This window comes from Crocodylus siamensis, chromosome 13 (genome assembly GCF_052110815.1).
Source record: "Crocodylus siamensis isolate JL-2025a chromosome 13, ASM5211081v1, whole genome shotgun sequence".
Classification (NCBI taxonomy): Eukaryota; Metazoa; Chordata; order Crocodylia; family Crocodylidae; genus Crocodylus; species Crocodylus siamensis.
This window is the reverse complement of record NC_143407.1, coordinates 29,192,763-29,769,478: the sequence shown is the minus strand read 5'-3', so window position 1 is coordinate 29,769,478 and position 576,716 is coordinate 29,192,763. Positions and strand designations below refer to the sequence as shown.

General features: G+C 43.9%; 8 protein-coding genes across 17 annotated transcripts; 3 read left to right on the top strand and 5 right to left on the bottom strand.

The window, feature by feature from the left end:
• Positions 1 to 118,218: 118,218 nt before the first annotated feature.
• On the bottom strand, positions 118,219 to 127,304 carry LOC149854165 (F-box only protein 39-like). Of its 3 annotated transcripts, none has more exons than XM_090026030.1 (3): positions 123,304 to 125,070; positions 122,219 to 122,395; positions 118,219 to 119,017 (listed from the first exon to the last, which is right to left on the bottom strand). In XM_090026030.1, the coding sequence occupies exons 1-3, from the start codon at positions 124,315 to 124,317 to the stop codon at positions 118,775 to 118,777; spliced, it is 1,434 nt and encodes a 477-aa protein (XP_089882156.1). In that variant the 5' UTR covers positions 124,318 to 125,070; the 3' UTR covers positions 118,219 to 118,774. The 3 variants fall into 3 exon arrangements, 2 of the variants coding, with proteins under 2 accessions (XP_089882156.1, XP_089882157.1); XM_090026031.1 differs by lacking the exon at positions 118,219 to 119,017 and adding an exon at positions 119,171 to 120,007; XR_016438950.1 differs by lacking the exons at positions 122,219 to 122,395; positions 123,304 to 125,070 and adding an exon at positions 127,169 to 127,304 and having other exon boundaries at positions 118,880 to 119,017.
• An 845-nt stretch (positions 127,305 to 128,149) lies between these two features.
• PIMREG (PICALM interacting mitotic regulator) lies at positions 128,150 to 139,635 on the top strand. Of its 2 annotated transcripts, none has more exons than XM_090026032.1 (5): positions 128,150 to 128,279; positions 131,815 to 132,135; positions 133,399 to 133,754; positions 135,463 to 135,558; positions 138,024 to 139,635. In XM_090026032.1, the coding sequence occupies exons 2-5, from the start codon at positions 131,845 to 131,847 to the stop codon at positions 138,184 to 138,186; spliced, it is 906 nt and encodes a 301-aa protein (XP_089882158.1). In that variant the 5' UTR covers positions 128,150 to 128,279; positions 131,815 to 131,844; the 3' UTR covers positions 138,187 to 139,635. The 2 variants fall into 2 exon arrangements, with proteins under 2 accessions (XP_089882158.1, XP_089882159.1); XM_090026033.1 differs by lacking the exon at positions 138,024 to 139,635 and adding an exon at positions 136,570 to 136,616.
• Positions 139,636 to 139,945: 310 nt separating this feature from the next.
• Positions 139,946 to 474,218, bottom strand: PITPNM3 (PITPNM family member 3). Of its 6 annotated transcripts, none has more exons than XM_090025432.1 (20): positions 473,945 to 474,161; positions 375,415 to 375,510; positions 328,349 to 328,456; positions 289,770 to 289,817; positions 243,468 to 243,544; positions 241,767 to 242,005; positions 212,418 to 212,607; positions 205,281 to 205,400; positions 193,330 to 193,511; positions 188,889 to 189,061; positions 178,550 to 178,720; positions 167,830 to 168,024; positions 166,589 to 166,737; positions 162,301 to 162,417; positions 160,982 to 161,098; positions 155,028 to 155,176; positions 151,326 to 151,475; positions 150,331 to 150,514; positions 148,199 to 148,327; positions 139,946 to 146,950 (listed from the first exon to the last, which is right to left on the bottom strand). In XM_090025432.1, the coding sequence occupies exons 1-20, from the start codon at positions 473,964 to 473,966 to the stop codon at positions 146,642 to 146,644; spliced, it is 2,925 nt and encodes a 974-aa protein (XP_089881558.1). In that variant the 5' UTR covers positions 473,967 to 474,161; the 3' UTR covers positions 139,946 to 146,641. The 6 variants fall into 6 exon arrangements, with proteins under 6 accessions (XP_089881558.1, XP_089881556.1, XP_089881560.1 ...); XM_090025430.1 differs by having other exon boundaries at positions 289,770 to 289,820; positions 473,945 to 474,160; XM_090025434.1 differs by lacking the exon at positions 473,945 to 474,161 and adding an exon at positions 473,433 to 473,547 and having other exon boundaries at positions 289,770 to 289,820.
• A 21,895-nt stretch (positions 474,219 to 496,113) lies between these two features.
• On the bottom strand, positions 496,114 to 520,570 carry KIAA0753 (KIAA0753 ortholog). 2 transcript variants are annotated; one of them, XM_090024925.1, is made up of 18 exons: positions 520,473 to 520,570; positions 520,032 to 520,196; positions 518,477 to 519,089; positions 517,644 to 517,750; positions 517,307 to 517,369; positions 516,898 to 517,113; positions 515,958 to 516,168; positions 513,638 to 513,861; positions 511,356 to 511,525; positions 510,513 to 510,626; positions 507,353 to 507,442; positions 507,112 to 507,199; positions 506,581 to 506,664; positions 505,511 to 505,681; positions 503,525 to 503,606; positions 502,443 to 502,563; positions 502,064 to 502,288; positions 496,114 to 498,031 (listed from the first exon to the last, which is right to left on the bottom strand). In XM_090024925.1, exons 2-18 carry the CDS (start codon positions 520,092 to 520,094, stop codon positions 497,914 to 497,916), a joined length of 2,760 nt encoding a protein of 919 aa, XP_089881051.1. In that variant the 5' UTR covers positions 520,095 to 520,196; positions 520,473 to 520,570; the 3' UTR covers positions 496,114 to 497,913. The 2 variants fall into 2 exon arrangements, with proteins under 2 accessions (XP_089881051.1, XP_089881050.1); XM_090024924.1 differs by having other exon boundaries at positions 520,343 to 520,491.
• A 99-nt stretch (positions 520,571 to 520,669) lies between these two features.
• On the top strand, positions 520,670 to 523,416 carry TXNDC17 (thioredoxin domain containing 17). Its single transcript, XM_090024929.1, has 4 exons — positions 520,670 to 520,812; positions 521,162 to 521,243; positions 522,240 to 522,315; positions 523,146 to 523,416. The coding sequence occupies exons 1-4, from the start codon at positions 520,671 to 520,673 to the stop codon at positions 523,212 to 523,214; spliced, it is 369 nt and encodes a 122-aa protein (XP_089881055.1). The 5' UTR covers position 520,670; the 3' UTR covers positions 523,215 to 523,416.
• A 131-nt stretch (positions 523,417 to 523,547) lies between these two features.
• MED31 (mediator complex subunit 31) lies at positions 523,548 to 531,427 on the bottom strand. Its single transcript, XM_090024928.1, has 4 exons — positions 531,296 to 531,427; positions 529,195 to 529,272; positions 527,952 to 528,048; positions 523,548 to 526,025 (listed from the first exon to the last, which is right to left on the bottom strand). Exons 1-4 carry the CDS (start codon positions 531,303 to 531,305, stop codon positions 525,833 to 525,835), a joined length of 378 nt encoding a protein of 125 aa, XP_089881054.1. The 5' UTR covers positions 531,306 to 531,427; the 3' UTR covers positions 523,548 to 525,832.
• Positions 531,428 to 536,471: 5,044 nt separating this feature from the next.
• LOC149854159 (uncharacterized) lies at positions 536,472 to 540,368 on the top strand. Its single transcript, XM_090024927.1, has 3 exons — positions 536,472 to 537,409; positions 537,894 to 538,002; positions 538,882 to 540,368. The coding sequence occupies exons 1-3, from the start codon at positions 537,044 to 537,046 to the stop codon at positions 539,151 to 539,153; spliced, it is 747 nt and encodes a 248-aa protein (XP_089881053.1). The 5' UTR covers positions 536,472 to 537,043; the 3' UTR covers positions 539,154 to 540,368.
• A 12,130-nt stretch (positions 540,369 to 552,498) lies between these two features.
• SLC13A5 (solute carrier family 13 member 5) lies at positions 552,499 to 576,425 on the bottom strand. Its single transcript, XM_090025753.1, has 12 exons — positions 576,294 to 576,425; positions 573,064 to 573,192; positions 571,605 to 571,741; positions 569,979 to 570,187; positions 568,007 to 568,178; positions 566,649 to 566,771; positions 565,361 to 565,573; positions 563,956 to 564,077; positions 563,428 to 563,546; positions 561,991 to 562,152; positions 559,035 to 559,172; positions 552,499 to 558,329 (listed from the first exon to the last, which is right to left on the bottom strand). The coding sequence occupies exons 1-12, from the start codon at positions 576,396 to 576,398 to the stop codon at positions 558,201 to 558,203; spliced, it is 1,758 nt and encodes a 585-aa protein (XP_089881879.1). The 5' UTR covers positions 576,399 to 576,425; the 3' UTR covers positions 552,499 to 558,200.
• Between the last annotated feature and the right edge of the window lie 291 nt (positions 576,426 to 576,716).

Sequence of the window (576,716 nt, the reverse complement as noted above, 5' to 3'; positions counted from 1 at the left end):
GTTTAATTTTAAGTTTAAAGCATTTAATTTTCTGGGAGATTTTGATGTTGACTTTAAATTAAATTCTCAATACATTCTTAAGTGGAAAGCTTAAGGGGGTGTGGGGGTGTGGGAAAGGTTGTTTTCCAGCTGGTGTTGTCAAAGCAATCATGACTAGACTAAAGTAGTCCAGAGTAAAATTACAGGCATGTTTATAGTGTTGTTCCTGCCTTTGAACGTAATTAAGAAAGAGTTTTACTAGATGCCCAGCGCCTCTGCAATCAATCGAAGCATATGGTCAGTTTTACATATCTAAACAGGACAGCACAGACCTCATTTAAAACCTGCATTTTCATAGGATCCAAACCAGCCAACTTAACATCAGTGGGAGATCCACTTGGGCAGCAACTTACTGCCAACAGTTCTGTCTTTCCAGGACATGCACTTATAGCTTCTGGTGTTGTATCACCCTTGTGTTTCTCCTAGCCTCACAGCTCCTTTATAAGGGCGGGCAATGTTGGACTCCTTTATACCAATATGGAACTGAAGTACAGGGTAGAATAAGTAACTTGTCCTAAGTCACAGAGAAAATCTAAGACTGAGCTAAGAACCAAACCCAGAGACCAAGGATCTCTACTCAGTGTCTAGTCATTTAGCAGCATCCTGCAGGTTTCCTTTTTACCTAGGCTATAGTTTGATATTAGGGCAGAGGCTTTCAAAGCTTTTGTGACTAGAATATTTCAAAATAAGGGTACACATTTACCTTTTCTAGACAGGTTAGCATGGGCCCAATCCAAAGTCCATTAGAGTCAATGGCTGACTTCTCATGGATTTCACCATACCCTGGATCAGGCCACTAAATGAAGTTTTGACTCCATTTGTGTTTTCATGTCTATAATTCTGCATTACAAATTGAAACTACTCTTAATCAAAGCTTTGGTGACAATATCAGAAAGATGATGTGACATTTCTATGCCATTCTTCTATCCATTTAAATAGGATTCCAAAAGGAAGCTGACCTTTCTGCAGATGAATTATAAATGTCAAAATTGCAGTAATCCATCTTTCAATTACTGTCACCTTGAAAGTGAAAAATGCTGGAGGCGCCACACTTAAATATTACCAACCGCAGATACATTTCAAATGCAATCTCTACTTGCAAGATGGATTCTTCGTTTTCAAATGCAATGAATACTGTGGTAAATTTTCTCAAAACTATCATAATGCTTCAGCTGGAGCTGAACATAGGTGATGCATGGGGCGGGGGCAGGGCACAGGGGGCACATGTCCTGTCTCCCTTCCCCTCCCCAGATTTCTATGCTGATGGTGGGGCACAGGACTGCAGCCCAACGGGGGCAGCAGCATGGGCAGCGCAGAGTTGTGTCCACTGTCAAAAATTATGCATCCTCTATGGAGCTGAAGATCTATTGGGAGCATTACAGCCAACTGGCACAGCTTTCCTAGTCAAATAAATAAAAAAGAAGCTGCTTTGCTTTTACCCTGATCCAGGAATTAAACCCTCTAGTGTAGTGACAACCCAGCTCTGGTCTAACACAGTCTGGGTGGCTCTGGATATTCATCAGCAAGGGGTAAGAAGTGTTTTCCTTGCACCCACATTGGGGCCAGCAAGCTGGAAGCTATGCCCAATGCCCAGCTGCTCACGCCTGGCCCAGGTCCTTGCTGCCTTGTCTACAGGCAAAGTTCTCCACCTACATGGACTGGATCCATTGGCTCCAGAAGCCAGATCTGACCCGTGAACCATATGTTGATCCACAGCCAAGGTTTTACCCACACCTTCCTGTTTCCCCACACCAGCTCTTGATGGAAACTGCAAGCATCCAGGGTCTAAGTAGTCCACACAGATGACTTAAAGGCAAAGCCTAGAGTCAGTCCAGTGGACATGTTCAGCAAAACAGAGAACTAAATGAATTCAGTGCGAGTGTATGAGCTGGTGAAACTGATTGCAGAATTGGACCCACTGTAAATTTTGGAGATCTAATGATGTATGTAGCTCATTAGTTTTATTTATTCTAAATATGAGTAATTACTAACATAGCTTTGATTTCTCCCCCATACCCATAAGCTTTTAAGAAATCGTATGCAGCTTTTTAGCTGGAAAAATCCCCTTCCAGTAAGGTGTGCCACCATTCTTTGCATTTTTTTCCTTCTCTAATGAAGCCAATCATACTATTTCAGAGATGAAAGATGCATGACTTGGGGCCAATAAGAGGAAAAAAGCAATTAGAAATCTGACTGCTAAGGTAATGATGCATTATTTATCTCTGAGATATATTGAATTAGCAATGACATATAAACATAAGATAATTTTTTTCAAAGTCCCTCTCCTGATAACAAATATTTATAATGTTGTTTCTTAATGTTGTACATAATTAAAAGGGTTTTATTGGATCCCCTCCGTTATTTCAAGGCTGTGCAATAATACAAGCAAGTGGTCAGTTTTACACATCTGAACAGGGCACCATGGATATCAGTCATGAGCCTTTGCTATCATAGGATCCAAACAAGCCAGTTTTCCATTAAGGGGAGGTTTGTCTGAGGAGCAACATGCTGCCAGTTGTTCTTCAGTGACAGCCCCATTGCTGTAGCAACCTGAGTATCTCATCAGCAAACGTTATCCTCGCAGCATCACTGTATAATACAGTGTGGATGTATTCTCATTCTACAGCTCATTGTCATTAGAGAGGGAGAACTGAGGTGGAAAAAGCTATTTGGCTATGGTGTTAGAGAAAATCTCCAGCTGACTTGGGAACTGCCTATGGTCTCTCAAGTCTCTGCCCCATGCTTTATCTGCTAGACCATCCTTCTCCCCATCAGAAGGTCTTCTGGAAAATATCTGCTTTGTGTCTATGCTCAGTCCCATTATTAAACAAGAGGAAGAGAAAAGGAAAACCCAAAATTCCCATTTAAAAAACAATAACAGGAAAAATTAAAAAAAAAATCCACACCAACGTTCTTACAAATGTCACCACAAACTCACTTGGCACCTCCTGGCAAGGGAATTTGACTTGCAGTCTCTCACTAAAGTATGCTTACAGGCCAGAGCCTCAGCTGGTAGAAAGCAACGCAACTCCATTCATTTCAGCAAACCTAAGCCAATGTCCACCAGCTGAGAAGGACGTGTGTTTTTTGTTCCTGAAAAACATACAGAGTATCCTGATGGTTTGGCACTGTGTTTGCCTGATGTAATTTGAAATGAGTGCTTAGTTGTGCAAGAGAAGGCTGTGGTATGGAGTCCAAAACCATTCTGCCCCCTCCCCCCCCCAATTTTTTTTTGGCAAATATCTGATACTTGAGACAATCTGATACATTCCAAAGGCAAAGTATTACCTCTTCAGAGCCCTTTTAAATGCTCCCCAGGAACAGTCAGAACTGTCAGGGTTTATTTAACCTTACCCAAGGAGGAGGAAGACCTGCAGCAGAAATGGCAGAATCATCCCACCTCTTCCTTCTGTTGCTGGAAGAATCTTAACAAGGCGTTCCTCTGAGCTCCGAAGGGATCCTCCATTATATCCATATCCTAGATAACTTCTGGAAGACCAATCCCTGTTGCATTATTGTCACAGGGATACCAGGTAACATGTTTATTCCATGGAGAACAGATTAATTTAACCCTATTGATACTAGCTCATGTACTAGATGTGTGTCCCAGTCCAGAGACCACTGAGGTCAATTGAAAAAATACCTACTTGACTTTGCTGTGTTTTGGATCAGATGCAAGCAACCTTGAAAACTTAAAGCTTCCTGCTGACCTGAAAGAAGTATCTTTATGACTGGGACCCAGTGTCATTCAGCAAAGCTCCTTGCAGGATGGATGGAACATCCCCTTGTATGGCAGCTAAAATCATATGATTCCAGGCTGAGACACTGGGTAGAGGCACTGATGCCTGATTAAATGTGAAAATGGAGCATCTGACTTAAATGAGGAGCAAAGCCTGAAGCTACGATGCTTACCACCCACAAAATGTGCATGCACAAAACAAAAACAAAGCAGTCGCTTAGGTGTCAAAATGACAGTTCTAGTCCTGTGCAAAAGTAAGTGAGCTTCATTTAAATCTTTTTTTTAACATTATAAAATAACCATTAATGTCTATATAAGAACTGTCTAATATCATCTCTTAGTATCCCAGAAACAGGAGAAGATAAATGACAAGAGAAAGGGAGGCGCTATTAGACAGTCATAGTAACTGTTTACATAGAATCTGATGGTATTGGCTTTGCCTTAATGAAATGTTATCGGATTATGGTTTCCTTCAAAGCTCTCCTACACTAGACAGACCAAACACCACAGGAGAGAGCTTTTTAATTATCATTATGCAATGGAGGCTAATTCTGAATACATGCTCATTGTTTTCTAACTGCAGACTACATAAAGGACTTTAATACTGCTGAACTTGATCTTAGCCCACAAGAGACTAAGGTGTTGATCCAAAAAGACAATTAAGTCAACAGGAATCTTTCCATTGGCTTCAAAAGGCTTTGGATTGGGTCCAGGTTCTTCGGGCACATCCCTCTGCACACACATTCTCAAATGCCATGCAAATTGGCATCCTCCACTCCAACAAATACCAAGATGTCAGAAGGGATAAAAGATGGCATTGATTAATCTTCCTATTCTAAACATCCCCCTTTGGATTATCATTCGTTTTCATTGTCTCTGCGAGTAGCACGCTAACATCAGGAAATATAAAAGGGGTAAAAGAGTTCGACTTAAAGTGATGAGATTCTAAATGTACTTCTCAAGAATATTCTACACTTCACGATTTTAATCAGAGAGCAAAATTAGTCTGACATTTCATTGATCTCCTCTCTCTAATCAAATCGCCCAGTGGACAAGTTCTTTTTTTGCCCGCCACATTGGGGCTGACACCTTTAATCTGTCTCATACTTTCCCCTGAACAAAGATGGGTTTTTTCCTATCCCATAAAATGAAAGATACTTATTTTCTGTTTCTCAGCTAAAAATAAATGGTCTGTAGCTTCTCAAACATCAGCACTATTGCTATTATTTATATTACAGGATCACCTCAAGGACCAACAAAGAACAGGGCCTCACTGTGCTACTTACAGTACATACACATCTTATTCTAAAGAGCTTTCAGTCAAACAAGAAAAAGAGAAAGGAAGCATGATTATCACCGTAGGTGCCGACTCTGTGGGTGCTCTGAGCCACCAGAAAAAATTAGTAGGCGCTCAGCACCCATGGAGCCATGTTTGCAGATGTTAAAAAAACCCCAAAAAATGCACTTTACAGGAAAATGCAGTGCGTTACTTCAACCCAGCTCTGCAGCATCTGTAAAGATTGGGAGCGTCAGCAGGACTGTTTGGCGCTTTTAAGTCAAACTGATTCAATCAGCTATTACATAAAAGTGCCCAAAAAAGCCCCATTAAACCACCTGATCTTTACAGACATTACAGAGCCAGGCTGAAGTAATGTGCTGCCTCTCCTGGGCGTGCACGGGGGCTTGACACCACTTTATGCCAAATTCGTGTTGTTTTTTTTTGTTTTAAGGTCTTCAAGTACCCACTGCCAAAAAGCAAAAAAGTCAGCACTTATAATTATCACCACTTGGACAGATGGGCACAGAACAACTTTTCCATGGATATGCCTGAAGTCTGCGGCAGGGGTGGAAACTGACATTTAGACAAGTTCCAGCCCAATCTTAACCATCAATCTTAAGATCTTCTGTACACAATCAGGGGTCACTCAATTAACCATGTAGCAGTAAATAAAAAATGATGTTGTCCTAAGTTAAAATCATAAGCAATGCCTGCATAATTTCCTCTTCTGCCCATCTCTGATCTAATAAAAGGGGCAACAAACCCACCTGAACTCCCTCAGAAGTGCTGGAAGCAACAGAATTCCAGTCCTCTCCCCACTGGCTCTTTGGAGGACAACCCCCCCACCCCCCCAATAACCAGCACATGTAGTTGGGTACTTGCACTGGGAAGGAAGAAAGAAGTGTCCAGAAATACGCCCTCTCTTTGTGGAGCCAGATTTCCAAATGAAAATCCACATGACAGTGAAAGTTGGTCAATCACAGAGGCTACCTAGCTCTCTTGGCATTTCAACAGTTGTTCCTAACTGGTGCTATGTTTTTTTGCAATTAGTTCCCAAAGTTAGACGCCAGAGATGCCAGCCTCAGGGGCTGGGTAAATAATTTCCTGTACTGATGCATCAGCATCTGGGCTGTTGACTTACTGTACAATGTCCCCTATACTCTCATGATGTCATCAGAAGGGATGAAGATGATTGTAAGGAGGGTACCTAACACTTCCAAAAAGAGAATCCACCAACTTCCCACGCCCTTGCTAAGTGCCACAGAGGTCACAAGGAGACCTCAGATTGTCCTTTTTCACTAGGTTCACATCCTGCTTGCCTTATTCAAATGAATGATTTTATTGATTGCTAGTGCAACTTTACAGGCCTGAGACAAGCAGGATTTGATATGATGAGTTACCTTTTATCTAACCTCAATAAACTTACAAGAATGAGCAGTTCTTATATAGTCCCTAAGAAAGCTCAACACTATCAGTGGATGCCAGCTGATTAAGTTTTGGTGGAAATCTGGCCAATAGCATGTGTGCACTTTTGAAAATCTAATCCTTGTTCTAAGCAGCTGAAAAGTTGGTCAAAATTATGAGTGCTTAACAACTAAAAGTGCAGCCCTGACCTCTTCTGAAAAGCTGGCTTTAAGCAACCACAGAAAGCTTCTAGGCAAGGAAAAGAGCCACAGAAATAAACTTTCCATCTGCAATTTCTTCCTGGCTTCTCTCTTTTTTAAATATAGCCCATTTATCTTGTGTTTTCCCCCTCCAGAAAAACAACTTTAAAAATGGCAAACTGAAAGCCTAACTTGCCAAGAACAAGATGAAATACCAAAGCAAACATTTCTGTTAAAAATAACTCCTTTTTGTTCTGAAGTTCCACAATCTAAAAGGTGTGATGAAAGTCTAATTTGTACTAAAGTACAACGCTACATTATGAAGCAGTTTCTTGGGTCCAATTTGCCATTCTAACATGTTAGATTGGGAACCAGGTTTTTCTTTAAATTTTAATTTTCTTTGGAGACTGATAGACTGAGAGCACCACCCATAGTTGACAATACTCCTTAAGGCTGAAGGAAAAAGGAAAAAAAATCAAAGCAATAATACCCTAAAGGATAAGAGCAAAAGGAAGAGGTCTGATCCCCATCCTAGACAGAAGTAGCTTGGTATTGGCTGCTTTGTAGACGAAACATTTTACCTTAGATAAAAGGGCTGCTGCACCCAGTGTTTTGCCTCGTCTTGGGAAGCAAGAAATGCCACCATGACTACTCTTCACCCATACCTTTGCCCTCAGGCACACCCTGGTTGAAATCCCACCATTTGCAGAGGTCTAACACAAAACCTGGGGTCTTCATCACAGGCTTAACTTCCACTTGGGCACCAACACAGGACCTTCTGCAAGGGAGTCAACTTTGCAAGATAATCTAAGAGTTCAGGATCTTAACCCCTGGGCCTTGGGGATCCTTGAAGATTTAAGTTATATTTTAAGTGTTTGCACCTTCTATTTTAGATATTTATATCTTATAAGTCGATAAAGCTCAAAAGTGTTAGAAATATATTGAAACCTTTAATCCCATTCTGCTGGGCTAAGTAGTTGTTAGACTGTATATATTTATATTTGATGTTTAAGTAAATTTGGATCTTAGCAGAGTTAAAGTTAAATAATATCTGCTGAAACCCAGGTTGGGATTATATCTTGAAGGGTGGTATAAGATTGGATGGATATAACCCATCATTTATGTTATTATGTACATATATATTCCGTACCTTTATATGTGTAAATTTGTAGTGTAGTAGAGTTTTGAGCATATAATCTTTGTTGGGGTCCTGCTGGGGCCCTTCCCTGCCATTTACCCATGTTTGTCAGGACTTACCTGTTGTTTATCTGTTTGAGATCAAATTGTTTATCTGTGTATTGTTTAATGTCATTTAAGGCGGTGTAATCTTTTAACCTCTATTAGTAGGCTATAGTGTTATGTGACAATTGTATATTTATGTGTATGTATTTATCAATATCAATTTCTTCAGATCTTGTATATACTAATAAATGTGTATATAGTTAAGTTATAAAGTGCCCCAGTTGGGCTCAATAGGGGAAGGAGGGAAGCTGTGTACAGCCAGCAGTTTTCCCCCCACAGCACACCTGTCCTGCTAACATTTCTCTTCAATGTGAGAAGGGAGTACACAACCAGGTACACCCGGGTTACACTAGTTTTTGCTAATGAGTTTAGACTCCAGAAAGAGAGATGTGCCAGACACTCCATGAAGCCCCATAAAGCCCCAGCTGTTGCTATTGCTATTCTTTTCATATGGAAGATACTTCGTTTTTATATGGAAGGTACTCTACAGTTACGGCTAGAAGTACAAAACCCTAAGGTAGATACATACTCATATATTATTATTATATTATTATATGTGGCCTATAGGAAATGGATATCCTATAATGAAATTATTATAAATTTTAGTATTATTTAATTGCATAGATCTCATATTTTATTGAGAAAAATCAGCAAAGATCAAGAAATATTTCTTCTTCCTGTTCTCACTTTATTCTCTCTCCTGTTTTTTTTTCTTTCTTCCCATGGTAGCAATGGTGAATACTGATGAGAGGTATTTGTTTAACTGTCCTCAGTCATTTCCATGCTAATTAATCAGGTTCCAACATCCACATTTTGTGCAGGTTAGGTAAATTCTCCAAAAGTGGATAATATTAGCCCAGACCCTTCCCTGTTGCACAGAGAATATTTCAAGCAGGGCTGGGTAGCTAAAATGTCAGGGATTTTAATGCATTTTAATTAAAATGCCAGGTAAGAAATTCATTTGAAAGATGATAAACAATCAAGATCGCCCATAGCCCATCGCTGGTGTATAGATAGAAGTCTAATCCAATTTATGCAGCTTGCAAGCCGATAGAACAATTAATTTAAAAATGAATTTCAGTTAAGAAGAAAAGCTACTTAAGGTCTCTACATCTCCAGGTTGAGTAAGCCACAGAAGACAATCAAATGCATTTTCTTTTCATTCTTTTCGTTTATTAATCATCCGACTAGAGCGATTACTTCTTAACAGAGATTAATCAGAGCCTTGCCGGCTGTGTACGTACAGGCCTGGCATTAGTTTCTTGAATATATCTGTGTAATACTTTATAACTTGTGCTAGGAGGAGGGCAAAAGAGTTTCTTGCTGTTAATTTTTATTCCAAGCCTTCCTATATAACAAAGTCAGCCACAGAAGAATGTATCATAGCAGTAGGGTGGAAATGTCAAAAGCACATAGCCCCAACAGCCAGATACAGAATGTGGGTTTCTTTGCAGGACAGATCCAGTTTTGGAGGTAAGATGAGCGACATCAGGGAGCTGTGGGGTTAATGCAGCAATTGCTAGCCCTCTGCTACTGACACATCCCAGCGGGGCTCCATACCCCAGAGTTTGGCAGTGGGTACCTACCCCAATTCTCCATGTCCCCTCTAAGGAGCTCTATAGGTTAGAAAACACCCCGTCAGTAAAACATTGCTATAAACGAGAAGAAATCAAGAGGAGCTTTGCAACTGACTTCATTGGTAGCAGAATCAGACCCTTGCTGTTTGGGGATGACCTACCCCTATCCAGAATGCTGCATCCTACAAAAAGAAGAGCCCCCAGAGTAGCACAACATTCATTTACATTGCAATTAGGGCCTAACCTGTGCACAAGGTCTCCCATTTAAATGTGCAGTTGCATTGTCTTGGAAACTTGGCTGTCACATTTCATCATGCTCAAACATGATGCATTTTTCTCATCTTAAATGCTTGTAAATCAGAACCATGCTCCCCAGTTACAATTCTCTGGCACTACACAGAAGTTGGTTACCTGCTCTGGCTGATAGCAGATAGAAATATAAAATATACCTATCTTAGCTTACGTCTAACAATCCCACTATATCAGAGCCATATGTATCAGAAATAATTTTTTCTGACTCCTTTCCACAGCCCTAAACCTGAGTTTTGGGGAACTGGGTAAAAATCAAGATGGTATCCAAAGAATTCCAAGTTTTAGATTTAACTAAGGAAAATTTGCAAAAACTAAACTCATTCACTCTCTACAAATATCCCCCAAGTCATATTACTATCCAAATCCTACTGAACTGAATTAATTAAACAAACTCCAACCCATCTGTAACTTTGAGTTTGCAAAATCAAACTCAAATGAGTGATGCAAAACTAATTTTGTCTCTACGGGCATCTATACATGTGCTCCTGGGTGGGAGGGGCAGCTCCACTCTAATTAAAGAGCCTGAAGCATCATGCGTATTCAGCATCCAGTGTTTCACAATGGTGGTGGGGGTGGTTCAACTAAAGCTCATTCCACAAGCTTTAGTTCAAGTACCCCCACCACTATTTTGAAGTGTGGGGATGCTGAATACACATGATGCGGAGGCTGCTGGAATGCCTTAATTAACACGCAATTTAGCACATGTTAGAACAGACTTCCGGCACATGTATAGGTGCCCTATTAGAGCAGCCTATTTCTTTTAACTCCACTGGAGTTTCTTACTAGTTACTCCATGCATGTAACACACAATTTGTGATTTAATACCAAGCGTTCCTCTACCAAGTACGTTTGAACAGCTGTTGGAACAAAAAGCATCAGAAACCAATTCATTCTAGGATTGTAATGAAGCTACCTTCTGGTGCAAACTAAGTAAAGACATCAATCATTGGGAGCCAACTAACCTTTCTGTGTCCATTGCTTCTGATAAGAGCCATTGTTAAGCTGTCTTATCACCTAGTTCAGCGGTAGAGAAGCTTTAAGGAAAGAAAATTTTTCTGCAAAATACCATAAAGTCACACTCATAAAATACTCTCCATTAGTTCAAAGGAGGAAACTTTCTGCGAGTTGTTGATACCTGATCTAAGGTAGAACACAGAGGGGGTTTTTTTACTCATGTTCTTCTCCACCTACATTTTCATTTAATTACAAGTAAATTGCATAATGGATTGGTTTTCAGAATAGGTCAATCCACTGTGGGAAGGAAAATGCCAAGGCTGTTTAACTCCACCAGCTGTCTCAAATTAGCTTTTGAATTTTGCAGGAAAATAAAGTAGGTTGGAAATGGGTGATCTGTGTGTAAACTTCTCAGGAAAAAGAGCTCACCTTTCAAATTCCAAGGGCTTACCTTTAATGCAAAACTATTGGTAATTTTGTATCAGTGGTATTAGAGGCATGTGAGGTTTTGGTATCCCAAGAATACCAAGGCCATTAAGGGGGCTGGTTTGATGATTATATTTACATTTGAGCTTCAGCTGGGTAAACCTCAAACAAGATATGGTGTGAATATTAGTACTCAGCTACGTGTGAGAAGTGAACCGAATACTCAAGAGTGGTGGCTTGGTGCTTTCATGAGCTTGTGGGATGTGCCACTTGTAGGTGTTATAAAGCTTCAGGCCCTTCCTAACTGACCTTTGACCTATTGACAGCATCAGGGTGGGACCTAGAGTATGTCACCCAGGTCTCCTGATCACTGTTTCTTCTCACTTGCCCCAACTTTGATGTTATAGTACGGGAAGCCACTTCCCCTGCAGGTGACCTTCCTGGCCAAACACTCTGGCTTCTTCATGAGGCTCCAGACTTCCCCTTTACCCCACTCTAACCACTTCCAGCCTCTGGAAAAGATAATCGGTGCCAGGGCCTACTGGTGTTGCCCTGCTGGTATGGGTCACAATAGCAGTCCTTGGTGGTAACCTGTAATAAGGACAATTCCTGATCCTGCCCTTCTCCCTCTGCAGTCCCACAGGGTGCATAGATGCTCAGCCCCCCAAGAGTCTTCAAACGGGTAACTCCTTTAACTCTAGAAAAATACATAACTCAACCCCAAAATCTGTAACAAAGAATGGCATCAGCTGCTGCTATATTCCTTAAATCCTCTTTCAAGGTGATAACTCCCTAATAGAGTCCATTTATCATAAATCCAATTTACTGTACTGGTCCTTGCCACCTGGAGACAGCCAGTCAGCTTGCTGGCTCTTCATTGCTCCCCGTCCCATTATTATGGACCTTTACAGGCTGGCCACTGCCCCTTCCCAGTCCCAGCCCTTCTCTCTAAGGGATTAAAGTCCTGGGGTATAATCCCCGTGCCAGTCCTTCACTTCTGCTGAAGGGTGGGAGATGCTCCAAAACCCAGGCCACTCACCTTCTCCGCAGCCTCCTTGGCCTCTGACCTGACTCTTTTCTCTCTGCCACCTTCCTTGCCGGCATCCCCAATGTCCACTCTGATGTCCCTTGCAGGCTGCTGTGGGGAACTGGCGCTCCTCTGAACGCCATGCAGAACAGACAGACTCACTGGCTCCATTCTACCCACCTTCTGCTCCCTGTCAAGGGGTTGCTCCAGCATCTGCCACTCGGGCATGCCACTGGCGTCCACACAAGGCCCTTCACCAGAGCTGGAAGTACCTCTGTCCACACGCTCTCCACCAATCCAGAGGACAAGGGTGCTACAGAAAGGCTGCACCAGTCTCAACTCACTGCTCCTGTGCACTGCCTTCACTGAGATAGGTAGGGGGCGCAGGTCACCCTTTCGGCTCTCTTCTTTCCTTTTACACAGGGGCTGAGAGTTGCTCTAACTTCTCCTGCTCACAAGATGTTCTAAAATACTACTACGACTGCTGACGATCACTAGTGTACAGAAAAGCGGAGCCCTATTTCCTTTGCCCTGTGCATGCTCTTGCATTGGCCTCAGGAGCCAGGGTTGATAATGAAGGCTTCACAGTCCTGCATGACCAGAGGCAGGCAATTATTTTGGCTGGAGGGCCACTTAACGAGTTCTGGTGGGCTGTCAAGGGCTGCATGGGTAGTCCCACCCCTTGACAGTTGCCCTGCTCCCAATTGCCATGTTGGGGCCAAGAAGTCCTGCCCCCTAACCCCTGACCTTTGCCACTGGAAGTCCCTCCCCTTGAACCGCCCCCCCCCCCCCAATACTCCTTTTGAGAGGTCTGGGGTTGCCAACTTAGAACCAGGAAAAACCCAAATCATACACTAAAGGTCAAACACCTACTATAACACATTTTAATTTTATTACAAAAAAAATTTTTGTCATGATTTGTGTTTGTGTAGTGTATATACAGGTGATTACATAATAATGCAAAATAAAGTCTTATTCTTGTATACTATGTGCAAATATATGGTGGGATGTGGTTATATGGCGGGGACCCCCTACACACTCCCCCACATGGCGTATGGCCCCCATTGCCAGCAGTAGCAGTAGGTGGGGATCTCAGGGTGCTCATGCCCAGTGCAAGCGCTGGCACTCAGTAAGGCATGGCTCCAGCCAGTGCTGCATATGGAGGTGAGGGGAGAGGGAGTGCAATCTGGCCAGCCACTTCTATTGCAGAGGCTCTGCATCACGCACCTGCAGATCCCACACTTGCACCATAGAAGCCCCTCGCTGCAGTGTGCGGGGTAGCAGGGGGCAGGGGTCCCTGCACTCCACACAGAGTCTGGGGGCCTGAATGGCAGGGGGTGGGGAAGGCAACGCAGCACTGGTCAGCACCGCATCCCACTGGGTGCCAGTGTCTGTGCCAGGCACAAGCACTCTGAGCCCCGCCAGCTCCTGCTGCTACTGGCAGCAGGGGCTGCACGCCATGTGTGGGAGTGGGGGAGGGATGCCCACACCCCCCAACTCTCCCTCCCACCCACACTCTGCCCAGCTGAGTTCTGAGTTCCTGGTGCCCCCCTGGGTGTGGGCTCTGTACTGCGCTGCTGCCCAGCTGCAGCTACAGCTTCACCACCTCTGCCCTGGCCCCCACCACTTCCCTACCTGCTGCCAGGAGTGAGCTGGATGCAGGGGAAGCCAAGCAAGCTCCCAGGGGGGCAGCTGCAGCATGGGCAGCGGCAGCCCCACCTGGAAGCTGCGTGCTGACAGGGCTGGGTCCTTCTACTCACAAAGGTGTGAATGAAGTGCAATAGGGTATGTTGTGGGGTGTGTGTATACATGGGCGCCTCATACCTGACCTTGCCAGAGGAAGGGCTGAGCTGGGTACAATTCATTGGTGGGCACACCAGGCTTGATGAAAGTGCCTGGCAGGCCAGATTCAGACTACGGGACATATTTTGCCCACCCCTGTACAAGATCCTTCCACAGCCAGCTATGGCTTTGGACACCACCCTATATTATTTTTAAGAAAGGGCTGACAAAAGAAAACTCAGCAAAAAGAAAGACAGAACACAGGGCAAAGAGAGATGCAGTAGCACACAAGAAGAGAACATAATGCATCAGTCATGTATAAAACAGAGAACAAATCCACAATGCTGAATTAAGCGAAAGAGGAAGACGACATGATAGAAAAACCCGAAGACTTTAGTTTACCCCCTGAGAAGTTTCAGGGATTAGCTTTCAGTAGTTACTCAGACTCCATGCTGCAAGCTCTCTATTTTTCATCTGTCATGAGTGACCAAGAGAGAGGTGGCAGATGCTACAATTTGGCTGTGGCTTCTGGTTCAGCTGCTATGAGCCATCCAAAATGTTCTGATACAGGGAAGGAGAGGCATCGTCTAAAAAACCATCTGTCACCATAAGGAAAAGGGGACAGAGCTTATTAAAAACACTGGAACATTTTTCTCTGTTTTGTTGTTGTTTAAAGAGAAGCGAGACCTTGATCCAATTCCTTCTGAAGTTCATGGCAAGGGGTTGGAAAGACAAGTCTGGAGACTGAAACCAGCTCATTACCCACATCACAGGTACAGCACAAGCAGTGGCACTGCAAAATTTGTTTAAACTGTCCCTAGCATGCTTCAGTCCTGCCCAGTAGAGATTAGTACTTGAGGCAGGATGAGAGTTGATTCTCCACATCCACTCACAGTCCACTGTCTCTTCTAAAATGGCCAGCAAAGGTTCCCATTTTGTAACAATTCAGCAGCAGTGGGGGTTTTTTAGTAAAATGGCTCTGCAACTTCTCGACACTCATCTTCATCAGTTTGATAGCTACAAATGCAATCGCTTGGCTAGAGATCACCTGGCTAATCAAAGACTGGTGCTTCTGAACATTAAAGGTTCGCTCCTGCATTGTAGAGCCAGTGGATTTTTGTTATTAACTTTAATAAGAGCAAGGTCAAGCCCTGCTTTCTCATTCAAAATAAGAGAAAAATGTTTTATAATAGAAGGGAGGGAGGGAAATAGAATGTGATTCTTCTACAATAAAAGCAAGTCTAGGGGTTTTGGGTTAGCTATGCAACCTGTTGCAAGGTTTAAGATTTCAAATGAAAGACAGGTTGATGAGTTATAGTATCCCTGAACAAGTTGAATCTGCATTTCCATAGTAGAAGTAAAAATCAAAGCATTGCATTAAAACAAAGGGCACTTTGCCTGCCACAAAGTTTAATCGAATCAATATTGTTCGATGCTACTGCTATATACTTCACTTTGTTAAAAAAGTGGGAGTGCGTGCCATGCATCTGAATTAGTCTAATAATCCAAACAAATGCTGCAACAACTAAGTGGGGGTTTTTGTTACTGTCTCATTCATTAGGAAGAGTAAGAACCATGCTGGCCGATATATGCAATGTCAAACAAATTGTTGAATGGTTAATACATTTGATTCATATTCGGCAAAAAAAGCCAAAGATCAACAGGTGAGTGATCAAGAGCATCTTAAACCCAGAGGGATGCATTTTCAAATAGCCTCTTGAACCAGGTCAACAACATTTTCAAATACATCCACTTTCAGGTGCAGAAGCAAATATTCATGTGCAAATCTACACTTGATTACACACTGTTATCTATTTTGCACATGCATCTCTGGATACAAATGGATGCACCCCCAAATATTGCAGGTCTAGTGGGCTCAAGCAAGCTTTGATCAATTTATTCTATGAAAATTGTTGTTTACCAGCTTCTTACTCTTCGCAACTTATTTCTGGGTTTATTCTTTCTGGGTGAATTCAGTTGCAGGTCTTCACTTGGAGAACTGGACTACCAACCAAGATGGATTGTGAAAAGCTGAATCAAACATCCTGTGAGAGATGATACACTCAAAAAAAGTCATCCACACCCATTCTACATCCATTACACTACCGGTATTTAACAATAAAGTTCCTGCTGGTTGAACAAGCTATTCTGTTTATCTTGAATATCTCTGTGAAATTTTTTAGGTCTCTGCTTATATTTGCCCAGCACGATGTGACCCTGGTCTGTGACTAATGACTTCTAGGTGCTAGCAAAATATAAGTAATAGTCAAAACATCAGTAATCCTAACTATAGGAATAGACATGGTACGCCTTGGGCCTTGTCCAAAACCAGTCAAGACAAGAGGAATTTTTCCATCCCCTTGGTTCAAGCCTTTCGGAACAAAGATTGGGTTAAACTTCAGGGATCATAACTTGTAAAACAATCTCTTTCCACTTAAAATTTGCCTTTCCTGGATCTCCTTTCCATCTCAGCTGGGTTTCACTGGTGTGGATATCAGCTTTTGCATACTGCACACATGATTTCATATACTTGCACACACATGAAATCATACAGCCAAGAACCTTCACTGACATCAGTGCAAGTGGGCTAACTTTTCCTGCTTCACTTTTCCATAGACAGAAGAAAGATTGAGAAGTATTAACTATAAGCCCACCTGACTCTTCTTCTGAGCTCATTGACTTAAATGGTACGTTAGGTGCAGAGTGCCTTCAACAGCCAGTGGTTACTGAAGATGCATGGCCCCTTCCAAGCTCTATATGATAAGAACAACAGCTGTCAAGAGAACTCTGTGCCCACTCTTGAATTTTTCTGCATCTCCCCTACTTACTCCTAGGCAGCTTCGCTACCCTCTGCAAAGATAGTAAGTAGCCTAAAAAAGTGATTGCAACGGTTAGATTTATAACCAGTATGCAAAGAAACTCAATATAATTATCTTACATTATGTACTTCACTGGTCCCACAATTATAATTATTACAGTGGGTAATTATTTTTAAAATAAAAAACAATAGGAAAATCAGGATGATATAGCAACAAAAGTCAGTTATGATATTGTATAAAATGCAAGTATTGAAAAGCCAGATAATGTGTAATTAGACATAAAGTGTATTCAAGCATATATTTACAGTGTTCATTACAATGCAGGGTAACAAGTCACTAGAGATAAAAATAAGCTCCAAATATAATAAAAGTCACCATCAATTTTGCATGCCAGAGGAACCCTTAAAAGTAAGTAAGAAAGTTGGTTCCATTTTGCAAATAAACGTCACATTAAAAACAGCAATACACCAAAGGTAACTCTCCATACACTCCTCATATACTTTTTCAGGTAAACTATTTCCCTGTATTTACTTCTGAAAACAATCTTTTTACCAACTATAAAATACATTTGTATTAAAGTAATCAGAAAGGGGGGGGGGAGTGAAGTCTATTTGTATGCTGAAGCTATATCATATAAAAATAGCTTAAGAACCCACTGTATTCATAACCTCAGCTTCAGTACAAATGCTGTAGTCATTAAAAAGAAATATAGTGTGGCAGGCCTGGATTTATCACTGGAGTTTGCTCACTGCCGTAAAGAATGTCCTCTATTAATGACAACAGCTGTTGGTTTAATAACCCTAGAAAAGATCATTAAATTCCTTCACATTTCCCAGAAACAGATGGAAGAAATGCAAAAGTGTTAAAACATATGGGGGAACATATTGAAATCCAGCAGTCTCCTGCAGTGGCTAGGCAGTCTAATACTATAAGCTCTCATCTTACATCAGTCTACTCTTAGGTGCTTAAGGTGTATGCGTTGAAAAGATTATGTAAATACTGAGGAGAGGAAGAGGAAGCATGACAGGCTGTCGGTAGCATTTGCTTTGACATTTTACCATAACTTGCTGTATGTTCACAGTTAATTATTTCTCTTCTGCTATACGTCCCTATTAAGTGCTTCCTTCAGTTTTGTTCTTTTTTTAATTAAAGAGTTCTGCAAAAAAGAGAATCCTTTCATGATAGAGCATCAAAATTTTCTTATGAATGAAAATTCACTCACTACCAGCTCTCTGTTGGCAAAAGGCCAATGACAACCAGGGGTTTAGCCACCAACTTTAACAGGAGCCATTTCAGACGTTGAATATGGGTACATCATTGCTAGAGTTGGGAGACGTGGCTAAACCACAGGCAGCCACACAAACTCGCTATATCTCGTTGCTCAGGATCAGGCCAGGCTGATCATGTCACTGCAGTTTTTTGCCCAGTTTAGATTAAAGTTAGGTTGTATATGCCTATATGTGCTGCAATTACTTTTTTGTTGCAATGCAAACATATCCTTAATAATGACTAGGACAGTGATTCTCAACCAGGGTACCATGAGTTTCTTTCAAGGGTGCACAGCGTGTCTCACAATGTTTGCAGCATCTTTAGGTGTGCAAACATGATTCACAAGAAAAACCAAGAGATTTCAAATAGGAATCCATAGCATCAAAAGCATTCAGACCCATTGTGGGCTTTCTGAGGTTTTTGCAGCTGTAGAATTGCTAAATTATTTTTCTGTAGTCAAAAAAAAAAAAAGAAAAGAAAAGAGAGCGTGAAAACTAAGAGCTGTCATTTTCCAAGGGGCATCTCAAATCTAAAAAGGTTGAGAACCACTGTACTAGGGGAAATTAAACTAAGTCAAAGTTCAACCTGAGCCTACATGTCTCTTCATGTTGGCATGACTAAAGTATACCAGGGTTAGAAAACAGTGCTATATCTGGCTGCCTTTGACTCCCCATTCCAAACTGCCAGTTTCCAGGTAGATTGACTAGTAGTGGTAGCCTGCAATGGGAGTTTGGAGCAAGGCTTTAACTCATGCCTGTGGTTTGATAAGCAAGACACCATAACCACCATTCCCCTGTGCTTCTTGATATCATTAAGTAAATAGGGGGTAAGAACTTCTAACAACAGCAGAGTAAGCCTTACTGTTATTGGCGTTAATAATAGGAAGGATAAGAATGATTTGTGCTATCATAGTGCCTAAGGCCCCTATTAATGCACTAGGTATCAGGGATCTGAGGCTATGTTTCATAGTTTCATAGTTTTTAGGGTTGGAAGGGACCTGAGTAGATCATCTAGTCCGACCCCCTGCCATGACAGGAAAGATTACTGGGGTCAAATGACCCCAGCAAGGTGTTCCTCTAACCTCCTCTTAAAGACCCCCAGGGTAGGGGCCAGCACCACTTCTCTTGGAAGTTGGTTCCAGCTCCTAGACACCCTGACCGTGAAGTAGCGCCTCCTGATATCTAGCCTAAATCTACCCTCTGCCAGCTTGTGACCATTATTCCTGGTCACTCCTGGCAGTGCTCGGGGGAACAGGGACTTCCCCAGTGCCTGCTGATCCCTCCTGACTAGTTTGTAACAGGCCACAAGATCCCCGCTCAGCCTTCTCTTGTGGAGGCTGAACAGGTTCAGGTCCCATAGCCTGTCCTCATAAGGCCTGCCCTGCTGCCCCCTGATCATGTGAGTGGCCTCCTCTGGACCCTCTCCATGTTGTCCACATCCCTCTTGAAGTGCGGCGCCCAGAACTAGATGTAGTACTCCAGCTGCGGCCTGACCAGTGCCGCATAGAGGGGAAGGATCACCTCCTTGGACCTGCTCAAGATGCATCTGTGGATGCATGACAAGGTACAGTTGGCCTTCCTGACTGCATCCCACACTGCCGGCCCATGTTCATCTTGGAGTCAATGATGACTCCAAGATCCTTTTCTGTCTCTGTACTGACAAGAAGGGAGCTCCCCAACCTGTAGGTATGGAGCCGGTTGTTCCTCCTCGGATGCATCACTTTGCACTTGTCAATGTTGAATCCCGTCCTGTTCTCGTCCGCCCACCTTGTAACCTATATAGGTCCGATTGTAGCCTATTGCTCCCTTCTAGCATGCCCACATCCCCCCACATCTTAGTGTCATCAGCAAATTTGAACAGGGTGCTTTTTACCCCCTCGTCCAAGTCGCTGATGAAGATGTTGAACTGTGCAGGCCCGAGGACCGAGCCCTGCGGGACCCCACTGCCCACATCCCTCCAGGGTGAAAATGACCCATCCACCATCACTCTCTGGGTGCGGCCTTCCAGCCAGTTGGCAACCCAATTGACTGTGTGGGTGTTGACAGTCCCCCAGTTTATTAATGAGAACAGGGTGAGAGAGAGAGTCGATGGCCTTCCGAAAGTCCAAGAAGACTATGTCCACTGCTACCCCTGCATCTAATGATCTGGTGCTCTGATCATGGAAGGCCACCAGGTTGGTCTGACAGGACCTGCCACTGATGAACCCGTGTTGGTTGCCCCTAAGCATGAAATCCCCTGCCGGCCCCTCATGGACGTGTGCCAGCATAATTTTCTCGAACAGCTTGCCTAGGATCAAAGTAAGACTAACTGGCCTATAGTTTCCCGGGTCATCCTTCTTCCCCTTTTTGAAGACGGGAACAACACGGGCCCTCTTCCAGTCCTCTGGCACCACACCAGAGCACCATGAGTGCTCATAAAGCCGTGCCAGGGGTCCTGCAATGACCTCAGCCAATTCCTTTAGTATTCTAGGGTGGAGATCGTCTGGACCGGCTGACTTGAATACATCCAGTCCCTCCAGAAGCTCCCTAACTAGTTCCTCACTAATATGTACAAATATATATTAGTAAGATGATAGGGGGCACGTCTACATGAGACATTGACTGTGCCGTCTTTACTGCGCAGTGATTTAGTGCTTGTATAAACAAATACTGAAAGACTGCATAGTAACTGGAGTTACTGCAGTTGCACCAAGGAATGGCTATTTTGTGGTACTGTCTGCACCGTAGCTTATGACTACTGCGCATTAGCATCGGGTCACGCTTCCTGCCACGTGACACTCCTACACAGCAGTCATGGGCTACTGCACAGTCAGCATCTCTTGTAGACATGGCCAGTAAGTCTCATTATCCTTCTAGTTACAATAGTGTTAATAGACTTACAGTGATGCAGGCAAGAAGAAAATCAGGAATATTGTCTGTGGCTCTAGGAGCTCCCAGCATAGCAGAGAATGGTGCATCCAATGGGTATAGCTACAGCCTTGAGTTGAAAAAGGGATTCTGGAGTCTCAAAGGCCATTACAGAAAGGTTTGTTGCAAGAAATAGGTATTAGGGAAGGAGCACAAGAAAAATATACAGGTATAAATCTAAGGGATAGCATGGAAGACATTTCAAGACTGCATAAAGAGGGGCATTTTTCTGTTCAAGGGAACAATTTTTTCATTCTAACTGAAATTCAAGAAATCTTATTTTTCTGGATGACTCATGCTGAGATAGTACCAAAGACCCCTATGTCATTCGTGGGACCAAGAATCATTTTTCTAAGCCTCATCTATTTTCTCTTCCTTCTTGCCAGCACAATACAACAGCTGTGTACCTGGTCCATACAGAAACACAATGGAACGAAAGACAGAGTTAAAATAAAAAATGTCACTGTGACCCATCTCATTTCTCTCAGTTCCCACCTGCTATTTACTCAGTCTCCTGCTAGTCAAAACAATTTACTGCTGTTATTAACCTTTGGGAATGACTGAAATTTTTTTTTTAAACTTTAAGTTTAGTCATGCAAAGTGGGACTCCAGCCCTGCGCCACTAAATTAGATTGATTAACTTTAAACATATGAATAGTGGCACTGACTTCAAAACCCTGTATTGAAGCCAAAGCATTCAGTACCTCACAGGATCAGACCTTTCAGGTGTTCCAGTTCATATGATAAATCGTGTAAATCCTTAAAAGGGATCTAAACTTATTCTCTCTATTAGGTTCTTTTATTGCTGGAATCGTAACAAGATCTGGGTGGGTGGTCCAATAAAATCCATTAAGGACAGTGCTGAGACGTCCTTTTAAACAAGCAGTGTGGTTCAGTGTATGGGCCACAAGAGCAGGATGCTAGACCCCTAGTGGTAATGAAGCTATAACAATTCACGTCACCTGCAGATCTGCTATGTCACCTCAGGTGAATAACTTCACCTCTCTGGGCACCTATACACATAACAGACATCAGCTATGATGTGTGCTAGTTAACACACGTTGGACCAGACTTGATTAATCAAGTCTGCCGTGAGCCTGCTGGAGCATGCTAATTAGCATGCTCCAGCAGCCACGGTGTTATGTGCATTTAGCATCCCTGCGTTTCAAAATGGGAGCAGAATGAGCTTTAGTTAAAGCGTCCCTGCCGCCATTTTGACGCATGGGATGCTAAATACAGGTCATGCCGTGGGACCTTTAATTATAACAGCTCTCAAAGCTGCTCTAATTAAAGCACCTCCACCCTTCAGCTTGAAGCATATGTATAGATGCCCTCTGTGTCTAAAATAGGGAAAACACTCATCTTTTCGTGTGAAAGGCTCTGGCATTCACAGATGAAAAATTCAATATAATTAATGAGTCTTATTATGGGCCTATGAGTTAGCATTTTGTGTCTACCCATTTCCATTAATATCTCACTTAGGAATAAGTTGAACATTTTTGCTTTTTAAATGTAGAGGTAAGATTTTCAAAAGTACCACTTAGGGGGAAGCCCTGCTTTGTAAATATTTTAAGTGTGCAGAACACAAAGACCCTCTGACTTCTAATGAAACCCGGGCTCCTAAGGCTCAGATTTTTAAAGGTATTTAGGCCCCTAAGGATGCATATAGACACCTTGCTGGATTTTCAAAAGAGCCTAGGAACGTAAGTATTTATGCAGCTTAAGTTCCTAAATCCCTTTGCTTTTCAATGAAAATTGGGCCACTAACCTGTTTAGGCAATTTGAAAAACCTACTAAGCACCAAACTGCATCTTGAGATGCCTAAATACCTTTGCAAAAAGTCCCTTTTCAAAAGGGGGCTCAAGGTATGTCTGCGCTCTGGTCAAAAGACCAACTACAACTCACATTGACAGAGCCAAACTCACTTTAAACTGGCTACAGCAGGCACTGGTAAGCAGCGTAACCACAAAAGGATGGCAATAAGTACAGGGGATTGAGATAGATAGGCAGACAGACAATCTATGATGAGGTTTAGGATACTGTAGTTTCACAGGAGACAGTTTAAAGCTACAGATGTATCTACATGAGCTGCAGTCACCATAGGTCTAACAAATAGTTTCTGCACCCTGGGCAACTGTGGCAGCTGGGCCAACGGTAGCCATCACTCTTGTACCCCCTCAAACATCAGTGCTTGGTGTGGTGCCCTGCTCCCGCTCCCCTTGGTACACTGCTGGAACCCGTGCCTTCGGCTGCAGCAAAGACAACAAAGCATTTGGACAATGTTCCTGCAGAACTGCAATACCTGGCAGGGTGAGTTGTCATCTCTCCCTTTAAAAAGGAATAAAAAAAAAAAAAGTCACAAATCTTCTGCAAAAGCACAGTGTGCTCTACAGGCCAAACAGGAACAGTGCTGAATAGATTCCCCTCTGTGCCCTCCGCACCAGAGAAAACATCATCACCATTATTATTTAACATTTATATTCCAGTGGCACCTAGACAACTTAAGTAGGCCGGAGCCTCATTGTGCAAAGCGCTGCAAATACAGACAGGAAATGACAGGCCCTACCCAAAGAGATTAGTTGCCTTGAAAAAGATTCTATTCGGAAGAGTTATAAGGGATGCAACAGAGTTTCCTGAATGTCAATAAATATAAATGAAGCAGGTGAAATATTTATGTTACAGTAATCAGCCTTATGCTAGTGTAATAAAACAAACCAACCATAATGGCTAGAATATATCCCCTGAAACCTGGGGAACTTCCCCTAATGCAGGGCACCATAATGCTTAAAAGAATCAAAGAGAAAACTCCACCCAGCCTAAGTTACAACTGCTTAGGCACTATCTATCACAGCTACCTTGGTCGCAGGCATTTGCAAACAGGCTGTTAACGGCCTCCCTCCATATAGTGACAAAGCTCAGTGGTAGCCCCCTATTGTGAGCAGCTACCCCCAAAAGGCTACCAGACTGTCTGCTCTCTATCCCAGTGCATTTTATGTTTGTATATAAAACCAGTGTAAATTATACCAGGGGACGTCATCAACTGTCGGTATGATAAATCACATGGGGGAAAGGGTGATATGGATCAGAAGAGAGAAATGGCTCTGTTACAGGCACCTCTCTGGTTGAATTTATCAGACTTTGGTAGAACTGAACTTAGAGGGTAAGAAGACACATGGAGCCCTAAGCCTAAGGGAATTTAACCCGACAAACAAACCTTTTCCATTCAATGCTAATGGTTTGGGGTTATTTTGTGGGGTGGCAGGGGGTTGGCATTCCAAATGACATGGCAAAGATCTCTTACTAATTCTCAGAGAGAAATTAACCTGGCTTCTACAGCAAGCAGATCCAAATGTAGCAAACCGTCTCGCAATTTTTGCTTACAAGGCTGAGGCGCTTAGAGTTAAATATCCTATATTACTGGTGTGAGTGATACACTTTTACCATTAGATTTGATTTTATTGTCTCCATTGAGGATCTGTGTACAACAATATTATAGATTCATGTCTTGATTTACTACTATATTTATATGAGTAATGGTTTTCATGTTGGTGGGCTGTATTTTTAGCATAATATTTGTAGTTCAGTTACTTTGTTCCAATGTATTTATATTACAGTTGTATGCATGTTATATGTTGTCTTTGGGGGCATGGCATTTTGCCAAAATCCTTAATAAATTGAACTGAAATTTAATTGAATTGATGTCTCATTAAGGATGGCAAAAAAGTCAGCTGAGAGCTTCACCTGAATAAGAAGCCTGTTTAATTAGAGCACCATACAATCCTGCACATGTGCAATGAAGAATAGAGTGGTCCTGACAGGAAAGAAGCTGGAAATGAAAGCTGGTTGCACCGTGTAAGAAAAAGATCTCTGTGCACAAATTAGCTGATGGAGAAAGAAAAAAGTACTGCATTTTGTTTTTCCCACTAGAAGTATATTCAGCCACCCATGAAGCTAGTAAGATAGAGAAAAGACATCCAAGTCTTCTGCTCATGCAAATTAATATTGATTTACGCTAGCTGGGGATGTGTCCCCAGACACACGTATCCAAGAGATAATGTTGCCAAACCTTTCTTGGACAAGTCATTTGCACTGAATACTTGAACAAGCTCTTGTGGAAATGCTGATGGCTCAGGCCTCTCATCTGCACTGCTGAATTACTCTGGTAGGAAGACAAGGACTAACGCATTTGGAGGTGAAGTCAAGGCACAGGGACTCCTGACACTGCAGAAACTGGCTGAAGATCAGCAAAAGATTTTTTGACTGAAAATTTAGAAGAGATTTTCATCTATCTTTATCTGTAACCAGTTTAAACATGCTCATGAAATATGTAGGTGGGCTGAAGAAAGATGGGCTTGTTAATACACTGGATGGGGACTCAGGGGCCAGATACAGACGTCACACCAGCATAATCGATTGGAAACTAGTCTTTACCCATAACAGACAGCAGTTTGGCATGCACAGGCTGGTTTAGAAATGGTGGAACTCGATCTAAGATTTGCCCCCACTACCAAAGGGTGAATTTGTCTTCTGCTCTCTACCAGTCTAAACTACAGAAAACCATGTAATTTACAGCAATTCCACCTTGGGCTTTTTGAATGTCTGTACCTAGCCAGGAGGTCGGGGCTTAATGCTTATTCAACTGTGAGCAACAAATCTCATTTTTCTGTGCTGGAGTTCTGCATCTTTAAAATAAGAGATGGTAATACAGCTCCTCCTCACAGGTGAGTTGTGAAGATAATGATTCCATACACTGCCCATTAGCACCAAAGGGAATTGTTTTCCATTGACTTCAATGGGCATTGGATTGAGCCCAAATGTATCAAGATGCATGAAATGCTGAGATACAGTGATAGAAGGGGGTTGACTGATAGACAGGTCCAGACATCAAAATCCCTGGGAAAGTATGCAAAAGAATAATTTCCTAAGAGTCTGCCACAGCAAATGAATTAATGCAGAGTGATACTTAAAAGCCAGTAAATCTGCAGTGGCACCCAATATATTTTAAGTGCTCCCTTTTCATCCTCAAATGCTTTTAAGAGGAGACATTCCAGCTTTGTTACCTGCTTGGATTTCATTTATTTTGCCTCCTTTAATGTTTTAACACCCTTTTTCTATTAGTTTGCTTGTGAAGCATTTGAAAAAAAAATTGGAGGAGTCTTTAGTGTAGCAGATGCTCTTCCTTTTGGAGGCATAACTTCACTTGCTTTATTTTTCTTTCCTCCTAACATTTCACCCTCATTATCATAGGTTTCATCAGAGGATTTAAATTCAAACTTGTTATTTGGGGCTTCAAAGGCTCAGGCTGGGATTGGAAAAATCTGTTCAGATGTTTCATACAAATATATGGTAATTATCAAAAGATGAAGTTTATTCCAGGATTCTGTTGAGCATGGGTATAGCACCATGAGAATCACACGCCTTGTACAAAGAAAAGAGGAAGGCAAAACAGTTGGTGTCATTGTTAATTACTGAGTTATGTCAAATCTTTGTTTTGCCTTTAATGTGTGCTCCCCACCCCCTCCACCTCCCACACACACACATACCCTCACACATACCCTGCCAATGCTCACAATTGCATTATATCATCTAATCACTTCTTAGTTTCCAGACACTTAATGCTCTTGAACCTTAACTCCTTCCACATCAGTCTGGGCAAGACATGACTTTCCCCTCACTCATGCTTGTTTTAAATTGGGGTAAAGGTGCTTGGACAAAGGATGGCTCAGTAATTTGAGTGATCTATTGGGATTGGAGATCTGAATTTAATTCCTTGCCTTCAGAATTCAGTGCCTAACTCTCACTGGGCACCCCTACACGTGCATTAATGAGCTTTTGCTACTGTGCATTCAGGTTAGTACCTCCAATATGAGGGAGCAGAGCCACACAGCCTTTTGGGATGCTTAATGTGCCGTAGACTAATTCTACTGGCGTTAGCAGAATTTTTGCCGTGACATGCTAATGCACAGTACAATTAGTCTACTGTGTTCGCATTAAGCGTCTTGTGTAGATGCACCCACCGAGTCACAGAACTCCTGGGCAAATCCACAATTTCCTTCAACCTCAGGGAGATCAGTGGTAGTTAGGCACTAATCTACCTTTGTGAATCTGAGCCTTAGTTACTCTATGCCTCAGTTTCCCTTCTGCAAAACAGGGATATTAAAATTTCCCAAGCTCACAGGGGTCAGAAGCAGCATGTTAGAGATTGAGACGTATTCAGATATTACAATGATGGAGGGACTATATGAGTGCTTCAGAAAGCCTTCAGTAGACCTGCTACTCAGGCTTTACACTGATATGAGAAAGAAAATACACTTCTGCACCCAAGGGTACAGAATTGGGGAGGAGTCATCTGCTCCCTTGGAACCAGCAAAAGTTGCTCTCTTACACTGTAAGGAGTTGAAGTTTCACTGAGTGCTCCTCCTGACAGAGAAAAAAAACTTTAGTAAACAGCAAGGGGATCTTCTCTGTAGACATAGACACTGACCTTGTAATTCCCTGGCCCTACAGCTGGCAGACTGACAAACACAGTCTGGATTCCATGGTCTGCTGGGCCTGGGGAGTTACAAGAGGAAGGGAACGGTGGCGTAACTGGATGGCATTGGGGCTGATTGGCAACAGTAAGGAAACAGGCACAGCTAGGAAAAGGGCAAGGAAAGAATAGGTGGGTACAAGACCAGTAAGACACAAAATAGTGACAGCAGTAGCTATCATCAAAGACTGCAGAGCTAGCAGGATTTCCTCCTATCCACACCCGTGTGTGACAGAATTGGATATAGGAAGGAAACAGGGTAATTTACCTGGTAGGAAACTACTTGTAAATATCTCTATAATAATAATAATAATAATAATAATAATCCATCTCACTAATAGAGCAACACTAGAGGGCTCTAAAGCTCCTTATTGGCCACTTCCTTTGGGAGAAAATAAGCTTAAGGAAAGGTCCCCATTTTTCAGCTGTGCTTATGTCTTCCGGAAGTAGCAGTGATAGCAACAACACAGTATCTCTGAGCGCTTGTTAAGAATGACAGTGTTTTTAAGTTTCTCTTAAATCCATTGGAAAAATAACCACGCCTACTACAATGCTATTACACTTGATATTCATAACAACCTAATCCCCAAAAGTAATTATACCAAAGGATCTCTCTATATTTATCTATCAATGACAGCTGTAAGTGCTTACCCAACTTTGCAAGAGAAAAAAAAAAATCAGGTATTACAATGATGGAGGGACTATATGAGTGCTTCAGAAAGTCTTCAGTAGACCTGCTACTCAGGCTTTACACTGATATGAGAAAGAAAATACACTTCTGCACCCAAGGGTACAGAATTGCCTGTCTAAGGAGGGAGGGATGATGATTGTTGAATTTCTGATCGAACTCTTGAATACTCCAGCACCAACATCCCCTTTTTAGACACGATGATCACTATCTCAGATGGTAAAATACAGATTGCAATATACTACAAACCCACGAACCAACATACATATCTACACAGAACCAGCAATCGCCGTAAACACATCAAGAAAGCTGTAATATACAGCCAAGCCCTCAGATACCACTGAATTTGCACTGAGGAGGACACCTAGAATTGCCACCTCACAAATCTCAAAAGAGCTTTCACTCAACAAGGACACTCCTCCACAGGGATAGATCACACTTTTGAAAGTGCCACCCGGATACCACGTGAAGAATTGCTGCAGTACAGAAGGAATCCCCCCACGAATCACACACCACTGGTTATGGCATATCACCCCTCCCTGGAACTTATATGGAAATTCCTCAAACAATTGCAACCCATACTAGAAGACAACCCAATTCTTAAAGAGACCTTCCCTACGCATCCTAGCCTTCAAACAAGCACTGAACCTTGCTAACCTCATCACCAGAAGCAAACTTCCTATGGCCCAAAACACACCAAATGGATCCAGACCATACCATGACAAGAAACGTAAAAACTGCCAACACATCTCCACCACCCCCACAATAACCACACCCCACAACAGAACCATCAGTATTCCTGGATCACACAGCTGCACCTCCAGAAATGTAATGCACTTCATCCAATGCACCAAATGCCCTGGTGGAAAATACGGAGAGACCAAACAACAACTGCGCACCAGAATGAACGCATACTGGAAATCTATCAAAAACAAGAATGCCCAGTTACCTGTGAGGGCACATTTCTCACAAGACAACCACTCTCTCTCCAGTCTCTCAGTTCTAATCCTCAAAGGGAATTTACAAAACACCTTTTACAGATAAGCCTCTGAACTTCACTTCATCAATCTCCTGGATACAAAACTCATGGACTAAATATAGACATTGGATTCATGACACAATATAACATGCCTAACATCTGACTCTCCAGGTACCTCTCCATTATTTTCCAGCTACATTTATTCCCCTCCCTGCCTCCCCCCACCCCCAACCTGTCTCTCACCTATTGACTCCTATTTACATTGTCACCAACTGGTGTTCTTGCATACATACCAGCCTCTGGTTTCATTACTAGTCATTCTATCCAGGAGGAGCACACACCAACTACAGATGCTGCCTCAGCCTGACAAAGGATATTTGTACCCAAAAGCTTTCTAAGAAGAATTTTTCCAACTATTTGAGTTGGTCTAATAAAAGATATCATAGGTACCAAAAGAACTTTGTCAGCCTAGTAATACAGGTGAACGTATTAAATGGCAGACTCTTCAGATGAACCTCTTGGACAGCAGACAGTCTGAAAACACAATAAATCTATCATACTGGATCCTTGTTGTTACCAAATTATGTTGCCTAAAAACAGCTAGTAATAACTAAATAATTCCAATTTGCATCAATGAGTGATCCAAGCTCTCTAAGTGAATTCAAACTTCTTAATGCAATTAGCCACTTAGAACTAAAGTGATTATGGACACAGTTCTGCTGTGAGTTTTCTTTTTCCTGCATCATTTAATCGTTGTGATTAACCCATTGCTTCCCGGCACTTCAGAAGCATATGTGCATGTGCATGTGTGCGTGCGTGTGTGTGTGTGCAAGCTAATCAATGCAATGTCCTTTTTTTAGAACTTGTTCTGTAAACAGTAGTAGGTGACCATGCTCTCTCCCCCTTTTTACAAGGCATCCCATAGGGAAAACAAACAACAGATGTCCAGCCCATGTGCGCTCGTGCTGAATTCTGCTGATGTTACTAAGACAACCTTGGGGTGGATGGCAAGAAGCAACCATGTTTGTTCTTCTCTCCACATGCAGACTGCCATGAGAAGCCTCATAAAATACTATTTGCAGTGATAATTGTAAAATCACAGCTTTTTTTTTCAGATTTGAGACAACCACCATAAAAATCAAGCAAGGGAAGTATTTTTCAAAGAAGCTGAAATGCTTTGGACACGGTGATGTATTATATATCCACCAGTTCTTTTCACAGACCTTTAGGTATATGGTTTCAGGTCCATAACAGGCATAAATGATACTTTCAGATCACCAAGGTCACTTATAAAATGCCACAGCCAAGATCAAAGAGCTTTAACATTCATAAAATTGATGAATGACCATGCCAACCTGCCAGCACAAGTTAGATTCAGAGACCAGTATAGTACAGGCTAACAGAAGTCCAAGCTGCTGGATGAATAATAAAGACTGACATGGACAAGCAGACAAGCTTGAACCAGGTTTGTTTTGTGTCTATGGAGCCATCAATTTTATTGGTCCTAACTGTGGCACTTTGTAAAATGGAGCAAAGAGACCTGAAGAGCCTGATACTGTGCACACTTGACTTAAAAGTAAGATTACTGTAGACTCCCACCTTAGGTACTCAGTGGGCATGTCTACATGTGCATCTATGCCAGCTTAAATTTACTGTGCAGTAAGTGGGAACAGGCCAGCATCTACACGTGCAGGTGTTAAAGTGCATTAATGCTGTGTGTGGACTGACTTGGGACTAAAATTAGTAACACACAATGTTACTGCGCAGTAAGGTGTCTACATGTGCATTACTGCTCAGTAACTAACTGGGTGTAAATTTGATACCTGCATGATACATGTAGACACGCGTCCATACTGTGCACTAATTTCAGTTACTGCGCAGTAAATGTGCATGTGTAGACATGCCCAGTGTGCCTTGTTCCTCTTCCTTTTCTCTGCTTTTCGTCATTTTTTCCTATGGTTTTGTACATTGGCACCACATGGTTATCCTCTGGCAGCTATGGTCCCAGGTTCTGAGTGGAGGTTGTAGATATTACATGATCAATTATATGCTTTTTTTCAAATAGCTGGACTTACCCTCTGTCGGTGACTCTCCGCTTCTCACCTAATGCCCCATTTTTATAAGAGTCAGCAAGAGGGGTTAACTTTGGGGCATTCATTTTTCTGCATGTAAACACAGGTGTCTATGCTGGGTTCTAAGGAGTGGATCAGACCCTTATAGAAGGACAGAATCCTTTATGTACATACAATGGCAGAGATGACCCCTTTTTATGCCAGCAAAATTTGTCATAGATGAAAGCAGGAACACTTATGCCCCAACTTTATGAAGATGGCTCATTAAAATGGCCAAAAGTCAAAGCCAAGTTACTGAGTGTTTTTGATTTGGTGACCCACAAGTTTAACATGAACAAACAATACCTAAAAATCACAGAAGCAGAGATTGCTTACCCATTAGAAAATAAACTTAAGTTAGTAGATGACTAATATCCACAACCTATCAATGAAATTATACTGTCAGTACAAAACACAATGTCAATATTCTATTCATAATTTGTGTCAAGAAATACAAACTAAATGCAAGCTGAAATGTAACTTAAGGTTTTGTTACCCTGTGACCTTTCCCTGCTTTACCTGAACACCTAAAAAAGAAGCAGATTAAACCCAAATCAACAAGACAATTTTTTTTGGTGAGTAAAAACACCATAATTTAAAATCAGGCAAGAATGTCCTTTCAAAGGGATTTGTCGAAATCTTGCTTCTTTTTTTCTCTATTCCATCAAGAACAGTCATTGTTAAGACAGAAAAAACCCAAGTCCACTAGCCATGTTCCCCTCTGAAGTAAATCTATTGACTTCATTGAAGTTACAATAGAAACCAGTTTTGCCCATTATGTTTTCTGTTCTGTTTCTAGACGCAATTGTCTGTTAATTGTATGCTGCAGTGAAATACTGAACAATGAATGCTCCTTGAACCAGGAGCAATTTCACTCCATTCTTTTTCCCATTCAGAAATGTTGTACACTGTTGTCTCCTTTACAATTAGCTCCTTTATGAAATGCCATCTTAAAAAGGATTTAAGGATGACAATATTTTTATGTCTATTTTTTAACACCTTTCCCATTTTCAGGGTAGAGCAGAAGAGCTTGTAAACTCTCCAGGCCAAATCCTTAGCTGAATATATCAATGAGGCTTCACTGAAGTCAAGGGAGATATGATTTTTTTTTTTTTACCTGATAAGGATGTAACCAAATGGCTTTCAAATTAAAATTCCATTCTCTGTGCCTTCCCTAGTCTTCCTATACTTTCTTTCTGTTTCTAAATGATCGTATCAGCCATGTGTATGTATAATACTCTGTCATTATTCCATGAATAGGTCCTGCTTCTTTGGAATGATTCTCACAACTCCTAACAGATTACAGGCATTATATTTTAAAGTCACAGGCAATTAGTTTGTAGTATGGTACCTCCAAGAGGCAGAAATCATTATCAAAACCCCACTAGGTTTTGTACAAGAGAAAAAGCAAACAAGTGATTGATCTGATATTTGGAATGATACCCCTGGCTTGGGGCATCTGTGAAGGGTAAAGATGGGAAATTTGGATCTGAAAGCCTGAGCCTCCACTATTAGATGATGAAGTGCCTGCTCCATCCATCATTTTGGAGGCAGAAGCAGACTCATAAACATTATTCCTGCCTGAATCCCTAACAACTAAGCAAAAGATTCATCTATGCCTCTGTTTTGGGGTGAATGACATGCTTGTCCTCAACAGGTTCCAGCCATATAAACCTTCCTTTCTTATATCTGTTACCCTTTTGCAGGAGAGACAAATAGCGGACATATGACTTCCCATTAGAATAGGAACAGAGAACTCAAAGACTTTGAAATAACATCCACTCCTTGCTTCTCCATAATTGGAGTCAAGCACAGACATAAAAGAGATAGGAAATGGGATGCAGAAGCGGGAGTGGTGGGTTTGGTTCCTCAGGAGTCATTGTGCAGGTAATGGCATGGGTGAACAAAGGCATTTGCAATGTTTATGATTCATGGGCCTGGGGAAGGAGAGGACAGGACTAGCTAGAATAACAGACATACCTAAAGAGATGTACTGCGTTAGTCTGGGTTACCGATACGTTCTGCCCTGACCTGGGATTCCTCAAAGGCCCGAATCCCTATACAGAACACGCTTGTGGAAGAATCATATGCAGACCTAGGACCTCTGACTCCAAAGGAATGCAATTCTACCACCTTAGAGCTGGGTGCTGATCTACCATGAGTGTGTGAAATCAAAAAGGCAATATTACAGCATGAGTGGAACTTGCAAAAGAAATGTATGCTAACCTGTTAGCTTAGATTTACTAGCTGTCCAAAACAGATAAACATTATGGAATTGCAAACAGATCCATTAATAAATTATTCCTACCTTCAGCTGAAGTTTTTCAAAGATTTCCTATTGTGAAAGCCAGGCATATCTGACAACACAAAAGAAGCAAAACAGCATCTGATTCAAAAAACAATATCACTGGAATTACAGTGATCCTACTAATCCTACTAATGGGAGCGCTTCTAATGACCAGAAAGATTGACAAGTCCACACTAATAAAAGAGGAGTGATTGAAGAAATGGCATCTGACATCCCACGAGGACTGCATAAAAATATTTTGTCTCTTCTTGTCCTATTGGAAGACAATAGTAGAGGCCAATATTTAGCTACTGGAAGACAATAGCAGATGTAGATATTTATATCTATGCAAGGAGAAACTACTTTGTAAGCTAGTCTTAAGTCTGCAAATGACATAGATTTGATTTATATAAAACACGGAGTCTGCATGCTTTTCCATTCCAATAACATTTTTTTGTTTGGATGCTTGTTTTCCAGCTAATTTGAAGATTACAGTTTGCAACTCAGCAGGGAGCCAGTTGGCAGAAGAGAATGAACTGCAGGCTGAAAAACATCCAGAGAGAGTCTCAGTGGTTCTCCTTTCAAGTGCTGCCTGGAATGCATATGCAGGCAGAATTTTTAGACAGACATGATTTTTCTCCTCCACACTTCTCACACAAGGTTTGTCCATAACAAGTCAAACAAGGCGAAAAATCTCTTTAGTTTATGAGAGAGAGGGACGCAAAGTGCTGCCACCTTCAGGAATGCAAATTGTGTAGTAACTACCCTCACTTCAACGGCATTACTGTGCTGTATGATGACATCACTAAAAATGCTCTTAAATTTATGGTAATGGAATTGAGATGACTACATGGTTTGTACAAGGCATGTATTTTTTAAAGCACCAGTTTCCCATTACCTCCTTGCAGGAGTTGAGAAGAGAAGTCTAACATGTATCTTTCTAAAGTTCCTCCACCTCTCTTAAAGGTAAGCCCAGACTCAGAGCAGTCCAAGAAGATCCAAGTCATGAAAGCTAACAAAGCCTCTAGTCTACTTTAAAACTACTTGCAAAGGAAATGGAGGATACATCAGCAATTATAATGTAGCTGTTATATGTCTGCATGCTCCCATAGTGCTATAAAGCAATCTAAATTGCTGTATTATTAATCCTGGATGAATCAGTGTGCTGATTATGTGGATACCGATATCACTGTTACATTTGCCCGCATCTTGAAGCTACATTCTCTTTCCTGTGTGGCGAACTAAACAGTCTGCAACTCTTAATGAGAACAGTCATACAATTATCACTTTTTATCACCAGCTGTCTAAGCACCTTAAGAAAGTCAGTATTATTATCCCCATTTTACAGACAGAAAAACTGAGAAACAAGGGGAGTCACTTCTACAAAGTCACACGGTACACCAGTGACAAAGAACAGCCATATACGTGTCATAGCCTTTATACAAATAGAAACTAGAATTTCTTGTTTTCTGAACAAATGCATGTGAGCTATGAGAGCAAAAAATATCCAGATCTGAATCATTGAAATATAATCTTTGTTTCTGATTCTACTAAGTTGCAGAGTCTCATGGAAAATTACAAGTACATGCTTGCTGGATCAAGATATCCATGTTTATTTCTAAGAGAATCAAAATGAAAGACTGAAGTCTCATTTAGAAGACGGAAGACCCCAAAAAGGCATATCAAATTTAGATATATATTAGAGGTACCAAACACATACCTCCAGCAACCCTTCTTCACCAGCTAGTCAGAGTGGATGGTATATAGGACTTCCCTACCAAAACTCTTGCAAATGGACCTTCTTGGAGGCTTCCCTCCTAACTATTAACCTAACCTAACCTGAGGTAGATCACAGAGGGAAAATAACAGGGCAACAGAATAATCTGTTCCTAAATAAAGAGGTTGGAGGCTATGGATCAGACTATCAGCCATTACAAAATCAGTTTAACTCAGTTTTAAAGTGCCTGATGACTGTGTATGAGCACAAAGAACAAAAGTGTCTTTAGAGGACAAAGGCTCTGATCTCCAAGTGTGGCCCTTATTAATTGTTCAGCATTCTTCCCGCCTGAGTAAAAGAAGTAGAAGTCTTGGCCAAGCAAGAATAAGGGATGGATATTTGAGGTCTATATTATGCAAATTACATTATATTAGTACTCTATTCTGGCCTCAAAGTCTGTTAATCTCCATGATTCCTTAATTCCTGGGTATTAAGGCTGCCTACCAATGTGCTGGGGGCAGAGGGGGGTGTTTTAATTAGAACTGTTCCCAGACAGCTGCCCTAATTTAAATGCCTCACTGGCATGTGTATTAAGCCCTGCAGCATTTCAAAATGGCTGGAAGATGCTTTATCTAAAGCTCATTTGACAGGTTTAGATAAGGCGCCCCCACAACCAGTTTGAAACACGTGGGGGCTTAATACACATGATGGTGGGGCAATGCTGGAGCGCTCTAATTAGAACATGGCATAGACTCACTTAATCAAGCCTCCTCCAATTTAATCTAATTAGAACATGAAAGAGCACATCATTAAGGACCCTAAGTGTGAAGGTGAGAGACGGGGAAAGGGCTTTCTACTGATGCTGCTATATTTAAAGGAATCCTTGCTCAGTCTAGTACTTTTGTTTCTGATTCCACTAAATTGTAGATTCTCAGACAGAAATAAATACATGCTGGAAGGGTCAAGATGCTTTCCCTTGCCCCTGTGGCACTTGTTGGGCCAGAAGCTACAGAGGACGGATTAGCCAGCTATCTCCTAAAGAATGAGCATCCAAATAATAAGAAAAGCAGAGGCTGCTGAAAACCTAACTGACCCAGCTTTTTCTTTTCCTTTTACAAAAGAAACTTTGGGGGAGGTCTAGCTCCTTTTCAATCCTCTCCCTTTTCAGATAAGCCCTTTTGTTCCCATTCTATTGCCCTTCTCTGCATTGTGGGGCTACTATTCTCCTCTTGCACCAGCTCCCGCCCTCTTTCTTTTCTGCAACAAAAAGGCAAAATGGCTCCTTTTGACAGCATTTTCTATACACGCAGTTCGTAAGTGGCCACTACAGTCTATTTACTATTGTCCCTACATCTCCCCTTTCTTTGGCAGTGAGTGCTAATGATCTGAAAGGTTAGTCTTTGTTTGGCACACTGGCGTTTTGTACAGGGATAAATTCTGATGTCCTCTCTCAGGGCTCTGTTATGCTTTTAAAATGAGCAAGCCATTCTCCCTACTCATGTGTCTGGCCTATAAGAGGCTCCTAGCTTCTTCAGCAGCACTTTCCTACCACTGATGTGACTCAGAGAGGGCCTTCTGCCATTATGAGAATCATAGGATCGTAGAAAAGTAGTTCTAGAAGGGACCTTCCAGCCACACACTGGGCCTGATTCAATGCCCAGTGAGGAGGAGCCTGTCTACTGATATCAATGAGCATTGGGGTAAGGCCTTAGCAGGCAAAGATGGAGATGGAGACAGGGAAGGCTGCTTTCCCCATATCCTCCTGATCATAGGAGGAAATCAGGTTGGTCAGGCATGCATGACTTGCTCCTGGTGAATCCATATCGGCTCTTCCTGATCACCTTGGTTTTTTCCAGGCACTTCAGTGGATTCCTTGAAGACCATGTAAGAAATGTCTCCCATGACAGCAGCATATAGAAAAAAATCAGCTTATTAATTTTAAAGGATGCACAAGTATCTTAAAATATAAGAGAGTGAATTATAAAAGGAAGAAAATCTACCACTGCACAAGTTTGGCAGCGACAAAGAATTTTGCAGAGGTATTTTCATTTCTCCCTCCCTTTGTCCCAGTAGAGCCAGTGTCACTGGATTTCAGATGCTCTGGGTGAGTCATTTAACCATTACAGTTTTCTCCCAACAATAATATTAGTTCTGTTCTTGTGGAAGCTAAAGATCACTATATTCATTACAGCAGAGTTGCTCATCCTCTGAAAGGAAGCACTCAGAGTAGAGCCAAACGAAAAGCATATATTTTCTCCCCAGGTGCTAGCCAACTGTTTTGAAATAACCCTTGTAATATATAGCAATCACTAAACTCTATTAGCTTTTGTTCAGCCACTATATTAGCTTTAAGAAAAGGTTGTAAAGTTTTTAGATTTTTTTTCTATTTCAGAGGACATTTTCAAAGTCCTTTCTGCTGATTCCTCACCATGTTGTGATTCTCTCTGCATGAGATGGATAGATTTATAAAGTCATTTAGGGATACATACTGTGCCATATTCATATATAGCATGGGCCTATTCATAGGTAACACCTATTCATACACATAACCCCAGTGAAGCTAGCTGCAATATTTGCATGAACAAGAGCTTTTCACTCTAGACTCCAGGTTTGTTTTCTTAAAGTACGTAGCTGAAAATGTTGGGTTTATGATCACCGGCTCTGGAAGGAGCCTTGAAGCCTTTCATATTGACTTCTATTAAAGATCACAAAGATTAGTATCTATGACTTCCTGGGTTTGTGAGAAAACTGAGGATCAAAGAGTAAATTTAATATCTAGAACCCAGAAAATGTCAGGGGCAAAAGCGAGAAAATGAGCTTGTGCTCTTATTTGGAGAATGGTTATGTCATTCTCTGCACACTTGTCAGTGTTTACGCACCTCCAGTAATGGGCTTTTTGATGCCTAGGATGCACTTAGTTCTCTTTTTGCTTCAGTGGGACATTTCAACCTGTGCTAAGGTGGCTGGACTTCTATTTCCTGCTGACCACATTAGACACTAGCATCTTAGCAGGATTTAGGAGCAGAATAGCAAGACCCCTACATGATTAACTGCCTCTCCCTCCCAGACAGCCCTGGCTTCAATGTCTCTTATCCAGGACATGGGAGACCAGGGTTTCTAAGCATCCCTCAGTCTTAGAGGGGTTGAACCAACAGCTCCTACAGCCCAAGAGAATGCCCTAACTATCAATCTGTAGGGCAGGCATAGCGGAAATGTGCCCTCCACCTGCCCTTCTATTGAAGGCTGGCCCATGGGGCAGCTAAAAGGAAGAAAAAATAATGGGGCCAGAAAAAAAGCAAGAAAGAAGGAGCCCAAATTAATCTGAGATAGGTAAAAAGGCCTGGATTCTGGCCCCTGCTTCTAATGCTGTTTATATATTTCATAGAGTTCATAGATTTCATAGACATTAGGGCTGGAAGGGACCTCGGGAGATCATCGAGTCCAGCCCCCCGCCCAAAGGGCAGGAAGTCAGCTGGGGTCATAGGATCCCAGCAAGATAAGCATCCAATTTACTCTTGAAGGTGTTCAATGTAGGTGCTTGAACCACCTCCGCTGGCAGACTGTTCCAGACCTTGGGGGCTCGGACAGTAAAGAAATTCTTCCTTATGTCCAGCCTGAAACGGTCTTGCAGGAGTTTGTGACCGTTTGACCTCGTCATCCCTTGAGGCGCTCTGGTGAACAGACGTTCGCCCAGATCCTGGTGGTCACCCCGATAAACTTATAGGTGGCCATCAGATTACCCCTGAGCCTGCGCTTTTCCAGGCTAAAGAGTCCCGTGGCTCTCAGCCTGTCATCGTAAGATCTGTTTTCCTGACCTTTGATCATGCGCATGGCTCTCCTCTGGGCTCTCTCAAGCTTCTCCACATCCTTTTTGAATTGTGGAGCCCAAAACTGGACGCAGTACTCCAGCTGCGGCCTCACCAAGGCCGAGTACAAGGGGAGAATGACGTCCCGGGATTTGCTTGAGAAGCATCTATGGATGCACGCCAGCATTTTGGTTGCTTTACTAGCCGCAGCATCGGCTAGTAAAGTCATCCAATGACTTTTTAGTGCCAAAAGAAACATGCAAACTGGATGCAATCATGCAACTGTAGATAAAGGCATTACTCTGGACTGTACTTAAGGGCAGGATGTGGCACAATAAAGTTTCATCCATACAAGGGAGAGGGGACCATGATCTGCAGTGCACAGGATGAGCTGGGAACAAAGTGGTCGTCAGTAATTAGGCATGCTCCTTCTACCCTGCTGCATCAGGCTGATGCCAAGTAAAAGGTGTCACAGCTGAAGTGTGATTTCAGGAGAGACTTGGCAGTGGGGGGAGGAGGGCAGTGTCCCCTAAAGCTATGTGAGCTACTAACAGAGGGCTGGAGAGTGCTGAACAATGTACACACATTGGTTTTATTTTTCTGAAAGGAAAGTCAGAGACCTTGAGGTCGGCTACGAACAATCTGCCAGGCATTTTTCCCTCCCTCTCTCCAAACACAGGCACACGCTCCTTCCTGCTAAGGATACAGGGTCATGACTTCCAACAGGCCTTTGCTGCCTGAAGCCCTGTAATGAGGACCCCTACTAGGAAGCGCTGCACATAAGTCAGTAGAGGCAGCCTGACGCGGTTTCAAACAGGTGGAGCACCACATGAAAAAGCCTGCTGTCTGCTCCCAGAACTGTTGATGTAGGTGTCCCCCATTCTCCTGCTCTTCTTACCCCCAACCCTGGCTGTGATGCAAAATGCACAAGGAACATTAGAAGTGAGAGCTCACACCCTCCCTGCCAAGACAATGGCCACCCCTCGGGGTCAGAAATACAGGCTGTCTCTTGCTTAAGTGTTTCTTGTGTGAAAGAAAGTGAGAGGAGAAAACCCTTATGTCTCATGCTATACCTCCCATGCCTCCCAACCACAAGATCATGCTAAGCTCCTTGGTAGGTAGAACTAAGTTATGAACGGATAACCTGTATTTTACACATGCACCCCCCCATACATACAGAGCAGTTAGATTATAAATGAGGTTTATTTTCCACTCCTGATGGTTGTCCTTAGCATTGCAAGCAAGCCATGATGCAGTTTAAACAATCTGCCCTCTGCAAGACCTTGTTTCTAAGTGGCAGCAGCAAGTGACACAAGATGGGGTTCAGCCGAAGCTGATATTTGACACAGTGTGCTCTGAAATTATCAGGCATAATAACCACTCCTAAAAGAGATGATGTATTCTTAATTAAAGTGTGGGGGAAGGGGAAAGGGAAATGAACCATAACATCTTGAGAGTGCATTGGCTGACGCAAGCAAAACAGCCACCGCAGTTAATGAAGTTTACAGACAACTCATGCAGAGCCCCCATGTTTTGACAGGCCACTTTGGCCTTGCAGAATGCATTGCAGGACAACCAAGGGGATCCTGCAGTTGAAGCCCAGGAATAGGAGTTTGTGCACATAGGTTCTGGTTCCTCCTCTGCTACAGACTTGTGTGCACATAGACAAGGATTTGAGACAGATTCCCAGCAAATGAATGCACGCCTCCCTGCGTCCCTATCTGAAACTCAGATGCACATCTGGTATAGCACCTGTAGGCAGTCTGGGGAAAGCTGCTATCTATATATTAGACAACTTTGGCTCTGGGAACGTGGAGGTTCCCAGCTGGCATGAAGCCAGGTTCTCCTCATTTCCTGGGCTTCTTTGGAAGATATAACATAGAATCAAGCCACAGATACTCAAGTAAAAGTTATTATATATACCACAGCACTTGCCACAGAGGTTTAAGCACCCAGGACTCCAAATTATGTCAATGGAAGCCACCAACACACAGTACCCATGACAGTCAGTCTCTCGTTTCTGGTGCAGGGAATAGATGCAGGGAATTCCTGGTCCTACAGTGACATGGGGCAATATAACATGCACCTTAACCTAAGGTTAAGGTACAAGGACAAACAATGTATGCATGATGAGGCGTTTAAAACATTGCTCTCATAAACAGAAAGGCAGAATGTTTTATAGAGAAAGCAACCTGTTCATTGCAAATTATGCCTGTATTAAAACTCATAAAGGATGCATTACAATAAGAAAGGCTCTACTTTGGGGGATCCATCCAAGTCACAGATTATAAATTATTTGTGCGAGTCATGCCTCTGTTGACTCCCCAGCAGACTATAATTGCACCAGAATCCAGGAGGGAGATTTAAAGTATTGTGACAGGAGGGCTGGTAGTGGACACTAACTCTTTTTGGCATATTACAAAATAAGATCACATTTTCCATTCAGCAAGATGAATTGTATGTGTTTCTTGCTGAATTTAGCAAGAAGAGACCTACCGAATACTGAAACACTCATCATTTATTCTAATACCCCAGTGGCAAGGACTGCAGAGTGAGCTGGTACCAGTTTTCATTAAACCAATTGATGTGTAGTATCATAAATATTTAGGCAAATCCACAGTTGGTGTAAGTCTCTGGAACTTTGACTTCCATGGAGCCATGCCTGTTCACATCAGATGAGGATCTGACTCAGTAGCATTAATTTTTACTTGCTTGGTGGCTATGCCACAACCAAGTGTTTTCAGCAGTGCTAAATATAGTCCTATGTTTCCATCCCTAATTTAGGCTTCTAAAATTTAAGGCAGAGCTCTTCATATTTAAAGACAAGTATTTGATTTCTGTTCTAGCCAAAAGGTTCTTCCTCTCACCATCCCAAAGAAACAGTGGCAAAAATAACATTCACAATGTGATTTTGCATGGGGACAACTATCAGAGTCTCTAAGGAGTTAGGGCTTTGTTCACTACCCCTCCAAAAATGCTAAGGGTATCTCAAGCTCGTACAGATTTGCCCCTGCATTTGCCAAACAGGACTTACCATAGGTTAAAAAAAAAAACCAACAAAACAACACCCACAAATCCACTGGGCTGGTTCCACTAATTAAAATTTCGAAGCATCCCTTGGCTCTTTAGAGAGCCTAATCTTCTGCCATCCCTTATTTCACTCCAACCTCAGGGTCAAGATAAAATATTCCCCAAGTGAGGATCTAAAAACCAGCAAATGCCTGGTTCTGGGCACCTGAGTGTGAATGAAGCCACTCTGTTCTTTGTACCTTCTCTGTAAACGGTGAAGAGAAGGACTGTAGACTAGAACCCCAGTCAAGCCATAAACTGTAGGCTGAACCCTAGTCAGACGGTGTTCAGATCAACACATACATTATCACTACAGCCAGTTCTCAGGAATGAGCTCTGTAAGTAATTAAATACAAATTCTTTGAAAAGATAAAATTCAAAGACCACAACACATAGGGGTATTGACATGCACCATTTGCTCTAGATTTGTTGTAACATTTCAGCCCTCATATACCAAGATGATTGGTGCTTTATAAATGCAAGAGTGTGATGTTTGGTGACAGAGAAAACTAGGCGGGGAGGGTGTGTAAGGGGGATGGCTCAATTAGTCAAAAGAGGAGTGTAGATGAGAACGGATGGGCTGAGTAGCTACATGGAGGAATAATTACTTCTACTCTGTGAAGTGTACAGGCACTGAAATCAAACCAGAGAGTGAATCCATGGTGGAAATGTAATAGTTAACCTTACCTCTAATAGATCTGCCTTTGGGAGTAGCAGTGGAGCACAAAACTAGCACACTTGTTTCAGGCCCTTGAAAAAATGCAGGCTTCTCCATGAAAATGCTGAAGGTAATCAGAAAGCAGGTAGTGCAGACCTATTTGTAAGTAAAACAAGAAGAGTTAGCTATCAGTAGAGAAGCAAGGGCAGATCTGCTTAGCTTCCAGCCTACGAAACTGGGTAGGATGCTGGGGAGACTCTCAAGGGTAGAAAGCACAAATCTTTCCCTCAAGCTGCAGAGCAATAGTGGAGGTGAAGAATCTTCCAAATCCTTTAAGTGCCTCCTTCCTACTTTCTGCAGAGGGCTCTAGAGGCCAATTCCTCAGAGCTGACTCCTCAGACATATGTTAGAGATCTCTCCATCCAGCCTCATTTATACAGTGAATCCAGTGACTCCAGTGCAAAAGGGATCTCTGCACCCTAGTTTAATAAAATTCCAACCGCATGATTCAGCTAGAAAATTTAAAGCCAAATAGAACTGCTGATCCTGGAAATATCAGCAAGGACTGACCTGCCTTCCTCTCCTTCTGTCCTAGGGGAGCTACTGAAGCACCATTTGACCAAAAGCAGAAAACTTGGTGCGTTCTTAGCAAGGGAGGTAGGCATCTCAGATTGCCATGGGATGCTTTTATTGAACAATGGCATAAGCATAATTGGCAAAGGCATTGACCTAAACAGTCTCTAGATCTTCTTGGCTAAGTGCAGACAGTCAAAAAGCCCGAGGCTGAATCAATTTAATCTTCACAAGCTAGTCTAAGCTGCATAGATTAAAGCGAGAAGCAAGTGAACATACATGCACTTTTGATTCTGGAAATGCAATCACATGTCTGCAGTGACCCAGGTCAGAAGCCAAGAGGCACAAGAGCACACCTCCCTGCTCAGACAGAGCAGCTAGCTTGGGCCAAGGGTAGCCTGCCCGCTCTGCAAGGTGGGGGGTTTGTGAGGTACATGCAAAGTATCCTGGGATGTTGGGGGACTGTGAGTTAACTTGAATCTGAAGGGGATCTGGGACAACAGTTCAACAAACCGATTTAACCTAAATCAGTTAAGTCTGATACTACATCCATCCAGGTTCATCTTAACCTGGTTTCAGCCATTTTGAAAGCGGTTTATGTGCACTGAACTTCTGTTGCATTAAAGATTTGAACCAGTTTCTGATCGCTTATACAAGTTTATGTGCAACTTCTGACCCTAGCCCGTGACCTCCCTGCAAGGTCCACTAGACAGTACTATGGTGTACTTGGTATATGATCTACAATTCCTTTTTGATCTACGATTCTTACCAGACAGCATGGGGCGGGGGGTCTGCACTGAAATAATTTGTGAAGACAGGAAGTGGGCTTTTACTGGGGTGGGGGGCGGGAGGGACTATCCATTTTCTTCCCTTCATTGATGCAAACAAAAACATCTGTTCACATAACTCCACCTTTTTCAGTTTGTTCTTCAACAGTATAATAGATGCAGGGAATTCAGAAAGTTATCAATCATGTATGAATTGCCTTAAAAATAAAGATATCAAGTCTTTGCTTGGGAATCTTATTTTTCTTTCACAATAGAAAAGTTAGAAGCAGCCCAGAAATGAATGACCTGAGTTTGTTTTGCTTAAATGGGAAAAAAAGAATTACATATGAGCTCTTCTGGCACTAGATTTACAACCCAGTCCTGATACCTTGTTCCAGGTAAGCACAACTTCTCTTTAGACAGACCATGATTCCTTCCATTGGTTAGCAGGAAAATTTTATTGATACACAGTGATACAAAATAAGTGTAATGCAGGCGAAGCAAACAAAATGATTACATAATACGTCAGTTATTTACCAGTCCTAGGTCTTCTCAGGGAAATGGTACATCTGGCCGGTACATGAGCACCACCCTGTGGTTCTCCTGATGATTCTTCATTTCTGGGTACCATTGATTGGTTTCCCTGTGGTCATCATGTCGTCCATGTTCACTCTGTCAGCCTAATCCGTTGTTTCTCCACACCCATCACATGTATACATCTTTCTTTGGACATTTGCCAGTGTTTTAATTTGGGCATCCCTGGTCTCTTCACCTGGTCATTCCACCAAAGCTGGGGATTTCTCACCAAGTTACAGCTGGTCACTGTGTCCTGATACTAATTTTGTATGTTCTTACCTTGTTATGGGTCTAAGGGTATGCAGTGCCTGCTCTGTTGCTACATGTTTGCAGTTTCCCAAGATGTATGTCCCTGTTTGTCAGACAGTGATGAGATGATGAATCGTCAGCACAAACTGACTTTAGAAACCAATTAACCCTTGCCATTCCCCTAGACCACTGTTCTAATGCAATATTTACTCTTCCTAAAAACCAATTTCTAAAAGCAAATTTCTCAATATTGTACTCTGGCCATCAGTGTCAACAGAAGCATTAGATTCAGACTGACAACCGTTACACTTCTGCCTTTAATAAGAGATTTTAAATATTTAGCCAACTATTTTTGTTGGTCGACAACAAACATTTCTCTTGTATTCTTAGTGTTGGTAGCCATGGCATTGCATTCATTTAACCTTTATTTGATGAGATAGTTGCAGCCATTTCTGCAGGATGCAGATTTCCATACCGTTATGTAGGCTTGCCTGTCCTCTACATGCATTGACCTAGATACTTCAGCTGCTCTAAGCTACCGTAGTTCCAGTGAATTACATGGAGTTAAGCTTATTCACACTATCTGATGATCTGACTCCCTTATTGCAATGGCCTCAATGCAGGACTTTCCTTCAAGTCTGCTTGAAAATGTCAGGTGACACAGAATGCAGCTGCCTAATTGCTTGGCAAAATTAGCCATTGAGAGCATATCACACTAGTTCTCCAGCAGCTGTACCTACTTTCCATTTCCTTTAAGACATTTACATTACTATAAATGGGCCTGATGTCTGATTAATAGATCACCTCTTCCTCCGGAAGCCAACATGCAACTGGCATAAGCAGTAGCATTAATGATATAGCACTCCTCAGATCTGAACGTTATCAAGGCAGGCAAGATATAATATATGCTTTCTACTACATATTCCAAACGGTACGTGTTCCATGTCAATCAAAGGAGACCAAATTGTAACTCAAGCTACAGGGCTGTTTCTGGTGTGTGGAATTGTACTTATGAGGATGTCCTGTTCCTTTCCTTTGTCCTTGTGACAAGCAGAATTCACAGATTCCTGGGAATCTGACATGGCCACACTGCGAGTGCTTCTGCTGCAGCGTTGAACTCTGGGCTTCCAGTCACTCGCCCGAGTGCCCACACCACCAGAGCAGGGTTACCTCCTATTTAAGGATAATCTGTGATTGCATGGATCACAACAGGAAGCAAACTGTTTGCAGCAGAGGGCTTTCAGTTCTAGCATTTACTTCCCCCAGAAGAAGTGAGGGCAGGCTCCAGCCCGTGGTCCACTGACAACAGAGCAGGCAGATACACCCACGGCCAGCTGTGGTCTGCCACTGCACTACTTCACAGTCAACAGACCTCTGCTGCTCTTCTCACAGCTTCAGCCACTCTTCTGCTCTGCAGTCTTTATTCCCAATGAGAGCTGCCCAGCACAGATTTCCCAGGAGCTCTGTTGTCCCCATCTGGCTGAACACAACTGAGCTCCCTACCTGACTTGCTTCTTATATACTCCCACGGGCTGGAGACAGAAATAGGCTATTATGGAATCTTAAAGGGCCATCTCCCAGGGCTGCAAAGGTGCCACTGTACACAATGGGAGATGGGGGACTCCGTTACAGAAAATTTTCTTTGTTTTTAAGGTTGGAATGAGCAAAGCTATTTTTGTAACAGTGATGAGCATAGTAAAGCAAAAGAAAAAGGGAGAGATTATGGTCTTGGCCTCTGAGAAAGTGGAAGGGAGCCTGAGACAGGGTTTTCATATGTGACTAGTGATTGGGCTTCACTTGATTTTTGAAGGCCAAACTTGTGACCTCAAACAGGTCTGATTTTCGGTGACAGAAGGCTTACCAATTTCTGAAAGCATCGGTATCCCCAGACAGCTTGGCACAGGATGCATTCCAATGGAGATGCACTGAGACAAAGTTTTATAACATTTTTACAACACACTGTATATTATTTCTGCACATAAACAATTCTAGACTCACCCTTTCCAAAGAGAGTTTTGTTTTTCTTGGTGAAACTCAATTATACCATTAAGCCATAAATCTAGAAATCTTTTTTTCATTGTTTATGTATGATAATTTTCATAAACAAATGGCTGCTGTCTAATCTAAACTGATAGCACAAGTGACCAGATTCATCAAAGTCATCCTAAAGTGCATTTAAGAGAATATCTTATCTTGCTGTAAATAAAGCTCATGGTAGTCCATTAGTGTAAATGACATTTCTGCATTCCTCCCTTGAGCAGACCAGCATTTCAGTGAATTTTTGGCAAATAGCTGATTCATTTGAAAAGCATGCTTCATTTCACACTAATCCACAGGAAAAGTCTCCATGCAGTGGGATGTTTACATGTTTTCCTTTTCCTGCAGTTTTCTTTATGCATCGTCCAAGAACACTTGACTTGAAGAATTAACACAAGGCAGATAATTGTACTGCGAAGAAATTAGGAAGAGGTTTTACAAAGGCACAGAAAGCTGCAATATCTGAACCCTTCTGGAAGTCAGGGGGAGCTGCATACCAATTCCCATTTGAGCTTTTGAAAACTTCCTCTATCATGTCTGTATTTTGAAACAGCCCTGTTTCTTTACATAGGTGTGTCTATGATTAGAAGGGTGGTAGGCACTTGTTGAAGCTCCATGACAGTTGGGTATCCACCTCCCTTAAGCGCCTTTGAAAAATCCATCAAAGTATCACAAAGAATTCTCAAGCAAGCTTGCCCTAAAGTACTGTGAATGTGTGTGTTTTATAGAAACATCCAGCTGGAAGGTAACCCTGGCTCATCATCACAAGGAACCCAACCTATAATCCCTTTCATAGATTGATCAAAGCTCCATGCTAAAAGCAATTAAGGAGGATTTTGCCCCACCATTATGATTAGTAAGTCGCTCCAGAATCTAACTTAGGAACCCATTTTTAATTTTCAGCCTAAATGTATTAGTTTCTATCCATGTGCTCTTATACCAACATAGTGCTTTAGCTTAAACAGCTAAAGAACCTTACCTGATATTTACCTCCCTGATGTATGTATGGACAGCAGTGACATCTCTCAACCTTCACTTTAATACCCTATAAAAGCTAGGCTTTTCTACTTGCAAGGTCATGCACCTCTAGCCTAATAAGTACATTTTGTACATATTGAATTCTGTTCTTTTTGTTTTACTCCCCATCCTCAAGGTCATTCAGTTCTTTCCAGCTGATACTCCAGTCCTCTTTGGTTCTAACAATATCTCCCCCACTATGTGTGACCAGCAAATTTCTGCAGTGCACACTTTTTTGCCCTTTTGAAAGGAGAACTTTAATTACTAACCTTCTTTTGATTCTTCCATTTCATTTGGTCTGAATCAACTCATGTTTATTTGACCTGAGATAATTTGCTTGTGATTGACTCATCTGCAAATTCTCATTGCTTACCAAAATCAAGTTCAAAATAGCATCATTGCCTTTTGGTTCAGTGACTGAAGAAGAAATTCACTGGCCATCGCAACCTACATCTGGGAAGTTAAATCTCTCAAAATAACACAGCTCCTGGTGCTATCTTTCTCTACAGGCACATACCAGAGATCTCAATCCTTAGTGAAATCTGGCTTCAGGGTCTAAGACTGGCTCTCAACATCATCCAGCAAAATTTTTAAGCTCCCCAAAGTGATCCCCCAAGTCTCCCTTATTTCTTTGCAATCCATATCATATCTTGTACACAATACTATCAGAAACTTTACCTTCCTGAACAGTGTTCTATTCATGACAACTCTGATGAGTATCCACTATTCTGTTATTCTTCTTTTCAAAGGCAAGCTGGGATGACTGGGATTTGCCTGGGCTGGCTTAGACAGGATGATCCTGCCTTGGGCAGAAGGTTGGACTACATGTGACCTCTTTAGATGTCTTTGAAACCTGTTTTTCTATAATTCTATGAATTATTATTATTATTGTATTTTAGCAAACTGTCCAAGCTCCCACTGAAATCATTGGAAGTATCATAATAATAGCCCTGGTCACTGAAGTGCTTTATGTATCCACAAAGGAATTTAGTATAGTGACCAAACATTCAAGCTTTCCAGAGACTCCTTAGTACAGTACTTCAGTCCTGACATAAGGAAACCACTTCTGAAGAGGGGAAGAGAGCTTATTTCTAGTTTCTTTATTGACAGTGGCAGAAAAGGCATCAGTCATGACACTGATTTTGTAATATAGACGGTAACATATTGTGAAACAGGAACAAGATTGATAGCTTCTTTGAAATCTCTACTCATTTTGACTGTATTCGAATTGGTAACCTAGAGAGGGGTGATTAATTGGCTGTATTACAGCATCATCTAAAGGCTTAAATCAAAGAACCCTGATTGTGCACAACACACAGACTAAAACGGTCACTACCACGAAGTGCCACATACCCTAAAAAGACCAAAAGTGGGAAGGAGAACGTAGGCCCAGAAATTTATACAAGGTCTGACAGCAGATAAATGGCAGAGGCAAAAATAATATTCACTTTCCATGGGTCGACCCACTTGCCTGCTATGTCCTCTTGGCTAGGGACAGTAATTACACATAAACAGGCATAAGTTTATGCGTGGTGGACATAGTCTTTCTGGACTTCAGGAAGGCCTTTGACACTGTCTCTCACCCATCCTCATTAAAAAACTAGGTGACTGTGGCACTGATGCCTACAGAGTCAGATGGGTCACAAATTGGCTGGAGGGCCGCACCCAGATAGTGGTGGTGGACGGGTCATTCTCGACCTGGAGGGATGTGGGCAGTGGAGTCCTCCAGAGCTCGGTCCTTGTGCCCATACTGTTCAATATCTTTATCAACGACTTGGAGGAGGGGGTGAAAAGCACCTTGTTCAAATTCACAGATGACAGTAAGATGTGGGGAGAGGTGGGCATGCTGGAGGGGAGGGACAGGCTACAATTAGATCTGGACAGGTTGCAAGGGTGGGCGGATGAGAATTGGATGGGATTCAATACTGACAAGTGCAAGGTACTGCACCTAGGGAGAGAGAACCAGCAGCATGCCTACAGGCTGGGGAACTCCCTTCTTGTCAGCACAGAGGCAAAAAAGGTTCTCAGAGTCATTATGACCTCAGAATCATTACTGATTCCAAGATGAACACGGGCTGCCAATGTGGCAGTCAGTAATGCTAATGCACCTTGTCATGCATCTGCAGATGCATCACGAGCGGTCCAAGGAGGTGATACTCCCCCTCTATGCAACATTGGTCAGGCCGCAGTTGGAGTACTGCATCCAGTTCTGGGTGCCGCACTTCAGGAGGGATGTGGACAGCATGGAGAGAGTCCAGAGGAAGGCCACTCGCATGATCAGGGGGCAGCAGGGCAGGCCCTATGAAGAGAGGCTACGGGACCTGAACTTGTTCAGCCTCCACAAGAGAAGGCTAAGAGGGGATCTGGTGGCCGTCTATAAACTTACCAGGGGGGACCAGCGGGGAATAGAAGAGTCCCTGTTCCCCCAAGCACTACCAGGAGTAACTAGTAATAACGACCACAAGTTGATCGAGAGTAGGTTCAGCCTAGAAATCAGGAGGCACTACTTCACAGTCAGGGCAGCTAGGATCTGGAACCAACTTCCAAGGGAAGTGGTGCTCATTCCTAACCTGGGGATCTTCAAAAGGAGGCTAGACAATCACCTTGCCAGGGTCACTTGATCCCAGCACTATTTCCTGCCCATGGCAGGGGGTCAGACTTGATGATCTGCTCAGGTCCCTTCCGACCCAACCATGAAATTATGAAACTAAGTGACTGGAAACCAGTTCAAATCTAAGACAGCTAAAGTTCAGTGCACATAAACCACTTTCAAAATGGATCAAACTGGTTTAAGATAAACTTGAATGAATGTAAAATCAAACTTATTGAACTTCTGGTCCCACACCCTCCCCAGATTCAAGTTAACTCACAGTCCCCCAGAATCCCAGGATGCTTTGTGCACACCCCTCCCCACAACCCTCCTCCACTTGCAGGGTGGGCAAGTTAGACTTAGTCCAAGGTGTCTGCTTCAGCCAAGCAGGAAGGCATGCTTTAGTGCCCCCTGGTGCCTGGCTTTGGCCACTGCAAGTATGTGGTTGCATTTCTGGAATCAAAAATGAATGTCTATTCACTTGCTTATCCATTCAATCTTACGCAGTTTGGACTAACCTGTGACGATTTAATCGATTCAACCAGCTTTTTGACTGTCTGTACTTAGCCCTTGAGTCCTATAAATCACCCAGTCCCCACCAACCTTCCTTGTTATAGTGATAACTTTAAATTTGAAACTATAAACTAAAATTTCCTCATAAGTAAATTTCACATATGAAACACCAGGGTCTCCTCACAGAACACACTTTCCTCAAAATGATAAATAAGGTTTACTGGTTTGTAAAAGGCAATTTTAGAAGGGAAACATGTTATTTAATTCTTGGGAATAGAATGTATTTGCATATTTCAGTGAGGAAGCACAGCATTTTACTATTGGCATCTAATAGCATAACAGATGATCTCCCTAGATATATATTTGATCTGCACTTATTAATGCCAATCTGTTATGGTGCATAATGTTTTTATTAATACAGACAGGGCTCCGTGCATGCCCACAGCTATCAATTTCAAATTCACGATATGCTTTTGTGTTCAGAAAAAACTGCCCTGATGTTACAGTCACCAGATATTAAGCAGGCAAGTCCCTTCCAACTCCATGTTCCTTCACAGTAATCCCGCTTCTTGCAAATAGTTGGAATGGTAAGAAGCTTTAAGCAATGTCCCTTTAGAAACCAATAAATAATGAATCAAAGCTTTTGCATCTCACTGACACTTGGGGGGGAAGAACATGTTTGTTTATTTATTTCGCCTACCTAGTATTCTCCAGGAGTCAGCAGGAGTTTTACAGTTCACCTTAATGGAAGCAGAATCAGGATACAAGTGCATCAATAATTAACACATGAATCATTCCTCCCCCACATAATAAATGGATTCAACCCACCACTCTGACTGAAAACAAAAGGATTCATATCAACCACTCAGCCCTTCTCATAAAAAAAACTGGGGATTTAAAGCATTGCCTACACTGATCATTAAATCATTCTGATGGCTCCCCTCAGACCGATATCCACCAACCATCTATAGCAAAACCCACTAAGTCTTGACTTCTAGTGGCCTTTGAACCTGATGCTGAATTTCAGGGTCAAGATCAACCCCACCACTGCTCACTTCCTCAGCCATCCTTTCTCTGCTTGGGACTTACCCTCATGCTGCATGCTTGAAGCATGGCAAGTCAGACAGCAGCACTTCCACTAGTCCCTGCTCCTGACTTAGTCCATTCTGCATACCCACTTCCCACCACAATGGTCCATGATCACAGCAGGAGAAGAAGAAACAAGCCATTCACAAACTGATTCCCAGAAGTGCTCTGCTCCGGGAACAGGAAGCACAATGTGGACAGCCCTCAGCAGACCCAGCCAGATCTAGATGGGGGGAAAGCTGCTCACGTGGCTCAGCGCAATTGAGGGCAACTCTTAGGATTAATTTTCAATACCAGTACATACACATACTAACAGGCTTTGCAGCATATCCTGAAAGTCTCTGCCAAAAATGGGGGAAAATATTCGACAAACTACTGAAAAACGCTCTCAGATGAACATCTAGCAGCTGCGATATCTGGGGCTTCATCCATTCTCCACTATTGGAGTACAACCTGAAGAGAACGGCTCTCTCTACAACACTCAGGAACCACATCAAAGAGGGCTTGGGTAAACACAAAGGCACCCCTTGATGTGTGGGTATTTACTGCATTAGCAAAGCCAGTGGAGCGTGGTGTAGCTCTGCTTACAATGTCCTGCAATCAAATGCCCTCAACAGCAAACAAGATGGATTGTAGGAGCATCACAGAGCATCGGCACCTCTGCACTATTCTGGTGCACTGCCAAAGGCAGGTGTAGCCAGGGCTGAGCTTGCCACAGAAAACTGTGAAACATGACACCTGAAACATGGCAACTATTTGATTAATTGGAAGATGTTAATTAGCATGTGGCTGTCTGCTGATTGTTTTGTAAAATAACTCCCCCACACCCCATCTCACATCCAGCTTCCCTGGTTTCTCTTCTTCAGCATTTTTACCCCAAAAGGACTGTCCACAGTGGAAGTTACTCTTTACGCACATCCCATCCTAAGATGGGCATCTGGCTGCAAGAGGCCATGCAGATACTAACCAAGAAAGGAGGCAATCAGCAACCCTGAAAATAAACTCACTGCCCTAATGTGCACCCCATGCTCTAAACTAACAGCTAGAACAGCCAGAAGGAGCCAACTGGAGACAGAGTCACATGTCTCCCATTAATTTTAATCGGAGCTGGACACCCCTATAAGCACTTCATCTTTGAAAACTTCATCGATTTCCTAAAAGTCCTTCCTGTGTGACAGGGACCACAGTGGGGCTCACCATCCATTTTGTGGTCTGATTTTTTTTTTCTCAGAAAAGGGAAAGGAGGCAGATGGGGCCATTCATGCCATCTCTGTGAAGGGAAGGACCAGGGCCCTAGGCATGTGCCTAGTTTGCCAATGCATTAATCTAGCCCTGATAGAAACCCACAGCATGAGGAGGAGATGGTAAAACCCTCAGTGTTGCTGCATGGGGCAAGCTCAGAGGCACTAGGGATCACCACGCTCTTCGGATGTAAGACAGAAATAGAAAATCTCATTTCTTCCCAGTGCACCTGCATCTCAGACCCTTCTTATAACACACACCTGTTGGCTTTGCAGAGGCACCTTCCTCTTTGCCAGGTCAACAGGCTATTTCCCTGAAATGCTTCCCATCCACTAATCCCATCCAGGCTGATAGCCTGTTTTCTGTTCAACTCTGTCTCCACTGGGCCAATGGCTGGTTCCTCAAGGCTCCTTAGAGCACTTGATTACCTCCTGCTGGGATAATGGGCTGCCTCCCTATGACACCATTCTGCTTGAGGGTAGAAAAGACTGTCTCCCTGGAACACCATGGCAATATAGTTCTGGGCGGGAAGATGCTCACATCTGGAAGGCATTCTGGAGATGCTTATTTGTCAAGCGGAGCTTCCCCGCTGGTCTAATAGGCTGCTTCCCTGTTGTGACTCTAAGCTGGAATGATACCTTGAGCCTTCTGCGTGCTGCTTCCCTGCTGCACTGATTGATTCCCAAGTCTGCCTTTACAAAGAGCGATCAAGCCATAAAGCTTTATAATTACACCCTACTATTTCCCAAATAGTACCGCTCAGTAGATAAAATAAAATGCAATGAATGGCGAATCAAATACACTTCTCACATTGTGTTGATTCTGGTTACAGGAAGAATACGTTTTTTCTATGAGGCTGAAAATGTAAATGTGCTGTTATGGACCCTTTTAAAATTTATTTTTACATTTCTTATATTAATTCCATGTCTGGAGATAAGTGTGCTTTGTAGTAAAAATGTCAAGCCCCCCCAACTAAGAGTATAGCGTGTGGTAAATCTGTCTGTCCAACAGAAAATAAGTCACGTGCTATCAATTTTTTCCATTCGTTTAAAGTTTCTCAACAATTTTATTAGCTATGAAAAGACCTAAATTGATGGCCTTAGAAAGTCAGATCCACAGCTAGCATAGCTTTGTTTAAGTCAGTATGTCTACAGCTATTTAGGCTGAGAATTTAGCTCCAACATTCCCTATTTATCCACAAAACTGTGATGGCATCATCTTAGATAAGTCAAGAGATAACTAACCACTGGGTCTAAACCCAGACAAAGATAGACACAGCAGTTCAACAGAGTTTCCATGCACACTGAACATCTGGAGCCTCTTTTAAGAGCTCTAACTAGGGTGTCACTTCCAACTATTCTTATGATATGTCTACTAGGAACTGCACTGAGACTCTAACCCTTTTTACAGACAGCACCAAACAGCCATCACTCAGCAATAACTTTTAGTTATTTTTCACCTCAGGTGAGGAACAAGAAGCTACAGAGCCTTTCATGTCAAAGTCTGAGCCATCCAGTCCACTACATACATTTTCCCTAAGGCTAGGTTTACAAGACTCTCAGATAGATGCAAGTGGATCACTTTGGGTCTGAAGTCATGCTACTCTCTCATTTGGATATTCTCATTCAGGAGTAAATCCACTTCTGATTGCTAGTGTAGAGGATTAATCTCTGGGTCAGGCTAGCAAAGCAAGCATAAGGATGGCTGTATGGGATCTTGAATACACAGTTTATGCTGAAGCGATAACACTGTATCTTTATTATTCTTACCCCTACTAGCCAAGTTCAAGCTACAAGGACAATGTCTCCATGTGCTGCAATCATGTCTTCATTTGCATTGTAGGTATGCTCCAAGTAGAGTGGCCATCATAGAGGATCTTCCAGTTTTTTGCTACTCTGTCCTCTATTGATATGAAATCCTACACCTTCATGTCTCTTGAAGAGAAAAATAGAGGACGTATAGGCATTAGGTTTTGTATCAATAGAGGACAGAGGACAACAGGACTGTCGTCTATGATAGCCATCCTAGCTCCAAGTTCCTTGGTAGCATTGCATTTCTTATGTAAGCTAGTGTGAAAAAACAGGATACTTCCCCCAGCCGGGCAAATCCATTACCCATATCAAGACATAATGCAGTTTAACTTAATTGTGCTGTGGTCTATGTATCAATTATTGAATAATAGTTCCTTAAATTATTCAACAATCTTTTTTTGATTTAAAGGTAACAGGAAAACTGGAACAAACCCATTAAATCCACAGTTCTATAACCTAAATATACGCTTTTCCCAGCACAGAAACAAAATTAGGTATTCCTCAGCAAAAATCCATAGAATCATAGGTCCTCAGGAGGTCATCAAGTCCCATGCCCTGCTCAAGGCAGGATCAGCCCCGTCTAAATTAAGTGTTTGCCTAACCTGTGTTTAAAAGCTTCCAGTGACAGTGATTCCATGATCTAGAATTTTTTTTTATGTCCCCAAAATATAGCGGGGGGCACTTGAAAGATGCTGAGCAAGTTGTGCTTTTGTGGGTAAGGGCATCTCTATACAGGAAAATGATTCTTAATTAAGGTAGGCTGGACATGTAAAGCAGAGTAGCTATTCCATATGAACCCCGTGTGTGTGCACACTTGAACTCTAGAATTACAGAGTTATTCAGGAATACCTGTTCTGGAATAAGTATCCTGGAATAATGTTTAGACAAGACTTACCATCTGAATCCTGCAAACGCTGATGAACCCCTTGTGTCCCCATACAAAACCAGCGGTGGAGATCTACTATTGTGGGGCATGTTTTTGCTCCATTTGGTGCCAGTACCTTCTGTAGCTGTTATTATCATTACGGATTTAGAGCAAAGACTATTCATCCTGTGCAGATCTAGTGCTGTCCAATAGATTGGACACTGGAGGGAAACTAATTGAGCTGGGTTTTATTCCAGCGGAGTCAAAGTGTGCGCTCTCTTACTCTTTTTCTGCATCTCTCTGTCTCAACCTCCCTCTTCTGTGCAGAAGAGAAACAACTGTAATCTCAAATGGAGCTGTGATGACCAGTCCAGAGCGGAAGGAGTCGCTCTGTGAAGTCCATTATTCTTCCAAGAAGCAATTTTCCACAGATTGAAGTGCTCCCTCAGTCACAGAATGGAGGTTCCTCAAGCACCTACATGTGCATCAGGTATTTGCATCAGCCATGTAATATCCTGACTCCGTTAGCGACCGCTCCCTGCTTCCTGCTGAGAGAGGAACTAACAGCTTGAGCATCTGTCCACCGCGCTATTTGGTACGCAGACGAACGCTACCCGAAAGGTAACCGGGCGCTGCTTTTCAACTGCCCTGTCAGAAGAGCCGCTCGGCTACAACGACCTGCTTGGCCCAAGGTTGAAAAAAAAAAAATTGCTTCCGAGTCTGAGACCTTGCTCACAAGCTTCGCCCAGAGCAAATGTCGATGTTTGTCGCGTGAATCCCCTGAAGGGGACGACAGGGGGTGTAATGGAGTCGGGGGGGCAGGTGAAGGGCGGCACGGAAAGTTCTGGAGGGAGTGGCAGTTGGGGAAGGCGGGAAAAGGGGCTCCCTGTGAGGAGAGCGGGACAGGAGAGCCGCAGTGGCGGGAGCTGGCTGTGGCTGAGGGGATCGTCTCTAAAAGATTTCTATTAACAAACAAAAGACCATTGACCCATTACGGCTTCGTTATGCGTAACACCACCTCTGACAAATCAGGGCTCGGCTTCACGGAAGGCGCATGTTGCACCATCTTTTACGACGGTGCAGCCAGCTCTTGTGTCAATGTGTGGAGGAGGAAGCATTAGCATGAATCTCGTCCAAAGGTACAATTAAGGAAGGTCTGTCTTTGCGGATCACTTAGGCCTTGATTCCTGATAATGCCGACACATGCATTCATCTATAACACAGGAGAAATCCCACTTACACTGAGAGAATAACTCGAACACTGAGACCTTAAGAATAAGCCCAGCACATGAAGGATCACAACCAAAGATGCTCTCTTGTAACTTCAGCCAACTAAATTATGAACCTTGCTGAGAAAAAAAATCGCCCCTAAAAGCACGTGCATGTGTCTCTTTTAAAGCCAATTCATAAAACTGCAGTAAGCGTGCTGTTTTTCAAGGAGCTCGCATGGAAAGAATGGCGTTTTTCTTGCGTGTCATCCACAGGATGACATTACAGCACGCATGAATGTGTCAAGCTTCTCCTCATTCGCAAAGAAATCGAACCATTTTAATTACCTCGATATTGTTTATGTGCAGCAATAAAAAAGCCCTGTTAACACTCGGCCATTAATCATTTGAGATAAATCAATAAATAATTATAGATACTATATGGTTGTGCACATAAACAGAGCCTTCCAGACCTAGGCATGCTGAAAACTAAGAATAACCAAAGAAAAAAGATGAAAACCAGTTGCCCAGCAGTAACACTGTTTGGTTTTTTTAACTTTTTTTTTTTCAGTCCTTTCTTTTGCAGTGTTTAAGTAATAGGATTTTCAAAAGGTTTTCAGTGATTTTTGCTCCTAGTCCAGTTATGGGCTTCTTAACATTTCATTAAAATCAATAGTAGACCTATAATACCTTCATCTGCTCTGCTTTTATTTTATTATTTTTGTGCTATATTTAAGCACTGCTCCGAAATAGACATTCAGATGGGGGACATTTGTTTAAGCAATCTTCTTTCATTTTAGATGGTCCTGGTTAGTTGGGCCTTGATTTTTAAGAGTGGCCAGTAAGTTTGGGTATCTTCTGGTCAGGATGCCCAGCTTAAGGTACATAACTAGATCCGATAGATTATTCCAAGTAGCCACTTTTTGAAGAATGGGGGCATTATTATTATTATAATTGATTTGTATTGTGATAGCCACCCAGTCATGAACCAACATCCATTTTCCTAAGGTTATAAATAAATGAATTGTTACAGCCAAATTCAAAGGGGAGGGAAACTTAGCCTGTGTTAGCTGCTTTCTGGTATCTGTCTGTTTGCTGCTTTTCCCTTCTGGCAAGTAAAATTAAAACATGGTAGTTCACTGCCTTGTGAACCAGGGCTGAGTTATCACCGTTTAGTTTTTACTTATCCCAGGGGAAGAACAGACAGACACATTGCTACCCCGAAGCAGATGATACATAGTAAGCTCCTATCCCCTTTTAACTCGCTGTTATTTGTTCATTTGTCCATACCCTAAACTGTTGCACAAAACACACAACAGAAACAACCTCTTCCACAAAATGCTTATGATCAACAGAAAATGAGCCATCTTAAACCAATACCCACAAGAGGGAACCGGTAGCCTGGATTCCTGAGTTGTTCTTCCAGCGTCTGGCATATATGCATGAAATTGTTCCTAAAAGAGAAGAATGACATTGTTATATAAGATTTGCACAAGTGGCCACTAGCCCTTCTTCTGAGGAATATCTGTGCATTCATTTTTACCTTATTATAGCAAACTTATTATAGCAAACTTCATTCCAGAGAAAGACTTATATTGGAAGTCTACTTTCTGCCCTCCTGACAGGAGGGAATCAGTTATCTGATGAGGATTTTCACTTAATCTTACCATACTCTACTTTGCTTATAGGTAAAAGAAAAGCAGCAACATCATTTCTTTCTTTGTACCAACCCAGACACAGATCAATGCCTCATTGTACAAGCACAGAACAAAAAAGCAGTTCCTGCCCCAAACAGCTTACAAGCCAAGTGTAGGAGAAGAGACACTGCAGAAATCCAGAAATCACATCACATTTTTAATACATGCTCCAACTTGAATAAGTGGCTACTTAATTATCTCCTAATTAATGGTCTTCCCTGCTATTAATGGCATGTATGATAAACCAGGCAAGTGACGGCAAAGTATAAACAAGAGTATATTGCTCCACCTCACAGGAGTAATACAAGATGGAAGAGCCCACAACTCCACCATGAAGTCAATAGCAAAACTTGCAATGACTACAATTTGCTGAGCCTGAATAAAATAATACAGATAATCAGCTTTGAGAGCCTCAGGTAAAGCATGCACAATTATTAGAAGACAGTAGAAATGTGGAGCTGGCAGCACACCCAAGATAGTCTGTACCCTTCAAAAGCATAGGATAGTAAGACAGGTGACAAATGCAAAGAGTGCCCAGGTAAGAAACAGGGGACCAGACAGTCTCCCAGATCAGGGGGTGGCACATGCAGCTATGCAAGGCCTTAAATGCCTATATACCAATGCTCATAGTATGGGGAACAAACAGGAGGAACTCGCCCTTAGAATAGCCAGTTCAAACCCAGACATAATAGTGCTCACAGAAATGTGGTGGGATTCATCCCACGACTGGGTAGTTAGCGTTAGGGGCTATAGGCTTTACAGGCAAGATAGAGAAGGAAGTAAAGGTGGGGGTCTGGTGCTCTATGTCAAGGAGCAATACACATCCTCTGCCAGCAAAATGGGGTCAGAGGAGGGGCAAGCTGAAGTGCTCTGGGTCAAGATACAAGGGGGCTGTGGGGAGAGGGATTTAACAGGGGGGGTCTACTACAGACCCCCCAACCAAGGGGAGGAGCTGGACCGGGAATTTTCAGGCCAGCTTGCAGAGGCACTTAAGGCAAGGGATGTAGTTGTCACGGGTGATTTAAATTACCCGGACATCTGCTGGGAAGAACAATCAGCCAGGTCGGACTGCTCCAGGAGGTTCCTGGCTGAGATACAGGACCTCCACTTAATTCAGGAGGTGCACGGTCCCACCAGAGGAAATGCCCTGTTGGTCCTGGTCCTGGCCACAGGCGCTGACCTGGTAAGGTGCCTCCAAGTCCTTGACCACCTGGGTGATATCGATCATCGCTTGCTGGAATTCACCATCCAGTGCAGGGTGTCAAGGACCTGCAGCAAGGCAGTAGCCCTAGACTTCAAGAGGGCCAACTTCAATGAGTTGGGGAGATCAGTGGGAGAGGCACTGGGGTTCGAGAGCAGGGGAACTCAGTGCCCAAGATGAGTGGTTGTTTCTTAAGGAGACAATACTCAGGGCCCAAGGGGTGACCATCCCAACAAGAAGCAACAGGGGCAGGAATGCCCAAAAGCTCCCCGGCTCACCAAGGGTGTCTAGGAATGCCTGCTTGCCAAAAAGGCAGCATACACCCGGTGAAAGGGGGGTGCTATCTCCAAAGAGAGTATACCTCCACTGCTCGGCTTGTAGGGCGGGGCTGTCAGGAAAGCTAAGGCAGACATAGAGCTAGGACTAGCATCAAAGATAATAAAAAATCCTTTTTCAAATATATAAGGAGGATGAAGAAGGTACCAGGAAACGTGGGACCCCTGCAAGATACGCTGGGCAATCTGGTGGTTGTGCCAGAGGAGAAAGCAGACCTCTTTAACCAATTCTTCACCTCCATTTTCTTCTGCAGGGAGCGGGACTTCCCCACTGCGATGCAAGACGGACTCGAGGGGAACGCCTCCAGACCTCAGGTTGGGGAGGACCGGGTTAGAGAGCTTCTGGAGGGGCTGGACGTGTTCAAGTCAGTGGGTCCAGATGCTCTCCACCCCAGGGTGTTGAGGGAGCTAGCAGGGGTTATTGCAGGGCCCTTGGCATGGCTTTACAAGCACTCGTGGTGCTCAGGCCAGGTGCCGGATGATTGGAAGATAGCCAATATGGTCCCCATCTTTAAAAAAGGGAGGAGGGAGGACCCGGACAACTATAGGCCCCTCAGTCTTCCCTCAATCCTAGGGAAAGTCTTTGAGAAGATCATCAACAAGCACATCTGTGATGGGCCGGCTTCAGGGATGATGCTCAAGGGCAACCAGCACAGTTTCATTAGGGGCAGGTCATGTCAGACCAACCTGATTGCCTTTTATGATCAAGTCACAAAAGCATTGGAAGTAGGTGTCGCCGTGGACATAGTCTTTCTGGACTTCAACAAGGCCTTTGACACCGTCTCCCACCCCATCCTCATTAAAAAACTAGGCGACTGTGGCATTGATGCCTACACAGTCAGCTGGATTGCAGATTGGCTTAAGCGTCGTACTCAGAGGGTGGTGGTGGACGGATCATATTCGACCTGGGGGGAAGTGGGCAGCGGAATCCCCCAGGGCTCGGTCCTTGGGTCCACGCTGTTCAATTTCTTTATCTGCAATTTGGACGACAGGGTGAAAAGCAACCTGTTTAAATTTGCTGATGATACCAAAATGTGGGGTGAGGTGAGCACGCTAGTAGGGAGGGAAAGACTGCAGCAAGACCTGGATAGGTTGCAGGGGTGGGCTAACAAAAACAGGATGCGTTTCAATACTGACAAGCGCAGGGTGCTGCATGTGGGCAGTAGTAACCAGCGGCACACTTATAAGATGGGAAACTCCCTTCTTGAGAGCATGGAGGCAGAAAGGGATCATGGAGTCATAACTGACTCCAAAATGAACATGGGCCGGCAATGTGAGGTCACGGTTGGCAGGGCTAACCGCACCCTGTCGTGCATCTCTAGCAGGGACAAGGAGGTGATCCTCCCCCTCTACATTACACTGGTCAGGCCACAGCTGGAGTACTGTGTCCAGTTCTGTGCGCCTCACTTCAGGAGGGATGTGGACAACGTGGAGAGGTCCAGAGGAGGGCCACCCACACGATCCGGGGACAACAGGGCAGACCCTGCAATGAGAGACTGTGGGACCTGAACCTGTTCAGCCTTCACAAGAGAAGGCTGAGCGGGGACCTGGTGACTGTCTATAAACTCACTAGAGGGGACCACTAGGGCTTGTTTCCCCTAGCACCCCCTGGCATAACAAGGAATAACAGCCACAAGTTGTTGCAGAGTAGGTTTAGATTAGACACCCGTAAGAACTACTTCACAGTCAGGGCGGCTAGGATCTGGAACCAACTTCCAAGGGAAGTGGTGCTGGCTCCTACCCTGGAGGTCTTTAAGAAGAGGCTTGATGCCTACCTGGCTGGAGTCATTTGAGCCCAGTTTTTCTTCTGCCCAGGAGGGGAGCCCAACTTGAGATCTACAAGTCCCTTCCGACCCTACTTCTATGACACAGCCTAATTAATGTGAAAGTGTCAAAGAGTAAGAGAAGTGACTACCTTGAACAAGCTCAAACAATGAGACAGGCATTTAAAAGGAAAATACAATGAAGGCTGCACTTAGAAGCAGCTCAATGGCTCCAGATATCCTGGACTGATTCCCTATATTTGGAAAAGAGGGTGCATTCATATACTGGTGTTGCAGATGGACAAGTTGAGATTGTATTAAATCCCCTAAGCACTGTCTATGCAAAAGCTTATATTGGGACTATGTCCCACACTTACAAAAAAGTAGTGAGTCCAGTGATCTGACAGGTCTTTTCCACCTCCAGCTGCAATGATCTTAAATGCAATATATGAAGATAAAAAAAGAAATGCTGAGTAAAGGCTTGGAAGTGTGTTTATTACTGTAATCTCAGAGGCTTCCTGCAAAAGGTCAGGGACATTTCCTGAACTCATAAAAAGCTGAACACGTCTGAGTGCTGGAAACTATTTACAGAGAAGCAATTGGTATTTAAAAGGGAGCTAATCACATTATTTCTTTTATTATGAAGATTTATCTCTGCTGTGAATACAGTGGAGCCTTGTTAATCCACCAGGGAGGATGTTCTGGTGCCAATTAGTGAGGTTTGTGCCAGCAGAAGCATCTGGGGATGAGACATCCTGTCCTCTTTTGTCTCCAATGAATTAGTGACAAGGGAGCAGAGTTGGAGCCTGGTTCCTTTCCTCAGCACAAGAAGCCATGAGCTACATTTCCTTTCACCTATTTTCTGGCCTCAGTATTTGGGGGCTACAACAACAGGGTCCTACTACCGAAGAGAGTGTAAATCAATAGCCCATCACCAGAGAGGAGCCATAAGCCAAGTCTCTTTGGATGCGGCTGCAGTGGCATCAGGAAGGAGTCATGTTTCAAAAGGAGAATGATGAGCAATCCCATTGGTGATGGCTGGGCCGTGGTTATACGGCACTGGATGAATTATCCTCTGGGACATGTGGTTTTACCCTCATTGCCCTCATCTTGGCGGAAACACAGTAGCTTGCTGCTCACTGAAATCTGCTGTGTGCTAAAAGAAGAGTAAATTGCCCAATATATTGCTGCACAGACTGTGAGGAAGGAGTGTGATCTGAAGGTCAGAAGATAAAATACTAATTGTCAGGGCAAGATGCATGACTCTAATCCTGGGTCTGTCACTGATTTGTGTATCTGTGCATAAGACCTCCAGATCCACCAGGATATTCGAGTACCTATTCCCACTTCAGTGGGAGTTAGTCAAATAAATATGCTAAAGGATCTGGGCACTTTCAAAAAAAAAAAAAAAGTGAAAGCCAAGATTCTCATGTAATCACATGGATCCAGGAGTGAGGACTAATATTGCAGGAGTCTGGATAAAACAATGAATGACATTAAAGGGTTAGTGCTATCTTTTTATTCCTGGTCCTGAGCACTCAGTGGGCATGTCTGCACATGCATGTACACTGGCCTAAATTTACTGCACAGTAAGTGGGAATAGGCTGGAGTCTACATGTGCTGGCATTAATGTGCATTAACGGCATGTGTAGACTGACTTGGGACTAAAGTTAGTCCTAAGTCAGTCCACACACAGTGCTACTGCGCAGTAAGGTATCTACATGTGCGTCACTGCGCTGTAATTAGTCAGGCATAAATTTGATACCTGCATTATGCAGGTATCAAATTTACGTTCAAGTCAGCATAAGTCACCATATTTACTGCCCAGTACAGGTGTGCACATGTAGATGTGTGCCTGTACTGTGAAGTAATTTTGGTTACTGCTCAGTAAATGCACATGTGTAGATGAACCCAGTGCATCCTTCATGATGCTTCTTATGCCTTCAACAGGAGGACATAAGCAGACACTAGGTTCTGACCAATTAGAAATCATTTCTGCATTTGAGCCTTTTCTGCATTCCAGTCCCTTTACAGACAAAAGTCAGATATTTGTGAGCAGTCTTGCTCCTTTTCCTGGACATGTTTCCAGGAGGCTAATTCTTGTACAGGATTAAAAAATAATTTATAGAAATAATGTTCCTCTAATAAAACCTACATAAGATAATACAATTTTTATAGCGCATGACAATAACGATAAAGATTCAAGCTCTTGTAGAAATCAATGAATCTCTCCCACTTCAAATACCTCTGTGCAAACAATATTTCCTTGGACTAATATAAAATATTGAATTGAAAAGTTTAACTTTAATGTAATTGCACCAATAGATCGGTCATATTGCTCCAAACAGCTACTCTGAAGATGAGATTTTAAAGCATGGCTCATAAATATAGGAACAGAGAACAAAATAGCTTCTTTTTTGATAATTAAACAGTTAGCAGCTAAATTGCATTGTAATTGATTGGAAAATTGCTTTTTTAATGAGATTTAGTCACTAGGAAATGGCTTTTTTCTTCAATATGCCCAATGTGCATTGGGTCATTTAAACAGCAAATTGCCTTACTGGCCTCATATTTAGACATTCTCGATTCAACTTTCTGTAAGAAAAGAAGCACCTTACAATAGATGGGTCTCAATGCTGAAGGCAAAATTTGCCTCGCCGATACTTGCAGAGGCCCTCAGCTCCAGTAACTGTGCTATCTCCGTCTGTGCACCGAGCTCCCAGTGAAGGCAAAGGAAGGTTTGTGCCTGAAAGACATGCAGGTGACCCATAAAGAAAGGAAGTTTTACTGCAATGCTTCAGAGTACTAGAGGCCAAATTCTCTGTTTTGCCCTCTCCACACTCTGGACAGGCAAGGAATGGGTTGGGAATGAGGGTAACTTTACAGCAGCATGGTATGTTCTGCTGCCAGCAATACAGAGTACTCTGACAATTCTGCATTTACCTTACTCATATTTCCTACAATGAAGGTCAAGAAAGTGGTGGCTTCAATCTGCTGTATTTGCTTTGTGCCACCTAAAGATTTTCCTGCAAGAGCAGAATAAAGAAGCCACCTTGCAGGGGACAATCAGTGCCCACATTTTACAACAGCGATGCTAAGAGAACGGTATGACAGCTGTCAAATTTTATTAAATTAGGGCCAATCTTGCTGCGTAGATATGAGAAAACTTTCCCTTTCATGTAAGAACCAAAGAGTGGAATTTTATCCATGGTGACAGGAAAATGACCAAAGCTGTGACGTTTCAAGTTGATAGGAAGCTTAATTAACTCTTAAGCCTAAAAGAAACTGCAACTCTAATATTTCTGGTGTTTTCTGGTTCCAGCTGGGCTGGAAATTTCTGCAGTAACAATTATCCCACGCATTATTGGTGTGTAACAAATAAAAATAATCGGTAGCATGGATGATAATAATAATAGCTCCAGAGGGAAATTTCAGAAGTGCTCAGTGTTGGTCTGGCTTTTCTCCCAATAAAGGCAATGGTGTCGAGACAAGGCAAAATCAGACCAAGAAAAGAAATATTAAATTATTTCATATGAAAAGCAAATAAGGAATGTTTGTATAGGTCTGGCCTGCATTTGGGTCAGTTCTTCTTGCAGACTTCATGCGATGGGTTACTTCGTCATCCTGCTCAGTGTACTGCATAGTCCATTAACTGGAATATGACTGTTTGGAATAGTGGGATATTTATAGGTCAGCGCTCTGTTCTGCAGAGGATCTTAACAGGGCTTCTTGTGGATCAGGGACACACCTTCATGTGCAGATGTGGTCCCAACTTCTTTAACTTTCACTGGTGTATGCAAAACAGCAATTAGTAAGCAAATATTTTAGGGATGGCGTTTGGTCATTGTGGAGTTGTGGTTGTAACTACCTGTTCTAAGCCGAGAAGGCATTAAAATAATCCTGGGTGAATTCCTGACCTCACTAAACTCAGGGCGAAAGTCCCACTGACTTCAAGAGAGTCCAAGTTTCACCTCAAGTGTCTAAAATGCTAACGAAAGACTGATTCCCATTCTTGACTTGGGATTGCCATGGAGATAAGGTTCAGTACCAGAACTGGAAATGGCTCTTGTTGTAGACCCCTTGTACTCATCTTTGTACACAATAAAAAGAAAGCCCTTACCTAAATAGATGAGACAGACAAGGCGTAGGAGAAAGCATTATATTCCCATTTTAAAGAAGTGTCACTAGGCCTTGCGCTGTTTCCCTAATATGCTGCAGTTATTAGTGTGATGCAAAAATTAGGATAGAATAGATTTGTCATCATTGTTAAGGCTATTAAAATAATTGCCATCAAGGATACACTCAAGTTCAACAGAAACATAAATCGTCCTGCTGTGTGAAGAGCACTGAATAAAAAATGTATTGAAAGCAAAGGATCCTTTGAACACTCTATGGTTTAAAGAATTTTCCAAATTGCTTACTTTGAGAACAAAGGATTTTGATGAATCTTGATTATTATGAACAGCCAGTTATGAACAACAATGAATGCAGTTTATGCAGAAGTCAGATTTTTATTGTACAGTTTCCAAAACCTGTATCGATGCAACATAGCTTGCAACATACACAGTAGTGATTGCAATCAGTTGTTGCTACCATAGCAACAGACAAAATTAAAAAAGGAAAATGACAAAGCTAAAGTGGCATCGAAATTGTAGATTCTAATTGAGTGGCAGTGCAGTTCTATACTGTAGTAGATCTGCAAACCAGGATTGGTTATAGCAATTGGGGTTATTTACAGTAGGTTCAGAAAATCTCGGCTGGCGTCGGCTCTTACATTTTTTCCAGTCACCTTGCCTTTCTCTTTTATTCACAGCAGTGGAGTGTGGGACCTTTCATTTTAATATTTTAAAGTTCAGACTTCTGAGACCTAGTTTTCTCCCCCAGTTTGAATTCTGAGTTCAGCTATGACTTTTTAACCAGTTTTATTCAGAGCTGACTCCCCATGTCAGGAGAGGAGCAGGAAAGGAAACATTCATCCACGACCAAATCCAAATAAAATTGTGAAACAAACACAGTTCACTCCCACAATTGTTTCTTCACACTGGTTTCTGAAGTTACTTCTGAAAGAGATCTTACAGCTCATTACTGGATGAGGAAAATGAGACATTCATTTACCTCATCCAGTAACTTGCCCCTACCCCAGATGTAGCCAGATGCATGAGACACACTCCCAAGGTGCTTCCAACTCCTTCAGGGGCACCCTTCAGCTCCATCCCCTCTCTGTTGTCTGCTGCTTGACCACCAGGAACAGACTGAGATGTTGTAAAGGTCACTTCCTGACCTAGGACACCTCAGCTATACTCATCTTACCCAGGCCTTGCCACCTCCTAGCAGAGGGGATTCTGCTGACTAGAAGAATCAGCCATAACCCCTGTCCAGTCCTATGCCCTGAAAAGATGGATTTCCTCCTATTGGAAAAGAGTCCTGCCTGTATGGGTCATGTGCTCCAAGATCCTACCTAGCTCAACAGATTATAAAGCAGTTTTTGTCTCTGATCTCTCTGCCAGGACCACCTGTCTGCCTTCTTCCACCAGCCTGCTTTACTCTGGCTGAGGAAGTCCAGTGTTTCCCTAGGCCCCAGGAAAGCTGAAGACCTCCTTATGCTCTCCATATAAACCTTAAGTACACTTCATAGAATCATAGAAGTCGAGTTGAAGGGACCTTGTAGATCTTCAAGTCCGATCCCCTGCTTGGGCAGGAGAAAAACTGGGCTCAAATGAGTCCAGCCAGGTAGGCATCAAGCCTCTTCTTAAAGGCCCCCAGGGTAGGAGCCAGCACCACTTCCCTTGGAAGTTGGTTCCAGATCCTAGCCGCCCTGACTGTGAAGTAGTTCTTACGGGTGTCTAATCTAAACCTCCTCTCCAACAACTTGTGGCCTTATTCCTCATTATGCCAGGAGGCGCTAGGGGAAACAAGGTTTCTCCCAAACCCTTCTGGTCTCCCCTAGTGAGTTTATAGACAGTCACCAGGTCCCCCCTCAGCCTTTGCTTGTGAAGGCTGAACAGGTTCAGGTCCCGCAGTCTCTCATTGTAGGGTCTGCCCTGTTGTCCCCAGATCATGCGGGTGGCCTCCTCTGGACCTCTCCATGTTGTCCACATCCCTCCTGAAGTGGGGCACAGCATGGCTCCCTCGACAGTCATCAGGGGCTCTGGCTGAGAGTCCAGGTGCTGCTGGACCTGGGCACATGCCCGCAGCACAGGGGCACAACACATTTGAGCTGGTGAGACCGGCCCCAGCACTACCAGGAAGCTGTGCGGGTAGCACCAGTTACCGTGCAGCCATTTAGTACTTAGATATGCAAGTACTAAATGACTGCACAATAATAACTGTGGACTCAACGTCTCCTGTAAACATGGCCAGTGAAGATCCAATCTTGAATTTCTGGTGCGCCTAGAAAAGCCATGGGAACATTTCTTTCTGAGCAAACTGAGGCACTGTGATACTGAAACAAAATAAAAACCAGCTTCACAGTTTCTAGAAAGAAAAAGCTGGTTCTTGTAAGACATTCTAAAGTAGATCATATTTTAAGCAGATTGTACTTAAATCAATACTAAATAAAGAATACAAGATTTCAAGGGGAGTTTTGGATATGCACAGGATACAGCCGAGGGTCCCAGATGTGCAGTGCAGCACAGCTGGGATAACTGATGTTCATGAGCTACAAGCCATCATACATAATTCACTTCTTGTATTTGCTTACAGATTGCAAGAAGCCCTGTTGATCTTGCTGTTTCAACTCTGGTTATTACAGGAAAAAATTGAGAAGTGCTGGCTTCCAAAGCTAGGGTATGCACTTAGCTTCCATCAGCAGGGTTTTGCCTGCTTGTGAAACTCAGTGGGCTGTTACAGCATCCCTCAAGATAATGTTATTTGCAGATTAATGTCCACATGAATATGCCCCCTGAGATACCGTTAATCCAACCACTGCAAATTTAGCAATAGCAAGGAAAAGTTGCTTCTACAAGATAGTCTAAATTAGAACATATTTTAGGTAACTGTATTAAAATCACCCCCAAATAAGTAATAATAAGCCACAAAGATAAAACAGAAATTTAAAAGATTTCTGCTGATTGATTCGTTAGGTTCAATTAAAATATCACTGATGCGAAGAATTCAGTATCACAAATATCCTATGGTATTCAGACTACTGATATAAATCATGTTGGCAAGCAATATGATGGTACAGTAAGCAGTATGTTGTGTTCCCTTTGACATAGGAAGTCTTAAAAGTAAGTTAACTACTGCCCCATTATTAGTGGACACTCTGGACTGTGAATTGGGGGGCCGATTTTCCGAGGTTACAAGCCCTGGCTTCTCTCCCGTTGATTGCAGCCCAGAATCTGAGGTACTTTGGCATTTCCAAAATCAGACCTGCTGTAGATAAAACACTTCAGTACAACAAAGAGCACAGAAATGTGTATATCAATTCTATGTACCAAGATTTCTAGGTATGTTATTGACTTTGGGTGAAAGTCAAGCTATGGAAATTTGAAGGCATGCTCTAGTCTAAGAAGAGCAATTCAGAAATGTTCTTTTAAACTTCCTTTAATTAAGATAATTGACAGTTTCCCATATCTGAAATACTCATGGGAAAAAATGGCCAAAGGTTGAGCTGACCTGATCCAAAACACCTTCTTCTTCCACATAAAGGCACAAGGCACTTAGCATAAGTGCCAAAAAGCTGTATTTTAGTCTCATCATTAATTTTTTATGCTTTGCCAGCTGTCAAGTATTAGTCAGTATAGTCATGAAGCTGTAGCTTTGTCAGCTTTAAGAAACTTGGCCTGTGAAATGCATCAAGTCAAAGTGGAAGAGCCACGTTCTTTGCTGGCATAAGTTGACACTGCGGTATTGACTTCTGAAGAGTGCTGTCTCTGTCTCAACAGAGAATTTGTCCATATATTTTTAAGAACAACTTAAAATTGAAAATTTCCAAAAAGCAACTTAAAATTCTCATGAAAGGTTCTGGTTTGACACCCCAGGAGACTGGAATGCAATTATCATCCCTAGGACAGTCACAGTCTACATAGCAGCAGTACAAGCGGCCACCCTTGAGCCAAATTCCAATTTCATTTTCTCTGGAACAAAAGACAAGTAATTCAAAGAATTCTTCAGTTTGAAAACCAAGTGAAGCCAACATTGGACATGGGACCAACACTGGGCATCCTTTCTGTTTCTTTTATCTAGTGATGGAAACCCTATCTCAAAGTGAGACTGGTCCATTTCCCAAGGCACCTCACGAGTTAAGCACCTGCCTCCTATTGCAGTTTAAAGGGAGTTGGGCTCCAAAGTCCTCTAGGCTCCTTTGGTCCACCCCCGGTCTTTGGTCTTCCTGGGAGGTCACCAAAATGGCAGCAGCTTGGTGGGGTGATCCCTGACTTTGGTTTACAAGGAATTATTACCATCATCTCATTTCACATAATACAGTAAGCAGGCATCAGAGAACAACATATATTTGGCTGCAACTGAGCGTGGCTCCATGACCAAGATGCTAAGAAACCCATTACATTCCTCTCTCCCCTCCAAGACAGGTGGGATTATTTGGAATACAAGCATCCACTGGGAGGAAGAGATGGGAACTCTTTCCCTGAGCCACCCAAAGTCTTTCAGGTTTTAAGTGAGATTGACAGAAAGGGCAGAGAGTTTCACTGCCTGAAACAACCAAACAACAAAGAAAGTTATGAGAAGAATGATATAATTTGAAATGAAACTACAGAACTTCCAACTTCAGTGCCCCTCCTTTCCCCAGCCTTTGTTACAATGACAATAGGAAAGAAAATAATGCTGCCTAAAGCTATTCCGGCCATGAGTGACAGCAGATGCAGTAGTGTGCATAATTACAATATTCATAAGTAAATTTTCATGATAATTAACAAAGACAACTGTCTTCTTTTGTTCTGATTACCTCAAGATATGTTAAAAGTAGGGTTGCATAATTAATTACCAAATGTAAGGTTCCTTAGAAATCCTCAGAGGTTATTTCAGGGAGCTTGTTCAAGGAAGTCATCTCCATAATAAACATTACCTGTCACTTCTCAGCTTATAAATTAATTACTATGGAGAAGCGAAAAAGAAAGCTTGTGCAGAATAGTGAAAGATAAAGCCGTGGAAGTTTCTTAGCAAGAAAAAATGCAAACTTCAAGACGGTGATGTGCTGTTTTTCTCATTTAAGGGATCTCTGTCTCCAGAGTTTTAAAAAAAGGAGGAGGAGGAAGAGGAAAAGGAAGAGGAGAAGGAGGAGGCAAATTGTTGTAAGTTAGGTGTCTGTAAGCTGCACACTGGTTTTGAATGCAGAAAGACGTAACCATTGCCAATAACCAATATTTTCCCCTACTTCTACACAAAGTCCAATGGATCACAAAGTTGAAATGTATCTCCTGGTGATGTGTTCTTATGACTGACAGCTCATTGGTGGAGAACCTTAGTCTTCTGAATGTGAAGCATTGGTCCCATTTTCTTGTGTGCCTCAATAAAGACATTGACATTTATGAGCATACACTACAGCATCATCAGCAAAGCAGAGCTTGATGACTGAGGTCGGAGTGGTTTTGGTTTTGATCTGGAGTTGGCCAAGATGAAACAGGTTACCATCAATTTGGTAGTTTAGCTCCACTCCGACTGGAAGCTTGCTGGTGGTCAGATGTAGCATCTCAAGAGTGCTGGAGCGATGTTGCAGCCTTGCTCAACTCCCATCTTAACCTCAAAGGGATATGTGCTAAATCCATTACTGAGAACCACCACTCACATACTGTCATGAAGCTGACGAAGAACAGTGATGAATTTCGGTGGGCATCCATACTTCAGAAGGATCCTCCACAGTGCTTCTCAGCTGACAGTCAAAAAGCTTTGCTGGGCAAGCCATGTCATCCAGATGTCCGACTCCAGACTCCAGAAGCAAGTTTTATTCTCCCAGCTTAGTCAAGGCATGAGCTTAAGAGGAGGGCAGGGAAAGCACTTCAAAGACATCCTCCAGGCTAACTTGAAAAAATGCAACATTGCTATCAATTCCTGGGAGACTATTGCTTAGGACTGCCCCAAATGGAGGAAGAGTCTGCTGCAAAGATCCTGGTACTTCGAAACCTTAGGATGACAACAGGAGACAGAAAAGTGGGAGCAACTGAAGCAGCATCTCATGGACCAAACCAAAAATGGGCTGCCCACCCCACATGCAAATATGTATACAAGCTGCAACAGAGTGTGCCCATCCCAAATAGACTTTGTGAGGCATCTTTGGGCCCACAGATAGGATAGTCATGGTGACAGAAGTTTTTTCCATTTCCCCCTGACTCCTGGTGCACATGTATAAATGCCCTCTGTGACTTAGATCAGGGATTAGCAAAATATGGCCTGTATCTGGCTTGCCAATTGATTCAATCCAGCACGTGTGGGTGGCAAGGGCAGCAGCATGGGCAGCAGTGCAGGACTCCGCTGGCAGAAGCAGCCCTTCCTCCCCACTCACCCACCTGTCACCCCACACCAGGCCCTAGGTAAGCTGCACTCGGGCCCCAGCAGCTCTCGTTCTGGCACTACAGAGGACACTGAGTGGAAGCAGCCCTGTCTGCCCAGCTCTGTGCAGCAGACCCTGGGTGAGCTATGCTCTGGCCCCAGTGCCCCCACTTGGGATGGGCCAGCAGCACCCCACCTGCCTGTAGTTGCACTGGATGCTAGGATCATGCAGCAGATTCTCCACACCTGTGCCTGAAGGCAGCAGAGCTTCCCCGATGCTTCCGGGAAGGTGAAGCCCCAGCCCCTTCCCGCACTTTGCCCCGTGCAGTGCCATAAGCCAGCCTAGCCTAGCCACATACAGCCTCCCAGCCGCAGCCACTCAGATCGTGTCCCATCCACCCAGGTGAAGCTGCACCCAGTGTCCTGGGGCAGGGGCTCTTCCTAGAGGAAGGGGGACCCATGGATTGCAGGTGGACACAGCCTTCATGGCTCTGGTAGGGAGCTGGGGTAGGTTGGAGAGGGCTTCTCCAGGCTTTTTGGGGGCAACGGTTGATGGGAAGGGGTAGGGGGCAGGCAGGTTTGGGGTACAAGCAGCTCTTGAGGGACATATTAGGGTGCAGGCTGAGGCAGGAGCTCCCTTGTGATTTGGGGGGTGGCAGGGCTCTGCTGGGAGTCAGGGCATTCTCTCTTAGCTGAGTGTCCTGCTGGCTGATTTGGGTTCCCTTGAGAGAGAGACTCTATTTGGAGCCATAGTGCAATTGCCTCTATATATGCTACTCAAATAAAAAACCAGGACAAAAAAAAATTAAAATTAAATTAAAATATTTTGTAGTAGAAGTTTGATTTTTAGCGCCCGATTTGTTTTTTATCTATAATTTGTTAGAATGATATCTTCACCATTAATTTTATGTATGAGGCCCTAACCAGCTCACCAACAATGTTAAGTGGCCCTCCGGCTGAAATAACTGCCCACCCCTAACTTAGATGTTTATCTGCCACCAACTTTCAATGACAGCTAGGTACCAATCCTGCTTGTAAATCCTATTATGCACATATTTGCATCGTAAGGAGATAATGTGTCATTAAAACAGTTGGGCTGCTAAATCACTAAGGTATTATTCGAAATTTCCCTGCATGTTATATTGACGCTATGGCTGCTTTAACCTACTCTGGCAGAGCAAGGCCTTGAAATGGGTGTGCGTGTATATTTTTCCTATTTTAAGGCCCCTTTACATTGTCAGAAAGGGTAATAGTGCCCTTTGTGTAGGGGAGGTTTAGGCCAGTAAAGCTGACCTGAAGATGATCTGAACTTTGAAGTTTTTTCCCATTTCCTTCCATCTGACACCTTTGTGATAGCTTTCCTTTCCTTCTCCATCTTCTCTCTCTGGGTTTCTCTCTAGCCACTCTCTCTTCCTTGACTCTGGTGCTAGTTAACAAGCTATGAGTGTTCCTGTTAGTACCTATCTGGATGATTTTGCTGTAATATTTTCCTTAATGTCAGCATTGCACTGGAACATCATCACTTCCTCGGTCGCAAGCTACGCTTAAGCCTGGGCACAACTGTATGCACATTGACTTCAAGTCCCATTGACTTCAGGGGACATCCTTAAAGTTAAAAGTGTGTTAACATGCTTTCCCAAATAAAGACACATTTATTTAAATGTGTTGCTGAACTGGGATAGAGGTACTCAGGGAAAGCAATTGGTGGTAGATTTTGTTTCTTGGACTTAGTAGTTAAATAGCCTAGCCATGATTAAGGATGAATGTTTTTTGAAGCAAGTTCTTTGCAGAACAGCTCAGCCATTCCAAGTAGGCAGCTGGCACTGTAGCATGATGAGCTTATCATGTTGATCCTAAAATGCCAAAATAGGCTGTTAACATGACACCCCTAGGTGAACATGTTGGGTGGGCGAGTCACTAGATTGACAACTGAAAATTCAGGGATAAACAGCTGTTTCCTAATTTTCTCTCTCAACAGAGTCTGGGCTGGGAAGTGCTAAGTTTCTTAACAATATGATAATTTTTTAATTGTTATTTCTGCCTGACAGCGGTGAGATTTGCCAGCTCTACAGCTGTAAAGTCATTCATCCAAATATATCTGTGGGCATATTTACTTTTAAGCAGAGGGCATAAAAACGGCAACCAATATGCCAGGAATACAGATGTTTTACCATTCTTATTTGTTCGCCTTACTCTGCATAGTCTCAAACCTGATCATGGAAACTGCACTTAGCTTATGCCTGAAAAGACTCCTGAACCTCATGCATTGCCCCACTACTGTTTTAGATGTATTATGGGTGGTACTTACCCCTGGTTTAGGGGGTTGGTTAAAGGTCTATGCATAATTTTACATTCTCAGGACAGGGATTTATATGGGCCAGAGGGAATTTCATCCTGTAAAACTAATGTTCCTCTCTTTCATCTATTAAAAACACTTTGCTGGCATAGGTGACTAACAGCATTTTAAGTCTTTACTTTTTAGCTTGTTACCAATTGTGAGAAAAATCAGGCTGGTAAATCTGATCCTGGGGACAGAATGGCCAAGAATCTGACAGAGAGCAGATTTAGGCTAGACATCAGGAAAAACTTCCCGGTGAGGGTGGCCAAAATTTGGAATGGGCTTCCAAGGGAGGTAGTGCTCTCCCCTACCTTAGGGGTCTTTAAGAGAAGGCTGGATAGGCATCTGGCTGGGGTCATCTGACCCCAGTGCTTTCCTGCCTAGGCAGGGGGTCAGACTCGATGATCTGTTGTGGTCCCTTCCAGCCCTAGCCTCTATGAATCTATGAAACTATGAATTTCGATGCAGTTACTGCTGCTTGGTTCCTCCCATTTTGGGGGTGAGTTGCTTTAAAAAGGTGCATCAAGAATAAGCTTCCTTGAAGGTATTTTGAGTTCCAGTTGTTAGGCACACCTGTCCTCTTTCATCACATAAAGACCTGTCAGCCTTGCTCCCTGTGGTAACACCACTCAACTCAAAGACAATGCAGAAAAAGTCCCCTCCAAAACTGAGATTGCAGATGAAGGTGGAATTGGTGAAGCTATTAATGCCATTATCACTAATGCTTCTCTGACTCTTGCTTCTTTTGCTGTCTGCAGTTGACAGTGAAAGCAACATTTAAAAACCTAGGGCTACCCACTTCAAACAGGCAGCTTGCCCCAACTGAACCTGTTAGGCACTTCAAATATGTGAAAGATAACATGCCTGTCAGATCTCATCACAGACACACTAAGCCTCTTTTCACTCACTCCATATTTAAGGTGATTGGTGACTTTATTGACTTCTGTAGAACGAATCTACTTTTACCCTGAGGAAAGGAAGGAGAAATAAGAAGAAAGGATGATACAATGGGTAGGACATTAATTTATGCTTTGGGAGCCCGAGATTTAACTTCTTGCTTAGCTACCAACTTTCTGCGTGGCTTTAGGAAAATCACTCCACCTTGTTGTGCCTCAGTTCCCCCACCTGAAAAATGGAAGATACTCATACTCCCTTATATAATGGAGTCCTGTGAGAATAAACATTAAAGTGATGAGATGCTTGGATAACGTGGCGACATGAATCCCATAAATACCTTCAAGGAGTGAATGAAGCCTGGTGCCCACATAAGAAAGCAAACAGCTACATTAAGAGCTTTTGGTTGCTGTCAGTGAGAAGGCCTGATTTCAAAGCAGTATGTAACTCAGCAGAGCAACACAACAATAGATGGCCTATCTGCTTGGGTTTTTTAAATAGAAATAACTAAGCTTGTGCTTGTCTTGGTGGGTATTTGGCAACCTGATCCTTGAAAGAATTAGGTAGGCCCACAACTCTGTGATACAAACGGACAACCAGACAGATTATAACAGAGCACAGCTATAGCTCCTCTTTCTCCTCCTCCTCCTCCTCTGGTAAAGGCTGCAAAGCCCATGGCATTCTGCCTGCAAGTATTTGGAAAAATCTCATGCAGCATTTGGTTGCACTTTGCAGGGAGTGGGGAGCGGCTGTGTTGTGCCTGTCAAGGGCAGTAACATTTTAAAGGCCAGTGGGTTTACATCTGTTGCCTGTTTTGCACATTGTCCCAGGCTTGTGGCTGTAAAAGGGGAATGATGGCTAGGAAAGGATCTCCTCTCAATGCCAAGCATATTCAGTTCCCACTCTCTGATGGGCCACTGAGCCTGTGATCCAGAATGTGGCTGCCAATGGAGTTCAGCCCCGGAGACACTGCCATGTTGCAACAAAAAACAAAAACAAACAAAACAGAAGGGCTTCCTGGGAGATGCCCATGCAAGAGCCCAATACAAGGGCTATGCACTGCTCGTTCCCTATTTTTACAGTCCACTGTAAAAACAGGGAATGAGGATAGGATTTGACAGGCAAGCAGACCTACACTGATCCCGCTATTCAGGGATGAATATCATTATGTATGCATTGGGCTTAGGAAACCATCCCTGAACTAATGAAATTGCCCATAAAACTCACTGAGCTTTTCAGAACAGGTATTTGATCCACCCAAGCTTTCCATACTGATCTTCTGAAACAGCCAGCCTTATTTGTGGTCAGATCCTAAAGACTGGATTCAATCCTTAATCTAGACTTTACTCCACCTAAGGGCCTAAGGGAAACAGGATAAGGGATTGAAAATTTCAGCCTTTAATCAGGTCACTCATGAAGATTTCAAAGGTTCTGAGGTCACATAAAACCCTGGATCAATCAGTAACACATTAATTGGAAGCAGCAGATTAGCAGAGAAACTGTCTTATCTGCATTTTTAATGCCAGAAATCGCAAGCAGGAATGCCTATGCTGGACATGGAGTGGCATTATGATCCCATACAGCTGAACCATGATTCAGGAAACCTGTTTTTCTTCCTTCCCTCAAATCTACCACTGATTTGCTTTGTGCCTTCAAGTGAGTTGCTTCCTCTCTAAGTACAGACAGTCAAAAAGTCCAAAGCTAAATCAATTCAGTCTTTGCAGGTTAGTCTAAACTGCACAGATTAAATTGAAACAGAAGTGAACAGAAATGTACATTTGATTCAGGAAATGCAGCCACATTCCTGCAGGGGCTCAGGCCAGAGGTTGGGAGGGCACTAGAGCATGGCTCTCTGGCCCTGTGTTCACTTCCTCTACCTGCTGCCCCCGAGGTCTCTGGGATTTGCAGTCCAGAATTACAACATTAGGACTCTGCAGGGCTGTTCCTCACTTCCTCTTCCTGCTTCTCTGGGATTTGTAGTCCACAGCTGCAGCCAGCAGTAAGTTTGACCAGGGGGAGGGGTATTTAACCTCCCTCCCTGGCCCCAGCCAGGGTTTGTCTTGGGGCAGAGGGGGCAGTGTCCCCACTCCCCACCCATAGACTGGGCTACATTCTCAGCTCGGCTTGACCCCCACACCCCCTTGTCAGCCAGCCCTCACTGCTCCAGCTAGGGAGCGGAGGGGCAGGGCCAGCCTTTTTGTTTCGGGCGCATACAGCATATTGCAAAATCAGGCTCTGGCTCCTGACTGGGGCTCAAATGTGCTGTTCTGCTGAGAGCATGGTGGCAAACATTTGTTACAGACCCAGGGGTGTGAGTACCAGACTCCCGCAGTGAAACAAGCTGTGAGTAGGTACCTAGTCATCAAGGTGGAGAATCGAAGGTAAATGGATGTGATGCTAGTCATATTCCTTTGTGTGTTGATGGCTATAGACACCAGAGCATCTCAGCTTTGGTAGCCCAATGAGCCACCTACCCTTAGAACAGACCTTGGACTTGACGATCCCACTGCAATAAGAATAATGAGGACATCATTTTCTAGCCACACTTTCTGATCATAAGCTTAAGGTAACTTGTAACACAATGATAGCTTTTATATAGCACATGCCTCATCTACAGAATAATACAACTCCTCCATGAGGAATGCACACGGCAGGAATGGCAACAATTCCTCCTTTTTGAAAGCAACTAGCACAGCAAGTCTCAGGCACAGCAGCAGGATCTATTTCTAATTCTCTCTCTCTTTCCAGACAGCAGCAGCGGTTGTTTTTCTCCATAGCTGACAACTACAACCCCCAAACATCTAAGAAATCTTTCATCTGCTTATCTGCACTACAGTGGTCTATGAGTACTAAGACCTATCAGCTCCTGGAAGAGTGCATGGCTCGCTAGAGATCAACCACTCAGAAAGAAGGCCAACATTCAGGTTGTCTCTCAGAGAACACAGAAATCAAGCTGGACTAATTAACTCTGCATTAAAAAAAATGGTTCAGTGAAGAACGTCTGGCCCTCAAAATTATGCCTAGTGAGATTAAAATAAATTCCTCTATTTTTCCTTGCACACGGAGAGATTAAATCAGGTCAAATCCTATTATGGCTTGTTTTGACTAAGGAAGGGCATGAATCTACAGCAGAACAGTTAATCTAGACTAATGCCCTGTGTGGACAGTCTTATGCCAGAACAAGAATGGATTAAAGAAGTAGGGGGAAAACGATCTAAATCACAATTTTTAGAAGCAACTTATACTTTGAGGGTCAACCAACTTGAAGCAAATTAATTCATCTCAGGGGTGTATATGGACCTCCTTTTCAATAACATCTAAGCACATTATCATCTTTGTTGTATTTTTCCTCCAGCTTCTTTCTGGGGCAGGTATTATTCTCATTTCATAGTTGTGGGACCAAATACAAAGTGAGATACAAAGCGAGTTGCCCACAGTCACAGGGACGGATGAGGGACTTAGGTTTCTCGAAAGCCTTATTAGTGCATTAACTACAGGACCATGTGTGTCCATTGGTAAAGGGTGCTGAGGTTCAAAAAATAAATATTAAACAAATCCAAATGCAATCACAGCTTGACCTGTATAGGATATTATTTGGGGAAAGCACAAATACCTTTGGGAGAAATGGTTCATTATTTTCAAGTGTACCCATATAGAGTTTTCTTCTTATAATATACGTAGCATTCACTTTTATTTGAATTAATAGAATGACCTATCATTTTAGGAAAAATTCTATTTTCACAACAGATAATTACCCTGGGTTTCTAGACAAGGCTCCACAGAACCTTCTATTTCTACAAACTTTCAGAGTTGGATTGTTTGTGTCGATACCTCAGCATCTTCTCTTCTGACATGGTTGCTGTGGTGCCCTGTAGGACTTTTGGTCATGACTCATTTAGCCATCTCTAACTGGCATTCTCATAATTCACTGCACAACTTTAGCAAATACTGCTGCACAGATCGCACAGATGAGATATGTGTATGTTCGCAAATGTGTGTGCAGTCCAAAATTATGAGTTTAATAGTAAGTCAAATAGATTTATTTCTTATTAACACTGACTGGATGATTTCATCCATGCTAGAAATTAGAGTTGGGTCTGAAATTTATATTAATAGATAAACTGATTAGGAAGTGCTAATATTTTCTATTACCTTCCTATTAAAAAAAAAAAACTGGACGTGGGAAGAGCTGTAAAATAATCCAGGCTAACAGTCTGAAATGCCAAATGAGCTATTTCTTACTTATTAAGTGATACCTGATAGAGGGGAGATTAAAGAGAGAAGACCATGTTCCATCCGTATTCCTCCTACTTGGGAACCTCCAGCAGGCAGATCAGTGGTTACCTTTGATTCCCTTGTGTCAGAAAAGTATGTGCCAACTGGAAGTAAAATAGTTGGAACTAAGTCAGATTGGCATGTCAAAAGCTAGTGAAAACCAAAAGCAAATGCAGTATCCTTTTCACAGTAAGCTGTGTGAGATAGACTCTGAATCCTGACAAACTGTTGTCTTGCAATGTGGAGAGAGGACAACCAGAAAACTAAAATGGGAGAAAGAAAAGAAATCTGTGCCAAAATGCTATAACTCAATAGGCTTATTTTGAATAATTCTCCAGGTCTCAGGCACAAGCCTAAAAGCATGGGGGCACTGTCATTAATAAGCTATGTATTAATGGCTAATTAATGCTTCCCACAGCATGACCTCTTGCTCTTCTTTTCAGTGCTATCCTGGTTTCAGATAGGAGCTCAGCCTATCATGAAGTTGATTCTGCTCCATGTCTCAAGCCCCAATTCAAGTAATTCCCCACTTTTCCACAGAACGCAACTCCTACAGTTGCTATAGACACTTTCACAGACTCCTAAGTGATGAGGGGGCAATGTCAGTTTTTCCCCATTCTTATTCCACACCCCCACTTTTTTTTTTCAATAGGTAGAGTGTTATCCTTAGTATCCTAGAAGTGCTTGGAGTCCATCACAGATCCCCACAGACTACAATTCCACTATGTCGTTTGGCAACTCATTGCAGCTCCTTCCAGGGGGCAGATATTTCATCACTGGCAGTCTCTCAAGCTAGAATTTGATCTCCTTCTAATAGGATATGAAACAACTCAACCACAAGTTACCAGCTTTATTAAAAAATTACTAAGTGAGAGTCTTTGGCCTCTGTGATGTTGGTCGGACTTGGTGATCACAGTGGTTCTCCTGGTCTTAATAGCTATTCATTCCTATTAGGATTCTTTCCCTCTTCTAAGATTGGCAGATATTGCACATTTATATTTTTCTTCCTGGACCAGTAATTACTACTAATACAATGTGATATTAAGACAGTGCCAGCCCAGTCAGAGATGAGTTATCATGGCCAAACTGGAAATGTCAAGTGTCACTTGCTTTTCTCCCCACCCCTTTTGATATGAGGCACTTTTCCTTGTGGTTAATTCACTCTAAGATAAATTAACAATGCAAACATTCAGCTGCAGTTTGGAATATGCTCATTCAAGCAAGAAGACATGAAGGAGGAATGTTCTTATCATGAGATAATTACAACCCTGGACTTTATCTGCAATCCCTAAGGGTGTGATTATCTCATGATAATAACCAGAATCCTAAGACTGACTTTTTGTTATTAATTTCTTTTTTTAATCTTTGAGGAAAAACAAGAAGATGTGTCAGAAGACAATGAGAGTGACAGCTTAGGATGCGGAGGGTTAGAACACACTGAACTGTTTAATTTACCAGCCAGCTAGAATATGCCCTGCTCCTTCCAAATGTTATACAATTTAATATGTCATCTCTGTGCTTTGGGCTGAACTCAGTGCAGAACACTGCCTCTGTATGCTGAATATAAGTTAAGTATCTTCTGTGTACCTGAAAGCAAAGATCTAGTGCAGCAGTTGTATTAAATATTAACATTCACCAACAGATATAATACAGCTAATCACATGCATAGAAAGCAACTGTCAATGTAGCTGGTGTTCACAAAATTCATGCTTTTATTGAAAGTTTCTATCACCTCCAGCAGCATTGTCCTATCAAGGTGTGATCCACAGCCCACCAAACTCAACAGAAGTCATACCATTGACTTTGAAACTGGTCCTGCAGAGATAAAGAATAAAGCAGAAACTGGTAGAATCTTTCATTCCCATTTTATCTCCAGACGCTGTTCAAAGGGGAAGAATGGGTCAATGACTAGCGTTTACCCTGAGATTCCAAAGACTTAGGGCTTTGTTGCAGGGTAATTTTAATGGCTTCTGGAGCTCTTAACCCCTGGGCTGGCTGCATATTAACACCTTTTAAGTGGCTTAAACCATTCATTGTTCAACTTAAAGGGCACTGACAAATGTGTAGCTCCCCACTCTTAACTCATGGTGCTTCATAGAAAGCACCATAAGTCAGAGTGACCCGCCCCCCCCCACCAAGCTGAAGGAGGGGAGTGGGGGCATGGATTGGAGCTCCAATCCACCTGATTCCCTCCAACTCAGGCTGGGCAAACCCCAGCCTACAGCTTCCTCCCCGTCTGTTCCCGCCTCTCCCCCTTTCCACCCATCCCTGTTCCTGCAGACAGCACTGGGAATGGAGATGGGCTTCTGATCGTACACAGGGATAGGCAGAAGCTAATGAAGGTGCTCCACTTTGGAGAAACCCAAAAACCACCAATCTGGATGCATCACAGAAGCTAGTGGACATTTGGCTACATCCACGATGTCAGAATGGGCATACACGGCTTGCCCACGCTTTGGATGTGACGCATAAGAGAGTAGATCAAATCCCCCAATTTTATAGCATCCAGCTTCAACAGATGGGGTATACATCTCCTGTAGACATACAATGCCAACAGCATGTTGGAAAACAAGAACACTGATTAGTCTTCACTTGGCACCTGACAGCCCCTAAAAGTTTAGTTGTAAGCTTCAGAGTGCAGGCCCAATAGCATGAACGTCATAGGATTGCAGGATGTCTGGGTGGTTGCTGGCAATGACACTGGGATTCCTCAAAAAGTTCACAGAATTTGATTTGCTAAAAGGATCATTAGTTTCCCTGGTATGAACCAGGTACCAATGGTTGGTGTGACATGAACGCTGATAGATTGCCAACCAGAAGACAAGTACTTAGAAGAGACAGACCAATGGACTGCCTCAGGGAACTGTGCTTGCTCTGACCTTGTACAACCTTTACATTAATGACCTGCCACAAACCCAGTCACAAAAATTATCTATGCTGACAACATCTGTGGATTTCAAGCCTGGACTTTCTCTGATCTAGAACATACTCTGAACAGTGGCACCGCAAAGCTGGCTGACTACTGGAAGACATGGCATCTCCAGCCAAGCATCAGGAAGATGATTTCCAGTGTTTTCCACCTACACAATGCCAATCCAGCTCCTTACAATCAATCTATGAATGCTGCCTGGGAACTGAACATCTACCTGAATGGCCAGAGACTGAGGCACGAAGCACATCCCATCTACCTGGGTGTGGCGCCACACCAGACACTGGGCTATCATGAACACTTCAAAAAGACAACAATGAATGTTAAGACATGCAACAACCTCTGTAACAAGCTGGCTGGGTCGTTGTGGGGTACAAGAGCCTCAGTCCTAAGGATGTCAGCAATTGCCATCTTGTACCCTGTGCACCAGTCTGGCATCGGTCATCATATACCAAACTCATTGATGTGCAGCTACATTTGACAATGAGCATCACCTCAGGAACCCTTCAGCTGACCCCTCTACCATGGCTCCTAGTCCTGAGCAACAATGTTCCCCCTCATACCTGGTGGGAAGCTGCAACTAGCAAGCTACTGGAAAAAATATATGCTGGGGGAGGGCACAATACGGCCCATGGGCCAGATCCAGCCCATCAACTGACTAGATCCAACCCGCAGCCAAGGCACTCCGCCTGGCGTCACAGTCCAACTGCTCCCACCAGGGCAGCCTATGCCGCACTCCCACCTGCCGCCCCAGCGCCCCAGGTCCGGGCCCCAACCAACACATGCAGCTTTCAGTGGCAGCCTTCCTGGTGCTGTTCTGCTCCCCTTGCCTCCAGTGGAGCCACGTGGCTGAATCTCCGCCCCTCCACCTGCCTGGAGTGATGCAGCAAGGGCAGAAGCAAAGGAAGAGATGCTGCTGTAGGTGGAGGGAGCAGAGCAGTACCAGGGCAGGTGCAGCTGCACTGGGAACAGCCCCGCCAGAAACTGCATGTGCTGGCTAGGGCCCAGAAAAGCTGTTCTGCTTCTCCTGCCTCCAGCGGCAGATCCTCCTCCTACTCCTGCCCCTGCAGCCCCCACCCCCAACATGAGCACATGCCCCCCTGCAACACACCCCATACACACAACCTCCAACTCCACAGAGAGCAGTGGGGGGGTGCTCACCCAGCCTGATAGGTCATCAAAACTCCCTGTGTAGCTCTTGGGTCCAAATAACTGCCCATCCCGATCAATGCCCATCCAAGCCTGCTGTTGTATGATGATCTCTTAAATCCACCTGTTGCACATCTATTATCATGACACCCACTGTGGTCCAAACTGCCACACTGTTACAATCTGAATAATGATATCAATACACACTAATGTGCATTATTTTCCCTAGAGCTGTGCCAACCATTCATCCATTTACACAGAAGAGAATGGGTCACAAGAGGGGCTCTCCTTCTGGGAATCCTGAGCCACAGTAACCAATATAAATGAATAATTATATATGCAGTCTAACTTTTAGAGCGTCTTTGGGTGTGCAAGCACTGACGATCTATTTTACCCATTAAAAATTAACAGTAATATGAAGGGGATGGACTTTTATTTGCTTGCTGATTAGTGACTGAGGGCGTTTCTTGTCCTTTACTATAAAGGTTCAACCCAAGAATGTCTGCAAAAAAACTACCACATAAAGAGTAGCCCTTGTTTCTCAGATTTGGAAATTTGGCATAAATCTTTTGAATGCTAAAAAACTGCCTAGCTGGTTCGTTACCTTTCAGTGACACCAAGTGATCACCAGTGGCATTTGGGGAATGAATCCTGTTTCATAAAGAAGTAACAAGCAAGTGTCTCTGAGATCTTACACTTGAGAAGCAAGATTAAGTGCTTTCAACAAATGAATCCATACTGAGGCTTGAAATCTGAAACCTGGAAAACAGGCTGTGCATGTCCAAAATCCCTACTGCATAGCTTTTAGGCATACTGGTCCTTTGCTTAGGTAATGCATGAGTTAAGTGGACAATTTCCCATGGTACTTGTCCTACTGATCTACCTAGAGCAGGGATTTTCAACCTTTTTTAGGAAGTGTACCCCTTCTGGTGGCAGTGGCCAGATGCAGGGGGGGGATGCAGCTGCCATTGCCACCCTCCATCCCACGCCACCACCACGCCCTGCTTTCCCACAGCTGGTTGCACATGCAGATCCACGATCTGGTGATGGGCCTCACACCCGGCCAATCATTTGCCGCCCATCAGCAGACCATGGAGCTGCAAGTGCGACTGGCTGGGGGAAAGTGGCTCATGGTGGCAGTGTGGGGCAGTAGGCAGCAGCGACAGTGTAGAGTAGTGGATGGCAACAGGAGCTGCCACGTGTGAGCTCCCCACCTCCCACATCCAGCCGGCTGGATGGCGCCTGTGCAGCCTGCAGAGGGGTGCCACTACTCTTGCCCCCCACTCCTGGCTCTGCTCCTGGGAGGCAGCAGCGTGGGACGGTGGGTGGCAGTGCTGTGTCCCCACCTGCCCACACGTACTCCCTAGGACCTTTCCAGGTACCCTTAGGGGTATGTGTACCCCTGGTTGACAACCCCTGACTCAGAAGATCACAACACACTGATGCTCTCAGCTAGTGGACGTGCCCCTTTCAACTGAAATGATGAAGATCCATATTTTGGGGCGGCTTCTGAGTTCAAGCCCAGGTAGTACCCGAAGTGGCAACCATTAAAATCATACATTCAGTCTTCCCTGTGACCAGGCCTTTTCTTAATAACACAAGTAAAGAAATATGGCTTTTAAATACAGCTAGAAAGATCAGTCTACATGGGGATTAGGAGACAGTATCTGCCCTCAACACCTTGCAACTAAGTAGTTAGAGATTTGACTGTGTATCGCACACCATTCCCTTGTCATTCAGAATATCTATACACAAATATATCACACATATAGGATTTTTAACCTGTTTCCCTTTAAAAGCAGTGCAGTAAGATGTCTGTTTTGCAGCTGCCCTTTTAACGTGATTTGCATGGCTTTTCTTTTAATTTCAATTTAGCTCTTACTAAATTTGCAAAATTGGGAACACAGCTCATTGCGGTAAGTTGAATCTGCAAATAAATGGTATCCCTAGCCTAAAATAATTCATCTAATGTGCAGGAGCAGTCAGTTGTAAAATTGTGTCTAGAGTGGGTTAATCAAGTGTACCAAAGAACAAAGACGGACCCCAGAGAAATATTTTGACATCATTAGACTTTGTTCAGTTCACTTTCTCCAAGCTTTGCAGGTTGATTGTTCATTCACAATGGCTCCTTTTTTGATTGCAATCCCAAGACAAATAATTGTGTTTTGTGTGTTCTTCCTCCTTATTCTGTCTAAATAGGTTGGCAACACTTGAGAATTTCTCAGGTGAAGGCAGAAGTGTCATTTTCATTCTCAAGATGTTTTGCTCTGCCTGCAATGTGTGGGTATAATTTTTTTAGTGCCAGCTTTTTAGAGCCATCTTGTGACAATGTTACTCACAGTTAGCAGTAATTTACCTGGCTAAGGGGAGATATGATTCTTCGGCAAACAGAGCAAGAAAAAAATTAAGATACCGCAGGGTGGGGTGTGTAAAATGGGAAAGTATTTTGAACTGTGTTGCAAATAGTACAACCAACTTAGCACGAAATTCAGCCTTGTAGAGAGGGCCAAGACATGCAATCCTCATTGAATATCAGAAGGACTTGGAGGTCTTCATCACCAAAGCAATGAAAGTTTAACCCTCCCAGGTCCTTCAGATGCTTTTGATATTTTTATCCATTTTTAGGTCCTGAAGGAGCAGGTGGAGGTAGTATCTGGATAAGCATCTGGAGTGGACTTCCCAGATCTGCAGAGGTGCAGGATTTTGTAAAAGAGCTCCCCAGAGTCTCCCCACTTGGTGTAAGACCATCCAGAGAGGTGTTGTTGGTTATGATAGTGACCAAAAGTTATGCTTAGATGATCAGGGCCTCAAGGTGCTAGGCACAGTTCACACATGGACAGAGAAACCATGGACTGAGAAACCATATCTGCCCAAGACATTTGGAGACTCCAGGCATGCATGCCCAGGGATTACAGGAAGAAGCTTGGCAGCCAGAATACTGTGTTCTGGGCAAAGGACAGGAATGGGTCCCGCTTCGGGGAAGAAAAGCAGTGATGCTTCAAAAGCAATCGTGTACTTTGCAAGCCAAACCCTGTAGCACCAGTTCTGTAAATTCTTGAAACAACATGAGTTTCTCTGGAAAAAAAAATAAAACAATGTATGCAAGGAGAAGATTACCTTACATAAATAAATGAAACCTAACAGCCCCGTAGGCTTGTTTTCTGCTGCCCTCTCCTGGACCTGGAAAGGAGAGGATGTTTTCACTAGTAACAAACAGACTTCCATGGATCCAGATCGGCAGAGCGATCTATGATTTGAACAAGTGCCTCCATCTCAGACCAGTGAGCTGATCATTGAGACCCTGATTCCAGAAAATAGTCTTTTTAGCACAGCACTTAATTAAGCATATACATGAACAGTGTCCTGAATAAGAGACTTAAGCACATATTGAAGTGTTTTCCTGAATCAAGTATCCAGGAAGCTTGCAATTAAAACTTTTTTTTTGCAAAAATCTTGTTGGTCTAATAAAAGATATCATCTGTACCATGAGTCCCGATTTCCTGAATCAAAGGATTTATGCTACAATGACTGTCAGCATCATAACATTGACCTAAGTTGATGTCAGGCCCTGAGACTAAAACAGGGGTGGGCAAAATGTGACCCACGGTACAGATGTGGCCCGCCAGGCTATTCTATCTGGTCTGTGGGGCCCCCAAAAATTTAGAAATTAATATTTATCTGCCCCTGGCTGCCTGTCATGTGGCCCTCAGTGGCTTGCCAAAACTCAGTAAGTGGCCCTCCACCTAAAATAACTGCCTGCCCCTGCTTTAAAATATCAAAATACGGTGAAAGCACCTGCCTGACTGGGCTGCCCTGGTTTGGACAGATACTGGTCACTTTCCAACCAATTGCTATGGGACTGTTTCTGATGCCATCCTGAAATACTTGCACTAAAAGAGTTTATTGAATGCGTAATATAAGAGGAAAAGGAAATCTGATAGAAAGAGAAGTGCCATGCTATTGCCAGAAATGTTTGCTCCCTGCAGCATTATTGGAATTATGTTTCAGCAAATGATTTAGTACACCCTTCCATAAGCTGAGTACTGCAGCAAACAGTATTACAGGAGTCCCCGGGCTATTGTCTGTGTGCACTGGAAAGCAGGGATGCTGAAGTTTTTAAGCCCAGCCCGACGTGCACAGCAGAGTTCTGGCAGAACCCATTTGAGCTGGCATCGAGAACCCGTGCACTGGGTTCCCGTTCTGAAGAAACACATCTCCCAGCTGAACATGTATTAACAGGGCAGGGCACAAAATACAGGAGAAGGCTGCAGAGAAGGTAGGGAAACCTGGGGAAAATTTCACACTGAAAAGTGCTTGCTGTTTCAGTTGATTTCATGCTCCTCAAATGCAATTTGACAGCACGGTCTTGTTCACACAGAGAACATGCACAAAAAGGCTTGGATTCTGAAACTGTTCTTTGCATGGATTAGGCCCTCTTGTGCTCAGAAATAGGTTTATATTGCCTGGAGAAAGCAGCCAAATGTTGGAATGCTTTTGAACAAAATATACAAAGAAAAACCCCTACATAGTTTCACCCATTTACCTGCCACACATTTTGCATACCAGAACCCATGTGCTGCATTCTAGCCAGGAGACTAATTCATGCCTCATTTAATGAAATTAGTAGCTGCACCAGCAGCAAACTGGATTCCATCTTGGGGAGTAATAAAAATGAGTTCACTATCATGAGACAAACATCTATCTCCTCTGTTCCTTTAGAAAAGTATGAAGTGCAGACTTCCATCCCATCTCTGCACTGTCCAAACAATCATTAGAGAGGGTCAAATCTTGTTCCCCTTACCCAAGTCCTGTAGTCCCAATTAAATTTACTCATGTGACAAGGGGGAGAAAAAAGTGGTTCAATATTGTTGCCACAAAGCAGTAGTTTCAGGAATCCAATGAGATCACCATCAGCTGACAACAGCTAATGAAGTTTGGAAAAAAAGTAATGCCTGCCTGAGGAAATGGACTTTCCAAAAAGCCGCCATTTTGAAAAGTAAGTCCTAAAATCATGACTACAGCCCTCCAGATTCTGGTTCTTAAGCATACTGTATAAGAGTACAGCCTGGGATGTGTTACTGTCTTTGGTCCAGAGAAATTTGAGGACTACCTATTTGGAGTGATGAGCACAAATCTAATTTGCATGTTCAAATCTTAGTTGTATGCACAAAAAACTTGGAGGGAAATGTTTAAATAACAGCTCACGCTCTTTGAGAATTGATTCTTGACTTTAAATAGATACCTACCAGAATGGATACATTTCATTAGAACTGAAAGTGGAGACACACTTCTTTACATCAGCTACTTTGGTCTTCTATGTACTAGTAGAATATCATACTAAATTTTGACTATTACACTATACCACACACCACAGCCACCTAGCTCTTCTAAAGACACATTCTTCTATTCCATGAGAGGCCAGGTTTTCAGGGAAATGAGGGGGGAGGTTTTTGTTTTGCAGGGGGTTGGGTTCTTTTTTAATTTTTGGTCCAATAGCTATTGGACCAACTTTGCAGTTCTTCCAATAAAAGACATCCTGAAAAAAACAGTTGCCTTTCATGCATTTCTTCAACACTTCAACTTTTCCATCCTAAAAATGTAGACTGACTAACTGAGCTAAAAAAGAAGAGCTATTTAGCTGTCAGCAATATAGGTCCTATGGCCTAAAGGCAAGCAGTTCTCATTCCATCCAAGATGGTTGGAAACTAAACAGTAACTACTTCAGTACAATCGGTATGGTTCAGAGTCATGGGGTTGTCAAAAGTGTCAATCTACAAGCATTTACCTTCAGGTAACTCCCATGGCAAACATTTCCTAATCTACATTTAATTTTTCACAAGTAGTTTTAATGCTGAAAATGAATACAGTAATAGAAATGATTTATGGGTAGTTTATTTTCAATGTGGCACTTTACATAGCAAGCACAAACTGTTCAGCGTTTTTGGGCTTTGGTTAATTTACGTAATAAACTACCATCTTTCACTATTGAGCAAATTGCTGTCTTCTTGGAGCAATAAATAAAAGAAAAAGTCACCCCCAAATAGTTTGCTAATCACATTCAATCTCCTGATTAGTAAAATACACGAGAAATACTGTAGCCACTTATATGTGAATATTTTAACATGAATTCAATTACTAAGAATAAACTAAGCCTACATGTGAAATGTGAACTACTTACATTCTAAAATGCCATCCATTAATGAAGCATATTTTTATATCTGGATTTCTCATCTTCATCCTTTCCTTAAATATTGTTCTTAAGAATCCTTAGTTCCTTTTACTTTGCTTGGCCCATGCCAGTATCCATCTCAATGACTATCTTAGGCTATAATATCTCTTTGCTTTCACTTTATGCCTCTGAGCAGGCTTTGGTCAGCAGACAGTTGACATTCATCAGACTTGGATAAAAAGGATATAGATATAAGAACCCCCTTTAAAACATATGGAATATAAACTTTATTAGATACACCAAGGGCAACATAGATGGCAGTAGTTCAAATAACTTGAGACTTAGCCCCAGTAGTTATAGAAGCACCCAAAAACCTAAGAGGGGTTTACAAGCAGCCTCAATGTCAATGATGTATTTGTTTGCATAGTTTGCTGAGAAAACAGAAGGAATTTCTGGAAGCCCCTTCTCTAAAATCTGTCAGATAGTTGCATTCATAACTATTTGGTGCTATTATGGTCAGTTATCTTTCTACCAAGTTTTCATCAAAAAACATGAATTCATCAAATCTGGCAGACTTTGTTGGGAATTTCCTCTGGGAATGATTTTCCAATGAAAACATTAGTTCCTGCAAAATTTATATTTTCCACAAAAACCCTTCTTTTTTTACAAGAAAAAAAAATCAATGTTCTGTTGGTAAATGAGTCCCAGACCCATGACAGAACCACTACTTGGTAGTCCACCTGCCAGGCTACTGTGGAGCGTGGACTTCTGGGTCTCTGCTTCTGGGACAGGCTAACAGGCTATCCATGCTCGTCTGATAACTATAGCAGCACTCTTATTGAAAAGTGGGAAAGGAATTGCAGTTTTAGGCTATACCAGGTTGTCATTTTTCACAACAGTTTTTATTTTCCCTGGGGCAAACTTGCCCCCCTAGGAAGTAACATAAAACATAAAACAAGTAAGTACATAAGCAACAAATGATTAAACCGAGCCCTGCAGTCCTTTCCCAGACCCTGAGAGAGTAACCCCAGCTCTGTGCTCCTTCCTCCTCAACACCCCCCACCTTCCTTCTGCCCCTTAGTTCCCTTCCCTCAGAGCTTTTAACTTCCTCTATGCCATTAAATCATCCCCATCAGCTGGCCCAGTCCCTCTAGGCAGGCAGGCAGGCAACCCCCTTCTAACCGCCTGAAGCCAGGCTACAGCTCCTGAGCCACGCACCGTGCTACATAGACCAGTTAGTGAGTAGTCCACATGAGAAGGTAATCAAAACCCTTCCTCAGGGGCTGCAAGCTCTACCTACTGCAGCTTGTGTAGTTTCTTTGCCCCCTCTATGGAGATGATAAAGAACAGAACTATATAAAGAAGATCCCATTTAATTAAAAAAAAATAAAACATATAAGAAATAGAAAAAGCACACAGTACATCTCAAAGATTATAAAATAGATTTATCCTGATGCATAAAAAGTTCACATTCTCAATAGGGAAATGTAATGAAAATTCAGGCTTCTGAAGAATTAAATCTATTTACTGTATGCTTCTGCTGGCCATATTATATGTGTTTTAATAATGTCCACAATATTAAAACATAAAATCTCCATACAGGGCCAGCGACTTGATATTGTTCATTTCATTTTAATGGCCCTGTGAATTTATTTGCATAATTCCATATATTTTTCCATTTGTTTATGCCAAAAAAGTAAATGCTTAAATAAAAATATATTTGCCATGCATCAATTTTTAGTGCAGTTTATGGCTTCTGCAATGAAATATTCAATATGGGATTCATTTTCATGTGTTATGATGTGTATTTACACATATCAGCTTTGTATTGCAAGAAACAATTTGTAGGCTTTTCAGTTAAAAATCCTATTTTGCTGCATTTCATTATACTCTCCAAACTGGCAACACACGCCTTGAGGTTTTGATATCTCAGAAAACATTTTTATACATACTTTCACCATGAATGAATGATCAAGAAAAAGTCATTTAACAAAGTCTGATTTGTGCTTATGAAAAAAAAAAAAGACAATGTCCTCCAGGCACATACTTTCATAATTCATCAACAGGGTTTGGGAAGATCTTTCCGTTGAAAGAAAATGATTCTCACCTTCAGTTTCTGAACATCAGAGTTACTTTGGTCTCAGGTTTTCCAGTCACGTGGTTTTTTCCTTGACATTAAGTTAATGTATGCTGATCCAGTTTGGGCAGATCACTTCTATCAATATATAAACAGGCAGAACTATCAATGCAAGTATGGGTTATAGTGTACATTAGACGATACACCTGTCTCTCTATCTGGGCTGCCTGGACCTTCCACCCAGATATACAGGGCTGTGCCTGCTTACTCCCTCATTGTGCTACATGGATAGAGAATGGGAAGGGGAATAAACTCCATTTTCTTGCACATCTGCTCAGATACATTTTGAGGGACTGGAGTGAGTGGGGAATCAGGAAAGGAAATGGGATTTGCAGTGGTGCCTGTGAAACCCTTAGTAACAGAAGAATTTGGCCACAAATGCAGCTCAAAGGAACAGTTCTACACTAACTGTGGACAGTTCAGCCCCCACTTAGGTACAAACACAAAGAAGAATGGTTTGCCTGTCTTTGACATTTTGCCAAAATGGTCAGCTACCCTTTGTCCTGCCTGGATTTGAGGGGATAAGGAACCAGAGTATTCACTAGCATTTCTGAGCAAGTAGAGATTTAAAATGAGATAATTTAGTTACCTAATCTGTAGTTGCATGGAACCTATTGGTTCTTAAGCACCCTCACAAATGTCCCCCCCCCACTACTATTTGTGTTTTCATTCTGCTAAGTGTATACGAGTTTCTTGCTAATTATGTTTCTGATAGGATAAACATGTTAACATCATGCCTAACCTCCAAGCTACAGGGCCCCATAAGTCCTGTTCCCCTCTTTCAGCCTTTTTGGCCATAAGAAAGGACAGCCAACAAGGCCATATAGCCAAGGCCATCCTTCATGTCAAAGTCATAAAATCCTCATGAAGGCAAAGAGGGAGATAGATACAGATAAAGGTCTTGAGAAGAACAGAAAAGTGTAGCATTAGCCCATGTGCCATGTCCAGGATGCATCACTGTCATGAGTAGAAAAAAAAAGAGTCGTCTGAAACTTGACTTCCTTGTAGCTAAACCAATTGATCCTAGTCATCTCGTTAGGTAAAATAACATGGAGGGACAGAGAACTCAGTGCCAACTCTTATATTGTGGACTCCTTGGATCCATTCTGCAAAATGATGCCATGTCTGTTATTTGAATATCCAGTGCCATCTTTGTCAAATTAACAATCAACGAACCCAACAACAGAAAAATATTTCAGCACTAGGATATGGAAAAGAAGATGTCTTTTGTCATCTGACTCTGCTAACTTCTTATCCAACGTGCTCAATATTTGCGATGAAGAAGTTTTAGTCTATGAGACAAGAACTAGGCAAGTCTATGCTTTGTCTACTTGCCAAGCAAGCCCACTCATACAAGCATGCCCAATGCCCATCCATTTCTAAAAAGTGCCTATTTGGGACACTTGCTACAAGGAAAAGGAACCGAAGCATCGGACCTCAGATACATTCACCATCACTCACTGACACTAACATACTTGGACTGGTGGCTCAGAATGACCAACTGGCCAATCTTAACAATTTTTGTTCAAGGAAAAGGGATTTAAGATGAGAGACTTTCTTCAACTAACTCTTCCTTCCCCCCAAATTTGTGTTCCTCCTCATAATAACCTTAAATACTTAATTTCTGAGCACTTTTCTTGTTATCTTTAAACTATTTCCCCTACCTTTAATATTGACACTTTGTCAGCTGTAGAGCTGATTTATATTTCTAGAGTTATACTTCAAAGAGATTAATCTGAGAAGGGGAAAATGACATTCTCATAACAGCCAAGGAGATCAAGATACATACCTAGATGGTGTGCAGCTCAGATCCTCAACATCTGTAGAATGCTAGAGATGATCAGGGTGGCCCAAATCACTGGCCTAGTGTGCTGGATGAAAGAGAAAATGAATGCTTTGAGAAGATCATCCCATTTGATCTTAAAGGGAACCAAAGTTCTCACTACTCTGATAAACTAAGAACTGCAGAGAACAAGGCTTAAAAGATACCTTATAAAAAGAAATATAATATATTATATTACTTAGCATAAAGCTTTATAAAGATTTTTTTCAGCTCAACCCAGACATTTGAGGGAAACACAATGGAAAATGTCAACACTAAATGGGAGTTGGAAGGCAGGGAGTTACTCCTGCCATGGCTAGCCCAGCTGAGATCATTTGCCTCATTATAAAGAGGAAATGTAACTATAAAAAAGGAAACGGTAGGGCTTGGGGGTTATTTGCTAGTGTTTAAGTATAAGTGCTGAAGCAACACCTATCTTCTAAGAGCAGGAAGAGAAGTGTTTCAGTGTGATTGGTTGAGACTGGGTTAGAACTATTAGAATTTAAAATATCATATAAGCCAGTCATTAGGGCTGTGTGAAATGGCACTGTTTCGGTTTGACTTCCGTTTCAATGGGACAGTGTTTTTTTTCGTGTTTCAGTTCATTTCAAAAGCACTGTTCCATTTCATTTCGTTAAAACTGTTTCCCTGTTTCAGTGCTTTGCCCAATGGCTATAATGGGGAAGCAAGAAACTGCCTATAACTTGGTCATTTATTCACAGATTTGGATGAACACAGCAGGGATGGTAGCTCCTTCTGCGGGCATACAGCCTGCCAAGTTTCAAGGAGATAGGTGCAGGGGTTTCTGGGAAACTGCACCTCAAAGTCTTGAAAGCAAAACTCATGTCATTAGTAAGTGTGAAGGCACAGGGGGTTGAAAACTGCAGGGATGGTAGCCCCCATTGAGGCCACATAGTCTGCCAAGTTTCAAGGAGCTAGGTGCTGGGGTTTCTGGAAAACTACACCTCAAGCTGCAGACAAGCAAAACTTGTGAAGTGTGTGACTGTGTGTGTGTGTTAAGGCGCAGCTGTTTTTCCATCCCTCCCCCAAAGCACAGGGATTGGAAGGAACCTCAGGGAAGGATCACAGTCACTGGCCAGCTACACTGTCAATATCAGAGCAGTTCTTCCCCCTCCCTCTCCTTACTTTCTGTTTCCCTGCAAGCCCAGCTTTGAAACTCGAAACACTTTGAAACTTTCAAACCATTTCGAATACCCTCGTTTCATTTTGAGGCTGTTTCGAAGCCTTTCATTTCATTTCGATTTCACTGTTTCAAGCTCAAAATGAGTCAAAATAGTGTCAAAACAAAACATCTGACCATTTCCCTAGTGCCCAGAGAGAGCTCCCTTTTCATACAGACTATACTCGCTGAAATGTATTACTGTGGGGAAAGCTGTAACATCACTTACAGATACAGCACATTATAGGATCTTTGAAGCTGGAGGCCAGGGTAGATTGGCTGCAATTACCTAAATCCATTGTTAACTCTCTCTTAAATATGAGTGCAATTCTAAAAATTCCTCTGCTGGAAAAAGAGAATGCTAATTTGGGGCTAGGTTTATGCATGAGGCTCATGTGGAAATAGGATTATAAAAGCAGCAGTAATTTTTTTGCAATTTGCATCAATCCAATTAAGTCCAATGGCAAGTCTTGGTAGAAAAAAAATTACAAGCTGCTGAAAGATTAAACCAGAGGCCATAGTTAGCACAAGCTACTTATTTCATCATTCACTACCTGCAGAACTGTGCCATAAGGTCTGGCATGCACTATGAAGGGAAGAAGGGAGACCTAATTGTATCACATTGATGGGTGATCTATGGAAGCTAATAGTATAGCTCCCTTTGGGAACAGAGCAGGATAATGCATACGCCCCATTATTACAAAATCCAGCAACCCATGGTTGCATGAGTTTTAAATAAGCTCAGTCTGGCACAGACATGACAGAAAGAGATTTCACATCAGTGTGCATTCATTTTAAGAGAGACACCAAGCTATTTCGAGCACCTAATATCTCACATCCCCAAAGGCTTAAACAAGATATGAGAAGGCATGCCATTTAGCCATTGTCAGAGGCAGTGTGAGAAAGCGAGTGGAATTTTCCCCAAATAATATCAAGAAGAGAAGCTAGATTACAACATAATAAAGCATTGACTTATGACCTAGGGTTGTGCATTTAGTACTTCTAGAGAGAATATAAAAGGAATGGGAATGAACTTGCTGATACTGAGGTATCACTGCTAGGATATTCCTGATAAAGATCCACTACCAAATAGGAAGAAAGATTGAAATAAGGTCCCTGCTTCTAAGAGAGGCTATCCTGCCAAAAATGACTTATCCTTGAGCTCTCAAACTCTTTTTTTAAAGAGCAAACCCCCCCTGCTGAGATTATACTAAGCAGCAAGGAATTTTTTCAAGAAAACATTTCCCTGTTGCACAACTCGGACGCTATTCCATAATGCCAAGTGTATTCAAGATGCTTTTCAGAAACAAGAAATCAGTCATTCTACTGACTGATGTACAGGTTTATTGGCCAAATGTTCTTTACTTCCTCACCTAGTAACATGGCTGAAAAAGTAGTTATTTAAATGAAAAAATGAATGAAGTCCTTGATCCTTCACTACAAGAAGGTGCGCTGCAAATACTCCTGCTATGCAAGATTTATCATTGGCCTGGGAGGAACATTTTTTTTTTTTGCAGAAGGCCTCTACTATGATACTGGGAGCACTGCTTTTTAGGAACAATCTGCGTGTAATGCTTTCAACATAAAATATTGATGTCTGCCATTGAAACTCTGGGGTATGTTTTAATTTGGGACTACCAAGCTTTAGAAGAAGAAAAAAAAACTAAACAGGAACAAAATAACATGCGACAGAACTTTCCTAACACCAAATGGGCTCTTACAGGAGGAGGGGAAATGGTCCAATTCCTGCACGTGTGCAAGTCATGAGAGAGAGAAGAACTTGGAGAGGCTGTACTAAGGGAATCCATATTCCCTGTGGACTTCTCTGAAGGTACTCAGGTGGGACTGGACCCACAAAGCTGAACTTGAGCAAACATTACACACAGGGAATATTCCAAATGCAGCTGTTCTATATTCTGGCCTGACGCGAAAAAGCAAAGGAGTCTTATAGCAACATGGGTCTCCATCACCCCCTACATTTGAAGGGTCTCCATCACCCCCTACATCTGAGTGGACTTTGGCTTTTTAGCTTTGATGCACAGAGTCCAACTAGCTAATGTCAGATGGGGATCCATCTGTAATGGCAGGATTGAGTTCAACCTAAAGAAAGAAGCTGAAACCCTACTTCAAAACCCAATTCACAAAAGAATAAAGTGGCCTTTTTTTTTTTTAACCATGAATAGAATAAAAGGAAGAATGAGTTAGCATTAAGCTTGATAAGAGTTGTCATTTTTAGTGCAATGGATATTGTTGGTGGCTACTGTAACAGTAAATGCATGTATTAGGAGAATGTCTCCCACCATACTGAATTGGACGTTGTGCTTGGAGCCATTTGAGCTTAAACAAAAGGCAAAATTCGCCCTGAAGGGTTTGCAAACCAAATGCTCAAGCAGCTAAAGGATAAGGGATGGAGATACATTGGGAACATGGTAAAGAATTAGCATGAGTTTGATCACAACAGAGCATTAGCAAGCTTAAAAGAGAGACAGTCAAGTGTGATTTTTGAAAGAACAGTCCTCCTTTAGTGTTTTGTTTAATAGCATTTGTTTAAAAGCTTTTAACTTAAATAGCCCCTGGATTGTGAGAAAATCCCCTTCTCTCTTCCCCTCCCTTGGGCCAAACCAGGTGACCCCTCTATCTCCTGGTTTTCTTCTTGTATAGGCTGGTCAATCAGGTGACCTGGACAGATAAACTCTTAGGGGGCATGGGAGGGTGCTCTCTTCCTCTGGCAAGCATTTTTAAACTTTCAAGCAAAGACTCCAGGCTGCTGCTTGGAGATTCACTGTAAGAAAAAACCTAGGAATGAGCCAGGAGTTAGGAATCATGTGTAGGCCAGTTGTGTCTTAAAAGGATCATGGGTCCAAGACTATACAAGACTCACACGCTTATGTTTGCTGAAAGTATATTCTGACTTTCTCATTCTAACCTCTCCCCCCATAAATAGAGGTATTGGGTCACAGCATGCCTCGTTATGCTACTGTGGGTCGAGAGAGAGGAAGCCTTTCACTCCAAGCTTGGCCAGCGAAGTTTCTTTTTTTTATTTTCCCTCATTTACCTGATGCTGTCTTTGGATGCTTCGGGCCGAAAAAAGCACCTAGAAATATTACTGTGGGCTAAGCATCCCCAAGGTTTGCAGGGTCTGTGTGCCCCGGGATGCACAGAGCCCTACCAAAGACCAGTGCCTGTGTGGTGGCAACATTACCCCAGGCTTGTGGGTGTCCTCCAGGAAGTGGGACAGCTGGCTGTAGGCTCCCCAGGGGAGACTCCTGACACGTGGTTTTGGGCCTGGCACAGTGAGGCAAGTGGCTCTGCGTAGTAGCTCCCCCTACTATCCTGCCACTTAATAGAGTTTGTTGAAAGCTTTTAACTTGAATAGCCTCTGGGATCACCCATCTAATCACCGAAACTTATTATGAAAGGAAAGGTGCTGCTCCACAAAAATGTCTCTTGGGTACGTCCCCACATGCAGGGGCATGAGTTTGCCATGGCACATGTTTGTGCTGCTGCTTTGTGCCCTATGGCATCCCCTGCACGTGCACTCCAGTGCATGCCAATTGTCCTGGGTGGGGTAGGGGAAGTTGGAGCCAGCAGCTGTGCTGGCCCCAGCAGCCTTACCTGGAGTCTTGGGGGCCTTATCCAGGGCAGAAATGGCACCAATCCAGCTGCATGGAGCCTAGACAGACAGACTCCATTTCTGGTGGTGCATGCTGCTGCCATGTGTGCTGCACTGATTTTTGCAGCAGTTCATTTTTATACTAGGGCATCCTGGTATCAAATGTTGGCACCACGCTGCAAATTGCACATGTCCACCACATGCAATTTGCAGCACCACAAACAGGTTTGTGGTACTGCACATGCACGCTTGTCTGGATGCACCCCTTGAAGCGACACCTGACCGAAAATCCTGTCAAAGCCATTTCAGAATAACACTCCATCCAATATAGCTCCCCTCCATTGGCTTCTTGCCTAGTGGTCAGCTGAGAGATCCCTGCTGTTCTGAAGGGCTGCACTGAAGATTGCTATTTAAAATACATGCTGCAGCAGCATTTAATTTTCTGCAGCTGGTCAGCTTCTTGACTTTTCCCCAAGGCTCCCATCTAAGGGTGGGACTTCATTTGTGCCACTAGCCCAAACAATGGCATTCGTCATGCCCAGGGGGTCCCATGATCAAGAATACATAAAGCTGATATAAAATGCTGGTTGTATTTTGAGCACTCACTACAGTTTTTAACCACTGCAGCACTTCACAGTTAACAAGCTTTACAGCAAACTCTTTCCCTGCTTCTGGAGTGGTATTGAATAGATTCCAACTTCCTCACATTTTAGATGTCTTTTTTTCCCTTGCAAATATACATGTTTTGCATCCTCTGGATAGACTGTGATTAATTTGCTGCATGTCTGCATTTCCCTGGTTTTTTGTTAACTGCTTGGTCCTATATGTAACACATTCAGGTGTTTCTTGATTGAATTAGCAAGGAAGATAAGGAAAGATGACTGGGTATATCTAGTCAAGAGAGTTGTCCATCCAAATCGCTGTCCACAAAAGCCTAGACATATCATTAAGGGTGACCTATTTATGCACATTTGAAAAAATAACCTTTAGTCACTGAAATGTTTGTAGAGAGTGATTCTCAAAAGAGCCAAGAGTACTGAATTGTCAACACTGGAAGACAAGATAACGTGAACCCACTATGTTTGTTGAACTGGGAATGCATATGCCCTCTACCTAGGTAAACCACATAGCAATGCAGTTTATTAAAGGAATGTAAAGGCAGTTCTCATTTTCTCAGGTATGTTCCCAGGTGCCCATTTGGAGGGAGTACCAGGATGGTGGCCCCCAGGAAGCTCACTCCCTCACACTAGTGGCCTGCGCTGTCACAACAGCAGCCTGGGTACAAGGAGCCTGAACTATGGCAGCAGCATGTGAACAGGGAGGTAAAACTAATCAGCACTTGGCACCCCTCCCCCCTTGCCTAGGGCCCCAAAATTTGAAATAAGCCCCCTGCAACTTCAGATTAATTATTCTTATGCAACCTTCACTACGTCGCACTCCCACGTGGCATAACCTCACTCAGCTTATCTGCAAGACACTTATCTGATTCTAACGTTCCTATTAAAGACTCATTTCTCCTATGCTGCCTATAGAAAATCTTAATGGGTTGTACCCAAGTTGACAAGTGGCGTTCCCCTTTCCCAGGCCTCTACCCTTAATTTGTGAGAAGCTCTGAGCCTGCTCCTTGAGGACCTGTACACACTGGGTACATCTATACAAGATTTTTACTGCAGAGCTGCCTAATTAGCTCCGCAGTAAAGTCTCAGTGTCTCCATGTGAGGCTCTATTAGGGTATGGGAAACCAATTAGCTCTGCCACAAGTTGGCACTTGTAAATACAAGTGCTATCCTACAGATGCATTATTTAGTGCGCAGCAAAACATCTAGACACTGACCCAGCTATCTGGGGCACAAGGGTGCTTCAGTGCAGGGCTGCGTGCCAGCTAGCCCCACACTAGAGCACTCTTGTGCCCCAGACAGTTCCTCTGCAGCACGTTAAGCTGGGTCAGGGCAGCCCCAGGCTGGCAGGCTGAACCCTTGGGCCCCCTACCAGCTGGGACTGCTCCGATCTAGCTCAACATGCTGCGATCACAGGCACACATTCAAACACTGTGCCCAAGAGCAATAAACTCTTGCACAATGTGCACCAGAGTTTATTGCTCCATGCTAACAGCATGTGTAGATGCACCCAGTGCACACTAATACACATAAACAATTAATGGTGAAAGCCAACCAAACACACAGCTGCTGAACTTTAAGGGAGGTACACAATTGAAGACACAGTCTTCTGCCTAGTACAGCCTCACCTAGGTACTTACCTGTTTGCAACTAAAACAAATAAGAAAAGGTAACCCTATTGGATGATTGCAGGGCAATTTTGGCCAACTATGCAACAAAGTAATTTACTGCACAATACAATCTGCATCATCCTTTCCCCGCGAGAATGATATTAATGGCAGCTTGAGCATTTAATATGGGCACAAAGATTCCATGTCTCACAGAGTTAAAACTAATTCACTTATACTTCATACATCACATCTTATTTTTGTCCTTCTAACCTTTAGGCAATGCCTTTCACTCTAAACTTCTCAACCTTGAACCTCAGAACTTGCGGATACCATAAATCCTTGAGCTCTAAAATATTTTAACGCAGCTGTTTCCAGTTGGTTTTATTGTGAAAGTCCCATGCACATATATTCACTGACATTTGAAAGAGGTTGTTTTTTTTCCCCCAATCGCATCACAAATCAAGATTCATGCATTTAGATTACAGGTGGAAAGCTCTTTAACACGCTGCTGTTTGAAACAAGCTGGGTGGCAGTGGGTGCACGTGTAAGTGGGAAACAAATGCTTGGATGTCTCGTGAACACTTACTGCTCAGGTGCACCGGTTTCCTCAGGAGGGAAGTCTCTCACCATCCTGCACGTGTGAACAGCATCCAACATGTTGTGGGTACTACTGGAATAGTTGTAACAATCATTTCCTAAGACAATTTCCCTGAGAAGACTGTAGATACAGCACAGAGGTGATTTTCAGCACTCTCACCATTTGTTTCTGAAGCTTAATATTTGTCAAGTGTTTTGAGATCCTCCAGTGGAAGGTACAGGACCACTGGTTTTAATCAGAGCCACTTACTTACCATGAGATCACAGCAGAACTCAATTTGCCTCTCTCATTCTTAGACACCAGCACAATTTCTAAGGCTTCATGTTCGAACATGTTTCCAATACTGATCTCCAAAGGTCTGCCAGCCCTTTTGCAATCATCAATCACCATTTGGCCATCATTGTACTTCATGGTGTGGAAATGAAATGTCACCTTTTCACAAAGCCAAGGAAAGTGTTATTGAATTTTTTTTAACCAAGCTACCAGTGGAAGTGACTAGCATGATTATCAATCTGCTTACCTACCAGTACCTCGGAAGGGACCTGCATTGAACAGTTTTCATTAAGTCCATAGAGGAATCTGTCAGCAATGTTTCAAGAATTAAATAACACAATGTAAGAGAGTGCTATGGTGCACAATACTGGTGGAGTTTTAACATCTTGCACTGTCTTTGCAGAAGCAAGATTATTCTTGCCAATGGTTAACAAAAACTCCTTTAAGAAGCCGTAGAGTTATTCTACAGATCCAGGCAAAGCTAACTAAAAAACCTAGGGAGCAGAATGACCAAAAAGGACTGTGGGTAAAGAGCTATCCTAAAATCAAAAAAACGGGGTCTCCAAAACAACTGACTTGCCATCAGCTTTATAGTTTATTTCAAATATCATATTTCTCCTTTGCCCTTACTAATTCATTCTGAATCAATGTGTTTGCCAAATGATCTGTTACATCCTGCGCTGGGGAAAAGATCTGTGCTTGGAAGAAGATATTTTCATTGATACAGAATCAAGTCTACATCCCCTTTAATCCAGTGGACCTATCCATTGTAGTTCTCTGGGAATAGTAATATATTTGAAACACACACAGAGAACAAAAAATCTTATTGATCTAAACAGGCTTTAGAAACAAATGAGCTACAAGGCACATGTCTATGCCATGGTTTATCCTGATGAGAATTTACATCTGGCCAAATCAATGAGTACGAGTCATAAGGTTGTTCGTGCCTTGTTATAAATGAATTAAAGTATGTACCTTTTTGCTTACCTTTCTCTCTAAACAGGCTCAAATGGGACTAAAGTGGCCCAGAGGCATTCTGCTAGGTCTCTGGACAGGGGTGAGTTTCAGCTCCCACCATCAACAGACTGCTAGACCCAGATGTAACAGGGTGCACCCCCCAGGAGTGGCCGTGTGGCACCTTTCTGCCTCCCCTGGTTCCTCTTTCCCTCCTGCCATGCCTTGATGTTATAAATTAATATGTTGTTTAGGAAGCTGCCTTTGGGTAACCAGAGTCTAGCTGTGGGTGCCTTGCTTCTCCCTCCACCTTCCCTGGCTACTAGTCTGACTGGGCAGTACAGAGGTCTGCCCTTGTCTTATCCTCTCCCTCTATCCTTGGCTGGATGGAGGGAGAGGATCCAGCCCACCTGACTTTAGTAAATGCCTCTGGCCCACCTGGGCATCCACCCAGTGGATGCTGCTGTCTACTTCCCCCCTGAAACCAACCAAGAAAATAGGAAAGAGTAAACGAAGGGGGAAAAAAAAAAAAAAAAAAAAAAGAGGGGAGAGTTTGCAGGGTCCTAGGCACTGCTGTGTGGCCTCCATACCTCCATTCAGCTGCCCTAGGCCACCGGGTGGTCCTAACAACATGAGCAGAAATAAGAAAGAGAAAAGCAGGATTAACATAAACAGTCTTTGGTGTGCACCCACTACCCCGGGCTCCACCTGGGCCAGTGTAAACAGTCTGTAGTCCCTTAGGCTTGCCTACTCCGCAGGGCTCCTCCTGGGTTAACAAACAGTTTTCAGTCCTCTGGGTGCCCACTTCTCCAGGATTTTTCCTGAGCTAAAACCTAGAGTCCCTCAGTGCTTTGCATTCATGCACTCACTCTTACTTCCCAGACAGGGGCAGCTCCTCTTGCCAGGGGCAAGTCCCTTGCCCAGTGCCAGTCACTTTGCCTCAGGAGATCTCAGCTTGCCCCCTCCTGCTCAGCTGGGTGTCCTTCCTGGCAGCCAAGACCTTCATCCTCCTGGCTGCTGTGGCAGGGCTTTTCCTGCTGCAGATGATCTCCTCTTCCCCTTCAGCTACAAAAGCTCAGGCTTCAAAGGGCCCTTGCTGATTTTTTTACCCTGGACTTTTCCCCGTAGCAAGGTTAGGGTTCCCTGTTACACCAGGATGCTCAACCTCCAGCCTGCACTCCAAATCCAGCCCTTGGGAGGTGTCACCTGGCCCATGCAGCTGCCCATCAGTCCAGAAATCTGGTGGCAAGAGACGAGTGGTGGCATTTACTGCCATGGCTTCCACAGCCACAAAATGAATGATGCCACCACTCCCCTGCTGCCAAATTTCCAGACCCCTCAGCCAGATGACATAGTCTCATGGGCCAGATCACACTGGTGCATGGGGTTGTTCTGTGACTGGATCTAGAGCATAGAGCTGGGCCAGTTGGCAGATCACACCGGTGGACCAACCTCATAAATTGGTCCCACACTGGATTCAGCCTGTGAACTGACCCCATTTAACTCATCCAGCCTGTGGGGCTGGAAGTTGAGCATCACCCTGCTAGACTAAAAAGACAACAGCTACAATCCTGTATTGCCTCTGTATTCGGATGCACATTTTGCAACAGGAGAGCCTTTACAGAACTTTAGCGTTTGATTGACTGATAGAAGTGGGTTACTCAACTGCTCTCTTCTCTAATAATTACCATTATTTTAATTCCTTCAACATACAATAATACTGCTTTCCCAAGACTTTCAGGGTTTAAATATAGCTGTATACAATGGCAGATATACATTGGCTTTGTAATCCACCCTGAGCACAGATCATCTGTTCCCAGCTAGTAAGATTAATCTTCAGGCAATGTTTTGAAGATATGTATTCTTCATAGAAGGGGAGGTCTGTAGGCCACAACTTGCATAAAGAGCGGTGTCACGGGGTGGGGCCTAGGAACAGCCGTGATCCCTCTAGCGCCCCCTACCGTGTCAAGTAGGCGATCCAGCACCCTCTTTTCTCGCCCGCCACATCTTGTTGTTATATGGTTCTAGAAGGGAGGCTGCCTCTCATCGCCCTGGACACTGTGCTATGCTTATACTGTCCCCGTTCCGTAGGGGGTGACCTGGTGCACCCCAGCCTTATGGGCTATGCGTGCCTCCAACCTCCCCTTTAGCACGCCCCAAGCCTCACAGATGTACCGGACATTATCTGGTCAGTTTCCTGTATGTGCCCTTCACCGGCGCCCTGGGCTTGTCACGCAACCGGCGCCCCTCTATTCGTTAGCCCTCCCGGGCTTACTGATAGTACTCTTCCCAGTTGGGCTCAGGCGGCCTGAGCCTTACCTGGCCCCTTTGACCCTTCGGGGTCCCCACCACTGGGGAGCCCCTCTGGGATCCTTCTCAGTCCGCACCCCTCCTGGGGTTTCTGTCAATAGTATACACTCACTCCTGGGGCTTCGCTCAATACTTGCCCTCACCGAGGTTTCTCTCTGTACACACCCTCTCGTGGGACTTCCCTCAAGTACGCGCCCACTCCTGGGGCTTCCCTCTGCCCTCTCCGGGCTCTCTGTAATCACGGACTCGCCCTCTCCAGGCTCGTCTCTCTAGTAGCACCCACCCTGGGCTTCTCTTCATGTGGCTCTCCCCTTGGAGCCTAACACGAGCCCCTGCGGGCTCACTGGTGCTCCTTGCCAGTGGGGCTCAGGTGGCCTCAGCTGTGCCTGGCCCCAAAATCCTCTTTGCCCTTCTCAGGGCTGGGGTCTTGCACCCCAACTACAGTGCCCTCACCGGCACTGTGCCCCACCCCAAGGCTGGGGTAGTACACCCCGCAATGTAGCACCACACTCCAGTCCTGGGAGCACCCCCACTCTACTGGGGCGCTCCTAAATGAGGCCTCCTCCGTCCCCTTATAGCCTCTCCCAGTCCTCCGGTACTAACAGTAACGAAACAGAACCATAAGCCAAATGGCTGTAACACAACAATAAGCCTCCTGGCTATAACATAGGATCTAAGCTCACTTGGCTCTCTAGCAATGGCCTCCCAGTCAGGGTCCTCTCCACCGTTACCATGGTGCAGCCCCTTGTGTGCTCAGGCCGCGCCGCGCCGCACCACACCACACCACACCACACCACGCCGTGCCGCACCATTCGTCTCTGCTCTGCTCTGCTGCAGAGCTCCTGCACCTCAGGCTGCCCAAAGGGAACTGCTAACTAGGCTCTGGCCTGGGCTGTTTATAAAGGCCAGGCCCGGCCCCTTTCTGCTCACGTGACCAGCCTAGTTGCCCTGGCAACTAACACCTGTGCTGTCTTCAGGAGTTTCAGCTACCCTCATTCCTGCGTGACCCTGTGACAGTGGCAAATCCATACTGTGCTGTATTTTGGCATTTCAGCTATTTGTTTATGCTAAACAAATTACTGGTTTAAAACCTGAATGAATGGAAAGACAGGGAAGTTGTTTATTTGGGGGGGGGTTGCAGAGGGGAGGTTACTGTCTCCTATGGCTGCTGAAGAATTAAGGAGAATTTAATTTCTTTGGGAGAAAATCTTCAAATACCAACAACACATGAGGAACTTCAGGGAGAGTAGAATATCAGATTGTCTATCTGCCACAAGGCTTTGGGAGGCTAAATGTCCCCAGGATCTTCTATTCATTCTCACCAAGCAATGATTATCCACTTTAGGAAATTCCGCCAGTCCCATTTTTAAGATCAGAACAATGATACAAGTACCTATTAGGGGTGTGTAAAATGAGCCCTATTTGATTCAGATTTGGCCTGAATCAGGGACAGCAATTCACTGCATTGATTTGGATCACTGTCCCTGATTTGATTCAGTCGAATCCGAATCTGAAGATTCGATGCTGATTCAGTGAATTAGCGATTCAGCCATAGACAGAGCTTTAAATGTTTTTTCTACATACCTCGAGGTACGTGTGTGACTCGTGATCACTGTGATGCTGAGGGGGATGGAGCATCCCACAGGAGTGCAGGGGGGCCCTCCACGTGCTTGGTGGTGAACCTGGAAGTGGACCGGAAGTACTTTCAGTTCACTTCCAGGTCCACTGTGGAGCATGCTGGGGCTCTCCATGCGCCCTCCCCGGCTCTGCGATCAGCCACGGAGGAACCCGGGGTGCCCCCCCACAGACCCAGGAGGCACCAGTCATCGAGCTGGACAGGCGTGGGGGGCCCCCAGTGTGCTGCCTGATAGACCCAGAAGTGGACTGGACATGCTTCTGTTTCACTTCCAGGTGTCCTGCCCAACGTGCTGGAGACCCCCTCCCCACACACACTCCTGTGGGACACTCCGTGCACCCCAGCATCACACCATTCATGAGCTGCTTGCTGCCTACAGGTATGTAGAAAAAACATTTAAAGCTATCTCTATGTCCAAATTTCCAAATCTTTCCAAATCCATTCGGAGGGTTCCGATTCAATTGGGAGAGATTAAAGAATCCTCTGATTTGATTCGGATTTGGCGATTCAGCCACTGAATCGAGCCAAATCTCCATTGAATCAAATCAGAGACCAAAGTTTTGCACAGCCCTAGTACCTATTGCAAAACTAAATGAGCAGTTACCTATTTTCAGCCTTTTTTAACTCTCCGGGCTCTGCCTTAGGTGAATCTACACCAACTATTAACTTTCTTTGCTGAGGTAGGAACGTTCTGCTGATTCTCAGCTCCCTCCAGTGACCAAAAGGGATTCTGCATTCACACCAGTGAGGGTTTCTAATCAGGAAATTTCAAATGGAGCATAGGTTGCAACTACCAACGGAGGAAGAGGAGGGGAATTTGTCTTTAATATTCTACTGCCCTGTTTTGTTCCCATCAATGCCTTTGTAAAGGGTCTGTCTCTTGAGCTTCTTTTCCTAATGTATCCACAAGGTTTCACCTCTGCCCTGCTCATATTATTTGGCATTTAATTTGCAGAATGATTTCTCCAACTGATCTGCCTGGCAGTGATATTCACTGGGTAAAATATAACTCAGTAGATGTAGTAAGTGGAGAAGACAATCAGTATGCTAACACTGAAAGCCATCCATGTAGCAGCATGAATGTGCATGGCGTTGTACAAACAAGTCATAAAGTTCCTGCCCCATTGATCCTACAGTTTAACAAATAACCAATGGATTAGGATAAATAAGCATGGTGACTGGAGAGGAGACAATGGGACAATAAGCAATGAGAAGAAAATGCAGCTAAATAAACATGTTAACATTATCTTCCAAGAAAAAGAGGTCATATACATTGTTTTATTTCATGTTGAGTTTCTTAAAAGTATAAACAATTTCTCTTCAGTTGTGCATATCTAGAGTATAGGAAATACGTTTTGTGCATACTAACACTTCAACATCAGAAGCTATAAAAACTCAGTCTATAAATGTATGTCTAATCCAACTGCTGGCGCTGTTACCTGAATCAGAAAATCCTCTATGTGATAAATCAATTTTTTATGCATTACCAACTTTTTAACTAAGTCTATCTTCCACATTGAAAACACAAATTATAACTATTAAAAAAGAAACAGTCTCTCCACAAGCTACCTGATTTAAGAGCTCCATTTATCAGCAGATCTGTGAAAACAGTGATTTAAGCTTTATGGAATATAAATTGTGATTGGAAAAATTATACCCTTGATAAAGGTGCTGTTCTCATTGCTACAGAATAAATTCTTCAGGAGGATGATCTTGTGGAGTGGTTTTGAGCCTGTTACCTGTTGGGTGCTGTACACAGTAACCGTGCACAGGAAGAAAACAAATATAGCTGGGGAAAAGATAAACCAATAAAATAATTTGCCAAAGCCACACAATAAGAAACTGAATTCAGATATTGTGATATATATTGTGGTCTAGTAGTCTAGCCAAAATCTCACTTTCCTTTAATTGCTCAGCCTGGAAAGGGCCACAATGTACACTCTAAATACAAATCAGCATTTTTTTTGTATTATCTTGTTACAAGCATCCTAATTTTCTTTCTATAAGTAAGACCACTATCCTTACACAACAATAATTAGGGGACCATTATTCTTTTCCTACAAGAGAAAGCCTTGGTTTACCTTGCTTTTTTCCCCCTCTTCCTCTTCAGGTAAAAAGATTTCCGAATTCTCTCCATAAGCACAGTGTTAGAAAGAGCTGATCTTTCAATATTTATTTATTAAACATAACCCCAGGGGACATTTTTGTTGCTCTTCTGTTTTCAAGAATTATTTCTCTTCCTGCTCAAGTTTCCTAGAGAGACGTCTTTTCCAAGTCAATCTGACAGATTAAAACTTCACTGAGACTTACGCCTGCACACTAAACTATTTTTTTTTAAATCTATTTGACAAGTAACTGCTATTGCACTAAATATGATGGTAGGCCCTGTGCCAGTGGCTAGTAACAACACCCCAGAGACCCTACAGTCTTAACAAAGACAAAAGACGGGGAGAAACAGAGGTAAAATAATGACATCATGTTGCATATACTAAAAACCCTACCAGCCCTGATTTCCTGACTCTCTTCAAGTGCTCTCTATCCTAGGTCATACTGCTTCACAATATACTTATGGCTTCCTTTTACAGGATATTCTTTTTCTTTAGAAATGACATGTCAGCATTTCCTACTTCACAAACACACCTGACAATTGCCTGCAAGCATCAGCCTGATTTCTCCACCTGTTGGAGAATGGAGCCCAGCCTTTTGGCTTTCATTGTTCTAATGCCATGGGACTAAGGGACAGATAAAGGACCATTTACTGACATTTCACTTTATCTTTACAAAAGTTAATGATTCATATTTGCAAATGAATCACAAAACAGTATGTTTAACAGTTAATATGGAAAATCTAAGCAACATTACCCGATAAAATTGTCATTAAAAAAAATCCTGTGTTCTGATTTGTAAACTTGCCAATAGCATCATTTCTTATCACGTAGCAGTGTGTTTAAAATTCCCCATTACGAGCCCAAATCACCAAACTGCTGATAATTTCCCATCAAAATAACCACAGGAAATGAGCTAAAGTGTGTCTAACTTACAAGTGTAACTAAGGTAAATTACTCTATGCTGCCTTTTCAACTCCCAGATCTCAGAATGCTTTTATGCTTTTCCAAGATGGGCCATCAATAATTATATCTATTTTAGGAATGGAAAAGTGAGAAAAATGGGGACAGGAAAAGGCTAAATGGCTTGCTTGGCATACAATATGACATTGCTAACACTCAGGATGCATACAGACATTCGAGGAGGTTGGATCACATTAAAGTGACCACCCACTCTAACTTAGTTCCTCCAGCTGTAGACTTTACACTTGAGCCTTCAGTGTGATGCTGTGGCTAGTAAAGTGAGCAAAACGCTGGCTTGCATCCATAGATGCTTCTCAAGCAAATCCCGGGATGTCATTCTCCCGTTGTACTCAGCCTTGGTGAGGCCGCAGCTGGAGTACTGCATCCAGTTTTGAGCTCCACAATTCGAAAAGGATGTGGAGAAGCTTGAGAGAGTCCAGAGAGAAGCCATGTGCATGATCAGAGGTCAGGAAAAGAGACCTTACGCCAACAGGTTGAGAGTTATAGGACTCTTCAGCCTGGAAAAGTGCAGGCTCAGGGGCGATCTGATGACCACCTGTAAGTTTATCAGGGGTGTTCACCAGGATCTGGGGGAACGATTGTCCACCAGAGCCCCTCAAGGGATGATGAGGTTGAACAGTTATAAACTCCTGCAAGACCGCTTCAGGCTGGACATAAGGAAGAATTTCTTTACTATCCGAGCCCCCAAGGTCTGAAATAGCCTGCCATAGGAGGTGGTTCAAGCAGCTACTCTGAACGGATTCAAGAAAAAATCAGATGTTTATCTTGCTGGGATCCTGTGACCCCAGCTGACTTCCTGGCCCTGGGGCAGGGGGCTGGACTTGATGATCTTCCGAGGTCCCTTCCAGCTCTAATGTCTACGAAATCTATGAAATCTATGAAATCCCTAGTTAGGTCAATCTAAGTGTGAACTGTACAGAAGTTCCAGGAAGGTTAAATCAGTCTAAAATGGCCAATATGATCTACGTTAACCCTACCTCCTAGGATTGTTCTGAACTTCTGTGCCACTCCCAGCCCCAGCCGCAGAGCTGCACTTTTCTTAACCAGCCCTCTACAGCTCCAAGCCACTGCTCCCTCCACCCCCCGAATGGACAATCCCCCCGCACAGACCAGCCAGCTCCTCCCAACCCTCTTGAGCCCACCAAACTCTCCATCCCACAAGCTGCTCCCTGTGCCAGTTGTATCAGCATTTGCTGATGCCAAGAGCTGAGGAAGGAAGCCCCAGTGTGGGGAGGGGTTGGAAGGATGGGGGCTAGGTTGAACAGGTGGTTTGCTTGTCAGGTGGTGGAGCGCAGGGGGGCTAAAAATATTGGGGGGAAAGACCCCATCTTCCCAAGACCCCTTACAGACCCCATGAACTCTCTGATCCTACCAACCCCCCCGACCCCCAACCCCTCCCCCACAGACCTTTCCTGCCCCCTGCCAACCCCACTAGCCCCCTCAATGCCTTCCAAAGATGTCACTTGCCCTCCCAAGCCCTCTAATCCCTCCTGAAGATCCCATCTGCCCCTCAGATCCCCCACAGTGCCTCTGAACCTGCCAATCCCTCCCACAGACCCCCACCTGCCCTCCAATCCCCACCTTGCAGACTCTACTTGCCCCCTGAACCCCTCTGTAGACCCTCTTATCCCCCCTCTAAGGCTTCTTGACCCCCAATCCCTCCAACACCCCTCTAGTCCCCCCACATCCTGACTTACCTTAGATTGGGTACTCATTTTTTATTTAATCCAAGCTCCCTGAATGTCTATACACAGCTTAAGTCCTTCATCTTTCTACTATGCTAGAGTCCTCACTTTAGTTAATGTAAATTGAAATATAAAAGTCTGCCATAGTTCTAGCTGTAATTGGGGTCTTAAAAGCTGAAATCCTATTTAACAATTAATCAATGCCACCATAGATAAAAACCGAATTCAGGTTTCAGAGATTCTTTAGACACTGCCTCCAGGTCTGACCTTATTTTTAGATATCAGCAGGCCAAAGGGTCCCAAACCCTGTTTTGAGAGACACCAGGAAGGATGAAGAAGAGCAAGCTGTAACCTTTCACTTTGTTACACAGGAACCAAAGGCAGAGGAACCCGAGTTCATTTTACAGCTGGTCAAAGATGATATAATAGAAATCCATTAAGTAGCTTAAGGAGGTTTGTTTCCTCAGTGACCCAGTTCTCTAGTCAAGGTGGTAACATGATAATTGCGTGACACTTCCTGGAACCGTTATTCTCTTTGCTCTTTCTTGGTTAAAGGCTATGTTACGTATCTGCATATCACCCTATGGACCCCCTCACCCTAGATTTGGGTCTTGTAATACATAAGCAAGAGTGGTGCAGACTTCATGACAATGAGAGGGGGAGATGTTTCTGCTGATAATGGAAGGCAGGGAGGAAAGAGAACAAGGAAAGGTCAGCATGGGAAGAGGAAACATGGCTCCTAGTTCAGTGGTCTTTCTACCGTTGTTATTAGCTTTACAGAGTTTGTCCCCTACGCTGCATTACTAAAAGATTGCAACACTTGACCAATTTTGTGAACCTGTAGTCTCAAAATGAGGCTCTTTACCCAGTTGCCAGTCCCCCTGCGATGCCCCTACTCACAGTTGTTTACAGTCGGGCTAATTTAAGACTGAACTCCAGTTCACACGTGGTGAAAGGTTGCCATATTAAGTTGACATCTGTCTGGTGACACAACGGGACATTTCCCTGCAAGCTGCTAGCCTGTTAAATGCTCTTTGCCTGGAAGAGACGTTTCATCCACTTCAGGCATCCAAGCATTCACACTTTTCAAATTATAACACTGAATGCACATATTTTCTTGCCTTTCGTTTTGCTTGCAGCAGGAGGTCTTGTCACGTTTGAAACCCGCTTCCCCTATTGTAGGGTGGAAACTTTACTGAGAGTTAAATGCTGGGGGGTGCTCACCTTTTGTTTACAGCCAGCAACTCTCATTAAAATCAGCACCGCTCACACTGGCATTGGTCACCACCATACCTGCGGCAACAGATCATTGCCCATCTGCTTTGTAGATTCTGCAGCTAGAAACACCGATGGATCCTGGGGTTGCTCTGAATGCAAACTAAACAGGCAGAAAACCCTTTTCCATTTTCTGAGGAAGGATACTGAGCAAATTCATGGAGAAAATATAGAGGCAGGTTTAATTCTACTACTGGAGCAGAAGTAGGAATGTGCTGTGATCTAATTTTGGTGAACCTCTAAGACAGAATTGCAAAGCAATGTTAACAGTTTCTAAGGGATTCATATCAGATGAATGAAGTGATAAATAGGTACAGCCACAGGGCTCGTGTCTTCATATGGGTGTGTTTGCATGGCAAAACTCCACTTCTATATGGCAGCCTGTATAAATCCACAGGGCCAAGCGTAATACTGAAGTGTGTTTCTGAATGATATAATGTGCTTCTCTAGTAATTAGATTGTATCAGCGTACACATAACTTGTACGCAAACCTAAAAGCACTTGCATGTATTTCTGCACTCACCTCCAGAGCATTCTGCCTTGAAAGCTAGCTACCCTCAAGCTGAGCTATATACATCATATATATAAATTGCTTGTGAGCAGAAAACTCAGTAAGGCAGAGGAAACTTACATTTTCCAGTGTAAAGAAACTAGAACTTCCTTCCCCTGCTGACATCATTTCAAAATGGTGTCGTGGATTTTGCTCAGACCTGTAATGTAAATGTATATACATATACATACACAGTGGCAGTGTTTGCTTAAGCCCAGGCATTTAACAAAACTTCAGCTGAGAAGAGTTAACAAATGAATGTTGGGGTTCTTTAGAAACTGTCCTTTTCTTACTATGGGAGTTGGAAATGCCTAATCCATTTATAAAATCAAGCTCTTTGTGTTACAGTTATGACAGCCATAGTACAAATGCTGCAACTGTCAAAGAGAATCACGTTTGCTCTGTAAATCTTCATCCGCTTGCTTTTGCTCTTTTTCTCTGTGGTCCCAGTGGAAGTAAAGGAAAAGATTCCCACTGGTGGCCATTAGCTCAGGACCCAGAGCTATCCCTTTGCATATTTTGCATTACTTCGCAATAATTAAAATAATCAGAACAAAATGGACACATCAACACTGTGCTGTAATATCGGTGCTTTGCAAAACGTCAAAGGTATAAAAGTCCATGGAGCTGTATCCTCTGGTCTGAGAGGCTCCTGGGGAGTGGCAGGAAATCAGAGGCATGGCCCACAGAGTACAGAGCCCTGCTGGGGTGGCATGCCTGTGGCAAAGGAGTGAATGAAAGGTGTGTTAACCGCCGTGGCTCAGGAATCCAGGGCAGTTAACGCTATCTGCCATTCATTCTACCACCAAACAACCCTGCAGTCTGGATATGGCCCAGGAAGCCAAGGGAGTTTGACACCCTGACCTAGATTAACAAAATGATGTCCATTGAAGGACAGACAAGTCTTCCACGGCCACTAGGAACTTTGTGTTTTTGTTTTCTGTGACCCAGCATTACACAGGGGTTTGCTATCATTTTCATTGAGACTTTCTGATGGAAAAAAGATACTTCTGGTCGGGAAATGACAATATCAAACGCTGCAATTTTCAGTTTGGCTTTCAGAACTCTCTTCCGGAAGACACAATCAGAAAATACTATTTCCTTTGTCCAGCAGGTCCTACTCGTAAACCTTTGTGCTTCTAGACATCCTGTAAACATGCACTGCCCCAGGTTAGGAAGACGGGTCTTCTTGAGGACTTGAAAATAGCCATCATCAGAGACAGGATAAGGCTAAAAATGGATTGTTGGCTTGATCTGGGATGGCAGCCCCTATGCAAAATGCCATGTCAGCTTGGAACTCAAGTGGACTGTTATACATGTCTGCTTTCAGAGAAAAGATTTACAGTGAAAGTACAGTCACATGCAATCTTTCCAAAAGAGCTACCCATTTTCAAAGCCACTTGGGTTCAGCATGTAAATACAGTCTGAACCACACACTAAAGCCATCCTGGTATGAACCACTTAAGTGAAAGTAGCTAGTAAAATATGTACAAAGACATTGAGCCATTCAGGTCAACACGTGACTACAGCTGACTTCATGTAGGCCACTGTGAACAGCGGCGGTTGCAGTACTGGAAGAGAGAAAAGTCTGAGCTAGGCCAAAGACAAAAGCTGTTGAGCATGTGTTATATAAGCCTCTTCACTGAAATAGATGCTTTCATTTCAATTGTCACGGGTGGCACTCAGAAGAAACAGAGGAAAGCTATTTAGCAAAATGTGGTGGCTTTTTAGCAAAAAATGGGAAAAAGTAAAATGTTTTAAATAAGCTCTAGAGGACAGGGACCGCCTTTTCTCTCCGTGGGGGTGATTTCAGCCCTTCTGGGAGTGTTGCCAGAATAAATATAAGGATATAGTCTTCTCTTTTCTTTCTTGAGAACTGGTACTCAATCATTGAGGCTGGGCTATTACAGACTCGTGGAGTTAAGCAGACCAGCAATGTGATCACTAGGTATCAGTTATGTCAGGTCTCTCAAACAATGAGGTAAAGCACAAGTTTTCCAAGTGGGAAGAAGCCGAGGGATAAGAAACTTATCTTTTAGCCTTCTTGTTTTCTCCTGACCGCCCCATATTCCCCTGGATGAAAACTCAGCGAGTCACTGGTTTCAGCCTGCATCCATCTCTGAAGTTGGCTCCACACTGCGAACAGAAAGCAATTCTTCTTCCTCACTGAAACTTGCCCTAGCCAAACGGCTACAAAATACAAATGCTTCAGCATCTTGGTGTTATGCACAGTGGTGAATCTGTACCCATCATCCCTAAAGCGTGGCTTACAGGCAACATGTTGCCTGCAAAACCTTCCAGTGTGTTTACGGACAAAGAAAAATGTTTCTTCTACAGAAACATGTTTCTTCAGGTTGGCAAGGGGAGCAAAGTATGATTTTCCCTACAGCATGTTACTTGCTCAAAATGGAGGCTTGAGGCTTTTATGAATTTTTGTATTGTAACAGCTAGGGACCTACCAAATTTTGCAATGTTTGTGGAAACCACAAATTTGGTTGGTCTCCACAAAAAAGCCTGCACCATGCAAAAAAAGTGTTGGGACCATGAAAAGGCACAAAATCAGCAAGCAAGGGGTAAAAAAAAAAAGAGAGCTGCAAAAACAGAAAAGGATGGGAAGCCCTGACAGCCTGAAGCAAACGATAGGGAGGGGGGAAACAAATTGTAGGCTGAGCCCCTCATGTAGGCTCAGTCCAGGAGTAAGCTGGGAGGGTTGTGGTGCCAGCTTTTAAAATGCCCACAGGCATGCAGTCTAAGCACCACCTTGTTGGCTTAGAAACAGTATTTAAAGGCCTGTTTTTTGGGAATTAGCTTATAGGTATGGATATATGCATTATAACAGGTCAAGATGGGCAGCAGGGGTTAAATGGATTTCTAAAGGGCTTGGGAGACACGCACACACAGCCTGGGAACCAAAGAAGTATGTACCATATTGACCCATAACACAAGATAAGTGAGACCAGCAACAAGGCTTCAGAGAGCAGGGGGGGACTAAGTCCTGGTTTTGGGGGAACAGACCAAATTAAGAGATGGCCCAGAAGGCTATGTGGATGTATGACCACAGAGAGCCGACTAGAGATAGCCACGGATGAAGAGTCATCAGGAGTCATCAAGGGAGAAGGAGAATATAAAAGCAGAGATTTGAGATTAACAAAGGGTCCCTCCCTTGTCCCATCCCTCCTTGTTGTCCTTCTTCTTCTCTTCCTTGAGAGGGGTCCCCATCCCCATCCCCTGGGAAGGGTCCCCAAGGCCGCCATGGGTAGAGGGCATGACAGCAGCCCATCTCATGCACCCCACAGGAGGGGATCCTGGGGCAGGGAGGGTGTTCTGAAGATGGCTGATGAGGCCAATCCAGGATTGACAGCCTGTTGCAACTTGGATATGTGTTTCCATGCAGAGTGCGTTCAATCTGTGACGTAGTATTTCTGCTGCTCCCGCTTTTCCGTCTCCTGTTGTCGTGAGGTTTCAAAGTACTGAGATCCTTGCAGCAGACTCTTTCTCCATTTGAGGAGGTCCTGGGCAACAGAGTCTCATGAGTTGATGTATTTTCTTCAAGTTGGCCTTGAGGACAAATGTCCTTGAAGCATTTTCTCTGCCCTTCTCTTGAGCATGTGCCTTGACTGAACTGGGAGAATAAAACTTGCTTTTTGAGTGTGGATTTGGACATCCAGATGACATGGCCAACCCAGTAAAGTTTATATCAGTTGATCATTGCCTCAATGCCCATGGTGTTTGTTGCGAGAAGATGCTAATGTTGGTGCATCTGTCTTCCCACAGGATTTGAAGGATCTTCCACAAGCAGCATTGATGGTACTTCAGTGATTTGAGGTGTCTCCTATACGTTGACCATGTCTCAACTCTGTACAGTAAGATGGGGATTACAATTGCTTGATAAACCATGAGCTTGATTATGGATCTGATGTTGTAGGGGGGGGGAGCTCACATGCAGCAGCAGGTGCTGCCACCATCCACCACCCCTCACCTCCACATGCAAGGCCTCCCTCCCGTTCTGCGTCCAGCCACTGCCACTGCATCCCCTGCTCCACCAGTATACCCAAATAGGGTACATTCCTTTAAAAAGGTTGAAAAACCCTTTTCTACTTAATACTCCATGCCTCCGGTGAAGTCAGATTCCTCAGTGACGACTGTGCAATTCCACCTAAATCCACATGATGTCAGCAGTGCATAAATGTACTGAAATATGCCCTGCCAACTTTGAATGTAGTGGAAGAGGCATCCTTTTTCCTACTATTTTGCAAAATGAATCTTTCTGGCTTTACACATTTCACTAAACAATTTGCAACACATTCAAACATACCTCATTTAATTTTTTATTTCGTTTGATGGGAATTTGGGACCAAGTGACTATGCTGTTTAATCAATGCAAATAATTTGAACACCCCAATCAATCACCAGTCAAGTGGATTAATCAATTAGAGTCAAACGGCAGATCTACCGGTCACAAACTCTCCTCACCAGATGAGATGCTAATCATTTTCTAGGAAGTAGGGTAGGGCTAAGGACAATTATGTCCAGAGGAAAAGCCGGTGACAGAATACAAGAGTTGGGAAGATGCATTACTTAGATTGTAAGGCAGGGGTGGGCAAAATGCGGCCCGGAGGCTGGATGCGGCCTGCCAGTCCATTCTATCTGGCCCGCAGGGCCCCTAAAAAATTTAGAAAATTAATATTTATCTGCCCCTGGCTGCCTATCATGCAGCACTCGATGACTTGCCAAAACTCAGTAAGTGGCCCTCTGCCCAAAATAATTGCCCGCCCCTGTTGTAAGGGGTATGAGGCAACAGTCTTAGCCCATGCAGGGACAGCCTGGTCTACTGTAACACAAATGATACATTTTTAAACCTGACTTGGCTTTTTCCTTATAGTTCACAGGGTGTTTCACAGGGATCCACATTTCCTTCATTTATCTCAACACTTCCAACAAACTTTCCTTTTTTTGCCCACTTTTCGGTAGGAGGCTGTGTTTGTAAGTGATATTGGCTTGTTGGTCCTAGTGACTCGAGTCCTGTGTTTAGCCATTCAGTCTTCACTTTTAGTTGTACAGATAGCAGGGTTGCCAGTGGCAGCCAGTTCTGGGTGGCAGGTTTCCTGACATCCGGTCTCTAAGAAACAGACAAGAGTTAAACCATTAAAATACAGGTGTGCCATGTGCTCGGCTTCATTCAGTGTCACTAAGGTAAAGACGAGGCAAAATAAAAAGAAGCCATCAAAAAACAGTGCTTTATAATTACCTGGGACTCTAAAATTGCTTCCTGTTTCAGTACTTTATTATGTAATAACAACAGGCCTGAGAACAGAGCCATATTATGCCAAGCACTGTACATAAATGTATAGTGAGAGATTCAAGCTATTCATACAGAAATGATCTGAACAGAGCAGTGATTTGCAACCCAGGTACTACTGTAAGGGTGCCACAAGGAGCTGTGCGCAATATTAGCACTGTTAGGTGTGCAAACGTTTTACAATTTACAAGACAAACTCAGACATTTCAGCCAGGAATCCATAGCATCAAAACAGTCTGACCTGTTGAGGTCTCCCTAAATTCCTTGCAACAAAAGAATTTGCTCTATTAATATTTTATAGTGAGTGAAAACTAAGAGCTGAAATTCAAAGAATGGTGCTTTGGCTCTAAAAAGGGTTAAAGCCACTGGACTAGAGAAAGGGCAAGAGGGGAAAGGAAAGTTCAGAGAGAGGGTGGGACTTGCCCAATGTCACATAACAGGTGGATGGCAAGGATATAAATTAAGCCCCTGGCATGCCCCAAGTCACTTCAGTTTGCCATCAGTCGGACTATGCCGCCTCCCATTCCAGTTTGGCCTGGTTTGCTTTTGCAGAGACACTGTTATGAAGCAGAAAGTCCCTGCGGGCTTTCCTCAAAGGATGAGATCTGGCACTTCAAGTTGTGGTCTAGTTTTTTTTAAAATTATTTTTTATTTTTTTCCCCCTCACGGATCACACTGTCCTCACATCATCGGGTAGGCGATGACAAAATAATTCAGCTCTGAATTAATCAGGTCTTTGTATCTTATGTAAATTTCTCTCAACATGTGGTCCTCTTGGTTGGTTTCATGCTGACTTGTATAAATCCTCACCTGTGTGGAAGGAGCAAAATCAATTTTTAGTAAATAACTAGCCAAAATTAAACTCTAACGAACCTAACGAGGAGCCTAAATAAGCCTACTGCCTAATAAAAAAAGGTAAGTCAGTGGGTCAGGCTTGCAAGTCCTCCATCAGATTCTGGTCAGTCTAAATTTACAGAGCTATCAGAAAGCATTTTGGTTCACCAAAGGCTGAATATATACCGAGACCTACTTCAGGCTATTTTATTAATATCCAAATGGCAGAAGACATATGGGAAGGAGAAAAATACTGAGTGGGATAAACTGTAGCCTGTTTCCTGGGACCTACATGCCTGAAAGATGATGTAGACAAGCACATGGGGTCCTCCTGGTTCCCAAGATACCATGGCTTATTTATAACCAACAGATTGTCGCAGGATTTTACTTTGCATGGTGCTCCCCAACAAGGTTGACCAAGAAGTAATGTCAGGACTGCATGCACACAGACATATAGTAGGAGATGGAAAGCTGTGTAGGCCATGAGGCAGGCCTGACGCAGGTGGAGTTCAAAGGCACAGTTTTGAAGTCCAGTGGAGGACAATGGGGTGCATCAAAACATTTGGAGTCTGTCGAAGAACACCCCGAGATGGACAAAATATTAGGGCTGTGCGAAATTTCACCCGGGGTTCGGTTTCGAAGCTGTTTCGATGCGTTCCGAGCTCAAAACAGTGAAATTGAAACAAAACTAAAGCCTCCAAAACAGCTTTGAAACAAAACAAGGGAACTTGAAATATTTCGAAACTTCCAAAACATTTTGAGTTTCAAAGCCAGGCTTACTGGCTTCAGCACTGGTCCCAGCTGGCAGCACCCACCATCTGTCAGCTGGTAGGCAGACTGGGGGCTTGCCCGCACCCCTGGGAGGGCTGCGGGGGCTATGCCAGAGTCCTTCTGGGGGTGCGTGCCCCCAGTCTACCTGCCAGATGACAGGAGCCAGGTGTTGCGGCCTGAGGCCAGCAGCAACACCAATCTTCCCGGCACTGGCTGCAGGTTGGGCCCAGCACCAGTTTGTCATCTGGCAGGAAGATCAGGGGTCTGCACCTGCGGATGGACTCCGGCAAAGCCCCCGCAGCCCTTCCGGGGGTGTGGGCAAGCCCCCAGTCTGCCTGCCTGTTGTATTTTATGTTTCCCAAAACAATTTCAACAAAATGAAATGGAACAGTGCTTTCAAAACGAAATGAAACTTGAAACAAAACACTGTTCTGTCGAATCGTCGAAGCTGAAGTCAAATCGGAACGGTGCTATTTTGCACAGCCCTACAAAATATACAACACTGGTATAAGGAAGTAAATCATTTAGGATAGTATAAAAAATGCCTAGTACCATAAGATATGAAAGGGATGTAGGAATATTGTAATTAAAGTAAGATCCTTAATAATAAGCAAATTGTAAAGTGCAAGGCACCAAAACTGAATTGGTCATATATGGGCAATGATGTGTACTTAGGTCATGGTCAGTAACATAACTGAGTAACAGTGGCAGGATCAGTAATAGGACAGGTTATAGAAATGTGTGACTGGGAGCACTTTGTAATGTATAAGCACTGCCAATAGATAAAAGAAGGATAGAATACACTTTAAAATCGTGTTTAGCCCTGCACCATCCCTGCTGTCAGTCAATCTGACCACCTGGCTACGAATAAAGGCTACATTAAGTTTATACCCACTGGCTGCATCCACACGAAACGCTGATTGCGCAGTTGTTACCGCGCAGTCATGCAGAACTTGCATAATCAAGTACTAAATGACTGCGTGGTAACTAGTACTACTGTGCAGTAGAGTCCCAGCATGGTTGCCTGGTGATGCTTATTGCGCAATTGCTCATTACTACTGCGCAGTAGCATCGCATCACGGTTTGTGCCCCGCAACACTACTGCACTGAGTAGCTGTGTCCTTATTCAAACCCCTTTGCAGTTGAACCTAACTGCACCTTGAAATAATTCACTGGATTTAAGACGGTGTGGCTGGGCTGATCAGGGGATACCTGTGCCAGGGCAGTCCTTTCTACTTCAAGTGGATCTTGGACTTTCATATACCATTCTTATATTACTTGAAAAACCTTCTTGCCTGCATGTTAACAGTAACTATAATGCAATAGTCAGTGGAGGAAACTGCCTTGGCATGTCTCAATTATTCTTCAACCTGTTTTTATGCAAGGGATGCTACTTTTTGAACTTCAATTTTGTACCTTCAGTGTACGCAAGGTGCATTTGCCTTCCACCTGATTTTGCAGCAGCCTCTCTACAAACGTGATATCGAGGAAGGCCCAGATTTTCAGAAAGAACAGCTTCCTGCATGACAACACGAGCTGCAGGAGTTCCTCATCCAGGAATTCATGGCTGTTGTTGAATTCAAGGGTTAATTTCTAGAAAAGACAAAAAATATATGCCTATCCTGAGGGCCAAGCCACTCTGCTCTTGTACATGCACATGAGATATAATCAGCAGGTTTCTCATTGTATCATTAGGAGGTCTGATTTCCAGGAAGTTCTCTTCAGTATCATCAAACTTATGCAATCAGCTTTACTAAGTAACCAGAAGTTCCTTTCAGAATTCAACCCCTTTATACTAGTCATCATATAAACATAGACCCGCACCTCCAAAACCTTGCCATTATGACAGAAGATGCATTGAATAATGATGCGAGTCCCTGCAATGTTTCATTTATATGAAGTTCTTTCATGTAGTTACAGAGAGCGAATTTAAAGAGTCTGTTTTATTCCCCCAAACCATTAGTGGGGGTGGGATCATTCCAATTCAAAGGATGTCCTGTAGATTAAAGGAAATGTTGCAACATACATCAGAGAAAATTAACAGCCCTCTCTGCTCCCAGATTAAATCTCTTCCCACCTACAGCTACCAAGAATGTAATGGTGATACCACATATATACCCTTTCCTTCTTATTTAAATTTACTACAATTTCAAGTTAAGTTTAGCTTGATCTACATGTTACACAGAATAAGTTACGTCTGACACTAAAGGAATAACCTGCACTAACACAAAGCTTCAGGTCCCTAGGAACATGTCAAAGCACCAGGACCTGGGAAATCAATATGGTCTGAAAGGAATGCACCATGTTTCCTCCTCCAGTGAAACAGTGTCCCATTGGGACAACTGTTTAAGGGGGCACATCAATTTAAGGTAGGTAAAAGGGCCTTGTGGGCTTTGAAGGGCTTCACTTTCACACCGGCCGTTGAGTATAAGGCTAACATGGGCATGGCCTCCTGTTCAAATCGGTAACAGGAGAGTAGAGTGTCTCTGTCCCCACCGTACCTGTAGGATGTGCTTGTAAGATGGCAAGAGATTGGTGAGGGTGGGTCTCATTGTCCAGTCCGGGTCCCTGAAATAACAGCTGCGTAGATTGATGCTCCTGACAGGGATCTCTGCTAACAGGATCCTGGCTAACTTGTCATACTTCATGACTCTTTCAAAGAAGAAGTTCACTCTGAGTTTTGGGGCTCTCTTGGCTAGGTTTGCCCAGGATGCCCCCCAGATTATTTGCCTATGAGGGTCATGGATATGGCATTTGATATTTAGGGTCCAGAGAGAATGGGCATTATGTTCACACAGCGTGTCCAGCAGTTCATCAGAAATGCAGTTGTAATTGAGGGTCAGGATGGCCAGATTGCGGAACTTGGACATGGTTTCATAAAACAGGGGGCTTCTGTAGACAGCGAGATGACGCTCGAAGAAATTTTCTATGTTGACTTCAGAGGCAAGGCTTTTATTTTTCAAGTAGCTCAAAGAGCTCAAAAGCTCACAGCCTTCTTCCAACGTCACCCTGGCTCCTTTCAAGCTGAGATGATCCAGATGGGAGCCTACTCTTTTCAGGAAAAGTATTACGTTCTTGATAAACTGATTCCTGGTCACGATTTTCCAGACCAATCGGTCCAACTCCAGGTGCTGCATACTCAAGGACACCAGTCGGCTGTTACATTTGCCCAAGCGTGAGAGAAGCCCTTTCATTGTCACTTGAAATTTTCGCGTCAAGATAGCATTGTAAGGATTCAGGAACCTGATCTCGAGGTGTTCCAAGTACTTGCCAAATTTCTTGACGTACCACAGAGAAGATTCAAGCTCTGCTGTGTGCAACCTAGAAGGCCTCCCACGAAAGGTGATGGTTCTGGTTCTCCAGAGAGACCCCGAGTACATGGCCTGACTCCATCTCTTACAGACTAAGGCAGCCTGGGATCTGTCCCTGTCATCTAACCACCAGAACACATGGCTGAGGCAGACATCAGGGAGATACGCCCAGCAGCTCTGCTCATATTCACTGTCATCCTCCATGAAGGAGACAGTCGGTTCCTGCTGGGGACAGAATCAAACCTAGGTGGTCTATAGATCAGGAAGGCAGTGGCTAGCTTTTCTGGCTATCTCCCAACAGATTAAACTCTTCTAATCAAGTGGCTAAAATGCTGCTGCTCTGCATCTAAAAGCATTAATCCATCCTTTGCCTCCTTAGGATCTCTGGTGGCCAAATGACCTCTCAGATCTAAACTGTGATCTAACCTAAATCGAAAAAAAAAACAAAAAAAGAGAGAAAAGCAATGAGTCAACTCCCACAACAGGAAAAGCAAAGAGCACAGTTTCAGCCCCTTGACTTCCAACAGAGCTGGAGCACCTTGCAGTATAATGGAGCAGAGGTTTCGGTTTATCTGCGCAGGGTCCAGAAACCCCTGAGGATGGCTCTTGTGCCTCGTTAGATGTTTCTGAGCCTCTGTGCAGGCACCAGCATGCTCAGAAAGTGCCACTTGCTTTTGCACTGAAAAAATCACTGCTCTGCCCGGAGCATACTAAATCTGCTGATTTTATTTCTGCCTATTTCAGCAGGCACTTGAAATACCCGCTGGAGATTTATTTATTTTTTTTAATTTCTGGAAACGGCTCTGTTTGAAGCATCTATTCCCTGAGAGGGAAATAATCACACAGTTCATCCAATGGAGTTATCCAGGTATTGGAAATGTGGACAATCATGCCCAATAGATAGAAGACCCAATAACGAGTGGTAAAAGGAAAAGACCAACATCACTCAGTACACAAGAAAAACTAGTTACCAGTTTTGATTTCCAGTCTGGATTGCTTGGGAGCTACTTGGGCCTCAGCACCCTTCCTCCTCTGATCTGCTCCCTTCAGGGTTCAGTGATCACCATGCCTTCCCCCCCCCTCCCAATCACAGGGAGCTCAGCTATTGCCAGGGAGCAAGAGGTAGCCTTTGTGATGTCATGGGCACTGACCTGACTTCAGGGCAAGCAAGGAGAGGGCACCGGCCCTAAGCCATGGTTGCATACGGCTAACGTGAAGGTAATGAGGAAAGAAACTGAACAGGGAACCTCACAGCTGCTTACTGCCTCCCGTCAACAATACAGCTACGTATCTGGCAGCTGTCACACAGCAAAAAACAAAAGCAATGCTCGCTGCAAATGAGGACCTGCAAACTTCAAGAGCGTCATGCAAGCTGATTTTTTGCTGCCAATAAGCCAAAGTCCCAAATCAGATGAGAGGAAAGCATGCCGAAGCCACGGAAAGTTCTCCAAACAGATCTGACAGGCGTCTAGATCATATCCTCATTTTATTTCCCCCCCGCCCCAACTAGTTCTCTCTCTCACTGACCTCCCTCCACATGACTTATCCTTTTGTGTGCAAGTACAGCTCCAAACCCTGCTAAAAGATACAGAGACTTGTGCCACATCTCCGGATACTGTAACAATGCAGTTCTGCAGCTAGGTTCTCTGCAAATTTCCCTAGAGATATGCTTCAAGGGAAAAGGAGTCTGCAAGTACAGGAAGTACTGAACACATCAGATGGAGGAGCTCGGAGATGCACCTGGGAGTCACCGCATGATGATGAGAAAGGGAACGCGAGTGTACAGGACTGAAACATAGCACCCGAGAATAAAGTTGCTGATAAGATAGGGGTGACTGCCCAATGATTTTGGATTGCTGAAATTAGATCATGTGAAAGCCTAGGCTATATTCTTTTCATCCCAAGCCTGGCTGGGCAAGGAGACAGGGCTTTGCCTTCTCTCATTTCAATGGCTTAATACCCCCTGCATCCACTCACCCACGATGTCACGATGCCACACAGTTATCACTAGGTGTCAGCACAGTTTAGCTGTGAGATAAAACACCGACAAGGTACTAGCCATAGAAGGGAAAGAACTGACCTCCTATCGCAGAGGCTTTCAAAAAGGAGGCGACTGTTCAAACAGAAATGTCTTATGGGAAACTAGATGAAGCGAGTCATTTACGCGTTTAATGATTTCCCTCCGCAGTAGGATAAAGAGCCATTCTCTGCACCTGTGTTTTCTGCATGTGAAACGGCAGCATACGGCACACGCTGTACGGTGGACAATTTGATTTGAAACCTTGCCAGTAATGGAAGATCTTAAATTGGATCGTTTCCTATTCCCTCCATTATAAGGTTCAATTGCCATATAGATTGCAATTCATTTGGACCAATTAATCCAGATGCTCTTATTCATGCAGAGTTCTCAGGAAGTCCTCTGAAGAAGAGGCAAAGAAAGGATTTGATCCAGCATCAGCTAGTGAGAGCGGTAGCAACCGTAACGGAGACTGAGAGAGTTAAGACACCCAATTCCTGAGGCGTCTAACTTTATCAGAGTCCCGGCCTGCGTGATGAAGCGAGGGCAGCGGTTAAACTTTTTAGACTCAAGGCAGCTCTCTGACACTTTCAGTGACTCCCCATGTCAAGAAATAAATATGGAAAAATAATAGAGCGATTCTTCTGTTGCAAAAAAACTTAGATGCTTATCTTGCTAGGGTGATCTGACCCCCCGCTGACTTCCTGCCCCCGGGGCAGAGGGCTGGACTCGATCTTGCGAGGTCCTGTCCAGCCCAAATATCTATGAAATCTATGAACTCAGGAAGACCCCAACAAATCAGAACGTTTTTGACACTGTGGATTCTTCTTTGAAATCTCTGGACTTGCCTAGTGAATTGTATCTAGGTGCTTGCACACCGAGCGGTGCTAATACTGCATGGCGCGGTGCAGCACCCTGACAAGAATCTCACGGCACCTGGTTGAGAGTCGCTAAGCTAGGGCCACGCTACGCACACACTCGAGTTGCTCAGCATTGCCACTTGTGGTCACCTTGTTAACCATACAACTCATCACCTACCGCTTGCTTCAGTCACCGACAACCACAAACCACACTCGTGGTTTCAGACTGCTGGGTGCGGAAGAAAATCGCAGCACCTTCCCCACCGCTGGCTAATGCGGACGAAAACGCTGCGGCAGAACGGACGAGGCGGCGGGGCCTGGCCCGCTTGAGCCGACAGTGGACATTTCCCGGAAGCAGGACGCCCTTCCCTGCAAGCAGCAGACGTGTCCTGCTCACGCCTCCCAGAGGCTGCTGCTACGGTGGCTGTCACAGAGGACATTGTGGTTTTCTGCTACTCTGTCCTCCATTGATATGAACCCCGATGCCTTTACGTCCCCTCTTTAAGAGACAAATGAGGACATAAAAGCGTCGCGTTTTGCATCAAGTCCCAGTGGAGCATCCCAAGTCATAGCCCAAGTCCCAGTCTGCTATCTTTTTCTCTTCAAGAAAAAAAGAGGGTATAAAGGCGGTGGGTTTTGTGTCAATAGTCCCAGTCGAGTATCCCAAGTCCCAGCCTAGTATCTTTTGCTTTCCAAGAGAAAAACAGAGAACATAAAAGAAAAAGGCACTGCAGCACATCAGGCGTTGGGGTCCCTGGACCCCAGCTGTCTTCCTGCCTAGAGCGGGCCGGACCCGCGAGGTCCCTTCCAGCCCCAATCTACGAATAAAGGCCTCGGGTTTGGCGGACAGAGGAGACCCGGACGGCCCTCTAGGATGGCCACCCTAACCCTACCCCTTGCCTCGGTCAGTGACAACCACCAACGCGCCTGTGGGTTCAGACGGCCGGGCGCGGGAGAGAGCTGCAGCGCCTTTCCCGCCGCTGCCCAACGGGGCCTGGCCCGCCTGAGCCGGCAACGGCCATTTCCCCGAGGCAGGACAAGCGTCCTTCTCACACCTCCCAGAGGCTGCTGCTGGCTGAGCACAGGGGGAGGGGAGGCCGGGCTGCCGGGTCTGCTTCGGCTTATGTGCGAGGCGGGAGCGAAGCCGGGGCCCGGCGGGAGGCGAGCTCCGCTCCCGGCCCCTGCCCCCTCAGCCGGGTCCCGGGGCGGGGCGGGGCGGGGCGGGGCCGCGCGGGCCGGCCAATCCGCGCGGCGCCCGCGCAGTTCAAACCCGGAGCCGCGGCGGGCAGGTAGGAGGGCGCCGGGCGCGGGGAGCTGCGGCCCGTGGGGCGGCGCGGGGCTCCGCGGCTCCGGCCCGCTCCTGCAGACCTGCGCCTTCGGGGCCTGCTCGGAGAGCAACTGTAAACCGAAAAGATGCGGGGCTGTGGAGGGAGGGCGGCCAGGAGGTCCCAGCGAAAAAAGGGATTGCTTTCTGCTGACGGTTACTAAAGAAAAACCAAAAAAAACCCAAAAGGCGTTGCTTTCTGCTGATGGTTACTAAAGAAAACCGAAAAAAAACCCGAAAAGGCATTGCTTTCTGCTGATGGTTACTAAAGAAAACCGAAAACCCCCCCAAAAGGCATTGCTTTCTGCTGATGGTTACTAAAGAAAACCGAAAAAACCCTCAAAAGGCGTTGCTTTCTGCTGACGGTTACTAAAGAAAACCGAAAAAACCCTCAAAAGGCGTTGCTTTCTGCTGACGGTTACTAAAGAAAACCCCCAAGGGAGGTGGGAATCCATTTCCAGAACGGCAGCGTGCCCGCAACGCGATGCGAATGTGTCCGCAGGCTCGCATCCATGTGGCGCGGGGCGCAGGCTTCAGGTTGGGAAGGCAAGGGCGCACAGCTGTGACGTTTCAAAACCCCCACTGCACTGCTGTATACATCGGATCAACATTTAATATTTATGTTAATGAATGGCCTAGCATTTTATAGGCTGGAAGGGGCTTTGTAAGATCATGGGGTCCAGCCCCCCACCCAAGGGGCAGGATGTCAGCTGGGGTCAAAGGATCCCAGAGCATCCAAATGTCTCTTAAAGGAGTCCAGAGGAGGTGCTTGCACCAACTCCGGAGGGACTCTAGTCCAGGCCTCGGCCTCGGGGGCTTGGACAGTAAAGAAGTTTTTCCTTACATGCAGCCTAAAACGGTCTTGTAGGAGTTTGTGACCATTGGACCTTGTCATCCCTCGGGGCGCTCTGGTGCTACCCCAGATCCTGATGCGCACCCGTGATGTACTTATAGGTAGCCACCAGGTCCCCCCCGAGCCTGCGCTTTTCCAGGCTGAAGAGGCCTATGGCTCGCAGCCTCTCTTCATAAGGCCTATTCTCTTGCCCTCTGATCACGCACGTGGCTCTCCTCTGGCCTCTTCCTTTATCTCCTGGGTGACTCTCAGCAGTCTCCTGGAGATTTATATCTAATTCCTAGAGAAGCCGGGGCAATCCTGTAGGGTTGGCAACCCTAGCAACAGCATGAGCGTGACAAGGATGCAGCCTCCAAGTGAGTAGGCTGCCATTCTCAGCAGAGAGGTCAGGGCTGAGCGACTTGCAGGGTGCGTTCGTAAGGACGCCTGGGCGTTAGTGGCCAAGTAGCAGCAGCCAGATAGACCTGAACGTGCTGTCCGGGAGCTGTCGTGCAAATGCAGCCATTGGCGTGCGACTCCCCCATCCCTTTTGAGAGCCATAATAGTCAAGGGAGAGTGTCTGTGATTTGTACGTCACCGGCATTCGCATCATACTGCACGTATGTACACATTGATCTCTGGCCATTCTTCGGTAAAGACTTGTTGAAGTGAGGTCTTGAGATAGTTTTGTGGAGGCCATGCATACCTGCCCCCCACCCGCACCAACACAGCTTGGCAGAGGTTTGACTAGGTAACCTTTAAGAAGGTCTTGGGAACAAAAATCGGTAACCTCACTGGTCACCAAAGCCCATGCATTTACCAAAGACAGTGATAGCTCATTAAAACGTACTGCTCCCCCTCTTAACCTCTCTGTGTATCCTCTTCCCTTGTGAACAATCTTACTCTTACAAAATGGGGGTTAACTATGTAGCAACTTGTCTTTTCTTGGTCTGTAACTACTTCTGATACCTTCTTCCTCCACAGGTTTACTACTTGCTGTTCTAAAGTGATCCTTTTTATTCATGCAATAGGGTTAAACAAAAGCAATTTTTCCTAAATGGTATTTAACTTGCTTCTCTCCCAGACCTGAAGAAGGACATTTGGTGTCCCAAAACTTGCCTAACCTACCCCCCACCTACAATAAATGCCAGTAAATGATGCGCTAAATGGCCCCATAAACGATGCTGCCAGACCAGTGTTGCTTCTTGCACGTTCCCGAAATAAGTGAAACTGCTGTGCATATTGCAGTTCGTCCTCATACCTGTATGCAAAATTGTATTTAAGGAAATCATCAGTTTATTATGTGCTTTTGATATTACTGTGCTGTGTAAGCCCTTGCAGAAGCTGACCATGGGCGTTCGCTAGATGGATGGGTGGTTGCTGAGACTGGGCATGGAGGGAAGCCATCCACAAAACCCTTTCAGAGCACGCAGCACATCTCAGTAGAGTGCCCATTTTAAAGCTTCATTATGCTTATACACTGTGGTACATTTATTAATATGCAGTGGAGTGTTGAGAAACATAGTTTGCTCTTATCTCCAATCACTAAAGCATATCTGAATGCAATTTGCTTTGCCTTTTTTTTTAATATCATTTTTAAAGCAGCTTGCTTCTGAGTTTGTACAGTTCAGTGATTCACCATGGGGGGCTTGTTTATTAGCAAGAAATACTAACTTAAAGTATTCCCTTACATGGAAATTGAGAGTACGTTGTCTGCTGACTATGCCCCATAGGAGATCCAATCTACTAGTCACCAAAATCCAGAAAAATGGATGGGAATGAAGGGTGAACATTCCCTTAAAAGGGTCAATTAGCTCAAAGTGAGGTTGTAGAAGTTGTACTAAGAGTATATGGAAGTGATATACCCATAAGTGATTCACCAAGCCCAAAATTTAAATCCACCTTGGTACGAGGAACCGAACAGAGGACCTTGCACAGTGCCTCAGATAGGGCATTCGTATCTTTGCTTCTTGTAACAATACTCAGACGTACAACTGGGTCAGCCTCTGTACCCAGCAATGCAAAATAGAGACATAGCAGGTGAGAGCATAAAAGCAGTGTTATCCTGGCAAAATGTCATAGACCAGCAACAAAAATAAAAGCATAAAATATTGTTTGACTAGCAGTTAAGCACTATGTTTGCTGTTGGAGAATGAACCTCTCTCTTCCTTCAGCACAAACCCAATCGCAGCCCTACAGCGCAGAGGTGCACCGATAAAGATTTTTTTGGCCGGCTGCATTCCTGGCCACATGTGCTGCAGCTGCGTACGTGCATGCAGCATTTATTGGTGATGTTACGGCTACACTGGCCAAAAAAAAAAGAAAGCAATTATTGATGGCCAATTATGTCAATTTTCCTTTTTATTGGTGCCGATCCAATATGCAACAGATATATTGGTGCACCTCTGCTACAGAGGTTGTCTAGGAAAGTTCGTATTTCCACATCCCTTCATCTGCTCATAAAACATGGGTCGCTTTAGAAATAAAACACTCGGTGGAAACCTACCGAGTCTCATAATTAGCCTTGGGCTTATGGACAGGGTCTGGGGAAAGGGTTTTTCGTTCAGATCCAGGACTGGTTGAACAGGCTATGCCACTGGTGTATCCTTTTTCATGTGGATTGCTTTGTCTCAGCTCATTGTTTAATACCTTTCTTTGATGTCCTTAGACTTGAGCGTGGTCCAAGGCCTGGGGAGAGATGGCATCCATGTTCCAAAGTGTCGGGTCATCAGTGGGCTGGAGAAAACACCAGTTACTGGCCGACATCGATGAGAACGAAAGCCCGGTGCTGGACAAATTTAAGAAGAGGCCTTCTTCAAGCTCTCTCAATACCATCTGCATGTCTTTGAGAAAACGAATGCCCTTAAAGCAGGTGGAGCTAAACCTCCATGAGAATCCCACTTGGGAAAGTCTGGAAGCAAAAGAGAAGCAACAAACCTTCCGGGCTATTACCAGAACAGCAAGAAACGCTTTTGGGACAGTGTCACAGGTACCTACCCTTGCAACAGAATATGGATGGGAGGGAAGGCCTGACCTGTTGGCCTGTTGTTTCAACACTACACATAGTGTGCCGCTGCCAAAGAGCACAAAGGGCTTTGTAACTGAAAATACAACTGTGTCTTATCAATGGTAAATGTTCTTTTTGCCATAGCAAAAACGGAAAACGATGCAGAGAGGAAAATGCAAGAAGTCCTGTTTAGAAATACTTCCAACAAAATATCTTTCTTTTGCAATGAACATAGAAACACTTTCTCTCTCATATATCATATTACACAGAGGTAGCTTTTAAAATAGGAAATTATAAAAAAAGTACAGCTGGATGTTCCTCTAGACCCTAGGTGTTCCCCTAGTCCAGGGACAGGCAATTATTTTGGGCAGATGGCCCGAAATAAAATTACTAAGTTTTGGCAAGCCATCGAGGGCCACATGACAGGCAGCCCAGGGCAAGTTAATATTAATTTTCAAATTTTTTTTTAGGGGCCCCACAGGCTGGATAGATTGACTTGGCAGGCCGTATTTTGCCCACCCCTGCGTCTAGTCCAACCCCTTGCTCGTAAAGATTTCCAAGGATGGAAATTCCACAGATCTGTCCCATGCTTAACCACCTTCAAAGTATAAAATTTCTTCCTAAAATATAACTGAAATTTTCCTGAGTGTAATTTGAGACCATTACTCCTTGTCCGTCCCTATGGTGAGAGAAAATAATCTATCACAATCGACTTTATAACCACTCTTAAGGTACTTTAACACTATTATCAAATCCCACCTCAGTTTTTTGCTTCTCCAGACAAACTAATCCCATTTCCTCCAAACTTTCTTTGTAAAGCATATTTCCTAAATATCTATTTTTTTTTCTCTCTCTTTCTCTCTGCTGGACTCTTTCCAATTTGTCCCTGCCTCTTTTCTGAAGTGAGTTGCCTGTAACTGGACACATTACTCGGGCTGAGGCCTCACCAGCACTGACCGAAGTAAAAGAATCACTTCCCTTGACTTGCAGGTGACACTTCTTTTAGTACAACCCAGCATGCTACTGGCTTTCTTTGCAACAGAGTAGACACCCCAGGTCAGATTCTGCAGTTCTGCAACCTAGCCAACCATTCCCCAGCCTATAGTTATGCGTGCAGTTGTTCCCTCTGAACTTCAGGACTCCACTTGTCCTTCTTGAATTTCTTTCAATTAATTTCAGACCATGCCTGTAGTTCATGTATAAAATATATGGCTATTTGATAATCCTCATGTGCCTGCATTTCAGAAAATCCAGAAGTCTTGTCAGAACCCCATGCAGCCTCTTGTGACTTCTCCAGCCAGAGGCCCTGCAAGAAGCAGCAGTGGCTCCAGTTCTGCCAAGAAAAGAAGCACACCCCCTCAAACTCCTCGGCGTAAGAACGGGTTTTCCAGAACTGCCGCCCCAGCATCTGGCCCCAGAAGTACCCCCCGATCCAGCAAGAGAGCCTCCCTCTCATCTGGGTCTGCAAGAAACTTCCAGGTAAAAGAATGGCGAAGCGTCTCTAACTGGCTGGGCAAAGATGCTCTCCCTCTCCGCAGATCTAGGAGAGCAGCAGCGTTGAAGAGCCCATATTCATCACCTCCATCTGCCACGGGCAAGAGGCAAGCCACCTTTGTTTGTACTTCCTACTACTTTTTGTTGCAATTAGAGTAGCTTGCTACCACCTTATTTCCCTGAAACAAAGCAGTATTTTACATGGCTAGGAGGGTAACAAAGTTGTTGCCTCAGCTTTCAGACACACTGATTGTGGCATAAAACTAAGTTATAGCACTTCATTTCACACAAGGATGGGGAGGGAAAAGTCCGTTTTTCTTTGATGGGGCGATATAAAGTACATATCATGTGATTATACCAGATACGCAGCTTGAACCCTTAGATTTATTTATTTTCTTTGGCATTTCCCTGGGGGTTTTGGGGGTTTTTTTTGCATATTACTATAATACCTGGGGTCAGCTCCTACCGTCTAGGCTCTGTGTAAAAGCAGAATGAAAAGACAGCCCCCCACCTCCAAAAGTTAAATTTAAGTGGGCAGGAAAGAAAAATGAGCAGAGTGCAGTGTCTCATAAGGTGGAGAGAAACTGGCCAGTCTCACTGGCCTTACTAAGATTTGCATGACTCCTTCTTAACGAATCCACATTCGCTGTTCCTCTTCACCTTGGTGCTTCAATTCTTAAAAAGTATTAAATAGATTCCTTCCTACTCTCCACTATCTTCCTGGATATTGAAGTTAGACTCAGTCTAATTCCCCTGCCCTCTGTGATCCCTGTTTTAAAAAGGTCAATCTATTTGTCCCTTTCCAGTCTTTTGAGACCTCACCTGAGCTCCATGGCTTCTCAGAACTAACAGCCAGCTGCTACTCTGTTATTCGCTCAGCCGGTTCCTTGAGGACTATGAGATAAATCTCATCAGGCCCTGTTGTCCTTCTTGAACAAGTTTTATCAATCCATGACAGTATTCCAGTCACCTGAACTATCCTACTAAATTTTAGTGATCCCAATGAGTGTGTGCATACTGGGACTTCCAGTTCTTCCTGCTTATTCCCCAGTAGCTGAGCTGGTTAAGCAGCTGAATGCCCCACTACTTTTCCCTCTTGCAACTCAATTAAGATTCACAGTATTTCCTCTTCTCGGGCCTTTATCCAGGTCAGTGGTTCTCAACCTTTTTAGATTCAAAGAACTGTGCCTTCCTACCCTCCAATAGATTCAAGGCACCACGTAGAGAATCCCAGCTTGTAGTTCTCACCCATTTTTGACTAAAGAGAAAGAATAGAGCAAGTATTCCACTGCAAAAAAAACAGCCACAACAGGTCCGAATGTTTTGAAATCTCTGGATTTATTGCACTTAACAAAGCTAACATTGCATGGCACCCCACATCACCCTTGGAAAAGATCTCAAAGCACCCCAGGGTGCCATGGCATCCTGGTTGAGGAAAACTGACCTGGATCATCTTGCACTTTACTTACCTTTGGATTTTTGTCTCCACCCCATTTTGAACCTAGCTGAAAGCCCTCCTCCTTAGGTTAACAAAGATGCTTTCCCCCTCTCCCCTTTTGTAAGGGTGGATCCTCTTTGTGATTTGTAAGCCTTTGTGGCACACCATCCCTACACGACATCCTGTAGAAAGAGTTAAGAGCGAATTTTGGCTAAGGTTGGGTGGGAGCCGTGCTTTTTCCTAGAGTCCTAAGATTTAGCAGGACAGACGACTAGGATACATAACTAGAAAGATACAGCTGCGGTGGCAAGGGGCTGGATTCAGATAACCTAAGAGGTGTGTCCCATTTGACTCTTACCATTAAATATCTCTTTCAGAGAGTTTGAGTGTGAGTTGGAATTGGTCTCCACAGGAATTCGGCAGCTGAAGCGTCTCTCTCAGGTGTTTGATGATGCCATTGTAAGACAGGAGAGGTAAATGAAAATTAGACACGTTTATCCCCACTGCCCAACTCTTGCTGTCCAGAGGGATAGTCCTGCAGGGGGATAGTCCTGAGAAACAGTTCACCACTTCCCATCCAGAGTCAGTGATGCTGCTAAATATAAACTAAATGATCCCGGCAGTTCATACTGAAGATGAGCGAGAGCACCAGAAGCATCTCAGCTACAATGTAATGCGGCCTTTCTGTTTTAAAACCAGCTATGTCTAGAAATCTGAAGTCTGGCTTGCAGTTGCTGTAAAGCCTATAATACAGATTCTCCTTACGTGCTTTCAACTAGGAAAACAGACTTCTCCACATCAGTGGAGCCAAACTCCCAATTTGCCATATGGCGGGTTCCCCCAGCCAATGCAGTTGGCTTAGTAGCCTAAAGGGTTGCCAGTAGGCAATCAGTAGAATCTCTCTCAAATTTCATACAAATATGAGCCTGAACGCCACCTGGGAATTTGCAAGAGAAAGCACTTGAGCCAACTTAAATAATATTGAAAAACAATGTATTTAAAAATATTCAGATCCCAACAATGCCCAAGATTAATTTGGTTTGTGAAGTGCAAGACTGATTATGGTTGGTATTGCAATTTCCCCTTCGTTAGGGATTTCTCAGGCATGGGAAAGAAAACTGTAAGTGAAGACTGTGGCTTCAGTACTTCACCACATGGCAGGGCAACCTGCCACCACGGTATATGGTGTCCCAATTCACTCTAACTTACGTTGTCTACTAGCTTTCAAGTTTAATGACCCTTTAAACACGCAGGGCAAAGGTCCTTTTTCAGAGATCATCAAAATAGTGAAAGGCTAAGCAAATATTCTTGTAACTGTTGTCCAAATCCAAAAAGATAGATGCTGTACTCTATGAGAGTCCTCCTTCGTCTGATCAAGTGTGGGCAAAAGTAGCCAAAATTCCCAAAGGTCCTATATCAATTTAATGATCATAACCATTTGAAGTTCAATAAACCCTCATTCCTAATATTCTTCCATCTGTTAGTGATATGACAGTTTCTCTCATTCGTAACTGAAGATAGTACCAGCCAGGTAAAGTTGTTCTTCAGCTTGCTTTGAGTATGCTTGCTTCACTTGCATGCATCTGAATGGAGAAAAACTGCCGTTTTGGGCGAGAAGGACAAACCATCCCTTCTTTCCTCACGTTCACCAGTGTCGGGTCTCTCGTATGGCTGCGGTGACCTACTGTGCAGCCATCAACCCCAATCAGCCTCGGGTAGACTGGAGGCCACATCAGAACTTCAGTTTGATTTCTGTGCAAAACGGCTGTTTTTCTCACCAAAGCCCAGAAAATATTCTGGTTACTAACATTGTGTCACGTGACTTCAGTTCTCCCCAGTTACTAACTAAGACTATACAGCATGACAGAACAAAATGTTACCGTGACTTGCCTACTTTCAGTATGTATTCTTCACCCTTCTTAATATCTCACTGTTACGACAAAGCTACTTAGGTAACAATAGTTGACATCTGTATTGCTGGTGTTAAAGGCAGCAATTGCATCTAAGTGGATGTAGAACAGGCAACATTTCTCCACTGTGAATTTCTAAACATTGTGTTTAGTGTCAATTCAGTGAACCTTCCCGTTAATAAATTTACTATGGGAACTCCTTAAAATGCGAGAATTATCTTCACCAACTGCTGCACAGGTTTGTACTCTGAATTTTTATTTCAGGAAGAAAGAGGGTGTTAGCATCTACCAGTGTGTTCCTATACCCACTCTTGTGACAAATACCGTATTGAGCTTGCATGTGCAAAATCACATGAAAAGGTGGAATTTTCATCATTTAAACTATGAGCGATTTGGCAAGTGTCCTACACCATTAAGTAGGATAGTTGCTATTACATTATAGTAATGCAGTTTGCTTTAGGTGTATGCCCCAACTCTGTCCCTTACTGATTTGTAGATCTTCAGTGCTTATGGGTTTAATATTTATTTAACTTGTTGAGAAAAGCTTTTGCCACCCCCGCAAACTACCTTTCCAGCTCCAGTATCTGTGACTTTCTTTTCTTTCACTTATCGAAGGCCCACTTAGATTTAAAAAGTAGTCTTGTATAGAAACTTAAAATTTCCCAGCTGCCTGATTCTCTGCAAAACAAGCAATGATGTAAATCCAAAGTGCACACAATCACGTGTCTCAGACATTTGTAAAGTCAGGAATTGGACTGTGCCCATTAGTGTTCCTGTTAATTAGTCTATTATACTGCTTGATTTGCTGCCGTATAGCTGCAAGTAAAAAAAAACAAAACCTTTTCATGACTCAGTTGCACTTTCTTGTATTCAGACCCCTGTTTAATACACAAAGCATGCTTTCTTCCTTCTGTGCTGCTGCCTTCTGCCAGCTTTCCAGCAGTTGGTTGTGCAGTACATACACATTACTTAACCTTAGTAATTACTTTGTATTAACAGCCCTCCTTTTTTTCCCCCCTTCTCTACAGAAAACAGGCAATATCAAATTATCATCATCTAATGGCACAAAATTTGAAGTCCCTACATCATTCTCGGAAACTCTCTCAGTCTTTCAGGAGGCGCATGAAGAGGCTCCACCAAGCAATAGGCACTCGGACTGAGATGGCTTTACGTAGTTTTAGCAACTTGTGACCGTGTGAAGGGTTAACTCAGTATGCGACTCAGAGGGTTGCGTTTTCAATGTCTTCTATGTTTGGATTTAAATAACTAGACTTTATTAACTGTGTATCATTCCTTTCAAATCATGACAAAGCATCTCAGATTTTTCCTTTTTTGGTTTCTCTGTCCAAGCAGGCAGAGATTACAGGGCAGCCCATTATATGATCCTTCCGCAGTGGAAAAGCAATTTGAACTTGACCTCTGTGTTTCAAAATGGGGGAGGCATGGGGTCCCATCAGTATCCTCCAAAGCACAGCTCTGCTTCTGTGAGGCCTCAGCAAGACTATAATGCTGTTTTTATGAAGATACCTGCCTCCTATTAGAGGATGTTGTGGATGAATGTTTCCACAGAGCTTTGGGCATAGAAACACCGTTGGTGCTTAAGTCTTATTTTCAAAAGTGACTTGGGTCACTGCTACCTTAGATCCTTTTGAAAACATTGACTGACTTCAGTTTCCCTTGTTGGAAACAACTAAGAACTATGAGATTCTGTTTGAGTTACTCCAGATTGACCCTGGATCAGCCAAGACTCAGTATGGCCCCCTCCTTTCATCTCAACTAGTTTGACTCTGAACTCCATACTGGTTCTAACGCTCGATTTCTTGCATGCTGCTACTACAACAACTTGGATCCTAACAGCTGACATAAATACTGCTCTTGCAAATTAGGAGTGCTTGTGACTCCTGCACACAACTGAAGGCAATTTAAGTTGGTTTCGAAAGCTCAAGTAACACTAAGTCCTATTTAATTAGCAGGTAGTTTAAACAGATCTAATATTTTACCACTTTTTTTTTAAACTAACAAGTTGTTTTGACAACCATCGTATACGAGAAGCTGTATAAGCTAGGCAAGCTAAGCTTAGCAAAATTAACATTTTCTAACATTTTAACGAAGTGAAGGAAACTTTCATATTCTAAAATTCAGTATCAATGCTGCTGCTTCAGACAGCATCTTTTCCTCCTGGTATTCTCTGGGAGAAGGAGATAAACACAGTGGTACTTATTACTTCTAAAAAAATAACATCTGTTACTATTGTTAAATTGCAGGCTAAGTATGAATCCTGTTTCTATGTTTTGAATAATTTGAAGACACAATATTTTAGTGAAAATGAAGCAGCCCATAATCTAGCATCAAAATATGAATGTGCAAGCACTCATGTGTACAAATCCTTTTCTTGCCTGTTGCCAAACCACATTTTGTGAAGACATTATTGTTTGGAAAGGGTGAGTGCGTTTTGAACACCAGGTTCCAGCTCCCGTTCAAATACGGATAAAACTGGGACAACCCTTGCAGCATTTTACAGGCCCACGGAAAACTTTTATAGAAAGAAAAAGGCTAGAAGTAATAGAGCACCTGTGCTGAATCGAGTAACTTTCACTTGTATGTATTGATATATTAAAAAGAAACAACCCTTGTCAAGGTTTTCAGAAGTTGTGTCTCATTGCAAACATTTTTGAAGCACCTATCTCGCCCCTTGCAAAAATCCTCACCCTTCAATTTCCACTCATCTTTCAGTTGGGAGTTAGGTGTTTATCCGTGTGCTTTCATTTCTATACTGCTTCAGATGAAGTGCTAGTTCTCTGGCAGGTACCGAGTCCAACACGCTAGTGTTCACCATTACCGTACAATGGCATGACGGCCATTGCAAGCAGATTGCTACGCTTGATGGCTTTCATGGGACAGCGTACCCATACCGCTATAAAGAAAAGTCCACAAGTCTAGACACTTAAAGGCAAAGAAGGTTTTTATTTGAGTGACTAACTTTTTATAAGATTTTAAAAACCAGCTCACATCAAAATCTAGACCAGCTGTAAAAATCTTACTCCTGTAGTTCATGTTTTAAGAAATTCATTATTATACATTTTTAAATCTTTACAAGGCAGCCATAAGAAATATAAACATTTTGTCACCATATATAACCTTCCCACTGACAAACAATATTTAAAAGTATACACTTATTAAAACTGTAGACTTAAAGACCATGTACAATTTCAAGTCTCCTCACAGGAATTGTTATAAGTAGACTTTTTTCCCCACATAAATAGAAAAATAAGTATGCATTAGGGTTGGGGTTCTGCCATGGGATTGCCATTCCTGACCCTTTGGGTATCCTATTGAAAAGCAACTATCGTCCCATTCTTCAAAGCTTGTGATTTGTCTTACCTATCTCAACTTGCTAATCTTCACAACTCCTTGTAGTGTTGCATTGTAATGTACTTATGTTTGTCCCTCCCCAAGATCTATCTATTTTTAAGGAAGATGAGGTTTAATTGTCAAATTGTTCCACCTGTTCCCAAAAGCATGTCTGGTTTTTAAAAGCATGTGGTAGTTTTTTAAACAAAATTAGGGGCTGCATCATCATCCCCTGCTGTAGACCTTACCCCAAAAGGGGAGTGCCAGCTCCAATAACTTCAACCCCAAAGTCCCTTTCTTTGTTCAAAGCAGAAGCTCTTGCTGCTCTGCGCAGCATCCACACACCCTCGCTCCCAAGAAGTGACTACTGTACACTCCTACTATTCCCCTTCCAAAACAGGTGCAGTCTTAATTCACCTTTAAAGCTTGGGTTTTACGTCTGGTCAGCAGCTTGAATCGAAACCTTGAACCCGTTTCAGTTTTAGTTCGCACCTCTTAGATCCCCGTCTTCATCGTTCTCACTCAAGCTAAGAACACACCTTTTTGCTTGTTTGCAGTACAGATATAACCTGTCCCTTAACTTGCAAGGAGGGACTGCTGGGGATCAAGCTATGCTTTCCATGCTGGCTGAGATGAGAAAAAGCAAGCAGCCGAAGAGAAGCTCTTGATACCTGTGTATTAAGGGGATCTAACCCTGTACCAGGCTGAAGAGAAACAGTGATCCCAACTTTGTCACATCGCCTCGCCCCCCAAAAAAGGGGGAAAAAAAATCAATACAAATTCTATGATTTCAGTGTTCATTTTAATTCTCTGCAATAGGGAAAAAAAAACTAGAGGATGACTTGACCCCTCCATTTAAAACTATAACCTCAGATACTGAGTGATTCATCTTACTAAAACAGATAAGAGACATTTAAAGCACAAAAAAATGCTGATTATTTACTACTTACCTTCCTGTGTGGAAATCTTATTCTTTAACACATTTTACTCAAAGGCTTTGAAGCGCTTCTACGGACCCTAGTTTTGTAAGAAAAGCAGCCCACAAATCTAAATTGTGGCCAAATTTAAGACAGGTGGCCCTTCGAGAAGCCAATGGAATGTACAGTTTTTGTTCTTCCTTTTGCTTTAAAAAAAAAAATCACAATGCAAGCTTCATGCTAGTAGTAGATATTTAGCTACTTTGGGTTTTTTCACTTTTCACTTGGTTGGAACATTTTTTACAAGGTAGAAGCAGCTTGCTTTTCTGAATAGCCACAGGCAAGGAACACCTTTCATGTTATCTGAGCCTTTCAAGAATGAGGTGCCTCTAAGATGAGTGTAGACATCTTGGCCAATACTGCTTCGCAGAATCAACTGCTTAAGCTTAGGGTTTTGTTTTGCTTAATTTATTGCTTGTTCTAATCTCCCTTGCAATTTGGAAATTTTTCGACTTCCATACGGCCTTTCCCTTTCTGAACTTTCCTGTTTGAAAAGGCTGCGATGTGAGATAAGTAGCTGGCAAACATGCCGGCTAATGCTCTTGTTCCCACCTCGACAGATCACAATGGCAGATGACTCATGAACCCCAGGGAGCGAGAAAAACAGTGAATGCTGTGCAGTTCTCACACCTAACAAAATAGTATGCTGGATAGATAGAAAACATGCCACAGAATTAAACGAGAATACTTTGGTCAAGCAAGATTTTGTTCGAAGAGCACTAGTATAGGCAAACATTTTTTGAACATTTCTTATTGAAATAATAAGCAAATTTGGATTTACATTACTACTCATGTCTGGAATATTTTGCACTCTTTTACAATGCTACCTTTTTCAAACTTATCTAACAGGACAACAAAACTGAACAAACAGCAATTGTAAAAAATGCGGATTGGTTACAAATTTGCTGTGAAAGCTGTACCAAAACGTCACATAGGGTGGCTATGAATTCAGTAAACACACGCACACAACACACACCACAGTTGTGAAGGTGTCTTTTCACAATATCTCAGGTAACAGTCCACCACTGCTATTAAATCACTGCCATTTTTTTACAGTAATAAAAAAAATGGATCCCACATCAACAGGGCAGAGAAATAAGTGCTCCCAGTCTCAGTGTTACTTGTGCATGGATCTTTAACTCCTCCTCAGAGTATTCATTTAGCATTTTACATTTCCAGTGACTCCCCCTCAATTTAGCAAGCTCAAAGATTGATTTTCCATGCTGATCAGTCTGGAGGGACGAAACAGCTGAAATTCAGGGAGGCCAGTGTACATACTTGAACCCCCAAAACTTCCCTTGGTGTTCACTAAATCTTCAAGCCCTCTGAATTCTGAATCCAGGCCAGTTTGGGTGTCCAAACAATGCAGAGATGATGACTTATCATAACTTGATGCAAACAAGAAGATAACCAAACCCAGCTGCAACAGACTTTTTAAAGCACTGATCCCCCATGCTGAAAGCCTAAGCAAATTCATTGGAGGCTTAAAGCAAATTCTAAAATTCCAGTTGACTTGTCTACATCTCCAGACCATGGCAAGGACGATATTGTAGATAAAGTATCTTGCCAAATATTTACCACCTCTAAACAATTTCTTTAACAGTTAGCAAGGATTGAAGATTATACTGTTGAATTAACGGTCAGGCCTGGCCAGTGTCCGAAAAAATAGCTAACTATGTTGGCAAGAGTTTTAATACAGTATCTGGGTTCCCAAATTTCTCCTGCCACAAAATAGCTGCTCATAGCCCTGGCTGGTTGCGAGATATTCAGACCCAAACGTCATATTCTGTTTACATTCTTCATACTACCAGCCTGATTGAACTTCTGAGACTATTTTAAAGGCAATTAGCCAAAGTTAAAAAAAAGTCATCTGAAATTCAGGAACAACCAGGTTCTGACTGGTATGAAACACTGACCTTTAACTGGACCGCTGTGAGATGGTTTGCAAAGGTGAAAGAGCAGTGATCCAAAGGTAAACCTTTCAATCCCTGAGCAATAAGTAGTGTTGGAATTATGCAAAGGCCACATGAGTGCTAGTATCTCTCATGAAACCAAGTGAAGGGAGCTATTCTCAGCTTAATTTTAATACTGTTTATAGCAATATTAGAAAGTTAATATTCTAATCACATACACAAACTAGCACTTATTTCACTGCTTTATATTATAACACTGTTAAGTTGGCATGACAGTGGCTATAAGGAGACCCAGGTACTAAGGAAAAATTCAGGTTAAAAATACAGAGCTTTTGTGGTTACCAGTGAAAGCAGGGGACTAGACTCAATGACCTAAGAAGGTCCTTTCCAGTCCTGTGTTGAAACCCACTTCCCTTAAGGATGGATGCAGTTCTGATTAGGTCCCTTTCTGGAAGTAGGTTTTCCCTACTGAAATACGTATACGGGAGAATACACTTGGGAAACCCGTGGCTGGTAGAGGTAGACATTTAGCTAAAGCAACAATAGCTCTAAATTGCACAGCAGGCACAATAATTACCAGCAGTATACAGGCTGAACCACACACAACTGCTTAAAAATGTAATTTCAAAGTAAGCAATCAGTGTCACCTTTAGATCTTCCCAAGAGATTTCAAATTTGCCTATTAAGTCCCTCCTTGTTAAATATTATGCTCATTTACCTGTTAAACTTGGCAAATAGAAGCAAGCTGGAAAACACTGTGTCCTATGGAGTCTATAAAACAGAAGACCTAAAACCAGCTGTGAGCCCATCGCAGGAACAGGCGAATAAAACTGTTGCAAGACCAGTAAGCCAGGAATTGGCTAAATGTTTCAAGCCATTACTGGCCAGAGCTTTAGATCACTATAGTAAAGTCCCACTTTTTACTCTATGTGCTCAGGGCATTTCTGTTGGTACCAGTTAGAACAGAGGTATCTGATAGACAAGAAGCATGGAATTAGCATCAAACGTGCATCTTTGTTACTTACTTTTCTTTTTCCTAGAGCAGCGGCAGAGCGCAGCAAATTCATCAATAGGATCAATCAGCCGTGGCTCCACTAAGATGTGCAGAACCGGGCACGCTACACTAGCAGCAAACTTAGCACAGGGGATTGGATTTTGCTCTACTTCCTACTCTGCACAGTTTCAATCTGGTCGCAGAGAATGGAAAATCAGATGAGGGAAGGAAGGTGCAGACTGATCAAAGGAACGCACATGGGGCAAAGACAACACAGAGTAACCATTTAAAGTGCTGTGTGTTAGTAGACCTGTTAACACTCATTAAGAGACATTTGTAAACTAAAAACCACACTGAGCATAGTTCCTGCAGATAGTACATTTGGCTTTTGTATCCAAATGACTTGGAGCCAAAGATGTTAGGCAAAGGGTGCAAATAAAACAGTCCCCATAATCAAAGTGTTTGGCTGTAATTAGCACAAGCTTGCAAAACAATGAGTTTCTTCATTTGATTTGTGTAATTTCTGATCTTTGCCTGAGCATGGATTTTGAGATCGAATTACGTTTTATGTATTTGATTTTTTTGTTTTAAGGAAGTGTACAGCTATCAAGTTGGGTGGCATTCCAAATCGGTGATAAACTTAATCACTTCTGCCTGCCAAATAGTAAGATGAAGGAAATAACCTATGCTGTTCTACCTGTAGAGGTGACTTCCTGCCTTCTAAGACCAGAAACTCCTGTCTAAGCCTTCAAAACTGAGTTTTTGGTGTCTGGGGAATATAAATTTCCTCTGCAGCCTCATGGTAGCTTCCTTTCGCATTCTCTGTCCATACCCTACACTTACCAATCAGGCTCTTTTGAGCTTGTTTCTGGTTTGGCTCCAAGACGAAGACCATTTCAGAACAAGCACGAAAAACGCCCTGCATTGCCTGTGCCCTCTCCCAGCCTCACAAACCTGTTTTGAATCCTGTTTTTCCTGAGCAATTACAACTTTGGTACAGGTATGGAAACATGCTTAAATCTGAGCCCAATCTTGAAAAATCTCTAATTAAGTGAGGAAGCCCCCACTGAATTTGGAGTCGTCAGCAGGTCTCGTCAGAGAGAATTTGTAGATTCTGGATTTTTGCATCTCTCCAATATACGTCTGTGAAACAGTCACAAGTCAGGCAAGTTGTGCCAATTACCTCCAATAGATCCTTTTAGGGGAGCTGAGAAAGTCTAAATGGATTTTGCAGATCACTGGATGACAGCTACTTCTAATGGGTGCCTACAGTTTCATAGCATCTCATTTTTTTAAACCGAAATGCTGGTAGGCATTTTAAACCCTGCAGTCTATCTAATATAATAGTTGCTTTAAAGAGGAGTGAACAGGAAAAAATGTTGCTGAATTACATAGGCAATTGAATCACTTCTTTTTCTGTCCGCTGTAAGTTTCTGGAAAAAAATTCACTCAAAAACCAGATTGCCTTAGTTCTCGAGCCCCTCTAGCATAGAGGTTTCTTTAGCTTACCTCCTTAAGATCCACGTGTCATACTGAAATGGTCAAACTCACCTCCTTGCTTTGAAGCAGGTCACACATATTGGTACAGTCACCGAGTTCCACGAAAACAGTTGAGATCTTTGTACACTTTGCACATCGCTTTTTATATAGCAACGTTAACTGGGCTTCAAACTGCAGCAGTGAGGGAACGGATTTCTACCATGAAGCACTGATGATTTTGTTCACAAGTGGATTTCCCCAGCGTTTTGTTTTTACACCTAGCTACCTCACTCCAAAGGTGTGTAGATCAGAGACGGGGTTAGTGCATGTTCACCAGCATGGTCATCCAAAAGAAATCTTGGGTTTAAGGCACCCAAAGAGTTTTGCTGTGCAAATCCCAATTACCCATTATTCTGCTTCACTTCTTCTGTTTGTATTCCTTTTTCTCCAAAGTAAAGCAGAAGTACCGACACCCATTTGTGTTTTAAAATGTAAACCTCTCTTTGACTTAGGAGACTTATTATGCTCATTTAGGTACAACTAATTAACTGGTGTTATAGTCCTTTAAGTATCTTCCATTCGGTGACACCAACCTGTGGCAACTGTCCCCTTATTGCACATTTTATAACGTATCTTGTAACAACTTCCCATTCCCCCCAGCCCCCAAACAAACCAAACCCAAGATGTACGTTTTTGTTATTTTGCTGTTGTGAGCACTTGCGATCTTTCAGATCTGGTTTCTTGATAAGTATGGTGAGAGGAACAGATGGAAAGTTCCCAGCTTGGTTAAAGGAGGCAGATATAAGAACAGGGATGGCTCTGGGGTACCAGGTCTTCCCCCTACCTCTTACGTTGAAGCTGCCTAAGTACTATCTTCAAGGCATGCCTACAGGGTTACAGGAGCGTGCCCAAGAAATATGCCTCAAAGCTTTCTATGGCACAGACTCAAATTTATGGACTCCGCCTCGAACCCACGCTATGGGAGGAAGATGCCGATCATGGTCCTTGTCCGATTCGGGCTGGCTCTGGGCACGCTCTGGTTTGGGGTTGGATGAAGGTGGGTCGGGTTGCTGTACAGACATAGTCCTGCGTAGGTGATTCCTTTTGCGCAGAAATTCAGGCTGGGAGTGCAGGCCAAAGCTGCCTTTCCTTAGGATCATCCGGGAGTTGTTCTTCTTAGGCCGGGAATGGAGAGTGAATTCCAGCAAGGCTAAGTGGGCTGCGTAACCTTCACTGAGGAACTAAAAAAAAAAAAAAGAGGAGTTGAGAAGATAGCGTGCATTACTGATAAAGAACCAGGCTCCATACTCGGAGACAGGTTCTCAGCAAATATCTTGGCGCTAGGAAAGCATTTGGCCCATTGTGGCTGTCATATTGGCTGAAGCACGGACATTGCTAACTAGCTAATCAGAGCCGCCTCCTTTCCGGAGCAGATGCTAATGGCTGCAGGGTAGCTACTTGCAAAGTCAATGGTGCAGAAAGCCAACCTGCACCCTGTGGCGAAGGGAACAAAACATCCTTCCCAGCACTGTCACTATGGTAATTAGAGGCTGATCCTGCTCTTGTTGCATTCAGCAGAATCTGACCTTTCGTGCCAAAGCATCAGAATGGGCCCAAGAGGTGACAATGCTCCTGAGGTTCAGCAGCAGAGGAGCAAGACTGCAATCAAATAAAGCTCTGGAGAGGTGAAATGAAGAGCCGGGACCTCTATTAGTAAAACCACAATCCTGATCAAAAGGCACGACTTCTTGCCTTTGAACCACTTTGGCTGGAAGACCAGTGTATTTAAGACAAGACTCTTGTATTTTTACTCCCCGTTCACAGTTTCAATGTTGTCATTCAGCAGTATACCGTATATACCCCAGTGGTTGAGAAATCTGTATTCTTGGGTGCCTTTCACCCTCCCTGTGTATCCAATCTCTACCACTTCTCCTGGAGAAGACATGTAGGAGTTAGAAGTTCTGTATGGGACACCCTGCCTATGTCCAGACAACATGTCTGCAGTGACACAAACGGCATATTCAATGCAAAATAGCAGCGGGGGGGTGGGGGAGAGAGGAGGGCGTGGAGATTCTGGGATCAAAAAAACCCGTGCAAAAAAAGCAGAGTGGTGCACGCAGGGGCAGCATGTGCCACCCAAAACCGGCTGGCCAAGGCTACACTCCGGCTGCTGGTCAGGCTTCACGCAGCAGGATCGCCACTGCTGCAGCTCCAGGAGGCCCCCAGCACCCCAAGTAAGGCTGCTGGGGACAGCCCCGTGCTGGCCCCAGACTCCCCTACCTCACCCGGGGTAACCTGCCATGTGCTAGAGGGCACGTGGCAAGGGCATTCCCTGGGGACAGCTACCGGCGGCACAAGGTGTGCCACTGCTTCTTGTCCCTGGGGAAACAAATGTACACGCGTATGTGGACATGGCCCTTCAGGATCTCTCTTGGTGTGGTATGTCATGCCCCAAAGGATACACCAAATTTGAAGGAGGAGTTACTTACTTGACACTGAGTCTGGTATTTCTTTGTTGGACGCCCAACTATGTAGATCTGCGAAGGCGACAGACCCAAAACGTTGTACACAGAAATGTCCTTCATCGAGCCATAGGCAGCACAAATTTTGATGTGGCACTAAAACAAGGCAGACATTTTCATGGCACATTCCCAAATATCAGACTCCAAGAGTCTTGCAGAAGGCATTGTCTTAGTTATGGAGCAGCAGACAAGATGCTATTACTGACATAAAACTGTATTTCTTAGAAAGATGCATCTACCTGCCTGTCGGTAAAACTAAGCAATATACCATAAAAAAGCAAGAAAATAATAGTCTAAAACAATGAAACAGTCAACTGGAATCAGGACTGAAGATCAGTGGGGATTGGGTACCTAACTTGCAATGTTTTTGAGCATTCCCCCTCCTTTATTATTAAAAGCTGTATGAAAGTTATTTTAAAATGATGTCCTCAGGAAAAAAGGCCCAATGAGACAGAAAAGTTTGGAAAGTTTAATTTTTCAGGTGAGCAGAACACTAGGGCTATGCAAAGCTTCGGTCCCTGATTCAAAATCGGCAGAGATTCGGCCCAATTTGGTGGCCAAATCTCTGAATCCAAATCAAATCAGAGGACCTTTTAATCTCTCTGAATTGAATCGGAGCCCTCTGAATCAATTCAGAGAGATTCAGAGATTCAGACAGAGACAGCTTTAAATGTTTTGAGCTGTAAAGCAGCTCTAGGAAGCAGGTGGATCATGAGTGCTGCAATGCTGGGGCACATGGAGTGTCCTGCGGGGTGGGGGGTGGTGCTCTGCAGCATGCTCAATAGCAGACGCAGAAGTGGACCACAAGTACTTCCAGTCCACTTCCGGGTCTGCTGGGGAGCATGCTGTGGGCCCCGCCATGCCCCCTCCACTTAGCAATTGGTGCCTCCTGGGTCTGGGGGGGCATCCGGGGTCCCCCTATGGTCAATTGCTAAGCCAGGGGGGCATGGCCCCACCCCCCCATCCACTCCCCAGAGGACCCAGAAGTGGACCAGAAATACCGCCCCAGCATCGCAGCATTCACAAGCCAAGCTGGTACCCCGAAGTAAGTAGAAAAAAACATTTAAAGCTGTGTCTATGACCAAATCACTGATTCTCTGAGTCAGCATTGAACCTTCAGATCTGGACACCAAGCCAAATGGAATTGGGGACAGCGATCTGAATCAACGACTTGAATCACCGTCTCCAATTCAGGCTGAATTCGAATCTGAATTAAGTATGGCCCGCTTCGCACACCCTTACAGAAAACCCAACAGCTCCCACCAACTTTGGCAGGAGTACAAATCAGGCCATAATTTCTACTGAAAACCAATGCTCAGTCTCCTAAAGGCAACACAGTCCTAGCTTTTACCCATCTGTGCTGCTTACTGAGTCCCCATCATCATTTCCTATAGCACCTAGAGACCCTTGGAGATCTCCATTCTTGCTTCTTGTGACATTTGATAGAGTAACAGAAGAGGAAATGGTTTTGAGGGTGTGAATGAAGAAGCCTCCACTTTCATTTTATAAATGGGAATGTGTTAGTTGCCAGTAGAAAAGGTTACCAGGCTCAGGGCACTTAATTACCAGCTACAGCAGAAGTCGATGCCTGGCAAGCTCTTCCTTTCATCACCTCATCAGCATGCCTCAGCCATGAAAGAAGAGACCAGAATTCAAGGGAGGGTGTATCAGTAATAAAATGTGTTCAGGATTTATTTCCTCACTATTCACATGTAATACAGTTAACAAATGGAAGGCTGCAGGTATTAATACAGTGTAGTCATCGGCTTCTCCTAAATTAGGACAGTAAGGCATCTGCTCTAAACATATTTGATCTTGCACTATTCAAAGGCAATGTCTTTATTTATATCTGTCATTAAAATGGGCTTGAGTAATACCGTTGATTCAAGACTTTCAGAAGCTTCTTGCAATCTGTGAACAGTGAAAGAAACCAAGATACAGTAAAATACTGTTAACAGACTAGGATGTTTCCCCTCCAAGAAAGAAAGACATGCGTCACCTTTGTGATAATCAAGATACTGACCACATTTTTTTGAAAACTGAACTTCTAGTCACTTAGCATACAGCTTTAAGGATATGAACAACAGGGGGTTTATTACCTCTTGCATAAGATTCCGGAGGAAGATGGTCTTTTGTCGTAATGGGTCATGAACTAGCCCGTCTGAGAAGAAGATCATGCCTTGAGGGAAGTTGTGCTGAGACAACCACGAGACAACTCTCTGCTTTTGCATATCTGGCCGGCCCGTGATATAGATGATCAGGTACCCCAAATCCTGCCAGTGTCTGTCCAAACAAAACAAAAGTGTTGTGCATGCATGGGGGGTGAAAATACCCACGATGAGCACTTCCCACACTGATTATGGAGACAATTCAGAAAAGTGGGGCACAATCACTTAACAAGGAGAACAGAAGCTGGGATGCCAACCTAGTGGTTAACCATCTACAATCATGTACTAATTTCTGTTCCTTGAGGGAATCCAAGAATAGTACCAAGCAGTCTTATATGAAATATCAATATATGTTTCATCCTTAGCATTCTCCTCTCCTTTCCAATCCTATCCACTTCAACAGCAGCAAATTAATTTAATGGGGAATGATGGTATCCTTCTCTTTCCTTGAGTGTGCAAGAGGCACTCAGTCTGAAATGACAGACACCACCCTTGCTGTTCAGTCTGACATTAAATGTATAGGATTTTTTTACACTCATGGTACTTCACAAAGATACAGCAATGCCCTACATTTAGGCATTATGGAAGTAAAATTCTTCTAAAAGTCTCTACCCTTTTTGCCTGCTATAGCAGTAAACAGGAAAATAACTGTTCGCTCCATACACTTCCAAGCCATCTTCCCCAGAAGCAGTCTTTGCATTTTTGGTGCAAATTAGAGTGAAATCTGTGAAGCCACAACATTTCCATCCAAATTGTGTCGAATTGCATGAGCACCTGAGCAACAGAAAAATGCATCTGCTGGAATCATGCCCATTTGTTCATAAATTACTGTCATCAATCTATTTCACCCTCTTCCATCTTGATCCATTTTTGTCCAAAGTCAATGAATCAGGGATTCAACAAAGTAATGCGTGTGTGCTGCTCACCTGACAACATCAACTGCCCCAGCTCTGACTTTGGGGTCGCTGCCCATGATTGAGACGCTTGCTGCAAATGAGCCATCAATGCTGAACACGACACACTCCATCCCCCGAGGAAGGACAGTCAGGTAACTCACTGCATTACTTTGGTCACCCCTAGAAATAAAAAAAAAACCAAACCAAACCATCAGAGCTCTGGGTGTCGCAATGAAAAACAAGATGATGTTCAACTGGATGTGAATCTGTGTATCTAGGTATTAAGGGTGCCACCAGTCAAATGGGACTTACCTATTCTGGAAAACAAATTAAAGATGCCTTTTTTTTTCCTTTTTTTTTTTTTTAGCAGACAGGTTTTTAAGCACAATTTTGTGAAGTGTGCTGTGCTAAAACAATGAGGTCTACTGCTTCTCTCTCCTAGCACTGCCCCCTCCCCCTTTTCTCTACCTACACACTGTCTTTTGTATTCTCTCCTCCTTATGCTGTTTTCTGTTCATCCTTTCACAGTATCTGAGGAAGTGAACTTTGGTTTATGAAAGTTTATGCTCTATACGCCTTATATAGGTGCATATCTACGCTGCCTTCTGGTTGGCATAAATACTATTAAAGGATTATTTAAAAAAAAACCAAACAACAACACAACTGTCTGTCCATGTAGGCTTTGTCCCTTTTTTGCATCTATAAATTAAACTTTTTAAGTGGTCGCAATATACTGGATATCCAACAGTTATACCTTGCGGTAGCATTTGCTGACATGAAGCCAAATGTGCTGGAACAGTTGAGAATTGCCCATCCCCGTACCCTTGTGTCTTGTGCTCACCCAGAAGAACAATGCTAACGCTATTGCCTTATAGGGCTTTCTGCGGCTGAAAACATCCCATGGTGTATGCAGGAATGCAGATCTTAGACCATTAGAGATTTCACAGCCCCCTCCTTTACCTTCCCCTTCCCTAAGGCTGTCATAGGAGCCTTACTGCCATCCCCCTGTGGGAAAGTTATGTCTAGTGTAAGCACAATAACTTTGCAGATGGCTTTCTCCTTGGAAACTTGTCCACATTATGTGTCAGGTCCATCTGTGACCCATTTATGGGCACGAACAAGGCAATTACTATTTCCATTGTAGGCTGAAGGATATCTAAATCCGTAGACCATGGAGCTTAGCTCCTGAATAGATCTTAATTTATTTTTAAGTAATCCCATCTTCTCATGTTGATTGATTGCCTGCTACAGTACCATGGAGTTATATTTTCCCCTTAATTAGTAATATGTGGAGCTGGAACTTGACCTTGTGTTTGATTAGCTGCTGAGACAGGTTTTATTCCTTTTCAGTTCAATTCATCATGCCGACTTTACTTTCGAGCAGAGGTTTAATAAAATCTCCAAGGGGCTCCCCAAGTGAGCATGAAGTTTAACTCTACACTGGAATATTAAATTAAAACTTTATGTCAAAACATTTAGCCGCTTTCTTATTTGAGCATAAAAACAATTAAAAGCACAGCCATCCTATAGCTCTATTTAGACAGATGATTTTTATTTCACACATTTTCCTTCTTTATGCTTGACTTAACGGAGGGCTTTTCATGCAACTCTTGAGAGCCAGGAGAGTCTATTGATTTCACTTCAATGAACTGTTGCTTTAAAGTGCTGTGTTTTTCAATCTGAAATAAGCATGGCACTGAGTAGAGAATTAAAGTGATTCCTTCAATCAGCCTGACATCAATAGATGAACTGAACTGCTGGCTTAGAGCAAAGCAAACCCTCCACTGCTCATTTTATCAGGAAAGGTTTGTCATCAGCCTGAAGTACGTAGATCACTCCCTTCACCCCAGTGCTACAAAACCAGCGGGGTCTCTGCAGTATCCGAGCCACATGTCCTTGCTAGGGCCTTGAGAGAGATCAGAAAAGCATGTGTCGCTCAGCCCCCTTCCAATCCTGTTTGTAATCCTGATGCATTTTACAGGGCTAAACACTAGTTTATTTAATCCCACTGAAGAGTTGTTTTACTACAGTGCCTATGGGTCAATACTGGCGCCTGTTGGGCCGGATGCTATATAAAAGGGAGCGAGACAGGACACAAACATTTTGCATGTTAATTAGTGAGCTAGACAAGGATGGGGAAAAGGCATAACTTGCTCGAGGCTGCTCAGGGAACCTGGTGCAGAGCTTGGGACTGATCCTACGTCTCCCAGCTCCCGTTCTGTCCATCTTAGATACATATGCGAGCCTCAGCACAGCAGTAACAGAGTACCTCCCAGCATCTCTCAGACCATCTTACAGCCAAGCAGGGGAGACACAGACTAACTCATTTGGCCAAAGTCACAGAGGAAGCATTAGCCACAAAACCATTCTCTCTCTTTCTCTACAGTATCGTCCATCTACAATGTAATTTCATACAACATGGTTAAGTTTCAGTAAGTGTAGGAGGCAGCTTCTCCTGCTACTGAAGACTGTGGTACAAAATAACACCTTCATTAGATGGATATTTGTCTACCTAGATGTTAGTCTATTAAATCTCAGCCAACTCTGCCCTGGTCTAGCAGGCACATTAAACAGAAAATGCACAGCAAGATTCTTCAGTTTATAAGATCATCTCACTTGCATCTATTCGAGAGTACAATTTGAATCTGCAGCTAAATCTTGTGTCCCCCTTATTACCGCGTATTAATTGCAGCAATGGGCCAGGACCCCACTGCACTAATCACTCTATGAATGTAGCACAAAAAGCCTTAGGGTCTCATAGAATCGTAGAAGTTGGGTCGAAGCGACCTTGTAGATCTTCAAGCCCGACCCCCCGCCTGGGCGGGAGAAAAAAAACTGGACTCAAATGAGTCCAGCCAGGTAGTCATCAAGCCTCTTCTTAAAGACCCTCAGGGTAGGAGCCAGCACCACTTCCCTTGGAAGTTGGTTCCAGATCCTAGCCGCCCTGACTGTGAAGTAGTTCTTGCGGATGTCTAATCTAAACCTACTCTCTAATAATTTGCGTCCATTGTTCCTTGTCATGCCAGGGGGCGCGAGGGGAAACAGCGTCTCCCCCAAACCCTTCTGGTCCCCCCAGTGAGTTTATAGACAGTCACCAGGTCCCCCCTCAGCCTTTGCTTGTGCAGGCTGAACAGGTTTAGGTCCTGCAGTCTTTCAATGTAGGGTCTGCCCTGTAGTCCCCGGATCATGTGTGGGGCCCTCCTCTGGACCCTCTCCATGTTGTCCACATCCCTCCTGAGGTCTCAATAACCTCTCTCCTGTACATCCTCACTTCAAGCAAGGTGTGGCTGACAACGCTGTTCACAGCTCCCTAACACAAACGGTCCTAGTCATCGCTCCACCTTCAACCCCACTCTCCAAGCAAGTTTGCTTAGCACTGTGGATAAGTCACAATGGCTGCCTATACACATGCTCGCTGGCGTATTAGTTGGAACACCTCAGCATCACTGCAGCGTCACATGTATTAAGCCCTTGCACTTTTTAAAATGGCTGGGGGGTACTTTATCTAAACCTTGTTGAATGAGGCTTAATACACATGACGGCAAGGCATTTTAATTAGAGTGGCTGCCCAGAAACCACTCTAAGTAAAACACCCCTACCTCCAAGCATGCGTATAGGCAGCCAGTGTCTTTGCTCAGTTGTAAAACAGCACAGGTGCTAAAGGCAGTTGGTGTTTTATTGCATAACTCTTGTAGCAGAGAAACACAATATTCAGATTTAAAACAAATTTACCTAACCACCATTTTGATGGGATACACGCCAACTCTAAGCCTCTTCTGTTTGGGTACGTTGTAGGATATCCTGCCACTGCTGTTGGTTATCTCGGTGTCGAAATACACCCAACTCCCCGAAGTGGGCTCAGTCATAATAAAGATATCGACCTGTAAAAAGACATGGAATCTATTCAATTTGCCAACATAAACACATGCTATATTCATAGGTACTGCCAGCCTGGATCAAATCAGTGGTCTGATTGGTCTGGTATCCAACTATAGCTAATACTAAACGATTCAAGGAAAAGGTGAAGTAGGAAGATACGATAATCTAGTTACAGTACTAGAAAAGCTTCCCTCTGCACCCTGATAAGCATGAGGATGGATTACTTCCCAAAGCATGAAGGTGCATTATATTCGTTGGTCTAAATTCCTGAGCTCAGGTCCGGAAAGGGCTGGTAATGTAAGAGTGAGGCTGTAGCCACGATGGTCCAGAAATTATGCCGTGGATTCTCCACTGTAAGTGGGCTGAGCACTCTGCACTAGAGCTGTGAGAATAACTGATTTTACAGTGCTCTGGGAAGGGAAGGGGAGAAACCCATCAGACAAACATTAGGTTTTGGATCCACCCAAAACATTTTCTTCATACTTCTTGCCCAACTGAGACACTGCAAAACTACAGATGACTTTTACTAAATCTCAATTAACTTTCAAAACAAAGCAAATTTAAAAAAACCCACTGAAACAGAACCTTTTCTGAATTATTTTAATTTTTTTTTTTTTTTTTGAAACAGGAACAAGTCACCAACATTTAAAAAACTGTGAAATTTATGGGTTGCCCTGAATTTATATTTTTGTTGGAAAAATTTGTGGCTGATAATTTTTGCCTACCTATATTGTGGATTCAGAACAACACTCAGGCATGTGGCTGCTCCTGTAAGAGTCCATAGGACTTATTCTCACATTTAAATGTCGGCCTTTGCTTCTGGCCAACTTGGGGCCAATCTGTTTTGCAACTTGCAGGATCTAGCCCCTAACTTGGGATGTCCTTGTTCATATATACCCAGGACTTTTGACCTCCAACGTTACCTTGAAAACCAAGGAGTTTTGAACATATTTAAATACCAAAATCCTTCAAAAAGCCAGGATCCAGAACTGTTCTAGCCAAGAGGTGTCCAGAACTAGAGGTGCTAAGTGCAAGAGGGAGAAATAAATGGAGTGCAATCCTGAATAGTTACAAGAGAAGTGTTATCAAAATCCATCAGTGTGTTTAGCTTTTCAACCACAACCCCTTTGAGTTGTTACTTTGCCCAAGCAAACATAGATGTTCATCAGATATTTTTCAGACTTTTTAGGTCTTCACTGATGTCACAAAAGGAAAGTTTCATGTTTGTACCCTAACTCAGAGGCGGGCAGTTATTCCGGGCAGAGGGCCACTTACTGAATTTTGGCAAGCCATTGAGGGCCGTGTGACAGGCAGCCAGGGGCAGATACATATTCATTTTCTAAATTTTTTAGAGGACCCACGGGCTGGATAGAATGGCCTGGCGGGCCGTATCCAGCCCGCCAGCTGCATTTTGTCCACCCCTGCCCTAACTGCATTTCTGTCTTTCAAGTACACCAGTAGCACAAGGGAGGTGGAGACATCTTAAAATGTTGCTTACAATAATATGAGAGAATCTCACACTTCTGTGCAGACGAATCTTCAAAGGGTAAGTGGGTTTAGCCAGAAGTGAACAAGATTTCTTTCGTGACCCATGCTTTGAACTTGGTTTTATTCACTCATTCACTTCGTTCTTTTATACCTTTTCTCCGTTTCAAAGTAGGACCTTGGATGGCATTAAAGTAAATATCCGAGACAAAATTTTAGTTTGCGTCTGGAACTCTGAAGCGAGTCTTCTAAATCAGGGACTTGCATGGTAATGATGTAAATGCTCCTGAACCCTGTTTCGTATGCTTTTAGTCACTGAACCTGTCTGCCTCATTTTTGCCCACATAAAATGGGGAGAATGATACATGTCCTTCTTTGTAAAGTGCTTGGAGACTCTCAAGTGCAAGATACTATGTACCAGGTGATTTTTTTTTTGTTTTGTTATTACATGACTTGCTTTCCCCCTGAATCAGAATGCTATTTACTATCCTTGCAGCAGGGGTAATTTGAAACTCAAACAGCACCATCCAGGAGTTCCTTAGCATATTTCCAATGTACAGGAGTTTGTGCATCACATTAGATAAGGAATCCCTTTCCCCATGGCTGAAATGCAGCCCTCTCTGGAGCAGAAACGTGACAGGCAAAAAACTCTCACAATTAGCAGAGGGAAAACATTATCAGAGGATAGGGCCCTACGGTCTTCAAGCTTGTACATCCAAATCAGGGAAGTAATAATGTAGGCTAGTTCCTTAGCTGGCAGAGAGCAGCAAAGCTCCACCAAAGTCAACGGAGCCTGCAGACGTACACCAGCAAGAACCTGGCCCAGTTATTCACACGGCGCAACCCGGGCCTTTGCTATTAAGGTTTTCATTTAAAAGCTGCAAGATAGACTTGTACATATGGAAACTTTTCAAATAGGACATGTACAGCACCTAGCATAGTGGGGTCCCTGCCTCACCTGGGGCCTGTAGGCACAGTTATAATCATCATAATAAGAGAGAAAGAGGCTTGGGAATTGCAGCCGTCTCCCTGAATGCAGAATTGAAGATTTTTAATGCAAAGCAAATACATCCTTTGACATTGTATTGTTCACTCCTACCCAGATAGATTTAATTGACATTTTGAACCCAACTTGTGAAGAATAGCTTGAATAGAAAGTAATCAAGTCCTGGAGCTTTATAACTTAAGTGTTGCTCATACTACCAGTACTGACCCCCTTTCAGTTCCCTATTCATCACTGACTAGAAGAATCTTATTAAATATATACGTGATCAGAATACAGAGCAGTTGGGAAAAAAAATCTAATAATGGGACCACGATAAGAACTTGCAATAAAGTTCAAGCAAATTTGTGATCTTATCCCATGTGTTATCTCAAGTAATGGGGCTGCTTTAGGAATCTTAGGACCCAAGAGAGGCAAGATTCAAACGGTGATGATCTTACCGAAAGCATAACCTTTACTCCACTTTGGCAGTTCAATTTATAATGACACAGGGCACGCTGAAGTCTGCAACCAGATCTCAAGAGCAGCATATTCTTATGAATAATATAGACATAACAGTGCAATTGTATATAGATATAACAATTGTATAACAATGCATTTTGTGAATAAGAAATTCAGCAGCATAAGCTCTGTTGCGTTTGGAGAAATACAGAAGGGGGAGTGAATTTGCCCTTTGTTAGTGTATGGATGTGCTGCTGGCAAGATGAAGTTGCAGACTTCGCTGTGCCTGGGGTCAACATAAATTTAAATGTCAATTCGCCCCAATATATACAGGGCAAATTTACTCCCTCACCCATACCTGCTGGAGTTTCATCATTTGTAGAATGAATTTACTCCATGCCCAAGTCCCTGAACCGCAGGCTCTTCATGGCTGGGTCTGAAAAGCCAACACGTTTGTGTTGTTGCACTTAAGGTCTCTGCAGGAGACTTTAGTTCAGCTACAAAAGACCCTGTGAGCTAGCATACTATTTTGTGAAAGGCTGCAGCACAACAAAGTTTCCAAAACACAGTCTTGAAAATTGAATGTTTCCTTCCACACACCATCTTCGCTTTTGCAAGCGTACCTCCATGTCTGCCAACCAATGGACTTTGTAGCATTTGAGCAGGTTTTTGCAACTGGACCTAAGCAAGTATTGCAATTAAATGACCCATTTTTAAATTAATTTAATAAATTCATATGGTGTTTGCTACAGATGAGGGGCCTCCTCCTATCTAGAGGATCAGTCCAGCAGTAACAGTGGATATTAAAGTATCCTTCCATTTTCTTCACAACGTTCCTCAGTTCTGAGAGGAACAAACTACAAATCTCCATTACCACCATAGTCCTTTTGGATGTGTTTGGAGATTCCAGGAGGTTAGATCCAAATCATTACAAGGAAAAAGTGAATCATTTTTTGCTCATAGGATAAAAATCTGGCCTCCCAGGAAAATCAGTACAGCGACTAAAGAGAAGGAAGAATACGCAGTGAACTCAAACAGCCCTAGTGCATGTCGGCTCAGCCTGCCACACTAGCTGTGATGGCCAAGGTACTATACAAATCTGGGATGGCCAGACTATTGAGCAAATGTATCTTTAAACTCATTGGCTCTTGGTATTTTCCATACCAGAAACTGCCATCCTATGTAGCACACAGAGACCAACATGCTAGTGACCCACAGAGCAAGAACCCCGCCATGTGGCCGGCTTCCTAGTTGAAGGCATATTCGATGAAGGCAGTCAGAAATCGTAGGTGTTGCACAGGGATTCAAACCAGGGGATCATGGAGGTGCATTAGGTAAAGTAAAGAAGACATCTGTAAAATATTTGAGGAAACCAAGGGAAGGAGCCTGGCTTGCCTGGCAGCTGAGGTGTCTTAAACAGCAATGAGAAGTTATGTAAGCCAGTTATTAAGGGGGATTATTTAAGTGCAGCTAAATTCCAAAGCAGGCTGCCCAAGGTGAGAGTGCAAGCAGAAAACTGTTCAGAAAACCTATTAATTTATTTCCAGCTGACGATTACATTCAGTTCAGCTGCACTGTGGCCGGGCTGTCAGGGATGGGGCTGAGAAAGCTATCTGTTGCTTCTAAATAATCCTGCTGCCGACACTTTTTCCCCTGGCAAAGAAATACTATTTATGTCACCGCATATTATACATGGAAGGCTCATCACTCATTTAAGAAAACAATTGCAGATTGTTCCTTCAGGGCTTTTTTTCATGATATTAAGCTGCACACGTCTAGAGGGAATAGCTTTTTCTTTGTACAACCTGTTGCTACAACTGTAGCTTTGTCAGAAATTGCAATTATATTGTTACAGGCATTTCTTAATGAGTAAGACCGCATGAATCGTGAAACCGAAATATGAAAGAGCCACTGTACTTTTCAGCGACTCAACTAACGTGTAAAAAATCCAGCCATTACAACTCACAAGGAAGGTAGCCCTGCATTACATAATTATACAAACCAATACAGCGGTATTTTTCAGCTGTGGATCTGAAGCATTTACAGAGGTATCCAGGGAAGCATAATTTAGCGATGGAGAAATGGGGACAGAAAAGTAAATAGACTTACTTTAACCCCAAACTCAAATGGCAAAGCTGTGTCTAAAACCCTGCCTCCCAACACCCATTCTTGCATCCTCACTGCTACATCCCTCATGACCTTTATTTCACGACTAACTGTAAGGCTACATATATAAATTGAATGCTTTTGTCCAAAAACTTCATGGCCCTGCCAATGCAAACTAAAGGAGAAACTACATTAGGTTGCTCTCTTAAGAGGCTGTCTTTCTGTTGGCCAGTCACTAGAGGGCATCATGTGCATGAAACACATGCTGCATCGAACCTAGCATTTTATGTCAAATGTGCATTTCATTACTGCTGTGGTGCTAAATTCATCTTCAGACTTTCGAGCTTAAAAGATGCTGTAACCCCCCTAACCGCCCAAATCCCTCTATCTAATTGTTGAACCCAGGGGATACACATTTTTCTTCCATGATTTGCCCATGCTACAAAATTCACTTCCTTTCTTCTTGCTTAGTAGGTTAATTCTGTCCCAAGCAGGTGGTGCAAGAGCAATCACTTCAGGTTGTGCCCAGTGTTAACCAGATGCAATGTCCAGGAGAAAACAAGATAAATGGAGGGTGGTAAAGGTCAGAAATCAAAGAAGTCCAATGACAGCACGTTCACTAGAAGGGCTGAGGGGTAGCCTAAAAATGTACCAATCCCCATCACTGTGGACCTATCCATGGTACTACGTATAGCAAAACGTGTGCTGAACTCACCTAACCTCTCCATCAACATTCACTTGGAGAAAGTGATGAATAAAACACAAGTTTTACCTTTTCGCCTGTTAGAGCCACCATATCCAGGGGTCCATACATAAAGCGCCCAACCAGGACCTGGGGACCATCTTCTGCTGCAATGACATCATTTGCTCTGTGATTGGCGGTTACATTCTGAAACGAGAACAAGTGGTTTGCGACTCCCCGTTTCTTACACCTGTGGTTGAATGAGATGCGCTTCACAGTAGCAAAATGATTGTGTGGTTGGTATTAAATTAGTAAGATCAGGGATCATATGGATGCACAGGAAGCCGTTGCAAACACTCTGGAACACCGATTAGATAGACAAGTCAATAGGCAGCAACTGGTATACCATTAACCCCATTACACCATGGGGAAATGCAGCACAAAGATCGTGAATAGGATTTGCAGAAGCACCTAAATCATTCAGAGGGAATCCAAGGCCCATGGAGTCACAGTCAGACCTAGACCCCCTTTGTCACAAGCTGGGATTTGCAAAAGCACAAGGTCACACAAGGAATCTCTAGCAGAGGCCAGAACTGAAACCATGTCTTTTGAATTATGTACAGCCCCTCTTCTTTCCCAGCATTTTGTTATTATTGATTGCTGTAGTAGCATCAGAGGCTCCAAGATGCTGCACATCCATGTGACGCTGTATTTAATTACTGAATATAATTAAGCATCAACTGCTTTCATGGCATGAATGACCTTTTCCCCTTTAAGTATTAATGTTTGCACCTTTACTAAGCCATTCACAGTAATCTAGAAACTAATTCACACTCAGCACCCTGGGAGGAAGATATATAATGTTAACTTCTTTGTACCTTAAATTAAGCTTAAAACGGGGACAAATGACAAGGTCACTAGATACCAAGGTTGAAATTCCACCTGTAAGCTGGCTGCGAGTTAGCAGACCATATGTGAATTGCTTAAGATTTTGCCCTTGAAAAGCAAAAAAAAAAAAAAAAGATACCCAGATGTCACACTTCCCTCCTGAAAACGTAAGAATAGTGAGACAGCATCTACAGGGTGAAAAGGCCCTCTTTGGTCTGAGGCCTAGGAAAAGCACAAAGGAGGACCTCTCTCCTGGATCAGAAGGCAATCATTCTGCAGCAGGAAAGGCAGAAAGATGGCAGTCATCAATGCATTCACACTCCCAACCCACTGACAACAAATATTGCAAGCACAAATTCCCTAGCACCACACACTGTTTGCCCCCTGAGATATTTTTGTTTTTCAGTTTTCTTGGAGTCTGTCATTAGGTATCAATCACACTTTGGTTAGAAGAGCTGGGTGCCATGTAAGTGGTTTTCAAATCAAATCTGTAACCAGCCTGGTAATGGAGTGATACATACTCTCAGCTTGACGTGTGTCCTCTTGCGTAACCATTTCTCCCGTGGATTGGACGGACTTAATGTTGCCGGGTCCGAGCTGTCATTTTCCTTGACATTCACATTTTCATACCTCATCACCTGAAATGAGATTTATGTTAGAACCTGGGGCTGTAACAAATTGCATTGTTGTGCTCGCTGCAGAAGGGGAGGGAGCGTACAGTACAGCGTCTGCTCACTCACACTGTCTGTAGATAATAGGGTATAAATCTGAGAGAGATGCGGGTCAGGTGTTCGGTAATATTAGCATGCCTAGACAGTATACTCATGTGTATTGTCAGGGAAGCAGAGGGATTTTATGCATCTAGGTAATAACACTGGCACTATTGCTTTCTATTCCCAATGAAGCAAATCTAGTCCTGTTTTTAGACTCAAAGGCTTCTGAACTGCAGGGAGCCAAAAATCAATGGTGGGTGGACTACACAGGGAATGGGGAAGGTTGCAGCTTCTTCCATATTGGGTTCATGTCACAACAGAAAAAAATATGTAAAGATGTCCCTTCCATCTACGCACAAAAGAAGGCACAACAGTCATAGCCTAGCTGAAACCGGCTTGTGACCCCATATGGAGAATGCAGGGCCCAAGGAAACTGGATTAGGATAACTGACCTTTAGAAATTAAAAGGGAATAAAAGAGCACTCTGATCCAATCTGAGGCTGGTATTTAATTTTCATGGCAGCTAAATGGCTAAGTCTTCTAGTGGGTTTAGAAAACCTCAGCAGAAGTCTATTACTTTAGCAGACTGTTTTCATATGAAACCTCCTCAGCCTGCTTATAACTCTCTATTCCTTGCAACTCAATCGGCCGCAGTCTCTCAGCCTTTAGCTTGTAACCAGTCAGTCTGGTATTGAAATATGAGTGTTCGGCAACAAACCCTAAGAAATGAAAACCACTGCAAGTCCATCCATCCTAGCATGCCAATGTCTTCCCTTCAAGAATGGCTAGGCTAGTGGAGTAAAGCTTGTAGGCGCTCAGACACTACTGAGATGGGCAACTCTAGGAAACCCTCAGGGTTTCCACAGACATGTGACTACACTATTCAGAAGCATCCTGCAAAAAAGAACTCTACCAGGTAAATGAATATTTTTCTTAAAACCATGGTTCAGAAGGGAATCCCATAAAAAAAAACAAACAAACTAATATTTACAGTCTTTGAGGCTTCTTTTTTTTGGCTGCACTCAGAAAGGAAAACTGCCACCCACTGTAAGAAGTCAATCCCCTTTCTCCCCTACAAATCTGGATCTTTAGTGACCATTCCTTGAAGATCACTGTAGGTCATTTCATCGTGGTACTTTGAGTCTTCAAATGCTTTCTCCGAGATGTAACCTGAAACGCATTCAGCAACTGCTAGGTACACAAGAGCTAATGCCTCATCGACTGCAGCAGGAGCCGAGTTCTGGCCGTGCCCGGTGTAGCTGAGCTTCTGCTGAGTTGGAGGAACAGCTACTTTTTACGTTCAGCTTGGCCCCATCTCCCTTTCACTTGTATTATGGCAACACCCACTGGTTACAACAGGGACTGAGGCTCCTGGTACTGCAGAGTCCCTGCCCTGAAAAGCTTGTAGCAGAAACAAGAAAGGCCGAGGAAGAGTCATCCCCGGCTGAGAGGCTGGAAGTGGAGATAAGAACATGAAAGGCCATTTAGGCACCTGAGGTTGCAGAGCACCCAGTTGACTTGGGACCACATAGATCAAAGTTTTCATTAAAAGTGCAAGGAAGTTCCCAGTGGGATTTACAAGAGCATGAAGGGGCTTGTCCTGTGTCACACCGAGCAGCTCTGATAAAACTGGGAAGTAAACCTGCATCTTCCAGGCTCTAGCTCAGTTCCTTAGCCACGGGGCCAGCCTTTCGCTCCAACCCAGGTCAAGCCGCTATGTACTCCTAATGCTATCTGTTCAAGCCTCGGCATTTATTCCAATGGATACGTTCCTTCCAGATGTCACTGTGTATCCATGAACTCAGCGGGAACTCGATAGTTAGCAGAACAATTAATTAAACCCATTAATTGTCCTCTGTGTTTTGCTTCACCACGTTTGGAAAGAGGAGGCTCTGTTTAGAAGTGAAAAAGGTTGATCCATTTTGGTATGTCTCTCTCAGGATAAGGTTAAATGGAAACGTTAGTGCTGTGCATGCAGACTCATCAAGGGCTCAGGCTTTTTCTCAGGCTAGGTAGCGGTATTGTCCATTCGGCACAGAGAGCTCTTGCCACCCAGAGCAGCTGGATGGAAGGAGGGAGGTTTAGCCATGGGACTTCCAGTCTTGGGAGCTGCTGAGCAGCTGGTCAGATGACGGAGATGCAGCCAGCCGAGGGTTATCAGAGCTGGTTTTGATGGTGGGGAGAGGCTAGGAAGCACCCTGTGGAATTGAGATGTAGAAAGCAGGGAAAGGCAGGAAATGAGAAAACTTTCCAAATCATTTCCTCAAGGACGGGCACTGTACAGCTTGCCTGCATTATGTTCCTTGCCACTTGTCAGGCAGCAGCGGTTTCTTCGTTCGCTTGCTGTGAAAACACCTGTCCGCCCAGCTTATTCCAAACTAACCCACTTGTATCCTTTTTGGAGGATTTTTGCTGACCTTCAGGAGGCCTTATTCAAATGCCACTAAATTGTCATCACCCTTGGCAAGCCTTTTAGCTTAACCAATTTCTCCAGAGGCAAGAGAGCCCTGTATTATCCCTAAGTCACTCAGCCCAGCTGTCTGAACACCAGTTTCACGAAAGCACTGAGATCCATTAATGTGTCATCAAAAGAGAAAAGAAAAATCAATTCTGAGCAGACAGTTCACACAACACCTCTAAATACTATAGGACAGTTTAACAGGAGACTGCTAAGAAGTAGTTCTTCCTTAAATGTTTTAATTTTGGTTTTCTTGCTCCCTCCACTGTGTTTACTGTTTTCCCTCCTCCAAGCATGGTACTTACAATCTGGCATTTGGGGGGGGCGGGGGAATCATGCTATTGTATCCGTCTCAATCGTCACTAAAGCCCTGACTCAAGAAAGCACTTTCTTTAGATACAAGTCCTATTGACTTCAGTGAGTATTAATAATAAGCCTAAAGCTAAACATAGGCTCAAATTCAGACTTGAATGTGGCCCTCGTTCAGAAAAGCACTCTTGGTCTCAGTGTAATCTTTTTATTGCTATTATTATTGTCCTGAATTAGAAGAAAAAGGTCAGAAAGATCAAATTCTTTAGGATACAGAATTTGGGGGGCCTCATGGAGCCATGCAGAGCACCGAGACCTGAGCTGCACGGGCCGACAGGAACAGAGGAAGACGGTTCAAGCCATTTTGGCTTCCGCCAAAACTTTTGGCAGCATCGGGGTACGGCCCTTTACTGACTCCTTGGCTGCAGGACTTTCTGATTGGAAACGGACCGTTTTCCACCAGCTATTTTTTTGCAACGAGCCCACCGTTTTTCACAGAGCGCCCCCTGAATTGTGCAACCATGAATTCGGGCAGTCCCTAATTATAGTACTCTTTGTCATATAGATATGTTTTTTCATAAAAAACACCCTGCGGATTAAATTCCTGGTTTTACCCTTTTTGCCTATTTTTAAAGCAGCCAACTGACATGAATCCATCTTTTCTTAATGGAAAAAAATGCTTTTCACCCTCTGCACTTATAAATATCAATTTTCAGCTCTTAATGTTCCTGGTAGGGTTAATATCATCCACCGGCTCTTTTTTGGATACAAATGGGGAAGCTTGGCCACAGAGAACAAAGGATTTCCTCAGGGTATGGGAAGAGATGACAAAACTGGAACCCAGATCTCCTTATCTCCTCCCTGTGCTCTAGCTCTAAGACCACCCTTCTCTTTTACCAAAGAACAAGTGCATCTTACTCAGGAGGCTGGAGAGATAACTGGGACACACCTGGGGTGAGTTAATGAGGGACGATTCTGCCTTGAGCAGGGGTCTGGACTAGACGACTTCATGAGGTCCCTCCCAGCCCTACTTTCCTATGGTCCAGTGACCTTTGCCTGGCTCAAGAACATAGCAAACGAACCAGAACGGTTTTGATGACCTGCAGGCCATGGTGGCAGAGCAGGGACTGGAAATAAGATGCTCTCCTTTCCCTGCTTTGTACTTAGATGATGCTTGTTTCTTCGTAAGAGCATAATCAGGTTCTGTATAACTTTCACCAACTTTGGTGTATACCTTAATATTTAGAGGGGTGTCATACACAGGTATTGCTGATTCACACTGACTTTTCCGAGAGACAGCGAGCGTGAGCGTGCGACGGATCAAATTACCTGTCTCAAAATGAATGCCACCACATCCGTTGATTCCCAGTAGCTGGCATGGAAGAGATGGGGCAAAGCCACTGTTGGAAATGCCGTTAGCACATCTGGACAATACAAGGCATAATCTATTCGCTTGGCTCCCCACCATTTGGCAGTAACTGTAAAATGACAAACAGGCACCACATTTCTCATGGACACCTTGTTCAGGGCTAATAATTTACAGAGTGGTTCCCAAACTCTGGACTGAGGACCATGAGTAGTCTGCAAGGCCGTGGTAAATGGTCTGCAGCTGATCTGCACTTCACCCTGCCACTCCTTACCCTTTTTTAATTCATAGGTTAACAAACATGAATGGTGGCCAGGAGAAGTTTTGAGGACTGATGACGGCTTCTTGATCCAGAAAAAGTTTGGGAACCAGAACATTTAATAACAATCAATTCGATCCATACAAGTCCAACAGACCAATATAATGATCCAGGATATGTGCTGATGACTTGATAACCATCTGTGACATATTACTGGATATACTCATAAAGCATATGACCCCATATAAGACACACACCTTGGTCTGGGAAGGTAGCATGAACTGGGGGATCTTCCCTGCCATGGCACTGGCTCAGCCAGGGCTCAGCCCTCCAATTGCACAGAGCAGGGACAAAGTCCTGCCATCAGTGCCACTCCACCTGACCCTACTGCCAGCCTAACAGCTACTGCCAATTCAGAAGTAGCTGTGAGAAGTTAAACTGGTTGCTGTAGCAGGAGGAGGGGGAATAATGCTGACAATGGGACTCCTCTACTGCTCTGTATGGCAGGAGCATTCAGCCCTGCTTGGTGTGGAAATCACTTTTCTTGCTTAAAATGCTCACACTAATTTTGGATAGGTAATTTTCAGGGAAAAAAGGTTGCATGGTATGTGAATAATCACAATATTCACTTTTGGAATGTGCTTAGAATATCTCTTCATCATGTATTACCTACTTATAAATGATCATAAGTGCTATTATGCTTTTAATACAAACCGTCACCCTAATTTCATTGCCTTACCTGAGCAAAACAAGAAAAAAAAATCATTAAATGCATGGAAGAAGTTGAGTTTGACTAATTAAAATGACCACAACTTGGGCTTTTCATAGTATCACCAGGGCGCCAGGCAAGAAAATACTTCCTCTTCAGAATAAAATTCCAACAGCCCTGACACGGGGGGAGGACTGAAGTCAGCGCAGAAATAAAGGGTGCCAAGTTTCACTCACTGTTGGTGATGTTTGCCGACGGCAAGCTCTCTGTTGACCCTGAGATTTCGCTGTTTGTGCTGACCAGGCTGGACCTTCTTGCCTTTCCTTGGGACTGACTCAGTGTGTTTGGTGACTCTGGGCTCTCTGGAGAGGACGGCAAGTTTGAAGAGCTGCTCTCAAGAAACAGAGCGCTGTGGTTCTGGATGGCCTCAGCTGGATGTTTTATTAAAAAAAAAAAAAAATCAATCACAATAAGAGAAGATCAGCATTATTTTCAAAAGGGTTTCAAAGCCAATGGGTTTTTGCCTGAATAAGGACTGATTTCTGGTGTAATTTGCTCCTTGGGAGATGGCCCGCACAAGGCAAGAAACCTACCTGCAGGAGGGTATTCCACTGAAATTCAACAGCAATTGGGGTCCTTATGCCAAGATTTTCCAAAGTGAAGTAGGAGCTGGGCAGGCAAAACTCCTGGCCCACATTAAGGGGCCCAGTTGTTAGAAGGTGGATGTTCAGGCTCCCTTAAAATCATTATTTAGGTTTTAAAATCTTGACTTAACTCCTCAAGTCCCTGTTGAAAATCTCTATCTAATTTCTTAAGGCTTACATGAGACTTGAGTGCTGAAGAGACTTCTGCAATATATTGACCATCACGCTCAGTAGAATAAAGCGCATAAATACTTAGCTTAAGTGCTGCACACATCATTTAGATAAAATGCTATGCCATTCTCTGTAGCCTATGACAGATAACATACTCATGCTCAGTTCTGGGGGGGTTTAACCCTTACTACCATAGGATGTTCATCTCCAATTTGAGTTTTAAAGTTTATTAAATCACAACACTCCTCCAACAGAATAAAAAAAAACAGCCCTAGTTATTAAATTAATGGTCATTCAGTGGTTGTGAAAGATTGATGCCAGCATCCTTCTTCAGACTGCATTTTCTGACAAATCTCAGACACTTAGTGATTTATTGCATTAACACCCATGATGCTCCCCCAAACACTTCTGGCTCTTCTATGAAAAATTAATCACTGCAACTAAAAGGAAACCATATGGAAGTAAGCAGGCTTAAGGAATATTCTCTGCATGTAAGACCATGAACCACCAGGTTTTTTGCTAACCTATTCTGACTGGCTAGTGGATACAGTTACATTTGCAACCTACCTTCTACTAGTAAAAGGCCTTTACACAGCAGCAGAATTGCTACCTTAAGAAAAGCCATATTTCTTTCAATACAAGACATTCTGTTTTAGTTGCTGTGCTTGATAGTAGCACAGCACGCAATTCCAGATGTGGAGATTTAAAAAAAAAAAAAAAAAAGCTGGTAGTAGACATCCACTTCCTTGATTTGTACCCCTTGGTGCTAAGTCTTTTGCAGACTTCAATAGAGAGAAGCAGTAGCAGGACTGCTCCAAAAAAATGACTCTTGGCTTTCCAGGCCTATAGAAATCAGTGGAAGTTCTGCCACTGACTTTAGTTAAGCCACCATTTCACCCAGTTTTCCCAGACTTAACAAATCTGCTCACAGAAAATATATCTGAAACCTAAACTTTCTACTTGTTATCAGAACTGATTAAGATGGACAGAGTTAAATAGGAAGGAATCACAGCCTGCCAGAAGCCGTTTCAGAGACTTGGGGTTATTTTGATTTAAGCTTGAACATCTCAACCATAGATGGCACAAGAATCTGATGCAATTGACCCAGGGAAAGCAATTAAATTCTAGCACAAAATAATAGGAGATGAGCTTTGAAGAGAATATGTTCAATTGTGGTTTCCATGGGAACATAGTGTTTTGAATTTGCTTTAATGAAATTGCCATGAATCCTTCTTACAAAGAAATTTTGCTAAAGCATAAAAGGCAGCACTATCTGTGTGTGGTTATGGGAAGGCTACGGCATGGGAAAAGATGAAAGATAATTCTGTGGTTATTACTGCCCGGTTAAGTCATCCTGTTGAATCACATATAAAGGCACCTTCTAATGGAATGCCTCCAACACAACAGAAGGACCTCACGGGAAACCCAAATTAGTTCATCAAACCTTGTTCCCCTGGCAGGTAAATATAACCACCTTACTGAAGTGGAAGCAGAGGCACAGAATAAGTGAAAGGCCTGTGTTACAACACCGTGTGCCTCTGAGCCCCTCTAGACAGTCAGGTAAAGGCATGAAAGGATCTGATGCGTGAGCCACACAATCACACCTCCTACCATGCCACATGTGCATGGCAGGCAGCATGATCGTGGGCTCCTGCATCAGATCCGGTCATACCTTATGGCCAGTGGAGGGGGAGCCCAGGTTTGTGATCCTGGGCTCCCCGTACACCACCATACCAATAGCAAGCTCCTATGGCTGTGAGTCCTGCAGCTGATGAGACTCCCAGCCGTGGCAGCACCCCACTGGCAGGACTCCCAGCCGCGGCAGCCCATGGAGGGCTGCCGCAGCTCACAGCCTCATCAGCTGCGGGACTCACAGCTGGGGCAGCATGTGGGGTGCTGCTGCAGCTGGGGGTCCTGTCAGCTGCCAGGACTCCCAGCCGTGGGAGCAAATGGTGCACCCCGGTGGCTGGGAGCCCCATCAGCTGACGAGACTCCCAGCTGTGGGGGCATTGCTATGCTACACGCTCCAATTAACCTGGATAGAAAGCAAATATAAAGGTATTACACATTTTCCAGCTCTAACTTTATAGCTGGTTGGACCTTTTTAAGGTACGATGGTTAATTTGCATGGGTAGCCAATCTAAATTAATTGTGCAATTAACTAGGTAATTCCATAATATACGCAATGAATACAGGGGGGCTCTGACTCGCTTGTTCTGTGACACTGGCTCTTCAACACGCTGAACACTTAAAAAATACTGTGACTTAGTGCTTCTGAAAATAAAGGCATAAACCATTTGGCCTGGCATCACTCACAGCACCCAGAGTTGACCCTACAGTAAAAAAGTAAGCAGCACAGGAACTGCCAGGCTGTCTCAGCTCAACAGGCCATCTCATCCAGCATCGAGCCCCCAACACCTGTCAGTGCCGCATGCTCCAGAAGCCAGTTTAAAAAAAAAAAAAAACCAAAAACCGGTGGCAGGCAGTTTTGCCTCCAGGAAAAGATTCCTCGAATTAGAGGTTGGTGGAAATTGCCAAGTCACCCAAACCAAAACCATGTGTTTTTTAAATGAACCTCCTGATTTCAATTTAAGAAACCAAAACAACATTGTCTAAACGTCTCATCCTTTGAATGAAGAATTCTGCCTGTTGAGTTGAAACAGCTTCAGCGTGAACTAAAATTTCGATACAAAAGTCTTAAACCATTTTTTAAATGGTTGAAGTCAAAATGATATATTTCAAATCACTGAAACAAAAATTTGGCCAGATCTGTATATTTTTTTTTAAGCTCAGAGGACAGTTTCTCAAAAAACTGAACTTCACTTATCATCCCATTTTTAGGTAAGAAATATTTCAAAGTCTCAAACTTTGTAGTTGAGTATTCATTGGCTGGCTGATCACCAAACATTCAAGCATCTGAAACCAGTTTATTTTGTAATATTGCTATCTCGACTCTTGTGAACTGGGTAGCTGTTTTCCCACTGAAAGCATCTGAACGCCAACACCAAAGGCATATTTTTCAGTTCTCTCCTATTTCTTAGAGGAACTTTATACTAAAATACAAGGAGAGACAAATTTGTAGGGCTTGCCTCATCAATTTGTGAAACAAAGATTGCAGGGAAGCAAAGAGGAGATATTTAACTATATATACAGCATCCACTTTTCAAAACCCACTATTGGATCAAGCTGCTCCTCAGACACGTCACTGGAGGATTTATGAAATGTTCTGTAATGTTTTATCACATCAGCTAAAAGCATGACAATCTTTCAATGCCTGGGTTAAAGAAGAGAGACAGGTAGTCAAAATGCTAATGATGTCAGGGCGGAGTGTGCCGAGCCATTGATATGCTAATGTAGGATAAAAAATAGAAAGAAGACTGGTATGCCAAACGCTGGCTCCTGGAGGTCCAGAAACAGCTCACCAAGAATGGACAAGGCAAGGAAGGTGTCCACGTTTTGGGGAAAACAAAAGCTAGACATGTCTGGAGTTTTCAGGAGAGATCTGATCAGTTCCTGAAATTCAGAAGACCATATGTAATGAGAAAATGGAGCAAGAGAGAGGGGATCTTTGCTAGCATAAGCTTATCTGCTAGAGCCAGACAGCTTAAGACATACCTCTAGTTTGAACTGCAAGCTTCTTATAAGTGAAAGCACTATGCTGGGGAAGAGCTTGGGGGTCGTTTTAATTGAGCAGTAAAAGAAAATGGTGAGATGAGAATCCGTGTATGTTCTATGAAGGCTGAACAGTCAACGGGGTTTTCTAGAGAGCCCGCTGCACAAAAGCTGCATGTATTACAACAGAGAGAAGTCAGGTAACTTAATGCCCTGATAACAGTATTTTTTCTTCTTTAAAATCAAAATGCTAGTGCCCATCACAGGGCAGGCATCCCTTCACCTCTGAGCCGACTGCAGAATAAAAAAGCAAAGCAAGGCGGGGGGAGAGAAGGAACACATTTTTATTGTTTGTCACAAGACATGTTTCGTGATAAATCTGATGCTTGTCACCAAGCTGAATCTCAAATACAGCAGCTACAAAAGCAGCACTGATTATAAAATGCCAAGTTGGCAGCAGCTGATGGTGCCTGTCTGTAATAAAAGGTCAAATTACAGTGGTTATTTCTCTTGATCTGGAAAAGAAAAACAACACACACTTTCCTGATATGCGGTAGAAGAGTAATTGCTGGAAAACACTGGCTTCTGAGTGTGCCTGTACATTGTTGCCCTAGCTCTTTCCATTCGAGTCAGCAGTAGTATTTTCTCACTGACTTCAACAGAAGGAAAGGTAGTCTGTGGTGACCACCGCTATTCAGGCAATATACCATTTTCTTCTGTGGAATTCACACTACAAGATGACATTTGATAAAGATCAATCCAAACCAAAATTTTGATCAAAACTTTGCAGCATGGCTCATATTTAATGTTAAATGTTAATAACAGTTTTAAAAAATCATGTCTATCTATCTCAGGGGCGGGCAATCATTTCAGGCGGAGGGCCACTTACTGAGTTTTGGCAAGACATCAAAGGGCCGCATGACAGGCAGCCCAGGGGAGATAAATATTCATTTTCTACCATTTTTAGGGGGCTCACGGGCTGGGTAGAATGGCCTGGCACGCCACATCCGGCCCGCAGGCTGCATTTTGCCCACTCCTGGTCTATTTGAACATTTGCTACTATTACCACTTGCTATAAGTAGCACTAATAATTTCTTTCAGCATCTTCCTGTGGCTGAAAGGTGAAAGAAACATTCCCTTTCCTAGTATTTTGTACACGATGAAGCACTTTGTCTGTAGTCTCCTTCACTCACTCATGTTTGCTTGGGTCTCCCTCATAGCAACAAAAGAGGAGAAAAAAAAATAGGACCAGATTTTATTAGAGTCTCTGAAAAACAGGTGAGGCGGAAGTTGGGTTTGTCCTCTCTTCCTCCTCCTCACTGCTTTTTTCAGAGTTAATCTTAAGGATTAGCTAATGACGCATTATAAAAGTTGATGCATTAATGGATTTTCAAAGGCTTGCACTTCCAGCGGCTTGTACCTAAGTCCGCTTAGCTGCCTTTTGGGTGGAAGAGAACCTGGTCCTTTGTCCATATAGGCAAGAGGTCGTTTTAGAGGGGCTGGAAGGGCCTGTTAGGTTATAGACACACACCCTGTAATTGGGAGGCAGGTAACAGAGAAGCTCCATTTGTAGACATTACATTAGCCCCTTACACCAGGACTACCGCCTCCCCACCATTCTCCTACACACGCAGAGAGCTCTCTCAGCATCTTGTCTCACTGAAACTGCACTCAATAAATCAGCAGCCTAACAAGGTAATCACGTACGTAGGAGGAACTGTATTGACAGAAGACGTGGTTGCAGTCAAATAATCAAGAGGAAGATGAACAGTTCTGTAAAGGCAAACTAAGCCTCCATGACTGGCAAATTCAATGGCCTTCTTTGCCATTTAATGCAAAGAGACCCCCTTACTTAAAAGAAACCGAGTACGTTCCTAGCGTGCTGCTCATGAGACAATGACTTGCTACAGGAATCATGAAGGGGCATTAAGAGGGGATCGATCTGGGCAGAGATTCGACATGCACATTATTGATGCTATAAACCACCATCGCAAAATGGACTGTATGACCCTCTGAGTGGACTTAGGGATGAAAACCTCACGTCAACCGAAGGGAACATGAAGAAACCAAAACCTTTCTCCATGCCTTTCCCTTTGCTGCTATCCAACGCCAACTGGGCAAAGCAAATCTGACAAACAGAACTGAAAGCTACACACTAAGCCCTTCAAACACAGCAGCGAGATCGTAAACTTTTGACAGTCATTTGGTTAGAAATGAAAGACAACTGCAAGGACTGTGTTCAGCATGTTCGCCAGCTTGTATTGCCTACATGGTTCCTGTCAATCGCATCATCGTGAAGTTTCTCGCCGATAGCAGCCATCGGAATTTGGCTTTGAGACTCATCACCTCTTGTCCGTAAAGGCACCTTTAAGAGTGCCGTTTACGCACTTAAAAATGCCCATTGCAACTACTTTACACTGCTTCTGAAATAATGGATGGAGAAGTTCTGGAGACAAGTCTTTTCAAGTAGGATAAGACGGTTTGGATCAGAACATAACCAACTTGATATCCACATAATGAGGTTTCATCACATCTTATCATCATCACAGAAGCATACCACGAAGCTTTATGCGTTTCAGACTTGTACTGTATGCATACAAGCTAGTCTGTCCCTTACAGGAAAATACCATGTAAATCAACAGAATGACTCTTTATGAATACAGAATGCCGCTTTCCAAAACGGATCCCAAAGCTGTTAATTGCTTCATTTTTAAACAGGAGAATTTTATTCTCCCTTGAAACGCCACCTACTCAGGGGTTAAAAGCATATGCTGGAGGCATTTTCTGTAACCTCCCACAATACCTGAGTTGGCAAGCTTTCACAATAATGAGAGTTCAGGATTTCTGGTTCACAAATCACTGCCTTTATGAGGGTATTTTGGGAGAGGGGTTCACTCTGCCCTCAATTATCCACCCTAACTGAATCTGCTCAAACTTGAGACCAGAAGCTGGCAAAGCTGAATCAGTGTAACGGACTCACGTTTGAGACCAGACCTCCTGAAATATTCGCTGGAACAGAACTTTAATGAAGGCTTGACTTGTACTTTCTGTAAGAGGCAATGACAGCCTCTCATCTAGATGTCTAAGAACATGTTTTGCATGAACAAGCATTTAGTGAAATGGTGACATGCTAGTATTTGTGTACATCATGAAAACATGCCGAAGTTGGAACAGGCAGACATAGATGGGGCTGGAACTAAAGATCTGGTCCTTTATATTATTACCCAGCTTAATAAAACTTTGGCGTTAAACTTCTGTGTATGCTAGAAAACTGTATGCCAGTTTCCAATGAAGAGCAAATGGGTGTTGATAGAGAAAGAGATAAATAATGAATAAAGAGATGCCTTTGAAAAGGGAATGGGATGGGAATAGACAGTACCTCAAACTCCCTTCAGTGTCCTGTACTAAGCAATGAACTAAAACCAACTGTGCACAGTGGGAAAAGAGTTATCAGCGACCCTAAGGCCCCCTCTACACATCATGCAATTACCAGGTTCATTGTGCTATTGGTTTAGACCAGCTACACATCCAAATTAACAATCATGCCATCAATCAGTCCAACCAGCTATAAAGCTATTACTGGAAAACATATAAATGTTATAGCTAGGTGCTATCCAACTTTAATCTGCACCTGTAGCAGCAGGGTCTGCTCCTGCAGCTGACTGGGCTCCCTGGTGCACCAGAGGCAGCTAGGGCTGGGATAGGAGCTCAACTTCTCAGAGTCAACTGCCGTGGCTGGTACTTTTACTCGTCCTTCACATGTCAGCGCTGCCAGCACACAGTCATTGCCCGATCGTGACTCGTAGTGCTGTTCAGCCCCGGTTTACAAGGGGACTCCACCATGGACCTGGCAGAGCGTGGAGCCTGCATCAGAGCTCTGGATTCCAAGCGGCCTCCTGCGATGGCCCAACGCAAGGGCAAGCCACAAAATGCAAAGTCCTCTGCACCCACCCAGAGGTACTGCTTCTCTCCCTGCTTTGAAAGTGTGGTGACAGCCCTTAATTCTTGAGGCCACTCCACTGAAGCAGCTGGGTCACTTTTCACTGATTTCAGCAAGCGTCGACTCAGGCCCCACACCTCAAACGGCTGCAGTTTACACGCGCACTCCAGAGAAGCATGGAGACGCTTGTGATTTCTCATCACTCTGGAGCATCCACATTCCCCAACTTAGGGACTGTCAAGATACCAAGTGACTAAATGCTTTGAAATAATAGCAAGCTATTCATCACTGAGGAGTGGAGCCCTCATTTGTATCTATGATTTATATCTGCTGAGGATCTTCCCCTGGGAAAAAATCAACCTACATTTGCTAAAGGGAAAGTATTTGTAGATCTTCCTTTTGCTCAAAACTCTGGCCAGCTCTACAACTGACTTCTAGTAACTTATTTCCAAATGGTCCCACTCTGTGTATTTAGGGGAATGAATTAAAAACCACAACTAGAACCTACCAGACGGAGCTCAATTATTAGCCTTTTGCAAAGAGGTAAAACTATATGATTTCCTTCTCACTGAATCAAGAGCTTTACAGGCCTTTACTGCAGTTTGCCCTTTGTTGGTAGAAAGAAAACTGCCATTTCAAATGCATAAAACTTCTAGGGATCTAATACTGAGGTTCTCCATAGATTTAGTCAAGGTTGAATGTATTTAGCTAATAATACCTACCTAACTTCATTGGCAGGAGAGCCGGGATTTAACTGATGTAAAGAGACATTATAGCTATTAAAGCCTAACTGACGCTAAATTTGATCTACCATGTAGCCATTTCTGTTCTCTTACTATTCAAGTATTTTGTGTGCCAAATAACCAGTAATGGATAGATTTCCATGTCCTGTATTAGCCCTGTTCTTTTGGATTGATAAGTAAAGTCCAGCCTGATCATTCAGTTAATCTGAAGTGTTCTGCACGCGGATGTTTGGGTTGCAAGATTCACTGAAGGCTCATGGGCTTCAAATCTTACAGCTTATTTGAACCTTGAGACACCGCATATTTTTAAGCAAGGAGACTGAAGCTGGATCTATAGCCATGTCACCAAATGCAAAGAAATAAGTTCCCTCTGGTTTGTGTTCTCCTGAATTCAACAGATGCAAAACACTGCCATTTTACTACATTAACTTCTAACCTCTAGCCAGGAGGCTCCAGAGGCTTGAGAAATATCCTAGTGGGGCTCAAATTCATGCTTGAAGCTGAGAGAAGAGGGGGAGGGAAGGGGAGACAGACAGAGAACTGTAGAAGGGATTGATTGAGTTTTTGCACCACATTATCAGGATGCTCATGAACTCTATGATCCCCTCCAACCCCTTTGGCATTGAATTCTTGAGAAAGGAACACAATTACACCAACTGCCTGCTTTTACTTTGTTCTGGGTTCAGAACAGGGGGCATATCCAATCCACCAAAGATAGCTCGTGGCAAACTTGCAAAATCCTGCATTTTTTTCTGTGCCAATCTTTCTAGAAGCGAGTGGGGTGACCTGCCTGCGACTGACCTAGGAAAATGTCATCTGTAAAACCTAGATGCATCTAGGCATCATGGACTTAACTAGGTTGCTGTTGTACCTAGACAATTCCTTTCAGAAAATATATTGCAGTATCCAGGCAAAGTGTCTTATAAACATGATTTAGCAAGAACCACGTCAATAAGGCCTTACGTGTTCTTTCCTGCTCCGATAAACTATCTACAGGGTACTGGGGCTAATTTTGATTCTCTGCTTGAATCTGCCTGCTACGAAGTCACCAAGGGTTGCATAGGAATCAAGTCGGAGTAAAAATGGAATCCAATCAACCTTTTTCTGCTGAATTAAAATGTGCTGGGCAGAAATGTAAAATCATTGCTGAAGGCAATCAGGACTCATAGCAGAGATGCTATCTTTTGTTAGACCAACAACATTTTTGCAAAAAAAAAAAAAAAATGTTCTTTAATTGCAAGCTTTTGGGCACAAACGCCTTTCATCAGGCATTGGAGAAAAGAATTTTTTTTGCAAAAATCTTGTTGGTCTAATAAAAGACAGCATCTCTACTACGAGTCCTGATGGCCCTTTCCTCTAGACCAATACAGCTACAACCTGGATACCTGAAATCATTGCTTACACTTTCTCATCCCTGCCATTAAACAAGCAACCTGAAGTCATTTGGAGGCTGAGTCAAATCCCACTGAATTCAAGAGAGATTGTCTTGGACTGGTTTTTTAAGGGAAAGAGATTCATATACCAACCAACCCCATTAGAGATCAGAAGCTGGAGAAGAGGTGCCTCAGCTCCAGTAACAATCCACAGAGAGGGGTTGGTCAGTGGCAGAAAGCAGAAAGGCATTTAAGAAGCCAGCAGTGCCAGTCAAAGCATCCCTCTTGGTTTCTAGCTGTTGAGTAACCCCACGTCTTTTCCTGCTCTACGTCCTCTGACTCCTCCTCAGCGTGTTGGCAGCATCTGTCTTTAAAATGCTGCTGAGCAGAGCTGCCGAATGAGAAAATGCAGAACACCAGGGAGAGGGGGTAATGAAAACCAAGCCACAGGATATATAAAATGCTTATGGTACCTAAATGGTGCGATCTTCCATCCCCCAGAGGGTATCTCTGGTACCGCGGGACGTTAAATGGAGACACGAGGCGGAAGTTTTTCTCCAGCAGTGACTCTAGTCTGCAGGCAGAGGGGTCGGCAGAATGAAAAAAACTGTACACTTGGCTGCAAGCTGGGCGGACTTGACATACTGAAATGAAAGAGAGAAAGAAATAATTCAGTATCGCTTCCTTAGCGACTGCTCACGTCTCTTGAGATATCCAAGCTGGAGGTAGGGTTAAATATATGGTCCTTGTACAGTCTTCTGAAAATAAGAGCCCAACCTGCCCACATAGTCAAAAAAGAGGCAAGATTCTTCGGATTACATTATTTTCTATTTCTTCATAAAAAGAGCTATCTGCACGGCAAGGTAGCTTTACAGAGGGATCACAGCCTGAGAATGAGGCAGTCATGCTAAGGCTAAGACCATCCTTTGAAACAAATGGAAGCCAGGAAGTCAATGAAGTTTTAAAGCTGGCTAAATACATTATTGAACATCACAGCTGCAAAAAACAAGGCATTGTGTCTTTTGAATATTTCAAGGCAAAATGGGTTGATGGGGCCATTAAGTTGGGAGGACTGAAATACAAATGAAAGCAAGAGAAGGTAGGTGAGAAAAAAGCACTCCAAAATCAGAAGTCAATTTATGGAAGCTAATGCATAAAAATGAGATTGCGCATATTACAACCCGAGACCCAAGTGTGTATGAAGCCTGCTAGAGAGACACAGCTACTGAGCCGTTTAGTCTGCAGCCCATTTACAAATGTAAATGGATTTTGGGGGGTTGGTGGGAGTGGGGGGATAAGAAATCACCTGCTTGCTCAGCTAATGAAGCTCTCTTTCAATCCAGTCTCCAGCTTCAAGATAGAGACATCTCTTGTATTCAAAAGGGTTATCATACAGGCCTTTTGGGGTCCATGAACCAGTTGGTGCAGTTATTTCCCATCTAACCAAACCACATTTGGATCCCTGAACCACTCCAGGGTTCGCAGATCAATCCATGATGGTCTAATTACACTAATAGACTTGGTGTATTATAGCAGCACATGCACGTTACAGCAGTCAACAACATTCATTAACTGCAAGAGTAAAAAATTGATTAGAGTACTTATAACAGATGTTTGGGAATATTATGCCTGCTCCCAGTGAACTCAGTACAAGTAGGATCAGTCCCTTAATGTTTTCCAACCTGCTGCATGATATAATCATCTCAAAAAATTTCTTCCGTTAGAGTCTGCTATTGGTGCCTTTCACCGATCATACGGAACTGATGCTGTTCCTTAAAATAGACGTGCTTGTACAACATCCTACTTCAGTGTTGTTTAGAAGTACCGGTGATGCAAACCCACATGGAGAAAAATTAATTTAATGGTACTCTCTATTGCCATCTCTAAGGGACGTAACCTCACAAGCCCCCTTGCTAAGGCAGCGCTGCTGTTCTTATTGTACAGCTGAGAACCAAAGCACAGAGAAACAAAATCACGTGACCAAGGAGACCTTAGGCCTGCTAAGTCCCATATTAGCATCCTATCCAGTGGTACTGAATCTTCTGCATATTAAAACCCCATCTTATAACAGAAAGCAGAAAGCATGATTTGGCATTCTTCCTCCCAGAGTCTCAGATACATTTTTCCATCTAGTCCCAAACAAATAAGGGAGGAGAACTAGGATGCCATATTTTGGGAACAGACTTTTCTCTGCTTGTGGCTGGAGATGGGAAGGCCATCTGCCCAAAACACTTGAGAACCGGCATGGCAGAGGATGGTTAAGCTCAAAAACTATGTGCCGCAAGGCTGTCTAATGGAGTTTGTCTTTGCAGCTCTTTCCACGAGATAGCATCCTCCAATTACAGGAGCAGCAAGCCACTTCAGTTCACTGTCTTCTTAAAAGGTGACAGTCCATGTGTTTAGCCAGAAGCTGGACAGAATGGGATGTACTTTGGGTTAGCTGCTGCGTATTTGCCTCAGCTGCAATCTTAACTGCATGTGGTCTTTGTAGGAGGAATGAAAGAACTAACCCACTGCTGCTAGAAGGGAACTGCGAAGCCAAATCATGCAGACTGCAATTATGACAGGCATATAGGGCCAAATTTTTGTGCCAAAAGTGTCAGATAGTACCAAATTCTGGCGCTCAAAGAATCCCCAACTGCATTTAGGACAATGGTACAGAAACAGACAGACAATCGCACTTATTTAGGGCACTCTCTGGTGTATACAGGCAGGATGCTCTGCCAGGAACAGCACAGCTGACTGTTCAGACATTTCCAATGATCTCATCATCGGTTCTCATGGTAATAAGAAAAAACTTTTCTGTCGCATTGCCAAGTGTCTGCTAAAGATACCCATTCCTCAAGGTACAGGGAGGTATTCATCTGTCAGCACGCAAGTTGCTAGACACATGCTTGAGAATCGTCCCAAACTGTGGCACAAGTGCTAAGAACATTTCTGAAATCTGATCTAGTTCCCAAGTTGGGCAACACTGAGTTTTACTTGGAAAGACCAAAAAAAAATCTGGTCCAGTTCAAGCTAAACAGCCAAGCCGCATGCAACCTCAAATCAACCGTCAACATGTTATATTGGCATCCAGCCTTTGCTTAGACATTTGGAAGTGATTATAGCTTCAAAAGACAGCAGTGTGCCCAGCTTATCTGTGCGTAAGTGAGGAAGGTACTTGTCACCCCACAGGTGCATCGCTGTTTGGAACTGGCCAAAACCTAAGCTGCTACTTTACGGGGTGCATTGCATTGCACGTGCAGAAGCAGAACAGTGGTCACTACTGAAAACCTTGCCAAGACCAAGAAGCACAAGAGTGTCAGGGCAGAGCGATTCCTTCATATGGAATGAATGTAGATGAAACATAGATGTTCAGGTCCCCCTCCCTTTTTATGCACTTTCTCTAATGGGTAGCAAAAACATCAGATCAAACCCTGCCCTTGCGAGGTGTCAGGTCATGAAGACGCGAATCCTAATGCTCTCCTGAGAAAATGCTCTGGCATTGCTCTTGCATGGGGGGCAAGGGGGCAAACCCGTAGTTGATCTGGTTCTGGTGAGGGGTGAGCTTGCTCTTACTGTGAGCTGCACTGTATGCTGCCTTCCACATTGCCTGACTCACTCCGGGGGTGGCACAACACCTGTTTCATTCAGTAGGTTTCTTGTCATGCTATATGAAAAGCGTGGGTGTTTCGGGGCCTTTCAGTTACTCTTTGGTCCCTCCTCAGACCCTCCTACTGCAGTTTTGTAACATGTGTAAAGTATGATCGGTGGCTAATACCACGCTTCCAGCTGTGGAGTGTCCAAACTCTGCTCTGATGTTTGCTGGATAGTTATTTTGGCAAGAATGTCTGAGTGTCAGGTAATTAAGCACACATGACTGCAAAGGGAGAAAAAAAACCTGGGAATTAAAATCAGAAGGGCTTCCTGAAGGCAACATATAATCTTTTCCCCTTTACCACTTGCATCTGAATACAATTACTCATCACCTCTTGTCCTTTCTCGTAGCAAGGGTAGGAACAGACGTGCGGATTCTGACATGACCTCACATCTTTGCATGGGACCATTTCAAATACCATCTCTTTACATCACGTCATTCATCGATTCATAGACATTTGGGCTGGAAGGGACGAGTGCAGCCCCCCTGCCCAAGGGGCAGGAAGTCTGCAGGGATCACAGGATCCCAGCAAGATAAGCACCCAAATGTCTCTTGAAGATGTTCAAAGTAGGTGCTTGAACCACCTCCCGCAGCAGTCTGTTCCAGGCCTCGGGGGCTCAGACAGCAAAGAAGTTCTTCCTTATGTCCGGCCTGAAACGGTCATGGAGGAGTTTGTGACCATTCGACCTTGTCATATTTTGTTTCACACCGCAAATCTACACATAAGGACACAAAATGTCCCACCGGACATTGTCGTCCATAGGATCTGGATACAGTCTCCCATATACTCTGATCGATGGCAGAAGGTCTTTGGAGGAGCAAGGATTCAAATTCAGAAATTCCCATGCACAGGATACTTATTTTACACTATATTCCAAACCACCGTCCTGCCAAGGTTTTGCAAAACCAAACCTGGGCTGACAAGGGACCGTGCTCTCCCACAACCCGCACTGGGTGCTAGCAATGCAGCATGGTGCAGTATGTAAGAGAAGAGCAAGCAAAAGTGGGTGAAGCCCCACAGCTACTTTGGGTGGTTTATTAAAGCTCTGTTTTGTTCTTTAGCACTTGCCAGAAGATGTGAAAACCGATCATCAGCGTGTTGGCATTTCAACACGGCAGCAATTAATTCTTTGAGAACCAAGTATAATACACTTGCAGAGACCAAGTGGGCTGAAATACATTGTATAAAGGTGAAGCATGGTGCGGCATTATAATTAAACCCGTATTTTGGCTAGTCTAGAACTTTGCTAGGTGTATTTACAGATTTAGCCATTATACAGCAGAGCAGTAATCGGATATTACTTCAGTATACTGAGCTTCTCCCTCTTGCGGGTTACATATTGATTTAGTCTTTCATTCCCACCATGCTTAATATGAGCTGTCAGGGTTAGCAATAAAGGAATAGCTGAAGGTAATTAAATCAGCTCATAATTGTGCTTTCTAATACTTGCTGTACATCAGCATGAGCTAATTTATAACATGTCAATACCCAGGCACAGAGGCACAGGAGCCCTGTAGAAAGATGGTTTCTGAGACAATAAATACAAGCATAACTCTGAAAAGAAACTGCTCTTGTTCTGCAAAAAAGGCCTCTTTACGTGACAAATGAATAGCTTCCACTCAATTCGTATTGTAAGCAGCACAAATCAATAATGGATTTTTGTGCATATTGAAACTGGTGTTATTCAGACCCAAAAGATCATGCCAATTTCCCAGCACAAAGGGATCTCCTGTAAATTCCAAGGTATTTCTATCCCTTAAAGTCTGAACCTTGAGGAAAAAGCATTTTGTAAGAATAACTCTTAGGTTTACAGTAGTACATGTTATGACAATGGTCTATACTTGGGGTGCTCAACCTCTGGCCTGCAGGCCAAAACCAGCCCACAGGGCTCCCCAGGGGACAGGAAATCTGGTGGCAGTGGAGCAGTGGCAATTAATACCATTATCCTCCCCCTCTTTCAAATTCCCAAGCCCTGTATGGCCAAATCGGGACCAGGCCATGCCCCTTTCCCTCTGCATGGCTGGATCAGGGCCAAGCTGCCCCCCAGCTTCTCTTCACACAGCCGTACGGGGCCCTGCTGCACCTGCCAAGGTGCTGGATCAAAACCAGCAGCTGGATCCAGCCCATGGACAGACCAGGCACTGTCCATCTGGTCCACTGAGCAAAAGAAGACCAATTATGCTCAACACCACCAAGGGCTCTCATAGGCCCTTTTATCATGAGTTCTGATGTTTGGGAGGGGATTGCTACTTAAGCTTCAGTTTATGCAGATGAGAATTTCAGCTGGCGTGGTTAAAAGCAGTAATGGTTGTAGCCTGCAGGGTGGCAGAGATTGTCTTCGAAGAGCCAGAAATTCAACAATTTATTATAAGGTCTGATGAGTCTTCGGGTCCCGACTCGTGATTTTGGAGTACTTGGGGCTGGCAATGCTGCGCGTGGAGCTGTTCAGAGGAACAACAGCCAGAACATCACACCAGGATGGATACAAAACCATCAATAAGGATGAAAGGCACAGAAGGTGGAGAGTGAATGATCAGTGATTTCAAAAAGGATGATTGTGCCTGGATTTCTGGAAGGCCCCAGAAATGAAGACGCTCCTATTTTTAGGGACCTTTGAGGGCTATTTTATTTTTTAAATAAGCAAACCCCCCTGCTCCAAAAGAAAACAAAAAAAATAACTAAGAAACCTTGCATTATATATTGTTCACGCTTTCTGAACTCTGCCTCCTTTCTCAAAGTATTTCCTGCTCCACAACCTTACTAATTTCCAACCATGTGCATGAAATAAGCCTTCTGTTCATTCATGCTCCTTTTGGCAGTACACCGATTAAACTTTGTTTCCAATGGGATTCTCCTACCAAGAATCCCTCCCAGGACTGATTATTCTTCATGCTACACAGAGACTCTCTTCGCCTTGGAAATGCCTTTGAAATAGTGGCCAGAAAGGCTGCTCTAAAAAGCAGTTCCCTGCAGGACATATGAAGGAGGACAGAACAGAGACCTAATTGGAAGAAATAACATGGAATAGTTTGAAATGCTGCCTGTTAATAAAGTAGCGAGCTTCTGCTCAGCCTTTCAGAGTGTTTGAACGGGTGCCCGTTCTAGTGCTATACCTGGATAGAAAGCAGGGACAGGCCAAAGGCACAAGAGAGGATATCATCCCACTCCAGCAAAAGTTGGATGCTTGGTATAGTGCCACTGAAGGCAGAGACAACTCACATGCTTAAAGTTCAGCAACATCTTAAATTCATTGCTAAATTGGTACTTAAATCTGTGACAACTACAGAATAGAAGACGACCTTTGAAAGTACAAATGTCAGACTAGCGGTACAATAATTAACACTCATATTGCAAGAGGAAAATCCTTGTGGCTTCTCTATTTACAGCTGATCACTGCTAAGAAGAGAGCAGAGCTGGCTAGAAAACAGTTCTGCTTTGAATTAAAAAAATTAAGTTTGAATGTTATCTTTTTTCTAAATTAAAAATGAGACATTTGTGGGGGATTTCCTCTCCCCCTCCCCAGCAAAACAACTTTTGAGACCATCGCGGAAAAGTAATTTTTCAATAGAACAAAAAGTCATTCAAATCTGTCAACCAGCAGTGCTTCTTCATCCATTCAATGTTCATTCATTTGGGGCTGGACTCGATGATCTTCTGAGGTCCCTTCCAGCCCTAACGTCTATGAAATCTAATGTCTATGAAATCATACATTTCAATAAAAAGAAAAAAAAAATGCTTTATTACCATCTAACCGTGCACAGAGCTGGCATGCATTGCCACTGGTTCTTATTGCTATTCTTCCTCCTTACTACTTATACCCGATGTCTCACCCCATCTTAAAGGGTGGCCTTTCCATGGCAGGAACTTTCTACCTATTCTGTGTCAGTGCAGACACTCACATTGCAAGTCTCAACTTATGCCAGATACCCAGTACCCGCAGAGGTAGAATAATCCTTTGGAGAATTATTATTCTGGCCTTCAGTGATAATAACCTGATATTACAGAAAAACTCAGGCTGCATTTACCTGTTGCTTTTTCACCTCTAAAGATAAAGACATAACTGTAAGTTAATTCCTGATTTATGGAAGTAGAAGCTGCACTTATTGTGTAGCAGATCTTGCTTTAGAATTCAGCTAGAAATTGAATCACGAACACATGTCCAACAACCTGCCACCAATTTCTTACAGACTTTAATGGAAGATCGAGCCTCTCATTGAAGGAACTGGTCATAAAAAGTAAATACAAGACATAACACTGGTCTCAAGTTGTTAACTTACTGTAGATGACTGATCTTTATGAAAGTAAGCAGAGTCCCACAAAAATTCATGGATTTGTTTCCCAGGTGCTGGTGGAGAATTTTTCCCATGCACATACACATACACATACACACACACACACACACACACACACCCACACACAAATGTATTTTAACATTCAAGTTCTAACTATGTCAAAGGCCTCACATAAAATTTAGTCAAATTCACAAGGCTTCAAGTTGAATCAAGCGAAAAAGAAAAATCACTTAAATTCTAAGCAGCCCTATGAGAAACCATGAATCGGACCAGACTTGCTTGCAGCCTTGTGCAGGATTTCCCTAATTTCAAACTTGTAAAGAAATGGTCATGGCAGTTTTACTCAGCTCTGACCGCACCTTTTAGTGTATTTGAACACATCAACGTCTAGTATGGCCTCACTTACCTATCTGAACCCAAGAAGAGTACTGATGCGTGTAAAAAGGCCTACCATGCCTTGTAAATACCCACATGGCATTATAGAGCCATACAAACATTTCCATATGCTACAAATGTCAAACAACTCTTCTTTTCATGTTGCATGGAGAAGCATACAAAAACACCCCAAAGCAATCCCTCTTGCAGAAAACACTCTGTACCTGGGTATAGTTAAGATAAACGCACACATACATGCCTTTCCAAAACACGCGTCTCCCCTTGAGGTGAAATATGAATTTCAGCTTTCCGGATCAAGCTCATTTTGTGAGTTTACTTGACAGAATCATTCACTGTAGGCAATATTGCTACAGACAGAAGTTACAGGCAAACCAGTTTAAGTCATCAGAAACTGGTTTAAACCTGTAACAGAACAGGAATTCAGCGCACATAAAACAGTTTCAAAATGGTTGACACTGGTTTAAGATAAACCTGGTTGAATGTAGTATCACATTTAGTGGATTTGGGTCAAACGATTTCTGGAACTTCTATCCCAGACCCCATTTCTGGTTCCAGATAAATCACAGTCCCCGTCCCCCAGTATGCTTTGCAGCCCTGAGCTGTGCTGTGCTGTCTGCTTCAGCAGAGAAGGGTTGGGTGGGGTGAGGCAGGGACTACCACCCCAAGCAAAACCCAGCTGGGGTCTGTGGCCAGGAAAGGAAGGTTAACGCCCCCTTCCCTCAAGTACAGAGCTGCCCTGCCCTGCTAAACTTACTGCTAGCTACAACCGTGGACTACAAACCCCAGAGGCACCTGGAAGCAGGAAGAGGAAGTGAAAAGCAAACCTGCAGAGTCCTGCTGCTGTGATTCTGAACTGAAATCTCAGAGACCTCAGGGGCAGCAGGAAGCCGAAGCCACGCTGGCTATGTGCCAGAGACCCATGCTGTAGTGCCCCCACCCCCAACATGTGGCTGCACTTCCTGAAACAAAATTAAATGTCTGTCTAGGTGTTTCTCAGTTTAATCTCTGCAGCGTAGACTAACTTGCAAAGTTTGAATTGATTCAGCCTTAGGCTTTTAGACTGTCTGTACTTAGCCTATGAGCAAAAAAAAGCGTCAACTTCTGCCAGGAGATATCATGTCATCAGTACCGCCATTTTGCTCTAGTCACCCAAAATAATTCACAGACCTACTGAAAATGGTAATGAAAAGGAACCAAAGGCCTTCTAGTCCATCCACCTGCCGAAGATACAATCAACTTATAGCTAGCTGCCATTGGATAATCAGCTTATCTCTATGAATACCAACAAAATGCTTTGTATTCACATAGCTCTACAGGGTGAATTCCAATTCATTGAATGCACCTTGTTAAATTGTGTATTATAGCTCCAAGGAGTGATCCAAACATATGTAACTGTAGGATGTATTTATAGGATGTCAGTGCTTGGTAAGCATTAAAAAAAGCCATAGGTAAAAAGTATTAATCTTGTGAAGAAATCTTTAAGACATAATAACAAATTGCAGTGCAATTTGAAAGTCAGCCATCACACACACAATTTCTGTTAATCTCTTCAACAGCTCTGTGACATGATCAATAAGGCTAGCTTTGCAGTACGGTGAATGTAAATTCCATTCTCATTCAACAGTTTTGTAACTAAATACAAAGTTACAAATGGAGACAATAAGTGAACTCATCACCAGGGGTATGTGCTGCATGCATTTAATGATTTTCCCCCATAATAGTTTCAAAGCCTGAATGGAAGCTCACTGAATTATAGGAAAAGACTACTAAAGATCTCACATCTGATCCTTAAACTATTTTAAACAACCATGGGGAAAGATAATAGACATCACTCATTTGCATTAGTCTTGCATATCACAGAGGTCAAAGTGTATTATTTTGCAAGCTTCCTCAAATGGCATTATTTCAAGGGGCACAAGATGGACTCTCCAATGGAGGAGACAGGCAAGGGGCTTGAAGCCTGGGACTTCTCAGCAATGCATTGACTCTCACCTGCTATGCAGGTCCACACATGCTTTTCCAATTCACATCATGAAGATGCCATGATATCAAAATAGGAGTTTGTCTGCACAGCTGTGGATTGCATACTCCATTCACCCACGTCTGTACACATACTCCAAACTAAAAACACATCAGCAAGGCTGATCCAGGCTTGTCCTACGTGCCCATTATTAAACCCTTATAGTCTCCAGTGGACCTGAGAGCAGCCTCACTAGCAAACTTCAGGGTTTGAAACGTGCCTGAGGATTGCAACAGGTGGCAGAATCTGCCTGGATTTACCACTACAGACATATAGAGTAGCCTATGGGGACCCTGGAAAGCAGATATGGCATGAGCTCTTCCCACCAGTACACCAGTGGGCTTGCACTAACTTAACCTACGGAAGCCCCTCATGACACAGCAGCCATCTCTCATTTTTCATGGGTCTCTCTGTCCCTGCTGGCCCCCATGCAACCGGCGGTGTAACCTTGAAACATGCTTACCATCCAGGCCAGGCAGAACGGTACTTCTCATGGCCAACACCAGACCAAGCGGGGATCCAAAGAGGAAGAAGTCAGAAACTTCAAATTCGAACCGTCCCAGGTTGACTTCCGAGAGACTGGAGATACTCGCAGGAGCAAAGTCTGCATCATCCTTCAGCACGCTTGAGTGGATGCTGGACAAGAAAAAACGCACTGTTTTAGCAACAATGAGCCAGGGATCTTTTTCAGTCTCGCTGGACAGAGTGGTAATGTACAGAGAGGCCGATTAGAGAACTCCAGTCCCTATCTATGTGCCCAGAGTGCTTTAAACACAAGGCACTGATAAAGCATAGCAACCTTACAATCATGGTAGTTCCCCACGTGCTCTGTTATTCAATGCCTCACCTTAAGCAGATGCCTGGTAAATTCACCAGCCTGGAAATCCAGTAATTCCCTATACATATACTTAGCTCTGATGGCCACCCAGCATTTGTAGTGCTTTGGCCTCCTTGATGATGTGCCTCTCTAGTTACAATACATAATAATTGAATGAGTACTACATGATTCAGGACTATGGAGGTTTTTTTCCTCCTTCCATAACCATAGCCACAAAAAGGAATCCACAAAAACCGTCTACTGAAAAATTTAACAGACTCAAGTTGTGACTAAGGAAGTCACTGAATACATGGGCATACTGGGGGACAAATTAATTCTGCCAGGAATTTTCACCCCACATTGCAGCTACCTATATTGTACCAGTGAAAACAGGAAGCACTTATGTCCAGCTTTTTATGTGTAAAGGGATTTACAAATTAAGTGTTAATCCGCAAACCACTGAGGTTTGAGATGGGTAGATTTGATCCCTTCTTTAAAGAGAACAGTTTCTCCCCTGACTGGCTCCTTGTTTTGCTCTTCACGTCTCTGCAAAGCTAGTGCTGAATGCCTCCAGATCAGTGTTCATGTGATGCACCTGCTTTGCACTAGTATAAGTATATAAGGTATGAGACCAGAAGAACAAAGCCCACAGAGGCCAAGCACTGGATTACAGGACATACTAGACATCTGGCTCTACATGGAGATGTGGGTGCTTGTTAGAGCTGTGCAAGGTGTCAGCAGCTGACTTGATTCGGAGGAGTTTCGGCCTGATTCGGGAACCGAATCTCCAAATCCGAGGTGAATCAGGAGACCAATTAAAAGCTCCAAATCAATTTGAAGCATCCGAATCAATTTGGAAAAGTTTTGAAAAAGATTTGTCCACTTCAGAGATTCAGCCATAGACTAAACAGGCAGTTAACACAGCTGCCTCCAGCTGGTAAGTCTGTTGGGGTTGCGGAGGGAGAAGGGAAGGGCCGTGGGGGAGGGAGGGATTGGGGATGGGTCTAGGGACAAGCTGCCCAGCTGAGGCGGGGGGGCATTACTTAGGGAGGGGGGTGGGGGGGATGCGGGATGTGGGTGCGGCAGCACTGGAAGCAGGGGCTCTGCCCTGCTGCCGCTTGCGGGGCGCCGCACGCTGCTTGGGAGATGGGGCAGCTCCATGTGTCAGCCGGAGCCTGGCAGCACTCAGCCTCAGGGGTCCTAGCTCCCAGGCACCACGCGGCACCCTGCTGAGCCATGCTGCATACGTGCCATGGGGCAGCTGCCATGCGGTGCCAGTTGTGGGGGGGTGGCGATCCTTGCTGCTCCCCATTGTGCGGGGACCTCTGCCACGAGTACCCAGAGGCCTCGATCCCACTGCTGCAGCCAGTGGGTGCAGGACTTTATTTTATTTTAATATTTTTTAATGTGACGGGAGGCTGGGCCTGGGCAGAGCAGCCATGGGGGCTTCTCCTGTGGCTCCCCCCACCCGGGGAGAGGCAGGCACAGCTGGAGGAGCCATGGGAGAACCTGCAGCCACCCGGCTGTGCCTGCTTCTCCCCGGCCAATCCAAATCACCGAAACGTTCCAAATGGGCACCAAATCTTCTGAAGCAGATTCGGCCAAATTGATTCAGGACAGTGATCCAAATCTCTGAATCGAATCACTGTCCTCCGAATTGGCTGAATCCGAACTATACCCTTCCCTATTCGCACAGGCCTAGTGCTTGTTACCTTTAAAACAACACAAAACAAAACCAGGGCATGCACTGTGGGTTGGTCTACGCTACCAATTCTGGTGCCAAAGCTCTGTCACCTTAGGGTGTGAAAAGATCACAGCCTTTAGTTCACATACCTTTGCCAGCCACCTGCCCCCTGCTGCCTACATGCAGCTCTCTTGACAGAGGGGAGCTTCTGTTCAGGAAAGTGTCACTACGCTACAAGTTAGCACAAGACAGCCCTGCCAAAGCATAAGGAATGAGCCAATTTCCATGCTTAGGTGCCCTCATCACCTCACAGTCCAGAAGTGGGAAAGCATCTCTACATAAAGAGATCATTTTTAAGGACTGAACTGATATATGTAAAAAACTAAAGCTTTTCTTAATCACTGGAGAGAGAGGGACTTTTTCCACACATTTTACTACAGAATACATAATCTCCCTCTCTCTCACTTCCTGCATTTCCAGCCATGCTCGTGCTACTCTCTAATAGATTAGCATAAACCTAGTGAGAAATCAGAAAATCAGGGTGAGGCATAACACTTCTAAGTTTGTTTTTAAGCTAAAAAATATAGTTTTGCTTAAAATCTAGTGGTTTTTAGTAAAAAAAAAAAAAAAAAAAGAGAGAGAGATCTGAAAACTAAAAAGCTAAAGATGCAAGGAGGAACATGTCGTTTAAGTTCTTTTGTTATTCCCTGAACGCACATTTCTTTGACACTGCATCTCTTAACAGCATGTTGTCACAAACTCCTTCTGAACTGTATTAACTAGCTTAAATCACATTTGGTAAAAATGGTAGAAAAGATATTTCTGTATTATTTGGTCACTTTATATTTTTAAAAAAAGCTAATTTTGTGGGCTTCAACAGGTGTCCTGCAAATTCTGTAACATCCCCTTTTCCTCTTCCTCTGAGTTAAGCCACCTGTAGAAAAAGCTTGTCCACGTCTGATGGCCAAAGACTGAAAATTAAAATCTTATTAGTGGAACACAGGCACATACTGTAACTTCATCCTGATTTGTTTTCAGATAAAAGGATGGGTTTTGCTTTTCTTTCCCAGAGACATAAATAACCTATAGGGAAGATTTAATTTACTTTGACGCTAGACTGCAAACATCTTTTCCCCAGAACAAGGGACAACAAAACACCAATATTCTGATGCTTAAATTTGTGAGAGATCAAGAGCCCAAACTTGAAAAATTCGTTTTAGTCACCAGAGAGTCTATTATAAAGTGGGCCAAATGCAGCGCTCACCTTAAAGAGCCCAAGAGTTTCTTTCCAGCACAGAAAAAGAGCCCTAGGCGAAGGACATGAATTCTTGACAAATTTTGTGATATTCAAGTGCTTGTTTTGTTGTGGGGAAGGGACTTGAAACCCTCCTGTCCTAATGGTGAGAAAGGGAGTAGGCAGTAGGGAATAGGGAGGGCCCCCCCCCCACACACACCCCCTCCCATACTGATTTGAAAGCCAAAGGAGAATAAATCAATGAACCCCCCAAAAAGGAACACACTGACTGCCACCATAGACCTAGAATAAAATTACCTTGAGCTCTTACTGACAACAGAGGCGGACTGAAGTACAGTGCGGTGACAACTTTGCACTGTACCCGAGTGCCCACAGAACTGAAACTTGGGAGCACAAATCGGGGTTTCTCTCCCTACTGGCATCACCCCCACGGAAATACAGGAAGAAAAAACAGAAAGAAAAAAAATAATAAAGCACAAAACAATACAGACATAAAAGCAAACAGTCCGCTACCTGGGAGGAGACATACAGACAAAGGAAGTGAGGAACCTTTCTTGCTATGGAAATGTATGTAGTTGAAAAGCTTTCCTACATTTCAGGGAAGCTAATTAAGAATACTGTTTTGATGCATTTACTGCTCGAATCTTGAAACCCAATTGTTAAAATGTCCATGAATATTCAGTGCAACAGAAGTATGAACAGCATATCCACCACGGGGTGTGCCAAAAGCAGTTAAAATAATTCTCTGGGGAACAATGCGAAGCGCAAGAAAGGTGAGCGTTGTCTTTGCAAGAGTGGTGGGAGAAGGGGAGGGGGCAAAACAACCAGACTCTCTCATCTGGGATGCATGTGTTTTTGGACTTGTGAGAGCTGAATTAAAAAAACAACAAAAAAACCCTGATTCTTCACCTTCAACATTCACGTAATTCAACAAAAGATGGAATTTCAAATTGCGAGCGAATGGGTCCAGACAACAGCAAAACTGAAGTCATTATGTACCCTTTTATTTTATTTTTTTTTTGAGGACTCTGAAAAGGTTTCAACCATGTCTACATAAACAAACACGGAGGGTGCTGTTCCTCTGGCATTAACAGTCTGCATTCAATTGCACTCTTATTGCCTCTACTCAATCATCAAAGAATAGTTACCTAGACAGGAAAGCGTGATGTTGGGTTATAGTATCACAGTCATAGGTGGATGAGTCACTCTGTTTCCGTGGCAACGGTTGCCTTGGTTCCTCATCCTCCATAAGTCCCGAGATGTCAATATTGCTTTTGCTTAGGCGTTTGCTGCCACCCAGATTGGAGTCCTCTGCTAAGAGGGGATTATCCTTCAAAGAACGAACAAAGCAAAAAGAAGATTTATACGATGACCAAAATAAAACAGAGCTAATATGGAGCAGTTGCATTCATGCATTTGATCTTACATGATCCCAGAGATGGTGGAATTGTTAACTTTACTCTCTACAAAGGGAGGAAAAGCAGGGAACTGTGAAAGGAACAAGGGTGTGATCATCTTTTTGTTGTCTCACCTAGAAACAAGGGCAGAGAATGGAAAGCAGAAGCAACTACAGGATGGCAACAGGCCCGACAGGAAGCCCAGATCCAATTGACTTTATAAATATTTAATCAAAGTCATAAGGAGCCCGATCCAACTAAGCATAGCATAAATTATATATAACGTGTGTCAGCAGATCAGCATTCCCTGCCTCCCAGATGTGGGACCTGACTGTGAAAGATGCTGAACATCTGTAGATCCTAGGATAAAGCCAGTCCTTTACATAGTACTGGAAAGTGATTTAGTTGCTCGTGTTTCTCACCCTTTCCAGGTTCTGCCAGCAGCCTCCAACCTTTGCCCTTGACTTGGTTACAATGGGCAAAATATTGCTTGTAAAAAATCCATGATGGTCAAAGCAAACTTATATGGGCCAAACCCACCAGTGCACACGTGACATCTGCCTGTGTAAAGTCTGAAAGGATTTGGTCCCGCGTTAGTCCTGTGTCCAAATCATTTGTAACCTATTTTATGCTTGGTTTCTGCAAACAAGAGTGCATGAGAAAATGCCCAAACACCCAAACATTGCCCAAATGCTCAAACATTGTATTTTAATAGAATTACAAGCATGCAAAAAGCAGCATAGTGCACTGAAAAAACCTTCTAAGACTTTATAATCATCTAATTATCAGTTTTCACCCATATTCTATTAGTTCATATAATGCAGTATTAGCATTCATGGGCTGATACGATACAACCAACATTATCATCTTAGTAACTCCTGCAAAAGATTGGTTTTGTCAGCATGCTTATAGAAACAATTGGAACAACAGCTGGAAATCACTACCAATCAGAGCAACATGCAGTTGGGATTCTCAACAAGTTTTTTTTTTCTTTATTACTACATCTCCCAGTAACAAGTAACAGAATAAAGACAATGCCAAATATCCTGTTAAAGTTCTTTGAAGACTCAGGGCCCTTCTGACTTAACACTGAAGCTATGCGTAATGCAACAGCTAGCCTCATCGCTCAGAGCCTGCATGGAGTAGCTGCTATTGCTAATGAGCATGAGGGCCTTCAAAGCAGGGGCTGGAGATGTGAAAGGGTCATATAGGAGCAGACGGCTCCAAATACTGATGAAGAGCGAGCTCACTGCAGCTGGAAGCAGGCACTGCTTTGGCAGATGTGATGCTAAAACAAAAAAGTGCTTGTCTAGCATGAGCAGAGAACACCATGGATCCCATTTGAATGTATATCATGGGCAGCACAAAATAAACCTGCAGTCTGATATGGGGACTCTTAGCATCTCATCAGTATTTTTAATAGCTTTTCTTAGCAGGGTAGTGAGTTTCCAAAATCAAACTTCCCCACTGCCAATGTGTTCCCCAGCAGAATTCCTTTAGCAGCAGTTATTCTGAAAAGCAGAGGGGAATATCACTTCTTTTCCTGTTCAGACACCATCATTATCTCAAATTAATTCCCCAATCTAAGTAATTGGCCTAATAACTTTGGTGAACTGTTCCTGTTCTGTAGCTTGTTCACAAGTAGCTGCATTGTGAATAAACATCTACATTGTGATTGCCTGCAGTGCGATTTCCATTAATATTCGGCGATCATCGCTTACAACCCAGGCTTGATGGATGTGCCATCCTAGAAATTGTTTGGCTTTTCATGCCTGGCTCACAAAGGAGCAGGGTGCAAACAGTCAGCTAGAGCTCAGTTCACAATCCATGGAGCTCAGTGACTTCCAGGGTTTGCAAGTGAACCTTTGAATGTTGTATCATAGTGTAACACCAATCACTATGTCCTCTGATAGCCCAGAAAACAATGTCAGCCTTGCCAACTCTCAGGATTTATCACAAACCTGGCCCATGGTTTGATTTAATCAGGGGCCAGGTAGATGTGCAATTAAAGACATAATGGCCTCTCATGTGCAATCCCCACACATGCATGGCAGGAGGGGTGACTGCAGCATCCAGCATCAGATCCCATCACACCACACTGCCCATGCAGGGGAAGTCCAGGATCCTGATCCTGGGATCCCTCTACAGGGCAATATGGCAAGCTACCGTGGCTGAGAGCTCAGAGCAGCTGATTAACCAACTAGCAGTTAATTGCATCTTAAGTGTAATGTGTGCCAGGGCTTCAGATACAGACTGTGGAGTCAGGTGACCATTATAGAACATTAACTTCAATTTAAAACTACAAAAGCCCCATGAGCTTCTAAACCATCTGGACTAGAGAGAGTCTTGAAAGCAAGAACCCCAGAACGTACAGAAGCTGGAAAAATCTCAAAATTATTATTTTTTAAATCTCCTCACTTTTCTTTCCTTTTTCAGGATGATTCAATGCATGGTTCTGAAAAAAGACCAAATACAAAATGCTTGCTCCCATCTAAGCCCACATGTAGACAATTGTGTGCGTTATTGCTGAAGCAGCTAGAGAGAATACCCTGCAAAGGAACGACCTGCAGCGCTGGCAGGTAAAATAGTTTCATAGTTTCTAGGGTCGGAGGGGACCTGAGTAGATCATCTAGTCCGACCCCCTGCCATGGCAGGAACGAGTACTGGGGTCAAACGGCCCCAGCAAGGTGTACATCTAACCTCCTCTTAAAGACCCCCAGGGTAGGAGCCTGCACCACTTCTCTTGGAAGTTGGTTCCAGCTCCTAGCCGCCCTGACCGTGAAGTCGCGCCTCCTGATATCTAGCCTAAACCTCCCCTCTGCCAGCTTGTGACCGTTATTCCTGGTCACTCCTGGCAGCGCTCGGGGAAACAGGGACTCCCCCGGTGCCTGCTGGTCCCCTCTGACTACTTTGTAACAGGCCACAAGATTCCCCCTCAGCCTTCTCTTGTGGAGGCTGAACAGGTTCAGGTCCCGCAGCCTCTCCCCGTAGGGCCTGCCCTGCTGCCCCCGATCATGCGAGTGGCCTCCTCGGGACCCTCTCCATGTTGTCCACATCCCTCTTGAAGTGCGGCGCCCAGAACTGGACGCAGTACTCCAGCTGCGGCCTGACCAGTGCCGCATGGAGGGGGAGGATCACCTCCCTGGACCTGCTCGAGATGTATCTGTGGATGCATGACAAGGTGCAGTTGGCCTTCCTGACCGCGTCCCCACACTGCCGGCCCATGTTCATCTGGGAGTCAATGATGACTCCAAGATCCTTTTCTGCCTCTGCACTGACGAGAAGGGAGTTCCCCAGCCTGTAGGTGTGGTGCCGGTCGTTCCTCCCGAGGTGCAGCACCTTGCACTTGTCCGTGTTGAATCCCGTCCTGTTCTTGTCCGCCCACCCCTGTAACCTGTGTAGGTCCCATGCAGCCTATTGCTCCCTTCTAGCGTGCCCACATCCCCCCACATCTTAGCGTCATCAGCAAGTTTGAACAGGTGCTTTTTACCCCCTCGTCCAAGTCGCTGATGAAGATGTTGAACAGTGCGGGCCCGGGGACCGAGCCCTGGGGGACCCCACTGCCCACGTCCCTCCAAGCCGAACAGGACCCGTCCACCACCGCTCTCTGGGTGCGGCCCTGCAGCCAGTTGGCGACCCATCTGACTGTGTGGGCATCGACACCACAGCCCCCAGTTTCTTAATGGGAACGGGGTGAGAGACAGTGTCGAAGGCCTTCCAAAAATCCAGAAAGATTATGTCTACTGCTACCCCTGCATCTAAGGATTTGGTGGCCTGGTCGCACCAGGTTGGTCTGACAGGACCTGCCACTGATGAACCCGTGTTGGTTGCCCCTAAGCATGAAATCCCTGCTGGCCCCTCATGGATGTGTGCCAGCATAATTTTCTCGAACAGTTTGCCTAGGATCGAAGTAAGACTAACTGGCCTATAGTTTCCCGGGTCCTCCTTCCTCCCCTTTTTGAAGATGGGGACCACGTTGGCCCTCTTCCAGTCCTCTGGCACCACACCAGAGCACCACGAGTGCTCATACAGCCGTGCCAGGGGTCCCACAATGACCTCAGCCAATTCCTTTAGTACTCTAGGGTGGAGATCGTCTGGACCGGCTGACTTGAATAAGTCCAGTCCCTCCAGAAGCTCCCTAACTAGTTCCTCACTAACCCTTGGCCTAGGCGCGCCTCCCCTGGGGCCTGAGGGGGTGCGGCGGGGGGGTGGCTGTTCTGGTCCCTGCTTAGGAAGACAGAGGCAAAGAAATAGCTGTTGGCTTTATCGTCTGGTGTGACAACCAAATTTCCTAGCATGTCCTGCAGGGGCCACACGTTACCCGGAACCTTCTTTTTACCCCCTCTGTATTTAAAGAAGGACTTCTTGTTGTCCTTGATCTGGGAAGCTAGTCCCAGCTCCATCTCTGCCTTGGCCTCCCGGACTGGCCCCCTACATCCCCGAGCAACTGCAGTATAGTCATCCCTGGTGATGTCCCCTCTTTTCCATTGGGTGTACGCCTCCCTTTTAGCGAGGAGACATTCCCGGATGCTTTTGCTGAGCCATGGGGGCTCTTAAAATCATCTTATTCATTCGAAAATGAGCAGCTTTTCCTATCTGCCTACTGGGCTTCCATTCTCCTTGCACCAGGGCTTCTTCAGCATTACTGGGCCATCTCTGCAAAATGTCTTTTTGCACGGCTTGACAAATTTTAGAGCTGTACTGAAAGTATTGCCTACAGAGTGCAATGCAGTGTTGTGGAAACAGCTGGGCTGTTCAGGGCTAGCTGTCGCAGCGATAGCCTCACAGATGCATTATTAATGTTGTACTCTGCCCAGGGAAGCAGGATACATTAGCCTGTATGAGTGTCACGCTGTATGTCCACAATACCTCTGGTATCTGAGCTAGCTCATGCACTGCGCCATGCAGAGGTACCCCGAGTGGAAAACACGCAGACTTCCTTCTTCTACTGTGTTGCTACAAATAAGGTGGAAGCTGGCATTTCAATTGCATGCATTTGTTTACTGGGCATTTCATTCTTCTCCGAGATGTGGTAGGGTGCTTGTGCTCTTTTTATCCAGGAAAAAAACCACCATATTGCCTGCAGAAAAAAACCCCTCCTTCAAATTAGTATCGGTTAGTTTTCGATTAGATATTACATGAGTGAAACTTGGCTTACAGAGCACACACCTGTCCAATGAGGTTGTGGAGGGGGGGTTGCATGGCAGGGGTCAGTAGCTCTGAAAGGGAAAGGGATTAACTATTCTTCCCCTAGTGAAGTCTGCCAGCTGCTGGCTAATGACTGCACTGGAGGGAAGGGTTCAAACTCTACCCCCATACAGCACAAAAAAAAATTCTTTCCTGACCTAATTTTCTGTCACATGGGCTCTCTCCAGCATCCTCTTTTGGACACAGTGGGATCATATATGGAAGCGCTTCTAAAATTTCTTACTCTTTTGGGGAATGCACCCTAAGATCAGGTCTCCAGCATCCTAGCTGGTTCAAACAGAGAACTGCTCCTTTTGAAAAAACTTGCCATTTAAGTAGAGAAACTGATAAAAGGCTGGATAAAAAGTGAAACCACTCTTGTTTTATTGAGGGGAAACTGAGGCACAGAGGGAGCAAGAGACTTGCGCAACCTCACACAGGAAGCCTGTGGAGAAATTGGAATTTAAATCTACAGCGCTCTCCGCTTTGCACTGTGCCACTGCAGCATTTCAAAGTCCCCCATAAAACCGAGATAACGTTATACAGGGCCAGGAAGAGATTTCCCTCAGCCACAGCGGGGTCAGGCCTAACTTGTAAACTGCTATGCAAGTTCCTTGCTGTCAAGTTATGTCAGACACGCAACCCTATAAAGCAAAGCCTGCAGTTTCTCTCTAGTGTAAGCTCGCCCATACCGCTAACTGGCCTCAATGCTACCCTGCAATAACGGCCATGAGGACCATTTAGACCCTCTACCTTTCCAGTAATGACCCCTGCTGAGAATAGTTAGCAAGAGAGCTAAGGTGACCACCTTTCTAAAAGGGAAAGGCAGGATGCATGCCTGCCTTCTTCCCAGAGCCACACAGCCGGACCAGAGCTGAGCAGAGCGGAGCGGGGGGTGGATGCGGGCTGCCGGACACAGGATCAGAGCACCCTGCTCCGGTGCCTTTCCCTGGGAGCCCCACACAGGATGTGCACTCCCTGCCTACTTGGCAGCAGCAGGGGGTACAACTCTGCACCACCGCTGCCCCTGCTGCTGCCAGGCGGGCAGGAGGTGCCTGCCATGGCAGTGCGGCCAGCGCAGGACCCCTGGGGCACAGCAGCAGGGTGGGGACCCGCGAGCCCACAGTGGGCAGCCTGCATCTGTCCTCACCCCGCACACAAAGCTGGGGGGGGGGGGGGGGGGGGGGGACATGTGCCCCTGCCCCATACTGCAAGGGGAAACCCGCCACTTCCCTCATATCCTCACAAGTCCAAGACAAATGTTGTCCTGGAGTCATGCAGCCCAGGACCAGGACTAAGTTCCCATGATGGGACTGCCCCACCCAGGATGGGTGGTCCTCCTAAGGGGGGGACCATTAAGTGCCAGTGACAGGTCTTTGTCCAGCCAATGCCCGGCAACAAAACTGCAACCAATTTCAATTCACAAATGAGAGCAAACAGCCATTAGATGGGAAAAGCTTTCAGTCACAACTGACCTAGGCCAGGCATTCACCAGTAGCCAGAGGGTGAAAGGATCTGTTACCCAGTAATTGATCCACCTAAGCCATCCAGTCCTGGGAAACAACGATTTCTCTGGTCACTTTTGTGGCAGTACCACTATCAATCTGTGCAGCACCACTGCCAGTGGAAGCACATAACATCCACTGACACTTGAGAAACCCTATACATTGTGCAAAAATGGTTACGTACAATAAAACTAAGATAAAGGTGATGTGGTTCATAGAATCATAGAAAAATGGGGCTGGGAGGGACCTCAGGAGGTCACATCTAGTCCAACCCCCTGCTCAAAGCAGGAACATCCTCAACTAGATCATCCCAGCCAAGGCTTTGTCAAGACGGGCCTTAAAAACCTCCAAGGATGGAGCTTCCTCTCTGGATAACCTGGTCCAGGGTTTTACTACCCTCCTAGTGAGAAAATTCTTCCTAATATCCAATCTAAACCTCCCTTGCTGCAACTTGAGACCATTGCTCCTTGTTCTGTCACCTGCCCCCACTGAGAACAGTCCAGCTCCATCTTCTTTTGAACCCCCTTCAGGGCGCTGAAGGCTGCTATTAAATCCCCTCTCAGTCTTTTCTTCTCCAGACTAAAACTCAGTTCCCTTAGCCTTTCCTCATATGTCATGTCCCCCAGCCCCAAACCATTTTTGTCGCCCTCTGCTGGACCCTCTCCAATTTGTCTACCTTTCTGTAGTGGGGAGCCCAAAACTGAACACAGTACTCCAGATGTGGCCTCACTAGCGCTGAATAGAGGAAAATAAATCACTTCCTTCAGTCTGCTGGCAGCGCACCTACCAATGCAGCCCAGGATGCCGTTAGCCTTCTTGGCAACAAGGACACACTGTTGGCTCATGTTCAGCTTATTGTCCACTGTCACCCCCAGGTCCTTTTCTGCAGAGTTGCTGCTTTGCTAGTCGGTCCCAAGCCTGTACCAGTGCATGGGACTGTTCTGTCCCAAGTGCAGGACTTTGCACTTGTCCTGTTAAACCTCATGACATTTATTTTGGCCCAATCCTCCAATTTGTCTAGGACACTCTGAATCCTAGCCCTGCCCTCCGGCATAACTACTACTCCCCACAGCTTGGTGTCATCTGGGAACTTGCTTAGGGTGCACTCTATGCTATCTTCCAGATTGTTAATGAAGATATTGAACAGAACTGGCCCCAGGACCAACCCCTGGGGCACCCCACTTGATACCAGCTGCCAACTAGACCTCGAGCCATTGATCACTACCTGTTGAGCCAGGCGATCCAGCTAACTTTCTATCCACCTTACCATCCATTCATCCAACACATACTTCCCTAGTTTCAATTCAGGTTCAAGTTAGCAACACCCTAATCCAGGTCTGATTCTTAATCCTGTGCAACATGGCCAATCTGTGCTTTCAAAGATGAGTCGAAAAGCACTGCTGAAGTTTAAATCTCATTGGTTTAAACACCTAGAGTCACATTCAGGGTGAGTTGTCTCTGGTACGCTGCACAGGAACACTAGGCCAATTTGTACTGTTACTTTAACAGTACCTGGAAGCAGCACTGAGAAATAAATGAAACAATGGCTAGAAAAAGAAATCAGAAAACATCTCATATTAGAAGAAAGCTGTTGAGACTCCTGACGATATTATTTATTCCCATTTAAAAGATTCAAAAACCCACTGGCCCAAGCTGTGGGCACCATAAGAGGCTATTAACAATTCAACTGAATCTTGGCATGATTCGAACGATCAGCTCAATGGAAGCGCAGCTAGCCACCTACAAACAACTTGTCTGCCTCTTCATCCTTGTAAGACTCAAACCCTTAGCCATCTCCAATAGCCCCATCAAACAAATGTCTGCCTCTACAAGACCTCGACTCCTGCAGAATGCTCTTTTGCCCGCAACAGCAAAACAAGAGCATAATTCTTCTCTTCTGTGAGGCAATGTATCCTAGGGAGCAGGGCACTTGTACAGGAATTTGGAGACATGGGCTAGATTTATGGGCCAGCTCTATGACTGGCCTGGGTCATTTAGGGTGCCTGCAGACATGCTGCGAGGCTGCTCCGATGCACTGTAATTACAGTGCGTTGGAACAGACTTGATTAATCAAGGCTGCTGGAGGGTGGTAATTACGGCACTCCAGCCAGCCTCTGCATCTTGTGCATCAGCATCCCTGTGCCTCAAAATGGTGCCAGGGATGCTTTAATTAAAGCTCGTCGAACGAGTTTTAGCTCAAGCACCTCCACGGCCATTTTGAAGCGCGGGGACGCTGATACATGAAATGCTGCAGCGCTTTATTTTGAGCGGCTCTCAGCTCTAATGGATGAAAGCATCCTCCCCCTACCCCAGAGCATGTATAAAGGTGCTCTTAGTCTCTAGCTGTAAAATGGGGATAATCAATACTGACCTCCTTTATTAAGTACTTCCAGATGCATATGGTATATACCCTGTAGCAGGGGTGGGCCAGATGTGGCCTGCTAGGCCATCCTACCTGGCCCACAGGGCCCCTAAAAAATTTAGAAAATTAATTTTAATCTGCCCTGGGCTGCCTGTCATGCGGCCCTTGATGGCTTGCCAAAACTCAGTAAGTGGCCCTCTGCCCAAAATAATTGCCCACCCTTGCTCTGTAGGCATTAATATTGTTAGCCTAGTCAGAGCAGAATGCCACTTACTGTATTTCTCTAGATTTCCACAGTGTGCAAACAACTCCTCAAACACTGCTTTCACAAGTCTTATCCACGTAAGAGTAGAGAACACAAATTTGTCTCTGTGTATGATGAAAATTCATACTGTAATTCTCCTTTGAGTTATTCTGCATGCACTAGGACTCAAAAGATGAGAGAGAAATGAAGATGGTATATTTCAGCAGTGCTGCAGGGGAATTTTGTCACTATTTCTATTATAATTCCCTATTTACATTTCCATAACACATTAACATCCCCTCTCTCAATAAAAGTTGCTAGAGCTTACAGCTGTGAGCCATTGAGAGAATATAACGTGCAGTGCATTACCCATCTAACTTATTACTATAAAGCGTTTGAAATGGCTGGTGTATGAAGGGAGCTATATAAACCTAATTTATTCTATTTTTAGAGTTCTTAACTAGACCATAAAATTCTTTTCTGGGTTCTGGTTTAAAGTACAGGATTCCCAGCCTCAGGTGCAATTAGTTTCATTGTGCAAATGCCTCTACACTTGGCAAATAAAATAATTCTATTTTACTTATTTCTCCTGCTCTCTCAAGCTCCTCCCTCAATATCAGCTGTCTCTATACCATGATCCTTGGTAGTGAATGAAGGTCACTAACTCATATTCTACCCAGGCCAACAGACCACCATCAGCAACAGCTGTTGGTCAAGTGACAACAATACCACTGGGAACAATTTCCTTGATTCTGAGAGATGACGAAGAACATACAACGGCTTCTGAGCTTATTTCTGGACCACGCTAGAAGTTAACTGGTGAGCCAGCTGGCCAAGTTTGCCAAAACTGCTTTCAGTGGTCTAAGACCGGCCTGTTTGCAAGTGAAATACAGGTGAAAAAGACCATCTGCTCTCACCAGCAAGCTCAGGTGGCCAAGCTGCAGACCAGCACCTTATTCCTTAGACCCTAGTCTGGCTGCTGTGCACAACACCTCTCTGACAATTTGCACTCCTAAAATCAGACTTCTGCAGTTGCATTGATGCAGGCCTTTGTGAAGCCCCAAGCAGAACTGGCTGCAGGACCATGACTGCATTTCCTGACCTGTGCTTTCTGTGATATGTCCCATATTGGGATGCTTAAGGTCTGGACACTGGAAATCTGAAAAATGGGACCAACATGGTGGTTCATTATAGGACTACATACCGTCTTACCAGTACTTGGACAACGTCTGGTTCCTTTAAAGAAAATGTCATTCTAATCTTCTTTAATACTCTTCATGCTTGGTTCTCAAAATGCTGAACAAAGGTGCTTAGCATCATTATCTCCATTTTAGAGGTATTGAGAAAGTAACACAAAAGGACGTGCCCCTGGTAACAAGGCCAGCCAGGTCTTTGAATCCTGGCTTCATTCCCTCATGCCTTGATGCTTAGGTAGATTTATTTTAGAAGGATTATTTGAATTCATCTTAGACCTTTCCCTCCTCCCCCACCCTGCTACGTGTGCATACAATTATGCCATTTGCATATTAATCTTTAAAAGCACCCTGATAATTCTGCTGCTTCTCTCACAAACTACTTTTCTGAGCAGATTTTCCATCTCCAAAAATATCAGGATTTCATATTCTTCATTAGAACAGGGTCCAACAAGAGGCATCAAGGTGCACTTCATGGTTCATTCACCCACTCCTCCAGTGACTGGCATTCCTCGGTCTAATCCTTCTCATGAGCCGCTAAAACCGACTCTTGAACATGTCTTAAAGCTGTATTAGCCTCCAGCAGCATTACGAAATTCCAAATGCTATGGGGAAGAATTAAAAGCAGCAGATTTTAACAGCATATAGCCTGCAGACACGTGAACTTTGAGGCAAAATTGGGGGCAAAAACCATGAGCAGATGGCACACTGGGTCAGCTGTGAACAAATGAGCAGGGCATTGGGCATTGAAAGGCAAGAAGGTAAAAATATGAGGAAAAAAATGTCCCATTCGATTCAGGGATAAACTGGCCACTTGTAGGAGAGAACTAAATAGCTTCTGGGAGTTGGTTTTAAAAGAGTTACAGACACATGATACAAGTCAGGAGAGTTGGATTTGCCAAGGCTTAACCCATTTGTATCCATGGCTTATTATGGGAAGAAGATAGCTTTAAGCCCACAGTTAGATACCAAAAAAGTGCTCTGTTTCTCCCCCACCCCAAAGATGGGGCAGGAAAGTCATTGCCTACAGCCTGGGAACATGATGAAACACAGGAGTACGGTCTGGTCCTCTACCAAAGAATTGTCACTTGGAATTAAAAGCTAAAATGTTTGCTAGCAATGCAGTTCATCCCTTTGTACTTGTTCTTGCAAGCAGCTGCTTTATCTGGTTAGATACACTTCGGGACATTTACCTGTGGGTTTTTTCTTACCTGTATGCTGCCAATGCTCCCTCTCCTGCTACTGTTCTGACTCTCGCCGACTGCACTGGCACTATAGCAAATGGCATCGAACCCCAAAATTCCTCCAATGCAGTCACCAATGAGGCAGACCTGAAGAAATGAGAGGTTACATGGGACATACGCAAAGGTATTTTCCAGCTAGAATTCCTATAAATGCAATAGCAGCCTGGAAGCAATTATGGGTCCCTGACCCTGACCACCTGAACGCATTCGCCTTGAAAGACAGAGAGCAGCTTGGGGGCTACTCAAAAGTCACACCACAGGTGCTGAGGATCCACTGGTTCCAGTTCCAGTGGGTACTGGCGCAGCGTCACCTTGCCATGTCTCTCCTCTCCCCCACACCCCATGTGTTCCTTATGCCAAGGGCCGCTGGCAGAGGGACTCTTTCCACCCACTTCATACCGGCAAACATTTCCCTTCATCAGGCAAAAATCCTTCCTGGATACTTAGGCCAGAATCCAGCCCAAAGGGTCTGGATCTCCAAGTAATCTGGTCCAACAATCTACCCTTTAGTTTCATATGAGCTGTTCAATTCTTCCCAAAGGCATACAGGTGCCTAAAAAAGATCATTGGAAAAGTGAAAACATGCTGCTGTTCATTGGTCAAAGCCCAGGAGCAAAAATGGCAAGAGAGGGCCACAGCGGAGAGGATGCGTCATCCTGGCATGTAAAGGCATAGGGCATTTTTACACATGCTCCAGGAGTGGGAGGGAAAGGGAAGGCCCCTTAATTAGCATGGCTCCAAGAGACTCTCTAATTAAAGCTCCCGCAGCATCTCACGCATCAGCATCCCCATGCTTCAAAATGGTGGCAGGGGCGCTTTAACTAAAGCTTGTCAAACAAGCTTTAGTTAAAGTGCTGCCGCTGCCATTTTGAAGTGTGGGGATGCCAATATATGAGACATGGAGGCTGGCTGGAGTGCTTTAATTAGCATGCTAATTAAAGTCGAGCTTGCTCCCACACACTGTAATTACAGCACATTGGAGCAACCACCCTGTACATGTACAGGCACCTTTAGTATTCAGATCAAAGTCTTTGGATGGAGTTTGAAATGTTTGGGGAAAGGAAACTCAGTGGATGCGTGGATGACCTCTACCTGACTCAAGAAGTCTATGGGCCGACGAGAGGCAAAGCGCTGCTTGACCTGGTACTGGCTACGGGGGACGACCTAATCAGCGACCTAGTGATCGATGGGAAGCTGGGTGACAGCGACCACGAGCTGATCACCTTCACCATCTGCCGTAAAGCTGGCAAGTCAGTCAGCAACACAGAAGTCCCTGACTTCAGAAAAGCCGACTTTGACAAGCTCAAGAGGCTTGTCGGTCAGGCCCTCAGGGACCATGACCCCAGGGAGAGGGAGTTCAAGAAGAGTGGTTGCTTCTCAAGGAAGCGATCCTCAGTTCACAAGCTACATCTATTCCAACTTGGAGGAAAGGCAGCAAGAAGGCACAGCAGCCCCCTGGCTCTCCAGGGACCTAGCGGACCTCCTGTGGCTAAAAAGGAAAGCCTACAAAGGATGGAGGACGGGATTCACCTCCAAGGAGGATTATTCTGTGCTGGTCCAGTCCTGCAGGGAGCAAACCAGGAAAGCCAAGGCTGCAACTGAACTCCAACTAGCTTCAAGCATCAAGGACAACAAAAAGTCCTTTTTCAGATATGTGGGGAGCCAGAGGAAAAGCAAGGGCAACGTTGGACCCCTGCTGAACCAGATGGGGCAACTGACAACTGACGCCCAGGAAAAAGCCAACCTATTAAACAGGTACTTTGCATCAGTCTTTCATCAGTCCCATGGGACGCCCATGCCTGCTGTGAGGGAGCGGCAACTAGGGGTGGCCGTGAACCCCCTAGCGCCGCCTACCGTCACTTTAGGGTGACGTAGCACCCTCAGAATCTCGCCCGCCACGACTTTGATGTTAAGATATGTAATGTGGAGGCTGCCAGTTTCCCTAATGGACGGTCTTGTTAGTCGTCCCTATTCCCAGACGGGTATTTGATAAGCTTCCTGCCTTAAGGGCAATGCGTGCCTCCAAGCCTCCCCCTTAGCATGCCCCAAGCCTCGCAGCTATTCCGGGGGACGCTTGTATGGTCCCTCGCCCCTCGGGTGCCCTTGTTCTCACTCTCGGGCACCGGGGCTCTTCGCCCACCTGGCGCCTCCTAGGGTCGGGCCCCAATCTCTGGCCCGTTCCCCACGCCCTGGGCCTATCACGCTGGCGCCCAGCTACTTGCTGGCGCCTCCTGGGTCGGCTCCTCCAGCGCCGCTCACTACCGGCCCCCTGGGCCGGGTTCTAGCCGGTGCCTGGCTAATCGCCGGCTCTGCCTGAGTCTGGAGCACTCTCGCCGCCCTAGCCTCAGCGCCCTCGGGCCGGCTCACTCTCGCCGCCCTAGCCTCGGCGCCCTCGGGCCGGCTCACTCCCTGCGCCCGGATCTCGGGTCTCTCGCCACCCTCGGGCCGGCTCACTCCCTGCGCCCCTGCGCCCGGATCTCGGGTCGGGTCTCTCGCCACCCTAGTCTCGGCGCCCTTGGGCAAGCACTACCGCCGCCCTCGTCTCGGCGCCCTCGGGTGGCTAGCTAGGCTGGTCTCGCCGCACTAGCCTTGGCTCAATCGCCGCCCTGGTCTCGGCGCCCTCGAGTGGCTAGCTAGGCTGCTCTCGCCGCGCTAGCCTTGGCTCAATTGCCGCCCTAGTCTCGGCGCCCTTGGGCCGGCACTACCGCCGCCCTAATCTTGGCGCCCTCGGGTGGCTGGCACTATCGCCGCCCTGGCCTAAGCTCTATCGCCGCCCTGGCCTCGGCGCCCTCGGGCCGGCTCACTGTCGCCGCCCTAATCTCAGCGCCCTTGGGTGGCTAGCTAGGCCGCTCTCGCCGCGCTCTGTCTCTGCCCTGCTCCGGGCCTTGCCCTCTCGGGCTGACTCTGCGCCTCCTGCGCTCTGTCACTGCTCCGCTCCAGGGTTAAACACCGCCCTTCTGGGCTGGGGTCTGTAACCCGCACACTGCGCCTCCCTGGCGCAATACCATGCCCAGCCGCACTGACACTAGTGCCCCCGGCACTGTGCCTCAACTGGGCCCTGGGAACCCCCAAGCTCTTGGGGAGCTCCCCTGAGGCCTCCTCGCTCCCCTACAGCCTCCCCGGTCCTCCGGATGTAAACTATAACTAAACACTCAAGCCATCTGGCTATAACATAAATACAAAGGCTCCACACGCCTAACAACTCCAAGCCCCACCAGGGCTCTCAATCCTACCTCCAGTCAGGGCGATGCTGTTCCCGGCATCATTGCAGCCGGGTAGCGCGATGAAGTAGCAGCCACTAACCCAGGCCGCTCAGCTCAGCCGCAGAGCTCCTGCTCCTGCGGCAACCAGAAGGGAACTGTGTTTCAGGCTCTGGCCTGAGCTAGTTATAAAGGCCTGGCCCTGCCCCCTTCCGGTCATGTGACCGCCTGGTTGCCCTGGTAACCCGGCACCTGAGCTGCCTGGGTGATTGGCAGCCCTGCCAATCACTCTCACAATCACGGAGCACCTCTGTGACTCCGTGACACCTGCTATGGGACAGGGAGATCCGGGTGATGGGGATCCCCTACCCTCCATAAATGCTGACCTCGTGAAGGAACACCTTGAGAAGCTGGATACCTTCAAGTCAGCCAGCCCTGACAACCTGCACCCCAGGGTACTCAAGGAGCTGGCGAGCGTCATAGCCCAGCCCCTGGCACGGATCTTTGAAAACTCCTGGCGCTCTGGTGTAGTGCCCGAAGACCGGAAGAAGGCCAATGTGGTGCCGATCTTCAACAAAGGGAGGAAACTGGATCCGGCTAACTACAGGCCCGTTAGCCTGACTTCTATCCTGGGGAAGATCTTAGAAAAGTTTATTAAGGAGGCCATCCTTGATGGACTGGCCCAGGCTAACATCCTAAGGGATAGCCAGCACGGGTTTGTTGCGGGTAGGTCTTGTTTGACCAATCTCATTTCCTTCTATGACCAGGTGACCTATCACCTGGACAAGGGAGAAGAGATTGATGTCATATATCTTGACTTCAAAAAAGCTTTTGATCTGGTATCCCATGATCACCTCTTGGCCAAACTGCCCAGTTGTGGCTCCACCATGATCCGCTGGCTGGGAAACTGGCTCCGTGGTCGGACCCAGAGGATTGTGATTGATGGCAGTCACTCATCGTGGTGCCCTGTGACCAGTGGGGTCCCTCAAGGCTCTGTCCTGGGACCCATCCTGTTCAACATCTTCATTAATGATGTGGACACTGGAGTCAGGAGTGGACTGGCCAAGTTCGCCGATGACACCAAACTTTGGGGCAAAGCATCCACGCCAGAAGATAGGCGGGTGATCCAGGCTGACCTGGACAAGCTCAGCAAATGGGCAGACGAGAACCTCATGGTGTTTAACACCGAAAAATGCAAGGTTCTCCACCTTGGGAGGAAACACCTGCAGCACCCTTATAGGCTCAGCAGTGCTATGTTGGTTAGCACTACAGAAGAAAGAGACTTGGGGTCATCATTGACCACAAGATGAACGTGAGCCTGCAATGCGATGCTGCGGCTAGTAAAGCGACCAAAACGCTGGCTTGTATCCATAGATGCGTCTCGAGCAAATCCCGGGACGTCATTCTCCCCTTGTCCTCAGCCTTGGTGAGGCCACAGCTGGAGTACTGCATCCAGTTTTGGGCTCCACAATTCAAAAAGGATGTGGAGAAGCTTGAGAGAGCCCAGAGGAGAGCCACGTGCATGATCAGAGGTCAGGAAAACAGATCTTACGATGACAGGCTGAGAGCCACGGGACTCTTTAGCCTGGAAAAGCGCAGGCTCAGGGGTGATCTGATGGCCACCTATAAGTTTATCAAGGGTGACCACCAGGATCTGGGGGAACGTCTGTTCACCAGAGCGCCCCAAGGGATGACGAGGTCAAACGGTCACAAACTCCTGCAAGACCGTTTCAGGCTGGACATAAGGAAGAATTTCTTTACTGTCCGAGCCCCCAAGGTCTGGAACAGCCTGCCAGCGGAGGTGGTTCAAGCACCTACACTGCACACCTTCAAGAGTAAATTGGATGCTTATCTTGCTGGGATCCTATGACCCCAGCTGACTTCCTGCCCTTTGGGCAGGGGGCTGCACTCGATGATCTCCCGAGGTCCCTTCCAGTCCTGATGTCTATGAAATCTATGAAAACCTCCATTTCTCACTGTAGTCCAACATGTGGCAGCAAGGCTGCTCTAGTGAGTTGTCATCAAAAGGCCAACTGAAAAATGCAGGCAAGTCCTCCTTTAGGGCAACTTCTACTTCCATAACAATTCCCAGTCCCAAAGCCTTAAATGGCATTCACTTCTATGACATTCAACATACTAACCACCTTTTAATACAGTCACTTTTGACTCAAAATACTATCCCCATCAATGTTTCATATGGGCCCTTCCAGCTCTGTGTGAACCTGTGAATGTCTGCAGCAAAGACCTGAACAATTTCAGGCTACATTTAATCCCATCTCTCAGTTCACTTTTCCGTATGTGGAGGATAAAGGACACATAGTTCCCATGATAATTTTGTTCTCGTTGTTTCGGGTTGGTCTCGGTTTTCATTCTGAGGGAGGCGTAGGGGCTCAGAGTAAGATCGGAGACCAACTGTGTGGGTTGCTGTATACAACATAGCAAGAGGGAGTTCTCTGCTGAGGGCAGTTTGCAATGTAAATAGGTTGGACACAGAAATGGTGGAAGAGGAAACAAGGCGGAGAGGCAGAAGTGAGAAAAAGTCAGAAAGCAGGTGAGTGGGATCATCTGGAATACATCAAGACCCCAGACTCCCAGCCCAGTGCCGCTAGGTCATATTTTTTCACTAAAAGACTAGTGTAATGAATGCAAAAAGCATCTAGAACTCTTGGTTCCAAAATGATAACAACAGTGTAGAAAATGTCACTTTTCCCCTTTAAGAAAACCAGCTCTTCTCCTGATTATGGGGAAATATGCAGCGCGTGTACACCTCTCCCAGATGAAATATTAGTATGTGCTTTGCAAAAAAAAGGGGGGCCTTTTCTGTGGCGCTGGCATAAAGAAAAACAAACCTCATAACATTCAATTTCTACTGGAAAAAAAGATCTGTTTTTATAATTATCTCTGTAACTGGCATAATTTTTCTTCGCATAATTTCACCTTTCATAATGTTCCATCATTGTGGCTGGGTTATTTTTATGCTCCAAGCAAGAACCGTTTACTATGGATATTAAACTTGCTACAAACCAAATTTTAGTTTAAAAGAGTCCAATTCTGCCACCGCGTAATCCTATTATGGTTATGAAAAAATTATTTGTTTGTGTAATAAGACGTATGCTTTCCTCAGAAGATTACACTGTATCTTTGTATTAAAAATCTTTTCTGAAATATCCCGGTACTTCAGACAACTGTATCTATTTAGCGCTTTGGAAGGACACAACACAAAACAAATCTGAGCACCTAACGCTGGGTAATGAGTTTATCCGCAATGAAGCTAGGAGGTATTGCCCTTTTGAAGCTACAGGGCTTTGGCACATGCAACTGCGCTACAAAGTCCGTGACAGCTTTTCAATCATGGGAATCTGGATCAAGCCCAGAGGAAGTGATTTTGCCCCTGATCACAACTGTGGCAAGACTGAGAATTGAACCCTGCTCGCCCAAGACCCAGTATAATGTCTCAGGCTGCAGTTTTATTGTCACTGTGATGAGAGGGAGTATATCAGCACAACTGATTCCCTATGGCCCGATACAGGAAATCTTTCCATCTCCATCACCTGCAGGCTGGGCCACAGCCAGAGCTCCTAGGCACTGTGCTGACACACAGTATGGTAAGCATTCAGGAATCAGACTGGCTGGGAGAAAAAGTATTAGCATTTTCTATTAACTACCTAAGTTCACATCTGACAGATGCTGCTCTGATTTCAGAAAGCATCTAACTCACCCTGGGCACTTAACAGGCAGTTTTGCACACAGTTATTTCCATGCTAACATTTCATCATTGCATTTTCAGTGTCATCTCCACATCAGCGACTTGATGCACTTGACACAAATCAGGAACGGCCTAGAATTATGGCCAACCAGCTTTGCCTGAAGCATTTGTCTTGGATGCAACAGGAGATTGTCCTACCTGTCCATTAAAACCAGCCCCATCCTCAGACTTGAGAAATTCGTTGTAAACTTGGTTGGCTCTGCTAATCACCGTAGCAACTGCATCTTGGTACTGAGGGGATGAAATGGCCAGCAAGGGCAAGGCAGCCAGTGGGATATGGTCTTCACTACTGCTGAGGCAGTTTTCATCATAGCTGTAGGGATTAAGACTAAAGAAGAAGACAGGGTGATCAGAAAAATGCAACAAGAGGAAGCACACAGCATTCGCCACCAACGTCAGCATTTGAACAGAGTGGTCTGGGCTATTCAGGTTCAACAAAATGATACAAACATGGAGCAACGCCATGCTAAAAAACCCATACATTAAAAAACCCCAAAACCTAGGGTTTCCTGTGTTGGTAAAGCTACCTTAGATTATTAGAGCAGAGGGCACTACTATGAATCTAAATTTACTCTTCCCCCACTCGCACTCCTTTTCATTACAGAATAAAACAAATAAAATCAAAGGTAGCAAACCAATTACCCCGTTTCATGTATTACCATAACACCCCTCCGAAAGGGATGCAAGGACAACATTAAAATACTGTTGCCTTCAAAATAAGTGGCTGACTGACATCATTGAAAAAAGAATAATATCTTTAAAGCTGAAACCTTGCATCAAATTTGTGTAAACAATCTTTACTGAAATCGTAGGTTTTAGACCAAATGTTGCCTGACAACAGCCCTTTAAAAGAGAGAGAACAAAACCAGCCTGTTATTGAGCAAGGATATAAAAGGAGTTTTAAAAATGAACAGCTTATTGTCATATCGAAAGGCATGCCAACTAGCATTACAGAAAACCAACATTTAGATTTCCTAAATACTGGTTTTCCACCATTTAAGATTTCAGCCCTGCAAGTCTCCCAATACTAACCTGCCATTAATGCCTTGGGTGATTTTTGTTTTTTGTTGGTTTGGTTTGGTTTGGGTTTTTTTAGGGTGAAGGAGAAAACCAGAATGCAAAAACTGAATGTCATATCACCTTATGCCAGATTCTCTCCATGCAAATGAATGCACCTTTAGAGACTAGAATGAGGCCAAAAGAACTTTGAAAATTAAGCTGGATTTCATCCAAGGCTGCAGGGGTGGAAGATAAATACATAAGAACAGTGCTTTGTGTTTACCCTCCCCAAGATCTCAGAGCATTTTAATTAAAAAACAAGGCAGCTAAACAGTGTTTTACAGATGGAAAAACAAGCACAGGGCTACCAGGTCAGGTTTTCAAAAGCGCTCAGGGCCCAATGGTTAAGTGTAGGCATCTAAAACTAAAGGCGTGCGATCTAGCTGCTCAGTCACCACAGCCTGATTTCTTAACTGAAGTGGCCAAGACAAATGGAGCAAAAGGAAGTTCTGCATCCAGGAAATGGGAGGCTTGAGGACTCTACAGCTACCAGTCATGATGAGAAAGCAACCACATCTCCAACTAGAGGAAGATGAAGCGCAAAGTCTACTTAAAGATGCCCATAACTTTTTCCTGTAACTGACTGAAATACATTAGCTGGCCAGCTGCTGTTGTGGCTCCTTCAGTACATTCATTTTTAGAGCACTGCAGAGTCTAAGTGAGGGGAATTTAAATGGCACAATTACTCACAAACCTCCCAGATGCTTTTGAAATCTGCAGCTTTAAATCCTATTCTCCCACTCTAATAGTCCCCTCTCATGCTAGGTTGACCTGGGTTGCCATCTCCCTTTATGCCAGTGGTTCTCAAACTTTTAGATGCAAGGCACCTAACTAGCTGGAAAATGCCAGCTCTTAACTTTCTTTTTTTCTTTTTCACTATTGCAAAATAATAGAGCAGTTCCAATGCAAAAGAACTCAAAGACCCAACAGGTCAGAATATTTCTGGCACACACACACATATATATATAAAATAAAATTTCACACACACACACGGAAATGAAAACAATACATTTAAGGTTAATTTCAAACATACATAAACTTTTTACAAGCTGTGTGTAGATACACACACAGAGAGAGTAAAACATATATATGTTTTACTTTAATTCCTATTTGAAACCTCTGGGTTTATCTTGTGAATCATGTGTAGGTAGGTGTTTGCATGCCTAACTGCTAATATTGCTTGGCACCCTTAAAAAGATCTCATGGCTCATAAGTGATCTGTAATAACACAACTCTGCGCACTACAACTCCTTTCACCTGTAGGTCTCAAAGTGCATAATCACCATTAACCATGCTTCCTCCTGGCCCTTGGGGTTCAGTACAGTTTTACAACTGGTATGATTTTGCCCTGGTAGGAAAGGCTTATAAATAGCTATATAAGGATTGCCAGGCTGGCTCAGATTTGAAGTCCAGCACCATCCATTCTAGAGCAGTCAAGAGAAAGTTTCCGCACCCAGTACTAGGCTGGTATGGGATAATCTATCCCTACAGTTAATGTCATGGTGATCTTTTACAGTAAGAGATTAAGTTAAATGCATTGTCCTTAACTGGTACATGTTGGTCTCTTTTTGGAACTTGTGGGATTGGACTTTGCTTCACTCCATAACGCAAATGCTTCAGGGAGAAGGAGGAAGTGAATTTCACCTGCAGAGTTTTAAAAACTTTCCTGAAGCTGGTGAAGGAGAGTAAAAGCTGAACCAGTAAAATCTTCTACTCCAGCTATTGAGTCAGGCCCTTTTTGTTCCAAATGAAACTCAGGGGTGGGAGCGATTGGGGGGGCGGGGGGATACCTGGTAGAACAGAAGTACCATTACTTGCTAAAGCCTATGGTCCCTGACCCAGGCCAGGACTGCATCTGCACAGATACAGAACAAGACAACCTCCCTGCCCCAAGGAACCTACAGCAACGCTGCAGTAAGCAACAAACTGTGTTGTGTTTCCGAAACAGATGCATCATCAGTACACAATCCTGTTGCATTTGCCCCAAAGATCAGCAGCAGGTAAAAGGTGTGGGGAGATGAAAACAAAATAAGACACAAAAGCAGCAGCAGCTTCCCAAACAACTGTCACCACCTGTGCACTTTGCTTGCCTGCCGCTTTCCTGCCTTCCTGACTCATATCTTCATGGATTCTCCTTAGCTTCAGGTCTCCATGTGCTTCTCTGTGCCTAGTACCATGGGGTCCATACTCCAGTAGGGGCTTTTAGGTGCTATCATATTCAAAAGTATGCGGTTTGACATAAGGCTGGGGCTTACTGCGTGCTAAAGACATGGCAGTATCATTTAGAAGAACAGAACTACCTATAAACACTTAAATGCCCTGGTCAGTCTGCAGTCTTGCTTCGAGCCTCACTGAAAATTTCCACGCTTGGCCTGTGCTAAGGCACTTGAGTGACAGAAATTTTGCATCTTCAGGACAACAGAGCTTTTATGTCCTGAAGCTCTGTTGCTTTGCCAGGCTGCATCAATTTATCAATTAACATGGCTTCACCCTGCCAGCTGATTAAACCATCCAAATGCAAAGCAGGCAGAGATCTCTGAATATAACTGATAACCAAAAAATAAAAGAAAATAAAACTGAAACTTAAAAATATATTAAATAAAAGGCCCTGTTGGCCAGAATGATTGACAAATAATACCATTACAAGGAAAATGTGTTTCGAAAACATGATTTAGATGTTTGTTGCTGTATAATATTGTTTATTACACAGAAAGAGCAAGATGCAAATCAAATTCACAAGAGAAATACCCACAGCTGAGCACATTCAAAAAATAAGCAGCCAGCAACATAAATGCTCAGGAGTGGTTAAAGGAATTTGGATCAGGCTGGTACCGAGCAATTAATTACCTGGTAGATTAATCACAAATAATTAGCTGGTTTAGAAAAACAACAGCTTACTTTTTTTTTTTTTTTTTTTTTTTTTACTGTAGAGGTCAAGGCAGGGGATACTTTTGCTGCTGCTGAAAATGGGAGGGTGGGGGAAAGCAAGCAGCACTTCAAGAGATTATGATGAAACAGAAGATAGGCAGGATGTCGGGGGACAAACCCAAAGCCTTGTTAACTTGGTGCACAGGCAACAGGCTGGAAGAGACTCTTCCAAGCACCACACACTGGGGTGGTTAAAAGGAGCAAGCAATTGGCTGGAGGAATCACTTAGCTCTTCTGCAAGTGCCATCGGCTCATTAAAAGCCAAGTGATACTATGCCCACATTAGCAGCCTTTGCAGGAGGTATTGGACTGAATCAAGGAGGTGAGCGCAGAGAGAGAGCAGATGTTCAAGATCTGGCAGAGGACAGATAAAGAAACCATTTTGTACTCTAGCTGCTATGGGTTACAATTCCCCACTGGCCCCTTCTCACTGAGGTTCAATACAGGTACGTAAAAGAGAAGAGGAAAAAACATGCGCTAACCCTTGTGCTAACCCTTTTAGGATTACGGTTGCACATGGGACATGCTGAAGTTGGTGGTGTTGTTTCTTTGTTTGCCGCGCTCGTCGGCTCCATTGGGAGTGGGGAAGAGAGGAAAGGATTGAGGTAGGTTAATACTTTTAAAAATTGGCCCCTAGTTAGTTTGTTTCCCTTTTAAAAATGGAAGGAAGCAGGTGAATGGAGCCTGGGGCAAGACTCGGGCTTTTACGCTGTGGGTTTTACTTGTATGTTGTAAAACCCAGAATGCATTAATTGAGAAACAGGAAGGTGGTAGGGATTCAACCCTGGGAGCCGGGTGAATCGGTGCAGGCTGTGAATACTTAATACTTCAAAGGGATCAGTTCACAAATTAAATAGGTCTGGAGCTTGATCATTCACTTAACTCAGAAATAGATGGGGAAAGGGGCTGAGTGCTCCAGCTCAGAGCCAGCAAAGCACTTAGATGAGCTATTTGTCTGCTTCCTTTCCTGCTGAAAGCACTCAGCTCCTTTAGGGCCAGAGTACTCAAAACTTGTTAGGAGCAAGGCCCTACCCTGGTGGAAATGAATAGCAACTACCTTCAAGTCGGTGAAGTTATCTTAGTGTGACACAGAAGAAGCAAAAGTAGCCAGGGGCAGCAATGGGAAGCTTTTAGTTCTTTGCCACTTTTTCTTTTAAACAGGAGTTACTTAACCAATTGCCACCATATTCTAGCTGTAGCATCAGCCCACACACCACAAATGAATTTGTTCACTGATTTTTCCGGTGGCTGTCTTAAAATCATAGAAAAGTAGGGTTGGAAGGGACCTCCAGAGGTTATCTAATCCGGCCCTCTCCCTGAGGCAGGATCTTCCCTATCAAAACCATCCTGAGTGAATCCAGAAAGTAGGATGGTTGTAAAATGCCAGTACATACAACATAAACACGCCTTACGACCCAAAACAGTCGGGTGTCTGTAGGAAAGCTGGAACAACCCAAATCATAGGTGCTATTTGTAGCGACCTGGGTCCATTAATGCCAGGTGAGGATCTGGTGTTCATGTGAAGTGAAGCATCAGCTGTTCACTGTGCAGCGACCACACACGCACGCACACAAAATTAGAGAAAGAAGCTCTTCTTTGAGGATTTTTTAACTTGCGCATTGGAAAGGACCGGTCAACTCCTATTGTCACTTAGCATCTTTTAGAGAAAAGGGAGAAATGGAAAATTAATCCTGAACACGCTGAAAATTAAATTAATTACTTAGACAACTAAGGCTCTTTCAGAATGACAAATGCTGGATAGTACGAGTGCTGGTCCATCAGACGCGCTGTTATGTTACTAAGCACTATTATGTTTTCCTATTGTTGCCTTCTTTTGCTTTGAAAACTGAGGTCCCTTTTCAGAAAGGCTCATTTGGGCAGCATCCAGTATGTTTCAGGAATCGTGTTTATAAGGAAATTTCAAAGCCGCTCATACTTGTCAGGCATGATATTTTAATGGAATATTTCCATCCTGAATAGGCTTGTGACTTAAATCAGCACTAGAAAGCACTGAGAGTTGCAACATCAAAAACACAAGGAAGCTCTTCTCTACTTCACTCACTAGAGAGGTAGTGTAAACAGAGGGTTACACGTACGAGGGAGAGATACTGCATTTCAGAAAATTTAGATAAAGTAGCTTCCTAGAGTCTTTACTCTAATGAATGCAAGTCTTTATACAAGTATCTTAGCGTTTTATTCCTTATGGATCTGATCCTGCCCCTTTTGAGGTCAATGGAAAAATTTCAGCCAAGTCCAGCGATGCCAAATGCACCCAATACTTTATAAGTGCTTCTGCTACCGAACTATGTGTATAAACAATTTCCAAATATCAGAGCTGATGCATTTGTTGGACCTTGCCTTCATTTCAGTCTTACTGCTAATCAGGGATTGTTGCCAGTCCTAAAATGTCTAGGATTATCCTGGGTACCCCCGCATCCCAGGGGTGGGAACCATGTCGGTACCAGTGTCATACAACCAGTCAAGCATTGCCATGAAAAGCATCCCATTAGCTGGCTGGGTTTCCTTGGTGGTGATGTTTTTGACACCACATGGTAATATTCAGTGTCAAGGCATCCACCTTTTCTTCCTCCTCTGCATGCTATGCAGAGACAAACATTTCCACGGATCTAAGCCAGCTATGCATCATGAGTGTCAAGTTAAGTAAACTTGGAGAAAACATCTTTAAGTGATGATTCTGCCACTTCTACAGGATTAAGGTAACCGCTAAGAACATAGCAATGTCATGTTTATATACTCTCAGGTCTACAGCTGCATGATGCATTAGGGACCTTGCTGCACAAATTTCCATTTATAAATCAACCACCGGTACATCTTCCTGGCCTATAGATTTCTTGCACATTGAATCTCGATTATTTTGATGCACTATGTTCTCTCATCTACAACATGCCCTGAAAAAGATGCGCCCCTTGGCTTTGAAAGACAGACTGAAGAAAATACTGGCAAGCAGCAGTAAGTATCCCAGCAGCTACAGAAGCTGCTACTGAGTTAAAGTGAAAGTGCTGGAGCCCCAGCTGCAGCACCATAGCCGTACTTTCACTTTTCCCCAGCAGAAAGAAACTGCTATCACCGTATTTCCTATCTTATAATGCACACCCCAATTTTCAGCAGCTGAATTTTGGAGGAAAAAAAGGCATGTGCTGTATGCAAGAAAAATATGGTATTGGCCAAGCTGGCCCATAATGCCTTGGTAACCGTTTCTTTGTCTGTATCCTGAGCATTGAATCGGTGCATCTGATCTAATAGGATCATTTGATGGGGTTGCTTTACTTCACTTTGCTGGCAAACCACTTATTATTTTTATAAAGAGGAAAAAATGGGATGGCTCCATTCTTAAAGGCACACTGGTGGCATCTACACTTCAAACACTGTGGCACAACAGAAAGTGACTGTGATTGGTGGAAATGGTCGCTAAAAAGCATACTGACAGCACTATGCACCATTGCACAGCCAAGTGACAGAGGCAATGTTTCACTTCAAATCACAGAAGTCTTTTCTCCCATTCCTTCTCTAACCACCTCTAGCTACAGCAAAGTGGAGGGAAAGGCAGATTTTCAAGTTGCAAGCAAAATGTTATTAGTAATTTAGTTCAGGAAGCATATTTCTGCAGAGGCCCTTTTTCTTTGATATAAAATGAATGAAGCCTCTTCATAAAATACTGAAGAGTATCATCAGCCAGCTATGCTCAGAGATGAAAACAATGCTAGGCTCAAAAAGTAACACAAACAACATGCTTTCAGATGAAAGGGGTGGATAAGCTCTTGGGCAGGAATGGTGGGCCGCTAATCAGGCACTAGGCTAGCAGTTGGGAGGCCCAGATTCAAGGTCCTGCCATGCTCCAAACTTCCGAAGTGATCTTGAACTTGGGGCCAGATTCAAAATCAACCGGTTTATACATATCTTAGGTGGATTTTGGGTGCCCAGGTGACAATCCCTCTCCAGCAGGTACAAAACTGCTGATGTACCTAGCCTTATTAAGTCCCTCCAGTTTTTCCTGAAAAGATCTATGCCAATGCTTCTCAACCAAACCTGCTATGGCACCTTGGGGTTCCTTGAGATCCTTTCAAGGGTGCCACAGGGCACCCTGCAATGTTAGCACTGTAAGATGTGCAAACGTAATTCACAAGATAAACCCAGACATTTTAACTAGAGATTCATAGTGTTAAGAACATGCTGACTTGTGCTCTTTCTGAGCTCAGCAACAAAAGTATTGCTTTATTGTTGTCGTAGCAAAAGCCAAAAAAAAAAAAAAAAACCCCAACAAGTGAAAATGAAGAGCTGGCATTTTCCAAGGGATGCCCTGAATGGAAAAAGGTTGACAACCATTGATTTATGCATTTAGACTTTGGCTACTGAGTGTGTTCAAACAAGCTCATCTCCCAGCTGATGCTCATCTCCCAGCTGATGTCCACCTGCAATCTAACTCAGCGCTGGGAGGCACCTCAAGTCCATCTGCGTCCCCTGTTCCTTAAGTATTTCAAGGTAATCTGCATCCCTGCAGATCCTCACAGGAGGCGAGAGGCTCCATAGCAGCTATGAATTGACTGCCCAGAGGAGATTTCCATCTATTGACTCTTCTGTGAAATCTATGAAATACGAATTTTCATTTCTACCCAGGAGAACTTTTACAATCTTTTCTCCGACGCCTGATGAAGGGCGTTTGTGCCTGAAATCTTGTACCAAAAATCTCGTTGGTCTAATAACCGATAACATCTCTACTAGAAGTCCCAATTGCCTTTAGCAACTGTTTAGCATGGACGGCATGCAGGCAGCGGACGCATCCCTACACCTAGCATTTCCCACTGGCTGGCTGTAGCTGCCTCCCTTCAGGAAACCCACGTGATTTGGATCACTTCCAGTCTGACCATCCACTGCATAGGAAGGCTGGGCACTTCTGCAATGTCACAGTGGAGTCACCTATAGGTTCAAATTGGACTTACGCCTTAGTCTGTCTGCACCTCTGTTTCTTCACCTGTAAAGAACAGGATGACTTCTTTTAACTCAACGCACAGGGGTGTTACAGGGAACCCAGGCAGAAGAGTGAGGCACTAAGATAGCGATGGACGCTGTGAGCATCACAGCTGAGAAGAAAACGCCAGCATGGTACAAGGCGAATTGTGACCAGCTGTCCAAACAGCGACCATGCATTCATATTTTGCCATTTAAAAAAACCACTCCTAGGGAAATAACAGTTGTGGCTCAACTGCAGAGGAAGACATTCCTATCTCTGCCATTAAACAACAGAGAAATTGTTCTGCTTTGAATGTCTGAGGCTGTACAGTCTAACAATAGTTTAATTTATTTGGGGGTTTAGTTTTTAGCAGATACAGTTTTACCAGACGGGTGCCCAACATAGAAAGCAGAACAATTTAACGTACAAACGGAGAGGCTGTTCGGATTCAACAAATTTATCTGGGGTAATAAATACCATCTCCCTTGAGTCTGTCTGCACTCTCTCTAACCTACTGTCCTTCTCAAAAGCCTGAGAGAATACAGAAGCAACGTGCCTAGAAAACCAATACAGCTTAACTCTGCTGGAACAAGGGGGACTGATCCTTCTGAAGTTAATACTGCTTCCCTTTGTACTGATCCCTTCACCCCTCAGCATGCTTAATACAGGGAACCGTGCAGACAAATGCCAGCCTTGGTCATGTTGCCACTGCATTGCACAAGTAAAGTGACAACTTTGGGACTGTTTTAGGATCCTATGGGACTCAAAGCCCAGTTCCAATTCAGCAAAGCACTTAAGCATTATGAGCTAAAGCATGTGCTTTTAAGGAATACGACCTGACAGACTGAAACCAGCTGCCCAAAGAACAGCTAGAAACCACTTCATGCCAAGATTAGACCACTGTGGTATAATATTTAGCCCCCCATCTCTACATTTAAACATTGCTCTAGTAGAAATTCTGTTGAGACGGGGAACTCTGCGCTGATGTCTTGGTGTATATTGCTGAGATTAATCTATCAGAAAACATTATGGTTTATCTACATTATACCATTTGTCTTCCAGAAGAAGGGACAAAAAGATTACCCATGAGGATAGCTAGAGTAAAAATGTGCTACTTCTGTCTGTCCTCACTGGTGAAGGTTGGAGATGGACGTCCCTGGAGACCAGTCATGCATTATAAAAATATACAGGTAGTATATATAGCCTCTCTCTGATTTATATGACAGGTGTATGAAACTGAAAGCGATTGTAATAGATGGAACCAGAGTACTCTAAATAACCTGGAACACATAACAGCTTCTGAGTCTCAGGTAATACAAGGTCCAGAATCTAAAACTTTTCCTTTACGTCAATATTTGCAAGCAGGATCTCTTGGACTGCCTATATGCATCAAAATGAAAAATCCAAACAGAATTCCTGCAGGTGCAAATGCATAGCATAACACCCATACGCCCAGCACAATTCAAAACCTGCTTTTGATTTTTGAGTGCAAGGCAAGTCTGTCAACTTGGCCACGTAGTCTTCCTCACATTGTCAATGTGAAGGCTGGTGTTCTTAAAGTTCAGATCTCACACCGCTAGTAAATCTTTCATCTAAGCTCATCCTAGCTGTAACACCACAGTACTCACAGTACCTCCTTCCCTACAATTTGCTAAATAAGATGTTTACCCACCAGTCGCGCTCCATAATTGCGTGCTTGAGCTCTAGCTGGGAGAGCTCCAGGTGTGAAAGCTGCACATGCTTGAGAGCAATCCATCCCAGTGACGGCCCCAAGTGTGTAGGTCCTGGCTTCTCCAAGCTTTAACATGTCTGATGGGATCAGGCTGGATGGAGACATGCTGCAGGAAGTCATTCAGACTTCTAGCTCAGCTCTTCTCACTACCGTGAAACACTTCTGGTGTCCTGAACCCTGCTGAAAGGAAGTCCAAACAAGACGCTCCAGAAGCACTTGTGGTGCCCAATTATTTTCTTCTGCAATTGCTTCAGTGTCTTTCCCTATTCTGCTTTCTGATGGCTGTATCTCAGTTTTGCCAGCTGTAGAAACTGAGGCAATAATACTGACCTCAGCCGAGACCCATTAATGCAGGAGTAGGCAAAATCAGGCCCATCAGGCACTTTCATCTGGCCCCCACCAATGAACTGTGTCCTGCCCAGCCCTTCTGTGCACAAGGGTGGGAATGAGGCACCCATGCATATGGACACGTATTGCCCCTTGCTCCCACCCTCATGAGCAGAAGGGCCCAACCCCACCAGCACACAGCTGCCCCCACTGCATCCAAATGCATGGGAACTCACTTGACTTCCCTGGCATCCAGCTTGCTCTGGGCAGCAGATAGGGAAGCTGCAGGGGCAGTGGAGCTCCAGCTGGGCAGAAGTATGGAGAGCAGCGCAGAGCCCATGGCTAGGAGGGTGGCAGAAGCATGGAGCTCGGGTGGGCAGGGTGCGGGTGTGAGGGAAGATGGGGAGTATGGGAACCCCCCTGCACACTAATCCACATGGCACGGAGCCCCCGCTGCCGGCAGTTGCAGCAGGCAGCGGGCACTCTGGGATCTAGTGCCTGATGCAGGCGCAGACACTGGCACTCGGTGGGGCACTGCTCCAGCCAGCGCCACACATAGGAGTGAGGAGTGCAGCCTGCCCCTATTGCAGGGGCTCTGCGTAACGTGTCTGCAGCTCCTGCACTTGCACCAGGGGAAGCCCCGCATTGGAGTCAGCTGCCTCCCCTGCCTCCTGCTGCGCAGGTCCCCAGACTGCACCAGAAGTGGAGGGAGCCCCGCCCCCTGCTTCCCCATGGAGTCCAGCACGGGGCTTCCCCGGTGCGAGTGCGAGATCTGCAGGCACACCACATGGAGCCCCTGTGATAAGAGACGGCCGGGCAGGCTGCACTCCTCCCGCCCCCCCCACCTCAGCCATGCAGCGCTGGGCACGAGCACTGACACCCCCTGCCTGCTGCTTTTGCTGCCAACAGGGGCTGCGTGCCATGTGGGGGAGGGGAAATGTGTAGGGGGGACTGTGTGGGGGGTCCGCACATGCCCCACAAACCTCACACACCCACACCCTGCCCCACAATCCCCACCAACATACCCTATGCCCCCATACACAGCCACACCTCCTCACGACCTCCCACACATACACACACACACCCCCACACCCAATATAAAAGAGTAAGATTTCGTTTTGAGTTATTATGCAATCACCTCTCTATACACGACACAAACACAATTCATGACAAAAATATTTTTTGTAATAAAATTAAAATGTTATAGCAGGTGTTTGACTTAGTGTACGATTTGTTTTTTTTTTTCTGGTTCTAAGATGGCAGCATCCCCACCTCCCCACCCCGGGGGAGGAGGCAAGGGGAAGGACTTCTGGTGGCAAAGGTCGGGGGCTAGGGGGCAGAACTTCCAGTCCCGCTATGGCAATTGGGGGCAATGGTCAAGGGGCGGGGCTACCCATATAGCCCTCAACAGCTTACCAAAATGTATTAAATGGCCCTCCAGCTGAAATAATTGCCCACCCCTGCATTCATGGTTAGTGCTATAAAAAACTAGGTGACATCCTCACCCAGAAACTGCTCCTTGGCAAACAAATGGACAGATTTGCACAACAAGGATATTTCATGCATATATGTATCATTTAGAGCTGAAAGATCTGTAGCTGGCCAAACATAGCTACCACTTAATAGCTGTAACCAATAAAAATGCTGGTCTGCCCAAATGGCTGAAAACTCATAAAAGGAAACAAATGAGGCAGGAAGCTTGACTCCCCTCTTACTGTCATCCATCCAGCTCCACTGAGTCTGGTGCCATTAATTCCTGATTTACACCCATGTGAGAAGAGACAGCCAGGCCCACAAGTTATGCCTTTTTCTTCTCTGCAATCCTAAATGCATTACTGAGCTACTGTTTAAAACAGTCAAGCCAAGGAATACGCTCTTAAACATGTACTGCTAAGGAAGAATGCAATGGCTACTGTCATTTGTCTGCAGAGAGAGCATGTGACTGAATATTAGACTAGGCCAAGGCACACAACTGCATGTTCACACAGCACGAGGGAGGGTTTTGTTATTGAACGTCAGCATCCAGAGAGGCAAGAGATAATACCAAAGGGGCTCTGTTGTGAGGGTGTCCATTGTTCCCTTCGGCTTTTTGCTAACTTCTCATTACTGCTGGCAACAATGAAGTCTGCAGCCATGTAGCTGAAGTTGTTACAAGAATCTGAAGATGTGAATTGGAAAAACCTATTGTCTGATATTTGGGAAGAGCTGTTTTAATTAAAGTGGCTTACAGCCCACCGTGACCTCATGCAATTTGCTTTAAAGGAAGACATTTTTTCTTATATATATCTTGGTCGGATTCTTCCAACAGGTCCATTTCTCCAAATCAAATAGGTTTTTACCTAGGGGAAAACTGAGCTGGCATCTTCCAAGGGGTGACTTCAAGTCTAAAAAGGTTGAGGACCACTGCCTTAAGCACAATGAAGGAGCAATGGATTTTTCTTCATAGTAGTGGTTGGTGTTTATTTATAAATCACTGCAGCTCTAATGTTCCCAGCCACTTAACAATTATTTTCTCGATCTTCAGTTCTAATTTGCCTGACAAAGCCATTCCAGCCAATGCTCAGACTACCACCGACATCATGGAGCCTTACACCAGGCTCCTCCGACCATTTGGGAAAAGTTTCTCTTAAACCTTTCTAAGATACAGAGAAAATAACTCTTCCCTTTCAAAAATCAAATTCCTGTTCTAGAAAGGTAGGGCCCTGTCCTGCACACACCCACATGAGTGCATGCTTGTGTTTGGAATCAGGACCTAATACAATGGGATTATAACCTGTACCTAATATTACAACTTCATTACGTTAATCACCTTCTTTCATATTCTCAACCTCAAGACATATCACTTTATAACACTACTACCACCACCAAGAGAATGGCTCTGCAAGGGTTTAATTCAGCTTCCACAAAAACCAACGGGTGCCTATAGACGTGCTCATTCTCATTCTAATTAAAACACTCCACCGTCGCCTCATCATCGCATGTATGAAGCCCCCCATGCACTTCAAATTGGCTGCAAGGGTGCTTTATCTAAACCTCATTGAAAGAGCTTTAAAAGAAGTATCCTGCAGCCAATTTTGAAATGCGCAGGGGCTTAATATATGTGACGGTGAGCTGTTTTAATTAGAGCGGCCGGCCAGGAATTGCTCTAATTAAAATGCCCCCCCACGAGCACCTGTACAGGCAGCCAGTGAGAGTCCTCCACCATAGATTTCCATAGCAGCAGAAAGAGCTCCTGGAGCTCCCAATATACTAAAGCCACACTCAATGTAAAGCTAAGAATGATAGACAAGGAGGGTTGGAAGGGACCTCAGGAGGTCACATCTAGTCCAACCCCCTGCTCAAAGCAGGACCAGCCCCTACTACATCATCCCACTTTGCCTAACCAGGTTTTGAAAACCTCCAAGGATGGAGCTTCCCCCACCTCTGGGTAACCTGTTCCAGTGTTTTACTACCCTCCTACTGATAACATTCTTCCTAATATCTAACCTAAACCTCCCTTGCTGCAACTCGAGACCGCTGCTCCTTGTCCTATCATCTGCCACCACTGAGAACAGTCCAGCTCCATCCTCTTTGCAACTCCCTCTTCAGGTAGCTGAGGGCTGCTATTAAGTCTCCTCTCAGTCTCCTCTTCATCCAGCGGAGCACCCACCTTCCCTTTCATCAGTGGAAAATGGAACTCACTTCTAGGAGACGTGAGACAGATCATATCACCACTGTCCAAACTCAGATGTCACATCAGTCGAGCACTTAAGGAGAGAACCAGGTCCTATTGACTTCTGAGGCTTTTGACCGAGACTTTATTTTCCCCAGAATATCATGGATACACGATAAACCCACACAACACATAAGTAAGAAAACTCACATTAAAACACTACAGAGTGTTTTATCTAAAGGCTGGAGTTTGGGTAGAGGGGAAAAAAAATTCACATTTTGAAGACTAAGGAGAGTATGGCGTCAGATTAGGTAAGTAATTAAAGATATTACTTTGACAGGGTGGGTTCATGGCAGCTATGTACAATACATCTGGCTTGGGTCCCAGGCCACTTAGAGCTGTAGGCATCTATACATGAGAGATACAAGGCAAGAAAAGCTGACGAGTGACCTTTAGCTGGAAACAGAACCGCCATAAAAATCAGTTTGCAGCAGGAGTTTATAACAAAGCACCTAATGACTCACACTCCAGGAGTGCCATTATTTTTACCTTTCATTTAAAAGCACTTATTGGTTCACATCTCCAAGCTCAGAGAATAAACGATACAGAATGATGTGGGAAACAGCTCTGTGGGAATAAATACATTACATAATATGCTGAATTAAAAGCAAAGCTAAGGCCTATTGATTGACAAGTCGGAACAGGTGTACTCAATTCAGCTGTCAGTTTTCCTTGTTTGTACTTTAAAAGGCTTCCAGTTATTTTAAAACTAGGAAAAAACAAAACAAAAAAAACCCAGCATTAGAAAGACAAGTCAGCTTTTCAGTGACCATTTCTTCCGAAGCCTTATACGTCTTGGACCAAACACTGACTATTTACATGGCAGAGCTTTTGAAGGTGTGTTTTGAGCCAATTTATATGACCCTAGATGTATGATGTTCTACTACAGTAAGTTGGACCACATCCTTCAATTGGTATCACATAGGAAAAATTACGCCTATTCGCATCAACTTCACATCTGGCTCATTGTTACCATTCATTTGTTATATGCAGTTAGCTCCAGGCCCAGGCCAAGGTTCCCATTGGGCCGCAAGATGAACAAACAAGACAAAAGGAAATCCATCAACAACAAAGTTTAAAATTAGTGGATTGCACTTGCACAAGAAAGCTAAATAGCTGTAAAGTGATGTGCAGCTTGTTGCAAAGCCACTGTAGAAAGAAAGTCCATTATATGCCTGGCTGCGTATACTGCAACTGTCTTAAAAGGTCTCCAGTGCATCACACAATACACAAAACATGCAGCAGGAAGGGAGATAGCAATATTTCCACTAATCCAGTCCAGTTACCAGCAACATCCCTTCAAGACGGGACAAGATCTTTGGAGGTTTATTGTTGATATGCCATAAATCCGAGGTATGTCATAAATCCGACGGCAGAGTAGTTACCAACTATCAGCTCACTGTATGTAATGCTAGTTTAACAACAATGTGGAGTTCAACTTGTACGCAGGAGAGGATCGAATGGACCAGTGCTGAGGGTGATATGATTGTTGGGTTTTTATTTAATTAGACCACTGTTACAGTACATTGCACAACAGATGACTTTGCTATTGGATATCCCTTTCAATAGGGTTGCCACATGACAAAGATTCTTGGCAGAATAGTGCCCATGGCTTGAGTTATGAGGAACTCGGTTATCTTGGGATGCAGACTTCAGCATTGCTGGGGAATGTCAGGACTGCAGTCATTTATAAAAAGCAACCTACACTACTGTGCAGGAAAAAAATATTGCTACTTCAATGCAGTTAAGGGCTTGAAATGTATCCCGTCTCTTTATTGTGTTACCGGCTCCTAAGCTTTCATAGCACATTCCTCAGCCAAGAGCAGATTAAAAATCGTTACCATTTTATCCTCATAATAAACCTCAGGGAACTTTTATAAGGCATGAAAAAAAGACTTAGAGATGTCTACATCCATTTGCCAACTGCAATAAAGTCTCTGAATCTTATTAAAGGGAATAAATTATGAGAGTGGAAAAAAAATATCTAGAACTCGGTGGAAAGAAAAATCTTTCAGGCAAGAGAAAAATCCATAGTTCCTTGCTTTGGTTAAAGACTAGAAATAACTTCAAATTAACACGGTTTAGAAATCTGAGGTTATTGAAGGCATGTAATGGCATTCAACCTTACACTGGACTTTGATACACTATGCTTGCAGTGTAATCAAAGAACTTCCACTGGCTTTTTTGAATGCACTCTCCAAAGGCATAGCCTCTTCTCCTGGATCCGGTATAGATTCTGTTCATGGTTTAGGTAATACTTGTAACAAAGTGTACAACTCAGGGCACTGGACTCCTAAAGAAAAGAGCTTACATCGAATGCTTGTGTTCGAGTGAAGAGCACCCATTAGAGGGCCCCAATATGCTTTAAAAAAGATAGAACTAATGCGGCTGTGATGGTGGTTTTTATTTTTAAGCATTTGTTTTCATAGTATCTAAATGCTACATAAGTAAAATTACCTCCACAAAAGAAAGGCTACAGCAAAGTTCAGAGAGTATTAATACTGAAGTCTCCTTAGATTATGTTTGAGATTTCTCCGGACTTTTTTTTTTTTTAAATCATTGCAGTCATTGTGAGAAATCCTTATAAAAAGTAAGACTCCTGCAGCGGGTTGAAAATGGCTAGACGCTAATCACTCTAATCCACTCCTCTCTAGAGACCTCTGTACCAAGAAACCCCTCTCTGCTTTTCATGTGGTTCACCCTGGGTTTTACAAGCTGCAAGGGGTTTCACAGCACAGTTCCCATGCAACTGGTGAGTCCTGCCACACCATAAACATGCAGACCTCTAGTCCTTGCACCTTAAATTGTATTACTGCATTGTCAAATGAGCACTCAGCTATGAGAGAGGGATGTCTAACTGTGGTTTCCTGGATCAAATGCACACTTTGGGGAACCATCAAAATAGTTCCCCGACTTGCGAGACATTTCCTGTTAGGTAAAAAATGAAAAATGATTACCTATGAAACATCAAATTCCTTTAAGAAAAAAGAGAGGGACCTAATGATATTTCAAAGTTTCATGTCTGCTGTTAGCGGTAAGAGATGCATCAGACAGGTAGAGCTGCAATATATATATACACATATACACATATATACACATACATATACACATATATATACATATACATATACACATATACATATACATATACATATACATATATACATATATATTACATCTTGGATAGTGTAATATCTATATTTATCACCATCCAAGCTGCTGCCAGACAAATGAGGACCTCTAGGAATGATCTCCATACACTCACACGTATGTATGTGTGTATGTATGTGTGTATATATATGGAGTGGAATGGAGTCCTAGAGGTCCTCATTTGTCTGGCAGCACCTTGGATAGTCAGGCTACATTTCTGAACTCCAAAACTGTATGTGTCACCTGTAAAACCTCCTCAAACCTTACCCTCTTTTTTCCAGCCCCACTCATCATATTACAGTGCCTCTCTACTGACTGCCCCAACATAAATGCAAGCCAACTTTTTAATCTGCCAAGGCCCAAATGCAGGTGCAAAGACAGCAGTTCCAAACAAGATGCACAGGAAAGTCAGTCATGCAAGAAATGAAAACTGGCATAGAATCCATCGCTGTAGCATAAATGACCTTTTTGGCACGCTCAAGTTCTACATTTCTCGACTTCTGATGTAAGCAATTTTCAGAAAGATAAAGGGATGTCCATATACATACTTTGTTGTTAAATTTGCGGGGGGAGGGAAGGGAAGGGGGTTGTCTTTTGAAATGAGGAACAGTTGAATATATAGCAAGGATCACTTTTCAAACATTGCCACAGAGAAACATTTCCGAGGTCTACAGGCACATTAATCTGTAGTTTCTACAAATGAAAACCCATATGCAAATATTCAAGAAGATCAACAGAGGGACTAATTATTTAAATATTTAGGGAAGAGCTGCTGAAGGCCAGCTTGGGATGTTAATACAGCAATGAACACAAAATGAATGTGGACTTGGCGCTCAGCAGTGGTATTATCAATATCATACACAAGAATGTGGAAAAGGCATGCAGCTTTTCTCTGGCTGGTTGCTCTTTAATGAGGTTTAGGACCATAATCCAACTAGTTGATTACTGTAAAATAATCCAAAATCCATCTAAATCACCATTTAAACATGGTTGCGCTTCATAAGAACCAAGTTGAATGACTTTACAGTGTATGGTCAGTGCAAAAAATGGAATGCCCATTGACATCAAGTTGTCAGGTACTCTGTTAGTTGGAAGACAAATCTGGTTTAGTTGAAGCAGCAAGACAACAGATTGATTCAATCAGAATCAAGAGCTAATGGAGCAAGAAGCATCAGGGAAATGGAGAAGCCACCTGCCCATATAAAGCAACAGCAAGAGCCTTAATCAGCACCCCTGCCCTCTGTAATAACACAGCAATTACTAAATCATCTGCAGCTGGAATCCCACACAAAGAATCACCTGCAGGGCACACGTGGTGGGCTTAGAGAATGAGACCCTCAAACATCAGGAAGTTGCCAGGTGAGTGATGCTTGAACAACTAGAATCAGCAACCAAAGCTCTGCACAGCCCTACTGCTTAGTTGCTCACACATATCTTAGAAAATATACTTAAGTGTGCTCAAAAGGCCTTCTAAATTGTCAATTCCTATCTCCTGTATCATCTCTTTTTTCAGGGGTTTTACTGTGCCACAGTCTGAGTTGGAAGCTGGTCATCTGTGCTTTGCCAAGACTAGCAAAAGTGGCAGGAAAACCATTAATGAAGCATGCATATTTTCCATGGAATGTCGCAAGAAATGTAGAGCCCAGGTCTCCTCGCCCTGCACCTTTGAAGACGACATTCATGCCCATCCACAGTGAGTGGAGAACACCGATGGTCTAACTCAGTAGCGTTCTCAAATGAAATTTGCAGCGCTTTAAATGGCAAAGTAGAAGACAATGGAGAATCCAGCCCAAACTGGGTGTTTCGGATGGGCTAGAACAGTGATCCACAAACCATGGCTTGTGGGCAACATGTAGGGTTGCCAACTCTGACTGAAGCTATTCTGGGAGATTTTTTTTCCCCAACACAGCGTGATGTCACTCATTGAATTTATTTTCTTAAAACACCCTATTACAATCTCCTTTCAGTAGTTACTGGGAGATCAATGCTGATTCTGACAGACTCCAAAACCGGGGAGGGTTGGCAACCCTAGCAAAACTGACCCTCCAATATTGCTTGCAGCCATAGGATTTTAAAGAGTTAAAACTTTGCTAGACAGATAATGCAAAATATGCTGCTGCCTGAAGTGTGTTACTGTTCAGTCCTGTTGCATGGGGGCCAAGCAAAAGGTGAGAAGCACTGAGCTAAACTGTCCTTTGGGAAAGAGGGACTGGAGTATAGATGCTCCATGCCAAGGGATGGACTGGTGACTCAGATTCTTGCTCTGCTTCTTTCTTGTGTCTGGCCAGGTACTTTGCTTGTCCTTCCCTTCTCTGTGCATTTGCTCACAGTAGGGAGCGTGATGCATGAGAGAGCTAGAGACTACAGAGGAATATGGTGGAGCTCTTCACTCCCCAGCTTAGCTAAGTCAAAGATACCATCCAGTCCTGTGTTTATCAGGTCACTGAAGACAAAGCCAATAAAGGGAAATGTTATCATCTGCAGGTAGCAAGGCAGTGAAAGAGGCTGTAATTTTGTGGGAACCAGAAGGTGTTTGCACAATTCCACTGCACACGATTAATCATTCTCCTCACACTACTAAGACTGAAGCATTCAGGTGTCCCTTGATTCAGTTCTCAGAAATATACGGCTAGTTCAGGGGCGGGCAATTATTTTGGGCAGAGGGCCACTTACTGAGTTTTGGCAAGCCATCGTGGGCCGCATGACAGGCAGCCCAGGGCAGATAAATACTAATTTTCTAAATGTTTTAAGGGCCCTGTAGACCAGATCAAATGGCCTGGAGGGCTGCATCCGGTCCCCGGGCTGCATTTTGCTCACCCCTGGGCTAGTTGATAACGCTGCACTTAAAGCAGTTAAATATGAGAGGACGCCTTTGAATAAAAGTTATTATGATGATAGCAAGTCCAAATTAATAGTACAATGCTATCAGTCTTTCTTTCACTTTCCGTTCATCAAACACTCTTCTATCATAGTTCAGTGTCTTTAAGATAGGACTGTGGCTTTTCTCTCCATCCAGCAGTCAGAAACTTCTGTCTGTATCCATTCATTGTCTCCCGTTTCATATTTCGTCCCTAGCCAGAACAGCTTGCAATGGGTCTTTATATTGTGTTTCCCCAGTGCTTATCACACTGGGGTCCTTATTCAAACTGAGGTCCTAGGCACTAGGGGCACCTATACATGACTCCAACACGCTGTAAATACAACACATCAGAGCACGCTCGATTAATTGAGTATGTTGGAGTGTGGTATTTACTGTGCTCCAGCCAACTTCATCATCTTGCGCATTGATGTTCCCATGCTTAAAAATGGTGACAGAGGTGCTTAAACTAAATCTTGTCAAATGAGCTATAGTTAAATTGACCCCGACACCATTTTAAAACTCCAGGACTATGATACACAAGACACTCCAGGCACTTTAATTAAAGGGTTCCCAGAGCTGCTCTAATTTAAGTGCCCGTCCCAACTCCCAGAGCACGTATTAAATACCCTAGAGCAGTATCAGCAGAAATAATTATGAGGTGAAAAACACGCACATTAAAGGGAAAGCTAGTTTGCACTTAAGCACAAAAGACATTTGGCAATTCTGCCAAACTATCTACAGGACCCTGAGCCAGACTGTGCTACACTTGCTAAAAACCTTCCTCCCGTTTCACTGACCACAACTGAAATTAACTTTATGTGAAACATCTCCATTAATGTAACACATTTTGATAGGGGTCTCATTTCAAACCAAAAAGATTTTTTTTCCTTATTCTCAGAACATAGCTCAATATGGAACAGCAATATATGCTACCAACTTTGACCACAAGGATAATTATGGAGGTAGTTGAAAACTTCCCACAGAAGTTTTCTATTGGGAAATGCAGCTTCATGAAAACAAACATTTTCCCGGAATGTCTTAATTTCAGTGCAATTTTCAGGGGAGAAATAAAATGTAATGTTTTCAAGAAGGGCAAAATGTTTCGTTCTGAACATCATTTCATTCCATTTATTGCTTTATATGAAATAATATGTACTATAAAGTTTCAAAAGTATCAAAACAAAACATCCTGATGTTTCTATACCATGTTGGGGGGAATTTCCAATCTGAGAGAAATTCCAAGACTGACTTTTATTCCAGCTGGAAATGCCAATAATTTCCTGAATGTCAGATTCCTGGTCAGGGGGAAGGAAAAGCTATTTTCCAAGCAGCTCTTGCTTCACTGCATGCTACCCCAAGGGATAATGGAAATCTTAATCTGCTAAAAATACCATTGGGCAGTCAAACAGCGGGTTGCTATGCAGTCGTCAAAGTTTTCTGGGCATTAATAACTTGATCAGGCACAGAGCACATAGCTGAAATCCTTTATGTTAGCATATGAATTCATTTCAATTAGAATACCTGTATGCATAAAACTCACCTTACACATACATGTTTGCAGTTTTGGGACCTTAAACAGGATCTACAGGTGGGGTCATTTAGGGGGCTCTCTATTTTGGAAGACATTTTAAGATGCCAATGCCCATTTTACCATCTTGTCTGCTTAAATGATGCTATATAGAAGATATTAATAATCCCCCTCCTGTCCAATCATCCTGGTTAGCTTTTCTTTCCTGTACTTTTGCACTTTCTGGGATGGCATACCATCTCAAAAGGTAATGAAAGATTTTTCTCCCCAATAGAAAAGGTTAGACTTTTTCAGAGGATACAAGATACTGCCATGCAGAAGGATTTTGCAGTGGCTAGGGCTACTTGTATTGCCCTTTTATATACTCTTTGGAAAAGAGATTGCAGGGAAGAAAGGTATTTACAGTTGGATCTCAATAATAAATGGTGACCCTCTTTGACTAGACTCAGGGCCTAACAGATACCCACAGTTGTTCTGGCTGGACGTAGATTTTCCATTCCAAGGGCTAAAAGATGTTGCCCAGTCTGTCTAGGAGTTTTGAAAGCTATTATCCACTATATTTTAAAATGTTCTTTATATAATGACACAAGGAGAACCTATTTATTACCGTTCCCACAGAAATTGATATATTTTTCAAGCAGAGAGAAATTAATCTGGCTTCTACAGCAACCATATTCAAATTTAGTAAACCGTCTTGCAATTTTTCCTTATAAGGCGGAAGTGATTAGAGTAATATATCCTTTATTACTAATACGAGCGATACATTTTAATATTAGATTTGATTTTATTGTCTCAATTGTGGATCTTTGTACAACAATGTTATAGATTCATGTCTTGATTTACTACTATGTTTATATTAACAATGTTTTGTATGTTGGTGGGCTCTATTTTTAGTATAATATTTGTCATTCGGTTGCTTTGTTCAAACTTATCTATATTACAGTCGTATGTGTGTTATGGCGTTTTCGGGAGCATGGCATTTAGCCAGAATCCTTAATAAATTGAACTGAGTTGAACTGAAATTAAGATGCCAAAGGAAATCTAACATCCAAACTGTATCGACTCTCCCTTAATTCTTGACAAAAAACTGACATAAGCCTTAAATATCTATCTAGTCCCTAAGTCTTGAGTTTGATTAGGCACCATTTTCATACAAAATACATTCCCTCTCATGGAAAGATGCTCCTCCCCAATAATTTATGAAAAAAAATGCATTCCTCCTTAACACATTAGTCTCCAGATAATTACTTTAAATTTGTTAAAAATAAATTAGCATTTCATGAACACTTTCCAGTTTGCTAGCAGTTGAATAAATAATGAAGAGTTCTGGCAGTCTAATTATCTCTGTGCTTAATAAAAGCCAGCTATAAGAAGATGCAACTTTTCTTTCCGCTTTGCACATTTACAGCATTTGAAGCGCAGGCTACTGCTACGCTGATGATCTTGTACGAATTGTAGAGGTTCCATTCATTATACTGCTTGCTAGCACCCAGCATAGCAACCATCAGAAACAAACAGGAATTACCGTCTTCCTAAACCGCATTAGCCTTTTTTTTTTTATCCTATCCAATGTCCACTGCACTGGCTTCAAATAAGGCACTGGATCAGGCCCTTCATTACTTAATCGGACAGGCAGGTTTTTAGGCTAGACATAGAATTTCAAGTGAATGCAAGGGGTTAAGCTACTACAGAACATTTCGAAGCCCAGGCTCTGTTGACTTGAGTGATTACTTTATTAAAATATCTCCATGAGCTTAAGTAATAGAGGTCCATATTGTGAAGGCTGAAAGACCAGGCTTCTAGTCTCAGTTCCCTGTGTAGAAAGTTGCTATACACAGGAATATTTTTGTAGCATTAAGATTCTAACACCATGGCACTTACCAGGAAGCTTTATTCCTAGGTTTGGCAAGGGGCACAAAGAGGGCTTTCTGCTACCCTGGTACTCCCTGAGTGGCCTCCAAACTAAGTTAGGGGAAGCACCAAGAGCCATTCTAATGTGCATCTTTGTGCTCAGGAGAAATACCAGCACAAAACACACAGAGAAGAGAGACATTTAAGGAACTTTCCTTCCACAGGGCCTGCAGAGCTGGTTGTAGAGCTGCTTTGCCAGCTGAGTATCACCTGGGCTAGGCACAGACATTCAAAAAGCCTAAGCCTGAATTGATTCAATCCTTGCAGGTTAGTCAAACCTGCCTAGGCTGAATCAGTTTGTAACCATACAGACATGCCCTCTGGACTGTAAAAAAGCAGGCACATGCCTGCAGTGGCTCAGGCTAGAAGCCATGGGGTGCTAAAGCAGCTCTCCCTTCCCTTTCACAATGCTGAGCTAAAGCGGGGGGAGCATGGCCAGGCCCCAGCAGGAGGCACTGACTCAGTGAGGGAGCCAGCAGGGGTTTACACAGCATTTATCACCCTGTCACCAAAACAAACAGATCTTTCATTAATTTAAGCTAGTCTTAAACAAGTTGTTCCAAGGAAGGATGGACATTGCCAACTACCTGTTGATTAGCTCCAAAGAGCCCTGAGATCCTGTCCTGTCTCCCTTTGTCCAGTCTCCCATAGCATGGACCGGGAAGCCAGTAAGATGCCTGCAGTCTCCGCTGCAGCTGCAGCCAGGGAGCAGAGGGGAGAAGCCAGCCCTGCTGTGGAGCAGAGCCCTGCCCAGCCCAGACAGCATACCAGGATGCTGGGGGACTCTGATTTAACTCTAACCAGCAAGGGGTCTGGGACAGACACTGCATAAATCAGCTTGATCCAAATCAGTTAAGTCTGATGCTACATTCAACCAGGTTTATCTCAAACCAGTTTTAGCCATTTTCAAACTGCTTTATGTGCACTGATCATCTGTAACTGTTCTGTTACAAGTTTAAACCAGTTTCTGATCACTTCAACTGGTTTATGTTTAATATCTGTCCCTAGTCCTGGTCAGTTTCACTGGATTTCTGGCCACTTGGTGTCTGAAAATAGACAGATGGGCAGTAGCAGAAGATAAAAATTGGCCCTTATATCTTTATGATCTTTCTTACATCAGCCATTTTTCTTCTCCTCTCTACCCCTGTTGATTCAGAATTAAATTGCATCCATAACAAGCCCTGAATTTATCTCCCAATTTTGCATTTCTCTTGTCTTGCATTAAAAACACATTTCCTTACTTTAAAGGGAACAGACCACACTTTGCAGAGTATATGGACAAACTGATGTTAAAAAAAATAAGTTGACTGTTTTAAAATGCTATAAGCACAAAATTGTCTAAAAATGAGGGAAAAACATTCTAAGAATTTACTTGAAAAGTTTCTCTTTTTAATAAATGAATCCAAGGGATGAGAAAAATGAGTAAAAAATGGTGCAATTGGAAAAGGGGTATGTCTGGACACATGAGATCCACATTGATAATTGCAAAGTCGTTTTCTTGATGAAAGCAAAGAAAAATCATTTGTCATTTACTTCTGAATTCATTTCCCCAGACTGTGAAACAAACACTGGGGAGGTTTGGGTTTGGTTTTCTTGTTTTGTTTTGTTTTTTAAGATTTTAATTATATCCATTACTGAGCATTTTATATCTGCTCAGCTACTATTTCAAGTACTGCTTGATCTAATGTCACAGGCAAACAGACTTACATTAACAGGACTGGGGAGAAAATAATCAATTTCCATTACAATGATATTGGATCCAACCTTACTGAAATCAATGGAAGCTTTGCTTACCAACTGCTGAAAGGTCAAGCCTCTTGCTTTCTTCTGGCATGGACATGGAAGGATGATTTGTGTAGGGGGAGGCAGTAAAATTAAATTAGCAGTGCTTTCACTAATGAGCATCTCTGTCCCATTCTCACACTGAGTGCCATATACTTCCTCTTACAAAACTGAGCTCTAAAATCATGATCCATGGTCCACCAAAAGCCTGTTCATTTCAGGATGTTTGGATCAGCCATTCCATTAGTCACAGAAAAGGCTTCTTTGTTAAAGAAACAGTCTTATATTACTCATCACTTTTGTGGGGAACCAAAGCACAGCAACCAAGTTGCTCAAGGTCACAAGAGAAATCTGTGATAAACCCAGGAACTTAACTCTGTCCTCCTAAGGTTCAAAGTTGCATCAGAATACCTGCTGCTGGATGTAATCTTTCATGTCACCCAACATCGTTGAAAAGAAACCATATTTGAGATTGTTAGCATTAGTAGTAATAACAAATCTAATTCAAGGGGAAGAAATTTTTTGTAACACACAGAATGGGCACTTTAGAATGCACCTATTATTGATGCATCATTAGCAACTTAAAATTATGAAAATTAGTTCTTGCTTTAAGAGAGTATAGTAAATATTAGACAAAGTGCGTCTCTGAGGAACAATTGCTGAACATTCGCTTACTGAAAGTTGCATTTAATTTTTCATGCTGACATGTTTTTCTTTGGAAATATTATCACTATTTGTTAGACAACAATAATTTTTACTACAGAGATGGATTCCCACCAGAAACCTCAGAAAGCTACTGGGTTTAATGACAATATGATCCAATAAATTATGTTGTTTTTTTTTTTTACAGACCACATACAACATATTGCCCTCCTGAGAAGCAAGCAGGAATTAAATTTTCTTTGTGAAATATTAATTTTTACATTTTTTTAAAAAGAATCTTTCAGTTCATTCTCTCTCTCAAATGACTGAGCTATCACTGCTTAATATAACAAGTAATGTAATTTGCCTTCAAAACAGTGCCTCCAATAGTAACAAGACTCGATGGCTAGAAATGTAAAATGTCAGGTAGCATCCATGTACCTTAGCTCATGTTTATTTAAGTTAGCATAGAGAAGACTTGGGAGCATGTGTCCTAAAAATGATGCAAGTTTTTTACTGACATTGCATGAACAAGACTGACTCGGAGGGAGCAAATCTTGTTTTCCTTAGAATTGCTGTTCATTCTTTCATGCTTTTCTCAGTGTGAACCAAAAAAGACGCCCAATCAGTTTCCTCATTGCTTAGAGTCAATTCCACTGTTAGATTCTATCTTTAAATCCACTCCTCCCTTCAGAAGGGAAGGCTCTCTCTCCACCGCATTCAGTACAAAAGTCCGGCCAACCTCTTCCTAATGCTGTTCCCCTTGTGCTCTTGGCATGTCCCCATAGAGACGACAGGGAGACATGATATGAAATGGGTAAATTGCAGAAACTTCTGTAACAATCATTTCCTGCTTTGTGCCATAGTCATCCCCTGAATCCTTTACAGCTGCGTCAATGGAAGCTTTGGGAGTTTGTTATTGTCACACTGTTGAGTTCAATATGGGCCCAACAAGTATCTTTAATAATGAGAGTTTCTCTCCATTCTTCTCTATTAGCATCAGATCACTTCTAATCCCAGTCAAATAAAAAGTACAGTAGAAAAACTCCTTTGCTTTTGCTATCTTCCCCCCTTTCCCCAGTTTCCCCCCCTAAGAATTAATCTACTTGGAAGATTTTCAGACCACTCCTTCTCTGAATTTAGTCCTAATGGAAGTAGCAGAGATTAAAAGCAAATCTTTTTTCTACTGACATGTAAGTAATTTTTTGGCAGATTCCCACAGTGTTCGAAGGTTAACGTTATTGGTCTAAGTGCTGAGTTTCATGTTCACAAACAAGTATCAGAAGCCATTTAACAGTAGCTTCTTTGCTAAATATAGCAGAATTGACCCACCCAGGATGCACCCTCTCAGTGTAAACGCAGGTAACCTTCCAAGCACCGTATCCATTTACATCCTTTAGCAAATGCATCTGTTCAGATAGGAAATTTCAGCAGAGCTAATGGACCCCTGTTGCTACAGCAGCAATCAAATCCTGCTTTGTATGGCTTTTTGAAGCCTTCACCCCCTTCTCCCTTCTCCTCCTCTCACCCCCTGCATCCAAAGTCAATATGTATTCGAAAAGCATCTTAGTATCACATTTAGGTCCTAGCTTTATTTTGCATTCTCACAAGTTATGATAAATGAACAGTATACAATAAGCTTTCAAGGCAACACAAAATGCCATTAGTAGGTGAATAGAGTCTAAATTCTTTTGCTTTTTTAGCCTTGTTAGTGTTTATTTGGATTTAAGGTCTACCCTAGCAATGAGGCAAATTACAAGCCATTAATATACATTTAAAGTTTCTCCCTGCCCCTTCAAGCAGAATTCAGAAGTCAATCACAACTTTAGAGTAACCTTTAGACACACTTGTTTCTCACTATTCCTAAATCAATAATTCTTAAGCTAATATATCAGATTTTCCTATACTGCCCATTGCTGCAATTATTCTACTCTTAAAGCAAGATAAATGACATCTATTATTATTTATAGAAGCAGCCACATTTAGAAAAAAGGATCATAAGCGATTATCCCACCTGTTTTCTTTCCAATTTAGGGGGTCCTGGGAGTTTAAAGATGTATAATGTCTTCTTAAGTTTCAAAGAAAATAGGTGTATGATCATACTCTGGACAGAGATGCCGACTAAACTTATTTACTAATATTACCAACCGTGGGGGGAGACTTCTTCAGGGATTTAAAGGCACCAATCCTGTTGAAAGTCAATGATTTTTGTGCTCCCAAATGCTTTTAATGATTTTGAAAAATCCCTTTCCTACAACACATACAGGTTATCTGACAGATATGACAGATGCACAACAATTACATGGATTTTTTGGGCATCCTTGACTGAGTATCTTGGATTCTGTCATTCTGGACTAAGCATGATGTAATCTCACAATCCATTTTAAACAGACGGCAACAACAACCCATGATTTGCATCAGAAACCCGTGTCGTGCACACTGAGAAAAATTCCAGTCTAATCCCTGGAGGATGAACACGTCTCAGGTCTGGAAACTGGGGACATAGATCTTGCCATTATATCTTGCCATTCTGCAAAATGAATCTGTGCAGCCAGAAGGTGAGACGGCAATGTATCAGGGGGGTGAATCTCACTGCTCATACCTACTGCATATATGTTGATGCCAAGGATTGAGCACATTTGTGAACTGACAGTCTCCACCTCTGGAAGGCTCAGTTCTTTACCACTCATGGAAAATCCAAGCAGCACTCAGTGGTGATTGCAAGAAAAAAAACCATAATATTCCTGAGGCATCCATGTACAAGAGGGCAAAAGTTAGTCACAAGTGGAGCAAGAGAGTTGGAGGATCTGTATTAATTTGTCTGATGAAAGCACTACTGACATGTAGAAAGAGGGGAAGCCATGCATTAGAATGCAAATCAACTTACTTGGAAACAAGAGAGAATGCCTCCGAACAAATAGCTGGGCAGGAGATGAGTCTGATTTGGATGTGCCCCAGAGCGGCAGGGAAGTGGGCCCGCGTCACCTTCTCGAATACAGAACTGAAGGTGTTGATGTCTGCTGTCTTGCAGTTCTGGTCCCCTCCTCCCGTATCTAAGATGCTGCCCCCATGTAGGACAAGAATAAGGACGTGAGTTTTACAGTTCCTGTGCTGAGCTGCTCCATCCTGAAGAAAGGAAACAGTCATTGGAACAGGCTTTGCAGAACAACATTAGTACATTTTGTGCCAACCTTCGCAAGCAATTAGCTATATTCTTCCAGGCTCAGAGTGATCTTTTATGTAGTCGACTTAAAAAAAAATCAATTTTATTCAAGTATCTCCAAGTCAGATACAGCACACTCTGCTTTACCACAGCAGCTTTCATGCCCGAGGCTTAGCTATAGGTTTCAGATCCAAAGACAATTATGAATGGTTTTACACACCGCAAAAGCTATTGGTTGCAAACTCAGACAGGGGAAGACGGCCAACATCTAGAAAAAGCCAAAGTAAGCGTATAGGTATCATGGACTATGCTAATCTCATTTTGCCAGATTTATCAAAAAGTTTTAAAACCTGTGATCATTTCAGTTTAGGAGAAGAGAAGCACATTTTGCTGCCAATATACTGTACATCATAATTAGTTCATGCAGTTTTTTCACAACCTGTTGAGGTGACCATCCAGTATTTGAAATAAACATTTTTTTGTTACTCCCCCAAAATTTATTTAAAATAAATTAGTATGTATTATGCAATAATGGTAATGGTAATGAGTCCATATGAATATATTTCTTTGAGATTCAAATCATATATAATTTCTTTTACAGTCCTGTCCTCTTGAGAGTTTTTGGTGACAACTCACCCGTGGATCACATCCCACTGATTGAGGAAACTGTAGGTAATGCACAGGAAAGTTAGGGTCTTCTCCTGACTGTTATTTTAAGTTTGACTTTGGCACATTTGATTCCTGTAGTCTTACAGGCAGAGCACTGAGATAACCAATGCACAAAAATAACGACAGGAAGACTTTGTTATTTTGTGCTAAGCACCAGAGGGAGCCAGTGAGAGTTACTGAATTGTGAAATTTAATGCAAATAAAGCAGGCAAATAATTTAAACAAAAAAAACCAAAGACGCTGCAAATATGAAATATACTGAGCTAGGGTGTAATGTAATTTAATTAAAAATTGATAAGATTTTAACCACATGATCCAAACACCCTTGGTTTAGAGATTAACAGGATGTTGTCCAAGAAGGTCCTTCCACTGCCCCTTGGTCTCCAAATAGCTTCAGCCTCTCCTGACCTTCCTGGCATATTGCCATGCTAGGGAATGGCTCCAGAGGAACCTTGGATAAAAATGTAACATGGATTGATGCTTATTGGAATGAGGAATTTTAATTGGAAAAGCAAGTCATAGGGCTTAGTATGAGCTGCCAGAATTGGGGATTGATAAGGTTTTATAGCCACATTTGTACTCAAAGCACTTGGGCTGATTTTTTCTGAATGCAAAAAGGTAAAATAATGAGATGAAATAAATCTATTTAGTACAATCTACTTCTCAAGTGTATACAGATAAACAAAGAACTAAACTATTGGGTTGCCTTGATTTCTGCCACCGACACCAGTCATCTGATGTAGGAAATCATCTTACCTCATTGTCCTCATGTATTTCAATGCTCCCTTGGGCAGGAAATCTTTGTTTTCTCAAAGATGCTCGATATAATTCACCTGGAAGGAAGCAGAAATACACTGAACCTTAGTACTTTAACATGTCTGATCTAAGGACGTCTGTAGAGATGAATCACTTATCTAAGTTTATTTTAGCAATATTTCTGGTGGGAATACTGTGCTCTAGCAGCCTTCATTCATATGAACACCGCAGCATTGGCCCAGGTTTTCAAAAGCATTAAGATACCTAAATCTGATCCAGTTCCCATCCGCATCTGAAAGAGGAGGATGGCCCTTTGGGGAAAAGCCATACACTGTGACCCAGGAAATCTAGTTTGAGACCTTGTTCTGCCATAAGCCTCCTGGGTGACCTTGGGTAAATTGCTTTGTTTTTTTGTCCCTCACTATCCCATAAACCCATGCTGCATCTCTTACATTTTGTTTCTCTCGTCTATTCAGGCTGTAAGATACCTGAAGCTGAGTATGCATTTCTATGGCACGTACCACAATACAGCCCTCTATTCAGTTAGAGACATATATTATCCTGTATATAAAATATTATGGGAACCCTTCGACCAGCTTCTGATCAGTGCTATCCTGCCAATGACTTTGATGAGCACGGATTCAGGCCGTAGTAACCATGTCACACTTCATGCAATAGCTTCCGACTTGCCTTAAGCTATGGAAATAAAAATAGTGAGGTATACCAGAATCAACTTAAACATTGTCATTGGCATACCTGAGGTCTAGATACATCAATCCTGGAATATTTGTGCTCTTAATTCGCATAAAGACATATACAGCTTATTACCATTCTTTTAATAAGTGCGTTGTCCATATTGACCATAATTAGAATGGATTTTTGCATTGGTTTGGGTGAGGTTAAAATTTCATCTTCATTTTTAACTCTGTTGTAGAAAAAAACCCAGGTTGATCATTTCCAAAACTGCTTGGGTAGCAGAGACCCTTTAGAGTTATTAGCTAGATTTCAACAGCTACAGTGGCAGACCCTGTGTTTCAATCACATGAATCAAGTACAGACGACTACGTAAAACTGAGTTATCCGTATGTTATCAACTGAACCTGAATATGAATTAATCCTATGTTCTAAAAGCAAAGTTTCTTCATTAGCGGTCATGGAAGAGATTACAAAAATCTGCAGAGCCAGAGATTTTTCGTCTCACGGATCGGAGAATCTCCCTTTCCACAATCACTGGGCAGAAGAAATAGGAAATATTCTCCAGTCTGGAAAATCCAGGTGCAAAAACATCAGACTAAGCAACAAAGCCTGGCTGGCTAGGAGAGAGAGGATTTGCACTGCTCAGAACAAATTCCTTTTCATTCAAGTAATCACCAATGCAAGGTACAAAAGCACAAATGCCTATACTGTGGGCCTCAATAAATACCTTCATTCTCACCACCCCTAAACAGGCTCTCGCATCCAAGGCATATTGCTAGGGTTATACTACTGCATATTACAAACGGCAGACTGTCTGTGGCAATGATTATAAGATCAAAGGAATGGGTGTCTACTTGCTTGCCTCGAGATGCAAGACACTTATGGGCAACTGCGAAAAGACCATGTTTCCTAACAGAACTTCCTCCCCCGGGGAGGAGATCAGTAAGAATAAACGCACTATACTAGTGTCCGGTTTTACCTTTGTGTCTATTTATAGATGTTTCTTTACAACCATATGACGGTAGAGCTGCTGTCGGCTCTCTGGTCTCTACACGCTGCATTCAGTCCCTTTTCTACAGCTGTGCATGCTGGTTACCTAGGAAACAGCTGGGGGATGCAATTTGATTAGCTCTGTTGTCAGCTTGACTGTCGTTCACATGCGGGACCGACCTCTCGCCAGCAAATAAGGAGCGCTCTATCTTGTCACCCTGAATGGCCGCCATGAGGCCCCTGGCTTAGAGGTCATGAGTCAAACTTTGTGAAATCATCTGGACCCCCAGTCATCTGACTATGCATGTTTTAACTTAGACATAAGGGTAAAGATGGGCATTCCCTAATCTGTTCTTGAAACCAAAAGAAGGATGACAAGAGGGAAGGAAAGAAAAAGTCAAGTTCAGCACTGATTTCCAAGTAATCTGTACTGGGAATGAAGCTGTCTCTACCAGCATGGTCTCTGTTGAGTGTATTTGCAGTATTTTATACTGACAATGTAGTATCTTGATGTCCTATGCCCCTTCAGGGTACGCACACTTCTCCTTGAAGGATATGGTGTTCACCATGCCCTAACAAGTTGGGTTATTTTTTAAAGACACTTTCTACTGGATTCATAGAATTTCCCACAAAGAAGTTTCTCAAGTTGTTTGAAAACGCGCATGTCGACGTTCTGTAACAAACGTTTACTGAACAATCATTTAAAAGTCCATAAAAGATAGAAATCCAGTTCTACCAGTATGCCATCTAGAATTTAAAGCATTCGAAATGCGCCTCCTTCCAAAGCTATTCTACGAGCACCTATTTCTCTAATGTGGAAAATAAACAGCAAGTAGGCAAAGCACCGGCTACCGTCTGAGACGTTACAGAGGGCACACACGCACGTTCGCAAATTGTTTCCCGTCAAACTGAAAATGAGGAATTTCCTGTCGGACGACGGATGGCCCTGTCTATGTGGATGACTCGGCTTGTGTTGGGCGGTTAACAACTTTCTAGATGAGTTTATATTTGCGTGGTCAGTTAATGGCCTTAAGTGACTGTGTAAAATCACCCTGGCCCAAGTGAAAGGCCGTTGTGACAACCTTTTGCAAAAACATCTTTCTGAAGCCGAGGATTGCTGAAAAAGGAGCCAGCAAGGCAGAATGAAGTTGACTACTTTCAAAATTTCTGAAATCAACTGTTTTACTCCCACTGATGTGGGAGTCAAACATGTCTCCTCACATGACTTGTGAGAAGAGGCTGAGGGAACTGGGCTTATTTGGTCTGGAAAAGAGAAGACTGAGGGGGGATTTAACAGCAGCCTTCAGCTACCTGCAGGGGCGCTACAAAGAGGATGGAGCTGGCTTGTTCTCGGTGGTGGTAGGTGAGAGAACAAGAAGCCACGGGTTCAAGTTGCAGCAAGGGAGGTTTAAGTGAGATACTAGAAAAAACTCTCACTGAGAGGATTGGCGAAGCACTGGAATGGCTGACCTAGAGAGGTGCTGGACTCTCCAACCTTGGGGGTTTTTAAGACCTGGCTAGACAAAGCCTTGGCTGGGATGATGTAGTTGGGGCTGGTCCTGCTTTGAGCAGTAGTTGGACTAGCGGTGACGCCTGAGGTCCCTCCCTGCCCTAACTGTCTATGATTCTATATATTGTAATCTTCTACTTGGGATTGTTCCTTCAATCAAAATGTTAATGTTTTTACAAATAACCTTTTAATGAAGGGTTTCGTTTCGTCTGAAAAAGTCCTGATAGGTCTGAAAGAAGGGAGTAAGAAGAAAATGTCACCAGTGAGGCAACTCCATCTGTACATAAAGATGTGTCCATGGGCGGATCTAGGTTTTTGAAAAGCACGGAGCAGATGGTGAAGTGCCTCATCACATGTAGAACAACACATTTTTCTCCCATTCAAAAGAAACTATAAGCTTTACTAATACCCTAGGGACTGTATGATTCAGTTTAAGATTGAAGCACAAATAACTTCATTGGAATGAGTTACAAATGGTCTGCAGGGCTGTGAAAAAGGACTTTCAGGAGCAGCTAACAGACAGCATAATTGTAGAACAAAGGATAGCTTGATTAGTAGAACATCACATCCATTAACAAGGAGAGGGTCATTAACGGCGGTGGGAAAAAAAAGAGTTTAGAAGGAATCGGGTAGATTATAATGGGCCATGAAGTCAACTAACTCCCTGGGTCAACTAACTCCAACTAACTCCCTAAGTCAACTAACTGCCCGACTAGAAATGTTGCTGCCACTGCCAGGCCATTGGTTTTAAACTTTGGATGGGGCAGGAGTCAAAGGAGAGCCCCTGATCGCCTGATGGAGGACTACCATGCTCTGGGAGGCGTGCTGAGGGAGATGGGCGCACAGGCGGTCTTCTCTTCCATCCTGCCAGTGAGCGGTCGAGGCAGACGCCACGAGATGTGCATAGCGGAGACCAACTGGAGGCTACAGGAATGGTGCTTCGAGGCGGGCTTTGGCTTCCTCAGCCATGACCGGCACATCGTGATGAGAGACATGCTGGGATGGGATGGGCTCCACCTTTCCCCTAAAGGTAAGCGTGTGTTCTCTTCCAGGTTGGTGAACCTCCTTCGGCGGGCTTTAAACTAGGCTCGTCGGGGGAGGGGGAAGATGAGGGCGGAGGAGACAATGAACTACCAGGCCCAGCAACAGCCAGCGAGCCCAGACCAATGGTCAAAAGGGAGAAACAGGTAAGTGATGGGGGACGGGGCATTGCTGAGACTAGGGGGTCAGTGGGCACAACCGTTGGAGGCCTCAAATGCCTCTACCCGAATGCTCGAAGTATGGGGAAGAAGCAGGAGGAACTTGCCCTCCTCCTAGCTGTCACCAGCCCTGACATAGTAGGGATCACAGAAACGTGGTGGGACTCATCGCATGACTGGGCGGTGAGTGTCAAGGGCTATAGGCTATACAGGAGGGACAGGATAGGAAGGAAAGGTGGAGGAGTAGCACTCTACATCAAGGAGGAATATACTTCCTTGTTAATCAGCAAGGGGGTAGAGGGGGGGCACTCTGAGGTGCTCTGGGTTAGAGTAAAAGGCAGTCCAGGGGAGAGAGACTTAACGGTGGGAGTCTACTATAGACCTCCCAACCAGGGAGAAGAGCTCGACCAGGAATTCTTAGGTCAGCTCACAGAGGCAGTGAGGGCTAAGGATGTGGTCATCATGGGGGACCTGAACTTCCCAGACATCTGCTGGGAGGAGCAGTCAGCCAAGTCTGATCGCTCACGTCGGTTCTTAGCCAGAGTGCAGGACCTCCATCTAACCCAGGAGGTGCACAGTCCCACCAGGGGAGACGCCTTGTTGGACCTGGTGCTGGCCACGGGTGATGACCTGGTGAGGGGGCTGCGGGTGATGGGCCACCTGGGAGACAGTGATCATCGCTTGCTGGAATTCACCATCCAGCGTAAGGTGGCAAAGGGCTGCAGCAAGGCAACAGCCCTAGACTTTAGGAGGGCTGACTTCAACAAGCTAAGGAGGATCGTTGGGGAAGCGCTGAGGACCCAGAGGGGAAGGGAATCAGATGTCGAAGGGGAGTGGTTGCTCCTTAAGGAGACGATCCTCCATGCCCAAAGGGAGGTAATCCCAACAAGGGTCAAAGGGAGCAGGAGGGCACATAAACCCCCATGGCTCACTAAGAGCATCCGGGAATGTCTCCTTGCTAAAAGGGAGGCATACACCCAATGGAGAGATGGGGTCATCACCAAGAAGGATTATGTTACAGTCGCCCGAGGATGTAGGGGGGCAGTCAGGAGGGCCAAGGCAGAGATGGAGATAGGACTAGCTTCCCGGATTGGGGACAATAAGAAGTCCTTCTTCAAATACATAGGGGGTAAAAAAAGGGTCCCGGGTAATGTGGGGCCCCTGCAGGACACGATGGGCAACTTAGTCATCACGCCAGATGACAAAGCTAACATATTTAACGATTTCTTTGCCTCTGTCTTCCTAAGTAGGGACCAGTTCAGCCACCTCCCTGCTGGGCCCCCCTCGGGCCCCGGGAGAGACACGCCTGGGCCAGGGGTTAGCGAGGAGTTAGTTAGGGTACTTCTGGAGAGGCTGGATGTGTTCAAGTCCGCTGGTCCGGACGATCTTCACCCTAGGGTTCTACAGGAACTGGCCGAGGTCATTGCGGGACCCCTGGCGCGGCTCTATGAGCACTCGTGGTGCTCTGGTGAGGTGCCGGAGGACTGGAAGAGGGCCAATGTGGTCCCTCTCTTCAAAAAGGGAAAAAAAGAGGACCCGGGAAATTACAGGCCAGTTAGTCTTACCTCAATCCCGGGTAAGCTCTTTGAAAAAATTATCCTGGCACACATCCAGGAGGGCCTTGCGGGGGAATGCATGCTCAGGGGCAACCAACATGGGTTCATCAGTGGCAGGTCTTGTCAGACCAACCTGGTGGCCTTTTACGATCAGGTCACCAAATCATTAGACGCAGGGGTTGCTGTGGATGTAGTCTTTCTGGACTTCCGGAAGGCTTTCGACACTGTCTCTCACCCTGTCCTCATCAAAAAGCTGGGAGACTGTGGTGTCGATGCCCACACGGTCAAATGGGTCGCCAACTGGTTAGAGGGCCGCACCCAGAGGGTGGTAGTGGATGGGTTCTTCTCGACCTGGAAGGATGTGGGCAGTGGGGTTCCGCAGGGCTCGGTCCTCGGGCCCGCACTGTTCAACATCTTCATCAGTGACTTGGATGAGGGGGTAGAAAGCACCCTGTTCAAGTTTGCTGATGACACTAAGATGCGGGGGGATGTGGGTGCACTAGAAGGGTGCAATAGGCTACAAGCTGACCTTGACAGGTTGCAACGGTGGGCGGGTGAGAATAGGATGGGGTTTAACACTGATAAGTGCAAGGTGTTGCACATGGGGAGGAAGAACCGGCACCACACTTACAGGTTGGGGAACTCCCCTCTTGCCAGCACGGAGACGGAAAAGGATCTTGGAGTCGTCATTGACTCCACGATGACCATGGGCCGGCAGTGTGGGGAGGCAGTCAAGAAGGCCAACCGTACCCTGTCATGCATCCACAGATGCATCTCGAGCAGGTCCAAGGAGGTGATCCTCCCCCTCTATGCGGCACTGGTCAGGCCGCAGCTGGAGTACTGCGTCCAGTTCTGGACGCCACACTTCAAGAGGGACGTGGACGATATGGAAAGAGTCCAGAGGAGGGCCACTCGTATGATCAGGGGTCAGCAGGGCAGGCCTTATGAGGAGAGGCTACGGGATCTGAACCTGTTTAGCCTCCACAAGAGAAGGTTAAGGGGGGACCTTGTGGCCTGCTACAAACTGGTCAGGGGGGATCAGCGGGTATTGGGGGAGTCCCTGTTCCCCCGTGCGCTGCCAGGAGTGACCAGGAATAAAGGTCACAAGCTGGCGGAGGGTAAGTTTAGATTAGATATTAGGAGGCGCTACTTCACAGTCAGGGCGGCTAGGGCCTGGAACCGGCTTCCAGGGGAAGTGGTGCAGGCTCCTAGCCTGGGGATTTTTAAAAGGAAGTTAGATAAGCACCTTGCCGGGGTCATCTGACCCCGGTGCTCTTTCCTGCCAAGGCAGGGGGTCGGACTAGATGATCTACCTAGGTCCCTTCCGACTCTAGCTACTATGATACTATGATACTATGAGGGTGCACAAATGCAATAGTGCACCACCCCCTCAATCTACCTCTAGATGCATCTTTGGCTAACAATTAATTTGATGCAACTACAAACTAATTTAAAGAACAAGAAGGAATCTGCAAAAACAATAAGTGCTGATGGTCGCAAAGGGCCTGCCAAAGTAGCCAGTAATCAGTGACAGAGTTCGCTTTTGCTTGTGAATACTTCATTAGGATTTCACATTTGGCAGGCAGGCAGTTTAGCCCAAGGTCTGTCAAATCTGAGGCTTAAGAACAATTCGCTTTTGCGATTGTGCCGGAGATAACTGGAGGCTGGTTGTGCCGAGGGACTGGCTACCGAGAACAGAAAACAGAACGGAGCGGTATTTAGAGCAGCACCTGGCAGTAGCGCCTGGCTGCTCCAGGACCCCCTCCAGACCTCCGATTGTTTCCTATCTGTGGCTCCTGATTCTTGGCCAGTATTTGGCATCTGTCCTCAGCCGTGGACTCTTGGCCAGCATCCCAGCTCCAATTTGTCTCTTAGTCTGGGATTTCATATCCAGTTCTTTGCTTGCATACTTGTTACAGACCTTGGCCCTAACGACTGGATTAAAACAACCATCCTTCATTCCTTGCTGTCAAGACCAATGCAAACAAACTGGAAGGACTTCCCTCCAAACAGAAACAGAAGAAAAAGACTTTCAACATTGCTTTTTTTTTTCTTTTCTTTATACCTGCTTTCAAATTGAGAATGTGTAAATTAAAAGTGATTTCTCTCTTTCACTGTCTGATTCTGTTTATTGCTTCCACAGCTAGTTAACTCTTGAGCGTTCGCTTTCACCAGGAACAGTGTTTGAGCCTAGAAAAACATACCAATTATCTCAGCAACACATGACAAAATTGGAGCATTATATCCACAGCTATTGTAGGAATTAGAAATTAAACTGAAGCAAAACTGCACAATTAATGATGAGAGCCAGTACCAAATTAAATACCCTGGTGGAACCTGATCAAGATGTTTTGGAAAGAGACTGATTTGATAGGCTACATGACATAGGAAACATTCCCTTACAAGGTTCAGGCAGGTTCTACTCCCACCAGAATAAGAAATGTTTTTAATTAGTTGAGTTCCTTGGAAAATATGGTTTGTGAGAGAAGAACATGTGATGAATTAAGTCAAAGGAAAGTCAGAATCATTACCTGGGAAAGAAAACATTCAAATCAACAACATTAAAATTAATGTGAACAGGCTCAAGAAGGAAATTGTTTCTGTTTGGAAAACTATCAATTATTATTCTGTTACACTTGACAACACCCAGGACATCAGAAAGCAAGCGCAGATAACAATGATTGTTAGATATATTTATGTAGGAGCAGCAACTGAACTGAGAGAAGACAGTTACTAGGGGTGTGCAAAGTAGGCCCTATTTAATTAGGAGTTGGATTCAGCCCAAATCAGGGACAGTGATTCGATTCATTGATTTGGATCACCTGTCCCCAGTTCGATTCAGCCAAATCTGAATCTGAAGATTTGACGCTGATTCAGAGAATCAGCGATTAGGACATAGACACCGCTTTAAAAGTTTTTTCTACGTACCTTGAGGTACCAGCACGGCTCATGACCGCCGTGATGCTGGGCACATGAAGCGTCCCACAGGAGTGCAGGGGGACCCTCCATGTGCTCGGTGGTGAACCTGGAAGTGGAGTGGAAGTACTTCTGGTCCACTTCCGGGCCTGCCAGGGAGCGTGCTGGGAGGCCCCCTGTGCCTCTCTGGCTTGGCAATTGGCCGCAGGGGGACCCCGGGTCCCCACCAGACCCCAGCATGCTCCCCAGTGGACCGAAAAGTACTTCTGGTCCACTTCCACAATGCACTTCTGTAGGGCACTCCATGCGCTCCAGCACTGTGGTGTTCACGAGCCCCTGCTACCTAGAGGTATGTAGAAAAAACATTTAAAGCCGTCTCTATGTCCAAATCTTTCCAAATTGATTTGGAGAGTTCCGATTTGATTCGGGGAAATTAAAGGGTCCTCTGGTTCGATTTAGAGATCTGGCTACCGAATCAGGCCGACTCTCCACCGAACCAAATCAGGGACTGAAGCGTTGCACAGCCCTTGTAGTTGCATCGAAGACTATATTTTAAGTGACAGATTTTACTGGGTCAGGAATGCCAGAAGCTCTTTGCAAACAGTATATGCAATGGAAATCTCACTCAGTGATTTGAGGGGTCAAGGCTATGGTGATGGGACATATGTCAGTAGCAAGCAGAGCTCAAAACAAAATTCAAGACAACAGTTTTGTTCCGTCTTGAATAATGATGCATGTTCTTAAGCTTGTTCTCAGTGACGACACATTGCTTTGGAGCTGCAGCATTATCCAATTGTTTCACAGGTTCACAGAAGCTTAAGGCTGGAAGGGACCTCGTGAGATCATCGGGCCCAGTCCCTCTGCCCTGGAAAAAATTATACTTTTCTGTAGCCTCACTGGAGCACTAGGATATAATTTGCCAATGTGACCAACCTGTTTCCAAAGCCCTCAGGTGACAGAGGATGGGAAAGAACAGAGGTAATCTGTATTTTTCGGGACCAAGCTTCCAAGAAGTCCATGGCACTTACTTCAACTGCCCGCAACTCAGACCTAAGGACTCCATAGGAACCAAATTTAAAGTAAAGAAATCCCTGGCTCTCAGAATCTGCAGCTACAAATTCGTGTGCAGTAGTGCTCTTTGGCATGATATAGCTGATGAAGTCAACACCACAAGCTGGGTTAAGAAACTGAAAAAGATATGGCATGTCAACTAAAAGCTGCAAAAGATTTCTTCTCTCAGCTACCACTCTGATAAGGGATTTGCCTGATGTTAAGCAGATGAGCTGGTAACTGCAGTTAGTTTCCCCCAACACAGAATATGAATCAAGAAAAGAATGGCTGATTGCAAGGCTGGAGATGAACCATTATCTAACCCAAGAAATAAGTTGGTTTTTTTTCCCCTAGTAGACTTTGGATACTAACCTAGAGTCACTTGAAGAAATACTTTGCAACTTGAGGATCTCCATAGGCTATTTTGGTTTGATATCTCTGTAACATGAAGATACCCCACAAGGAATTTCAACAGCAATATCTTATTTTAAGCAAATATGGACAACTTGGCAGAGTTGCTTTGACGCAACTTTGCTTTGACGCAAAACGCCCTGGATTTCGACAACAAATTTCAAGTTCTTGGCAAGTGGCTGAAGCCTGATGCACACCAAAAGCAACAATGAAGTGTCTTTCTAAAAGTATCCAACGGACTCCGATTCTATTAACCTTTCCTCCATCTGCTGCAAGTGGAAAACAGAGTTTAAAAGCTTAGGTTTCTAAATATATATTTGTCTTAAAGGATCTCTCGCTCATTGATAAGTCATACTTTAATTTCAAATTGCTGAATATAAATTTGAGAGATGGTATCTAAGCGTCTGGAAATATTAAAGAATAAAAAATGAAATTACTAAAGACGATAGTTGTTACTGCCACATCTTCATGGAAAGCAGCTTTGAAGGGCTGGTTGTGTGCCTCGTTTGTCCAGGTCTTCACTACCTCCTAACTTGCTTTATCATCTAGAAGCAAGAGCGATGCATTGAATTCTCTTGCTATTTTACTGAAGACCTAGTAAGTTAGGAGTAGGAAACAAAAAATATTCCTGTCTACCTTAAAAACTGGCTGAAGCAGACACAGAAAACAATCCCTAACGAGAACCTTGAATTTGGCTCTTTAGACCTATAGGGCCGCTGATTTGTCTAGTGACCCAACAGGATTTGAACTAATCACGACACATTCATTTCCTTTAGTACATGATTGAACATAGTCTTCAGTGAACCTGATCCAAGAAGGGAAGCTTCTTGCTTTACTTCCTACGCCTTTTTCATTTCTTACTGCATCATCTCATCTCGTGACACTCACTTCTATTAACCAAACTGTCTTTACTTCCCACAATCACCCAAAACAATGGCTCCTCTCCTTGTTAACCATCAAAGCTTCTCATTTCCTGACGGGGGATATAAGTGGCTTCATTTTTAAAATAGAGGATTAGGATCTGCAGGCCGATCACAACTCGCTGAGAAGCAGCAGAGTGGGAAAGTTACAAATATTTCATCATGAAGCTCTGCTACTTTATGCGAAACTGAAAATCCTTCTCTTTCTAGTGACATCAAAAAGGATGCCACGGTATTAAGATCAGCGAGACGGTAGATTATAGCAACCTCATGATACAGAGAGGTCCTGATACAATGAAATGACGATTTTAAAAGACCACCTCTTTTGTATTTAGTCCACACCAGACTTTACGGCCTGATTATGCATTGCAGCACCTTGGTGAAGTCGCACCACTTCAGGTGCTCAGTTCCTTTGATCAAGTGCAATCTGCAGTGCCTTCTCTCTCTCCAACACAGGAAGAAAATCAAATCCAGGGAGAGCCAAGATGTGAATCCTCTTGTTTCTGTAACGCAGCCCCGTCAGTCTCAGGAGAGAGAAGACTGGAAGCCCGTTCTGAGCATCAGCAAGAACAAATACGCAATTCATAACTACAGCCACAGTATAACACCACTGCCTTAAAATTCAACCCGTCCTACAAGGACCGACTATTCCAAACTATGAGCATCTCTTTCCCACGAGACGCAGGAGATTATAGCAGGATGAGGGAGTTCATTTTTTTAAAAAAAAATGGACTGGTAGGCTTTAAAAAAAAGTAGCACATCCCATCTCTGCTTAATGAGGGTTCTTGTTTTCTGTCACTGCTGCTACACATGTCTGGCGGTCGCCTCATTGACGTCAGGGAGTTGAGAAGGGGGGTGGGAAAAAATTACTTGACAGTATGCAAGTATATGGGCATGAAGCTTGCTGTTTTCCAGGCAAAACAGCCAACACTTTCTCTGTTTTTCCTCAGCCTGGTGGGAGAGAGTGAACGTATCAAATAATGCTCTAGGCACACGGTTTGCTTGCTTGTGTAAATAAAAGCTAGACTCACGTAACAAATAGAGCAGTTTGCAAGTGGGTGTCAGACTATGAACTAGACTTCAATGGCCCTTATGGGCATTGAAAAAATTAACTCAAGTCTCTCACTTCACAGGGAAGAACAACTAGCATCTGTGGCCTGTGCCTATCCCTAAAGCATTTATTCTTGTCATAACCAAATGTATGCCTTCGGCCCTTTATACCCATATCCACTGCAACACAAACCTAGTTCTATACTACAGAACGCCACCGATGCACTATGTTCAGGGGGAAAGTCTTTTTTTCTCCTCTGGATCTTAGCTCATCCATATTTAACTATTAGGAAATTACTCTTGCTTCTTCAGAGAGGCATTCTGGGAGCTAGCAGGTTAATGTTTAGTAGATATTTTTAGGGTGGGTTTGGAGGTTTTTTCCTAGAAGTGGTTGCAAATAATTGCTTTCTTGGAAGCCTTAGTAATAGAAGCACAGTGCTGGATTTCAAAAGCTTGCTTTCAAAAGCATGCCCATAAGGCAAACAGTGTAGCATGTTCTTTCTCCAAAGCTTTAAATTCCTTAAAATTGGGGAAAATGTCAAGTCTTGATGCAGTTCCATTTTCCTGACACAAACAGGTAGCAGGACCAACGCCACATGAAGATTAGATGTGTGCAACTCAAAGAAGGACTACAGAAGAAGAAGGAGAAGGAGAAAAGTCGTAAGTCACAAAGCTGAGGTGAGAGGAGACTAAAAAGGCTAAAACCCATGAGAGGCTGAGAAAATCATGGCTGTTACAGGAAAAATGAATAAGGAACTCTTACTGACTGGGCACATCTACACGAGATGCTGTAATGCGTAGTAGCTTATTTGCTGCGTGTTTGCGTGTCGCAGGAAAAAAGGTGCTAATGAGGAATACAGTTAGTCTAATATGCATTAAGCATCACACAAAAAAAGATTGCCTTTGCTACTGCGCATTAGCACAGGCTACTGTGCCTTTATGTAGTACCTCACATTAGAGGTACTAAATTTAATGTGCAGTAGCAAAAGGCACATTAATGCATGTGTAGACATGCCCACTAAGTCTCATAAGACAAAAATGAAAGGGGCAGCCAATGAAGTCAATCAGGTGGCAGGTTTAAAAGAAACAAAAGGAAGTTTTGGCCCTTTTGTCTGACTGGGTGGTTGTTGGGTTTTTAACACAATGCTTAAATAACCTGTAGAATTCGCACTGAAGGCACATTAGCCACGTCTTTACTTCTAACACTGCTGTCTGCATAGAAGACAAGGAATAGCATAACTCTTTTTTAAAGCATATACACACTACTAGATTTTCAAAAACTTTCAGCAATCTAAAAATAGCATGACAAAGCATGCAGATCTTAAAAAAAAATACCAGATTGTGGCACTGATCAGTGATTTCAGAAGGTAGCTATTTTATACTTTGCTGCCCAAATGAATAAAATCTTTTGATTTCAAACCTACCCTGTAGAAAAAAAATCATAGAGGATAGAGCATTTTAAAAATTGTGTTCTGCTTGAAGGGATGAGGTGATCATATTTTCTGGAAGATTAATGGAGCTTGAGACTACATAAACTACATTTTTATTGTATAGCTAGATCATGGAGGCCTACATAATTGGGGACCTTCTCCATCATGATGGCAACGTAACAAATAATGCTACTGAACAGCTAAAGCTCGGTAGGAGACAGAATTGTACAGCGTGACCTACTAGAGAAAATGACAGAGAAATTTCATTAGCCATTGAAATGAAGCTGATTACAGGGAAATTATGTGTTTTTATTATTTACTAGAAGCATTTTAATGAGGTAAAATAATAACAAGGCTTAGCAGCACTGAACCTCTCCGATGAGATATCAACGTTTTACAGATTTTTCCAGCAGCCTTTATTTATACCCTCATTATACCAATTTATGCTAATTACATCATTATGTAAATTACAGGAACAAAAAAAAAGGTAATCAAATCCCATATAAAAGACAGAAACCAGTGGATTGTAATGGCTTACATTTGAAAAGCTAGTGATGCGGGGAGAAAAGGTTAGAATGAGAATAACAAGGGTTGGGTTTTTTTTCTTGTCAACTTTAAACTTAAAATAAACTTACTTTAGGCTCTCCCAGGTTTGTTAAACCTTGGAGCAGGGAGGGAAGGCACAAGACGGAAGAGCGTTATGAAAAGACAGATTTGTCAAGAGCAGCCGGCTCCTATTCAGGCATCTAAATAAGCAAATAATCAATAGCCACCAGCCACTTCCATTGTTATACTTAGGTTTTCAAAAAGGCTTTTTGCATGTTAGGTGCCCATTAGGTGCTGAGCACTTTAGAAAGCCACTGGGGTTTTTTGCCTTAAAGGGAGACAAAGATACGAAAATTTGGCCCAATGCCTATCTCCCATTCACTTCAGTGAATGTTAATGAAGTCCTACTTCATGCTAATGAGAGACTCCGTTCCTGGCTTGCTCAGGCAGCTTCCTATGGACTACAAAGTCAAGTCCAAATCTACCCAGTGGCATGGGCCTGGTATAGCTAGGAGATCACCTAAAGCAGCAGGAATTAACTCCCCCATTAAAACCCCACAACCTTCTCTTGCAAATACATGTACTTCTCAACCTGCTTTCTGCTATGCAAATATCCAGCAACACAGACATTTAACATGGAACCAGAGCCACGAAAACACTGCCCTGCACACAAAATCTGCTCCCAATCCCCCATGAGAAAACAGCAAAAACATTTAAAAAAACGTTTTAAAACATGCTAAAGTTAAAAAACATTAAAAAATAATGTTACTGTGCAGAGGGGAAGTGCCCAGCTGAATGAGAAGAAGGGGACAGGAACTGACACAGAGTCAACTAAAGAGATAAAGTAAGGATGATCTGGCAGGTTAGGGAACTAGGACTTGAGAAAGTTCAAATCTCAGCTCTGCTACAGATTTCCTGTGTAACACTGGGCAAGTCACTTAGTCTGCTATTTTTAGGAAGGCAATAGAGAAACTACCTTTATTACACAGGGGCATTTTGTACAAGAGTGCAGGGCTCAGCTAATGATTATGAAGGGCATACAAGTACCTCAGAAGAACATAAGAAAAATAGCATTCATCTCCAAAATCCAAGAATCAAGAGCATAAGCATTTACATAGAGCAGTTATTCTCAACCAGGGTGCTACAGCACCCTGGGTTGCTTTGAGATCCTTTTGAGGAGGCTACGCAATATTAGCACTGCCAGGTGTGCAAACATGTTTCACAAAACAAATCCAGAGATTTCAAACAGGAATCCAGAGTGTCCAAAACTTTCTGATCTGTTGTGGTCTTTCCGAATTCTGCTGGTTTTTTGTTTTGTTTTGTTTTGTTTTCACTATACCGCGAGTCTAAAAAGGTTGAGAACCACTGATGTAGAATTTAAAAATAGCTATCTAGTCACATCTGTTACCAACTGTTGCAACCCTTCACAATAATGCTTCATGATCTTTAAAAACATACTTCTGGTGCATAGCCAAGCAGCAGTGCTTGATGCCAGTGATACTTTGCTGAGTGATGAGGGTGATCTGCCATATTTGTATGTGTATCATGAAGTGTGTAGGAATACCCAGATCATCATCTATAAATCATAAGCAGCTTAGTGGGCAAACAGGGGTGTTTTTTTCCCCTTAAGTTCACATTTCAAAGATTTCAGGCTGGCTTCGTATTACAAGGCTTTGACATGTTCTGCTTCCTGCACTCACCTCACTCACAGAAACCTTCCCTCCAGCTCGCACATACACATACTTAAAGTGTGCCAAATAAACTAAACCTCCACGGATCAACAGGGTGTTACAAGAGTATATCGAGTTTCACGGTATTTAATGCAGCCCCTTTGCTCCAACCTGAGCTCAAGGTGCATGTGGGTGCTGCATTCAGGAGATGTGAACATGGGAATCATCGGAAAGTAGACCAGAAGGGACCTCACGAGGTCATCTAGTTCAGCCTCCATGCTCAAGGTAGGATCATCCCCACTAAACCATCCCAGTCAAGTGTGTGTCCAACCTGCTCCTGAAGACTTCCAAGGATGGAGATCCAACAGCTTCTCTAGGTAGCCTTTCCCAATGCTTGACCACCCTCACAGCCAGAAATTTCCAACTAATTTCTAAACTAAATTTCCCCTGCTGAAGCTTGAGGCTATTGCTACCAATTCTCTCCATATAGCCACAGAGAAAAGCCTATTTCATCCTCTCTGTCATCACCCTTTAGGTATTTGAAACCTGTTATCCAAACCCCGCCTCAGTCTCTCTCTTCTCCAGCCTAAATAGTCGTGGCTCCTTCAGCCTTTCCTCATAGGTCCAGCCTCCCTAACCCTTTTTGTTGCTCTGTGCTGGACTCTTTCTGAACTGTCCACATCCTTCTCGAAATGTGCAGCCCAAAACCAGACGCAATACTCCAGGTGGGGCCTCACCAGTGCTGACAGAGTGGAAGAATCGCTTCCCTTGGTTTGCAAGTGACACTCCTGTTAATACAATCCATTATGCTGTTGGCACTTTTTGCAACAAGGGCACACTGTTATCTTACAGTCACCTTATGGTCTACTGTAACCCCCGGATCATTCTCTACAGTACTATAGACTAGCAAGTCATTCCCCAATCTGTATTTGTCATTCAATTATTTCAGCAGGACTTTGCACTTGTTCTTGTTCAATCTCATCTGAGTAATTATGGACCATTTTCCCCAATCTATCTAGGTAGGTCACTCTACTCCTATTCTGGATCCTAGGCCTGTCCCCCAGAGTGTCTGCAACTCCACCCAACTTGGTGTCACACGCAAATTGGTTAAGCATGCGCTCAATCCCACCAACTAAATCATAAATGAAGGTACTAAACAATACTGGACCCAGAACCAGACTCCTGGGTAACCCCACATGCTACCTCCTCCCAACTAGACATTGAGCCATTAATGACTGCTTGCTGAGTGATCCAGCCAGTTTTGTATCCACTTTACAGTAGTCATCTAGTCTGCATTTCCTAGCCATAGGCAAGGCTTACACACGCAGTTTTAGACAAGTTTACTTGCATAGGGACCCCACTAAGCCTGTGCCAGCACAGATTATAGAAATCCGACTGCAACTCTGAGAACTGGGTGAGATGGCAAGCCCATACTGAAGTTGGGCTGCTTCAGATTCACTGCTCTTGAGAGCTGAACTAACTAGATAGAAAGCTGGCTCACAGATGCATGCAACCAATGCAATCACAGCTCCTATTGGCAGAGCAGGAAAAGCCTAAAAGCAAGTTTTGTCACCCAGCTATAGTCTGCATGGAATTGGGTCCACTGCGTCAAACTTACAGTTTGATCAGCATAAGTTCAACCAACAGAGGTAAGAAGAGTCCCTTAAGGATTACCAGACCCTGTGTCATCAAGAGCATCTTTTTATCCATTACAGCTATTGTGATTCCCAGGGAAAGCTGAGTTCTTCAGAAAGTCTCAGCCATGTAAGACTCCCAGCACAGTATATAAGGATGGAAGCTGAGCAAAAAGTTAACACTCCACCTTTGAGGACCACAAAACTTGAGGGAAATGATTCATTGATTGCTTACAAAGACAAGGTCCTTTGCGTAGCTCAAATCTACACTTAAGTTTTGGATATTGCAGAAGTTCAAGCTAAACACAATTAGCATTATGCTCTGACCTCTTCCTTGTTCATTTAAGATCACTTCTGATGCCCTTGCTATCTACAGACAGGCCTAAATAAATGGCACCACCCCTCCTACCCACCAGTACAGATTAGGTTAAAATGTGTGAGTGTATTTGCTACCTTGTGGCTATATCTCTGGAAGCAAGACCAATAGAAACAACATAAGGACAAAGGACTGTATTCAGAAAAAGACATAGTTGTACAAAGAGGAGAAATCCAAGCAAGAGGAATGTGCATCTTCTTCCCAAAACATGCCAGCCCCATATTTAATTCATTTTTATGCTCCAATTTACATATAAATTCTAGGACTGTATAATTAAGTAGTAGGAGGTTTAAGCGCTGCATGGAACTATTTCACTATACAATCAGAAACAAAAGCAGATTTGCTGTGATTCATGAGTACCAAGACAGATGCATGTTCCTGGAATAAACAGCACCCAGGAGTCTCCTCCGACAGAAACTCAATAGAGAATGTAATGCCTTTGCTGCAGTTTTACTCATTTTTCAGCTAATACAGAAATCAGAGGTCAGAAAATAAATTCCCCCATATGGGACAATTTGGCATATCAGAAGAATTATATGCTTTCTTTTCTTGCATCCCACTAGAAGACACACTGGCCCAGATGGCACAGGATCTGCTCAGTCCTTAAACTCACTTGCTTTAAATGCAAGATTCAACACAGGATCTCCCTATAGATCGTTAGTATTTTACTATGCTAGAAGAGGGTCTATGGACCTGAGCCCTAGGCCAACTAGGGCCCGATTGTGTTAGTCAAATACAAAACCCCATGACAAACCTTACACCACGGAGGTAATCATCTAAGAAAATATTAAGCTCAACTAGAAACAGATAATTTTCTTAAAAGCCTACGGTTCATTTTGAAAGATAATATATTCTATGCAGGTGAAGCACAGTCTGATAAATTAACTCTTAAAGGATCTCTAGCCTTCCTAGAATACCATTTATTTCTAGCCCAGCTTAACATAAGAACGTAACATGTATTGCATCTTTCCCTATACAAATTCAGCTGACTTCATGGTCAAACGTATAGGGCTCACAATTTAGACTTCTAGAAATGACCCAGAAAACTTTTCTGTTCCTAAAAATGTTACATGTATAAAAGGTAGGGCCAGGGCTGGATTAACCTTTTAGTGGGCTCTAGGCAAACAAACTATGCACCTAGTTGCTTTGCATAGGGCAGCAGCAGCAGCCACTGCCAGGCCTCAAGCTGCAGCATGCTGCTCTACAAGGGAAAAGGAGTCGGATGGCACTACAGCAGCAAATTAAGCACAACTGGGCCCCTTCTTCATTTAGGGCCTTTGGCAAGTGCCCAGTTTGCCTATGCATTAATCCGGCCCTGGATAGCGCCAATTCTGGGAGCCTTCCAAGGTTAGAAACAAGCAATGAGATCCATTATAAAGGTAAAAATACACCTTGTCAAAGGAAGAAGGCTCAACCGGTGTTCTTCCAGGCCTGTGATATATCAAACTATAAATTTATAAGGGTTAAGGACCTACTTAATTCACGGTTTCACGAATATTGCATAATCTGGGATTGGCCATGAATTTGCAAAATCTACCAAAAACAGTTAATGAAAATAAAGTGCTGGGGATGATCCGGGGGATGAGGGGGGTCAGGGGCAAATCAACCTATGCGGGGCACCCTTAACACCATGCAAGGCCTATGGGACCCCCCACAAAGGCAGGGCACAGGCTGGGGTCTCCCCTGTGCCCAGGGGGTGGTCTCCGTGCCTCCTCCGTGGCGCAAGGTGGAGCTGCCTGCAAAAGGGGCCATGGCCGATCTGCCCGGCTCTGCAGGGCCCTCCAAAAGCAGGGGGCCGAGAGGAGTCACCCTGACTCCCTATACCCTAGGGACAGCCCTGCTGCCAGGAAGGGAACACGCCACCTGGCAGGACAGCACAAAGGGCAGTAGATAAACTGGCAGCTGCCCCCTCGCCCCTCCTCCCCCTCTCAGGGCCTGTCCACCAGTGAACATGAAGGGGCAGGGCAGCGCACAGGCAGCCACCAATCAAGACAGCGGCTGTCCCCTCATCTCTCCTCTCCCTCCCACCCCCCGGGGCCTCTCTGCCAATTGGGGCGGAGAGGCAGGGCTGCTGCAAAATGCCCCCGACATCAGCTCTGCGTGCCACAAACAGGCCACGAAAAACCCTTGTGTCTCGCTGCAATTTAAGCAGGTCCCTAATAAGGCTCCTCTAGAAATCCTGCTTCAGGCATATGTCCAAACACCCGTGCTGGGCCCCTGTATAGGGAAGGGAGAAAATCCTCATTTGAAAGAAAAATGAAATTGTGTCAAGCAATTTTTAACTTGTATATCTGAGCTGAAAGCAGGTTCAGGGCTTAGAATGTGAGAATAAGCCAGAGGTTATGGTTAGGGGGCAGGGAACTGGTGAGAAAATCAGGAGTGCATGATAAATTACCATGCGGATCTGCAATTTATCACACAGTCCCATAATTCATTACATGACTCTACAATTTATCACATTGTTATCACCTCCCTGTGCAGGGCAAGCCAACACGGATACCCGTACCTCATACATGTACATACATTGTCCACCCATCCATATTTCAGTATTAAACATGCCACCCCGAAGAAATGGGTGCAACACAGTGCAATTAGAAATATTTGCCATTTTAGTCAACACGTGTTATCACTTTGCTTGATGTAAAACAACCAAACACTTTGTTTTTTGGGAGGTTTTTTTGTTTTTGTTTTTTTTAGGTGAAGAAACCGGCACTGCACTGCTACCAGTGCCTTGCCTTTCACTGCATGGGGAGGTGCCACGTCCCACCTTAGGTGCAGCACAGTAGGGCTGTGTGAAGCTTCGGGTGGTGATTTGATTCAAAGGAGAGTTGGCCCGATTCAGTGGCCGAATTGCTGAATCTGAATCAAATCAGGGGCCAATTCAAAGGTCTGAATAGATTCAAAGCTCTCTGAATCTTTGGAAAAGATTTGGAGAGCTTTGATGATTCAGGCAGTCCCTGGTGGCTGCAGCAAGGAGCTGGAGCCAACTCAGAGCTGGTAAATACTAGGGGTAGGGTGGGGACCATGGGGGGGGCCTGCCAGCCCCCAGCCCCTGCTTGCTCCCCCAGCCCCCCGACCCCCGCAGCAGCCAAATCGCTGAATCAGATTCGGCCAAATTCATTCAGGACAGTGATTCGAATCACCGAATTAAATCACTGTCGCCCGAAATCAGCCAACTCCAAAGCGAATGCTAGCCGCTTCACACAGGCCTGCAGCACAGCCCTTGAGCCCGCTTGCAACATGCCTTTTACTTGAATGACAGGCACAACACCAACCACTAAGTGCTTCAAGCCAAACTGCCAAATGCCGATAAAGCCTCCATAATTGATAAAGTAATTTTGCAGCCATCACACTGAACAGAGCATATGGTGATGTGTTTAATCTCGGGTTGCAAATAAGTGCTTTCCTTTTGAGCATGGAGACGTCGTCAGTGCCACTAAGGTATCACAAGATGCATGTGACATTCTGCCCAGCCTTGTCAGTGAAGCGTTTTGAAGTCTGCAGCTCCAGTGAGTTTGTCACATCAGACTAATCTCAGTGATCGTGCTGGCAGTCTGCTCTGCTACGCAAAAAAAGGCAAGGAAACCCACACTGGATTGCAAAACAAGAACAGGACACATGGAAGCAAGGAAAAGGCCAGATTCAACAAAGGCACCTTGGGTGCATCCCCACAAGCGGGGATGTGCATTTCCCTGGGGACAAAGAGCAGCGGCACAGTACGTGCTGCTGCTGCTTGCCCCCAGGGAACCCCTGTGCATGCATGTTCTGGTGCATGGCAAGTTGCTCCGGCTGGGGTAGAGGAGGCTGGGGCAAGCACCAGGGCTTTCCTTACCTGTGGTCCTGCGGGCCTCCGGGGACTGCAGCCGCGGGGAGGGAGACTGGCTGGCAGCTGGAGTGTGGCTCCGGCTGGCCAGGCTCTGCATGCTGCCACCACGGATATCACCCTGCCTTTTGTTTTAGATGTAAGTTTTTTTGACACTGGGATCTCCTGGTGTCAACACCACCCACCTCCACACTGCAAATTAGCAGCGCAGGGAATGCCTGCATGTGCGGCGTGCGCGGTGCCACATACCACACATGCGTGCTCATGTGGACGCACCCCCTATGGATAAATTTGGCTCTAAAAACCAAACAAACTCATCTGGCCATGAAAGCAGGGGCTGAATTCTTACCCTAACCAACACGTGCACAGCAATTTGCCAGGATAAAGCCACAGTTTACAGCTTGGGTTGCACTACCTTTTTGGTGACTCTTTTTCAGGTACGCCTTCTTTTGTAAGCAAGCAGCAAATACCCGTAGTGCTCCCAGACTGCAAGTAGTACAGACCACTGTATAACAAGATCAGCCTTTGGTAGCTAGCATATTCCTAATGACTTCAGCACCGTCGCCTCTCATCTAGGCGGTATCTAAGATAGACAGATAGTTCATGAACTAAACAACTTCTTTTCCTTTCCCATAAATCTGCCTTCCTCAAGTCATGTTTTCCATAGTCTGCCAGTTCTAGCTTTGCAAGCTTTGTGTTGACAAAGCTGAAGAGGAAACAAGTCTCAAAGGGGAAGAGGTAGCAATACTGATTTATGTTTCCACATCCCTTTTCCTGTCAACAACAGCATCACAAAGGAGAACTGTGGAAATGTACAGCCAAAAAATGCTTCAAAATATAGCGTGATGTCCAAACATTTATGGTACTTCATACAATTTGCTTTTTCCAGGAGCAATCCAGTAACTTATGTCAGAAAAACGGTGTGAAAGTAATAAGCAAGACTCGTAACAAGTATCTCAGAAATATAATGTGCTTTGGTTGAGATTGTCAAAATTACTTCCACACCAAATCCCTTTTGAATAAAATGGGAACAAATGAATCCCCTAAATGACTTTGAAAAATCTCCGTCAATGTGCCCTAGGACCCCTGAGCGCCATATGGTTTCCTGCATGAACAATGGGAAGCCAAGATCTAACAAGTCAATTGAAAAGCACGACCGAGCCATAAGCTGTAAGAGATTGAGAGAGAAAGCTTTAAAAATAAAATGAAAACCAACTTGAAGAGCATGAGCAAACCCAGAAACTTTCAGCCAAATTGTCTTTTTTCCCCTGTAACTTCTGAAGCAGAAGTCTGCCTCTCAAATCCATTATAAATGCACAAGATACTTGTTTAAAAAGTTTAACATGTACTTAAGTATTTTGATGGATCAAGGTCCTTAAGATTGAAGTAGATGCCTACTAAGGAAACCAGGGAGTGCACTCATCCTTATGTATTTTATCTGGTTTGCTGCTCAATTGCTTTATCCCAAATCATGTAAAAAATACATTTAACTTAGTTTCCTTTTAAGCAGATAGTTTCTTTTTAGAACAAAAAAGGTCTTCTTTTCTGCTTACTATTCACTAAACAAGCTCCCATCCTCTGACTGACAGAACATCCTGATCTGTTTTTCTCAGTGGAACTAGATGAGGTCCAACTGGTATAGATCAAATCCCTTCTCCTCCACAGTCTTGTCTCTTTCTCCCAGCTCCAGGTGTCAAGGACACCAGGACAGGGAAGATATTTCAACAGTGATATATAATCAATAGAAATGAGAGAAAAAAAAGAAAAGATTCTGACCCAGCGGTTCTTAGATCCACTTGCAAGACACAACTCAGTTTAAGTTTCTAATCTGGAATTTATTTTCATTTAAAATAAATAACCAAAGAGATGTCCCACAGGTTCCAGAGACCCTGGCAATATGGGGACACTTCAGCAGCATTCAAATAATTTGTTCAACAAGAAGTCATCCAACCAGCAGCAGAAACTCCTTTCTGCCCCTTCAACGTCAAGAAAGCATGCCCTCAGCCCTCTCCAACAACTACCCCTGGGGACCGCAATTCCCAGCATTTTACTGGGATCCATTTCTTTTATTCGTGTACTGCCAACCTAAGAAGCTTAGCGAGCACAGTCCCGTGTTTGTGCTACGGGAACATTTCACCTCTGAAGCAGCTGTACGCTCTCCAATAGTATTTTTAAGCTGGTGGAAAGGTCACCTGTGAAGCTTGGCTTTCAAAGGAATAAAGAAACAAAGCTAGCTATTCATTAAGAGAATCAGCCTTCCACTTTTTGAAGTGCCCAAGAGTGAGATGACAACTCTTGGCAGACGGCTGAGACCATCATGAAAAGGACAGAGGCATCCCAGGGAAACAGCAAGGTTCTTTAACCAACCAGAGATGATACTTAATCAATACAAGTTGCTCTTTAATCAAGGATGGCGTCAACTTGCAAAAAAGAACAGAGACTCTTAGGTCGCCAAACAGAAGAGCAAATATGGGAGCATGACAGCCGTTATTTTGATCTTTACTGAAGTTATTTGTGTGTGCTGGCCTCCAGTGACCAAGTAAATGCTCTTTTGAATACATCATTTCCTCTCTACCCAACTCTTTGATTTTCCTGCATGTGCTCTAAAGTGTTCCTCATACACATCCTCATTCCAAGTCCCATTTTCCAAGGCATTATAGTGGAGATATTTAAGAATCAAAGGTCACGTATATCCAATGCTCCATTATGGCTCCGGGCAGTGCCACGCAGACAGTCAGCGCATGCTATCCCCTGAACCATGCATGCAGATAAACTCAGCTCTCAGTTTTGGAAGAGAGATGAAGAAAGCAGTGCTGCATCTCTCAGTGTAGGTGTGTCTGGTGTCATAATTCAGCAGCATGGACCTACCTTATGTCTTGCTGGTTCCTAATCCCCCAGTTGCATTTGACAGTTGGGGGAGTACGAACATCTGAAAGTCTTAAGTCATAAACCCTGAAACTCTCCAGAACCGTAGCCGTAGGCCAAATCAGGAAGACCTTACACAGAAGAAGTCTTGACCTGAATAAGGAGCAAGGAGAACAGGGGAACAAATTGGATCGGTCCCCCTGGCGCCCGCCCCCCCAAGTTAGATGCGATTGCAGATTTTTATCTTTCTTCAGAGCTGAAAGAAAAATGCTGTTCTGATTTTTAAAAAATCATAGCCAAGTAAATGATGCATCAAAGCAACCAGCTGGAGCAGAGAGGTTCACAGTGTCTAAGTCCTGCCAATCCACCTGAAAATAAGTCTGCCAGACAGTCACAGCAGAATGCACTGGTTCAGCAACAATGCAGATATTTCATCATCACTTTACAGGCCGATCTCTTTCCTGCAAAGAGCATTTATTTTTGGTGACTTCTGATTGTGTCAGATGAGATTCTGTCACGTACCAGAATGAATCAGACAGGCAAGAACCTTGAAGAAGAGGAAAAGGAAGAAGAAGGTCTTGCCAGATTTGCAATAGAAAACACCTCACCTGTTCTTTGTCCTATCAATAAGCTGTATCATCAGTGATCATTTGGTGTACAGTCACTCCTCAACTTACAACGTTTCAAGGTACGTTTCGCACTTACAACATTTATAAATTGACACCATTTCCACTTTCTGATATCAGTTTTGACTTTACAGCGTTTGATCTGATGCGACACCATACCAGCAAATAAGTTTGTTGCGTCACTCGTCTCCCTAAAGAACATCTGTCCAAACTTCCTTGGACACTTTCTTTAAGAAAGCAACAAAACTCCAGAAAAACTTGCAGCCAAGACTCCTGAGAAGACTCCAGCCAAGCACCGTTCAAAAAGTCCAACCAAGAGCCTTTCAAAAAGTCCAGCAAAGTCACCTCAAAGAAGTCCTTCCAAATCAATACAATTGCTATTTACAATATAAATACACTAATGTAGCTATATTAGTCATCTATAATTGACTGAGTACAAAATTCTGGGGTATTTTTGGTAAAAACAGGGTATCGGGCCTTGGTTCAGGAACCAATCCCCCATTTATAGCATTGTTTCTTATGAGAAAATAAGTTCCGAGTTACAACGTTTTGACTTACGACACGGTTTTCAGGAACCAGTTGTGTCGTAAGTCTGAAGACGGTCTGTATTTTCATTTCGAGTTGGGTACTGATTTGACAAGGAAAGTATTCCAGTGCCAAGACTTCCTCACTGAAACACCACACGTCAGAGAGAGGCAGCATCTTCAACATTCCCTGCAGTCAAACATAACTTTTAAGTGCTCTAACACAGTGTTTTCCAACCTTTTCCAGCCCAAGGCACACTTTCATTAATAAAAGTTTTCTGCGGCACACCTGTTAAGGCATTTCCCATCCTCATACCTATTGTAGCTCATTGCCGTGGCAAAATTGCACGGCACGCCTCTTCGTTTCTGACGGCACACTTTTGGGCCATGGCACACTGGTTGGGAAACACTGCTCTAACACACCATTCTCCTTTAGTTGTAAAAGGCAGGGTTAAAACTGGCCCCTAAGCACCTCTACTTGGGCACTGGAAATAGATAGTCAGCATGCAAGTTCCTCAAGCAACTTTCGGAATCCCAGCCATAATTGCTAAAATCCCATCTATTCACAATATATGAGATGACCTACAAAGGCAAAAGAGATTTTTGAAGCATTGCACATTTTTCAGCACTCAAATTCTGATCAGTTCTGAACCCAATGAGATATTTTCCTAGCATTTGGTTCTTAAATATGATGAGGTGGGTCCAAGCCCTTTTGTTTTGGAGAATTCAGAGTTAAATTATTTCTAATTTAAAAGGAATGCATTTATCCCACAGAATTGGTTTCAATCGACGAGGCAAATAAAACTGAGAAGGTATTAAACACATCCGAGTATGCCATTTACTAATCAGGAAAAGAAATTCCTACTAATACAGGGATACATGACGATGCCAGCTGTTATGAAACTAAGCTGCAAGCTATAATAATGGGGAAGAACTGACAAATGGTAAATGATAAAGTGTTAAACAGGCACCCCACATTGAGTGCTCCCATGTTTCCTGCTAATTGAGCCAAAGTGAGTCCAGGAATATATTCAGGCTCTGCTTTCAAGCGCGATGCTGAGCCAGAAATGCTTCAGTGGTCAATGAGCATGCTGTGGGCTGCGGATGGCAGTGAGCATGCTGCAGCTGGGGAAGCGTACAACAGGCAGGAGTTGAGAAGCAGCCTTGGGTGCAGATGGACTGCTTGCCCACTAATGCTTTATTTAAAATGTGGGGATATGAGCAAATTAAAGAAGTGGCAGGATTTCAGTGCTAGGATACTGGCACCTGGAAAAAAGGGGGGAGGGGATGTTATTCACCAGTTGTTCTGCCTGTTACAGAGCCTTTGGGCACCTTGCAAGCTGCTTTTCTCCTCCCTAGCTGCAAGGGGAGTTTTTGCATAGATTTTTGCCATTTTCCTATAGATGTTACTGTACTGCCAGAAGGAGATTAAGGAAAGGAAAGGTGCTCTTTTTTATTGAATGAGCACACAAATCAAAATCAATAAATAATTACATGCAATTACATTATTTATGAAGAGAGCTGATAATGGCAGTATATCTGTTCTCTGTGTGTCATTTCTAAATACTATATTTCCCAGAGGCAAGTCAATTAAGGATCCATAGCTTCAGGAAAGCAGACAGATGCTTTTCAAACACCATTAACTAGATAAGCACATTTTCAATACATCTCTTTTTACTTCCATGGATGTCAATTAACTATTGAAAATAAAGCAAATGTTTTGCAAATATCTAGTTGGTCTGATAAAAGATTTTACCTCTGCCATGAGTTTTGATTCCAATTAACTATCGAGGCACTTGCCTCAAAATAGAGCCTGTAATAAAAAGGGGGATGAGGAGGCTGTGCGGCAGGTCCCAGTGAAAACCCTGGAGAAGCAGAAATTAAGAACAGACATTGGTGCTGGTTAATCATCTTGGTCTTTCCATTTTCCCTCCAACTAAGTGGACACCTAGAGGCTTGATACAGTCTGTAGTCCCATGTGATAACAGAAAACACTGAAGGTGACCTATATTTTAGCAGTCTACACAGACACCCCAAAATATGTGTTATTCAACTTCTACAATGCCTAAAGACATAACCACGACACTGATATTTGTAGTGTACTATATGAATAATACGCTGGGTGGTTGGGTTGATTTCATGGGAAAACACAGCCAATAGAATATCTCCCAGTGACTGTGGATACTGCCAGTTTTCATGGTTTCCACAAAAACCATGAATTAAGTAGGTCCCTACTGATAGCTGGTATGTTGTTATAACTAGTGTTAAGCCTATAATTGCCCTAATCTAGTCATCATGGTCATCAGTGAAAGGATTCCCATTAGCTTCCATGGGTACTGGCTTGGACCCATTTTGCACTACTATTCAGGGAGCTGTATCTCAAAAGGCAGGGCAGACAAGTGTCTTTGAAGAAGCAATAATATGCCAAGGACAATTTTAAATAGGCCAGTATACTGCTGTTCAAATAAAGAAATTAATCACTCTGGGTCACATCCCCATTAGGTATAAATCATCTCAGCTCTCCAGAGCTGAGTTGTGCCCATTTACATCAACTGAGGATCCAATCTTCTCTGTGTTGTTTTCTGAAAGCATCTCAGAAAGACAGTAGTCCATCAACAAGAAAATTACACGAATGACAAGTCTAAGTCCTCCTGGCCTTAACCCTTTGACCAATCTGTCATTAACCATCAAGGAAATAAATGGATAAATTGAGCAGGCTGCTTCTGAACCAAGATTAGCCTGTTAATCTGACCCAGCAGACCTAATTTTAAATTCTGTGCAACCAGCATCAGGCAGTTTCTAATACACTGATAAAAGCAGTGTCACCGCTTCAGTTTAAATCCGAAGTGGCACACTTTGCCAAGGTGTGCTCAACCTATGTTCTTTATACAAAAAAAGACAGTAGCATTTTCTTTTAACCTCTCATCACTCAAAAGTAGAGTCCTTCCTGCATTACGCCAGATGAAGCTCTTTTTCGGAACATATACATTCACCAACTCTACTTCTGTACTAGGAAGCCCTACGCTTGTACATTGTGAAAAGACGGGCAGGGAAAATAACGTAATTACAGGGAGAGGAGGTGGTAGATTTCAACTCAGCCACCTAATTAACACACTTCATTTGCTCCATAAGCAGTTAAATTTTGCCTTCATTGTTTCAATTAATAGGAATGGATTTGTCAAACGTAAAAAATTGTCCCAATATTTTGCCACAAGCCCCTCATTAGCAGTGGGTTCATAATGTCTACAGCATTCTAAGACAGACTAATTTGGGGGAAACGCAGGTGATTTGAAAAGTTTAATATACAAGACTGATAAACACCTGATGAAACCAACTTTCCAACTAATACAACTCCCACACAGTTAGCCCCTAAATAGATGTTGATCATGTTCCTCTGTTTTGCTAAGAACACTGAAAAGCAATTTAAATGGATTTGTCTTGTTAAAAGCTGTAACAACATAAGTTACAGGTACAGGTGGCTAGGAAATGGTTTTCCCCATCTCAATTTTTTTTAAAAAGGTTGAAATGTTGATGATGCTTGTGAATTGAAAAGCCAAAAAGAGTTTGATGTAGATTAATCTGCCGTTTAAGTTTGAAATGCTGTGGTTCAATTGAATCTATCTTTTTAACAATTTTGTACTGTAATTAGCTCACACTGCAGAATTAAAAATTGTGTCAAACTAAAAAAAAAAAACCTTATTTTTTGTTTTTAAATGTTGTGTGCTCCATAGATAAAATTTCCAAACATTTTGTCTGGTGGTTTTCAGAGATGGAAATTAATCAAAATAAGCCTTCACCTTGAAACCTTTCCTGCCTGGAGCAGCGGGGCTGGACCCAATGATCTGCAAGGTCCCTTCCAGCCCCTAACATCTATGGAGGATTTCTGTTCCAACAAATCTGCATTTTTTTAAATTTTTTTTAACAAAAACTTAAATCAAAAGATTTCCAGTCAACTTTACAAACAGAGCAATTTCATGGTAATTACCACAAAAAATTACAGTCAAGAGAATGACAGTGCCAAGTGAGTTCTGCCAAAGGGCATCAGGATTTGGAGAAGAGAACAGTTTTTTTCCAATTGTCTGCACCCTTTCAAAACAGGTTCAAAATATAATTTCTAGACTTGCCAAGCCAGTATTGAATCCAGTGGCTTCAATGCCAAGTTTTGTGCAGGTCTCATCGATTCCTTGGATCATACTGTTCCTCATTTGTCAAGTCCTGAAAGATGCATTATCTAAGGTATCTTAAGTGGTCATCCACATGGGAAAACCCTTTGGATAAGGGGATCTAAGGGGCTGCAGTTCCTGACTTAGAGTGGTCAAGGCTTCAGCATAAAACAAGGGAAATGGACCTTTCAGGCTAACCAGGACCAGTGCAAATAAGCCTCTGCCTTCAGTGGAGGAACTGTTGCAGGAGGAAAGTTACTGTGTAGCTCAACCCAACAGCATGCTAGTGACAGTGGCAGAAGAAGCATAGGGATGAATCCCCAGCCACAAGCCAAGACGGTTAACACTTGGGATGAAGAACCCTCCAAATTTTATCCAGTGTCATGAGAAGAAAAATATAAGGAATTTAATGTAAAACATCACTTCACAAGAAATTGGTTTGTAGAACTTTTATGATTGGCTGCACTTGAATTTTGTTTCATTAATATTGGCTCCAGTCCTGATGTCTCAGCCTGCTCAAGGGCAAACTCTACTGAGGTCCACGCAATCTTTTCCAATTCATACTTCTGTAAATGAACATAGAAATCAGTCAATTCAATTCTTTCATTCTCTTGTGATAAAAGCTTAAATATGCACATGTGCATGCGCACACAGACACCACCCCCGCCCCTTAAAATGTTGTTCATGCTTCCCTCATTTATTATCCAAGCTGGCCTCTTGGAGTCTCACTTTGGACCGTTTGTGAGCTGACATAACTACATTCATTCTGCTTGTGTTGATTGCAGATGCCCACGCAAAGTGATATCCAAATGTAAGAGAGAGATAGGGAAACTGTACAACATTATCTAGGAGTAACTGCGTGACATTCATTTGAGGATGCAGGCCCTGCATGGCATCTCCTTAAGAAACCTGTGGTTACTCCCTGACCCTTTGTGTTACTACTATCAGTGCTCTCTTAACTAGTAAGCCTATCTCGCCTCTCAACTGTACACGCAAAAGAATCGAGGAAGAAATGTCACCCGACCCCTGACGAATGTACACAATTCTTTTGGAGCCATGTGTTTTCAAGCTTTTACTTGGCTTTGGGAGAGAACATGCGAGGAAGAAATTAAACAAAGGTACACAGAGACATTATAGAGCAAGAGCCAAGCGAAAGATCCTAAGGATCCGCTAACCTCCACTCAATTAATGGGGAGAAGGAGAATCCACGCATGTCAGCAATGATAAGGAAAATTTCCAACAACAGCTCATCTGAAGCATGAGATTTTTTTTTTTTGATTCAGTCTCCAACTTGCTCTCTTCAAGACTGACCTAAATATAAGCAGGTATTGTCTGCCACAAGCAGTTAGACATCGACTGGGCATAATATTGTATTTGACAAGTCTCTGCAATAAAAGCATATGAGATGCCATCTGCAGCTCAACAGTAGGATGAAGGGCTGTATTAGAGAATAAAATACAGGACTTGCAAGGCAACAGAATCTCATTTTCTTTTTTTAATACCAACTGTATGAATCTTTCGATTACTGGGCAGCAGTTATATACTCCAAAGCGGATAACCTATTTCAACTATCCTAGCAACTTCTGCAGCTCCCACAATGTCCGTAGCCCCAGTCTCACTGGCATTCCCAAGACCTCACAGTCTTTTACTGTACTCATCCTCATATCACTTTGGCAAGGCACAGACTGCTGTTACTCCTGTTTTACATGTCTGAATCCCAGGGACCCAAAGATTTAAGACTGTGGATTCATAGGATTGAAATGTATATTTTCACCCATTGGGTAACACATAGTAATCAGAACGAGGTAAAAATCTTAGGGGAGATGTGGCAGATGGTTCGAGGATCTAGCAGCTGATCAAAGTTAATCCTGTACCCTGCCAGCTTTATCTCCACCAGTTAACGTGCAAGCAGGCACAAACTGCTTGGCTTTTACTAAGATTTTACCTCAAACTGGTCATCATATTTGTTAATTTGAAATTAAGAACAATGCCCTTTTGTCCCTGCGATGACACCAGAGAACAAGATTGAACAAAGGCTTCCAGGTCCCAAACCAATGCCCAAACCATTAAACCATCATGCCTTTCAGCTATTAACCCCAACTTTTGTAACTATATCAGTTCAAAGCCAAGTTTTTTCTGTATAGCAGAAAAAGATCCCACACACTGTATAGAATATCCTATTCTTGTTAATTTATGCAACAATGAATTTCAGCAGTTGAAACTGAGATGAAAAACACTGCATTTCTTTTTTTCATTTGTTCCAAACATGCTAATGTGTCATTTCAATCAAGCATCAATTCGAGTGGGTGTTTACTATCGTATCCTGGTAAAATCGTGGAATAAGTGGCTGTTCTTCAATATAACTTTTTTATTTTACAGGAGATGTTATTGCGATCTTAGTGCTTTCATTCTTCTTTTTCCAGGCTTAATAATTTTTGTGATTTGTGCTGGAGCTTGGTTGTTTCAAGTCACACTATCCCAGAGGCCCCAGGTAGAATAGCAATGCAATGCACCCTTTCTAAGCAAGATTTTTAAAAAATGTACTTTCTAGAATGGCCAAGCCAGCATTTAATCGAATGGTTTTACTGCCAAGTTTTGTGCAGATGCTATTGATTCCTTGGATCATACTCTTCCTCATTTGTCAAGTCCCTGAAAGATGCATTATCTAAAGTATCCACAAAGCTGCATCTCCAGGAAAGCAACTGTAAGAGGGCAATTTACTTCATTATTGTTGTAATGCTTCAGATTAAAGTAGCCAAACATCAGAAGCAATAGGAAACCCATTGGACTGTGGCAATTATTTATGTTGCACTTGAGATCTACTAGCCAGTTCCAGCACAGACGTAACACAGAGGTCCCAGGTGAACCAGGCCGTGTACTCCTGAGAGCTCTACACTCGTCCGGCCTTCAGAGACTGAAAGTACAGAATAATCTTCCTAAACTGATGGGAGAAAAATGTCCAGGAGTTATTTTTACTCTTTGTTGTGGGAGACCAAGGTTCAATTCCTCCTTTGTCAAAGACATCCACTATGCTATCTTGGGAGCAACTAATGTCTCCCTGTAGCTCAGCTTCCCCTCTATCAAATGGAGCTCCCTTGTTGCAGGCACCAGATAAATACAGAGCTGGAGATAATCTCTGCCTCAAGGAAATCAAGTTGTACACATGATCCCCCAAATCCAAACAAACAGGGACAAATGAAGTGGGCAAGCAGCCAATTAACAGATGTTTTTTCTGGAACTATAGTCTCTTCCTCATTTGCAATTAAAGATTGAATACTGCATTTCTCGGTTTACACAGAGCTGTATTAGATGGGACATAATCCGCTACTGCCACATTATATCTCCTCTTGGGCAATTCCTTATAAATCGAGGATGACTGTCTCCTATGATTATCTTATCTGCATGTCCAAAGGTGGCTCATGAGGCCTATCTGGGATCAACAGACTCTACTGCAGCGTGGATATATGTTTCTATGAGGAGTAGGTAGTGCTGGATTTTCTATTTGGCCTTTTATTTTTTACATGACGTTTCTGCCGCACCCACTTTTCCATCTCCTGTTGATGTCCTAAGGTTTCAAAGTACTGAGATCCCTGCAACAGACTCTTCCATTTGGGGAGGTTCTGGGAGGTAGTCTCCCATGAGTTGACATCAATATTGCATTTTTTTAAAATGGCCTTGAGGATGTCCCTGAAGCATGTTCTCTGCCCTCCTCTTGAGTGTACACCTTGGCTGAGCTGGGAGAATAAAACTTGCTTTGAGAGTATGGAGTCAGACATCTGGATGATATGGTCGGCCCAGCAAAGTTGATACCAGATGATCATTGCCTCAATACTCATGGTGTTTGCTTACAGGAAGGTGATAATGTTGGTGCATCTCCCTTCCCACTGGATTCAGAGGATCTTCCACAGGCAGCACTGACTACCTCTCCAACAACTTTAGATGTCTCCTGTGTGTTATCTATGACTCGGGTCCATACAGCAAGGCGGGGATCACAACTGCTTAATAAACCTTGACCTTGGTTTCAGATCTGATGTCTTGGCCTTCAAACACCTATTTCTTCAGGCATCCAAAGGCTGCAATTGCACATTTGAGGTGATGTTGTATTTCTTCACTGATGTCAGCCTTCTGGGAGACATGGCTTCTGAGGTACAGGAAATGTTCAATGTTCTCCAGAGTCTCACCAGGGATCTGGATTACCAGAGCTGGGGACTGCTTATTAGGAGTTTGCTGGTAGAGGACCTTAGTCTTCTGAAAGTTAAGCATCAGTCCCATTTTCTTGTATGCCTCGGTAAAGATGTTGACAATTACCTGAAGGTCTGCTTCCGAGTGAACATATGCTACAGCATCATCACTGTACTGGAGCTCAATGATTGCGGTCAGGGTGGTCTTGGTTTTGGCTCAGAGTTGACTGAGGCTAAACGACTTACCGTCCATTCGGTAGTTGAGCTCCACTCTGGATGGAAACTTGTTGGTGGTTGATTATGTTTAGGGGCAACCAACATGGGTTCATTAGTGGCAGATCCTGTCAGACCAACCTGGCAGCCTTCTACGACCAGGTCACCAAATCCTTAGACACAGGGGTAGCAGTGGACATCGTCTTCCTGGACTTTCGGAAGGCCTTCGACACTGTCTCTCACCCCGTTCTCATTAAGAAACAGGGGGACTGTGGTGTCGACACCCACACAGTCAGATGTGTCGCCAACTGGCTGGAGGGCCACACCCCAAGAGTGGTGGTGGACGGGTCATGTTCGACCTGGAGGGACGTGGGCAGTGGGGTCCCCCAGGGCTCGGTCCTCGGGCCTGCACTGTTCAACGTCTTCATCAGCGACTTGGACAAGGGGGTAAAAAGCACCTGTTCAAATTTGCTGACGACACTAAGATGTAAGGGGATGTGGGCACGCTAGAAGGAAGAAATAGGCTACAATCAGATCTAGGCAGGTTACAGGGGTGGGGGGATGAGAAAAGGATGGGATTCAACACTGACAAGTGCAGGGTACTGCACCTGGGGAGGAAGAGCCAGCACCATACCTACAGGCTGGGGAACTCCCTTCTTGTCAGTGCAGAGGCAGAAAAGGATCTTGGAGTCATCATTGATGCCAAGATGAACATGGGCCGGCAGTGTGGGATGCAGTCAGGAAGGCCAACCGCACCCTGTCATGCATCCACAGATGCATCTTGAGCAGGACCAAGGAGGTGATCCTCCCCCTCTGTGCGGCACTGGTCAGGCCGCAGCTGGAGTACTGCGTCCCGTTCTGGACGTCACACTTCAGGAGGGACGTGGACAACATGGAGAGGGTCCAGAGGAGGCCACCTGCATGACCAGGGGACAGCAGGGCAGGCCCTACAAGGAGAGGCTACAGGACCTGAACCTGTTCAGCCTCCACAAGAGAAGGCTGAGGGGGGATCTAGTGGCCTGTTACAAACTAGTCAGAGGGGACCAGCAGGCATTGGGGGAGTCCCTGTTCCCCCGAGCACTACCAGGAGTGACTAGAAGTAATGGTCACAAGCTGGCAGAGGGTAAATTCAGATTAGACATCAGGAGTCGCTACTTCACTGTCAGGGCGGCTAGGATCTGGAACCAACTTCCAAGAGAAGTGGTGCAGGCTCCTACCCTGGGGGTGTTTAAGAGGAGGTTAGAGGAACACCTTGCCGGGGCCGTTTGACCCCAGTACTCTTTCCTGCCATGGCAGCGGGTCGGACTTGATGATCTGCTCAGGTCCCTTCTGATCCTACTAACTATGAAACTAAGATGTAATATCGTGGTAAGGAATATTGAGAAGGGTGTTTGAGCAATGATGCAGTCTTGCTTAACTCCAGTCTTAAGCTCAAAGGGATCCGTGACAGATTCATTACTGAGAACCACCATTTGCAGATGATGTAGCAAAGTGAAGAACGGCTAGTAATTCTGACTTTAAAAGTTGTAACTAATTTCATGGTCTACTTCCCATCTTACCCAGGACAGATTGTTAACAAGATGGCACTGTAAGAAAATGATAAAAATATTGCCTTGCTCAATTGGAAAATTGGTCATGAAATTCCACCACCCCCTCCTTGCAAAAGCTTGTTTTGAAAATGAACATTTTTTTCAGTTTTGTCAACATTTTTCTTTTTCAAAAATGTATTTTCAGATTTTTAAAGAAAACAACATCCTTTTTCAGTAGCTGCACATCAGTAATTTATGTCAAAACCCAAAAAAAAAAAAATAGTTGGTGAAAACCAAAACAGTTTTGTTCATTAATGAAAACAGGTCCAGTCCTGTCCCACCCCTTGTCCCCCAGAAACATTTTGGGGAAAGGGGCCAAAACGAGGAAGAGGAAAACGACGATCACGACGACTGAGTTCAGGGTCTTCCAATGAACTGCAAGTCTATCTGAGCTTGTCGTGCTTTATTTCACATTAATAGAGTACCTTAAATAAGCACTAGTTTTGACATTTTACATTAATCAGGCATGTTTCCAACTTGACTGAATCATTGCTAGGATACTAAGTAATAAAACATCTCTAAATCTTCCTTTTTTTTTTCTTGTTGTTCACATTTTTGTGAGGGGAATTTTTTTGCGTGTCACCTTCTTCAGTAACTTCTCTCTCTGGCTTGCTCTCAATTTTTTAAAGGCAGACTGGAAATAGTTCTTTCACAAATAGGCACACACACACCTTTAATATAATGTTATGTAAGCGAGTGAAGGTAAAAAACTCAGCAATTTCTCTGTTTACTAAGTTTCTAGCGGCAGGGACAATTTTCTTGCCTACTTTTATGCCAGACAGTAATTTCTCTGGGTTCTTTATGCTACTGGAAAGAATACTGCTGCAAGGCAATACGTTTGCAGTCCAGAGTATTAACTGTCCATTGTCCGCTTTTTTATAGAGGGAAACATGAAAAACTGATTTCAGCACTGAAAAAAATATAGCTAGATCAAGGCAAATCATTTCCATGAGCCCACTGAGCATAAGTAGTCAACCTAAATAGCCCTCAGATTCCTTGCTATGGATGTCGCTGTCCAATACTAAACGCCAGAAGATTTTTATCCATGCTAGAAAAGACTTATCTATGGAAGCAGATCCCCAGTCATTTCAGATCCAGCCTTCCAGGTGGGAAAAAACCAGAAAACACATCTAGGCCTGCCTTACAGAAGATCTGATATGCCTTATAGAAGGCAAGGTTTTAAAAGGCTGTGACAGATGGTGTCACTCATATCCTGGCTTTTCCAGCTGTTTGCTGCTGCCACGTTCCAACTCACATGCTACAATCCCATACTGAGCAGAGGATTAATAGATAGATGAATGAACAGAAATAAGTATTAGTGGACAAAATGATCTTCAACAGCTGTTATACAAATCTATAGGTTTCTGAGGTCATGTGCAATGATGGACACTGTCAAGTTGGTCAGGGCTTGACCACATTTTTAGATATGCCCAACATTTTGGGCATATCTAAACCAGGCGAAACAATGCACTTTTGTAATATAAAAGTGAATGCATTTTATAATCCTAGTACAGAAAAAAAAGTGGTAGTTTTAATAAATGATGGTGAAATGGGGCAATGCCAAGGCCCTTTCTTTTCCTAATGTAGACAGGCCTTACAAAGTCCGTGCATGTTGCATAAATCATATTTCGTACCAAGTCACAGTCGCATACAATAACTATTCGAAACAGATGTCAAAAAAGTAATTATCATCTAGTTTCAGAAAGCATCACCAGTTTGCATGATTCGTGCCTGCCTGGAAAAAAGTGATTAGAAATATGACCAATGTGAAAATTTTCAGCTGCCACATGCATATTCTCCCAAACAAAACCGGGCAGCACTTGGCTCCTGTGCTATTATTTCATTAGCAACAAAACTTTGAGAAATCGAATGCTGGGTACAACAGACAAATTCCAGCCGCGCTTTTGCCGGTGTGACTTCACTGAAATCCTTGGTGAATCATTCATGTAGCCACTTAGAGCGCTGTGACAGACAACCAGAACTGCCACTAGGCTCTAAGCAACAGCTTACATAAGCCTTTCAACGTTTTCTTTTCTTCTCGTTTTTTACAAATAAGCTGTGCCCTGGAACACTGATACAGGCTCTGATAATTCCCCTAGTTTCTATCGGTTTCTCTCTCAGAAGAAGGGGATAGCTATACTCCTCTACTTCAGAAGAGTATAACAAAGGTGATGTGTTTATGATGTTAAAATGCTGTGCAAGTGCTAACCATTATTATAGAGGCATTGAGGGCTGGGACCTGCATTATTTCCACTGCTCTCCCTAAAACGTTGCATAGAATTTTGAACTCCCACCTGTCTAAGCAAGAGGGGTAAGTAGATTGGGCCTTGAATTTGCACCTCACCTAAAAGAATAGTATTTTAAAACACATTTGGGCCTTTTATGTTAAAGTATGCATGTGTGTGCATGGGAGCACATGCATGCATTTTGGTACCACAGCATTGTTGCATGTAATAACCTTGAACCAGAACCTTCTGGGAACTTGACCCTTCTGGATTAGAGGGACGAGAGACACAAACGTGGTAAAAGAGATAAGGTGAATAGCGCTGGACTTGCTTATCCCAGGAGGTAAGACTAATTGTGGCTATCATGTAACAAAGTGATGTCGACTCCTTTAGTACTCATGGCTTTCATCTCCCTTTTGAGGAACTGGATAGTGCCCGCAGATAGATGCAAAGGCTGCAAGCTCATCAGGCCATTAGGCGGGCTCCTGAAATACGGGAGGGAGCTTTAAGGCACCTAAGCAAAGGCAATAAAAAGCCAGGCAGTTGGCAGGCTATCACTGGCTTGGCACTAGATCAGATTTGATCTGTGACTTAAGTCTAAGTCTAACCACTGCCAGCAACAAGGGCCACTGAGAAGGACTCTGTATTTTCATATCAGATGAAAGGAGCAAACAGAGCCAGAAACAAGCCACAGCAATCCCACTTACACAGCATCTACAGCATGGTTGGACTTGGGGAAAGCTGGTATCGTGCTGGCTCGCTCTGATTACAAGATGCACAAAACGCCGGAGCACCAAGTTGCCAAAAGGAATTCCATTTAGGCACAATTACCATCTGCTTAAGAAGCAGAAATTGCTTTTAACTGTAATCATCTTAAAACCAACTCCGTGGGAGATGTCCCAGTTAAGTAAGCAGTTTTCCACAATTAAGTGGAGAGAGCTGTATCTTGAAGTAGTGAAATTAGTTATTTTAAAACTTTAAATGGAAATTAAAAAAAAAAAAACTTTTTCAAGCCAGCTACGCATGTGCTTTCTTTAGTTTTAATTTTCTGTTTTAAATTCTTTTGTTTAAATTATTTTTTGTTTTAATGTCAATACCTCTTGTGCTTATCCCACAACTAAGATAAGCAATGTTTGCCCAAGAGTGTTGTAACATCATAGGCACTATTCTACTCGACACTTTTACCTGTTATAACCTCTGCAACGTTCTGATTTGCACTAAACAAGTGGAGAATTGGATCCACTGTCAGCTATAAACAATAATTTTTTGAATTATCAAGAGCAGTAAACACTGTTTTTCTCCTTTTAACAAAGTGGGGGGAAATCAGGAATTGTATTCAGTTCTGTGTGCAGTCAGACTTGTTACTTTATCTTTCTTTTGTAGGAACTACACTTGCTGTTTCAAAGTGAACCTGACCTGGAAAAAAATAAAAGTTTAAATTTCAGTCTAGCAAAATCGTGTTTGGGGCAACAAATAGTTAAAATTCATTGTTGGTACTATGAAAAAAACATCTTCAGCCTCAATGTCAAGACACGGGCAACACAGCCCAACCTCTGTTTTCAACAGAACATCATTACCTCATTAAGGCAGCGGCCAGAAACTTCAACCTGACAATGAACAAGCTCCAGTGATCCTTGATTCAACCTTGAACACTCTCAGACTCCAACGAATTTCTAAGCCTACTAAACAAGAATGCTCCAGCCGCAGACTAACGCAGGGGCGGGCAATTATTTCGGGCAGAGGGCTGCTTACTGAGTTTTGGCAAGCCATCGAGGGCCGCATGACAGACAGCCAGGGGAAGATTAATATCAACTTTCTAAATTTTTAGGGGCTTCGCGGGCTGGATAGAATGGCCTGGCAGGCTACATCTGGCCTGTGGGCCACATTTTCCCCACCCCTGGACTAAGGAGTCAAGGGCCATGGAAATCTAGCCTCTACAACTGATAGGATGGGCCCAAATACTCTTCTCCCTCCCCCATGTGGATCTCAATTTTTCCGACATCCTGCACTGAAAAAAAGAGACACACAAACGCTAGCAGAGAAAGCAGCAAATGAAGGCTGATACAGACCAGATGAAACGACACATTCCTCAAAACCCGCCTGTGGCTGCATCTATAAAGCACAAGGCCCTTCCTATTACTCGCCATTGAAACCACCAAAATCCTCTGCAAGGAACTGTCCAAGGTAGGGAACTGAATCAGCAACCCTGGATGCTTACAGCTAACAGAACTGACAACCAAAAGCCAAGAAGAGCTGTTGCTGTAGTTCACTAAACAACTCGGAAATCTGAGAAACCTTTATAAGCACCATCGTTCTGCTCCATTTTTATCCACTAACCACCCATCTATATTCAGAGTTCAGTAACCTGGGACTCTTCAGCCTAAGGAAAAGAAAGCTGAGAGGGCACCTAGTATCAGCTTACCACTATACTAAGGAAGTACATCAAGGGCTTGGTGAGCAACAGTTCACCAGGGCACCCAAGGAGAAAAGCAGGAGGAATGGCCACAAACTCCTGGAAGATGGATTCAGGGTCAAACAACAGGAAAAACTTCTTCACAGTCAGGGTGTCCACACTGTGGAATAAGCTCCTTCCAGAGGTGGTGCAATCACCCACCCTGGACATCTTCAAGAGGAGACTGAACAGCCACCTCACTGGGGTCACCTGACCCCCAGTTACCTTTCCTGCTTGGTGCAGGGGGCTGGACCCGATGATTTTCCAAGGTACTTTCCAACCTCACAATCTATGAATCACCAAAAAGTTCTAGACACTGGAAAGAAATTACAACACAAAGGCTTGTGAATTTGACCTAAGCTAGGGTGGGTAACTATTTTGGCTGGTAGGGCATTTAACAAGTTTTGGTGAGCTGTCAAGGACCACACACATAAAATCTTTCAGAAAATACCATTAAAAAAAATTATAGATAAAAAGCAAGTCATGTAATAAAAATCAAACATCTACTATAGCATATTTTATTTAAAAAAATAACTTGTCCTGATTTTTTTTGAGTAGGGTATACAGAGACAATTGCATAACAACACAAAATAGTTTTACTCTTGTATATTGGGTGTGTGCATGGAGGGGGTGGGGGTGAGGAAGGAATAGGAGGCGGAGCGGGGGTAGGAGGCTGCCTGCACACTAGGTCCTGGGAGCCAGCCAGAGGTGGAAAGAGGGAGGGGAGGGAGGGGAGGCAGGGTGTGCACACAGCAGAGCTCATCCAGGCAGCACGGTGCAAATGCAGGTGTAGTCCGCTCCTCCCTTAGCCCCACATCCGGCCTGTGGTTGCCCCCGTGGCCCTCTGCAGGGGGCCAGGCCTCACACGCTCCTGACTGGGGCAACCTGCACCATGCTCCCACCTGCACATGCCCCGTGCCCATCAGTGGCCCTGGTCCCAGCCAGCACAAACAACTTCCCAGCAGAGCTGCTTTTGCTGCTAGTGCTCACCTCCAGCAGCTCCTTGTCTTCGTTGTCCAGGCCCTGCTGTGCTGCCATGGGCAGCAGGTAGTGCAGGGAAGTGGCAGCAGCTATGGATGTTCATGCTGGGCACCATATGTCCAGGCAGCTGCGCAGGGAAGCTGCAGCCAGGCAACTCCTGCCCTAGCTCCTGGCTGCCTTTCACCCCCTCTGCCTGCCCAGTGCAATGAGCAGCCACCTGCAGGTGGCCGAGTGGGTAGAAAGCAGCCCCACGGGGAAGCTGCGTGGGCTGGCCAGGGCCCAGGCCATCAGCAGGCACAGGTGAGAACACAGCGTGGGCTGCCCTGGGAGGGAGCAAGTGGGGTTCGGCCCCATGCAAAGCACTGCGGGGAAAGCTGTGGGCTGGATACAATTAATTGCCGGGCTGGATCTGGCCTGTGGGTTGCATTTTGCCCACCCCTGACCTAAGCCCTTCCAGACCAGTGACCAAGCTCTTTTTTCTTGGATTCTGGCCATCCTTTGATTTCCAGGTTTGTCCATTTACCATTGCAGCTGCCTCTTCAGATTATATCCCTCATCTCTCTCCAGTTTTCCGTGGGTCTCCCAGAGAGCTCTTGGTACCCTCCTCTTCTCCTTCTACACCTTATCTCAGGGTGGTATTGCTGAGTTTCTGCTTGTGGACAACCCCAACTCCGATTATGTGAATTTACCGCTCCACTCCAGACTTGTTTCCTTCTGGCCAGACAAAAGTCTCAGTCTCCCTCTCTGAGATCCAACTGTCACCTCAAGTTCGACATGGCTAAAAATAACTCAGTCTTCCCCACTAGGCACTGTGCTAGCACAAATTAATAATAATGAATGACCCATAACAAGCCTGTGACACACTGGAGCTCTTGTACAGATGAGCTTTACTGATGAGAGACATTTCCCAGGAGGACTGGAGGCCCTGTGACTATGCAATGAACATTTCCATTCTCAGAAGCATCTGCTCTAAATAGGAAGTAAGTTTGTTTCTGAGCTTGCTTTCTCCAACTTGAACTCAAGGCAATAGGCAGGTCTATGAAGAGCAACAAGAAAACTGAAGCCTAAACAAGAACCTACCACATACTTCCTCTTTGGGAGGCAAGGTGGGCGAAAGACAGAGGACAAGAAAGTCAATTTATGGATGATATTAATAACCATTTCTCGATATACGCCAGGCATATCACACTAATTGGGGCAATGCAAGGAACTTAAGTAGAAAAGAACCATAATGGGAAAAAAATTTGGAGAAGTCAGAAAGGCATCCTCTGGCACAAAGACCTTTAGCAAGAGACATATCAAATCGTAGACCTTCAGTACAGATTTACTATGTGAGCTGAAGGAATAACCTTCAATAGAAGAGTTTCATTGCTCTATAAGTATGGTTCCTAAGAAGTCAGAAATTATACACATTCAGGTCATGGAAAGCCTTGAATAGTAAATACGAGTTTCCACATATATAAAGTTATAGAAGAGGTCTCTGAAGGACTGAAGCCTTCCATAATTTCTATAGTTAACCAATTAAAAAAAACAAACACTTAAAATACATGAGTTAACTTCAGCATGAGTAGTTCCCTGGGCTGAAATGTAAGCATCATGCTGATCCAGTGTCATAATTATTCTACAATTTTGTTAACAGTTGCATATTAGAAGAAGTTTAGCATTTCTGGAAATCATCAACAAATCCTCTTGTTTAAGAGACATAAGGCCTCATCATAAAAATCAGCAGGAACTAGTAAGCATCATTTGGCAGGACAGATGCTGGACTGTGCATCATCTCATTAAAAACGATGCAATATAGTATGGCAATTGTTAGCAACACCCCATTAAAATGAAGCTGGGCTGACACAAAAGCAAGGGGCTCTTATTCAGGGCTGAACAGAGGTCCTGGCCAATTACAGAATGCCAAGTGACAGAAGTACAAGGAATGAAACCCGAGATAAATTAAACAGAAAATACAGGGCGTCTTTACACGTGCTGCAGGGGTTGGGGAACACTTTAATTAGAGCATCTCCAAGAGCCACTCTAATGAAAGTGGCCACAGCATCTCATGTCTTCAGCATCCCACACTTCAAAATGGCAATGGGGGTGCTTTAACGAACGCTCATCGAGCCTTAGTTAAAGCACGGGACGCTGAATTCATGAAACACAGAGGATGCTGGAGCGCACTAATTAGCATATACCAGCAGACTTGATTAATCTTGATTAAATGTTGCTTGGTAACCTAGCAGTCAAAATCAAGGCACAATGGTCATCATCTTGGCCAACAAGGAAGGGACTGAACTGGGAACTTCCAGAAAAAAAAGCATGAGCCAAAACAGCTTGTGACAAAATGTCAAGCTCTCTAGCTGAGCCGTTACAAACTTATTTCCTCTGTGAACTGGGCACAGGAGAGGCCCTGCAGTGCACTTGCACTAGGGAAGCACAAGAGCAAAGCACTCTGTGACCATATCCCTAGTGTAAAGCTGGAGCTCATTGTCAGGCGGACTACTGCTCTCAGTACCGATCAAGTTTGGAGATCACATTGCAGTAAAGTCAGCTGGAATTGGGAAAAGACCATGACAGAAGGGTTGAGAATGACAAAATCGTTTACGGTGTTATGGGACCTGGGTATCCAAGGCTGGTGACAGATGTGAAAATAACAAAACAAAAACAACAGAGCTTTACTGGAAGAGTAAGCACGTTAGTTTGACCCGGCTCCCAATGGTCTGTATAGAGCATGTGCTTCAGTGGGGCTTTTTTGTGCTTTTATCTAAGCCATCAGCTATTAGATAAAAGTGCCAAAAAGTCCTGCTGAAGTGCACAATCGATACAGACATTGGGCGAGCCAGGCTCAACTACTGTGATGCCTCTTCTGGGCGTGCAACTGTGCTTGGCACAGGGGCATGCCAAGCTTAAAGTAAAGCACTGGGGGTTTTCCCCCCACATCTGTAAGCAGGCCAAATGCCCCAGACAGGTTTGAAACTATCAACAATAACACTTGTTATTAATAGTAAGCCATCAACCAACTCCAAGAGGGGTAAATACAATCCTTAAATATTCACGTTTAATATAAGCCAACCAGTTTAACCATCCCTTGCTGTATTTATTTGAAAAGAATTTAGGGGTTAAACCAAGAGAATTAACATTAAGTAAAAAGCACAAGATGGTCACACAGTCCCTGAAGAAAACTTCTTTCCATAGTCACACTCCCAGAAGAAATCAAGCGGCTCTCTGCCATCTGCCACGTTATGACTTGCTGTTTATAATAACAAATCTGTTGTGAGAAATATGTTCGCATAAAGGCGATAACATATGCTTTCCATTAAATAATGCTAAAGACTATTTTTATATCTTAGAGATTCAGTTCCTCACAAGCTGTAATGTTTAGAAGAAAATAATGGAGCAGAGTGGATCAGGCCCTGTGCTAGGGATTGCAACGGCAGGCAGACCGCTGATGCAGGAGCAGCACAGAGCTGGCACTGCAATCTCTCTACTGCACTGTCTTTTAATAGGCCATATTCTCTTGCAAACAACAGGGACCCTTTTTCTCCAAAAAAGCAGCTGCTAGAAACTGGAAAATGCATTGTATGCAAGAAGATACAGTAAGAGGAATTTCAGCAGTTTGCCAGCCAAAACGAAAGTACGGTCTGCACTGATCCGCAGGGAACAGAACCATAAGCAGGCTAAACTCCCCAGCTGCTGCTGCTGCTCAGTTCATTAATGCAAGCTAAGATCTTTTTTTATTATTATTTATCTCATTCTGCCTTTCAAAAACAAGACGTATCATCTCACTGTAGGTGAGAAAACACAGTGTTCCTATATGTCAAATAACGCGGAGGAGGAGCTGCTCCTCAAAGACCAGCCTTCTCTCTCGCACTAACCCCATGGTCCTATACCCAGGCAGTGGAGGTGGGCACTGGGCAGAGTATCTGTGTCATTGCAAAAGGGTTCATTACCGTGAAAAGCTACTGCAAGCACTTGCGGACAAGGTAAGGGGAAAAACAATGCACAGATTTCTTAGAAAACAGGGAGAAGAGGAAACCTGCAGGGGTTCTCAGGCAGGACAATGGTGGAAGCTCTCCAAGAAACCCAGAGCTCTCCACTGCCAAGGAATGGCTCTCACTCTTCACCCATAGGCAGCAGAGTATGAGCAATAAACACCATGCTAATACTTGAATTCATCTGTCCTAAGAGGCGGCCTTGTGACCTAGGGACTCCTCAACAAGTATAGGTTTGGCAGCATTCTTGAACCCAACCCTATTTACAGCAGAAACCTAGATCTATCTATCGTGACAACTTGCCTGGTGCCCCTAGAAGCAGGCATATCTCTCAGCAGGGCCGAGTACACTGAACAACAATCCTTCTGAAGTGCAAAATGCAGAATGAAACCGTATTGTTCAGCTAACAGTGTGCCTTGAAGTATGCAAACACCTTCACTTTCCAGTTACTCAAGAATGCTGCAGCAATAACAAGAGCTACAAAACATCACTCAACACACAAAAATGAAGTGAAAACATACAGTAACTTGATTAAATACATGTTATAAGACTAGCTAAATGTAGGACAAGAGAATTCTGATCCCCCCTCCCTCCCCGACAGCATTTCAACGAAGCATAAACAGGCTTAAGTTTGCATAATGTCTGCATTTAGTTCTGTATTATTCTTATCTCTAGCTTGCTGCACAACAAGGTATACAAAAAATAGTGTAAAGAACCTTGACTCACGTTGCTTTTCCTGTAGAAAGCCAGAGGAGCAAAAAGCAGACTCTTCACCTGCTAAGGAAATAACACAAGGTGAAATGAATATTCTTTACATGTTCTCCAAGCTTTTTACTGCTTCTGATATACTGCGATACATACAATCACAAAAGGGCCATATTGTGATTTCCAAAACTCCCAGTGACCTCAGTGGGAATAGCTCAGCATGTAGAAAGATACCTGGAAATGGCTTAAAGCCATTTTGGAGCCATCAATGAGAACTCCAAAAGAGAGTGGGGGGGAGGGTCCCCTTCGCAAAGGGGATCACAGGAATGTATTTAGTCTGCCCATAAAGGGACTCCCTGGATTTTTAATTAACCAAACATTGTAATGCATTTAATGTCATTAGATAAATTCAGATTTTACAGCACTATAGTTCAGACCTGTCCCCTCCCCAAGTCACTGAAGAAGAGAGGCTTCCCTCAGGCCCAAATACTGCAGTTTTGGAAAGTGCCTGTATTAACTACAATCATTTCCTAGACTTGAGGCCAGCAACTGTTTCCATATTCCTGACCGCATGAAATACCCCACTGCCCAGCAGATGGTATCGGCACCAAGCCAACTCTCCCCGCCACCCCGGGGGAGGGAAGCAAGCTGGCCAGGCAGCTCACAGGGGCACAGACCATGTCAGGGGAGAGAGCTAAGAGTGGTAGATGGGGGAACAAGGGAGAGGGCCAGACTGGGGGCCTTGTGAGCTGGGGCTTCCTTCCCAAGACAAGGGCGATGTCCCCATGAGCTGGGGCCACCCAATCCCAATTTCTTAAAACATGACACGTTCTTTAATTTGCTTACTCTTTATTTCTTTTTTAATTTTTTTTTTTTTTTTTTTTTAACTTTTTAATGTTTTCCTTTAGTGGCTTCAGTGCCTGATTCCCTTCAATTCGTCACCTAGCCCCAGCTGCTATTCCCATCCACTGCCTCCCCACCTCCCATTTCACTGCCCATCATTAAACTCTCCCCTTTCCAGTCCTGCCCCTAGCAACGCATTTCTCCAGCCCACCCCCACCAAGACACCAAGAGCACCCTCAGCCCGGTGCTGTAGTGGCAACCCAACAGTAGCTCCTAGTCAGGCCCCTGCTTGCCAGCCCTGTAGTGGCAAGTCACAGCTGTGCAGACCAGGGGCAATCAGAAAAGATTTTTAGCCTGAACATGTATTTTGCATGAACTCTAAGGGCGCCTATACAAATGCAGCAAGGCTGCCCTGGCGCACTGCAATTATAGTGCATTGGAGCAGACTCCAGTGCCACATGTATCATGCTGAAAAAAATGGCAGTGGGGCTGCTTTAACTAAAGCTTGTTCGATGAGCTTTAGTTAAAGTGCCCCTGCAACCATTTTTCAGTATGGGGACACTGATACACATGACACTCTGGGTACTTTAGTTACAGCTTCTTGCCCCCGCACTCCTGGAGCACATGTATAAACACCTTAAGCTTTTGCTGACAGTAATGCTGATCAACATTTGAGAAGCTTAAAGTTTAAGGTATAACAAAGCCCTAATACAGTAAACGGGACAAACCCAATGTAAGTACTAAAGCAACATTGTCAAAGGTTCAAATAGTTTTACAGAAACAATAAAGCACACAGATCCCTGGAAACTGTAAAACTCCTTACAGTTTCAAGAGTGGTTTCATTTTCAATGAACTTCAAGCTAGCTTGTATCCTTTTAATATTGGAAACTGGGACTATATCGAGCCACTGAACAAACATGGACTCAGTCTAATAGACTTGTCTATCTCCAAGTACTGTGATCCTTTGAAAAAATAGTCACTAAATCTTTCTGGACACTGAGAATACTGGAATTGATGCTATAAATAAAACTTTCATTCAGTATAAGCAGGCTCTAGCTTTAAAGTAACAGCTCCATCTTACCTATCATTTTATGAAAACAATTAGTGAGTATTTGCTACTAATAGTGAAATGGAATTACTTCTGTAGCAGTTCACACACTCAGATCAATGTAATTAAGAGCTTTGGCCTTGTTGATATACATAAATTGTGCCACTTTAATTCTTAATATAGGTAAATCAGCACAAGCTTCCTTGTGGGGGACCTTCTTATACCAAAATGTATGTACAGGAAATGTAATAAGCTATACAGTAGTAGTATAATAACAATGTCCATGGTGGGGCAGATACTAGTGAAACTATTTCAGTTTGAAACAAAACATGACAAAAATCATCGTCCTACACTATGTAGTTGTATCGGCAAAAACTGTGTCAATCAAGCCAGACTAAAGTCCTGGACCGTTCATGGTTTTTCCATCTTCCAGAACGTGCATGCTTTCTTTCAAAGGAAATTCATCCTCCAAAAACAGGATTTCGAAGAGCCAGAGCACATGGTCTTTTTTGGTTTGTTTGTTTGTTTGAGTACTCTTGTCTGCAATCTGTCAGTAGGGTACAACATGCCGAACTACCACCCTTTTCCTTTTCCCAGCCCTTTTGAATCGAGAAAGCTAAGAAACACACAATAGCCACTAACACGTCTACTAGCAACAGCAAGCCAGACACCTCTCAAAGCCTAGCAAACTCTTTTCAAGATGCTTAAGGCTCAGCCTCATGCCCACTGAAGTCAACTGAAAGAAACCTGTTGATTTTGCTGGTTGGCAGATCAGAAACAAAGAAAGATGCTCTTCTGAAACCAGTAAAATTTCCTTAGTGCTGGAATTAAGAGGGGTTGGTCATCTGATTCTTTTTTCCTGACCGGGACTTGAACCGAGCTCTGGTGGTGAGTGTTGATACATGACCGTTTGTCTAACAGGGCGGTGATAGCAATAATTCAGAACCTACCAGGTCATAGCCTCCTATGAATCCTTCCGTATTCTCATCATATCAAACATAAATTCAACTGATTTATCCCTACAACATGCCTTCAGTTTAGTAGGAATTAAATGCTTTACCAGTCTGCCTTACTGGGCCTTCAATGGCCCAGTACACCATCACCACCACCAAGCCTGTGTTTTTAAATGAGCAGCACCCAATCCAAAGTCAATCGGAGCACTGTCAAACAACAAGCATTAATACAAGACAGGAATATTTTAACATCCAGAAGTCAAGTAAAAACAATCACAAAAATAAGATGCAGCTTCTTGGGTCAAAAGCCGTGGGAAAATTGTGGATTACATCTGAGACGCAACAACAATCAGTGTTTCTTATTTATACAATCTGGTACTTCATCTTTACGCTCCCCGTTTTTTTGGTAATTATCCTTTCAGACAAGAAGCTGTTTCTACTGTGCATAAGAGCAAGTGTCCTCTATGGGTAGCTGACACTTGCAATTAATTGAAATTATGTTTAATAAAGCTGTTCGAAAACTGTTATAAGACTTTTTTGTCATCAGAATTATACATATCTTAAAAAGCTTTGACAAAACAGTTGCACTGGCTTTCTGAAATGTCTCCACTAGTTCTAATAATGTCCATATACCTGGATTATGGAGGTCCTTAGAAGCCCTCCACAGATATCAGAGCTTCATTGTACCAGGTACTGTATAGTCACATAAAAGAGATACTCCCTCTTCAAAAACTTTATCGCCCATGAGATACAAGACAGACACAGAGTAATGGAAAGAAAAAAACCCTGTTTCCAAATGGGGAACTGAAGTAGAGAGAGATCAAGTGACTTGGCTGAGGATCATACAGGGAGCCTGTGGCAGAACAGGGAATTCTATTCAATTGAGTGTCATTAACCACAAGGACACCTTTCTTTGTTTAATTAAAGCCACTGCATTGTTTATAGAAGAATAATGCATACATGCTTTTCTTTAGTCCACCTATTTGAAATATTGTCTCACAGATCATTTGGAGAGGACTAGCACCTTGTAGATTAGTCTCAAGGGTTCGGATCCATTCATTTGATCACTGTTGGATAGATCAGTTAAAAAAAAAAAAAGCAGCGGGTCAGCCAGTTTCCCTCTCCCTCCCTGTGATGCATATTGCCAGGTTATTACAGCCAGCACCCCTGCCTTTTAGTAAGCCTGCAATATGGAACAGGGCTAGAGACAGAAAAATGTGACAGTCCCTTTAATTTGCAGCAACAAAAAGCTGCCGCTCTCCATTCTTTACACTACAATGGTGAGCAAAGAGACTCTGTTGGCATCTGACATTTCAGGCAAGAAAATTGTCTGAATTAACCTCTTTTCAATCTTCCCATACAATCTCTCTCACTTATCAGTTCCTCACCAGAGCATTTTGTGGGCTGCAGTGTTGCCGAAGAGCCTGTTCAGAAACATTATCTACTTTTTAGCTTACTGGGGGAAATGTTATCTGCACTACCTTGTAGGCAGAGGAGTAATTGTTGAGGTGAAGTAGCCATCAGTCACTGTCTCTGGAAAAGGCTGTAAAGCAGGCTTAAAAACAAGGCCTGAGCCGTGAGCATATCATAGGCAACATCAACTGCCTGAACACACACACAAAGCAATGAAACTACAAGATGTCCATTATGCCACAAAAACAGTGCGAGAAGAAAATGTTTCTGTAAGTTTAAAATAACACTGCAGATTTTTTTTAAAAAGTCTCCATTTCCAAAAAGCAAAATGGATAAACAGCTTTCTAACTCATTGTCAGTCATTGGGAATTTTTCTCTTCATTCAAATATGTTATTGAAAAATTTCAGTTTTCCTTTCTCCTCCCCACCCTTTATAACTATTTCCATTTTGCCACTGAGATAATAAGAAGGGAGAGAAAGGGACAAAAGAAAGTCAAGATGGAAACAAAACTAAACTAAAAAAATACCAGACTCAAAATTAGATGCTCATTCTCAAAGGCTAAATAACGTCACTAAATTTCTTCAGCTCGAAAAGCTACAATATGTTTTCACTCCACGTTATTTTTCAACAAAAGAGCCCTCACATATTCGTGTCTCGGAGCTTTAGGATGGAACTGTGACTTCATGAGCTTAGTACGTATTACAACACAACCACCAGAAATGGCATGAGAAAAGGGAAAGGAGGACGGTATGAAAAACGTAACACCATTTCAACGTAGGCACCTTCTAGTTGAAGGTATTTCCTCAGCTATAAACTGATTCGTCTTTTTAATATACTCTTCACACTTGCATGGGATCATTAACCTTGCCTCAAGCTACAGAAACCTGTGCAACTAAGGGACACACTCAAGTCTGATGACGTATCTTTCACACAGTACTGGTCTAGCCCAGGCTTCAGACACATTTTTGCCTATTAGTCCTTTCTCTGCATGTGTAAGGGGTGTGAAGAGTTACTTATCTGAAGCCTTTCACAATTTGATCCATGCTATGAAACTGTTAAACAGCAGAGCCATCTGGTCACTTATAGCAAACTACTTCAAAGTATCAAGACTCTACAGAGCCACACACAGCAGCAACGACTGACAATATATAGAAACTATCTTCAAGAAATAACTTTTCATTCTCCAGACAGAGAAAAAACAGGAAGTTTGTTTCTTCTGTCCAATATATCTGTGAAGCGGAGCATCCATCACGTAACATCATGCCAAGATCTACAACGCGGGCACTTACAATAATGTATTTACAGTAGGAGATATACTGCAAGATTTGAGAGCTTTTCATTATCATTATTGACATTAGCTGTAATTGCAACACGCCAAAACAGACTCGATTATCATGCTCCGGTAGACTCCAGCATCATGTGCATCAGCGTCCCTGCGCTGAAAAATGGCAGCAGAGGCGCTTTAACTAAAGCTCATTCAACGAGCTTTAGTTAAAGTGGCCCTGTCACCATTTTTCAGCACGGGGATGCTGATACACATGACTGGCCAGGCACTTTAATTACAGCAGCTCTTGGAGCCACTATAATTAATGCACCCTCCCCTTCCCCACCCCACCCCCAGAGCACGTGTATAAAACACCCTAAGAGAGCCCAAAATATCCAGCCACAAATACTAACCCCACTCCAAAAATCATCCCTAGAACATGCTGCCAGTATGTTAAAGAACCAAATACCAACTTTTTCCTCCTCCTAATCACCCCTTACTCATTTTCTGATGTAGGGACCTCCTCATCATGGAGAACTTAAGAGACTTGAAAGCTGTTCAGCTATTTAACCTTTACGTTGCAGTACTACTCTGGGGGGCAGCTGGTCTAGAAGGGACACAGGTTATCCCTCAAGGCTCCTTCCAACCCCTTTATTTCACATGGTCTTGTTTCTGTGTGCTGAGATGATAACAGACCTTGAAACCATTAGAGATCCATCACCGGGGGCTGGACTCGATGATCTCCCGAGGTCCCTTCCAGCCCTGATGTCTATGTCTATGTCTATGAAACCTCTATTTTGCTGTAGTGACTGCAGGAGCACATGAATACAGGTTACAAAAAGGGGATCTTTTATTGGAACTACAATTCCTTTTCCTCCAAAATTACTTAGTAGAAATGGAACATTTAACTTTGCGTCCATTATTTACACTTCACAGCCTCTGATCAGCAAAGACCTAAATAATTTATAAATCTAATTTAGAAATAATTACATTTACATAAAAATAATCAACAGAACAGGCTTGCCTTTGTGAGTGTTAAAGAAAAAAGGTTGAAGGAATTTAACTTTTCATGCTGATGGAGTCAGCTCGAGAGTTCTCAAAGCTTGTATCGCTTCGCAAAACAAAAGAAAGAAAGAAAAAAAGAATGAGTGTTAGACCAGAGAAAACTGGCCCTGAAAGAAGTAATATGTTCCTTAAGGTCCTTGCTGAAGAAGTGCTGGGAAAAAAATGTTGTTTAGGTTTGACTCTATCCTTTCTCAGAAACCATTCCAAACAAGTTTAACTTAACTGTTACTCGGGAAATTAGTAAGATGTTCAAGATTAGCTTCAATGGTCTCCCTCAGGGGATCAATGTTAAAATACCTCTAGGCCAGAGTTTTCAGAGTTCAGGGTTGTACTACCGTCCACAAAAAACTCTTCAGTCCCATTTCGGCACCCGAGTAGAGGCTCAATTTTTCCTAATATCTCAGCACTCATCTTACTGAGGTGCTCCAAAGATTTGGCCACTTCATTCTGGTTCCTAAAAGGTGGTCATGCTCTCCTGAAAAACGAGTACTGATCACTTGCAAGATTCTTGTTTTAAACGAGCGGCCAAATTTTCAAAAGTGCCCGGCAGACTGAGCATAGCAAGTAACATTTTTTCCCCAGGCCTGAACTGCGCCTTTGAAAGCTGCCTGAGTGATACAAATAGGAACCTACTGAATTCGTGGTGGCCACCCACTGATTTCACAGGCAGATCACGGGACCCGGCAACCATTTCGAAGGTGGGGTGCAGCAGGTTGCCATCCCCCCATACTTCTGATTGGCCAAGGGGCCCTGGTAGCCCCAGGCCTCACCATTGATTGGAGAAAAGGCAGGGCCACATGACAGGCAGCCCTTTCAGCCAATCAGTGGTGAAGAGCAGGGGCACCAGCAGCTATTCAAATGGGCCGTCCCCCTCCCTGCTTCCATGCCATGGCAGGATGCCACAGCACTCCAAGGGCTGCTGGCTCCCTCTGGGGAATCAACATTTTATTTTTAGTAAGTTTTTTTGTTTTTCCCCTGCGGGTTTCATGGGCAATGCCAGATTTTGCAAAATCCACAAATTCATGATTTCGGTAGGTCCCTAGATATAAATGCAAGCCTTTCCTACCACATCACCAGTAGCCTAACTTAGGGTAAAGTTAAGGGCCTTTTTACAAGTTGGACTTTGAGCTGCTCAAATATTGACTGGCGTTAGAACAAGCTTGAGTTTGGGCCAGCCGTACCCTATGGCTAAAAACCTTCGCTGACCGTCATTGACCTGCAGAGCAGTCACTTGCCACCAGACGGCTGGTGAGCAAGGGCCAAACTAGGAGCTATAGCTGTGAGTTGCCACTATAGGGCTGGTGAGCCTGGACAGGGCTCTATCTCTGCTCCAAGCAGGGAGATGAGAGATAGGATGCGGGGGGGGAGGGAACAGGACAGGACAGGACAGGTACATGAAGTTGGAAAGTTAATTGGATAGGGGTGGGTAACAAAATGGGGTTTGGAAAGAAAATAGTGGTGGAGTGTGGTGAAATGAAGCAAGGCAGCTGCTGTAAGATAAAATAAAAAGTAGTAATGAAAAAAAGATTTTAAAAAAGAAATAAAAAGTAAAGTAAAGTAAAGAAGTCTCAGGTTGTAATAAATTGGGATTTGCAATTGGAGTGTGGGGGGTGGTGCTGCATTTGCTACCGGTGTGGTGGGAGCGATCACAGAGCCCATACATGCCAGGATGTGCTGAAATGTGGGATGTGTCAGACAGAAGGGCAAAACAGATGGCCAGTTTCTTTCTCTAAACAGAGCACGCCCTAAAAGGGGGGATGACGTCAATCAGATGAGCAAGGAGGAGGAAGAGGTCGGGGAGGACAAGATGGATTTGGAGGAGGAGGAGGAAGGAGGAGGAGGAAACGCTGGTGGGAGAAACACTGGAGGTGGAAAGGGGTGGAATGAGTGTTGTCGTAGCAGCTCGACAACTAGAGGTGAGGAGGGAAGAGGAGGGATGTGGAAGCACGAGCATGGAAACAGAAGTAGAGAAAGAAATCCCAGAGATTGACCAAGAAGAAAGTTCTGCTTTAGAAAAAGGGAAAGCGGCAGAGCCATGGATAGGAAAAAGGAAGAAATAAAGGCTGTCATGGTCACAGAAGAAAACAGGGGGAGACGGAAAGGTGGAGAAGGGAGAAGTGACGATGTGGGGGAACGGTATGTTGGAAAGGGAGACGGGAGGGTCTACTGAGCCAGAAGCAAGTAGTTACAGGGGGAAGGGACAGCAGCGGCCTCTCTCAATATCGCAGCCCTGGAGAACCTAGTGAGTGACAGGGATGAGGAAGGGGGAGAAATAGAGTCACTGATCATCAGCAGTGACGTGGACAACCCATAAAACAAGAGAGATGAGGACCAGTGGTTTCCACCTTTCCTTTATCATGGTGTTATGTGTTTCAAATTTAAATGTGAGAAGTTTATTGAAAAAGGAAGAGGTGGGACTGAATGTCAGCAACTTTAAGGTCTATTGTTGCAGATGTAATATGTCTACAAGAGTGTAGAATACCACAAAAAGATTAATATAAATATCCGGAGAAGAGATGGGGCTCGGGGCCGTCTTGGTGGGTGGGGACAAACGTGAACAGGGAGCAGGGGTGGCGGTGTTAATTAAAAACCCAAGGGTTGAAGTCAAGCAAGTGCAAGTGTTTGTAGAAGGAAGAATGCAGAGGGTGTTGTTGGAGACAAAAGAGATAGAGGTGGAGTTGTTTAACTTGGCACAGGAGGTTTGGAGGATGGCACAGACATTTTTACAAATTTTAGAAGTGAATGATGAGATACATTTTGAGACAGTGATGTATGGGGTGGTTAAGAAAGAACCAGTAGAAGGGAAGATATGGGCATGTGTTAATGCAACACTTTGAAGAGCGAGGAAATTGCTGATCATGAAGGGAATGGATTTTACTACAAAGGAATGTCTACAGCTAGCCCTGTTTGAGCTCAAATATTACATGCAAAGGGATGAGGATGAGGCAAATGAGAGTAAGAGGAAGGAGATGTGGATGAAAGATAAGTGGAAATATGTATTCACTCGAGGGGTGCCTAAGATAGTGGGGTAACAGGGGGGTGGGTAGGAAGGGGGATAGTTGTGGGATGAGATAAAGTTGTTATTATAAACTGTTAAGAGATGAGGAGTTAATATGTTATGAGGCTTTGTTGGATGGCATAATGTTTGAGATTTGTAAATATATATAAGAGGTGTTGGTTCTTTTTAATAAAATGTTGAGTACTAAAAAAAAAAAGGGTTTAACATTCCACAGATTTATTACGATTCCAGTGCAATGTAATAACTTTACCCTTATTGTGATTATGAAGTAATCAAAGTCCTGGAGACTAAACTAGTAAAGGGTACAAAATTTATCCTACATTTAAAGAAACCCAAATCAGAAAAGGTACTTCGGCATACAAGCAGCCTCTCTGAAGTCAAATGGAACCACTTGGTCAAAGTTGGCTACATCTTGGATCCAGGCCAAAGTAAGTTTTTATTCTGCAAAAGTGCTAAACAAATGTTGCTGTGAGTTACTCCATATTCATCCAATTCATTTCCAGATTAACTCCCAGGTAGGTCCTGGGCTGAGTAAGCAGTACCAGAAGAAGAGTTTGCCTCTGAGTCTCACAAATTCTATAGCCTAAAACTCAGTGGGCCATTCATTTGATGCTCAGGCCACAACAGAATCCACTTTGCTCTCCCCAGTCTACCCAGACCTGCCATTTTAGGGTAGATAGAACATATTAAACCATTAAAGCAAGCAGACAGGACTTAGAAATGCACAGGAATCAAATGCAGTTTTTTATATCATCAAGTGCCAAAAAACTTCAGCATTACTCAGACAGGCTTTTCTTCCTGCCATGAAACATTAGCTATTGGGATGGCACCAAGTCTTCTAATATGCAGGCTTCTGTTTGTGCTAGCAAGCTGAATTCATTTTACATTTCAGTCAAACACAATTAAGGCAACCTCTATTTATTTTCCCATCTCAGAATTCATTTTTTTTCCCCAGCAAGAATACGGTGAAATTTACCTTCCTCTGTCAAATGTGGCTTTTGTTTTCATATGCAGCCACAATGAATGCTGTTTATAACAGTAAAATTATACCAAGACAGCACAGAAAGCTAAGAGTCAGGGGACTTCGATTATTCATGGTTTTGGCCACTGACCTGCAGAATGATATTAGGCAAGCGCCTATTGTGTTTCCATTTCCCCATTTGTTACATCAGGGTGGTAATATCCTGCATAAAGCCTTTTATTCTCGCCAACATTATTAGTTGGCAACAGACTAGATCTCATGAGAGTCAAATGAAGGATTCAAAGATGAGTGAGGCTTAGGTCTCAGAGGGCATTTTTCAAACTATATGCCATAAAATGGTCCAGCATGCTACTTCAAGCTTTCTCTGCTCTCTGTACATAGGTGCACGTGAGCACACACACAAACCAGTGTTTTAAATATAGTCTGACAGCACTTGCAGGACAGCAGTAACCCGGTCAGAGGTAAGCTGCTGTCAGCCCTGATTTACATGCAAAGGACGGCAGGGATGCAATTCACTGTTTCTCTCTCAAACCTGCTGGTAAGACTAAGTCTGTTGTTTACATCAGCCATCTGATCCGTTCTGGAAGGCTGCTGACTATTAAATTATCCGTTCTGTCCCTTCCCTTCTTGCTGTGCTATGCCAAGTATTCTGTTTGCTGTTCTTCACATCATTAGGCAATGGCAGATGCTATTGCAGTAAAATTAATAGAAGCATAAACTCCGCAGTCAGCTATATACAAACACCCTCTAATTAATTATCTGACTGTAGGAAGACGTGACTAAAAGAGAAAAGAAATATCACTTGCCACGTGAAAAAAAAAAGCAAGCTGTTTGTTTATACCAATATATATTCACTGTGGACAAAATTATAGAAATAGGGGGTGGAAAGGAAGAGGAAAGATTAAGTGTACATCAAAATCCATTGTGTTAAGAGCCATACTGCTACAGAGAACTGGGAATTTTTGTTTTATTATTATTCTAAATATTTTGACCTCAAGTATTTGCAAGCTATTGCAGAACTTGAAAAAGCACGTGAAAGACTCAGCACCATTCCAGCAAGAGAGATGATGCCATCTGAAGAATCATCTTGCAAAAGCGAGAGGCCTTTCCAAGAAGGGATCCAGAAAAGCATGGGATTATGTGCTCTAGTACGGGGGGAGGGTGGGGGAAGTGACGTACCCAAGGAATTCAGCAGCTCCAATCCAACATAGTGCAACTAGCAATCAAAAGTAACCATCATCAAAAAGCTTCTCTCTGTGGGGTTCAGTCCCTGTGAGACTGGTGTTTATATCACAGCTGTCACACATGTTAGCAGAGCAGCTGTGAACTAAGCTCACCCCCTCTAGCAGTTAAATTTCTCCCCATTAGGAGTGAGGCAGAGTGACAATTCAGTCTGAAGCAAGCCGAGTCTACCTACAGCTTTAGCAGCACTGCTTGCCCACTACTTCCCATATCTGTCGATCCAACACTTTTCACAAACCCTAGGACTACAAATTCAGCAACGCTCTTAAGCACATTTGTATGCTGAAGCCCTTGGCTAAATAAGGATGGAATTGCTTTAGCATCTCTAAACTCGCAGATATATTCCCTAAAATCCAAAGTTGGTGACAGCTAATTATCCATTTGACCTGCTGTGAGAGACAACTAATGCCCGAACACCAAAAGATTTCAATTGCAGACTGGAACAGATTGCAAGACGCGGAAATACATATTTATTGTACGCTCAAAATGATGATCTGTTCTGAAAATCTGGCCCCAGTGGCAGAGTTCCTGCATAGGATTTATCTTACTAAAGGTGTAATCCATCCCTGTGTTAACACCAGCCAAATGCCTCGCTTAAGCACTACTTTTCAGGATTCAAGTAGCAAATAACCCTTACTCTGGACTTTGAGTATGGAGGAATTTCATCCCATGAGACATGGGTGGCATAAACTCCATGACGAGTTTCCTTCATCTCTGAAGTAGCTCTGAGACTCCTGCTATGCTTAAGATTCATCTGGAGCAGCAATCTACTTGAAAGGCTGAGAAATAACGAGAAAAGCCAATACCCAAAGGTCTCCTGTAGCCTAGAGCTCCCTATTCCCTCATTTTTTCCCCACAGTACTTAATTGGATAGGCTTTTAATTTGACGGAAAGATAAAGCAATATTCTAGTGTAGCTGACTTAATTAAAAAATCTTGTATCCTTTAAACAACCAAATATTTAACATTTTTCTCACAGGCACATGCTTCTGTGCCTTCATCTACAGGTAGAGAAGATGGCACTATTCCACTGGTGAACCTGCTTAATTCCTCACCCCCGCATTTTGCAGAGGACTCTCTTTCCTTTTGCCCGATATCATCCTTCCCTACATCCACACCACATTACACAAGTGTCTGAATTCGGAAATGATCTGGGGTAGAGTCTGCAGCCAAGATTTTGAAAGTAATTAGTGAATTCAGATGCCCACCAAGGTAATTTAAGGTCCAATGGCCTGAGTCAAGGGGTGTTCAGGCTCCCTCAAAAATTGAGCCACTATGCAGTTAGGCTGCAAGTGCTGTAGTGTCTTTTAAAAAAAAAAAAGAAAAAGAAAAAAAAATATTTTGACATTTCTCACCCCTGCAAAAATGCAATGCGCGCACATGGCACTATAGGAAACACAGACTCCAGGCTTTACAGCCAAAGCCAGCCTGAATCTGAGCACTGCATTTTCAGCACCATATAGGACTGTATGAATGTTACTTTGTGCAAGCTCACTGAATGGATTTTCACTTCTATCCAGCTCAGTGGCATCAACCTGGTGTTGATTTACAATGTGTCCACAACTACTGAAATCCCCAGGCCAGTTCCTGCTCACAGTTGTACTAAAACCAAACATTTGAATGGGGAAACTCCACATTGGGGGCAGGAAAGGAAAGAATTTGCTCTGATGCTGGTGTGAGTCAGGACCCACCTGAGTTCACACTGCAACTGCAAATGGATTGCTGTGCTCCCTTCTGGAGGTTCATATAGAAAAAGGATTGTTTCAAACCAGAGAGAAACAGAGGTGTCTAATTAGCTTGCGCCACAGATGCAATTCAAAACTCCATCTTGCTCAGGATTTTTCATTATGGTTTTGTTCAGTTCCTTGCAGGTGTCATCGCTGGCATGGGACCAGATGTAGCAGCTCAGGAAGCCGATCAGAAAGTGCCCCTGTCATCACTTATAACTATGCTGTTCCATGCATAAAAAGCCTGTTTTATATAAATTGGGAGGGGGAAAGGGAGTCAAAGATATACTGAAGGGGAAGGAAATAACAGCTCAGAAAAGCCATCAGACTTTCAATCTGAATGCATGTAAACCAAATAAAAAGTTGGAGAGAAGGGTTGCAATGACTGTCCCATTCTCTCCAGAAGCCACAGCATATTGCATGTATTCAGCAGTCTTATTTTCTGCCTTCCCTAAGCTCATTTTCTTGGGGAGAGCAAACTCAGATTTAAAAAGGAGCAGCATGAGGTGTATCATATACAAGTCATTGGGAACTAAATAACTAACTCCCAAGTCGCTCTCCAGATACAGCATCTGCAGGATTTTTCACCGTCACTTCCACAGCTGCTTGCCTGGATTCCAACCACCTCTGCTGGACCCCAGTGACATCAGAGCCCCGTTGCCTGAGGCACTGTCTATAGGATCAGAAAAAAGTAGGGCTGGAAGGAACCTTGCACAGTCATCTAGTGCAACCCCCTACTCAAGGGAGGTGTAGCAGGCTGTGTACCTCAGGGGCTGCAACTCAGCTGCAGTCAGGAGGAAAAAGTGACTGCATGCCTGGTAGGCAGACTGGTCCAGCTGATGAGGATAACTGGCTAGTACAAGGAAGTTAAAAGGCTCCCAGGGAAGGGAGCAGAGGCAGTGAGCCAGGGAACTCGTTCCAAAGGAAGAGGGAGGACTGCAATGCTGAGGAAGCAGCACAGAGATGGAGTTGCCCTCTCGGGGTCTGGGAAAAGACCCTAGGTTGTGAATTAACCCTTTATTTACCAGGCCTCCCCTTGTTTGCTGATTGCTGCTTTATGCTGCATCTTGTGGGGCATGTTTGCCCGGGCAAATCAAAATTATTATACAGACTGACAATCTGCTACAGCAGGATCATCCTTGACTAAACCATCCCAGCCAAGCGTTTGTGCCACCTGATCTTGAAAATTTCCAGGGATGGAGATTCCAGTTTCTCTATGTACCCTGTTCCAATGTTTCCAGTCCGCCTAATCTTCAACCTAAATTTCCCCTGCTGCAGTTTGAGGACTTTCCTCTTAGTCTGGTTTCCTTAGGTCACAGAGAAAAGCCCATCTCTACCCTCTCTATATAATCACCCTTCAGGTATTTGAAGATTACTATCGTATCCCCCACTTCAGCTCCCTCTTTTCCAGACCAAATAACCCTATTTTTTTTTTCAGTCCTTCCTCTTAAACCCCACTTCCCAGGCTCCCAAGCATTTTTGTTGCTCTCTGCTGGACTCTTTTCAATCTATTTACATCCTTTGTAAAGTGTGGGGCCCAAGTATGTGCCCAAGCAAATCCATATGTGATGGACAATCCTTCCCAAGAACCTGAATCTAAATAGACAGTCAACATGCATGCCCCATGCATGTTGGGGCAGGGGGAAGGTGGAAAATTTTGTGGATTTAGGATCATCTACATTACACAGACAAGGAATTAACAGACAGCAAAATTTAAAGGACGTGTGCCCCCAAAATAAATCGCACAATATTATCTGTGGCAGAACAAACAACTGATCCAGCACTTCAAATATAAGAGCGTCTTTCCACTGACAGTGCAAGCAGGCTTAGAAAGAGCAGACAAGACAAGCGTTCAGTGCAACAGTAGTGAAGTGTGCAGGGACTCCAATGCCACAGAGTTGAGAACACGGAGAAAAACAGGCTGCTTACGTGCTTAACTAATGAACAAAGCCTGATAACTGAACTTTAGCATTACTGAGAAGGTGGTAAGCCCTGACCTGAACATTTTTCTGGTTTAATTGCTCACTAAATAAATAAATAACTCGCTCACTAAATAAATAAATAACTCCCATGAGGCTTTGGGAGTGAATGGTTTCAGCATGATTCATTCGATACCCTTCTTTTTTTTTTTTTTCCTCTCCCCAGCGCGTTAGGTTTTATTTTAAATTTCACATCTACCAACACACAGAATTACAACATTTGATATTCTTGCTTCAACATTCATGATGGAAAGGAAAAAAATATATATCCCACAGCTTAAGGATGATAGGCAGATGGTGTGCAAGCGTTCTTGACGTAAAGCTGACAGAATGATAGATGTCTCAATTAACAGGCACCTAGGAATGTGACAGGCTAATGAAGCACACACATACCAAGTGTGTATAGGTATTACTTAAATGTGACCTTCTAGCTAAAAATACAAATTAGTTTGATTGATTTTCCAAGAATACAGAATACAATTAAATCAATGCGAGAATTTAAGACGACAAGTTTTCAAACTTATCTTGAGGCACTGCTGAGCCATACTAAAAATATATACAGCTCTATATCTATAAAAAGAACTACTACAGTGGCCAAAGTTAAATAAGATTGGTGCAAAGGAGTATTAGATAACACTGTGTGCAGCAATGCAGATGTTCCAGATTTGGATGTAATGTCAGACTCAGGCCAGCTGAAGCCAACAGATATTGGAATGTCATCAGCAAACATTATGTTCCAGCTGCTTTTAATCCTGTTTGACTAAAGTTGTCCCTTCTCTGTTGACTGTCAAAAGATTATACATAACAGGTTAAGTATAAGATCTAGGCCAGGGCTGTCCAACCGTTTTGAATGTGGGGCCGGATCATGAGCTTTTTTATCACCCAGCGGGCTGGCGAGCCATATTCAAAGACCTCACAGGAAGTGGCATCACATCACCCCCCACCCCTGAAATAAAAGCACAGTGTTTACTTTCATTTCCCGTCACAGCACCTCGGGTCTCAGAAAACAGCTTGGAGGGCTGCATGTGCATGTTGGACAAGCCTGATCTAGGCTGCCTTTTGATGTCCCAGTAGGAAAACCCTGGGTGGTTAACACCGCAGCAGTATTTCTCACCACTGGAGAGGTGAGGGGAAGGGCCTGAGAAGGGCATCACCACAAGAGAAGCAAGGAAACATATGCAACTGTGGATCTGCTTCCCACAGAGTCCGAGAATAATTCAAGATATGAAGTGGTGGCCAGTTTCTTGAAGACTGGCTATCCTCCCTCCCTGGTCTCTGAGAAGGACCCATATCAAATCGGGCTGCTGGAGCACCTAATATCCAAAAGTGGCCAGTGCTGGACACTTCATAGGAAGGTACCAACCCCAAGATGTTGTGTCATTCTGTTTCTCTGTTTTTTTCTAGTGAGTAGATGAGCTACCCTAGAGGGAAAAGGGGAAGGGGTGGGGGAAGAAGAAGAAAAAACAAAAAGAAGAAATAGCAGATAACTGCGGGCAAAAGGAAGTCATATTGCTGGAGTCTGCTGTCCCTTACTTACAGCACTCAGTAAAGTTCCCCATTATAAAGGCCACATTGCAAACAATTTGAAAGGAAATGGAAGTCGGGAAGATGTTTTTGTTTGAGTAACACTCAGCTGCAGTTACACAGTGCAATAGGTTGTGCAAGCACCAGTTAGAGCTAAGTATGATTTGGCTGACCTGCTTTTGCATTAAGTGCCTAGTATATAATTTGCTGTCCTGAAAGACAGAGGTTTTGCTTCTGCTTTCATGGCTCTCTTCGTTGGTAATGATCAGAACACGTCACCTGAACTAAACCAGTATATACCTATAGCACCGTATATATCAGGGGCAGGCAATTATTTCAGGCAGAAGGCCACTTACTGAGTTTTGGCGAGCCACCAAGGGCTGCATGACAGGCAGCCGGGGCAGATTAATATATTTTTTTCTAAATTATTTTTAGGGGCCCTGCAGGCTGGATACAATGGCCTGGGAGGCCGTATCTGGCCCACAGGCCGCATTTTGCCTGCCCCTTATATATATAGTACATCAGTGGAATCCAGTGGGCTACTGTATGTCTGTATGATTTCCCATCAGAGACTTCAGGCCCCATCTCTACATAGGCAAAAAAAATCACCCATAGATTCAAGTAGAGCTTTGCTCAATTAAGAATAGCACCCACAACCAGGGACAGATTTTCAGGAAAACTCAGTGTACTAAGTGCTGACAAAGACTATCAGAAGTATTTTGCTAAACACAGTTTTGGTGGAAAAGGCTGATTTACGGGAGCCAAAATGTTTTTGTGGAAATGTACCATTCAATTAATTCCCAACTAAACCAAAAGTGGGTTTGATGGAACCCGAGCGGTTTCTCAAACAGTTGTCTGCAAAGACATTTAGATTACCTACTCTCTTGTCACCCTAGCGGGTGGGTGGAGAGCCAGGAGGCAACGATCCTTAGGAGTAATGACCGAGCCTGGAATCTCAGATCGTAGCTTCCCATGTTCAATTTGGATCCAAAAAATCTTGGAATCAGAGATGTGGGGCTGGAAGGGACCTGTACAAGTCATCTAATCCAACCCCCTGCCTGGGGCAGGATCATCCCTACCCAAACTATCCTATATAAATCCAACCATCAACCCTGACGCAACACAAGACAACGTGGGGACTTCCCACAGAGTACAGTGCTGTGTGCTTTTGAAAACTGGCCCTTTTGTATGGATTTACAAAGAGACTGTTCTCCCCTGAAAATCTTGGAGGAAATGTAGGCACCAAGCACAGGAAAACATTCCCCAAGCCCTGCAATAAATTTGGTCCCACTAATAAACCCTTGGATATACCAAATTTGGGAAGAATCTAAGGAACCCCGTGTGTCATTACAGGCAATGACATGGGCAGGCTGTCAGCTCAAAAACAACAATGTCACTAAAATCCATGCCGTTTTTCAATCCCAACTTGATACAATTACTGTTCCTTTTTCATCCTGGGGTCACATGAACTCATTTACATGTTGAAGCTTTGCCACATCTTGCGCTGGGAATTCTGTATGGTTGTATTTCAAAACTGCCTAATCGGGAAGATATAAACCGCTGGAACGAGACAAAGCAGGACACTGCTCGGATGGCAGGGAGATTCCCAGGAGAAGCAGCCGGTCACTTGGGTCTCTCACACAGGTCACTGGAAAGATAATCCGTCAGTCTGTATTCACAGCATATGAAGCACAGACAAAGTGGATTTCACAGGCATTTTACAGTCAGTTATATTTTAAGTGACTAATAATTACATTTTGTCAATTGCCTACCTGAGAATTTATCATCGTTTCCAACATTTTAATTGAATTAGCTGGGATATTCAGAGCAAAATGTTAGCATATTGCTGGCAAAATTGACTAATGGCTCTTAAAATTTAATTAGGGTGTATTGAATCAATAGTCATCCTTTGTGGTAGGCAGCATTACAGAAATCAAATTGCCATTTGTTTGTTTCCCTGTTTACTTTTTGTGCTGCAAAAATACTAATAATGCCAGCGTCTATTTTTAGGCTTCATCTGGTAAAAATGATTATGTTCAAGTCCCGAGGTATGCTGCAGCTTTTAGAATTTATTGCCTTCGCAGCATGAGAAGCATATTGAAAAAACCAGCCCTAAAGTTGCTTTGTTGAGGAACCAGAAACGGCAGTCTTAAAGCAAGAGAATCCTACTCCTGATAGACAGGTGCCTTGGAAAAGCCATTCCCTGGGCAAGAATTAATTAACAAGGGTGAAGAACAGGTGAACAAACTGAACTGGCTGGCGTGAAAATGAGGAAAGGGACATAAAATGCATGAGCTAATCCACAGTAACCGTTTCATTTGTCTACTCTATTCTACAGTGAATTCAATCTAAACCATAGTGATTTAGCAGTTGTCTTATTCTTAGGTCAGATGCCCCGGTTTAGAGATCTGCTTATGGTAGCAATGAAGCAGACGCACAACACCGTTATGGTGGAGCAGGTGACCTACAGTAAGCCACCCTCTGCCTTTTAAGTCAGTAGGAGTTTCCCAGATTTAACTCTCCGCTGCTCGGTGAGAGTTTATATGCTTAACCCCCTCCCCCTTTATACTTTTCAAAAATAAGCTTTAATAGTTTTTTTCAGTCTTATTTTAAAAAGCCCTAACACAGAAGATTTTTAGATGCAAGATGTTGAAAATAAATAGTTAGCATGAAGAGGTTAGAGCAAAGAAATAAATGTTTCATAGTTGGTAGGGTCGGAAGGGACCTAAGCAGATCATCAAGTCCGAGCCCCTGCCACGGGCAGAAAAGGATGCTGGGGTCAAACAACCCCGGCTAGGTGGCTGTCTAGTCTCCTTTTGAAGACTTAATTCAAATGTTAAGCAATTGAATTAAGTGATCAAGACTCTATAGATGATTTGAGATTCATTGTTATGCCCAAAAGGAGCATAGAAAAAGACTCTTATAGGAAGACTAGAGTGACAGGCAGACTAGATGACAGTTTCTTGACCCAGTGTGGCAAAAATCTACTCAAATATGATGCATGTCCATACAGAGACCAAATAGGCACTGATGAACTGCGCTACCATTGGGTTCAAGAAATTAAACATGGATGCATTTGATGCAATTTTGGAATAGCAATTTTTAATTATACTAAATACCTCAGATAAACACCTTTGCAGGTTAAGGATGAGGCATGAGAGAAGTATATGGAGGCCAAAAGGCGCACTTGAGACAAGATTATTTAAAAGCAGAGTAAATAATAATTCAGGCTGGGAAGCTGTGTCCTTCAAACAAGGTGTGGGCTGCTTCTATCTCCAGTGAAGAAACAAAAATCAAATGCAATTAAACACACAGTGCAATAAAATAAAATAAAAAAGCACTGACATTTCAGAAGTAAAATTCCAATGTGCAACTGAAAGAACAAAATGACATGATATGAGTCAGAGAAGGGTATATTTTATGAAATTATCTAATGACAGTGACAGTATCTATTATGCAGTGAAAAATAAAAAAAACCTAACTAAATATCTGATCTGCCTTTAACCCAGAATGTGTTAAATCAAGAGCTATCAACAACATTTGCCAATATTCAGTAGAAACTGGGGCTATTTTTCCACAAGGCCAGATCCACAGAAGAACTCACGGCCTCCAAGTCCTTACACTGAGCACCGTGAGCAACTTCTGTGGCCAAATACTCAAGGCAGCTCAGCATCAAGCACCCTGAAGCCTTGTTTGAATCTGGCCTCAATTGTGGGTGCTGAGATTTTATGGAGAAAAAAAAAAATCTGCATGTGTCTTTATGAAAAATGTAAAGAGTCACTGGAGTTAAAGAATCCTGGGGCCTTTCCAAAAATAAGAATCCATTTAAAATTTAGGTCTATCCACAAACAGCAGCATAAACACGCTGAATATGTTGGGTTCAGGTCTTCTTCCTAGTAGGGTCTTGGGTTATTACTAGGGATCTTGGTTTTCTTGGACTTAAAAAATTTCCCAATTTTTGGTTTAAAAAAAAAAAGTCACCCCAAATCCACATTTGTCCATGACTTAAATGAAACACCACTAATATATATATATGGATGTGAATATAAATGTGGATGAAACACCACATATATATACACATAAATTAGTGGTGTTTCATTTAAATCATGGACAAATGTGGATTTGGGGTGACTAAGTGAAAATTGGGTTGGTTTGTTTTTTAAAAAAATCAGAGAAAACCAGGATCCATGTATTACAGCCTTAATCTACAGATTATCAAGTACTTTCTAGGAGGTGCCTCAATTTCTGCCAAAGCCCCAGGTGAGGAGACAGCACTGCACATTGCAAATCAGTCTCTGAAGAGCTACTTTTCAGAAAAAAGTGATACCAATTCTGACTGCCAAGCAAATATGTGCAAAGCTATTGCTAAATCCCCATTTCAAAGGTCACAAGCCTAGCTCTATTCACATCCAGTGCAAATTGCTTCAGAAGTCACTATTCTCCAACACTGCTGCCTAAAAAATTATTCCTAACCGTTAAGTTGAATTAGGAATTGCCCCAGCTTGCTTCAAAATGAGACTTCCTTGAACAGGGGAGTCTTTCCAAAATTGTTTAATTTTATTTGATTTGGGGATGGACAGATTTACTGAACGCATCAGCCAACAAAGTCAGCACCAAGGTTAACCTTTACACATACACTGGAAAGGATTCAGATATGAAAAAGATACCAAGAAAACAGGACTGGGACTTCATAAAGCAGGTCCGCTATTCTTCCCATCAAGTATTTGAGCTTTTCTTCACCACGTCTTTAAAAATGTATGTTGCAGACCTCAGCAACATTTATGAAGTTTAATTGATGGATTAGTCCCATCTGTTCAAGTGTGCATGGACAGCTATACTGGAAAGTTGGGCATCACGGCACTGCGGTTACAACACAGGGATTTAGGGGGCATTGCTCATTCCTCAGCACTCTTTCTATACGACTGTGGGTAGGCTAGCCAGATTTGCTCTACCTCTGGTCCCCTACCTCCAAAATGGGTATGATTTACACATCCCTCAAAAATGGCTGGAGATTTCATTCATTTACATGTGTAAAGTACCCTGAAATAATAACTGGACAACAAGTACCAATTCGTTGATAGGGATGGTTTGTTCATGGCAAGTTTGAGAAGGTGGCAGCATTTGTTCAAGTGTATACTTCAAAACCAGCCTGCTGTTTGATATCCTTCCAGCTGGTGCTCTGCCACAGATGGAGATGATGATGCCTTAAAGTGCTAATTGGAGACTCCTTTTGTCCTGCTCCTTCCCATCAGCAGGAATGCCAGAGTCAAGCCTCATAATTTCATCACTAGGAAAGTCCTATGGCACCTCACCTGCCATTCCCCACCCCATGCCCTAGTTTCACCACCTTTGTGGCACTTCTGTACTGGAAGTTTCCCTTACCCATTATCCTCTTAGCTTTTGTTTAGTGGGAGAGGAGTTACTCTTTCATGCTGGGAAATTTAAAGAAGCTTCAAAGGAGGCAGACACTCAACTTTCACCGAACTCAAACTCACAGATTCTCCAGTAACATCCAAGCATCAGAGATCATTGGTATAATCCCAATACTTGAGCTTTAAATAATCCTGCATGCCCAAAGACCTTGAAATGACGTACAAAATTCCAGAACAAATCAACCCGCAGCACAAGAGTGACCAAAGAACAAACTTTTAGAAGTGCCCGCGCATTTTGGATAACTGAAAATGAGGCCTTCACCATCTAAAGCTTGCCTCTCAAAATAAGTGGACACTTCTGAAAACCTGGGCTGGACTTACTTCAAATAAAACAAGTCTGTAGAAATTCTGGAACAGCAAAATTCCCGATTCCCGGTCCCCTACCCTAACACCAAATCACTCTCCCAAGTAAAATGTTCATTTTACTTTGATGCTCTTGTAGATCTTAATCAAAAGAACGTATACAATTTATATAACAAGACTACTTGTACAAGAATGACGTTTATCCAGCAAAAGAAAATAGACAGTGAGTACCACAGTATTTGAGCAGAGAAAGGAAATATCATTAAAAAAATTCAGAGAAACAAAAAACGATTAGTCTCATGAATTTTCTTCAACTCTTCAAATAAACATGCATTAAAATATGCAATAATGAACTTCCTGTACTCTTTCTAATGTAGTCACAATTTGTTTATTGTGTCAAATGAAAGGATGCATTAGTCTACCATATAAAAATAGCCATAAGTATTAAGAGGAATCTCCTTTTTTGGTCACTGCCCCTTTTGCTGTTAGACACTGTAATAAAATACAAACCATGTTTTCCAGGACATGAAAGTGTTGCACCTTCCCTGCACCTCCCACCTTTCTTTTAAACATCTATAGACCAGTCACACTATCATGTTTTACTAATGTGTCCAGAAGAAGCATGTGGCCTGTTTTTAACACAGAGCTGGAGAGTCAAACAAAACTGAAGGACCATATTGCTTTACTACACTGATCCCTGAAATACAATTGCACCTCAAAAAAGCAATACAGGCAGCAGCAAGGCAAGACCATAACAATGGCCATGCTAACCTCACAGGGTCACTTCTAAACCCAAGAGAGTTTATTTTAGACTCCATAGTTTATCAGGTCCTTGACCTCTCACTTGAGACTCCCAAGAAGGACCAAAGAAGATGAGTTTGCTAAAGGGGTATTTGTTGATGTGCAACTTTCTCAGCTCATTTCTTACAGGTCCCCAAATGGCTTCAGACAATAATGCTTTTCCATACCTGGATGGCCAAGAAGTTAAATTCTCTATCCTGAATTACCAGTCCTATGAATGGTCAAGGCTGGTGCAGTGTTATTAAATGAAGACATTCAATCTGCAGTAAAATCCTGAACACGAGCAGATTCTTCCATATCCCTCAAGTAAACAATGTATTAATCAGAACAGGGTGTAAACCTGAATGCTTTCCAAATGAGCTATTAATTATCATCTGCTATTTGCACCAGTGGAGGTCAATGCACCTTCTGTCACACAATGAGTCCTTTGAGAGAACAGCACAAAACCAGACAGCTTTTCTTCTGCATGTCATACTGAGGTCAAGTTTCATTACTTTTTCTCCCAAGCAATTTGGGTAAACAATTTCATTGCTTTCAAGCAAAACGCTTGAGAAGGAGCAGGACAAAGAGAGGCTCCATTTACCACTTCAAGGCATAATCAACTTATACCCCGGAGGGTATAAATTTGAGGAAAAATACATCTTCTAATGAAAATTATCACAAAAACTGACCCATCACCACCAGAGCGCACAACAAGTGTGAGTTTGAGCAGCCGGCCCAAATTAACATACACGTGCAGAAATGGTTTGTCGTCATCCTAAAGCACCATCCCATTTCTACATACATCTTACATACGGCCACATCATAACAAATCCATTCCCAGAGCAAACGTGACATGAAGACCACATGTGGTTTTTTCCCCAGCTGTTGTTCCATGATCCAGGTCACCATCCTCATTCTTCAACAAGATCTAACATTGTCCAAACCCACCTCTCAAGTCATCTCTGTCTCTTTGTAATAGTCACCATGGAGGTCTCTCTAAGTTTTTAAAAGTTATAAAACCTATGTTTTTATTTTCGCATGGAAACGCTGAGGGCAAGCCAAATCGGTTGTAGCACAAAACACACTCGGTAAAAATCCAGTGCAAGTGTGGACCTCCTCCCAAAGCCCACTGAAACCAAAGGTGGGGTTTCCACTGATCTCAATGAATGTGTGTGCATTTGTTACATAAGGAAATGGAACAAGAAATGACAGAAAATTCAATCATGCTTACATATTTTGCAATTGCACCTGAGAATTGCAATGCAAGGCATAGCCTTAGCCCAGTATTACACATTGCACAGCTTTCTTCACCAGTTATAAGGGAAGAAAAAAATGGTGCACATTTGTGCCATTAAAGTCATAAAGCATGTGCACAAAGGAGCAGAATTAAGGCTGCACAGATGACTGAGAGACTAGTATTTTCTAATATTAGTGTCCAACTTTGCAACCTTAGCTTGGAAGTATTTTTGACATAATTACACTGATTTAATTTCACGACTGCCAAGCACCTATAACTCCAGCTGAGTGCTGAAATCTGCCCTGTTATTTTAGCTGTGACCTCTGGTTTCCATGTTGGAACACAGAAGCTGCCAGGATCCAAAAAATGATTTAGTACCAAGGTTCACTTGCGTGAAGCTAACAAAAATATAGCTTCAAATGAACATGCTTTAAAATTAAAGGGTGAGTCAAGGGGATTATTCTGTGATACTGTAGCAGGCAATTAAAATTATACCCAATAGCCAAAAGGAAGGGAGCGCAACATCCATCAAAAAAAAAGCACGCCAGTAACCCCTTGCTCAAAAGGGAAACTTTTTTCCTATCTGAGCGCAGCTAATTGTCAGAACAAATAAGCCAAAAGATGAATTTGAAAAGAACAAGGAGGACAGTGGTTTAAAGACTGTTTTCGTACAATGCCTTCTATCAGCAAAGGATTGCAAAATCTTTAAAAGCTTGCTTTTTGATAAATTCAACACAACCGGCAGTCATTTTTTTTTCTTTCAAGCCATTCTTTAATACAGCCTGGATATGCAGAAGTCTTACTCAGTTGCAGAAGAAACATTATCAGTAGCAAAAGTGAACAGTGAACAGCAGAGCAAATAGAAAATCTCTACCAATTAACTACAACATGTAGTGATAATGGAGGCATTCAGAGACAGCAAGCAAGCGGTCTCAAAGTTCAAACACGTTTTGCATTTGCAAGAATAAACAGTAAACCGAGAATCTTGAAAGGCCATTCGGCTCAACACAATATAGCTGCTGCTCCCTCTTGCCCTGCTGCGATCAGCCAGTCCCAAGCAGAAGAGACTGCTGTGCTGGGCACTTGAGGAACGGGGCACCTGCTGCTTCCAGTGAAAGAATATTAATTCACCATTAAAAGAATGAATAGCTTTGGTGACTGGCTTTAATTCCTTAAACATCACTATTGCTGGAGGAGAGAGAGGTGAGAAAAATCAACCATCCATTAGAGCAGTGTTTCTCAACTCGGATGTTGTGGGCACCTTGGGGTGCCAGCAGATCCTTTCAAGGGTGTTGTGTCATTGGTAGAGATTTTCTATTTGCTCTGCTGTCCTGTACACTCTGGCTATTGTTAGTGTCTCTTCTGCAACTTAGCAAGACTTCTGTGCATACAGGGTGATTCACAAGGTAAGCCCAAAGACAGGAATAAGAGTCCACAGTGTTAAAACCATTAAGATCTGTCGTGGTCTTCACAAGTTCTTTGCAACAGAAGAACTGCTCTATTATTTTTGCTGCAGTCCAAAAACTGAGTGAAAACTAAGAGCTGGAATTTGAGGAGTGTCTCAAGCCTATTCAGGGTGCCTCAAGTCAAAAAAAGGTTGAGAACCGCTGAATTAGAGAATGCAGGTAGGGAGGTGGCCTGGTTATGGAGGGTTCCTAAAGAAAAGACAGGTGGATAAAAGCTGCATGGCAAAGGCCACAGAAGGAACCCAAGATCTGATCTAGTCTGGGAATACCATTAAGCATAGGTGTCCCATAAATGAGATGGCTCCCTGGTCTGAAGTCATCCATATGTTTACACGCTTCATCAACTCTACATCCGCAATGAAGGTCTGGATGTTTGAAGGGCTACAGGGCAGCCTGCAGAGTGAGCCGGCCAGCTGAGCCTGTGCACTACGCATCTCCTAGCAGGCTGATTAGAGCAGGAGGACGAGCCAAGGCTCAAGAGATAAGCAGCCAGCGGAGGAAGTGTGTGATCTCAAAAGTTCTGCAGCACATCGGGAGCATCACTACCGCTAAGGGTTTGCCGTTTGCTATGCTTGATTTGGTTGGCAAAGCAGAGCTGCTCACAGCCCAGTTGCCAGGCTTACCTTGAGGATTTCAGCATCGGCTGGTGAAGAGATGCTCTGTGCTTCTCTCACTCACCAAAAGACGACTGTTATTTGGGGTGGAGGGAAGGTTTCCAAAAATCAAGAGTGAAGAGTGCCATTCCCTGCTGGCCGCATTTAGATCCTGAATCACAGCACCACTGCTAATCTCTCTGTGCAGTGGCAAGCGCTTATTATCACCCCATGGAGCTCTGTGCTCCTTTATCCAATTCCAGATATTTATGGAGACCTACACTAATTTGTGCATGAGAGAAAGGGGGAAGGGAGGAAAGATAAAAAGAGAGAGAATAATGCATTAAAATCTCACTGTTAACACTTTCCAGCTCTTAAATGCACATTTAATTTAGATTTGCTCACCAGTGCCCACCTGATTTAAATAGCTACCCAGTGAAATATTTGTTTTTTGGGGGAGCTTCTAGAGAAGAACTTATTAAATATGCCTAAGCCAGCAAAGCTCTCCAGAAGTCAGCTCAGCTTCTCCACTTGCCCCAACAGTGACTCTGGCCCATTTTTTACAGTACAGTCTTGCACCGATTGCCAAGTGACTTGTTGGGAATTACAAAGTGAAAGGACCTGTGTGAGCACTGAAGCCAAAGGGGAGTTTGTTCATTTGCCTAAACACTCAGTCAGACCCTAATGCTAAGTACAGACAGTCAAAAAGTCTGATGCTGAATCAAGTCAATCTTCAGAGGGTAATCTGAGCTGTGTAGATCAAACTGATAAGCAAGTGAACAGACATTTACTACTGATTCCAGAAATGCAGCCACACACCTGCAGTGGCCCAGGCCAGAGGCTGGGGGGCACCACAGCATGAGTCCCTGCTCACCTGGAGCAGACAGCTTGGGCCAAGGCTAGCCTGCCCGCCCTGCAAGGCAGGGGGTTCCTGGGGAGGAACAAAGCATCCTGGGATGCTGGGGAACTGTGAGTTAACTTGAATCTGGAGGGGATCTGGGACAAAAGTTCAATTTAACCTAAATCACTTAAGTCTGATACTACATTTATCCAAGTTTATCTTAAACCAGTTTCAGCCACTTAGAAGTGCATGTAAACTGCTTTCAGTTTTGTTACTTACAGATTTGAACCAACTTCCGATCACTTACACCAGTTTGTGTAAAGGAAATGTGGTCATCACATCACACACAGGTCACCTACTCTGACAACTGTGGCTGAAGTTCCAGGCAGCAGTAAATCCTGCACAGCACCCTTTGCAACACATTTTGAAAAAATAGCAATTCACAGGCTCATCGTAGGTTTCTGCTTTTTTTTTTTTTTTTTTGCTGGGAAGGATGTAGGTGGCAAGCCTAGAGAGGAATTATTCATTTAAGCACAAATGCATGGAGATGTAACCAGAGAGAAGGGCAAGAGGAACAGCAAGCTGATAACCACAGAAAGCTTTTTTGGCAGTGAAATCTGACCATCAGGCCATGTAACCATCTCAAGGAGCGTGCTCTTACGTAGCATAATTCTCCAGTCTCGCTTTAAAACTCCAGAAATTGCCTTACAACAACAGAATTGTAGAACTGAAAGACCTCAGGAGGTCCTCCAGTCCAGTCCACCCCTCTTTTCAAGGCTCTTGTAGGATAATCCCCATCTAAACCACCACAGCTAAGTGTTTGTCTAAACTGCTCTTAAAAGCTTCCAAGGATGGAGATTCCACAGCCTCGCTAGGAAGTGCACACTTTCATACTCTTGACTTAGCTGGAAGAGAGCTGCCAGGTAATCTCCCAGCTCTGACTTCCTTAATTTTCCTATGAAATGAGGAAGAAGTAGTTCTGAATGCAAATTTGAAGAGTGAAAAATCAATGGACTGTAAAAGGCAAGTCTAAATTACTCAAGTGCTAAGACTCTGTATGCATCAAAACTGATCAAGCTGGAGCCAGGAACACTGTCTAACACTGCAAAGGCAGTGACATTGGGCAAGAAGGATAATGGGAGTGATAGTTTCTTCTGAATTGCTCCATTGTGCCAAGTCTAAGAGCAGTGAAACAGGACTCGCTGTTGTAGGACTTGTCAATATTGATGACTGCTGGGGTGCTGAGCCTGTCAACTATCCCTCCAGTAAATATACTTCTAGTATTGTAAACATGGCTGTAGGAATGAGTTTCAGGATTTGCAACAATAAATTTTGGCTGCTGCCTAATTCTTCAAATCTCCCTGCAGCAAATATATTATATTAGACTACCATATTCACTTGGCATTTGAAAGGTATTGGCTGAAAAGAGGAACCACACTGTGCAGACAGCTCAAACTAGCTCATTTTTGACTGTATGATAATTAAACTACTGAAAACAAACTTGGGAGTCGCATGCAACCTCTAGTAATTCCAGTCACTTTCTGCCACTTATCACTCATCTTCAACCTCTAGGAACACGTACTGGAACAACATCTGGGTCACTAACTCCAGTCCCCTGCTGTCACAGACATCTTTTCTCTTTTCCAGGTGTCACTCCTCTGATGGTTGAAAACTCTCTTTTAATCTCCAACCTGAGCCAGGAGAAATTCTCCTGGGAGTGATTTAACCCTGATTGTTTTCAGGTTATTTTTTTTTTCCTGGAGTTGCCATTTTTACTCTAGAACAAAAAGCCTGAACACCTCTATACTTATGGCTTCTCCTGGGAGAGAACCAATGATCCCAAGAGAAACTAAATGTCTGCACAAGGCCAATGGCTGCATGCACACATTCAAATAACCTGCGAAAATTCATCCAGGTTTGCCCTCCGGGTACAGAAACTTACCCAGAGCCACGTGTATAGGCATCTAAATGCCAAGGCCCTGAAGAGTGGGAAGTCTGCAGTGCTGACACTGTGCAGGTGGAGGTGAGGGGTGGTGGGGTGGGAGCTTGTGTACACTTGTTGGCGTCCCTGCAGGCTTCCTTAGCCTGCCTGGCAGCAGACTGCAGTAGTGCATAGGGCAGCCCTGATTAGCTGCCCCAGACTGTCCATGGTCAGCCTGCATTTCCTTATAGCACAATGTGGGGATTGAGAAGGGGGAGTGTTCTGGAGCAACAGTGTCCAGTGTCTCCTGGCAGGGGGGAGAAGCTGGAGGACTGTGGTCTCTTCTGAGAGAAGCCATAACGTGTACAGATATTCACTGTCCCAGGAAAATCCAGGGTTAAATCACTCCCAGGAGAGCTGTTCCCAGGTTGATAGGTTTTTTTCTGGAATGGCCATTTTTACCCTGGGAGAAAAAGCCTCAACATCTGTACACTTGTCGTTTCTCCTGGCAGAGCAGCAACTCTCCCAAAAAAACCTGAATGTCTGTACAAGGCCAGTGTCAGCACATACCTACTTGCTCTCAAGCTCATATTATCCTTCAACTTATCTTGCTGCTGGGGTTCACCTCCGGTGTATTCACAGCAATCACGGTGCTTTGTTCTATTAGGCTTTTTCAGGCCTCTTGTAAGGAAGGCTCTCCATTCTTCTGCCTATCCCCACTTCCAGTTGTAATTCATATTTCTTGAGCAAGAGAGAGATCAGAACTGTGCAGAGTATCCCAAAGGAGGCCTCGACAACACCCTCTGCACTGCCTTTAATATTTCTTATCATCAGCAAATCTGAAGAGAATTTCAAAGTTGGAGAGCAGCTACGTTTCATGAAGGATCCAGGGTCTGATAAAGAAACTTTGTAAAGATGATGGCCCTTTATAACTAGTGGTATCTTCAGTAATTCAAAAAATAAAGGTTATAGGAACACTGGGTTGTTCTGGGGGGTTTGGGGTTGTTTGTTTTGTGGGGGGGGGGGGGGTTGGGGGGAATTGTAATTTCTTTTCTAGTATTTTGTGTAGTGTATTCATTCCACTGCCTCCTCCATTTCTGCTATTTGTAGGTGGAAGAACAACTTCTCCACAGATTGGACAGAACTAAGGGGTATGCCTTATAAAAGTTAACATAACCTGCAAATCCTCATTCAGATAGCCTGTGAGACTTGTCCATATTGCCCACCCCAGGCATTCAAAAATTATGAGTCTGGTTCCTAACAGACTCAGTTCCTCAGGCCAGCTACTACCGCCTTTGCCACCACACTGGGAACAGAAGACATGAGCTCCAGACTACACACATGGACCTCTACAGCTTGTAAACAGTGACTTACGCTTAGTGCAAAATTCAGCACTAGAGGTGCAATTTTTGCTACCTGCAAATCTTGAAGCGATTTTTTTCCAGCAAAACCGAATACTGGAACAGCCTAAGAGTACAGAATAATATGAGGTATTAAATGTTATTAAACTCCTGTGCTGGGTCCTGACCATGAAAAGATGCATGTGTGCTCATTGCTACAAAGCAGTATAGCTTCTTACTTTCAACCCCACTCATTACTCTGCTAGGGTGCAACGTACTCTGGAAAGACCTGAGAGGCCAAAAAAAGGACAGCCAGCACTAGAGGTAAAAGCCCTAAGTCTGTGAATGTCCTGGGAACTGGGGAAAAACACTTGGATTGTGAACACTGAGGAAAGGACCATATTTTTGCTTTGTTTGTACAGTGCCAGCAGGACAGGATACTGGCCCAAACCTGGGATGCTTATGTGCAATATTAACTCAACGCCAGCTGAAATCGTCAGCCCCTGAAGGGGTTAGTGAAACCAAAATTTCAGCTTCAACCCTGATTACAGGCATCGAGCCAGACGTGCTGCTGAGTTTTTGGTTGTAGCCGTGTTGGTCTACGGACATAGGCAGGCAAGGTTCATTGAGTAGACGTGATCTCTTTTATTAGACCAACTGCGTAGTTGGAAAAAAGCCAGGCATGGAATTCAGTTTCCACAGGGTTCGGGCAGACCCTGGCTCACCTGTGGGAAGTTTTGTACTCCCCTTTCCGTCACTTTGAGATCAAATTATGGCCTAAGCCATAAGCCACCTATGCATTTGTACTTCTGAAGTTGCACTTGACACTTCCACTAGGCAAGCTACACAATGATTTTGCCCGTAGGAGACCTTCGCACACAAAGCAGAAGGAACAAGAGACTCAGACTAGTTGAAAAAAAAATCTCGGTTCAAGTTGACAGGCAAACAAATTCTTACCCTCCCGACACAACTGATGAATTTTCATGTTCTGAACCTCCATGCATATTTACTGCAGTTTTGCCTCTTCCCAGATAGAGCACAATGAAAAGCAGGGTGACTACACTGTGCTCAGACTTAAGGGAACATTTTTCCAAAGCCTCCCACAAAGCCCAGCTGGATAATATATAATAGCACTATAAATGAACAATAATGTCATTTATTTTCTCCCCTAAAACCATAAAAACACTCCTAAAATCTACTTTGCCTGATGTATCTATCCTAGCCATAAGGAACATCTTGTTACAGTGTCACGTGGGTGTCATAATAAAGGGAAGCCCAATGATTTCTAGTAACAATCCCCAAGTTACTTTTAATGGGTGCTGGGTATCCAAATTCCTGAGGCAGTGATAAAAGTAATACTGAAAACCCCAAAGCTTAACAAAACCTCATAGGAAATTATTGGATCCAAGCAGGTGTGTGGTATCCTGGCTCCACTGATTTGTCAAAAACTACTGCCACTAGCACCGCAGCTATTTTAAGCCATCCAAATGTATAAACACGCGAGTTCTAGATTATTTAATTTGCATTTTTTGTTAAAAAATTGCATTTGACTGCAGCAGTTTCAGAGAATTACAGCCATTTGAACTTCGGAAACCAAAAAGAGGCTTCAAACATCCCATGAATATATTAATCTTACTAAAAAATTGCACTTATGGCATCTTTGTACTTACACAAAAGTCTGCTTAATATGGTCTTTTCAAGAGCAGATGTTTCCAGAGAGAAAGGAAAGTCCAGCTGTTCTGAAAGGAAAGACTTTCCCTCCCTACCTCCCCCACTTTTTTTTAAGCTTGGCAATTATTAGCCCAATTTAATTAATGTCCTGTTTTTCAGAAGGATGGAGGGGGAAGATGAAAGACAATTTAATGTCCAACTTGAAATTATGAAGCTATCTACAGTCCTCCTGTTCATAAACTCTGTTGCATTCGGGATTCCGCTAGTACCGAATAAAACACAGTCTTTTTCCTGAATAACCTCCAGTCTAAACAGACACAGGGAGAAAGGGGAAGCCAAAGGCTGAGGGATGTGTAGCGACTTGCCCAGCGTCACACAGCAAGTCAGTGGCAGAAGTGAGAATTAGAACAAGACTAACTCCCTTGCGAGGTCCCTATCCAATTGCAGCACATTGCTTCTAACCAACTACGATGCAGCTTCTCACCATGCAGCATATCCCAGAGCCATCAGTAGGGGTCTAGCACAGTCGGGTTCTTCCACAGCCTGGGTAAAATCCATTCCAAACCAATGCGACTCTGGCTAGGACTTCACTCATCACTGAAATGGGGAGACTGTCTTAAATTGACCAAATTGTAATTGGTCAATCTAGATGGCAGCATATCATCATTATAAAGATGACATGCCCAGCTTGCTAATTAAAGCAGAAGAGAGCGTTGTTTTCCTTTAGATACAGTGATTGCCTTGGCTATAAAATCTCCGACAATCTTTGAAAAAACAAAAAGTCAAAGTTGTTTTTAAACTTTTCTTCTACAAAATTAAAGGCAGCCCAAAGTTCATCCTACTCCACTCTGGCACTTGCTTATACCACTGCATAAGTGTGCACAGGATCTAGAGCAGAAGTACTAGGGTACGAGGACTCAAAAAAAAAAAAAAAGTCAAAACCCCAAGAGGCCAAATTCTTTTCTGATGACTTAGGCAGATGCAATCTCACTGATGCTGCATCTGCTCAATACCAGGTCTGAGTTTGACCATGGGATATTTACAATGACATTTGGATTCTACCACTAGGAAACCGCTCCATCCAGATAATTTATGCAGCCCTACAAGTTTTTAATTCAGCTTGATTGCTGTTTGTGTTACTCTCCATTTAAATGTATTAAGTCATCGTTATAGTGTTGTCAGATTTTTCCCTGAAGAAGTATTCGGAGCATCGATGGGAAAACTATATTGGTCAAGGGCTCTCGGTTGCATTTACAGAGAACCAACAATCGAATTAGTTTATACACTTGCCATTTATAAGGGTGCTAATAACCTCGCACATCTTGCACAGGAGTTGTGGCAATACTGCTTCTTAAAAAGTAGTGCCCAGTGTGTCTTTAATTCTGCCCAGAGCGTGCACGATCTTTCATACATCTTCATTTATGGAAACAGCTCTTAATTGTGTGCTTTATTAGTCAATCTATTAAACCATTAAAAAGAACCAAATGTGCTGCTTTCTGCAAAGGCAACTGGCAGAAACGCTTGTCTTGGAAGCTGATTAAAACTGCAACGCTTACTTCTCAGCTGCAATGAACACACAGTTCAGAGCCAGGGATTAGATTTGGTGATTCTGCCAGCCAGTGGGAGTTGTCTGCTCTATTAATGACTATGGAATTGGTCCTGCATTTTTTAAAAACCTGATGTAAATGTTACATTTGAGGAAAAGATGTTGGATTGGCAGCATTAAAAAGAGATAGCTTTGATTTACCCACAAAATGGCATAACAGAGAAAATAGCAGTGCAAACCTCCCCCAGCTTCCCATCTATTGATGGGTCTCCTCTGTCGAAGGAAACAGCTGAAAAAAATAAATGAATGCTCACTCTTGCTACCAGCAGAAGGAGTGAAGTGGGACCAAATTCAAGACCTTCAGTACCAAAGCATGTACCACGACTACCAAGGCTAGAAAAGTAGCTCTGTTAAATAGCACCAATTGGGGCCCCTTTTTCCAGGGAACTGTATTAAAGAAAGACCCTGCATGTTTGGGCTGGGATTTTGGGAGGTCTCTAAAAGAGACCTGCCCAAGCTAATGGACTTTGGGCATCTATTTCTCTTCAGTTCATCTGAAAAAAAAATCACAACTTTAAGAAATAATCTGGCACCTACTGACTTAAGTGGAAAAAAAATCTAGTTGACATCCATAGTACTGGATCAAGCCTTTCGCCAGTGGATTGCAAAATGGGAATACTGTATTCAATTGTGGCCTCTCTTCTGAGCACTTGGACAAGGTGCCAGTTAGGGTGGTGCTTCACATTACAGACACCCTGAAAAAGAGTGTGCACTCATTTCTTACAAACCATTGTCTGGTTCTGCAATGCTAAGAGGTTCCACCCCAGGGCTGGATTGAAAAGGGAGATGAAAAACCCTGCTGCCTTTGAACCGTCCAGCTCCCCTCGCAGCCTGGCTGCCTTGAATGACAACTCCCAAATTCAAAAAAAAAAAAAAAAATAGCCTAATCTTTGCAAACAAGTTTCCCAAATAGTCTCTGAAAAGTAATAAATCCAGCCAGCTTTCAAAAAAGGTTTAAGTGGACTTAGGTACTCACAAAGCTCCACCAACTTCAATGAGTCTTCTCTCAGGGAATAAGTAACAGATCTATTCTATGTAAGCACAGATATCAGAACGTAACCTCTATTAACGGTGAAATTATTTGGTTAAAAATCGTATCTGATTAAAAAAAAAAAGAGCAGCAAGCTTTGACTGTAATGAAGACTGAAATGTCTTACTACTGTAGCTAATTTCAGAAAATACCATAGTCCCTCAGAAAATAATATCGCTCCTGAAATATACCTTGCCTGTTCTTTGCTTTTATTATTTGTATTTTGTAGTTACTAACCGCAAAAAGGAGCTCTAAAATTCTGTAATCAGTAATGCAATTCAGTCTTTAACAAAAGCACTGTATAATTAACTGCAGCCAAACACAATGATAAGATCTATAAGCATTTGGCAGATAATTCCACAGTAGGAAAATCAATGGGCAGCTAATCAATAGAATTGAACCATACAGTATAACATGGGAGAGTTCAAGAGAGGGGGAAAAAAACATGCAATGAGGCGTCTAGCCTAGTTTGAGTCAGATGAATATAGCAGGTGTCCAATCAAGGACAATTCCTAGCAGGCTGGGCATGTTACAGCTGTTGCTCCATTTCCTTTCACATTGTAGAGAGAATGAAAACCACAGCCTGATACGAGCTACTGCGATATTAGTTCAGATTTTCAGATGTGCTTTCAGACCCTCTGCACCTACTGACTTTGGTTGCAATGAGATCTGCTCAGCCCCCATGCATCGTCGAGAGCAAAGTCTTATGTCCTCACTCATGGTAGCAAGCTACCAAGTTTTATTTAAACATAGCACATTTTATAAATGAAACTGTTTGCAAATGATGGTCCAGCCAGATCAGTTATCCTCTTAGTCCCTCCTTAAAGCAAACAAGGTGAGGACCAGGCAAGGCAGGACTTGAGCTAGGAGAAGAGATGAGCCCATGAGAGCTCAATGTTGGTCGCAGAATGAAAAAGAAAAAGCTCCTCAATTAAGACAGCAAGAGGTGGGTCAGGTGTAGTACTGGAAACCTGGGTTCCCCTCCCAGCTCTTTCACTGGCTTCCTGTACGATTTTGGAGAAGATAATTTCTCTGTGCTTCAGTATCCCAAGGTGAAACATGGGGCACTAGCAATAATGAGCAACACTATCCTAGGATCTAACACCATAATATGGAAATTAGTATATTAAAAGCTCACAAGTTCTGAAGGAAATCCAGGACTAGGAGTGCAGTCCAGGCTGACCAGCCTTAACATGGGCATTAAAAATAAAAAGCATCTTGCACATGATATTGTATTAGATTGATTTATCTCGTTTGCCTTGAGTCAAGAAAAGAAGCTTATGCTTCAGCAAGCATCTCTTACAAAACCCAACTGAATCTGTCACTCCAACTGAAGCAAGTTACCAAGCAACTAGAAGGGCCTCTTAATGCCACTCCCAAGGGTAGATGGCTTCTTCCATCTGTCACTATCCATTTAATAATTAAAAACACACCACTTGGATCATCTGGTCCATGTGTCAAGGTACAGAGAGGAGTGACAATTTTTGCCTGATCAGGCCACACAAAGCAGCTCATAGCTGTGACCAAACACAAGTTCACAGCTGCAAACAGCTTCAAAAATGGCTGACTGGGTGAAAATCTGACTCCTCCAATAACGAGCTCCCTCTTCTGCACCTCCCCCTCCCCACCTCTGCCCATGCTGAAAACAAGAGCACTGGCAAAGAGACCTAGCCATTGCTATGTGAACCTGGCTGCAGGCTCCCTTCTCCCCTGGAACCAACACTGAATTTCTGCAAGGTCTGGGGCAAGGTTGCAACTCCAAACTCTTTGCAAAAGTTGTTCTGAGTTACAGCTGGGAGCTGCACCTCAGTCTGCACTCTTAATCACCAGGAGATGAAACTCAAAAAATTCACTAATGAAGAATATTAGCCAAAGTACCTGTACAAGAGCGCACTGGGAATACATAAGGTGAGAGAAAATGATTCCTTACTTTTCCTACACCCTGAGAGAGCCTAGTCTATCATTAAAGTCAGCTGCATAAACAAAGAGGGAACAAAAGCCTTTCAAAAGATGGCAAACAAAACCCAAAAATATATAATCACTCAAAAATATTTAGGGAGCCATATGACAAAGGCAAATAAATTCCCTTCAATTTAAACAGAAACTCTCTCTCGAAATTTAATGATATTCAACTCATCACTTAATTAGCCTACACTCACCTGAACAAATTTATCAAAATCTCTCAAGCCAGATTCCAATACCAAACAATACCCTACGGTAAAATTTTCATAAAGTGGCCTGGGTGCACAAGCCAACAGGAGATTCGGGTAACATTTAAAAAAAACCAAGACTTACTAGCTTCACCTCTTGATGCAATTCACCTTTCGAGCTTCACCTTTCAGGCACATAGGTAAAGATGTTTAAATGATATTGGGTGTCTTATTGCCAATGATTTCATAGGAATGCGAGTGCAACCCACCTTTAAAAGTCTAGCTCTTTGGGGCTTTAGAAAACATAAGTCCTAGGGATCACCAATACACGTGCCCAACATCTGCTCCAACACATTTTAATTAGAAAGCGTTTGCTGATTAGCACGCTCCAGCAGCCTCGGCGGTCACATGCATTCAATGTCCTCATATTTCAGATTGGCGGAGGGGGTGCCTTAACTAAAGTCTGTCGAATGAGCTTTAGTTAAAGCACTCCCACCATCATTTTGAAGTGCAGGATGCTGAATACATGAGATGCTGCAAGCGCTTTAATTGAAGTGGCTCCTCAGAGCCACACTAATTAAAGCGCCCGCCCACCCTGAACCATGTGTAAAGACACCCTAGGTGACCAATGCCCATAGGTTGCTTTCGAAAAGTTGAGATCTTTTTCCATGAATGATTTAGCCGACTTCAGAAGAGCAAGGTGCAGACCCAAGTAAAAGTACAAGAGTCTGGTCCTGCGCAGTGAGCTGACTGCATCACTATGATCACTACGCCCGCACCAAGAGCCACTGCTGTGGCACACACATGAGATAAACAGGAACTACATATTATCTTAGCCCATTACCATAGCACAAACCTGGATGCTGCCTCCTATTCCTCTGAACGTAGAATTCTGCATTCCAGCAAAACCCACTGAAGTTATCAAACCCATGTGAATAGTCTCCCCCAAAAGGATGCATTTTCCAGAAATACTGTCTGAATTATTTTAACAGTAGAATATCGTTAAGAGTTACACACCAATGCTCATTAAGCACAACACCATTTACACCAGGGGACATTGCAAACAGCATTTGCACCAAATGTCTTAACAAAATAAGCCACTGGGTGTCTGATATAGCAATTTTTCCCTGTTAAGGTAAATAAATAAATACAGAAAGTTGAAGGTTACCTGGATTTTCTTCCAGCTTTCCTATAGTTTCAATCTGCTCCACCAGGTCATTTGAGTTCCACTGACTCATGCCAATGAGAATAGCACTTTTCCCTTCCACCACCTCCTCTGCAGCGAGAAAAAAGAGAACAGGGTAAATTACAATCCAAGCAGGAGAACAAAGGCAGGATTACCTTGTTGGTAATTATTAGAGAAATAAGCAGGTCTTTATGAACCCTAATGGGAATACGCAGCATGCAACATACACTAGATTCTCTCAGAAGTCTGCCTGTCTACAACTTCACATTGCCTGATACCTTTCAAGGCCTGGCCTATGTGGATTTGCCCTACATCACATGCTAAGAGTCTCTGAAGAAAGGCAGAAAACCCAGTTCCAGTATCTAAACCCAAATTCAGTGCTTAAACCATTAGACTGTCTTTAATATCCTGTAACTACCAGTTCACTCATACAAGTGAAGCAGTTCATTATACAATAATGCTGTAATGCATCTTCCCTACTCCATACGAGCAACATTTTAACACACCAAAGGCTACTAAAAATGTGTTGACACTTTCACTATTTCAGTGTGGTTATAGGCTATCTGGAGCAGTAACCACCTCATTGCTGTGTATTTGGACAGTGAAGTAGCAAATGCCCCTAGTATGGCTGCAATTATACTGGTACAAAAGTGATTATATCGGTATAGTTCAGTTCAGTTCAGGGAACAATATGAGCTACACCATTATGGGGCCTATTTGTACCTGTGTGATAGTGTTCACATGAGGGCTTTACTCTTATACCATGACTCTAATCCACATATCTATGCTGCTTCTCTGATGCAGGTCAGTTTTACGTGACTTCTTAGTAAAAGGCATTTCAACACTAAACACAGAAAATCAATCTTAAGATTTCAGTGTCCAGGAATCCTGAACTCAGAACTCAAAATTGTGAAGGGCAGGGGAGTGCAATCACAGACATTTCATGTCTGTAAAACCCTTTCATCAAAAGCCACATGAGCCTTTCAATTTTAATCTCAGGATACAGAGATTATAGGATTACATGGGCCTACTGCTCAGCAAACGGGTTCCGCTAACAGGTCTGTACTTTCATCAAGAACTCATTGAGAAGTGGGCTGGGAAGTGCCAACAAAAAACACCCAGCACGTTGCAGATGTTCCCCTTTAACAGGCTCTCAACGCTGTATGAAAACATTTCCATTCAGTTTAGCAGCTGTTTAGGAAGCAGCGCGTATTAGTTCCTTTTGAATGAATTTATTAAAAGCATTTCAGCGTGGCTATGTACAAGTTCCTGACGTGTGCTGTGCGCTTAGTGTGAGTACACAAGAAAGCAAATGCAAAATGGGCAACTGGAATTCTTTGCTATGGCAGCAATTCAGATAAAGGGCCAAATCCTGCACGCTAACCTCATGCAGTATAAAGACAGGCTCAGTGGGAGTAAACAGCTGAATTGCAGCAGAACACATCAGACTGAAATAATCAAATTCAGACCAACTTCAAGTTTCAAAAATGTTTCAAGGGCAATTCGATTCTTGGTCGTCTAAATGCATATCAAAACAATAATGTCACATTGTGGCCTATAGGAGAGAAGTAGGTCTCTTGGGAAGTAATGCTCCCCTGCCACATCATGGAATATCAAAGCAGATATCAATCCTGGGCTTTATGCAGCTACCTATGACCACCATATCTGCAATGAGGGAGCAGTCAGGACCTGCCTCTTCTCACTGCCACTCAGAAAGTGGAAGTGGGATGAACAGACCGCAATCAATACCTCCATAAGCAGAGCAGACAGCAACAGCAAAGTGCCTATGAGACTTTCTCTGCAATTCTCTAGGCTCAAAATGTACTTGGGATTTTGGGGGGCTTTTGTGCTTCTGTTCATTTTCTTTGTTTAAAGGGTTGATTCATTGCAAGTCTTCGGGCACTACACAAGATAGGGGATGTGGTGGGTAAAAGGGTCCGCCTGTCTTGAGAGAGTCATTCGTACGGTGGAAAGGCTCTTCTCCCATGTCGTTTGAGAGCATAAGGCTATTACTGTTAATATCTCTCAAGGAAGCTCAATAGAATTTAAACTGAGGAGTTATATAAACCTGATCACCGTGGTTGTCATCCTTGCCTGCAAGGGATTGTGCATGATGAGTATCTCACACAGACATTAAACACAAAGGCATCCTCATGACCCTCCCCACCCCCCATGAACTTTGCTACCAACATGAGAGCTGAGACAGGGATTAAGCACTTCATTCAGGGATACATAGGGAGTCTGACACAGCCCTGGACTTCTAGCCCAAGGCATTAGCACCAGCAGCATCCTCTCTCACTTAAACAATGAAGCTCTCAGCAACTGGGCTGCAACAGTCCTCTGATGCAAGATACCTGACCCTCAGGTCAGGCCACTGAAATGCCAGCAGCACGCAGCGCCCCACGGGCAAAGAATGGTACAATTACAACCCCTGCTCTCTGCTGGGAGCCAAAGCAAAGAGGGTGCATGCTAACCAGCATTACCACTTAAGCCCTCAAATTCCTTCCAAAGGCAGGATCCTTAAATCGGCTCTGTAAGCAAGTTTTAAAAGTTTATCATTGCTAGTGCTGTGGTGGAATGGAGGACCTGGACACAAAATTAGCCTTAGTTCTTCAAAAATGTGTCAGGATGATGTTCAACAGGTCTGTAAAATTGCTGGAGCATTCAATCTAATATTTTCTCTTCATTCGTCCCTGTTCTGTAATCCACTAAGACAGGCCTTCCAGATGGCCCTCATGTTTAACAGAGAGAGGAAATAAGATTTAGAGGTTGCAGACTCAAGTACTTATTTTTATTGGTTCATGCACTGGACAGAAAGCATTTAATATGGTCCAAAGCACAATGGAATTTAGCATAGCACTCTGGTAGTCATCACGGCCCACGCTGCAAACCATATCACAGCAGGAAACGGTGCTCGGACCACTGCTTTCCCATCGCCGAGGACTCCACTGCCTGTCTAGCTATAAATAAAAGAAGGAGGGTTATGAACCCCTGTTTACAGCCCAGATTCAGATTGCATTAACTGGCAATACACAAAACCCCAATATCAAGACATAAAAATGTACTTGCCAAGCCACAGTCCCACTACTTCAAGAAAAAAATGCCTAGGTCTCAGATTAGATGCATCATGAACCAATCTTTTAACCCCAGTTCTTTTCAGTCTATTCCCTCAAGATTCAAGATATGAAAATATAGTGGGAAAGACAGCAAAAGTTGTGTAGCCAGCATGGCCGGGAGACTATGGACCTTATTCTCCATGTAGCTCAGCATAAACACACAAGTGTAATTACACCTACTCCAATGGAGTTATTCATCTCTGACCCACATGGTGAAAGAGAGAGAGCTGGGGTGGATCCAGAGGGATGCAGTCTTATCCCCTACCCCTTCCACGGTGTAACTCAGATGCCGGTGGCTCCAATTCTCTGTCTAAGTCCTGTGAGGATTGCAAGGCACAGCTGGAGTCCCAGGCTGGTGTGGGACACCTGCAGAAACAAGCACTGTCCCTGGCTGACCTGGGGGCAGGAGGAGCTCCAGGACCACTCCTGCCACAATCCAGCCAAGGGGCTGTGAGGAGCAGCTCTGCAGGGTGCCATGTTCGGTGGCAACAGCAATGGGTAGGTCCCTTTTCCCTCCCCCCACCTAACAGCCCAGGGCTTCCAGTGCAAGGAGAGGCTATGCAGGGTGACAGGCTCCACCAGGTGATGGCAGTGACTGCAGTCTCGCCTTCCAGCACCGGCTCCCACTCAACAAGGGACACACAGGCGGACTGGGCAGAGAACAGAAAAGCCTACAAAGGTGGAAGGGGATGCACACCAGCTGCTGCCACTGTCCCTGACTAAGCCCAGCACCCTCACTGAAGACCCTGGCTTGAGCACAACAGCAATGCCATAACTTCCTCCACCCCAGAGTCACCTAAAAACAGTGGCAACAGCAAGTAGGAGACAGGGGTGAGGGTAGAGGGGAAGGAGGGAGTTTTCCCTGCTTTGTGGACTCAAAGTCCCTGGCGTCTGCTACCGTGACACTGTCAACTACCCACACAGCAGCAGCTGCAGCCATTTCTGCAGTGCTGGCTGCATCTCTAGCACCCCACTCTTTGCATTCCTAGATCTGCCCATGGCAGGGGGACTCCACTCCTTGTTGTGGACTGGACTGTAACAAAGAGCCCTGTTCAAAACTATAATTACAAACATGGAAGTCCATCTCAAGAGGGTTCAAATTATCCACAGGGAATAAAAACGGGAAGGAGACCATAGACATGTGAATGTCAAAGAAACTCTGGCTTGATTTTATCAAAATGTTGCTGAGTAGCTGGTGCAGGTCCTTAGCACCACTAAAAACTAAACCAGCAGGTTTAAGAAGGAGATTTTCAATGTCCTTTCCTATTATTTTAAAGAGAGACTTACCTGCCTAACCTCTTAGCCCAAACATACTGGATACCAGCAACCCATGCCCAAACTGTTGGAAGGCAGATAAAGATGGGTCAAGCCAAAAAAAAAAACCAATGCTGTACACAAGTGACTAAGGATCAGATATTCAAGATCAAATCTTCACATGGTGTAAACTGATGCCCACCCATTGAGGTTTACAGAGCTAGGTTGATTTGCATTAGCCAAGTACCTGGCTCCAAGATTTTTCAAAGGTGAAAGGCAGAGTAGATCTGCACCTTACAGACAAACTAAATAATATATATGTAGCACAAACATTCACTCGAGTTCACTTCATTAGGTGCTGTGAAAGGACATTATGTAAAGTGGAATCACTGAACTGGATACAAAAGATGGGTGGGGGAGGGAAGAGGAGAGAGGGTGCCCAAATGTCTCAGCTTACTGAGAGAGAAGAAACGTGCACACACGTGCCTACTACCATTTTGCTTTACTACAACAGTAGCATTTCAGAAGGCATTTCAAAGCGAACTCATTTAAAACACATGGAGAGTAAATTGGATGCTTATCTTGCTGGGATCCTATGACCCCAGCTGACTTCCTGCCCTTTGGGCAGGGGGCTGGACTCGATGATCTCCCGAGGTCCCTTCCAGCCCTAATGTCTATGAAATCTATGAAATCTATGAGATGGAGAGGAAAAATTATTCATTTAGGATTTTATTATAGCTTTCAAGCTTATGCATCTTTCTGAAAGGAGAAGAGAGCACAGATAAAAATAGATGTTCTCTCTCTTCACCAGACTTCAGTTGTATTTGGGGAAAAGGAAACGTGCTTTTACATATAAAAGCGCTAAGTCTCTTCCCCTTTTTTTCCCCCCCACTAAAAGAGTACATTATAGATTAGGCAAGATCTCCACGCTTATCTCCTTAAGAAAGAAATGCTATCTGTTCAGTGTCGAAAACAGTAACTCTGATATATAAATCCTTAGTGATACACACCGCCTGCAAACATCGATGCTGCAAATCAGTGCAATGAGTAGCTGGAATTCTGGATTTAGGGCAACTCGTCACAATTGTAGCTGATGCAATACCAGAGGAGTGCCTGCTTCCGAAACACAAAGATATGCTCTTTTCCTTTACTATTCCAAACGAAATCTTGACCTGTATAAGCTCCAATCTAAATTTCAATCACAATGAAGCAATTTCTTGCTATTTATAACCTCTTCCATGGGCAAGAAAGCTACAATATTTCCTTTGAAGAGGGCAGAGGTTAGAAAAACCTTTTATTACAGGACAAGTAATTAAAAAAATAAAAATAAAAATAAAAAAAACCCAAAACCTCCCTCAAAAAATCCTCAAAAGGATTCAATTCATTCCTGTGCTTTTAGTATTCCTCCCCACAGGTTTGTACTTTCCTTGAACATTCATTCTCATTGTGCCAAACTTTCTTCATGATCTATAGTAGGGCTGCAGCAGCAGATGGCTACGCACACTGCACCGATGTTATCTCTGCCTGAGAAGCCAATCCTGGAGTGAGCAATGTATTCAGCTGAATGCATTCATATACCCATGAGGAGCTCTTAGGACTTTAAAAAATACATGCAAAAAAAGTGTGCAGAATGAAAAGATTTGTACAAAACAAATGGAAATGATCTCCCACATGTGGGAGAAAAAGGTATGTGCACAAAGCAAGTCCTCCGACAGGGTCTTCTGAGCCACTTCAAAAGGAGATAAGGAATCAGAATGTAATAATGAGAGCAGTGTTATTCACAGCAGTTTTAAAAGAAAGGGCCCCAACAACCCAACAGAATACAACATCGGAGAGAGGAGTAGGGTACCTGCTACATGCCAGATTTGCAGACCAAACTGAGCTCTGCTCAGAACCCCTCTTCAATGAAGCACTATCACGTGCTAAAAAATTAAGCACACGCTGCTTTGCTGAGAGGAGATGAACGTAAGCGCACATTTAAATCCCGTGCCAAACTGGAGCCTTAGACATTTTCACCACTCTTGCTTCCCCGCGCCAACATTTTTTTCCTCAAGGAGTCATAGGAGTTCAGCAACTCAAGGCCTGATCCAAAGCCCTTTGGAGATGATGAAAAGACTCCCAAGGACTTCAGCGAGATTTGAGTCGGGTGCTTCGCAACATTTTTTAAAGCTGCTGGTTGAAAAAGGCCGAAATACATTGTGATCAATCATCCAGTGACGTTTCACCATTGTGACTCATTTCATTACCCAGTTAAAAGGACTTCTGTTCCCAGAATTGGAACAAGAAGCATCACAGAGAGCACTTAGATGTGTTCCTGAAAGCTTCAAATGAAATACCTATTATACAGCCAGTGTTCCTAAAGAGTTTTCTAAGAACTGTATGTATAGGAAGCTAACATTTCAAAAAAGTACCATTCTAATATTTATAAGTGCTGAGAACAAGCCTGAAAAAGTGCTTTTGTATTATCATCTTACACCACAAAAAACATTCAAGTTCTGCTCACAGATCCGAACAATGCAGCAGGATGCTCAACCAGAGACCGGAGCTCCAGTAAGTGCACTTTAATGGGCAGATGTAGAAGTTTAGTTTCTGAAAGTTTATTTTCCATTACCAGGTTATAAAAGTTTCACACCCTCCAAAGGGCATCACTGTACTTGCTAATGACGTAAGGCTCAAAATCCAAATTTAAAAAGGTCTGACAGATACCCTTAAACATTATCAATATCTGCTGGGAAAAGTCCCAGTTTCTTTAACTGAGCTCGCTATGTGTACAATGGGATCACACTGCTCATCTTTTGATGAAAACCTAACCCGTTTAAATTAATCGAAGTGTTGCCATCAGGGACACTGAATGGTACGGGTATTGCAAGAGGAGCTGTCAAATGCTGCTATGCCAGGGGTGGGCAAAAAGCGGCCCAGGGACCAGATGCAGCCCATCAGGCCATTCTATCCAGCCCACAGGGCCCCTAAAAAATTTAGAAAATTAATATTTATCTACCCTGGGCTGCCTGTCATGTGGCCCTCAATGGCTTGCCAAAACTCAGTAAGTGGCCCTTGGCCCAAAATAATTGCCCACCCCTGTGCAATGCCAAATCAAGTGATCTCAGGGAAGCTCCTCTATAAACCCAGGGATGAAGAACAAGACCAGAAGTTGAGATTGTCCTCCAAAGCTGTCCAGGAGGTTGGCTTTAAAGAAAAAAGTGTCAAAAATAGGACACAACTTAAAATCAAACGCGAGTTGGAAATACTGGATACACGGCAGCTTTACTGTTTGACTGCACCAAAGACTGGTAGATCCCATGAGGGTTTTAAGAATTTGGTGAATTAACAACAAACTACTGGCCTTCTCAGTGAGCCAAGAGAAGACAATACAAACTGACAGATACTTAACAAGGTGTCTATTTTTGCCTGGATGTAGCCTATCCCCCACTGTAAATTGCTCCAGTTCTCCCCAGCAATTCATCACACACTCCTTCCACCTATACTTAACAACATTTCATAAAGTATTTAAGAAGAAATTTAATATCTACAAAGAAATGCTAGCGCTTTCAGATAGAAAGGTAAAATAAAGGTGATTATTGTTTTCTGCTTCTCCCTTTGAGGATTACAGCTATAAGTTCATTTGGGAGAAAGAAAAAAGCCAGATTTATGCAGCTGTGTACTCTGTTCCTGAAACAGACTGAAAAGAATCTGCCAATAACTCATATTTGATGAAAAGTAGAGAAAAGGGAAAAGGGAAATATTACACACACACTGCTTTGTATTTGATTCAGAGTATGGCTAAGTGAAATTTGGAATTTCCAAATTCTAACATTTTAATGTTCTTCCTCAGCAATCCTTCACAGATGGTCTTCCATGATGGTCTTATCTGTGTGTCTGAAGATGCGTGATGAGGTCGATCCAGGATTCATAGACTCTAATGTAACTCAGGCACATGTTTCCATGCAGGGTGGGTGGCTCCAGATTCTTGATTCGGTTTGTGACAAGCTGTTTCTGCTGCTCCTGCTTTTATGTCTCCTGTTATCATTGTAAGGATTCAAAGTACTAAGATCCTTGCAGCAGCATCTTCCTCCATTTGGGGTGGTCCTGAGTGATAGTCTCATAGTTTCATAGTTGTTTCATAGTTGGTAGGGTCAGAAGGGACCCGACCAGATCATCAAGTCAGCACAGGTTTCTTGTGGGTAGGTCTTGCTTGACCAATCTCATTTCCTTTTATGACCAGGCGACCTATCACCTGGACAAGGGAGAAGAGATTGATGTCCCGTATCTTGACTTCAAAAAAGCCTTCGATCTGGTATACTGTGATCACCTCTTGGAGAAACTAGACAACTGTGGCCTTGGGTCCACCATGATCCGCTGGCTGGGAAATTGGCTCCGTGGTCAGACCCAGAGGGTAGTAATTGATAGCAGTCACTCATCATGGTGTCTTGTGACCAGTGGGGTCCCCCAAGGCTCTGTCCTTGGACCCATATTGTTCAACATCTTCATTAAAGATGTGGACATTGGAGTCATAAGTGGACTGGCCAAGTTCATTGATGACACCAAACTTTGGGGCAAAGTATCCATACCAGAAGGTAGGCGGGTGATCCAGGCTGACCTGGACAAGCTCAGCAAATGGGCAGACAAGAACCTGGTGTTTAACACCGAAAAATGCAAGGTTCTCCACCTTGGGAGGAAAACCTGCAGCATCCTTATAGGCTCGGTAGTGCTACGCTGGCTAGTACTACGGAAAAAAGAGACTTGGGGGTCATCATTGACCACAAGATGAACATGAGCCTGCAGTGCGATGCTGCGGCTACTGAAGTGACCAAAATGCTGGCTTGCATCCATAGATGCTTTTCAAGCAAATCCTGAGATATCCTTCTCCCCTTGTACTTGGCCTTGGTGAGGCCCAGCTGGACTACTGTGTCCACAGTTCAAAAAGGATGTGAAGAAGCTTGAGAGAGTCCAGAGAAGAGCCACACACATGATCAGAGATCAGGAAAACAGACCTTACGATGACAGGCTGAGAGCCATGGGGCTCTTTAGCTTGGAAAAGCGCAGGCTCAGGGGTGATCTGATGGCCACCCATAAGTTTATCAGGGGTGACCACCAGAATCTGGGGGGAACATTTTTTCACCAGAGCGCCCCAAGGGATGACGAGGTCGAAAGGTCATAAACTACTGCAAGACCGTTTCAGGCTGGACATAAGGAAGAATTTCTTTATTGTCCGAGCCCCCAAGGTCTGGAACAGCCTGCCAGAGGTGGTTCAAGCACCTACACTGAACACCTTCAAGAGTAAATTGGATGCTTAGCTGACTTCCTGCCCTTTGGGCGGGGGGCTGGACTCAATGATCTTCCAAGGTCTCTTCCAGCCCTAATGTCTATGAAATCTATGAAGTCCAACCCCCTGCCATCAACTTCCACGAGTTGATGGCGATTTTTTCAAGCTGGTCTTGAGAATGCCCTTGAAATGCTTTCTCTGTCCTCCTCTTCAGCATACACCTTGTTTAAGCTGGGAGAATAAAACTTCAGAAACTGTGAGTCAGACATCCAGATGATGTGGCCAGCCCAGCAATGATGTCAGATGATCAGCACCCCAATGCTTGTGGTGTTGGCTGGTGAGAGGATGCTAAATGTTGGCATATCTACCACCTTTCTACTGGATTTGGAGGATCTTTTGCAGGCAGTGTTGATGGTATTTCAACAGCTGGAGATATCTCCCATATGTTGTCCACATCTCAGCTCCACACAGTAAGGTGGAGACCACAACTGCTTGATAAACCATGAGCTTGGTTTCAGATCTGATGTCACAATCTTTGAACACTCATTTCCTCAGGCATCCAAAGACTACATTTGCACATTTGAGGTGACACTGGATTTCTTCAATGTTGGATTTTTGTCAGTGGAAGCCATCTCTTGCAGAAGGCTGACAAGGTATGGGAAATACTTAACGTTCTCCAGAGTCTCACTGTGAAATACCAGTATTTGTCATGGCTTAAAAATTCCCCCCAGAAAAAGAGTTGCTTTACATGTGCCAGAAAGTTTTGATTCAGCAACATTCTTCAGCAAGGTAAAAAATGCATTAAACCCACAACCTCTACATATCGCATTTCAGTTTATTGAACTGACTTGGAATAGTAGGTTTTGTATCAGTTCATAAATAACATCTCCCTGTGGTAAAATGCAGCATAAGGTTGAGATTTATACTTTTCTGAAAAAAAAATGAAAGTTTCCTGTAGGCAAATTTTGACATAACTTGTTCATTTTCTGTCAGGAAAATCAAAGCAGAATATTTCATTTCAGCTCAGTTTGACCAGAGTAGAAATATTTTGATCCAGAATTCCCATCTATTTCCATTTCTTCCATTTTAACCTCAACAGGATATGTAAAGTCAGATATATATGATTTCAGTGACTTCCTTGTGGTCTTTTCTTTACGGATGGAACATGAGCACCTGCTGCATTACTCATGGTGTATAAATCCATGTGCAGATGGTAAAACATTGTTTATCAGGTCTTCTTAAAAAAAAAAAGTCTTTGAATTATATGAAAACTTTGATAGGATTTTTTCTTCATCAAGTTTGAAATGAGTAGGTTTTATAAAGAAATTAAAAAGTCAGCATTTCAATTTAAAACAGAAAACTGTTATTTGAGTTTCCAGGAAAACCTAAAACTGATGGGATTTTTTTTCCTCCTCCTTACCCCTCTACCTCAAAGCTTGAATTTTAGTTAGTTATTTTTGAACAATGAAAAATGAAACAGAATGGATTTTAATAAAGCCTCTATTTCTGTGCAGGAACCGGGACTTCCCCCACTGTGATGCCAGACGGTCTCAAGGGGAACGCCTCCAGACCTCAGGTTGGGGAGGACCGGGTTAGAGAGCTTCTGGAGGTGCTGGACGTGTTCAAGTCAGCGGGTCCAGATGCTCTCCACCCCAGGGGCTTGAGGGAACTAGCTGGGGTTATTGCAGGGCCCTTGGCACAGCTTTATGAGCGCTCGTGGTGCTCAGGCCAGGTGCCAGATGACTGGATGATAGCTAACGTGATCCCCATCTTTAAAAAAGGGAGGAGGGAGGACCCGGGCAACTATAGGCCCGTCAGTCTTACCTCTATCCTAGGGAAACTCTTTGAGAAGATCCTCAAGGAGCACATCTATGATGGGCCAGCTTCAGGGATGATGCTCAAGGGCAACCAGCACAATTTCATTAGGGGCAGGTCTTGTCAGACCAACCTGATTGCCTTTTATGATCAGGTCACAAAGGCAATGGATGCAGGTGTTGCCGTGGAGATAGTCTTGACTTCAGCAAGGCCCTTGACACCATCTCCCACCCCATCCTCATTAAAAAACAAGGCGACTGTGGCACTGATGCCTACACAGTCAGCTGGATTGCAGATTGGCTGAAGGGTCGTACTCAGAGGGTGGTAGTGGAGGGGTCATATTTGACCTGGGGGGAAGTGGGCAGCGGAGTCCCCCAGGGCTCAGCCCTTGGGCCTGCGCTGTTCCATTTCTTCATCAGCGATTTGGACGACAGGGTGAAATGCAACCTGTTTAAATTCGCTGATGATACCAAAATGTGGGGTGAGGTGAGCACGCTAGTAGGGAGGGAAAGATTGCAGCAAGATCTGGATAGGTTACAGGAGTGGGCTAACATAAACAGGATGCGTTTCAATACTGACAAGCGTAGGGAGCTGCACTTGGGCAGTAGTAACCAGCAGCACACCTGTAAGATGGGAAACTCCCTTCTTGAGAGCACGGAGGCAGAAAAGGATCATGGAGTCGTTACTGACTCCAAGATGAACGTGGGCCGGCAATGCGAGGTCATGGTTGGCAGGGCTAACCGCACCTTGTAGTGCATCCACAGATGCATCTCAAGCAGAGCCAGGGAGGTGATCCTCCACCTCTCTGCGACACTGGTCAGGCCACAGCTGGAGTACTGCGTGCAGTTCTGTGCACCCCACTTCAGGAGGGATGTGGACAACATGGAGAGGGTCCAGAGGAGGGCCCCACACATGATCTGGGGACTACAGGGCAGACCCTACATTGAGAGACTGCGGGACCTAAACCTGTTCAGCCTTCACAAGGGAAGGCTGAGGGGGGACCTGGTGACTGTCTATAAACTCACTAGGGGAGACCAGAAGGGTTTGGGGGAGACGCTGTTTCCCCTAGCGCCCCCTGGCATGACAAGGAACAACGGACACAAATTATTAGAGAGTAGGTTTAGATTAGACATCCGCAAGAACTACTTCACAGTCAGGGCGGCTAGGATCTGGAACCAACTTCCTAGGGAAGTGGTGCTGGCTCCTACCCTGGGGATCTTTAAGAAGAGGCTTGATGCCTACCTGGCTGGACTCATTCGAGTCCAGTCTTTTCTCCCACCCAGGCGGGGGGGTCGGACTTGAAGATCTACAAGGTCCCTTCGACCCGACTTCTATGATTCTATGTCACTCTGAATTCAGACTGGACTTTGACTCAAATGAGTATGTTGCCAAAGAGGAAACCAAAAAGAAGCCACTGAAACCACATGAAATTGCAGGCAACGTCTCCAACTGAGGATCAAATGGATGAAAAGAGCATTAAACAAAGGATTTCTATTCAGCTCAACTTTTAAGAGAGGCCTTTTTGGTTGTTAAATAGGAAATTCTTATCAAGACCAAGGTCACCGCTATATATTGTGCGCGAAACGGATTAAACATAAAACTAATTAAGATAAAATGATGACTCACTGCAGGGGCTTTAAGCATCAATTTCTCCGATGCTGTTATGACTTATTGTACAATTCTAATTTCCCTCCCTCGTTGTAGCTCGTGCCAGATCCAACACAGTTATTCAGTGCAGCAAAGATTTGACTCTTCCTCAGGTCATCACTGATATTGGATGTAAACCTGGAATCTATGCAAAGTCAACGTAAGGAATCCCACTAACTTCAACAGGCATTTTATCAAGCAAATTGCCAAAAATAAAGTTACCCAATTAACAGCGTTGATTCCTTTATTGTTCCAAGAGCAATAACAGCAATGAATTGGCTCCCATTAAATGCTAGTTGTCAACATGCAGTCTAGTTCTGAACTATGATGCCTTCCATCCGTAAGAGGCCAGAATCAAGCCATCTGTGCCAGGCAAACATGCTCCACACACCATATACAGCCATGCCACGTACTGAGGGCGAAACTTGTTCACAGGTTCAATCTCAGATCTTATATAAATACAAAAATCATGTCATGGGAGGAGAGAAACTCCAAGTACATAATATGCTGTAGAGCATGAACCACATCAGACAGAGATCACAGTGGTGAAATACTAGAGCTCTATGGTGAAGTATGCTTTGTTTCATCTTAATTCAAATATTTTTGAAGGATACTAGAAGCCAATGATTTGCTCACATTTTAAACTATATTCTTCCATTCAGCAAATTCATGATCTATTACAGGTGGTCTCATCTTTTAAACAGGGCGGTTTTTACCGTGTTCAGCTGCACTGTTGTCATCCAAAAAAGGGTGTCATCGGAATTCCTTCTTCGCAGGTATTTGGACTAATATTTAGTATTTGATCTGATATTTAAAACCACTTTTATTATTATTTCCCATTAAATAAATGTTCTGGAGGGAAAATAAAATATATATTTTTGGTGGGTGGGTTTTCATTATTATAAAAACAAATTACAACATTTCATTTCATCTTCATGATACCAATAACTCCTGATATTTGACAGCATGATACATTCTTATTTATTGCACAAATCAACACAGAAACACCTGGGAATTTAAATGTTTTTTCATTTTTAAACAACTACGGACAGCTGCTATTTAGTGCCGATTGAAACACCATCTCTTCTTTTCTAGAGAAAAGAAAGTATCAGCTGTTCTTCATGTCAACAAACACTTTGATATTGAAAACATGAAAATAGCTGTCATAAACATTACCACCACTCAGATGTCAAAAACAACATTAAAACAAAAAAATATATAGAACCACAAAAATACTGGAATAAACTTCCAGAACTTTTCAAAACATTTCAGAATGGAAAACCCTTCATTGAAAAAATTTGCTTTCTTGTTCCCATAGGAACTTCTGGCAGAACAAAACATTCTTTTTTTCAATGGTTTCAATCTTGGCAAAACCACATTTTTTTGTCAATTCCATGTAAACACATAAGGAAGAAGCTAGATTTTGGCCAAATTGTATTTCCTCGCAGTAACTAGTTCCCACTGACATTATGATGTAAACTCTCAGCTGCAGCTTATGGCTGTTCAGCAAATCACCATAAAATATTCCACTCAACCATGGCAATACATATACATATAACAAATAAAATCCCATAGAAATCACTGCAGCTCCAAGGCATGAAACAAGGCTGTCCTACCATGCAGTTCTCCCAAAAAGTTTGAAAGTTTAGCTGCCTTGAAGGAAATCAAAACCAGTTACATTTCCCTTTAAACTTTCCCTCTAAAGGCCAACCCAAAGCAAGCATCAATTCAAAGTAGACTGTGCAGACCTTCATGGCATGAACCTGCTTTCTCAAACATTTTTTCCTCTGATGAGTGAAAGTTAACCATTTATTTTAAACTGAGTTTGTACTCTCTCAGATAAATAGGGCTGTTGTACATTACCATAACGACTGCTTATGATTCTTTACAAAAACTCAAGCATACATAGCTGCCTGGGTTACATTCTTGTCATTTTTGCAAGGCTTCTTTCATGATTGCTTACTCTTCTCTTCATGTCTTAACACAGACAAACCCAAGTCTTCCTGTACATGGCTAATGCATCTATCAGCATTCCAGCTCTGACTTCAGGCCCCCAAAACTGAGGTTTTCCTCCTACCCTTTGGGAAACACTATCATAACATTTAGATTGCAACATTTCTGTATAGTCAATATACTAGAAACTTAGGGCATTAAAAAAATAATGTTAATTTCTGCACACACAAACACAAAATCAGAGTTAAAATATTTCAATCCCTATAATGTTTACCTAATGGCAATAAATTCTTGGTAAAGGTGCTTTTGGTTCAGGAAATGATAAAATCCCAGGCAACTCACTGAGTTCAAATCAGCCCAAGCCTCACTAAGCATTCAGCACAGCTAACTAATTAAAATGGATACAGGTATCTTAAGCCACCTACCAAAGCAATGAGAGAAAAATAATTTAAAAGTTGCATCCACAAGAAAACAATTATACAATAAGGTTAAAAAAAAAACCTGTTTGGATTTAAAAACCAATAAGCTACATCAATAATTGACATCAATATTAAAATATATTAGCTTGCAAATTGGACCACAAAGTAATTACAAGAATTATGACTGCAGGGGGGGACACAAAGAGCTTTAGAGAGGGAGAGGCAGGAGCACTCTTGATGCACTCCTGACTACCAACAAGTTGCTGTTCTCCATAATGGAAATCTACTTCAGATTCTGTTCAGTTGTTGGAGTCTAATTATCCTCCATGCAGGATAAAACATGCCTTGCTTTGATGATCTATTGGGGCGGATCAAAGAAGATGAAGATGAAGATATAGTGTATTCCTGCTATGGTGCATTAGCCTGCTTTTAGAATCAAACAGAGAATCTTTCTATTGCCACCATTCTGGGTCAGTTGAGAAGCCACTGATTTGGGCTACAGGCCAGAAGAACAAATTATGAGGATAGCAGCCCAAAAAGTGATCAAGAGGAACAAGTCATAAGCCCTAAGTGGAAAAATAAAGAGGGAAAGTACCCATCCAGGAAGTAAAGCCAACTCCAGAACAGTGGCTGTTAGCTTGAGCTCAGAATCAGCTCCAATTTTAGGACAGACATTAGGCCAGGCCCACCCTGCCATCATCATACAGCCCAACAGAAAAGGTGCATTAGATGTATCCTCACTCCTTTCCCAGATGCACAATGTCTACTATGTTGGTCATCACCAGAGACTGGATACAGGATCTCCAGAACTATAGCAAGATTCATTTCCAGTCTGAAAGATAGGATACAGCCATTAATTGACAGCTGCCAACTGATTTGTATCCTTCATGGACTGGCCACTCAAGGAGAACGTGCAACCCGCATGGGACTGTGTGTCACAAAGGAAAAGGACAACTGTAGGTTTCAAAGGCACTCAGGCTCTGGCCAGAGCTTTCCCATGGGACCTTGGGCAAGGCACTTAAGTTTCTCTGCGCTTCATTTCCCCATTTGTAGACTCCTTGGTATAACGCATGCACAGCACCAACTACAATAAGGTCCTGAACTCTATTGGCATCTGTAAATGATTTGTGTTCCTAATAACCTATTATAATACGATGTTTAGGCAACAGGCTACTGGCAGCAGAAGTTATTCTTAACCTTTCCAGTGTCAAAGCACCATCATTCAAACCCAGACCTATGCAGAGGAATGAGAATGAGGTCTCTGTGGCAATGGAGGCCGCTGCCATAAAGCAGGGGATGGGGAATCTTAAAAGAGAGTCGGTTAAAAATAAAGAAATGAGAAGGCAAACACTCACTCCCTTTCACTGCAGATCCTGCTAAAATCAAACAGCTGACAAGGGCAGCCAAAGTCTAGGCAGCTGCTCCCTACCAAAACCCAGGTGCTTCATCTTGTGTTTACTAGGTAGGTCAGCCAGAAACCGGCTTACTGGAGTGGGTGCAGTTTGACCCCAGCTGCTTTTCAGAAAGCAGAAGTAGCTCACCATTGTTCAGATTTAAATGTGCCTGCTGCCTCCTAATACAAGCTAAGCCTCTGGAGTGTAAATCACACCAGGGCAGATGTGCAGTCTGGGATGGTTTCCAAAAACTCCTCCATGAAGAGCTACAGCACTCAATACCAGTTACGCTACTCGGAGAGGCCTTCCAGCTGCAAGGGTCTCACAGTAGCGTGGAGGACCCACTTTGAATCAACTCTAGGGAATCAGTGAAGAAAATGGGTAAGAAATAGGCAACGCCAGCCTCGAGGAAAATGATGCCCTGGGTGAACTTGTGTTCTGGCACCCCATCCAAGTCAGCAGCGCTGCTGCACGCAGAGAGGTGGACAGGGGCATGGGGTGGTGCGCTAGGCAGTCAAGCACTGCTGCTGCTGTGGAGGAACAAGGCAGGTGGACTGAAGTAGGCACCACCATACCCACACGTGCCCAGCCAGGCTCCCCCTAAGTAGCAGCTGTAGCTGGGGGGGCAGGCTGGGCTGGGCACCACTCCTCCTGCCTGGAGCACCACCCTGACCACAGTGCTCTAGGCAGTTGGGCACATCACCCACCCAAGGCCAGCTCTGGAAATAGGTTACAGAAAATAGAGTTGGCTGCTAAACAGCTTCTGGGGGTGGAGTTGCTATGCTGCTTCTAGCAAATTACTCATACACTAGCCTGGGTCTTCCCTAGCACCTGCAGTCCTCCATTATTTTTTCTCACCCACTTGCAAGACCAATTCTGTTTTCACCCAGGAATTAAGATGCCAGTTCTCCTATATTCCAACTTCTGAGCAGCGGACCCTTTTTCTGCCCCTTTTACCAACATACAAATGCTTATAGGTATTACTTTATTGAAATCTTGATTGAATACATCACAGTATTTCTGAAAAGCTTGGATGATGAAAGTTAAAGGAATATTAAAAGATGACAAGATCTAAGACTGCACTGTCCCCACCTGTATTACTTCCCCCCGCCCCCAAACAGTCTGCTACCTGTGCAAGTTGAACTATGAATTGCCAATGCAGATCAGACCAGTTGGCAAAGATTCAGGGCTAGTGGGCTCAACAGGTGTCAGAGCTGGAGGAAGTTCAATGAGCAGTAATAAGATAATCCTTTCCCAAATAAATATTTTTCTGAAGCCGTTGTACATCATACTGTATCAGTTTCCCTGCTGCAGACACACTAACAAACCCCAGCAGCCCAGAATTTTTACTATTAAGCATTTTGCAAGACTGAAGTTTGATGACACACTGAAAAGTAGGTTGATCGTGGTAATTCAGGTACTCTCTTCTTTGGCTTTAAGGCAGCTCTTGTGCAAGTCCAGCATATAGGCTTATGTCTCGCCCAGTTTGTTCAGACACCTTGCACCAGGAGATGCAAGTCATGAAATCTGATTATCCTCTGCCAACTCCCAGTGACCAGTTCTTCTGACCAGAGAATCTCAACTAATGAAGATGCAACCATTCTCCATCCGACACACCCAGCTTTGCTATAGAACTGTGTGCAATGTCAAGGGATAGAAATGCCATCTAGTGCACATATCTGCCTAAGGGTTCAGGCTAAACTAACTGAAGTTGTTTGCAGTATTTCAGTGGGGTGGGGGGGCGGGAGTCAACATAATGTTTAACAGGGTCCACAAAAAACACATATACTCACTTAAGAAAAACCAGAAAGCAAAGACAACAGCCAGGTAGCAGGAAGCAAAGAACCTAGATTTAAGAACCTTTGGTTACATTTTTCCATTCCATTTACAGCGTACAAGAGCTCCCAAACGTGCTTTAAAACAAAGGACCTATATAATTTTTTTTTTGTTTTAAATCTCACAGGGTTGTTCCTGGGTCATCACTTCATCCCTTCTTCAGTATAGGAGACTGACTGGAAACCAGTTGATGATAGCCTACTGTTTAAAAATGCAGCCCTATCCACCACCTCTGTTTCCTGGACCGTTAATAATCCATTGTCATTTCACAATAAGACCCTAGCTAAACTCTACCTCTCATGCAGCTTGGCCAAGTGGTTAGGGAATTGGCATGGCACTGGGGAAACTTCAGTTTCATTCCTCTGCCCCGACCTGCTGCGTGACCCTGGGCCAGTCACCTCCACTTTGTGCCCATTTCCCCATACGTTTGCATATTTAGAGTGTGAAGCGCCTGGGGCAGGAGCTCCCCTTAAATGATTACACCGAGTTGAGCATAATGAGGTTCTCTTGGTAGAAGTCTCTCGGTGCTATTATGGTACTAATGAATAGTAATACACCCAGAGCTGAATGATGTCACTAGTCTTTGGCTTTGGTGAAAACCTACTGTAGAATGTAATGAAAACAGCAAGGCAGAGTTAAGCATTTAGCTTTGAAAGCTAAACGCAAAAGATTCATAACTTAACAATGCTCAGGCTGTTGACTTGAAAGCGCCTCTACTAAAAAGCATCAATATTTTAGTCTCCTGCAAAATATAATTTTAGGTCGCACTCTGTGGCCACATTTTATCCTGAATTACCAAGACTGCATTCAGCTTTCTCCAAGCACATTTTTTTCTCCACCTCCTCTTGCTTTATGATCAATGCCTCAGTGGCTCCAAAAATGCAATAGCCACACTGACCCTTAAAGTGGTCTTGCACAATAGACTCAGACAGCCCAAAGGCATATTCCCCAGTCAAGTGCAGCTAGTGGTCACATTCCCCAAGCCAGTGCCCAGAGACACATTAACCATTAAACTGCCTCCTCCAAGTGTTTGAATCACTGGCTGTTCTTGATAGTCTTACCATTTAAGAGTTTAGTGGAAAAGCTACAATTCAGCCTTTGTGTGAATATTAGAAACGTGGCTGAAACCCTCAAGACTCCAGTAGCAAGAAGGATGTTTTGCAGACATCACTCAAATTCACATAATTAGGTAAGTTGCGACATTTCTCCCAGTTATACTTCATAAGCAGGGATCCTACTTTTCTCCATTTAAAAATTGCAAATTCTCTGTTTAAACCCCTCCCCCAATCCATGTTTTTCCACGATTAAAATGAAATGCCACTACTTGAACACAATGTTTTATTGATATATTTACAATTCTTAAGCAATTTGGAAGCCTACCAGTGCCTCAATCACTATAATAAAATAAATTCTAAACACCTATATATGTTTGATTTTGGGTTTATCATCATGGAAAATCAGAGCTCCCCCCACCCCCTTCACTCACCAGGACACGGGTCCAGTTGTGGCTGTACCCACCCACCCCTACACTGCTTTGCGGTACTGAGCAGCCCTGATATGCCATTGCCCTGCCGATGCCATTGCCCCTCACTCCCCACCCATAGTCCCCCGGCCCTGCCAATGGACCTCATTCTCCACCCACAGCCCCCCCATTCCACCAGCCTTGCTGGAGCAGACCCCCAGCTGCCAGGACTACAGGGTCAGGGACCCAGGTCTGCTGCCCCACCAACAATGCCTGAGCCCCAAAGCGAAGTACGGGGCCTGGCTCCTCCTCCCCCACAGGTGGCACAACCAGAGCATAACCCATGGGAGGGGGGGTGGGGGACAGGACAGATACAGGCTGCCCACTGCAGGCTCAGGGCTCCCTGCCCAGCTGCCCTCCCCCTGGGAGCCTCCCCAGCCCAATGGATGGGACTTGGCGTGGCAGGAAAGAGCGGGGCAGGGAGGCTCACTGCCACCATCAGGGCTAGGGACAGACATTACACATAAACCAGTTTAAATGATCAGAAACTGGTTTAAACCTGTAACAGAACAGAAGTTCAATGCATATAAACCAGTTTGAAAATGGCTGAAACTGGTTTGAGACAAACCTGGTTGAATGCAGTAACAGATTTAACCGATTTGGATCAAACAGGTTTATGCAATGTCTGTCCCAGACCCCTTCCTGGTTTAAGTTAAACCAGACTCCCCCAGCATCCCAGCATGCTCTCTGCCCTGGGTGGGACTCTCTGTTCCACAGCAGAGCTGACTCCTCTCTTCTGCTGCTTCACAGGAGCTCAGCAAAGACTGCAAGCGTCTTGCCTGGCTTGCCCCTAGTCCCCCACTCCTCTTCCCTCCCCTCCCCATCCCCTCTGCCTTGCACAGACACCTCTCAGCACTAGCTATCAGACCACGTGCTGGCTATGGTCCGTGCTGTGGCAGACAGGACAAAGCCAGAATCAACAGGTAGCTGGTAATGTCCCTCTGTTGTTTTCTTAATGGGCTCATAAATGCTGAGTTAGGGGTGATAAACACCATTATCAATTCCCTGCTGGGCTGGTCAGGAGGGAGAGGAACCCCTCCCTAATCAGAGCATCCTGTCGGGGCCTGGCCATGCTCCCCTCAGCTCAGCAGTGTGGAAGGGAAGGGAGGGCTGCTCTAGTACCCGCTGGCTTCTAGCCTGAGTCAATGCAGGCATGTGCTTGCTTTTCTTCAGTCCAGAGGAGTATCTGTATGGTTACAAACTGGTTTAGCCTAGCTAGGTTAGAGTAACCTGCGAAGATTGAATCAATTCAGGCTCGTGCTTTTTGAATGTCTGTCCCTAACCTGGGAGCCCTGTGCCACCATGCATATTACACCCCTTGCCTGATCGCCTGCTTTCCACTCCCCCCAGCCCCTTGCAAGCTGGAACTCTGGCATTGACTCCCAGATGAACATGAGCCACCAATGCCAGACTACAGCCAGCAAAGCCAGCCATACCTTGTCATGCATCCAAGGTGCATCTCAAGCCGGTCCAGAGAGGTGATACTCCCCCTCTATGTGACCTTGGTCAGGCTGCAGTTGGAGTACTGCATCCAGTACTGGGCACCACACTTCAAAAGGGATGTGGCCAGCCTGGAGAGGGTTCAGAGGAGGGCCACCCACTTGGTGAGAGGGCAGCAGGACAGGTCCTATGAGGAGAGACTGAGGGACCTGAACCTAGTTCAGCCTCAGCAAGAGGAGGCTTAGGGGGGACCTGGTGGCTGCCTACAAACTCATCAGGGGAGATCAACAGGAAATAGGTAGAACCCTTTTCTCCCCAGCACCACCTGAGGTGACAAGGAACAATAGTAATAAGCTGATGGAGATTATGTTTAGGTTAGAGATCAGAAGGCAATATTTTACAGTTAGGGTGGCCAAAATCTGGAACCAACTTCCCAGGGAAGTGGTCCTCATCCCTACCTTGGGCAAATTCAAGAGGAGGTTGAATGGTTACCTGTCTGGGGTCTTGTGAACCCAGCTTTCATTCCTGCCTGTGGCAGGGAGTCAGGCTTGATGATCTGTTGAGGTCCCTCCTGACCCTAGCTACTGTGAAACCCCACTGTTTCCCACGTTTTTCTGCTTAGAAACCAAAAATCTGTGTTTTACCACATTTTTCTGTGGCAAATGGAAAACCAGGATCCCTGTTAATAAGTAATAATGAAAACAAAGATGAAAAAGCCTTTTCCTCTCCACGTTAAAATTTCTGATCTGAATTTGGTGCTTATGAAAGATGCTGGATTTTCTAACCAGAAACAGGAGATCTTTCATGCAGCACTAGAAGACATAATTATCTGTTGTATCCATAAAAATACAGCGAGCAAAGTACTGGCTGCAGAAGTTTCAAATTCCTGCAAAGCAGCATTGTGCCCAAACCCTGCTCATGTGAATATACTATTTAAATGCACTGAGTGAAATCCTGGCCCTACTTCAACTAACTTCTATTGCCTTTAGTAGGGCAGCATCTCTCCCATGTTGTTTAAAAACTAAAATGCTAAAGAAGAAAAATAAGCTGCAAAGTTAACATTGCCATAAGGTCATAGGGAGGTCTTGTTACTGGCTGACTGGCTCTCTGAAAAAGGTGCTCCGCTACTACAGGTAAACAACAGGACATATTTGACAAAATGGATTGGATAGATATTACAGATGTTGCATAAAGAGAGGCTAAACATTAAAAGAGCATGTAGCAGTACTAATCCTGGTTTGTATTTGATGCTCAAATCAATACTCAAAAAAGTTCAGAGAAAAGCTTCTACTTGTCAAGGTGGGCAGACAACAGTTAACAGCAAGTATTTCTGCTTTACTTAATATTTCCGCTTCCTTCAGATGCGCACCCGCACACACATACTCTTCTAGCCTTTTTTCATATAAACCTAAAACTCCAAACAAAACACAGGGAGCCAAAGGGCAAAATTCCAGTCCCATTGCGGTCAATGGCAAATCCTCACTTGTTACTGAACACTGCCAGGGTTGGGGTCTGAAGACCATGGAGAGAAATCCAAGTAATGGTCAATGGTGTTGTTTTTTAAAAAAAGAAACTGTGCCCATGTATTTTACTGCTAATTATTCTACTTACTGGAAACAGTTCTTAGTCCTGAATAAAGTTATGGGTCGGTTCCTTCAGCTATAACATAAGGAAAGCTGCTATTTACATCAATAGGCATTTTGCCAGGGTAGAAATAGAAAAAATAATCCAAGAGCTCTTTAAATTCCGTGTTTTTCTTTTTTTAATGCGTAAGGCACTTGCACAGCTCAAAATAGACCCCAGGGTTATGACTCCTCATCCAATACTGTGTCCCCTAGGCCACAAAGCTACAGCAAAAGCAAATACCACAATGTTGGCCCAATTCCACATCCGCTGCAGTCCATTCTGGTCTCCATATAAAATTCTTCTCCCGCCATCACAAGTTTCTACACCGCCCTCCCCTTCCCCCCAGTCAATCTACCAGGCAGTCTAATACCCCAGTTATCTTGTACACTGGAGGTTTTGCAGCTGGGAATTATTTGATCATTAATGTTATTCACTTTGTACTGAGGAGCCTCAGTCAGAGACTAGGACTCTGTACAAGGTATCCCACATGGAAGACATAAGTGGGATTATGATGCTGACCAAGTTGTATAAGGAAGGGGTGTTTGACCCCCTGTCCATGGGCCAGAGCCAGCCCATATAGCAGTGTCATCCAGCCTACAAGGGTCCCCAGAGTAGCAATGGCAGTGTTAACTGCTGCTCCCCTGCTGCAGACCCATGGGAAGCCCTTGCAGCAAATAGCATGGCCCTAAATACTAGATTGGGCACACTAGGCCTGATCCAGGTGACATGAGACAAGACCTGGAAGCACAGGGCCCAACATGAGGGCAGTGCAAAGTGGGATCCAGGTGGCACAAGGCTGGATCTGGGCACATGGGATCTATGCCACTAATCCAGCCCAGAGGGCCAAAATGTTATGCACCACTGATACAAAGGGATCTAAGATCTATTCCATGTACGAAGCAAGTGTTTGTATTATTACTGGCCTCTGATTAAAGACTGTTTCTCCATCAGGCAGTCATGCCAGCCATGTTGCCATCAGAACTGCATAACGAGAGAATTAACCGACCATACAAACCAAAATCCCAAGCACTGAGATACAAATTGAATCAGGATGGTCATTTTGCACAGAGGCCATAGCTATTGCTAAAAGCCACAAACTAATCTCTACATTATTTATCCTTCTGATTATGCAGGGGAGCACCAAACACTGAAGTTAAAAAAAAAAAAAAAAGGCAAAATGCTAAGGGACTATCTAAATACATCTCATGAGTAATTATAATACTAGGCAATTCCATGGAGCCTTCCAACTAAGGATCACCAAGCCATTTGCTAATGTTAGAGTGAATCAAGATTCATCAGCCCCATCAGACAGGAAAACATAGTATTCTCTCAGTTCTACAGATGAGGACAATGTAGGACAGAGGTGTCAACTGACTCACAAGGGACACAAGTGTAGAAGAAAATCAGAAACAGAACCCAACCCTCCTGCTTAAGAGTTGCATGATTTTATCAAATAATCACCCATTCCTGTCCATGACTCATCTGGAGACATCTTGATCCCTACATTACCCTGGCCTTGTACACAATTACATTAGTGTTATTGGCATTATACAGGTATTTAAAAACAAAACAGTAGCAAACAGATGCTGTAAACCTTTAAACAAGGTTAACTTCACTCAATCTGATGGAGAATTACCAAGGATAAACCAGATGGTTTTTCCACCCCAGGGTAGCAGCTTCCCTGTGGTCTGGGAATACAGTGCTATAATAGATATATATTGTGCAACCTACCCTAGGATAGTTGTTTGTTTGTATGTTCCTGATTCCAGAAATTTATATTGGCATACAAAACAATATGTTGGTCTGCCAAAGGCCTCTCAGAGAAGGCTTTTTTCCCTGAGCTGTTGAAGACAACTCAAAAAATAGCAGAACAGACAACACTGAGCTGAGCGGATATTATTGGCCATTGATCACAGATTTTTTGCAGCAATCGTGCTGCAGCCTGTTAAGAAATTCTTCACACAGATGCCTCACGTTGCCACAGACATGCTTTTATTTTTAAACACAAGAATACCAGCCTAACCACACTTCACAGTGGGTTGCTTTGGAAGTCATCGGGGCACAAACAGCTGAGTCAATGGGGAGTAACCATCAGCAGCAGAACAACTAGCACCCAAAGATACTGTTTTAAAACAGATTTCCTTAGCAAATACAAATAAGGCAATAGGAGAAAGATCCTTTCACTGAAGGCATTGAAGTAGGACTCCGGAAATACGCGTTGTTCCGTTACATTCAGGATCTAGAAGAGCATGTACAAAGGCTGTAAAAAATCCAGCATTTTGCAAGAATTAGCCCCTGCCAGAAGATGGTAGCCTAGAGCAAGGGTTGTCAACCAGGGATATGTGCACCTCCTGTACACTGCTGCCTCCCAGGAGCAGGGCCATGGTGGGGTGAGGGCAGCATACACCCCATCAGTCAGATGCGGGGGGGAAAAAGGGGGCAGGTGGTTGCATGCAGCAGTGGTTGCTGCCATCCACCACCCCATGCTGCCGCCACTCCATCTCCAGGTGCACACTATTCCCCCCCACACACCTGCTCTGTATCCGGACACACACACCCCCACTCCGCATCTGACTGTGCACCACCCTCCCCACTCCCCACTCTGCATCTGGCCCCTGGGGGTACACTTACTAAAAAAGGTTGAAAACCCCTGGTCTACAAGTTCTGGGCAACTGAAGTCAAGAACAGAAATCTCACCGACTTCAAATGGGCCCTGACTTCACCCTCCAAGTTTTGCGTTATGCAGTTGTGGAGTATTTGGCAGAAACAACCTGAATAAATCAGGTGCAATTTCAAGGGTTTGACTAAATAAGGAAACATCTCCCTTTTGGCTAAGTACAGACAGTCAAAAGCCTGAGGCTGAATCAATGTATTCTTTGGAAGTTGAATCCAAAGAATAAGCTGCATAGACTGAACTGATAAGCAAATGAACAGACATTCACTTTTGATTCCAGAAATGCAGCCACATGCCTGCAGTGGCCCAAGCCAGAAGCTGGGGGGTGCTAGAGCACACCTCCCTGCTCCACTGGAGCAGGCAGCTTGGGCCATGACTAGCCCACTCAACCTGCAGGGGGAGGGAGTTTTCCTGGGAAGGTACAAAGCATCCTGGGATGCTGGGGGACTGTGAGTTAACTTGAATCTGGAGGGGATCTGGGAGAGAGGTTCAATAAACCGGTTTAACCGAAATCAGTTCAGTCTGAGACTACATGCATCCAGGTTTATCTTAAAATTGGTTTCAGCCATTTTGAAAGCAGTTTATGTGCACTAAACTTCTGTTGCATTACAGATTTGAATTGGTTTCCAATCACTTATGGGTAATTTCTGTCCCTAGCCCTGATGGCTGCCAAGAGACACGTGCTAGTCTTGCTCTGGGACTGAAGCAGAGCTCAGGTGTAAGTAAAAAGAAATTCCCCTCAACGTTTGGGGGGGGGTTGGGTTTTTGGGGGGGGGAGGGTGGAAATCTAATTTAAAGACTTTCAGTAGACCTGATTCCCAGAGTGCAGGTGCTTGGCATTTCCTCCAAACCTGACCTCTTCATAAAGTGTTTCAAACTGGGCCCCTCACAATGGAGGTATCTAAAAATTAAATTCTGAACATTTTGAAAGTCTCCCAATTTCCATCAAATAGACTTTCAGCATATCTGGGGTAACTCCAGCCAGTCTCTTTTAAGTTTGTGAATCATCATGTTAATTGGTGGGGCTATATACATATTACTGTGGATATATGAACAGCATCTGCACCAAACTGAAAGGGACAGATGCATTTTACCATCCATGTTAGTTAATAAAGCTGCATAGTCTTTATGTAAACTCATTGTGCTACTCACAGATGAACTGTAGAAATATTTAAAATAAATCTCTTAAACATCAAAATATTGAAACTGTTATTGTCAGTGTATTTTAGTTGCTATGGAATACCTCAGTTCCAGCGTTAGCCAACATCTGATGAAAGATCCTGTATTGGCTTTAAATTATACAGCTAACTATGTGAAACCAGAAATAGCAGCTACTCATTTCTAAGCAACAGCTAAAAAGATTTACGAACAGGAAGCCTTAAACTTCTTGAATGTACTTTGCACAAAAATATCTGGAGACTGTAATCACTCCATAACTCCTTCAATAGACAAATCCATAAAGCAAAGTTAGAGGGGGAAAAAATCACGTGGCTCTGAAGCCATAAAATATTCCTTTTGCCACGACATCCAGGACTTAATGAATACAAAAGCCACGGAAGCAAGTTTAAACAACACCAGAGAATAAGCAAATGGGTCTTCTGTAAAACACACACCACAAATACATTGGGAGTTGTAGCAATTTCTCAATTCAGGAACTCATAGGATATAGGCAAATTAGCGCTGTGTGCACAGAAATGGGTTCCAATGATGCTAAAATTGATTAAACAGAAAGTCATTATCATCATCATCCAGAAAGGCACAACACCAAAAAGGTTCATGTAGCATTTTTGCAAAATTCAGGTTGGCTAACTGAAGCCAGTCTCATCAAGGCAGGACTCCATGCCGGCTGGCATCAGTTTACAGCTCCTGACACCCACAGATAGTGGTCTTCAAATTAAATAAAATAGGTGAGGGGGTTTTCTTCCTCATAAGTAAACTGTGGATATAGTGTCGGCCTGACACTAATCAAGTGAGTGACTCTCCTAGGGAAAAGCGTGTTTGGTGGAAGTTTCAACATCTACTCAAACGTTACTGAACTCAAATTCTGACTCCTCAAGTTTCACTAAAGTGCTGTTCCATTAAGGCTTGCTAGAGGGAAGCATTTCTAACAACTAGCTGCCAAGAGCAAAACAGCCATTTGCTTAAATGTGCGAAACAAAAAAGTTGAGCTGGGAAATGGGTCAAGATGAGGGGAGCATACAAATGCATAACTCAGAAGGGCAGTGGCAAAAGGTGAGTCATACAGCCATGCTGGCAGCAAAATTATGGGAGGGTCAGTAGAAGAGAGTGGGAAACATGTATAGGAAGGGACTGGAAAACAAGTATGGAGGAAACAAAGAAAGGGGACCCTTGAATCAGCTAAGGAGGCATGGCAACCAATAAAAGATGTCCCTAATCAAAGTGGGTGTCTGCCCTGTAATTCTGCATCTAAGATTCAGAGTCACTTTGAAATCGCTTAGAATCACAGTAGCACCAAGATGATCCAGCATCAGTCCCAAAGTCATTTTGGGATACAGAATAATCTCTACATGAGAGAGGGGGAAAGAAACCCCCATGTAAAAGTACAAGTCTAACCACTGGCACAGAAAAATTCCTAAAAAGATGAGACAGAAAGGCTTGGAAAGTACAGACTGTACCCGAGGGAGACAAGCAAGCAGGACAGGAGGACAGAAGTTTGCCTCAACCTTCACAAGCAAAAGCAGCTCCCAAACCACTGCACTGGGCGGCACAGTTTGGGGAGGAGGTGGGCAGCCAACAGTGGTGAAAGAACAAATTAGGGACTACCTAGAAAAGCTGGACATGTACAAATCCATGAGGCCAGGTGGGATGCACCCGAGGCTGCTGAGGGAGTCAGCTGATGTGATTGCAGAGCCGCTGGCCATCATCTTTGAAAACTCATGGCGATCAGGAGAGGTCTTGGATGTTTGGAAAAAGGCAAACATAGTGCCCATTTTTAACAAAGGAAAGAAGGAGGATCCAGGGAACTACAGACCGGTCAGCCTCACCTCAGTCCTGGGAAAAATCAGGCAGCAGATCTCAAGGAATCCACTTCTAAGCACCTGGAGGAGAAAAAGGTGATCAGGAACAGTCAGCATGGATTCACCAAGGGCAAGTCATGCCTGACCAACCTGATTGCCTTCCATGCCAAAGTGACTGGCTCTGTAGATGTGGGGAGACCGGTGAATGTGGTGTACCTTGATTTTAGCAAGGCTTTTGGTACCGTCTCCCACAGCATTCTCCCAGGCAAGCTAAGGAAGTACAGGCTGGATGAATAGACTCTAAGGTGGACAGAAAACTGGCTGGAGCATCAGGCTCAGAAAGTAGCAATAAATTACTCGCTATCTAGTTGGCAGCCAGGATCAAGTGGGGTGCCCCAGGGGTTGGTTTTGTTCAATGTCTTCATTAATGACCTGGAAGATGGCATAAAGTACACCCTCAGCAAGTCTGCAGCTGACATCAAGCTGGTGGGGGGAAGAAGGGGGGAGTAGTAGATACACTGTGGGTAGGGCTAGGAGTGACCTAGACAAATTGGAGGCTTGGGCCAAAAGGAATCTCAAAGTTCAACAAGGACAAGTGCAGAGTCCTGCACTTAGGACAGACCAATCCCATGCACTGGTACAGGCTGGGGGCTGACTGGTTGGGCAGCAGCTCTGCAGAAAAGGATCTGGGGGTTACAGTGGGCAATAAGCTGGATGTGAGCCAGCAGTGTGCCCTTGTGGCAAAGAAGGCTAACAGCATCCTGGGCTGCATCGGTAGGTACACTGCCAGCAGGTCAAGGGAAGTGATTCTTCCCCTCTATTCAGCACTGGTGAGGCCACATCTGGAGTACCGTGTTCAGTTTTGGCCCCTCCACTACAAAAAAGACATGGACAAATTGGAGGGAGTCCAGCAGAAGGCAACAAAAATGGTTCAGGGGCTGGAGGACATGACATATGAGGAGAGGCTGAGGGAACTGGGTTAGTCTGCAGAAGAGAAGACTGAGGGTGGATTTACTAGCAGCCCTCAACTACATGAAGGGGTTTCAAAAGAGGATGGAGCTGAACTGTTCTCAGTGATGGCAGATGACAGAACAAGGAGCAATGGGCTCAAGTTGCTGCAAGGGAAGTTTAGGTTAGATATTAGGGAGGATTTTCTCACTTCCAACCACAACTTTCTATGATTGTATGACAGAATGCTTTTTTGTTGGGGCTAATTATTATAATATTTCACACACAGAGACTGGGAAGCAAGGCCCTGCATATTCCCTGTACTACACAAGACAGAATACGTTACTGAACATGGCATGATTGCTCACATTCACGTGACTCCTTGTACTAGCATACAAGTAAACCAGCTGCTCGTCTCAATCTTTGAAATGCTAGTGCAGCAAAACAGGCACTGGCATCCAATTTTGTGCCTCTCAATATTGGTAATATTTTGAAACAAACATTTTTCTTGCTTAATGTCCCTAAGCAAAACCCAATGAAGTCAGTGGGACTCTTTCTATTTACTTTAGTGGGTTTTGGTTCAGCCTTAAATGCGTGCCAGTTTGAAAATGCTCTAGACAGAAATAGCAAATATGTAGGAAAAGATGGTTAATCAGAGAGACTAAGAAGATGAAACCAGATACGAACTCTAACTCTGTCCTCTGTTATGTGCTCACATCTCTGGTTATTCTCAGTGGGTGCTCAGCATGCATATCAGGGAATTAAATTCAAGCCCAGAGACTATTGTCAGCTTATGATACTAAAGAGATAAGATTTATCTGACCAAGCACAGAGATTAGCACACAGAGCTATTGGCTCACAGGTACAATACTGTATATTAACAGAAAGTAATTTGTTGTAAAACAGCAACTATGAAAAGGATGTGCTGTTAAGCATTAAGAAAATCATTATCAGCTTCATGCTTGCCAAAACAGGAGTTGCTGCTTGCACTTGAAGGCAGGAGATCTGGTCCCTGACACCAGGCACCACATGGAAACAGGTTGTCATTACTGCTATTCATTTCAGATAGCACATTGCCATTGCTTTCCCAAAAGGATTCAACAGAAAAAAAACCTTGTAATTTCTAATGTAAAACAATGGCAAAACCCATCTTGCTTTGTATTGATAGATCTTCTTCCCATGTCGATTCTTTTACTCTACAATTATGCAATGGATTGTGTGGTATAACATTCAGTACAAAAAGGAGAATCAAGGAAAAATTTGCTTTTATTTTAACAAACAAACAAACAAAAAAGTCTCTCCCCAATTTTTCTTCCCAAAAAGTCATTTTGCTTTCAATAAACTGGCACTTAATTGGAATAACAAGTCATGAGAAGATTCCCACACCATATGTACAGGTAATTTTAAAGGTTTCTTGTGAAGAGCTCTCAAAGTACTATGTTTAGAGTCCCAGATCCTCATCATTCGTGCTACTCAAGTTGGCCAGGAAAAATTCCAGATCCTCTTCACTTCATTCAGTCCCCCATTTGTTACAATTAGGCTTCAGGAGATTTGCCTGGGGAGAGGAGAAAGCGGCAGCTAGCAATTTTACACAGAGGCAGCAGATATCAAAAATATTTATCAAGAGTAAGCAGTGCTAGGAAGCCTAGCCGTGATCCATGTTAAAATCTAAGTCACAAATGCAATGGCTTCTGCGTTATATGAATGTATCAATACAGAAGCCAAGGCTGTCAGCTCAGGTTAAAAAGGTACCACTACTGAGAGAAGTGTTCAGTTCTGTTAGCGCTGCAGACTACATTCAGCTGGAGAAAAAACCCAGCTGGATTCCACATTGCCTCTTTGATCTTCAGCAAAACTGTCAGCAAATTTCTAACTGTAACACCTCTGGAACCAGGTAGCTAAATAGGAGGCAAAACACATTTGGGGTCCTAGCTGAAAATGCTTTCAGGTTTTGAATTGTAAACCTAGCATGCTGGATGCCAAAATTCTCCAGAAAAAAATAAGAAAAATAAAAACAAGAAAAAACAACAAGTCGTCAGTGATGGGCCAGATCCTGTTGTCACATCACTGAAAATCCAGAGCAACTCATGGAAACCAGTATAATTACCAGGGGTTTCTGCTGGTGTAAAATCTGCCCCCCTGCCTCTGAGCAGAGCTCATCAACCTGCCCAGAGCACTACACTACTTCCAGTTGAGACAACAGGCTGTGTTGAAACGTGCCTTACTCCTCCATCCGTACTGTCTGACACTGTAAATTAGCAGTACAGACATGACCCTTGATTTCAAAGCACTTTACAAAGGAAGTCTCTTATCTCATTCTGCCAAGGGCGACAGGAGGGTGAAATTAATCTTCCAAGGTCACTCAGCATGGTAATGACAGATGAAGAACAGAACCCTGGCCCTACCTCCATAGTGCCCCTTGCCTCCCATAATTAGTCTATTCATTTAAAAAAGAAATATTTACGGTTAAAGGGTATTGAAACTGGGGCCCTACATGTGCAGAGCCTCCTGTGGCCTATTCTTCTCAATTTTGCCATTTACCATCTATATAAATCACTATGGTATACACTGATACAAGCTGCATCTGCCAAAATTTTCATAAGCAGTATTGTTCCAAGAAGAACAAACCACTAATCTTACAATCCTCCTTTGAAACGACAACATACTGGAAAGCCAAGGGAGCAAATTACTCTGTCTGAATTTCATTACAGCTATCCACAAATAATGGATGCACTGTTTGTACCAGATGTTTGTTTAAATGGGACCAATATCTGATCTGATATTGTCCCTGAGACAACATATCATGCATTTCTGTTTGCTTAACAAGCTTCCAAAATTTGAAATAGAAAAGGATGAGGCCAAAGCTCAGCGCGCACATAGATCAACCATTTTTTTGGTTGAGCTCTTGAACGCACAGGTGTACATCCCACCATTTTCCCATCCTGCTTGACGCCTGCATTTCAGCAAACAAGCCAGGAATGAGAAGAAATAAATGTAGAGTCACTGAAACAGTCAGAATGGTATGAAATCAGCAACTAAAGGGGGAGGCTTAAAAAAAAAAAAAAAAAAGAGAGAGAGCAAGCAAGCACTCATTTAACACAGAATCAAAGCCTTGCAGATGGCATTGACATTGTCTGGTCTAGGCCTTGCTATGAATTGGCCCCCTTGTCCTCGCTGCACCTTGCTGGCACTAGGGTCCCTATACCCCAAATGCCACATCCTTGTTGGCACCGGGGTCTGTGCACCCCAAATGCCATGCCCTCGCTGGCGTTAGGGTCCCCATGCTGCAGCAGGCCCCCGATGAGGCTGCCTCCTTCCCCAAATAGCCTCACCCAAACCACTGGTCTTACAAAACTACAACCAAACACGTAAGCCCCTGGGTTATAACATAACACAAACTGTGTAAGGTGTGCTCTGCCTCTTTATATACTAGGAGCAAAACCAAGTCAAGCTCCTTCCTCCTTAGCTGCCCTCCCTAGCTCCAGCCTGGGGTTTATATGGGCCCAGGGCCCTCCCGCTTCTGGCCAGCTGACCAGGTACAGGTGCAGACTAATTTCCTCCTTAGCTGCACCTGAGCTCCTGCCTGGCTTTTTGGGCTCTCCCCAGGCAGCTCCCGCTCTTCTAGGAGCAGGGTGCCTTAGTGCCCTGAGTCACCTGATAAGAAGTAAGAGCAATTGGAATCGCTCATTTGTATGCATAAATTCAGCCTAGCAGGCAGCAGTAGTGGGAAGGTTCCCCTGACTGCAATGTTAAAATCCATGGATATCTATCTGTTCAGGAAGAATGCAGTTAGGGAAAAGCATTCCTAAAACAGAACCACTCCTTTCCAAGCCACTGACATCTCAGAAGCATCTCGGTCACCTTGAATGCTTATGGATCAATATCCAACGAGGGAAGCACTGGATGGGATAACATTACCAGGGCGCGCTAGAGAATAGGACTGGCTCCTTATGCGTAGTGGGAATGTAGGCAGAAAAAAAGCTGTCTCATAATGGGCAGACAAGTTTCTTTGAGTAAATATGATACCTTTCATTAGACCAACTAAACAGTTGGAAAACCTGTTCTTCACAAGTTGTTGGGCACAAACGCCCTTCTTCAGGCCTAGGGAGAGTCTGGGTTGAACAGCAGCTTAAGCCACTGTACAAAATGCAGGTCTGTGAAAATGCAAACGCATTGCTGGGAAGCTCAGAAGGGATGTCTATATCTTTAAACCAACACAGCTATGACCCCTATCCCCCCCATGTCATAATGGAAGGCTTCACACTGGGCGATACATTTTGGAAGCTTGCTGCGACCCGTTGTTAAAATGTCCTTGGAATGTCTAAAATATTGTAAAGTGACAACTTCCTTGCTCACAATTGCTGTATCCACTGTACAAAATTCCATATTTCACTTCATTTTGATAGATAAATTTGAATTGATCACAGAAATAATACTTTGTGCTTGTTTACGTGCAAACGTTCATGACTGTTTGCTGCATACGAACACAATCTCCAAACCAGTAACATATACGCACTTCATACTTTAAAAGGAGCAAGTTCACAAGCCTATAAAAAAAACTATGATCACGTGAACTGCAAAAAAAAGAACTTTAAACGGGGTGGGGGGGGAGAAAACCAATGAATGCTACTTTTGTTCACTTTCACGAATGTTTCTTCCAGTGGCCTAAAAACACCATCATTCCACAATCAAAAAGGTGACACTGGTTAAAAACCACCTGATGTAGAGGGGAAGCAAAAATAGATCTAAAAAATTAAAAAACACAGAACAAAAGTTAAATTGGCAGTAATGAGTAGAAACTAAATGGTAGGAATGCTAAAAATAATAAAGGACAAGTGGAGAAGCCAATTGTCAGAAAAATTCAGGAAAGTAAGATGGTGAGGTATGTTTGGGGCAAGGGTGTGTTTTTTTTCCAGCAAATAAATGACAATAGGAAACACAAGCACAATATTTGGCTATTACTAGTTGGAGATAGCACCACTGTTAATAGTGATGCAGAACAGAAGTAGAAGTGTTTGATACATACTTCTGTTCTGCTTTTGGAGGAAAAAAGCAGAATGCCAATGAAATATTTTAAACTTCCTGGAGGCACTGCTGAAATGGAAAGAATGAACACTAAACCAGAATGCTTTTAAATCAGCAGGCCTGGATAACTTGCACCTGGGAGTTTTCAAACACCTGACCCAAGAGCCTTCTGGGCTTTTCATGCCTATCCTTAAGTCTTGGAACAGCAGGGAGGTTCGAGGCTAATTGAAGGACTCTAACCTTGTTCCAGTATTTAAAAAGAGAGGCAGCCAGACATCACCTTCAAGCAAAACAATGGGATATTGGATTTATGCCTCTATTCGCAAAAGGAGATTAGTATGGCTAATTCTGATCAACCTGAGTTAATGGGATGCAGACTTTATCAAAATGACATTATAATTCTTTTTATGAGATTACCATTATCAGCTGGACTTGCAATCATGTTGACGGAAGCCACAGTCTTCTGTGAGCCCTTTTGTTATATGAAAGCATCCGTACAGAAGCCAGTGCTGTCAGTTCAGGTAAACTGCTGATGTTCAGGTAAACTGCTGCAGTTGAGAATCCATGCAGCAATAAACAGAAATTTTACTATTTGGGAGACAAAAGAGCCTCCCATGTTATTGGCAAGCATACATACTGTGGCCTTTTCTATACCAAGCAAATCGCTGCCTTACATAACAAAAGCTTTGAAGTGTACTTTAAAAAGGCAGACAGCCAAGGAAATTTGCCTCTTGGGCAGATTTTGTACCCTATTCTTTTGGCATAAAGGCAGCTGAAAGGCTCATTCAGATACTGGGCTGGATTCACTCCAGTCTAGGAGAGTGAAAAATACCCGCTAAACAAGGAGGAAGAGAGAAAGCCTTCAAAAGTCAAATTCATTACTTTCAAGAACCAAGACAAGATCCTGAGTTGATGGTTCCCAGCCTCCTAATCATGCATTATAATTCTCTTATCTACATTATCCCAGAAAAATCTTTGCTTATTTTCCAAGGACTGACATTAACCCAGAGATAGCTTGCTTGGGGGTATCCATTTTTATTTTCCATTTTTAACTACTCCTGAACATTGCAGCAAGCAAAACAACCAGCTAGCCACCACAGCTGAAGTTGTAAAAGGCAATCTAAGTATTTTAAAGTACTTGAAAGGAGTGTCTTCTTTTGGAGATCCAGAGCTCAAGATTTGAATTGCCAGCAATTAGAACTGGAACAAAATAATTGTTTCTCTTCCTTACATGGCTTTTCTTGTAATGCAGATTACATATTTAGATTTCCAACTAACCAGAATAATTTGGCATCTGCAGTAACAAAAAAAAAAAGTTGTGAAATCTAAACAGTCTGTATTCAATCCATCAATTTAATCATCATCCATAAAGTAGAATATCAATGTAGTATTACTGGTATACGCTAGATGGAAATGGGCTTGCAGTTACTCTTTATCATTGTTCCATACGTTGTCTTTGATATTTAATGACAAAATATTGTTTCACAAAGACTTGCATAAAAAAAATCACTTGCCCTGAAGCAGCTCCTGTTAAAAGTGACTTTAGTGAGATCGCTACCGCTACCATAATGTTTGAATGTGTGTTACGCACCACTGACTGAAGGAACAGAAAGGCTGAGTACTAGACCTCAGCCTGTCACCTCCCATTCTATAAAAAACTTTCTTTAACATTAGAACAAAGTTATACTCCACACCAGCAGACTTGCAGCTACGAGGTGCAAACAAGTAGAAATGTTAGCTCTCAGACGAGCAGAGACTCCTTATGCCTGAAGAAGGGCTACTGCACCCAAAAGCTTGAACTTTTTTCCAACTACTCAGTTGGTCTAATAAAAGATATCACATCTACTCAAAGAACCTTGCCTGCCTAGCTCACAGGAAGAAATTCAAGCTTATATTCATCTTCCACACACTTCTTTCTAAATTGCTTTTATTCTTCCTGTGCAAAAAATGGTAGCATTTCACAGACATTTATTTTGGATGGAAGTCCGAAGTGATTCTCTGCCGGCCAATTTTCTCTCATTGCATTGCCTAGATTCCCTGTTTCTGACGTCAAGGTATGTTTTTGCTATGATTACATGTGACCACATCATAAACCATGAGAAATTCAGGGGAGTCAACCTGCCATATCAATCAATCCATCTGGTCTAAAGCCCATGATCATCAGCAGGGATCCTGGTTTTCTCCAATTTAAAAAAAATCCCCAATTTTTGGTTTTAAAAAAGTCACCCCAAATCCACATTTTTCTGTGATCTAAATCAAACACCACTAATACAGATATATGTATACAGTGGCATTTCATTTTGATCATAACAAAATGTGGATTTGGGGTGACTTTTTTTTTTTAAACTGAAAATTGGGGATTTTTTTTTAAATCAGAGAAAGCCAGGATCCCTGATCATCAGTCATTGTAGGATATGAATATGCATAGCTTTTATTAAGAAACTTTGCCTTTCAGGATGTCTGACTCTCACTTATAAAATCAGCAAGAAGGATCATAAACACGATACCAAAAAAAAGATGTACTTGGATTCAGATAAACTGGGAAAGCCCATTCATTAAATCTCAGTTCCCTCTCTGCCTTCCAGTTCTGCTAGTCCCCATGCCTGTATATTCCCTCCTGCACAGAGGACTGGTAGCTGCTCTTGATCCTGCCTGGACTTTGCAAAGCTCCAGCAGGGCAGGTGCTCCTTTACCTCTATGCACATGAAAGGGTATAACTGATCCCCAAGTAACTTCTTAGACAGATTTCAAACCCAATGCAGTCTTCATCCAGCTAAGAAGATACACCGGCACAGCTTTCTTCTGCTCCTCTCTTGGAGTCTGTTGTTGCTTAGTTTATATAATCCACTAGGCTCTTTTAACTGAACAGTGAGTCAGGAAGACTTGCAGGGCTGCCCAAAGACAAGACAGCATTACATTTTTATGTTTCATTGTCCTGCTGAGTAGCATCTGTTCACAATCTCCAGCTTCACATCAGTGACATTCTTCAGAACTTTACATTTTTTCTCTTGTCCCCCAGCCATGGAGGCAATAGGACTAAATGCAGTTTTTACAAACCATGAAGCATGTAGAAATTGATAAAGCAGAACCATTTACCTGGGCTAAGAGCAGGGAGCACTAGCAGTACACTTCCTGAAGATGACTTGAGAACGGGAATCCGAGACATTCCGGGAATTAAAAATTCTGCTGAATGGCAGCAATAATCCATTTACGCTTCTAACAGAAGTGATGCCAAAGCCAAAGGCCACTGAGTTATCTGCCATGAAACACCAAGCTGATATATTAAATCAGCCTCTGACACTTTGCTCCCCGATTCATCATCATTCAAGGCATCCTCTGTCCCAGAGAACACCAGAGCTCTCTCTCCTTTTCATCTTTAGCTGCTGGCTTAGCCAAAGCTTGAGACTTGCAAGAACAACAAAGTGGCAGTGGGGGGGCCCAAGGGGGTACTAAAAAAAAACCAAAAAAACCCATAAAATAGACCGCTCGTACCAGGGCTCTTCCACAAACAATGAATGCAAAGGTTTGAGTCCATAAGAAAAATCGTTAATAAGTTTCTGGTCCTGGCTAGTCAATGGAATTGGTCGTTCCTTTACTTCTGGAGAGAATGCAAATCCACCCCCAGCCTAATACAAGTCAGTATTCATGTCAGGGGTCAAAAAAGTGCATGTCAAGCCACTGATCAAAATGAATCGGAAATAGTTGGATGAAGGTTCAATACAGCCCGCTGCAACTGCAGCAAAAACAGACACCATATAACAGACATGCCTAATCCTAAGAGGTGGAAGCTGCTTCCATTTTCATGGTAATATTAAGCTGATTGGTGTGTTATGAGCAAGGATCCTAGTTATCCCCAGTATAAAACTGCCAATTCTCTCATAACTCCCACCCCGCCCCCAATCCATGATTAAAATTAAAGGCTCCCCATAGCCCTCTAGCCATGCTCTTGCCTCTCACTCCCCCCCACAGCCCACCAGGTGCCCTTTACTCCCTCACCCACCCACAGCCCCTGCTCCCCCAGCCCTGCAGGAGAAGGCCCCCAGCTGCCAGGGCTACAGACCTTGGTCTGCAGTCCCCTGCCCCCGCTCTCCCCTGCTGCTGCATGCACTCCTGAGAGGGACAGGGGGGACCAGCACTCCCCAGATCTGTGCTTGGGGGAGGCACAGGCTGCGGGCTCCGGCTCCCACCCAGCTGCCCTCCCCTGGGGCCTCCACAGCCCAGCAGGTGCAACAGAGCCACACGAAGCAGCTCTCACTGCCGTGAGGTCCCCACTGCCTTGGCGATGCACCCCCTGCGTGTGCCACTGTGCTTCGAGGGGCGCAACCCCGCATCGCCGCCATCACTGAAGTCCCGCATTGCCAGAGCAGCGTGGAGCTTGCAGTGGCGAGAGCTGCTCCACGTGGCTCCACTGATCCCTGCCAAGCCGGGTTGTGCCCGCCAGGCTGTGGAGGCCCCGGGGGAGGGAAGCAGGGTGACAGCCCATGCCTACAGCCTGCCCCACACACAAATCGGGGGGGGCCCAGGTCCCCCCCTGCCCCTCAGCGTGCACATGGCAGCAGGGAGTTGGTCCTCCCTGTCGCCTGGACAAGCTAGCCGTGGCCCTGTCCTGCTTCCTGCTGGGGCTCTGCAGCCATGCATTGCGGCCCTGGGCCCCAGGCCCCAAGCACTGCCCGGCTAGGCAGCAGCCCCAGCCCTGCCCAGCTCCCTCCCTCCCTACAGGGGCCTCAATCCCTCTCCCCCCTCCCCGAAACACTTACGTGCTGGAGCTGCTCAGGCTGCCTGGGGCTATATGCATGTCCATGCACATGGTGCCCCCAGTCTTACCACCCTCCTCCCACTCCCTCCCAGCAAGCTGGAACTGCCAGCCTGCAAGGAGCTCATTGCAAAACGGCAAAATCCATGGGTTTCTCTAAAACAAGAAATCCATGTTTGCCTCTGGTAAAAGGTAAGAGCCAGTTTACTCTGTTTTTCCCTGGGAAACAGGAAACCCACATCCCTGGTGATGAAACATCAGTTTTCCAAAGAGCAACCAAAGGACTCGTGCATGAGCTTTAGGAAAAATGAATGCCTTGCCTTCTTGTTCCCCCTGCCCTTATGTAAGGGGAGGAAATTCAGTTCTATCCTCATGGGAGGGAAAATGTGGAAAAAGGCTTCACAGGCTAGGAAAAACATCTCTTGCTCAGTTCCCCTAGGAAGCTAAATCAAAAAATAGATGAGGATGAATGAATACACATGAATGAATAAATAAAAACTGGTAACCAACCCCTTAAGCTACCATGTGGCTTATCCACTAGAGAGAAACAAGTGGGTCCCACACTGTAAGGATGAGTTATACCCACATTAAAGAGCCCCTGTGTGCTACAGAAACAGACTTCAGTGCCATTAACCTATGGAAGAGCCTGGTTACCTGGCACCGCTGTTGCATTCTCAGAGCATTTGAGATTAGCACACAAATTAGAAGCAGAAATGCCACTGGGCTGAGGCCAACTGCAACAACAGAAAGACAGGGAAATGGGTGAAGTTTATTTAGTGCTGGAAACACAAGGAGAATTTTAAAGAGGTGACAAGGTAGTAGATTTCTCTGAAAATCCATCATCTATTACACAGAAAAATTTATGCTCCCTTGTCAGAGGTTTTAAGAATTTAAACAAAATTGAAATAAATCTTTTAAATGCAAATATACACATATATCTGGCAGTGGATGATTTATTTCCACTAGAACTGCTGCTGCCTTTCCCCTTTGTGCCAGTCTTCCAGAACTTCTACCCTGCAACCACAACTGCAAATGCAGATAGCCCTTCTGCTCCTTCAGTTAATGATGCATCTCACACACCGTGGCAGGGAGGGAATAGGAAATTGTGGCATCCGAGTCCAAGTCTTTACATGCAAATCTCAGGCTTCCATATCCATTGTTAAACAGACTGAGGTTCACTCCTATGATTTACTTCATATTCAGTCGGTATCCTTTTCCTTGGCTAAACCCATCTATAACTGTTCAGAAATAAAAAGGCATGTTTTCTTAATAGCAAAGGGCAGAGTTACCAAGGGAAAGCTTATCATTATATAAATGTACTGGGCCAAAATAGCATCTGCCTTCAAGTACTCATTTTAAAATGATACAAAGGAATAGACAGAAGGGCCCGGTTCTCTCTCCCTTCCACCAGTTTGACTCTAATTATATCAGTCACCTTAGATTTACACCAGTACAATAAAAGAATCAGGCTCACTGTTTAACAGCTAGCATCTGTACCTTTTCTTTCCTCTCCACTTTTAATGTGGATTTCTCTTAACTGTCCTCTTAAATCTCTTTGCTGAAGACACATACCAGTAACATCCCAAGACTATGGGTAGACATTCAGAGAGGTTAGATCATGTTAAAAATGACCACCCCATCTAACTTTGTTTGCCCAGGTGCAGACTATACACCAGACAGAAGTGCAGCTCTCAGGTCTAACTCTTGGTGCTTCACAGAAAGCACGAGTTAGACAGATCCTCCTGACCCAACAGACATTAGCTTCTGGGTCAGGAGGGGGCAGATACAGCTCCAATTTGGAGCCGACCTAGGGAGAGAGGATGCATCTCTACAGTCTCTTCCACTAGCTTTGCTCCCCACTCCCAGCTCCCATGCTGACTCAGGATAGGAGTGGGGGAAAAGGCAGGGGAGGGAGATCCATTCGGCAGGGTTCCCTCACCATACTGGGCAGGAGGGAGCAGATGAATTGGATCCTCCTCAAGGTGGGGGGCTCCAATCCACCAGCCCCTCCCTCACTTCAGCACAGCGCAGGAAACCCCAGAACAGACCTCCCACCCCTGCCTTCTCCTGCTCCCATCCTGAGGCAACACCAGGGGCTGGGCTGGGCTGGGCTGGGCTGGGTTGTGTTGCAGCAGCCCAACACTGGAGCAGACAAATTAACCAAGACATGCTACTTCGGAGCATCTTCATTTGAACCTTCATACAATGAGGGTTAATGTGTCACATGATCAGAGTGCTCTGCAGCTGTGCTCTTCTGTTAGGGCATAGTTTCAGAGCACTTTCAAGGGGCCGATCACACAACAAATATAAATTTCTGTCTGCACCCTTAGACTCCTAGTTAGATCGATCCAAGTGCAAACTGTACAAAAGTTCTAGGAAGGTTAGCTCAGTCTAAAAATGGCCAACCCCATCCAAGGTAACCCTACTCCAACGTAGTCTATCTTAGACCAAGTTGGCCATTTTTAGACTAATCTAAACTTCCCGAATTTCTGTCCAGTTTCCAGTATAGCCCCATAGCTGGGAAAGCCCAGTCCCTGGTCCCAGTCCCAGGGCTGTGCTTTTCCTGCCCCCCTGGCACTAGACTGTGCTTTTCCTGCCCCTCCACACCTCCTATGGAGCAACCAGTCCTGTCCCCCTCCTCCAAACCCTCCCATCCCACAAGCTGCTCCTGATGCCAGTTTATTAGACTTCAACAATACTAAAAGCTGAGAAAGTAAGTCCCAGTGGTGGGGAGGGGCAGGAGGAATGGGGGTGTAAGCTCAACAGGTTGGGGGGGGGCTAAAAATAGCCCCTTTTCCCCCCAGACTCTCTCACAGGTTCCCCTGCTCCTGCCAAACCCTCCTGGACTCCTGCAACCCCCACGGACCCTGCCTGCTCCCCCAAACCTGTGGATCTTGCCTATGGATCCCACCTACCCCCCCCCAACCACCATCGACAGCCCCTGCTAACTCCCTGATCCCCCCACCACAGATGCTGCCCTACCTACACCCACTACCCCTCCTGCAGATCCTGTCTGCCCCTCCAGTCCCCCTGTGGACTCCCTGATCCCCGCAACTGCTAGTCCCCCCATCTCAACTTACCTTCGATCAGGTGGCTATTTTTAACTCAGTCTAACCTCTCCCTAACCTCCCCCAATGTCTGTACTTAGTCTAAGCAAACTGCTTTCAACAAAACCAGTCTGGGCACTTAAGTGGTCTGGTCTTCCATGTCCTAAAAATAGGCAAATCCACTTTTTCCCCCACCTCTGCATCCACGTCACTTTGTCCTAAGGAATGTCTCCTTCCTTGAGTGAGTGAGCTCCTACAGAGACAGATTTGGGATATAAAACAAACAAACAAACAAAAACACATCTTGAATCCGTTTGAGAAAAAATGTGAGTTCCATATTTTGATTTCTCTATGGGATAAGACATATCCTGACCTGAAATCTGTATTAAAAATTATTCCTTCCCCAAAGCATTCTAGACAAACTGTGCTTTATAAGCCGCCCACCTGAGTCCCCTACAGCAGCATTTTATAACAATCTTCTAACACAATTGTCAGCCACAAAATCCCTGTATGCATTTTATCCAGGAAATTACGTTAACGTTCGTCTAGCAACAATCTTGCTTAAATGCGACTGTATGTGGCACTGCTCTGATTCACTGCATTACTCCTCATGTTCCATAAAATCAGTCCCAAATGCTATTGGACGCACCTTCGGTTAGGCTGTTACTTTTATAAGGCAGCCAATATTCCAGCCAGCAAAGTTTATTCCCTCCAAATAGCAATGAAATTTTTTGTGCTTCTGGGATCCAGGAAGCAATAACAGGTAACTCAGACAGGGTAAAAACATACCAAACCCCAGGCGGGATACAGTTTCACACACCTACATGTCCCAACATACGGGATTGCTTTCAATCACTTTTCATTAACTTTCGAGTCATCCTGAAATAGACTGTATACAACACAGTGTCTGAGAACAATATGTGCAAGTGCTCTAGGGCAGGGGTTTTCAAAATTTTTAAATGTGTACCCCTTCTGACTCAAAGTTTCAACTCCTGAGCCCCCTTATATTTTGTTCTTCAACGTGCAACTCCAACAGCATACACAAGGAACAAGACCAGAAAATTCCACTGAGTTTTGAGATCAAATTTTGAATGCATTGTTATGCTAGAGGCAAAGGTTTGGGGGACTGATTTTTATTGGACCAAATGCATAGCTGGGATTAAGTTAGACAAGCTTTCAAATGCAAGGCATTCTTCTTCAGGTGACCATGTGCAAGTGTGAAGAAAATCTTTAGACTACAGAACACCTGCTGGTCTGCCCACATATACTAACAAGACCTTCACTAAGACTACAAAACTGTTGGTTGTTTGTATGTGCCCATCTCGGGACCCAAATCTGAGCATGGGAACAGGATGCGAGAAGCAAACTTTATCCCAACTATGCAGGTGGTCCGACACTTTTTTTTTCCCCTCCAAATTATCACCCCAAAAATTCCTTGCCTCTTACACAGTTCCTTAACCAGAGTGGCTACAACGCCATTCTAACACTACCAAATACATTGTTACTGGTTTGGTTTAGAAACCAAAGATTTTCTTATTGATAGTGAAAAATGTAACTCTCCAATCAGAAACCTTCTCTTCCACTTTCCAGCCTGGCCTGACTCGTACAGCTACCCCAAGCAGAAAGCAAAAATGGAAAGCACAATTCTTACAGAACCCTGTAACATTCAATGTATTGTAGATTTCCATTTTGTAGCATCATCTTTTTCTTGCAGCAGATGTTTCATTCTTCCCCATCCTCCTCCCAAATATTTCTGAAGCAACCAAAAACTTGACAAAACAACATCTCTTTCATGCCGACTTTGAACTCAAAACATATGTCAGTGTGAAAACCCGACAGGTGGCACTCTAATGAAAACTGGCTGGTTCTCCACCAGTCCTGCTAAGGAGAAGAAAAACATTATGAACTATGAGAGCTTATTGTGAGACAGCAGACAATGCAAGTCCCAAATACTGCCTAAAAGTACCAATTACCTTTTGTAGCACCATCAATCATTTCCAGACATCCAACCATCATACAATAATAAAGCCGGCACCTATAAATCCATAAGATTAATTTGATCTCCTCAGAAGTAGCCACATTCAGCCTGAGAGAAGAAACATTTGGAAAACCTCCACTCCGTACTGTAAATATCAACAGATGGGGAAATTTAATGACAGCCTCAGCTATTAGAAGTAAAATATCCATTCTCTTTGCAAAGCATCAAAATGTTTTTGCACAAAGAAAGCAAAAAAGTCTGCTAAGCGTACTATTACTGAAAGCAAATCACACAAAAATGCATGTGCTTTCAAACACATTTTGGACTTAAACTTCATTACCGAACAACAAGAAAGATTTCTACACCTTCCTGCCTTTCTGCCATCTAATACCACCAGGGGAGGAATCCTGCCTTATCTGCACATCAAAGAGCAACTCACAAAGACTCTCATGAACCCAGAGGAATAGACTTCCACCTTCAGCTTCCTCTGTGCAAAAATGAAGTTTAATGCCTACCTGTGGGGACTTTTTACCATCTTTAATTTTCCCTGAGCCTGAGGAAGAGCACATGTGCCCAGAAGCTTGCAGAAAAAGTTTTTTGGGGGGTTTTGGGTGCAAATTCTTAGGTGGTCTCATCATCTCTGAACCTAGAGTTTTGCATTTCTTTTTTGTGCTTTCAAACAAGCACCTTGGCATTTTAGCCATGAATGCCGCGTGCTCCCGGAGGCTGGGGGGGCACAGTGACCGCCCGCAGGCAGTGGTGGCATGGCGGTGGCAAGTGGGGGAGGAAGGTGAGCAGCGACCAGCAGTCGGCAACTACCTGCAGATACCACCACCAATATCGACAGCAAGGGTGGGGTGGCAAGTGGTGACTGCCCACAGGCGCCACTGGCAGCATCAGCAGTGGCTGATCGCAGGGGGTGCACCGCCAATCTCAGGGGCTGCATGTGCACCCGCATGCATCATCAATGATTTTAGCTGCGGCCTGTGGGTTTGGTTTAGGCTTCTTTTTTTTCTTGGTGGGGGTACGGATGGTTTGGGAAGCAGAACACAAAACAAGCCATACACATGCATGATGCATGCACACTTTGTAACCAAGCACATTGGGGTGGAATAAGATTGATTTTTTTTTTTTAAAGTCAAAGCAAAGTCAGCATTTGCTACAAATCCAGAGAAAGTTCATTATTTTTAGCTCACTGGTCTTCAGCCCTTGAATCCAGGCATTCAAAGCAACTTGAGGTCCCATTTATTGGGGTGTAGAAGAGCATAATTTTGCCTCAGCAATCCATAGTTTCACAGTTGATAGGGTCGGAAGGGACCTGAAAAGATCATCAAGTCCGACCCCCTGCCATGGGCAAGAAAGGATGCTGGGGTCAAACGACCCCGGCTAGGTGACTGTCTAGCCTCCTTCTGGAGACCCCCACGGTACAAAACGACTACAACCAGATTTCACAATAAAAAAAATAATCCTCTCCCGCAGGCCTTTTTATTCTCAGGGCAGAAACAAAGGGTAAAGTTTGAAGAGGAAATCTTTCAGTTGGACTCACAGCCCTTTCAGTGTCCTGCAGAAAAAAACCACAAATCAGCCCCAGCCCGAAACAAAGCCTACTACAGCTGGTGATAAAAAAGTTGGCTGGGTTCTTTAGAGCTCCTCAGGTGGTTATAGAAGGAGAAACAGGCATTGTGAATGACCCGGTTATATCCACATTTATTACGGCTCACACCCCAAAGTACCATTTCCTTGGTTTTCACTCATCCCCTATCCAGGAGATATTCTGTCAACTACAGAATGAAAGTCTAGGGTCTGCTTTGTCAAAGGACTGAGTGCAAGCAGCTGAGACTTTATTAGGAGTAGTACATTACATGCACAATACTTGCGATACACTCGTGACCGAAGACCAACAAAAATGATGTTTGACAGATAATCGGGACCCTCCAGGTTCAGGCCCTTAGATCAGGCTTAAGGGTATATCCAGGTTCTAGACTGTAAACGCCCTCTAGATATGCTTGAGCTAGTCAGAAGCAAGCAGGGTGAATTAGCCCAGGCTAAATTCCAACTAGACAGCTTCTGCTATTCAAAATAGCTCTTTCTACACTGTGCCTACCCTACACATTACCACCTTCTTAGTTCCCCCATTCATTTCGGTGGACACACTCGCATGTGAATTTTAAACTGCACGGATGAAATTAAAAGGGTGAGAAGGAGAACAAGGATTTTAAGCTATCAAAATCACCTTGGGAGGTAGATTACAATTTAAAATTAAAAAAAACAAAAACCGAAAAAAAACAAACTCAAGCTATTTATTTTATTGCTGTAACACTCCACAGAAAGGAGGGTGAAAACACAACCAGCGTACTAACCTCGTGCATCAAAGAATTCATCATCGGAGCTCTCCACAGAATCATTAATGACGTGCTGCATGTGCCACTGAGCGCCACTGAACCTGCGGGTGCCAACTAGAAATAAAAACAGACACTTGTTAGCGCAACACAGTGTGGGTCTCCTCTCCCAGCTAAAACAAGAAAAATCAATGAACTCCGACATTGTTCATTATCAAGAGGATCATTTTGGCCAATGTGCATACTTTAGCCTAAATCAGAAAGCCATTTGAAATGTAGAATTTTCACTGCCATGAAAAGCTCACTACACATCTCAATTTGATTTTTTGGGGGTTTTTTTTTAAAGCCCTCGGTTGAAGTTCAGCAGACACTTTCACCTAATGGAGTGACTTGAAGAGACCAAGAAAAGAAAAATTCCACCCAGGTAATTTTTTAGGCCATTTCACATCCAAATTTGTTCTTGAACTGCGCAGGATTTTTTTAAGGCAGTAAAACAGCATGTCCTTTTGGCAGCTAACATTTAAGCTAAATTTATTCCACAGCTTTTTGTAAACATATTGGACATAGAACACTTAATTTCCACTCCCTAAGCAGACTCCTCAAATGAGCAAAGAAAATTGTTTTCTTTGTTGTCAACCAAAGAAAAAAAGTGTTTCTCAAGTTTTCAATATAAATCTTAGCCTTTGAAGATAGGAAGACCAAAGCATTCTGGAATAGCAAAGTAAGTCTCATAGTAACAAAGCTCAGAAAGCCCAAACGTGTTATAAAAAGCATATGCAGCTATAAAAAAGGAAAACTACCCGTTCTGAAATCACTTCATTCATCCCTCAAACATCCCAATCTGTTTTACCTGCATGCAGTACAGCGGGGTGGGCAATTATGTTGGGCAGAGGGCCACTTACTGAGTTTTGACAAAACATCAAGGGCCGCACAATAGGCAAATTTTCTAAATTTTTAAGGGCCCGACGGGCCGGATAGAATGGCCTGGCAGGCCGCATCTGGCCGGCAGGCTGCATTTTGCCCACCCCCGCAGTAGAGGCTACCTGACAGTTTGGAACTGGGAAATGAAAAATATCTGCAATAGTTGAAATACGCCATATGATACTGGCCTGGCCATCTACAGATCACAGAGAGCTTTACCACATGCTGAGAGAAAGCTAGAAATTGTTCACAATTTTCCTAGGCTAATTAACATTACCCCAATTTTCCCCCTCTTTAATACATTTTACATACACCAACTTATTTAATGTCCTGCCAAGGCATCGTAGAACAGCCTTATCTAGAGTATGTCAGTTTGCAGCTCCCCATTCAAACCAATGGGAAGACCAGGATCAGAGATTTCACAGATGTTTAGGGTCGGAAGAGACCTCCACTAGGTCATCAAGTCCAACCCCCTGCCTAGGCAGGTAAGAGCGCTGGGGCAGACGACCCCAGCCAGGTGCTTGTCTGGTCTCCTCTTAAAGACCCCCAGGGTAGGGGAGAGCACAACCTCCCTTGGGCGCCCGTTCCAGATTCTGGCAACCCTTACGATAAAGAAGATCAGGCCCATCATTTATATTTAAACGTAAATAAGCCAAGAAATTCAGATGAGCTACTCAATTTCTCATTTATATATGGATTTTAACAAAATTAATTTGTTTAATCTTCTATGCAGATGAGGCTGTATCTGCTTCTTTCCTAGACCTCAACATGGATACAATAGACCCCTACAGCTGGGGCCATATTTAACCTAAGAATTTCTAATGGGGGGGGAGAAAGGACTCTTCGCAAGTAGATCAGAAATCTTTCTTCAAACAAAAACCAAAAGTTCTCCTTGTTCTCTCACACTGAGAGGAAAAAAATTCTGATGATCAAAAGGTTGAGCCTTCCTCCTGGAACCCAAACAGGGAAACAAAAAAAAAATTCTGTCCTAAAGAGATGTGCCGATGGTCTCTGAACCGCTCTTTCATTAGACAGCTGCCTAATTGCCATGTTAATCTCTCACCGCAACCCATGTAGGAATTCAGAATGCAAAAACATTTGGTAGAAAATGAAAATGTTTATTACAGCGGTGCATTCACACCTAGTCATGTCAGCCCTACACTCCCGTTACGAGCTTCTCTCGTCAGGGGGCTGCATCTCAACTCTAACGAGTCTCTTTGGGCTGACTATTGGCACAAGAGATCTGAGAATAAGAGCCTTTTGGACTGAATTTCCAAAATACCCATCTGGCTTTTCCACCGCTAGATGTTTAACTGCACATCGACTGAAGCTGAAAAACACCTGCGTCTGCCAAGTTACATAATCAGTACCTCGTCCTTTGGACAGATCATCACATGCGAATAGACTCTGGGCTCTCTGGGGCAGGCACCACCTTCGTACTATGCATTCATGCATTGCTTTGTACAATAAGATTCAGATCTCTATGTAAGATCCCTCAGTGAGTCTGCAATAAAAACAGGAAGTAGAAGAGTGTCCAGAGCTGCACAGGCTGGTATTCATTACAACTCCAGGCTGTTTGGGGATGGCTGAATATGCCTATTTTTAGAGCACAGCAAAGTTCCTTTATTATTTCTCTTCCTGTTCCCCCATCTCCACTGGTGAGAAATTTGCAAAAAAGTCTTTCCATTTAAAAAAATACCAAGAAGCAAAGTGAAATGTTACTACTGTAGGCATTATTATCTTTCCCTCCACTGCATTAAACCTACAAAGGATTGAATTCTTGGGATTGGATCTGAATTAAACCTGCTTGAGAAGGGAAGACACATCCATCTAGAGCAATGCTTTTTAAACGACGAGTCTCTAACTTTCCCCCACCCACACTAAGGACATCATGAAAGGCAACTTGTGTTTAAAAGTCTATTGCAAACCACAGGAAAGAACATCTCACTCCGTATACATCTGGACTCCCTCGAGGCCAACTCTTCTCCATCAACCTCTTGAAACACACTGAGATTAGATAGCATGAGCAATATATTTACTATATTTAAACAAAAATAAAAAGAACAAAAATTGTTTTGCTTTGAATAAGAGGTCACCAGCTTGAGAAACACCAACCTGGAGAACGGCCTTACATAGCAAAGCCAAGTGCAACGCAGCTATCCTAGTGGCGGGGTACACACCAGAATACCCACTGCAGACCAAAGCAGATGTGGGCATACATTGTAAATCAAAATGACCTGCTTTTTTAAGGTCTGCTGCTTTGTGAACCAAGAAAACTGGACTAGGACTGCTCTACATGATGGGACTCAGAGCATACAGGTCTGATAAGGATTCTTTGGCCAGACTCCAGATGCAAAGCTCAGCCATACAGGAGAATATTACTGGGGCATAGAGTTGGCACAGCAGCTTCTACACTATCCATCTGAACCTTCTCTTGTAGAGGCAACGTACACAGGATGTCCAAATGTCTGGGAATACACAGGATTTCCGCACATCTTGAACAGTTCCCAGCTGCCAGAATTTGACACAGTTAAGAACGGAGCCCCTAGTATTTGGCACTGGGGGTGATCAAAGAGTCACTTGCACGTCAGAGCAAGCCCAAACATCAGTTGTTTCTACTGGGCATCTCAGGCCTCCTCAGTCATTAGGAGCCTACAGGAATGTTATTCTACAGCAAATTCCTAACAAGACAGTACAATATATGGACTCCTTCCTGTTAGCCTCTGGGAAGGAGAAATGAAAAGAAAAAACAAGAACAACCCATATAAAACATATATAAAGCAGCTCTTGGAAGAACAGGTGATCTAATGGAATTGTGGATATTGGATGTCAGAGAGACGAGACAAGTGTATTTGCTTTGACATGCCTTGACAATGGGGCAAAAAAATGTGAGATGGTTTAATCAGTCAAAGAAAACTTACCTTTCTATCGAACTGGTATTGCTTCTTCTACTGTCCAGGTAATACTGTTACTCATATAGCCCACTTGATATACATATAAAACAACGTAAACTGACCGTGTCCCAATACAGCTATTGAAAATGGCATCCATGGAGCAACACCTTGCTAATTTAGCTTAATATTCAAAAACATGGAAATACTAATTTTGTTCCCTATTAAATAATGTCAATTCACAGTGAAGCACTCCCAAATTTAAGAGGACTTCCTTTAATTTAAGCTAGAAAAGCACATGAAGCAGGAACTAATTGAGCATTGTGCCCGATTAATATAAAATTTGGGGACTCATGCTGTGTCCCTCCACAGTGTACAGCAAAATGCCTGAAGGACAAGCTACTTTATTTTTATTTTTTTGGGGATCAGGACTGCTGAAATTCTTTATATTTCCATTTCAAACATGAAGGTGTTAGAACTAATTCAAATGCTTTTATCACTAGCTTCATTGCTGTCATTCTCTTTTATTAACTGCATTTCCTGTGGATGGTAACGTTGCATGTTGACACAAGAAACACTAACAAGCACATCTGAACATCCCACCTCGATCTGGGCCTCTGAATTAAGTTTATTTTTCCTTTACCCACTAGCTCAGTTTCGGGGGAAAAAATGTAATTTCCTTCCCATGAGAAATTCTAATATTTTAAAAGTTGGTTTTCACCTCAAAATGGGATAAAAATTAAAGATAAAAAAATTTACACAGAACATAAAAAACAAAAACAAAAAATCAATTAAGAAATGTCAAGATTTTTTTTTGACCTCTTCCCACCCCACTCCTCTTAGTTTTGGGGGGGTTTTAACAAAATTAAAATACTTTAGCCTGGATTAATACGAACTTGTTTCTCTCTGAAGCTGACAATTTTCACAGAAGTTGTACTTGGACTGTTTCATGCCCCTATTCTTTTATGAACTGGGCTTCCAGTACCCCGTGCATTCCCTCGTGATCATATCCTTTCAAATCGGGGAGGAAACTGCAGTGCATTCTGCGAGATAACATCCAAACCCTGATCCTAGCCAACAGAGTAGAGCGGGGGCATGAAGAACAAAAATTACCTAAGCCAAGATACCATAACAGGTTAATCAGGCTAGAGTGGCCTAAAATTAACTATTTTGATTCTCCCAACAGAAAATTTCTGTCTGGAACAAAATCATTTTTCCTCATTGGCAATTCTCATGGAATTGGCATCTTCTGTTGAAAAAAAAAATATGTATTTCAACAAAATTCCTGACTCGTCTCTATATCCCAACCATAAGCTTCATTTAACCCACATTTTCAAGATCTAACACATACCATAACCCCATCGCAGACTCCAACCTCTCTCTCATCAAGGCCTGGCCTCCCAATCCTTCCTTAAAATCCACTCCTAGAAACGTGCTTTACCTTCTCTTCTCCAATAATCCCTCTTCATCTGACCTTTTCCAGAACTATTATACTACCATCCTGTATAGCAATTCTTTGTCTCAACTAACATATTTGTTAGCTCTTTAGGACAGGCATCGCTTCTGAATCAATGGATCCAATACTGCAAATGCCTGCAACCAGGTGTAATACTTGCTAATATGGGACGTCTCAGGGTAGCAAGCACTTCTGTGCCAAATTCTCTACTGATATAAGCTTATACATCTTCCTTGCAAGCAATGGACCTGCACTAATTTTACAGAAGGAGAAGATTTTGCCATATGCCACATTAGAAATGCTTGCAAGATTAGATGTTATGTTTATTAAAGATTAGGCTCTGTGCAAAGTTCAGATTGATAATGCCATGTCATTACCTATATTACGCTCTTGCATTACAAGATAACATTGCCTTGGAAGAAAACATTACCTTGCTTTTTTATGGAAAACAGGGAAAAAAGAGAAACCAAGTGTGGCAGCTCATTAATTCATTACATTTCCCTCCAGTCTCTCGTCACATTTGCTTTGATTACCCTTGCTTTGGAGCTAATGTTTGCCAGCATGCGGCTGCTATTCTGGGATCATAAATCAAAACAAAGCCATTTCTTAATCCTTCAGGACCCCAGCCTTTGCATAACTGCAAAGTGATTTCTGCAAAGTCTTTTCATTCCACAGGTATAAGCCAGCCAGCACCACGGCATAATTAGATGTCAGCCAGCCATTCAAAAATGGAAGCAGGACAACGATTTCCACCCCCCCACACCCATCTCCTTTTCAGTAGCGGCACATTTTTGCCATCTTGCTGTTAATTACTGCCAAGGCCACCCATCTGGCTCATCAACATTAACAGCATGCAGCGATAACCCCTTCTCCTGCTATAAATAAGAGGACAGTGTGAGAAGAGCATGACTAGAGGAAAAAGCATGGGAAATAATCAATGGCTCCTACCATTCAGCAGCAGTTTGCCAGTTCCTTTGCAACCTACATTTTATATAAAAAACCATACAGAGCCAACAGAAAATACAATTTTGTTCTACAATTCTTCCTCACTTCTTTCCTATGCCACCTTTTTTTCCAGCTTTTGAAAGAGACTGAAGTGGATTAACATCAGTATGTTTATCATGGCAGAAGGGTCAGTGTTTCAATATAAATTAACAGCCAGCCCGTAAATAGTGCCTATTTCTTACTTCCAGACATTTCTTACTTCCAGCCTCTATTTCAAAGGCTATTCTACACCTATCATTTTGGTAACTTGTTTAACATGCCTTTAGGTTACCTGAAGAATGAGAACAACAACAGTGCAATTTGTCATGAATATCTAGGCCTGACACCACACTTCAAGGGACATTAATGCCTGCACCGATTATCTGCTGCAATAAATAGACGAGTCTCCAGTAAAAAAATTCAACATTTACCCACAGTGTTACTGTAGTAGTTGGCCTTCAGGCTTGTGGGGGGAGAAGACAGACATGCAGTCTTCTGATGAGACCTTGCAGTAACTCTTGATAGTGACCTCTTTTTTTTCCTATTTGCCATATTGAGAAACATCAACCTGCAGCTACATAACAAGTAACACCACTTACCAAAATTGTTATAATCACATTTTAATTTAGCTACCATCTACCCATAAAGTGTCTTTTCATGTTTGCTAATGGGAACCAGAATACAAAGTCATCTTTCCACCTACATCATAACCAGCGTAATTCAGTGAACCTCAGAACTTCGCTAAATGAAACGATGAGTTACATGCAAGTTAGTTAGTTTAATAAAAGGGAAAGCATTGATCTCTCAGAGATGCAAAGCATCTTTTGCTTGCTTCTGAAACAAAACGTTTGAAATCATGCCTGGTTGATTCAATGGCAATCCACTGTCATGTCAATTTATTCTAAAAAAACCCATCAAATCAAGCCATCATCAGTCCTTGCCCTGAATCTATCACAGACTTGGAAGTTGGGGGCTGCACGTACATCCAGAGTTTGGCAGCTTTGATCTCACCTCCAATTTAGTCCTTTTTTCCTGATGTTCTTTCAGAGGGAAAACTAGAAAGGGAAGTTGTGGTTAAATCTCTTCTTAAAGAGTACAAAAGGAATGCTGTGCTCAGCTTAAGCCTTTTCATTGTGCTAACATCAATCAGTGTAAAAACGCAATGTATGTAAGGTAAATAACTTTATCTCTGCACCAAGAGGTCTAGGCTAAAACACCAGTAGGAAAAAAAAAAGTTATATTTTCACCTTTCATTGGAAAATAAAGCTGAAACATAAAATAAGGCCAACTGTAAAAGTAGTGTTTATTAGAGCTGTAGCATCCCTGTTCCTTCTCCCAATAACTATAGCACACTCTTGCGAAAAAAACCCACAGGCAACAGAGACTATATGGTGCCAGTGCAAAACTTGGAGACAAATTCCAAAGATCTCAGCATTTGGAGGGGAGTTCAGATTTTGGATAGCAAATTATGCACATCTCAAGGACAAATTCTGGGTTTTTCCCCCCTTTTTGGGGGACGGTGGAGAAAAGGGATTATAATATTTAACTGTAGTTTATTTGAAAATGGGTTTTTGACCAAAAGAAATTAAAAACCAAATAGTCCATTAGAAAAAAAAATGGTGCCATGGTATCTCAAGGGAATTGGGATTGGAGATCAGTGCCTCATGTTCTCAGTCTCATCTGCTGGAAGGGCTCTCTAATCCAACCACAAATCCCATGATGCAGCATGTTTTCCCTTAATAGTAATGCAAGATGAGTATACATTATGAAAGTCCCTGGATATAATATCCAGGGGATATGGAGGCATATAGTAAACTTTGGTTTAAAAAACAAAAACAAAAAAACAAAAACAAAAAAAACAAAAACAAAAACAAATTATAAACCCCCAAATGTTGCACTCTAATCATAAAGGTTATAAAAAGTCATAAGGGTTATAAATCCTGATGCTCCAGAACATAAGCAAATCACTATAATGCTTAGGGGCAAGAATATATCTAATGGGAAAGTTAGTTCACAGTGGTCCATTGAGACTTCCTGGACATCTCTGAAAGTATCTGATACTCTATCAGTCACACTAGCTGGAACATTTTATAGCAACTCCTATATTCCTACCCGTTCATAAACCGAACACCCTTCCTGCAAAATGAGCATTAATGTTCAAATTGAATTCCATGCATTGATTCTCTCTTTGGGGTCTTAACTTGTATCATGAGTGCAATGGAAAATTTACAAGTGTTACCCTCTCTTGCAGGAATGCAATTTTTTTTAATACAAAAAAAATATGCTTTCTTGCTTGCTTCAAATGTCATCCTTTTCTAGCTGCCCTAATCAGGAACAGCACAGCCTCCACCAAGGCACAGTCTGAAGGCAAAAAAGGAAAATGGGACCACCTCTGAACTGAGTTAGATGAGGTAACAAACACTCATGAGATCCACATCTGAATTATCCTGCAGTAATGAATTTACACCCTACAGCAGGACCATAAGGGTTTCATAATCTTGTGTTGCCAACTGGCAAGGTCTGTTGTGGCCACAATTATTTGATGTAGGGCATCATTAGAGAGATTAGATGTACTAAAAATAGATCATGGTGTGATTAATATGGCATGCAAGCAAACAACACTTCTCTGTGTGTGATGCATCTACAACTGTACGTACAGACAATTATTTAACAGGGTTTTAAAGAGAAATGAATGGGACATGTCTGGGAGCAAAGCGAAGGGAAGAGCTTTTTCTGCTGATTTAGTCTAGGGACATAAGTTACATATAAACCAATTTCAGTCATCAGAAACTGGTTTAAACCTGTAACAGAACAGAAGCTCAGTGCACATAAACCAGTTTCAAAATGGCTGAAACTGGTTTAAGATAAACCTGGTTGAATGTAGTATCAGACTTAACTGATTTGGGTCAAACCGGTTTATGAAACTTCTGTCCCAGACCCCTTCCTGGTTCAAGTTAAATCACAGTCCCCCGGCATCCCAGCATGCTTTCCAGGCTGGGGTTGGAGGGAGGCAGGGACTGAGCCCCCCCAGGCAAACCCCAGCTAGGGTCTGGGGCAAGGGAGAGGGGTTAAATTTCCCTTTCCCAGTGTGCAGAGCTGCCCTGACCTGCTAAAAACTTACTGCTGGCTGCAATTGTGGACTACAAATCCCAGAGGCACCTGGAAGCAGGAGGAGGAAGTGATGGGCAGCCCTGCAGAGTCCTGCTGCTGTGATTCTGGACTACAAATCCCAGAGACCTCTGGGGCAGGAAATGAACACACACACAGCCCATGCTGGCTGTATGCCAGAGAGCAGTGCTCTAATCCCCCCACAGCTTCTGGGCTGAGCCATTGCAGGCATGTGGCTACATTCCCTGAATCAACAGGGAATGTCCGTTTACTTCTGTTTCAATTTCATCTGTGTATCTTAGACTAACCTGCAAAGACTGAGTCTATTCTGCCTTGGGCTTTTTGACAAGTGCTTAGCCTTACTGGCCGAGTTAATTTGTTAGCTCTGTGAATACTGAAAACCGCTTGCTGGTCATAACAATCCTTATTCACTAGCCAACACTATTCAGTTAAATACTTAAGCAAGCAACCTTAAATATAGGCATCATTGCCAAATTCACCTAGAGAGTAATTATATTTCCATGTAATGAACATCCATCAAGATTTGAATTCACTCCTAAGTCTGTGGAGTATGAAATCGAGAAGGGTTCTTGCAAACCAGGCAATAAGCATATCAGCTTTACCTTTCGAAAACTATTACAAGCACAGAAACCTTTCCGTGAGAGAAAATTAATTCCATAACTGAGTGTATGGTTTTTCATATCCCAAAACAATCCAGCCAGCTGACTTATGATGCCTATCACATTCATGCTGCTGCTGCTGCTGCATGTGAAGTCTTTGTGCTAAAATGCAACAGAGCCTGACACCCTGAACTGATCAGAGTCCCCATCATCTCTCTTGGAAATGGAGGTTTTATCCCTGGTTCCTAACAGAACTCCAATCACATTTAGTCTACCCAAAGTTTCCTGCAGTTTCTGTTGGATACAGTATTCGCCCCTCTCCTGCACCCCACCTCAAGCCTGTGTGGATGTTGCTATTCAGTGGCCATCAGCTGCTACATTTAGGCCCAACTGATTAATTGCACAATTACCTTAAGACCAGCTACGTGTGCAAAGTAGCTATCACACAATAAAGAGCTCCAACCAGCTATGAAGTCAGGCCTTGAAAATATGTACTAACTTTGTAGCTACTGAGCTTTAATTTACACAAGTAGCAGGGTTTCCTCTCAGGCCAGGAGCTCCTCAGCTGAAAACCCCAAGCCCTGGGGAAACTGCACCTGCTGTGGTCCCCAAGGCTGGGCTGCACGGGGGTGTGAAACCCTTAGCTCACATGGGACTCACAGTCTGGCTCCCCACACACAGCCTTGAGACATAGCTGGTCCCAGAAGCCCCATCATTTGCATGGTCTCTCAGCCCCAGTTGCACATGGGAGACAGCTACTTGCCTGTGTAGAAGCAGGCCAGGATCAGGCTCCCCCTGCACCAGCAGTATGGCACAAGTGGATTTAATGTGCAATCCCAGAACTGCACCTCCTACCTTGCATGTATAGCATGGTGTGATTGTGTGGATCAGGCATTAGATCCAATCGTGCCTTTACCTGCCCATGTAGAAGGGCCTCAGTGCAGTATTCCTTTAATAGAAAGCAGCATCACTGTCTCAACACACCTTGTAACGTTCTGCGTTATATCCTCCAAGACATGGGTGCTAAGTATATAGGGGCCTGAAGCCCCTGGCCCCCTTTGGGAAAGGGCCATATGTGTATTAAGATCATGCCAACTCACCTGTGCACCTGCACCCTACGATAAAAGGTGGTTATTTCTTAAAAAGGACAAGGAAAGCATTATTCCCCATCCTAGACAACAAGTATCTGGCAGTAACAGGAAGTCTTATCTGATGGAGAGGAAAGGTCTTGAGTGACTACTTACAAGTGTTGCTGTTGCCTGTTAATATTCTACAGGCTCCCATTTGAATTTTCTTATTCTGAGACTTTCTTCTAGAAAGGCTCACCAAAACAAACGAACTACAAGCAACAGCCTCTACTAATTTGCTTTGTTTAAAGGATGCAAGCTGTTAAGAACTTGAAGTCATTATAGGCACCTAGGACTTCAGAGCAACTTTAACGATCAATTAGGCTTCAGTGTAGGAAGTGACTAACTGTGACTTAACTACAGAAGTTGGCAAACAAGGCACACCACCTGAAAACCAATGGAATATATTTCCTATTTTGAATAGCTCTTAAGTATCAGATATGAACAATTCTAAGGTAGAAGAGACCGCTCTGGTCTAGCCCACACAGCACAGACTAAAGAAAATCAACCCAGAAAATTCTGCCTCAAGCCTTTATTTTCTAGCAATACAGCATCTCTCCCAATAAGGTACCTGGTGTTGGTCTAAAGAATTCAAGTGAAAGAGAATCTGCCACAAGTCTATTCATCTCTAGCACCTCCCAACTCCAACCAGATATTCCCTTGCTTCTACATGCAAAATTGCACCACTCCTTAGCTACATCCTTAGGTGCACTGTGAGCTTGAGTTCAACTGATTGCCAACCAGGGCCCTCACATCCTTTTCTGAGTTGCTACCTTCCATGAAAGTCTCCTACACATTGACTTCCATAAAGACTTACAGACCACAGTCAGTGTTTCAAGGTTAACTGCTCCTCTCAACCCTTGGTAGCCTTTTCAAGGGGACTCCCCAGCCAGGACACTAGCTGTTACACTTGTGGGGTGGAAATCCATTTCCCTCTCCCTCCAGAGCCAGATTTTAGGCTGTGATCACCATCACAGATCTGAATTTAGTTCAGCATTGTATCACTGCTCCCTCTAAGGAACAAGTGGCAGAGTTAACCAGTGACCCATCAGCATTCACAGCGAGATACTATTTATCTAGGCAGACCAGGTCTATCTATGTCCTTAGACCAACACGGCTACAACCTACATCCCTGTATTTATCTAGATAACACGCATTGCACCGAAAAACAGTACACACACACTTAGCTTACCAAAGCTTATCAAAGCAAGACTTGCGATAGTTCGTTTAGAGAAATTTCAGGATACTATACCATACTGGGCAATGGAAACATACTTTCAATTCCCAGGAGAGTGAACAAGTGTCGCCCTTCTAGGTCTAGGCCAAGTCCGTCGGGGCTTCTGAACCAGATCAAAACTTCAGGCAGTGAGACTTCCACAGACTTGTTACCATGCACTAATTGTCCCAAAGTAACTTCAGATCCTCCAGCAAGCTCACCCTTTGAGCTAGGGCAGTAATCTCTCACCAATCAACAGTGATGTACCAAAGAGTCTTTGCATATTGTACTGTAATGCAAATGTGATGTGTGCAACAGCAGGAAGAACCAGGGGACAGCCTGAAGATCTGTGGTGACTGTTAATTTGGACTACAATTTTAGGGAACTAAGATAAACTTGCCAGGTCTTCAGCTACTATGAGACAGTGGAGCCACAGAGGTTTACATTAGAAGCAGCTCTGCATCAGTTTGACACAGCTTTTGTACTATGTATTGTGTAGTCTTCCACATGGATGGCTTGTTACATTTCAGATCAAACCAAGAATCCTATGTTTATTTTAAATATTAGTTTTCTGTAGGAACTTGTGAAGATGAACATTCAAGCTTGCTTTATCTCAGGAAGAGACTAAGTGGAAACTCATCTCTCTGAAAAGAACACAAGATTTCTTATGCCAAAGAGACATATTTTTACATACACTCCTCCATGTTCCTCAACATCCATCCTGAGAGGCTTATAGCAGCCCGGTGGTAGCTAAGCACATGCAGGCACCCAGCATCCAAGACTATACAAGTTAAACATTTATTCCAAATCTCTGACTGATAATCAAAGTCAGGAAAAAATAACTCCTCTTGCCTGTTATCAGAAATAACCCCACCTGTGCTCAGCATGATGGACCACAAGCCTTTCATATTACACTACATACTACACAACCCAGAATATTTGACAATGCAAAAAACTTTCTGACCTTGAGGGAACAAAGCTGCCTTGTAACATGGAGTGTGGTGCACAAATTCTTCACGAAGGCCAGAACCTAAGCTCGAAGGGCCTTCTGTCTCCATTTATCCAGAGTTTTACCTGCCTTTTAAGGGACAGCACAAAGACAAGTTTGCTTAACTTCCTTTGTAACTCTTTGGAGATACTGAATTGCAACTCTTTGAAAAGGCACAAGAGTGCATTTGAGGCCCTTAGTCCCAGACTTTTTCCAACTATTGCTTTCTCTTTAAAAGAGAAAAACGTAGTTACCCTGATTCACAATGCCTGAGGCACCACTGCACTCAAAGTCTCACTGGCTTCACGTAGAACAAGAGGCAATAATCTGTAAGTATTCGCTTTTATTGGACTAACTGCATGCGCAGGATAGGCCTAGACAAGCTGTCAGGTTTCACATTACCTTTCTTCAAGTCTCTGGGACAGAAGGAGACACACCAGGGCTAAACAGCAGATGAGACATAAAACTCCATAGGTAGAACATAACTTCACATTAATCCAGGTGGCAAAGTATTGCTCTAAGGCAGTGGTTTTTCAACTAGGATGCTATAATAACCTTCTTAAGCACTGTTAGGTGTGCAAACACCTACACGTGATTCACAAGGTAAACCCAGAGACTTCAAATAGGAATCCACAGTGTCAAAAATATTCTGCCCTGTTGTGGTCTTTCTGGGGTCTTTGCTACAGACAAATTACTTTATTGTTTTACCATAGTTAAAAAGTGAAAGAAAGAGATCTGGCATTTTGAGGAGTGCTTTGAATCTAATGAGGGGCTCCTTGAGTCTAAAAAAGGTTGAGAACCACTACTTTAAGCCAGCAATTCTCAACTTTTAGACTCAAGGCTAAAAGTTGAGAATTGGAAAATGGGATTTCTTAGCTTTCATTTGATTTTTGACTACGCAAATATAATGGAATGATTTCTCCTGTTGCAAAGACCTCAGAACCACCACAACCCATCAGAATGCTTTTGACACTGTGGATTGCTATTTGAAGTCTCTGGGTTCACCTTGTGAATCAAGTTTGCACACCTAACGGTGCTTACAGGATCTCAAAGCACCACTGCTTTAATTAATATAAATGCCATATGTGCTTGAAGAACATTTACAAAACTCCAAAAAAAGGAGGGAGGAGCAGGTAGTCTATGTAATGAATCCCATGTCTGTGGTCCCAGGTACCAACACTATTTCAGGGCAAGTATATTCATACAAGAGTTCATACCCAATCCACCTAAAGGGGGGAAAAAAAGAAAAAAAAGTCTGTACTGATCTGTGATAGATTTGTCTAGACCTAGTAACTGTTCAACAAAGTCAGGAATTTGAATCTGTAGCAAAGCCACATCTCACACCATCTTCATCTGTCAGTTCTCCCCACCCTTTATCTTCCCAGTTAAGCTAATCTCATAACAAAGCCTCACCGATAAACCAGTGGCACAATATTCTCCTGCAGGAAAAAGGTCAATACCTCAAATTTTGATCAAACTCTACAGGAGATAAATGAAGAATGACTGCTAACTATTTGTATCATGGTACTGCCTAAATGCCCTAAAGCCAAGATGGGAGCTCCCTCCTGTTAAGTGCTTTACAGTAGGGGTGCACCTGCAATCTAAAGAGCCGGCACAAAGGGAAAAATACTAATTTGCCCCAGTTTTACACATCAGGAACTGAACAAGATGAAGGGGATGTTGGCACTTCAACCTCACCATCTCAGGCACCAATAAACTTCCATACACCCCACAGCTCTACGCACATGCCTCTTCCCAGAACTGGAAGCAGTGTAGCCAGCTTCATATAGAGCTGCAAGCGAGCTACCCTCCTCCCAGTTTAGGAAGCAGCAAAAGCAGAATACTTGAGGGTGCAACTGCCTGGTGAGGCAAAGGTGTGGTGTAGACATGCCCACAGTGTCCCACAGGAAGTCTGGGAGACAGCTCAGAACTGAATCCACACAAGTATTTTCCCCGCTTCCAGTAATACACGACAAAATCATAAAGAACTGCTACCGCATCCTGGGGGAAAAGGAAAAAAAAAGTCTAATACTAGGTTATAGCCTTTTGTTCTTCTTTCATGCTATTTATAGTTGAATCAAAAACAATACGAATGAGAGGAGGTAGAAAGGAAGCAGATTTTAGTGCACTAAAAAGAAAAATATTGCAAATTGGCTAACAAAATTTTAATAGCTTTAAAAACACGCACACACAAAATGACTGATTATCAAGAAGTCAGTGTTCATTACTTGAGTACAGTATGTATTGGGAAAGCATCCAAGGAAAATTTGGCTGCTACCAGACTCTGCACAGAGATGGTTTAATTTACTGAGCGCCTGAAAACTTCTAGAACACCGAGTTAGTTGTAGGAAACTGCAAAATGAATGGAGCTGGTTAGGCTTGGGATCTTCCCTTGGCCACGATGAACTTGGTATTCACCAATTCTCTGTATCTTAAGACAAGTGGAGAGGGGTAGGGGCAGGAGGGGAATGTGGCCAATGTTTTGGAAAACGATGGATCAAACTTTGGCAAGCACCCAATCCAGAGGTGAGGAAAAGAGGAGGATCTAAAAAGGTCATTCCAAAGGGCAAGGTAAAACAGCAGCTAGGATGGAGGCTTTTGCAAGCAACAAGACAGGAAGGAAACAGGATAGATAAAGTGGTTTAAAATACTGTAAAAGCCACATATTAAAGTACTGTAACTTGTATTTAGGAGGAGGATTTTTTTTATTTTTTTAACTAGGCCTCATCACCAGTGCCAATAAGGTAAAACTGATACCCATTTTGCTGTTCATTTCATTATTCACTGCACCAAATTTTGCAAAAATGCATCTTCAAAAACTAAAAATAGGTAAAGTTTAGGAACATGCTTGTTAAGCTTTAATTAGACAAGCAATTTCTTTCAATGCAGCTTTCTAAGAGAGTCACAGTCACTAATTATATTAGTCAAGATGGCATCAGTCGGTTTTGTCTCTTATAGATTTGTTTAGTCCTCGTAATTGCAACCAGGGGAATTGTTAATTGTCCAGCAAAAAAGGCAGGACCTGCAATCTGTAGCATAACAAAACACAAACACCCTTCTTCCCTCCCTCTCTCCTTACTCTTTCCACGAAGATAATCTAAACAAAATACTACCTCCAAAGGATTTTTTTTTTAAAAAAAAAACAGACCATGGCACTAGCAGGACGTTTGAAAACAATCCCTCATACAATCGTGTGTATATATCACATCTCTCCTCACTTCCACACTCGTTCTGTACTGTCTGTTTAGCACTTTTGTTCTTCAGGACAGGGACTACCTTTTGCACTGTGCGAGTAATGCCTGCAATACACTCTCTGGGCCTTCGGCACTACCGCAATACAAATAACAGTATCACCATACACAGGCAGTGGTTACCTTGTACTGACACAGCACCAAGGCACAGCGAGCAGTCAACTCTTTTGCTGCTCGCTCTTTATCTGACAAGGAAGAAAGAACATTTCATTAGGTTAAGAAAACAGTAGAGCAAAGTCATTCAGACTGAGAAATATATGGCTTTGCTGCCTGTGCAAGAAGAAAGCCTAACAGGATTGAGCTAAACTTGGAAATTAGACTAGAGAGCGTGTTTCTCAATGAAGCCTTCTGGCACACAGCAAAGAAATCAATGTTCCATTCAAGGAATCGCTCAGTGGAATTTGTAGGGGAACAGGGGAAAACTGACTTTCATTTTCCTGGAGGTGGTAAAGTAAAACGCTTCAGCTGCCAACAGCTTCCCTGAAAGCCAGGTATCCAGTACCAGCCCTCCTGGGAGTCTTGCCCTAAAAACACAAATATCCTGCAAACATCCAGAGGTGTGTAGGCTGCAAATAACTTATACCCCTGCACACATCCAGACCTTTGAAGACCAAGACTTTGTGTAACCCCAGTCCAAAACTTCTTGAGACAAGTTTCTTCAGCTAGGGTGGCCTTGGTCCTGTTTTATACCAAACGGTCCTGTTTTTAAATCCTTTGTCCTCTGTCCATTTTAAATGAGAAATGGAGTGCAGGAAGTCATGTTTTTCAGTTCACTGGTGGAAATACATGTCAATCATTTGTCCTCACGATTCTACTGACTGGGCCTAGAGGTAGGGCAGTGGACAGCCAGGAGGAGTAGCTGGGGGGGAGGGGGAGGGATGGCCTTTTTATGGTAGCCCCACCCCTTGCTGGTGATTGGCCAAGGAAATGGCAGCCCCACCCTTCGTCACTGCCTGATCCCCATCCCATCTCACTAAGGCATGAACGTTGCATGCCTCCCGAGGCTGGGGGGGCACGGCAACTGCCTGCAGGCGGCGGTGTAGGCAGTGGTGAGCAGGAAGCTCCCATAGGCGGCACTGGTGGCAGTGGGGGGGCACGGATTGGCACAGATCCGTACTGGAGATTGGCAACCATCCGCAGATGCCATCGCCGGCAGATGGTGGCAATTGGCGGCCTCCTGCAGACGTCACCAGCCGTGTCAGCGGTGGGGGGGGGATGAGCAGCAACCACCCGCAGGCACTGCTGGCAGCATCGGCAGTGGCCAGTCTCAGGGGGTGCACATGCACCCCTTGCATGTCGCCAATGCACCAAGGGGATGTCCTGTATTCTAGGGATGCATCAGTGGCTGTCCTACCTTCAGCTTAGGTGTATATCAGGTCTCACCGCATCTTACAGCATTGCAGACTTCATGTCAAAGCTACACAGTGTTATCCTCCAAGATGACAGGGCTACCTCCATTTCACATATGTGGAACTGAAGCATGGAGTACAATGCCATACCATGCAAAGCTGCCTCTGCTGATGTCAACTGAACTAGCTCTGGACCAGGAAAAGAGCAGGGGCCCAGCAGTTAGCCTGCATGCCGCCATGAATTGACAACGTTCTGCTGGTTCCAAAACCTGACCTCGTCGACTCATTAACCGGTTTGGACCCAACACAAGAAACTCCCTATGGTGCTGCACTATGCTACTCAATTGTCCACCATGACATGTCCAAGTTCACAGACTGTCTAACAGAACAGGCGCTTGAACACAAAGATCCTCAGTCCTAGACGAGTGCACTAGCCACAGCATTATCCTGCCTTTTGCTTGAGAACTGAACTCCACAGTAAAAACCATAAAGTTTTTCCAATTAAGAAACTCTGTGATTCTGGAGGAAAGTATTTCTGATACTTTTCACATGGTTTATAGAGAAATGTTAGAGAAATGTTAAATCACTTAATTAAAATAAAGTGCTCTACACAGAAATAAAGGCATTTTACGTGTGAAAGTGAAAAACTCATAAACAAACCAAATTAAAAGCCTGAAGCTCAACACTGATCTTTGGGAATAACTTCATATAAGAGCAATTTATGTGCCGCTCTAAAATTTTAGCACGCACAGCATTTCAAGCGTGATAAGAATTCCCTAGAGGTTTTCAAAGGAATGACTTTCACATCTTTTCAGGGCAGCTACACAGACCCAGAAAGCCAGTTTAGGACTGCAGTGAAAGCAATAACCCAGTTTCAGCCCCATATCTGCATGGTGCCACATTACCGCTAATTAAATAGCTATGAAGGGAGGGAAAGAGTAAAATCAATGGTCAGCGGTCGGCCCATGCAAGTACTATTCTAGGATCAGGGCCTCCATCTGCTTGCTGATTCTTAACCATTCATTCATACATAGGGAAGGGATCAAATGCTGGAGTGGCAGGGATGAGAGACAGAAGCTGAAGCAGGGAGTCGCTGGGGATGGGTGATAGTTCACAGATCTGAGTTTTCTGTTTCCCATGGGGAAATGGAAAAGATGCAGATTTCTCCTTTTACCCAAGAAAAATGTGGATTTTTTGTTTTCATTTTAAACCAAGAAACACACAGATTTTGCACTTCTGCAAATACCTCTCTGCAGGTGGGCAGAGTTCCAGCCTGCAAGAAGCTGGGGGGAGAAGGAGAAGGGCGGTCATGCCACCAGGCAACCTGGAGAGCAGCTCCCAGAGGCAAGCCAGGTTGTGGGGATGGGAAGGAAGGTTTTTATAGGTATTTAGAATGTATTTTATTATAGCAATTGCTTTAAAATGGTAAATATAATCAATAAAACATTGTGTTCAATTAATATGTACACACACACACACATATATACATATATATTAGGGCTGTGCGAAGCTTTGGTCCATGATTCGATTTGGTGGAGATTCGCCCCGATTCAGTGGCCAAATCTCCGAATCGGAATCAAATCAGGAGACCCTTTAAATCTCTCCAAATCGAATTGGAACCCTCTGAATTGGGGGTGCGTGCGCACGCGCGCACACACACACAGTGACATTTCATTTTTAATCATGGATTTGGGGTTTTTTAAATCATAGAATTAGAATTTTTTTTTTAAATCAGAGAATTTGTGGTTTTTTTTTTAAATTAGAGAAAACCAGGATCCCTGATGATGCTGAATCACTTACTCTTTATACAACATACTGCTACTCTAACTGGTTTCTGATGGCTTAAAAATGTAAAATAGGGTGAGCACTGCCAGAGGGTTCACTAACTACTTAAAGAGATTCTGTCCTTTCCGATGCACTGCAGAAGCAGGAAATATTATTAAGGCTAAAGGCAAACAAAGCAACCCGCAACACTTCAGATCTCTATCTTCCACATAAACAATTCTGTTAAAATGCCAACTAATGAACCAAACAAAGCCTATTGCATACTACAGTAGTTCCCTATGGAGGTAGGAAGCTTGTGTTTTTCCGTGCTCCGAGAACAAACCAGTAGACTCTCAAGACTTACTTAGTTAGGATAAAAACAAATGCTACTGAGAACAAATAAAAAATGAGAGAACAAAATGGTGACAACCTCTCCACAAAAGGAGTAGAGGACACAAAACACAAAAGAGGAACCACTTCGATACATACGTCGACAAATACATTAGAATACTTTAAAAAAATTGGACTATAAGAAGAAAAAAGAGAAAGCGTCTCAAGGTGTTTCAAACTGTGCATGTATTTAAAAATGCCCATTACTATATCAAAACGTTACTTTTACTTAACACATCCTTTTGGCTATCCTTGCAAGGATACAGCATTGTAAGGATGCTGCATGCTTGGCTGGATTAGTGTCGACATTTTCGAAGCACTGCACACGGATTTAGCAGGAGATTACCACAGGCATCTCTTCAGAAATTTAACTCCTGGCTTTCCACTAACCTACTTATTTGCTAAACAGGCCAGTGAGATTGAGAAAATTCAGAATTTTGAAAATTAGGGGCCATAGTGCTTCAAACAATTAAAAAAATATGCCTATTTACTTAAGGATATTTAAAATATAGGTAAATCATGAAAGAATTAACCAAGGAATAATTTTAAAAGACTGCATCAATATTTAGCATTAGGTGAACAAAAGATACATAGGCCTACATTTCTCGAATGTCATGGTTTTAAGTCACCAACTTAAAACATTTTTAAAAGGTATCCAATTTTCAGAAAAATTCACTCAACCCGCAGCACTGCATGGGGGGGGAGGAGGGGGGGGAAACAAGTTTCTTTCAAGGAATCCCGAAACAGAGACATTCAAAACCTGAGCATCCAAACACCATTTTTCATTCTCTAATATCAAAAAATTGAGACAGGCAGAGCTGGGATGTGGCACAGGGTTCATTTCTTCTTCCTAGGACACTGCCACGCGTTCAAATTAAAGCTGGATTAAAAACCAACTGTAAAACTGTTACACTTTTTCAAGCACTAACTTAGTAGCTAGTTGGCTCTTTTTACAGCTGGATGGACATTTTTATGGCGTGACAATTATTATGCACGTGTAGTCAGTCTAAATTTATTGTGCGATTAACCAGTAAATTGCATGCTACATGTAACATGTGCCAGGGCCCGAGTGCACTGGCATCCCTTGCTTCCTGTGTACGCGATCCATTGGTATGCCTAAATAGAAGTCTCACACTCAGAACCAGGGTATTTAAAATCCTAAATGATGCCCCAGACTAGCTCAGCCACAAAGCTTTTCATCAGAAAAATCTCACAGCACTTTTACAAAAAGAGGAAGTACAGTAATCTCATATCACAGATGTGGAAACTAATGGCACAGATAGTAGCAGCTTAGGCTACTGGTGCCCAGCCTCTCAACCCCATGGGCCATGATGAGTGGCACAGCATGGATCCATGGGCTGGTTCCCATTCAGGGCTGACACATAGGGTCGGTCTGTGCGTGCAACCCTGGCACCTGGATCTGGCCACATGCTGGCAAACCCAGCCTTAGGGGAAATGCCACCCAGGGGTAACTTGTATTTTGGCTCCCTGGACTCCTAAAGTCACCTGCCACACAGGGGCTCTGTCTGATGGGCCAGGGAGCTGGACTGCCAGCCACAGCCCCACGGAGCCAAAGTGGAGGGAGCAAGAGCCTACAATGAGCAGCCAGCCAGTGCTGGATGGGGGCTCCGGTGCCCTGTGGCCACCCTGGGGCTGCTCCAGGGCCCAACATGCAACCGGCTATGTGCCAGGGCACCCAGCCAGAGCCCCCCCCGCTTCCCTCCACAGGCTGCCGGCCCCAGCCCAGGACTCCCTGCACGTGCTGTCCTGCCCTGCTGCACCTGGGCAGGAGAAGGTGCTGTTCCTGCTGTCACTGTTGCCCCCACATGCAAAATCCCAAGCAGCCCGCCCTGCCCCAGGCCAGCACTGCTACTTGCCACTTGTGGCACGTGCGTATGTGTGCGTGCGTGCGTGCATCACCCCCCCGGCCACAGAGTCCTGGGTGGTCACCCACCCCTAAGGCTAGCTCTGCATGCTGGCCTGACCCCATGCACCTGGATCCAGCTGTGCAATGATCCAACTCCATGCACAATCAGGTGCATAGGGTCACATTACCTGGCCTGTAAGGCTCCCCACAGGAGCCTGAAATTTAACATCAGGGGAATGGCAATCAACACTGCCACTACTCCCCTACCACAACATTTCTAAACCCTTGGGGAGCCCTGCAGGCTGGATGACATGGCACTGCAGGCTAGATCTGGCCCATAAGCCAGGCGACGAGCACCTCTGGCTTAGGCAGACTTATAGACCACACAATAAACCTTAAGTTTCTGACTTATTAAACAGGCACCTTAAATAATGCATCTTTGGGGCAGGGGGAAGGAATGGGGGGAGAAGAGAGTCAACTAGCCATATAGTTTGCTGGTTTGCAGATGCTGCTGGACACATACAGGTCTGCATACAAAATAAGAACAAATTACAAGCAACTGGCCCTTTCAACTCTCAGCTGCTACAGTCATATTAAATATTGTGAGGAGAAGAAAACCATCAATCAGATATGTGCTCTGTTAGGAAGGTCTCACTATTTTCTAATTATTAAGGAAATGTAGGGTCAGGAAGGGGAAAAGAACTTTTTCCCCTTAATCCATCTCAGATATTTGATAAAAACCAGAGGCAAAAAAAGTACTGTGCAAATTCATGAAGTTAGAACAATGGCAAGTTGAAAAGCTGTATCTAAACGCACAAAACCTAAGTTGGCATCCATCTCCAATACAAAAGCACAAAGGCACAAACTTCTACTATTTGGCTGGAATTAAATCAGCCTTTCCTCCCCTTTTTTGAACTAGATTCTAATTTCATTTCAACTGAAGGAGAAAAAACTGTTGAACTGGAAAGAGGATAGAAAAGGGAGGGCAAGAATTTTTTAAAAAACAAAACCAAAAAAAAACTACACACACCCCCAACAAGACAACTTAAAGAAGTAGGAATGGATGTAAGGCTAATGAATAAGGGGTATTATACCAACTTTTAAAACCTTGGAAGGTTAAAATGGGCAAGAATGATAAGAAGAAAAAAGAAAGGGCAAGAGAAAGGAAAGGATGGGAGGGCGAGAAGAGAGGGATAAAGCTTCCTGAGATTCAAATTCTTCACACTTTTCTGCTCCAAGAGGCTCCGTGCAGTGAAGGAAGACAGATTTGTGCATCAGCACACGGAGCTGGAAGATCAGAAGTTCACACCAGAACAGAGTGATACAGGTTACACTCATCCTGACCATCCTACCAGCAAGCTCACATCAGAGCAGCAGGCCAAAGAGGCTTACAACACAGGTAGCGCTGGGGCGACACTAACTTTTCAAGAGCTGAACAAGCACAGAATACACACAGCTTCTAGCAGACAACTCGCAGGAGGAAGGGAGACAGGATCAGGGAAACTTTTGCTTCAAGAGGTTAAAAAAACCCAAAAAATACCCATAACTTCCATCATGGAAAGCCAAATGCTTTTCTCTGGACAGATTATGGCAGAGAACACAAGGCAGCCACAACGCTGAAAGACAGGTCTAGGGATTTTGCCTGACATTTACTTAGCTGATTTGCTACATGTGAATAGTCTCTACCATGAGGAGCAGCACCAAAAACACCCACTTTCCAGACCTCTGCCTGTCAAGCTAGCCAAAGAACAGCCTTTTTTCCCCCCATAAGAAATTGTGCTCAATACTCATACTGCTGCCATGCAGAACAGCATTCGGGACCCAATTCAGTCCACCACAATCACAGCGAAGAGTTTCTCAATGGCTTTTGGATTAGGGGTCTAGGTATTTTGGCCCTCCTTCTTCATATGCAGTACACAGGGCTTTGAGAGCATCCCTGAATGCCCAGCTGCATAACAAAAGGGTCTTTATTTGTTTATTTAAAATAAAAAACCAAAGTTATTATTAGGTTATAGGCAAAAGTTGGTAGTGGTGCCCACAGGCCAAGTTGCCTGGCACCTTCCATTACAATACACAAGCTAAGGGAAAACTCAACGAAAAACTTAAGTGACAAATGCAGAAAATAATCTGGGACAATAAAACCCCAGTGAATGAGAGGGCCGTCCTTGGTAACAGTTAGCTCTATAAAAAATGGGAAGGATGAAGAAAATTCAGAGTGAGGATCTATGAGTGCTGCTAACAGACTTTTGTAGAGCTCTCAACAAAGAGTGCTTGGCTAGCCAAGAGGAAGAGGGATGAACAGAGCCCAGTATTGTAATATTTAGAGAGGAGCTTTCAGCCATTCAGGCTAGCTGAGAACCTTCCAATAAGGTCTTCCCTACCTGAAAGTAAACCAAACATTTGTCAACCAAACAAAAAAGGTTTAGGATTTTTTTTGTTTTGTTTTGTTTTGTTTTTTGGGGGGGGGGGGGCGGGTTCTGATGGAAAAAAAAATTAAAATAAAACCAAAAACAAGGAGATGGGAGCATTGTGTTTAAGTTTAGTATTCCAAATACCAAAGCGTGGCATATTTGTCAAAGCAAAACAAATATAACACAGGGTAGATTTGTACCATGTGGACTAGCCATATATAAGCATCTACACACATTTTAGTTAGTCCATAAACTTGTACCACATATATATATCTATATATAGATATAGAAATATATATCTCTATATACACACACAGACATATGGATATACATAAAGGGCTTTGAGAGCATTCACAAAAGGCCTTGTAAGAGCAACGTAACAAGAGGGTCGGTGCTTACTTAAAATAAAATGTGAATTTATTAATAAGTTATAGGCAAAGCTCTATATATACTTCTAAGATGATCTGATGAAGTGGGGTTTGGCTTACAAAAGCTTATGCTATATATATCTACCTTGGTTAGTTCATAACGTTGAAGTCTACCCTGCCTTCTACTTGACTTCATACTAACACTGCTAACTATCTCGCTCAGCTCAAAGGAAAACAATCCATGTTCCTAAACCTTTTCTACTAATGGGGAGACCGCCCGTTTACAACAACCATCAGTTATGGAGCGGCACCTCGACAAGGAGGCAGGCTGGGAAATGTGCTCCATCTCTTTTCCTTTGCACAGTTAGAGAGGACACACCTGCTAGCACTAAAGCTTCAGGAATAAAAAGGTCTGGCTCTGTTGATGCCATAAGTAAGTATCTCCCTTTCCTTGTTCCCAAATGCATCAGGAAAGAGAGTCTGCAGTTGCTAGAATAAAATCAGAAGGGGCACATGCCAATCTCTCCTTTTGGTAACAGTTCCTGAAAGCAGCCTTTGCAACTGTTTCTATTTTCATGGTTGAATGTGAACAACAGATAACACAAATCAGCTCTTTGTGCAATGTTCACTTAGGCCAACTATTGACGGAGTCATTTTACGCCAGACGAAAACCTGCTCCTTTAGCTCTTAGAAGTGACCTAGAATGAGGGGGAGAAATAAAGGCCAATTAGGAAAGAAAGAAAAAGCAAGAAAGGAAAAGAAATTGAAAAATGCTAAGCAAGCCGATCCATCACAGGCAGTTCACTTCTTTCTCCTTAAGAAATCTTGTAAATTCTGCCACTGAGTCCTCGGGGAATGGCTGCCATGAGAGCAGCAGACGGCAAACAGCAGAATTTTGATCTTCATGCAGAAATACAAAGTTTTTATGCAAAGAGTCTTTAAAATATTCAGACAGGGTTCTTTGGGTAAATGTGAAATCTTTTATTAGCGCAGCTAAGTTGGAAAAATTGTTCTTTGCAAGCTTTCAGATACAAACATCCTTCTTCAGGCAGAGGGAGAGTCATTAAGATATTCTTTTAATTAATTGTTAAAATATTTAATTATTAAAATACCAGGCCTTTGACAGGAGTTAGTTAATTGTCCCAACTTGCCAGAAAATTATAGACTGGAGGTGGGAGACAAGGAAAAAGACAGACATTTAAGGAAAGCTCGGAAACACCTTTCCAAATGGCACACCACTTTCCCAAGTCACATGAAGTGTTTCGGGCTGAAACCTCAGCTGACGTCAAATCAGCACAACTCCAGAAGAAAGGTGTCCCTTGACATCAACTTGGTTTGAGGCCATTCCCCACCCCAGCAAAAGGCTGTTTAAACAGGATGCCTCCTATCATTTGATGTTAATGATAGTCCTCTCCAGACAAACACAGGTGTTCGTCAAGCTATGAAATCTACAGAGGCTGTGCAGTCAAAACCCTGTGGACGCCATCTTTATTGGACTCCCATTCTCTGGTCCTTCAGAGTTAGCATAAAGAGATGAACACATTTTCCTAACCCAATCCATTAGAATTGCAATCGTCTCAAGAACAGCCAGAAAATAACAAAAAGAAATCTCTTTCAGGTCTTCAAAATACCCTACCAATTTCCTTTTCCTTAAAAAGCAGGTCACTTCCAGTATAATTAATGCAAAACCATGTATGCTTTTTTAATTATTCATCAAAGTTCCCTTGCTTCCTTACGTTAGAGACACGGAAGCTCCTGCTGGGATGGACAGATGAGAACACAACTGCTTTGCTGTCACTCATCTATCTCAACACACATAATTTCTTCCTTCCAACCTCTGCACTAACTTAATTCCCATCCACGAAACAATCAAATAACCCAGGGGTGGGTAAAGTCTGGTCTGCGGGCTGGATCTGGCCAGCAACGGACTCCACTTCCCCACAGTCCCTGCCCGCATGGCTGGGGCCGGTCTCCATGGCAACCCCAGCCTCATGCTATCACAGCACAGCTGGGCCTGCGGTGTCCGTGGAGACCAGCCCCAGCCATGCGGGCAGGGGCTGCTGGGAAATGGAGTAATGCTGCTGGCTCGATCCGCCACTGTGCCCACCCCTGAAATAACCCGTTTCATGCTGTTTTTCGACTCTCCTGGATCATCAACTCACCTTTACTTAATGAGCCATTATTTCAGGTGCTGCCAAACTAAAGTGGCATATCATTATGATTCATCTGAGGTTAGACAGCCCATGGGTTCCTGTTACCTGTAAAGGTTGCAGTGGTAAGCCTGCCTCTCTGCATAAACTTGAAGGCACTCTCATCACAACTAAGGGATTGGCACTTTTTAGGATAGAAGCAAAATTCTTCTGGATTATTTTCAGACACACCAAAAACCCAGTGCCAGCGCTCCTGGGGGAAATTCTCTGCTATGCACAGGACACGTATAAAACCCAAACCCCACATAAAGGGAACTTAAAAGGATACATAGATCTTGTACCATCCTTCTGCACTGGGTAGGATTTTAAGTACTTCCAAATATGCTGAACAAACATTTAGAAAACTGAATTTTAAATCCTTGCATTTTATTTCCTCATTTATGTTACTTGCTTAAAGTAGAATTAAATGCGAAAAACTAATAGAGCTGAAGGGAGGGGGAAGTCTATTTTTAAAGAAAAGCAGTCAAAATTAATTTAAAGTTAAATGGGAAGAAAGAGCATAAGGGGGGGAAATCATCTCTCCCACTTTTTCCAGTTAGAGAAAAAAAAGATTATATAAAAAAAGAAAGTAAAAGGACCTTTGGGTTTACAAGCTTTAAAAGGAAATAGCATTTTCCCTACTTTTTTTTTTTTTTTTTATAAATCATTTTTCAAATATGTTCACTGAAAAAAAAAATCAGAACAAAAAAACTGTTTTTGCCAGATATTTTCATTTCAATTATATTTTTCACTTGGTCAAAAAAATTCTAATGAGCCCTAACACGTAAATAATAAATGCAGACTGGTTTAGTTTCACGTTTGATTTTCTAGCACATTTCCTTTCCAGTTTCTACATTCCAAAATAATAATAGTGTTTGTGTTCATAGATCTTTATGGAGCATTCTTAAAAATTAAAATTATTGTGTTTATTGCCATGTAAAAACGTGTTTTGGCAATAGCCAATGAAGTCCATTAAAAACTTCCAATGACTCCAGTGGGTTTTGGATTAGATCCCAAAATATGCGACTGTAGAAATACAGGATGAAAACCTGGCCACAGCAAAAGCAACAGCATTTTCAAATGAGGCCAGAATTTCACCCTGAGTCTGTGTGGCATCAAGGTCTTACTATCCAAGGGAGCTCGCATGAGGTCACTCTAATGAAAATTACCTAAAGCTTTGTCTGTACAGTAGTCGCATATTACTCAGATTACAATTTAAAAGATAATTGCTAGAACTATCAAGACATGGAAACCTTGAGAAAGCAGTAGCTGGGAAGTGAATCCCTCTTGACAATTTTAGCAAAAATGCAACACTGAAAGGTTGCCTCATACAGACAAAGCTTTATGTTTGGTGGCCCTCCAATGTACTCTCCGATAATTTAATTAGACCCCCTCCCTCCCAAATTACAGATTTCCAATGGTAATAAGGCTGATGCATGACAAACCCTCAACTCTGTGATTAGCCCCCAATCATAAATTGATCACGATGAGCTGAAATACCTCCAGGGCAGTCATTGCTAACCTCAAAACCCCTCTTGGAGTTTATTCTTATAATTCAACAGAAGTCCAGAAATAGCAGCAACAACACACACGCTAGTACAGTTCTTACAAGCTCTCATTGGAGAAGGCAGCCTCACATTTTAAGAAGATAGCACCAGGGAAGAAGTCAATTTGCAGAATACACATGGCTCTGTTTTTGGTCCTAGAAAAACTAGAAACAATGCTGTGTAACCTGTAGCGCCATCTAGTGGCACATTACTAATGAATTATTTACCTGAAGGGAGAGCGAGATCCCTTCTGCAGAGCCATCAGCATGCTTCACTTGAAGGACGACACAGATTGTGCCCACCAAACGTATTCCTGTTTTAACTGGCCTGAGATTACTGGAGTGAAACCAGAGGCAAAGTCTATTTGCAGTGCTTGTTGGGAAGATTTCTGAATGCTCGACTAGATGAATTAAAAGGGCCGCAAATGAGGGAAGTGTAACCAAGACCTCATCCTGGTAGATGAAGTCCCGCAGGCTTCAAAAAAAGCTGAAAAGAGTTGGCCCCTGCCCAGATCAGGCATTGCACCCCCATGTCCTCCTCTGCTGACGCAGTGAGAATAAGTCTCTTATGGGGTCTAGCTCTTCAACTCATGCTGTAGGAACTCAGGTTTCTAAGACCCAGGACCCATAGTTCAGTTCCCAGCATTTCCCAAAATAGCAGCCATCGCACAGTTGGACCATTCTAGTTGCTCCTTTCTTATGCCTTCAAGAGCCAGTATGCACACAGGCAGCCTTCGCTTAATGCTATCTTGCTGTAAGGCTCATTTTAAATGGATACCGGATTCCACTTAGCGCACAGAGAGTTTCATTCTAATGCTCATGGTCGCCATCTTGGGTTGTCAAAAACTTTCGGTTTTGCTTACCGTTCGTTTTGCTTAACACTCAGTTTTTCAGGAACCAATTGAGAGCACTAAGTGGAGGTTGCCTGTACAATTACCTGACCAAGGACTCCGGCAGACAAAGACGAGATTTTGTTACAACCTGTTAGTCACTTAAGTGGACTTAGGTGCCTAAGAAAGTTTCTATTCCACACTTCTTGAATCTCTGGGGGAAAAAACCAAAACACCTAATACAGAGAAACAGGTAGCTATCTCACCACCTTTTTGTGATTCAATCTTAAGGGTGTTGCAAAAGTAGCTGCATTAATACATTTTCAGAACTTGAACAGGATGCAACAGAATCACACTTAGGCACCTAAGTCCACTTAGATATCTAAAAAGTGGAATCAAATCTGACCCCATCTACATCAGCATTGTCCCTGTTTGCTCAGAGACCAGGGTCCCCTCCTGTGTGATCCCTGTATCTCATACCAGGGAAGGCATTAACAGGTTCTTTGAGGACTCATGCCATCAGGATTACCAGCCCACCAGTATCCTCAACCTAGTCTTCTGTTCCAAAGAATAACTATGAAAAGAAGCGTGCTGCAGTCTTTAAACACTGCGATCAATGGAAAACATCTGATGGTTTCGAATGGGACTAAGGTCATTCTGTAAGGTGATAAGATACTCAACAGAAAGGAAAACAAAGCAGTGGCTCCTTTGTACAGGAGAACACTATACTTAAACCAACCAGGAAAAGCTACCCAGGGGACTCTGTGATCCTGTGCCAACTGAGATGAAACAACATTAAAGCTGAAGTTTTCCTAGCCATCTGCATTTTACAATGGGAGAGGAACTCCATTAGTGACATCCTAGAGACGGGGAAACTGAAGGGAACAGGTTAATGTGGCTTGACTAATATTACGCACCATGTGAGAGGGGCGACAGATAGGACCTAGGTCTTCCTAACTCGCAGTCAAATGCCCTCTCCCTGGACCATGTTAAGATGGATGGGAGCAAGGAGCAAGTGACACATTTCACTAGATTTGCTTTTCTGTAAACTCTGTAATACAATGGGCCTCCTAGATGTCAGTAAGCATTAGTTAAGCACTATGGCATTTAACGTGGGCTTTGCTTTCACAATATCCTAGTAAACAAAAGCAATTATTCCCGATGATATCAGAAATGACAGCCACCTTGGCTATTTCAGCCATGAAACCCTGGCAGTTATATGCTACATATAATTAGCAACCACATATATTTTTTTCCCCAGCTAAGCTTGTCTCTTTCAGACTCCTCTATGTTGCCACTGTGGCTCCTAATGTCACAACATGTTAATTTAAAGTTTTCAAATGATAAAGCCTCCAACAGAATTTCAAGAGCTAATTTGCATGTTTAGGTAGCAATTTTCTAAGGAGGAAAAACAGCTCTTCCGATTAAATGTTTTGCAACAGATGCTGCTCACAACATCTACTTGCAGCTCACCTTGCTAAAGCTCTTCTTTATCCTTGGGATACAGTGAGTTTTGCATGTCTTCAGTAACAAGCCTCCTAGAAATCCCTCCATGGAAGGCAGAATAAGAAATCTGGTATATAGGGGCCTTGTAGGAAAGCGATATATATATTTTTTTAGGTCTGTACAAGGTTTTACAGATTAAAAAACCCAACACCGAACAACTTGTAAAATCCATGTGCAATTTGATGTTGCTGTAAAAGTTGTCTCTTTGTTCAGATTTTATCCACAAGAAAACTGATCCTTAATACATTTATCTATCTTCAGTAGTAAGGAATTGTGTTTTCCTCCATTTTACCTGTGTGGAATTGAGACTCAGAAACTATAAAGGGTAGAGCATAAGGCAACACAATGACGATATTCTGAGCTAGCTCTGGAGTGGAAAGCAGAAAAGCCATTTCAGCCCCCTGCTACATGCAGCTAGAAAGCTCTGATAAAAGGCTCGCACAGAGAGGGTCTGTCTGCAGAGATGGATCCAGAGGGAGTGCAGCAATACAACTACACCCCTCCTTTGCAAACCATACCATAAAAGAATACCCTGGCTGCTGCTTCTAAGTCCCCAAATCAGGCAAGAAATCCCCCCAACTTTTCCCTTCCGCTCCTTGCTCAGCAATGCATCACCCCGCTCCCACTGCCCACCACCGCCCCTCCTACCCCAGGGAAAAGGGAGCTCCAGAGCTGTTCCTGTGCTGCTCCAGCCAAAATCTGTGGGGGCCTTGGCTGGGTCAGGAACAGGCAGGTCCCTCCTCCCTGCCTCACCATCCCCAGGTGTTCCCCACCAACTTGGGAGCCGGCACAGTGAGGGGGAACCAGCAGGGCAGAGCCACAATAGCAGTGGGCAGAGAGGAGGGAGGACGGAGAGATGGAGGTGCTGAGAGCTGGAGGATTATTAATTGGTGGTCAGTGAAACTACTTGGATGCTTACAGCACCATGCCGAATTCTTGTGATGGAAGCAGTTCGATCCAGTGTCGTTTCAGGTGTCTCCACACTTCTTGAAGTCAAATGCGTCGATCCTATAAGACATGCCACTGGTGCTGCCTTCCACAGGGAACTAAAACATACATGCAGCTACAAACATGAATAGAGGGACTCCTACAGAACACCCCCAAATGCTGCAGCAAAAAGCCTAATCACAACATGCATACAGATGCCATTATTCACTCTTTTTTATTACCTGATAGGGCTAACTTCCTTTGCATCTTCCAGGACTAGACAGCAGCAGGTTGTAGTCAGTTCCTGATTACTGTTAAACAAGGACCCACATGGCTGATATCTATTTTTAATTTGCTAGATGCTACAAGCATATTCATCTTCACAAAGCAGAGATCAACCTTACTCTTTGAGCGATGCATAACTCCCCAAAGCCAGACTACACATGGTAGTTACAGAATACAGATGATTGCACTTAAATCCCCACAGGGCACATCTAACAGAGGGTCTACACTGCTGTTAAAGAAGCCATGTTTGACCATCTTGTTAGAGGCTACACGCTAACAATCTCCCCAAAAATATGGCCCTTGCAACTGAGGTGAGGATACTTAGAAACTGTTTATTTCAATTATTAATCTGCTGGCTAATTACATGCCTGTGGTAGAAGATGCATAAAAGGAGAAAGCTCTTACATTATGGCCTTGTATTTCCCCTCTCCCCACCCCCCAACCAATTCTGTATAACAATCTAAAGTGCTTTTAAAAGCCTGGTGTTTTTGAATAAGTTTCACCATGCTGGGAGAGTTATTTCAAGCCCTAAGAAAGTACAATAATATATCTCCTTTAAACTTTCTGTTAAAAACAAACAAACAGAAAACCTCCCTGCCACCGCCACAGAATAGCACCGTTTACCAGTTAAATACATTATGCATAGAAAAATATAGCTGTTGAAAAGGGCACTTTACGAAGTATTCCCAAGTGGATGTATGAGACAGAGAGAGAGAGAGAGAGAGAGAGAGAGGAGAGAGAGAGAGAGAGACTTGTGAATCCAGAGATCATGTGTGTCACCGTCATCAATTGGCAAAAGCGCCATTCAAAATGAACGGGACAGAAGTGAGCCTTCTGCTCTAAGTGCGTAATGGAGTTTGAGCTTTATGATTTGAGTCATGACACATAATTAAGATATTCTTACAAAATACGTTATTTTTTGGAAGCTTGCAATGAAAAAGAGTAAACAATTTGGGGCAGGGCCCATCTTTGTGCTCCATGTTTGGACAGCGTGTAACCCGATGAGTTCCTGGCACTTGATCGAAGCTCCTAGGTGCTGCCACAAATTCAACAAGATTAAGCCTGAAAATCAGATTAAAATCACCGAGGCTAGTCAGCACTACATCAGGTAATTATAGAATGAGGATTTTGGGTAGAGGGAGCCAAAGTCATGCTACTTTCCACGAATGATGACTGCATCTGAAGCCATGGCTAAAATTAAAAGATTAAAAACCCTTACCCATCAAGGCAACACTCTGCTCAGCAAATCCCAAAATCTTTACTGCATTTTTTTGTCAAGTATCCACTTGATTAATTCCCCAATTATGTATTCACCTGATGCACTAAGAATGATTCATTGAGGACTCACTCTTGATTATGATTATCATTCATTTGGTATGATTCATTGATACAGTAAATAGAGTGGCTTGAAGACTTCCTAACGGCTGGTACTTTCCCCCACCTCCTGCACCACAGAAGCTGTGCCTAATGCTCTGCAGACAAATTAGAAGAAATAGAGGATACACGAGGAGATGAAATAAGGCTGGTAAAAAAAATCCTGCCTGAAATTTAACCTTGTCCACTTGCTGAAAACATACCACAGAAACAGACTGGTTTTGATGGACCGTTCACAGGATGGTTCCTCGGTTCCATGATGGGATTGCAGGGACACCCGGGTCCGCCCTCGTCCCAGAGGACCCGAATGCCCAGCAGTTCAGAGTGTGAGCAACCCAGTATCAAGCTCCTGTTCTGCCCAACGCACATGGCCTCTCGACAACCAAAACCAAACCATTTCAAAACCAACAGAAGGGCACATTGCCCGATGTAGAGCAGAGACTTGAAACTGGGTCCCCCACACCCAGGATAAGTGGCCTAACCCCCTCCCCCGGTAAAGAAAGACTCCAGGTCTTTCAAGATGTCCTGTTGTACTTTGGCGTAGTGAATATTTAATTACATATATACAAAGCAGACCAGCTTCAAGACAGCAGGTTGAGAGGTACAGGCAGAGACTACCTCTATAATTCAGATATTCACTTGGGCTACTGGTGATTCGCTCTCACTTTCCTCCTACCGCCCCGCTTCTCCTCTGCAAACTCAGTCAATTGTGAGAGCTCTCCATTTCATTCTGCATCAGAAAGGAACCTAAATATTAAAGACTTAATTCCTTTATCCAAGAAACTTGAGTCAAAGAAGTGACCAAACAATGCACAGTGGACAAAGGCTTAGCAGGACTGAGTCAGTGGGAAAAAAATCCCACTGTGATCCTAGATATGGAGGGATATTAATGATGAAGTCATCACAACTTAGTATCACTGGTGGCTAGCTGTGGACAGAGGGAGGAAGGAGAAAGGGGGTAGGGGAGGAGAGAAGAATCTCAATCCACTTTTTACAAGTCCAATTACACAGCCTCTTTTATAGATGGGGAGGCAAGTTAAATCCAAATTTTACAACTTGCACTAGAACATACTTGCTCTTATATAGGCTTACAGTCAGACAAAGTCAAAAATAGGTTGCCATAACTTGTCTAGCTTTCTCCAAGATGCTTGGAGTTGATTGGGTTTTTTTTGCAAATTTTATAGAAAGTTTAAAGTTTGTTTATAAAAAGTTTGTTTCCGGTTTGTTTTTTTTAAGGGGGGGGAAAATACACCATCAGAAGTAAAGCATCTTTTAAATGTGCATGAACTCAAAAGTTTCTCATCAGTTTTTGAGGAGGTAGAATATCTGCACATAAAAATAATTTATTGCAGATTCCTACCATTTCCCAGCTTTTTACATCTATTGTCATGAAGTAGCACAGATGAGCCTGCAGCCGCCATAAGACTGGGTATAGTTCTAATGACTCCAAGAAGCTGACTTACTCCTTGGACTCGAGCAAAAATGGTGTGCAATGCCTTAAAGAAACCTCCACGCCCTTAAAAAAAAACCCAACAAAGTCATAGATCTGTACAAGGTGGCCAAAAAACTTTAAATATAAATGTGACTCTCACATTCCTATTCTGCGGTCCCTGTTGCTCCATACTGAAATTATTCCAAACTGAAAAACTAGCAATTTCTCTGTAATCGGACAACTTATATTTACCAAAGTTGAAAATAACAGAAGTATATAGATTGTTTGGAGCCAAAAGACATTAACCATACAGCATGGGATGTACGGTATTCAATTAATTACTTTTCTATCAGCCGTCTTCATAACATGACAGTGCTTTGGTCCAAAATGTTTAATTTGTTGATAAAGAAAAAGGAGAAAGACAGCTACACTGGACTGAAATGCTTCCACCACAAAAATTCAGTGCATATGCTCAGCTTTAAACATCTGAATACTTTTATTGACCACCAATTAATAACAAACAGGATTAAATTACAGTCTTGGCAACCATCAGTAAATACACCATTTTACTGTCAGAATTTGCTCGCCTCTCCCATGTCTTGGTTAGCAAGGTGCTTCTACAGTATAAATCCTGAACCCTCCAGTTCATACTAAAATGCTGTCATATCAACCCATCCTCATTACAAAAACTTCAGATTCAAAGCTCTTCAGAATTCAAAAGACAGTGAAACAAAGCCCTACGATGATCATTAATTAGATATGAAACATGCAACAATGTAATTGCTTCCAACTCTAGTTGCTACTGAACACAAATGCAAAATGCTGTGTGGGGGTGGAGGTGTTAAGCCTCCTCCATTCGACTTCTGGTTGTGTTTGCAACAAGGGAAGCTATGAATTATTATCTTAAGCCTATTGCTGGAAGCAGCTTGCTAGTGTCTTGTAAACAACTTACACTAATGCGTGTCCAACAAGTGCTCAAAATGCTTTGACTGACACTCCATAGAAGAGTAACCTTCCTAGCTTTATTTCAGAGGTTACACACAGAGTGAAGGACGTTGAGGAAAGTTGTACCCTTGCTGTTGGAAATGTAGGGTACGTGCGGGCAAAACGTCTCACCCTTTCCTCTGAAATGGACCCTGAACTGAAAGGTCAAATTCACATTCATAACCCAAACCTTCCCCCTCTGCCCCGCAAACCTTCCCCTTCCTCCTCCCCCCCATCAGGCTGGGCTGATAAGAAACTTGGGAATTTGGGAAACTCAGGCTACTTGCTTCAGTGAAAGTCAGGGGGGTCTTATACACAGAGCCAACCCGGGGGGGGGCAAAGGACCCAGGGCAAATCAGCCTGTGTGGGGCCCCCTTAAGACTGTGCGGGTCCACGGTACCCTGCAAAGGGGTGGGGGCTCTCCATGCTTCTTTCCTAGCACAGGGCTGAGCCGCCAGCTCCAAGCAGGCCCTGTGGGAGGGGCTGTGGCCGCTCCGCCCAGCCATCGCCCCGATTCACCATACCCTAGGGACGGCTCTGCCTATGCAGATGCAACATGCCTACATGCAACCAATTCCAAGGTAAGTATCAAAAAAGAAAGCTTTAACTAAAGACAATCATTGTATTGGCCACAATCCCTATTCAGTCAATTGATTTTTTAATACTTTAAATAAGTTTTGCACCTTTATCATCATAAAAGTTCTTTTTCTTTAAAGGAAGCTTCACCATGGGATGCTACACTCAAAGTTTCAGCCTGAAACAAATGTGTAATCTTCCATAGCTCAGAAATTTTAAAAAAGCAATCTTCTTGGAAAGTGACCATTTCAATGATATTTTATTTTTACCTCCTCGTGTCAAATCACTCTCTCCTCTGAATAACATGCAAGATATGAAATCTCATTATCCTTGGATCTCAACCCACTGCAAGAGACAATATAAGCTGAAGTAACAATATTTCACATCCAAAGAGCACATTCATACTTCCAACTCATAAAGGGAACTCACTTTTATATCAAAATTATTAAATTGGTAATAATTAGCTTCAAAGAAACTTCTTGGTTGAAAACATTTCATATTAAATTTTGCAATTGTTTGGATATCTTATTTCATAATTTTTAAGCAAAATTTTTATTCCTGGTCAAAGAGGCTTTGTTTGGAAGTGTTAACTTATACAGTGGGTAAGCATTGAAATAAAAGGTTTCAATTTCCCCAAGCTACTTTTTCACCCACATTATTCAGTTGTAGCATCATCATATGGTGACTTCTTGACCTGATTTGGAACAGGAAATAAAAACAAAAAAACCCCCAAACTCATGCAGGATGGGAAAACCATTTCCCACCCAGGTCTAACCCCAGCCTTTAGAAGGTCATATCACCACAGCCCGACTAGGGATGCAGTCCAGTCTTCAAGGGGAGGGAGGACTGTCCCTCCCCAAGCAAACTCGGGCTGGGGCCAAGGAGGGGGGGTTAAACACCCCTTACCCCACTCAAAGATTACTCCTGGCTGCAGCTGTGGACTACAAATCTCAGGAACTCCTGGAAACAGGGAACAATGATGAGCAACCCGGCAGAGTCCAGCCACTGTGATTCTGGACTGGAAATCCCAGAGATCGCGGGGGGTAGCAGGAAGAGGAAGTGAAGACACAGCACATGCTGGCTACATGCTAGAGAGCTGTTCAGGAAATGCAGGCATGTGGCTGCATTTCCTGAATCAGAGGTAAATGTCTGTTTACTTCAGTTCCAATTTAATCTCCACAGGTTAAACTAACCTGCAAAGACTGAATCAATTCAGCCTCAGGCTTTTTGACAGTGGAGCTTAATAAGTACAGACAGTCATCAATGAGGCTCAGTTTAACTGGATCAAGGGACAGTGAACTTTAACCGGCTTAATGAAAGGAAAGGAATCAGGTCCTACATATTCCTGGAGATCAGGGTCCTTGATATAGCTCCCCCATGTTCCTTACTGATTTTAGTTCTATTTATGTCCCCAAATGACAAACAGATGCAATCAACTTTACAACTGGGAGCAAGGCCTGGATAGTATTTTCTTGTTACAGGTTCTAAGTTGCACATCCTGGAAACTTGTGTATTGGAGAAGCTGGTAGAAGGACAGGCGACAGACGGATATCTAGAAAAAGCAACGTCTTAACTACAGATGTTTCAATCCAACCAAGAGATTTGGATGCTAAATTCTCCTTAAGTGGATATCAAATCCCCTAGCTGGCTTAGAGAAATCCTTGAAGTACATTTGCAAATTTACAAGAGTGGTTTTGCATGCCCAGTGCTCATGCTCTTTAAGAGAACTTGGAAGCCTGAACCTGTTGGGCAGCTTTGAAAATCCCCATCCACATTTTCTAGCGGTCCATGATCTTGGCTATAACCCAACACAAAAGAACCTGAGAAATGCACGGTTGTGTATGTGTCTCTCTCTTATATAGTCAAAATCCAAGGAAATAACTAGGCTGTTCTGTTCTCCTGAACAGAGAGAAGAGTCTCCTGCAACAAAGGGAGACTGTCCAGGGATTGTGAGAGCAGTAACTTGCATCAGACACCCTGCGTTCAAGCCTCTAAGTGGCAGTTATAAACTATTTCTTAACTGCAAATTGACAGCAAGGTAAAGAAGTAGTTGCAAAATAATGAGGCCAGTACAGTAGCTGCCCAGAGCTGAAGCATTTTTACCAAGCCAATTAGTCAAATGGGTCTTCAAAACAAATATTGTAGGAAAAATCAAGCTTAGAAAAAGGCAGCTAGGGCAATATTTTGAGTCCAATTTATTTAGAGCCCTTCTTACACACGCACAGATCATGCTGGCTACAAAACAGTGGCTTCTTGAAATATTTAGCAGCCTGAATGTCACTGAACAGACTAGGCTGGTGGATGTAATCCACAATGGTGTGTTTTAATGCAAGGGCGTATTCTGTCTATTGAGGCTTAGAATATACCGTTGTTTTTGGTCACATTGCATATTCCAAACAACTACTAAATGCAGCCCGGCTGTTTGGTGCAGGGAGGCCATTTGCTTTCACAGATCCCCAGTGACCTGCAGTATGTTTGTTTTGCAGTTTCAAGAGTGACAAATAAAAAACACAGCCCATAGCACTTTTCCCACTCTGAACCTATTAACAGACAAAGGATCCTCACATATAAACCAGAGCAATGTAAGCTGCAACAGGTGTTTTAGTAACTGGGATGAATCTGGAAGATTCACCCTGTTCCATGTAATCTGAAAAGCTCACTCTCCCACCTGCAGGCACGGCTCCCTACATTTTGCACAGGGAGTCATTCTAACATGCGCAAGAAGCTAGAGATTGGCTCAAAACCTGCATGTGAGCAGGCCATTAAGGCAAAGGCTGAAACAATAGTGAGGTGCCCCAGCCAAGGCAGCCTACTGGTCACCACAAACAAAGCATCTGAAAAGGGGGGAACGCTCTGGACAGCCAGCGATCCCAATTCTGTTCCTGGTTCTGCTACAAGCCACCTCTGTGACCTCAGGCAAGCTACTGGCTCTGTGCCTCAGTTTCCCTAGCTCTAAAAATGGGCACACTGATTTTACAAAAGAGTTTTAATGATGAAACCATCTTTTCCTAGGAAGTACTCAGGCACCGTGACGACAGATAGGATAGAATCACTTTAGATAGCCAGTTTTTTTTCCAAAATTTCTGGCTAACTCACTTGACAGCCATTCAGCTCATCAGTTGCCAAGAGACTCAAGTAAGAAAAGCCTGAAAAGAAAACAACCTGGTTCACCGACACACCTGCCAAGCCTCTTAGGGTTTTGCTTCATCTCCTTTCTTTTCAAGAGATGTGGACTCTTCTTCATGCCTTTAATCTCTCATCTGAGTAACAGCCATCAACCTGATCCTCAGCATAGGACTTCCAGAGCTAAGAAAGTCATCCGTTACAGCTGGATCTAAAGGTGGGTCTACACAGCCAAAAGAAGGCGTGATAAAACCTGGGTAGGCATGGCCACCCAACCTTTGATTTAATTAGCTTGGGTAACAGCAATGAAGTGAGGGCAGCCTGAGCCATTCTACCCAGGCTTTAGTCAAACCTTCATTTTGCTGGAAATTTTCAAAAACAGGTTAGGTAGACACTTGGCTGGGATGGCTCAGTCAGGCATGATCCTGCCTTGATCAGGGGCCTGGACTAGACTTTGTGAGCTCCCTTCCAGTCCTACTTTCTTACAAAAGATCTAAGGTACCTTGCTGCAAGCAGATGCAGGCTCAGGTGAAGAATAAGTAGCAGATGTAATACAGCACTTCCTTTCAGTCATTTGCATTCTGTTTGTTAACTAAGCAGCACAACACACCGCCACCGTAACCATCCCATAACCTATTCCACATTATCTGGCTATTAAAAAAGAAGAAAGAGTGAAAGAAAGCTTTCCTAGAGCAAATGCCTGTCCTACTGCATTTGCAACTCAACTGCCACCCTTGTGGCCTTGAAAAGCTACAGCTAGGGTTCTAGCCCAACATGCCGAGAAGGAAATAAAGCAAATGCTGGGGAGTCTGGAAAGGAGGCAGTATCTGTTTCAATTTATTAGACAATCCAAAGGGATTCCAGCTTAAAAAAAAAAAAAAATGAATCATGTGCAGCAATGTTCTTTCAAGCTATAATTAACAATGAGGGAAGAAAAGCATATCACCACAGTTGCTGAGCACGTGGAGGAAAGAAATTAGCACTTTTAAACAAAGTCATTATTGCAAATGTGCTCAACTATTTTTAAGCAACTGTAGAAGCCTTAAAAAATGCAAAATACACCCCCTCCCCCCCACATACTGCACATGTTCTCGCAGCACAGTACAACTGAAGCGTTATCATCTGCACTGCAACATTGCCTAGAGACCCCAAAGGGAATCAGGGATCGACCCCTGTAGAGGTACACAAGTAAAGAGACAATCCTTTGCCTGAAGGGCTTCCAGTATAGTTCAAGAGGATAAGTGAATAAGTGGAAAAAAGGAAAAGCCATCACCATTGTAATGGTAGGAAACTGAAGCACAGAAAGATTTGGTGTTTTGTCCACAATCATTCAGGAAAACTGTGACAGTTGAAAATCAAAACCACATTGCCCAGGTCACAACCCAGCACTTTCTATTCAATGGAATCCTTTCTTCTGATACTATCGGTGTTCAGTATGTGCCACATCTTTTTTTTTTGCTGGATTTTAACCTATTTTCGCTTAAATGCAGTAACCGATTCCTGCCCCTGTTCAAACCCAGTTAATTTCATTATCAGACCAATGGTAAATCACAAGGAACAGGAATTGTATTAAGTTCCCCACCCCCACAATGCCAATTTAGCTGATCACTGTAGATTCAATTATCAGACCTCCTGATTAAGTTAGGCTCATTATTTAAGCAACCATGCAGATCTCTTGTTATTCATCACTTAGAACTCTAGCTTCTTCATACTAAAAGGCTTTTGTATTTCTAAATCATCCGCTGCAATTGCTCAGGGGCTGGGACTAGAAAACACGAAGGAGAACCCCAAGAACGGGAGCTCAAGAAAAACAGTCTTTCCCCGAGATCAACATTCATGTGATGGTATTTGAGGCAATCCACTGAGCTGGGCCCATATGCATTTTGGATAATAAGGTTTTCCTAAGGGGCCAGGTAAGATGTGGGGCCTGCTAGAGTTGAAACTGAGGGTGCTTGTACACTTGACAAAAACTGCCCGTTTTTGCAGCGTAACTGCATCGCGCTATACACATGTGGAGGAGTGGGGAGGGCGTTATGATTTAAATGAGTTTATGTTGCAAGCTAAATCACATACGCACGTAGTTTAGTTCGCAATGTAGCTATTTGCAAAGTTGCCGCCTTTGGACAGTTTGGCCCTCTCTCCCCCCCACTGCAGGAGAGGCAGAAGTGGTGAGGGGCCCGATTTCCTTTTTCCATGGAGACTGCCCACATCTCCCAAAGCCAGGGGGTGAGCTGCTGGTGGGCCAAACAGCCCCTGAGCTGCAGGGGGCCCCCGTCCTTCCCTCCACAGTGGCGGCACATCCCAGGGCCACCCAGGCAGGTAGCTAGCAGCATCTGACTTGGGGAAGAGCTGGATTGGGCTGGGTGCTGCCTCCAGCCTAAGACAACACCTGCCCGCTAGCCGCCCACCTGGGCAACCCCAGGGGGCACCATCACCATGGAGGTAAGGACCGGGGCCCCCAGCAGCTCACCCCCCCAGCCACAGGACAGACAGGCAGGCTCCGTGGAGGGCGGGGGGAAGGATCAGGCCACTTGCCGCTGTTTTTCCCCGCACAGCAGAGCCTGCCTGTGAGAGCTGCTGCCAAGCTGTGCAGCCCAAGCTGTGGGGAGCTCCAGTCCTTCCCTCTGCAGCAGCCATGCCCCCCGGGATGCTAGTGAGCTGGAGGCTGCCCCAGCTCAGAGGCAGCACCCCACTGGATCCAACGTCTCCCCAAACCCACCCAGGGAGAAGTGCCTGGCAGTCTTTTATGGGCGTCCTTCTACAGAAAGGACCGGGGCCTACCGGCAGCTCAGAGGCCGCTTGGCCTGCCGGCAACTGGCCCCCTCTCCATGGGAGACAGGCAGGCTCCACCAAAAAAAGGATCAGGCCCCTCGCCATAACAGTGATGGAAGCCCCTGAATTGAAATGGTGGGTGTTTAATCACTGCAGTTAAAAGCTCACCATTTCAATTTAGGGGACTGAACCCCCCCCCAGTCATGTGTGAAATACTAGCTTAGTATCCCTGGTCTTAGGGGTTGATTTAGCCATTGGAGCATATGGAACTTGGACCATAGGAGGCTGTTCACATGAAAACACCTCCCTGGGCTCCTTGTTTTTGAGGGAGAAACCCCACTTATTTTGAGGTTGTTATTCTGAAGTCCAGTTACGCAGAATGCATTTGTTCTTTCAGAAGCAGCACAGAGAGTCAACAGGAAACTGGTCTGGGAATCAGTCGACCACAGCTGTATTCCTGACACTGGTGATGATTCATTGCATGACCTTGGGTAACTCACCTCTCAGCAGCTTGAAGAAGCAAAGCCATTAAAAACAAAAAACAAGAAATATTTAGTGGGTACATCTACAGCAAAAGCAAAACTCCCAGAGAACAAAGGGAAGCAGTTACGGAGAAAAAGGACACACCACTCAAAGTATTTAAACTACTTTCAGTCCTCACCACAATGAACGCTGGCAGGAAATTCCCCCACCCAGGTAGTCATTTTTTTTTCTAATAATACTTCATTTTGGAGTCAAAGGAGAAGGTGCTGAAACTAAATGGTACAATAAGATGACCAACAAGTCACCAGATACATGCCTCTCAAGACTGCTGAACAGACTTAAAAGTGCCTGAGCTGTTAAAGAGAAAACTACCTCCAATTAAAACGAGAGGTGAAGCTGATGCACAAAGTCTGTTCTATCATTACATGCAAACATGGAAAAAAGCCATGATCGAGGTCTCATTGTGCCAAGCACTAAAAACAGAGTAGACAGGACCATGAAAAATGTACAACCTAAATTCTCTATCTACATCTGGGCCAAATTTCCCTAACAACCAAAAATGAATGGGAAAGGCCTAGTGCTTTGGTTCAGGCAAAATCTTATGAAAATACATATTTTTTTAATTCTAACAACAAGCTGGTTTTTGCCTTTTGGACATATCATTCAGTCTGCAAGTGAATGGGCACCAGTCTGAGAGACAAAAGACCTGGTTTGTACTCCAAGCAATGCTGCTTGTTTGCTGTGTGACCTTGGTTAAAAAGTCCCCTTACTTCTCCATGCTTTCACTTCAATTGGCGAAAGATGGAAATAATACTTTTGTAAAGCTCTTTAATAGCTATTAATTAGAAGTGTGATATAAATGCAAAAGTATTATGATCAGATCTTGGGATTACATTTTACCTTCATAAATCCTTTTAAAAGACTACTTTGAATGTGTTAGCTTTTGCTTTTTTGTCTTAAGACAATGGAAATTAAAAGATTTCTAAAAATATCAGAGCTGTTATAATCAAGTCCTCGGGCAATTTTTTAATTTCTCTATTTCCAGTGAAGATCAAAATATACAACAAAGAAACCTATGTTCTTGCTGGAAACACCCTGCCCTCCACTGTAGGGTGACTGTTGCATGACACTTTGAGATATTTGCAGTGTAATAGGATAATTGAAAACAGTAAGACAGAAACACAGTTACAATACATATTCTGAAACCCAGTTTATAGACTACCAGATAAGCCATTTCTGTATTACTACCATTCGTGTTATAGACAGCTGCTAGTACCAGGAGAACAAAGATGACAGATCCACTTCCAGAGATCTCACAGTCTGGATCTACCTGTTTCATGGGTGTGAGAAACAGACAAAGTGAGAAGGTGTTGGAACATTAGATCGATAGATACAATATGTAGATATATGAAGGCAGCACATGCAGAAATCATTTTGCTATTTAAGTTTGCAGAAGCCGTATTAGGGGTGCGGCAGAGTCTCTGTATCCCCTCTATGGGCCAAACACAAACGGCTAAGTCTGCACCAACTCAACAGCTAGCGGAGTGGCACCTTTATCTAATGCGATGGGCAAGGTCCCAAGATCAACCCCAAACCACACCCCAAGCGAGGACAATTGTAGTAGCTAGCAGATCCAGCCACTTTGGCTGTCCAAATCACTAAGGGACACACACATCAAAACATAACACTTAGCAGTTAAGTCTGCCTAGAAACTTCCTTCCCTGGAAGGACGTAATGTAACCTTACATTGCACACATCCCCTAGTGGCTAAGTAATTGATGCACACAGATGAGTTGGCATTGTACAAGGTTCAAAATGCATATGTGAGAATCTCCTTGATGGAATTTATAATGCAATCAACTTCACACTCTCCGTGTAAGGGCTTTAAAAAGCCACAGAGCAACAAGAGGAGAGACTGCTCCCAAATCAGTTTCTCACAATCAATCATTTTGTCTTGGCACACAGGCACCTTTATATGAAAAGAACAGAAGTTTAACCTATAGGAAATCTGAATAAACGATTTAAGAGAGACTTCTGCAGGAGTAGAAAGCATGATACAGAACAGGAAGGGGCTGCCTTTCTTAAGTATTACATGGTCAAAAGAAACGAGTGTACACAATGCGAAAGCCACCTAACTACCAGCAGACAAAGGTGTCAGAGTTCAGCCTGGATCTGCAAAAACTGGATAAGAGAACAAATAAATAAATAAATAAATAAAAATCACACTACTGCATTTCAAAGCCCTAGGTCAGCAGTTCCCAACCTCAGGGTTGTGATGATAAAAAAAATGGGGCCAAAGACACTTGACAGTGTCAACTGATCACAGAAACAAGTGGGAAATGGCAGGTTCCCCTTGTAAGCTGGCAGAGTCCCAGCCTGAAAGGGGCTGCTTGGGGCTGGGGGGAGCAGAAGGGTAATCATGGAGGTGGTGCCACGTGCATGTGCGCATGCACATGGCAGCCAGGTAGCGTGGAGAGCAGCTCCCTTCAGATAAGTCTATGGGGGAGGGCAGGGCACATTGAGGCCCCCATGGTGAGGGAGATAGGGAGGGAGTGGGAACGGGGATAGGGATGGAGGCGCTGCCCAGCCAAGCCAATGCATGGTGCCCAGGGCTGGGGTGGGAATGCAGGGCCCAAAAACTTTGCCACTGTAACTATAGACCAGCCCTAAACTATATCAGTATGTTTATACAGATGCATCGACACGAAAGAGACTTACTGGTTGAGCTATACTGAAAGAATTATACTGGTTCTATGCTGCTTAGTGAGAACATCTTACCACCTGTCATAAAGCCAGGAGCCTTTTTTGAAAATGACAAAGAACAGCAGCATCCAACTGAATGAGCAAAGTTCCACTGCTTCGATTTTTCTTCTGATTATGAACCAATGAAAATTCACCAAGTGAATCCGAAGCAGTCTGCTCACTACCATATAAATCAAATCCTTACAGACACAGGTCTGCAGAGAAACAATGAATGAAAATAAAGGTGCACCGATACATCAGTCCAATATCGGATCAGCACCAATATAAAGAAAATATACTGCACTGGAAATTGGCCTGATGTGGCCAATAATTTGGCCAATAAATGCCTGTGCATGCATGCAGCCGCAGCACAGAACGTAGGCGGAGAGGAGCACAGCCCAGCAGCTTGAAGAGCTGGGTGCAGCTGCTAAGTCCATTGTAGTGGAAGGGGAGGGGGAGGAAAGGGGGGTTAGAGGGCAGATCAAGGCCCCCACAGTGTGAGAGGGACTGGGGCTGGGGCTGTCCAGCCAGGGTGGAATGGAGCGGGCCACAAGACGGAGCTACGGCTCATCCAAGAGGTGCGGGGGGGGGCGGGGGGGGCAGGTCCTGCCACTGCATGCAGGAGGGTCATGTGCCCCCAGATCTGCATGGGGCGGGGCAGGACAGGCCAGGGTTGCACTGGACTTTTCCTGGTGTTGGGGAGGGGAGCGCGTTGGGCTGTGGTAGTGCTCAAGGCAGGCAGCAGCGGTGGTCCTGGGAGGGGGCTACAGCAAATTTTGGGGTGGCTGCAGCCCCTCCCACATAGCCCCCTCCCAGCACTACTGCCACCCACCCCAGCACAGCCCCAGCCCAAACACCCCCCCCCACATACGCCAACAAGAACCCAATGCAGTCCCAGCCCACAGCTGCAGCCCACCCCACCCTGCACAGATCAGGGGGCACAAGCCCCCATGCCCTCCCGGGGTATGCGCAGTGGTGGGAGCTGCCCCTAGCCCCCACACACACCCCTCCAGGACAAGCCACAGCTCTGTCCCGTGCACCACCCCACCCTGGCTAGGCAGCCTGAGCCCCACTCCCTTTTCATGGGGACCTTGATCTGCCCCCCTCCCCCCCATCACAACAAACTTACCAGCTGCAAGCAACTCTTCAAGCCGCCAGGCTGTGTATCAAAAATTGGACCTGGTGTCGGCTGATATGCCTTCTTAAAAATCAGCTATCAGTGTCAGCCCTGAAAATCTTTATCCATGCACCCCTAAATGAAAAAGTTAAGAAAGTGGCCAGAAGCAAATGTGGGGAGAAACAAGGGAAAAGAGAAAGTGGCTAGAGTTACAGGAGCATAAGTAATATGAAGCCAGACTTAAAACAGTCCTAAAGATGCAGAATTGATTACTAGCTCTATTCTTTCTTTTGCCTCCTGGTGCCAGCCAAAAGCAGGACCCCGTTACACTAAGCATTCTGCAAATATTTAGTGAGAGCACCTGCTTTTATGGGCTTACAAGCTGGGACAAGAAACCAGGAATAGACAACATAATTAAATAGGCCAAAACAGATAGCTAAAGAGCTTTAGCTACTCTTCAGGTTTCTGAACCATCTGCTTTCCCCTGTGTTCTGAAACTAGAACCAGCCTGCAATGACAGTTTACCCAGAAACCCAGTTCTTCTGTGCCTGCAACACCTACACAGTAGATACAAATACCCTGGTTCCAATCTCACTTACTGCAATGCAAATCCCAAACACCAGGGCTAAGTACAGACATTCAAAAAGCTTGAATCAATTCAACTTTGCAGGTTAGTTTCACCTGCATAGACTGACCTGCCAAGCAAGTAAACAGACCTTCACTTTTGATTCCAGAAATGCAGCTGCATGCCTACAGCAGCTCAGGCTAGAAGCTGGGGGATACTAGAGCTGCCCTCCCTTCCCTTCAACAGTGGCTGGAAGAGTGGACTTCCCTGGTCTGCATGGTCCCCAATCGGGGGCTGTCTGGAGGGGAAAGGGGGCAACAGCCCTTGACAGGCATCCCTAATCTCCCACCCCCACTCATTGCAGGAGCACTTGAGATTCCACCTTCCCTGGGTAGGCACTACTGAATTTAATTGGACTGAGAGACTTATTGTGAACAGCACTTGGAAATTTTGTTGAACACTGGACTTAGACATTGGAGGCTGCTTGAACGTAAAGCTGTTGAGGATCACATAACCTGTTCCAGGGCTCAGTCACTTAAACTTGCCAAACTGGTTTTGCAGGGGAGGGAGCACGGGTTAAGCTGGAATTCAGGAGCTTTTCCCTTTTTGGATTGACTTGATATGACAGACTTGGTGAGAAAAGAGCTATCAGAACTAGAAAAGTGGGTGATAAGAAAAACACCTGTAGCGGGCTGACCCTTTCAGAGCTTGGGTTGAGTCCTAGGCTTGAGATCCTGCTGTTTTGATTGGTGGAGCCCATCCACCAATCAGGAGGCAGCAGGAAAAATAAAGTCTTGCCCATTTGCTGAGAGGAGGGGGAGAAGAGCTCCCTAGGACCTGACTGAAGACTGTAAACTGTCAGGTCTGGAAGACTTCAGGGGCGAAGCCCTGGAGCGTATAAAAGGATCTGCATGCCCAGCACAAGGGGCAGATGCAGCGAGGGACTCAAGAGGAGCGGAGCCAAGAAAAGCTGGGGAGCTCTCCCCCAGCAGGCAAGAGGCCCAAGCCTCCTGAAGCTGCCACTGGAGGAGCAGCCTTGGGAGCGGTGCGGGACCACTCAGGCTGTTGATGGTGCACAGGGATGCTGTGCAGAGACCCAGCCCTGGGAGCAGTGTGAGACTGCTCAGGCCCATCACGGTGCACAGTTCAGTGCATGGAGCCCAGGCTTTGGGAGCTGCAAGTGGCAGCTTGAGCCTACAACCCTGGCAGGGCCTTGGGGGCCTCAGTGAGGTGGCTCAGGCCCCATCTCCCAGCAAGTGGCCAGGTCCCACGGTGCACAGGGTGGCACATGGGCCCAAGCCTTGGGAGTCAGGGAGCAGCAGAGCCTGCTTGAGTTAGCCACCCGGTGTGAGGACAACTGGCTGGAGCCTAAAGGGCCCAGCCTGTGCTAAAAAAGCCCTCAAGTGTAGAGCCAGGGCACAGGGAAATAGCGTTGCAGCCTGAGGCCCAGCACCCAGGAGCCAGCAGCAGTGGTGCAGCAGCTTAGAGGAGCTGAGCCCTCGGTACCCAGAGCAGGGCACAGGGTGGAGAGGAGCCCGGGGCCCAGGAGAGGTGCTGCAGCAGAGGAGACCGCATCGAGCTGCGCCCTGACCATCACCACCTGAGGCAGCACAAGTCATTGGGCCCTTGGGTCCCACAGGGGAAAGATGTTTGGGGCAGGCAAACCCAGAGAAGAGGCTGGGTGAACAGCCTCCCACCTAATCAAGGCCCTAAGGGCCCCTCGTGCTTCCTGGACACCCCCAAGGGGCCCCATTGGAAGGAGGACTCTCTCTTGCCATGGGCCAGGGACTATATTAAGGAACAGATGTTATTAAGATGGTTCGTGTTTGTGCCTTATATTTTGTAACTGAAATGTTGTATTGTGATGTTATAAATAGAGTTATTTGGGGTTTGACCTTGGTTATTGGTTAGTGTTCTCTGTGTAATTATATGTGATATTTAGTTTTATGTCTATTATAACTTAATCAATTGTATATAGTTAAGAACTTTGGGCTTGGGCTACCTCTATAGAGGAAAGAGGAATCTGCTTGAAATTCGGGCACCCCCCTCACAGCACCCCTTCCTGCCTACCCCCTCCTATTCAATCGAGAATAGGGCACAGCCTTGGGTATACCCAGGTTACACAGCTCCATGTTTTCGAGTAAGGATATAATTCTGTAGAGCAGATGCATTTGTCCCATGTTGGTGGGAGAGGGGACAGAGGGGGATTAACCCTCCCCCTTTCACCTCCAGCTATGGGGGAGCGAGAACCTTGCCCAAAGCAAGACCTCAGAACAGTGATGTTCTGACGGACACCCTCACACCGTTGTCCAGAATATTGACATCGTTTCACTGACTTGATAAAAGCCAGGCTGATTTGCAAACCCATAAGGAACCTAAAGTTCAAATAAGGTGTTCAAACCAAGCCGGTCCCCTGATAATTTAAACAGGCAGCAAGCTTAGATGTAGGGACACAAGAAGCCTTTCAGTGGTGCCAGGCTGGATTAACTCTTTAGTGGGCCCTAGCCAAACAAGCTCATGGATCACGGGCTAATCAAGACCCGCCCCACCTCCCCCCCCATGCTGCCACCTGTAGGAAACGGGGCTCAGAGCAGTGTTGCCAGGTCTTGTGAGGAAAAAAAAAAAAAGCAGCACTGCCTTTAAAAACAAGCCCAAAACTAGCCCAATACTTCAAAGAGAGGGGAGTGGGAGGTGTATGTGGGGGCCTTGTGTGGGGGTGTGGCAATAGGGTATTGTAACAGGGGGCCTTCTCGAGGCCATTTTACTTTTGCCTGCCCACCTGCTACTGGGCTAACCACCTGCCTTCTCGTCCGCCACACCTTGATGTTAATTAATTATTGATCTTAAGCAGAAGGCTGCCCACTTCCTTGCCCCAATGACAGGGGGCACTATCTGCAGCTCCGTACCTCCCCTACACTGCAGCCCCTACCTCGCAGATGGCATCCTCTGTTGTCAACATCACCGGCTCTACTCTGGGCCCCAGAATCCTACTATTTGAACCTCACCTGGAGCCCTTCATTCAGTCAGCCTATTCCGCCTTCATTATAGGCCACATAGCTCCCTGAGCTGCTTCCCCCTTACAGGTGTGGTCCCCCGGCCCCTTTGGCTACACTGGCCCTGGCCCACCTCCAGGCCAGTCAGAACCCCAGGCCCTCAGCTCTGGGCGTCCCTCACGGTGGGCCCCCGGCCCTTTGAACCTTCTTGTCCTGACCCCACCATTGACCAGTCAGGGGATGTCAAGACAGGTTTGTGAGTCTATGGCCCCACTCTCTTGCGGGGGTCCATCTTCCAGACCCCACAAGGGGGTAACCTACCCGGTTGTGGGAGCTGGGGTTAAGAAGCTCCAACCTGCCTTTCACTAGGGTGGTAACTGGCCTGGCATTTCCTGGGGGCTCCCGTGGCACTGAGAGCCCCGCCAGGCCACCCACTCCTGGCAGGGTGCAGTTTTAGGTCATGCCCAGGACCAGGAGCCTCCCAACCATCCCCTACAGCTGCTCCCTTACCTCCAGGGTGTTTCATGAAGCCTCACAGCCATGTGATGTTGCTGCGCCTCCAGCCAGCAGCAAAATGCCCTGTTTACATGGGCAACTAGAGCTCTAAAATGGCCATCACAATTAAGCACCTGCTGGCTGCTTGGCCCCAGGTCTTAAAGTGGCAGGCAACAATAGTGCCCTGCCACAGGTATGTTGGGGTGTGGGTGTGTGGGGTATGGAGACCCCCCACATGGTGCACAGCCCCTGCTGCCAGAGGCAGCAGCCCTCAGGGCCTGCATGGCAAGGCTCTGGGCTTTCCCTGGTACTATAGAGTTAAATGTGTGCCACATGGAGCCTGGTCTGAGAAGCAGCCAGTGGGACTGTGCTCCTCACTCCCGCCATACAGTGCTGGCTGGAGCTGTGCCCAGGCCTTGCGGGCTATGAGTGCCCAGAGGGCTGCTGCTGCTGGCAGTGCCAGCTGTGTGCCATGGGGGGGGTCCCCACACTTCCTACCCTCACACCCACACCCTGCCCACCCAAGTCCTGTGCTACTGCTGCCTCCCTGTGCAGGCCCCCCCAGCACCTGCCCTCCCCCTACCTGGTATCTCAAGCAAGCCGGAGGCTGGGGAAGGCACACCAGTCCCTGGGGTAGCAGCATCAGCCCTGCCTGAACGCTGCATTCTGACTGGGCCAGGCCCTTCCACAACCCCATCTTGTTTCGGCAGCCAGGACCCACAGTATTACAGAGAAGCCCAAAATAAGCAACCTCTATATTTTAAAAAAGCCCAAAAAAATGCAACCCATGACTCTAAAAAATTTAGAGCAACTTTTTTTAAAAAAAACAAACAAACCCAATTCTGCTTATTATTTGTGGATTTGGCAACACTGGCTCAGAGCCACTGCCAGGAAGTAGCCGCTACTGCAGAAGGGGGACGAGGCCATTTGCGTCGCTGCCATGGAGGGAAGGACTGGGCTCCCCCACCCCGCAGCTCGGGAGCCTAGTCATGTGCCCAGTTTGCCTATGCATTAATCCAGCCCTGCAGTGGTGAGAATAACATTTCAGCTATACAACATGGAGCCTCAGACGAGATGTGGTGATGGAATTTCACAAGGGTCTATGGAGCTTGCATTGTAAATGTTACCTCTAAGCTGAATCTCTTTGGTATTCACAGGCTTGGAAGAGACCTCAAGAATCATCTAATTCAGCTACTGTGCAGATGCAGGGTTTGTGGTTCCTAAACTATCCCAGACAAATGTTTATCCAGCCTATTCTTGAAAGCCTCCGAAGAAGGACGATTCCATGACTTCCCTGGGCAACTTGTACCATTGTCCTACAGCTCACACTTAGAAAGTTTATCCCCTCCAGATTTGCTTTTCTTGCACACCAGAGGGAAAGAACTGCAACTGCAAAAGGACAAAGCCACCAGCATTTGTTTACTACAGAAATAGAGATTTCAAGCTAAAATGACAGCATGGGTTTCAATAGATTGAAAAAGAACAACAACAACACGCACAGAGAGAACAATCTTCCCAACCAAAATCCTAATGAGAATTCCATATTGATAGCCTATTTGTTAAATATGGGTTTATAGGTAAAAGCTTCAGGACAAGTAGGCAAATCACAGCTCTAGCTCTCCTATTCTAGCTGTATTTTGTCCATCGATTCACTGGGATGTGCTGCCTAATTAAACAAGAGGTTGTGGCATCAAATTCCTCCCTGGTGTAACTTCATAGGAATCAATGGCATATTCTCAAGGATCCACATCTCTACACAAGGGGTCAGATTTTTGCAAGACCTCAAGGCTCAAACTTTAAGTGCTCAGCACCCACAATTCACCCATATTTGCACAAATTTGTTGCAGTAGCTTCCATAGCGACCTGTGCAGCCCAAATCTGGCTACACGTTGAAGTACATACACGGGAGTCTGTATATCTGGTCGCAGCCTTGGTTGCTGAACTCACTTGGCTCTGTATGGGAACATGTAGATAGACTTACCATTACTCAGCTCATTACCTATTACCTGTTACTCAGCTTCCAGACACTCCTTTTCCTATGAGTAAAATAACAGTTGAACAGAAAAATAAGCAGGCAAAACAAGATCAGGATCTTAAAAAAACCCAAAACAAAACAGTAGAAAGGACAGATGTACACTACTACGATTATTAACTAAGCTCAAGCCTAGATCTAAAACTTAACAGCCCATATGCTCACAGCAGGTTTATGTTTGCTACATAAGGCTACATGGAAGTTCCAAGAAAACAAAGGGACAGCCGGGGTAAATCCTAATTAAATTTCAGTGAAATGTGGGAATATAATATCCCTTATCTCTTTCCATCCAGCAAAACGTCATCAGAGCCGCAGTACCCCTCTGTGTGACCTTTTTTCGCCAATCAAATTTTACTGTTCAGCTCACCATGCAGAAGCCAATTAAAAATATCCATCAGCATCTTTTGTTTCCTAACCTTGCTTTTTTCTCTCTTTTTTTTTATTATTGCTATTGCTTTGCCACATAGAGTTAGACGCATCCTAAATCTAACAGGTATTTAAAAGCACAAAGGTATATTAAAAAAAACAAACAACCAAATGAAATCAGGGGGAACAGACACATAATTCTGCTAAAACTTGAAGGATAAAAATACTTGCTAGGGTGACACACGGTGCATTCTGATCAGGGGGAATGCAGAGAAGAGAATGCCAATAAGCTCCTATTGACGCAATTGAGCAGACTGCATTTCTAAGCAAGCCAAGTTTCTGCCTGACGTCAGCCTCTAATTTAAGGACAGTGCCACGTGACTCCACTCCATTTCAGAAAGGGGAAGGGAAAGGGCAGTTTTGGAAAGGTCACCAAAAGACTAAAGACTCCGTAGAGCAAAGACAGGGTGCAAGGAAGGGAGTTCCTATGGCAGAAAGGATTCCTCGTCTTGACGAGGAGAGTACTATGCACCGAATCCCTGATCCTACATTTCAGAATAGCTGCATAGAGATGAAATTTTGCCTTCTCTTCAAAAGGGTCAAATTCTACCAGAAAGGAAACTAAAGTAGGAGATCGACAAGTCATTGTAGCAATGTACACATATCATACCAAACAAATCTTTTACCTAGGCCCAAAGCCCAAATATTTTGATGGGGCTACAGGGGTTGAGGGAGTAAGAGAGCACATGCACGTGAGAAAGCACAGAGACACCCTCACTGATGTGCTTTTGCTGGGGTCCCATATGCTAAAAAAGCCATTTCAGAAAAACAGAATAGCAAAGAGTTAGACAGGAAGGTGGCTGCTTGAATCTGAAGCTGCTTAATTGCATCATTAACATTTCATTGTGCCTGTCTATTTCCATTTTTCACTTTTATTTCCGCTTGGAATGCGTTATCTAAAAATACATGGCATCTTCTCCAATTTCTGCCAGTTTAGTCTCAGGTTATGAGCATCAAGCACGCCGCAATGCATACCACTCTCCAGCCCGGCTCCACGGTTCACGGGACATCCCATCACCTCCCATGACACGCAGGAGCAGGGTGGAGATTAAGCAGCCAGCTTGCCATACGCTGTTAAACACAAAGCTACCTGCATTATCTAGAAGGTCGTGGTTGCTGCTACACAGCAGCAGAACTGTCATGCCATAATCCAAAGACCAGGATATAAGCAGAGGACAGTGGGGGTTGTACATCCTCCCCGTCACATGAAAATATAAGGAAGTAACTCCCACAAATGATCATCTCCAGCTTTGTCTATAAGGAAACAGAAGCTCCCTAGCCCTCCTCTAGAGCCAGGCCTTTGCTTCATCTCACAGACCAGCTTCCTGACTCAACAGCATCTTCCCCTGGAAGATCCCTCACCACCAACCAGCCCCAAGACCCCTGATTAGCGCTCACTTTGCAAAAAAAGGAAAAAAAACCAAAAACACCTGCACAGAGAAATGGCTTTCCCAAGGTGATACTGCAAATCTTCACCAGGAGCAGAATCCAGTGTGACAGAAGAATTGCTCTATTATTTTTCTATAATTAAAAAAAAAGAAAAAAAAAAGCTGCCATTTTCTAAGGGATGCCTCTAGTCTAAGCAGGTGAAGAACTAATGAGTTAGACTCTCAGCTCTCCAGGGCAGGGACTGTCTCCTATTGGTGTTTGTAAGGCACCCCACAGCTCACGTCCCATTCTCCTTTGCTGCAAATAACGGTTCTTTCCTGTAAAGCTGCATACTGCACAATTACGTTGCTACTGAAATAAAAAATCTGGAATTATAACTACAGCTAAGTCGTTGCTTGGCAAGACAACTGTAACCCAGCATTTCAGTTATAGAGGAAGTTACGTGCTTGTAATATCTTTGCTGTTCTGCGTACTTTAAACCAACAAAAGAGTTCGGGTTGATTTTTTGATAACTAGCCTTTCAACATGGAAATGCTAGCATCACGTCCTGTAACAACTAGGGATGTGGAGGCTGTGATTTACCCATGCATAAAACCAACATGTCTAAAAGTCGAGCCTGGAGTTCAACCTAAAGAACGTGATCATGGCTGCTTCTCTCTACCGGATGGCACTCAAGTCCAGATTTGTGGGTATATAAAGAAAGTGCCATGGGCAGGTAAGACATTCACACCCAGGAAGCACGAGATGCCGAGCTAATATGGTTTTGCCTACTTCCATCCAGCAATGAAGTACAGCTGTTGAGAGGGGAATGCTGTATGGACTCTGACTGGGACTTCTGATAAGGAACTTGTGAGCTCATGGGCTGACTCATCCACAGTGCAGCAGATGAAGAAAGGAGAGGGAAATCCTACTCCTTAAGTGCTCCCCTGAAGAGAGGGGCATGGCAGCTCCCAGGCTCATGAATAGAAGTCTCTTGGAGTGAATGTACCACCCAACATCACTTTTATATTAAGCAAAAACCCAAGTGGCTGCAGAACAAAGCACAAATACATACAGAAACCAGATAACAAGGACAATGGAAGCCTGGGTACACTTTATCTCCTCACTTCTTTGGGACAACAGCACTTCCCTGGAAACAAAGCTATTGCTCCAGGTGAGTAAGGAGGGAAGGAACCCAGCCTACAGGGTTAAGGACAGAAGTTGCACATGAATCAGTCTAAATGATTGGAAACCAGTTCAAATCTGTAATGCAACAGAAGTTCAGTGCTCAGAAACCACTTTCAAAATGTCCAAAACCTGTTTAGGATAAACCTGGATGGAAGTAGTGTCACACTTAACTTAGGTTTAATCAGTTTATTAAGCTTCTGTCCCAGATCCCCTCCAGATTCAAGTTAACTCACAGTCCCCCAGCATCCCAAGATGCTCTGCACCTCTCCCACAACACCCCACCCCTCCCTCATAGGGTAGGCAGGTTAGCTTTGACCCCAACCATCTGCTCCCACTGAGCAGGGAGGCTTCTTGTCTGGGCCATTGTAGGCATGTGGCTCCATTTTGCAAATGAAAAGTGAATGTAAAGTCACTTGCTTATCAGTTCAATCTACACAGTTTAGACTAACCTGCGGAAAATTCATCAATTCAGCCTCAGGCTTTTTGACCATCTGTACTTAGCCTAGGGAATAAAAGTTTATCCAGATATCACCACAGTTCTTAGCATCTGATGAAGCAGGCTGTTGCTTACAGAAGCTACCGCATCCTCTGATGTAGTCTATAAGGTGCAAATCCACCCGGCCTTCTGCCAGACCAACACGACTAACTACCTCTGTTTGCACGCCATCGGAGAAATGGTAGGAAGGACGACTTCAGTGTGCCCAGCTCATGAGCGTATGAGACTTCAAACACTCTAAGAATCAGTGACCCAATGAATACTGGCAGGGTTTACAGGATAGGGCATTGGGCTAGGAGTCAGGAGACATCAGTTCTAACCCTAGTGCTGCCACTGACCTGCTGCATTAACCCTGGGCACCTCTTTTTGCCTTCTCCCCTTATCTGTCACATCTGAGACAAGTTCCTAGGGAGACCATCTCTCACAGGGTGGCTGCGTGATGCCACACACAATGAGACCACATCTTGGTTTCAGCCTGAAGATGTTATGATAAAAGTAACACAGCACCTTGTACAAAAGGGTTACCACTAGCATGTACTCCATAGCTTCATGAGAGTGAATTACCACGGCTGAATTACAGTGCTCAATAAGCCACACATACTGGTTCTAATTTATGAGGCATTCCCAAGGAGCGAAGCAGCACGCTGGATGGTTGCTGATACTGGGCACAGTAAGTTTACCATGTAGACAAAACTCTGAGTCCATAACAATGGCACTAGGGATGGTCTTTTGACCTAGAGATAAGCGCTCCTTATTTAATGGCCAGAGAGACGAGACATTTTCTTATGAGCCATGCGTCACGCATTATAATGGAAATCTTTCACAGCTGCTGCAACATTGCAATTTCAACCAAATCAGAGGAAAGGAAATACTGGAAAAGCTTGTCCTACTTTTCTCCTGCATTATTGACACTGAAAAACAATATCAATAATACAGGAGGAAGAAGGGGAAAAAAAAAAAACCAACAAGTACTGGAGAAGCGGAATCAAGCGTCCTAGGCAGTTACTAAACTACAGCTTATGTTCCCAAAACAAATTTTGCTACCCCACTACCCCACCAAGATGCCCACCATCTCTGGAACAGATACAGGTTCATATGTATAAATAAGCAGGCACATGCCCTCTGGAAGTAGTTAGGCCAAATGCAGTAAGGAATTAAAACACTGAGGCCAGTGGTTCAGAAAACAGGCCATATTAGCATCACTTGCAGAGTAGCATCCAACAGGAATTGCTCGTGAATTCGACTTAAATCAAACAAGCCTTGTGCAGAAACAGTCGCTTCCATTGAAAACCTGAGCGTAGCCAGGCATAAGCCTCAGAACAGACAGAGATCTTTTCTCTGTCGTACCAATGGGGCAAACCCAGGTATAGAGAAGAAGCGGAAAAACGTCTAGGTACAAGCCAACAAGAGCTTGGTTCCAGCTGACGGCCCTATCAATCCACTCTGTCCCATCGTTTTCCACCTCAAAACCTATCCACATGCTTCTGAGGGTTGAAGCAGCTCTGCTTAAACAAACAGCCAAAATCAGCACTAACAGAGGTTCTAGGATATTAGAAGAAAATCTTCCTTGCCTACACCATAGACAGAGGTGTCCAAAAAAATCCCTAACATGTGCTTCAAAAGCCTCTTACCAGGTGGTTTTAAAATATTTTAAAACCTCATTTTATTACTCTTCAGAAACAGATTTTAAATCCCTTCCAAGTTGTCATGCTACAAATGTTCCAAAACAATGTTTTTAAAATGCTATATTATATCCCCCAAATGGGGAAAAGAGAATTACCTTGAACCAGCAGGAAAAGAGTAAGCATCAAGAAATTGAGAACGAGTTCCTAGGGAACAACATTTTACTGTAATACTGGTAACAGCTTAGGCAGCCTGATCATCAAAAAAAAAAAGTCTAGTTTGGCAAAAGGAAAAAGGTTTGGGGCAATATTGGTTTTATTTAAACACTAGGGGGCAAATTCTCTGAGGAAAAGGGGTCATTAACAGCACAGCTAGTTAGGGTCAGATCCCATTACATGTATTAGGCATCTAAATGGACTTGGGTACCTAATTGCAATTCTATTCCACCCTGTTCTATTCCTACTAATATCCCACATGCATCTAGTTTTGTAATATACTGTCAACTCACCCTTAAGATGGAGTCACAAGAAAGCAGTGAGGAGGAGACCCACCAACCTTTTGCATTTAATTGTTTTTCAGGGACTCGAGTGGGGTGGATGAGAATTCCCCTTCTGTGCCTCAAGGTGGGAGTGAGAGGGGATAGAATCTGACCCTAAGTATCTGATTCCCATTGATCATTGTAAGGGCCTTTCCAGCCCTGGTTTCCTAAGGCCTTTAACCCAGGCTCCATGTTCAAGGCAGTATCATCCCCTCAACTAAACCAAATCTCAACCAACTGTCTATCTAAACTGCTCTTGAACATTTCCAGGAATGAAGATTTCACAGCCTGTCAAGGTAGCTTGTTCCCATACTTGACCACTCGCACAGTCAGATAGCTCCGCCTAATCTCCAACCTAAGTCTCCCCTGCTGCAGTTTGAGAATTGTCCCTAGTCCTGTCCCCTACAGCCACAGAGAAAAAGCCCAGCTCCATCCTCTCTTTAAAATCACCCATTAAGTATCTGAAGACTTTATCACCTCAGTCTTCTCTTCCCCAAACTAAACAACCCTCATAAGTTATGCTTCCCAGACCTCTAATCAGTTTTGTTGCTCTCCACTGGACAAAAAAGTTGCTCCTTTGTCCCACCACTGCTTCAGCAACAGTAATGTGGGTACAGTTATTTACACTCATTTTAAGGCTCTCTTAAACAGCAGTGGAAAAAGCATCTGATTCTGATTTGTGACATGTTCCTAGGGTCTCTACAGATAGGTTAATTCAGGTCTCTGGCTAACAGACCTCTACCCACATTTTCAGATGTGCTGCTGAAAACTTTTCATATTTCCATGCTTTTTAATTGGTTGCTGTTAGTTAACATTGGCTCTTTGTTACAGGAGCACTCGGGGATGGTTTTGGGTTCAGTTCCTCTCTTGATCTGCATTTCCATTTCAATGAAAGAACAAGCATAAAGGAGTATTGTAGAACTCGGCGGCACATAAAAAGGACGATAAAAGAGACTTCACATTACAGCAGCAGTAACAAATGCTTGACATAATTCCATAATTAGAAAAGAGGTTTGCAAATACAAATAACAAAATTAGAGCTGGAGAAGACTCTTTAGCGCCCTCTTTAACTAAGAATAGTACACCCATCCTAGCTTTAACCTGTTGGCTAGGGACAGACATTCAAAAAGCCTGAGCCTGAATGGATTCAATCTTTGCAGGTTAGTCTAACATGACTAGGCTAAATCGGTTTGTAACCAACTGAAGAAATGTAGGCACATGCCTGCACTGGCTCAGGCTAGAAGCTAGGGAGCACTAGAGCAGCCCTCCCCTTGCTTCTACAGTCCTGAGCTTAGGGGGGCATGGCCAAGCCCTGGCAGGATGCTCCAATTAGGGAGGCTTCCCCACCCCACCCTGCCCTGCCCCAAGCTCACCAGCGAGGGAGCCAGCAGGGAGTTGATAACAGAGCATTGAGTTACACAGAGAGTTGTTAGCATTTATCACCCCATCAAACAAAACAAAGCTTCTCTCATTAGTTCAAGCTCTTCTTAAACAACTTTTTCCAAGGAAGGAACAGAGGGACATTGCCAGTTATCTGCTGATTAGCTCCAAACAGTCCTAAACTGATCCGGTCCTGTCTGTCTTTGTCCCGTCTCTCACAGCACGGACCATAGGCAGCATGTGGTCTGCTAGCTAATGCTGAGAGGTGTCTGTGTAAGGCAGAGGAGAAGGGGGAATCCTTACTTGATCAGGGAGTGGGGAGGGTGGGGGGAGCATGAGGAAGCCAGGCAGACGCTGCTGTGCCTGCAAGTCTGGTCAGAGCTGCAGCCAGGGAACAGAGGGGCAGGGCCAGAGAGCAGAGCCCCGTCCAGATCTGCAAAACATCTGGGATTCTGGAGGATTCCGATTCAACTTAAACCAGCAAGGGAGTTGGGACAGACGCTGCATAAACCGGCTTGACCCAAATCAGTTAAGTCTGATACTTACATTCAACCACATTTCTCTCAAACTAGTTTCAGCCATTTTCAAACTAGTTTATGTGTGGTGAACATCTGTTCTGTTACAGGTTTAAATCAGTTTCTGATCACTTAAATTGGTTTATGTGTAACATCTGTCCATAGCCATTGAGCTTGGGGTGACAGTCACAGCAAAGATGCTGCCCCAAGTACCTGCCCAGAGGCTCTGGTGGTTCAAACAACCTGTCCTGATGTCTATCTTGCTACGCCCGCATCAACGTTGCTACTCATTCCAGTTAGAACAAAAACTAGTGTGCTTTTGCTTGTGGAAAATACACATTTGATTGAAGTACAGACATACCTATGTTTAGGGTATGGCATGAAGCTCATCTTACCATTTCACTTTTCCCCAATATCTCAAATTGTTGCTCTTCCAGAGTTAGGCTGGGTTCCTTAGATTCAGCCAAGAGCCTGCTCTTCTGCTTGCTTTTATGTTCTCTTAAATAAATAAGCTTTTCTAAAGTTAGAACCTAGGTACGTTAAGAGGCCATCCAACATCCTGCAGACAACGTCTGCTCCAACCATCAAGATTTAACCCTCTACATGAGCTAGCAGAAACTCCTATCAGTGGAATTACCATAAAAACTCAGAAGAAAACAATAAATGGAAGTGTCCAGGCAATAGATAAGCCTTACTGTTTGTATTTAGGGGTCTTTTCTTTTCTTTTTTTTTTTTTTTTTTTTTTTAGGTTCCTTACTACCATTTTACAAAGTCTCAGCACTGTAGCTAGCAGAATGAAAGCAAAGTCGGTTTGTTTTAGATCACGTATTGAATTAAAAAGCTTTTAGTAAACATATTGTGCCTGGAAGCTGACAGAACATTGTTGGTAGCTTTTTTTAAATGGAGCAACTTTATTTCCTAATTATGAAGGGAAGGCAAGGAAAGATGTCAGTGTACAAGCCCTGAAGAGTCCAAATGAAAGCAAAATTTAAGCACTTCATATATGGGCAGTTAGTTTCTTCAATTACCATCTGCCACAAATGAAAAGGAAGAAGGTGAAACAATAGGAACAACAAAAACCTACCGAAATTCACTTTTGCATGAGTTCATTTTTTGTAAAGCCATGCACTTACACAGGTTAGCATTTAAACAAGAACATCCAATGTTTGCCCACACAAAATGAGGCAGCGTCCTCAGTTGAGTCTAGGTAGAAACAAGGCTCCCATCTCATCATGTTATTGATTTCTTGCCCTCCCCAGATTTCCCATAGCCTTATATCCATCTGGATTTCTCTTAATTAAATCTAAAAAAACCCCCTAACCTGCTGTTTAAAGGGCTTCTGTTTCATCCCTCAAAGGCAGAAAAACATCTTAGTGATAGTAGTGCCCACTACAGCACACTTACATTCCCTAGTAGGAGCGATTTTTTCTAGTACTTTGAGATGTGCTGTGGAGATGTGCTATGTTCCAGCTAGCTAGCTCACAGGAACTAATAAGGGCAAAAAGTAGTGAGATTTCTTCTTTCCCCCTGCAGAAACATCTCTTGGGAACCTTGAACAAAGAGGAGGATAATTTAGAGCTCAAGACATAAATGAAGTGGATTCTGAAATTCAATGCATACCTGATGGACTATCATCTACAGTACAATCAAATAAAAAAGGCAACTTGCTAACAGCTGTTGCATGAACTTGCTGTCTTTTGCTTAAAATTGATCCATTCCTATAAATAGTAAACAGCATGCTCAAAGTCTGGTAGCATTGATAAGCTGTTCCTTCCCTGTGGACTCGCTCTGTTTTTTGGCAGCAAGAAGGGAGGTCTGCTTACTTCATCTGATCTTTTTACCTGTTTTTTGGGACCACACTGAGGTAGGCTGGCCCTTCCACCTCCACCAGCTTGTGCAAACAAACCTCAAAAGACACCAGGTGTTTCAATGATTTATACAAAGTACCCTCTGTTGAGCCACACAAAAACCTTAACATAAAACAAATCTAGCTGGGAAGAACACATGACTATGCATGGCAATGTGAAGCTGCAATATAGATCTAGCACATACAGATTCTCTCCGACTCTGGAAGGATTCCTGATGTAAAAGTGTCACGGGTAGTTACAACTGGAAGGCAGAGATGGCTCCAGCCATGGCTCAGGCAAACACATGAACAATTCCATCCCTAATCACCCAAACTCTTAATAAAAGTGGCTGCATGTCATCCAGAGCTGGGAGCATAGGGGAGGTATTTAGTGGCAGAATGTATTGGCTAGGGACACATTCAAAAAGCCCAAGCCTGAATTGATTCAATCTTTGCAGGTTAATCTAACCTGGCTAGGCTGAACCGGTTTGCAACTGGACAGACATTCTCTCTGGGTTGAGGAAATTCAGGCACATACCTGCAAGTGGCTCACACTAGAAGCTGGGGTGGGGTGGTGCTAGAGCAGCCTCCCTTCCCTTGTACAGTACCGAGCTAAGGGGGGGGGAGGTGACCAGGACCTCTGATTAGGGAGGTCTGCCTGCACCGTCCCAGGCTTTTCTCCATTGGCTGTTCAAAGGGTGGGAGTGTTACCAGACCCCAGACCCCTGCTATCACTCTGAGGCAAGGGGGGGAAGAGGTGTGCTGTGCATGCATTTGTTGATGATATGGAGCTTTTCAATCTCCCTCCCTGCTTCTTTATACTGTCTGCAGCAAACTGACAGGTGAGCAAGCCAACAGGGGGCTGATAACAGTGATTATCACCTCATCGGCAAAACAATAGGCTTTCTCCATTAGTTCAAACTCTTTTTAAAGAGCTTACCAGCTGACCTGTTGATTAGCTCCAAATAGCCCTAAGCAGGTCACTGTTCTGTCTGCCTGTCCCACTGAAATGAAGAGAAAGATGCACACAGACACCTCTCAGCACTAGCTTGCATACCACATGGGGGCCATGGGGCTGGGGTCCATGCTATGGGAGGGAGGAGGGGGTATAGGGAAGCCAGGCAGACCCTGCTGTGTCTGCAGTCTCTGCCAGAGCTCTGGCCAGGGAGCAGAGGGGAGGGGTCAGCTCTGCTGTGGAGCAGAGAGCCCTGCCCAGACCAGAGAGCATGCTGGGATGCTGGGAGTGTCTGGGTTATCTTAAACCAGCAAGAGGTCTGGGACAGACAATGTATAAACTGGTTTAACCCAGATCAATTAAGTCTGATACTATATTCAGTCGGGTTCATCTCAAACTGGTTTATGTGCACTGAACATCTGTTCTGTTACAGGTTTAAACCAGCTTCTGATCACTTAAACCAGTTTGTGTGTAATGTCTGTCCCTAGCCATTGGGACAGAATCCAGTTCTTCGCTATAGACAACTTAGCTGGGACTCATTATCCATTGATAACAATACAAGGGAAGCCAAGAGGACACGCAGGGCAGGCAAAGTTCATCTTGCCTAAAAATTGTTTTCTCCCCATCCTCCTGCTTAAGCAACCCTGGTGACTCACTACACACTCCTGCTTCTTTTTTTGGTTGCCTAATCCAAAGTCCACTGAGTTCAGGGTTAATAGGCTTTGGATCCTCCCACAAAGTGCTGCTGTTTCTCGTGTCTATACACCACAATTTGACCATTATACATACTTGTGTTTATTTCTTGTATTTTGTGAGATCTTCCATTATACATGTGCCTTTAAGGAGCAGGTACTGCAGCAGGTGTTGCACCATCTGATACTCTGCTGCACTTGCAGCTGGTTGAACTAATGGTGTAGCCCCACTTCTTCATTAGTTTCTTGGTGTGTCCAGCTCTAGTGCAGAGGTGGTTGAGACTTGACCACTTTTGCCATGGCTCATCAACCCCTAGTGGCAAGGATTCAGCTGCTGGAATGTCCATTTTTTCCACTGTCAGATATGTTTTTCAACCTCTCATGCTTAGGAACAGTTAGCATTTCCAAGCAATGAAACCTAGGGTCCTCACACTGTGCAGTATTGTATCATTATACTACAAGTTCATTACTATGGTGATTCATTATTTGCCTTCAGGAAAAAAAAAATCTGGTTTATTAAACTATAAACCTGTGTGAAGCTCAAGTACGGTTAATAAACAGGAAGAAACGAGTAGAACTATGATTTCTGTGGAAATTACTGTTGGATTACCTGGTAGCCAAGGCCACTTGTTTTGTATTGTTTTCTCCTTCAAACACTGAAGAGTAAAAGAAAAGTCTTTAACATTCATATCACAAGAAGTCAGACAAGAATTCCCAGATAAACACATTTAAGCAATGCTAGGTTAATTAGGATTCTCAGTTTCAACTGAGTTTCAAATGATAAAATGCACGTAATCTTACAACCTAAATTATAACATGCCAAAAAGTGCAGCAAGCATTCAGTAGTTCATGACCAGAGTTCTTTCTTTTTAAAATAAACCAAACCAACAGGATTGTAAATATGCTTCTGTTCCTCCTTCCCCCATCACATCTGCATCAAGAAAGCCAAGTGCGTCTTTGGTATCAAGAGCATTGGCACACACCACCCATGGTAAGATTGTCTCAAGCTCCCAAATAACATTGGCTGCAAGTCCCATTTTCAAAAGCAATTCTGAACCAGATTTTAGAGGCACAAAGACCTTTGCCAAAAGCAGGTAGCTAACTAGTGGGATTTTCACAAGGCACCCATCTGTAACAGCATTACAGCAGTTGAAGAAGCAAAGCATTTCAAATCAATAGGGAACTAAGGCAGCGGCCCTGGATTGTGTTTTGTTGTTTTCCACCAACTCCCTATGTAGCTTTAGACTGTGCTGTATTTGGCATTTGTTGTTCGGCACACCTCTTCAGGAGGATATGTTATCATTGTATGTGTATATGCAATATAACATAACTTACAAAGAAAAAAGGGGGGTAAAAGGAATTTCCTATTATAAAACATGATGAATGATACACTTAATTTTTAACTGCATTTGTGTCAAGCTCTGTTTGGACAGAAATTGGAATTCAAGTCAACAAACGCTGTATTTTTAAGTTAAATGAAAACTATCTTAAATATCCTGGCTGTTGAGAGAGTTTGCCACAATACATTCTGTGTTTAAAACTAGTTAATAACACAAAGGCCAAGTACAGACAGCCAAAAAGCCCAAGGTTGAATCAATTCAACCTTTGCAGGTTAGTCTAAACTGCAGAGATTGAACTGAGAAACACCTGGACACATATTCACTCTTGATTCAGGAAATGAAGCCACATGTCTCCAGTGGCTCAAGCCATGAGCTAGGAGTGGGCAGTAGACCACAGCTGTCTGGTACATAGCCAGCATGGGCTGTGTGTTCACATCTTCCTGCTGCCCCTGAGGTCTCTGAGATTTGCAGTCCAAGATCACAACAGCAGGACTCTGCAGGGTTGATCATCGCTTCCTTTTCCTACTTCCAAGTGCCTCTGGGATTTGTAGTCCAGTCAGCAGGAACTTTCAGTAAGTTTAGCAGGAGCAGGGCAGCTCTGCACTTGGGAAAGGTGGATTTAATCAGAGGAAGGGGAGTTAAACCTCCCTCCCTGGCCCCAGATCCCTGCCTTCTCCCACCACCCCTTCTCTGCTGGAGCAGACAGTACAGTCCAGGCCAGGGCTGGAAAGCATGATAGGGGACTGTGATTTAAACTTAAACCATGAAGGGGTCTGGGACAAAAGTTTCATCAACTGTTTGACCCAAATCAATTAAGTCTGATACTACATTCAGCCAGGTTCATCTTAAACAAGTTTCAGCCATTTTGAAACTGATTTATGTGCACTGAACTTCTGTTCTTTTAGGCAAGGGACAGACATTCAAAAACCTGAGCCTGAATTGATTCAATCTTTGCATGTTAGTTTAACCTGGCAAGGCTAAACCAGTTTTAGAACAGCCCCTCCCTTCCTTCCCCAGCACTGAGCTGAGGGGAGGCATGGCCAGGCCACAGCAGGACACTCCGATTAGTCCAGCAGGAAACTGATAACAGTGTTTACCACCCCATTAAGAAAACAGAGGGACGTTCCCAGCTACCTGTTGATTCAGCATGGACCATAGCCAGCATGTAGTCTGCTAGCTAATACACAGACACCTCTCCGCAAGGCAGAGGGGAGTGGGGAAATCCAAGAAATGGTGAGGGGGAGAGGGGAAGCAGTCCACAGTCTCTGCTGGAGCTCCAGCCAGGGAGCAGAGGGGAGGAGCCAGCCCTGCCGTGGAGCAAAGAACCCCGCCCAATCCAGAGAGCATGCTGGGGGCATCTGGTTTATCTTAAACCAGCAAAGGGGTTGGGACAGACATTGTAGAAACTGATTTGACACAAATCTGTTAAGTCTGATACATTCAACCAGGTTCAACTCAAACTGGTATCAGCCATTTTCAAACTGGTTTATGTGCACTGAACATCTGTTCTGTTACAGCTTTAAACTAGGCTCTGATCACTTAAACCGGTTTATGTGCGACTTCTGTCCCTAGCCAAAGAGAGAATCACCTGTAGTTAGTGAATTAAACCCACTTTCTCCAGTTGCCATGTCATTCAAGATTGTAGAATGAACAGGCCTTGGTTTCTCATGCATGGTTTTTATCCATAGATTGATTGGAAGAGAAGAACAAGCTTTTCTGCTTCTTCAGCTCTCTGCTCCAAGCAAGCTAGTCATTAAACTGAACTAGCACAGAAACCAAAAAAAAAAAAAAAAATCAAGAAAATATTATCTCACTTGCAAAAGCAGCTATTGCCATCAAACATGTTTTAACTAGCAAACTCAAGTTCCTGATACTTCACCAGCAACATCTGCCATTTCTGTAGCAGATACACGCTGCTTCATGCAAACCTTGAAAACAGACAAGTTATCATCCTTGTGTCTCAAAATTGCCTATTTAATTAAATGACAGTGACCTCACTGCATGATTGACAGCCTTAATGCCCCTTTGGTTTCTTCCTTTACTCATCCAACTGGCAATTTATCTTATTATAAATGATTCCGTTGAAAGGCAGTTATTTGTTGCTAACTTTCACAATTTTATTCAAAGTTTAATATGTTCAATGTTGTTCCTCAAGCCCCAGATCCTGGAATTGAGATGCTGCATGACAATCTCTGTTTCTGTTACAGAAGCATAGGTTTCTAGCTCTCATGGCTATTTTATGGGTGTATTTTAACCCGAACTTGTGATTACAAGCGTGATTTTTTAATGTTGGTAGGTGATACCTCAGCCATCCATTACCCCAGATGCAGGTTGTTTTTTGCTCTAGGCTCAATAGCAGGCAGCTGTGAAGAACCTAAGGCTGCAACAATCCCTCTCCTCATAGCCAGTGACGAGACCATTTTCAAGAAAGGTACCTCCATGCACTTAACAAATTTATCTTTTCCCCCCAAGAAGTTACATGGTATATAATCTTGAATAAACGATATCACTGTAAGGGCTGGGTTTATTTATTAACCTTGATTTATCTATTAATCTCCCGCTCTCTCTCAAGTATCTGATCTCCCCACCTGCCTACAGTGGCTTTGCACCTAATATGCTTATGTAACAGCTGTCAGTCTGCAAAAATCAATACTCCACTATCAGAAAGCCAGCCACAAATTAGGTCATATTAAAAATCTGGGAGGAGAAGTGGAGTGTGCCTAAGAAAGCAGGGAGCAGTCATAATGCAAAGCAATGGAAGATTTTCACTTTCTGAAACTTAAGAAGTGCTCATTATAGCCAGAAGCAATAAATTAAAGCTGCCCCGGGGCCTCATTATATGAACAGGCATATACTAACCACATAATGGGAAGCAGCAGTGATGGCAGAGGAGCACAAAGCAACGATAAAACATTCCACAATATCTCACTTACGTTAAAGAAAAACCAGAAATGCTAAACTTCATGGATTTATAGTACATACGTTACACCTGAGGACTGTTAAGCAGGGAAATGATTTGGGAGAAGGGAATTTATAATCAGTTCAATCTCTCATTCCTAGGTATTGGTACAACTCCAGCTAAGTCAGCAGTTGCTGAAAGTAAATTGCCATTTACCCAGAGAATTGGTTTCTGGTTGAGAAGTGTTCTGAAAATTTAAAGCATTAAGCAAAGCCTAGGTATTCTCATCAGCACTCGGCTGGCATTCACCAGCATGAAATGAGATCATGGGCTCAGCACAGCTGTTAGTGTGACCAGTTTCTATGTCAGAATTGGCAAAGATAAGTATGTTTGTGGCCAACTGATGGACAAAGACCCCACAGCACCCCTGTGTCCTGTGCTAAGCAGCAGCTGTACTGACAGCAATCATGTCTTAAGTACAAAGCTGAGGAAATAAAAATTTCAGGAACATAAACTCGGGAGGGAAAAGTCCATTCCCCACTCCATGCAGCCATTGCATATTACCTGTTCCACAAACCGGTCACTATACTTTTCTTCACCTCTACCACTCTGCATAGAAGCCTATTCCTGCACCTCACTGCTGCGAAGGTTATAAACCAACCTTCATTTATATCTGCTTGCTCTTGTGCCAGTTTTGACTTTCAGTTGATATTCCCAATAGTATCTAGCCCCTTTATGACATCTATAGATGGAAATCACAGTCCTTTCCAAGCCTTTGCTTAGCTAGGTTAAGCACAGCAAACTCTCTTAGTCTCCTCTTGTTTAAATTCTCTATTCCCTTGGTTATTGCAATAGCCCTTCCATAAAATCCTTGATGCTTTCCTACCCACCAGTGACTGTGAATTGCTAAGACTCGTGCTGATGACTTTCAAGAAAGTAAGCATTATCCCTGTCATTATACAATGGAAAGGCAGCTGCAAAACTCAGTGTGGACAGTGGAAGTTCTTTCAACCCATACTAAAGGCAACTAAGGTACAGAGAAGTTGGCTGACGAACAGTTAAGATGACCGTTGGGATTATCACACCATATATCTGACTCTGCTTTGCACTTGGCTTAATGTGAAAGATGCATCTGCTGGTGGAAGCAAAAACAAAAAACAAACGTGCTGCAAAGACTGGAGACATTCTAAGAAAGCTACAGTGGTTGAAGAGGTTAATTTGAGTGAGGCATTGACACTGCAAACGTTATTCAAGATGTAATAGATGCAACTTTCTAATCCACATTTCATTGAGCAGAGGGTGCCAATCTGCATAGTTTTCAGGGATTGTTGCCATCTGCAAGGTAAAATAGTGGAGAGAATTTTGCACACCTGCATATAAAGGCATACATGTTACTCTGCACAGAGCTTTAAAATTTGGGACCAAAAAGTTATTACAAGTTGCAATTAAAAACAACAAACAAAAAAACCTAAAAAAAGCCAAACCCTTAAATGTGTGAATAGCCACAAATTTAATGTCACCCACTCTATTGCCAATTTAAAAGCCATCGTTATACAGTTGCACTGAAAATTCCCTTTGGCCCACAGCTGCAACAACTGTAAGGATCTGCAAACCAGAACTTGCATGGTATTTGCCACCTACAAGAATATTCTCTTTGGTATCCATTTGCACTAATGAGATGGTCAGCGGTTCAAAGACTCGTTTGACTCAATTTCATCAGTTGTAAACATTTATAAAAATTTAAATTCATGGCCTGTACTGAGCGGGCAAGAAGACTGATATTTCCCAGTTTCATTATTTATACTGCATTGGATGCAGTCACTTTCATGAATATTGCATACAAGGAGCCTACACAGTTTTACACTTCTGCCTTTCACCACTGAAAGTACCACTTTAACTATACTGAAGGCAGGATAGAGATGCACCTAACTACCTCTCCTTAACTCTACTGGTAACTGTACTCCCCAACCCAGTGTAGATCCTGCTAACCCAACATAAGAGTGCTTATACCCTTACGTTGAGTTATACCCTTGCATTGAGTACACTGAGTGCTCTATTCCCATGCAGGAAAGGAAGTAAAAATACAACAGCCTAAAGCAACTCAACATGAGAATACACAAAAAGGTACTGCACTGGTTTAACTATTGTATTTGAAAAACAAAACGAAACAAAAAAAAAAAAATCACCCCACCCAATAAACATTGATACAGCAATCAAAATTGCACTCCCCCCCGCAGAAGTTTAGCTCCACATGAGATTTTCTGTCTGTAAGCAGCCCAAGTGTCTGATCCGAAGCCTGTTGAGATCAATGGAAAGTCCTAATGATCAAACTTCTTGCTAAGCCTGAGCAAGAAGTTTGATAATTAGGACTTTCCATTGATTTCAACAGGCTTTGGATCAGACACTTGGGCTGCTTACAGATGCACAAGAAAAGAACCTCCCCCCCCCCCCAAAATGGCACTATACTTTAAACTCCATGCGCCAAGTGCAGTGCATGCCCACAAGAGGCACTGCATTAGCTGGACCCGGCTTGCTCAACATCTGGAAAGAACAAGTGCTTTAGTGGGGCTTTTTTAGCACTTTTATCTAATAGCTGGCTGAATCAGCTTTAGATTTATAGCCACAACAGAAGGTTTGAGTTTCAGTCTCTAAATAGTTTCTGAAAAAAACCCAGTAAGATAGCAGGTGAACTAAAAACTAAATAATGGTCCCCTGAGGAAGCACTGACATTAGATTGACTGGAAATGAGTAATTGGATTGGTATAAACACACACAACTCAGTGCTTCCAGCAATGCTGGACTTCGGACGCACAGGTTAGGTGAGGAAAGTTGTTGTTATACCTTTTGTGGAAATTCCTACAAGATAAAATGTGATGTTTTCCCCCCATAAGAACACCAGAAGAGCCCTTGAGAGCATCACCTATATTACACTCCATCAGGAATCCTTCCAATTTTAGACACAACTTAAATACAGCCTCAGCCAACAAAGCAAATCTGCATTAACTAGTTGCAGCAGTTCATAACGTCAGCATTTATTCACCAGCTGGTTTCTCAGACTATACCCTCAGTGCATTAGTCTTATTGAGTTTGTTTCGCTCTGTGCCGGTGGATTATCCACCCTAACAGGACTCTATTAGCATTCCTTGATTGTATTAGACTTTGGCAATGCCTGGCCTGGCTGATGTGATTTAGAGCATAGACTAGTTCATATTTTTATTTTATTCTCGTTATTTAATTTCAGGGAACAAAAGTCCACATTTTCCCCAACACGGGAAAACTCTTTGGCAACCACACCTGCCGCTCCTCATAAAATCAGGGAGCTTACCTTTAAATTATCAGATTGACTAACCAGTTGTTATTAATAGCCATGGTACAAATCTTGTTGCAGAGGGGCCATTACAGGTCCGATACTAGTGTTTCTCTGCATTTATTCAAAACGCTAGTATTTGCAGGGCACAGTCTGCATATGCCAATACGTACAGAGCTATGTGTCATGACTAAAATGTGAGACATTAGCACCTGTTTTGAGTGTGTTACAATCTCACTGAACAAAACAGTTGCTCTCTGTATTTAAAGATTGTCAGAAGAGAGGATGTGAAAAGCCTTATCGTGGAGGCATGGAGCACCTATGCTTCCAGCTACAGTTAAAGAGATCTCAGGATTGGGTTCAGGACCTCATTGCAAATCAGCAGAGTTTTGCCACCGACTTCAAAGGGGACCATGGTTTCACCTGTGGTTTGGGAGGAAAAAAAGCAAAGGCTATTTCTCGTTTTTCCCCCCATGGAACGGTAGGTTCCAGGTAACTTACAGGTAAATACAAAGCCAGAATTAATTTGCAATGAAAACGTAAGTTGTAACTGAGCTTTATCAGGTCTTCATTCTGCTCAGCACAGCCTGTGGGGCTGGAGAAGGTGGAGAAGACTGTGGGGAGGAATACAAAGGATCAAAAGTGGAGACAGGGAAAGAAAAGAAGTCTGAGGAAACAAAAAAGGGGAGGTGGGGGGGACTAGCAGGGAAATAAACCTTTTAATAGATAAAGTCGGTCTATTAAGATGTACCAACAGCCAGCGTGATGGGGCCATAGGGCTTGGGGGCTACAGCTGCTACACCCAAACAGGGAAGGGCTTACCCATTCCTGAAAGTGTTGCTAGACTTCAGCTAGAAGTTTTGATATTTACTCCCTTCTTTGTAAAAAAAAAAAAAAAAAAAAAAAAGCCATCCATTCATATTACATTTAAACTGATTTGTGACCTCTGACAAGTTGAATGAATTCTGGCAAGCCTCAGACATTGGATCAGCTTTATGCACGTAAGCAGCCCCATTAAAGTCAGAGCTCATCATATGTAAAAGTTAAATACAGGTTTTCCTCACCAACCACAGTTTTACCAACCACGGTTTTGAGTATCCACACTTTATATTCTATATACCGTTTTGGCTACCATGGTATACAGTTTTGAGTAACCATGGGTTTCCATGGCTGGGCATCAGCCCACCACCTGCCATTTTTCCCCCATAAGACTTTTGTCTTGCCAACCATGGAAACTTTCAGGAACCTAACCTGAAACTTAACCTAACCTGTTGGCGAGGGAAACTGGTACATAAGGGCTTGCAAAACTGAGGGCCCTAAAATATTACTATTATATGCACACATTTGTATAGGTGCACAGTACACAGGAGAACAGGTCAAACCTCTGAATTTCCACTCCTAACCGAATGAAATCAAGAGACTTGGCTATTTCTTGGGAAAAGAAATCCAAAAGTCAGTGTACAGTGAAATGTTTAATTGTAAGGGGCAAGGATACCCTAACATTAAACTTAAATTTTGACTTAAAATTTAAAACCTTTTTTAAAAACTGAAATACAAAAATCTAAATGTTTCCTTCAGATGGGATTGAAACACACTCAGCTTACCTACAATTGTTTTCTAAAGCAAATTTCATCCAAAACAATTTTTCCATTAAAGATTTAAAATTGTAGCAAAATGGCATTTTCTGAACAGTGCTAAAGTACACGTCTGTATAGTGGAGGAGTTTATGACCCCTCCAGTTCCAATTGCCTTACCTACCCTATTTTTGCTTGAGTAACTACTAAGTGTATCCCAATACTGTCCTAATTGCACATGAATTTGAAGGGGCAAGCAGACCTTTCACAAAGACTAGCCCACTATTCTGCTACTCTAGTTGGACCACTGACTACAGAACTGAGCTACATTGTGGTGAGGGGTCCATTTGTATTGCTTGTCCAATTCCAGATCTAAAAGCTCAAATTCAGGCTTTCCATTCCGTGTTCTTGGCAAAAGTCATAGGAGGCCAAGTAAAGCAATACACGCCACACAGGTATCGAGACTCCAGACTTAAGTAAATAGCATGTGAGAATAGGTTAGGCACAGGAAAAACTGGGAAGGGGAGGACGTGCAAAAAGCCAACGGCCACTGCTTATATTCCCCCTGTGTGCCAGAGCAAGGAAAGACCCTTCTATAAACTGCAGTAAGTCTAAAGCCCTGGACTGCCAAGAATGAGAGGACTCATGGCTATTCTTCCAATTCAGTTCTGCCATGGTGTACAACAGATCTTCAGGATGCAGAAGTGCATGGGGCAGCTGTTACACGGCTGCAGCCTGTTCAGTCCAAATTCCAGTAGAGGGCTCCAAAGCAGCAGCATCAAGACAACTGAGCAGTTCAGCAAGCACAGCAGAGGTGTTTTTCCAGAGTAAGCCAGGTTACATGCAGCTGAGACAACAGCACCCGGCCCCTATATTTCTGACCTAGAATCACTATTATGGGAGACTAGGGGAGAAACCCGTTGTCTGAATGCTGGAACTGGTCACAGTAACCCAGGATATATTTGCTCTGGATTGCGATGGGAAGACCCATCACTTGACATTCTTTGAAAGACATTTTTTGTTTGCAAACATCTAGTTGGGTCTAATAAAAGGCATTGCCTCTACTATGAGGTTCTGATTTCTTTGAAAGGATGGCGTTCATATTAGTTTGGAGACCAGCTCTCAGGAACACATTCCCCACCAAGAACTGAGGAAGCAGCTAGGAGGCATGGGTCATGATGCTCTGCACTTTTTTCCTGAAGCTTAAAAATTACAGGGACAGAGTGGTTAGAGCCACCTGAAGCAGGAAGGAGTGCTCCTCTCACCTGCCACCAGGGAAAAGGGTGCAGCCCCTGCATCACCCTGCAAGAATGAAGATGCATTCACTGCCAATGGCTTCTCAGTTGTGCCACCCCCCTCAGCCATATTCAGGGGTTCACGTATTCAGAACGGGATCCAGAGATGTGACAAGGATAGGGGGCAAGCAGCTGTGTAGAGAGATGGAGACAGCCAGGAAGGAACAGAGCAGGGAGGAGGTGGCACCAATGCTGATGTGCACATTTATCCACACATTTTAATTCTGTAAACTAGGGGTTGTCAACCTCTAGCCCATGGGCCAAATGCAGCACATGAACCACAGCATCTGGCCCATGAGGCTCCCCATGGATCAGTAATACTGTCAGATTCCCAAGCACTGCGCAGGCGGATCAGGGCCAGGCCATGTCCTCTTCCCTTCCCCCATGTAGCCCTGCCTCGCTGGATTGGGCCCACCAGGCAGACCTGGTCCAAGACAGACTGAGCACAGTCCATCCAGCCCAAGGGATAAAGAGCTTGGGCACCACAGCTGTAAACCATGTCGTGATCTGCCAAATGCCACTGGCCACATAAAGATGGTTAGCCTAGGTATGAGAAGCTCATCAAATCTGTCTTTTTAGCTGAGGCTCACATACCATGAAGCAGAAGTCCCAACGCAACAGCAGGGTTTGGAGGTCCTAAACACACTTTTTACTGAAACCGTATGCTCTGCGGGGCAGAGACCACCTGCACATTCTGCATTTTGACAGCTGTAAGCAAAAGCTGGGGTCCCGCTTATGCACCCACTGTACATATCTGCTGCTTGCATTGGTAGGCTGTGTTGTGCAACAACCATAAGTCAATGGCCAATGAGATCTCTGTGTGTGGGAATAGCTAAAGTGGTGAACACTGGCACCAATATCTCTGTTTTATCTCCTCTGCCAAGTCAGGGAAAGGGCATTAAATCATGAGAAGGTTCTTACAATCCATTCCCAAAGCAACTGAAATATTTGTCTGAGAGCCAAAAAAAGGAGAAAGTTAGATTATTGAAGGAGTTTTGCTACTGTGCAGTCTATTGAAGACCTTCAATAAACTTCTGTTTGCCTTAACGAATAAACGGAGGTGCCTTAACAGCCCAGGGATGACCGACATCCTTGGATCCACAAGCTGTGATAACTCAGCTTCAACATACATACCCCAAAAATATATGCAGACACAAAACCTTTCAGGTCCCTGAACAAACCTAAATAGATTAGAGAATATACTAGCACTGGATAATTTAGAGTATCTGTGACAGAGGAAAACACTGAAAAATATAAAATGAAATGAGGACAAGCAAGATTCAATTATTTACACCCTGCTATTAAAGTAGACCATTTTAAAAACTAAATTTGCCAGTTACAAAAATATCACCCTGGCATTGCTCGCCAAAATGAATTACAAAGGGAAACCACCTTACCAAAGGCAGGTTTCACGTGGTGTCTCAAAGTCAGGGGTGGGCAATTATTTTGGGCAGAGGGCCGCTTCCTGAGTTTTGGCAAGCCATCGAGGGTCACATGACAGGCAGCCCAGGGCAGATAAATATTAATTTTCTAAATTTTTTTAGGGGCCCCACAGGCCAGATAGAACGGCCTGGCAGGCCACATCCGGTCCCCGGGCTGCATTTTGCCCACCCCTGCTCTAAGACAAATGCCAGGAATATCTGCATATGGTTGAAATATGTGCCTTGTGGACATTCAAGAGAAGGGGCTATCTATGGGAGGCAGAGAGAGAAGGGAAGATCTGATGCAAAATCCCACAACCAAAGCTGCTGTGAAGTTTGGATCACATTGACCAGATCCACAGACTGGGACATTCAAAGGGTCATACAGGAGTGAGATGCCTGAGCACCTTTCAAATTCCCAGCAGAAAAACACACCATTTTCAGTGGACTTCATTATGATATATCAGTAATGGGACAAGGCCCACAGAGGCTTATGGAAGTGATGCCCAAATGGAAGATCTGTGAAACCCAAAAATGAACAGATCAGGTCCTTTACTAGTGTCAACTGCAGTAGTTCAGTTGACATATGTGGTGCTACACAGATTTATGCTAGTCAAGAATTTGCTTCAGTAGTTCAAGCAGGAGCAAAAGAATAATTCTTAGGAAGAGAAGGCGGCCATCAGGGCTGCAGTCCAGTGAGTAAGATAAGGGACACCCATGCAGAAAAATCTCCTGAAGCAACATGCAACAACTTGAATTTATTTTTTTTTAAAGAACCACCAAGAGCTTGCTTACTGTCTGAAGATATGGAGCTTATAGCATAAAAATCCATTTTCTAAAGCATGTGTTCTTATCCCGTAAGGAAGATTCTTACAAACTTCTGATGACATAAAAAAAAAAAAAAAGACTATCCTCACTCTGAATGGACAAGTCAGGATTACATTTTTAATTAACCAGCATTTCTCAAATCCAAGAACAACTAGAGAAATGTAATTTAACTGATAACCAGTTAAAATTTTATTTAAATACACTTTAGCTGTGTTGGTTTTGCAGCTGTTATTTTAAGTCACGTTATCAAAGAAATTAGCTTGTGGTAGTGTGACATGCGTATGCTGGTGTCACATTGTGCAGGAAAGTTAGGAGTTACATCGTATGCAAGTTTACATATGCAAAATGAATGGTGGAAGCAATTTTAATTTGATCTTTCCCCTCATGAAAGTTCTGTATCTTGTTAATGAGATGAGTGCCCTGATATTTAAGATCAAATAGGACACATTTTGCCCCCTGGGTAAACCCATACAGCTCTCAATGCTTTCTGTAAGTGGCTCCAATTTGAGTTGTAACAAGTCACAAGGAACACGGAGAAGCACAGATTGGAGGACAGAAGAACATGAGGAAAGCCCCAGCAAGTCTGTCTGTGTGCAAACTGTTTGAATACTCACTGCAATTGCAGCATCTCTGCCAGTAGCTCCTTTTGTAAAGAGCCAGTTTAGTTTTTCACAGCATGGAGTCCACTCATGTGTTATGCATGCAGTACATGAAATACTCAAAAAGGATGATCATATTTACCCCTCTACCCTGTAAAAAGTTAATCTCCATAGGTATTAAGAATGACCCCTAAACCAATCCACACTTATCACCCTGCTTCCCATTATGCACAGCTATCTGCAGTGAAACTACCACCCTAAGAAGGCCTGAGCGCCTAGAATAACACCTCCCCCCTCGGCCCGCCCTTGCATATTAGTACCTGCCAGGCCAGACTTCTCTTGGTCTGCTATCTGCTACCATGTCCCTTCCATGGTTGGGGTATCAGCGCCTAAACCAGTGCCCCCACCTGGGCTAGCCTGGGTGGGGAGGGTGTGTGGACACCCAGCAGGACTAAATGCAAGACCTGCAAAAGGGCAGATGAGCTCCTTGTGAGCCAATGGGCATCCATACCCAGAGAGAAGAAGGGCACCACTAGGTCACTTTGCCCAAAGAATCAAGAATGATGCACAGCGTCTAATGTATCCCAATGGTCACAGTGGCCTCGGGACTGACTTGACTTAATATTAGAGTAAAGATCCAGAAAGATCCACGGCTCTGTAGTATAGGGTCTTGACACACAGGCCCAAATAAAAAAAAGTTAGCATGAGTAGTTAACCCTATACAACCTCCAGCTATAAAACACAGGGTAAGTTGTAATCAAGCCGAATAAGAAACCAAAGCGTGTACACAAATTTTTGGGGCTAAAATATTAAAGTCACTAGTAACTGTAGCAATACACTGCAAAAATGCTGCAGTAAATCAACTCACATGAATGCTAATTACATGATGATAACCAACTTGGATTTGGCCTATAAGATTTTAGGGACCCCTGAAAAACTGGGGTGTAGAAGTCAGGATACGGGCAAAGAGTCAGTAATACCGTTGTGATAAATAAAAACGCACACAAAAACAGGAGAAACTGGGAAAAAGCGCGCTAGTACTAGCTGCGGAGCTTTCCTAAAGGACACTGCAGGCAGCTCCTATGCCATAGCAACAGCTTGTTTACCCTATTTTATATTTCAACTTTACTTAGCAGCTATATGTGTATGGATGTCTAATAAATGCAGCTATTCAAATTGCCTGGTTTTGACCAATTGTCTTTCATAGGTCCCCCCTGCGACCCCAGACAATCTATTAGAAAACTACTGAAGATGAACACTTGAAAAGGCTACATCTATCTAATGCAAACATAATATTTCAGGTCACTAGCAACCTGCTAACTTCAGAAGATTGCACATTTATCTCAGTATCAGGAAGGCCTATAGTGGGAGCCTATTAAACGTAAAAAAACCAAAAGATTACCAATTAAACTGCATTTTGTAAAACACATGCAATGCCTCTCATCCTAACTATAGGCACATTACACACACACATACATTTAAGGGACAGGTCAAGCAGACAAGCGAAGCACCGATCTGAAAGAAGAGATCCAGTCACCTTTTCTTATCACCCTATCAGCTTCCTATTCCCCAAGTCCTCGCATTTGTCAACCTATTTCCAAGGAGTTGCATAATTTTCCAAATTACATGTCCTGGCCACCAAATCCTGATTCGCTCTCAGAGGAAGAAGTAACTCAGCTCAATCTTGGCTTCTCCAATTCCCCCCCTCCTCCTCCCAACCTGCCCCGAAGACAGTAGCATCTCAGAACCACAAAACACACAAACCCTGGAAACACCCTTGAAAGGTGGGAGAAAACAGCATTTCCCCATTTTACAGGCAAAGAATTGAGGCACAGAGAGACTAAGTGACCTGCCCAGGAATATTTAAGCAAGCCGTGTCAGAGCACAGAATTAAAGCCAGGATAGCTTAGAACCTAGGGAACATGTTGGGCACAGAGCCAACCTTCCTTCCAGTTCAAAATGAGACCCTTAGCCCTATTTTAATTTTTTTAAACACGCCCAAGGATAACAAGGCGGCTTATTCAGCAGGTCTTTTACAAGGCTACTGCACAGTTAACATTCCACTGAAAGGCATCAATTAATAAATTATGTTCTACTATGAGCACAGCATCATACTAAGCATCTTGTTACCTCCAATTAAAGATAGAAACAAATACACAAAACTCACTACTAGCTCCTAGGTAATTTCTGGCAATTGTCTGCAACTGGTTTTCTGAAGGAAATAAAAAAAAAAGACTGCAAAAATCTTGCATGTTTCTGTTAGAATGGGACCTTTCCAAAAGCAAGGAAGACAATTCAACAATAAAGAGAACTTCACTCTGTATTGCAGCAATACCAAGAAGCTCCAACTGAGATAAAATCTCCATACATAATGAGCTGTATCCTGCTGCAAATAACTTAATCTAAAAATCAGTGGTTTTCAACCTTTTCAGACTCAAGGCACCCCTCAGAAAAAATGTCAGCTGTTAGGTTTTCACTCTTTGTGTGACTACAGAAAAATACAGCCATTCTCCAATTGCAAAAAACTAAGAAAGCATACAATGGGTCTGAATACTTCTGACACTGTGGGCACTGACAGACATGCAGGCCCCCCCCCCCGTAACTCATACAGGCGCTTTACAGAAAGCGGTGACTTATAGCGATTCCCCGGACCCAACAGGCATTCGCTTTTGGGTCCAGGGATCAAGCTCATTTGAAGCGGCTGTATGTCTGCAGCCTCTCCTCACTAGACCTGCTCCCCACACCACCCCAGCTCCAGGGTATGCCAGTCCACCAGGCCCATCCTCCAGTGTAGATGGGGCAAACCCAAGACAGAACTCCCTCCCTTCCCTCCCATTCCAAAGACCACACCAGGGGCAGGGTTGGGCTGCACCAGCCCAGCCCTGCTCCCAGCATTCACTGACAAATTAATGAAGGCGCCCCACTTCGGAGCACTTTCATCTGAACCCTCATTACATAAGGGTTCAGATTGTGGTGCAATCAGACACTTTTAAAGTGCTCTGCACTTCTGTCAGGGCATGTCTGTAGAGCGCTCCACGGGCTGATCACACAACAAAACTTCACTTTGGTCAGCACCCTATGAGTTCCTATTTGAAACTGGGGTGTAGACTGTAGCTGTGTTGTTCTAAGAACATAGGCAGACAAGGCTCTTTGGGTGCATCTTTTATCTTTTATATAAAAGATATCAATCAGATGCACCCAAAGAACCTTGTCTTACTATTTGAAATTGGTGGGTTTATCTTGCGATTCATGTTTGCACACCTAACATTGTATGGCACCCTGCAACGGCCTTAAGAGGATTAAGGCACCTCAGTGTGCTGCAACCCCTGGATGAGAATCACTGAACTAACAGACAAACTAGACAGTGCCATTAAGTGCCTCCTGGTTGTATCAGAGGTATGTTGGCAAAACCAGAAACTGTATCCAACTTCCCACATCCTAACTACCAGACTTTTCTTTTCTAATGTATCATGGGACTGTTGAGCCTGGAGAAGAGAAGACTTAGAGTGGACTTGGTGGCAGCCTGTAAGTACATAAGGGGTGTACATCAGGGCTTGGGGGAACATCTGTTCACCAAGGCACCCCAGGGGAAGACCAGGAACAATGGACAAACTGCTAGAAGATCACTTCAGACTGGACATAAGGAGAAAGGTCTTTACGATTCGAGTGTCCAGGGTCTTGAACAGACTCTCCCCAGAGGTGGTGCAATCACCTATCCTGGAGATCTTCAAAAACCCCCTTGACACAAACCATGCTGGAATCATCCAACCCCAGCAGTTTCTCCTGCCCAAGTGCAGGGGGCTGGACCAGATGATCTTGTGAGGTCCATTCCGGCCCCTAACATTTATGAATCTTTAAACAAACTAGGATTTATTTTATAGTTTTACCTCCATTCATAAGAGAAGTATAAATGGATGCTGAAAAGCTATTCATTATTGTGCAAATCCTATCCCCTTACATTCTTGACTAGCACTAGTAACCACAGGCTTCCCAGAGCCTTGTAAAAGCTTGCGGTGAGGTTCACGCAAGAGGTTTATCGTACCCGTCTACCAGACCCTGTAGTGCCAATTCCCTTGGACTGGGAATTGGGACCCTGATCCTCAACCCTCTCTTCCCCTTCCTGCACTCAGCACACTGCAGTCTGGCTCCCAGTGTGGGGTGGGGACAAAGCTGCCTTTTAAATGACAGGTTTTGTACAGCACTTTGAGATATGCAACATGACGGCTCTTGAAGCAGTGAAGGTTTTATTACACTGAGATTTGGCAAAACAAGCAGCTTCTGAGTTGACATTTGTTTACCGAGGTCCAGCCTGTGGCGAGTTTCCAACAGCTTGTTACGCATCCCCAAAGAGAAGGGTTTAATAATAGAAATCGGGGCAGATGAAAACAAAAGTGCATTCATGTCCCCCTTTCCCTTCTCCATCTCAATGCCATTTAAGTCAACAGCTAAATGCTCTACTTACGTCAAAGGAAGCAGAACAGTGCCATAAAAATAAAAGAGCGCTCAACATGAGAGCAGGGGCTATTTCTCAATCAAGTAGTGACAGGTCCTTCACGCCGAGTCTGCGCTGTCAAATCCTACGGTTTAGGAACCCAGGGAAGTCCGGCTCCCATCAGCTTTCCGAGAGCAGCTGCACTATTGAGAACTGGGGGGAGACTTTCTGTTGAATCAGGCCCTTGAGCTGTTTCCCATTTCTTGCATGCTTGATCTAAAGTTACTTAGGGAGGGAACCTCACCGCAAGCTTTTACATGTCTCTGGAAGAACAAAACCTGCCAATCAAAAAACCTACACCCAACTTCTTCCTCTTGTTCAGTAAACTAGATTCCAACTTGTGGCTGTCAGGCTGCACTAGCAGTAGCAGCAAATCGGACTACCTAAAGGGAGGGGGGAAAAGAAAATGTCTTTGAAATGTTTAATCTCCAGTGGACACTGTTAGCTTAAAAGTCACACTGATGTCCAGACATTTTTAAAAATATTTACTATTTTTCCCCCCATGAGGAACTTACAGATTTTAAGACAAATAGAAAACTCCTCCCCCTCCCCCTAACTTTTGACAGCTCTTTGTAGCAAGTTTCCAATGCTCGTGCAGGCTTTTCGCACACCTTTTTGGAGGAGAAGGGACTTGTGCAAGCCCATAATGCAGAACAAGAAGGGAGAGGGAGGGGGCACTCAAAGACATGGAGTAGCCCTGCAAACTACTGTTAGGACTTTCTAAGGGATTTTTTTGTTTTGTTTGGACTTCATGTCAATATATATTCCTTTAAAAATTGACTCAGTGTTTGAAAAGTTTCTGATGCAAGTTACATTTTAGTAACTTAGGTTGTTAATGATATTGCTAATTCTTCCATGGGCTTGACTTCACACAGGGCAATCCAATAAGGTTAATGGGACAGACCTTTTGGGTTTGGGGGAAGAAAAGAAAACACCCAGAGATGAGTTAATGTTTGGTTTCCTTTCATTATCTTCAAACTCTTGATCGGTGACACAAGTTTAATGTATGCCTCTTGCACTCCCTAGATTAATTTGGATTTTGCTGAAAGCTATGATCCAATTATTTCCTTACTTGCATCTTAAATGAAGATGCCAGAGTTGCTTCTGTGAACAGATGCGACGCTATGCCATTACAAATCAAACACTTTTCAAGATTGTCTCTAGATCACCCAATTTAGTTTATTTATGGCACTGTATTCATTCAGCACCAAACAGCTCTGAAGATTCTTGGGGTAAGTTTGTGAATTTATTCCCAATATCCCTTCAAACATCATGGAAAGCATTTAGTTTCCATCACCACTTCACAGTCTTTTCTTGTTGTGCACCGATATGTTTCAGTTAAAAAGTGCTGTCTTCTATCATAGCCCCTTAGGAGTTAAATGAAGTAAACAAATTCAGAATTGCTGGGGGGTTTTAGGCACCTCTGGAAGTGTAATGCAACCCTGAGGAATAGATACAAGGATGAGAGCTATCTTTTTTTTTCCTGTTATTAAAAAACAAAAACAAAAACAAAAAACACCCCCAAAAACCAAAAATGACAAAAAGCCAGCCAATAGCTTTTGGACAGCGAGGCAAATAATGTACTAAAATGCCAGTAATTTAAGATGAACCCATAATGTTTGTTTTTTGGCGGGGGGTTAATCATAACAAGCCAAGTCATAAGAAGATAAAACTATCATTCAAACTGAATTTCCTCCAGAAATAAGGAGCCTGAAGCCAACAAGCTTTAATGCTGATGGAATACGCTGAATCAGGGAATTTGTGAACATAATTAATATATTAAATATGAGGAAGTTCACAAATCACAAGTAATGCAGCTTTGGGAAATGCCAGTCGGCAGCTTTTAAAGTGCTTCTTGGTTTCAAAAAGTGTAAGAAAGGTCGCCTATAGCCCTTTATTCAGTTGTACCCATCGTTCTGGATTCACAGTCAAACAATCATTTCAGGTTTTTCTAAGGTTTTCAAAGGGGACAGGCAATTTCAGGTGCCTCGCTGCTTATAACACAGTTTGAGGCATTGTAAAAGACTATCTATAAGGCTATGTTTTCCCCATTCAGCTCAATTTATTTCTTGGAACAGAGAATGCTACGGTTCTTACATTTTCCATCACAAAAACAGACTGGGGAATGGGTGGATACACTGCAGCATGGCAGAAAACAAACTGGGCTGTATTGAGTGCCACTTGCAAGTCAAGGGAAGTGCTCCTCCTGCTCTGATCAGCACTGGCAAGGCCTCACCTGGAGCACTGTGTTCATGGTTTGGCTCCTCGCTTCCAGAAAGACAGGGACAAGTTGGCGTCCAGTGAATAATGCTGAAAATGATTAGAGGTCTGGGAAACATGAGTCACAAGGGAAGGCTGAAAGAACTAGGATTTGATGACAGTCTTCAAATACATGAAGGGTGGTCATGTGGAGGATGGAGATGGACTATTCTCCATTCCCACAGGGGACAGGACAAGAAGCAATGGTCCTCAATTGCAGCAAGGGAGATTTAGACAAGTTATTCGGAAGAACTTCCTTGCTAAATGAGTGGTTAAACATAGGAACAAGCTACCCAGAGAGGCAACGTCCGTCCTTGGAACTTTTTAAGGGCAGATTAGACAAACAATTCACTGAGATGGTTTGGTCAGGGATGATCCTGCCTAGAGTAGGAGGCTGGACCAGATGACCTCCTGAGGTCTCTTCTAGCCCTACTTCTCTATAAATCTCGTAATTAAATATTTTAGTAATTAAATGGCAGTGGTTTGATTTTTAAAACCAGCTCACTCCGAGCCAAGTTAAATACTCATTTAAAAACTTTTAAGGCTAAAGCCTCTGTTGAAGTAAGCACTGCTCCATCACACAAGACTGATCAGCACCGCTAAAGATGTACATTTTACTGACTTTTTTGTTTGTTTTTTTTGCTACAGCCAAAAGTCTTTACCATAGCAATTACAGTTATGCATTTTCTGGGGGGGGTTGCCAATAAATATCTATCTTATAATGCAAAAGCCATTTGCTAGATAGAATTTTGATCAGCTCTGCCCTGTTGCCTATCTGGATGTATTCAAATACTTCAATTTCTAAATTATCCAATTCAGTAGGGTCCAAAGCTCATCTATCAAGCATGAGTAATACTTGAGACTTGAAAAATTAACATATTTCTTGAGGAAAAACTGACAACATTCATTAATGTGAGCAAAACCTATGGAAAAAAGTTGATCACTTGGGTCTATGAAATCCCAGTGTACACCAAAATAAAACTTAAAGAAATAAGTGTATCTTTACTTTCTTACTAATCAGAAGCAGCATGCCTCAGTATGTACTCAATATTAGTTTATTTCCAATTTGTTGTAGAAGACCTGCTCAGCTTCCAGCTCTTAGTTAAGATAAGGGAACATCATTTCTGGATGCTCTAGGGTTGTATAGTCTTACTGGGACACTGGAAGGGCCATAATGTACTTTTCAATTTGAAGAAAAGTACGACATTTCAACCAAAGGGGAGGAAAAAAAGTTATTAAATAAATTCTAAGGGCTACATCAGAAGGTGAAAAAAGCCTCAGCTTTGTGGATTCAGAAGCAATGGAGCCCAACATTCCCTAAAGCAGAGGCTTTGTTAAAAGCAAAACCAAAAATTGAACAAAAAGTCTGCAAGCCAAACTGCAAGAATAAAATCAGAGTCTTTATATGGATTGTCTAACAGATTTTATTTCTGCCGAGAATCGGTTTATTGAACTGCTGCAACTATATATGCCTGGCTCAAAGACTGAACATTCAGACAGAATCTACTCATCATACTAGGACTAATTTAAGGACAAATTCTCCCTTTCTAGATATTGAAGTAGGTTTCTGAAAGGGAAAAATTGTGCAAATATTGAAGTCAGATTTTCTTCATGTTGCTTTTCTACAGATTGGCAGGAGGACAAAAGGCTCAGTTCAAACATTTTATTTGTTCTCTTCTTTGCCCTTTCAAACATCTTATGATAAAGATGACATTCAAGTATCCTCTGCAGAAAATAAATTTTTGAAAAAGCCAAAACACATGGCTCCTGCTTCTTTAGGATTTCATTACATTTATGAGCTTCTGACATTATGGGCTGCCTGGGCAAAGTGTTGTTTTCCAAAGTGCACTCTTATTTTCCTCTCTGTAAAGCCATTTTTCATTTCAGTTGTTCTACTCCCATTGCCACGCAAATATAGGAAAGCAGGCTTTCTTTTGTGGAAATGCTGGATAATATTCTCCACGAGAACTTTGTGTCTGAATAAGTGATTAAACGTGGCGCATGCGAAACAACTATTTTCCTCTTTCTGAGCACAATAAAAGAGAATCCTGAAGACTTTAAAAATATATATATATATTGCAATTATATCGTCCTCCCAGCACTTAAATATACCTCTAAATGTTATCAACATTTTGGACCCTGGATGGTCCAAAAGAAAAATTCAGTAGCTTAATTCTGGAGATAGCACTTGGTTACAGATTTATATTTACCCTACTACAATGGAAAAAATGTTTGTCTGATCTGAGACTCCACAGAGGTTTTTAGGTACCCAGCTCTTACAAATGTCGATGGTGCCTAAATACCTCTGTGGATTTGGGTCTTATTCCTTTTGATTCAATTCTCATCTGCCAAACTGAAATATCAGCACTCCCCTTCTCCTAACACCTCTCTGCTTTGTGTATTGAGAGATCTGGCAAGATCAGTCCCTTATTATACAGCGTGCCTACCATAATGGGTCCCAATGCTTAATTAGGGCTTCTAATAATAAGAAACACGACCCACATAAGTAAAGATTATTTCACACAAGCAAGGTCTACACAGGAGTGGTTTGAGCCAAAAATATTAGAAGAGGTTCTTCAATCTTAATTCTTAAAGGCTTCATCTTTCCCTTTGAGATTCTGAGTCAGCTTTACCCTGGTGCAAATTCAGTGAATATAGCCGAGTTAAAGCAGAATTTGGCCCTACATATTAGAGGCTGCACAACATCAGACATAGCGACTTGACAAGGATGCTGTATCTGCTAATTAAAGCTAAGAAAAAGGAATTTTCTTTTCCGTATAATCACTAATGCTTATGCTGCTCCTGAAAAGACAACAATTATTCTATTTTTTAAATATTCCTGTGGCAAAAGATTGGAGATCAACATCATTAAAAGATCACCCCTTTGTATATTTAACAAAATTACGAAGAGGCAGCAAGGAAGGAAGGGGACCTTCCCCTGACTGCGTTCTTGCCATTTGTCAAACAAGATCAGCGTATACAACACAAGGGCTGGAACTGTATAATAATCAGTATATCGCACAAGGAATCCAATTCATTTGTTCTTGTGTCGTCTGAAGTGATACAACACTGTAACAATCAACTGCCATGAAAACATGTACCCTTGGGAATCGTAAAGTAATTACCAAGCGTGCTAATTCATCATGTTACTCTTTACCACCTCACGGCTGCTCTCATGATATAAGCTGGTAATTAAAAAGAAAGTCACTTCAGAATAGTGTTAAAATCAGTTAAAACAAGATTTCATATTTATAATAAGCTCGTTAACCAATTTACCTGTACTAGGACTTTAATTTCCTTAGCATTAAGATATGTAAATAAGCAGCACAGCTGAAATCTTTACCTTACACAGAAGCCACGACCCTAACGCAGAGTAGCATATACCACCGGTTGCATTATTTTGCAACTTCGCAGAACCCGCTGGTAATGAAATAGCTTGACATGGGTCAAGGAAACTGCAAATTAACTCCCATATAAATACTGCATTGGGGTGAATTCCCTGAACTATCCCTGGTGGAGGTGCATTGACTTTTGACCCCATCTCGCTCTTTAAAAAAAGACACATTATGTTACAAGACAGCTATAGTCTCACTAGGTGTCTTCAGAGCCCTGAATGGCCCGGAGTGCCGGCAGAAATCCAGGTCCCAGGGCTGTGGTGAAACAGCTAATGAACTCCTGCTCGCCCAAGGGCAAATCAGGCCTGATGTGACTGGACACAACTCAGCTGATGTCACATGAATTCCCATCATGACCAAACTGTTTAGAAATTGGAAAGAAACCTCCATGATGAGACTCAAATATCAGTAGGGAATGTGAGCAATGAGAGCTTTGTATGGGCATTAGGGCATATCACCAGCCCCAACCCCTCTGACAGGGGAAAAGGGAGGGGAAAGGGAAAAAAAAAAAAGTGACAGCCACTGTTACAGACCTCACTGACAGTCATGGATTCATAGAAAATGAGGGTTGGAAGGGACCTCGGGAGGTCATCTAGTCCTAGTCCAACACCTGCTCGAAGCAGGACCATCCCCAACTAGATCATCCCAGCCAAGGCTCTGTCAAGCCAGGCCTTAAAAACCTCCAAGGATGGAGCTTCCACCACATCTCTAGGTAATGCCTTCCAGTGCTTTACCATCCTCCTAGTGAGAAAGTTTTTCCGAATATCCAACCTAAACTTCCCTTGCTGTGACTTGAGACCATTGCTCCTTATTCTGTCAGCTGGAGAACAGTCCAGCCCCTTCCTCTTGCTGCCATTAAATCCCCTGCAGACTAAGTAAGTCCAGTTCCCTCAGCCTCTCCTCACAATTCATGTCCCCCAGCCTGTGAAACATTTTTGTTGCCCTCCACTGGACTCTCTCCAAATTGTCCACATCCTTTCTGTAGTGGGGGCCCAAAACTGGACACAGGACTGCAGATGGGGCCTCACTAGTGCTGAACAGATGGAAAGAATCACGTCCCTGGACCTACTGGCAACACACCTACCGATGCAGCCCAGTATGCTGTTAGCCTTCTTGGCAACAAGGACACAATCTCCAAAAAGAAGCCAAAGATTGGACTGGAAGACCAAATTTCCATTCCCCACCCCTCCATAAACAAAGAGGCCACATTCTGCTGTTCTGCAGGCAAACAGACTTCACTGAAAACCCAGGAAAACTGCAGCCTATTTAGCAGATCAAGTCGGTGTGGTGTCTCTAGTTGAAGCCAGTCCTGCAAACTACAAAGAAGCCTTCCCAAGCTGTCCATCAAGTTTGTTTCACAAGCTGTTAAAATAATTGGTATTTAATAGAAATCGTGCAGCATGAAAGTTGTGCGTGCATACATTTGATTTCACAATTGTGCTTGAAAACATGGTGTTTTTAAAAGAGAAAGAGAGAAAAATTGAGAGACGGAGGCAGCCCTGCCAGCAAACTGCTCTGAACTAAGGGAACAGGGACCCATGGGAAGAAAAGACAGACAGAAGGATGGGAGGGAAAGAAACCTAAGGGTACGAGGCTGTGAAAAACCTCAAGAGCCCGAGCTCTTCCGCTCAAGTTAGATTAAACAAGTTTCTCAGGTTGAATGCCAATGGCCAAAGCCTGTCTATTGAAGTTCATCCAAATAAATAAATTGGCACCTCCCAGCAAGAAACAGTGCGCCTTGCAATGCTCCTTTTTTATCACACTCACTAAGCTGATGTCCCCCCAATTTACAGGCCCCCCAATGAAAGCTCACACCCACAGACAAATACCCCAAAGCTTACACACTTTAAATTGACTATTGCATACGATTGTTATTCAGGAACTATACTTCCTTGACAAAGATATTCAGAAACATGGTTTTAATAAGTTACTTGTTATGCAGGAAATGTCATTTATTATGCAGATTAATTCAGGTAACACAATTCATTCTCCTCCCCCCCCCCAAGTAAGCTGTTACTTTTGAACTTGAATAATCTAAGGAGAGATATGGCAGCAGCTTGCTTTTAAAATAGAATACACTTGAGGTGGTATCAGACTTGTGCACAATCATACACATCCTGTGGAACAAGAAGAGAAGAGGTCAGGTGGGCTGGTAAATGTAGCAACAGCCAAAACCCAGGACACCTGGATTCTCTTCATGACTTTGCCACTGGCCTATTATAGCGGTTCTCAAACTTCTTTTTTCGCGGGCCCCTTGAAAATTGCTGAGGGTCTCGGCAACTTAATAAACTGTTTTCTGTTCTACAAATCAAATCACACAACTCATATTTTAATATCATTAGCCTTACCTTACAAGTACAGATATCCTCGATCATTCTGCAACCTTTCTGCGGACTACCTGAATGGAGCTTGTGGACCAGTGGTGGTCCGCAGACTACAGTTTGAGAACCTCTGGCCTATTAGATGGGCAAGACACTTATAAAATGTTCCCGTGTCTCCAGTTCCCCATGAATAAAACGGGAGGGAGGAGGGAAGAATACAAGGGAGGCCAAGTAAAGTGCTTTGAGGTCTGTCACTGAAAAACTGGATATTACTCTTTACCGGCTGTTCTCACCCTAAGCTTTGTTGAACCTCACTCAGTTTCCCTCCTAAGTATTCCTTCTCTTAGTCACCCACCACCTCCAATTTAGAAGCCAAAACATAACTTAAAAATGCACGACTAAGTGTGTTAAGACATCCTTACCCCTCACATTTCCTTACGGCAATATCATTGGGCGCCTATGCACGTACATTGAGGCTGCTCCGATGCGCTGTAATTACAACGCGTCAGAGCAAACTTGATTCACTGAGTTTTCTGGAGAGTGGTAATTACCACGCTCCAACAGACTCCAGCGTCATGTGCATCAGCAACCCCGTGCTGAAAAATGGTGGTGGGGGCACTTTAACTACAGCTTGTTTGACGAGCTTTAGTTCACCCCCGCTACATTTTTCAGCACAGGGACAGTGATATACATGACATTCTGGGTGCTTTAATTAGAGTGGCTCTTGGAATTGTTCTAATTAAAGTGCTTCTTCCTTCCCCCGGCCTCCTGGGAGCACATGTATAAAGCACCCATTGGCTGGTGTGTGGTCGGGGGGGGCGTTATTTTGTATTGCAGCAGGTTATTAGGGGATATTTGGATAGGTCTTAAACAAGTGTCTACTGTCAGTCACTCAGTGTAATAAAACAGATTAAGCAAATATAAAAGAACCAGATATAAATCTTCTAATTTCTCTTTAAGAGATATATGGCACTGTCACATGCGCTGGCTCGTTTGCATACGCAAGGTGTGAATGACTTAGCTCCAATTATAGTTTGCCTCTGGAGCGCTCCATAAAATAAACCATCAGTTTACATAGTTCAATGAAAATAAAACCAATCAAGAAGACAGTATGAGCTGAAAGATGGGGGGGTATTCAACCTTTTTGGGTTGATGTACCCCTGGCAAACGGTTGAAAAGGCAGGAATCCCCCGGCAGCCAGACAAGTGGGGAGGGGAGGGGTTCTCCAGTGGCCAATCAGCGACTGTGGTGGAAGTGACAACGGCACAGCGGCAGCAGAAGTGCCGATGGTGGCACCTGCTGCCAAGTATCCCCTAAAGCCATCCCAAGTACCCCCAGGAGTATGCATAACCCCAGTTGAAAACCCCTGCTCTACCCCACTCCGCTATCAAGCCATTGTGGGACCTTAAGCATGTTGCACATTTCAGACTCAGCTTCTGCAACAGAAAAAGCTTCATGGACATTAACTCCATCAGAAACAACAAAATACCCATGCATGGTCCTTTGTTACCACAATGCTTTAGCAGCAGGATTGGAGCTGACAGTGCACATGGCTACAAGGCGTGCAAGACTGGGGATGGTTCCATACCCTGCGCTTGCCCTGGGAATTAATTAGAAAAACTGAAGGTAAAACTGGCATTCCTTAGTGGACATAAAGGAATTACCTGCAGGTTTTGCCTGATAAAAACTGAAGTCAGTGGAGAGACTCCCACCGACTTTCAGTGGGCACTGAATCAGGCCCTAATGAGGTAAAGCTAAACCCTATCCTTGGTAGCAAGTGTTGGCAAAACTGAAATCATATTATATATATATATATACACACATACACACACACACACACACATATATGCAGATGTCACAGAGAAAGGATAAGAGATGCACTGATGCTCACCACTTCTGCTCCAAGCTAGATAACAGATAAAATGGCACACAATGTTCCTAGAGCTACTGAAAACTCTCCCATAGTAAATTATTGAAAGCATGAATTAATCTCAGTAGAAATTAATTGAAAATGGACCCCATTGCACAGATTAAAGTCTTTCTGCTTGTCATAATTTCAGTTTTAAAACTATGATCATTTTGATTTCAGTGGGGGGTGTTTTCTCCCTGTATAAAAATGAAAGCCTAGCAAGTCACTTATCCTTTCAGAAAGAGATCCTAGGTAGAAGAAGTGACCTTTGCAGTTGCCTTCAAAGGCTGCTGCGTAATACTTATTTCTATTCTGATGGTTTCAGCTGCTTTCCTGCCTATCCATTAAGTTATCTAACCGAGCTGCCTGCACGGTGTTACTTAGTGACTATGCTGCTAAGTCTCACAGGAGCACAAAATTATGTACTGTTATTTTCTAGTGGCTTTTTATTTTTACCTTGGCAAACTTTAAAACTGAAGATGTGTTTTAAATTACTATGATTATTTAAGCATTTGGCTTACAGTGGAGCCCAAATGCCTCAATTGAAAATCAAGGTCCCATCTGTTTAGGCACTGTACAAACCCAGAGTATGAGACATTCCCTGCACCCAGGAGCTTAGACAAGATTAAGGAAGAGGATATTCTCTCCAGTCTTACACATGGGGAAACTGAGGCACAGAGCTCCAAGCAGACAGACCCATATGCAGCACTACAGTGCTGTTAACAAAGCAGCCCCTGAAGGACAGGAATCTGAGAGATTTGCCCAGGGTTACAGAGTACATTTATAGCAGAGATAGGAAGGGACTCCAAATCTTCCAAGTCTGAGGCACGTGTCTGAGCCACAAGGCCACATCCCACAAAGACTGCACTACACATACATAAAGGGTTAGGATGCATTATTCATTGGAGTATCCAACATTTGGACCTGATTTGTGCTACAAGGAAAGCAATACAGTTAGCTAAAACAGAAATGCATGCATTTTCTTATATGCAATGCTCAGGCACGTCACTTCAGAAGGCCCTAAATGTTCCAGCATGCGTTCGGACTAGCAGCAGGTAAGCGTCATCTACCATAGAGTACGTTGATGAGATGGGGCATACTTCTTAATATTTTATGGCCAGCTTTGCCTTTTAACGGATTAAAGAAGATCTACTACACTTTGAAAAGCACTAGGGAACTAATTATAAAATGTACTGAATGATGGTTTCAGTTTGTGGCAGGGGAAAAAAATAAAATCCTTGAGGTGTCATACGCCTCAAAGACATTTGGATTTAGCTGTTTGCAGCTAAGCAGTCAATCAGCTGAGGTGCTCTGCACACATAGGAGGGCAAAGGCATAGCTCATCTTTACTAAATGAGACACAGACCTTCTGCTGGTTGCATCCATCGATCTCAGAGGGAGGAATCAAATTTAAATCATGTGCCACCAACGTAACATTAGTAAGAGGAGAGGAGGGAACAGATATCAATACCAGATTTTCTGAAAAGCTCAGCCTCCAAATAGGCACCAAAATAAAGCAGCAATGTTTCCAATAAATACTCAGCATGTGAAATGCGGAGCTCTTTTTGACAATCTGGGCATGACCATCACAGTGAATGACAAGAGGTTCTGCGAATCCAGTCCCTCGTTCAGTGCCTTAGTGGGAGCACCGAAAGCCTGGCCACAGCACTGGGGGCTGAGCACCTGAAATTTCAGCCCACCCGCCTAAAGGAAAAACAGTTCCAACAGCAATGCTTTCTGCTCTGCTGTGCTACAGATCAAAGCATCGCTATGATGGGTGCGATCCTTCAGGGGGACAGAACAAGGCATGCTTGAAGCCACTGGAATCTTGTACCGGAGGCCAGTAGGAGAAGGATGGACTTGGAAAGAGCAGCAGGAAGCAGAGAGCAGCTGCACCCAATACACAGCATGCATGAGAGAAAATTAACCTTGTGAACAACAGATTTGGTTCCATCTTCTGCTTCTCATCAGGGGGGAAAGGAGGGTCATCTACTAGTAATGACTCCATCCCAGGCTTCTAGACTTAGGAAAGAAAAACAAATGGCTTAAATTTCATTTCCAATAGTCAAGTACCCAGGTTGCAAAAAGTAGGCATAGTTGGTTGTCTTGGTGGCAGCCCCTGCAGAGAAGGGCCAAAGATTCAATGGGAACAAAGACTAAAATTTGCTTGCCCCCTTGAAGAGGTACAGCCCAAGTTGGGGGCTTGGCTCATTAGTAGTGGAAGGTTTGAGCTTTGGAGAGAGGACTTTTCTCTGAGCATAAAAGTTGCATCAAGTCACGATGATGATAGTTTTAAATGCATGAATCAACACATGGATAAAATGATGGAGGCTTTTCCTGATAGTAAAAAAGAAAAGCCAGTTCTGTTGGTTGGAGCTGGAGACAAGAGATTAGAATCCCAGAGTTAAAATCTGGATTAATCTCACTGAGGTTCATAATGAGGCAAGTCATATATGTTTCAACCACACAACTGCAAAATCTCTTTGCATTCGTCTATAAAGATTCTTGTTTCTTAAAACTGCAATTATTGACAACGCCAAATTATGGGCAAATGACTGTCAGTCATGGAATAATACTTAATGAGTACTCAACAGACAAAAAGAAGGAAAAAAAATCGTCCATGGATCAACCCCTTTCTACTAGCTGTTCCTTGTTAGCTCTTCAGGACCCATCCTGTTACATTTTTCTGAACTAGCACCTTCATCATTTCTTCCATGCCACCACAGGGGGAAGGAGCTCCCCATGAACATCTGCAAAATGACTTCATTGTTTTCCTCCCAATCCCTCCCTTACAAAATGAAGTCAAGTAAATGAGATCTTCCTTCTATACCATATCTTGTACAAAGAATTTAGCAGGCAGGATGCTGGGACACAGAGATCACATATTGAAGCAGGTTATTGAGAGGAAAAAAAATGTGCAAATACTGCAGTCAGGTTTTTTGGCTTCACACAACGTTCTGCCCCACGTCACCCTGTGTCCTTGTACTCCACCCATCTTGTCCATACGCGGCCACTGCTGCACGTTGTATACTTGCCGTGTAAGCTCTCTGGGGCCAGGACCATTTCTTTGTTTGCTGTGCTGGGCCCTGTGCCAACCAGATTACAAATGATATTTTGCCATTTGAACTCTAGTCACTCTGCTAACCGTCTGCCACAACAGACTTCTTTCTTAACATATGTCACAAACTAGAACAGGGTACACCGCACTTATTGCAATCAAGTTCTGTAAGATACGACTGTTCTGCATCATGTAGGAAGGGATGGGCAAGGTCTATAAATTGTCCTCCAGCCACCTACTCATGCATTTTTTCCTCTCCGGGCTTTGTGCAATAAATATCCTTGTATGCTTTGAGGGCCACATAAAAAAAAAAAGTGATAAAAATGGAATTTGCCTCCACAGGACACTAGGACTACAACTAAAGGAGGTAGCAGTTTCATTGTGTACAGGCTTTTATAAAACAGAGTGATCCCTTTAAGATGGACAGGAACACACCATTACTGGGGTAGTGCGTAGGGGTCCAAATCATGGGCTAGGAACCGCATGTGCTAGACCTTGTACTGATCGAGGAACCCCTCCTATAGCCAGACCTCAGCTGACGTTAGTCAGCATAGGCTCCCTGCCCATGCAATCCAAGGTCCTGATACAGAAACACACTGCATAGAAGCCAGGTGCTAAACCCACGCTGAGCCCTACTTCCATCAAGAGGTACATCCTCATGTAGTGGATTGGAGAACTGGCACCAAGTCAGACACTGGTGGTTCCAAAGAAGGGTGAAAAAATATTGAGAAACTTATAAAGTAGCAACAAGAAAGAGGCAATGAGGAAGGGGATCTTGCTAGCCAAGAAATGGGACGACATTCCTCCTACCATTGAAGGAGGCAGGAGCAGCAAAAAGCCAAGAGCACGCTGAAGAGACAATGCAGCAGCATAGCAAGCTTGAATAACTAAAGAGGAAGAAATGATACTGGATACCTATGTGGGGGCGATTTAACGTAGGGGCTTAAAAATTAGGACAAGGAACTGAATATTACACAGCGACTCACAGAACCAACAAGGTGAGAAGAGAAGGATGCGATGCAGTCACAGGAGCAGAACAGGATCATAACGTTGAACCGGGGCACAAAGGGAGGCCTGGAAAGCAAGGTGCAATAATGCAGACAGCCAGACAAGCAATGCTGTGGAGACAGAATGTCAGTTTGGGCAATATTGAGGCATGACAGAATCCAGCACTGGAGGGCAAAAGAAGAGGAGACAAGAATCGTGACACCTAGGAAACTAAAAAGTAGCAGAATTGGCAGGGATGAAAGACGGAGGCCATGGGGGAAGATTTATGGAAAAAAATAAGACTTGTTCTGGAAAGACTGGAACCAAAATAGCAATGGCACACCAATTGAAGACATCAGGGAACATCTGGGGTGCAATTCCAGACAGAAGAGGAGGCATGGGAGAAGACAAGCAGATTTCAGACCATCCGGACTGAAGCAGCAGTTGAAACTATGGGAGCAGAGAAGGAGAGAGGGGAAGAGAAGGAAGGAACCAAACCATCAAAACCCAACCTTGACAGGTACTAGACTGGGAGTTCAAATTGAGGGAGGACGAGCAGTAGGATCTGAAGGAAGCCTACAGACTGAGGAGCAGAACTGGGGAAAAACAGAGCAGCTGAAGCCAAGAAAGAATTCAAGAAAAATCAGAGAGCTTACCGAAGTTGGCCAGAAGGCTTCGGACAGAGGGTGGCCACAGATACCATGTATGGTTGAATACACGTGACATCCATCTCTCCCTCATCACCAGTCTCAGCCTTTTCTCACTGACCCAATGTTTTCCCTATAACAGCATTTCAACAATGACATGTCCCTGGTTACCTAGCAGGCTTTCTTCAACTGACAGCTCTGCAGCAGATGGTGCAGAGAGACAGGCATACCCTTCCTGAATGAACATAAGAAATGAAGTAAAAAAGAAAAAAAAAAATCCCACACAGCCACACGTGCCTTCAAGCTACTATTTTAAGCTACAAGTGACATCACTGCTGTTGTACCCCATGGCATTACCGACTCGCTTGGAAAGGGTTGCTCTGGCTATAAATCTGGAACTGAGATTTCCCAAGCTGTCTTTAAAACATGCCATGTCTCCTAGATCTGCTTCTTGATGCCTCAGACACTGACTCCCCCACAGCAGAAATTAAATCTCACCATCTTCTCAGCCAGCACCACCATCTCCTCCAACTCAACTCCCACCCCCGACCCCAAACTAGGAAAGATATGAATATCTTCTAACCTTTCTCTGCTGTGGCCATAGGTGGTCCGTCTGCACCGTGTCTGAATTACCCACCTTCTACAATACAGACTTTGCTTTCTTGGTAGGAAACGTCATTTTTGAGTCACTGCAACATGGTGGAAGGAAAGAAGAGATATCACTGCTCCCCCACACACACACATTTGAAAATGCCAGATAGGACTCTGCAACCACTGCTATTTTATTTGCTACACAGGCTGAAATCCTGCAAACTCTTGTAGATGGTTCCTCAGTGGAGGGACATGCTCAAGCATTTGTGGAATGGACGCCTTATTCCAGCCACATCAGATCCCACCAAGACCTGGCTCCCAACCACAACACCCCTTCCTGGGACAACCAACAGACCAAACAGCCCCATGCCAAACCCATTCCCCTCCATCACAACCATGCTAGTAATTTGATATCCTGATTCAATTCAGGAGTGAACAGAAAGAAACCCACAACCTGCTAGAAGCTGGAAATGGCCTTGAAAACATCACTTCCCTTACATTTGCAATCAGTCACGGATCTAGCACATGGCTTCACATCAGCACGCGCCAATTAGTGTACAGGTACAAGTAAATCAGATGCACATTTGTGTAATCCTGAGGCATGGGGACTGGCTCGGGAAGATGTGACTGTAGACCACAGCTCATCTCCATTACTCCTGACCCAGATAGCGCTGGGAACCCTCTTGTGGACCAGTTACTCATATCTTAACATGGCCTTTAAGAGGGAGCACCAGCATAGTTTTGACATAAAACATTATATTTTGATAGTTTCATAAACTTTTTTCTTTTCTTTTTTTTAAATCAACCATGACCTCTATTTATAGCCCTTTATAGTCCCAGGCAAACAACTGTGTTTAAATAAGAAGCAATCTCTGCAGCCCAAACACCAGAGAAAGCAAAATCAATTTTCTGATTGATATATCCAAAGTGGGGGGGGGAGGAAGATGCCAACCATGTCCTGAAGGTCAATGGGATTTCTTGTTAAACCCTCTCTGTTCTTCTTGGACATTTGAAAAGTCAGTTTGTTTAATGATTAATGCTCCCTCTTTCAAGGGCACCATGTTTCAGGGTGGCCACTAATCTCCCTTAGAAAATTAAAAAAAAAAAAAAAAATGAGCAAAGCCAAACCACCTCCCTGTGTTTTGGGTGATAATGCAGCGGTGTCGCTTGGAAGTAAGGTGGCCGTCCAGGTACCTCAAGAGCAGAGGACAGAGGTGCACAAGGGACAGCTGCATTTAGCGCAACTGTCCCCACCGCCACGAACACCGCGTGCCTCCCGAGGCCAGGGGGCCACAGACAGCACCCACGGGTGCCCGTGGCGGGGTCGGTGGCAGGGGTGCGGCGGTGGTGAGCGGGGAGCACACCAACCGGTGAAAAACAGAGGACATAAAAGCGTCAGGTTTCATACCTACACCGCACGGAGGACCAGACAATGGGCCATCCTCTAGAAAACCAACAGGCGAGGTGGGGGCAGCCGTCTCCTGCCCACCCCGTGACGAATCCAGGGGTGGGGGTGGGGGTCAGGCCCTCCTCCAGAAACGTAGCCCCTTCCACACACACACACACACACACACACACACACACACTCCTCCTCTCTCCCAACCTCAACAGCAAACTTCCTCCGCTCCTCAGCCCACACACGCTCATCTCCGCCACCCCAAATCGCCCCGCTGCCACAGAGCAAAGCCCAGCGCCCCTGTGGCGGGGCCCAGGCCGGGCGCGCGGCGGGCGCGGCCGCGAGCCGTTACCCCTGAGGCGCCGCCGGCCCGGCCCCCGCGCGCGGCACGTGCGCCCCGCACCGCACCGCACTGCAGCTGCCCGGAGCATCCCCGCACCCCCCGCGCCAGCCCCGGGGCGCCAGCCTGCGGCGCGGGGCTGGGGGCGAAAAGGAAGCAAAAGTTTGCCCCGGGCCGGGCTCACCTGCGCGCGGGGCTCCGGCCATGTCCCCGCGAGCCGGCGCGACGGCCCCGCTGCCTGCGGCTCGGCGCGGCTCGTCCTCCCTCCGCCTTTAAAGGCGCCGCGGACGGGGCCCGCCCTCCGCCTCGGCAGCGGCTCGGAGCAGCCCTGCCCGCCCGGCTCCCGGCAGCGGACAGCTCCCAGCGTCGGCCCCCGCCAGGCCGCCGCTCCCAGTGCTGCCCCCGGGGGGCGCGGGGCCAAGCGCGCCTGCCCCAGGGGCTGGCCAGCCTTCCTCGCCTCCAGCCTTTGCTGGCAGGGCTGTCCAGCCAGAACAACGGGAGCATCGTTGCCCGGCGCCTCCCTGGCCCTCTCCTGCCTGGCAGCCCTGGGGGTGCGGCGGTGGCGGCGCTCCCCCCACACCGAGCCGTGACAAAAAGTTCGCTCTGGACTTCTCCTTTTCCTCTCCGCAGGTTTCCTGGAAAGGGAGCCCGCGTCACGCTGTACCCAACCAAGGCCTCGGCCACGCCGACCCCCAGACGCCTTTCTACCCTTTCACGAGACAAATGTGGTACTCGCCGAGAGCAGCCGGTGCGCACAAGCACAGGGCAGTGTCCTAACGGGGAGGGCAACTACGGAAACATGTCGCGCACGGCGAGCGAGGGGCACAGATCCACGCCGGAGGCTAGATTTTGGTGCGTGTCGCTCACAAAGCAGCAACTGTGGGCTTCCCCCCCGCCGATCGCGGAAGAGTGAATTTACCTGAATTTTTGGTATAAAAAGGGTCATCGCATAAGAGCGAATTCGCACGGACAGTGCCCGCATAAAGCGAGTGGCTGTATGGGAGGTGGTGGGGGTGCCAAGGTACACAGCGTCTATTCCCACGCTCTCCCCCCTCGGGTAGCCTCTTCCTTTGCTCCGCCACCCTCAGAAAGCTCCTCATCCCCAAGCTGAATTTCCCCAGCCACAGCCCAAGGCTGCTTCTCCTATGGACACAGGGACAAACCCATCTCTATCCCCCGTGATCGCCCTTTAGGCAGCCTCCTCCAAGGCTTGGCTACCCTTGCAGTCAGGAAGTTCCTCCTAATCTCCATCCTACATTTCCCTGCAGCAGCTTGAGGACATTGCTCCACTCCTGTCCCGTTCTCGTCACTGGCAATCCTTCGATTCGCGCATGATCTTTATCACGGCTCAGGGATGGGCCTCGAGGTGACTTACGAGTCCGATCCTTGAGCCACAAACCCCCTCCATGGAAGTCACAAGTCTTTCCACAGAGGACAGTAAGCCATAAGCTAGGATTTCTCGCTTCCTCCATCCTCTGTTCTCTTTCTCTGCTGCAAGGGCAAGACGTTTTACCTCGAAACGGTTGAGGTTGCATTGGAGTTGATCAGCAGCCAGTTCTCCCCAACTCTTGATGTTGGCATCTGTTTTCTTGAGGCCTCCTTTCAATGTGTCCTTGTAATGTTTCCTCTGGCTCCCGTGAGATCTCAGGCTGGTAGTGAAACAGCCACACAAATCTATCCTTCAAACCTCACTGTTGCCAGAGGCTTGCGGAAAAAGCTGGGCACCCCAATGCACTGGGTGTGCTGAGGTCGGCAAGCCCCTGCAAAATAGGAGTGAACAATAGCACCAGGTGGCCTCTTCAGCTCAGAAGACTTTCTTTATAGACCACACCTGCAGGTTACTGCTCTGGATTTTATCAGCAACAGTGCTTAGGCTTTCATCACCGAATTCTTCCTCAATGCCAGGGCTTAGTTGCCCTGCTTCAGAGGCATTGCTCTGCTGTGTTGCAAACAGGTAGCCTGCAACCTATTGAGAGAAAGTAGTAAGTTCACAGAGTGAGACGTGTCTCAATCTGGGCAAGCCTCTTGCTAGACTTGCCTTTGTGCTATCAGTGATTCCAGGAAGGAACAAACCAAAAGTAGCCAGCACCTTTCAGCCCACCCAGTACCTGGCGAAGAAGACATTTCCTAGCTACCCAACTGTCCTCGGAGAGAGGTAGGGGTAGGTAAACAGCCAAGAGATGCACATTGTTATTTGCAGTGTCCCGTGCCTGTAGTGTACATAGCCTTGCCTTGTACTCATGCCTTTTACTCAGCAGCGAGGACAGGACCACATGACTGCCATTCGTTCAGTCATTTCATATGGGATTCCAAGGTGGTCTCCCAGGTCTGCCTCCCCTCCAAGATCAGACAAGACTAGTCTCACGCAGCTGCACACATGGCCCTTCACAATGCGTACAAATGTGGTAAACACAGTCTGTGCCCTAAGGAGCCTGCCATGAAGGGTTTGAAAGGCAAACGGCAGACAACTTGCTTAGAAAGCCCTAAAGAAACGTATAGGCCTGTGCCAATACTAGCAATATAAATGCAAAAAAAAGGTCTCTGGACAGTGGTGAAAAGATCAATCAGTCACAGGGAATTCTGGCATGAGAGGGTTAAGCAACTCCTAAGGTGAGGGGGCAGACCTGGAAAAGCCACATTCCCAATTCTGACTCTCAGGCTAAGCCAAGCCTCAGTTTCTCTGTATTCACTTAGGTTCATTCACCTACAGATTATGCAACTCCAAATCTGGCCTAAAGCAACTCCCTCCTGTTCCACTCAAAGTCCTGTTTAAGAGATTTAACCAAATGACTGTTTCCTGAAGGTATTACAGTGCCACTAAGCTACAGGCTGAAACAACTCTAGATGATGGCTAGGGACAAGTGCATGAGTCTGGTGGCCGCCTTAGCGCAGCAGAGAAAACAAGGTGAAGGGCAAAGAGACATTCAGATAAGTAGCTAGTTACAAGTTCCCTTCTACTGCTAACTTTGTATGTCACTTGAACACAGTTTCAGCTTTGTGCAGATTTAAAACAAACAGTCCTCTAGGAAGGGCGACTTCAAGAATCAACACGGCAGCTCTTTGGGAGAGCATCTGACTTAAACAAATGGGACTAAATTGGCGCCACTTCAAGAGGGGAAAGGGATGTAAACACCCTCATGTAAATATCCCGATTTTAAGAAGTGCCTGCATCAAATGGCAGCTGGATAATCATGTGCAACAAATCTGTTTGCTGGATGAGTTGATTTCTCATAAAGATTATTGGAAAGGCAAACAGCAGCAAGAAAGTGATGGGCAGATAGTCGTGTTCTTCCTTCCTTCCTTCCTTCCCTCCCAAAAGCAAGCATCAATACCAGGTTGCACCCTTATACCAGTGGAGCCTCTCTGAAGTCAGCAGGGTGACAGAGATGTAAATGAGGACAAAATGTGATGCTCCATCTTCTACTGTACCCCATCTTTACTTTTATGTTAACCCAGAAACATTTATTCCTTCATTTGCCCTATATGCAGAATGCCAATTCAGGCACCACACTATTTGGAGGGCTTATATTATACAGAGATTTATCTACACTAGGGCTTTGCACTCATCCAGTTCCCTCACTGATGGAAGTCATGAGAAAACCTCATAGCAGCTGAGGACCCGGGTCTGCTGGTGCTGATGACTCCTGAATTATCTTTGTCCTCTGAAATGTGGTAGCTGGCCAGAAGCTTCCACTGTATTCACTTGTATGCTGGTGGTCATGCTAGGATGAATGTGCCCATTTAATCTGGAAGCTGAACCACTTTAGTGTTTGAATGAAACACCATCTGGGTGCCTCAGGCCCAAGCCATGGAGTTGCTATCCAACATTTGGTGCATCTGAGACCATAAAACCAAAATGAATAGAATGATTTCATTCAGTCCCACCAGTGCCACTGAGCTGACAGACAGGCTTGCCAAAAATAAAATTCTCCTGCATTTGTATCAACTTTCCTTCAACTCTTCCTAACATATCAAAAGCAAAAGTCGTCTCTGCTACAAAGAGGTGGGGGATTCTATAGCGATCCCTTGTTTCAGCAACTCAGAAGGCTCAAAGAAGCTTTGTGTAAGAGATAAAACACGAAGCAGCTTTACTTTCTTCCCCAGCAGCCTCAAGCAAATTGGTACTCCACCCCTGAAATGTAACAGGCTCCTCAAGCAGCTTAGCTAACATGTAGTATATGTATTAATCCTGATTTAATGAAACCATGTTGACTGGTGAAAGGATCTCCCCAAAAATCCAGATTCACCTGTATGCCAGATCATTTGCTGAGTAAACACTAGATTACTGCTGGTGAATGCATCCTTTGGTTGGTAGATTTAAGAATGGACCCTGGGCATCACACTGGATCGGAAAAAAAGCCTACGCACTTGCCCAAACTCAGTGTAAATAGTGCTCATCAGCTACAAGAACAACTGGAGCTACTTGTCAAGGCCAACCCAGTTTAGGCTCCTTGCTTTTCTCATTTAACAGCAGCCTTGAAATCAGGAAGACCTAGTCAGCTCAAGACTGCTTTAGAAGCCTGGAAAAAAAATGGAGGTCTCCTAATCAGTTTTGCCAATTATGCAATTAAAATTGAGTGTGATTGCATTAAAGTAGACAGTGGAAGCAAAAAGCTCCTATGCACTCAAGTGGCACATGCACTTGGGCAATGCTGAGTTAGCCAATGTTTTAGTAATACAGGCAACAGACCAAAAATTATGATCATCTTTGTGTTATGCAGTTCAGCTCAGATTCCACGCAGAATACAGCCAAGTAGATTTCCCTGCAAACATTTTTCTCATTCCAGTTCCAAGTCTTTTGTTAACTGCACCCATGACTTAATTGCCAGGCCACGAATGAAATTATACCTGAGTTATCTTTTTCTCCTCACCATACCTTCACTTAGAGTTGGGAAAAGAGAGAGAGAAAGAATTGGTCTGGAACAGCTCTTTTATTTAGATATGCAAAGCAGCTCACACACAGAGACACAAAACAATGCAGCTATTTACATAAGACGTCTGCATAGTGTGTCTAGGGTCTACAAAGGGGAAAAAAAAAAAAGCGAGAGACTGCTTCATCAAGACTAGATTTCCGCAGGATATTTTCCACCTAGCAAACGCCGAATTGTTTTGTATCAGTCCTGTCCTATGCAAAGGATACAAAACACACTGCTGCTTAGAGGCTAACGTAACCCTACTCTCAGTCAAAGATAGGGGCATTGGGTAACGCTTTCTACAAGGGACAGGCTTATTACTAAAACCCAGCTCTCATACACCACTATTCATTGGTCAATCTCCAACCGTTTACAAAAGGCGGAAAATATCATCATTTGCACTTCGCAGACACAGAGACCGACACAAGACAACTTGAGCCAGGAACAGAAACCAGATCTGAAGCCCGCGAGGCCGTGCCATCCCTTCTCACTGGAAGCCACAGTCCCCTGACTTTTGTGTTATGAAGGGACCATCGAAAAATGTTACCCCTTGTCTGAATTCCAAATTGTGCCGGGTTAAGGCACTTTAAAATCAGCACACTTTCATGGCAAAATGAACCACACTGAAAGCCACGCTTAAATCAGCCTGTCCAAAAAAGGCCCTGGGCAACTTTAAATATATTGGTTTATACTCATTGGTTAAAACAGTGCCAGTTTGACCACAGACAAGGCCACAGACCCCCACCAGACTGTTGGCTCATAAGACCTCCCACCCCATTTGGGCATCATACTGCGTAAGTGCACATAACAGCCGGTGGCTTTTGCATCTTCCCAGCCTGGGGTCCTTTCAGCATGGGGTAGATCACTGTTCAATATAAGGGGCTGGGGTTTGTTACACGGGCATTATTACAAGGGAATGAGAAAGCAGTTAGCCCTTTGGCAATGCATGAATAGTTCTGGAAGAGCAAGAGCAGAAATGTGGTCTCTGTTCACACGCAGACCCAAAAACATCGGTTTCTCATAACACATATCTGTGCTTAACAACTGTTCGGCATTGTGCTAGACACAATGACCGAGAAAAGGCTCCTCATTGGCGAGGACGCCTGTGTAGTCAGGTTAAATGCAGCTTTCCAGAGCGTTAAAAATGGCAACTGATCGTGCAAAGGGAAAAAAAAGAATAGACATGCATTGTGTTTACTAACTCTGGAAAGCCAATGGCCCTGAACTCCCGGGGAACATTACCCAAATCTTGAGAACATCCTTTGGTTGAAGAGAGGCCTTGGGAATGGCAGCATAAGCACAAGTGCTAGAAAATATCACTGAAGCCTTATAGTAAAGGATGCATACCACCACCTGTTGACAGAGCCCGAGATGGGCCATGGAGTTGAATGAGAGAGTCCCAGCTAATTAACACAGCAATTAACTTAGCCAGGGGACCTCCTGGTAGGGGACAGGGTGCAGCCGCTTCGCACAGCCACTTGCAGGCTCAGCAGGAAGCAGCCCTATGGATCACATAGTGGAGGCCCATCAAAACCCAAGATCTATCTAGCAACTTAGCTGCTCTCCTCCCCCAGTCCCCGTATCACCATAGCATCCAAGAAGCAGCCTTAGGAAACAGACACCACATTGAATCAGAGACAAGACAGCAGGCAGTAGTGCAGCTTGCAGCCAATTGCTGTGCGTCAGCCACCCACGTCAATGGGCTGTGCTGCACTCTTTTTCTGGGGAGGATAAAAATTCTCCAGCGCCCAGACCCAGCAGCTTTGTGGCCGCTTATAGCCAACAAAGTTGTACCAGACCCACAAACAGACTGTGAGGCAGCAGCATTGAATGGATTGTGTATTGTTTATAGATCAGCCGTGGCCCCATGAAAGGACGCGCCTAGAATAAAGCAGGGACCAGTGCCCCAGAGGACAGCAGCTGTTCTGCCAGTAGAGAGGAAATAAAAAATATAGCCCAAAGAGGTGGAGGTGTGAACAGACTGCACCAAAGTCAGAGAAGAACTGACCCTTGCACCAAAGCCACCGCCAGAGGATGGCCTGGCAGAAATACTCAAGGAGAGAGTGGCCAGCGCAGAGCAGGGGCATAGACAGGTTATCCATAGCTCCATGTAAACTCAGCTGCGAGAAGGACCTCCTGGGACCATCATTTCTGAGGTTCTCAGGCCTGTGTAGCCCCAGAAGTGGGGAGCAGGAAGTGTGGTATCAAGCCCAAGCTGGACCATACATTGAATATAGTGTAGCTGGGCCCCAGAGTCAACACTGATGTTTAGAAAATTCAGGGATTAAGGCTACAAAGGGGCTCTCTCTGCTCACCCAGTCTAACCTCCCACGTGACGCCTGTCACTGAATCCCACCACAAGTCCCTCAGTGGAGAAATGGCATCAACTACCATCCTTGGAGGCCTTCAAAACCCGGCTAGACAAAGCTTTGGCTGGTCCTGCTTTGACTACATGTGACCTCCTGAGGTCCCTTCCAATGCTAGCTTTCTATGATTGTATGATTCACACCAACCTTGCTGTCCTTCCTCAGGCAAAATACCCATTCACTTCAGTTACACGTGTGCTCAGTGGCAAAAGCTAGAATATGGTCACCATTTTGAACGGTCTTGGGGTCCTTCCCCCATGCCCTTGCCAGGAGTAGGCCATCTGCTTCTAACTGCAGCATGCTGCCTCTGGGGCTTGTTGCGATCCCAAAGAAAGGAGTGAGGCAAATAAGCCTTTTTGTCCCTGGTCCTATCACAGGGTGCAATTCTACTTCCATTAACAGTCTGTGCCCATTGATGTGCTCCTGATCAGTCCAAGCCTGTTCCTATCAGCTTTGAAGGTATATGTGTTACATGCAAGAACAAATGGTGCTTACCATTCAGCTCTAGGGCGTTCCAGGGCTGGGAGCTGCTGGGAGATGAGGGGTGCCTAAGTACAAACAGGCAATGGGGAAGCTGGAATATGAATAACACTTAAAAAGGATCTAGCCAGCTTGTATTGTGTATTAATTGCTCCTGGCTCTTTATTCCTTTGTTGCTACGTTGCAGAACCACTATTTTAATCAAGACCGTACTTTAACTCTGTGTTGTTTACTAACCCTTAATAAAAAAAATGGAGAGACTTGCTCAGGGTTAGGCAAATAACCTCCAACTCCAGAGGGGCGCCGTGCTCAGGAAGAATGACAAATCCTCAGGCACAAATGACTTCATACCGCAGGCAGACCTCCAAGGTAAGTCCACATATCTCATGCATTTAGAGTCATGATGTATCCACGCCTGGAGGATCCACAGCAGATCTTAAACAGAAGAGACTCCGTTCCCCTGATTTGTTTCAGGAAGACTCACTCTGGGGGTGAAGGATGGAGAAGTAGAGAAGACGGGTTGCAGCAGCCTTGTTGGAGAAATCATATTGCTGACCAAGCCTTGAGTCAGGACGCTAATATGTATTGTTTTAACATTAGTATTTTAATCCAAATAATACACTTGGAGGAAGCATGGCAGCGGGCGGGGAGTATGGGGGGGAGCAGTATGTATGGGGGGGAAAGGAAGAGTTGGGCTTCTCCTTGTGAAGGTGGGGGGCCTGACCTTTCGTTTCCTCAAAATTAAAACATTAAAACTTTCAACATCTTTTTAAAGTTGAAATTTTCCCAATAATAAACATGCCCGCTTGTGGGGTCACAAGGGAAAAGACAAAGTGCAGGTATTGCAGGTGCCTCACTGCAAGTCCACCGAGCTCTAGCCCCAAGGAAACACAGACTGGGGTGGTGGGGGGGGGAAGAGAATCACAGGTCTAAATGATAGGCGATATATAGAAAAGTCCAGCAGAACTGACCACTCTGGAGTGACTGTGGGTTTGGTTGCTCTTACAGTCACCCCCCCCCCCAGCATTCAAAAAGTAATACAGCAAAAGCTTTGTTACCTGGCACTTTATTAGCCGGAAAACCCTATTAACCCACATCTGAGGGACATGGGAAAAGGGAAACCGGAAGCACCACTTCCAGGCTTTGCCACCACGGTGAGCAGAGCTCTTGCCACTTCTTTGGCCCAGATCCTGGGGCAAAGCAGCCTGTGCAGTGCCCCCCTCCCTGTCCCCGGGTACACTGATGCCAGGGAGCGCACCAGACAGTGCACATTTGATTAACCAGAATATTTGATTAGCCGGCATCCCCCATTCCCGGGGGATGCTGGATAACAGAGCTGTAGCGCAAATTCCCCCCTCCCCCCCACTTCACGCTGAGGCATAACTTGGATTAAATAACCTCCAATATTACTGCCATTTATTCTGCTTTATCAAGCCCTTTCTGACTTTTCCATTACAGAAAAGAGGAAGACAAAGATAAAAGACCCGAGCCCCTCCATTTCACTTAGTGAACGCGGGGCATATATTCTTTCCACCTGGCCGAGTCTGACACATTCCCGGTTTTATTTTCTGTCAAGGCAGCCTGATTTTTCCAAAACATTGTTTTAGTGCCTTAAAGCGTTGCTAGGAAGCCTCGTTTCCAGAGCTTGATTGTGTCCGTAATAAAACAATGTTAGGAAAGATCAGTGACAGAACGGATGGCAGCGACAGTGGGAAGCGGCATTTCAGACGAGTGGGAAAGGTTACGTCTAAAATCCATCCTCTTCATTAGAGGAAAGTAGTGGCTGCTTAACTGGCCCGGCAATGCATGGGAAGGCAAAAAAACCCCCAATGAATGAAACTCCCAATCGGCAACCGGATGGTCTGTTCCTGGCGATCTGTGCACGAGGCTATTTTTAGGCTTGTGTATTTTTCAGCTGAAAGGCTTCAAGGAGAGCACTGTGGCTTGGATTTTCAAAAGCACCTCGGTATGTCTATACTGGCGGCTGCTTGTCCAGACAGAGCTCAAGGAGCCCTTATCACTGCGTAGCTACTGGAGTGCAGGACTCCAGGCAGATAGCAAAGCACCCCCGAAACGCTGGGTCCACCAACTGCAGAGACTTACTCAGCCTGACGAAGGGTTTTTAAACCCAAAAGCTTGCTAAAAGCAATGATTTAAGCTGGTCTAATAAAAGAGATCAGATTCACCCAAAGAACCTTGTCTGCCTGGGTCCGCACTCAGGTACTTAGCTCATATGCCGTTCCAGGCTATTGTGATGATACTGCTACCAGGCACCAACATAGCTAGTTTAAAGCTAACTCCAGTAGCAATCCCAGCTGGGGGATACTGTTTGCATTCCCTTCGGCTACGCAGCACCGAGAGCAAATGGTTTTGAAAATCCCACCATGAATAAACTGAACACGCATCAATACCTTGGGCATTATTCATTCAGCAAATTTCACCTTTGTTTTTCCTGATGGGCAAAATTATCCACAAATGGCTCCCAAAATGTGCAAGTTTGTTTGTTATTGGAAAAATATTGCTGCAGCTGATAAGTCTCCTGGCAGAGAGCAGAGTCAGGCTGGATATCAGGAGGCGCTACTGCAAAGTCAGGGCGGCTAAGACCTGGAACCGACTTCCAAGGGAAGTGGTGCTGGCTCCTACCTAAGAGGAGGCTAGATAGACACCTTGCCAGGGTCGTCTGACCCCAGCATCCTTTCCTGCCATGGCAGGGGGTCAGACTTGGCGATCTACTCAGGTCCCTTCCAACCGTACCTACTTTGAAACTATGAAATTTGCTGCCCACTCACAAGCACAAGCCGTGCTGGTTCCTACCCCATGCTAAAATATAAGGAGTCAGCAGGATGATTCAGAAAGCCTATAGGAAGGACTCCATTCCCTAGAGCAGGCTCGGGGATGGATTGGGGGTGGGAGCCCTGAAGTTTAGGCCCCAGCCTGCTACTTTATGGCTGTGCCACCTTGAGCTAGCCACTCCACTTCCCATGCCTCCGTTTCCTATAAAACGAGGATAACAAGACTTTAATGACATCAGGGCTCTTACACATGCCTGACCCTCCATCCATCTCAAATCCCTTTTGTAAAGCTACTTTTTTTTTTTTTAACAAGTAATTCCTATAGTATCTTGTTGGCTTTGCCCTATTATTTCCCATGGACTTTCTTCAGGGATAAGAAGGAAGGAGCCGTCAAACCTTGGGAAGACAGGCCCCAACCCTAGTCACACTCTCCCATCGGTACGTGATTCTCTTTGCAACCTCATATATGCAGAGCATATGGGAAGCAGGATCACACCTGTACGTTTGCTTTTATCATCCGGCAGGCCTGATTTTCCCTGAGCTTAGTCACAGGCTCCTTTCATGCTGTCAGGAAGTACATACAGATATTGGTTATTTCAATACCCCATTTAGTTCACCTCTGGGAAAGAAGTAAAAAAATTCAGGGCTGTAGCTATGAGCAAAGTCACAAAGAGCCATGCAAAGGAGAAAAAAATATCTCCATCCTAATTAGAAACTTCCCTGGATGCCAACGCTGATCTAATAGGCTGTGTGGGCTTTCAGCAAGTTAGCTTTCTACCTGCAGGACTCTGGCTAAGTATGCTGTAATTTGTAAAGTAAATTGTCTAGAGGGTCTGTTAAACACGTTGATGCAATAATGCAGCAGAGATACAACGAAGACATAATTAATGACTTGGTCTCCTCAGGAGACACCATTACTGGTAGCTTTGTGAGGTAGCAAAGATGACATAAATCAGCTTCCTCAATGTAACAAAAAAAAAAGACCTGAATGTACTTCTCCTCCTAAAAGGGAGCGACTTGTGGAACACCACTCCCAGGGCAAGAGGAACCACCCAGAAGGAGGTGCCCTCAAGGAGGAGATGAAGGTGACCCGAGTAGCAGCACTGTTGGTGTAGCAAGTTGGAAAGTGAGCACGGATGAACATCTCTTGGGCTCTTGCCAGATTTGCAGTTGCTTTTTTAGGCATCTGCTGACAACGCAAAGCCACACCAGATCTTACCCAAGCCATCCGACTTGAAACTATACATCTGGCAGACTATCCTCTGTGCACTTAAATAGCACTGCTAGTGTTCAAAGCACATTAACTAGCTCTCATGATGCATGTTGTGGAGTTAGCGCAATGATCTCACAGGGGAGGCAGGGGACTTCGCAGGCTTGCCCAAAACCACAGAGGGGAGTGACGATAAACCTGGAATTCAGGAGGCTTTGGCTCACAGTCTTGTACTGAGACCATCATAGGATGGGGAGGCAAGTAGTGTAACACAGACCTGCATGTCTATAGCCTGCACCATTACACAAGATAGCACTTCAAAGGGTGCAATTCAGTCCCTGCACACGCTGCCAACACAACATCTAGGCCCCACTTAAGGCCTCATAATAAGAACTAACTATGTAAGGTTTGTGCTGGTGCAGAGCACGTATCACTGACAGCACATTTTCTTCTAGGATTGCTAGACCCATAAGCATTTAAAGCTCTGCAGTAAGATGGATGATTACCGCATGCACTTTGCTATGACCAGTGAGAGGCACATTAAAACACCAGCATTTGCAACCTCAAGCAGTCAGGAATTGGACTGGTTTGCCTTTCCCCACCAAAAAACCCCAACCCACATTTTTGCCATTCTCTTTATTTGCCTTTGGATTTTGAAGCTTTTCAGGGTGGGGGGAGAGAGATATATTTTTCCTAGTCTCTCATGTTCCAGATGAGTCTCCTAATCCCTAGGCCATGGAGTCAACTCCCCCCCACCCCTTCTCTCTCTCTCTCCCTCTCACAATGAACACCTGCACTTATAGAAAGGGGAATAATTCCAGTAGGAGAAAGACACTCTAACCCACTGGCTGGGATGTTCCCATCTCCCACACATTTGGAAAAGTCTGTGTTTTGTTTCAGATTATAACAAAAGCAAATGTTGCAGCTTTTGTACTTTTTCGGCAAGCTGGAAGGGTTGCTGGCCAGCCCTTAGTCCTAAACCAAGGGACAGGTGGGATGCTGATGGGCAGTAGTGTTTTAAGGCAAGGTTCCTCAGGCTAGAGATCTTTCTCCCCCTCTGGCACCCTGCCACAGCCCAAATTGCGTTGCTTCTCTACACAAGACAAACCAGTTTGGCCAAGTTTTTGTTGGACTTAGATGCATACTGGGCTGCCTCCTATGCCAAGCCAGGGTAGCACAGCAAAAATACTAGTAGTGTGCTCTCTGAAGGGCAGTGCAACCTGTTCTTTACTATACAGAGGCCACAATGATGGGTCCACTAAAATAAAAAGGAGAAAAAGATTCTTACTCAGCAGAGCTGCACTGATCCGTGAAGCCCTGCCTCAGGGCTGTGCTGCAATAGCATGCCCTGTCTGGAAGCAGAGGGCAGGCCTCTGCTAGTCTTACCCTGGTAATCATGGACAGGCGCTGATGCATAACCCGTCCTGGCAGCTGAATGCACAAAGCGATCTGTGCTGATGTGAACGGTCTTCTAGCCGGCATCTCCTGTTCTCACACGGCTCTTATCAGATGTCCTTTTGGCTACCCACATCCCCGTGTTCCCAAGTCCTTTGTACTGGGTTGCCAAGAGGAAGGTGTGACCAAGTGTGCCTGGCCCCATCACTATTTGAACTTCTGTCTGCCAAAGGACCGTCTGCCTGGCTGCAAGAGGTTACAGCATTAGGACCCATCTCAGGCATTGATCCCATCTCCACTTAAAGCAAGGGGAGACTTGCTGCTGCCTTTCCAGGGAGCCAGCTGGGATATGCCATGTGCTGCACATGCAGTCCTGCTGCTCTGATTCCCCCATGGCCAGCAGTGGCTGCTGTATGCTTCCAAGCAGTGCTCCCCTCCAACTCTCTGCTGCCACATCCCTCGTCAAGGTCAGAGCATACCAGGAGCTAAATGCCACTGATTTCTCACTATGACCTTGACTGAGAGGTGTTACAGCTGTGCCAGCAAGTAAGGACCTAATTCCACCTTAAGCACTTTCTGATCACTCCCCTGGGATTTCTAACCCAGATTCCATTCTTACCTAAATCATTTGGTTTAAGGCAGCCTCTCAAGTGGCACTTAGAGACAGAGAAGACAGGTGTCTAGGACCTTCATGTATTAGTTTGGTGCCCAGCCACGCTAAACGGTTTGCTACAGACTGCAAAAGCAAAGCTCTGGTCCCCAAGAATACACACTGTAAGGCCAGACCACCCTACAGAAGGCTTGGGAGGTGACATGGCAAAAACCAGGGGTAAAATTTAAGATGAGTGAATAGATGATGTTTCTCTTACGATACGTGCTGGTTCTCTGAGCAGCTTTTACCTCGTTCATCTGGCCCTTTCTAGGAAAATATTGCAGGACTCTGGAAGAGCTAATTCAGCCAAAATCTCAAGGGACCACGTGTATTGGAACAGCCCAGTTTTCTTTTCCCTAAAGCATCTTGGCTTTGAGCCAGCTGAACAATGCTATTTATATGGAGTTAATACTGTTTGCTGGGTGCCAACTTGGGAAAGGGACACAGACTGCTCCACTTAGTTATATAAAAAAAAAAAAATAGACCCAATGTGTGGATTCTTAAGAGGTTGATTAATAATTAGCATAGATGGTGCCACCTCCTGCTGATCTAATCAAGGTTAACTGTAGGGTAAGGCTCCTGCTGCAGGCTGGATAGAAAAGCTATTTGGAATACTGTCACAGAAATGGCCAGGGTCTCGATTTAAAGAGAAAAAAGGCTTTCTGCATTTCAAGGAAGTTTGATTGTTCCTTTCCAGGTCTGTACCCGAGTTTGATCAGTCACAGAGATGGGGGATGGTGGGAATAAAGCATCAGGCCTCCTTAACATTAGATTAATTGATGTTTCATAACATCGTTATTCAAAACAATCCTTTTAATTAGGAGAAAAAGTAACAGGCAATTTGGAAAGCCTGACCTCTGCCACTGGATTTCAGCAGCTTTTAAAAGCCCAGGACGTGAAGGGGGGGAATGAAATGACCTGTAGAAAACATCCCAATCACAAATTAAATTCTGATTAGGCTGCCTGCAACTGCTGGAACCATGTGGCATTCCTGTATCTCAAACATAAATCCAGACTGGTTTCTTCCATGAGGTCCCTACACAGACTGGTGACTGAAAGCCTGGTCCTGCAAGCACCTTTCGCAAAGATGATACAGAAACTGGTCTCCACTGGGAGCATACTAAAGTGATCTAGGCCCCTGTAAGCATGCAGGGAGTGGCAAACAAGTGGATGGCTGGGGAGGGGAAAAAAAATGGATGCATCCCACTGGACTACAGTGGGTCCAGATGGATTTAAATGAATATAAAGAATAAACAAGGCAAGGATGCCTGAGGGAGACTGAAGTCAGCAGGAACTCAGGATTCCTTGACTTTCAATTCCTGCCTGGAAATAAAGTATCTCAGGCTCTTTTATTTTGTTCATTAAGAGCCCAAGCCAAAGCTCGTTGCCAATAAAGAAGGCAATAAGCAAAAGTGGGGGGGGAGGGAGATTGCAATTTTATTGCACAAACCAGTGCCTCCACCTGGAGTTTTCCATGAGGATGATTGCTTTCTCTCCGTCTGACACTGCCTTCGGTGTACTCAAGATAATATTAGCGACAACATATGCTCCTACAGACCTATGCATTGTAGAAAAGGCATTTAGACAGCTAACGGAGGAGGGATTGGTACTATCTGCATTTCACTGGGGACAGGACCTCAAATGCATTTTGAATGGCTTTGGAGATAAATCTTTACTAACCACATAAGCCCAGTGTATAAAGTATTTAAACTTAATGGATGAACGTTGGGGGGGGGGAAGAGCCAGTCAGCCTAACAGAATCATGGGGCTGTATTACTAAAGGCAATCAGTCACCAGGTCATGATTGAGAGCCAAGAATTATTTTTTTCCCCTCCCATTCCCTCTATGACCTTTCCAGACAGCGCTGTTTTCAAGTTTCACAGGAGTGCTGTAGCTTTTTATTTTTTTCATGGCAGTCTTGTATTTAAAGACAGGGTAGGATGTTGCAAGGAATGGCTGCACAACAGTCATCCGGAGGACAGATTAACTTGGGACAGCACCCCATATCTCTCCGTACTGATGGACTCCAGCCAAGTCTGGAGTCCTCCCACGCACACACTCTACCTCTGCCTGGAGCCGAGCGTTGACTTTCATTTCTGCAGGAGCAGAGTAGAGCCTCCAGGCTCTTATTCCCTAAAGGGAGCTTCAAACAAATTTCACACCTCACTTTGCCAATCTGTTAAATGACTGAACTAATGCTGACACAGGTGAGACTTAGTATTAGTGTGTCAAGAACATGGAGGTCTCCTCAATGGATAGAAAGACTGGAAGTGGCTGCTGTCCGCGGTGGATTTAGAGTTAGTGGGGCCCTGTGCACAGCTTCATTTTTGGAGGAGCCCCCTCGGGACCCAGCCAAGAAAAAGAACATTCGACACAGCAAAAAAGCAGCAAATTGTTTGCTCGACTACTTAAAAAAAAAAACGTTTCGAGCACAGTTCGCAGAATGCAGAAAGCCTGGACCACTTTGCGACTTGCAATGCTTATTAAGTTCAGTCATTTGTCAGCTTTGTCCTGCATTTTGGGGCCCTCTGTCGGTGGGGGCCCCGTGCCACTGCACGGTTTGTTTCAAGGTAAATCCGCCACTGGCTGCTGTCAGTTCATGCAAAGGGAGCCTGACCTCTATGGGCAGAAAGTCACGGACAACATGACGGATACGATGGAGGTTTTCCCATACCAAGAGCAGCCCGCAAGCAGAGCTGCAGAGAGGGAGGATATGGTTAAGGCTCCAATAGAAATTATACTTGCATTTGCTGCCTTGTCACGAGCCTCCTTTACTTGGGTCTCAAGGTCCCAGGAACACCGTCAGGCCCAACCTGCCTATTTTCTTTTGACTTTAGCCTGGCAAGGCCCTCCCTCCTTAAAGCAGCAAGCTTTAATTTCCTCGTTAGATCCCGTTCAGATTACTGAAGTCATGCATTCAGTTTGGCATTTGAATGCTCCCCAAGCAGATGACTAAAGCACTGACTCCTACAAGGTTTATGAAAGCAAACTGACTCCACTTATTAAAGATACACTGGATTATGTTCTCAATGAGAGATTGCTCCAGGGGGCCTGGCACTCAGCAGCAGCTTGGTTATTAAGTACTGAGGAAACATCCCACCAGGGCCGCTCCTGACACAGCAGATCACTATTGCTAATAAAATGCTAGGGGCCATTTAAGCATCTGTGGGAAGTGCACAAGGGTTGACCGTGGCAGGGTTGCCTGCAATAGCAAGAAAAGGGACCTGGTGACCTCCAAAGATCCCTTTCCAGTCCCAGGATTTTCAGGGACAAAGGAAACAGCCTCCAAATCTCACAGACCTGGGCTGTCACAGGGAACTGAGTGGTTCTGGCCTCTTCTGCAGCATTTCTGTCCCCGGCTCAATCTTCCTTGTAACTGGGCCCCAGGGTTCCCAGAGGAACATGCTGCCATTGGCTCCGCTGCCCGCATCTGCTTAATCCCCTCGTCTCTGACAAGGCCATGAGAATGGCACAAAAATGTTGCTTCCACTTGCCAAGAGCATATTTCACAGACAGCAAATACCTCACAGCCTTGATCTGGCAACCAACAGCGTGGTGATGGCAGCTTTCCAGGAGCTGCTGAGGAAGACTACATCCCCGAAGCGCGCTGGTTCCCTTCCTTGTTGCCTTATCCATTTCCACCTGGTTTTGTCCCCCGACCGCCCATGCAGAGGAAGCAGGAATCCTAGGCAAATAGCTAAGAGACTAACCCAGCAAGCCGACATTTGAGCCACAAGTTGGTGCCAATAGACCCCATGGGGTAAGACAGGGTTTGGCTACCTTCCCGGATTGTTTTAGGTCAAGTGACTGACAGGGGATGAAATGCTGTGGCAGAGAACCAGTGAGCTGCTTTTCACCAAGAGGGACAAACTGCCCTTCACGCCCCCCACCCCCCAACTCTAGGGGGTAAATCGGTATTTGCCTCCCTCTACTGACATCTGCGGGGAACGACACACGGGGGCTTAACTCGCTCAGAAGTGCCATTTGTGCAAACACAAATGTCGGGTCGTGCAAACTAAAATGCATTGCACCAAAAAAAAAGGCCACATTAAAATTTTCGGGTGGTCTGCATCAACTCCTGTGTCATCTACACACAGCCCTTGATTCTTGTGGGACGTGCTGGCTCAGTGGCCCCCAAGACCCACTGCTACTTGTGGCATGAGGACCACAGCAAGGAAAGCCTTTTGGTTGCAACCTTGGCCACAGCTGTGAACTGAGCCAAACAAGCCACCCTTCTAGACAATTCTGCCCCACACACCCACCTGGCCCAGAGCAAACCCCGGCACCCACTGTAGTTTGGGCTGTGGAGCAGCTGGACAACAATGGCACGCAGGATTCCCAGTTGACATGCAGCCATAAACAAAAGGGCTGATCCCAAGTAGTCCCCCCTGGAAAGATTCCTAGGATCACAAGGCTACCACAGAGGTACAAAGACCTGCTTTACAAGATTTACAAGAGCTGCTGAAAAATTGGACTGGTTTCACTCACCATCAACAGATACGTGTCTCTTCTTGGTCTCCAAGTCCTACAAAACCTTACTGCTTTCTAACCCTCTGAGACCTGTGGCTTGAGCAAAGATGGTCTAAGCTTGTTCTTCCTTTTCAATCAGAAAGAGGGGACCGCAACAAAGCCTTTCTGATCAGGTCACACTTCTCAGAAAAGGTTTTCTGCAGAAAGCCTGGGTTCCTTATAAAAGGCTAACATCTCCTCCCTGCACAAACCTTATTGATACCAGGTAACAAGAGAAGTGTGACAACCACTGTAGCAGGCTGGAGTTTCAAGAGACCACTTTGAAAAAAAGCAGAAAGGGCTGAGATGTTTGAAGCTGCCAAGGAAGCCAGTCAGTCCCAAGGACGTCAACATGAACTGTGTCAGAGAGTTGGAGGGTTTGACAATCTTAGTTTTACCTTCTGCTCCTGGTCGCAACAACCCCAGGCAGTTGGTGTCTCAGCAGTTCTCAGGATGAAACCCTTAACACAGTGCGTACTGAGTAACTGTTGTTGCTCCCTGACTAATAGAGTAAAGCAAAGAAGCTATTAGAAGAAAATGAATCCTTGTTGTTACACAAAAATAGGAGAGGTGCTCCCGTCTGCCTTATAGGCCCAGCCCTTAGATACTTGTAGACTGCTTCCACTGTAAAGCATTTTCTTTGGCTTGTATCCCATCTCCCTCATATTTATTTTGACATCTCCTTCTTCCTCATTAGCCTTTCTTCTGCCAAAAGTCTCACCTGTGCAGCTCTGCTGGCTGGCTCAAGTGCTGCTCCAGTGAAGCCAGTGGGGAGCCAGATCTCAGCAGTAACATAACAGCTGAAACCACCTGCATGTACCCTGCTGTCCAAGCAGACTCTCCAGATCAGGTCAGGTGAGCAGGCAGCTTTCCTACATCACATAAGGCCGGAAAGAAAAAGCTTCTCCCAGCCAATGGTTTAAAGTGACAGCTCCAAGACGGCTTGAGGCCACTGTGCCAAGTCATCAAGTAGATTGCTCGGGCTCACCTTACCTGATCTGCTCCCACAGAGTCAGATCTCCTATACTGCAAACTGAGCTCAAGGCCTTTGATCATGACAAATTCATCTTGTCTGGGCTGAGCCTGGCCTGCTCCTAAGGAATGATTCCCTCAGCAAATACAGTGCAGCTGTGGGCGTACTACTCCTTAGGCGGAGTTAATCCTCTGTCTGCCATGCACTAAAAGAACATGGTACCTGCGCTCTCTCATAGATGAAATCACAATACAAATGCCCTGTCAAGGATGGTCCTCAGATGAGTTGGTGGAATACATTTGCTTGAGGCTTGTAAATTCTTCCTGGCACAGACTGTCCTGGCTCTTGTGTCTGTATAGCACTTAGCACAAGTGGAAACAGATACCCAGTAAATGAAGAATGAAGGCAGTGAAGGGAAAGAATTTAGAGGTAATTAAATGCTGTAGGTCCACACTATACAATAGGGATCTGCTGCATTGCCAAGACTACAGCTAAAAAAAAAATACTTAAGGCATGTTACAGTAAACACTTCGTTGAAGGTAAATTCCAGAATTGCATAGATGTCGACCAATTAAATTAACCCCAATTCGGCAGCCCATACTTACGCATCACGCATCTCTGTAAGCACCCTGCTGTGTCAGGGAGCTGATCATAAACCTAAAAATATATTAGAACACCCATTTTAGAGCTACCTCTCCGAAGTGTCGCACTCCCTGCTGCTGGGCATATGCCCGAGTTTGTCCCATGAGGGCAGCCTTCTTCCTGTGAGCACCAAGGAAGACAGACACAGGAGGGAAAGAGGATACTGTCAGCATTGAAATTAATGGGACAAAGTACTGAACTCTGAACACCCACGTTTAAGTTACATTTATTTCTAAGTAAAGTAGGCCCTACCCCATGGCTCTCTCTAAATCTGGTTAGATCTAGGTTTGAAATCCATTCTAGCATTAGCTGTCGTGCTGGTGTTCAGAACTGCAAGGCAGGGATCTATAGGCCACCGTTCCCAACGGCTGCTGCTACATATTAGTGGTAGTGCGGTGAAGCCTGAGACGGACAGGACTTGATGGCGGCATACCATCTACAGGACAAGCTGTACACACATATTCAAGGGTAATCCCTGCCAAGAACTAACAATCTACACAAAACAAGAGACACCAGGTGGAGATGGAGGACACGGAGAATGTGAGGAAATAATGAGACAATAACTGAGCTCCCCTGATCTCACAGCTGCTCCTTTAGCTCTGCACTCCCAGAGCAGATTGCCACATGCAAGTGGCCTCTAGCACCCAGGACAGGTTGCCAGGAGTGCAGTTGGTCTTGGTGGAAGAACACGTTATGCAACTGTTCAGCCTTACCTAAGACTTGATGGCTTCAATGAAATCTTCACTGCAGATTTCTATCGACCTGACGGTTTCTAAGGCATGTATAATGCTTCAGGAACAGCCGCAGGGCGTATCTTCCAGGTACCACCAAAATATCTAACAAAAAGAAGCACTTCTGTCAACTAGTTAAATCAAAAAGAGTCAAAAGGCACAAGAGGATCAAGGTAAATGATCAGGCACTGCTCAAGAGTAACTGGCATACTAGGAATTAAGGAGCCCAGTCTTGCTTCCCCAGCAGGCAGCGTCCCCATGCCTCCTCAATGACTATTAAAATTGGGCCCAGCTTCCAAGGAAAAAGGAGCTCTCCGAAGCCCTGGTAGAACAAGCCCCGTTACCATAACTACCTCACTCCCAGCAGCTCACCTCTTTTATTTCTACAGTTAAATATTTACTGAGTGCCTAGTGTACATGTTCAAAGGTTACAGGAGGCACTTCTGGAACCCAACTGAGCAGGCCTGGCTTTGGGGTCCTCTCTCCAAGTTCCTGAAGAGCAGCCCCTCTCTTCGCCCCAGCTCATGCAACCAGCAGCCTCTCCCCCATGCTGCTCTGCTCCACTGCTTGCATCAGAGTCACTGTTTTAAACCCCCGTTTCTCCAACAGGGCCCTGTACACTTCAGTTCTACCTCAACCCTGCACTAATTAAACAAGATGTTACTTTTAGAATGGAGCTGTTCAGATCCATGCTTTTTTCCCCCCCATGCATCCCATCTAAGACTCTGATTCTGCAAAACTTACATAAACTGAAAAGCTATGGGCTTTCCCATTGACTTCAGAAGAGCTAAAGTCTTTGCAAGACCCAGTAATATGATGGGATCTATATATGCAGCATGGTCATAGGATGAGCTTCCAGGCAGGGTCTTTGCAAGACCCAGTAATATGATGGGAATTATTTATGCAGCTTGGTCATAGGATCACAAGAGCTTCCAGGCAGGGGCCCCCGCCATGTCTGTGAAGTGCCTAGCCTGTAATCCACAATGACTTGAAAAAACAATGCTCTGGACTGTAGCACCCGTCAGTCCTTATGTTCCTTAGGAAAAAGGCAGGAGCGTCCTCTCATGAATCCCCCTCATGGCCCTGATCCCACTTGGAGGCAGCGCAAACCACCATCACCCCTGGGATCAGAGTTCAGTTTAGCATCATCGCAAAGCTGGCTGGCATGACTGAAAGTCTGGTAGGAATTTATGCAGGGAGAATATAATGTTACTCTTTATTTACTGCCCAGATTATTTCCCATTACTCAAGAGCCAAACTGCGACCTGACTGATGCAGTAGCAAAAGGCACTGCCCACTGTGCAGGTAGCAACGTGAGAGGAGAGGAGAGGAGAGGAGAGGAGAAGCGGCTTCTATGTTCTCAATGTACCTAGCAAACAGCTGATACATCACGGATACAACAGGCAACACACATAGCACTACCACAGATTATTTCATCCCTGGAATAGCGTGGGTACCAACAAGGAGAGACGGTGCCTGTGCCACGTTCTCATGCTGCTGCAGGGACAGAGTGACAAACAGCGTACTGCCCTTCCCTTTTGGTTAGATCAAAATGTAATGTTCTAGCCTCCCTATTAGCTTTGCTGAGGACAGCAGAAGTAGAGCCCTTCACTAAGAGGGAATTCAAAAATCTCTTATTCGATTTGGAGCCATGTTATTCTAATTAACATTAAAAATAAACAAGTCCTCATAAAATCACAAACGTTTATTCAAAAACAATGCAAGTACTTGAAAATATCTTCACATTACACAGCAGTATTTTAGTTAGGCTAGATTTTAAAAAAATAAACTCACCTCAATACATTTGGAAAAATAAACTGCAGTCTTACGCAGTCTAGTGTTTTTTTTGCTTTGAGTTATAAAACCACCCAGTGTCTAGCACCAAATAAATATTCCACAACAAAACAGAGCACAAAGTATTACAATACAGGCTTTAATAAAAACAAGTTGGGTTACGCTTTAGAAAAATGCAGGGTTCATTTTATGGAATACAAAACCATCTCAAGCTGGGAAGTATGCGGTAACGAGTGAGGCCTTATTGCACAAAAGGAATTCTTCACAGTAGGAGTTCTCTGTTTCTTTTTAGTGGTGAACTGAAGGTTTGGACCCAAGTTTTAGCCATTATGCTTTGTCATAAATCCCGTTTTACTTGTTCATTTCTTGTGCTCCTGACGTAGGCTTCCCAGACCCAGGAATGTGGGGTTTTCGGTTTCTTTGTATTTTGCTACGCACAGATATCAAGTGGCACAAAAAAGTGTTGGCACAAATGGATGCTGATAAGTCTCACATGCCATCCCCAAGTTACTACTGTGCTTACATATTCAGGGTAAATACCCACCTGATCACAGAACTGAGACGTGACTATCACTGGAAAGAATATGCTGAATGGTTTGTCTGACAGCCTTAGGTGCTAATCCCACATCCCCTGTTCACCCCCAATGCTCACCAGTTTCGGTGGTGCTTGAAATAACAAAGGAATGCAGGACTGGCTGTTAAGTCCCAAGAGAATGATATTCTTTCAGGCTAACATTAAAGAAACAAAACCTCTCCCAAGTGTCATTAGAAACTCCTGTTTGCATGGGCTGTTGAATGTTAGTCCAAATAGGCATACTGGATTGAAAACACTTTGAGGGAGCATTAATACATAGCCAGAAGGAGCTCTATGCTGAGGGCTGAACTGCAACAACAAGGCAAACTGAACCTTCCCCTTCCAGCTTTTGTTCAGGTTTGCACCGGCTGCATGATGTGCCGTGAGAATCACCCCTTTGGATTACTGCCTCTAGCTTCAAAAGCTAGCTAAAAGGACCGGAGAATGTTAACCCAGCTGGTCAAACAAACCAATTATGTCTTTTTATGTAATTTTGATGCTGTAAAAATTAAAGGCAAACCCAGTGGCATTTTGCTCTGCCTCAATTAAAATTTTCCATTGGGTCCTAGACTGATAAATAATACTCCTGATTTCCTACAGACATCCTGGAGGTGCTCAAAGTGCTTTACAAACAGTTATTTGTCAACTAAAAATAAGCCCCACAGTCTTCTTGTGAGGTAGGTAAGTAGTACTATCCCCATTTTACAAAGGAAGAAATGGGGACAGACTGGATAAGTCCAAGTCAGTGCCAGGGCCTTGCTCCAGCCACTCTACTGCACACATAAAAAAGACTGATATAAAACTAAATCACAGATATAGGAAAGGATTAACAGCCCTGCCATTATATGTAAACTGTGCCCTCAGCAGTTTGCTTCATTATAATCAAAGCCACTTATCAGCCCCCTGATAAAACAAGTACATTGAAATCTGAAAATGAAAGTACAGGCATAATTTTTTTAAAGACCTTGAAATTAATCCCTTCCAAATTTCATTCATAAAATAAGCAGGATTTTGTGTGCCTTAAAATGAAGGCAGGACAAAGGGATCTCACATGAGGAGCCCATATGCTTCTGAGGCTGGCACTGGGCACTCCACTGGCCGACAGGGCAAGTTTCAAATCATTTACTCGGTGGGCTGCAAGAACTCCGATGTGAACACGGCTTCTGCGTAATCCTCACAGACATCCTGCAACTCTGCCGCCACATCGCACAAGGCTTCTTCTGTCAGTTCCTCTGCGAGGCTAAAGGAAGGAAAAGAAAGCTTAAAAGCACAGGTCAGATTCCTGGGAGTAACCCAGGCAAATTCAAGTAGGCATCATTCACTCCTTTCACGTATAGCAATGCTTAAAAAATAATGGTTTGTGCTTCACTGGTGCAATGTACACTGTAAAAGCCCATGCCGCAGAACCATCCTGTTCAAATACCAAAGGGTTTCCTTTGCAGAGGGTGCGGCGGGGAGAGGAGAAGGAAGGGAAGCATCTGAACTGTTCAGCTTTGCCCAGTTTCCAAATAAACAAGTAATACGTTGAGCACTGGAAGGTCTGTGATCATTTTCTTTTTCCGAACAATGGATACAGCCACAGTGCTTCCAGTAGAGAGATTTCACATCCCGTGGGCATGTTCCAAAGCTCACTGAAGTAAACTGAAAGACTCCCAACTTAATTCAGTGGTCATTGGAGGAGGCCCTTGTGAAAGCAAGGATGTTCTCAGGGGAGAAGCGGGGTTGGGGTATTCGTCTGAAGAGAACCCGGAACTGCAGAAGACCTCACAGAATGGAACAGAGGGTTTCTGCATTTGAGTATGCAGCTCTCGACTGGCTTAGTTCAAATTTCTCCTTCTCAACAGTTTTACATTCACTGTACAAAACTCCCCTTCGAGTGTTATCCTAGGATCTCCAGAACAGTGGTTTTCAACCTGCGGTCTGCAGACCTGTGGGGGTCAACAGACTATGCATCTAAGGGGTCCACGAAAGATGACCACGATCAATCAAAAATATGCAACTACCCCCACACTTACAATTCAAAGGGATCTGCACCTCCAGTGGAAAGGTTTTAGGGGGTCCACAAATGAAAGAAGGCTGAAAACCCCTGCCCGAGAACGCAGACGAGGCTGGATTCTTTGCAACATTTACTGGTAAGTGCAACGAGAGACAAGATGCACAGCACCCCCTCGTGGTGAAACCATCAGCAAGGAGGCTCTCATACTGCATTGTATTTTGATTCTGATTTCAAATAACACTATGCATAACAGAGGCAAACAGTGTTGGGATTCAGCTGCCGGAAGGAGTGACGCTCACTTCCATTTAATCCCTTCTCTGATCCAGAGGAGGGTGCTGAAGTTCTCTGAGGTACCCAAGCTCCCCCCAGTGCCAATTACCAACAGTCTATGGTGACAGTGCTGGAACGTGACAGGCATAAAACAGGATGTTTTAGTGGCTCATTTCTACCTGACTCTGGCACGGCAGGCAATTCAAGGTCACCAGAGCCCTTAGGCCCAATCCAGCAAATCACTAAAACATGCTTTAAGCACATGATCCATCCCATTAACACTGGAGGGCTTAGAATCAGAGAGAGGCAGGGCTGGCAGGGACCTCCAGAGGTCATCTAGTTCAGCCCATGCCTGAGGCAGGATCATCCCTATCCAAACCATCCTATACAAATCCATAATCGAGCCCCTTGTAAAACTACATTCAACCTTGACACAACACAAGACATAACACTCTAACCTGCCAGAGGTAAAGCGGGGGGACTATGGCAGCCAATGTCCTGCTTTGGTAAAAGGTTCTTACTATACATCCAAGAGATCCCAGGGAGAGGGGGACACTCCCTGCTACAGAAGGTGGCAAACCCCTGCCCCTGGACCAATCTGACCATGGGGTAAAATTCCTTCCTGACCCCAAATCTGGCAATCAGTCTGCCCCTGAGTGGAGGGGCAAGACCCTCTAGCCAGGAACCTCCAGTTTTAAGTCCCAGCAGGGGCACTGGCACACCTCAGTCAAGATCTCCAGCCTTGGCCAACGCCCAATGCCTCCAAGGAAGGCTTTAAAAAAATCCCTGACATGTAGCAGCAAGGGGACAGGGAGAGGCAGAATTCCCGCCCAGCTCCATCTGGCAACCAGCAAAGCCCAGAAGCATGGAAATACTCATAGAAGACAGGCATAGCTACGCCTAGATCATCCCCACCCAGTGACTGTCCAACCTCTTCTTGAACACCTCCAGTGATGAAGACAGCCTATACCACTACTTCACTGTTCTACCAGTGAAGACACTTTTCCTGATATCCAATCTAAACCTACTTTGCTGCAACTTCAAGCCATTAGTCTGCACCCTGCTTTCTGCAGCAAATAAGTAAAGGTGTTTTTCCTTTTCTTTATGGCAGCCCTTCAGGTACGTAAAGGCTGCTATTGTGTCCCCTCTTAGGCACCTTTTCCACAAGCTGAACATGCCTGATCCGACAAACACTGGTTCAAAAGCTAAATATTACTCCAGTGACTAAGGCACTGATTCAGCAATAACATTACACCTGCATGTAAGCATCTGGAATACAGGACTGAAGGAGACCTCTGGGTTCAATAAATGTAACACCTCTTTCATTAACTGAGCAGATTCCACCTTAAAACTAGGTAGCTGTTTGCCCCCTCAGTCCTCTGGTAGTCCGAAACCTTCCTCTGCTAAATTTATCCCTGGCCAAATTATATCCATTTGATCTGGTGCTATCATTTGCAAGATCATGACAACAAGTTCTCCAAGGACAGGTCCACTTACAAGCATAAAAGTGATCCCACGCTCATGTGCTTTCCTGGACTGAGACCTGACTCAGACCACCAGCAACTAAGCAAGCCTGATTTTTCAAATGACACCATTCACAAATTGAAAATTAACTTTGTCTTGGACATTTACTGGGACACTTCCAGAAAAAAAAAAACTTAGGAGAGATTACCTAGTTTATTTACTGTTCCTTACGCTGAGAGAACCAAAAAGCTTAATTCAAACCTGTTAGGCCAGCTAATTTTTTATTAGTAGGATTTTTCAGCTTTTACTTCCCTGACTGCTTATCAAAGTTGAAGACAGAAAACCAGTACTGTATTTTCTCATGCACAATGTGCCCTGGAATAAGATATGCATCTTGTTTCTCAATGGCAGAATGAAAAAAAGATCTTTCCCTATAGTAAAGCAGCTGGTTAGCAGCAGCTAGGGAGCCAAACCTACTCATTGTCCTCCCCCTGTGGATCACTGCAGACTTTACTTTTGCTTTTGCCCAAAGAGCAGCAGAAACTGCTCTTCCTGTATTTTTCAAATATAACGCTCACTCCAGTTTCCAGCAGCTGTTTACTGAAAGGTGCATGTTGTATATGAGAAAAAACAGGGCATTTTTTTCTTGCTAAGAAATAAGCAGCAGTTAGATGCGTGTCACTTTAACTCTAACATTTGAATTGCAAAGGACTGTGGGCTAAACCAAGCCATAGGCTGCTTATATACCTGGCGACATTCCAATTAAAAGGCTGTTTTTTTCCAAATTTCCTCTTACGATAAAACTTGCCCTAAAGCCAGCCACTCTTTTAAAAGCATTCTGCTCCATAGTGCAACTTCACAACCCCTCCATTGTGAAAAATAAAGGTTGCAAACTTATTCTCTGTTTCTTTCAATACCTTTGTTTATTTTTTCTTAAAACACAGAAAAAAAAAAAAGATTAAAGCTTATTGCTTCACTTCACCTGTCACTGGCCTGGCTGATATTTTTCAGATAACAGTGCAACTGTCCATTTCACTTGTTAAATAAAAACCAAAGCATGACCACGGTATCAAACAGTTTCCAGCTAAAGCTTCAAGGCAGGTTCTCCACTAGGCCAGGAAACTTGCGATTTCCTCCAGCAATAAAAACAGATTTTCACAAAATGAGTTAAAATGAAAACTGAGAATTACACACCCTTGATTTAGACTCCCTGAGATAGACTGAGACAATCTATATTTCACACACCTGACAGAGCTGGCTCTGTGGTGTTGCTGGATGCTGTACAAAGATGTGAAATATAATTACCCTTCCAAGATATTCTGCTACCAGGTCATTTAATTTTCTCTTTGATGATCCATGAATGTCAATGATCAATTAAGAAACAGCCCATCAGCCACTGGTCTAAGCCTTCTGGCTTTCTCTTTGACATGTAAAAACAGCCTACTTTTCCCCTCTCCATTTCTAAAAATCAGACTAGAGAGGCAGGTCTATAACCTGGCACATTTACTAAACAAAAGCAAAACACATCAGTAGCTCACATACCTCTCAGCGATATGCCACGGATTGAAGCTTCCAACTGCCTCGTGAGAAATAAGTTTTAGGTGCTGCTCATATCTGCTGTTATAATCAAGAATGCTCTGGAGCATGTGTCTTGGAATAGAGAGGAAAGTGCAGCCTTCCTTCTGCCAGGAAGAATTTGGAATCCAAAGCTGCAGAAAGTCATTTCCAGACTGTGACTTCTCCACCTCCATATCTTCATCAACAGCACTGAGAGCACAAATATTCAATACATCAGAATGTCCTTACAGACGCTAGCAAAATTCTCCTTAAATGACAAACACTAGTACATTGACTCTTCATGGGAAAAATATATGCGCACACAGTGCAAACATGTGGACATGTTTTGGGCTTTTCTACTCACTTGCTATCAAAAGGTTTTTCCAATACAATGTCCACTTCTGGCTCTTTGTGCTCTATCAACCTGGTTATCTGGATCGGGTGAGGCGACACAGGCCTCTTATCTATTGATGCACTTTCTCTATCTAAAAGGAAGAAAACAACATTAAAAGGTTTCCCTGGATCAGAAAAGCTAATTTAAAGTAGAAGAATCCTCAGCTTGAGCATGGTTCCATCCCAAAGGTAAGGCCTTTGAGAAGATAAATGTCAGCAGTGCTGAGCTCTTCAGCTACAAAGTCAAGGTGGGATTTCCAAAATTGCTTACAAGGGAATAGAATTAACCAAGCAAGTTGCTGATTTCCTTCCTTCTCCACCATGTGAAGGCCACCAATTTTTGTTTCAGTAAGAAACTAAAATACATTGCATGTGAGAGATGGAGAAAACTAGCCTAGAAAAGCAGTCACCATAAAGGGTTTTCTACTCACTAGTCAGTGGGATCTGGTCTTGATCTAAATAAGCAGGTATGGAAACAAATGTTGGGACAGAGTGTAGGGGAACACTCTCAGTGTTAGCACAGAAAAGCTAGTAGCAGTTGCAGAACTGGAGGATGGAGGAACAATATATTTTTAGTTTCTTGTGCACGACATTTATTCTGTGTCACTCACATGGAGGATGAGAAATTGTATCAGAGTTGCTAAGGGAAAAAAAATCCTATTTTATCAAAGGATTAGGAAAAGGAATAAAGAAAACAGATGTGATTTAAATCAATATCAAATGTTACCTGTTAAAAGACTGGGGCCATGAACCTCCAACTGGATCACATGGGCAAGAGATGTGTGTCCACACGCCACTCCACTAACTTTATTCAAACAGAGGCAACCTTGCATCCAGACTTTTAGCTTGCAAACTTCTCAGTGATGCTTCACCTACCTTTAGATATCAATTTTAAAGCAAAACTTCCTAAAGATTCCTTTGGATAGTCTCTCATACCAAGGTCCAAATGAATCAATGTTATCAAATGTAACATCTGCATGTAACCTGGTTTGCAAAAGTTAAAATTTTAAGATAGACTGCATTAAAAACAACAACAACATATAAACCACCTACCCTTTTTCTCTTCCTCTGCCCAGAACTCCGAATCAGCATAGACAATCTGAGTGAATCGCCTGCGTACTGCCTCCTGGTATTTCTTTTTTAATAAAATATATAAAATTCATCAAACAACAAATATTTAATCAGTTCAGCTGTACTAGTGATGATCTTAGGGGAATACAGGCAGTGATTCACTTTGATCAAGGTATACATTTTTCCCCCCAGTTAACATGATAGAGAAAAAGTGAGAAAAATGTTAGAGAAATATCTTGATCAAAGTGCAGCACTGTAACACTCAGTCAGCATGCTGGCAGTAGGCTGGCAAACCTCCCTTGGAGTGATCCGTAGCAGTTAACAGACCAACTGCAGACCAGAGAGCCTAGGGACTAAGTCCTGCTATTATGCATGCACTTACATACTGAGCTTACTTAACTTACTTACCACAAATAATCCGAAATATACATCACTGACAATACATTTAAAAGTGTGTCTAAGTTTTCTGACCCTGTAGATGTACAAATGCTGGGTACCGTTAGCCCCATAAACCCAGCTGGTAAACTGTTCCTTATGGGAGAGGGCCTACGGAAGCAAGAAGACCTATTTCAAGGAAGCACCGGTCACTAGCAAGAGTAAAGGGTGAACAAATAGAATAAGACCAGGATGCCAAGTCTTTACAAACCTTAGAAACAGGCCCTTACTAGGACAAATTTTTAGTCATTACTACACAATTAGATCCATTCAGAGACCTTCTATTATAGACTTTACCATGCACCTTCCATGTCCCACAGCATGAACATGATTACCTACACGGTATACTGTTCAGTGATACTATTATCCCTCTCTCAGAGAGGGAGAATTGATCCATGAGGGACTACCGTATTTGCCCTTGTCTTGCATGCAGGCAGTTGAGGGGGCACAGAGGTTGTGGCTCTGACTTGGACCCCAACCCCAGAGCTCAGGATCAGAGTCCGAACCACAGCCCCCCGCCACTCCCCACCCCAGCCTGCCCCCCTCTGCCTCTGCTCCCTGCTGCCACTCCCACCACTTACCTTCCTGTTGCAATTCTGGCAGGGTCCTGCTCTGACCTAGAGAATGGAGCACATGCTGCCTCTGACCCCACCTGGCCACACATTAGCAGCAGTAGCTTTGGCCCCAGCTCCACAACTGGAGCTGCCACCATTGCAACTGTGGCTGTGTGGCTGGGCGAGGGCCAGAGAGAGCATGTGCTCTGTGTCCTGGGTCAAAGTGAGGCCCCAGTCAGAGTTGCCATGGGAAAGTAAGCAGATGTGGCAGAGGGGGATGCAGGGAAGGTAGCAGGGGAGTGTAGGCATGAGAGGGGACCAAGCACCAAGGGGACACAAGCAGTGTGCGGATGGGACAGGCACCAGAGGGTACAAGCATCATGGACACGGGCAGGTGTCAGGGGGCACAGGCTTAGCAGGACAAGTGGCAGAAAGGAACGGAGATGGAGGGGAGAAGGCAGGTAGAAGGGGGGAAGAGAGGGGAAAGACACAGGCATCATAGAGGGGTAGGTGGCAGGGGAGGCAAGGAGCAAGGGTCAAACCACCTGACTCCCCTGCTGCCTGCTCCCCTGCAGTGCTGAGGGAATGAAGACAACCCTTCAATAATTAAATTCTAGACATGGAAAATTATAACAAATGTATAAGTTTTTCCATGTCTAGAATCTAATTATTAGGGGATCATCTTAAATTCAAAGTAGTCTTGGATTCGAGTGAATAAATTGCTCAAGGAGTTTCTAATAGAGCAGGAAATCAAACCCAGGTCTACTGGGCACATAACCATACTCCTACATCCCTAGTTCAGCTTGGATGCAGAGGGAATCAGTGCCAATTTCTGCTGAAGGCAGAATTTCTGCTCCTTTAAAGTCCACCACACTAAATACTGACATACCTAGACTTTGCTTAATCTGGAAATTTACAGACTCACATCTACAGGCACAGACAAGCTGACAGTGTTGACAGTGACCAAAAGGTTGCTCACCTCAATTTCTTCCATTCTTTGTAGCATAGTCTCCAGGCTGTCACTGTCAAGCATGGCTACAGCCTGGGCTTGCACCTTCTCATGTCGCTCTATCTTCCATAGTTCCTGGGCTGTGTCTTCCAAAAGATCATCCAATAACTTGTTACTCAGGATGTCTGCATTGGCTGCAGCCTGTTGTTTAGAAAAAGAGGAAAACAAGGCCAAAAAAAATTGGGAAGTCAATTAAAAAAAAAAAAAATTAAAAAATTTCCGCTTTGGAAATAGACAGCCCTACCATTTCAACCTCTTCCTTCAAAATAGATCCAGACAGATGCTTATCTTAATTTCACTCGTGCAGTGAACCAATTTAGTGAAAATTAGCATGTGCAGGCACTGTCTAAAAAGTATCACAGAAGTAACTGGGGTAAAAAGAGCTCAGCGTATTACTACATTATACCCTTAATGCTTAAAACAATGTTGTCCCCACACTCAATTCAGCGATCCCCTGGGGATCAGCAGAAATACAGCTATAGAACCATACCTACATAACTAATGTAGGTGAGAAATTTTACATCTGAGTATAATGAATAACATGTATAGAGATAAGCCTGTGAGTAGATATAGGATCATGCCCAGAATAACTTCCAAAGGCATTTTCTTGAATTTGAGCATTTAACTAGATAACTATGCTGTAACATGACTCTTTGCCTACCAGTATCTTTCGTATTTGCTTTTTTACGTTGGACTTAAAAAGCATGAAACAAAGCACACACAAAGGATGTCTGCCATAGCTTTCCATGCTAATTTCAGAAAATGATTTCCGTGGTTTTAATTGAAAATATCAACTTACTTCATGTTTAATGAATTCACACTTTATATGTTAAAAATATGACACTACTTCTACAAATGTGTTTTACATAATGATCAAACTAATTAAAAAATAACAAGGTCATTCTTTTCAGTTTCCACAGGACTAGGCTACAATTTAGGAGACCAAATCTAATTTCATATCCTTTTTTTGCCAAGCTCACAAGAAAACACCTTCATGCGTTTCAAACAGCTTTACTCCATTATATATGAACAGAACGTACTTTTTCAGCAGCCTGCGATGACAGTTTGCTTATAAATGAAGAATCCTTCAAATGAGTGTTTGTTTCCAGAGAACGATTGACCTTCTAACAGAAGAAGAGTATGTTAATGACTACTGAATACTTTTTACTTATATTACTAATACTTATATTAGCACAAATTACATTTTGTTATGAAAGGTAATACTTGAAGTGTTAACATACTCTGATCAACTCCAACAATATTCAACATGGAATTCTGATGACTATCCACAACCATTTATCTGTTTGCCAGAAACTAAATGAAAAGCACTTATTTATCACAGATGTGGCAAACTTATCATGATATGTCAAAGACAGCAGGAAGAGGAGAATATTCCTTAACTGAATGTCTTGCTTAGCCAAGACAAACAATTCTAGACTAGACATAGCTCTTCAAATGTGCCAATTACCTTGTAAATAAATTAGGTACGTGCAACCTGCTCTCCCCTTTAACATGAGCCATAAATCTAAAAGTGGGTCTTAACCTGTCGACATGAGCTTTGACAGGATTACCTGTGCTTTTTCCAAGAGGGGTTCCAAACGATCCCGTACTGCTTTTTCAACCCGGTCTGCCAGCTGCGTTGGAGATGCACCTTCTGACCTGAACATACAAAAAAACAAAACAAGTGAGAAACAGGCTGCAGTGAAAATGGGATATGCCAAAGGGAAGGACATAAACCCATGCTCGAGAAAAAAGGGTGCGTCAAAAACCAGTTACCAAATCCACTTCTGTGCAGCACAACCAGGCAATTACCTCAATTTTTGGATCTTCTCCATTTCTTCTCTACTGAGATTAGTTAGTTCTTCCATTCTCCGTGAAGTTTCTGCATCAAGCCAAGCTAGCCTTCAGAAATGAAACACAAGAGAAATATGTGTAAAAAGGAAAATGACCATTTCCAGGAACTATAAAATGAAATGTAAAGAACTCCATAAAGGCTGAATACGGTTTGTTATGAAAAGTCAAATATAATATTAAGTCCCAGGCCTGAATCATAATAAGCCAGGAAATTCTTTGTTCGTTGTCTCAGAATGTCCTAAAGAGGTGCTTGTTTCAGAGACAGAATTGTCTAGTTGATGCATGACAGAGCTAAAATCAGGAAAGCTGGATTTTATGCTCAAAATGACAATGCCAGTGTATGACCTTTGGTACTGTGTTGGTACCCTGCAAAAGGAGGATAATATTTACATAACTCTGAGACTTAATCAACTCATGTTTGCAAAACAATGAGTTCTTGAGACAGAATCTAAGTGACAGGCATATCAACAAATCAAGCAGTTTAAACATCTAAGAGCATTAACTGCCAATAACAATGTGATGCAGAGAGAAATTAAGGCACATGAAGATGATCCAGTAACGAAGTCTAGGAAGACCAAGGTACTACCACAAATGTAGTGAGATCCCAATAACTTCAGTGAGCTGGGCACACAGCTAGGATTTCGTAGACATTAGGGCTGGAAGGGACCTCGGGAGATCATCGAGTCCAGCCCCCTGCCCAAAGGGCAGGAAGTCAGCTGGGGTCATAGGATCCCAGCAAGATAAGCATCCAATTTACTTTTGAAGGTGTTCAATGTAGGTGCTTGAACCACCTCCGCTGGCAGACTGTTCCAGACCTTGGGGGCTCGGACAGTAAAGAATTTCTTCCTTATGTCCAGCCTGAAACGGTCTTGCAGGAGTTTGTGACCGTTCGACCTCGTCATCCCTTGGGGCGCTCTGGTGAACAGACGTTCCCCCAGATCCTGGTGGTCACCCCGATAAACTTATAGGTGGCCATCAGATCACCCCTGAGCCTGCGCTTTTCCAGGCTAAAGAGTCCCGTGGCTCTCAGCCTGTCATCGTAAGATCTGTTTTCCTGACCTCTGATCATGCGCGTGGCTCTCCTCTGGGCTCTCTCAAGCTTCTCCACATCCTTTTTGAATTGTGGAGCTCAAAACTGGATGACAAAAGATAAATTAGTCAGGTCTCTCGGTAAGCCATTCCTTTTGTGTTCACCTTCAGGAGCTATCAAAGGGATGATGGAGGGTAACACTGAATAGACCTGAAAGCTCTTAATGTGAATTACCAGCAATGGGGAAAATATATCCTTGACAGAAAAGATCTGGGCACCAAGAAATTCTAGAGATGACAGAATGAGGGAGGAGGAGGAGGAGCTGTGCTTTCCAGTGCATAATGCTGGATCTTCTTTCATCCACATGCATTCTGTAGTTTCCTAAAACACTCTTTGGATAATTACTACAGCAAATATTGCACCTAAGATTCTGTCCTGGCAGAGACAACAGCTATGTATGGGAAGAACAGATTAGAAATTTCAACTTTTAGATTGCATGTTCGAAAGGGACAAGTGATTTCAGCTGCCTCAACTTTCAGATGGCCAAGGAGAGATAAAATAAAGACATCTGATCATCAGAGAAGAACCAGATCTTTTTAAGATGTCACAAGTAAAGCACATAAAATCTATCATATTTGAAAACCTGGGCCTGAATTTCCACATTCATGTCCTGGAGATTATTTTAACTTTGTTGCCATGTTAAGGCAAAACCCTGCTACTTTTGATTCTTTCAGCCCTTATTTATGGCAGAACCCTCAGAGAAACCCATCCACTATCCAACAACTTAGAACAACATCAAGCAGGAATTATTGTGCCTCCAATGATATTTGACAGCTTCCTAACATCTGCCTGAATATTCTGGCCTCATTAGCTTCAGCAAAATTAAGCAGATGCACACATTCATTTGAAGATCTGCATATTAATAGATGTCATTTGTTACCAGGCAGGCTAAGCCCTGTCTGGGTTTTTAAAAAAGAACTTGGTGTGTAATGAAAAGGTAGTTCTGTTACACAACAGAAACAATAAGCATCTTCTTTGGAGGAAGAATTTGAGTGGGTATTGTATAAACATCACTAAAAGGTGGAATTCAATATAAAAATATGAAAGGAGGGAAAAAAAGGAGTCTGTTATAAATGGTGATCTGCCTAGTTTTGTTCAATAAGATATATTTGACTTACGTTTTCTTGTCTGCCACCAAACCTCCCCTGGCTTATAGGAATGATTTCTGATGCTTTTGGTTGTTCAGCTAGTGTTCTGTCTCTACTCGCATGCCTGTTGCTCACTGCTATTCACAGAAGCAGTCCTGGGAAATGGACAGTTACTAGAGGGTCTGTATAGAAATGACCAGGTTCCTTCCAGTCACTGGAAGAACACGAGAAGAAAACAAAGCGCCTCCTCACAACCAGAAAAGGCTCCAAAGAGAAATAATGTAAGAGTGGTAAAAGTCCTCAGTCGGGAAAGAAAGAAACTGTAAAGCCTAGTTTTACTCCTTCGTGGGGTAGAAAATAAAAGACAGAAGAGAAGCTCCTCCCAATCTCTCACAAGCGGTTACGTCCATGATTCCATGTAAAGGGAAGGAGACTGGCTACACAACCATGGGTTACTCCGGTGGTTCTCAAAAACTTTTTAGACTCAAGGCACCCCTCTGAAAATGCCAGTTCTTTGTTTTCACTCATTTTCTGACCCAAGAGAAATAAACAGAGCAATTCTTCTGTTGCAAAGAATTCAGAAAGACCACAACAGGTCAGAACATTTTGGACACTATGAAGTCCTACTTCAAATCTCTGGGTTCACTCCGTGAATCATGTCTGCACACCTATGAGTGCTGACATTATGTGGTACCCTGAAGCATTCTTAAAAGGATCTCCAAGCACCCCAGGGTGTCACAATACCCTGGCGGAGAATCAGCGATTTAGTTCTTTGCACAGACGTAGCTATGGTTTGGCTTTTGCTTGGCTAAGGAGCAGTGATCATCTACCCTCAAAATGTGATTAATTCCATAAAATAAAGAGACAATTTAAGTTTTAAAAGACATTAAAAAAAAACAAACCCATGAATTGTATTTGTAGACCAAAAATGCATACCAACCTGAGGGCTTCTTTTTCTATGGCTCCTAGTCCTCTGTCTTCTGATTTCTCCTGCAAAGTTGTTTGGTCTTTGCTAAGACCTTTGGGACTAACATTTGTGGGTCCCCTGTGAGTACTACAAACAGAGGACAACAGCATTACTATTATCCACTTTTGTATCTTAAAAGTTTTCTATTCAGAACAGACCATCTGATTACGCTAAATCAAGACTCAGTTAGGCCTCAGTCCTGCAAAACTTCCAGACATATCTAACTTTACTCACTTAAGTAAACCCACTGACATAAAGGAATCTAGGTGCATGCTGAAAATTAAGCAGGTGTGAAAATGTTTGCAAAATTACAACATTAACTGCAAAATGGAGAATTAATAGGAGCTCTTCTTCTTCAAAATGTCTTCCCATGTGATCCTGCAGTGGGGCTACAGGAAGGTACAGAACCTCCATCCAAGTTTTGCTTATTGAAAGACCTGAGCCCTAGCTATTTTACTGTGTCTCAGCTTATTTACCAGTAATCTTGCTACTAAACTCTTTTTAGAGGGGGAAGGGAAAAATAAATGAAAATAAAGGATCAGATTCATACTGCAAACATACTTGATTTGACATACCAGAATCTACTTTTGAAAAGTTTATCTCCACTATAGTTTGTTACTCAATACTCAATTAAGTACTGAATAATTTAACTTGTATCCAATAAAAAAATGATTGTAAAAGAAACACATAACCTCAGTGTTAGCAGACATTCTTTTCCTGTGTAGAATTAATTGTTCAAGCATTTATCCCAACAATTACTACAGATTACTACAGACAACATGTACACTTCAAATATAAACCTATCTATGAACATACCGTTTAAGGGAAGCTGGTGGGGATGTGGGGTTTGGAGGCACCCAGGGTATTCTGTTCTCCTTAACAAGTCTCTTGCTCTCTTTTAGCCTGAAAGCTAATGTCGTTTCTTGAAATCGGGCATGTTTTGCTTGAGGTGGCACAGGTCGCGATTTCTGAGTCTTCTGGGCTCCCTTTAAGGTACATGTTAGCATTACAAAATATTCATTGTTAGACTTTAATGAAAATAAATGTTTTGTACTCCGAATTGGAATTTCTGTCTTGGTGTCAGGTCAAGGGAGGTTTTAGCACTTGGCTTTGTGAACCTGACTTGAAAGAGAGTAAAACTGTGCCCTCATAATGTGTGGGCCCAAGTCTGCACCCATTTATTTTGCAACTGGTTCCATTATTTTCAGTGTCAGCATTCACAGGAATAAGGAATTCCTAGATGAAGAAAGTTTGTTGGATTGGACCGTACATAAAATGTTAGCGAATAAAATGTGTGTGCGTGCATGTATGTGCTTTTAGCAAATAAAATGTGTGCGCGCGCGCATGTGCACACACACACACACAGGTACTCAGTTCACAAAACTCCCTTCAGAACAGTCATGCAAATGGAAGATTATAAGGTTTATATTTGCAACATGGGAGACTACAGACTGCTCCACAGTGAGAAATTTTGAAGTCATTTCTCATTCACAGATAGGAACTGTTCTGACGTGTGAGTGAAAAATGTGAAGTGAGCCACTACATAGTGGATTATTAAAATGTTCAGCCTAGCTTTCTGCAAGCCTGACATACACATTTGTTATTCCCCTAAAATATAATAATACACCAAAATTGCTTTATTTTTCAGGTTTAACGATGAGAATAGGAGAAAGAAAATCAATGCACAAACAAATATCTATTTTCAGTGTTTGACCATTTAAAAGGTAGAAACATCAGTAACAGAGAAAACATAAGGAATGAAATTTGCTTGTACCAAGGAAGCCCTCTGCTGGTTGAAAACGGCCTGTCACAACTTCAAGGCTCTCTATCAAGTGACTGCATATTAAGTATTATAAATTAGTAAAAGAAAATTTCAGCTTCAACTCTAGGCTGAAAAACAACTGAACTAATTTAAAATGGGATTCAAAACGCATACTTTTCTTCCCACTAATTTTTTTGCAAAACCACTGTGCATTGTTGCTAGCTATAGACCATGTTTCTGAATGGTGGTCATGTTACTTTTCTGGTGAGACCCTTTATCAAACGATGGCAATACCACCAAATCAACCAAGAGGAAATGGAGCAGGCTTTCTCCTTCTCCCAGCATCCCCTGAACTCTAAACACTCAGGCAGGACTCCCCTCCCCCCACAACCATGAAGTCTTGGGTAAAAACTGCACAGAAAAGCTAGCTAAAGATTTAAGATAGCAGGAGGCTATGCATCTTCTTCTCCTATCCTTTTCTTTTCTGCCATATTTCCCCTCCCCCCTTAGGAATTTGCTAAGTAGCTTTTCCCTAACCAAAAAAGAAGTTTGGAAAAACTAATATATTCTTTGTCATCACATTTTCACTCTGCTTTGTGCAATATTCCTTTCCTATGTTCTGTCCACGTGTCTGACTTGACTGTTTAGATAATAAGATCTTCAGGGTCAGAACCAGGGGTTCAGTTTGTGCAATGCCTACCAAAATAGAGCCGCATTCTTGATTCGTCCACAGGCAGTATTGGCACTTAAATTAAGAATGTCCAGCTATGCTTACAGGAGTAAGGAGATAAATCTTTCAGGGTTTGGGATGTAGGTAGAGAACAAATGATTTGATTCAATGGCCACTGCAATCAATTAAAAGCTTTCCCCAATTTCAGTGGCCATTAGCTCAAGCTCTTACAAGTCTCACCCTGCAGGATGCCAAGTGCTTTTGACTCCCACCTAAATGAACAGAAGATTTGCACTGGTGAAACTAACATCCACATCACAAGTATATTACTCCTAATAACTGTGTCTATTAAAAAAGTCCATTAACTGGAAGAAAATGTTTTACTTCTGCCTGAAAGTGTTTTACTGTTTACCATTACATAAACTGCCTACTATTGTTAGAAATGAAAGCAGTTAAATAAATACAAAACTATCTATTTTTCTCCAAACATTTATTTAGGGCATTTGATAACACTTGGTACATGTGGGAGTCAGGAGCTGTAAACTACTAGTAATTCAGCATTTCAGGTTAGCAGGTTTCATGCTGGGATCGCTTCGACTGTACCTTACATTAATTTACAACTCCCTGAGCAAAAGAAGATGGAACCAGTTATCTGACATGTCCTACCTGTGGTTTGGCAGGTAGCAATACTCCTTTCTTCTTCAAAGGTCCACTTTCCAGTACAGATCCTTTTTTCATTGCTCCAGCTCTAACTAATGCATCCAGACTTGCTTTTAAAACCGCATTCCTCTCTGGTGTAGGTGGGTCCTGATCTCGCTGTGATTTTTGATGCAACACCTCAACCTCACTGCTTAATTTCTGTGTCGCTGAAATATCTGCCACATGATCATCTATACAAATAATCAAAAATAAACCTTAAATGGTAAGCTCCTTAAGCAGAAAACACCTTCACTGTGTATCTATGAAGTACACAGCCCAGTGGGGTCCTTATTCATCACACAAATAAACCACAATCCAAGCAGACTTCCTGCCAAATATTATACAACTCTGTCTCTATACTGTTTCAATAAACAGGCTCTATGTTTCAAGGGCCCATAGCAAGAAACTGTCATTTGAGGACTAGACAATGATAAAACATGTTTCTAGGCAGTATGAGACAAAATTCACCAAATACTTGGGGACCTACTCTGTGTTTGGGTTTATGCACAAATAATTCTCCCAAAATGGAAATAAAGGAATTTAGAGTACATTACTTTAGTAGACAATAGTATAAGGAAAACTCCCCATCTAATAGCAGCATTAGCATTCATAACAAATCAGACTTCTATAATAGCTTCCATGGCTGTATCAAAATGCTCCATTGATTAACTAAACCTTACAACACAGCAAAACCAGGCACAGAAACCAAAACTAAAGACACCCAGTCCTGTGCTCTATCAGCCAATGCTCCCTCTCCATGCATTGAAACTGGAGGGGGGGTGGTTAGGAAGTTAAAAAGCTATGGTGTAAGAGGAAAATGGCCTAAAAGTAAAAGGCATACAAAGAAAGCTTGGAACTTCTTCCTCAAAAATTTAGAAACCTACACAAGGATAAGGAAATTCTGGGTTAAGGATTCATTACTACTTATTCTTCAATCCAGGTGTGGGGGGGGTGTGCGGGGGGGGGGTGTTACTTGTGCACACACACACGCGTGCGCGTGCACGCACGCACACACACGCACGCACCAGGCGTGTGCAAAGCGGCTAGTATTCACTTTGGATTCAGATTTGGCCAATTCAGGGGACAGTGATTTGATTCGGTGATTCAAATCACTGTCCCAAACTCATTCAGCCAAATCTGTTTCAGAGATTTGGCTGCTGCCAAACTGGCCAAATCTACAAATCGGCCCCATCCTCTGCCTCTTCCAGCCCCATCAGTGGCTGCCCCACCTGGCCCCAGCCTCCTGGCTCTTTTAAAAAAGAGCCTGGCTGGCACACACCAGCTGCTGCCAGGCAGGAGGAGCAATCCCCGCTGCCCCCCACTGCATGGGGGGCTCTGTCATGAGTCCCCATCCCCCAGCATCCCAGCTCTTTTTAAAAAAAGAAGAAGAAAAAAAGAAAAAAGCCCCACATTCACCAGCTGCTGCCAGGTGGCGGGGATGATCTCCGCTGCCCCCCACTGCCTTGTGCTGCGTGGGGGGCTCTGCTATGAGCCCCCAGAAGCCCTGACAGCCGCTGCAAGAGCTGGCAAGTGCGAGGCTTTTTTTTGTTTTAAAGAACTGGGAGCTGGGGCTGGGCGAGAGGCCAAGAGATGGGGCCTGGCAGGGCCATGGTCCCCTCTCCCCACTTCTCCAGCCCCCTGCTCCCCCACCCCCTACTTACCAGCACAGAGTCCAGGTCCAGCTCTCTGCAACAGTAAGTGGGGACTGCCCGAATCTCCAAAGCTCTCTGAATCGATTCAGAGAACTTCAAGTCGATTTGGACCTTTTTATTGGTCTCCAAATTCGATTTGGATTTAGAGATTCAGCCGCTGAATCGGGCCGAATCTCCTCCAAATCGAATCAGCACCCAAAGCTTCGCATGGCCCTACTCTATATACATATTTGCAACATATATGGTATCAATTTCACATGTTGGTAATTTTACAGCCTCCTGGGCTAGATATATAAAATCAATGTAAGACAGGTAGATAGGTATAGGTATACTGCATACACTAGCTGACTGCAATAGTAAAGAATCGCCCCAACATTATACGTTTTATATATACAATATAGATCTGTGCAGGGGGCCTTTAAAAAAAAATCAAGTCAGAATGCTGTCTCCTCATCTGAAGCTTTGAAAGGACTATAGAGGACTGACAACCAAAGGATGAGTTAGAAGACACTTTCAAATCATAAATGGGCCATCCTGAACCTCAGATTTCAACAATTAAAGTTTCACTGCAAATCACTATGGTCTGAGTACATTAACCAAGAAAAACTCTTTAATCAAACATTTAGAACACAAACCAGTCAAAAGTTTCCTGGCTACTGGAAGTTTTCTCTGTTCTTGTCCAAGTCGCTCCTTTGAGACGGGTGGTTTTTTCTCTTTCCTTGGAGATGGGATCTGCTCTTTAGCTGGAAATATTTCATTGTTCATTGGAGATTTGCCCTGAGATGCTGAGAGGCATTTCTTCACTTTCTTGGGCAATTGCTTTTTTTCCAGTACAGAATCCAAATCCTGAAACAATTTTGTTGTCCATTTAAATTATTTTCTAATCAAACTTGATTAAGTTTAGCAGAGTGAGGAGATGCAAAGTTAAAGAGTGTCTATGTAATTCATTTTTTATATTACCATTCATGATGGCTTGCCCATCCAAAAACTTTTTATATAATAAACACTGGCACCCCTACACAAAAAGCTTATACTGTCTTGTTTGCATAGTTCCTTTTTTCAAAAATGTCTCTCAAGCCTCCTATGGTAGTACTTTTACACCTAAAAGTCTCAAAAAAAGATGAAATCTCATGTAGCCAATGGATTCTTAATCCATTTCAGAAAATCAACTAGAATTAGTGACCACAGCAGAAAGTCTTATTCTGACACCTCCTGTATTATATAGCAATAAATATGTTTTAGATTAAGAGCGATCTTTTCCTCCCCGATAAGCTTTATGTAACCATCATACATGTGACAGAAAAATCACAAACATGAAAGGCGTGAGAACACACCGATGAAGTAAATTTTGCCGCTTTATCTTTATCCTTTATATAGGTCCTTAGTCCACACCTATCACAGACATGTCTGAATGCCTACCTTAGCCACAAACCCTGATGACTGCAAGGTGCAGACAAGTCATACTTTTTCAATAAAAGCTATCATCTCTGGTATGGTTTGTACCCAAAACTGAAATATTTCATCCAGCCTTTTCATCATCAGATCTGTGAAGATAAAAGGAAACACTTTCCATACCTGGATTTGTAGTAGGATGTCGATGATAGTGTCAGGAATAGAAGAATCCATGTCTAATTTGGCAGAGCAGAGAGATAACTGTCGAATGAGATTGCCCAATTCCTTGTAGTGGGCAGGGACCTGTTGCTCCGATTGATCAGTAAACTGAGTGGCAAACATCTGCAAGGCACGGATAGCTCCTCTGTGGGCAGCTGCTAGTCTGGACATTGCTCGAGACTGAATAACAAAAGGAAAGACCTGGATGGTTAAATATGCAATTCAGGGCTTTTCGGAAGCCAGTGTTATTCAAAGAAATATTAGAAAAACAACAGTAAATAAGTCAGTCAGTAAGACTATTTTATTTTTGGTCAATTCTGATGGAAACCAACTTTTTTCCAGGAAGTTTTAATTTAACTCTAATAAATCTTACCTTCTTAGTGTGTTTGATTTTATGGGGACTCAACTTCTCTAAATCTTCCTGAATTTCTTTTACCTGTTTATTGAGAGGGGAAAAGATATTAGTCAGAACTAGCAGCGTATCAGTAAATTAAATTAAAGACAGACTTGCACTGTGAAGTCTGAATCAAGAGCTAAATTTCTCAGTTCAGAGAGTGGTTAGAATGAACTCTATAGCCAGATACAATGGTAGAGATTAGGCATGAAATTCAAAGGTGTTTTGATGAAGTCTGTTTCTTTCACTCCAAACACATCCCATAAAGAATAGTGAAGTGTCTACACAAACCCATTTTTTAATTATTTGTTATTACCTGTTGCTGGAGCACATACAGCATCCGAGTGGACCGAGCAGCTTGCTCCTGCCTCCTAATGCGAACTCGCTGCTCTTTCTCAGGATCCAGAATTTCTTCACATCTCCCTGAAAAGTGTTGGTTTTGCAAAACACAGTTACAAGTCTTGACAATGAACACACCTGTGAAAACCTTGAGTGAGCCAAGAAAACAAATATTACCTGGCAAGGGAGTTTCCTTAATGCCAAACCAATGCATAGCACACATTTAAACCTACAAGCTGTTGTCCTGTATTAATCTGGATACACCATTTTATCAGTGCTCCCTCTACCTGCTTGGATACTCTCATCTAATGCTGTTCAGAGACATCCTGCTGACAACCATGAAGATATCCCCAAACTGAATCATAAAATTGTGGATGAAATATTGAGAGTTTTAAGAATTTAAACTTCTTGCTGAAGATTATAAAAGGGCCAACGTAGCATCAAACATTGAGATGCCACCTTCCAACTCGGCCCTAAGGTACGCTGGCCACTTTAAACAAACAGAATTCTGGCAGCTGCTGGCCGCGTTCCTACAGGTACTAACAATAGTCTTAATTATGATGTTTCTTTTGTAATCTCAACATCTAGCCAATAAAAACAGGACTAAGAGCCCCAAAGCCCTTCATACAAGCTAACAATATTTTTGTTTGCTGTCAGTACCATATCAATTTCCACTCAGTCTTTTTAGAAAAATAGATTTAAAAAAAAAATTAAAACCCCAAACATTCCACAGATTCAAATCCCAACCCAAAGACAGAGGAAAAGCAAAACAAGCTACTGCAATTCTGCTCAAAATAATAAATCTTTTACCCTTTTTAGCCAGTTCTTCAATTTTATGGATGCAACTTTTCAGTTCTCTTTGCAGCCTTCTGACTTCCTGTGTACTCTTATCTTCATTATTTTTGTGGTTTGACTTTGGCCCTGGTCCTGGATCATGGGTGGGTGGAGAATCTGAAACAGCTGGCATTAACTTGTTCTGATTTGGTGTGTAGACGTACACTTTTGCCCCAGAATTTGTGATCGCCATTTTGGATGGCTGACCAAGTTGCTGCTGCTGTCTTAAGCGTGTCCGAGACTTCAAAGCATGCCTCCCCTCGACCCTTTCAGATATGCCAAACGGATGCTGTTCAGGCTTCTGGAGCAGCAATGATTTACCCTCAGCATCTCCAAGCACATACTGTTTCACTTGTTCTTCTAGGTGCCTTCGTTTTACATCCCTTTTGGCTAGCTGGATGGCCAATTTGAGTTTCTCTTCTGATACAACCGAAAATATGCTAGAGTTTGTAAAGCTGGGGCCATCTCCACCACCTAGATCTCTCTGATTATCAGGCTCCTTCACCTTTTCTATTATAATTGGACGAGGACTAGAGAATCTGACAGCCAAGTTCTCTGGAACTGCAGGAACATTCCTATTGAACTGGAGCTGTTCCAAAGATGAAACAAAAACATGAGGCAACATGATGCAGTTTATTGCACAGATGATGCATATCTAATATGAAGTAACAAGGGCAAGGACAACTCCTTTCATGTTAGAATTTATTATATCATCAGGGTACTTCTCCCATGTCATTTTTGTTCAAAAGCATTCCCCCTACTCAGAAAAGCACCAAGGTTTTAAATTTATTTGAAATCAAATGCATGTTTTAGCACTTTCAAAAAAAAACCTCAGGAGGGACCAACCTGCACCTTTTGGTGTGTAAATGTTTCTAGAAATCTGGCCCAAAGAGGCTGGGAAGTGGATAATGTCTCTACTTAGAATGTTATTAAAACAAAATAATATTGATTTATTAAACTACGGAGATGAGGGGAAAGCTGCATGAAAGTAAGAAGAAATGGAAGATCCAGAAGTGGGACCAGGACCAAGCATTTAGGTGGCACGTCAAAATGGGAAGGACTAGCATTATTGGGCATTTACACACATACTTTTTCATCCCACAACACACCGGAGGTCTGGCAGGTCAGAGTAGACTCGATGAATTGAGTCTGCTCTGCATGCGACCCGACGCGCGCTGCGCTGCTTCACACGCCGTCATACACGTGGCGAAACACACATCGCCAGGCAGAAAACGGCGGCAGCATGCTGCTGAACTCAAACACCTCTGACGTGTTTTCATTCAAAAGCACACTGCCTTTTGCTCCGGTTGCCACTTATACAACCATATGCGACACGGTGCCAGGCTCTCTTAAAAGTGCCCAGAGCTGCAGCGCAAACATACGTATGCACGCCCTTTTGAGCTGAAGATCGGGCCCGTACGGAAGGAGTGAATATGACGTCATTAGACGACATGATGTCATTGGAAGCTGCCCCCGGGGCCTCTCAGGACAAGGGCAACGACGGCTGCGTCGTGACACGCCTCAGGAATACCTGCGTCTTTGCTCTGTCCTTGTCGGGTCGCGCACAGGACGCGGACGGCTGGCTTGGTCCCATCAGACGCTCGGGTCCTGAACGTCCACGGTCATTCGCCCTCCACTTTGATAACGAGCGGATGAGGAGCGGGTGCCAGTTCTTGTCTTTAAATGCGCATCATCTCTGTAATGGACAGGAAACGAAGCAGCTTTGAGAACGGCCCCTTTTACCTGGCTGGCGGGGACTCCCCCTTTGTTTGAGACATGAAAAAGAAGGATGCCGTTTCTCATTAAGAGACGAGACTCAACGGGTCTCAGCCCTTTTCCTACCAGCTGTAAACACGGGTGGCTCGCGCTGACCCCCTGCCCTCCGCCCCCATGGGCGTGCGGGGCGGGCAGGCCTTGCAGGGCTGCGGACAGGAAGTGGGGTTGCCATGGAGACACCCCGGGTTCCACTCACCCCCCGAAGAGCGGGGGGGGGCTGCGGACTTCTGACCCCTCCGCGCTCCCGTAGTTGACGCAGCGCGCCGGAATAAGGCGCGTAGGCAGGGCAACGGCCGCCGTAAAGGCTGTCGGGAGCGGTAGCTACGGGTGCCGCGAGCGGCCAAATTCGGCGTGGGGTCCTGTCGGCTGCCGTAGGCGCGGGTAGCTGGGAGCTATGGGCTGGGAGGAGAAGCCGGTGCGCGGCTACGCGGAGTTCGCGCGGACGGCGCAGCAGCACCACGGCCGGCCCATCTTCGTGCTCTTCAGCGGCGACAAGGACGCCGCGGGCCATAGCTGGTGTCCGGACTGCGTCACGGGTGAGGCCCGCCCGGCTCTTGCAGGGAGCCCCCGGGGACTCGCTCCCTGCGCCAGCAGTAAGGCGGGAGGGGAGGGGATGCCGGGTCTCTGCACACGCAGCGTGGACGGGGGTTGCCGTGATGTGCATCAGATCGCACCTGGGGGTTTAGAGGGGCCTTAGGTGACATGGAGAAGACCACCAGAACCGGGCGGGGGGGCCACTTGGGTCACTGCCGGCAAAAGCCCGTCTTCCGGGGGACGGTTTGGCTGGGGCAGGAGGTGGACAGAGAGGCTCGCTGGCGATAGGAGTGATTTTATTTTAAGGTGCCGAGGTAGGATATTAACGTTCTCGATGATGATACCGTTTAGCTGAACCGGTGATACGGAGCGAACTGCACAACATGCCGGAAGGATCCATATTCATCTACTGTCAAGTGGGAGACAGAGCCTAGTAAGTACCGGTGTTCACAAGTGTGTCCTGCTAACTGCTTGTGCTGCTTTGTGCCCAGATAACTAGGGAATTAGGCTGGCCGTGCCATGAAACAAACCCGTTCGAACCGAAAGGTTCTTCACCCAAGTCTTGGGCTGATATAGGCCTCAAGTTAATGATCTGTATCTTCCTCACGACAAACTGCAAAAAAAATCATTTTCTTTTATAACGTAGGATCATACCTCTAAAGTAATGTAACACAATCCAACTTGAAAAGTTACGCCTTCTTGGCTAAACATAGCCTTTTTATCCTCTTAATAGAAGCACAGGCAGTCCTTGGACTTACGACGCAATTGGTTCCTGAAAACAGCATAACTCAAAACCGATTTTCTCATAAGAAACAATGTTATAAATGGGGGATTGGTTCCTGAACCAAGGCCCGATACCCTATTTTCACCAAAAATATGCCAGAATGTTGTACTCAATAAAGGATTGATGAGTAATATAGCTACATTAATGTGTTTATCTTGTAAATAGCAGTCATGTTGATTTGAAGGACTTTTCTGAAGTGACTTTGCTGAACGTTTTGAAGGGCTCTTGGCTGGAGTCTTCTCAGCAGTCTTGGCTGCAGGTTTTTTGGAGTCTCATCTGTTTTCTTAAAGAAAGCGTCTAAGGAAGTTTGGACAGATGTTCTCCAGGGAGATGGGTGATGCAGCAAATTTGTTGACTGGCGTGGCGTTGCATCAGATCAAGCGTTGTAAAGTCAAAACTGACGTCATAAAGTTGGAACGGGGTGTCGATTTATAAACATTGTATAAGTGGAGGACTGCTTGTATGAGCTTTGGACTTTATGATAGTTTAAACCTGCAGAGGGTGCTCCACTGCAGTCTTCCGGGCTAGTTCTGTATACTAGCAATATACAAATCAGGCAGTGGTCCAAGAAAACAGAAACTCCTTTTGTTTAGATGGCAGGTGGAATGTTAGAAAACTTTAGCTAACTGTTCTTTTTCTAAACAGCTGGAAAGATCCTAACAATGAGTTCAGAAAGAATCTGAAATTAACTGGAGTGCCTACACTACTTAAATATGGGACTGTAAGTACTTTCCCTTACATGGTTGAATGTATGCCATATTTAAATGAGAAACCTGTTAGATCTTGTCAGTTTGAACTATGTATTCTGCACACAACACTTCTGGTGTTCTGTGGAGCTGTCTCGAGCAGGGCAAACAGTTGAGAACACTTTTTAATCTCCTCCCCTGTGGCTATTTCACTGTTTCAATGCCCGTCAGTACAGACTGTTCCTCTTTCTGCAGTCCTGCTTGTACTAGTGATCTTGGAGAAACTACTAAAGCTCATACTCAGTGTAACTGAGCATCCACAATTGTGGCCAGATTTTCAGAAGGGTTTTGAATGCAGCTGAAGAATTAAGGTAGCTTTCCAATCTATAATACGCAGTTCAGTTCCTCCTCTTTAGACAAGATAAACCACTAGAGTCTCTTGAAGTAGAACAAGTGATAACAAAATTACTACTTCTGACCGAAGCTGATTAAAAGTGATCTCCAGAGCTAAAATGCCAACACAGTAAACCAACAAGGTCATTCTCTGACAAGTTGAGCTTTAATTCTAAATTGTGCAAATCTAAGGGAATGGCATCTTGAACATTTGTACTTTGTAAACCAGCATATTTAAAAACAGACTAGCAGGGAAACTGCTGAATAGAAAACCTGAAGGTATTTTAACTTTGTAAGGAAAGGATCTCTGCATGCCTTATATAGTTTAGACAAAGTGGAAGGAAACCCAGCTTATGGAACGCTACAGTAGTCTTCATGCGTAGCTAGTAAATACCTCTTTTGTGCAAGGAACTTGTTCAAAATGTTTAATTTACCTTTCCTGGAAAGATTAAATTTGAATTCTCTTTTGCAGCCTCAGAAGCTGGTAGAAGAGGAATGTTTTAAGGCAGACCTTGTTCGCATGTTGTTTACTGAAGATTAAGTCTGGACTCTTCAGTAGTCAATCATTTATCTAGAAACTGGATGTTTGTATCTTCTGACTGTAGTTAGATTTTACAGAGTCAATTTCATCTGCTGGCCAAAACACATATCATGAAATTCTGGGTGCAGATCATGTGAGGGGAATGTGAAACACTAAGGAACTGTAATCTATGCTTTTGCTGAATTAAACTCATTTGCAACAACCTGTGTATTAATCTCTTTGGAAAAAGTAATTTTAATTATATGACTTGCTATATATATATATATATATGATGTGTCTGAGAAATACGACGAAAACATTTAACCCTATATGGTTTCACTTCCCAAATGATGAATGTACAAAATTAACTATTTTTGCTCTGTTCAGTATAATGACGTGCAAGTAGCTTTTAACCAAGGAGTTAATCAACCTAGTTAATAAGACTCCTGACCATAGTCAGATACTAGCTGTTTTGGAGTAAAAGTCAAACTAGCTCATTCTTTTACAAGAACAGTTACGTTAAGCAGTAACGTACATGAATACAGTAACTTTACAAACTTGCTTATGGATTCAATACTTAAAAAATTAAGTTACTGTTATTAAAGGAAAGGAATACAATTAAGTCAGAATGCCCAAGGGGAGAGCAGCTTACTCTGCAGAAACACTGCATAGCTCCTCTAGAATTCATTCCACGGTACTAAGAATGATACTGCCCTGCATCATGAAAACATACTATAGTTGTACACTCAAGATTAATTTATTGAAATATTCAGGGTTCCTAGATACAACTGGAGAGCACAATATAACTATTTGAAATTAAAAAACAAATAATCAGCAAGACTGTGAACCTTGACTGTTAATAAGCTTATGCCTTAATCATGACAGATAAAGGAAGTAACACCTCACTCAAAGTCAACAGATGATTTTTTATCCCATCAGACTTTTTCTCTCTAGTGCTCTAGCTCAAGTTTTCTAGAATAGTGGTACTCAACTTAATAGCTGTGCAGTCTAGACAAGTGACATGGGGTTGGCCCACAAGCCAGATCCCACATGGGGTTGGGCTGGTCACACCTACAGGTCAATCCCATGTGCAGGGTAACATGAGCCAGCCTGTAGGGCTCCTCACAGGTCCAGAAGCTTGGCAGCAGAGCAGCAGCAAGTAATGCTGCCACTACTCCTCTGCCCCCAAATTTCTGAACTGGTGAGGAGGAGTGGACAAAACGATGCAGATCTGTGGACTAGTGGTTGAGCACCATTATTCTAGAAACAACTGGATGCCTGTTTTACTAATGCACAGAAAGCTGCTTATGCGAGACCAGCAATCTCATTCTACATACTGTGGTCACTAATATTTTGAAAGATTAAAAGTAAAGCTATTCCATGATGCAGAATAATAAAGAATAGAAAACTAGAACATCAAGCTGCTTTTTGGTGCAAAGATCACTTCACAGAGCCACAGTGGTAGCCCTATACAACAGAAATATGCATTATAAGCACACTGAATCTGAAAATTTGTTCAGTTAATTGCTAATGTAAGAATGGGTTGTCAGGATTTTGCTCTGGCTTTGTAAGAGTGTTACTGAGGACAGTCAGCCAGACACTGGAAAGTATCCAACCTGCATTTAACCTTGCTTTCAAAACGAAGCTCCATCCAGTTCTGTACAGCACAAACACATTAGAAGTTTAGGCAAGACAAAATACTGTCACACCTTTTGCCATGAATCATCCTAGCTTCTATCACATCACAGAGAAATCTCTTAAGATTAAGACCGGTTTCTTCCAATTCTTGTCATCAAATATGCCTTCCATCAGGGTAAAAAGAATAAAATCCCTCTCAGCTGCCTTCACTAGGTGGGTTATTATGTACAATTATTAGATGCCTGCCTCCTTTGGACCTACAAGAAGCTGAAAGGCTCCCAAACCAGCTTTATTAAAGATAAATGCTTCTCTACCTTCTAAAATACCAGCAACATACTTCAGAGAAGCAGTGACCCGAGAGCAGCCTTTATAAATTAGCTAGAATTCTGCCAACCCCTAGCAGTCTAATATGTTAATTTTCCTGGAATAGAATTAGGGTTCTTTTGTAGCTGCACCACCTCTTTTCCACTGATAAACTTTACACGTAATATTTTCAGAAACCTCCCTTCCCCCCACAAATGTTTTAGCTGTTGTAAATTTGGTTTCCTCTGCTAAAATGTTGGCAAAAACAGCAGCACTAGACAAGGAATCATTAACAAAAGTACAGCATCAGTCATAGCCACAGCCTTGTTTCAAGATGGGCATGTCCACAATTAAGGTTTTCTGTAACACATGCAATTACATGGCTTTGATACTCATGTGATAGGTGCTTAAATAACTGTATTAAATTTTCAAAACAGATCCACCAACAGAGATGCAAGTCTGCAGTTAATACTAAGGCTTTGTCCTTATTACAAAATACACTTCAGCCACACCGCACTGAAATGGATACAAGTTGCCCCTAGAAAAAGGTCACTTAATAACCAAAAAAAGATGTTTTCTATTCACATACACACATTAAGTTAAGTACATCACTAAGACCAAACCTACAAAATTCAGTCTATTTTTCTTCAAACTATAAACCGATGTGAAGTTCATGCTCCCACAGGTATCCAGAATTTTCATTTGACTGAAGTGTTGTTCTGTTGTTGCTGCTCTGCTAGTGCCTGCTGAAGACGCATTCTTTTCCGTGAGTAATGTTGCCAGTGAAGAATCTGTTGTTCATCAATAAATTTAGCACACTGGGCATTTACCAGTTCTTTACGAAAGTGTTCATACTGAAGCAGCTCTAACATGTGTAAACACTGGGGATACCTAGTTTAAAAACAAACGGTGTATTTTAATTCAAACTATTACATGGCAGACCACTGCTAGATCTAATATGTCATTTTACTAACATATTTGCAATGTATTATTTTACAATTTTAATATGTAGATCAATGGTTTTTGGCCTGTGGTCAGTAGACCCCTGGAGGTCCAAAGACTATGCGTAAGGGGTCTGCAAAAGATGACTACAATCAAAAGTGTGCAAATACCCAAACTTACAATTACATTTTTAGGGGTCCACAAATAAAAAGGTTGTAAACCACCACCAACATAGATATTTACAAAATCTGAGGTGCTTCTGCTCATTAGAATTCAAGCCATTCATAATGATAGCATGAATTAAGATAACATGAATTATTTTACAGAAGAAATGTAGCACCATCATCAAATACAGGGCTTCTAGGTTTATCTGTTTATTTACATTCTTATAAACCACACCACACTAACGATATCAGTTATGCTGCCAATACTTTCATCCTCCAGACTGAGAAAAAGAAGTCCAATCAAACCATTGTACCAATACAATTTTCACTTTGGGCATTACACTTGTATGGGTAGTCAGTTTTCCTGTAAGCTACTGTGTATCAACTCTATGGCCCAGCACACACAAACAGGGGTGTGCCCACAAACAGTTTGTGCCACAGTGCACGCCCCTACCCGTGTGCTTTGCAGCAGGACACATTATCCCGCTGCTCCATGTGCTGCATGGGAGGGCTGGCTGGGGTACAAAGTGCCTCAGCAGGGGCTAGCAATCCCTTGTGCTGAGGCATCCTGTGCCCCAACCAGCCAGGGAGCAGGGATGGGGGAGCAGGCAGCCCAAGGCTCCCCAATTTGCATGCACTGTGGAGTCCCCGCACTGAGGCACCCTGCACCCCAGCCAGCCACTCCCCACCTGGCTGGGACACAGTGTGCCTCAAGGCGTGGGAGCAGGCAGAAGCTGGCTGGGACACAGTGTGCTTCAGCCTGGGGATCCATGTGCCTCAGTGTGGGGGTGCCGCCCATGCTGAGGCATGTGCAGACAGAACGAGCAAGCTGAAGGCTGCCTGCTCCCCATCACGGCACAGTGTACCTCAGTGCAGGGGCTCCACATGCCTCTGTGCAGTGGAGCCCTCACACTGAGACACGCGGAGACAGGAGAGAAGCCAGCCCAGGACTGCCTGCTTCCCTGGGGAGTGGCTGGCTGGGACGCAGAGTGCCTCAGCACAGGGACTCCACAGTGTGCAGAAACAGGGGAGTAGGCAGCTTAGAGTGCTTGCCACTTTGGCACGGGTTGCACTGCTTTTTTCCAGGATTTTTTTTTTTTTTTTTTGCTACTGGGAAATCCCAATAGCAAAGTTTGCCCTGGCACTGGAAATTAATGTGCAACTCGTGCAGTTTGTGGCGCTGCAAAGAGGCTTGCAGTGCCACAAACCACACATGCCTGCACATCTGGATCCAGCCAATAACTACTGAGTTTCTGAACTGTGTGTAAAAACAGAACTAGAAAGATCAGCTTTCACAAAATCTTAGAGAAAGATGTTAAGGCTGTTAATCTTAGAGAAGGCTATTAAGAAGTATGCAAAAAATCTCATACTTTTTTTGGTGTTGCTTAATAACTCTGCAAATGTGTTTTTTGAGATTGTCTCATGCTTTACAGCACCAAAATGTTCAAGAATAATATTAGCTATCAGCAAATGCTAAGGCAGTTCATATAGGATACCAAAGTAAGGGCAGGACTACTGGGAGACAAGTCCTACCCATTTGTCCAGAAAATTATATATACAAGCTGTTCTGAAGCCTGGATTATGGGAAAATCAAAACATGAACTAAAACTACACATGAAAATCAAGTATCAGTGTACTATTATATAGCGCACATTGTACGGTATCTATCACATTATTACATGGCATAATGCAAAATAATATAAACACTTACTTGAGGTATTTGGCATATTCAGGCTCCTTCCAGTAAAGTAAATATTTAAGATAATTTACAAAAGCTTTGTCTTTGAAGTATCCTCTCTGTGCAAGAACTGAAACAAGAAATAAATAAAAATGTAGCAACGCTACATGTAAAAAGGAAATGGCCACTAAAATTCCACAAACAAATTTACACATCACCCAGAAGAAGCATCTGTTGTTAAAAGAGTACTTCTATTTTTTTTAAATCAACTCCTATTACAAAAATCAGAATTGTAATGAAAAGTTCAACAGGTATTCCTTGTTTCTGATAAGTTTATTCTGCATATGGCTAGCACTCCGGGCACAGGGAATTTGAGACTTTCCCCTTTTGGTGCATGTTATTTACCTAGCAATAAAAGCACGTGCAATGTTTTAAAAATAGGAAATACTGATTGTAAAATAATAAAATTCTGGCAGAGAGCTTCAGGGTAGGTACAGTATCTGCACCTGAATCTATTTTTAAATGATCAAAATTTCAAGTTGACACTATCCCCATGGATACATTTAAAATGTCTCCATGATATATTTCCATGGCTTTTAGCAATTTACTTAGATATTCATATTGGCACCTATTGCCAAGGCACCTGGCATGCAATTCATAAATGAAAATAATTATTACACAAAATAGAACATTGCCTATTAATAGAAAACCCATTCCTACTTGGCCAAACAAAGGAATTTTACAAATTAAGCAAACTTCATATTATCACTAGGTTAAATAATTCAGTGCCCTTTTTTCGTATTGTTCCCCATCTCTCTATTATGCATTCCAGGAATAGGAAACATGAGTAACAACAGTAAAAGCCCTGTTATCCTCCACAAGTGGGGAATAGGGAGGTGCTGAGTATCTAAAAATTCTGGTTACCTGAAGCCAATGGTTTTTGGGCAGGGGGGTAGGGTCGGGGGGTAAGGGTGGCAACAGCACAGCGTGGACATTTTTGGCTGGATGCAAAGCAGGGAGGAGGTAGCGGTGGCCAGAGTGGCAGCAGCACAGGGTGGATGTTTTGACCAAATGCAGAATGCTGGTAGCACTGGGTGGTGGCAGTAGCGGTGGTGACCACCACGTGCGAGCTTCCCTCCCCACCCCCCACCATGTCTGGCTGGCCAGCTGAAATTCTGGTTGATAAAGTATTCTGGTTAGTAAAATAATGGATAACAGGGCTTTTACTGTAATATTAATTTTTCAGGTACCCACAGTTGAAATTTCAACTACTTACAGTTGAGGTAATTTGGGTTTGCCAGACACTGGACAAATTCTAACTCCAGCTGGAAGCGAAGTCGATTTCCAGTATCATCTGAAACAGAGGAAGTAGATCAGAAAAAGGAAGCTCAATCTATGAAGACCATAACTAGGAAAAAGCTATTAAGGATCTGATGTCAGATTATGCTGCTCAACTACCTGAGACAGTAAGAAACAAGCAATGTATTCCCCAAAAAGATTCAGATTCATTTTGAAAAATGGCTCTTACTAGTTTTTAAAAGCGTATGTCAAAAAAATCGCATGCGGCCTTGACATCGAAAGGGAAAAATTACTACTGCAGAACCAGGGGCTAATGAAAGCTGCACTTAGTTTTCCCTTTGAAACCCCCACTGCCACATCCCTCTGCAGGGAGATAAGACCTGAAATAACTTAGTTTTTGAAATGGGGTGCAGCACAATTCACAAAAGTTATGGAAGGGTACCTTGAGTCTAGAAAGGTTGAAAAGCACCGATTTAAAGACCTCAGCCAATAGGGAACCCTTATGTTAACTATAGCAACAATTAATTAATAAAGGGTACACTTTACTATGAGTCTACTTTACCTAGCTTTGCCTGACAAAACTCTAGGTCTCTTTCTGCCGGACTGACACAAACCACAACCGCATCAGCTCTTAACCTTCTCCAAGATGCACTAAACAAACTGAGTAGGGCTGCACCGATAGCCGATTATTAACCAGCCATATTGACCGATACCAACCTGATACTGACAGTAAGTCGGGGGGTGGGGAGGGGGGGCGGCAGCGAGGGGGTCAGATCCTTCCCCCACGGTGAGGGAAGGCGTGGGGCAGGTGCAGGCGCGGCCTAGCCAGGACAGTGAATGCAACCTTGGGATTGGGGTGGAGCCACAGACGGTTCATCTGGGGGGGAGTGGGGGGGCATGTGGCCTCCTGGATTTGTGTGTAGGGTGAGGGCAGGCTCCAGGCCAGGGGCTGCACCAGCCTCTTCAGGGGAGCAAGGAGGGGCACTGCACTTGGGGTGGGTTGGGGTGGGGTGGGCAGTGGCAGCACTGGGAGGGGTGGGCTACAGCCACCCGAAAATCCACAATAGCTACCACATAGTCACCCTCTCCCCAGCACTGCTGATGCCTACCCTGCAGCCCCATCTTGAGTCAGAAAACCAAGGGTAGCTTTGAACATCACAGAATAACCAAAGCATGTGCAGGCACATCTATACACACAGAGCAAAGCATATACACAGCACTGGCTTTTGGAAGCTGACACTCATTCCACAGCACCTGGTGCATGTGTAGCTATCCATAGGTGGGGGCATGTGGGTGCATGCATATCTATCTGTACGTGGGGGGGTATGCATGTGTATCTATCTGTATGTAGGGGGTGTCTGTACATATGGGGGTGTATCTATCTGTACATGGGAGGTCTGCATATAACAGGGGTATCTGTGTGTGTGTGTGTAGGGGAGGGTCTGTCTGTATGGGGAGGGGGATGGGTGTGTGTGTGTGTGTGTGTAGGGGAGGGTCTGTCTGTATGCGGAGGGGGATGGGTGTGTGTGTGTGTGTGTGTGTGTGTGTGTGTGTATCTGTAGGTGGGGGGAAGTGGGGGGTGTATCTATATGTAGGGTGGAGTGTACATGTTTCTGTATGTAGGAGGGGGGTGTATCTATGTGTACGTGTGGAGGGTGTATCTATGTGTGGGGGGGTGTATCCATCTGTATGTAGGGGTTGTGTCCGTGTGTATATATCTGTATGGGGGGGGATGTATCTGCATACGAAGCATACACCTATATTTGGGGATGTGCTCGCCTGCGTGTAGCTATAAATAGGGGTGCACGGGCCCTGTGCATCCATATAAGGGCGCATGCCTGTGCGCACACTCACACACCGCCCTCCGCAGCACAAGCCGTTGCAGGCCGAGGTCCCCCTGGATCCACTTCTCCCCGCGAGGGCCGACACCCACCCCGCGGGACCCTCCAGGGCTCCCGCCGCAGCAGCGTAAAAGCAAGGCGGGGGTCTCCGCTCCCGCCGCCAGGTAGGGCCCTGCGGCAGCCGCCGCCGGAGGCGGGATTGGAGTTGGAGCGGGAGCGGCGGGGCCTGACCCTCACCTGTCTCCATGGCGACCCCGGCGGATCGGGCCCCGCGAACGCAAGATGGCGGCGCCCCGCCCCAGCCGGAAACCACCCGCCGGCCCGGCCGCGATGCATGTTGGGAACCGCGCCGGCGCAGACGCAGCTCCCCGCGGTTGCCCGGGTAACAGAGCCCCGCTCCGCCCCTAGGAGCCCACCGCCGGGTTCGCCCGGCCCGTGTCGTCACCCGCGCTCTGTTATGACGTCTCTCTTATCCCTAAATGAATCCTTCCCAATGGCAATGACAAAGGGTCTCCGGGTTATATTTCATCGCAGCGCTTCTGGTGGGAGTGGTGCGTCCTTTGCAAGCCAATGCGGTTTTTAAAACTTCCAAAACAACAATCCTTTGTAAAAGCTGTTTGTCATTTTTTGAAGAGTTTCCAGTAGAGAAATGTTGTACGCAGGAAGCGATGTCCTTTCCCCCGTTATCCCAGGAAAAGATCAAGTGTGAGGCTGTAAAATAAGTAAGACACACTACAGTAAAACAGGTGTCAGAAAGCTGGACTTTGGTCGGGGCAAAGCTCCTGTTTGCTCGAAAAGAGAATAAACCGGCTTATCGTGCACATGCGAGTGCAGGGAGCGGTAGCGTGTTGATATGTGTTACAAGCGAGCGTGCAGGGAGCAGCAATGTGTTGATCTCTGCCGCGAGCGACATCCCTTTGCATAAACGATACCAAAATCCTCCCTGCTTTACGAGTCCGCATCCCTTGTTGACCCTTTGCTTTGTATCGAGGTTGCTGTAAGCTGGTAAAGCACAAACTCTAGACCAGTTTTTGTGCCAAGACCCATTTATAAACATTAAGGGCCAGTCCCGACTCAGTGCCCCTCGCTCCCGACCCGCTGCCCGCTGTGCCCAGGCGCCAGCCCCTCAGTATGTGAAGCAGGGGGTGGGTGTGTGGGGCACGGGGACCCCCACGCAGCCCCTTGCAGGCTGCAGCTCTGCCAGGGAAAACCTATGGTTTCCCATGTTTTTCTCCTTTCAAAACAAATTCTGCTTTAAAGTTTGTTTGCAACCCTTTCGTCTACTGTTGCAACCCGCTCTGGGGTTGTGATCCATGGGTTGAGAAACACGTCTGTAGCATATTTTCAGCAATCAAAGTTCAGCTTTATTTCAAGAGCCTCTCTTTGCACATAAGGGACTTGACTTGTATGCCTTCAAATGGGCTTGCCAAACATTTGAGACATTTTCTGTAAGGAAAGAAAAAAAAAACAACAACCCCATGGCTAGGAAAAACATTTGTTTCACAGTTACAAATTATAGGGGCAGATTTTGATATTATATATTTTTTAAGAAACATAAAAAATACTGTGTGATTACTTCTACCACTCATGACTGATTAGAAGGGTTAAAGTTCTGCCCCATGTCTACTCATATAAAAATGTACCACGTGACCCAGTATCTGCTAAATAAACTAAGAGATTTTAGTTAGCATTTTCTTTCCAGCTGTTTAGAGCCACAAGGACAATGACAGAAAAATTTCTGGAAAAGGTGGGTCATGTAAGCGATCCCAAAGAAATGAGGAGCTTAGCCACCGAGTGGGTCCATGAATCATTTCCAGAAGTCGAAACTGTTTCCACAGAGACTTTACAAAGTTGGATAGAAAACAACCCAGAGGAATTGCTCATTCTGGTAAGTGATTGATTTCATTGCCTAAAAGCAAGTTGTCTGCAATTAAAATCAACAGATGCATTGGTGTCCTGGTCTTTCTTCTGGTTAATTTTAAGATGTCAGTGTGTGCGTGTGCATGTGTGTGTGTGTAAGGCAGACGAGGTTCTTTGGGTAGATGCAACATCTTTTATTAGACCAACTATATAGCTGGGAAAATTGTTCTTTGCAAGCTTTCAGGTACAAACAACCTTCTTCAGGCATAGGGAGGATCTGCTGGTGTTGTGTGCGCTCTCCTGGGTAGAATAGAAGCCAGTATGCAAAATGTAGGTCTGTGCAATGCAAATTCATGGCAGTGAGAATCCGAGGGAATGGGAGACAATAGGTGCAAGGCAGGAGGTGGGGGGGAATGGTGTCAAAGGCAAAAATACTCAGCAAACTCTCCCTGTGCCTAAAGAAGGGGGTGTGTGCCCAAAGGCTTGCAAGGAAAAATTTTTTCCAATTACTGAGTTGGTCTAATAAAATATATCATATTTACCCAAAGAACCTCATCTATTTCCTTAGACCAACACAGCTACAACCAACACCCACAAAACATGTGTGTTTAACAAATTTTGCATAACCTCATTGTCCGTGTAGAATTTTTGTCCTTTACTTCAGCTTTTTGCATTGGGATTCTTTGAGAAAATAAGTCTCTTACATAAAGGTATTTTAGGGTGTTTACTGCTGTAGAAAAACAGCACCTACTTAACCTCCTTTCTGGTATATGTCAGTGCCAACTATGTGTGAGACTACACTTAGATTTTTCACACCATTTTACCACAGAAGCAGCATCAGTGCTAGATAAGTGGTGGGAGAGCCTGGGTGTGATTATTTCTGCAAGTGGCATTTAAATTTCCACTAATACTTCTAGCATTGTGGGCACTGGCAAAACACCACTTTTTGTAACATCTGGATTTTTCTTGGAGGTCTCATAGCCCAGATCCCCCCCCAGCACAAACTTAGTATCTGAGATTTAATGATGCATAGTATCAGCAGATTGTTTTCCAGGAAAAAAAATAGAGTTACAAAGGTATATATTCAGTCCCTGGATGGAAACTGAGGCCAGATAAGGTGACCTATATCTTTGAATTTATGGGATCAGGATTCTAAGCCCGGTTTCCCAGACAGATGTGTTTGTAGGTGGATGGAAGATTTATCTAGAATTTGCAACACATCAATTTATTATTACAAGCTGATGCTGCACCAGCCATTGACAGCGTCCAGTTTGGAAGTAAGAGGAGAGAAAGGGTGGTATCTCAAGTAGCTGTAAATCCCAGTTTAAAAGCAGCCAGGTCCTCCAGCCTGTTCCTAAATGAACATGAACTGTGAAGGTCAATCAGCCTCTGCAGCAAATGCTGCATTCCTCAGCACTTTGTCATAGGCAGACCGTTAATATATGAAATTCTCTGAAAAAGCAGAATGGAGCTGCACAGTTGCATCAGGACCTTGGGCAGGAGCCCAGCTTCTGAGGTTGCACATTTGTTCCAAAAGTTACAGTTCTGCCTGGTATTGCCATGCATGTCCTTCATGTCTGGGCAAAAATCAGCCTCCATGGCATACTGCTGTCACGCTACTTTGATTTCATGAGTCCCGCTGTCATTATATTGGATGCCTCCACAGCAACAAAGCTATTTACAGACTCACCTAGAACCTGCAACTGATTTCACATTGCTAATTTTGTATGTTAAAATATGTTAAGTGTCTTAGCTAGCAATTTTCTATAATCTCATCTGTTTCTATGTAACATGGACTTTTTTCTTCCTCCTGGGAATTGGATTATGAAAGTGGCCAAAAATGACTTGTTCTTAGCTTTTGTTAATACAGTAGAGCTGCTTTTTTCAGATGAGGTTTCAGCGGTTGTGGAATACTACCATTATCACATTGAAAAGTACGAAGTCACTCCCCGGTAAACACAGACTCCGGGCTAAAAGCAGAGATCAGACAGATCCTACGTGTCTGCTTTTCTATTCTGAAATGTGATTCCTCTCCTAGGAATGACTTCAGAGAAGAAGACCCTTCAGATGGGTGGTCAGAGGAATGAAATTACCATGTAGTTTTGCCCAAATTGAGTCATGCACCTCAATTTTGGGCCATCAATGCCGGGAACAAATCAAAAAGTCACAGGAAAAGAACAAAGGTCACATGTTCTAGGAAAAGATTTTGAAATGAAAATCAGTATAACTATATAGATATGTGAGTTGGCTGAACATGTGACTGTGAACCAGGAATTTTAAGTGCTGACACGGAGACTCCATATGACTTTAAAAGATAAATTTAATTCAGTTTTTCCATCTACATACGTACCCTATATCAGTCTTACCATTTGAAATCCAGTGCCTCTGTTGTTGCTTACGCCAGATTAATGGAAGTATATATGTAAGTAGAGGCTGCAGAACTGGGTGCTTCAAACCCTTCAAAGGTGCTAAATACTGTTTTGAATTTTTGGTCCTGGAGTGCCTTCTCTGTGCCAGGTATTTATCAAACAGGTAGAAAGATAAGTTCAGTGCTGTGTAGAGATTAAAACCTATAGAAGTGTAAATTTGCATTCACTATGAAAGACAGTGGAGTGGTCTTCCAGTCTGCTTTTATTAAGCTGGAAGGCAGTGATTTCTGTCCGTATTTCATTAAAAAAAAAAACACGCTGAGAAATGACTTTGGAATGAATAAGCATTAGGGAACGCTGTTTCTGTTGTTTTCAAGAACATGGAGGGAACAATCAATTTATAACTCATTAAAAGAAAACCTAAAATATCTTAGGCCCCTACCTTAAAAAATGCAGCATCTTTAATCTCAGAATCTCTTCTCATTCCCCTTAGTTTTCTGAAATTGGAAAGTACCAGTTATATGAGCGCAAGTTCCCGTGTTTAAAAAAAAGCCACAAAATCCCTGTCTTTGCAACAACAAGACTTGAAGCTTCCTCAGAACTGGGTCTAATAAGCTCTAGATGAAGATTGTTTTAGCAAAGGCTATCACAGGATGGGCTTTTGAAATGCATGTTACCTGCCAGTTCCTTGACCTCAAAAATAGAACTCAAGTGAACAGTTTTAAGCTTTTAATTAAATATGCTCCAACAATCGTGTCAGTCAGTGATAACTATGATCTTGCTTCTATTGAGTTACAATTATAGAGCTGGAGTAAAAAATTGCAGACTTTGTGCTGGCTTGTTATAAATATACCATAATATATACCCTGTTCTCTATTATTTAACTATATTTGAAGCAGGATGTTCTACAGTCTGCACAAATTCTGTCTGACATTGTATGGATAAAATGTTTCAGGACCGATTAACATAGATAATGACAAGTCTGAGTTTTTAGGTGATCATGTGGAGAGACAGTGAAGATGCTTCAATCAACAGGATGAGCTGAGATCCAAGAACTGTGTAATAAATACTTACAGTCCCTGGGCTTGCCGGTTTGAATGACAGCAGTGTTCTTTAGCAGCTTCTGAGGTAGATGAACTGTGTTAAGATCTTGTAGATGAGATCTTACGCAACATCCTTTTTTCTCTAGTGTGGGGGGTTGGGGTAGGTCACCCGGTTGTGAGTCACCCCAAATCCCCGAATGGCCCCTGGAGAGGAGGAGGTACGCGTCGGACCGCTTGTGCCACCGTTAATCTCGCCTGCCACGTCTTGATGGATCAAGGGGTTCACCCAAATGGGGCGCTGACGGTCCAAACGAAAAGGGTACCCAGACTCCAAAGTCCGGGGGTCCTGAGGGCTCCTCGCTCCCCTACACCCTCGCCCGAGCCTCCGGTTTACGGGACCCCGATGGGGCTCCCTTGTAAACGAACAAGTCTGGCGGGACCCCCGCCTGCTGCCGGACCCTCCCCGGCGTCCGCCCAGCACCTACTGTCACTGATGCAAGTGGCCCTCCGGTCAGGATTTTGTCCTGTCCTCAAAGGCCTGTGTCCCTAGACCCGGGGGGGGGGCTACAAAGTCCGCCTCCCTGCCCGCGGGTCTTCTTTCGTGGCCAGCTGGCCACCAGTCGCCGGAGAAAGTCCCCTCCGGTTGAGGCTCCCTTCCCAGGTTCTCCCGGCGGGACCGCCTCCGATCCCTTCGATACCTGCGTCTCCTCGGGATGCCCCGCTGCTCCCGGCTCCACTGCGGTCAACTCCGCTGTAGCCGGCGTCCACCGCGTGGCTCCCGGTTCCGTCGTTTTCCGCCCCGCTATCGCCGGCCCTGCTGCTCCCGGTTCGGCGCTTACCGTCTCTGCGCCTCCCGGCTTGGCTGCAGCCGGCGTCCGTTGCCTCGATCCCGGTGCCGCGGTTATCGGTACCGTCGCCGCCAGCGCTTCTGCCGCCGGCGTCCCTCGCGCCGCTCCCGGCTCTGCTGCTTCCGGCTCGGCCGCTGCTGGTTTCGCTGCTGCTGGCGTTTCTCGCGTCGCGCCCGGCTCCGCTCGTCCCAGGGCCGCCTCCGCCGGAGCCTCCGTCCTCCCCTAACCAGGGTAGGGGTGCTCCTTTTATCTGCCCGGGCCGGTCCCACCCCCGGCCCGGTTTACGTTCCGGCAAACTTTAAAGCCCCGGCCAGACTTCCGGGTCAAATCCCGGAAGTTGGACGGGACCCCGGGCTTTCTCGCTCGGGCCGGGTCCCCTGTGGTCCTGGCCCCCTCACATCTAGGATGGTAGATGTTGCAGATCTAATGGCACGCTGCATAAAAGTAATGATTTACTACACTTAGTCAAATTTTCCATTCTACTCAGTGGACAGTAGATGGTGGGGTGCTGCCTTCATACTGAAAAGGTGGCTGCATCTGGTGGCACTACATTAAAGTAGCCTGATTCAGCCACCTTTACTCCCACTACTCCGTAACTACACCCCTGCTCTAAAATGGGATTGTTGACAAAGCAGATATTACTTATCAGATATCTTAGGTTTTCTTTTAAAATGAGTAATAGCTGATTAAAGATTAATCAGTGTTCTGTTCTTAGGACACCCGGAGTCCAGCTGAATATGAAGTCAGCCATCTGCCAGGGGCTATCCTAATTGACCCTCAGACTAATGCTCCACAAGAACTTCTGCAGAAGCAGCTCTCTCAAGGTATATGCGCCATCTCAGCAGAAACTTCTCTCTGTTGTCGCAAGCAGGTTTTAAGCTACTTTAAGGGCAGAAAATTCAAATGAGCAACAGTAACACGGGACAGATTTTCAGAAGTGCTTAGCTTGTTGGATGGCAGAGACACCAGGCAAGCTTTTCAAAGCTTAGCCAGCCCAGAATGGGGGAGCACAAAAGCACTGCCCAAACCTGGAGGGCACTGTCATATCCTACTACTGCAGCCGCTGCCATCACTTCTGGCACTACCAAGTGCTGCGCATTGCTGTTGCTGGCAGCGAGAGGGCAGCAGAGCATTCAGCAGCAAGAGAAGGATCAGCTGTTGTATGAGGGTGCAAAAGGGTCCCTACATCTGCCTGTTGCATGGACTCACTGGGCCCTCTAAGTCAGTGCTCTGCTTGCCACCCCTAGTTATGCTACGGTGTGCGAGTGACCCATCTACGTTTTCAGCTTAAACTATTGGATAGAGGCCCTGGTCTACATCTTTGTGTATGTCATGATTGTTTACAAGATATTCATAGTAACAGCAGTTTTGCCAGCTTGTAGGAATGAATGCTTTCCATAAAGCCCTGGTTCCTGGAGTCAAGTGAATGCAAAAGAATCTGAACGTTTAGTAATTTTTTTTTAGTTTCTAGCCATCCTGGCTGAGAAAATGTGACACTGGTTCACCCTAAAGGTTCAAAACCAAAAAGTCAATTCAGTTTTAAGTATCCTTGATACCTTTTAAGTCAACCTCATGATTTTGGAAGGCCTGAGTTTTCCTCATTTGGAGTTGCCTATACCAAGATAATGAGCAAATCCTAGCAGTTTAGACATAACTTTGAATTCAGTTTTAGTTTGTTTATTGTTTCTTTTCTCTCTTTTCAGAGCATAATCAACATAAAAGCATTATCTGCTACTGCACTGTGGGATACCGGGCCTCCATGACTGCCCAGAACCTGACTAAGGCCTTGTCAAGTGAAGACAGCATAACCCCCAAGCCTGCCCCAAAGATTTATAATGCAGAAGGTGGGCTTGCGAAGTGGGCAACTGAAAGAAAGCAGATGATAGATAACCAGGGGGGTCCCACTTCCCTGGTTCACCCCTATAGTGCAGAATGGGCAAAACTACTGGAACCAGAGCTGCAGGCCCAGATCTAAATGGCTTTGTGCGCTCTGTAGCTTGAACTCAATTGGGGTCTTTAAGTGATCTTGCAGTAGACATAACAACAGAATTTAACTGATGCTCATAGCAGTTCCCACACTGCTACAGCACTAGTACAGATAATAGGAGATGAACATAGATTTTAGCTGCCTTTACTGATGTGAAGATCTGCTTATGTATACCAAACCAGATCTTCAGCGCTGTAAACTGCAGCAATAACTGAAGCCAGAGCAGTTTTACCAGTTTACATTCGTTGAATATCATTGAAATCTAGATTAGCAAGTAAAGAGCACACAACAATACTGAATGACTGACCTGCCACAAGCTGAGAATGTGGAAATTAAGTCTGAAATGTATGGTTACTGCTGAACAGCATACAAAATGCAGCATAGGCACATTCGTCCTCTTTCTAACAAAGAAAAGGGGACTTCAGGTTTATAAATCTTTTCCTTTCCTCTTCATGTCTGTAACTCTGCTCCCTGTAAGCAGATGCAAAATGTGAAAATTAATAATATTAGTAGATCAAAGCATGATGGATGGGGATGGCAAAGCAGTGACTTTCTAGCTTCTCTGCTGCTATTTAAATTTGCTAGTGCAATACAGTAGAGGCAAACTTTGCCTTTCAGGGAATATTGTTGTAGCCAATTATCCTGGTGAAGCGAGAGGTGGGGAAAGGTAAAGAAAATGGGAGGATTAAGCGAGAGTACTTTCTGCTAGTGAGTAGTTCTAAACAGCACCCACAGATTTACCCACATAGGATGAAAATAACTTTAATTCTTGGTGCTTGCAAAGGTGAGGCACAAATAGTTACAGTTTCATGGATGCCTAAATAAATATTTGGGAAAAGTAGAAACCCTCTCTTTAAATGCACTCTAGCCAACCTGTCTGTGCTTATTGGTTGCTCGAATGCCATATAATCTTGACTGAACCTCTGAAGTTCTGAGCAGATATTTCTAAATATACGCACTTCTCAACGGGATCACTGGACTTTTTTAGCTGAGCGAAAATAGTGCATCGTTGTTTGAACCTCTGTCTTTTCTTAGACCACTTTTCTTTTAAAAAGCATTTGATTGTTATATATACATCTCTGTATGCTTTTATAGAATACTACAACTAAGAGAAATTTGAAACCATCATTATAATTTCTGAGGCTGCTGATTCTGTGGTCTCACCACTTTACTCTTGAAAGAAGAATAAATGCTGTAGTTTCATGAGTGCTTTGATAGTTTTTTTTCAAATTCTCTTAAGATACAGACATCATGGGCCTACGGCAATGGTTATTAATCAGTACCTCCCTATGTACTTTGACAGGCTTTGGAGCAGGAATTTGTCAGTCAGCAACCTGCTCCAGGATTCACACTGAGCCCACGGATAAGGGAACCCAAGCGCTGGAGAAGAAGATTTGGGATTATAGAGTAAATCAGTAGTTTGATTAAACATCACTTGTTTGACTTTAGGACCAAATGCAATCCAGGCAGTGTTTGGAGTGATCAGTAAGCCAAAATAAGTAAATCAAAGGCAAATAGCTCCATCCTCTGAAACAATCTCTTGACTTGTATTTGAAGACTGAAGCAGAGAGAGACCAAGAGATCATCACAGAAGGGATGTGTAAGGAGCAGTGCCTGTTACTCCCTGCACACCTGTGTCTGTGCCTGTTACTCCCTGTGTCTGGTGCTTCTGAGTGTTAGGAGTTGGAATGCAGAGGAATTATTTTAATTTAGTTCATGTTTAGCTCATTGGATGCCACTGTTATCATATCCCAGGCTCATGCCCAATTCACTCTTAAATATCCCATTATTACTAAAAATTGGCACATGACAAGGGCAGCACTAAACCCTCCAAAAAAAAATAAATCAAGAGATGATCTTTGCAGCAGAACTAGCTTAGGCACCACATTCCCATCCTCAAACAGCTCAAGTTGGATTAATGATGCCCATCCAGGCTCTCACAGAGCAGCCTTAAGTAAATTGCCCGATCTCTATGGAACAGCCCTCATTGGGCTGAAGATGAGCTGCTGTCTAGTCACCAGAGATGCCCATCGATGCCTATGTTGGAGATCTAGCAGTGTCCAACTTGCTTCTCCATCTCCTTATCCTCACATCTTTATGAGCAGCCCAAGGGTGCAACCCATCTTGTCTCCCATTGCTAGTGCAGTGCCTCTTCCATGTGACGGTTTCACTGACCAATGACTTCAACACCTGGCCTGGCAAGTGGTGGCCTCCCTCCTCTCTAGTAAGCTCGCAATGTTTTCTTCAAAGCACTTACGGGCCTTTGCCCACGTGCCTGCTCCAGGAGCCGGCACTATTTACTAGTGATTGTACATAGTAATTATCTTGTTAAAAAATAGCTCCTGGCCTCTCTTTCTATATAAGTACCCTATCCTCACTGCCCCTCAGTCATTACGTGGTGGCAGGCTAACCAGCCGGGACAGCACGAGAGGGTAGACACTACTCAAGGGCAGAAGCACTTTGTCTAGAGAGTTGGGACCAAACTTATGCCCTCTAATCAGGTATCAGGTATCTCTGTAGCCAAATGAAGCTGTGACACCCTTCTGCCCCTGCAGATAAGGCTATCACCTACAGCTGCCGGGAGAACGGGCAGGAGAAAGGAATGAAAAAGGAGCAAAGATGGAAAAGACAATGGGCTAGATTCACTTGGGACCCATCGCTGGAGCCTGAGTTGTGGGGGGCCCCAGAGGTGGAGTTATTGGACCAGCCCCAAAGGGGGGTAGGGCAGAGTCTGGCAGCTGGAGAGAACATGTGCTGCCTCGCTGGATCCCCTTACAGCCTAGGCAAATCTTGGTGGCAGCATCTCTCCCAGAGGTTGGGTTTACAGCCCAGGGCTGCAGGAATCTTCCCCTCAAAAAGTCTACTCAGGCCTCTGGCATTTTTTTTTAATGGAAAACTTTTCATGTCCCAGGTCAAATTAGCTAGATCAGTGTTTGAATGATCCAAGAACCATATGCGGCCCTGCTACCATCAAGTATCCTTCAGCCCAGCCTGCGGCTTCAGATACTTCCAAATCCTTTGGCAGGCATCCTGCGTGCAGGCCCAAGCCTGGAGATTTGGGGTTCAGATGCCCCCGAGATTCGCTTGCCTTCAGGCATGTGGCCACAGGAGCAAGCTATGGAGGGGTCTCCCACTTGCATAAAGTCAGTGTGTAGCCGAGATCCTCCCACTGGAAACTGCCCAGTGGAAAGCTAACTATGAGACTTTCGTAGGGAGTCCTGTCTGCAAGCAGACAAGGGCGCACCCTCCACTACACAAAGCCATTTGTAAGGCACCTATTTGGTCAGGGTACTGCCCCCTGCCACCGTTGCAGTCATGGCATTTCCCCTGGCAGGTAAGTATGTTCTTCCGCCACCACAGGCTGTGCCTTCCAATGTCCTTGTTGGTAGTGGGTGCTGCCTGGCTGCCCTGGGATTTGTTGATGATGGTGAATGCACTGTAGTGGCTCAGAGAATTGCTTCTCCTTGGTCCAGATTAGCTGGCGCTGCTCAGGATGGGGGAAGGAAATGTGCTTTGTCCCTGCAACTCCTGAGTGCGAGAAGGAAGCAGAAAGCCAGTGACCCCCACAGACTCCAACATCCATTGTTGGGTGGGGCAAAAGAGGCTCCTTGGTTCTCTGCAATCCACATCTCCACCCCAGGACAGACAGGGTTGGGAGAGAGCAGCTCTTTCCTCTGGTGCTGTGTTAGATGGTCCTCAACAAGCCTTCACCCTGACTTCAAAGCAACCACTCCAACAAGAAAGATCAGTTCTCTGCTGAGCAGGGGCTGGAGGAGGTGCAGGCTTGGCTTGGTTGTTCTGCTTCACACTATGATGCAGGGTGATTGGCATGATGTTGATGGGTGCATCACGGACACGGCTGTCCCCTGGAGGTCATGTGATGGCTGTATATTGTTCTAGAGTTGGTCTGATAGTTTAAGTTTCCTTGGAAAATAATGGCTCATTGAACCTGAAAACACTCCAGCTTGGACAGAAGCTTGCCTGTGCCTGTATTCCCTTTTGTACCTACCCCAGGGCTGGGGACTTGGAAAGCTGCAGGGAAGCTTAATAAAAATATCTATTAAGGAATCTATTTATCTGCTGCTTTGACATAAGGCTGCTGTTGGAGTGACGACACTGATCCCATCGCTGCGACTGACTCTTCTGTCAGCCTGACCTAGTACAAAGGTCGGACACAAAGTACAGCTTCTTTCCAGCACCCTGCATGTGAAAGCATTGTTACATATTAAAGAGGGCAGGGAAGTCCTGAATGCCTCCTAGACCACTGCTCTTCACTTTGGGACAGCCCTTCATAAGATGTTAATAATTTATCCCTGTTATTCCATGGGTTGAGTCATGCTTCATGTCACTACAACCACCGGAAAAGCTCTTGAGCTGTTCTTCATTTTTCTTTTTCCTCGATTTCCTCTCTCCTCCTGCATTCCCATCCTTCCTCTTCTGCCGAACTCCACCTCAGATTCCCAGGAGTGCATAAACCCCAGTATGGGAAACACTGTCCTCAACATCAGCCAGAGAAAAGGCCTTATGCTAGGGTAAAAATCCTTAATAAAACTTTAAAATGCTACTTGTCTATAGTTCTTCAAAGACCTATAGTTTCAAATCTCTCCCTGCAGTTTGGAAAGCAGCACTTTGAAAGGATGAATGAAGAATCTGCCTCCTTCTGAGCCAAAGAGAGCCATTCTCCTATGGAAATCTTTAACCACAAACCATGTCAGACTCACTAACTGGCTAGGAAGTAATCGCCTTAAGGATCTTTAACTTCATACCTTCACAGTTTCATGCTTTATTCATTATTCCTTAAGTTGTGCCATGAAGAAACAACTGAATACAATGCCCAGAGACCAAAGGATCCCTTTGCCAAAGGGAGACAATCTGGTTTTTCTGGGAAATGGGACTTGGCATACAGTATCCACAAAGTTCAGGTTGTTCAGCTCTGGGGTCAGGTTTGGAGGTCTCTCTGCTACCAGCAAACCGGGGTAGAAAGAAGAATGGAAAGTGATTCAAATCCATTTCAGTAAGGGAAGAGTTAATGCTCCCCATCCCTTGCCCCACAGATTTATTATAAAAGGAAGAACAAGAAAAACATGAAACTGGAGAATTATAGCAAGGGAAAGGAGGTCATTTCTTCTTCAGTGCCAACTGCTAAGATCAAAACCACCACCTTCCCCTTTGTTTTCCACCTTCTTGCAATGCCAGCACTCAGCTGAATTTCCTCTAGCCCAATGGTTGTCAACCTTTTTTCATTCACAGACCCCTAAAAAATTTTGAAAGGAGGTGCGGACCTTTTTGGAAATGTCAAATGGAGGTGTAGACCCTTTTGAATTGTAAGTGTGGGTATTCACATACTTTTGATCAATCGTAGTCATCTTTTCCAGACCCTTTAGACATAGTCTGCAGACTTCCAGGGATCCACAAACCACAGGTTGAAAACCATTGCTCTAGTCAAATTCAGCTGCAGGGCCCTGTGATTTTGAAGTAACATGGGCTAAATTCTACCCTCCCAGTTGCTGGGGAGCTCTGAGCACCAGTGCTTTACCAGAGACATAACTTTAAAAAGCAAATGTTTAATAGGCATGTGTAATACACATCATCCCCGCAGCCCCATCTCCCCTTATTCAGTGAAATACCGTCTTCTTTTACCTTCCCATCCCAGCAGGGCAGAGATCTCAGAGCGAAGGTGGCCACAGCTACTCTGGTAGTTCATCTGCAGGCCTCCCTGCCTTGGTGCTGTCAGGGATGAAGTCTCTTACTTCTGCCAGATTCACCATCCTCCCCTCCTACAGAAGACACTGGAGGGGTGAGGGGCAGGTACACACCGTGAGGTCACTGGTTAAGCCCACGTATATGAGATAAGGAAGGTATCTGTTTCCTCTCCACCCCGCTCCTTATCCTTAAGCTCCTTATCCCCCATTTTTCTCCTGCAATTCAGGAATGTGCAGACCAGGGTGCTCTTGGGTACTCTGGCAGCTTCGCCACTGACTTATGCTAAGAACAGACATTGCATTCGTCCCTGGACAAGGTATGCCTGTGTTGTCCTGGAACAGAAATATCTGGGAACTGGTGTGTACACACATTGCCCTTTAATCAGGGTTTTGTAAGCAGCTGAATGTACCATTGCTTTTCCGTCATTGATTCAATGATGCAATCCCATGATACCTCTTCAGATGCCAGGTGCTCTTCGCAATAGGCCAGGATGAACTGTTAGTACTTTTTAGCCCATGAATCTTTTTAGGATTTATCCCAGGACTCTAGTCAGAGATGTCTGAATGACTGCATTTTGTCCCAGGGTAAAATGGTTTCATCTCAGGACAAACGGGACATCCGTGTTTAACTCAGTGTGTGTCGTCAGGAATGTTGCTTTATTTTTTGGTAAAATGGAGATAACAGTATTTTCCTGTCCTGCCTGAGTATTGCTGGGTTTCATAATCAGTGTTACATGATCCCTCTACAAAAGATGCTAGAACAATGCACAAGCTTTCTGTGTTATCAGGCAGGTAATTCCTGACATGGCTGCAAAGGAAACTGGTGAATACATGGACTGACACAGAACAGGCCATTGGCATTCCCAGGCAGGCTTGCTCACTCCCTCTGCTGGAGGCACGTGGGCCTCCACAGCAGTGGCTTGATGTCCTCTTGCATTCATATGCAGTCGTGGGCAGATCTAGGATTTTGAAAAGGGGGGTGCAGGTCGTGCGGTGCATCCTCATATAAAGGAAAACATATTTTTCTGTAGTTAAAAAGAAAGTAGAACCTTCCCTAATAAGTAGGGGCCTAAAACTATAATACTCAATTTAATATTGAAGTGAAAAAAAACCCTTTATTGGAAAGTGCATTCATTTGCTATATCAAACATTATATCTACAACACAAAAAACTAGGCAAAATAATCCAGAGATGTTTCATTAGTCCTAAAGTCATTATAGCTAAATGTATGTCTCTTTTTCAGATTCATAAAACAAAAGCCTTCTTTAACATCTGGACAGTGCCTCCAATGCTTCATTGAAAGCGATTTCTGCACCAAAGCTAATGTTTACTTGAGTTCATACTTCAATACCTGAGTTAAGGTTTTTAGCTAGAGTTAAAAACAGTTTGCAGGGCTGTGAAACAGGAACTACATTACAGTACTAGGAGCAGTTAAGAGACAGCAGAAGTAAGGCTAGCTGGAGTAATGGGACCACAAAAGATGGTTTCAAAGGATAGAGGGTCATTAACACAGGTGGAATGAAGAGTTTAGATGCAGTGATGCAAATTATAATGACTCCCTCACCACGGCCTGAATAGAAGTGCTGCTGCCACTTCTAGGCAGATGGCTTTAAACCTTGAATGGACCAGAAATTGAAGAAGAGTGCAAGTGGAGCAGTGCATCCCACCTGGATCTGCCACTGTATAGACTGATATTAGGATATATAGGCTGCTAAACAGAACAAGGCCAGTTTTCATTTTGGAAGCATGCCTGCTTATTTTAGCAGATGCAATGAGAAATGGGGAGGAAGAAATGGGTAGACCAGCCAGGTGAGACCTCAGGACTCCTGGGTTGTAGTCTGAGCTCTGGAAGGGCAGCGTTGTCCTCAGGCCAAAGCCACACATGGACTCAAGAAGCTCCTGCTTTCTCACTGCAACTTTAGAGTTTCCAGCAAATATGGTGTAGCAGGGACTGCCACAAAGTGGTCTGGCCACTGTACAAACCCTTGGTTAATATCCTAACTAGTTAACAGTCTGCCCCAATCAGTTGTCTCAGCTGTATGAGGCCCTGGACTTTATTGCAACATCTCCAACACTCGGCCCCCTGAAAAGGTTGCTTTTTGTGCACTCTACTAGTTACAGAATGACCCAACTAAATATGTTTTCTGAATAGTTTAGAAGGGCACCCAGGAGATGCTTAATCATATAATGCGTACATGAGTGGATGAAAGGTTGAGTCCTGCACCCCAATACCACATCGGGACCCTTTCCCGATACTTTGCCTTCTGCAGTAACAGGGTTTCAAGCTAGCACAGCAGAAAAACCAAACGGTCTTCTGGCATTTCTAAAATGTTCTGGATTTGGGCCAAAACCTCCTGGTTTCTGGCTTTCCAATAGACATGAAAAATATTCTAGGAAAACAGACCTTTTCCACAAAAAAAAGAAGACAACATTTCATCCCCAAACCAATTTTCCCTCAGAATTAAGTTCTAGTGCAAATTTTGCAACTTTCCCTATTAAATATTCAATCTGGCCTCACTGAAGGCCGTGTGATTGTTCGGTAAACAGTCATTGCAGGAGGTGCGTTTTGTTACAAGGAACATTAAGTCTCTCCTCACCTTTTGAGATCTATAGTTGCCAACAGGAATCGCTGCCCTGCGGTAGCAGAACAATTCACACGTCTGGCTTGAAAACATATTTCTGTCTGATTCACCAAAGAGCTGCTTTCCAGAGGCTGGGCAGTAATTCTGCATGCTTAAATAAAGTGCATAAGTAAACATGGGAAGGATAACACCTTTTTATGTAAAAGTCATGGTCACCATCTCATGACAAGGATTTACAGTCCAGTTATTCAGTAATGAATGGTCACTATTCAGCTTTTGCAGCCAAGATCCAAAAAACTAGATTTAGTATTGGAATAGCAGCATAATCAACTCTGTTTGAAAGGAAGTCAGTAGATGCGGTGAGGCAAGCCATTTTAAAGTCCACTGGAGCTGCCTGCTCTCCCCTTGCCTCCTCCCACGTGCTCCCTTTTTGACGTAATGACTCGTGGGGAGGACTGCATTTTTACGTCTGCTTTAAAGACTGTTTGACATTTTGAGCAAGGTCGCTGGAGCAAGTTTGGAATTCAAGATGCTGCAATATAAGCAGAATAGCTGAGTCTCGGGAGGAATTCCAATGCTTGCATTTCCAGATAAATCAAAATCTTGCTGAGTAACTAAGTTTTCATCAATAATAGCATTTTCCTGCAACGTAAGGATAGGGCAGTGCTATTACCGGTACATGGCTAGAGCAGTGGACTGGAAGCCAGGACACATGGCTGCTGCTCTTGACCCTGCCACTGTCTTACTCAGTAACATTAGGCGAGTCACTTAACCTTGCCTTTTTCTCTTGCTTATGTGACATGGATGCATCCTGGAGACCCCTCAGGGTGGTGCTTGCTAGGGACCACTACGGCCGTGTGGGTTACTCGGAGCATTCCTTAAAGCTAGCACAGGCATGGCTGCCACTCTAAGGCCCTGACTTCCCAGTCCCTCACCACTTCTGGTTCTCGTGGCCCTGACTGAAGCAATGAGCTTCCTGTTTCACTCCAGAGAAAGGGGCTTACTTCACCCCTCGTCGGGGAGAACGAGGACAACCCTGAGTTCCAAGAAGCGAAACAGAGAAGTCCTCTTGAATAAGGGCACTGACTGGGGCCAAGGCCACCCAGCCAGATGTTCTCTGCACTGTCCAAAGGGTTCCTCCTATTTCCAATCCAGCCCACACAGCCCAGAGGTCCCCAAAATTACTCAGTGGAGCTGTTCCTGTTCCAGACCACCCAGCTCCTGAGCCCCAAACCTCCTCTGCTGGTCTCTGTCTCCCAACTCCTCGCTCTGCTCTCCCAAGGAAAGAGGCTTCTGGCCACTTTCCTTGGCTCGTCTCATTCTCCTCTGCAACCTCCCACCTTTGTTAATGCAACAAGAAAGCTATTCAATTCCTTTGTTGCTGTCTTACCTAGCACTCTGTTAAAGCTATCAGCTCTTATTTTCCTGAGTAAAAGCTAGTTGGGTAGACTGAGGCACGCAACAGTACACCAACATGAACACAGTTGGCAGAGAAATATTAGTCCCTCATAGGAGGTAATAATACTTACCTAGCACACAAGCATCCTGACATTTTACTAACAACTGTCAAATTCTTCAGGAGAGGATGTGGAGTCCTTTTAAACAAACATGAAGTGTTTCCAATACAATATTTAGCTCTATTATTGTCACACTCTGGATTCTGGGCACTCACGATAGTTTCTAAGGATGGCAGGCAATGGATACCAACTTCTTCCCCTAATATCTGACTGGGTCCTAATTTGGGTCTCCATATACTTGATGCAAATGCCATGCTCACTTGCAACAGCCGCAGAGGTGGGCAAAATGTGGCCCACGGGCTGGATGCGGCCCGCCAAGCCATTCTATCCGGCCCGTGGGGCCCCTAAAACAATCAGAAAATTAATATTAGTCTGCCCTGGGCTGCCTGTCATGCAGCCCTCGATGGCTTGCCAAAACTCAGTAAGTGGCCCTCCACCCAAAATAATTGCCCGCCCCTGCGTTAGACTTTCCAGGTCTTTCCTGCAATGCAGTCATTAGGAGTTATGGATGCAGACCTTATAGCTTTTTTCTCTCCCACTTTGTGATTCCACAGAGATGTGGTCTGTAGGGCTACAATCACCCTTTGATTTGCTGACTCCCCTCCCCTGTTTGGGCTGCAGAAATCCAGGGCCATAAGGAGAATGCTGCCAAGGTCATGGTCACTTCTGCCTGACAGTTGAACCAGTGTTTGTCATCTAGGGGAGCACTTATAATTTAACATACCTTTTTTTAAAAAAGAAGGTTTCAGACAGATGCCCCACTATCCCAGCCCTTATTTCCTGCTGTCTCACATCCTGTGGAACAAATGCAATCTTCTTTCTTTGCATGCCTAGGAAGTTTCTCTCCAAATGAGGCAAATCCTGCTAGCAAAGCCAGCTTTAGACTCAGGGAAGCTTGGCAGAAATGAAGACATGGGCTCTTCCCCTCCCACTTGCACACTGGATGACTTGCATTAACTCAGCCTATCTAGTCATTGTGGCCTCTAGCCAAGAGCATCGTCTTGCTTGCTTTCCCTTAAAATTGACTTGGCCTGGAGAATGCTCATCATTGCACAGCTTCAAGAGAAGACTCTTCTTGTGCTGTGTTATTAAGTCAGACAAAAAACCCCAAGCCAGGAAACAAAAATGAGCCAAAACCCCAGGTGCTGATCCAACATCCCCAAATATAAGGGTGCCCAGAATCTGAATATTGCCAATGGCTCTGAGTCAAAACCCCAGATCCAATCTCTCCCTTCTACCCTCCAGCCTCAGGAAGCTTGACCCACATCCGAACCCATTTTTGCTATGCATCTCAGATCAACTTCTACTTTTTATATGCAGAGTATGTCTATAGCTGAGGGGGTATAATAAAACCTCTAGTCTTCCCAGTCTCAGACTGTCCCATTGCCATACTATGTGCATCACTATCTTGTTGTCACATACTCAGACGAGTAGGGGCTTTGGATTATTGTATTCCTTTTGTTATCTTAATTATCTTTAAATTTAAAGGGGATGGTTGCTAATTAAGATGAGCATATATACAAGGGGAAAAGCATCCTTTAAACATGCCTTTGCCAGTGAAATGCACACTCTTTCACTGGTGTTCACCAATGGGTCATTTCATTTTCTAGTTTCTAGCTCATTAGTTACAACTCACTGCTGTAAAATACTGAGTCCGGAAAAGCTTTCATTTCAGTTAGCTGATCTCTGTCTGGCTCTCAGCATTTCTATAGTTTCTATCACTGTTGCATCCCGTCACCTTCCTTTTTCTATTCCTTACCTAGTCCCAGAGCTTTAGGGTGGGCATTTCATTGTTAGCACATGTTGACTCTCACATTCAAATGAATATGTATGAAAATCCTGCTTGCATTACTACTGAAAATCCCACAATATAATGACATAGGCAAGCATAATACCCACCCCTGATGTAATTTTGACTGATCTCAACAGAGCCACACCAGAGACAGATGTAACCTAAAATCTGCCTTAGTACAGAATGAGAACTGTAGGCTACACCGGTAGGATATAACTAAGGTAGAGGCCACCCTGTAAATACTAATTTTGGGTAGCTTCTCTTCCCATTTCTAGACATTTGTCATGCTTGTTTAGACCAAAATACTATAAATCCCTCTCCTAGGGCACTATTTTTAGAGTGTGAACAACAACATTGTGATTAATTAGTCATTCCTGTTGGTTCGGTTGTTAATGATAATCCTACATGGCATTTCACATCATCGAGGTGCCGTACAGGCTGACTAGTTCATTCTCAAGACACCACAAGGAGGAAAATAATTAAATAGCCCATCTTTCTTCTATAGTAGGGGAAATGGGCACAGAGAAGTTAGAGTGACCTGCCCAAGGACACACAGCTGGTCACTGCAAAACCTGGGACACTATCCAGAACACCTGACTGCCAAACCTCTGCACTGCTCAACGTCTCGTTTAAAAACATCTCACCAAGCACTAGAGGTAGGAGGGGGCATCATGCTGTGAAATCAATCTGTTCAGACTTCTCCCTATAGTGATTTCCTCTCCTGTCCTCTCACCTGGGTCATGAACAAGTCTGAATGCTCTCAACCCTGGAAGACCTCATCCACCCTGAGAAGTTTCACCAGCTTCATTAGTTTGAGACACTGTTTGCGTGCGTTTGTGCTCAGTTGAGATCTGGCTCACAGGGTTTTACCTAGCACCTGTAACTCACCAGCTGAAGAGGGTGCAGCTCACCTGTTCAACTGAATTGATTTAAAAGGGAGTCAGACCTAAGTGATTTTGGGTTTTGACAAGCCCTACAGGAACAGATTCAGCTCTGCTATGAGCAGGCACTTCCCACCTGCTTTGGGAGTGCTGTGAAAGAGGGTTACATTTGTCCCTCAGCTCCTTTCTAGTTTCAGATCCCTACATTTGCATAGTATAGTGATGATAATGCCAGGACTGAACCCCAGCGGTAAAGCATTCTCCATCAGGGGCCCTCAGCTGTTGGACAGTCTCCCTATGCTCTGGAGTATCTTGACATCAGTGAATCAGACTGTGTTTCAACACTGTTGTTTTTTTGCTCAGCATGCACTGGAGGTGGCTTTTGAAACAAATGGGGTTTATAGGGGAAGGATGTGTGTTCAGCAGCACACTTACTTTGCTTTGCACCTGTACGTTTATCCAAGGCCCCTGCCATAAAGTTCCCTGCTTTAATTTTTGTATAATTTTAAAGGAATAATATAAAATAAGTTTATTCTGTTCAGTCAGTCTTATGACAAGCGAGTCATTCTTGTTACAAGCAGGTGACAGCACGTACTACATTGTGAAGCAAACTTCACACAATACATTGCTGCGAGTAAGGAAAGCAGCCAAGCAGGCCAATTCAATGTGATTTGCTACTGACACCCTAAGGGAGCTGAAAGCAAATCACAGGCAGGTCAGTGCCTGTTCCTAGTCCATCACATTACAATAGCGGATACAAAACAGGTGACGGTCCAATTACCAGTTGCGTGAGATTGCATCGTTTTAGCACACAAAGCTGTCGCCGACTTCACAATGACACAGAGCAGACTGGACAAGGTTGGAAAGTCACATGTTTATTCACACAGACACACTAGAATACAAAACAATCCCTCACCTTCGGGGAACCAACAGAACAGCCCAAACATTAAGGAGCTGTGATTGAACACTTCCTTCCATGCGCAACACAAACGTTTAGAAAGCAAGAGGGAAGGTATTAAAAATGTAATCTGTCTGCAGAATTCCAAAACAAGGGTAAGGGACACCTCTAGGCTGTTTGGTTTAAAATGTTGTCTCATTTTTTATATCAGAACAAATTCAGTAGGCTATTTTCTTCCACTGGTTTCCACCCTTGTCCCAGCTCCAAACTATTGCCAGTGAATGATTTCAGCTATATTTTGGCATTTCCCTCTCCAGGGCAGAGACAGGCCTGAGCAGGAAAGAAGGATCTGAATATGCCAAAGCTCTTGTCACTCAAAAAGAGGGCTGGATTCTCCAGTGTTTGGATTCATAGTTTCTTTTGGTGCGAATCAGAATAACTCTGAATTTAACAAAGCCATGTGAATTCACAGCAGCAGAGCACGCTCACGGGTGTAAGCCGGAAGGGACTCCTATAAACATTTAGTGTGACAACCTTTGTAACACAAGCCACCACATTTTAGCTGACCCTCTGGGCTAAGCCTTAATTTTCTTGTGGACCAAAGCAGAATGCTTCATTACTTTGAGGAAAATCAGACCCGATCTGAATCCATACAACACTCAAAGTCTCTTTCTACTGAAGTGCAATTTTTTCCACTTGCACATCTTCCAACAAGATCTAATTGCAGGAGGGAAAACAGAAAAAATGGTCCTACTCCCTCTTCAACACGGCCCAGTCAGAAAATACATTTCCCCTGGACAGGCTCCATCCTGCAGTTACTCACACAAGTATCTTCATTCTCACTGGTAGTCTCATTGAAGTTAGTGGGATTGCTGTGAATCACAATGCACACTCACTAACATAGCAGACACTATCTAATGTGAAGCTATTTGCTCTGGTCCTCCATTTGGGAGATCTCTCTAGCACTTCTACCCTTAGTAAGAGCTCCCACACCAAAACCCTGGAGATCTAGGCAGAAAGAAGCTGTAGTTGCTGCTCAGCAGACAGAATCCTGAACCACTGCTTCTTGAGCATAAAGAGAGGGTCGAACCAAGGATTCAATTATGAAATGGATTTAAAAGAGGAAAGAAGTAGGTTAGCTCCTCAGAAACACTACTGCCAATTGCAGTGCCAGCTGGATACTCAAGGTGCCTTCAGCCACAGAGTCAGGCTCTGTCATGCAGCAAAGAGGAACTGGTGGTTGCCACAGCACGATTGAGGGAACGGGCCTGGGCCTGTTGGCCCTGAAGCTGCCACTTGTGAATGCTGCGCTTCCACATCCTCTGCTGGCATCATATTTTGTGGCCAGGAACACACTGCATGAGGTGGAGCCTGATTTCTGTACCCCCAGGACCATGGCAGCGAGAAATAAGGCCATCAAAGCTTACGGCATCTCTCAATCTACAGCAGTCACTTTCCGAGGAAGGCTAAAAGGCTATCTTCCCCAAGTTATCATCCTGATCTCTACCCTGCAATGCGGGAAGGTGATGTGGCTCAGCACTGTCAGAAATAGAGTAGAGTTGTCTTTGCACTGCCAAATGTTTAAGAAACATGTTTATTCAAGGCATTGCAACAAGACGACACGCATGCTTGACACTGAAGAAAAGCCTGTTTGTCTCCATTACACTGGGGACATTGTATTTCACTTGGTCTTCTTGGAGGGCCTGTCTTCGATACCAGGACTTGCATTATTATTAATATATAGTACCCAGCCCCAAGGGAAACCTCATTAAAATGAACAGGGCTTCTTGGGGAGTGGAGCTCTACTCAACATGAACAATGGTGCCAGGGTCCTGGTCTATGTAAAAACTGCTTGGGTTAGTCTGAGATCGAGGCGAGCTTGGATTATCAACTACCCCACGGCTGGGAAGTGGGAAGCCTTGACATGTATGCTTTACAATCAGGACATCCGCTTAAGGTCTGCATTCAGCCATAAATGGTCTTCACTGACACAAGGCAACTCTTCCCTTTCATTTTATAAACCTAGGCTCAAACTTGACCAGTTCATCACATATTACAGTCTACACTAGCACCTAGAACAGTGCTTCTCAACCAGGGAGCTGCAGCATCCGGGAGTGCCCTGAGATCCTTTCAAGAGCACTGTGTACAAAGTTGGCACCATTAGGTGTGCAAACATGATTCACAAGATAAACCCAGAGATTTCAAGCAGAAAACCACAGTGTTAAAAAAACCATTCTGACCCAACAAGTTCTTTCTGAGCCCTTTGCAACAGAAAAATTGCTTTATTATCGTTCAGTATCGTTCAATGAGTGAAAACTGAAAGATGGCAAATTCCGAAGGGCTGTCAGGGAATGCCTCGAGTCTAAAAAGGTTGAGAACCACTGGCCTAGAAGGTGTCGACTCACACATTTTTACAACACACCTTGAAATCCTAAACTCCTTTTCTGACCACCTTCCCTTAGGTGCAAAGAATACCCTGGGGGTGGTTCTCTACCACTTGTCCCTCAAGCAATTTCAATGGAGTGACACCAGCACCAGTGAATTCAGAGTGAACTGGGATGGAGAATCCAGCCTTCCTCCGAGTAACCAGAAAAGTAATCTGTGCCGAACAAAAAATTAATTCTACCCCATTGAGTCCGGCAGGTTCATGTCCTGTGACTTGCCCACTTACATTAAAACAAATCAACTGTAGAAAAGAAAAAAAAAAAAAAATCACCCGACTTGCCTCAGCAAGGAAGAAAGTGTCAATATTTACAAGACTGCACCATACCATGTACAAAGTGGACTCAACTATCTCAGTAAAAAGGGATTGAGACTTTTGAAGTCATATTTCATTCTTTCCACCTCTCTGTGTTCCTCCTGAAATTTAAACAACACCATTTACATGTTCATAGTGGAATAGAAAGTTTAAACCTCCACTCCTGCAGCAGCACAGGAACCAAAAAAAAAAAAAAATTTCCTTGGCTAAAAGAAAAGTATTCAAATAATTTAAATGCATCCTACTTAAGAAAACTCCCCTCCACTCACTTCTGCACAGGGAGCTGAGGAATGACTGAGTTACGACATTTAACAGGAACCTCCTTCATAAGAGAAATGCTTTTCCACAGGAGAATCAGTTTTGACAGGAAGGAAAACTGAGAACCAAGCACAGAAATTATGTGCTAACAAATCACAGCCAGTAGTCAGGGATGCTTTGCTAATGACTCTCCTATAGCAAAAACCATCCATGGACCCAACCCTGTGAAATCAGTGAGAGTAGAGGGCAATTGCAGTGTCTCAAATCCAGGCAGCTTGTGCTCCAGCTTAGACAGTACTTGCACTCCCAAAGACGAGATCCCTTAAAGCACCTAACTTCCAGTGATTTCACCATGTTTTCCTAGAGGTATTTCAGCAAAGCTAGATCCCCACAATCATAGCATTTCTTATTGGAACTGACATCTTGCTTAATAGATGAAGAGGTTTTGTTTGTTGGGTGATGTTCACCAGCCACTATCACCTGTTCCTGTTTGATTTCCTGTCTTCCCCCTGTGGTTGTAAGGCAGCTGCCCAGGCTGCCTTGGCCCTTTGTAGTGGTGTAGATAGATACCCCTACAGCAGGTCTGAGCCACTGCACACCTCCTTAGGAGATGCTAACAGCAAGTGTCAGTGGACCCGAGGGTGTCCAGCACCGTGAAGAATCAAACCCTTACACAGTGAATTCAAACAATAGCTAAAAGGTTTTCCGCACAGGAAACATTTCTTTCTCCAACACCAGGTGTTTTATAGATATTTCCTTGCTTTTAAAAGGCAAAGTAAAAATTCTTTTTTTCCAGTTCTATAAAGAAAAAACAGTCATGTTAACAACAACAGCATAATAATAATGTTAAACATCTTACATCCATTGATTCATTAGAGGCCTTATTCAGGCTTTGGAACCAGGGTGGCAGGATTTAGGGCCTCAGCCCTCACAACACCCTTGTGAGGTAGGTCAGCACCATTTTCCTCATTAGGCACACAGGGAAAAATGAGGCACTATAAAGTTAAGGCTAGGAACAGATGCTGCATTTGTCCCTGGACCACTTCTGCCTGTGTTTGTCCCAGAACAGAAATATTCCAGGACTGGCATGTACACACATCACCCTTTAGAAAGAGTTTATTGAGCGGCTAAATGCACTGCTGCTCTTCTGCCATTGAAGCAGCGACGTAATCCCAGATTAACCATTCAGACACACTTTGTGATATACCAGGATAAACCATTAATACTTCTTATCCCCTGAACCTTTTTAGGGCTTATCCCAGGATAATGGACACAAACATCTGAATGACTGCATTTGGTCCCAGGATAATATGGTATATCATGGGACAAATGCAACATCTGTTTGTAGCCTACATGACTTGCCTACGGCTGCACACAGTGAGACTGCAAAAGCACTCAGATGGTGCCATCCCACTAGACAATGCCACATTGGCTTCTATTAATTTAGTCTCCACAGAATAAATAAAAACCCTTTTTTTGTCTCACTGTCAAAGAAGCCATAGCATGACCAGCTACACACCTCTAAACACCTGTCACCAGCTCTTCTGAAGACGTTATTGCTTCAGAAACATTGAGAGAAATCATGGTGCTATTCCAGTTATAAGCCAGGTACTGTGAAACACTTGACACAAAGGGCCTTAAATTGCAAAATACTTTGACAAAACCCCTACTGGAGTCAGCTGGCCCAATCTCAGGGAACAATGAGTAAGACTTTTAGAACCTGGTCCATAATTAGAGTTATAAATATGTTCCCCCCTTCAAAAACCCATCCTTTAGGCCTTGTCTCCACCCCCACATTAAGGAGTTAACTAATTGGAAGGCATGTAAGAGGTTAAGCTAAGAAGTTTCATTACGCCTGGAAGTCTACGTGCAGTCTATCTGTCTCACTTCCAGGTTGTCTACAATAAGGCAGGTACATTAGTGAAGCAATACTTGGCTCAGTATCCTCTTTGTTTCTGCCTGCACCACAACATAGCAAGTAAAAGCTAACCACAACACCTCAGCGCCTATCTGCATTCCAAAGTCATGGCCAGCGCAGTATTTGTTCATCATCGTAGTCGCTCTAATGTGATTTGGGGATGAAGCCAAGGCCTGGGTGAACATTGCTGGATGTGTACTTGGAAAGAGTTTCTCTTCATGTTGTTAAGCCCAACTCAGTAAATCCTTCTTACATTAGGCTGCCAGTGACAGCAGGGACACTTGGTACAATTGGTGATTTATGGACACAAGAGGAAGTTAATGAATTGTAAGCCCTTGACTGTATGCAGTATCCTATGCTAATGATTTACACGTGAATGCTACTAACTTGATGGTTTGATCCATTTTTACAGAGAAGCTTTCTTCTCTTTATTATCGTTAAATAAAATCTATCGCTGCAGTCCCACTTGCTTGGAAACGCACATGATTCAGTCCATCAAAACAAGTGTGTTACCATCACAGCTCCTCAGAGATCTCTACAGAAGCTGTCCTCACGGCTCAGTCATGACTGGAATGATTTCAAGTTGGTTGGTGCCTGACCAGAAATTTGGGCCCCACGATGTTGTATTCATCTAACGCAGCATCTGCACTGCCAATAAGGCACTACACAGGTCTCGGGGCAATGAGAAAGCAGCATTCAAGTTCATCTTTCCAATACATTCTTCAATGCTCACTTTCCAGACGTGATGTTGGCCCAAGATGGAAACGTGTCCAAGTCAAACAGGGGGCGTCCCCAAGTATTGATGGCCAAAGTGACACAAAGGACTCCAAGAATGTTCATGATGAATCCTGTTTTAGCCTGCGGCAAAATACACACAAGCACAATGAGTGTCCAGAGACCTGCCAGAACCCATTAGCATAAATACAATGCAGAAACTTGAAGGGGTAATTTCAACACCTGAGCAACTTAAAGCTGGGTAATCATGGTGCTGGATGTTCCATGCTCTTGCTTCAATGCTATTGCCATGGAACACGGTGTGCTCAGATCTCCATTTATTTGTGCTCTTTAACAATTGTAAAGCAAGACGCTTATTGATTAAGGGCCAGGTTCGACCACCCACAGACTCAGATCATGCATCTGAAAGAGCCTATGCATCCTGCTCAGAACCTCACTACTGACTCCAAAGATGACTGCTGGTGCACCAGGCTGATTGTATTATCAACTTAATGCTGAGCATTACCTTTGACTCATGGGAGCAAGATCAGGCCTGTAGATGCACTGATCCAACTTCCCTTGAAAACAGTGGGATTGAAATGAGCAGAAAGCCTGGCTTTGTCGATTGGAAAGACTGATGAACCATTCAACAAATCTAGAAAAGTAGGGCTGGAAGCGCTCTCAGGAGGTCATCTAGACCACACCCCTGCTCAAGGCAGGATCGAGCCTAGTTTGAATATCACTTTGAAATACAGATGATCAAACCAAGATGAATCTGAAATAATGAAGACAGATGATAATGGAAGGTTTGGGTGACACACTCGACATCCATTATCATCATCAGCTTACCATGTCTGCAACACGGAGGTGACCGTATGAAAACACTATCGCATTCGGCGGAGTTGCCACAGGTAGCATAAAGGCAAACGAGGCACTGAGAGTCCCCGGGATCATGATGTACAAAGGATTGACCTTGATGGACTGTGCCTGGGGGAAAAAAAGAATGGAATCAAAACACTGGAAGAGATCCAAAATAGAAGCAGGCAGAAAGTATTGAAGATCCCACAAGTACAGAGAGTCAATTCATTCCCCAGCAAAACATCAGCAAAGTAGAGTTTTTGAAAAGCAAATTCACTTTACACTGGAATCCTCTCATAGCCAAGGACAACTTGATTAAAATTAAAAGGTCATTTGAACCAGAACTGCAAGCCACATGCTACAAGATCCCAAAGTAAACCAAAGCTCCCATCACCCTTCCTAAGTGCAAGGCATTATTTCATGGTCTGAACGCAAGGCTAGAAGTTAAGAATTTTATACTCCTAACATGGTCCTAGCACTCATTCTGTGCCTTGGGACAAGTTATTTAGACTGAGATTTTCAAATGGGCTTAACCACGGCTTAGCTCTGTACTAAGGTTGCCATATTTCCAGTTTCAAAAAAGAGGACACCTGTCTGGATGACACCTCACTCCCAACTCACAGCCCCCCATCCCTGCTGCTGCCCTCACTCCCTACTCGCAGTCCTTCGCCAGCCCCCAGGCCATGCTGGTGCCTCTCAGTTCCAACCTGAACCCCCCATCCCTGCTATTGCCCCTCACTCCTGACCTGCAGACTCCTGGCCCTGCAAGTGGCCCTCGCTCCCAACCCCCAGTCCCTCGCACCCCACTTCTGGCCATGCTCACTTGCTCCCAAGTTGCAGCCCCCTGCACTCCTGATACACAGCTTCCACCCCGCCAGCCCTGCCAGTGCCCCTAGCTCCCAACCCGCAGACCCCTGCTCCCCCCAGCCCTGCCATAGGGGGTTCCCACAACTACCCCCGTCCCAGCTGGGCTGGAGCACAGCCGCTCCAATTTGCGCAGGTGATGGCAGAGCGAGTCCGGCCCCAGCGTAAGCTGGAAGGAAGATGGTTGTGGCACCCCGCACCCTGGGCTGGGGCTTCAGCTCCGCAGCAGGCTGCCTGGCCATGTCCCTTCCTCCTGCCCCCCTGGCAGTACCACTGAGCTCCCTGCTGTCCTCAAAGAGCCCCCTTGCCCCTGGAGGGGCAGGCAGTAGCACCTCCCTCATGCTGCTGCAACCCTGGCACTCGGACATCTTCCCCCAACCCCGCCCCTGCCTCCAATTGCCCTCCCCCCACTCACTCCAGCAGAGCAGAGCAAAATCCGGACATTGGTTCCTATTTCAAAAAAACACCTGGATGGAGATCAGAGGACTCAAAAAAAGGACGTGTCCAGGAAAACCTGGATGTATGGTAACCCTATCTGTACAGTCTTCTCCTGAAAAAAGTGACCAATGTCATCATTTAGCATCTATCATACTTATAAAAACTGCTTTATGTACTTGACAAATCATTATTTTTCATGCCTCTTTTCCATTCTTAGTGTATTATTGTTCCAGTCTTCTAAATTAAACTCCTCTAACAGCTTTGTCCTCTTTGCTCTTCTAAGGATTTCTTCTAGGTCTGTGTCTACGCAGCTGCCAGTACTGAAAAACTTCCATTGCCTTCTTCATTCACATGCAGGAAGGTTTTTCTCCTAAACACTGCTTGTTACTCAGCTGGTCCCTTCCACTTTGCTATTCTCTTTTTTCTCTGTACAGTAATACTTAAAAATGATACTTGATCCCTTTTTGTTAGTTTTGGCTTTTGCTTCATGGTATAATTTGGCATTCTGGTCAAATTTATCCAGAGATTTTTTTTTTGATCTCGGACCACACTTTGGGAGGGTTTGTCAGAGTGACACAGGAATGTGATTGTAATTACTAGGCTCCTGGAGTAGGATTTTAAACACTGTGCACAGTTTGTGGGATTCTCTGCTCCTTCGAATGTCAGTGCCAGCTGAAGTCACTGCTAGCTAAGCAGCCTGGATCAGGGTAATTTTACATGGAAAAAATGAACTCAAATAAATTGTTCATCCTTTCCAAATGGAAAAAAAAAAAAAAAAGATCTGATCTACTCTCATCTGGACTCTGGTATCAACTCTGCTCCTCTGCAAAAAATGCAGGGACTATATTTCACTATTTATAAATTTCACTATGGTATAAATCTGTTGCATTTTACTCTGTGAAAGAGAACATTTTTCACATACAGGCCAATTAAGACCCCATTACTTTCAGCATTCTATTAAGACTACAACAGAGGAAACACCCCAAGAAAATAAATGGAGTGAGATAGATTTTGCGTTCTAGTAAGAAAAACTTGAGTCTAAGTTATCTCAGCAAAAAACCCCCAAAAAACAATATTTAACATATAGAGCACTCATAAACCCAAATATCTACAAGTGGTCCCTCTACAGAGCCGGACTATTTGCCGTTCTGCGTCTTCTGCCATCATCTGTGCTACTGCAAAGTGTGTAAAATGTTCCCAGCTCGGGACCTTGGTGTTTCATGCTTGTTTTGTTCTCGCTTTGTACTGCTGCAAATGACTATTAAAGATACAGGGCAATGGAGAATCCACCCTTTAGTATTAACCTTGCCCTTTCAGAAGCAGGGCAGCATAAGCACATGCTTAAGTCTGTTCCTATTGAGGAAAACATTTAAGCACCCTGACCTACCAGTCTGATCCTTTTTACCTGCACTAGAACCAAAAAGATTTCAGCGTATCACTATCTACTGAGCTTTTCTGCCTGGTGGGTTACTGGCCATTTGCTTTGTGGACTATTCCTATTTTCACATGGAGGCCTTTGGCTTACCACATATATCTTGTAGATGACAGTAAATACAGGATTGCCCTATGGTTAGAGATTTTATCCATTTTCCCCATTTCAATTCTCCAGACTCCCAGAGAGAAATAGCTAAAATGACATTCTTACCAAGGATGCAAAGATAGGCATGAAGAGGGTGGCTGTTGCTACATTACTGGTGCATTCGGTGAAGACAGCAGTAACAAATGAAAGTATCACTGCAATGGCCCAGGCAGGAACACTGTTTAGTGGTGACATCTGTTGACCCAACCATCTTGAAAGACCGGAAACCTGTAACAACATGGGGTGTGTTTCAATAAGAGACAGAATGTCTTGGTCATGCACACTACTACCTCCGATTGTCTGTAACATATGGTTAAGCCCAAACTATGCATGTAAATGCATCGTCAAACTTGGATCATTCACCCATCGAAAGAATATTAAGCCACGGGTAGAGAAAGCACTGTGACATTTCGCGAACAAAGGAAATTCTCTGCCAGCCAGAAATTGTATCTGGGACTCACTACCCCAGTGCCCTCAGAAGCCAAATATTTGCTCACATTTTGGTCAGAAGTACCAAAGTCTCTGCCAAGTTGAAGCACGTTGCAGAGTTACATCCTAGACCCAGGGAGCCATGCAATCGCAGAGAGTTAATGAATCACTTGCAGAACTCATTGAATAAGACTTCCAAGATATTGCCTCAATCTTGTTACAGCAATATTGTCAAGGATTGACTAGATTGGCTCATCAAGCGTACTGTTTGGATCCAGGGCCAGAGGTTGGGGAACATTACAAACCCAGGATTTTAGTTTGCCCTACTATTTAAAAATGACCCGGCCACAAAGTTTGGATTGGGATTGGAAAGTCCGCAAAAATTGGCAGTTTGGGGATTGAGGGTTTTGGTTCAGACCCATCTCATTGGGGGGGGGGGGCAAGCCTTAATTTATTTCTGGAGCTGAATTCAATTCTGAATTCAGCAGCCCAGGATCAGCCCGCTGGTCCACTTACTTGCCTCAAAAGGAAGGGTCAAGAAACAACACAGGAGAAGATTATGGAAAAACCTGTCCGCAAAGACAGTGTTTCCTTTCTGACCACTTTACTTCATGCCCCATGACATGAAGACTGACATCCCTTTTAAACCAAATCAAGCAGTTCTGAAACTCAGAGATGCATTATCTGAGCTTCTCTTTTCTGGCCAGGTGTCGGATGGGGCAGGGGAAGGATTATATACGCAAAGAAAGACTCCTGTCTTGGAATATCGAACCAGGGAAAGAACAAGGAAGATTTCCAGGCTAACAGGTCCCCTCTAGGGGCTCTGGGGAGTTAGAGCCACTTGGTAAAAGCACCCAGGCTCTTGGTGGCCATTCACTGAAGCTCCCTGACCACAACTAGAGAGCAATTCTATTAACGAAGAGAGAAGAGTCCCTGCTATGTCAGTACCTAGATCTGGATCTAAACATCTCTACCATTTAGGTGTTATTACAATCCCAGGGTTCATTATGGGGCCCATTCCTAATAACAAGGGACCAAGAGTCATCCTTAGACTCAGTGACAACAAAGACATACTTCACTTCCACGGGCCAAGGCGAAGCCCCCTCCAAGCAGCAGCACAATACTCCAGGGCAGCCTTCTCTGAACCACCTTCCACTCTAGCAATGGGGCTGGCAAGAATGGCTCTTTCATAGCTGAAGTGGAAACAAACAAAAGCACTATACGATTAGGAGACGAACACTTTGTTCTGTGCTCTGTGTGGGTATGTGCTGTTATCGTAGCTGCTACTGCTGTGCTAACACAATGATAACACCCAATGACACATGATCTAAGCCACAGGCCAGTTCAGGCTGGGGCAGAATCGTGAGAAAACTGCGCAGTTCAGATACACAAAAGCAATGTGTTGGTTAGGTCCTAGGGACTGCATACATTGCAAAGCAAATTGCAGTAGTGTGTTTCTTCCAGCACAGCCAACAGGACCTGAGGAACTGTTCCTCAGTCTCAGCATTGGCAGTGGTGATGTCACTATGAGAACATGAACTGGACTCAGGGAGCAGGGGTCCTCCAAGTCAAACAAATATTGTCAACCCCGCTTTCAATTACCTCGTTCCCTCTGTTCAGGATCAAAGCTATCTCGATTACAGCAGAGGAACTTGGGTTTAGTTGCTGGAACAATGAACAGTAACAGTGCGACGAAGATAGCGACCGTGGCATCAGTGACAAACCTAGAGGAAAAGGAAAAAGGCAGCTCAAAGTATAGGATCCCCTTCTCCCATAACATGGCATTCCCCCAGCACGTGGTCCCCTGCCCCAGCGAGTGACAAGCCAAATGTCTTATTTACTTCTACTTGCCTGATCTCTCAAAAGTAGCCTATAAAATTTAGCAACATTTAGTACCCCCTCAATTCTAGTTCCTAGTAGCCAGGCTAGCAAAGTGCACCTGTATTCATATCATCTCACTTGTTATTCAGCAATTTGTAACATGCCATCCATCAGAGGATCTCACAAGGGTTTTCCTTCCTACACTTCTCTCAGGTAAAGACATATAATTACCCTACTTTGTATTGGGAAAATTGAGGTGCAGAGAGATAAAGTACCTTGTCAAAGGTCAGGGGCAAATTAAAAAAAAACAGAACACTGACTGATTAAGATGCATTAACTGCAAGTATGAGCAAGACACTGTGGCATCTAATTATCACTCATGGTTATTGGCATTATACCTATAAGAGTGTAAGCCACTTTTGAAACTGGAACTGAGGACTCTCAGCCAGTTGCTCAGTTTTGCTAAGTTTACTCTGTAGCAATTCCAAGCCCTCAAAACGGAGCTTGGATGTTTAACGTTCTTTGCTAAGAAGGCGCATGGTTTATAGCAGTTAGTTTATCTAGCGCATTTTCTCTTGCACAGAAAGTTTCTACGTATAAAAGTATTACAAGCTCACTCTATCCTCTAGGGATACATCAATGTCTGGAGACGAGAATGATTAACTTAGACTTCAAGGTCTTTGGGGCATGGACTGACAAGTTCTGTGTTTGTACAGCACCTAGAACAGTGGGGTACTGGTCCATGACTGGGGCTACTAACTGCTACCACAATAAAATTAAGCAGCTGTGGATGGCAAGTGACAATCCAAAATTCAGGTGATACTGGCCCATGCGAGCCGAGTACAGTCACTTTGATAGCAAAACCATATATTAAGATAACTAAACCATAGAACTGAAAAACCAAGAGAAAAGAAACTAGATTGAGATGCATGTAAATGATTTCCCCTCATATCAGCTCCATTAGGCTCATCCTGCAGTACCCTTTGCATTGCCTTCCAATCACTACCCCTCACTAGATCAAATATGATCAATTATCTGGTCCCAAGTAAGAGGCAAGATCAAATCTGTGCAACTACTTCTACCTGTCACTTGAAACAGGAGTTGAAATCAGGGTGGTAGTCAAAGGGGAATACAGCTGAGGAACATAGTGGTCACTGAGTCAAGACACTGAAGGATGCAGACTTACTCTGATTTCCTGTTGAAGAGGTAGGTGGCCCAGCCAGGAATGAAACCGGGGTCACGTGTAAACCACAGGAGAACCAAAAGAACAAATATCATGAGGACGTTGAATTCCGCGAAGGAGATGGAGCCCAGTTTCTGGAGCTCTAACTTAAGCACATCGAATGCAGCTCTCTCTTTGTCGGTCCTCTCCATCCCGCAGCCCCAGGTCTGTTTCAAACTTCATATAAAAAAGAGGTGATGTTATACATATATGTGCTCGCAAGAGAAAAAACCTGTCCCTCCTGGGGGCAGGACCATGTTGCTAGCTATAGGTCGGTACTAGTAAGGAGGTTTTTGAAAACAGAAGATTCCATCTAAACATGCTGTGGGGTCAAAGCCAAAATGTTCTACAGAGTCATGCTGATTTCCATCAAGCGCCCTCCAGGAGTGAGCTGTCATACTTGGACTTCCTTAGAGAACTGGTCCTGAATGGGGGAGATCCAGGTTCCAACTCCCTGCTCTGCCAGATTCAGTGGTCCAAAGGGAAAAATCCTGCTTTGTATCAGGGCTTTGTACCCAGGACTCCCGCATGCCAAGCAGCTGTCCTAGTTACATGTCCCTCCAATCAGTTACATGTCCCTCCAATCAGTGTCTTGGCACAATTCTGGTTTTGCAAAAACATCGTGTTTTTATTTCCGTAACAAGTTTGGAAACTCCCAAGTTGCACGGAATCACGCTTGCCATCTTCTGTACTAGGTTGTCTATAGCTAAGCCACCCTACAAGGTAAATCACTTATCTTGCAGAGTCTTCCCTCTGCACATAAAGGTCACCAGTTATCATATCTGACTGAGGTCACTGGGAAACAGAGGAGCAGCATGGTAGTCCCATTTCTGCCACTGATCTACTATGTCTATTTCTATCACTGCCACCTTTTTTCCTCTTGAAATAGCAAGCTCCTGGGAGCTCTCACTAGGCAGGTGTACAACACCAGCTACAGCAGAACAGAAAATTGCAGCTGGAGCTTCTAGGCACTTCTGGAAAAGAAATATCAGTGCTAACTGCAAATGTCATTATAACTAGTTCACTTTAACCCCAACATGACACTGTATGTATACCAAGTTCCTGATAAAGATGCTGTCATTCCTCTTCTACTCAATGCTTCTCTTCCAGACTGGAGAGCTAAACAGCAGCCATTTGAGGACCCTATCCCTGATAATAAGAAAGAAAGGTATAGGACCAGACTCTTAGCTGGCTTAAATTGAATGGTTTACAGCTGCTGAGTGTTTAGCCAGTAGTGCAATTTAATACTTACTTGAGTCCCATGAATGAAAACTGGAGCCAAAGCCAAGCTAATATCAACATCAGAATCATGTTAGGGAAGGCAAATCCAAACCAGGAAGCAAAATTCACGGTATCACCATTTCTGGGGAACAATCTGAAGAAAAAAAACCAATGTCAAATCACTGATGAGTCTATTCTCCCTTTACTATCTGCTGATGGGAATTATCCATGAACCTCAAGGCTTATCCGTGATTAATAAAGTGCATCACCATAGCTCCAAAAGGCTCCTGGGTTCAAACTGACCCCCAAATGCCTTTTGTATAATATCTTGCTGTTTGTTACAGAATATTTTACAGTAAACTCATTCAGCAGCTCCTGTTCCTAGTTTGGGTCTAGCCATTGTAAAGACTCGATGTATGTTGCACAAGGCAATGTAAAGATCCACCCGTACCTTATCCTTAGCAGTAGTTTTGCTTTTATCACGTCTGCTCATCCATCACGGTGTTTCTAGCACTGCTTTCCCTTTGCTCTTTATAACTAAGGGGGTCTGCATATAGACAGGAATTTAGGGTATGAGTCTGTTTCTATGGAAACTAACCACAAATCTGTTCACTTCAGTAGGATCAGGATTTGGTTCTCAGAAACTGAAATGTCTCTAACTTTGTCCCTGTATTTTTGCATTCACGGTCAAGGCTAGATGTAACTTGAGTAGAAATGTCAGTTCCAATTCTTCAGCTGGTTTCTACTGGTTCTGTTCTAGCCAGCTAAATTTTAAAACCTGTTAGCTTACTGGCTGAGGGACTAGCCATCTTCTGGTAGAAATTAGTGTAGGGCTGATGTGGAGTCTACTGGAATTGAATTACCACTACAGAGATCACAGATCTGAATCAACAATTCCCAAACAATTCCATAGTCAAGACTGTATTATAGCAGAGACAGACAGTCTTGTGGACACCTCCTCTCCTGCTCAATAACATCCCTGTGGCTTCTACAGCAACTGCTTATATGAAAGAGTCATTTTAAAGAGTCTAATGTATTTCTAGATGAAAAGAGATCACACAGTCTCCTTCTACTTCTCACTGATTTTCTCCCTCTCATTTGCTGTGTGTTAGCTGGAAAAATGTAGGAGCCAACAGCACGTGATCAAACAGTTCTCGGCATGTCATCAGCAAGTGCCTCAAACCCTCCCATAGGTCTATACCAATTGCACAGGCAACTTTCATTGGGCTATCTAGCTGCCTAGTTGTGTTGGAGAAGAAAATGTGAAGAGGATAAAATAGGTTATTCATTATGATGTAAATCACCCAGGTATTGCCACCAATTTGGCTGGCCAGAAAACGAAGTGAGGCCTTTTAAGTAGCCTAAAAAGAAATGGTGAAAAGCACTTACTCATTCATCTGGCCTTTCAGCACCAGGTTTGGCCCTGTTCCTGTGAGCGTTGCAGTTCCTCCGATGCTAGCAGCATAGCACACACACAGTATCAGCCCCTTGCAGGTGCGCTTCTTTAATTCTCTTTCCTTGTAAGCTGTGGGGTCGTCAGGGATGTGTCCATTACTTATGACTAGAAGGAAGAAAAGAGTGTTACTTGCCTTTGGAAAAGCTCTGGGAGGAGTGTGCTCAGGAGGACAGCATGGACAGTGCTGCAATCTGTCTGTGCCTCTTATCTTGAATAATGCAACATTATGTAGGTTATATGGCCCAATCACTTTCTAGTAACGTTCATGGGGAATTGAAGAGAGGGTGACCTTATAATAATGATGGCGCTAGTTAGGGATTCTGGAGATCTGGGCTCAAGTTTTGGTTCTGCCAAGGACTTTCTGTACAAACTTGGGTAGATCATTTTGCCTCTCTGTGCCTCAGTTTCCTTTTCTGTACAAGGAGGATATCAGCCTTTGCCTCCATCACAGAAGAGCAGCATTGGAGACTGCCAATAAATGCAAAAAAGCAGAGGATCAAATTCTTTCCTGGAGCAGCCAATGAAGTTAATGGAACTGCAACTGCTTGGATCAGGGCTGTATTATGTTTCTATAGCTCAGTGTTTGTCTTGCTTCTTCTTTTGGAGATAAATCCAGTCTGAAAATGTGATTTCAATAGTTGTGCTGGATGAAATCACCATGAAAAATGCACTCAACTCCAAGATGCCACAGGACACCATTCACAATCTGGGTTACCTGCCTTGTGGGAGGGGGTAAGTTAGGAAGCTAAACCAAACTGTTAATGGTAAACCAGCACTTGGAAGACAGTTCAAAATCCAACAAAACTGCCACTAGCACTGCTCACCATTGAGCATCAAAACTGAATCATGCATTATCAGATAGAAGCAAGCCTGCTTTCCTTAACAGCTCTGATGTTCAAAATTGGCCACATTACTGCCAAGTACCACGTGACAACGTTAAATCAACAGAGGCATCTGTGTGCCCCATGTCCCCACTGTATGTGCATGTCTTGTGGGTTTGTCTCACAACACCCCTGTGAGGTAGAGAAATAATCACCCCATTTTACAGAGAGGGGAACTGAGGTGCTAGGGAGTTTTAGTATTGTGACCAAGGTGACAAACAGAACCTGCAGCTGATTGAGTTCCTGATTATGCACGCAGGCCTCTCAGGTCCCTGCCCATTGCTTTGTTCTGCTTCTTCCCCTCACAGTAAAAGGTACTGGAGTCTCCAATCATACAAGCTCTGCAAGGACACATCCCTGCCTGCTTAGAGACCCACCGAAGTTAATGAGACTTGACACAAGTGCACGATTCTACCCATATAGAGAGCATAGTTGCAGTGGTGGAGCCTGGGGGATACCCAAGATAGAGAGAAAAATATTTTCAAGTATGGAGAGGCAAGGAACCCCACCAGAACCTATTCCAGGGTAGGGCAAATGCCAACTCATCTTAGCTTTCATGTGGGTGTTGCTGGATCATGTATTACTAGGTCACTTTCCCTGCAACTTGCTTGATAAAGGTGCACCTGCTAATTCATGGCAGCACAAGATGCTATCAAGTAAAATTTTCAAAACTGCCTCAGTGACTTGAGAGCCCATTGATGCTCAAAGAGGTTCCTGGTTAGCCAGGTCACTTCTAAAACTGGGACTTGAAGTCACATGGGTGCTTTTGAATTGTTACTGCTCACCTGGGCCTGATACTCAGTGACTCTGAGAGCCCCTGGATTTCAAGAGGATCAGGGGGGTTCAGCATACATAAAAAAGCTTCAAGTGTTACGTGGCTTTGGAACACAAACCCGCAGGCTTGTTTTGCCACGGACTGAGCCAGGGTGGTATGGGAGGCATGAGACTTTTTTCTGACATGGTCAGTGTGCTATGGATCACCACACTCTGCAGGAATACCAATGGACTGTAGCTGGCCCCTTACCCTGCACCCCCACTGTGTTTGCTGCATTCTTTTCTTCCAGTTCGAAAGCAACATTTGTTTGTGCAACAGGTGGCTCTGCCAAATCCTCCTCAGTGCTGTACATTTGTTCCAAGATAGCCTGGACGATAGGAACCATCATGGCAGTAGTGGCAGTGTTGCTTATCCACATGGACAGGAAGGCGGTGACTCCCATAAACCCCAGCATTAAGCTGCAGAGAGAGAGACAGAAGAGAGGGAGGAAGGATAAATCCAAAAGCATTGCTGGGCTTTGGCCACAGGACCTATTGCAGGGCTTCCCGTGAAAGCTGGGCTCAGGTTGGAGTGCATCTATGCTCTAGCAAAGCAAACCCTGGGCCAAATTCTTTGCTGATGAAGCTCCACTGCTTTCGCTGGAAATACACACAGAGACTATTTATCCCTGTGCATCTCCATAAAAGTAATCCAACCATTGCTCAGTCCCAGCTGGAAGTGCCTGTAATTTAGCCAGCACAGAAAAGAACCTGTTATTGAACAGCAAACCACAAACCACTGCTGCTTTCCCTGGTTTCCATCCAGCCTGGAGAACGATGCTTTCTAACACGGCCTGGGCTCTGGATCTCAGCCAACACAAACCAGCTGCTCTCCCCCACTACCAGCTGTACCAGGCTTCCTCAGCCAGAGCGGGCACTGTGGCCATCTCCTGTCATCCTTGCCTGCTCTGCTAATAAGTAACCAGTGCAGAGTGTGGGTTCCTGCAACTGAGTGACAACCAAGACCTCAGCAGCACTCGCATCCTCATTATCAGGGCCAAATCCCAGTGTATTTGTACAGAAGATCATTGCTAGGTTCAGGGAAATAAAACAGTCTCCCCAAGACAAACAACACCCACCTAGTCCCTCTCCAGTCTCTCCTACTGCTCTGGCAATGTAAACCAGCAAATCCACTTTGCCCTGTTCCCACTGGTCATGTCTGGGCTATACCAAGGCCTAAGCATCAGCTGTCATGGCCCTTCTCTATGGATGCACAAGACACTGCCCTGCACTGCTGGTCTACAGCACACAGGCAGGGACCAGTTCCTCGAGTGATGCCCGTCTGCATTATGCAACAATTTTGATGCACTTCAGGGCCATGGAAAGTGGTGAATGGGCAGGATCTCAAACCCAAGGGGAAATTTGGAGGGTCAGTTTCATAGATTAACACAGGTAATTCTCTGCTGTGCCTTTGCTCTGAGCTCCTCAAAGACTCAAACAGGAACCGAGCGTCTGAACATGAGGCAACACAAAGGACCCAACTGAGAAACTTAACAGCCCAGTGTTAAGGGCTAGGAATGAAGATCTAAACACTTCAAAGCCACACTCAGCACTCAAAACCTGATAGAGGCATGAAGGACGCAACTAAATCAGTAGCAAAACTCCCCTCGACCTGGCAAGAGCCAAGTCATATGTCTGTCCTGGGTTTTAGGGCATGAGCTCATCCCTGCAAGGGTGGAGGCAGCCTCTGGAAACTGGCAATTGCATGGAACAACTGCAGCTTCCATAGCTTTCATTCTGTGTTATTCCACTGAACTTTCTCTCCCCAGCCTCCAAGTGTTGGCTGGTGCTGAGCTGGGCTGCCCTGACAGGAAGCGGGTGTAACGGGGCCTCTTACAGTGCAGGCTTGACTCCGACGATGAGCAAGACCCTCAGTGCAATGCGTTTGTGCAGGTTCCAGTGCTCCACAGCCACGGCTACAATCAGGCCCCCGACAAACAGCATGTTGGTGTCCTTCAGGTACTGCATGCACACCTGCAACAAAGGAGTCTCCATTAGCTGCCAAAGTCTCATCCAGTCAACAGCCAGAGCACTCCAGTCCTCCTCCCACTCTCACTGAACCCATCTGTAAACTTCTCCTCCTTTCCAGCATAGGCATTTTCCTGCGCTGCCATACCCAAGCCTGTGCTTGTTTATGAGGATGTCAAGCTGACGAGACCAGAGACCTCTTCTCCTCTGTTTGTCCAATGTCTAGGGAAACTGCATCTGACAGGAAGCGGGTGTAATGGGAACATTTATGAACTCAGTGCCAATGACCTATAAAGTATATGACCTGTGATGAATGGAGGTTAGTTGCTCTCTGCTTTGCATGCACAACTGGTTTGCCAAGAGGCCAAGCCATAAATGGTAGCTCAGCCCTTCTGAAAAATCAGGCATAATCCTTCCCATAGTCAGTCGTCAGAAGAGATTGAATCCTGGACTTTCTGTACTTAAGCACGGAAAAATACCACTCGAGCCAATACAGCAAGCTGAAGAACTGGCAAAAAGACTTATCCTTTACAAGTACCATCCACTGGACACGGATACAGTGCATTTGTCTCACACATATGAAAGCTCCTAAAGTACGAGTCCTGGCTTGTGAGCCACTGTAATAATGATCCCTCAGCCAAGAAGGCTTGGCACAGACATTCAAAACACCCAAGGCGGAATTGACCTAAGTTACATGGTTTTCTGTAAGCGGTGTAGTTTAGATAGGTAGTCCACAGAACACATATTCACCTTTTTTTGGGGTGGGACAACACCTTAGACTGGGTTCCACCATTTTTAAAACTAGTCTATGCATGCCAAACGTCTGTTCTGTTGATGGTATAGACTAGTTTTGTGAGCTGAACTTCTGTTCTGTTATGTGTATAAACCAGTTGCCAATCACTTTCACCAGTAAAAGTGTAATGTCTGTACCAGACCAATGGGTCTAAACTAGGAACCTTCCTTGCCAAAGCACAGATCCCTTCCACTCACTGGCTACAGTAGGAGGCTATTCTCCTCTACCTGGACCATCTACCCATGAAGGACACAATCCACACCATGCATCACATACATAGTCACATCTGTGTCAACATAATGCATTTGTTTCTGTATCTTTCTGGTCCTGGTTTACACTACAGAGGTTAAACATGTTTGATGAGCGTTGGCATCGGCATCTTGGAAGCTGCTTAGGGTGGATGGATGTTAACCAGAAGGTAAGCAGCTCAAAGTTGAGATGTATGGAAACATTTTCTCAAATACACAAAGGGAAGTCTGTCTCAGGCCCTGAAATTTATGGTTTAAGTCTGCACTGCCCACAGATCAATACCTACCTCTTTAGACTCCAGGATGCCAAACAGAGGAAATAATACAACCGGGAGGAGAGAAGTAATAGCCAAGGGGATAACCTCTGCACACCAGTACACAGCCATGAGGATGATGACATAGCCACATCTGGCCTCCTGTGGGAACAAAAGTGAGCAAGTTCTTACGCACAATAAACTAAGTACGTTGCTGAATACATAGCAGACGCCCCAAAAGTAGATCCCAGGATATAAATGGCAGCATCCAAACTATACAACCAATTAGAGGAGGGGAAAGTGGTTGATGTAATGATCTCTTTCCCAGGGAAAATGTTCCTGGAGACTTGGCTATTACAACCTGGTAGATTCCAATGGCAAACCTGTACCTTCCAGAGAAATGCTGGGTCCATGAAAGGCAAGGGCAGCCTTACCACCGAGTTCAATGCAACCAAGGCGTCACCCCCACAGCTGATTGTGATGGTGCAACTGCCTACGACTTCCCATCAGAGTCCTTTGGATAGAAGACCACTTCTAAAAGAAGTCAAACACCAAATGAGAGACATTTCCTGTTTCCAGTTTATCAGTTACTCACACATAGGTCTGGTGAGGACGTGCCAATTTAAATGTTGCATTCCCAAGCCTTCTCCTGAAACCCGCATATATGCAAAACTCTTTTTGACGTTGGTGTTTGTATTATATATACAAAGACCACGGGACAAAGCTTAGCATACAGGAAAACCAAAATTTCCATAGGAAGACAACAGCTGGACCACACGTGTTCACTCAGCTAGTGTTTGGATGTTCAATAAAGGCAGCACATTTGTTTCCTAATAGGCAAGATTTTTAAGGATGAACCATGATTTGGCTCAACTCGGTTTGTAGTTGCCCATTTTAAAGGTGTTCAGTTTTCCAAATGTGGATGGTCAGTGCTTTCTGAAGATGAGGCCTCTATAAAGTGCCTGAAGTTCAACACCCAAAACTGTGATTTTAAATGTCTCCAGTTGGTTTTGAAATTACTGGTCTAATCTTTGAAGTATCTGTGCATTGCTTTATTATAGGTATTAAGCTACTCACTTGAAATTATATTGTGTTTGCTCAACTGTGGGATTTCCTAGATTAGAAATGTTGAAACAGGTCTACTTAAACTGTTGATTAGACATTTTAATCACCTAGCAATCCTTGGTTTTATAAATTCAATCTTCCTGTGGGAAGCAAGTATTCATTAACTGACTGTAAACAGAGTTTGCATCTTTAAGCATAAATGCTTCTTGGTTTACAATTTGCTTGTTTAAAATAACTGATTAAAGGGTTTTATTCTAATATAACAAATGGGATCTTTCTGCCAAGAGCACAGGTGGTGGCAAAGAAGTGATGTTTACTGACATGCTGCATGGGGATCTTTACAAATAGCAAGGTGTTTCTGCTTAATTTGGTTGATAAGCTTTTTATACTAGTAGGAAGTGTTACCAATCATTTTACCGATTGTCAGCTTTAGAGGAGAGTAGCTACAGAAAACTTTCAGTAAAAGGAACAATTCTGCATGAATTACACAATAGGAGAGAGCCTGCGCTCCTTGGGTCGCTGTCCTTGATTGTTGCAACTTGATGCTGCAATTGTAGGTTGTACATCAGCAGCTGAATGAATGCTGAAACTTCTTGTATAATTTTTTGAGCATTTTGCCAATATGAGAAACACTAAAACAGCTCTGTGGACCTGAAGAAAAGCAACCTGACAACATGACAGAAGCACCAGTTATGCAGAACACAGGAGTGAATAATTTACAGAAAGTTCAAAAATGCAAGAGTGACTATAAATTAACTCCATTAAATCAGGCAATTCAAATGTGAACAAGAACAAGGGTTAAAATGTATGTAAGCTGTAATTAATAGGAGTTAAAATGTATGGAAGGCAAGCTATAATTAACAGAAACAATTGTAGAATGTGTTTTTTTTAAGTCTTTGAACAGTTTGCAGAAAACATAACGAGTACTTCTGGTACAGGCGAGAAAGTGATCATTGCCAGGAATTTTACTTCCCTGTTGTACAATCCTGTAATCTCCTACAATGACGACATGATACTCCTTCTTCCCGAACTTCAAAGACACTCATTCACCCTTTACATTGCAATGGGTGTGCTCCACAGTATTGACTTTACAGCACTTACGCTCCAGACTTTTACTTTTTCAAGCCACTTGAACTATGATTTGCTCCCAAGCCCATAGGAATTTGTCTTGCAATGAAGTCTCTGTGGCCAACTGAAAGGCAGGGCTGGCATTATTTAGTCAGGTAAACCCAAAAGGGCTATTATTTTTGTTTAGAAACATGCGTGAGGTTGGGGGTTTTTTCTGTAATTTAACATATACTGAGCTATTTAGGTCAGCGAAAGAAAAAAAAGACTAGCTTTAACATTATTAATAGAACTGACTCTAAGAGGTGCAGTATTTGCTAGAAGCATGGTTTGCCAAAGAAACTACACATTACAGGGAGCCTGCTTTACACCAGCTTGACACGGGGACAACTCCACCAACAACAAAGCTGCACCCAGAGGAAGGTGCAAAGGGACAAGCAGTTTGCAATTCTTTGCCGACACGGTCCTACTGCTTCCCGAGCCGTCCCTTTAGTGAGTGATATAATCCTTCCTATCATCCGACCCCGTGCAGAACAACTGCCCCTTTCCTGCTCCTGCAGAGAATGACAATGAAGCGATGGGTAAATATGAAGCCCCACAGCATGTCCGTGGCTCGTTCATCGGTTCATAGATGTAGGGTCGGATCATCATCAAGTCCGACTCCCGGCCCTGGGCAGGAACGCATTTCCCAGGTGGAGAAGGAGAAGTGCAGAGCACGAAGGTGACATGATATCACCTTTTCTATCATGAATAGAAAATTATCTATCACCAGCACAGGGAGATGCTCTGTCCTGGCCCCAGACAACTGTGAAATGACAGGTAGATACGAAACCGCGTCCGCGGCCTGCGCATCTCCCAGAAGCGCAGCGCGTGAAGCTACACGACCGTCACCGCCATCCCACAACGTGACCACGGTCGGTGTCAACGTCCCCGAGCCTGGGCCGACAGCTCGGGGCGCGAGCTTTTCTGGGCAACGCGTGAAACCCTCCCGCTGCGCCCTTGTGCAGGGCACGGACAGGCGAAGCGGCGGGTATGAAGGGCCTCCCCCCAGAAAAGGGCCTGGACAGCTGGTGGATGCTTTTGGGTGTGGACAGGTGGAGGAGGAAGGGAGGGGGACAGGAGCCGGCTCTTACCAGGCTGCGGAGGACGAGCGGCAGCGGCAGGAGCAGCAGCGGCGGCAGCAGCAGGAGGGCGAAGGACTTGCACTGCAGCAGCGACCTCGCCCAGCGCCGGACCATCGTCTGCGGGAGCGGAGCGGAGCGGGACAGGCCGGCCGGCCGGGACAGCCGCTTTATACGAGCCCGGCCGGGACACCCCCTGCCCCGGCCGCGCGGCGCAGCGCCCCCTGGCGGCCGCTCCCGGCTGCAGCCCCCCCGCGGGTGCCGCCTCAGTGCTGGCAACCCCCCGGCCTAAAACTCGGTGATAGTAAACCCCGGTGCTCGCCTCAGTGATGATAACCCCCCCGGCCTAAAACTCGGTGATAATAAACCCCCGGTGCTCGCCTCAGTGATGATAACCCCCCCGGCCTAAAACTCGGTGATAGTAAACCCCGGTGC

Bases quoted from the DNA above. Each gene is read 5' to 3' on its own strand.
- KIAA0753 (XM_090024925.1), bottom strand. From the start codon at position 520,094: ATGGGACCAAGCCAGCCGTCCGCGTCCTGTGCGCGACCCGACAAGGAC. The intron at 513,862-515,957 runs GTTTGTGTTCTA...TTATTTGTATAG, and splicing joins AGCCAGGAAACTTTTGACTG to ATGATCATGTGGCAGATATT. The intron at 502,289-502,442 runs GTGAGTAGAAAA...TTGTGCTCTCAG, and splicing joins GAAAAACCTTTTGATAGCAA to TGCTGTTGATGAAGATATGG.
- PITPNM3 (XM_090025430.1), bottom strand. From the start codon at position 473,966: ATGGCCGGAGCCCCGCGCGCAG. The intron at 375,511-473,944 runs GTGAGCCCGGCC...TTTTATTTCTAG, and splicing joins GGCCGGAGCCCCGCGCGCAG to TTGGCACCCGCAGGTTCAGT. The intron at 178,721-188,888 runs GTAAGCATGTTT...CTTTCATTTCAG, and splicing joins CGTTCTGCCTGGCCTGGATG to TATGTCAAGTCCGCCCAGCT.
- SLC13A5 (XM_090025753.1), bottom strand. From the start codon at position 576,398: ATGGTCCGGCGCTGGGCGAGGTCGCTGCTGCAGTGCAAGTCCTTCGCC. The intron at 566,772-568,006 runs GTAAGTGCTTTT...TTTTTTCTTCAG, and splicing joins CTGAAAGGCCAGATGAATGA to ATTGTTCCCCAGAAATGGTG. The intron at 562,153-563,427 runs GTATGTCTTTGT...ATGTTGTTACAG, and splicing joins CCTTGGCCCGTGGAAGTGAA to GTTTCCGGTCTTTCAAGATG.
- LOC149854159 (XM_090024927.1), top strand. From the start codon at position 537,044: ATGCCCCGCTGCTCCCGGCTCCACTGCGGTCAACTCCGCTGTAGCCGG. The intron at 537,410-537,893 runs GTAGGGGTGCTC...TTCTGTTCTTAG, and splicing joins TCCGTCCTCCCCTAACCAGG to GACACCCGGAGTCCAGCTGA. The intron at 538,003-538,881 runs GTATATGCGCCA...CTCTCTTTTCAG, and splicing joins GCAGAAGCAGCTCTCTCAAG to AGCATAATCAACATAAAAGC.
- MED31 (XM_090024928.1), bottom strand. The intron at 528,049-529,194 runs GTAAGTAGTTGA...TTCTTGTTTCAG, and splicing joins AAACCCAAATTACCTCAACT to TTCTTGCACAGAGAGGATAC. The intron at 526,026-527,951 runs GTAAGTGTTTAT...TTTTTAAACTAG, and splicing joins GAATATGCCAAATACCTCAA to GTATCCCCAGTGTTTACACA.
- LOC149854165 (XM_090026030.1), bottom strand. From the start codon at position 124,317: ATGGAGGATGACAGTGAATATGAGCAGAGCTGCTGGGCGTATCTCCCT. The intron at 122,396-123,303 runs GTACGGTGGGGA...TGTCTTTTCTAG, and splicing joins CTTACAAGCACATCCTACAG to AAATTAACCCTTGAATTCAA. The intron at 119,018-122,218 runs GTACAAAATTGA...TCTGTTTCTTAG, and splicing joins GCACCTTGCGTACACTGAAG to AGACCGGATGTCAGGAAACC.
- PIMREG (XM_090026032.1), top strand. From the start codon at position 131,845: ATGGCATCCATGTTCCAAAGTGTCGGGTCATCAGTGGGCTGGAGAAAA. The intron at 133,755-135,462 runs GCAAGCCACCTT...TATCTCTTTCAG, and splicing joins CCATCTGCCACGGGCAAGAG to AGAGTTTGAGTGTGAGTTGG. The intron at 135,559-138,023 runs GTAAATGAAAAT...CCTTCTCTACAG, and splicing joins GCCATTGTAAGACAGGAGAG to AAAACAGGCAATATCAAATT.
- TXNDC17 (XM_090024929.1), top strand. From the start codon at position 520,671: ATGGGCTGGGAGGAGAAGCCGGTGCGCGGCTACGCGGAGTTCGCGCGG. The intron at 520,813-521,161 runs GTGAGGCCCGCC...GATACCGTTTAG, and splicing joins GTGTCCGGACTGCGTCACGG to CTGAACCGGTGATACGGAGC. The intron at 521,244-522,239 runs GTAAGTACCGGT...TTTTCTAAACAG, and splicing joins CAAGTGGGAGACAGAGCCTA to CTGGAAAGATCCTAACAATG.